Raw genomic sequence first — 576,716 nt, 5'->3', positions numbered from 1 at the left:
ACACATTCTCTAAATAAACTGACAGGGGTCGAGAATTTTATAATTCAGAGTTTCAGAAGGCGATGAACTAAAATAACATTAAACATTACTCCACGTACAGTGATGTGAAAGCAAGTATTATTGAAAGATTTAATAGAACATTACGTAATTTAATGTGGAGACAATTTATACTGCATGGGAATTATAAATGGATTCGCATTCTGCCGGAATTACTAAATAAATATAATAATACTATTCATCCCACAATTAAAATGAAACCTATCGACGCTATTAAAAAAGAAAATGAAAAACATCTATTGACAAACATCTATTGCAAAAAGTTTTCTGTGATAAAAAGAAAAAGTAAATTTAAGGTAGGTGAATATGTAAGAATTAGTAAGCTTAAGCGTCCTTGTTTTGATAGAGGTTTTACACGCAATTGGAGTACAGAAATTTTTCAAATTGGTAAAGTTTTCTTCACTAATCCTACAACATATCACTTAGTAGACTCAAATAATAAACCTATTGAAGGAAGATTTTACGGACACGAATTACAATTAACGAAATTTCCAAAAACATATTTAATTGAAAAAGTTTTGCGAAAGAAAAATAATAAGGCCTATGTTAAATGCTTAGGTCTGCCAAAAAGTGGAAATTCTTGGATTGATTTAAAGCATAATCTATTGTAAAAAAAAGTCAAGAATTCATAGGTGAAGCATGTCGTTACGAGTATTTCTTGTAGATTTTATAATTTCAAAAGGTGAATTTTATATTTTAAATTCTAGCGAGACTGTAAATTTTCGTTGCTGAGTTAAATTGTCATCATCATCACGAGGTCTATCAGTATCACAAGTAAAAGGTGTATTAAATCAAATTTGTTCTTCAAATGCTGTGTTTTTATGTAAAGGAGAAAATAAAGCAAAATGTTCTTTAAAATAAATGTGATATATCTGTAATAGAGAGGAAAAAATATGGAGTGGAAAATTCCTTTTACATGTGTGGTAGCAGGTCCTACAGGCTGTGGAAAATCATATTTTGGTAAAACATTTCTTGACCACTAGAGTAAGTTATTTCAAAATATTGTATGGTGTTATGGTGAATGGCAGCCGTTGTATGATACTCTTTCAGGCTGCACGTTTAAAGAAGGTTTACCTCAAAATAATGAATTTCAAGCACACGAAGGTCCATATCTTGTAATTATTGATGATTTAATGCGTGAGTGTGATAATCTGAGTGTAGATATTTTTACTAAGGGTAGCCATCATAGAAATATAAGTGTAATATTTATAACACAGAATATTTTTCATCAACAAAAGGGAATGCGGGATATTTCGTTAAATTGTCATTATATTGTTTGTTTTAAAAATCCTAGAGACCAAGCTCAAATTAATTATCTGGCACGACAATTGTATCCAGGTAATACAAAATTTATTCAAGAAGCATATCAAGATGCAACTCCAATTGCACATGGTTATTTACTTTTTGATTTAAAACAAAATATTCCTGATGAGCAGCGAGTTCGAACAAATATCTTTCCAACAGATTCTTTTAATTATGTTTATGTGCCTGTAAAAAATAATTGCAATATGGTTTATATTCTAACAACTATTTGTACTATAATAGCCGTAAAAATGATTAGTAAGGAAAATGCACATTTGTTAAAACTCTTAGCAAAGTCAAAACCGAAAGCACGTAACTCAATTTTTCAAAATGCAGATCATGATTTAATTCGCTCTATTTGTGAATGTTCCTATAACGTATTACAGGGAAATTTTCCATGAAATAAAACAGAGATAAATAAATTTAAAAAATATAAAAAGGAACTGAGATATTTGGTGAAAAAAGGTCCGTCATTAAAACAAAAGAAAAAACGAATAATTATACAAAAAGGTGGTTTTCTTACTGCATTGCTTGCACCTATTTTAGAAGGTATATTATCAAGTTTAATTAAGTAAATATGAAAAACACAAAAACTTATTTTAATCTCACCGGAAAAATTACATCATTATCAAACGAAGTCTAATCTTGATGATGAAAGAAATTTTAAATAATAAAAGTTTAAATGCGGAAGAAAAATGGGTACGATATAGAGACGTCTTACAAAAATATTTAAATATAATTCAAAAACCGGCAGCAGTTACGACAGCAACAACAATAACTACTACTACTATTGATAAAGAGGAGGAGGAGAAAGGAGAAGACGAGGAGGAGGAGGATGAAATAATATCTACTCTCCCCGAAATTTGTAAACGTAAAGCAAGACCTTTATTACGTAAATTGAATCAAAATCCTAATATTCAGTGGGATGATAATGGAAATGTGAATATTAATAATAAATTAATTCCAGATGCAAATATAGTGGATTTCGTATCCAATTTTGTTAGATGTCGTAAGAAAAATATTTCAGTTGCCGGTCGGGAACCTTTTGCTACATTATTAGCAAAAACTAATATACCGTTAGAGTACATCGGTAATCCTCAACGAATAGAATATATTAGAAAACTCACACAAGTAGAAGGTGGGGAAGAGGACGATGATGATGATGAGAACGAAGAGGATGGTCCTCCACCACGTAAACGTAAAGCTATCAACAAATGGCGTATTTATAAGCAATAATACTAATTATCTATTGTAATCTATTGATATATTTGAGTATATAGAAAGAAATATGAATGACCCGTATTTTTGTTATTACAGCAATCAAGCAGGAGGCGGTTACAATGTATATAAAGGTACAGCATATCAAGAAGGTTATGGCATTGGTAGTTTTCTAGGAGGTTTATTCGCACTGTATTTCCTTTATTAAAACAAGGCGCAAAAACTGTTGGTAAAGAGTTTATACATACAGGAATTAATGTAGCAGGAGATGTACTAGATAATAATAGACCTATTGAAGAGTCTTTACAAAATCGGTGGCAAGATGCTAAAACAAATTTAAAAAACAAAGCTCAAAATAAATTAAATCAGGTGTTGGTAGGATCTGGAAGAAAAAGAAAGAAAGTTCTTTTACATCAACAGGTTGTGGTGTGAAGCGGATAAAAATCCAAAGATATTTTTGATTGATTGTAGAGCAAAGTGATAGTTTTTATCTCACACTTCCTAGCAATAGTTCTATGGAATATTTTCCTCAAAATACTCCTGCTTGTTATACTACTAAATTATATCATCCTATTGGAGTGGAGAAGGGAGTGTGGGAAACAGCTGTTGTTGAAGTACATTATACAAGTTCATTTCAGAATGTTTCCAAATATACTAACAATATTTATTACCGTATCATGAATACAAATAGCTGGAACATAACTAAATTCTTACCAGGCCACTATTATCATGTTGATGATATTCTATCTCAAATTAATCATAAAAGTGATATAGTAAATTTACAATTAAAAGTTAAAGCATCAGTAAAACGAATTGATGTTAATAGAGTAAGAAAAGATCAAGAGAAGCATATAGAAGTACGCCTATCTCCTGAACTAGCCAGAATACTAGGGTTTGATCATATACAACAGGAAGATATTGCAGTTGTGCATCATGCTCGTTATCCACCTGTTTTACAAAAATCGCTACCTACACTTATGTATATTTACAATGATATTGTAGAACCACAAATGGTAGGTGATACTATAGCTCCATTGTTACGTATTATAATGGTATTAATAATGTACATATTTTTGACAATCTTCATTATGTCACCGTGCAACGTAAACAATTTGATCGAATTATTATTGATTTAAGAGATAGCACAGGTAATCCACTTCCTTTCCAATATGGCAGTGTATGTGTAAAATTACATTTTCGTAGACGTAATACGGTATTGTAAATCTTAACTTGTGTGAATAGTAATAGCAAGAAAAAAGACAAAAATGCAGTGTGAGTGTATGAAATCAGAATTAGATTTATTTGCTGGTTTACCCACTCAAACTAGTATTATAGGTAATAAAATAGTTCCATATAAGCCTTTCGCTTCAATATCTGTTAATGCACCAATAGAATTTGTTGTCCCCGGTCATGGGGATGACTATGTTGATCTAAGTCATACAATGTTATACATTAAAGGTAAAATTACTAAATCAGATTGTTCTAATTTAACTTCTGCCGATAAGAAAATTGGTCCTGTAAATGATTTTCTCAATGCAATGTTCAGTGAAGTGCAATTATATTTGAATAATCAACTTATCTCCTACTCTTCACATACATATCCATATCGATCATATATTGAAAAACTACTAAATTATAATGCTAATGCTAAAACAACGCATCTTCAAACATCAATGTGGTTTAAAGATACTGCAGGTCATATGGACAGTGTGGCCGATGGTAATTTAATATTTAAACAACGTTTCCTTCTCACTATTTTAAGTCAGTCATTTGAATTATTGGGTTATATTCATGCTGATATATTTAATCAGGATAAATTTTTACTGAATGTTGTACAACTGCGTATTAAACTAATTCCAGCTAAACCTACATTTTGTCTAATAGGTGACGCAGATGCTTATGGAAAGGTTGTAATTACAGATGCAACATTGCTTGTGAAAAAGATTGATGTATCACCAGCAGTTAAAATAGCACAAAATAAAGTATTACAAAATCCTAAATTTAGAATAAAATATCCTCTAACAAAAGTGCAGGCGAAGACAGAAACGTTACCACAAGGAATTATGGATAGTACACTTCCAGATCTATTTTCAGGCATAGTGCCTAAACGTATTATTATTGGTTTTCTTACTAATGCTGCTTTCACTCGTACTTATCAAACAAATCCATTCCATTTTCAACATTTTAGTATGTCGTTTTTTTACACTGTATGTTAATGAAACGCCTGTACCATCCAAACCACTACAACCTGATTTTGATAATAAGCTATATATACAAGCATATTCTACGTTATTTACAGGTTCAGGTATTTATTATTCTAATCAAGGTAATAATATTTCACTTGCCGAATATCTTAATGGTTATATTCTACTGGTGTTTGATTTAACTCCCGATTCTAGCGCTAGTGCTGCATTTCATACTAGTCCACAACGGCAAGGAAGTGTACGTTTAGAGGTTCATTTTAAAGAAGCACTGCCATCTCCTGTAACAGCAATTATTTATGGTGAATTCTCTTTAGAATTAAAAATCGATTTCCAGAAAAAATATATATTAATTTTTAAAAATGTTAAATACAATTGAACTTTATGAGGCACTACAACAAAATTTGCCTAAAGATAATTTTATTGGTGTGTATGCTGCAGATGAGCTACCGCTGTTTGTTCATACATTTCCAGCCGCCATAATTATAAACACTGATTCTAGTGATAAGCCTGGAGAACATTGGGTTGCTGTTTATATATCTAATATGTGTGTGGGAGAGTATTTCGATAGCTATGGTATATCTCCCTATATACAACATCATATAAGGTTTTTAAAACTAAACTGTCTGTATTATACATGGAATAATAGACGTATTCAAGATGATTTATCTCAATTTTGTGGACATTACTGTTTTCTATATCTAGCATGTCGTGCATCTGGTTATTCACTACGCGATTTCTTAAACAAATTCTCACTCACCACTATTGATGCTAATGATATAACGCTTTATTCATTTATGAGGGTATGATGATGATGATGGTCACTGGCCTGAGATTAAGTTCTGCGTAAACCAGACTTGTTAAATGGTGTTGTTATTTTTTAAACACTGGTTGTAAAAAAATACTTTTAACACCGCCATTGCCGGTCCCAAGCCCTGGATGAGAAAGGAGGAGGGTTGGGGGTTGCTACCCCGTAAAGAAAATAATCTCTATTATGTTCAAATACTGGTTGAAAAATAAAAGAGAACAAGTTCACCCCTAAAATGGAGGTCGTAAGAGCCATCAACATAATAAGGGGTGGATAATGTGGAACGAATACACCCCGTTTATGTATTCTCTGCTATGTTCATTTAGGGGTGGAACGAATTTTCTATGTTCGTAGTCTTTTCTTAGGGGTGGAAAAAGTGGTCATCAAAGAGAATGAATACACCCCCTAAAATGACTATCTGTAGACCGTGGGTGGACGGTTCAGGGTGTTCGATTGTAATCTTTGCTATAATGTGCTCATTGTCTGCTATTTCTGTTATGTTAAAATAGGGGTTGGAACGAGTACACCCCTGCTATGTTACATAGTCTTATGTAATTTCTGCTATGTTAATTAAAGGGTTGGAAACGAGTACACCCCTTACTATGTTGGTAGTCTTTGCTATAATGTGCTCATTGTCTGCTATTTCTGTTATGTTAAAATAGAGAACGAATGTATCCCTAAAAAATGCTCATAAAAGGAAACGAGTACACCCCCTAAACTGGAGGTCGTAAAAGACCATGGCTGGACGGTTCAGGGTGTTCATAGTCTTATTTAATTTCTGCTATGTTAAAATAAGGGTTGGAACGAATACATCCCTGCTATGTATTATCTGCTATGTTAAAATAAGGGTTGGAACGAATACATCCCTGCTATGTATTATCTGCTATGTTCAAATAGGGGTTGGAAACGAATACATCCCTGCTATGTTACGTATTATCTGCTATGGTAAAATAAGGGGTGGAAAAAGTTATCATAAAGGGAACGAGTTCACACCTTAAAATGTACTCATAAAAGATTATCTGCTCTACTATGTGTTCGTAGTCTCCATGCATTCTTTGCTATGGTAAAATAAGGGGTGGAAAAGTGATCATAAAAGGGAACGAGTCCACCCTTTAAAATGTACTCATAAAAGAGAACGAGTACACCCCCTAAAAAGTGCTCATAAAAGGGAACAAATACACCCCTAAAATGGAGGTCGTAAAAGACCGTGGGTGGACGGTTCAAGGTGTTTGATTTCCCATGGGCTCCTGAATTGAGCGAATATGTTCCAGATCGATCATTTTTCTACTACTATCCAATTGTAATGTTGGGATCTTGATGTTTAAGTGAGGAGTATAATTCTTTTAAATTCCCAAGTAATAATCGCTTCTTCACTTGTACATTTTTTGAAATACTCACTGTTTTTCCAGGTAGAATTCTGGAATATTCATCATCAACGTAGAAATTCTTTACTATTTGAATTGTATCTTCACTCAGCTGTTTTCCCTTTCTCAATTCAGGAATAGCTATAAAGGAATTTCAGAACTTCCGTTACTTGCCGGACGGCATATTCACTCACATTAAATTTATCGATAATCTGTTTCATGTTCCAAGGTGAGGGCACTAAAGTTAACAGTTGTACTTTCTCTCTTCTAGTGATTTTACCATGGAGTTTGGTCTTTATTAAATCAAGAAGTTTATCCATATCATGAACCTTTTGTTTCACATCTTTTGAAATTTTACAAGAACCTTGTTTAGAGACAAGCTCTTTTCCCACAACTTTGCTTATTTTACTTTTCAGAGCAGAACTTGCTGAGTCAAGCTTTCTTTTAGCATATACAGGCTTGCTGTGTGATGGAATGGCATGGAATTTTAGAGGTAACTCCCCTAATGCTGTAAGTGAAACATTAAGATGCTCTACAATTTCCTTTTTTGCGACAGATTCTTCTAAAGCAGATACATCATATTCACTAAATCCGCCCACGTCTTTGCATTCAAAGGAAATCCGAAATTTGTTTCTGCAATTACCGCATATCTTCTGTCCAGGAATAGCCTCTACGGAGTCAATGTTTTAATTAATTTCATTAGCAAAATCAACACTTACTTTTCGCAAAGCCTTAATGATTGGTTATTTGTGGCAATTAAATGGATCAAAACAACTTGTCTGATAATGTTCATACTTCTTCAAGTAATATGTTTTATGATGTTCAAAAACACTAATTAACAAATCAGAACTGATTCCACTCCTTTGGGATAACAATTCCTTTTCGGATGCTTTGATAATACAATGCAATTTGACTTTTAGTTTCATATTCCCAGTGGAATGAAAATGTTAGCAAGTGTATCCGGCGTGTGATTACCATCAGAGAAACTGTCCAGTCCCTCCAGTGAGCAGATACTATCCGTGAAGTGGATATTAGGTCACCGTATTACCGACATGGAACTGTGTCATTCTTTTCGCAATTGAATTTAAATATTTTTTTTATTTGTTGTATCTCGTCTCCTCCTCTCTGTGCAGAGACTGTGAGAGACTATAAACTCATACTAATGAGGAGAGTTCTTGTTTTTTTAATATATCTGCTTAGCAGCTTACTATTAAAGAGGTCAGACAGATCTCTAGTGTGTAATATAAATCATCTGTATCAATGAAGTGAAATATGTATATATATAAATATTAGTGTGATTGGTGCACCGACAAAAGTAATTTAAAATAAGTGAGTGTTATATAAATTGGTATCGGTGAGTGTATTCTTCAGTCACCTGGCTGTTTACACTGGAGAATAAATATCTATCGTCAACCAGTAGAGTGAGGGTGTCTATTTTCCTGATTGGTGAGTACCCTATAGCTAATCCCAATGTTTTTATTTCAGGATTGAGAGTTAAGGCAACATTAATCCTTTCTCTAGTACTTCTGACCACCTTCCTGAATGGGGCCCAGGATGGCTTACGCCCAGAGAACAACTAAGAATTAGCTATGAGTGTAAAGGGTATGTAACAGGCTGCTACCTGTTGTTTTGAAATCATTTTTTTTAATTAACCTTATTAAATGTTTGAAACCCTTTACAAGTAGCTGCTGAGACCATAGCTGTCGTCAGAAATCCCTGAGATATATATTATGAAATTAAAACCCTGAGATTTTTTCCTTTTACTCATGCTCTAATATTATCAAGTGTGGCAGTGGCGGCTCCAGCAGGAGATCACCTTATCACTCCGAAAGGGGATTTACATATGCAAGAGCATTTCATTAGCATTTTCATTTATATTTACATAAATTTGAATATCCCTCGCCACTCCACCACCTTTATTTGTATTGTTGTATTGGTGTTTTTTTTTCTTGTGTGCATAGATTATCTCTATTGCTCCTTGCACCTCACAGTGTACATTCACAGCTAAAAGTTCTGAGATGAAGAAATGAAATTTACTCCACTAGCACAGTTGCAAATTCGGCCAATCTTACTTCGTTTCAAATACTGAAAGCTACACAATAACTCTAAAAATAACAGTGAGTTTAGAACTTCAGATGGAGAAAGTATTTTATTCGGGTGCTCTTGAAACGAACATTTGTCCTTTTGTACAGGATGTCTCAAAAGTCCCCTGACATAGGGTAACTCGGTTATTATTAGAGTTACAACAAAATGTAAGAGGGAAAATCGTCTCCAAATGTGATATTTTCAATCTAAAGTGAATGAATTTTTTAAATCGAACTAGCCGTTTGGGCTGTACACTCCTTATGTACCCAGTGTTAAATGAAAATGCAACATTGCCATTTACCTGGACCCACAACATAAGTAAATGAAGTTACTGTCTTTTACGCTAACGTGTCAATGGTCATCCCCCATTTAAAACATGACTCCTATTCTCCATACTTTTACAATATTGATCCACCTCCTCTAGCCCCTCTATTAATGGCAACGTTGCATTTTCGTTTAACATTGGGCGCATAAACAGTGCACAGCCCAAACGGCTAGTCCGATTATAAAAAATCTTTCACTTTAGATTGAAAACATCATATTTGGAAACTGTATTTCCTCTTACATTTTGTTGTAACTATGATAATAATTTACCCTTTGTTAGGGGACTTTTGAGACACCCTGTATATTTAACAACTGCAAACGTAAGATCTTTGACATTATAGATACATATATCAACAAATATATTAAGTAAATATACGGTGTATACTCTTCAAGTCATACAAAACTTTGTATTATGACTAAAAGCTTGTACGGTTAGGTTAAGTTTGGTTGGCAGGACTTTTATCTGGCACTGGTTTCCCCTTGACTGTTATATAACCTTCATTTCTACTTTATTTGAAAGATAATGAACTGTAGATTTGGAAAAGTAATTAAATTTTAACATTAAATTCACTTTGATTATATGAATAGTTCGGCAAACAGAAAAACTATAAAATTTCGAGAATGAATGTTTCCAGCCTGGTTATCCTGTTTCTCTGAACCCCCACACACTTCAACACAAACAACACGTATACTTACTAATTACTTGAGACCTGTGTAAGTGAATCGAGCAATAATGTGCCAATACCTTGCTTGCATCAATGGCAATAACACTTAACAGATGACACGAAAAGCTGGCGCGTTGGCCTTGAAGTGTTAAACGAGAATTACTAACCGAAGCATTCAAAAAAAAAAAAAAAAAAAAAAAAGAAAAGAAAAAGAAAAAACTAATTTTATTATGCAGTTTCTTAGAACATATCTTAAGGTTCAATTAAAGAAAAAAAAGAGCGGCAAAGTAATTGGTTCGCCTCACAGCGATAATGCGCATTACGTAAAATTTGAAATTTACACAAAAAATTAACTATTTTGAAGTGCAAGGGTTCATTTTCACCCTTAATGTACAGCTATCTTGATGGTGATTTTCTTTTATTAGATCTACAGACTTATATAAACTTTGAGTAGAAATTTCCAAGTGATACATTGCTTAGATACTGAGATATGAATTTTTGTATTAAGCTCTACGAAGTATTAGATGGCCTCGAGAACGACCGGGATACCTGAAATTCTGAAACTTTGGTCTCGTATTTCTCACAAACTATTAGGATTTCGCAAGATAAATTTTAGAGGTTTTCATGCCATAGTAGTCAAGGGCGCCCATGTTGTGGTTTCCAAGGGGGAAGGCAAGTATAAGCAAGTATAAGAAATACTATGACCAACCTTTGAACCCTATGTAACATAGCAAAAATTGCAACCTTTTAACCCGTTACATGTAGAGATTTTTATAAGGCTACTGCTTATATTTGCAATTCCTATTTAACACAGGAGAAATTTAAAAAAAGAGTTCCGGTTCCAATTTAGTAGACGGTTCCAATTTAGGGACGGTATACTCTTTTTCGTTTTTTGCGATCGCTATAGACTTTAGAACAGGAATGCAAATATGCAAGAAAATTTTATTCGCTCAATTAAAAAGCTACTAGTCCACATCCCACAACAGATATCATTTACTTACCTTCGGTATGATATTAAATACTCGCCCGCATCGATGAACCAGTCGCCCCGGGCGAGTGGTTATTTGCATCCCTGCTTTAAAATATATATATTGTGCGATAAATACCAAATATGACGCATTAAAATGATGAACATCAAATTCATACAAGATGGTCTTACGTTATATTATATCTTAGTTACTCTATCAACAACATAAACAGGTAGTCATAACAACCGAAACAAGAAAATATGTCGATGCATTAACAATTATTAAAATTAGTTCTATATATTTTCTTCTTCTTCTTTTCAGCAGCTTGTGCCCTTTTAAACAGCACTTTACTCCTAAATAGGAAAAAAATACTGAAAATAACATACAAATACACATTATCGTTGTATTGTATATATGGCTCCCAAATTCTTAAATTGGTTACATTTGGAGAAAGAATCCTGGACCGTTGAACATTTCATATATATGGTTACCTTACTTTTTGAATAGCCTTCACATATTAAAATTGCAATTCATGAGATAATATATGATTTTCATCTTAACTATTCTTATATATATATATATATATATATATATATATATATATATATATATATATATATATATATATATATATATATCCCCCTTTTTTGATAGTAAATTGTATTTTAATTTTATAAAATTATTGACGAGAAGGATATATTCAAAATATGATGTTTGTTAATTATTTAGGTCCTAAATAGATTCTTTAACTCAACACCATTTATACTTGTTAACAATAAAGTTGCTGTAAGTTAAAATACAACACGACATATTTGATTTGTTCAGCATAGCTAGCATAACTTTGATAGACAACATTCATATCGTGACTGCATAGAATTCAGACCAGTACGAATTACAAGAAAATCATAACATTCAAAGTGAAACGAAACAAGAACTAATCGATATCACATAAAACAATCATACAATAAAGAAGTTATTACATTAAGAATCAATCTAAAAACTCGACGTTATCTTAGATAAAACTTCTGTAGGAACTAACATTTTAACTAGTTACATCCATTTACTTTTAGTATGTTTTTGATAGACGCCATAACTTTAGCTCGTCAATATTGCGTAAACCTAAGTGACATTACCAAAAGATTCGATTAGATTACATTGGACAGCACAATCTATTTACTTCACCAGTTCTTTGATTCCTGCTCTGGAAATTTCTGCCACCTATGTAATTACTACGAAATCTAGTAGTATAGTACGTGGGAAATTAGGTCGGTTGTTTACATTATTTCTAAAAGATCTCGGATTATTATTTCTTTTTCTTCTAAAATTAGGTTCGGTCGTATTATCATTACGAAAACATCCAAAATTACCTGTTGCATTAGGATTACAATCTTCCTTAACATTGATATTTCTAAGAGGAATATGAATAGCTTGGTTTCTGTATTACTTTGCAGCATAGATTGACTTCCAAAATTTTGAATTATCCTAATTAGATTATTAAAATTAATACACTGGGAAGAGATCAGTATTTGCTGCAACCTAAAAGATAATAATATTCGTGTCGATGCAATGACGCGTGATACCTGCTGATATGAATTGATCAGTTTCAAATCGTTATACGCTGAAATCACAAATTATGTGAGACTTTTATCTATCTTAGGATCATAACACCTGTTCCTAATCTGAGCATCACGGTTTGCTAACATAAAATCATTCTCGTAATTTGCTATCAGAGCACTTTTAAAATCTGAATAGTTATGTAGACTATCCCTGGTAGCTTTGAACCATACTGAGCAAGGCGGTAACAAAATATGTGGCAAAATTTTGAGTCTGACTTATCTACACCAATTAGTTCACACTCCTCTTCTAAGAATATACTTGCTGGTATATCCTCAGCCACTAAATTTAGTCAGGGATTCTATTTCGCTAAATGTTAAACGGGTATTATTATTAAAATATCTTAGACGTCTAGATTTTAAGTATGCATTGTTCTTCCGATGCGGTCTTCTCTCTTCATTCTCGGCATTAAAACGATGTCATCCCTTTCGGAACAGCTTTCAGATGGATTACTATCCTCTTCACATGGTCTGGATTCAGCTATCTCACGTTCCACACAAGCTACGTTGACGACAGGATCGGGATTACAAGTTGCTGTACTAAGCTTCTGTTTGATAGACTGTATTTCTTCTTGCAATCTTCTAATATTGTTTGTATGGTCATTAACTTGCGTTTCTACCACTTCAACTGTACTTCTCACAACCGCAAAACTGTGGATAATTTGTTCTATCCTATTGTCAGTTAATTCCAGTTTGGTATTTATCTGTTCCAACATTTGTTCTATTCTTTCCATTTTGGTATCAAATTTTTGTGTTACTTGTTCCATTTTGATATTCATTTGTACCATCATAACATCTACCTGCTCTTTATTAATATTTAAATGTTGAGTTACTTGTTCCAATTTGGAATCCATATGCTGTCCTAGTTGTCGTATAAGGTCTCTCACATTCATTGATGTCTCAGTTACTGGTAAATTAGTATCTTCAACTCCAGTACTGGTATCTTCATTCCTATGAATATTCATTTTGATATTTCTGTATATTTTCCTTTTATTTCGTAGTAAAATATACTTCGTGGTGTTCAAATATATGAGACAGTTTACTGAAATTTCTAACTAATCAAAAACCTCCCGTTTCAGCACCATCTATATGTAACGTTATTCTTCGTTACATTCCCTAGTTCCAAATATTAAATAGTTAGTATTTATAAAGTTCATAAGATTAAGATAAGTCGCACACCACGATTATACACTTTAGAATATACATATATATATTGTGCGATAAATACCAAATATGACACATTAAAATGATGAAATATCAACATAGTCTTGTACCATCAAATTCATATAAGATGGTCTTACGTTATATTATATCTTAGTTACTCTATCAACAAAGGTAGTCATAGCAACCGAAACAAGAAAATATGTCGACGCAATAACAACTATTAAAATTAGTTCTATATATAGTTTTCTTCTTTTCAGCAGCTTGTGCCCTTTTAAACAGCACTTTTACTCCTAAATAGGAAAAAAATACTGAAAAGAACATACAAATACACATTATCGTTGTACGCGAGTTTAGTGAAGCTGATATGGAGAAAAAGGATGTGACTTTTACAATGTTTCCAAAAGTTGAGTGGTTGAACGCTAACTTAAGATTTACCGAAAGCCAAACCTAAAAAACTTCGGCATTTCACTTTTCAAAGGAGCAAGAAAACTCAGTGACAGAGCAAAACAAATGTACCACAATTTTGCTTCCCGTGCTCAACTAATACATCAACTCACCATCTGTTGATCGTTATGCAACCAATATTATCACCATTGTTGTACGCAAAATAAATCCCAATCAAACTCCTGTGATAACTGTAAATCAACCTGTCTATGCTTTATTGAGAAATCTTGAATGGCTTATGTCAGACGTTTATGGAAAGAAAACAAGATTATCATCATATTGGGAGGTCTCTACATAGATTTGGCCATTGCATCTGCTATAGGGACATGGCTGGAACGGATGACCATGGCCAATGCTTATAACCTCGTAGAAGCATTGGTAACAACAGGTAGAGCAAAATGAATTCTGAAAGCATAACATGCAAAGAGGAGAGGCTATGTCCACGAGGCTTAAAACACAGCCGTTCGTATTCTGTTGCAAAGAGTTTATTGTAATCGGATGGAAGATGAAGGTAAAATTTTGAAATTTGAGTTCAGAAAATATCTGGTGAATCGACAAAGTTTAAACACGGCAAATAACCATGATTTTAGAGTCCTACTGTTAAACCCGATTAATTTGAAATATAATGTTTTTAATCAGTACCTTAACTGAATGCATCCTAATCATACGAATATAATCTTTATATTATATACGTAAATTTTATGAGTAATAATAATAATAGTAATAATAAAAGAATATGTCTGTTAAGCTTGCCATTAACAACACACATTGTTTTCTATCTTTAGTTCACCTTTCGAAGATAAACTGAACCAAGAAAAGTCCAGACGACAAATTAGTCAGATGGCAAATCTTCAAAAGATACAAAAAATGTAATGAACAAAACAGGTCCTTTCTGAACATATGGTTACTACGAATCTTTCGAAGAAGCAAGAAGTTTGACAAAAAATTTCACCAGAGTATGCAAATGATTGCAATCTCAGAGAGGTGTTAGAAGAGTGGAGCAAGTTACTTTGGGAGGCTGTCTGTCGAAGTTGAGGAGACTGTTAGAGGTGTTAGGAGATGTAGGAAAATGCATTGAATATGTAACAGACTTTAAATATTGTTTTAACAGCTTCTGAAATTTGAAGCTTGATTAGGCCTACTAAATGAAAACATAGTTCTATCAAATGAATGTAAAGCATTGCTGACTGGTGAAGACAAAACCATCTGGAACTTCGATAATTTAGAAAAAAAAAGTACGAAGCAGCAAAACTAGCACTATAAATAAAATGCTTCTTCTATCAAAACACTTGTATTTCTAGAGACAAGATATTACTAAATTAATTTCATGTCTGCTACGATCAATAATAATAGAGAAAAGTAAAACGTTATATTGGGTACTCTATTCCTCACAACGAATAACAAATTTATTATTATTAATTTACTTGTAACCAAATAAAATATAACCATTTCTTGAGTCCTCCCTATTGGTATAGTGGCTTGTGCATGTGTCTTTAGTGCACCTGTTCCTGGATTCTATTTCAGATAGGAAAGTACACAGCACATTACATTGATTCATATTGCATCTTAAACTGTAGGTCCATGTTTCGTATAGCCTCTGTACTGAGAAGGAGTACCAAAGTTTATCAAACAATAATTTCTTGGTTCTTTATTTTTCTGAACAAACTTTTATCTAAACAAACAACTGAAGGCTTTAGGGAGTCGCGGAGGCTTAATAGTAGAGGATTCACCTCTAGCGCATGGGGTCCCTGGTTCGATTACAGTTCGCTCCAAGAGTGATTTATGTTAGTCAAGCATGTAGTTGGGTTTTCAGGAGCTCTCCCGTTTCCCACCACTTCCATCATTCCACCATTTCATTCATTATCATCATCACCTTTCCCTTTTGCCTTCGAGCATAATGGCGGGACGTTAAACTGGAAATTTTATTTATTGAAAGATTCAAAAGGATCTGATTTTCCTGGCCATTCCTTAGTTAAGTGCTGAGGATTCATCAATTACCGTCATTATCTTATCTTTAATCTCAGTGAATTTAAGCTGAGTGTACTGTTTTATCCGTATTCTCTACTTCCTTGTGCCAGTGATTGAGTGATTCTACAACTCATACGTTTATTTGAGAGCACTTTGGATTGCAATTTCTTGATTACAAATTAGCTTGAAGAGCTCCAATTCCTCATTTCTTTATTCGCATCTATCTCCAAATGCCATTCCAAACATTACGCAGACTGTTCGTTTAAGCTCATTTCCTCCCCTTTCAATTCGCTGTGCAAATTGGGTAGCAGACAATGCGTAGCAATCCAAATTACGCCATGGGATTGACACAGCATGACAGCTGATTTCTCTTTCAATGTGCATGTATTTATCGATTCATATCTCGTATGGAATTTTTGAATTTCTTTATATAAGTACCAAAGGTATTTATAAGATAGGCATATACATTTAATAATGAAATATAAATTGTATTTATTTGTAGAATAATGGTAGTACATATTTATAAACAAGCTATAGCTGGTTACTTTTAGTTACGGATTTTAATGGTATCATTTAGATATGTAGATATTTGATACTTTCCAGTATTTATAATGGCAATAACAAGTATACAATAGTATTTGACATGTGGAAAATAAACAAAAGAACGAGAAGTGAGATCTAAAATTTGGTTCATTACCAGAGACTTTGCAGTATTCTTCATGCGTACTTTTATTTACTGAATCCTTTTCTCTTTTTTTTTCTCGGGTATCACATACCCTTGATTAACTAGACAGCTTACCAGATTGTTCTGTCAATTTTTCTACAAAAGTTTTCTGTACACATATACTTTGTCAGAAGCGGATCTATAATATAGTTGCAAAGTCACGCAATTTCCCAACTCATATGAAGAGAAAATTTCGAACAAAATTACATATGCACGGAAATACCTGTATACGAACACAAAATGACCAAACACAAATTTTAGTTATTTTAGTATGACGTTTGCAAGCCTCCATGTCCATGCGAGATTTGGCAATATTAAATGACAATGTTAAATGTTGGACTAATTCACCTCAGACAAAAGCATGACTAAAGAAAGTACATTATTATAAAATAATTGGTGGAACAATTACATGCTAGATAACTCACGGACACGATATCCACCACAGACTCACATGATCTGGGATCGAACAGGGATTCCTCACTGCTCCACCACTGATCTACCGTGTTTCTTGATTTCTGAATGAGTATGAACGTTTGTGGCATGTCATAATGAGTAACATACACAGTATTCTGTTCCAGTGTGTGAAGCAATATAAGGACCTACACTAACGAAACTTTTTTTTTTTTAAATAAAAAAAAAAAGGTTTAACTCTTCAAGAATTTACTTTTACGAATTTTTGTACTTGTAAATATCAGAAAATAGTCTTGACTGGAAGACCAATCGGAAAACGACCTTTAGGAAGACCTAGGCGCAGATGGGAGGACAACATTAAGATGGATCTCGCAGAGATAGGAATACAAAGTAGGAACTTGATCCAATTAGCTAAGGATAGAAGTCAGTGGAGAGCTTTTGTGAACGCGGCATTGAACCTCCAGGTTTCATAGGCCATAGAGTTAGTTAGTTAGTTAGTTAGTAAATATCAGAAAGCATACGAAACTCAAAATTTTCAAGACCTAATCTTTTGCAAGTGTACCATCTTTTACGAAACATTACCTTACACTCAGAGCTGACGAGAGAAAAGTCATGTTGAAAAGAGTTGAAGTTTCAGATTAATAATACATGTAATACAAGGAGTGTTCAAATGAAAAGATACGAAACGTCGTATTACAAACCGAACCGGTTGAAATAAAAATATGCTGTTGTGGAATGACGTAGTGGGACATCTAAGGAAGAGAATGTAGTGTCCGGCGTGGTTGTGCGCATGCTCGGACGCCTCTCTCATAACGCAGGGGATAATCAGGCAGTTATGTGTTCTGTCCAATTGACACAGCAATGCGTGTGAGGAAATAATGGTGTTCACATTAAAAATTCGATAAATCATATTTCAAACTGCGGAAGGTGTTACACCGGCAATCGGCATGAATATTGCCGGATGGTGGTCGTATGCGGAGAAGGCAATGTATCCGACAAGTCAGTGAGAAAGTGGAATGCCCGTTTATGTGAAGGCCAAGAGAGTTTGATTGATGACCCGAGAGCAGGCCAGGTAAACACGGTAATCACGGGCGAACTCATCGACAAGTGAACGACCTGGTGAAAAGTGATCTACGTGTCAGAATGCGAATGTTGGTAGTGATGTTAAGGGCTAGCGTTGGAACAGTGTGGACAGTTTTGCACAACATGTCGGGTTACCGGAAGATGTGGGCGCAGTGGGTTCCAAAGATGCCCCTTCGAAATGCAAAATGAACTGCGGATAGAGCTAGCACTGCAAAACCTGTTTCGGTATCATGAATATCCCGTATTCCTGGAGCGAATCGTCGCCAATGAATAGAGATGGTGCCATAACTTCGAGCCAGAGACAAAGCGAGACAGCATGCTCCGTCATTTCCCACTAAAAAATTCAAAGCCGTGCCCTCAGCAGACAGGTAAGTTTTCTCGACGTCCGAGCTGTGATACTCATCGAATTCCTGGATCACGGAAAACCCGTTAACAGTGACGTGTACTGTGAGACACTCCGCAATATACGTAACTCCATCAAGAGCAAATAGCTTGAGGTGCTCACGAAGGGAGTGATTTTGCTCCACGATAACATTAGTTCACATGTCTACCAGGCCACACAAAGTTTATTGGACAAGTTGAGCATCTTGCGCATCCACCTTACAGCCCGGATATGTCTCTCGGCGACTTCCATTTTTTTGGTCCGCTAAAGAACATTTCAAAGGGAAGTGCTTCTACTCGGACGACGAACTGAAGGGCACAGTGGAAGACTGGCTGCTGTCGCAGCTACAAACATTCTTGGAACAGAGAATCCTTTGGCTCATGAAAGTTGGATAGTTGTACTCAGGCTTCTGGTGATTACTTTTGAATGTAGAATTTGATCGTTTCGTAGCTTTTCATTTGAACACCCCTCGTACACGATTAATTTCTGTTAATATTCCTCTCTTTCAGGTTCGCAAAATCCGATACCAGATGCCCATGGCAAGTAAAAATACGAGTCTGGCGCCTAGATAATGTAAATCCAAAATACATAGACTCATGTATCAAATTGTATTTGTATTATTATGGTGCCTAGTTCTGAGAACTGCGCCTAGATGAAAAGAAAAATTTTAAAACACTGCTTTTGTTCATGATGTTTTTACATCACTTAATCATTTGTAGTATTAGAGTACTTCTGTCCGCTATAGCTTTCTTCGGCTCCAAACCACCGCGGTGACTACGAATGCATATTTCTTGTGTGAAGATAGTAAAACATTAAAGACGCTGTACAATACAAATTCTTAAGATACAAATAATTATAGCAATGGTATGGTAATCAATAGCTAATATGTACAATAATTCTAGAAACAAGACAAAGCGTGCAGTAGGATACGGATTTTTTTTAAAAAGGAATTAAAAGCGTTTTGGTGCAGAAAGAGCTTTATTTTTAGCTATAGTATAATAGCATGGAGATTCACTCATGGCATGGAGTGAGAAAACTGTGAAGGCGCCAATAAAACTTTCAAAGCACTGGGAGCCAAGTTTTGAAAATAAAGAAAAGATATAGGTATATGTATCTACAATATGGTAGCCTGGATATTCTCAATTTGTGTGTGATTTATTTTTAATTTGAATTTTTGTAGTAATTAGACTCGTAATGTTTCTAGACTAATACAATAATAAAATATATCTAAAATATTTATCTATCGACATACCGACACGGATAGCATCTTAAATAGATGGAAAGATTTCTTTGACGATTTTGCTTAACACGCAACCGAAAACCAGTGTGCGTGGAGAAAAGGAGATACACACCGCAGAACCGTATATTCCAGAACCCAACCGAATAGAAGTAGAAACTGCTATAAAGAAATTAAAGAAACACAAATCTCCGGGTGTAGATGAAATTCCGGCTGAGTTAATTTTAGCTGGAGGCGAAAAATTGTGGAACAAGATACACAAACTCATTCTCCTTATCTGGAACAAGGAAGAATTGCCACAAGTGTAGAAAGAATCAATCATTGTTCCAATTCACAAGAAAGGCGACAAAACTGACTGTAATAATTATCGAGGCATCTCTCCTCTGTCAACATCATATAAAATCCTTTCAAATATTCTATTAGCAAGATTGACCCCATACGCAGATGAAATTATTGGAGATTATCAATGCGGATTTAGACGGAATCGATCAACTATCGACCAAAAATTTACCATTCGCTAAATACTCGAAAAAAAGTGGGAATACAATACCCCGGTACATCAACTATTTATTGATTTTAGAAAGGCGTACGACTCGGTTAGGAGAGAAACATTATACAACGTTCTTACAGAACTTGGAATACCGAGAAAGCTAATTAGATTAATTAAGGTATGTTTAAATGAATCCCAAAGTAAAGTCCGGGTGGGAAAATTTTTGTCCACGAGCTTTCACGTCGAAAATGGCCTGAAACAAGGAGGTGCGTTGTCGCCATTATTATTTAACTTCGTTCTGAAATACGCTATAAGGAAAGTGAAAGATAGCAACCAGGGCCTAGAGTTGAACGGTATTCACCAGGTTATGTCATATGCTGATGACGTAAATTTAATAGGTGATGATAGGAGAATAATAGAAAGAAATGCAGATATCTTATTAAACGCTTGCAGGGACATGGGTTTAGAAGTAAATGCAGAGAAAACTAAATACATGGAAGTGCGTCGGGACCGTAATACAGCAAATTATGGATGCGTTAAAATATTAAATAATACTTTTGATAAAGTGGATAGTTTCAAATACCTAGGATCAATATTAACAGAGGAAAATCATATTCACGGAGAAATTAAATGTCGACTGAAAGCAGGGAACTCGTGTTACTATTCGGTTCAAAATCTCTTGTCGTCACGAATTCTGTCGAGAAATTTGAAGCTTAAAATATACAAAACGGTAATCATGCCTGTTGTTTTGTATGGCTCCGAAACATGGTCACTTACTCTGAGAGAAGAACATAGACTGAAAGTATTTGAGAACAAGATCCTGAGACGAATATTCGGACCCAAGAGGAACGGGAATGGAGAATGGCGGAAGCTTCATAACGAGGAACTACATAATTTATATGGTTTACCCAACATTGTTAGGGTCGTGAAGTCTAGGAGGCTTAGGTGGGCGGGTCATGTAGCTAGAATGGAAGAAAGTAGAAACGCTTTCAAAGTCTTGACAGGAAGACCAATCGGAAAACGACCATTAGGAAGACCTAGGCGCGGATGGGAGGACAATATTAAGATGGATCTCGCAGAGATTGGAATACAAAGTAGAAACTGGATGCAGTCAGCCAAGGATAGAAGTCAGTGGAGAGCTTTTGCGAACGCGGCATTGAACCTCCGGGTTCCATAGGCCATAGAGTTAGTTAGTTAGTTAGTACTTACTTACTTACTTTATTTACTGAAGTGATCTTGTGATCTTATCTTTTCTTTTTCAGTAGATGTTGAGAATAACCGCCTTGTGTTTCAATGCATTTTTGTACGCACACTAACATGTTATTTTACACTTTACCCAACTCTGTCGCATCAATTGCCATAATCTCATTACGAATATTTTCCTTCAAGTCTTCTAATGCTTTTGGATTATTTGCGTACACTTGTACCTTTAGATTATCCCACAGATAAAAGCCACAAATGAGGTCCGGCGAACGCGGCGGCCACAATCCTTTGCTGACAGTCATTTTTTCTGCGAATCTTTCATAAATTTGTAGTAGTGACTCGCGTGGTGTGACAGGTCGCCTCATCCTGTTGAAAGAAGGCACAGCATGGATCCAACATTCCATTATGAACCACTTCAAATAACCACGTGCAGTAATTCATACGTTTTTGCTTATCTTCCTCCTTCAGTTCTTTGACACATGTCAGTTTGTACGGTTTCATTCGTAGATCTTTTAAGACACGTTGACAAGACCTATGAAATGTTCACTTGTTGCGACAATTTCCGTGTCAACTTCTTTGGACTCTGGATCATTCGTGCTTGAATATCCGCGATCACAGCAGGTGTACGAAAAGACGGAGCTCGATTTTTTGGTTCCACACTGCACCTGTAGTACGTCACTTCATCAAATCCTGTATACTACTCTTTGTTCTGCATTTCCTTAAACGAACCGGTAGACACGTATGCCTCCACTATTGTAGAACTTGTTGTTGTTGCGATTCTTTCTTGTAGAGAATACATCTCGCTGAGATTTACTTCATACGTCTTAACAAAGCCTTCACGGCCTTCGTACTGAAAACTGACAACATACTGCACAAATGTTGTCTCAACAATAGACGAAATGCGGAGTCTGTCTGTCTGTGGCGAGTCGGTTTTTCGTGCCCCACCCGGTATAATCAGCTTGAAATCGTTATCGACTGAAAACAAAATGAAATGGCGATGAGACGATCATTAACCTTAAGAAACTGATGGAAGATGGATGACATATTTTCCATTGGATTATTCGAGTTAGAGAACAAACCTTCACAAGCAGCCACCTATCCAGTACGCACTAGTATACTTTTAGTTTTCCTAACTTGATTTAAAAAAATACAACCACGGGATATTTCGTATGAGAGAACAATGTTTGCCCATTGGTTTTGTACTTTTAATGTAGCTATAATAAGAGAAAGGATATGCAAAGAAGTCGCACTGAGGCTGATTTATTTGGTACCACCTCGGTATTCACGGTAGTATCACATGACATAAACTGTAAGAACGCCAGAAACTTCTACTTAGTGAAATGTTCAGAATAAAAGTGGGCGTGCACCCAGAATAATGATATACATTTTTACACTAACTCAAAGAAAACACTAACTTTTACGCCCAGGGGTGTGTGTAAGGAAATTTGGGGACTATTAGGGGTGTTGGGAGCGTGCAGAATATTCCCTGGATATAATGCATATTCTTTTACAACAGAAGTTACAAGCGTAAAAGAAAAATAAAGAAACTATTACAGCATTAAATTCAGAAAATATTTGTTTATGCCCGGAAACTTTCAAACTATTCATTTACTTGTTAGGGAGAGGCCATACCCTCCTTGTGGAGTCCACGGATGTATAGTACCTGTATTACAAATATGTTGTGTGTACTTGACAATCGAAAGTACTAGAGCCATCTTAACGGTCCCATAGCCACTTGGCCCGGGGCTCAGCAAGCAGAATGGCATGTATTAATTACATGCATTAGGAGCAAAATTTAGTCATAGGGACCACAATACACTTATTTGCTCTGGGGCCTAGTATACTGTTAAAATGGTACGGGATAGTAGATTAGACTGGACAGTAGAGTAGACGGCACAAGCGTGGGGCCCGATTGAGAGAAATCGGTCCAATCGGCTTAAAATGAAATGTAAGTTTTACGCCCCATGGTTATGCCGGTAAGGCTACAGGAGACGGTGATGATGAGAGATGAGTGAAATGGTGGAATGAAGTAAGTGGGAGGAAACGGGAGAACCCCGAGAAAACCCACGAGCACGGTGTTTGTCCACCACAAAGTCCACACGGTGCGAGCTGGGATCGAACCAGGGACCCCAAGCACCGGAGGTGAACGCTCTACCACTGAGCCACCGCGCCCCCAATCTGCTTAAGGCCGGCCCTGAAAGAGCACCTGGAAAAGAGTTCTGTGTCGCTGTGTTAAATATATTTTACTCGCCTTCGGTCGGCAAGGTCGACAAGTTAGTAGACTATCTCGAATTGCACAGGTGGGATCGTCAGTATGAGCAATGTACCCTTTCCAATATTTTCCACTAATTTCCTTAACATGTCGGATAGCCTTTTTTTTTTTTTTTTTTTGCGCATAAGATAGTGATAATGTCACAAGCCTCCGTAAATATGAATTGTAGCTAGTTAAGCCTAAAGTGATTTGACAGCTGACAGTTGAAAGTAGTAGGTGTGAAAAGGATGTTGGAATTCTTAAGTTTAAGGTATTGCACCGCGAAGATGAGTGAACTTTCCAGAAAATTGCGCTACATTTTACACTTTTGTTTCGATAAAGGCGCAAATGCTGCGTAGGTATGTGAAGAAATTTGTTGTGTTTTATGAGTATGATACGTTATCGCTAACGTTAGGTTATCGATACGTTATCGCTAACGTTACGTTATCGATACGTTATCGCAACAGCTAAAAGATGGTTTGGTCACTTTCGTTCTGGAAATGTCATGTCCTCGTAATGGGTGACCAAACGCAACAAGAGTAATGAGAGACCTGCATGTACGAGTCATGACATCACCAAAGATTTAAACATTAATAACCAAACAATGTTAAGGCATTTGGAGAAAGCCTGCTACAAAAATAATCTCGGCGTTTGGGCACCATATTATCTGACTCAAAAACATTTAAAGTATTTACTCTATCGAATTTCTATCTGCAAATCTCTACTGAAACGTAACGAACTCGAGCTATTACTGAAGCAGTTACTCACGGGTGATGAAAAGTGGCTACGACAGAAATGTGCGAGATCGTGGTCGAAGCAAGAATAGGCTTTACAGTCTGTAGCAAAGCCCACACTAACCCTCAGGAAGGCTATGATGTGCGTTAGGTCGAGCTAGAAGGACATCGTGCATCATGAGCTGCTGCCATAGGACAGAACAATAGGCTCGGATCTGTAGAAAATACTGTTGTTAAAAGAGCGACAGCACCTAATAAAGAAACGGACCCAAAGGGACACCCAAACAGCACCCAAAAGAAACGGACAAAACGGGTCAACAGAAATGGTGACATATACCACATTTACAACGCCAGACCGCACCCTAATGATCTGTCGAAAATTGAAAGAACTTGGCTGGAAGGTTTTAATGCATTCACCGTACAGTCCAGACCTGTTACCATCAAACATCCATTTGTTTTAGTTTCTACAAAACTCCCTGAATTGTGTAAAATTAGTTTCAAAAGAGGCTTTTGAAAATCGCGTGTCACAATTTTTTTAAACCCTAAACCACAGGTCTATAGCGACGGGATGAAGATGTTTTCGTAAGAATTGCAGGTCTTATAAAAAAAAAAAAGCATATATGGTTCCATTATTATATTTATTTTCAAATCCCAATAAACATATTCTCAATTTTGACCTTCAAATACTCAATAACTTTTTAAAGTACCTGATAATATAACCAGATTTAAGGAAATTTTATTGCGTGTTTTAAAAAAAGTTTGAAGTTACTTTTTGACTTTTAAACAAATGAAAACATAAGCATGTTTGCACTCCAATTTTAAATGTAGAATAGCTCTTGTAACAATTGGTAGCTCCTGCACATTGTACAATCTTGAACAATCACCAGTAAGAGTAAATGACTATTTACAATTGCTTTTCTCTAGATCTTCGAAGTGAGTAGACAACTAGAATATAATTTGTTGTGAATTGGAGAACACCACCAGTGGCGGATCTAGTCCAGGGCCGGGGGCCTAACCCCCCCAGGTTTTTGAATGACAAAAATAATTTAAGCTATGATTTATATATTTTTGAAAGTTTATAGTCAAGTCATAATATATTTATCATAATCTGGGTTCTGGCTGCCCCCCAGTTTTTACCTTCTAGATCCGCCACTGAACACCACTTCTTGAAATTACAGAAATATACTCAAATAGTCGTACTCTTCATTTTGAATTGACTGACGAAAGAAATTGTGAATATGCTGTACTTGCTCACATTTATACATAGTTTTAGAATTTATTTAAAAATACAGTCAAATAAAATATCTCGAAAAACATACAGATCGATACATATATTATAAGAACCTATTTTATTCTGTGAGAAGGTATCTTATGGTATTATCCCAGACAAATATAAACGAATTGAAAATAATAATAATTTAAATTAAATTGTTGGTTTAACATTTCGAGGATGTTCTGCAGATTAAAGATGGAAGATAACCAAACTAATAATTATGAAAGAATTGGTAGAATTAGGAGAGTAGAAACATACAGTGTTGTAGACCTCACGTTAACGTCCCTGAGATTAAATCGTAGACCATTTGTGCCATTGAATGGTTAGCTTTCCTATCATTGAATTCACCTCACTCTTTCATAAGAAACTGAGTAATGAAGGGTAAGACAATAATGTCAGCACTGTTAAGTTTAAAATTTGAAAAGGAAGCTTATGGTTTATTCATAGACTATTATGACAGTTACTTGATGAGTTCCAGACCATATAAATTTGTGGTGAACAATATCGCTTCTGCGTTTCTTCGTGGCTAAGCGGTTAGCCTAGGCGCGTTTGGCGTAGGGGACCCGCGTTCGATTCTTGTCGGTAGCCAGGGGTGCCCACAAGGGGGGGCTATGACGCAAACTGCGTCATTGAAATATTTGGGGGGCAGTAAAAATCTATATAAATATGTTTGAGGGGGTGTAAAAATTAATTGAAAATATTTTTTTTCATGGAAGAACACCTACGGATTGACAATTGAGGGGGGTGCGTCATGCACATGAGGGGGGCACCACTGCGGTAGCTCATGTGGTTCGGATTTCACGTTAACCAGTATGTCCCGTCTTACATAGCCTCACTGGTGAAAGAGACGTTAAATTCCAAATTAACTCAACTCAACATCGTTTCTGTGCATTTTATAGGGGTTTCCCTTTAGTATCTTTTAGATTTACTTCTCTTTGACATTCTCTCGTCTTCGTGTTTATATTTCTTTATCGTAAAAGAATATAATAACAGGTCCTTATACTAAAGATTTAATTTAATTTAATTTTGATAACATACAATTATTGTCTTGCTAATAGTACAAATAGGTAAGGAAGTTCATTTAGATTATGATTCTTCTTTGTATACTTGTTTAAAATATAAATTATTCTGATTAACGTCATATGGTAGTGACCTGTCTTTAAAGTAACACGACATTTACGCTTATTCCGAAATTCCTGAAGCAACCGCTGTTCAACGAGGAATCTGCTCTTCCATTAAGCCTTCACACTGTTAAAGAAGGCATCAGTTTTCACAGCAGTGGCCTTTGCTGTGGAGGAGAAGTAATTAATGGAATGCTGGAAATGTGAATCGCGGAGAAGAGAAGATAATAGGAAGTTCAGAAGATTTAAGGACAAAAGGATGTCCCATGCTGAAAGGATTAGAGAAGCCACTAAAGTTCGCAAACCAAGGAGAGATCACAGCAGCTTACCCATTCTCTGCAAATGAAAATTAAAGGTCTTAAGGAAGAACTCGTCGAATCACGTTGGTTTAAGTGACAGAACTGGAACACATATTCACAAGTTCGAACCTTCGTTAGAGTGCATGATTGTGAAAACACCCATTATATTTGGGCGTACTCTCTGTTACTTTTACTTCAAAAGTACCTTGGTATATTAATAGCGATATCTATTAACAAAGGGCACAACGCCTAGTTGTAATTATATTTTCTAATAACCACCGATGTAATGTACAATTTTGTTTAAGGGAGGATCTTAATACTGTGCAGTGATAATTACAGGAGGTGACCGGGCGGTAATTACCCCCAGCACAATATAAAGATATATATATAATCTTGGTCAATGTAGATTTCCAGTATTTTTATAATATTACTTTTCATCGGAAGTGTATTGAAGTTCGTCGGCGGAAAAAATCTTCTGAAACCATTAGTATACTGATACAGTATTTCTACAATACTATCAGCGTTAAAAAAAAGAAAAAAAAAAAGAAAATAGAAAATGAGAAGAACACAAAAGAAAATGGCCGAACAAAATTATAGCGATGAGTATAAATCGTGATTCGCAATTTTCAAGAAAGAGAATAAAGTTTATTTTTTTTGTAAACAAAATGTATTGTGGTTGTATGATAACAATGCGACCTAGTAATATGAACTGACACTGAAATATACAATGATCAAGCTTTTTGAAATAACAGTAGCAAGACGATATCTCACAGCATGATTAATGAGATATAGACCGAAATTACGATTAACTACTAAACTTTAATTTTTATGTTAAACAAAATGAGATATTGGGGCACGGTGACTGATAGAGCTCTTACCTCTGGTGTGTGGGGTCTCTGGTTCGATCCCCGATCAAGTAAGTTTGTAGTGGACATCGTGGCAGTGGGTACTCCCGTTTCCAAACCACATTCTCATTTCACTGATTCTTTCATCTTCATTCATGTGTCTTAACCGTCCATCTCCCTTAACATGACAGACATATTCGTAGGATATTAAACTAAAAATTTTCATTTCAAAATTATATACATTTAAGGGTAAATTCTCAGATGACTTGTCGTGAAAATTGTGGTGCTAAGAGGTATATCATTTGCCAGTAACAATAGTTTTTTATTCTGACAAAACTGATTATTTATTAGTAGTAAACATGAAAATAAAAACCTCAGTTAAGTAACAGGATAATATTATATCTATCGTTGCTTGTCTTCTAACGCTAACGCACATATACTACCAACAGTGACAATATACTAATAACAGAGAGGGTCAATAATTCAAATCGATTTGGGACATATAACTGCCAGAGCAAAAATGTGTTTCTCTGGATTTGATTTAAAATCCTTACAATATATGTGAAGTGTTAACGCGATTTTATACCGTATATAAGGCTAGCCTTTCGCTAGCTGGGGGCTGCGCCCCCATATCCCCACGTTTGCTCGGCCTATGGCCTAATATCTCGTAACTATAAGCCTTTGCATCAACAGTTAATTTCGTGCATTTCTGTTTATATTTCCTGAATTTGTCCAGCTGAGAGCTTCGCCCCATACCCCGCCTTTGCTCCAACTAAAACCTCGCACCTCTTAAACCCACAATTCTACTGAATTTCAAGTTTCTTTTCATATTTCAACTATCTAAAAGATAAATACTTTGTACCCGAAGAAAACACCTATCTAAATAACAAGGAGATTTCTTCATCCCTCCTTAGATCCCTTTAAAAATTAAAAATATTCAATTTTGGCAATTTTCCTGTAAGTTAATCCCGGAAGGCTACAATCATAACAAATTTCATCATTCTAATCCTGCCGAAAGTGCTTAAACATTTTCGGGCGTAGAAGACGTCCCATATAATTAACATGGGAAAGATTTTTCAGTTCCCCATAAAACCACTCAAAAGTTGGAAAATTTTATTTTTACTGATTTAACGATAGTGAAAACATACAAGCATTCCAAATTTCAAGTTTGTATTCTAATTCCAAGTACCTAAAATATGAAATTATAGGTTAAAAAAAAAGGTCCATTTAAATAACATGGAGAATTTTTTCATCTCTCCTTTAGACTCCCTAAGAATTAAAAATATTCTCTTTTGGCAATTTTTATGTTGGTTAGTCCCGGAAAGCTACAATCATGTCAAATTTAATCATTGAAACTTGAACTGCACCCCCCTCTGCTGTGTGGAGCTGAAAAACAGCAGACAATGGTGGTTCATTATTAATTTTCATATGATTTCCAGAAGTATCGAAAGTCTGCAGCCTATCGAACCACTGAAATTCCATAGAGAATGAAATTGGAATAGGTGCGCATCAAAAATATTGTAAAGATGACATCTCGTAGTCTTCATGAAGAAAATAGCTATCACCACGAGATGGCACCAGCCCATAATCTGGTCGCCAGCAAGAGATCTTGCAAAGTATTATATAACGCATCTGAGTCTTCTGTATCAGAATCCAAGTCCGTTGGAACAAAAGCTTCCACCCACGAATCAGACGAAACTATATAACCAATAATAACACAAAAGAAAGAATGTTGAATTTTAGAGGCCAACATGTTGTATAGCACTACGTACCCATGTATCCAATATACATTTGAAAAGAACACTCATCACTAGCAGGTAAGTATTTTACTTCTTCTGTGCTTTAGGTTAAGTTGATAGGTTAGATTGGGTTATGATTTCTAGGTGAGTATATTAGTTAACTGGGTAGCTTAGGTTAAGTAACATTATGAGGCAGCTTGATTCTATGATTAACGACCATGTGTGACAATTCAGTTTTGAACGAATCTCTAGTAATAATATATACGCCATTTCATTAATATTCTTTAATTACTTATTTACTTGCCTCTTTGGCTTATATTAGCATCTTTAATAACGTAATAACCACAATCCATTCAAACAGTATAATTATATTTATCGTAATCATGAACAAGTTTTTTTATACGTATTCACATAATTAATATACATCCTCACATATCACTTACAGGTCGTAAATAAGCTACTCAGAACGACATTGAAGATGAAGTCCAGAAACCCATACATGAACCATTCTTATCAAACTTCATTACAGAAACTAAAATTTGGAGGGTACATTAATGCGAAGCTATACAATAGACATCAGGAACATCGGGTTGGAAGGAAACATTATGAAGACCCTGTGGGTCCAAGAACTTCTAAAATTGCATTCCTATTAATTTCATATGCATAGTTCGAGGATCTTAATCTCTTGTCTCTTTTTTACCCCGTACAATTTTTCTTCTTTTCTTTTTAGATAACATCGTAAATTTATGGCGCAGACTAAAATCCAAGTTGTCTAATCCCTGTATAAAATTTGTAAGATACATACATTGAAGCAATATAGAATAACTTACTAAAAGAATACACGACTGAATATCACAAATAAGAAATTTCAGAACACAAGAAACTATAAAACTGTAAATAAAATAATTATAAATACAATCTTGTAATCGATCACGAAGTAGAGCATTACAATTTCCCGGGCCATGCAAAAATTTTATCTTGAGATAAAATTTTATTAAATTATTTTAATCCTTTGAGTATCATTATTTTGAAATAATTTCCTTTTCTCTCTGAATATGGAAATGCTTTAAATTACAATAGTATTGAGCTGCATAAAATTTTAAGATATCTTTAATGCAGCATAATTTTTCCAGACTTTGGTTATAATATAGGGACCAGTGTATTAAGGTATAAATTTATGGTGAGAAGTTCAACAAACAAAACAATGGTAATAACATAATAAACAACAAGAACAAAAATTAATCATCTGTTAGTTGATGTTGATCCTTAATGAAATAATAAATTGCAAAACACACAATGAAACACCATCCATTTGTCGATTTTGTCTTTTTCCGTCTCTTTCTTCTCCAGCTTCTTCTGTTCCACATCTTTTCATTATATGTCTGTTTCTTTCTTTTCCGCTTTCTTCCGCGTATATCTTTTTCCACTTTATTGCCTTTCCTCCTATAATAGTTCCATCTCTTCTTCAGTCCAATTTTCTTTCTTTTCTTCCTCTTTTTCTTCAGGTTACATAGTTGTTTTTGGGTTTTTCTCTTCTTCTTTTTCTTCCGAAAATTCTCTATGAGTTGTGACCTAGTTTTCTTTCTCTCTGTACATCTTATCGACTGTGGCTTCTTCTTTTGCCTGTTCATCAAATATCTTTTCATTTTGGATTTCTTTCTCTTCTTTTTCTTTAATGCAATTTTTCTCTTACACCTTTTAAAGTGAACATTTTCACGTGATTGGAAATTGTAAGGATTCTCACTTTTTAGGTTAGCATTGATGTTGGTGTCTTTCTCGTTTTCTATTATCGCGTATTTATCTGCTTCTGTATACTCCAGGTCACTTTCCTTTCTTTTGATTTCATCCAAACAATCTAATTCCTGAGATATCTCATTAGCAGTCTCCCTTCCTGTACCATCTCCGCTTTCACAATCTTGACTGTTTGGTTCTTCCTTTAATTCATTTACTTTTTCCACTTCCAATTCATATTTACTCTCTAATCTCTTGTCTCTTTTTTACCCCGTACAATTTTTCTTCTTTTCTTTTTAGATAACATCGTAAATTTATGGCGCAGACTAAAATCCAAGTTGTCTAATCCCTGTATAAAATTTGTAAGATACATACATTGAAGCAATATAGAATAACTTACTAAAAGAACACACGACTGAATATCACAAATAAGAAATTTCAGAACACAAGAAACTATAAAACTGTAAATAAAATAATTATAAATACAATCTTGTAATCGATCACGAAGTAGAGCATTACAAACTTTCAGAAAAAGTCCAATGATTTTGGGGTGTAAACAGTGTCGTATAAATAACATGGGAAAGATTTTTCAGTTCTTCATAAAACCACTCTAAAGTTGGAAGTCTTTATTTCTACTAATTCACTTACGTAACGCTAACGAAAACGCACAAGCATACCGAATTTCAAGTTTTTATTCTAATTACAAGTACCTAAAAATGAGATTATAAGTGCAAAACAAGATCCATTTAAATAACATGGGGAAATTTTTCATCCCATCTTTAAGAGGATCCTATGGTACAAATTGTACCATACGGGTGTTTCATGGTACATTGCGTTATAACTTTCCTATTTGAGCTTTTTCGTCCGTTTTTTTTTGTTTGTTTTTTAAGTCCAGAGGCATTGTAGAAGACCTTACGTATGGTTTCACAGCTTCCTGCGTCCAGACATAGGAGGTGATGACATCATAATTCTAAAATATATATTTATTAAGCCTATGTTCATTATTTTTTGGCGGGCTTATTTTTGCACGTAGAAGATTGAAATTTTGCACAAACATTCAGCCCACCGAGTAGTATTTACCAGATTTTTTTCAGATTTCTGCGTGAAAACAAGGGGGATCCAGAGGGGCAAAGGGTTGAAAAAGGGATATTTTACCAAAAAATCCCTTTCTTCTGGATTTTCCCGCCTTAGATACATAATGGAGACACGAGAGTCATACCGTCTGAAAGGCAGTTCTATTTTGAAGAGAATGATGGGCGAAACATGAACCTAGGGTAATTAGGGATGTGTCCGGGAATTTTTACAAAATATCCTTCTGTAAACGGGAATATGGTACATTGTCGGTATATATATTTTTTGGCGGGCTTACTTTTGCACCTAGAAGATTGAAATTGTGCGTAAACATTGAGCCCACCTAGTAGTATTTATCAATTTTTTTCAGATCTCTGCGTTAAAACAGGGGGGTCCAGAGGGTCAAAAAGTTGACAAAAGGGATATTTAGACCAAAAAATCCCTTTCTTCGGGATTTTCCCGCCTTAGATACATGATGGATACACGTGAGTCATACCATCTGAAAGGCAGTTCTATTCTGAAGAGAATGATGGGCGAAACATGACCCTAGGGTAATTAGGGATGTGTCAGGGGATTTTTATCAAAATATACTTCAGTATAGGGTAATATGGGACATTTTCGGTATTTTTGGCGGGCTTATTTTTGCACCTAGAAGATTGAAATTGTGCACGAACATTCAGTTCACCGAGTAGTATTTAACAGATATTTTTCCAGATTTCTGCGTTAAAACAGGAGGGTCCACTCCAGAGGGGCTAAAAGTTGAAAAAAGGGATATTTAGACCAAAAATCCCTTACTTCGGGATTTTCCCGCCTTAGAAACATGATGGTGACATGTGAATGGTACCGCCTAAAAGGCAGTTCTATTCTGAAGAGAATGATTGGCGAAACGTGACCCTAGGGTAATTAGGGATGTCTCAGGAAATTTTTTACCTGAGATCATGGTGTTTTGCGGTAATTTGGAGCATTGTGGGAATTCTTGATAAAATTTCTCTCGCCCTTACTATTCAAGATAGAAACTTGAAATTTAGCACACACATTCAGTATACCAAGTACTACTTATCAGAGTTTTTTGAGATCTCTACGTTCACACAGGGCCGTTCCAGAGGGTCCCAAAGTGTGAAAAAAATCCCCCCCGAAATTTTCTCTTTGACATCATTTTTCCCTCTCCTGGTATATGGCATGAGCATGCCAAGTGGTACCATTTGAAAGCCAGCTCCATTGCGAAGAGAATGAGGTATGAACTATGATCCTAGGATAAATAGTGACGATGCAGTAGCTGCTTGACTGAAAGTCTAAAAAATACCCCCAAAACCCCGGATCCCGTAAGGGTTAAACACCCTAAAAATTAAAAATATTCACTTTTTTCTATTTTCCTGTCGGTTTGTCCCAGGAAGCTACAATCATGCCAAATTTCAACTTTCCACGTGAATTTATGCAAGTACCCCTTTAATTTATGCAAGTTCATGTAACTTTATATAGAGTTAGGGAGGATTAGGATTCCTTGAGTTGACTTATATAGGCCAGTCGTATTAGGATTCTCGTATATGGTGCTCTTGAACATAATTGGTAATGATTTTTTCTCTTCACAAAATTGTTGTAATAATGGTCCTAATTAACATACCAAAAGTCCTGAATGATTCGCCTTGTGTTAACTCCGCCATCTTGGAAAATGGCGGACGAACACACATCTTCATTCGGTTTTCGGCTAATTTCTCGAAAACGGTTAATTTTAGAAAGAAAATGACCTATACCAATTTGAAAGAGCAGAAAATTTCTTATTAGATAGAGCTTTTACGTTTCTCTTAAAAGCATTCTATCACCATTCACACGGCATTTTTGATGAGGTGATGTGTGGTGAGCACATCGGCACCCCTCGGAAGATATTTGATTTTATTCCTTGCTCGTAAGTAATGAAACTTTCTCTTCACAGTATCGTTGTAATTGTAGTCCTCATAAACATACTAAAAGTCCTGAATGATATGCCTTGTGCTAACTCCGCCATCTTGGAAAATAGCAATCGATCACAAATCTTCATTCGGTTTTCGGCTAATTTCTCAAAAACTGTTAATTTTAGAAAGAAAATGAACTAGACCAATTTGAAAGCGCAGAAAATTTCCTATTAGATAGAACTTTTACATTTCTCTCAAAAGGTAAGCATTATCTCTAAAAAGAAATATGGCCACTGTTCTGTAATCAAATTACAAATTTGCTAAAAAAAAAAAAAAAAACTCACTTTTGCACGATTATTGAAATGTTTTAGGGTTTAATTGATTATTATTCAACTCTTAAACTAAAGTCTATATTTTTAGGGATCCGAAGGATAATCGCAGACCACTAGGTGTTTTGGTGAGATGTGTGATCAGCACATCACTTTCTTGATCTCAGTTTGTTACTGATTCCAATACAATGCACAATTTATTATTTCTAGCATACATCGGTAAAAAATTTATTTTAGGGAGGAAGGTTTAACAGGGGGAAAAAATCCCGAAACAGGAGTGTATGGAGCGGAATCATCAGAAACGTAGAATAACATAAATAGAAAAAGACTGAGACAAAGAAAAACAACAAGAAGAATTCTTGAAATAGATTTAGGTTATCGATCGTTTACACTGTGCTCATGTGTAGAATGCTGGCCTACGGAAAAGACTTGTGTTCGGTATAGCTATTTTCCACACAAAGAATCATAAAAGCAGTTCACAACAACAACCAACTGAAGAACTGTTTTAAATAAGAACTTTCCTCGTTACCACAATCCCTAGTTGATGAACAAGAAAATGTGTTAAATCAAGCCCCTTTTCATGTTTCGACACAGTGGATTCACAAACACTGCACTCTAACGAATGTAAATTTGTTGTTGATGGTGCCTTTACGCTTCACTGTGTGCTATGGCCTCGTCAAAGCACATTTCAAGACATCCTTTCTACTCACATTGCTTATCTTAAAAATAATTATGGTTTGAACTGCACTGTGGTATTTGATGGGTATAGTGAAACTACCAAGAACACAAAAAAAAGTACTGAAAGAGCTCGGAGATATGCCACAAAAAGGTGCGCAGACTACGAGTCAAAGAAAGACACCAAGAAACAGTTTCACAAGAAATTTTAAACTCATTTCCTTACTAACAGAAGAATCACAAAATCATTACATTAGCGCCTTACAAGCTGAAGAAGATGCTGGCACATTCATTGTAAACACATCTATAAACGCTTCAAAATCAAAACGAACTGCAATTGTCGGTGAAGACATTGATTTAGTAGTTCTAATTTTCTTAACTCCAGACGTGAACGATGTAATCTTCGTTGAGCCAGGAAGAGGAAAGGTGTCCACTAAAACATACTTTGCCACGCAACTGAAGGAGAAGCATCCTAACCTCAAAGAACATTTCCTCATGTGGTAAGTGGTACTGACACGACTTCAGCCTTCTTTCACAAAGGAAAGATCAAGACAATTTCCACTACTTAACAAGAGAGAAGACATTCGAGATGCCGTAAATATCTTCAATAATCCTGATGCTACTAAGAATGAGATTCGTGAAGCAGAAGAAATGTTCACACTTGCATTATACGGAGCTGACAAATCAGATAAATGTCTTGATGACTACAGGTAAAAATATTTTAACAGAAAAATTGCAAAAAGTAAAATCGAAATGAAGTTGGATAGTCTTCCTCCGACTTCAGATGCAGTCTCCATGCCATAGGTGTCCAAACTCGCGAGCCCGACGCTCGTGAGCTCGGCACTCAATAATTGAGCGCGAGCCCGAGTGAGCCCGAGCCCACTTGAGATTAGTGAGCGCGAGCCCGAGTGAGCGCGAGCTCAGTTAACAGAAGTGATCGCGAGCCCGAGTGAGCGCGAGCCCAGTTGGGAGAAGTGATCGCGAGCGCTAGTGATCGCGAGTCCAGTTGAGACTGGTGAGCGCGAGCGCGAGTGAGTGTGAGCTCAGTTGAGTGCGAGCCCGCGCTCACTTCACACTCACGCGGACTCAAAAAAAAAAAAAAAAAAGGGAAATTCATTCCATGTGCAGAATTGTAAAGGAAGAATTAAACAACTTTACAAAATGAAAAATCACTTTTTTTTCTTTTTTCTTTTCTTTTCTTTTCTTTTTTTTTTTAGGTCTGAGCTGTCATTTTATTGTCCAGAGGACTTCAAACACCTTTCGATAGAGAACCGACTTTTTCATGGCTATTATGAGAGGATGGTATTTGACGCAGGTATTTGTTTTTGTTGTTTTAGTAACAACTGCCATTACCCAAGCTTTTTTTTGTGTGTGTGTGTGTGTGTGCGAGATCATAGAATAAGGAAACTACTTGACCTTCCGAAGTAGGAAATTTGTTTACTAACAACTAATGAAGCTGTGCGTTCATAGAAAAGTCGAGCGAAATAATTATGTATTATTTAATTATAACTTCTTTAAATCCCAATAAACAAGAGTAACTCTTAGGGAGTATTATGATAACTTGCATCATAATGGTTATTCAGCCCATTAATTTATATGAGGAAACAAAGAATTTTAGCCAGTTAATTTTACTGACTACTTCTTGAGATCTTTAAATGTATTCAATGCGAAATTTAACCACTGTATTATGTAATTTTAATATATATAAATAAAAACTAAAACAATATTACATTGAATATTTAAAAAAAAAGAGCCCTTAAATAGGCCAGAAGAAGAAAGTAGTAAAATTCAATGAGTAAAATCTCGTCTATTTAAAAGAAAAATACTTCCTCATATAAGTCAATGGGCTATTAAAAAAAGAAAGATAACAATTCAACATCAATAATAATAATAATAATAATAATAATAATAATAATAATAATAATAATAATAATAATAATAATAATAATAATAATAATAAGAAGAAGAAGAAGAAGAAGAAGAAAGAAAAAGAAGAAGAAGAAGAAGAACAACAACAACAACACACACACACCTCCTTTCATTAAAGTCTTTTTTCGAAAGCTACCCTGAAACGATGGCATGTCGTTTGTTGCAACCAGAGTTAAAAGTGAAGGAAAACACGGGGGACGTCATCTCCCACTTCCAAAAATATCTATGGCGTCCCTCCACTCAGGCCGGTAGCCAGCCCAAAATTGTAGGGGGACCCGGCTGAAGTTAGGGGGGGCCCGATCCAACCATATTATGGTTCATCACTATATTATAGTTCATTTGCAAGCCTACCGTGAAAATTTTAGAGGGGGCCCGCAAAAATTTAAGGGGCCCCCTAGACCCCCCTGTATACGGGCCTGCCTCCACTTCCTAAAAAATATAGTGGACAAAGATAGGCACAAGGGCTGACATGACGTCATGCGTTCCCCAACCTTTTCAGATCAATTTTCACCCCTGGTTACAACTACGCCACAATCACAAACACATTGTTAAGAAGACAAATGCAGATTAGTTCTGTCTCGGGGCGGCTCGAGACTGATGGGATTTTGATATTTGACAATATTTTCATTGCGGATTTATCAAATCTTATTACCGTGAAGATTAGCACATACCTGACGAAATATGTATGGGTTGTCAGGCACTTATTCATATTGATTCACTGTGAATAAGTGGTAAGTATTCTCAATTTCCAGACGAGCGAGATCTCATATAACCTCACTGATGAAAAAGAATATTAAGCTCCAAATAAACAAACACAAAACATTCTAAATTTCACGATAGCTTCGTAAATTGACATAATTACATTTCCTCTTTTAACGCAGTTCTTAATATTACCTTATTTTATATAAGTTCTATTTTTCCGTTATGTTACGCCATTAAAGAACCGGCTTTTAATATACATAAGGAAATGTACAGATGAATTGAAAACTAGAACCACAATATGTTTACCATTTTCGAAAGTATTACACATAACTTCTTGACTCAAACTGATGTTATGACGTAAATTTCATTCATAAACATCTTTATTGAGCTTTCATTAACTTCTAATTTTCTTTGGTGTTGTTTTAACAAAATGCAAGCTATAATCAACGCATACTTTCAAATTTTCAGTTTTAATACTCTTAAACTTGGCCTAAATTAAGAAATATTCATATTTAATGTATTTTAGCAGGATAATATGCTTTCAAATACATAATTAAAAGTAGTGGTTGCTCCAGAGGAAAGTCACAAAGTTAAAAAATTAAAGTTTTCTTGCTTCGAAGTAAGGGGTAAAAGTAATCTAATGGACTTAGAAAATGCAGGCCCGAATGGGAACACTATTGTGGGACTCCCGGTTCCAGAAAAACAAGTAAAGAAATCGCATTAAGACTATATCATCCTGGTATTCATTGAGGTGTCATATCACTTACTAGGCCTATTTTTTCATCGGAAGTTGGAAACGTAAAGAAATAAAGAAACTACTGCAGAATTAACTTTAGAAAATATTGCTTTTAATACAAACTATTTACTCCCTCAAATTCTAGATAGAGGCCAGCAGGCTATACGCTCCCTTGTTTATATGTTCATGGATGTACATGTATTACAATATGTTATTGTGAGTATTTCACAAGCCACGAGTAACAGAGCCATCCAACAGTCTGATGATCACTTGGCCGAGGGAGCCGCGAGCAGAATGTATTAATTGCATGTATTACTTGCAGAATTTAGTCATAGGAGCCACACTGGTTCCCACAAGGGAACATTATGCTGCTAAGACGGCACTGAATAGTAGATTACACTCTAGCGCGGGACCCGACTGGGAACAATCGGTCCAATCCGCTGAAGTCCGGCCCTGATTGTTGTATATGACAATTAATATAGTAGGGAAGTTTTCTTTTAGTTTGAAGCAACAAAAAGTCTTTTAATTTTTATCCGTGTTACTTCTCTTACAAGCCCCCTCCGATTAAAAGTACATTTTAAGAAATTTAGAAAATATTTTTCTACTTCTCTCTCTATATAAAAGTTATTGCTCTGGAGGTATACACTACCAAAATTTCTCAAAAATCTCTAATTTTTAGTGCTTTGATTGGCACATCCCTGTAGGATAGGCCGGAACTCCTGCAAATATTACTGGAGCCTATGAGACCATTGACATTGCAATACCCTCTGAAGTATTATTATTTCGCTGTGTTACATTCAAACCGATATAAAGGGATCAGAGAAAGTTCCCTTTTACCTTTTGGTTTGCTTTTAGCTTCCGCAGAGGTAGCTGTTTTATTATAAAATGGTTTTAACAAACACTTAGTCACTGATATCAGATCCTGTTACTTCCTTTACCAAACGTTTAGCAAATTTTCGGGAAACGTTTAGCTCTTGTTATTATAAGTTCTGTAATTTCACGAATGTTGAATACCTGTAATGTCTCCCTAAATATCTACTTCTAATTTTACCTTCTAAAGCTGTCTTCTCACAAAAATATAAATAAATAAAAACATAAAACCTGAGAATCTGTGTGTTAGTTAAAAACAAGAGATATCTATGCGTAATGTGGGTGTTGGACATAAGCTCACCGGCAAGAAGCTCACCGGACATAAGCTCACCGACAGTCTCATATTACAGGGATGGATAAAAGCTCACCGATAGCAAACATAAGCTTCCTTGAAGGACTTGTAATAAAATTCACCGAATATTGAAATTCAGGTGTTAGTTACTTCCTAAGCAGAAAATGGAGCTACTATCTTATATGACTTATCTATTAGGTATAAAAATAAATAAATAAATAAATAAGGACGTTGCGGAGTTGCGTTGTATTAAACGTGGCCAGACCTTGAGGAACTTGTAATAAAATGCCCTGGATATTAAAATCTAGCTTTTGACTACAATTACAAATAGGCCAAATAACTCGGTAGAAAGTAGAGCTACTAATGTCGTATAGCAGTTATCAGATATCAGAATAAAATACGGATGTTGCAAGTTTAATGTGTGAAACATGGGCGAGAGTAAGCCTAATTTTGGCCCTGGAAATTTTCGAACCAAATTTTTCTTATAAGCCTGACAATTCATCAACTGCATTAAAATAATTTCATGATAAGGCATGAGAACTTACATAATAGAATTTGTTTGCTAACAGGACTGGTGATTTTTTTTTTTTTTTTTTTTTAATTTTACGAAATCATCATACTCAGATATATTTAGGCTTTGCTTCTTAGTGCTGCCGTCGTGCTTGCAGACAAACACGCAAACAAGTTTCTTTCTTATTTACTAACACTAAGCTTTTTTTTTTTTGTTCATAAGTTGTTTTGATCTTAGTAAATAAGAAAGAGATTCATTTAATTAGTATTGGTCTGCAAGTGTGATGACAACCTTAAGACTTGAACACTCTTAATATTTTATTCTGATCTCTGATAACTCCTATATGACGTTAGGCATACAGCCTATTTTCTATTGAGAAACTAGGCCTACTAGTAGTCAAAGCCCAGATTGAAATATCAGGAGCATTATATTTCAAGTTCCTCAAAGTCCGCCCACGTTTAATACATTAAACCCTGCAACATCTTTATTATTTTATTTCTATATCTGACAACTGATATATAGCATTAATAGCTCTATTTTCTACTGAATTAGGCCTACTGCTAGTCAAAGTCTAGATTTTAATACCTCTTTATACCCATCATATACCCGCGAGCCCAATTAAGGCAAGTGAGCGTGAGCCCGGGTGAGCGGAAGCCTATTGGAGAGAAGTGAGCGCGAGCCCGAGTGAGTGCGAGCCCAGTTGGGAAAAGTGATCGCGAGCGCTAGTGATCGCAAGTCCAGTTGAGACAAGTGAGCGCGAGCCCGGATGAGTGCAAACCCAGTGGACAGAAGTGAGCGCGAGCCCGAGTGAGTGAGAGCCCAGTTGGGAGAAGTGAGCGCGAGCGCGAGTGAGTGCCAGCCCAGTTGGGAGAAGTGATCGCGAGCGCGAGTGAGTGCGAGCCCAGTCGAGAGAGATGAGCGCGAGCCCGAGTGAGTGCGAGCTCAGTCGAGAGAGATGAGCGCGAGCCCTAGTGAGCGCGAGCCCAGATAACATTAGTGAGTGCGAGCGCGAGTGAGCGCGAGTCCAGTTGGGAGAAGTGATCGCGAGTCTAGCTGAGACTGGTGAGCGCGAGCGCGAGTGACTGCGAGCCCAGTCCAGAGAGATGAGCGCGAGCCCGAGTGAGTGCGAGCTCAGTTAAGAGAAGTGAGCGCGAGCGCGAGTGAGCGCGAGCCCAGCTGAGACATGTGAGCGCGAGCCCGAGCGAGCCCAGTGGAAAATGGCCACCTTTGCTCCATGCACATGTTGAGGGTTTTAAATCAAGAGCAGTTATGGAGAGGGAAACAACTTGATCCAGAAGAATGGGGATGGAAAGCTCATGAAAGTATTCTTGTATCTATCCCACTGACTCAAGCACCGGCACCTGACGATTAATGAAACTAATTTCATATCCCTGCATAAAAAACTGTGAAAGTCCTTGTTTATGAAAAAAAAAAAAAAGCACGGGTGACATGCACTGATCTTAGTAATCAACCTGCAATAGAAATAATGGATGACAAGAACGACGGAAATTAGAATGATGATTACATTCGTGGATTAGGCCTAGAGGGGACAGTGGAAAAACATGCCAATTGGCATTGCCTCCCAATATGGTAAAGGTGGTGACGCCTTACAAACATCGTAAGTAATGTCTGCGTTTGCGATATATAAATCACGAAGCGGAAAACATATTTTTATTAGCAAAAGAGATTAAACTAGATATGGAAGGGAACATTTCTATGCTCTCAAATACACAAGAAATACTCTACAGTTCATCCTTAATCAATCAATTGGAGATGAATAATGGTCAATTATTCTATAAAAATACAATATTTCGGTAACAGAGATGATTTTTATCTGATTTATAATTTCAAGACAGGAAAACTGACCACAATTTTTGGAGAACTATGAGTGTTGAAGAAAACTGTGAAAGTTCTATTTAATGGAATTTTTTAATTCTTTCAAAATGGCTAGTTAATTTTCTTTTTAAACTTAACCGTTTTTTTAGAAATTAGCCAAAAAACCGAATGAAGGTACCTGATCGTCCGCCATTTTTCTAAGATTTTGGCATCAGAACGAGTCGGATCATTCAGTACTTTTAGTATATTGATTAGAATCACAATTACAACAATATTGTGAAGAGAACATTTCATTACTTACGAACGAGGAATAAAACCAAATATATCTCGAATGATGCCGATGTGCTCACCACACATCACCTCATCAAAAATGCTGTGTGAATGGTAATAGAATGCTTTTAAAAGAAACGTGAAATCTCTGTCTAATAGGAAATTTTCTGCTCTTTCAAATTGGTCTAGTTCATTTTCTTTCTAAAAGTAACCGTTTCGAGAAATTAACCGAAAACCGAATGAAAATTTGTGATCGTCCGCCATTTTCCAAGATGGCGGAGTTAGCACAAGACGAATCATTCAGGACTTTTAGTATGTTGATTAGAACCACCATTACAACAATCCTGCGAAGAGAAAAAATCATTACCAATTTAGTCCACTAGAGGTACCTAATTCGTCTGGTCTAATTCCTCTATCTGAAGAACCTTTTTTTTTTTTCACTTGATCTTACGTTCTGAGTAAAGTCGCTCATGACTTATGAGTGGAGTTAGGAGTTTTAGGTGCGTATTATTTTCTTTTAGAGCAAAAACGAACTTCCTAAAAGTACTGGTTGTGTCAATGTTGCTTTCAGTTGAGCACAGAGACAATTTCTAGACCTTCCCCTCTCCGTTGAGCTCTTTGTCTCTTTATTCCCTTCGTTTGTCCACAATTTCCTTTTCCACACTTTCCTCTTCTTTTACTGTTACATTTCAGAATTTTCTTTTAGATTCCTCGGTCATCGTGGATTGAGGGTGCTGTTCGTTGTGCGAGAATTTTGACAAGATCAAACATCTATACCTTCTTTGGTTTTAAATAACGCAGGTGCGATATTCCAGGCTCTTCTTCAACCAGAGATGATTCATGATTTACAAAATGAACTGCTTTGTTTCTAAAGTTACAAATTTGTGATGGTTTCCATTAAAAACTTCGAATAACAATACTTCAGTGGGCCTCTCTACTTATTTGAGACAACGATTAAATGTTTTTTTTTTTTTTTTTTTTTTTTTTTTGTCAATGAAATGCTTGAGATTTCTCTTCTAAAAATCTGTATGTAGTCGAATTTCCATCAACGAAGTTGTCATATCGAGTGAATACGAAGTTTACAAACTGGAAAGATCCTTTAGCATCTACAAGGATGTTATGTATCCAAATAGGAACACATTAACATTTAACAAATTAGAAATGTTTAATGCTGTTAAGTGCACATTATAGAGATAGATGTAATTTATAAGTAATCTTTTGAATAAGATAAATTTGCAACTAAAATAATTGAGAGAAATATTACGTTCTTTAGAAATCTTTTTTTTTTTTTTTGGTTTCCTTTTACCTACGAGAAATGCCATAAAAGTCCTAAGCCTGCTTATAAGTAATGCAATTTAGAAAAAAATAGGGATTTACTCTGAATTTAATTGATATATATGGTATTATCAGTGGCGTATTTACGATTTTGTTTCGGGGGGCTTTGTTAACTTTATTCCTGGAAATGTGAAAATTCAGCAAGATATTTCATTTACTTTAAAATAGTAAACAAAATTTCGGGGGTCGGCTTAAGCCCGGAATTCTCCCTTAAATACACCACTGGGTTTTATCAATCTGATGATTTTCTTATTAGGAGTATACATTTGAGAGCATCTTAAGTAAGCACTATCTTTTGCTTTATTTCCTACTTTGTATCTATTGTGAATTCATTAAATATTATTTAGCGTTGTTGGCTTACACTAGAGAGAGATATTGTATCTAATGTTTAGCTTGAATTTAATTGACATGTATCGCATAAGATTAAGAAATTTGTGAGAAAGATATTTGCAATTGGTATGTTTGAAACCATTTTTGACATCTTTATTGCCATAGAATAAACAAGTTATATACAATTTATCTCATTATCTGCTGCTGTGGCTACAGAGAGATATGTTGGGGACGCGGTGCAGATCCGATATTTTATATCCGCGTAGGTTTCTATTTATATTCTGTCCAACGCAAACAAGATTTCATTTTAGCACACAGCTGCTCAACGCTCGCGGCATCCACAGTGATGGCACTGAATTCTGCGGATGTCACTGTAAATCTTCTATTTTCATCAACTTCAACATTAATTTAATTATCTTTAATTCAATTATCTTTAATCTTTTTGTATTAAATTAATCTTATGTATCGTATAGCTTCCTTGAAGCATGTTATAAATTATATTGCCTTTTATTAAACTTAGCGGGTAAACAGACTCTTTTCTTCCTTTTTTGCTTTCCGTATATTTTGAATTTTTGATTTTCTTCGTTCTGAAGCTTTTGTTATTTCTAATTAATGCTCCATGTGTCAATTCAGCTAACTTTTTATGTGTCAGCTATTTTGTTAGCGCTTGTCATCGGACATCGCAGGTTTATTGTTTTGATATGTTGATGAACATTGACAAATAATTACTTTCTAGAAGGAAGACATCATCTCATCAATACCAAGAACCTGTATTACTTACGAGTCTGCACTTTTCTTCTATATCTGAATATCATTACTCACTGTCATCTACGCTGAGACTAAATTCTTTAATGCCTAATTTCTTCAGGAGTTAGAAGGTGTATTTCCTAGAGCTCGACATCCAGTTTGGAGGCGTTGACAACCCTCTTATGGATAATTTGATTTTGACGTCATTGCTACTTGTTTGTGGGTGGAAGTAAGTAATGCAACCATTTACCTAATATGGACATACGTAAATATTTAGGACTTGCCTTGACAAAGAGACAAGAAAAAAAATCACATTTGATTGTCACAAGTTAGACAGAATGTGGCAGAGGATACATAATTACTATGTCGATCTAAAACATGGAAATTCATCTTTACTTTAAGGTAACGTGCCCACAGTTAATGTTTTCTGCTGCGCTTACTTAAAAAAAAAAAAAAAAAAAATCAAGCTTACATTAATGTTTTATTTCAATGCAAACATACTTATTTAGTTTTCTGAGGTACATCTGCCGGAAGTCAAATGGTATATTACGTATATGTTTACGTTTAAAAGCAATGTTTGGTAAAGGTAATTTCCAACAACTTTTGGCTGGAGGTGGAAAATGTTCTCTGTATTTACAAGCAATACGATGAAAATCGCTATATTTACAGTTTCCTTTCATGCTTATTTTTAGCAAAACTAACATTACTGAACCCAATAACGTAACATAGTGAGACTGGTGCTGAGGTTCGATTCTCTGTAGTACCGTGCAGCTCTTAATATTTGTTTCCTATTTTCACATAATTTTGTGGCTTCTTTATTTGGCGCAAGGTGTCGTTAATGTACTGGTTAGACCTTTTGTATTTTCTGTAGCTTTATGTGTTTTTTTTTATCTTTCTATATTTCGCTGAGGATTACAATTTCTTTACTTATATATGTGACTATTTAGTTGTGACTGAATTTTTCACATAATGCAAAATGAGTCAAATATAATAGTACGATTCAGCGTTGTAAATACTAGTGTCTTATGTAATAAGTATATATGTAAGTAGTATGCTATCTATAAAATCAATACTTGTTAATGCGTAACACGACTTTTTAAGTCATGCTAATATTGTCCCTATCTGCACCCTCTGCCTGACGCCAATAGATGTCGCTATCGTGCAGGAAATATAAAGATTATTTTGACAATTTAGCCTAATTGGAACTTAAAAACTATTTCAATTTAATTATTTGAAAATAAGATTTGAACACGTAGTTGGTTGGCAAACTAGCAAAAATTAAATGTAAACAATTGAACACTCACCATGAGCCATCACTGCCCCAGGAACTAGCTAGTATTAGTGTAATTGTAGGTTAGTGTATACTCATTTGTAGGATATTCATATAAATATTTCATATTTAGTTCTTAGTAAAGCGAAAATTCAGTTTTGCCAGTTGTGCAATCTTGCAGTTAAAAAAGAAATTTAGGGTGAAAATGTCGATTTATTAGGGGCTAGTACGAGACACTTTGTACAATAATAATAATAATAATAATAATAATAATAATAATAATAATAATAATAATAATAATAATAATAATAATAATAATAATAATTTGAAATTCTGCTATCATGTTGGTGCCCGTATAAATCATGTGTATTTTTGGATTGCATATTAATACTAAATTAATTCAGAGAGCACTCTGTCATCGTTTGGCATTCCAGCATTATCTCACAACACCAGACTTCCAAATTAATAAAAATGTTGAATTAAAATTAAAACTGTACTTAAAGATAGTGGCTAACTTCACTAATACAGGTTAATGCAATAAAATAATTTAAAAATGAAAATTATAAATAATTCTTTATGCATATTTAGATACATTCTATTCCTCCGTGTGCGGGTGGATAGTGGAAAGAGAAACACCAAAATTCATGTTTGTAGACCACTTGTGTTAATTTGTGTGTATGTGTGGAAGGGGAAGGGAGATAAAAAAAAAATTGTTTTCATCAATCAGCTCGTCTGAAATGAATAACAATTACAACTATTCCAAACTGACCTATTTCCAACGGAAATGCGAAAGCAAGATAGACGAATATACACTCTATCATTTTTTTTCTCTCATTCTTTCCTGTTCGGTTTATATACTACAGCTTTAAATCTCTGTGCGTATAGTATGGATACCACTGATGCTTCCTATCTAATTCATTCAACTGTTGTAGATTTTTTTTTTAAACTTTGGTATACTTACATTGGGAATAACAGCACTGTTACAGCGGTGTCAGACTCATTGGTGAATTTTCCTCAGAACTGGTTTTGACAGCGAAAGTTTTCTTTCAGTTAAATTTTATTTACGCATACTAAAACTGCTCTAAAGACTCTAAAGATTGCGAAACACATGCGTAATTATAATGAAAAACTGCCAGGCCATAGCTAAGACGATGGCTCGCTTGATTGACTAAATAGAATTTATCATGCCTTTTCAGTAGGCAGACAATAGTATAGGAGAGAGAACTTATATATACTTAAAGAAATCTGCCATGCAAGATCCACGAATTGCACAAAAGTAGTTGTCCCTTTTCCAGGGAAGAGAACTCAGGGGGAGGGAGTCAACCGTGTCCTCGGACATTCCTTAATTTAAACTTCATTTCCTTATTCAAATAATATAATTTTGTTTGTCTACAGCAAGGATGCACTCACAGGGGTCCATCGGTCAGGACCCCTCCGATCTTTCGAGTTTAAATCCCCTTATAAAAATATCTAGGTGCGCACCTGCCTCTTTCCAACCCTTTTTCGTGAAAATTGCTTTTTTGCTTTCTTTTTGTTGCCTTTTGGTAGTTTTTCGCTCCATTTTCACTTCCACAGCATATCTCAATAACTAGAGTTAGCAGACGAGAGAAAAACAAGGAGTATTTTATCTTGAAAAAGATGCTTAACGCGACTATACTATTCTCCCTTAGCATAGAAAAATTACACCTTAATTTAATACGGTTGACTGAAGAAAGAACATAAACGATCATTTTTTTTTATATTAAACGCGCTAATGATTGTGCCCAGCACAAGAGTGAATATAATCGCACTTTTACTTATCCCAACTCTGGAAGCAAGGAAGGGGGGGGGGGGAAGTAGACCAACTTTGGGAGGCAAAGCCTAACCTGCGAACATGTACCTGGAAGAAACACTATAAAAACGAATTATACATTGTCTATCTGATTAGTGCTTCTCTCTTCAGAAAATTGTTTTATGATTAAATGAAACTATGACGTTTTATGCGGTCATTTAGTTATTTTTCTCAATCGACTAACCGTTAAAATATATCAGCCAATTATAATACACTGATCATGATAACTGAGAGAGTGATTTAGATTTGTGCCTTTGAAAGATTGAGGTAGGAGCGACTTTAGGAAAAGTAACAACAGAGATGGGGTGTTCCGGATTTTGCCTTAAGATCTTCATGAAATGCGGAGAATCTATCGTTTTCGATTGTGAGGAAACTATTAGCTAATGTTCCACCTACGAAAAAACTCGATTAAGTGCGATTTTGAGGTGAGCGGTTGTAGGTTTTGAAATGTATAAGTTTGATTTCGAAAGCGTTTTCTAAAAAAGAAATATGAACCGTTTTCGGATGCAAGAAGGAGATTTAGATAAGGCTCAACTTTAAAACTTCATTTCTGTTTCAACCCTCTCGAACACCTTTTTTTTTTTTTTTTCAGATACGTTTCGAATGCATTATGGAACATTATATTCTTTACATATTTAATATGTGATTTTTTAAAATTAAAATGTCATACATATATGCAATATATACAGTAAATAATGTTCTTGATATTACTAAGGTTATGATGCAATCTTCCGTTTAAATGCAATTTCTACTGGATATTTATCCGTGCCTACTTTTTCATTGAAATTGATGGTTCTAATACATATTTCTAATGCTATCTTCAAGAAAAACAAGCACAGAACCATACAGAAAACAACTTTTCCTTTTCTGCATCACAGATATTTTGGTTTATCAATGAAAGAAGAAGGGATTATCGCTTTCACTCTTTAAGTAAAACAATTCATGTCTGGTAGAAGCCTGGCTTTCACGCTGAAAACGCAGCTTTACTTCAGCTCGGAGAGCTTTCCTAGTAAAGTTTCAACAGCAGCTCTCGTCTTCTTGCAATGTTTACGTTATGCACTGTGTAAAATGTCCACACTATTGTTTGTTTAAGTGATCTCCCAGTGCAGTAATGGATGATTAATTAAGTGACAGACACATGATCTTACTGCTAATCCGATCAACTTACTAAAACAGAGGGGAAAAAGAACTTTATCTACAAGGCTAAAGTGACACAATCATTAATACCGAGGCAAAATCGCTGTATTCTGCAACTGAATTTTGACAAAATGCTTCTTTTGTAGTACAGTCGAAAGGAGAAAAATATAAGTGTAGACTTTGTGAAGAGAAAAGAGCATTATTTTGTCAAAAGAATGTCCAAACTGACAATTCACTGAAATTGGAAGTCTGAAATATGGTACTTGTAACGATAATGGCTCGGGTCCCTAATATGGCCCACTCACCATATCTCTGCAGATTTACGTTGGTGCTACTAGATGACAATATAAACTGTGTCCTCATGACAAGCGTAAACATATTTGCGCAGCTCAGAGGACATAATTTATATTGTCATCTAGAAGCACCAACGTAAATCTGCAGAGATATGGTGGGTGGGCCATATTAGGGACCCGGGCCATAATCGGTGCAAGTACCATATTGCAGAAAATTCTTCATTAAAATTAAACTTAGCGTTTTTCTGTGTCTTTCACGTTTTAATGTTTCTCCAAATTCAACTCGCAAAGTATGAAACAGGGGCGAATTAATTTTAGAAAGGGAGTGATACAAAGAAGAGTCAACTTAGTTTCCCTAAAGTTGAAATTCAGAACACAAAGCCCTCGTTAAAAATGAACAGACAATCGTTGGATGTTATCGAAATTAAACTCTATAATTTAGTTTGAGTTTCTTGCAGAGTGATACGAGTCCATTGCCTTCATCGCAGTTTGGAAAATTTAAACATAAAATACTGATGATGCAGCATTATTTATTTAACCACGGACTACACAATTACCAATGATACCAATGATATCACTTTTGGACACATCTAGTTTCTCGCTCTAGTTTTCGCAGAAATATCGCACAACAAAGATTACAATCTCCTATGCTTTTTACATGTAAATAGATTACCTTTTCTGAAAGTAGTCTTCCGATACAATGTTGTTACATGTTACCACAGCTATTAGTGATTGATTACTATGGTAAACCAATCAAAGTGTATTTCAACTCTAAGGTGATCATAATTTCAGCAACTAAAAGTGGGACACGTTTAGAAAAAAGAGCATATTTCTGAATAAATTAATAATTTTACAGTAACTAATATTACGAAATGAAAATGTGAAATAAAACTGTTTATTGTGTAATTGGAAACATAATAAAGCACAGTTACATAATGAATATATATTATTCTACAATAAAATTTAATTATAGTGACAAAATAATCTATACCAAAATCAGTGGTGTCATTTGAGGGAGGGAATTTGCTCCCCCTCTGAATTTGATAAATACATATTTTTTTAAAATCAACTGTACAATAATAAACTAATAAATAAAACGTGAAGAATCTTGCTCCCGTCAAGCAAAATTTGAAATGATGTTGCTAGTCAAAATGTTTTTATTACCTGATTGATTTTTTAATGTTCATATTTAAGTCATGTTTGCTTGAAGTCCGTATCCTATTCAAAAGTCAGGTTTAGTGACTATAACTGTACTTTTTCAAACAGAACAACTTTTGAACCCACACTTCAAAGTATGTGTCTTCGCGCGTATTTCAAGTTAGCTGTGCTTTATGATAAAAGTATATTTCTGTATGAATAATTCGCATTTACGCCAATAGATGGCAGACATATGATAACCTCTGGTGCTTGGGGTCCCGGGTTCGATCCCAGTCCCCGCCAAGTGAACTTTGTGGTGGACAAACACCGTGTGCGTGGGTTTTCTCAGGGTTCTCCCGTTTCCTCCCACTTTCTTCATTCCACCATTTCATTCATTACACATCATCACCGTCTCCTTTAGCCTAACCGGCATAACCGTGGGACGTAAAACTCAGATTTCATTTCATTTCAGACATATGATATATCTTCCGTCGGCTGACATAACGGCGTATCTCAATTTTGTTTAATTTTCCAGGAGAGAAGAAAAGTGATTTCTCTAAACGTTTGTCAAAGTAAGATACAAATAACTTTCATACGGAATTATTTCGTTGTTGTTTGGGATTGAGATTCGTCATTTTGTCAAATGATGAAGGCTAATAGAGGCTGCATAATATTAGGCGCAGGGTAATCAATTTCATATAAAAGTGAGATACGTCGTTATGTCAGCCTACCGTTATGTCGGCCGAACATAGACAAGTTTCTGTAGGCACTTTAAAAGCATTCAAATTGAAAAGCTATTTACTGGTAAGTTTAAAATTAATCAAATTTCTTAAAATAAATTATAAAATGTTTTATTCTTTTTAAAAAATCGGAACAATATTTCGTGTTCTTAAAACGGAAGAATCCTAATTGATCAGGGCGTATAATCACACTAATTTCAACACCTTTTATGTTAGTATAGTACGAGGGCGGGGTGAAAAGTTCTCGACCTGACAATGAAAGACTGCGAATTTCAGTTCAAAAATGATTTTATTTTCCGACATAATCTCCTTTACCTTCATTACACTTGGTCCAGCGTTTCTCCAACATCAGTATTCCTTCCCGGAAGTGAGAGTCTAGAAGGTTGTGAAAATAGTCATCCACGATCCTCTCAACTTCTACATTCGATGCGAAGAACTTCGCAGAAAGAAATTTCTTCAAGTTTGGGAACAGATAGAAGTCCGATGGTGCCAAATCAGGAGAATATGGGGGATGGGCGAGCAAATCGTACCCCAAATCCCACAGTTTTCGCATCGCCAACGCATCCTTGTGCACAGGTGCGTTGTCCTGGTGAAAGATGATTTTCTTCCTCTTCAAGCCAGGCCTTTTATCACGAATTTTGGCATCCAGCTGGTCAAGAAGGTTGAATTAATATTCGATTGTAATTGTTCTCCCTTTTGCAAGGTAATCATTTAATAGGATCCCTTTTGCATTCCAAAACGCACTGGCCACGACCTTTCCGGCCGATACGATCGTCTTCGCTTTCTTCGGCGCTGAACCACCGGCTTCCACCCACTGCTTGGATTGCTATTTTATTTCTGGCGTGTAGAACCCATGTCTCATCCATTGTCAGAAATCGCTGCACAAAATAGTCGGATCCCTTTTGAATCGGTCCAAAGATTGCTGCGAAAATCGTTTTCGCATTTGCTTTTGGTCGGCAGTCTGCAAATGCGGCACCCATCTTACGCAGAGCTTTCGCACCCCTAGTTCTTTATGCAAGATATTTCGCACCCGTTCCTCCGATATCCTCACACTCTCAGCTATCTCACTCACCTTCACTCGCCTGTTGTCCAACACGATTGTTTCCGGTGTAGTTGCGGTTTTGGGCTTTCCTTCACGTGGGTCATCATCGAGGGATGTGCGACCACCATTAAATTCAGCTGCCCACTTTTTAACGGTTGACATGGAAGGAGCAGAATCCCCGTAGACTTTTGTCAGCTTCGGATGAATTTCCGTAGGGCTTAATCCATCCAAAACGAAAAATTTGATTACCGCTCGATATTCAAGTTTATCTATTTTAACAACTAACACGCAAGACGTCTTACTGCAACAATGCATGCACACAAACTACTTGAGAGAACAAGTTGACACTTGTTATACGAACAACTGAAAAGCGACCCAAGGCAAGAACAATAAAATTTTGCTGATTGGACTGCCATCTCTGGGTCAGGCCAAGAACTTTTCATCCCGCCCTGTGTTCTATTTTTATGTATAAAATAGTGGAAAATGAAATGTAGGTGCATATTAAACACGCACACATAGTTCTGAAGAAAAAAATGTTTTAAATTAAAATAGTTTTCTGTCATTGGAGCATTTATATCTAGTATGCACAGGCCCGTATTGAGGTAAGTGCTATTTTGTGCTCGAGCACAGGGCGGCAGTCTTTAGGGGGCGGCAAAATTTTGAAATTTGTTCTTAAAATTCATAATAAAGTAATATTTAAAACTAGTAACCCACAGAGTCCCGCACAAGCACGAGTAAATATGTTAATGTGTTCAATTCGCTCTAATTACAGTAGTTACTAATTAGCTAGCTTATCTGATTACTTTTAAAAAATCATCCTCTCCTACTCCTACCGCAAGGGGCGAGGATGAACTTGAATATCATGAAAACTGATACTGTTAAAAACATACGAAAGAATCCACATTCATTATAAAAACTAATATAATTTTTTACATATAAAGTTTTATAAAATGCTTTTACCAAACCCACTACAATCTTTATGTGAGACATTTAAAATAAACAGTGTAAAAAACAATGCCTAGTTTTAATTTCATATTTTACTCTTTTAATGATAAGAGTAAATATGTAAGAAATTCAATCATAACTCAAGTGAAATTATGATATATAAAAATGACATAACGGTTGATTAAGTAATAAAATTAGAATGCATTTTCTCCGGACAGTAAATTAAAACCTTCATGAATAAATACATGCCAGTATTGAGAGAATGTGTCCCCAATGGATGAGTGGTTAAGCTCGTCGCCTTGTAATCAAGGAGTCTCGGGTTCGAAGAAATGGAGACACAACTGTTTCGGATCCCAAGTTAAGCTGCAGGTCCCGTCCTTAGTACATCATCATCATCCCATGGAAGACAATGGCAAATTATCATGGGTTCGCTTTGCCCAGGGACCTTCGCATCAAGTACCTACCTTCGGGCAGAACACCACATCATAATTATCATTGAGAGAATTAGGCCATTTAAAATTACGTTGTAACTTTTGTAACTTGTAATACCTAAACTGCTACAGAACAAGAGCTAGTACGTTAGCAAAATCATGCCTTGTTTCCTTGTTTGAGATACGTTTGTGTGGGGGGGCGGCACATTTTTTTAGAGCACAAGGGTGTACAATATACAAATACGGGCCTGCGTATGCATGAAATATTTTTAGAAAGTATTTACATTATCAGTTCTAAAATCTATTATGAAATCGATTAATTTCTTTAAAAAGAAAGATAAACGTTTACATTACGTAACGGGAGTTAATTTTCGTAGTTTTGAGGTATTTTGCTCTTCCGAAAAGTGGCATCGAAAAGGAGTAGTAAGTGCATAACTTCAGGACACTTTTTATGCCCTGGTGCATAGGCTCAGAAATCATGGTACCTGGGCCAAAATCAATGACCTAGGGGTACATAGGACCACTTCATCTAAATTTTGACAGAGATATGTTGGCCCACTCCCGGAAATTTGGGGGGGATAAATAGAACCACGTCCTTAAATATTAAAATTGCCAGAACTATAATACAGATCTTCTACGTTAGTACAAGACCACGATATGTACCTCGGTAAATTTGGCTGAGCTATCTCGTTTCCCTTTATGGGTAAAAAAATGTCAAATATTCAAAATTTGGAGATTTTTAAAACGTAATTTATACTCTTTGAGTAGGATTTATCACGTTATATGGGTATATAGTTGGGTATTGGGGTCCATTCTCTTTCATAAGACATAGATACATCAACTCACTTCTCTTAAGTTTTAGGAGGAGTACATTAGCCTATTCCTTAAATTTGGGAATTGTAAAAAGATAAAATTTGGTAAATGTCTTCTAGAACTCGAATATATGTTCCTGTCAATTTAGTTGGTCCTGCTTATCCCCTTCTGTGGGTAAAAATATGAAGATAACAATAGTTTACGTCGTACTGTATGGTAGGATATTGATCTAATTTATCGTCTTTAATGATGCGTTTGATTTTGGTAGGGGAAAATTGGCACACCCTTTAATTTGGGATTTGTCAAAACTTAAAAATTGGTCAATATTCTCTAGGACTCGAATTTTTTTTTTTTTGTTGTTGTTGTAAATTTTGATCGTAATGATTATTCCATTTTATTTGTAAAAATGTCAAAAATTCAAAATTGGGAGGTTTTGACCTATTATATCCTCTTACACGAGGCTTTAGTATATTATATATTTATGTATTCTAAATGAGTACAGGAATCAATTATCTCTCATAGAGCATTGGTACATTAATGCTTTCCTTTTACAATTTGTGGGAGGTACATTGACCCACCTCTTAAATCTGGGAATTGTCAATATATATTGGTAAATGTTTTCTAGAGCTTGAATATATATTTCTGTAAGTTTGGTTGGTATTGTTTACCCTCCTTTATAAGTACAAAATTGTCAACACTTTATATTTGTCGAGAAATGTAAATTTTGTCGGGAATATTCTAAATGAGTACAGGAATCAATTATCTCTCATAGAGCATTGGTACATTAATGCTTTCCTTTTACAATTTGTGGGAGGTACATTGACCCACCTCTTAAATCTGGGAATTGTCAATATATATTGGTAAATGTTTTCTAGAGCTTGAATATATATTTCTGTAAGTTTGGTTGGTCTTGTTTACCCTCCTTTATAAGTACAAAATTGTCAACACTTTATATTTGTCGAGAAATGTAAATTTTGTCGGGAATATTCAATTAGCATGCGAGCGAATTTTGAGTGTGCTTAATGTTCATTAAGATATATAGATGATTATATGGATGAATACAAGTTCCCATTGTCTTTCATTGGGCATGAGCACTTTAAGACACTCTTCTTCAGGAGGAGTACATTTAAATTTTGAAATTGTTAAAAAATAAAAATTTAAAATTGTTCTTTAGGACTTGGATGGTGTCCTCTCATGGGTGAAAAATTGTCAAAATTGAAATTTAAGGATTTTGATTTAATATACTGTCTTCAAACTTCCAGACTTAAGGACAACTCATAGGTTAAGGTATTTGATATAAAAAAATAGTACTTGGAACCAGATAGGTAGTTATAAAAACCGATTGATACAAAACAATAATAATTTCACACTTTGAACTTTAGTTGCTACTCATGTCTCAGGTCATTGATGAAAAGTTATTTTTGATGCTATCTGATTGGCTAATCAATTTCAAACCTTTATTGTAAAATTTTCCCAAGGTTTTGTTTTAATTTTCAGTTTGATTTTTTCAATCATTGATTGTTTTTTTAAAGTTCTAGTTTGAAAATTTTTGAACCTTAGTATTGTAGTTGCGACTCATAATCTAAGGTCATTGGTGGAAAGTTATTCTTGGTGAAATCTGATTAGCTAATCAATTTCGGACCTTTGTTTAAATTTTTAGTCAAGATTTGAAAAAAAATGTGTAATATTTTTAGTTTGAAAGATTTTTGAACTTTAGTAATATAGTTACGACTCAATAGTACAAGGTCATTAATGGAACGTTATTCTTGTTGGAATATGATTGGATGTTCACTTACAAATCATTATTTACTTTTTAATTTTCTGCTTAAAAATCTTTCGATCAATGGTTTAAAACTTTAGTTCGAAAGTTTTTCAACTCTAAGATTGTACCTACGACTGATAGTCTAAAATCATTGGTAGAAACATTTAAGACTTGAAACCAGATACATAATTATTAGAACCGAATAGTATTTACCAATAAAAATTTCACACTTTGAACTTTAGTGTACATATCAAGGTCTTATAGCATCTTATCGCGGCAATTTACAAAATTTAAGCGATGGGACTACATACTCTTCCCGAAATTTTAGAGGTATGCGTTAATGTACCCCTCCGATGAAAGACGATGGAATACTCTTCCATATAACTATACAGAAGGCTGTTCCAGCCTTGTGGTAGCGAAGTACAGATCCGTGCCGTAGGGCGTAGAACCCCGTTTGCACCAGCGATCATGTTCGATGTGAGAGCCCCGTTGGTGAACGATTGCACGACATCGTAGTTTTCACTGAAGGAGACCTCTATTGACACTACCTGATCCAATTTCGCCCACTCCTCCTTGCACACTTTCCAAAGGCCACCAAGTGTTGTCGGACGACGCTTATTGATGTTCCGTTTGAGGAGGCCGAAAGCACAGAAGTCCATAGGGGATACATCTAGTGACTTGACGGGGATGTCTCGAAATGAGATAGCCTTTACACCTGTCCCCTGTTCCATACGTGCCAGGTAGGCCACCGTTCGTTTGGCAGTATGGCTGCTGGCCTTGTCCTGGTGAATGAACACTCTGTCAGTGTCATTGCCATACAAAGCCAGGGTATGTTGGCGATAAATGGATTCCAGTACATGCTTGATATAATACGCTGCATTCACCTTGACATTTGATGACACCTGAATCGGAAGCTTTTTCTTTTGTATCGGAAGCTTTCCTTTTGCACAGAAACCCGTCACTACCATAAATGCTTTTGGAAAACTCTCCTTGCAGGAGCGAACCCACTTTGAATGATCGGTTCCTTCACTGCGGCGGTAGTAAATTGCACGTACCTGCTGAGATCCTGTCAAATAGACCCATGCTTCATCTAAGGTGATCATATAACGCCATTTGTCACCTGCCAGGTAACCTTCATACAGCCTTTTGCATGCCACCCGCCGTTCTGTGATGTGCGTTGGCTTCAGAACATGCACCCGCCGCTTGTGTGCACTTTTGAGTCCCAAATTGTCGCGTATGATTCGGTGTACAGTCGAGTTGACCGTCCAACACGCCTCGCTATGTCACGTTGGGTGGGTGGATTATCCTGGGTCACAAACCGGCGGACGTTGGCAATGATGTTTTGACTGCGTTGTGGAGCCAGTTGCTTCTTTTGCCTCTTTTGACGACGCATGGCAATGGTTTGCTCTGGGTTTGCATTGCGATGGATGGCTGCATTAATTCCCTTATCAGACACTGTGAAACCATTCTTCTTGCGTTGTGTTCTTATTCGGCTATAGCTGTAGCCTATATCAGAAAGTGCTACGATGTAGCCCTCCCAAAAAGGGTCGATTTTCAGCGGCATTCTGCTCACACACGTCTCTCCTCTGCACGGCTTGTACACAAGTGTCTGGCTACTCCGTAGCGTTTCGTTGCTGACGCGAAACTAGCGCCTCTGGTGGCGACTGCAAATTGCTACCGTAAGGATGAAACAGCCTTCTGTACAACGTAAAAAATCCGCATTTAAGATGATACATGAGTTCAAGAACCTTCCAATTTTTTTTTTATTATTATTATTTATTTTTGGAATTCTTCCCTGAAAGAAAACAAGACGGATCACCCAAATCTACAAAGATTTATACTATGGCCCTTTACCCCATACCATACCAACACTATTTCCGAAACCTAAAAATAGGTTTACATACTCCTCCTGAAATTTTAGAGGGTTACGTTAATGTACCCCTGTCCTATGAAAGACAACAGCTCCTTATACTGAACTATATAACTTGATAAAACCTCATCAAAGGTGATAAAGTGGGTCAAAAACCTCAAAGTTTTGAATTAATGACAATTTTATGTCTCTAAAAGGAAACGAGATGGACCATCCAAACTTATAGAAGTTCATACCATGGCCCTATACACTCATCCCGATGTTTGAGGGCCAGCGTACCTATTGTTAAATGTTAAGGAGGTGGTTCTATGCACTCCTGGATCATGGCCTCTGAGCTGGGGATCCGGGTAACAAAAGCTTCCCTGCTGCTAGAAGTTCGTTGTTGTTTTCGTAAATTAAATACTTAATATTATCGTATTGATCCTGATATTTGCATGGTCAAGTGGAAGACAAGGCATGATTACCCTTAACTTCACCATGTAAAATAAGACTAAATAAATAAAAGAGGAAAAGTTCAGGCAATTAGTGGAGACCAGAATCTTCTGAAATATGGTGTTCCCTGTTCATCTTTGCCTGAAAGCCAACAGTGGTCGTTTTCTACACACTGTCATGTCTTTTTCATACACCAAGATAAGATGAATCGTAGTTACAATAACTTTATTACCGTTCAGGTTATTAATTTCATTTTGAGGACCTTGAGTTGCTCCATAGTCCAACTTCTTTTGTCTGGCGACATACCGTCCAACCTAGGATTAGTTGCTACACTAATCATTCATACAGTTCAGTCCAGTTCAGTCTAGTAGCTAACCTTAATATGTCGTGATGTTGTGGGCTGCACATCGCAAGACAAAGGAAGCTGAAAGCATTGGAATCACACTCAATGATCTCAAAAATAAATTTTAACCTATTATTAAGGAATTCATGGTAAAAATATGTCGGACTATAAGATTATAAACTATAGGATTATAGACTACAGGACTCCTCTATGCTATAATTTATTTTCAATTCAAAAAAATTTGCAACACACTCCATGGAGTTGCTGACACACTGTTGAGAATCGTTGGCAAAAATATGTCGGACCATAGGACTTCTCTATACCATAGCTTATTTACAAATTCAAAAATTTTGTGAAACACTCCATGGAGTTGCTGACACACTATTAAGAATCATTTGGCTAAAGGACGGATGATTGCTATAAGTAAATGAATATGATATAATTTATGGAATGAGAATGTAGGAGGAATCCGGAGAAGCTTGAGGAAACCCACAGATACGACATTGTCTACTACAAACTCACGTGATATGGGATCGAACCAAGGGCCTCTCGCACCAGAGATAAGTGCTCTACCACTGACCCACCGAGTACACAATTAATTAATCAATCAGCTTAACAATCCATACTCTTATTTTTCTCCTGGGTTAAATCACACACCGAGGGAAAGAGTAAAAAAAAAAAAAATAATTTATTATAAACAATCTTTAACTCTGTAAATAGAAATATATATGTATAGCTATTATAAATTCCAACTTCGTCATTTACTACTGTATTCTGCAGAGTTCTACTTTGAAGAAATAGTAATTAATTATTTTTTCGTTTGGGAAGTTATTTTAAATATATATTTAAAGAGATTGTACACTATGACTTTCAGGCTATTACACTACGACTATTGCGTCAAGGCGAGCAGGTGTTATTGCGTCAACGTAAACGACACGGAAGAAAACAACAATTATTAATCTTACTTATAAAGTACGCACAATACCCTATTATTTTCTAATGACAAAATATAGTTATCGGTTGCGCTGTTCATGAGACTTGACAAGGACAATTGAACAATATTTAGAAATGTTTATGTCGAGCTACGTATCACAAATAAAAAAGAACTTGTCTGACGATTTAGTATGTGGTGATGTGTATCATAATTGTTAAAATTCAATAGTCTTAGGCTTAAAGATTCTCCGTTGGTCTAGTGGGTAACGAGCGAATCGATGGAGCACGGAATTCCGTGTTTGATTCCCCGTTGAAAGATTACTGAAAGTTGAACACATTACGGTGGTTCGGATTTCATGTTAAACTAAAGATTCATGTTTCACATAGCGTCGTTGGTGAAAGATACGTTAAACTCCACTTCAACAACAACAATTAGTTTCAAACGTAGGGGAGAGGGGGGTACATTTGAACATCTGTTTTCGAATATTCGTTTTTGCTTCCAAACACCCAGTAAATTTCCTTATAGAACTGTAACAAAAGCTAAATATAATATACATTATATTTGCCATAAAATAGAGTACTTTGTTTGATCTTGTCATTCTGTGCAAGGGCGCAGGGGGTGTCGTTCAAATGTACCCCCTTGGGGGGTAGATTTAAACAAGCATGGGGTAGATTTGAACATACGTGGGGCAGTTTTGAACAAACCATTATTTTACTACAATAATCGTTATTTTCAGGATGAATTCGTTTACGAACAACATTGTGCGCCTCTGTGCTCTAAATAATTTGCCTTCCCTTCGGAAACACATCTGAATTGAGTTGAATTCATAGTTTTTGGGGTCACTGAGATGAATAGTGACAGTTATAATCCAATTCAACTTCAAGGTTATACTCAACTCCCAAGTGAGGTGGACGAGAGTTTAAAAGTAATCGAAAACGACAGACAAGAATTAGAAAGTCCACACACAATATCAGCAGTTGGTACTGAACATTTGTCTTCATTGTCTGAGAACACAAACATGTTGCTGGTACTTATAACTTTCAGAAAAGCATAGGTAGAACAATGTTCAAATGTGCCCCCTAATTTTTGTTCAAAGCTGCCCCAACCGGCATGATCAAGCAGAATTTGATAATACCCAGATAGTACAAGCTATTGTGAAATACAAAGGGCAACATTGGATAAGTAAATTAATGTACTTGCTTCTGCAATGAATGGCAGATAATATCAAAACACAGGCTTCTGTCAAAAATCTTACAAAACTTCACAAAAATTCCAACTTTTCACCCCACAAATGTAACAAAGTACTGCTGTTCATCAACAGTTACATTAAAATTGCAGATAACAGTTGACCGTCATGCAACGCAGTTTTGCCAAACTAAAAAATTTGAAACCACCAGATATGCTATTATTTCTAGCCTGTTATCTTAAATGTTCAAAGGTACCCCCTGTTCAAATGTACCCCCCTCTCCCCTACTTCTCTATTGTAGCTATTTGTTATTTTTTTCAGTTTGTATTTTACGGAATTGATTATTGGTAAGTGTAATTTTATGTTTCTATAACAATGGCGAAAATTTAAAAGAGAAAAAATCGAAAGTGAAAATTTAAAAGAGAAAAAGCATAGTGCTCCAGTCGGTCGCCACAGAGGAATATGATTGCCTAAACTAGATATTTCTTCTATTTTCAGCGATTTCACTGCTGACATAGCACCACGAATAAGTAAAATCAGTGTATTGATCTTCTTTCTAACCCTGACGAATAGCAGAACACGATGAAGATTCTCTCTAACATTATACCGCTCGTTTTCAACGGAACAGTGGCCGCAATGATAGTACTGAACTTTACAGTCGTCACAAAGTTAACCCAGAGTATTTTGCACAAAAGGCGAAATAGACTAAAACATTCGTAACTACCCGTGTACAGTTTTGCATGTGAAGATATTGTGTTCAAGTATATAGCAGTGAATTATAAACAAGAGAACTATTTTTCGAGAAATAATCATTTTCAGTTCATTGGTGGATGAAAAATCTCTTCATATCTACGTAATATATTTCTTGAACAATATTTCCATCTTACACATGGAAGTAGGCCTACATCTTGATTACAGCACTTCGCATCAGAAAGTTTCCTAGGTATCTTTTCTGTTTTTGGTACCGTCAAGGATTGCTTTGTTTACCGATTATCATTTTGTATTTTTCTATTATCTCCAGTGCACTGCCACTGTAAGAATTCTTTCAACTACTCTCCTTGACTACATTACTTTCGTCTTTGTACTCGATTTCCTTGATATTTAAATTAAGATATTCAATCTCATCCTGCTGCTCTGTGATATTCTTTTCGAATCAATCAGTAGCACAGTAGGTCAAAGAAGAATAAAAGGTTTCCTGTTCATTTATTCCTTTATTGTCCTAGTTGAGTGATCGAAACATAGCTGTATTCAAGTTTGTTACTAAAAATAAATAAATAAATGTAAATCTTTTCTATTCTGACTGTCTTTGTACTACAAATAATTTAATACCACTAACTTCTTTATAGATATTATCAATAACTTTGGTCAAAACACCTTCGATATTACTTGATTTAAAAGTGTTAATTACAGTTGAGGTCTTCAATACATCAGTCATTTTTCATGGCCAATAAACGCAGAGCACACTGAGAAAATTCCGTTCTCCGGACAGCGGTATATTGTACAAATATAACGAAATCCTCTTGCTTACTACAGAAATCAGTACGGAGCATACGTTATTCATATGCTACATACACACTGCCCTTAGATGTTACATCATACTGTTGCAGGATGTGCGACATCTAACAGTTTTCCGTATATCACATGCATTCCTCAGCTATATTTTATATACGTCCATCGCCCAGCAGACCAACAGTGTACAAATGACACCAGACACTTGTTGAAACTGTGCGACACACAAAGACTCCAGGGCGCTCACCTGTGACTGACGATGTGATGGAAACACTTAGAGAAAGTTTTGTCCGCAGTCCTCGAAAATATACATGACGTGCATCACAAGAAACTGGTATCCCTCAGACCACTGTTTTGTATGTATTGCGTAGACGTTTATCTATGAAGCCATACAGACTGTCCTTAGTTCAAGCACTGAGTAAGGCGGATGAACATACCCGACATGAATTCTGTGTTACCATGTTGGAACGGATAAGTGGTGATGAATCATTCTTGAAAAATGTGGTATTCAGTGACGAACCAACTTTTCACCTTCCCGGCTAACTCAACACACACAATTGTCGTATTTGGGGCACGGAATATCCATATGCGCACGTGGGGCTGCTTCTTGACAGTCCCAGAGTGAACGTATTTTGCGCTGTTTCCAGAGCAAAGATGTATGGACCATTCTTTTTTGCTGAGAGCACCATCACCGGCATCAGCTATCTTGATATGCTCCAGAATTTCCTTGTTCCACAGTTAGATGAAGAGTACCACGATAGCTACTTATGGTGGCAACAAGATGGTGCCCCGCCGCACTACCTGATAGACGTAAGAGAATTTCTTGATCAGCGTTTCCCAGATAAGTGGATAGGTCGTGGTGGACCAATTGTCTCCGCCACGGTCTCCAGATTATGCGCCATTTGACTTCTTTCCCTGCTGGTTTGTGAAAAATAAGGTGTGCACCCCTCCCCTTCTTGATAATGTTCATGAACTGAAACATCGCATCATACCAGCCATCGCGAACGTTACCTCCGAAATGCTGGCTACTGTTTGGCAGTAAATCGAATTTCGTTGGGATGTGTCCAGGATGACCACAGGTGCACACATTGAGCCATAATGGATTTATTACAAAAAAACTTGAAGTGTTTTGCAGTATAAGGACATATCCCTCGACAGCAGAAGAAAAGCTCGGTTACTCTGCCTTCTATATAAAATTTTAAATAAAATCAAAATATCGCAATTACTTGAACTTCTGAAATTTAAAGTTCCGAAATTTAGAAGACATCAAAAGCTGGCTTATTTCACTGTAGAATATTAAGAACAAATATGATGAAAAGCTCACCTATTTGGAGCATGTGATACCTCTACAACAAACTGTGTGTGGTTGATCCAAGTATTGATATATTCAAAATGTCCTTCACTAAATTTAAAAAAGTAGTAAATTCTTTAAGTGCCAGAATCGATGATTCACCACTCATTAAAATTATCACTTGTCTGTTTATTCTACTGTTATTATATTTATCTGTTTTTGTGAATACTGTAGGTGATTTTTCTAAATAAATATTGTAAAACTTTGTGTATTTTTGTCTCATATATAAGGAAGGGGTAGAGCAGTTAATAAAAAGAGTGTCCGGAATCGACTCCCACTACCAGTTTTATTATAAAAATCCTCTATATGAGTATTTGTACAAAAATACTATACAATTTGGTCTCTATTTAAAAAGGTAAGTAAAAAGTAGTCTTTGACCGAGTGGTCGCAGACAGGATCTCCAACAGAGCCCCGTAGCAGGCTAAGAGGAGTGGAGTTAAGGAACCAATGCTCCGTAGCAAGCAGAGGCAGGTTAAATTGCCAACAGAGCCCCGTAGCAGGCTAAGCGGCTGAGGTTGGGATTCCCAGACAGAGCCCCGTAGCAGGCTAAGCCAGAAGATAGGATAGGCGTAGTCCCGTAGCAGACTAGAGGCCTGGGGTTAAGTTACTCCAAGAGTCCCGTAGCAGACTAGAGGAGGGTCACCAGAGAACTGGTCTCGAGTTGCCTTCGTCCATTCCATTTATAGGGTCCCTTTGGGTGGCGATGGCGCTGCTGCTCCGATGTCGTCTTCTGCTCCATGGGAGGGGCTAGAAGCCGTCGTCTGCATGTGATTATAGGTCCCTCTGGCGGGAGATTCTCTTGATGAACCATGTGGTGTTGTTTGTAAACATTGAAGCGTGGAACTGCTTATTTACGACATCACATAGGATATTACACCCCCCTGGCTTGTTTAAAAAATAAGCCGAAGGGTTATTTTTCTTTATATGAGGGTTGGCAACACTGAGGTATCACACACAAAAAGAGCACTAAAACATTAATAACACTTGCAACACACATCACTTTTCGGAGCAATAATAAGGTAGCGGAAGGAAGCACTAAACAGGTGGTCCCTATACACAGGCAAGATCCGTACATGTCACATGATACTTCTTTTCCCGAGAGATATGGCTGTTTTTTGGCTTGGCGTCAATAAATATATACTAATTCACTTATAGTAAGTGGGGTTGGAGTCTGTGTTAGCTGTTGCTCCTTAGTTGTATTATTGGTATTAAATGTTTCCGTTGGAATAGGAGATGAAATTTCTATGCGGTTCGTTCTAGATTTGTTTGGTAACGAGCGAAGACGACGATATAATATGTATAAAATAATAAGACTTAGGAGTACTAAAAAGGTTGCAATTAATACGGTTATATAAAGATGCTCCATACTGGAAGGAGAGAGAGAAAAAATTTATTACAATTGATAATTAGTGGCGATCCTGTACAATGTAAAATGTCTATGAGGCATTGTTATTAATAATGCGTTTATAAATAAAATATAAGAATATGCCAAGACCAATCTTTGTTGTTCACTTTTTTCCTGGTTCTCGGCCCTCAGAACATGTTCTTGAGAGGGTTTGTCCTGGGGCCCCCCTAGGCGTTTCCCTGCTGATTGTTCTTATAACATGTACTGGAAGAATGACCTTTCTTATAGCACGTACCGCATACTGTAACTGTTTCCGGCCTAGGATTACTATTATTATCTTTATTATTATTTTTAGAATTGTTCTTATTTCCATTTCTCTGCCGATTTTGATTTCCGTTATTTGTACTTTTCGACCTATAATTGTTACGGCCACCTCTCCTAAATTGTGAGTTCTTTATAGCATTTTGAGCTACAAGAAGAGATAGTTCAGCCATTTGATTTGCTAATTTAGTGAAATCTAATGAATTGTTTGCACTGGAATTACTAGATGTGCTTGGCGCGGGGGTTCGGGAGGGGGATTCGGATTAGCAACTTGGGGGGAAGGATTTGGAATTATCTGATTTTGTGATGCACCCTGTAGCTGTGGTGCTGAAGGTGTAGGAAAAACTGAAGCTGGTTGCTGGTATTAATTCCAACTAGGTGTTGGGTTACATATTGGATAGGTCAGTTGTTGTTGATGTACAGGGAAGGAAGCGCCAGCGATTGCTGATGAATGTAAACTGCTGACTGGTGTACTCTGATCGCAGAGTGAATAAAATGCCTGTTGTAATTCCACATAATCACGTTTCTTCATTAGGTCATTTGCTTCCTCGAGGTTGTGTAAATGCGTTTGTAAGGCGTGAACACTTGTAAATTTTTCTAACGCTATCTTTTGCAAAAAAATTTTCTTTAAACCTAAGGATAAATAATTTATTTTCTGCTCCTCGGTGGCCTGAGGCAGAACTTGTCTAATGACCCTTAATTTTCTGAGAAAATAAGCATCTACTGGCTCGTTTTCACCTTGTTGGACTTGAAAAATTTCGAATTCCGCTCGATATGCCGGTAATCTTGGTCTACTCAGTGCAACTAATTTGTCTTTTAATTGTTCATAATTAAGCGCGTCTAACTGATTCTGGGCCTTTAACTGTAGGACTAAATCAAGTGCTACATCTTGTAAGTACATAGGTAATAGTTCTTTCTTTTTCTGATCATTCCACGAATGCAACAATGCAAGATGGTCAAAAAGCATAAAAAATCTATCGGGGTCCTCCGTAACGTGTCCCAAATACTTAGTGAGGTGTGGTACATTAAAAGAAGGGCGCGAATTTTGCTCCATGTTAAAAATGTTTTCTGGAAAAGTGTTTTTACCAGTTCTAGTTTGAGGCATAAACAAATTCAGTTCACTAAAAGCACTAACACTTTAAAATTCACATACCTTCCAAAGAAAAAAAAAAGCTCCACTTCCGGTTAATAAAAATACTGTCCGGTAGGGGAGTATTCAGAGCTTATTCTGAGTCGGTAAAGCCTCTACCATGTAAATCTTTGTGTATTTTTGTTTCATATATAAGGAAGAGGTAGAGCAGTTAATAAAAAGAGTGTCCGGAATCGACTCCCAATACCAGTTTTATTATAAAAATCCACTATATGAGTATTTGTACAAAAATACTATACAATTTGGTGTCTATTTAAAAAAGGTAAGTAAAAGGTAGTCTTTGACCGAGTGGTCGCAGACAGGATCTCCAACAGAGCCCCGTAGCAGGCTAAGAGGAGTGGAATTAAGGAACCAATGCTCCGTAGCAAGCAGAGGCAGGTTAAATTGCCAACAGAGCCCCGTAGCAGGCTAAGCGGCTGAGGTTGGGATTCCCAGACAGAGCCCCGTAGCAGGTTAAGCCAGAAGATAGGATAGGCGTAGTCCCGTAGCAGACTAGAGGCCTGGGGTTAGGTTATTCCAAGAGTCCCGTGGCAGACTAGAGGAGGGTCACCAGAGAACTGGTCTCGAGTTGCCTTCGTCCATCCAATTTATAGGGTCCTTTTGGGTGGCGGTGGCGCTGCTGCTCCGATGTCGTCTTCTGCTCCATGGGAGGGGCTAGAAGCCGTCGTCTGCATGTGATTATAGGTCCCTCTGGCGGGAGATCCTCTTGCTGAACCATGTGGTGTTGTTTGTAAACATTGAAGCGTGGAACTGCTTATTTACGACATCACATAGGATATTACAATATCAACTAAGTCTGTATGTGGTTGCAATAAAGAATTATAACTGATTGAAATTGTAAATCCTATAAAGAATTAAAGAATCACCTCTCTCTCTCTCTCTCTCTCTCTTTCTATATATATATATATATATATATATATATATATATATATATATATATATATATATATATATATACGTCACTGACTTAAGTGCTGTATCGCTGGACCAATTTTAGGAAATTTACCGGGTCAATTGGAGAATTTATTTAAGTTTGTCAGGAAGAATGAGTGAAAGTCAGGTAAAGGGAATAGTAAAAGTTAAGCAAGTGGTTGTATTTGTTGGTTGTTTTTGATGTAAGCGGCACTGTATGTGGTGGCGGATGGAGTATTTTGTGGAGATGTACATTTGTTTTACTATAAGGATCCATAGATTGTAACATGTACAGAATAATTTGGGCAAGTCTTTAATTTGTCCATTTCATGTCGAGAACCGAACCAAACCAATCCCTGCGTGGTTTCTAAACCGTTTCTGCTGCTGCTGCTGCTACTACTACTACTACTACTATTACTACTACTACTACTACTACTACTACTACTATTACTACTACTACTACTACTACTACTACTACTAATAATAATAATAATAATAATACTTGTACTATGGATCCGAACTAATAGTAATACTACACGCTTAATGTAAGTAATCCAACGTAACTTAATGTAATCCAACCAAATATAACCAAATGCAGTACATTTTCGTACTTTTTTCGATTTTCAAATTGGTCCGGCGATCCGCGGTGTAGTTGAATCGGAACGTCGTTCCGAAAAGTATTTGTGTTATATTAGATCAGGGCGCAAAATTTCTGGTCGCCAGGTCGCCATTGGCGGCTAGAAATTTAGAGGTGGCGAGCAGTGTTCAGTATTAATGATTTCTAGCTAAACTCACAGGGTTGCGAAGATTCTGTTTCCCACGAAAATAATTGCCACTGAGTGAGAGAGAACATTGAATGTGAAGTCTTGTCTTAGCCGAGTGGGCAGAATATAAACTTTTGTTTTCTTCATTGACGTTGAATGAGACACTGAAAAGGAGTTACAGGAAAACTTCATTACGAGATTCCCAAATTTGCATCCAATTATCACGTTTTGTATAGTTTTACCTGTGAGTACTGCTTCATGTGAGAGGCTGCAGCAGTATCAACGGAGTTAAAACTGCCAACAGGAATTCACTGAAGACTGATACACTGGATGATTTGCTGACAATTTCCATCAATTCACTTAATGACTTTGATCCGAAAACTGCAATCGACAACTGGTACTTCAGTGCAGAGAGAGAGCATTATACAATTATGTAGTCTTAAGGTAAAATATTTTTTAACATGTATATGAACTGTCCAATTCAAAATTGATTATCCTGAACCTAATTGTCTGGTTTTGAAATTTTATGCCCTGATGTAATCTCTCTCTCTCTCTCTCTCTCTCTCCCTCTTTTGTCAAACCAAAGGCGGGAGGGAGGGGGAGGCTTTCATAATTTTTACGTGAGTGATACTGTCGACCATCATTTTTGCATTGGCAAGTGCGCCTGACTGAAATTTTGCGCCCTGTATTAGATATTCTGAAGTTCAGTAACAAGTTGGCTCGTGAGCGGTATTCATTATAGCCGTTCCGGTATTTTTTTTTTTTCAATTACATCACTGTGGGGCAGGATCAGTTAAATGGCACGATCTAATGTACGTTGCAAATTTTGATAATTTACCTACTTTTTCTGTTATTTTTGTATTTGTAAAGGAAGAATACTGAATAATATGACCTTTTCTAAGAACCCTTCGAATATAAAAGCAATCTGTTGCATTTTCAGACAGGCGCATGTGATGTTTAGATAGAGCAGAAGAAAATTCTCTTTCCGGAGTTTTGTAACTCTTCGTTTTTATTCTAAAAACATCAACTCTGTAACTCATGTTCTAAGATGAAATCGCATAGACGAATATTTATGAAGTTAAAGTGATATACTTTTGAAAATCATTAGTTACAAGACAGAAGAAGTAGAAAAAAATAAGCAGATTCTGCAGAATTGCTAAGACTTTTGTGTTTCTCACGACCGCTTAATCAATGGCGCTGTGGTAGTGAGCTGCAAGCCACCAGCATCAGGATAGGAAACTTCTGAAAGAATTTTTTACGTGAAATGTAAAATAGCGCTTTGCTTCTCTAACAGATTTTACTTTTTAAATTGAAGCAGAAACGTCGTTCAGTTTATGTTCCTATTCATAAAAAATACGTTTTGCGTTTCTGGTTCTATTAAAAAATTAGTTCGTTCCAATATTATCTTTAAACTTTTTAATAATCGGTTTTAGAATATTATAATTAGAAAGAAGTATAGCCTTTCAGTGGCTGATTTTAGAAAGTAAAAACTGGGGGTCCAACCAGAACCCAGACTATGATAGGTAAATCATGACTTTACTATAAACTTTCAAAAATATATAAATAATAGCTTAAATTATTTTTGTCACTCAAAAAACTAACGAGGTCTAGCCCCCCGAGCCCGGGCTAGAACTGCCTTTATGCCTTACGTTACAACAATTCTAAACTTTCACTTCATTTGCACAAGGAAACATGTATAGATTCTCGCATTTCGATATTCTATGATTGAATTATGACTATTCAATACCGTCACATTTATTTTGTTTAATCAGTACAAATTATGATCTAGAGTATGACAGGATAGTTCTCCCAACTGGGAACAAGTAGGTCTAAGATTTTCGTTTTTTTCCTTTTTCTTCGTAAATAAAAGCTTATAATAAATGCAACGCTGTAATCCTAATCAATTTTAAAATCTTACAAATTTCGTGATTTGTAACTTTTATAAAAGTAAAAGTAGTATAAAATAGTATACATTACTTGTAGATTGGTGTATTTTATACAGAACATTGTTACATATTTCCAATTTCAAAGTCACCAGTGAAATTGACCAAATTTACAATGGCTATGCATTTAAATTGTAAAAAAAAAATAAATATCAACTTTTCACCTATGTGATAAAATTTATTAAAAGAAGTTACATTGAAATGAATGGGCTTACGTTACAGATGTCACACGCCACATTACAAAATTGATCATAGGAGCCACTATCATCATCATCATAGGAGGAGGAGGAGGACATACATGCTACTGGTCATAGATGATAGCAGTTATTGCAGCTACATTTATCAGAGAAGTCGGTCATTATAAGCTACATTCACGCTCAGTCAATATAATACCTAGGTAGTTATTACAGAATGTTTATTTTATGCCAATGTGAACACTGGCATACTAGGGCCTCTGTTTCTCGTTTAAAAGAAACTTTATATACTTAAAACTATTATCCTCGTTGTTGTCTAGGAAGATTTCCATCCGCGTTATTATAAAGTAAGTCGTCAACTTAATGTCAAAACGCATGACAGTAGCACAAACTTCCAGTGAGTGTCTTTTCTTTTTTCTATCAAACTGTCAGTATATCTTCCTTGGGTGTAGGCTTGGTTTGTTTAGATCTTTTGGTTTTTGACCTGAATCCAGCCATTCTGCTAAACGTATACGATTATCATAGATTATACTCTTTTCATCACATGTTAGTAGACAAACAATAAGGATACAATTTTTTGTACGATATCCCTGATGTGCAGAATTCCAAACGTTCCGATTCGTGCCTTTGTATTAATTCATCAGGAACCCATTTGCGAATACTATTCAGCTTCCTAAGTGCTGTAAAGTATCTGGAAACTATTACTACGTCTACTTTTAATTCGACAGGAAGTTTCCAAACAGTTTTGAAAAAGTTACCTCCAGTGCCATCAGGTCATCCTCACAGAGGACGCTCTCAAACCTCTTATGAGTATCATTTTGTAAGTTCTTATCTTCTGAAAGGACATTTTACATCAGCGTCTCACTATATCCTTCACATTAATGCTTCGAGTTGGTTGGGCTTCAGAATGTTCTAGTTTGGATTCATAAAGCACAAAATGTCACATATTTTAGGTTTCCATGTTTATAATTAATTTGGAATTTCATGAACATTTCTATCCTAAACTGAAAGATAAATATCATTAAATAGATCAAAAAAGTAAGCAATAAACCGATAGGCTATATAATAATCTATATTAAACGTTAAACTGTACAAGATGTATATTATAAAGAGAATCAGCAAAAGCAAAATGAACATCTCACAAAAAAGAACCTGATATTTATTGCAAGTGTGTTTAAACTTTGAATGAATCAGAATAAACAAACATGGTATTTTTCTATGCTTTACAGTCAAATTTACACATTACTGTCAACAATAATAGGATTAATAATATTAGACAACTCTCAATTAGTGTGAATAAAATCTTATTAAAGATAAAAAATTGTTAATTTATTGCAGTTCGGTAGCAAGCAGTATTCTAAAATGAGCATAATAATGCATGAATGAAAATAATAATAATAATAATAATAATAATAATAATAATAATAATAATAATAATAATAATAATAATAATAATAATAATAATAATAAAATAGAAACTGGAGTGAAATAATGTAAGTGACCTATGTTTCGTTGTTAAGTGACATGACCACTTACGACGTATATTTCTACTGAATCTTCATTAAACATGCAATACAGTACGATGCATTAAGGTAACGAGATTACAAGATAATATTCGTTTACAGCTAAACGAATGATTTGTGAAGAGTCTAAGAAAACTTAGAAAGTTCTTTCCCTACAAAGAAGTGCATTACGTGATGCATCACGTCAATTGGCGATCACGCACTCAGGTCTTGTTGGTCGGGAAACTCTCAATTGGGACTGAGAGCTCTACAACTCAATTTATTAAGGAATTGAGGATTTCCCTTTCTGCTTCTTTAGTGCAATGGAGCGTCAACGTTCACCTATGCAATTTTCTTTTTGTGAATTCAAAACACACAAAGTGTGCTGATTTTAAGTGGCTTTGAGTATTTCCTTTCATATAATTTATTAATGCAACATGTGTAGAATGTAAAACGAATGGATGAAAAATTCAGGTTTCTTTATAACTTGCTACTACAACTATATATGATTATTATGGTTATTACTGGTTAGTATTTACATCTTTTCAGCAGAAAGTTATATAGGACATGATCTATGGTCTAAAGCAAGTCTGTAATGCATTCAATGCTTTCATCCCAACCCACGACCTCTCATACTAGAAGACTGCCTAGTTTCCACAAAATTGTGTAACATGTCTTCAACTTACTGATATTATTTTCCTAGATAATAATTCTCTCTTAGCCATATATATATATATATATATATATATATATATATATATATATATATATATATATATATATATATATATATATATATATATATATATATATATATATATATATATATATATATATATATATATATATATATTGTATACATATTCCTATTTGTTCTCTTCGAAGAACTATTAAGTAACATTCATTGTTATTTCTAACACTTACGGGAGAAGGCGAATGAGAACCTGAAATCCAGAATGCATTGAAGTACAATTTATAGTCGCAGCTTCTAAATTTGGGGGGAGATTATGCCTAAATCCTGATTAAAAAGACGCTTGCTTTGAAAGCATTTCTTAATTTTTGCTGTCGCTTAAAAGGAATGCAGAGTATCTTTAAAAAAAAGTTATATCAATTTTCTGATTACACACTGTAAACAATTACGGTCACATTTACTGGTCCCGTCCATTAGAATATAATGTTTCCCTGTTCGTCCACTACGGCTAAAGAATTGGGAGTGGTGTCGGATAAACATTTTACAAACTTAGATACATTATGCCAAATAGGCGCAGGTTTTTAATACACATTTCGACACACAGTAAACAAATAAGTAAACAGCTTACAATTCAAAATAGTATAAGCAATAGGATATGAGAGCGAGGTAACAAGAGAAGCCCAGACAATATAACCAGCTAACACTTGTCTCGCTCTTTTGGACTTTAATAATAGAGACCATGGACACGTAGAAACAATTTTTAAGTACCTTTGGTCAATGGTTAGTTGATTGTCAACAAAATCTACTTGAATGCCCAACGGCGCTGATTTCTCTGTAACTTGGGGGGGGGGGAGGGGCATTCATAATAAAATACATACAACAATGCATATAACAATAAAAATACATATTCATAAAAATGGGAGCCCACATGAGCTTTGGGGGGGGGGGGCGGATCTCCCAGGATCGGCGCCCTTGTGAATGCCTAAGAACGTTAAGCGCTTGGTAGGAACCAAGATTGATTTTTCCACATTTATTACCAAAGTTGTAGTACTCAAAATATGCAAGGCTCGTGTAAGTCGTTCGGGAGAACTAATGAGCAAAATATCATCACAGTAAACACGAAATTTGACTAAATGACCCACATGATGTAGTTCTAATGTCACAAATCTAGTGAATCCTTGTTTGTTAATGTTTTGCTCATGTTGTAAGTTAAATTGTTTTTATAAAATGCTGATTCATGCAGCTGTTCCCTTGAGGTTATTCTAATTAATACTGTACATATAATGTACTTTCTGAGTTTAAATAACCTCTTGATCTTGAAATTTGGCAATAATGTTCTTATTTTCTGTATTGTTTTTAAACCTGAAACAAAAGAGAAAGGGGAGACTTTCAAATAGAAATACACTCAAAAGATTGAAACAAAAAGTGATTGTTAAGAATAATTTGGTAACTAAATATTCTACAAATAACCTTCAAATGTAACGAAAATAACTTAGAAATACAGGTATCAAGGAAAAGATTCAGAAGGAAAAGCAAAACGTCTTAAGACAAATAATTATTTAGAAATTAACATTATTGTGTGTTAATTGTGAAACTTGAAACCTACTTTATTTATCAGAAAATAAAATCAGATCCAACCGAGTTCCTGTTTTATTCAACACCGATGCTAACGTTAAATTATAAAATAATTCAGCCGATATTCAATATTCTAGACAATATGTGCTTATTATTTGTTTATTTTTTGACAATATTCTTGTACGTGACCGTTTTTTATAATTTTTATAATTAGCTGACTTTAATTCAGCAGCATATTTTTATTCAGCAAATACGAAATTATATGTGCGACGTATATAATTCGTTTCGTTTTCTTTCCGAAAATCGGTACTAGGAAATTCTAGATGCGTGTAAGGAAAGTTACCAATAGTTTATGTCAGTAGCTGTCTTCGTATGGTGAGTATACAATTACAGTTAGCAACCAAATTTTCTCTCTCTCTCTCTCTCTCTCTCTCTCTACATATATAATGTTGGCAATGTACATATGTACATACCGACTAGAATTTTGAATATCATCTGAATTACTTTACATATTTTGTAATAGCATCGGTGTTTAATAAAATGTATTGATTCAGTTAGCCCCGAAACTTTTCACCTTTCAAAATAGGTTTCAAGTTCCATCATTAATACACAATCTAATTTCTAAATAATTATTTATTTTAAGATTATTTTTGTTTTTCCTTCTGAAGCTCTTCCTTGATACCCATATCTGTAAATATTTAGTTACCAAATTATTATTTTTAACAATAGTTGTCTGTTTCAACTTTTTGTGTGTTTATTTCTGTTTAGAAGTTTCTTCTTTTCTTGTTTCAGATTTGAAATTGCACAGTATATATATTAATATTATTGCTTACTTTTAAAATCTAAATATTATTTAAATTCAGAAAGCTCATTGAATGTATGAATTAGAATAAAATCAAGATTAACAGGAATAATAATCAGCAATTTATACCAATAATATAACTTGTAGCTACAGCACAACAAGGATTCATTAAAACATACAAAGATTATTTGAAATGTCGCTTAAGCAGAATAAAGATACACGTGTACAGTATCTGTTACCTTACTGGTTCCAGCAAGATCAACTGGGATTCGTGTAAAGTTGGCCATACATAATTTGGCTATCAACTACATTTCAACATTAACCTAATGAAGACACTATATGTCAGGCGACCATTTCACTACACAATATGAACTAGATTTTCACTAAAAGTATTTACGACCCACTATAATTTCCCATTAGCATTAGGTTGAAAATTTACCTGCTAAACAAGCATTGAAAATACTAGATGCGGTGGGAAAACCACTAAGTTAGCACTAACAAGGTAACATCTTATATTGATAGTAGCATTGCCCAATCAAACGATGTGCAATCGATAGAGAAGTGAAGAAAAGTGAGAAATCCAAAGTTTTACGGGCCGACACGCAGAAACAGGAAATACAGAGGAAAGAAGGATCTAGAATCATGTGAAGATAGCAATGCAAAAAATACACTGACACAGAAAGAACTTCAAAATGATTAAATTAATCAAAATGAAATTTATACAACAGTATAGTAAACAAACATTGTACCCACAGAATGCTCAATAGCATCATATGTAATGCAGTGTTACCAACTGAGCACAAAGTGAAGTTTTGTTAAATGGCACGGAACACAAATTATAACATCTAGAAAATCTAATTAGGAGTAGAATCATACCTGTAAAGTCGTGGTGTACAGTGTTGCCAACGTTTGAATATAGGCCTATATGAATTCCTATATGAATATCGGATGTAGAAGAGAACATACAGTACACGATTCTAACTAGTTAAAACCAAAATATGAGACCACAAACAATAATATAATCACTGAAGCACGAAAATAAGGTATGAAGCACAGTGTCGAAGCAGGTTTGCCCAAGTGGAAAATCAGAATAGTATCAAACACAACACACAAAACTGAAATGATGCATGCTCTTAGATTGACAATTGATTAGCAGGCTCACGTTTCTGATGCACGTAATATTGTATCACCTGACACGTTATTGGTGGTCACTTTTTCAGTGTTGCTGTTGATAAAGCGCTCCGCAGTATGTTGGTAATGTATGTACTCTTCTACATCCGAAATTCATATAGGCCTATTTTCAAATGTTGGCAACACGGTACATCATGACTTCACAGGTATGGTTCTAATCATAATTAGATTTTCAAGATGCTATAATTTGTGTTCCGTGCCATTTAACAAAACTTCATTTTGTGCTCAGTTGGCAACACTGCATTACATATGATGTTATTGAGCATGTCTGTGGGCACAATGTTTGCTTACTATACTGTTGTGTAAATACCATTTTGATTACTTTAATCATTTTGAAGTTCTTTCTGTGTCAGTGTATCTTTTGCATTGCTATCTTCACATGATTCTAGATTCTTTTTTCCTCTGTATCTCCTGTGTTTTTGGGTGTCGGCCCGTAAAACTTTGGATTTCTCATTTTTCTTCACTTCTCTATCGATTGTGCATTGTTTGATTGGGCAATGCTACTATCAATATAAGATGTTCCCTTGTAAGTGGGAAAACCACTACATCTTTTTTAATGTAAATCCATACATGACTTCGTTGTACCAAGTTAGTATAATTTCATCCAAATTCACCTACAACAACGAATCAAAGGAGGTACAATTCCAAGTGACACCTATAAATACAAATACAATAAAATAATTAAACGGTGACAAAAAAAAGTAAGAATATTATATTGTGGTAGCTGTGAGTATTGAAGGAGCCAAGAATAAATACTTTACATCTTTCATTTCGGAATACAATTAATATATTAAAATTACATGAAAGAACAAAAACTAGTATAATCGGTGTTGCCAGATTTGAAGATTGAAAAGTAGCATGATTGTGCCTCACAAGTAGCGGATTTGAACTATTTGCAGCCCAAACATGAATAAGAATAATTTTGCAGCTATACACTTTTGCTGGCTGCAATGAAATTGCGCACACTTTTCTGGTTTTATCAGTTTTATCTGATAAACCGTTGACAAGCTGTTATAATGTACAGGATTGGGCACAAAAAATAAGCAATATTGTTAGATATTTTCTCTTCTGTTGTGTTTGTATACGCACGAGCTGCGAGAAATTTGTAAGAAAAGAGCAGCGGAATACCCAAACGAAAGACCGAATAAAATTATTACGACTGAACTATTTAATTTAGAAAATACAGAGGAAGTAACACATAAGGATATGGAGAGTGAATTGATTTTGAGTTTTCACGTTCCGTTCAGCAGCAAAGCTATATGATACGTGGAATCCGAACCAGATGAGCTCCCGCCCGTAATCTAACCCGAGTCTCCCAAACCATAGGCGCATACGCTAACCGCTTAGCCACGAAGAACTCGAATATGAAGAGGTGTATAGAAGCTATGTACTGTGTTCGGAAGAAACTCACACCAATTCGTCCGAGTAATATTACAAAGGCTGTTGAGTAAATGGTTGAAAGACAAGATGAGTACAGTCGGGATAGAGAAAAGTTTCTATTTGTAAATGAAGAAGCTAAGATAATCGTCATAACTTGGGAGAATAACATTAGGTACGTACAATGATAACATTTACTGTGCATAATCGTAGTGTATGTAATGAAATTTAGTATAGTTTCAGTATTTCAACATTGTTGTCCTTTTTTTTTCTTTCTTGGGTATAAGCTTGACACTTTAAGCTTGACTATGAACAACTGTATGGTAGAAATTGCTACATTTGTAGTGTTAGTGTTAATAAATTTAATACAATTGACGTAATATTTCTTCTCGTTTACTTCTGAAACATTTATGTGTGAGACAAATGATGTTGATTGGTTTTGAAGGTATCTTGATTTGACTTGTAAGATCAAATTATATGTAGTTAATCTTCAATATAATTTGTATTTTATATCTAATTTCTATTTCTTTCCTAGTCTGAAGGAAAACCTTGTTTGCGCACAGATTTTAAAGCTGCCATTGTGGCAACGTTGGACAAAAATTTGTTCGAAAAGGCCAACAGAGATATGTGTGCAATTTGGGATCTAGAGTGTGCGCAATCCAGTTGCTTCCCTGCGTAACCACACACACACAGACCTATATACATATATACAGGGGCGGATCCAAGGGGGGACTATAGGGGCTATAGACCCTCTTGACGCTCAGGTATACACTGGATAAAATTGGCTTCAATCCTGCTTTACACTGGATAAAGCTGCAAACTATGGTTTAGCCCCTCCCTTGATCATATCCTGGATCCGCCACTATACATATACATATATATATATATATATATATATATATATATATATAGAGAGAGAGAGAGAGAGAGAGAGAGGTAGATAGAGACGTGTTCAAATTATTAGCCTCAACATTCAGTTTCTGAATATTTTACTGTTCTTACAATATTACGTGAGAAAATACGTTCAAACTTCGTACAAATTACTATTTTGTAATTCTGCCCTAATTTCTAGTGGGTGTGGCATATGCTTTTCAATATCAATAAAACAAATGCGTACGAAACATTCAAATGTAGTTACTATAAAGTGTGTATATTCAAATTGGAAACAAAAAATGAAATGGAATACTTACAAGAAAATGATCCCTTGCACAAAGATTAATATTTCTTATGAAATCTCTTATTCTTTATTAAGTCTTTTATCCTTTGTGGCATCCTATGTACGAGTTTAGCACATTTTGCCTTCAATTCAGTATCTTGATACCACAAATTGTTGATCGTCTTGGTCAATTGATGTTTGGTTCTAATGTGCTTCTCTAGCTTTTCTTTCATGAAGCTCCAAAAGTTTTCAATCGGGTTCATATCAGGACTAGTGCCTGGCCACAGAAGAACACTAATTTCGTTGTCCTCGAAGAATTTTGTCACAGCTTTGGCCCGGTGGCATGGGGCTCCATCATGCATAAAGATAAATTGTACGTCATCAAACCAGAGTGCAGTCTGTTAAAGCAATTCTTCTTGAAGAACTTGTAGGTATTAGTCTTGCTTCATTGTCCTTTTTGCTACATACAGTCTTCGAATTAGTCCCAGAAGCGACAGTCCTATTAGCGACAGGAACTGTTATCTGTCCTATGAGAGACCGATTCATTTACATTGAGATGATGGAAGATGATATGTTTCCATCTCGTAAAATATGTTTGCCTCTGGCGTTATTAGCGCCCGAACAACCTTGGTATGAAATATGTACGTGCCAATGATACTGTTCGTCAAATATATTTTTCCTCTACTGTGAGTGCAAATAAAACTTATTTTAATTTTGAGTTAGATTTGACATAAAACATATCAAATAACTTAACGAGACAACAGGGATATTTCCATAAAAAATATATTCCTATGTAGTTATTGAAAATCCGATTGTAATATCCCCATTCTTCAGAAGCTCTGTTTTCTGTATTTAATTTGATTCAAATCTAATTACTAATTAAGCACAGTAATATATTTTATTTTGAAAAACTTAAAATGTGTAACAGTTTCGTCAACTATCTACTTTTTAGACTTCCTAAGACTATGAATAAAATGAAAAAAAAAATGTCAATGAGATCCCTTACATCTGATTGGTTATTCTCAACCAATCTCACAAATTACAATGCAGTTCACTGTAAACAATCCAAAAGGTAAACAAACTCTTTAAACTATCTTCCCCCTATTGTAAGCTACTAAAATGTAAACTAATTGCTTAATTTGCCTTCCTCCCTTGTTTTGACTTATACATAAAAGCTTGTCGTGTAGCAATCTGAAATAATCCCTTATAACTAGACGAACTTTTAAGTCCTGCGAGAGATTTGTAATTTGTGTAATAATTTCTTCGAATACTCCATTTTTTCGATTTCTTTGATATTATCAAATGGTGAACACCTTTTTCCCATGGGCTCCCGATGGGAAGGCAGGGGTCGCCCCCCTGGCTCACAAAATGTATACGTAATATAACAAACCACGTATATTAAATACCAGATATAGAAGACGTGATACAGCAACCATGGAGATGCCCCTCCCTAGAAAATTTTCTTCGGGCGCCCCTACCTCTTTCTGATTTCTTTCTGACACACAATGATAGTCATACGTCTTGCAAATCAAATCAGAAAAATAAACACACTACTGAACAAGACTGCACTTATTTAATATAAAAGCACATTTACACGTGACGTTTCGATCTTCTAGCCAAGATCCAGAGTGTACGTCTGATGAGGATTTTGGCTAGAAGATCGAAACGTCACGTGTAAATGTGTTTTTATATTAAATAAGTGCAGTCTTGTTCAGCAGTGTGTTTATTTTTCTGATTTCTTCCTTATGCCATAAACATATTCAATCTAAACTTATGCTCCGTATCATTTTAACATGAAATTTTTAATTATATTAGAATCATAGACAAAGGCGGAGCTACTCTAAATATTTAGTTAGATTTCTACTTAATAGAGTCAATGTATTCATAGAAATTAATTCAAAAATATAATATCAGGAAAAACGTAAAAAAGAGTGTTAATGTAATGAGAGCATTCTCACGTGTTAAATTTTTCATAGTGTTCAGGTACAGCGAAATTTTTCATAGTACATTTTGTTAGATTCCAAATCACATTACCATAAAACAAGTTAAAGAAGAGAGAGCCTTATCTTCTTCCATTATCTTAGAATGAAGGAATCGGTTAACAGATCGAATCGGTCGCTCATAGTACAGTTAACAGTTCCTGTCGCTAATAGGACTGTCGCATGTGGGAAGACACCACAGTCTTAGGCCCGATCACACCCCAGACCATGACTGAAGTAGGATGCTTCACGGTTTATTAAAGACATTCCAACTTGAATTCCTCCCAGGTCAATGTCGCACTGTATTGTAAACATTCATCAGACAAAAGATATATGATTCATCACTGAAACACATTATTCTCCAATCGTCAGCAGTCCAATATTTTAGACCTCGTGCAAATTCGAGGCGCTTCTTTGCCATGATTGGAGTAAACTCTAATTTTTGTTTTCTTTCTTGACAGTGTGGTTTTATTCCCTCGGCACAAAGAATCCTTCGAACACTTTCAGGCCAAACATCTGCGCCATACTAACACGGGAGGGTCCCACAAGTTGTCGCTAAGATTTGATTGCCACATAGCACATCTGATAGAGCATCATGTGAAATGAAAATGAGCAAAATTTAAGGTGCAATGGACCAGAAGGATAGAAGCTATATCCAAAAAATTATATCATGGAATTATGTACGTTTAAAGTAAATATCTTGAGAACCGTTAAAGCAATCAAAACAAAAGTTGCACAATTTAATGAGAACGAAATACCCTATCGAAAACCAGAAACAGTGTTGCCATAGATGAAGCCGTGTTGCCAACTCAGCATAAAATATTTTGTTTCAAATAGTACCATATACAAGTGTTCACAGATTTAAAACGCACTATTATCACTAAATATAACAGTGAAGTATAGTGGTACAGTGTTGGAGCTACGTATGCTGAAAAAGTACAATGGGGAAATCTGATATGTGGCAACACAGGGTAATAAAGGAATGCGTTGGAAAAAAGAGACGGATCTGCATTACACTTCCGTAGCCTCAGTGAATAAGCAGACAACTCGCCAAAACAAAATGATACACGCTTGGAAAGAAACACGTGTTTTCTAATTCTGTAAAATGATTCTCCAGATTATCTTATCAATATTTGGAAGAGTAGTTTCTTGGCGTATGTCTTTCGTGTTAAGTGACATACTCTTTTACTTCCTTTCCCACATACCATATGATTAAGTTTGTACACTGTAATATTATCATATTCACATTGGAAATATAATTATTTTATTACTATCTCATTTCGTTTTTAGTCGGCCCCGATAGCGTCTGGTCTAGAAGGCTAGACAACCAAACTATTTAATATTAGGGATGCGGGTTTCCAACTCTGCCTCGCAGTAGCGTACCCAGGAATTTATTTCGGGGGGGGGGTTCAAACTAAATATGAAGCTATTTTATATTAAAATTGCTAAAATTGCCCCTAAAATTAGGCTAAATTTTTAAAAAGTCGAAATTTCGGGGGGGGTCCGGACCCCCGTGTCCCCCCCCCTTCCGTACGTCCCTGCTGCCTCGGACATCATTTTGTTGTACTTTTCACCTTACATTTCATTGTTATCTTCCTTTGTCATAGTAATTGGGATCCTATTTTACACTATAGGTCCCGTCCTATATAGCTTTGCAGCTGACACAGGGCGTTAAAATCGCATCACTTAATTTCGTTTTTCAAATGCATCAATATTTTATGCTATGTTATACTATCGGTGTTATGCATTTGAACTAAATTCATAGTATGAGACTCAGATTCCATTATTACCATCTGTTGTCACATATCAGACTTCTCCATTGTACATTTTTAGCACACGTAGCTCTAACAGTGTGCAACACTGTACCACTACATTTCACTATTATGTTTAGTGACAATAGTGCGTTTTAAATCTGTGAACACTTGTATATGATACTATTTGAAACAAAATATTTTATGCGGAGTTGGCAACACGGCTTCATCTATGGCAACACTGTTTCTGGTTTTCGATAGGGTATTATGTTCTCATTAAATTGTGCAACTTTTGTTTTGATTGCTTTAACGGTTTTCAAGATATTTACTTTAAACGTACATAATTCCATGATATAATTTTTTGGATATTCAAATTTTGAAGCCCCGTAACTCTTATCCACCTTAAATTTTGCTCATTTTCATTTCTCATGATGCTCTATCAGATGTGCTATATGGCAATCAGATTTTAGCGACAACTTGTGGGACCCCCCGTGTCAGCCATTTTTATGCTTAAGTTTATTAGAAGTTGCACTTCTGTTTTCCAGAGTCAATCTTTTTAGTTTTCTGATACCTCTTAGCGACAGCTTTGGTTTTCGCTCATATTTCCTTACCCTATTTTGGCTCTTGTTCATTTCAACAGAGATTCTACTCACAGATTTATGTTCTATCCCAACTCTACTAGCAATGTATTGCCGTGTATATCTTATTTCCATTAGAAGTATTTTGTTAACTTCCATTTTACGCGGAGAAAGGTCTTTTGCTTTTCCCATTATGCTGCAATTACAGAACTACACAGAATAAAAGATTGATACACGAAACACGTCACGATCATTTTAAACTGGCCCATTCGAATTGTTGAATGCTTTGAATGTTGTTAACTTTTTACAACAGCAACCAAAACACTTCAGACTGTAACTTGTTGATAGGAACCACAATAGCTATCAACAACTGAAACACCACTTTCAGAATTAATCCCCCTCACTAATACCATCTGCTGTTCAACGGTGATATCACCACTTCAACTGTACAGTAAACAAATGAAGGATCCTATATTGGTAGTTTAACCATTAAATTAAATGTTCTAGAGCTCAGAAATTAGGGCTCCTACATCAATTTTGCAGTTTTCGAGCATGAGTCTATAATTTGAACACATCTGTATATACAAAAGTTGATCCAATTCTACCCAATTCAGCACCATTTAACAAATACTTCTCGTATTTTCAAAAGTGTCAGTAAGTCTTTTCTCACATCTTATGTTACTCATAGTTTATGTTGAACTCTTAAAAAATGCTATTGAACATGAGGTGTGATGTCATGTATTTTCTGTTACTGCATGTGTGTTATGTGTATGTGTACTATCTTACTGCACATGATGTTACATGTTTTCAGTTTCTGTATTATGTGTATGTGTGCTGCACTAATTAGAAATAATAAATACCATTGTGACTTAAAATTATTAATAATATGTTGTGATGTCTTTCAAGAAAGGTTCTAGGCAGGGTTGCCAACTTTTCTTAAGAAAAAATCGGGACGGGACAATCGGTGTTGGAGCCTCCTCCCGCCCCCACCCGAAGACGATTACACGTACGGCGAGTTGTTGAAAACAATGTAAATAATCAGCTGAATAACACGAACCTGATTAAATGCTGCACTTTTTTTTTTCACACCCACTGCTCATCATTAGGTATATGCAACAAATTCAAAGCGAAACAACTGCAATTTATTTAATATAAACAAAGTTTACAGAGAAAACTATATAGATTTTCTTATCACAAATGAGTGCCTAACATTTTTAACAAATTACTGACAGAAAGTATTACTAAAATCAAGTTTTATTCTTTGGCTATATCATTCAACAAATTTAAACCAATCAACTGTAATTTATTCAATATAAACAAAACACAAATTTGTCAAATTTATTCTATAGATAAAGCTGTGAGTGTAAAAGAATAAGTTATAAAAATGTTCCAGTAACATATTAATTAACTTTGAAAATCGATAAGTAGGACAATATGCGTCCCGACTAGTGTCCAGTCGGGACACGGGACAAGTAAGTCAGAAATCGGTACAGTCCCGACAGTATCGGGACGGTTGGCATCCCTGGTTCTAGGACCCGGCCCGGTTTTACATTTTTTACAAATGTCAGTTTACACCTTATATTCTTCCTATAGTCTATTATTCCCCTTCAACTGAAGGTGAAATAAGCGAGAATAAAGTGTATTAGTTTATATTTTAATTTACACACGAACTCGGAGATGATTAACTTATTCCTCGTTTTATATATTTTTTTCATATATGGCCATAAGACCGTTCTGGTTTATTGGTCACTTTGATATAGAGGCGCATTTGGTTTCCTTACAATACATACCGAAGATAATTGTTTCCCCTTTTTAATTTGCGGTCTCTGTTATACTTCCTACGTGCGAGAAAAGTTTCATCTACTTGAACGGTTTTCGGGGTTCTCCTATTCGGATGCTTTTATAAAGAACACTTTCTTGATTTGAACTTTTGGAAGAGGAGGAGGGAGTGTTCTAGAATTTTACATCTTTCAGTTTCGTGTTGTAGAGCCGCGTATTACACTGGTATAAAATAATGAATTCAGCCTTTTTTGTTTCAATTTGGTACAATTTTTCAGCCCACTCCAGAGCTAGGACTGTGGCAACACTGTACGTTTATCTTATGGTATAAAGACTGCTCTGAGTTTATTTCTTTTAACGTACATCACTAACCTTCTTGCGTTTGAAAGGCCTAATATTAAGTTTAGATCTTCCTGAATGCCTTTGATATAGAGGGAGAGACATGGGAATGTTCACTGTGGCGTTAATGTCCTTCCTTTTGATTGATGCGTTGGTAGATATCTTTTGACTGGAGATTGGATAGCCGCTTCTTTAAATAATTCTCTCTCAAACTGCCGTCTGATAAGAGAACACTAACATTCAAAACTTCTACAATAGACAAGTATTAAATAGAAAAAAATACTTTACAAAAACCCAAGTTGGAGAGAAACGTTAAAACTTATTCTTGACAATACAATTATTTAAGAAGTGCAAATTGATAGCTTATTAATTTTATATTTTTATACATGACCAGTAATATCAGAATTAGCGTAAACATTAATGCAATATAAGAAACCAGCAGTTGCTTATTGGAAACTAACAGCTTTTAGTGCTCCTGTGTGTAGCATGAAACTTCGTTTTATCGACATTATTCAGTGTGAGTACTGCTACATTATTGCCAACAATACAACAATCTATTTCACTATGTTTTGTAGTTTTTCTACCTTATGTCAATAGACAAGCTAAATCATTTACTATCCTTAGAAACAATTCTGTTAATGTGAATTTGGAAAGAAATATATGCACTAGGGTAATTTTAAGAATAAGATCTCCTGTCTTTTAGAAATACAAAGAAATGTTTATATTCAATAATGTTTACATCGTTTAAAAGCTTGTATATTTATCCATTTTTCTAAATGCTAGCCATTTCGGTCGATGCATTTCAGTAGGCTCTGCAGCAGTTTTGTATATTCATATCATACTAGCCCCCCGCTGTATTTAAGGAAATGTTTAACCCCATCTCTCACCTCATCGTCGTTGCTGAAGCTTGTTCCAGCAAATGTTCTTTCTCTTCACGACTGTCTCGTAGAAAATTGACGGTCTCTCGCTCCTTTCGTCGTCTTGAATTTCAGTGAGACCAGCTCTAAACTCCTTACACCACTTGCAAATGTTTTTGACATCCATGTACGACTCGCCATAGTGACAAAATTGTAATTTTTTGAAGAATTGTCTCTGCTGGGGCCCCCAACTTTAACCGTTTTAAATGAGGTATAAGCATGCGCCAACAAAAGAAGAGTGTAGCAGACATGAAGATAATGTTTCCATGAGGAAATGTGAACTTCTCTGTTTTATGAATCGGTCCCGTATTCTTAATTTGTACTCAGGACGGTTGTTTTGGAGTTTAGCGTCCCTTCAGCACCAAGGCATATGAGACATGAACCTATAGCAGAGTTTCCTAATTGTTCTGACGTCGCAGATCCCCTGCAGCGACTCCTAATTTTTCGCTGCCCCAAAGATTTGATTTTTATATATATATTTTACATATTATAGGAATGGAGTGATAAATTAAAATTAAATACATTATATTGTTGTGAACAGATATGTAATGAAAATACGATTGGCTCATCCGTTAGGGGTAATATTTTGAATTCAGCATTCATTTAATGTAATAGCTGATGCTGTAATTTAGATATCAATTTCCACTTGCCTGGATCAAAACTAGATGATTTCAGACATAGATCTTACTTAACACTAAATCTGTTCCTGTGCCTGTTTTTCATATGTACGAGATGAGAAAATGTCTCGCGCCGATATGCAATGGGAAATGGTGGTACTACTACAGTCAATAAGTTCGTGAACTGTACACAGTGTGACGCTAGTGTTACACTACAGCTGATAAGGGATATCCTGGAGGAAGCAGTGGATGTTCACCTATCGACCCAGCAAGAGGCAGCTCTGTGCATAGAGTGTAAACAGACGTACTGTTTCTGTAATAAAAGGAGTTGATTGCGCCGCGGCGGACTTTGAGAATGTCGCAGTGTAAGAAACGGGCAACATCAAGTTCTGCCAAAAACTAGTAAAATCCGTTGCACGAACCTTTCAGATGATCAGCCAATTGTCGAGTGACAACGCCCTGGGCCGCAGTGCAGTGTTTAAGTGATACCAACGGTTTACGGAAGAGAGGAACAGTTTAGAAGATTATGAACCAGTAGGTTGGTCAACAACAGTCCGAACAGAACGCAAGATCGAAGAGGTTACAATTGTTGTGCGCGCTAATCGTTCCCAGTCAGTAGATGGCATCGAAGTAGCAGTACGATTAAGCCATGGTACGTGTCGCAACATTCTGACGGATGACTGGAACATGTCGTGTGTCACCAAGCACCGTGTCCCACACATTCTGACAAGACCAACGATCAGAAGTGCTGACGCTGATGGAACATTCCTGAACCGGATAACAGAAGGTGAAACATGGTGTCTTTTCTACGATCCACAACTAACGAGACAAGCAGTCACTTGAAATTGCCATCACCGAAACGCAAAAACCTGAGACAAGGCAGGTCAAAAGAGAAAATGATGTTTGTACTACTTTGAAGGTCAGTGTGGATCTGTGTAACTGTTTGTGTGTACATTCACATCGAGCACAGCAACCATGGGTTCTGCTAGTTGCCTATATTCTAGGTACCAGTCCACAAATTTATTGACTACTAGTATATGTTTTGCATTCGTTCCGAAAATTTTAAAATAAGCAACCTTAAGGTTCCATACACCATCGTCTTTTTACGCGCGTAACGTACTTGCGTAAACCCACGTCGTTAGTATATCTAGTAATGCGCCTCGTATTGTGTGCGTGAATTTACGACCGCAAACCAAAGAAAACAGCTAATGAAACTGGTAGCATACCTCAGGAAAATAGGATGATTTGCGAAGCGCAACTTAACAAAGAGTTTTATCTTGTAAGAACAGTAGACTAGACACAGGCAAGGGGAAACGAACACTTGCTGCTTGAAAACTCTTTCATCTGAGCTGAAGTTATACATTTTTTTACGCACGCCCTGTTTAGCAATAATTAAACAAGCTCTAACATTCTGTAATTAAAGAAAATTATACATGTATGTTACGGAGAATCCCAACACTACATTGTAACAACTACTAACAAGACTAGCCTCAAAATGTTATTACTCGCATAAAATCACGGTAGTATATATGTTTCATTAGACTAAAACAAAACGTTAGATGTAACAAAAATGATGAAAACAGCATTTTGAATGTCAGTCACAAGAGAGCTCTATTGTTCTTCGACTTAAACAAGTTTATATTTCGTAGAAAGGAAGTTTTCATCTGATGATTTTTTCTTCAGGACAAATCAGAAAATACTAACGTAGCTGAGACGCCAATTACCTCATATCTTCATTTATACTTTCAGCAATAACACTAAAAGGGGTTGTTCATGGAAAGTAAGAGAAAACATTTTTCTTTCTCAAAATGTATCACAAATTTAACTTCTTGCTTGTTGTCCCTATCTTGCCTTATACAGAAAACAATGATAAAAAAATGCACGTTGAAGGCTCCAGTGAAGAGAATTCGAGATGATAATTTAGAAGTATTTCAAATCTGTTTTGCGGAGGAAATCATCTGTAAAAGCTAGCTAATGTAATTGAGAGAAACACGAAGCAAAATCAAACCAAATGTTACGTATAAATGGTTATGGTACATCACAATTATTGTAAGTGTAAGAATATCAGATTTAATGGAAATAAAGTGTCCTGAATACCCAACTTCCACTGTTGTGGCCTCCGGGATCTCACAATCCACAGTTGGGTTCTGAACCCAAAGCTTAAGGTGGGATCCAAACCACATGAGCTCGCATTGGGAATCTACCTCGGGTCTCCCATTTCAAAAATGTGTATGCTAACCATGTTGCCACGAGGAAGTTCTGTACCTCGAACATGTACTTATCTATCTTGTAGTAAGCACCAAATACTTGTTTATGAGTGTTTCTTATACAGTTATTCATTTTTATTACATTTGCTTGCCGCGAAATGAATTTGTACGCAAATAAAATTATACAATGTACAAATAAACAATGATGCTAAAATATTTTATTAAATGCCCCTATATTCCTAATTTGAACTACAGTTCTTACACATTTTAACTTTTTACCGCAGAGAATGGTTGCCACGAAAAGATCACCTTGCGGAATATTTTCTTCACATGCTCTCTTGATAAACGGATCAAAAACAAAATACGGTGATCAATCACAGTGCATTTTACAAATTAGTTTGGTTTACCTTAACCAAAGGTACTGAACCTAGATTTTCAGTGGTACGACAAAATTTCTAGAACCACACTCAAGTTATAAAGTGTAATTTTGAACGTGTTTAATCGAGCGCTCATTTGAACTTCGCTGATGTAAACAGGCAAGATGTTTCTTTTTAACAATCCTTCTGAATTCAAGTACGAGTAGCTCTGATTAACATATATTATTGTTTTACTGTCTGGTAGCAATAATAATAATAATAATAATAATAATAATAATAATAATAATAATAATAATAATAATAATAATAATAATAATAATAATAATAATAATAATAACTTTAAATGCTTTGAATAGCTCATAGGTACCACGTTAAAACATTATATAAATATTTATATATTTATAAAACATATAAATTTTTAATATAATAATGGTTATAAAATAATAATAATAATTTAATTTATTACAATTTCTAGTGCTGGAAATATCCAAAAGCCCACATACATACATACATAACACATTGAATAAAAATCAAAGCGAAGAAGTGATTGTCGTGGCAATAGGTACATACTGCTTGTATAACATACACAAACATTATAAATACGTAGTTACATCGATAGAAATACGAGTAAGCTATACAAATAACATATGAGATTCGTACTGAAATATTCTGCGTTACCATTGCAAAGCTTATGGTATGGGTTGGTGAAAATAAACAGAGAGTTTTTCAGCTAAATTTTGTGCAGTCTCCCCTTGTCTGTTTGAGAGCTCAGATAATGTACTTATAAACAACGTAATCGGGGATGTCAGAACCGACAAGTTGCGCCCAGGATTTCGTATACGCTGAGTTTAACAAAATATGAGGTACGGGATCCAACATGGGTTGCATTTAAATGAAATCCAACACGTACGAAAGAAACAGACTGTGATGTAAAAGAGGATGAAAAAGGGGTAAGATGGGAGTAACTTTCAGGATAGGTTAATCTACTCGCACTTATTTGCAGGTCTGATCGTTGTCGTCTCGACGATTCCTCCAACGGGCCGATGTCCGTCCATCCCTCTGTTTGGCTGGCTGGTCGTTCAAGTAACCAAGGTTAAGAGTCGGCGAAACCGGACTGAGAAACCAACTTTGCGAAGACCGCGATTTTAGTTAAACTTAAAACTTCATCTCAAAAGCGATACATCGTCGTAGATGGCTATCTGGCGTTAGCCGAAACAAAGGTGCTCTATGGGACAGAGCAAGGCTATCAAACGTAAATTTCAAAATGGAGCTCGCGGTCTACATTCTAACTCGTCTCTCGCTTCATGTCGACTGTCCCTTCCAATAGTCTCTCAATCGATTTTGTATGGCGTTCTTTCCGGGTTCATGTCCTGGGTTATTCACTCTGATTTGCGTCTTGATGAAAAAGTGCATGCTCGTAGATTAACCAAGGTAAGGTGATGATAGGAATGCGGACGGGGAAGCAATCTGTTATTTTATTAATTGAGAAATTACAAACGTAAGAAGTAAATGACAGACAGCAAAGGCAAATGAACTTAGAAAAAAAGTCGAAAGGTGATTTAACTTAAAATGAATAGTTATTCTTTTCACTGCAATGTTCTTTTAAAATAAAATGTCCCATTGTTCAGAATAAGATACTTTGCCATGTGTCCAAATACACATCTTCACAATATTATTCCGAATTCCAGCTCACAAAATAAGAATAGAAGATATATATATATCTTCTATTCTTATTTTGTGAGCTGGAATTCGGAAAATTATTTAGCTCAAAAACTCACTGTTTATTTTATTTACAATTAATTTCTCAATGAACTTTGTGTTGTTACAATGGTTTCTTGTTGCAAGTGATTCTACTTCAAGGTGGTCAGAGAGTTTGTTATAGTCATAACAAAGGTGATGATATAATTTGAGATGCTGGTAATAGTAACTAATATATCTTTTCCGTACTTTTTCAATCATTTCTTTGTTTTACATATTAGTCCAGACTACACAACCATATTCTGTCTTCGGTCGGATACTTTATGTGTATGAACACCTCGGGAGAATACAATGGTACGTAAGATTTTTTAATTTTCGAGTAAACTGGGAAAGGAAATTCAACCTTCTCACTCAATGCAATGCTATGGTACATATCAAACAAGCTTCCCCTACCATCTGCAGCTACATTTCCGAAATTAAACTACCTACATACTGTTCTATGGTTCTATCCCAACCCATTCCACTTAATATTTCAATTTCACCGGAAGTGGCATTTACCATTATGTTCCTCATATATAGGTAACTTTTAACATTTTAGAAAGTGTTCCTTAAAAGGCAACCCATTCACATTAACAAGTCATTTATTATGTGCCCCACATGCATCCCGAAGGTTAGTTTACTATCAAATATTGTACCAAAGTTTTTTATGTGTTTTTCTTTGTTGATTGGCTTCGAAGTCTTTCTTGTGAAGGATATATGTTTACACTTATTATTGTTTATATTCATGCTGTTATTGCTAGGTCAATAATGTATTTTGTCCTCTGTCAGGTTTATTAATGATCATTACTTTCTTATTCCTTTGAATACCTTTACATCATCAGTATACGAGAAGTTCTACATTGTTTAAATTATGAATTAGATCGTTAACGAGAACTTCAAACAACAGTGAATCTTATGCTGATCCTTGCGGAACACATCTTTCTACAAAACCTTTCTTTGATAGAACACTATTTACTTTCTCATTAAAACACCTTTTTGTAAGAAAACTGATAACTACTTTATGAATTTAGGAGATAATCCAATATTGCATAACTTAGTTGATAACAATAAGTGATCTACTGATTTGAAAACTTTACTTGAATCTGTCTATCACATCTTCTTGACTCTTGTTTTGTAAGGTATAGCTTATATATTCAGTAAATTCGACCAAATTTGTAATAGTTGGCTTTTGCTTAACGAACCCATCTTGAGACTGAACTATCTTCGATTTTAGTTTAAACTAGCCTTTGGCTAGCAGAGGGCTGCGTCACCAGACCTCCGAGTCTCCTCGGCCTACGGCCTCGCATTTCTTATATATCGGCCTTTGCATCAACAGTGAATTTCGTGAACTTGCTCTTCATATTTCCTGAATTTGCCCATCCGGGAGCTTCGCCCCCACACACTGTCTTTGCTCGCCCTATGGCTTCACACTTCTTGAACCCACAATTCTGTCGTTTCTTTTCCTATTTCAACTATCTAAAAGATAAGATTTTCTATCCTAAGAAAAGGCCCATTTAAATAGCATGTTAATTTCTTCATCCTCCTTTAGACCCCTAAAAAATTAAGAGTCTTTACTTTTGGCAATTTTCCTGTCGGTTAGTTCTGGAAGGCTACAATCATGCCAAATTTCATCATTTTAATCCTGCCGGAAGTGCCTAATCATTTTGGGGTGTAGAAGACGTATAAATAACATGGGAAAGATTTTTCAGTTCCCCATAATAAAACCACTCTACGGTTGGAAATTTTTATTTTTGATAATTCACTTAGATAACGCTAATGAAAACGTATAAGCATACCGAATTTCAAGTTTTTATTCAAATTCTAAGTACATAAAACATGAGATGATAGGTTCAAAAAAGGCCCATTTAAATACCATGGGGAAATTTTTCATTCCCTCTTTAGATTCCCTAAAAATTAAAAATATTCACTTTTGGCAATTTTCCTGTGAGTTTGTCCCGAAAAGCTACAATCATGCCAAATTTTATCATTGTAGCCCTACAGAAAGTGCTCAATAATTTGGGTTTGTAAAAGGTGTTTCATATAAATATCATGGGAAAGATTTTTCACTTCCTCATAAAACTACTCTACGGTTGGAAATTTTCATTTCTTATGATTCAATTAGGTAACGCTAACAAAAACGTACAAGCGTACCGAATTTCAAGTTTTTGTTCCGATTCCAAGGTTCTTAAACATGAGATTATAGGTCCAAAAAGGCCTCATTTAAATAACATGGGGAAATTCATCATCCCCTCTTTAGGCACCCTAAAGTTAAAAATATTCACTTTTGGCAATTTTCCTATGGATTTGTCCCGAAAAGCTACAATCATGCCAAACTTTATCATTGTAGCCCTACACGAAGTGCTCAATAATTCTGTACTCTACGGTTCCAGATTCTTCAAAGTTTTTATGGCGTCAGAAGTAGTAATGTGTGGAATTCAAATTACATTACCATCATTATAGTCTGGTAATGGTTGAAATACAGGGGATATGTTTACAGAATAATAGGAATAGGAATACATATGAAAGGTGAGACAAGCTAGTTTTTTATATGCTTACAACCTTTTACCTCAAAAAGTACAATAGTGTCACTGGTTAAAAATCAAGCATCTTCCGTAATGGACAGTGCGTAAAAATATAAAGAATGATCTGTCCGATAAATTTGTTAATAATTTTATAGTCGATTCATATAACCGAGTACAATTACCACATATTAGTCTGTGGCCTTTCGAAGTCAAATGATGTGCAGATGGTCCTACAGGTGACAACATTTATTCCAACAATTTTCAGAATTATTTAAAGACACGAAGAGGGACTTTTTCACTCAAACTGCAATATTCCTAATAGATCGTAACCACCAAAATTCCTCACCTGAGCAGTTCGGATTTAATTCTATAGGATTTGGTGAAGTACAGGGTCCATGTAACTCCCTACGGTAAATAGTTAAAGGATAACATTTCGATTGAAATCAGGTACATTACTGAAGACACATTGCGGAAAACGCCAAGGAATATCGAACAGCATAACACGATAACTCTTGAAAATAAGCGAATTTTTAAATACAGAACTAGTTATCTATTTTTTAAATAGATAACTAGAGCGACTATCAGTATACGTAGTAGCAGGTCTGTAACTCTTAGTAGCAGTTTTTGTAATTTTAACAATAGTTTGGTAATATTTAGTTGTAGTAATAGTACTTTCAAATTAGGAGAGAAAACTTAGACAGCAAATCGTATTCCTCCAGTTTGAGGTTGGAGTCAGCTGGGCAGCCGGTTGTAAAATACAATTGCCAAATCAAATATGAATCGAGAAAGGAATGTGAGTGATCAAAAGGCTAGGAGTACCCCAGAAGCAACGCGCGGATCTATAGCCTTAAGGCCGTGAGAAGTAACCAAGAGCTACCCCTTAACAATAGATGGAAGGAGCCGAAAAAACAGCTCCAAAACAGTAGATCAGAATAGGAACATGGAACGTTGGGATAGGTAAGAGCTAGAGCTATCGGAGACGATAGCAAGAACAGGAAGCATAGCATGCATCCGGAGACTAAATAGAAGGTTCAATATCAAATGAAATAGGAAATGGATACAAGCTTATATACGGGGTTAACAACAGAAAGAATGGCCTTGGAATTGTCTTGGATAAGAATATGAAAGATAAATTGGTGGACGTGAAGAATGTAAACAACAGAGTTATTATGATCAACCTTGTGCTAGGAGAAAGAGAAACCTTGAATATAGTCAGCGTCTATGTTCACATGTTGAGTGTGATGAAGAGACAAAGCAAGAGTTTTGGATGGAGCTAGACATTACTCTACAGACTGTTCGTTACATGAGAAGCTTGTCCTAGTATATTTAAAATAGGCCTGTAGAACGGTCAAGAATAGGATGTGAGAGAATACGTGGAGGATATGGATTTGAAGACAGAAATTGGAAGACAGAGACAGGCGAGAACATTCTACAAGGGGCGGAAGCGTACAAGCTTACTACGTTGAATACCTACTATAAGAGGAAAAAAGAATACCATATTACGCACCAGAGTGGCAACTCAATGTCCCAGATCGATTTTATGTTATGGAGGAGACAAAACTTACGTCATGCAAAGGACTGGAAGGTAATACAAGGTGAGAGTCTAATGGAGCAACACCGCATCGTAGTAGCCGATATCTGCATCAAGGAAAAAGTCGAAAGAAAAACATACAATGTTTCTGTTCGAACGAAATGGTGGAAACTAGATGAGACAAGTGCTTTAAAGATTCAAAGTGAAATTACCTCATCGCAAATACTGCAAATAAGAGAAGAGATGCATTTGAAAGAGAAAAAGACCAGAGTGTCAGCAGCTCTCAGGAAAACAGCAAGAAAAGTTGTGGGAGGAATAAAAGGAAGAGGCACCATTGATAAGGTAACATGGTGGTACAATAAATAAATTCAAGTAGCTGTGAGATGTAAAAAGATAAGGGAGGAAAGAAGAACGCCAAGAAGAAGGTTATTGTAGGAAAAGGCCATGATGAGTTGTACAACAACATGGAAATAAAACAGGGAGGAAAGATAATTTACAAGCTCTTGAAGATTAGAGAGAGGCAAAAGAAATATATTTCATAAATGCACTGCATCAAGGATGAAAATAGAGGTCCTGATAAATGAAGAGAAGGTAAAGGAGAGGTAGAAGGATGTTACAGAAACTTCTTAATAAAGAAATCCAATGGAAAGTTGTAAAAGTCTACCTACGAATCAGGAACAGGTTTAGTCTATGCTCATTGTAGAGGTAGAAAATACCATGAGAAAGATGCAATTTAGTAAAACTCTAGGGCCGGATAATATCCCTATCGAAGCATAGAAAAGTTCAGGTAAGTAAGGAGTGCAGTGGTTTACTCAGATTTTTAATAGGATATTGGAAATAGGAAATATGCCAAAAAGATGTGTACAAATGTGGCAACTACAGGGCAATAAAACTTAGGAGTCATGCAATGAAGCTCAGGAAGAGAGTGATAAAAACAAAATTGTAGGAAGAAACTGAAATAACTGATAACCAGTTTGCTTTTATACCAGGATGGTGAACAACGGATGCAATATTTGCACTTAGAAAGATAATAGAAAAATACAGAGAATGCCAGAAGGACCTTTATATTGTTTTCATTGATCTAGAGAAAGCGCATGATAGAGTGCCACAAAATATTGTTTGGTGGACACTAAAAAAAAAGTGTGCTGTGAACAGACATACAGTGGAACCCCTCAACTTGTACATCTTTCTAACTTGGACACTTTTCTTCGGAACCAAAAAAGCTCCTATTGATTTTTGTGCATTAGAAACCACTGTAACCGGACACCCCTCCATCTTGCGTCTTGGACACACAAACATTTGAAACTAACTTGGACACCTAAAAGATACACCATATAGGTAAAAGAGAATGAATGAACTGTTGACAAAAGGTTATCCTCTTTCTGCTGGAATTCCGAGAAGAAATGATAACCTATCTTCATGAGAAAACAAAATTTCGAGAACAGATGCAGGGTGACAGGTAGAGTGGCCAGTAATCCATTCCTTATTCTATACAAACTAAACATTACAGTTTTGTCTGTGGTGTGATCGACGTAAGACGTTTAAAGTTGTAAAAATGGGTAAGCGGAAGTTGAACGAACTGACACTAGAGTAAAACAAAAAGGTAATCGATCACTTGAATAACGGGACAGCTGTAGGAAATTAGCAGAAGAATTTCGGGTTCCAAATCGACAATATCGAACATTAACAGAAACAAAAGCGTTATTGTAAAATCATGAAAAACAAAATTGTAGCGTTCGAAAGAAACGGGTACGTAAAACCCCATACGAGTAAGTGAATGATATGGTGATTAATTTTTTGCTCTTTGTCGCGCATGGCCATGGTACAAACCTCTACCCCTTTATCTTGGACACCCCTCTAACTTGAACAGTTTTCGAAGGAACTGCAATGTCCAACTTAGAGTGATTTCACTGTATCTGTATATCTAATCCAAGATTGTATGATGGATGTAGTACAGAAATGAAACGCACGTGTGGAATAACAGAAAAGTTCACAGCTACAGTGAGACTTCATCAAGGATCTAGCCGCACCTTTTCACAAATGTGATGGACGAGTTTACAAAAGATATCCAAGAGTTACATCTTGGAATGTATTATTTACGGAATACATCGAGCTAGTGAGTGAGATCAAGGAAGCACTGCAAGAAAAAATAAATACCTAGAGAGGAGCATTGAAGAGCAAGGGGCTTAGAGCTTCACGATCTGATAAACTAGATTTAGATGTTCTTATATTTTTTCTTTTTCGATGTAAAATTTGATTTAGTTATAAATGAACATGTTTGCTTTATCAGAGGTATTGGGAGGAGGGCGTATATTGTGGATCAAAGAGAGTTGAGTTGGAGTAGTAGGTCAGTGGGTCGTGGATCAAACTTTCCTACGCCTAGAAGTTTTAGTTTCGTCCTTTAGATGTCAATCGCCGGAAGATATTTTTTTCTGAAATCTAACGGCACGATATGCAACATTTAGCATTTTACGATTATAAACCTTTGTTTGAGTAGTAGAATATGCAATATGAATACACACCGTTAAAGGCATAGTTATTAGTGATGTTAACGGATTGACCCCGTTAAGAAATCGAGCTTAGATATATCTCTAGATATTAAAGGAAAACAGAATTCGACAATTCCTTTTTATTCCAGAGTTATCGTGAGGAGTAACGGATGTACTTATATCACAATCTTATAAGGTCCATAGCATAATCCTAGCAAACGAATAAGAGGGATTATCGTATTCCTACTTATGCCCTCCTCACTGGTCCAATGATTAGCGTATGTGCCTTTGGGGCACGTGGTCCAAGGTTCGATACCCGGTAGGAGAGCATCAAAAATTCAGTTTCACAATCATTCACTTCCATTAATCATCCATCTCCTTTAGCGTACAGGGCATAATCATCGGACGGACGTTAAATTAAAAAAAAAAAAATCATTTCATCAAATCTTAATGGTCCATATAGCCTGTGTAGTATAAACTCAGTGTTACCAGATTATTACACTTGAGAATATTTCTAGTTTGGAATGGACTGTAGTTATTTCAAGGAGTTTAAAGTTCAAAACTATCACTGTAGTAATGATTTTCAGCTTCTTCAACTCGAGCTACAGTAGAAACTTATTATAAAATGTTGTGGCTCACTTGTATATTCTGAATGCAAACAATATTTATGATTAACATCAACTTATTTTTTTTAAAGTTTTTATTTTATGGGTAATGATTGATAGTTATCATTAAACCTCAGAATGATGTGAAGCATGTGTGCCAACTACGTGGGGGCTCCTGCACCCACACAAATAATCTTCTGAGTGCGGAGCACCCACAAGATTTTTAGTTTGGACCCAGGTTTGAACCCGTTTCTCTCGCGTTTAAGTCCGCCGTGTTATCGATTGAGCTAGGACAGCCCGAACTTATCCTTACAGCACCATGATATTTTACTTTATCACAACACAGCCCTTTATGACAGTGTTCATAAAAGATTTTAACTAAAAATAAATCAATTAATTATAGAGACTTCCTTGAAAACATATAGGGTGACACGACCCGCCATTGATATGCATCCAATTAAATTTTGGAAAGTCGGCGCCGTTGATGTGAAGAACTGTTAGGATTGTTTGATAGTGAAAGACAAACTGATACAATAAAGAAAAAAGTATTTTAAATACGTTTCTAAAGTACGTTTCAAAATATCTACTTTCTTTCAATCTCTATATAGAAAGTATACATGTAAATAAAAACTACTATTGTAACCTTGGTTCGATCCCCGGCCAAGTAGGTTTGTGGTGTTTTTTGGGGGGGGTACTCCCGTTTCCTCCTACATTCACATGCCACCAGTTCTTCAATTGTCATCCGCTTGTCTTAGTCATCCATCTTCCTCAGCAGTGGGCATAATAGTGGGACGTTAAACGAAAAGATTTCATTTTATTTTTAACTATCAGTTGCTCGGGGATACAATTTAATAATTAGGTTTTTCGTGCTACCACTGTTAAGTTTCTCATGGAACATATAGTACATTATTCTGCAAGAATAATATTTTAAATTTTCGAAAACTACACCTCAAAATCTTACAAAACAGAATAGAAACAACAAATAATTGACGAAAAAGTACATTAGAGAATGACAAAACGGGTGAAAAATCAATATCAGAACAAAAATGGTATCTGAGTTTCCTACTCTGCCACCAGTTGCTGTGCGCGGGGTAACTAAGCTGCAACGGCAACCAGTCGCAGCGCTCGCCCAGCCGATGAGCGACGCAGGTGTTAGTGAGTAAGTGGTTGTGTTTGAGTGCCGCGGTGCGTTCTAAAATTTGACAAGTGAAAATGTTCCATCTTTCTCCACCTTATAAATGACACAAAACAATAACTATATATAAACAAAACAGAAACAAACAAAGTGTAAAGTGTTTAGAAACAAAATAGTTTATAAATAAATCGTGACGGGAAGAAGAAATAAAGATTGCGGAAAATTATGCAAGAATGCAGTAGGTAAGCTGCTTTTGTTTTTAAATATTGTTTTTGAATAATAAGCGTGTTGAAATATTCATTTTGTTGTTAAGCTTCTTTCTAATGATCTTGTCTGGCATTTAAAAGTTTTGTTTACTTCAAAAGACACTAGTTAGAGAAGAGTGTTTGTCGTGTTTTATTATTTATGGTTGGTGATTAAGTGACTAAACAGGTTACTACATTTGAGTCTAACTAGTTAGCGATACCGCCTTTACTATGGGAGAGCCGGGTTCAATTTTTTTAGAATTGCAAATAGGTCTAATCCAATGTTAAACTTTAGGTTCGTGTTTCATATAACTGTCGTGCTGGAGAGATAATATTAAGCTCTGAAACTACCAACCAAAGTGAGGGTCCGAATGTATCGTATTTTTAGCTAAAAACACGTTCTCAATTTCTCTGAAATTCATAATTCTTGTTTTAAAAGATAAATTTAGTCTTTCTCGAAAATTTTATTATTATTATTATTATTATTATTATTATTATTATTATTATTATTATTATTATTATTATTATTATTGGAATATTACGTACTTTATCTTACCTTTGTTCAAATAAAATATTTCTACCAGAAGAATTAGTTCATAAGCAGAGCCATGATGAACATTTTTGTCGCCCCGGCCCATTAAAAAGTAGCTGCTCTCAATATCAATAAATTGTGTAAAGCATTTGACAGTGACAGGAATAATTATTATTTAAGTAGGAATGTCAAAAATGGAAACGGTCCAGTTCCTTACTTGGTATAGTATAGTAAAATATATTTATTATAAAAATACAATATATTATTTATTGTATATATGTACTGTTAAAACTAGCAGAGAAGAGAAAACAGGCAAAATTACGCTGGCTACAAAATCCGAATGAAATAACTACACAAAATTTCGCAGATATCAGGCGGGAAACTTCCAAAACTTTTAGAACAAAGAAACGCGATGTTCTGAAAGCTAAAATTAAGGAACTTGAAGATAATAGTAAAAGTAAAAACATCCCGGACATGTATAAGGGAATCAACGAATTTAAGAAAGGCTATCTACCTCGTGCTTATATATTAAAGACATCTGACGGTACAGTTCTCACTGACACGGATAGCATCTTAAATAGATGGAAAGATTTCTTTGACGATTTACTTAACACGCAACCAAAAAGTAGTGTGCGTGGAGAAAAGGAGATACACACCGCAGAACAGTGTATTCCAGAAACCAACCGAATAGAAGTAGAAACCGCTATAAAGAAATTAAAGAAACACAAATCTCCGGGTGTAGATGAAATTCCGGCTGAGTTAATTTTAGCGGGAGGCGAAAAATTGTGGAGCAAGATACACAAACTCATTCTCCTTATCTGGAACAAGAAAGAATTGCCACAAGAGTGGAAAGAATTAATCATTGTTCCAAGAAAGGCGACAAAACTGACTAATAATTATCGAGGCATTTCTCTTCTGTCAACATCCTATAAAATCCTTTCAAATATTCTATTAGCAAGACTGACCCCATACGCAGATGAAATTATTGGAGATTATCAGTGCGGATTTAGACGAAATCGATCAACTATCGACCAAATATTTACCATTTGCCAAATACTCGAAAAAAAGTGGGAATACAATACCCCGGTACATCAACTATTTATTGATTTTAGAAAGGCGTACAAGTCAGTTAGGAGGAAACAGTATACAACGTTCTTACAGAACTTGGAATATCGAGAAAGCTAATTAGATTAATTAAGATATGTTTAAATGAATCCCAAAGTAAAGTCCGGGTAGGAAAATTTTTGTCCACGAGCTTTCACGTCGAAAATGGCCTGAAACAAGGGGATGCGTTGTCGCCATTATTATTTAACTTCGTTCTCGAATACGCTATAAGGAAAATCAGATAGCAACCAAGGCCTAGAGTTGAATGGTATTCACCAGATTATGGCATATGCTGATGATGTAAATTTAATAGGGGATGATAGGAGAACAATAGAAAGAAATGCAGATATCTTATTAAACGCTTGCAGGGACATGGGTTTAGAAGAAAATGCAGAGAAAACTAAATACATGGAAGTGCGTCGGGACCGTAATACGGCAAATTATGGATGCGTTAAATATTAAATAATACTTTTCATAAAGTGGATAGTTTCAAATATCTATAATCAATATTAACAGAAAAAAATCATATTTAGGGAGAAATTAAATGTCGACTAAAAGCAGGAAATCCGTGTTACTATTCGGTTCAAAAATCTCTTGTCGTCGCGAATTCCGTGGAGGAATTTGAAGCTTAAAATATAGAAAACGATAATCATGCCTGTTGTTTTGTATGGCTGCGAAACATGGTCACTTACTCTGAGGGAAGAACATAGACTGAAAGTATTTGAGAACAAGATCCTGAGACGAATATTCGGACCCAAGAGGAACGGGAATGGGGAATGGCGGGAACTTCATAACGAGGAACTACATAATTTATATGGTTTACCCAACGTTGTTAGGGTCGTCAAGTCTAGGAGGCTTAGATGGGCGGGTCATTTAGCTAGAATGGAAGAAAGTAGAGACGCTTTCAAAGTCTTGACTGAAAGACCAATCGGAAAACGACCATTAGGAAGACAGACCTAGGTGCAGATGGGAGGACAATATTAAGATGGATCTAGCAGAGATAGGAATACAAAGTAGAAACTGGATCCAATTGGCTAAGGATAGAAGTCAATGGAGAGCTTTTGTGAACGCGGCATTGAACCTCCGGGTCCCATAGGCCATAGAGTTAGTTAGTTAGTTAGTTAGTTATATACTGTATGTATAGTAAATACAACAATGTATTTTCTGGACTATCTGGTCGGCGAACCCCCTCGTCCTCCCAGGTCATGCTCAATATTGGCCCGTTCGTAAATACAGCTTGCAAATGCTTAGATATGCTTCAGATACGTTCTAAATTTTTGCCGTTGATTTTGAAATGATGTTTGAGCTCATTTGTGGCTAAGCGGTTAGCGTACGTACCTTTGGCCTTTAAGTCCTGGTTTCAATTCCCTGCAGGAGCTGATGTTGTTCGGACTCGACGCGTTATGCTGTTAAGCTGTAGGTCCATGTCTCATAGCCTCGCTGCTGAATAGGACGGTAAATTCAAATCAAAATCAAAATTATTTTAGTTTTACTTAGCATAGTTTTTCAGCAGCCTTATATTGTTCATCCATGTAAGACCTACAGAAAAAAGAGATGATTTCAGCTATAGAATAGCATTAAAAAAAAAAAAAAAACTCATAGTCCATAGTCTACAACGATTATAAAAACCAGAACTTTCGTCTCAATGTCTAACATTTAAATTGAAGTTAAAAACTTAGCAGCTTAAGAAAACAAAGTAAGTGATTTACTACTCGTAGTTAGAAAATGAAGTAAGAGACAATAAATACAGCTCATCATCTGCTTACTTATGAAACTTCATTCAGAGTAGCATGGAAAACGAGTTACCTTTACTAATATACTTATGTACTATTTCTGCACGGGCGTCTCTGGCGGGGTGGACGAGGGGGACGCGTCCCCCGAATATTTTGAAGTAGAAAATATTCAATATTTTATTCTAATTTAATTTATTTACTAACGACAGAATATCATATAAATAATAATAATAATAATATTTATTTGGAATATAATATTCAGGCTATGAAACGATTGTAATCGAGTTATTGATGTACCTTAATAAAGGGTCCGTGAAGGTAAGCAGAAAGGTAACAAATAGAATCGAAGTTAATAAACAAGTTGGGCTAGGTAGTACCATTTAAATCATTTTCTTCTATGTTCCCCCTCCCCATTTTACATGCCGGAGACGCCAGTATATTTCTGCACTTGTCTCATGCGAAAGGGGAAGTTTCACCAAGATGGTTCATACAAGGAACCAAATTAAAAATCTCTCGAAAATGAAGAAAATATATGTAATTAAGAGCCACATAACTAGATGTGAAAATAAATAAATGTTTAAATTTCTTGCAAGTGTTCTTCCGATGTCGTTCGAGAATTAGGGATATTGAATATTGTTCAAACATTTACCATGAAATACAGCAACTTTCGAGTAACTCCCAGTTCGTTAAATAATAGATATTCTATGAGTATTATTAGGAATTCTGTGTTTTGCAGTTGACAGCTGTCCATCTATTCGTCTGCTATTTCACACAATAACCGAAAACTCTTGAACGAAGGGAATTTTCGAATTCTGTGATTTACAATTGACAGCTCGAGCGATTATCTCGACCGAGTTCGTTAATGGAGTCAATCAGTATCTTCACGAGTAATGGTGCAGCTCCATGTCCCGTTTCAAGTTCTAGTTTCTATGCATTCCCTGGTTTTATGCAACCTGAACAGTTACAATGAAATGTTAGTTGCCTATGATGAAAGGATATCGAATTACCTGGTCATTCTCACTATCTTAGCAGAAATGAAATCTTTAAGTTTTACGTCCCACGGTTATGCCGGTTAGGCTAAAGGAGACGGTGATGATGAGTAATGAATGAAATGGTGGAATGAAGAAAGTGGGAGGAAACGGGAGAACCCCGAGAAAACCCACGCACACGGTGTTTGTCCACCACAAAGTTCACTTGGCGGGGGCTGGGATCGAACCCGGGACCCCAAGCACCAGAGGTGAACGCTCTACCACTGAGCCACCGCGGCCTCTATCTTAGCAGAGTTCAGCTATATTATTGTTATTATTACTACTAAAAAGATATTACTTGTTGTTCAGGTTTGATCGTCACGAAGATTTATATATATATATATAGGCATTGTCGTGCATTGTATTCTTCACAAATTATACATTATTGAAGATGAATGTGTTAGTGCTATTTTTGTACGTAAAAAGAAATTATAAAACGATTTCACTAATTCGTTTGATCTGTTTAGAGATGGCGAATACTTGAACAGTGGTTTGTGGTGATTAAGAATTACGTACCCCTGAATGAATTCTGTGTATAACTAACGCTAGCGAATTTATGAATAGAGAAACATTACATTTTACAATAGTACTGATCTTGTAACACTAGTGTAGAACGTTTAGAATATACAGGTGGAACATTTATCTTGATACACACTCGTAACTTTTAAACTAATAGACAACAAAGGTTGAAATTTTGTACCACAGAAATATCGGCAGGGTGGTATTATTTGATATACTCAGTGATACCACTAGGTTAACAGTGTTGGCACCAAACAAAGTATTTTTTCAAGTGGAACTACGTTAGGTTATTACATATATCAAATCCACATGTTAAACGAAAACTTTATGCATTGCTACTAATTAAGGACACTTAAACGCCACAGTATCACAAACTTCCAAATTTTGTGGCCTCTATAACAGTAGCAACATAAGTGAGACAGACACGGCAATACACATTCAAAGTACTTTTGTGTCTAATACTGTGATCATGATATGGCGGATTTAACATTAATAGGAACAATTTGACTTTTTCCAAAAGTTTTTATTAAGAAAAACTGCTTAGATGAGTACCTCATTCAATTGCAGAGATGGCTTTCAAGAAATGTGAAGATGATAATACCGTTTAGAGCAGCTTGATATCTGAAACCATTCTGGAGATATGGTAAATACTGACAGAGTTTGCAATACTGCTTACAATTATGTAATTCCCAGAATTTATACCTAAACTTAAAAAAAATATTGTTGTAATGTCATAAAATGGAAGTAAATTGAAATATGCTTAAAAATGTTCCCATGAATACACATTAAGCAATATATTAAATTCAATTTTCTTTTTGTATTTCCGGAATAGCATGAAATATCGAATTGCTATAAACCTTTGTCTGTTTAAACATATGTACGTAATTTGATGTGATACTTATCAAAACAGTTTCGAAATAAAGTCCCTTAAAAAAAGTGAAATTTTTAATTTTTTGTGACTTTGTTTCTAGTTGTTCATATGATGATATAGAAGTAGTCATATGATGACAGCAGGATTCAACATGAAGATAATTTGCAGATCCGTTACCCCATCCGTGTCACGTGTGTAGTTATAGTTGTAAAACTACCGAAAAATTTGGCTGTTTTCAATTTTTGTGATGCTGTAGCGTCCTTAATTCGCAATATTCCATAATAAGTGTGGAAGTAAGTTTTCATATATGTAATAACCTGACGTAGTGCCATTAAAAAAAACAAAAACTTTATGTTTGGTTGGTAACACTGTTAACCTAGTGGTATTACTGAGTGTATAAAACAATATCTCTCTACTGATATTTGTATTGTACAAAATTTCATGGATTTTGGTCATTATTTTAGAAGTACGTATCAAAATAAATTGTCCACCCTGTGTTTCTTACGTAGGCTAATACAATACGTAGAATATTTGTAAGGTTTGTGAAATATGTTTCACATCGGGATTTAAAGAGCTTTAATTCAGGCTACATGGTAGTTACACATTCTGAGTGATGTTTAAAATTGTTTGTCATATTGCAAATTGTCCCAAATCACAATAAATTGTAGAAGAAAGAAAAATATTCTTTATTGATCTTTAATGTTAGAAAAAAACTTTTTGAAGATGCGGGCTCTTATTAAACAATATTGATAAACTAACCAAAAAAAGCATAATATTTTTTTTTGAATATAATTAACAGCACAGGTCTATCTCGATAACTTCCTCTCGCAACTGCGATTTTCATTTGTCAGTAAATTACTTTGTGATTATTATTATTATTATTATTAATAATAATAATTTTGGAGGGAAATAACATATTATAGGATCATTCTTATAACAATTACAGTAGTTAGGAAATATAATCTAACAGATTTTGGTTAGTTTTGGAGAAACGTAATCCATTTTTTGTCTGCTCTTTTACTTCAGCAGAAAGGGAGGAAAACATCCTCCTCAGTTCAGCATTTAATTCTGAATGCACGTCATCTAAGAGTCTGTATACTATTTCGCCATGTCACTCACTGTCAGAATTTAAGAAGTAGCTCCCTATGTGAAATAATTTGTCAATTTCTCAAATTTGAAAAAAAAATAATAATAATAATAAATAAACGATACGTGAAACAAAGCTATACACGACTAAAGACTGCTCTTCTCGCCTAGTGACCCAACCAGTAGTTCTTTCAGAAAAATTGTTCCGGGGGTGCACATTTGATATTCAGAGGGTCGCTGCTGATTATATTATTTTGGTCTGCTCCGGGGCGCACTCTCAGAGCTCCAGGGGTGGGGCAGTGATACCCCCAAAAGACATGTCTGGAAGAAACACTGAACCCAGCTACCCTTTTCCAATTTAGGATTTTTTTTTCATCGGAAATTATTCTTGTAAAGATGCTCAATAATTCTTATTCACTCTTACAGATACAAACTCAGTATAGAAATGAAATTGCAAGATCATCAGTTCCAATGAAATTTTTGCTTTTACCTAACATAGGAAGTGGCCAAAAAATAATAATGGCGTTGGGTGTTTCACGAGTCCAACAATCGAAACAAACATTGCAATTTGGCAACACGGAACACCATTACCTATTGCCTTAATGATCTATGTGTTGTAAGAAGAATTTTAAGAATTGAACGTTTTTATCTCACCGGGAGGGTCAATTTTTATTTTTCCTCACTGCTTAATAGACGATTAAAGATTAGACCTCCAGGACTAAGAAATTATACTTATTCGAACCTCAAGAGTAAAATTTCCATCCAGAGGACCTGTAACCAGCTTGGTATGGGTAAAAACGCTAAGATAGTAATTTGTAACTACACGATGCTCACTGACACCTTCAATGTACTAATATCATTTCATCGGTTGTTCTTTAAGAACTACATCCGAGATTCGAACGGCAATCTCATACATGAAGATCGATAGGAATAATTTAAGTATAGTGTTATGATTGTGCAGATAGTAGGGAATCTCGTATACACGTGAGTAGATAAAGTACACTATATGCCTTATTTCTGTATATTTTATTGCTAAATCCGTCGATCTACCAATCCTTTGATTGTTATGAGTTTATTACTGGCTAAGAGAGAATATTGCAAATAAGAATAGCCTATTTAGATTGCAGTTTCATGAAGTTTTGCCTGATCATTCAGGCTCAACTTAACTTCACACACCCGCTTAAGCTTTTCCCATGTAGCTTTACTTATAAAAAATATCCTGAAATTGTGTGTACCGAATTATTTAAATGTTATTATACTCCTGGAGTCAGTGTCAGTAATATATCTATTAAAATAGCTGTAATAAGCCTTACGAAGCTTTACAGAAACTTACATTAGGATGGGACTATACGTCTACTAACCCCATAACTAAAGTTACTTTATTTAGCATGTACGGTACGTTAATGCGAAACAGGTTTTGATTTATCACTGAAAACTACGGTAAATAATTCGTTTGTTGGTTAAGAGTTTTACATTTCTTTCCAGCACTGTAGATATATGAAACGTGGACCTACAAAAGCTTAATGTGGATCCGAACTACATGTGTTCCTACTTTGAATCGAACAGGGTCTCCCACGTCGAAGGCACATAATGTTAATCATATAGACACTAGCGGGCTCACCATGATAAATTACATTGAGTAATTGAAGGAAAACATGAAAATATGAAAGAATATGTGATCTCATAGAGTTCGTTTAGTATGCCTGAAGTAGTAAGAAAGCCCAGAAGCAGTAGCGTATGCAGTAATTTATTTCGGGAAGGGTCCAAATTCAATATGAGGGTATTTTATATTAAAATTCCTAAATTTGCCCGTAAAATTAGGCTAAATTTATATAAACGAGGAAATTTCGGGGGTGGCGTCTGGACCCCTAGGACCCATCCCTGCGTACGTCCCTGTGCTGAAGTTAAACGTTTCATTTCTTTTTTGTAGATATTATTACTTGTGTAGATGGGAGTAATGTTTTACACACACACACACACACACATATATATATATATATATATATATATATATATATATATATATATATATATGAACACAGGTTATATTTTCTAATCTCGATTGCATATACAATATACCTAGACACGCACAATTCGCGGCAAATAAGAGATTTAAATTATTCTAAAGTATTTTCCTTTCTTTAAATATCTATGAAGACATATCCATGCATTGCTTTTAGAATTAAGTTCAATTATAATTATTTTTGAATTTTGTCATTGGCGTTATAGATTTTCACATCATGTAAAATTTTCGCACATTGGGTAAAGAAGAAGCTTTGTCTGTATCACAAGTATTCTGACATCATTGTCAAGCCATTTTCTGACATTTTAAAAGGTGTGATGTTCTGTCGATTTTCTGCAAGCATTTTTTTTTTTTTTTTTTTGCTTTGACGGATTAATTATACTATTTACTATCTCACAAGAATTTGAAGCTTTTCTCGTTCCCTTCTCTTCCTTTCACATATCGTTTGTTACTTACAGCTGAAATATAATTCTCAAACAGCACCGTAATAACTTTTCTCCTTTACAGCAGTTTGCAGTTTTTGTTTTCTTTCTCTAAGCATGTAAATTGATCTGTGATGCCACTGTCTTAAAACAATCACGTTTGGTGCGTGGATCCCTAGTTCGATCCCAGCTCGCTCCAAGTGGGGCTTTGTGGTGGATGAACACCTTCTGCATAGGTTTCCTCTGGGCTCTCTCGTTTCCTTCCACTTTCTTAATTCCACCATTTCTTTCATTCTTACTATCACTGTCTCCTTACCCGGCATAATCGTGAGTAAAATAGAAAGATTTTATTCAATTTTGTAAGGACTTAAATGCTTTCCCTATCCTCCGTTTCTACTTAAAGGGATAGTTAAAATCCAGTTCATATAAGATTTTATATATTTCTAATGTACTAGTATTTACTTTGTACAAAAAATACTTTTTCTGCAAGTAGTAGGTTCTGTTTATCTCTAGAGCATACACGTATTGTGACAACAAGAGATATTTTTCTGAATTACAGATCTCATTAGACGGAAGTTATAAAATTAATAAATGCTGAGATCTTTGCTTTTATTTCCTAGTGGAATTAGCAATTTGATTTAAAACTTTTAAAATTTCTTATTAGAAGTGATGAATGAGTTAAGAAGGAGTATTTGTAAAGCATTCTTTTTTATTTAATTCTTAGTAATTAATTAATAATTCATTTATTTAGTCCTGTTCCAAAATATCATATAACGAGGTGGTGGAATTTTAATTAAAAGTCGATTTCTTCCCAGTTCTTAAAAAAGTGAATATTTCAGCTCATATATTGCATACGATTGACAGACCTTTGTTGAAGAAATGTGAATCGCTAAAATGTGATACAAGATTTGTATTATGTCCTGCTCTCGCGATAGGAATCGAATATGCGATTTCATTCATGAGAAGCACACACTCTAGCTACTGGATGAACAACGCGGGTAAAACGTGACAATACCTGCTCACGGCGTTAATGTAAAACATCAAAATAAGAATTTTATTTCATTTCATAATTAATATCATAATGAGTTGAGTTGAGTTTGAATTTAATGTCCCTTTCAGTAGCGGATCTACTGATTAACGTGGAATCCGAACCACATGAGCTCCATCGGGAATCGAACTCCGTTCTCCAACGCCAAAGGCGCGTATGCTTAACTTCATAATATCATAATATCGTATCATAACATGAACATATATTTAATGTCATAATTTCATTTCACTTCATCAGTGTGGTTAAAATACATGTATGCAGTATGAGTTTTGTGCAGATGTAGATGATAGAATTATGAAAATAATGAAAGAACAACAATAAATCTCAGTATATTTCCAGTTGTTAATTCTTCTTCTTTGTATTTTCCTACTTATGTGAAGGTGGGCGTTTCTGATAAGTTATATCCTTTAAACTAAAGAATAAGGATAATTAATGAAATGGAATAATATGAAATAATTGGTGGAATGAAAATGTGGAAGGTAAAGGGAAAAGCTTAAGAAAACTGTCGAACACGATGTTGTCTACTATAACCTTCCATAACCAGGAAAATTAAATGAAATCTTTAAGTTTTACGTTCCACAGATATGCCAGCAAGGCTAAAGGAGACGGTGATGATGAGAAATGAAACCCCCCACACGGTATTTGTCCACAGCAAAGCTCTTTGTCCCGAGCTGGGATCGAGCTAAGGAGCCCATGCACCAGAGATGAACGCTCTACTACTGAGCCACCGTGGCCTCTTCCATGGCCAGGTTCAAACCATAAAACCCCAATTGTTTTCATATTTCAATATTACCAAACAATATCTATCTGTCTGTATTTTATTCTGTGTTCTTAAAAAATTGAAAGGAAAATTATATTTCCTGGAAAAATGTTGTATACATACTATGGTTTATTTTCGTTCGGTTGATTGAAACTCAATAATATATGCAAGTTAGCAAGGAAAACGTTATAACACGGTTGATGCGTTAATCTTTATTACTCAAGACAATGCAAATTAAACGCATGTTTTGCTATCCTTAAAATACTACATAAATCATTCATTTCCGTTTGCAATATTGCATTCTTCCGTCATTCTGTATTGCATTTGAAGAGGAAATATAAAGATTAATTGACATTGATTTTGTTTTGTATCTACTGTATAATTTCCTCAAAGAGAAGTTTACAACGTGTAACACATTTGGAAATTCCAAGAAAGTATTATAACTAAAGAAAGTTATGAAAACCAGTCTTTTGTGTAGGAGATCATTAAGTACAAGTTGAAGGTCAAGATGATGTGTTATCTATACATTGTTTACTTCTTTTTTTCTCCTTTATGGAATTTGCTGTTAAAAAAAAAGTAGTCAGTCGGTTTTGTAATAAACAATTCCTTTAAATAATATGTATTATTGATATTGTCTATAAATGAACTCAGTGGCGTATTTCGGGGGCTATCAGGCTCAAACACTCGAAATAAATTTGTTAGTAAATAAACAAAATAAATACTAATAAACTCGCACTCAATGTTTTCATTCCTCATACCTGGAAGTGTCATTATACACATATTAAAGGAAGGAAAATGAACTTCATTAAAATTTGTCGCCACCCAAAAGGAAAAATATAAGTTCTTATTCACATATTGTGCATAGCCTACCTCCGAAACAAAATCTTAAATACGCCATTGAATGAAGGTATAAGCATTAGGGCAGATTACATTTGTAGAATACGTGAGCGTTGTGAGTTATTTTCTGTCTTTTACTACGCGTACTTCGAGGACGTTTGCGTTATGATGATCACTGCGGTTGCAGTTACTTCTTAAATTTTAATCAAAGGCGTCATCTGGGGAGGGCAGAGGGTGCAATTCTTCCTTTAATTTTAATCAAAGGCGTCATCTGGGGAGGACAGAGAGTGCAGTTACTTCTTTAATTTTAATCAAAGGCGTCATCTGAGGAAGGCAGAGGGTGCAATTCCCCTTCCCTTATGAGTTTGAGAAGCACATGCTTTTATGAACCGTATACCAATATACTAACTAAAAAACTGAAACTTCTTTGTCAGTAGACAATCTTGTTCCCCCTCCACCTTCCCGTGGCAAAATCTGAAACTACTCTACTGAGTTTAATGAATAATTTAAAGGCATTGAAGATTATAAAAGAAATAAAAAATAAAAAGTAATCCAGACATATACAAAATACTATTAAACGTAATAGTAAATTGTTCTAGATGTCATATTATGTGTCGATTTGCGTAAATTCATCCTGAACTTTGTCTTTTGGTTGCGATTATCGGTTATATTTCTCATCTTTGGATAGCATTATAGTTAAACAATAATTGAATGGTCAATTGCTATTTTCGTCTATGTCTTATTAACCGTATTACGTGCTGTCATCTTATTAGTTTCATAATGAGAAGCATGATGAAGGCATAGGCTAAGTAGTTATCAGTTCAATCTTAATAGTTGGCTTGATTATTACACGGCATCAATTTTCAGATTTTTTTTTTTTTAAAAAAACGTTTTTCTTGTTCTCGTGACGACTACATGAGCCTCCACGTGTCTAAATGGTCAACGTATGCGCCTTCGGAGGGTTCGATTTTCGGTGCGTGCTCATGTGGTTCGAATTCCACGTCTTATGAAGCCTCGATGCTAAAAAAGAGATGCTAAATTGAAGACCACATATTTAGAGCAACATTCATTCATATCATTTTCATTCTATGTTCAGCTTATTGAGATCCATTGATTAGTAGGTATATCTCTCATATTTTGACACTTCTCTCCACCTTCGCCTTAAATGCTAGTAATATTGTAGAAAATATGAAATGAAATCTTTTAAGTTTTAGGTTCCACGGTTATGAAGGCTAGGCGAAAGGAGATGGTGAAGATGAGAAATGAATGAAATGATGGAATGAAGAATGTGAGAAGAAACGAGAGAACTCTGAGAAAACCCATGCACACGGTGTTTACCACAAAGCTCACTTGATGCGACCTGAGATTGAACCAACGACGCCATGCACCAGAGGTGAACATTCTACCACTGAGCCACCGCGGCCTCTTGTATATAAAATGAAACAGTGGTGAGGACTGTAGTAACAACTTTTAATTCTACATTAGAAATCTCAGTGTAATTCCGATTCAAACTTTAGCTCTTGTCATTAGAAATTATCACATTCTAGTACAAATATTAAGTGTATTAAGGAAATATCCATTGGTGATACAACTGAACCATTGTAATTATACGCACAGTTATCACGAGATCTAGAATCGATAGCACAATGAAAGGAATATTGTCGATGAATGAAACTATTGTAATATATTCTAAATGACAAATCGTTTCCACTACGGATAGATACAAATATCTTTCTGTCACGTATGTTAGAATATAAAGATACATTTGTCTTCACAAAAGCTTGTTTATATTTTGATTAATGCAGTGCGAATAAATCATAATATGTTGTATCTTTCTTTTTCTTTGCTTTTTTATGTACGTGTTTTACTTTCGGGTCATCTTAGAAATGAAAGAAGACATAATCGAATTGGAGATCTAAAATTTCATGACCCTTACATACCGAGAAATTTGATTTCCAACTCTCGCTCATCCATATGCAAGGAGCAAAAGGGAACATTTCAATTTTCGGTTTTTGTAAAATGGCCTTTAACGGTTTCTGAATCTATGGGTTGGACTCTTTCGGATTACGTGATAAGTTTTTTTTTTCGCAATCGGGAATAGTTTTGGTACAAACTACAATGTCTATATACGTATAAACAAGACATATCCATTACGTTCATTCACTTTTACTGTAAAATTAGTGAAGGTAGAACATTTCATCCGAAAGATTGAGACGTCTTTAAGGGTTAATTAAAAAATTAATGAAGATGGAAGTATTCCAATTTGAAAATAAAGTCATCTACAGTTGGCCATTCCACTCAAGAAATAGGTGGAAATTTTGTGGATATTTTTCTCATAGTTTCCTTCGTGATTCTAAACCTGAGCTCGTAAAGAATAAGCAAAGGGTCGAAGAGTGCGCAAGTTGCTGACGGATATAAACTTTGAAGTTATGAATAAAGCGAAGCACTACTTCTAAAGACTATTTACAATTAGCCAATACAGATGTTACAATTTTTAAGATTGTGTTTGGTATTCTTAATCAAGATTTCTCGTTATTGAGAAACAAATAATTATGCAAATTAAAATTCTTTATAAAATTATCGAAAACTAGAACAAAGTGCCATTTAAGTATACAAAACGAACTTCAAAGAAACATAAAATAATAGTAAATTATTATTATTATTATTATTATTATTATTATTATTATTATTATTATTATTATTATTATTATTATTATTATTATTATTATTATTATAGAAAATTGGACAATTAATTGTTGCGTCTGAAGTCGCAGAAAGGGCCAGACAAAAAAAAAAAAAAGCATATGACCAATGAATGGGAAAGAAGGATGTGTGAAGTATGTACGGTTTACGAAGGAGAGTGCTAAATAAATAAGATTGAGAGCTTCTGTTCTGCAACCTTTAAAAGAAGGTTACTTTACTGATAACCAAAAAACGAAAATTGCTATTTTGCCAAAAATAAAATCTAATAGTTGTGTTCCTAGTTCATAAATCAATTTACCATTGTTGATATTACAATATGGTATCAATAATTTTCCTGACTAAAGTTAGTGCGGAATGGATTACTTGAAGTGGAAAGTTCTGTCTGCACAATTTTGTCGAAATAGCTCATTCAATTTTATTAATAAATGAATGTTAATGAACATATCGCATCGAATAGCAGTTAACTCGAAAGAAAGATTAATTTGGTGGTACAGAACTTATTTCCTTAGTTTAATGTCCCACGTTTATGTGCCGACGCAAAGAATAATAATAAAGAAAGTGGTGGAATGAAGAACTTGATAGGAAACGTGAGAATCACCAAAAATCCACACACATGATGTTTATTCACTATAAAATCCATGTGCCGTGAGCTTAGATCGACCAGTGATCCCACGCACTAGAGATGAGCGCTCCACTGTTGACAGAGCTAACGTTCTCTAGTTCATGAACTTTTTGTTAAATGCTTTAACTTGTAAGAATACAGAAGTCAAATTAGCATTATTTCTTTAGATCTGAGTTTCTCAACCTATGGTGAGCCGCTGTTGGTGGTACATATGACTTACGGCGGTAACGTTTTGGTGGTACTCCAGTGCAAAAGGTTGAGAATTCCTGCTTTGGATGAAGCAATCCAGAAAGATAGTTTACTGATTAATAAGAAAAAATGTTATCTGAACGATTTCCTGGGAAAGTACTCTTTGAATTTTGTTCATATTTCATAAATAATGTTTGCATGGTTTTCTCAATATCCTGATCCTCTTCCTGGTCTGCTGGCTATAGAGCGTGTTTTGCATATCTAGATTATATTAGTAACGTAAATTGGCTTGAATCTGTAGTCAAGAAGGAAATGGACTTCCTTCAAGAAGAAACTGATGGTTCAAGGATGGGAATGTGAAACTTTGTTTGGAAGTACGAAGATATGTATTTAAATTCCGAAGGAATATGCACAATAACGAATAGGCGATGGAAATAGCTTAGGTTTTGCTTAAGTCAGAATTCAGAAGAAACTGAGAACTTAAGAAGGAAGGAAGGAAAGAGAAAACTTACTTAATGAAGGTCAAAGAGAAAAACAGGACACGAAAGTAGAATGTTAACGAGAAAGAGAAAAAATAGTATGGAAAGTTAAATAATGAATTACCAAAGAAGTCCGATAAAGCCAAGAAAGCATATCTTAAAAGTAAATGTGAAGATACAAGAATTAAAGGTTGAAGAGACACCAAAGTTAAATTAATGGAATTAGGAAAGATAAAAAGAATAATAATATGATAGAACATATTCACTTTGGGTTATTGTAAATTTGTAATAAGATAAGTGTATTTATCGTTATAATTTGATGTTCTTTTCCTTCAGTATATCGGAAGGCTTTTTTTCTTGAGATTAGGGAGATTGGCACAATCGTGGACAACTAATGTTCGGAGAAGTTACTCTTGCTCTTGATGATATTGCACAACCACATCCACGATATGCTTAATGTATTGGGTTAAGCTACCATAGCGGCCACGCGTAGTGTAGTCGCTAATGCTTTCGCCTTTGCTGCAATTCCAGGTTCTATTTATTCCCGGTGAGTACACTTGGTCGAAAAAGTGTAGGAGCTTTTTCAGGCCAGCTATCCTGAGTGATACTTTCTTGAGTTTTCCGCATACACACCAGGCAAATGCCGAGATGATACGTAACATAATGGTCCAAGGTCGCTTCCTTTCTTCCTCCCCGATCCTCCTTGTAGTTTGATCGCCGAGGATGTCACTTCTGATATTGCCATATGGCCATAGATACCGAAAGCCCAGAAATCTAAATCTAATTCTGCTCCTTAAATTTATTAAATCTGAACACTTTTTCTACATAGATTTCCAGATGATAGTTACTGAATGGAATAGGATAACTTTTATTTTCATTAAACAACGAATGTTGCAACAAACAGCCTCATAATATACAAAAATCAGATTATTTGTTATAATTTACATTCTTCTTCAAATTTATTAAGACTGTAAGTAGAATTATTTACAAGAAGTACTTTACATTGGTTTTCGAAACCGACATTACCCACCGTTGAATAAGTATTAATGTAATACATTATACAGTTTCATGTCAGTATATTTATAACTTCTTTGGGTTTTATTTAGCCTAACATGGAGGTTATTTAAGTCATTTTTACATATCGTTCCTTTCGAGACAAAGGGTGTTATCTCATTTTTTCAACTTTTCCAGGAGACAAGTTTAAAGATGTTATTACAAATTTATTCGATCGTGTTCTGTCATTTATCTCTATATCTCGTAAGTTATATACCTGAAACGAAGAAGATCAAACTAAATTTTGTAAGAAAACGATAGAATAAACAATTTAAAAAGGTTTAAAAATGTCTCGAGGGAAAGTTAAGAAAATGAAATACGCTTTTTTGTCTCGAAAGGGACGATATTATAGCAGCGCACATGAGTTGTTAATGTAAGTTGTTATTGGTAATTGATAAAAATGTTAAAAAAGAAGAAAAGAAAATTTTGAAAAAGAAGACTTTACAATTAACAATATTCAGATTACATCATCAGTTACTTCGGAACGAATAGATGAATTTTAGAGAATTTTCTTTCGCGTAAAGACGAGGTAATTTCCTGAAACGTGGTGAAAACCGTGCTGGATGAAGTTAATTCCTTTCCTTCATAAATATCATTAGATTTCGTTTTTTCTTTCGAAAAACGCTGATGAGCAGTAAGTGAAAGAAAAATGAAGAAGTGAAATAAATCTCAAACTGACAGGAACATCAGGATGATACCTCCAATCAAAAGGTACCACTACCACTCTAACTTAGGCGAGATTTGAATTCGTACTGGCACTTTATTTCTTCGTCAATCTTGCAATAGAATTTACAAGACTAATGGACTCAACCGATATATTATTTTTTAAATGGTTAATAGAAGACAAAATGTGCGGCAGAATACCTTATCTCACACTCTTTGCAGTTGCTTTTTATCCAGCTTTTGTAGTTGAACGCTTGAACAAAAGTAAGGAGAGTTTCTCCACGTTTGAAAGGAATTAGGCTAAGTATGTTGATAGTATAATATACCACAATGGTGATAATTATCGTTGGAAGGCTACTTCTACATTTTATAAATGTTTAGATAATATAATTCCACATAGACTAATCTTTCTGTCACTTTGATTTATTTCGATTGAAGTAATAATATTATTATTTTTATTTTCTTGTCTTCTTTTCTCGGGCAGTGTAATAATTTTCTGTTTGTATCACTTTTCGCTGAATGCTCGTATTCATTTTGATCACTCCTGGATAACTCCGAAACTGCCGCAGCAAACAGTATGATTTCGGTTAGCTCTCACCTTGTCTCACAACTGAAAGAACTTCTGCTTAGTTTGAGAACAGTTTTCATGTAGCTATTCCATACAGTCTCGGATGAATACTTCTTTTAGCATCGAAACTATATGTACAGCATAACGTGGGACCCTAACCACATGAGCTCACACCGAAAATTGAGTGGGTCCCTTGCACTGAAGGCACTTATGCTAACCATATAGCCACGCGGAAGCTCTACTCGATATAGATTAAAACTATGGTTGATACTTATAGCAGTAACCCACTACATAGTTCTAATTGTAACTTGTATTACAGTTAACATCATTTCTCCACCAGAACACACACACACAAAATTAGTAAATAAAGGGTAATAGTATACTTCAAAAATAGACTTCAAGAAATGATAATAGATACAAACAACGTATAATATTTTATGTAATGGAATGAATAGAGAGAAACTGGAAAGGACACATGCATATCGTGTATATGTAATCTTTACCCTCGAAACTCGATCATATCATGCAAAAAAAGTACCGAAAGTAAGCGCACTACCACAGATTTGTGAGTACTATGTCAGAGATTTACGAGTCCAAGAAAAGTCAGTGTAATTAAACATAGCAGATGTATTAAAATCTACGAAGTCGTATTTAACTGGAAATACATGCAATAATTAACATTATGGACCTAATTGAGCGTAGAAAGTGTTCATCCTAACTGTGAAGTTTTGTATAATGAGTTCAATGTATAATATTAAATTTTAATGAAATGATTAGCTTTTTTCTTGTGTCTGTTCGTCTTTTATTTATATTCTGTTTCTTTCTAGCTTTTCGGTGAACTTGTTTCAAAGCTTCACATCGTTAAATAAAGAATAAAGTCACGCGATGATCTGAAACATGAAAAGAGAATATCCAGAATCTGTCAAATTCTATCCTTAGGATACATCACCTAAGTAGATTAAGAAATAATTCGGTTCGGTTTATCCACCGTGTTTAGCTTGAACAAACTTGGAAATCGAAAGATAATCATTACTGTAATATCTGAGTCATCAGATCAGGCTTGAAAATTAATTCCTTTACTTCAATATGTATGTATTTAAAATATATGTTGACACATTTTAAGAAGCAATTTGGAATTGTAATTTGCTTCAACCACAAATATTGTTATCTATAATCGTGTTAGTTTCTTCGTTTTCACTGTCACTACTAATTAACTGTTTGTTCGAAGCATTTTATTGATAATACTATACTACTCCGTCAATTGAGGATTGGAAGAAAATAAGCCAGACTGAGAACTGGAGTGATGGAGATAGTGAGAGGAAGCATACCGTCACTTATGTCTACCAAATGCTTACACGAACTATAAGTGATTCATATCAGGTCCTACTACTGAATCACTGTTTTCTCTTGACGACTCAGGGAATACTTAAATGTAAAATGACAAAAACTAATAGTACTGTAGAGAAAAGGTGAAGTAAATTTCCCAAACAAAGCAAACTAGAAAACTGAATGCAAAAAAAATTCTTCCTCATATTTCATAATCTATTGTCTGTGTGTAAGTAATGCTTCAAGAAAACTTAATGAATTATGCTCGAACTTATTCTGGTACACATGGATTATCATTTATAATATTTAATGTTATGTTCTTATGTCCTTCCTTATTCCGTGTCCTTATTTTACTTCAACCAAGAACATTTCTTTGTGTTTCTAATATTATGCATTGCATGCATGAAACTTGCGTTGTGGAGCCACTAATAAGAGATAAGCATTAGTAATTATCATTACATATTAACGAATGCTGTCATACAAGCTAGCTATTATACTAATCCGAAACGCATTACCTTCGCTCAATAACTAGGTCGTTGCACGTAGTGACAAAGGGTTATGCTCATCAATAAATAAATGACGATCCTTCGATACACGCTATGTTTATTGGTACTATAATGTGCTTCAGTATTATATACCGTGTACAGTTTTGGGCCTGCAGAAAATCATATTAATATTTCTCGCTTTTTTTTTTTACCTTGTTGGTCTATGCAGATCCAATATTATAACGCTTTCCATATTTATCCACAGTACAGTTAGGAAGTCTAAATTTGCATTTTAGAAACGAAGTTAACAAGAAAATGGTTTATTTATTTATACTAATTCCGCGGAACATAACCATTGTTATTTTAAACCCTTTACATTCTGTTTCTTTTGAGACACACACACACACTCACACACACACACACACACACACACACACACACACACACACACACACACACACACATATATATATATATATATATATATATATATATATATATATATATATATATATATATATATATATATAAGGGGCGATCAACTGAAACCAGTTTGTTCCATGTATTATTGGTATGGTGTGTAGGAGGATATTGTTTGTTTAATAGTGTGTAATGGCTAATGTCCCTGTTTATTGGATGTAGGAGTGTTGTTGATACATGTTTCTGTTTTGCAGGCAGGAGCGTCATTTCAGATTTCGCTTGGGGGGGGGAAGAGTACCACCGGCATAAGACTTTTACGCTTTGTACTAGTACATAGGTACACAATCGATTAAAGTATATGTAATCCTCAAACTCTTGGGGGGGCAATTGCCCCCTCCTGCCCTCCCTAAATGGCGCCCCTGTTTGCAGGTATAACGAATGAAGTTTGTCAACCAGTTGAAGTGTTCCGGCGTATGAAAGACTTGTATGGTGAAGCACGCGTCTCCGAAACAACAGTGGTGGACTGGGCCAGAATGTTTTGGAAAGGGCTTGAACAAACAACTGATTATCTCCGTCCTGGTCAAGGTGAGGTGAGGTGATTTTTAGTTTAGCGTCCCGTTCAGCAGCGAGGCTATGTGAGACGTGGACTACTGATTAACGTGGAATCCGAACCACATGAGCTCCCGCCGGGAATTGAACCCGGGTCTCCCACGCCAAAGGCGCGTATGCTAACCGCTTAGCCACGGAGGAGCTCCCGTCCTGGTCATGCCCATGTTGTTGCCACAGAAGACACGCCTGAAAAGGTTAATGCGGCTATACCTGCGGATAGACGCATTAGTATTCAATCCATAGCGAACGGGTTAAACATGAGTTATGGTACTGCTCAGAAAATTGTGAAAGATCTGGAGCATCATAAAGTGTGCGCGCAATGGATCCAAATTTTACATGGACGGTATTTGTAAGTTAGTGACACAGTGGGAGGGACAAGTGTCTCAACGCTCATGGTGACTTCTGAACAATATTTTTACTGCACGCTAACCTTAGACGCCTCTAAACAATGTACAAGTTTCCGCTCGAAATAAAATTTATTTCATGAATTATGACCACTGAAAGGGTTTCAGTTGATCGCCTCATATATATATATATATATATATATATATATATATATATATATATATATATATATATATATATATATCAAGGTAACCAAGAAAGTTCTGTCGCTTTTTGTGGAGGTCTGTGTTCAATTGCCTTCACACGGTGAGTTGAATGCGAATGGAGATAAGGCAAAGGTCAGTTGGTGGTGTGGATATATCCAACATACTAGCTGGTTGTGGCAGTTCAGTTACACCGTGAGGTTGCGTAAGGACAGAATGAACATAGGACCTCCACAGAGCGTCAAAGAGTGTGTACGCTGTACGAGTTCAAACTGGAGTCAAAGGCCGCTGCAGTGGGGCGGGAGATATGCCAGTCCTTTTGTGAAGATGTCGTGACTACGCAAACAGTGCAGCGGTGGTTTAACATGTTTAAGGACGGTGACGAAACACTCGAAGACGCACCACGTGCCTCAAGACCAACACGTGTACAAAATGAGATCTTCAGGCAGCAACTCAGACAAACAGTGGCCAGACATATGGGACCACGATTCAGTGTGAGAGGAGAAACCATTCGGCAGCATCTAAATCAACTTGGGAAGCACTACAAGCTGGATCGATGGGTCCCACATGATTTGACTCCGAGCCAGAAGGCAACGCGAGCAGATACCTGGGTTATTTGCTGTCTCATCTGAGGAAGGAGCCATTTCTGGACAGGTTGTTAACGTGATGAGAAATGTGTCCTTACGAAGTTCTACAGCGCCGTCATCATTGGTTAGCATCCCATGAACCGGTTCCAAAACAGCTAAAACCAGCACTGCACCAGAAGAAGTTTCTCCTGTGTGTTTGGTGGACTGTTCATGGCATCGTGCATCGGGAACTGTTACCAGCTGGTCAGAACATCAATGCAACTGTGTACTGTCAGCAGTTGTTCCGTGTTCAAGGAAAACTGATAACTCTGAAGACAGCACTTCTGAACTGGAAAGGAGTCTGCTGTTACAGGACCAACGCTAGCAGTCCAATGCTCACCTGCAGTGTACTGTTAGCAGTTGAGCCGTATTAAAAAAAAAAAAACTCAAAACTCTGGAGCCAGCACTTCTGAATCGCAAAGGGTTCCTCCTGTTACAGGACAACACTAAGCCCCACATGGCTAGGATGCCCCGGGACACCATTCTACGTCTTGAATGAAAAACACTGTTGGATCCGCCATGCACCCCGGACATTGCACGGTACAATTATCACCTGTTCCATTCCTTGGAAAATCACATTAGAGGACGCCAATTCAAATCCCTAGTAGAGGTGCAAAATGCAGTTGATACCTTCTTCGCTTTACGGCCTACCAAGTTCTACCGCGATGGAGTCCATGGCCTTCCATAACGTTGGCAGAAGGTCGTCGATGCTGATGGGGACTATTTTTGATGTTCCAGGTACGTCTTAGATGACATATCGATGTTCCAATGAGGTGAGTGAAAAAGTGACGGATTTGTAATTTCTATTATGGAACTTTCTGTGGCAATAATTAAAATTTCGATACGAACTAGCGCCCTTTCATTTGAAAGCAAGATTTTGGAATACCACGGAGAGAGAGAGAGAGAGAGAGAGAGAGATCATTCTGAGAAAAATCGTTCCACCCGTTGGTAAATTTAAGCAAGAGAATTAAGTTAACTCAGGCTAATAATATGCAACTGAAGTCCGCCTGTTGACTAAACTGATAAATACTAAGTCAGGTAGAATTAAAATCTAGTTCCGAATTTGTGAATTGAATTCAGGTGGCTTGTACGCATGGGTAAATTTATTCAGAATCTAAGCGTGGGCTGAGCTAATGAATCCTGCTTATTGCGATCGCCCTACAAAGATTGCTGTTGTAGTTAAATATTTCTTTCTAGTTCAATTTGGAAGTAATGGAAATATAGCCACTTTTATACAAAGACATGATCGACGTGACCATACAAATATTTCATTTGAAAATTTTTTACAAGACAACCAGTATTGTACAAAATTTGGTCAATGTGTAAAGTGGATCCGTTAGAAGTTCGCTTGCTCAGGTCAATGAGTTTATTTAATATATAATTTGGATGTTATATTTCATATTGAAATTTCATGCTTTCGTATCATAACCTTGTTTGCAAAAATAAACCAAGAGTAGTAATGCAGTATATTTGTTTTTGATATATAAATTATTGAATGACAATTTATTCCTTTGGGAACAACGAGATGCATTTGAAACTAATTTTAAATTTTCATCGTTAGTATTGACACTTCCAGATTAATTTTAGAAACGTTCTCCATAATGTATTACATTGGCACCTAGAGAACATCATTCTTGTGTTCGTAGTGCATATTAATCATGTTTAAAAATAAAAGTATCAAGTTGAATTGTGTGACACGAATATTTAAAGTACTCATTTGATACGTTCATGTGTGAGAAAACATCACATAGAAACTCTGATTATAATTCAGTTATTGTCTGCGTTATTGTTCAATTACTATTTGCTTTCTCTTATAGTGTGCTTTTTAATTTTCATCTGTGTATTTTGAATTAACAGTTGGACGCTAGCTAATGAATATTATTTCAGGTTTCAGCTGTTGCTAAATAAGCGTTATTGTTAATAAAGCGTCGTTTTGCATAATAATAATATGAATGATGATGAATTTTCTTTAAAATGGAAGTGGAAAGTAACAAAAATATGCAACTGCTATGACTCTCAGAAACAATTTATCAAATCTCACATTGTGAAACTATTAAATAATATAATTTTGTATATTCCTAATGGAGCACAGTGGTAGAGTGCTTACCTCTGGTGCGTGAGATCCGTACGCAGAAAAGTAAGTTTGCGGTCGATAACATTGTGTCGGTGGTTTTCTCGGGGTACTCCCGCTTCATCCTACTTTCTCGTTCCACCAATTCTTCCATCATCTTTCACTTCCCCAAATCACCCGTCTCCCTTAGCCTAACGTGCATAATCGTAGGACGTAAAATTTAAAGATTTGATTTAATTTCATTTATTTATATTAGTAAGAGTATTGAGTATTTATACTGTCTTTATTTTTAACTAATTTATATGAATGGTGAATTATTTTACTGTTTGCTTTGAAATGAACCGAAATACTATTAATAAAAGGAAAACATGGATAGACTACCACTTGCCTATTTGACGTTGTTAGATGTCTCTACCTGTGTTATCATTCTGTAATCAATTATCTAAACCAATACAATGTTGTGTGTAATTAAGCCTTTGAATAGCTGCATAAGTGTGGTATGGAATACTGGACAAATTAAGAAAAAAGAAAATTGTTAAAAGTAAACGATTAGAGCTTTTATATTAAACAAGACTTTAAGCTATGGTGTAGAGAAGAAAAAAATTAAAAGGATTAACTAGTTTCATTAAACTCTGGTAAAGACCCAAAAAAAGATTATATATCATTTTATTATAAGCAACTAACGTTTCTTTGCTACTATGCATGTTGTATAGAGGTTAGGATATGTTACGGATTTTAAAGAAGCATGGATTGCCAAAGTTAACATCACCGTTACTCGTCAAGATGTTAACGGATTGATTCCATTAACGAACTTGGCCGAGATAATCACTCTAGCTGATTGGTAAAAGCATAATTTAAAAATTCACTTTCGTTCAATGGTTATCCTCTAAAGCAGGGTTTCTCAACCTGGGGGTCGCGAAGGTAAGTGGAAAAGATAAATATAATTAGAATTTAATACTGGAAAATATTTTTAAATATTATTTTGAATTTTGTTCTGATAGGCATTATTTTTATTTTTATACATATTGTTAACAATAATAAAAAATAGGTTTACTAAACATTTTCAACAGGCACAGGCTTGTTTAAAAATCAATTTAAATGAAAGAGGTACGATATGAGACTAATGAGAACTGCGTATTGAAATACCAGAAAAATACAAATGCAACAAAATCTGCATATTGAAATACAGTTGAATAGCTGATTTGAGAAACGTCGTAAGTGAATAATGACAATAATTCAGTAAGTCAATGATTTGTGACGTTTCTCAACTCAGGGACACTTGTTGCAGCTCGAAATTGCATGACTTCTGACAAGTTACAACCCAGCGGTGTAGCTACCCTTCAAGAATCAAAGCTGCATGTAAACTCATTTTCAGCATATGGTTGACTTATAACGTTTCTCAAATCAGCAATTAAAATTGAAACTAATGAGATACCTGAGCATGGTGTGATTTCACTAGTGCGGCAATGTTCGGTTCAATCTTCGTAACGCACATTATAATGTCATTTAAAATACTCAATAAAGTTTTTAACAACTGTCCAAGCTTTTTAACCAAAACTAGAAATCACTTAATTTTTTATCATATGACTAAAAATTAAGGAGTTATGAAGTTTTAAAATTTTCAAACATCTTCCATTTTGAAACAGTATGACGATCGGATTCGATATTTGTAATATAAATGAACGGACCAAATTTTGTTTTAATCCATTCCTTTTCGGAAAGTTACTGTATCCACTATATGCAAGAAATGGATTCTACTATTATATAAATAGATGGATATTGTGAAATCTCCGCAATAGGCATATTAAAAATCCTACACAAGCTTATTAACTAAGTCTATGGCCTATGGAACCCGGAGGTTCAATGCCGCGTTCACAAAAGCTCTCCACTGACTTCTATCCCTATCGAATTGGATCCAGTTTCTACTTTGTATTCCTATTTCTGCGAGATCCATCTTAATATTGTCCTTCCATCTGCACCTAGGTCTACCTAATGGTCGTTTTCCGGTTGGTCTTCCCGTTAAGATTTTGAAAGTGTTCCTACTTTCTTCCATCTTGGCTACATGACCTGCACACCTGAGCTCCCTAGATTTAATGACCCTAACAATGTTGGGTAAACCGTATAAATTATGTAGTTCCTCGTTATGAAGTTTCGGCCATTCCCCATTCCCGTTTCTCTTGGGTTCGAATATTCGTCTCAGAATTTTGTTCTCAAATACTTATTGCAAACCAAAATTATAAGGGGGTCGCTGTCAGGAAGATGTGATGAAAAAAGGGTCGTAACAGGAATTAGGTTGAAAACCACTGTTCTAAAGAAACGGACGGATGTACTAACAGTGTCAGTGCGTCATCCTAATAATGATTTCACTGATTTATTCTCAGTGTAGTTAATTATCCATTGCTTTATCAAATGGAATTTGCATTATCCATACATTTTAATATCAAATTTGATTATTAAATGGTAATGTCATATATTCACAAAATGTAAACTTCAGTAAGTAATGGATTTGAAGAAGAAAGTAGTAAAATCAAATCATCAGAACTCCTCCTTATTCCAAAGGAAACACAAAAATAATACTCCGTATATGATGAGTCAATGAACTAGAAACAAAGACGTATGTGCAGTTAGCAATGATCTAATGAGAGGCAAGCCATACGTTAGTCTGTATAATGTTTCAATAAGATAGTTTTAAGGTCTTATAGTTTTATTTCTGTATTCAAATGCTTCATGGATGCTAAATAAGCGTCTCTAATAATTGACATATTCTCTATGTCATGTTTCACTAGTGATTAACGTTATATCCGCATAGCAAAGTTTCTTTTCTTTTTTAGAATTATGATCATTATACATAGTTTTCTTTATATATTCTTCAGAGTGTTCATATGATTTCCTAGTTCATTAACTAGATCAACCTATACTTTCTCAACGTTTTTCATATCCTCTTGCCAGTGACCCCATAACTAATTTCCGGTTTGTAGTAAGGTTTCTTTTTTTATTATTGCTGCTTGTAATTTACAGTTCTGTTTGGGCTCTTTTAAGACAGTTTTTCAATATGATTTTCCTGTATAGTTTGCTACCAGTTTCGTTCTTCTCTAACTCCAGTTGTTTTTTAAACGATTCCCTATTTGTTTAATATTATCTATTATATTTGACAGGAAATGTGGAAACAAAAATACGTGTAAAAATAAGAAATTCAAAATAATTTTTAAAAATATATTTTCCGGCACTAGGGACTATTTACATTTATCTTTTGATCTGCTGTCGAAGTCCCCATCTATTTCTTTCACTACTTTCTGAAGATTCCGACTCCCAGGTTGAGAAATTCCAAAATAGATTAGCACATGAATACAATGATGGATTTAGTTCAGTTTATTTTATGATTATTCTTGAAAACAATTATCAAATGTGTTCATATAATTCTGGAAATGTTGCACACATAACACTTCTAAGTTTAGAATTGTCGATAATAATAAATTAGCAAGTTAGTTTTATCAGTTCTCTGTTTGGTCGAATAAGAAATTTAATTATTTTCTTACCTAAATTTGATATGCTTTATGAATATTATTAAATTATTCACTTCAAAAGGTTTCTATTGCGCTAAATAATTTTTTATTTTATATATTTTTGTCTTCTCGTGTACTATGATAAATTCTTGTTCAGTAAGAAGAATGAAGTAAATGAGCGAAATATACGACGATTTCCTAATATGCTTATTGAGGACGCAGCGAATAAGGGTAATATATGATATTTTGGTATGTATTTCTCGACAAGTTTCAGCAAATTTTTCCTACTGTGCTAATACTACTACTATTACTATTACTACTACTGCCACTACAACTAGCACTACTTCTACTACTACTACTACTACTACTACTACTACTACTACTACTACTACTACTACTACTAATAATAATAATAATAATAATAATAATAATGAGTCGTAGTAGTAGTATAAAGTAATTGATTTCTACTGGCACCCCCGAAAGAAAATTCTACTTACATCCCTGTTTACTGGAATCATGAATGGGCCAAGTTTGAAAGAGCATTTAGGTAATCTGGGACTGGCGATATACTTGTGTGAATTTATAAAAAAGTTGGTTGATTTTGAGTTTAACGTCCCAGATAAACTATGATATAACACAAAGATAATAAGAAATACACAAATATCTCTTTCTAAATTACATTCATATTCTATTTACTTATTCCAATTTTTTGGACTTTACTCGTATTTTTTAAAATTCTTGAACAGAAACTCATTGAATTTACTAGTTTGAGACAGAGTTTATTTAATTTTATAATATCTGAATTTCAGTAAATTGAGTGTTTACTACTTTGATTAAAAGCAAAACTGAAATTTATTTTCTGATTCTGTTGCTGAGATATTTTGTAACCTATAATAGGGTACAGGCTTATCTATTAGGCAATGCATAATTAGAGGAATTACAAATATCTTTGTAGGTTAAGTAAATATACGGGCCCAATAATAATAATAATAATAATAATAATAATAATAATAATAATAATAATAATAATAATAATAATAATAATAATAATAATAATAATAATAATAATAATGATAATAATAATAATAATAATAATGAATATACTTAATATTATACTAACGTAAGTAATATTTATTCTCATAATATTACTGAATAATTTGTTACAATTTCTCAGTGAGATGTTATTATAGTTTAACTAACGTAAAGAGCTAAATGCATGGAAAGGTTGGAGATATAAGTGAAGTAAACTGTTCTCTACATCAGCGTTTCCCAACCTTTTTCAACTTGCGGCACACTACGGGTGTTACTTGGATTCTCGCGGCACACTTATAGATATTATTATTTGTAAATATAAAACACAGTGGTATTTTTTTCTGTTATTGTTGATCTCCTCACAGAGAAAAAAGCTCGATCACTGGTTTTCCCCCGTGGTAAATAATTATGCTTATTTTTCATTCAAATTTAAAAATAGAAAACAAATGCAATGAAAAATTGGACTCAGGTTTTTAAAAATACGCTTTCTTTTTAAAAACTGTATCCAACCTTTTTACTAAGAAGGAAGGTCACTAAATAACGAACAAACAAACAAATATCTCTTATTTTTAAAACATAAATGTAGGTAATCTTTTTTTTTTAAAAGGATTGAATGATATTTTAAATTTTCAAGTTACGAAATAGTTTGCAACGGCATGATGTAACATCTAAGGCATATATAGCATCTAGGATGCATCTAGGCAGTGCATATATAGCATAAGGATAGCGTATGCCTCGTACTGATTCCTGTAATAAGCAAGAGGTTTCCGTATATTTGTACAATATACCGCTGTCTGGAGAACGGATTTTTCTCAGTATATGAAACTTAAAATTGTAGATTCATAGTAGAGGTTCATAGTAATGTGAAATACAAATATACATTTTTCTCTAAGTTTTGCAATTTGATTGCTATAAAATTAATAATTTTGTTTCGATTTCTCGCGGCACACCAGCGGCCCATTCACGGCACACCAGTGTGCCGCGGCACACCGGTTGGGAAACGCTGCTCTACATAATCTTCATTCCAAATATAATATACTTCAGCACAGACGAGTAAAATAAAATGATCAAATATGGGTATATAAAGGAAAAGCTACAGAGGCTTTAAATGTATATAATTTACAAACTGCATATAATTTTTAAAAAGTGTTAATGAAACTTTTAAAATTGCCAACGAAAGTATGCTCACTTGTCATTAACTTTCGAAAGATATGAAATACCGGTACTTTACGTACACTCATGTCCACAATTATTTTCGTGTCTATAAATACATTGTTGTAGGAATATAATTTGATAACGAATTCTCACGGTATTTCTTATTATGTTAGTATTTATATAATCGGCAAAGACATGAATGTGGCTTATGTCAAAAGAGCAGTAAATAAGAACAATAAAATGAAAATAAAACTTTCTTGTCTATTTAGCAGCGTTTTGTTTTACTTATTCTAATTTTCGTATTTGTAATTCTTTTCCTATGAAATTTACAACAAATATACATTTCCCGATTCTACGAATAGTATCAGTATTAAAAGTACCCTGCAAAATCATTATCAAATTATGTTCTTACAAGAAGACAGTCATAGATATGCGACAATCATTTTGGACATGAGTGTATGTACAGCTGTGGATCATTTGAAGAACTTATGATAAAGAAAACAAATCTCAAAGAATTATTAACTCAGTTTGTGATTTTAAAAAAAATATACTAAAGGTTCGTATATTCTTTTGATATCTATTATTACGATGAAAAAACATGTTTCACTTACAGAGTTACAAATAGTTTTCAACTGAGTTACTAGAAGAGAAAATTAATGCGTTTAGTAAAGAATTTATGTGATTCGATGAGACCTGGCATATTCTATTCTCCTCAGGTAAGGTACAGTAACTAACGATCGATATTACTGGTAATCGACTCGCCCTCTTTATCAAAATGACTAAATTATTTAAAAATACAAGACAAACTAGCACCTTAGCTTTGTCATTACATTTGATTCGCTTATTTTTATGTTACCATTAGAAAAATATTTTCGGAAATATACTGCATATTAGTTTTTTTTTTAATCTTCTACACACTATATTTAAATAGTTGTTGATATATTAATGTCCTCAATTATCTTCCAAACGAGGCATGCTCATTACCCTCATCTGACGATAGGCGTGTATAGGAATGATGAAATAAAAACTTGTTAGCTTCTATCAGAACAAATACGTCATATTATCAAGAAAAGTGAAGATATAAGGAAGGATATTTTTAAGCTATAGCATGTTCAGAGTAAAGAAACTTTAGAAGGCATCATAGGCACCATACATCAAAAAGTTAACTGATAACTAGGGCATGGTGTTCTCTTTTATTCGGACACGTTCTCTTTTTCAGAGCGAAAAAATATTATTTTAGTACATGACGAAGATAGAAACTCTCTTCAGTTAAAATATTTCATATTTTATGTTCACTCTTATGATATACTAAGATTGGGAACAAATGATGTAATATACGAAGACCATATTAAGACTTATATATTGTTCATACTAAGATCCTAACCATTATTCTTAGTCTTTTGAAGCCTCATCGAGCACCACGTGTATCGAAAACATACGTAATCCATTTTTCTTGAGGCAATGCCAGATAAAGTAATTAGTTGTGGTACTGATTCTTTAAATATTTAAAATAGAAACTTTAAATTTGAAGCTTTCAACATTTTACAAAATTTCGCGCCTTTCTTACACCAACTTTTACCAAAATTTGTCATGTTTTTGCATTTATTTTTCTATCCTTTTTTTAAAAAAATATACAGTAATCATTTCTTGTATATTGCAAATGTTGTACCAATTGCGTGGTGCATGGCATGCTAACTCACAATTCCAGTTCTACCAGAATATCAAAGGTATTCCTTGTATACGGAAGCTATTATCTGTACTCTAGTGTCAAGTACGTTGAACGAAGATAACACGTTATCAGTATAAGTGTGTAGAGTTTCTTTCGTAATTTTCTATTATTGTTTCTTTCTTTCTTTTTTCTTCGTATTTTGAATTGCCATATATTACAAATCAACTTTAGCTACGAGAGACAATAATAATAGTAGGTAGTACATGAGTTATCGTTTGAAGGTCATGGGCTATGAAGGTGTTAGTTTGTTTGATTAAAAAAAAGGAGTGATACGTGACTTAGAAATTCGGAATATGTTCTGATTAATTTAATTAGTTTTATTTCTTAAACTACAATGTTTATGTAATAATTATATTACAAATGTCGTTAGAGTTCTTACGCAAGGAAGAAGTTAAAAGTGGTCTTATTGTTTGGGGTTGCTGTCTATTAAGGATAAGGGATCAAACGCGAGTATAGCCTCTCATGTTGCAAATTTGCACATGCTAGGGCATTACATTTTGAAAATGCAGTTAAATTTATCTTAAACATTTGTATGTTATTATTTGTAATGTTTATATTGAGTTTCAATCATTTTTATTAATTTATTAAACATTTGATTTAATTTTATGTTGGAGCAGCAGTATAAAAATTAAAACTAAAACACCGCCTAGTTACATGTTGATATATATGGTTTCAAGTACATATATTAAACGTACGACACTGAAATTGAGTTCGAGGCTAAAATACGGCTTAAATTGTCACGTGGATTGAGTATTGCGATTTTTTACAAAAGTTAATTTACATACTTTCTATCATTTATTCATTTAATTTCATAATAATTCATCGGAATCGTAAACCATCTTTTATATTAATGAAAAATGTTATCATTTATAATCACGAGTTACTAAACAAAAAGAGAAACCTACGTTTGTACAACCGAAAAACAGGAAAGAAGAATTATCTTCTCTAACAGTAGTTCCTAAGCGGTGTGTCGCACAGTCTCACAGTGTCTGTCGCGAAATTTTAGAATTTAAAAATCATGAAACATTATTAATCAGCAAAAAAATTAATTTTAAGATAGATTGTACCATGGAAGCCCGAAGCTCTTTAAGCAGTCCAAAACCACAAAAGACATTGGACTCGCACCTGCAGACTTAACACGTGTCTCTTTGAGACGTATGGCCTGTACTTCACTAGCCTCTTTCATATCCTAATATAATGCGAGGGGTGATTTTGAGATGTGTAATGACGCTTTGTCTTGATGTGGACCATGTAGACCTCTCTCTTTCTTTTTTTTTTCATATTTCTGGTAGCTCCTGCTTGTATATTGATCTCAAGATCTCCTCCTAGTAGCAGGCACGTAGACAGGATTTCGTAAGGGAGGGGGGGGGGAGAGGGTCCGTGACATGAAATACTGTGTTTATCACACGAGGGGCTCGATTATTCTAAACTATTTTATTGGCAACATAGGTGTGTTAGGACAATAAAATGAGGATATATTAGTAAATGTTTTAATAACAAACTATGAAGAAATCTCGAGTAAAAGAACAAAGAAAAGTATTGAAAAGATTTTACAATATTTGCCTTCCTTCCTTTGTTCAATTAAATATAATAATTTTCCTTTCATTGTGACCTCAACTATTATGAAAAGTACATAGAAAGTACATATTCAATAATGTCTTATAAAATATTTCACAATATCTGCGTTGCTTTGTCTGTTGAATCAAATGTTAATAGAACTTTCTTTCCTCATAACTTTTTTGTTTTCATTATTCCTTCAACCACTATCTGTTCCAAATGACAGGTTAAAGGAGCAGTAGAAATCTGTTTCTGAAATAACATGTTTGATACTGCAGAGAAGCAATGACAAAAAATTATGATAAAAAATGTTCACACTGTTACAGAACGGCACTATACTTTCGAAAGCTTGAAATTTCCCTGCCTAGCAGCAGAAATTATAAGAATTCCGTAACTTTTCTAAAAATTTAAAATTCCCTGACTTTTCCAGGACATCCCGCTCATTCGCCACCATGTATTGCAAGTAATACAAATCTTCCCATGAGAAAGACTAATCAAAAGCTTGCTGTAGCTTTTTATTCTTAACACTGATTCTTCTTCTTCTCGTTTCTTTTTGTTTCATCCTTCCTTAAGTTTTTCATTTCTTTTCTCGAAGGGGATTCGGACCCCTCCCCCTTGGCTACGTGTCTACTAGTAGTACTCCGAATTGAGTTTGCAGTCCTTCTTTACCATGTGAATCTTCAGTTTACTTCGGTGGCAGAAGCCGACGATCAGCATGACTCCTTTCCCTTTTTGAAGGTTTGCGCACTTGGCCCCACTTTATAAAGTGCCTTTGTCTCCATAGGGATGATTCCACACTCTGAAAGGTACACCCACCCCTCATCCAATGACGCAATGTATCTGCCTTCGTTTTGCCAGATGCCACTTGCAGCTTCTTTCTTTCGTGCGCTCCCATCACTGGGCATCAATAAGATAATGACTGCTACCCTTGAACACGTTTTTGAGATTCAGTCGACGCCATGTGCGATTGATAGTTCCCTAAGAACGTTTAGACGATTTGCTATCAGTCTTTGGTTTGAGAATTCTCTGGCATGGTCATTCTGTGAAGTTTCACCTGCATGCTGGTGGTTGGCTTGTCTGCACACCCGTGTTCTCATCCCCTTTGTTGGAGAACCGAACGCTGGAGTCGCAGAATTCTTATATTTGACGATATATTTCTTCATTAAAGTCAATTTAGTAACAGTTTTAAGTATCATATGTTCCAACTAAAGATTGTTTCTAACATTAATTTTCAAATTTTCTCAAACAATGACATCAAATATGCTCATTTGACACTCACAAATAATAATAATTTAGTAGCTTCTTAGTAGAATTACTAGTATTGGGATGTTTGAGAATCATAATTTTATAGTTACTTTTGCTAAAATGGTATATAATGATCACTTACCTGTATTCTTCCTGTTCAATTTGTCTTTCTATGTTATATAAACAAAAAAATTAATCCACAAGTGAGCACAAAAATCAACAGAAACAATAACTACTACCAAAATAACCTCTCATACCGACAAACTGACTCCAAGTGGATGATTTCTTAAACCACGAAGTATAGGGTGTCCGAAACGAAACGCCCTAATTTGAACTGTCAGTAATAGGACATGTGTTCGATACATAAAGAAGATTCGTACAACAATGGATACACAAAATTTTGATATTTTGTTGTTCAATCACACTATTTCTACATGAGTCTTACGCAATGGCGAAAATCTGTCTTCAACATTAAGGGGGGTGGAGGACAAGTAAGACCGTTTCTTTTTCTTTTTCTGTCTTTCCTTTCTTTGTTTTTTTCTGTTAAACTATGCTCAAAGTATTTGTGAAGCTGAAAAACAATCCTGTGGAGGATCAGGAAGCAGAGTTGTCTTCAACATTGGGAGACGGGCAGATTTGAGACTTATTCTGGGGAACATCAATTTCATCTCACGTTCCTTTGTGGCAATCGGACACAAATCATCACATTTTTTCCCAAAAGCACATCTCAAATCGGATTATTGGGAGGGGACAGTCTCCCCAGTTCCAAGATTGCAGGGGACATGTCCCCCTCATCCCGCGGATTTGCTCCAGTGGTCCCACGAGTGGCACTCATTATCTTTGCAGGTACACTTTAGCATCTGTGGCGTCACTGTCTCAATTGCGACCCTAATTGTGATGCCCCAGCTTTCACTTTTACATCACAATTTTCAGGTCACTGATATTTAATGGGGCTTATGTATATTTGACCTGCACAGTTATATTTATTATTTGTGTTTCAATGTTATTTGTTAGTTTAAATATATTTTGTATTAGTTAAGGTAATCTGAACCTGCACCGAAGGTTACAGAATAGTGATTGGCAATGTGAAATAATTTTGGTGCCAATATATATATATATTTGTTAAAAGAAGAAAAAATTGTAATTATTAATAGAATATATATGAAATCTCCTACAAGTAAGAAGGTAATTTAGCAAGTGAATTCTAAATCCAATTTCCTAGATTTTGATTATGTTTCTGAAGTCACAAAACGGATACGAATCTGAATAAGTATTTAGAATACGTTTTAAACGTTATAAAATAATTATAACAAATTAGATTAATATTTATTTGTTGGCATAAGTAAGAGTAATAATGAAACAGGAATAACTAGCTAATTCCGGCAGGATTATCCTGCCACAGCTTTCTCCCAAATGTTCTTCATAATGCAATAAGTTAAATCTTGAAGCCAAATCTAAATTTCTGTATATGTAAACTAATACTAATAATTCTCAAATGTGGGACATTTAATTGTGTTTACTAGTAATAAAAATGTCTAAATTTTGATATCAGTATTTCGTAGAAAACATAGATGTTTGTGTCTGACGTTACTTATAATTTTAGTCATGAAATGACGATTAAGTTAATTGTTGATTGGTGAATAAACGCCAAACCTTCTGAAGCGATGAGATCTTTTTATAAATATGGATTTTATGAATTTTCATGAAAGGAAGTGCAAGTCTAATTGTGTAATTGTAATCTGTAGCGATGAATAAAAATAAGTAATATGAAAAGTGAGGTTAACGAATAAATATGAAGAATAAGATAAGAAAATAATAAATGAATAATAAGTAATTTATAAATAAATAATGAAGCTACGTACGAAGAAATGAATGTATAAATAAGTGAAATGATAAGATAATTAAGGAATCTAAATAACACATATAATTGTTTTATATATATTAAGCTACAAGATAACAAACACAATTATTTTAATTTATAATTCATGAAAGTTAACTAACTGAAGTCAATACATCTGAAAAGTCATCGAAGAAAGAAGTCTAACCAATTATTTATGATCATGACCAACATCTAAAGTTGAAGATTAATGACGATGATAGAAAATAATGAAATTATGAGATAGTTTGAAATACGTTTGTCAGTTCAGGAAATGTTTTAGTTATTGTAATTGATCATTATTGGACCTTACTATTTTGGAAACAAAATATAAACCATAAAATTTGAAACTACTTTTTTGCTTGTTTTCAGTAGTTAAGTATGTTTGCATATAGAGAGTTCATGTTTCATGTCATAATCCTTTAAACCAACTACCCTTATACACCAAGGTCTGTACATTCTTATGTCTGCTCTCTGGGGTAAGGTCAACTCGTTCAACGAATCTGGATGCGTTGAAGTATATCTTTCTAAAACAATGTTTCTAGTGGCGACTCAAGGGCTTTAGTAAGTGTCACCTATCGCCTATCATAATGATCACTATCGATAGCGTGGCATTACAAATACTATCAAACCGTTGCGTGAACAAAAGGGAGCAATACGTAATCCTCTCGTGAAGCTGTTCCAGAGTTGCCACTTTGGTAGAGTACACCTTGTCCTTAACATATCCCCATAGGAAGAAATCTATGGTAGTAATATCAGGCGACTGAAATGGCCATGGGATTGAACTGCCTTCCCCAATCTATCTTTGTGGGAATTCGTCACTTAATGCGTTACGAAGTTCCACATGCCAGTGTGTAGGTGCTCCATCCTACTGGAAGAGCAGGTGTGAATGTCTTTGTCTTATCTGAGGGAACACAAACATCAACTAATATATCAAGATATGTGTGACTGATGACAGTTGTCTCTGCAAAGAAAAAAGGCCTAATAATTTCATCCTTCATTAAGCCACACCAAATGTTGATCTTTTGGCTGTGTCGTTGGTACTCTACGTCATCTCGAGGATTTGCACTACCCCAGATTCTCACATTGTGTATGTTGACTTTTCCACTGAGGTGAAATGTTGCCTCATCGGATAACATAATCTTAGCCAAAAAGTTGTTCTCTATGTTGGTAGTTTGAAGAATGTCTTCGTTAAACGTTGCTCGTTTGAGTTTATCGTCGGGTTTCACCTCATATAACAATTACACTTTATATGTATATAAAGCTTTAGAAGCTTGTATTGCACATCGTGGATAGTTGATTTTGGATCACAAAACTCACGTGACGCCATAGCAACGAAATTCTCACGTATTCATGCTAACGTATCTGAAATTCTATTAACAGTGTCCTCTGATGTTCTTGATGATCCACTACATGCATCTTAGCAACATATCCTGTCTCTAGAAACGCTGCTTTCCATGCTTTGATTCATATTTTTGTGGTACTCCGCACACAAATGTCGTTGAAATGCAACAATGAACCCTAGTTCTGCATATCACCACACAGTTTGTACTTTTTCAAAATTCGTTCTATTTTTAATTTTTTAAATGTTTTTTCAATTTCTTCAGTTTTCACCACATGAAATAAAAATGAATTTGATATAACATTATAAATATAAATTTCCATAGCTAATCTACCATTTAATATGGAAGAAAATTGTCTGGGTTGATAATTATGTTCAGTATAAGTGTTTCAAATTAGGGCATTTCGTATCAGATACAATGTATAGTTCGCGGCATAGAAATCGTTACACAAATTCTAAGTCCAAATTAATAACAAACTCTTGCCCCGTTTCTTATGCATCCAGAAATACATGTCTCAATCAATTAGTTGCTTCTAGTATTCAATCCAACTCCTCCCCCTCCTCCAACTCTCCTTATCTAAAGATACCTCGGCACCAAAAGAGCAATCGGCACCAAAAATTCTAAGTAAAAAAAAAATGTTCACCCATGGTTCCGACCTGAGAACTTCCAGATTACTAGCGAGCGCCTTGCCCACAGATCCACGATCTCTATGCGCTAAATGGTTCGTTTTTAGCATGTTTAAATTAGATTTCTTTGCCTCCACTTACAAATTTCAAAGTTAGTATTTTTCTTTCTTTTAAAATTTCTTTCGTATTTCTTTTATGATGATGTAAGTCAATAATCTTTGGCATAGTTTATATTAATAACGTGGGTTGTTCTTAAACCTTTCGTTCTCCATTTTGTTTCTTCTCCACACCAAACTACAGATATAATAAATTTAATTCTCATACTTTGCATTTGGTTTCAGAGCAGTCCCATTAACTGGAAAAGCAATTTTGTCCGCCACGATTCATGAATTTTGCAACAAAACACGTCAAGAAATGAGTTAAATGAAGGCTGCAAGAGTTGGTATCAAAGTTGAGTATTGTGAGCTAATGACAAGCATGTAATAACGTCTCGTATTTGAAAATAATGTCAGCTACTTTTAATTCACTAACTGATATTAGATTTGATTCAAGCTTAAAGATCTGGAATGCACAAACTCAGTGTAGCTAAAAGAAAGAAAACAAGAAGAATGGACGAGATTCGAACCTAGGACCACCAGCAGAAGAATCCCGTACACTAACCCCTCATCTAACAAGCCATCACCTTTTGTAAGTTATAAATTTGCATACAAATAATACCATTATACGTTTGTGCAATCAATGTTTTGCTGTTTTTCTCTTCAAAAACGTAACATGTTTGCGACGATTCGTTTCGTTTTCCATTAGAAGAGGTGATTCCATTAGAGCTTCGAAACAGATGGTTTGTGTTTGAGTATAGGATCTTTTGTCTCCTTTAACCGACAACTTAATTCACAGAGCAGTAAAAAAAAAAAAAAAAAAAAAAAAAAAAAAAAAAAAAAAAAAAAAAAACGTGCTGCTTTAGAAATATTCCAAAAAGGGGGAAACTGCATCATGGACCCTGAACGGTGGCGTAACTAACGGGAGTGCGGTGAGGGAGGCCTACAGCAAAAAGGGGCCCATTGAAGTTTCGTAATTACACTTTGGAGGTTTTTATGTAATTTCACACTTTTTCCTCAATGTCTAAAATGCAACTGCTTTAGCCTTAGATGAAAAAGAAGTTGTGAAGGAGCTATAGACTATGAAGTCTACTAAAAAGATTTATCATGTCCTTGTAGCAACAACTTTAAGTTTTCGAAAAGCAATGAAGAACAAGATTGATTGAAATTTTAACTTAGAATGAAATAACTAAAGATCTAATTTATATAACTCTCATTGATAGTAGTGTTCCGTATTTGTTTAAGCCTATTCTTTTATAAATTTACCTATGGTGCATGGGGTCCTTGGTTCGATCCCAGCTCGCGCCGAATTAACTTTATTATGGACAAACACCGTGTGTATGAGTTTTGTCGGGTTTTTCCCGTTTCCTCCCACTTTCTTCATTCCACGATTTCATTCATTTCTCACCATCACTGTCTCCATGAGCGTAGTCGGCATAAACGTGGGACGTAAAACTTAAATATTTCATTTTATTTTTCTTTTATAACGGTATTTAACTTTTCCTGTGACGAGAGCAACATCTATGCGAGTATTCAGTGAATTAAACCACTAAAACCTATATTCATATCACAATAGTGCAGATGAAGTTTAGCCCTTTGGCAATCTTCAGCATGGAGAGCAAAAAAAGGCAATACATTTATATTGAAAAAGTAGTTAACGATTTCCTCTCTGAAAAAGATCACCCGTACAGTTGTTTTTCAGATGGCAATTTATAATTATACTTACGTTGGGTGAAATTCCTCCATAGTTGTGGGGGCGAGACACTGAAACCATCCCTACCAAGAGTTGAAAATGACATGTAAAAGTAGTCAAATACGAACGATATTAGTGTCGAATTCATGTGCAAAGAAGAGTAGTGACACTGTGGATGCTGCGTAAATCCAAATTAAGTCTTGGTTGGCATGGAGGTGACAAGAAAAAAGAACCGAAAATATCCTATATTTGTGTCGAATGAATAGTTTTCGGAATCACTGACATAAAAGGTGATATTTCAAATGTGGATATTTCCAAGGTGGCCAACCTATTGGCATGCGGTCATAGGGAGAACCAGTGAAGACTTCAGAACAGTTCTTTTTTGGTGCGTTTCAATACACTAAGAGTGAGAAGTGATAATGCACAAATACTGATATCACATTATCGGATATATGACTTTGGGGAAGTGTCGTTGCTCCAGGGAGGCATTACTAACTGATCACTCCCTAAACTTGTCACTGCTTTCAGGGGCGTAGACAGGAATTTATTTCAGCGATCGAAAGATTGACAGGAATTTATTTAAGCGATTGAGGACACATTTTACTAAAATGTCTATCATCATCTCTAAAATTAGGTATAATTTACAGAAAAGTAGTGATTTCGTGGGGACAGGAGCTCTGGATTGCCAAGGCCTGCATCCTGTGTATGTCCCTGTTGCTCTGAATTATGATAAGCTCCTCTTCAAATGTAAGACATAAAATGTAAATAATAAACGTATAACATGGAATACAATATAAATAGAAAATATGTTATTATAACTAAGAAATAGAAAATAATTATAAAATAAAGTTGAAGGACAAGTTTTTTTTTAGACAATCATACTTGAAAGTAAAATATACATTTAAACAAATTTTGAATTTATGCAGGGCTACAAACAAGTGAGGAGTGCCATATAATAACAAATATCATATTTGAAAATAATTTCGAATTAGACTAGGTGTGACTACATTACTTCAAAATTGAACTTGTGGAATGCACAGTATGAGCGTAGCTCAAAGAAAATAATGAATAAGAATAGACTTGATTCTAAGCTCGGACCATACACGTAAGAGTAACTCACATTAACCATTCACCTAACAGACAATGACGCATAGGGTTTGGCACTACTTTATCAGATGGTTCTATCAAATGTAACTTAATTAACACAATAGTAACAAATTTTACTGCTTTAAAAAGTGTCCTGAACAAGGGGAAGTTCATTATGCACATTGTACATCCTGTCTGAACGGCGCATCCACCGAGTCAACTTTTGAAATATCCCATTAAGTTAGCTTTCAACGTAGCTAAAGGAAACGTATGTGAACGAGTACATAGAGTTCTCCGTAGCAGAATGGATAAAGTGATGGTTCGATAACTACAAGGTTCGTGGTTCGAAACCCGTCTCGGAAGCTCCAGATTTTTTAAATTCTTAATTCCTCAGTTCTTAAGATATTTCCCTTCGTAATCATCTGATGCTCTAAAAAGAGTTCTCCATCTTAATTCGATACCTGCCTAATGTGATCCTCGCAGTTCGAAACCTTCCCTTCCCCTGTTTCACAAAATCACAATTTTTGTCATAATACGAACGCTGTCCGATCATTTTTCCCAATTCTAAATCTGTGTATATAAATAATCCCTCTCTGTCTCCATACTTGAATCTCTCTCTTTCTCTCAATGTCGCCCAGGAACTCATATGGCTTGAGATCAAACCTTCGACTCTTGAAACCAAATATAAGCTCCCTTGCAATGTGCTATCGCAACTCTATAGGTATGTTGCTAAAAGCAGTGTCTTTAATATTTTATTCGGGGGGCGGGATTCTCCGTCGATATAAGATTTTCACTTTTTATTAGTGTATTACTATATATTTGATCAAACAATACGTATTTATGAAGCTCAAAGGAAGGGGACTGCCCAAATGACGGCCCTGAAACATTTGCTTGCAATTACTTAAAAGAAATGGAATGAATAATTGAATAACACTCATTTCTGTCAGCAGATATTTTAGGGCTCTGTGCGTGCATTACAGACTTTAGGAAGTACAAAACCTACTGCCGTTATTGGCAATTTACATAAATTTCTTAGGGAGCATCTTACTAGCTTGCAGTCTTTAAAGAAGGGAAAGAATGAAACTAACGGTATTAGTGAAGCTCTGGAAACATTGGGTGACTTTTTTAAAAATTTAGGCTCTTAAAAATATTTCAGAACAAACGAATTGAAAAGACTGTTTTAAAGCTATAACGTTGTAAACTTGATACCTGTTTCCTTTTCAGCTGAATGGAAGGAGTGTACTACGTCATACACACTTCTTTATACAAGGAGAGTTGGAGGAGAGGGAGGAGTTGGATTGAATACTAGAAGCAACTAATCGATTGAGACATGTATTTCTGGATGCATAAGAAAATCGGGCAAGAGTTTGTTATTAATTTGGACTTAGAATTTGTGTAACGATTTCCATACCGCGAACTGTACAACTGTAGCACTACTTTCTGTTGGTCGAGTTTCGAACTAGTCCAATCCTGCTACACTGTGATACAGAGGAATGAATTAATACGTGACCAGTATCACGGAACCACCATAGTTGACCCTATATTTTTGCTCGATGACAATTAACGTTAACATTGGAAATAGTCTATTTCTACCACTTCCAGTTTCAATGGAGAGTTAGAGGAGGAGACAACATATTCTTGGGACGCTAAATTGGTTCGAAAAAGTCGCTTCTCACTACCTCTTTCTGTCTTCACTGTGATATCTGTCAAAAGACAAACAGACAGATGGAAGGAGATAACCGTTTTATGAGACTTTCCTTATATGTGTGTAAATATTATTCATAGAATAATATTTATACATAAATAAAATATGAATAATTTTATTCATATAACCTTAATATTTATCTATGAAACCTTATTTATAGTTTAGAAGTCTAATAATATGAAATAAAGAATAGCACGGTTCATAAATATTAGGTCTTCACTGAATCAAATATCAGAGCAGCGTGGTGGCTTAGCACTTGATCGTAAGGACTTCTGTTGCAAGGGGTATGTGGTTTGATCTTGGATCATGTGAGTGTTTGATAGACAACATTGCTTTGTGACTCTCTTGATGTTTTCTCCTGTTCCCTTGCGTCTCATCTCACTAATTCGTCCACAGTTATTCGTCTGCTTTAGATTACATACGTAAGGATGGACGTTATACTGAAGATATCTGAAAGAGTCCTTATCATTAACAAAGAAAGGTATGGCTTTATCTGAAATGCTTATAGCAAGGTATGAACAAACTATTGATACGAGATTTATTTACCATACTAGTATGTGTGTTTTCTTCATAAATAATAGAGATTTTTTTATCGTATTCCTCCCCCCTAAAAATCACTAGATTAAAATCTGAACCATGTAAATACAAATATTTGTCAAATATAGTTTTCGATCACTAGTAATGGAGAGCAAATACAGTATAAGTAAAGTTAGCTTCTAGTGTGTTTTTCTTATAGTGCACGTTGATCCAGTGTGATCGTCAGTAGAAAAACAATTAGAGAAAAAGAAATTGTTTGAACTTACTACCTTGTTCAGTCTGCTGATAGCCTCTGCGTTTGTGACTGGTATTGACTGATATTGAATATCTGTCAAGCGGAGGATCGAAAAGGACAAAAGAAAATCTCCAGGGATTTATTCGACTGTACACATAGATTGATTTTTTTCCTTTTGGTTTTTCTTCCTTGACCTATCTCCATAATACAAATATTAAATTAGATAATGGAAGGATTTTAGAACTTCTGAGTTATTTTGTATGCATAGTTTCTTGACCACAACTGCGCATAGTTTACTAAGCCATTTTTCGTGCTGCTTTCTCTTCACGACTATTGATTAACTAAGCAAGTGGTTCTATTCTCCTTAAATTGGTCAGAATCTTTCATATTTGAGGAACTTCGGACGAGCATTGTGAAAATCGAATAGTCTAATAAACTATTAGTAATAAAATGAAATTTCTAGACTAATGTTTCATAATTATGCCCTTTAGTCTAAAGAAGACGGATAATTAATGAAAGTGAATGATTATGGAGAAATAGTAAAATGAGGATGTGGGAGGAAACAGAACAACCTGCTAAAAAGAAACATAAGCACGCGTTGTTTACCATACACTTCTATGGCCTGAGATAGAACTAGGGATCCCTCGCATTACAAGTACGCGGTCTACTACTGAGCCACCACGTTTCTAATAATAAGTATGATACTAATAACAACAATTTCTCTATATAACAAGAAGTCTTGACTAATTGACCAATACCTACTCCAAACAACTTAAGCTAGAAACTTAATTTATAGACTAATTTATAGACAGTACATAATACATACATACTTGTGACATAAGGTATCACTTTGGAAGAAGTTTTTAAATTGGACGTGAAAAGGGAAGTAAAGAATGTTGCAATTATTATACGATATCCATATCTGGGAATCTTTTAAGGTCACAGTCACTAATTTTGGTATTTGCACTTTTCATTTAAAATAGTCAATAATGTTTTCTGATATTAACATTTGTTTTATGTTTGACATGGAAAGGAAAGGAGTAGGAAGTAAAAGAGGTTGTATTCGCAGTTATTATAATAAGATGCCTTTATCTCGGAAGAAAGCTGCAAATAAAGGAGGAATATTGCTAGAGTAAAAGAGGTGATAATAAGAGTCTTTATGTTCAGTATGGTTGTAAAACATGATCGCTAATTCTGAGATAAGAACGTAGACTGAAAGTATTTGAGAACAAGATCCTGAGACTGATATTCGGTCCTAAGAGGGACGGGATGGGGAATGGCGGAAACTTCATAACGAGGAACTACATAATTTATACCGTTCACAAAATATTGTTAGGATCATCAAATTTACGAAGCTCCGGTGGACAGCTCATGTAGCCAGAATGGAAGTAAGCAGAAATGTTTTCAAAGTCTTAATCGGAAGTCCAATTGGAAAACGACCATTAGGAAGACCTAGGCGCGGATGGAAGGACAGTATTAATATGGATATCACAGAAACAGGAATACAAATAGAAACTGGATGCAGTTGACTAAGGATAGAAGTCAGTGGAGAGCTTTTGTGAATGCGGCATTGAATCTCTTGGTTCCATAGGCCATAGAGTTAGTTAGTTAATAGAGTCAGGGAATACCTTTGGATTTTAATAAATTAGTATTTTATTTAGACTTTTAATATTTTCAAAATATTTGACCGAGAAGGGAAGAAAAGAGATGGAAAGAAAAATGGGCATAGGAAGAGTTGTATTTATTAGAATAAGATGTTTATATCATGAAATCTCTTTTAAGATAAAGACATGAAATTTTATATTTAAACTTTGTACAAACTTTGTAAAATAACTAAACACATATTTCAGCCTTTTTGAATGCTTGTAGAATGGAAGGAAAATGGTTTGGATGGTGCACTATCATTTCGTGCGAGATTCCGACTTCAGATAAATTTAGTATGACGGATGCAGAAGAAAGAATGCAAATTATTTGTCACACAACCACGTGGAACAATTACTAGTTATTATTATAAATGAATAAAGCATAGAAACTCTTAGAGGTAGTAGGTTTTTTGAGCTTGAAATTTTATCAGAATTTTACTTAGGACTATATCTAGAAATTGCCAGAATTGATATCACAGTCAAAGGCAGAAAACTTGACATTAATGCAACTCTACATCCTACTATTCGTTGCAACGCATGTATTTTCTATGTAGGTGCCTATAAATCAAATGGGGGCTACTACTTCATACGAAATATATTTTTATAACTTTTCCGTGAATGTTGTTTCTAACAGAAAAACATTTATACGTGGTAAAACGTAATAGAGACTTATATAAAAAGAGTAACTTAAAAGTTGTTAACTTTGTTAATGCTTTTGTGAAGTTCCTCCTCAACCTATTAAGTAATCTGAATCTAATTTATATTGAATCTACATAGTTATAAAATACGTAGAAAAAAGGAAGTCTTCTACTTTCGACCCCTTTTTGATAACACATAATAGTTGTTTTATTTCACTTCATATTCCCTTATTTTGTGTACATACGACATACATATTCTACTAAACGTTAAAATACATACAAAGAGAGGTATATTTCATGCATTTTGTCTTACGAACCGTATTCACCCATCCAACATGTGCTTGTGACGTTCTACAACCTTACTTACGAACGCTGTCGAGAGAAAAATAATTGCTTGCGGTTTAGGTGAAAGAGTTTCACAAATATTAAACAGTGATGGTATTATTATGAGTACGTTCTTGCTTACCTTATGTTTTCGGTTTACTAGAATATGTGTTGTTGACAGGCTTGTCTTTTGTCATACCTGTTTTTCGGCATAAAAAATATCCTTTTTAAGTATCAGGATTTCCAGACATTTGATTTGTTGTGCAGTACGTGCAGCTAAATATTTTATTCTTTGCAGGTCAATTTAATTGTTTAAAGGTTTAATTTTAATTGATGTGTACGCATATGGAAATTTAGTAATTCTCCCCTCCAACGAAAATTTAATTTTCGTTGACGTTCATGCAGTTATTTGAAATGTGTTTCATATTTCCGAGTAATATGTTCCTATATGAATCTAATGAAGGGCATTAGGTGTACTAAATTAAAAATAGCTTTTAAAGACCTTTTAATAGTTTTAATACTCATAAAATAAACGGCAAACTTTAATCCATTACTACAATATTTGATAACTGTTCTAAAGATCCTATGGATAGCTGACCAGTTGCTCAAAAGCCCTGATCAAGACATACAACCCTTGTTTCAAGTTTGTAAAAGCCTTACACTACTAAAGTTATTACTATGCCTTATTCTATCTAAATATTTGATGATTAACTATTGCGTGAATAAAACTTTGCAACCATTATGTGGGAGCTAACATTTATTTGTTGTTTACATTAAAATACAAATGCTGAAGAAAGCACCGTTTTATTATAAAATAATAAATGTGACAGTTTCGGATATATAACATATCCTTTTTCAGACACTATCGAAAATAAATTAAAGTGCATATATATATATATATATATATATATATATATATATATATATATATATATATATATATAAATTGTCATAAGAATGACTATATTATATATGTATATATATGCACTCTAAAGAAGGATATGTTAAATATCCGAAACTGTCACATTTATTATTTTATAATAAAACGGTGCTTTGCTCAGCATTTGTATTTTAATGTAAGTTATTGAATATAGCAAAGCTAGTATGAATTAATTAGTTATTTGTTGTGTTGTACTTAACACATACAAGCTTCTTAATTAAATATTGTCTCAAGGTGGTTTCTATTATTCATGCTTTAAAGCTGTTTTGACTCTATTACGCAAATTATATTTCTGTCAACGACCTGACTTCTTGAATAATAAATAAGTTCTTTATCATACTTCGGTGAACGTAGTTAATAAAGGTGTGCAAATTAGTACCTATGCAATGAAACCATAATTACTCAGTTCTTGTATATATTACGTGTTATGGCAGTATATAGCTACATTTCATCTCCTTAATTCAATTCTTGATCGGGGGGAAGAAAAAAGGGCCCGCGAGATTTTACCTGATTCTTGTTGTACTCGACGAGAGAAATCGATTAGTGAAGGAATTTTAAAAATTAGCGCAGGCAAATATGGATAAAATCGCATTTTCATGTACCAGTTTAAAACGGGGAAGAAAAAAGGACCCGCGAGATTTTAACTGATTCTTGTAGTACTCGACGAGAGAAATCGGTTAGTGAAGGAATTGTCAAAATTAGCGCAGACAAACATGGAGAAAATCGCATTTTCATATACCGGTTCAAAATGGGGAAGAAAAAAGGGCCCGCGAGATTTTAACTAATTCTTGTAGTACTCGGCGAGAGAAATCGGTTAGTAAAGAAATTTTCAAAATCGGCGCAGGCAAACATGAAGAAAATCGCATTTTTATGTAAAGATTCAAAATGCGGAAGGAAAAAGAGCCCGCGAGTTTTTCCTTCCCCATTTTGAACCGGTACATGAAAATGCGATTTCCCATTTTGAACCGGTATATAAAAGTGCGATTTTCTCCATGTTTGCCTGCGCCGATTTTGAAAATTCCTTTACTAATCGATTTCTTTCGCCGAGTACTACAAGAATCAGTTAAAAACTCGCGGGCCCTCTTTCTTCCCGATTTTGAACCGGTACATGAAAATGCGATTTTCTCCATGTTTGCCTGCGCCGATTTTGAAAATTCTTTCACTAATGGATTTCTCTTGTCGAGTACTACAAGAATCAGTTAAAATCTCGCGGTCCCTTTTTTCTTCCCCCCCCCCAACCCAATTCTTTAATATACTCTTTAGAAACACAGGAGAAAGAAACAAGCTGCCATGCCAAATATTCCTTTGGCCTTTAGGAGATATTTGTCCTTTCTCTTCTTGAATATAATTTTTTATAATAGAAAATAATTAGTTTGTTATTGCATTGTTTTAATCGGCATTTCTAATGACATAACCGAAATATTAAATTTCAGCTTTACATGTCAAGTTAGCTAGATTCTTAATATTAACTTAAATATTCCAACGTTTATATGTAGATGAATTAGTAGAATATTAATTTATGAATAATATCGGGCAAGGATTTATCTTGTAGAAGTTCGTGGATGATTGAAGACTTTTATGCAATATATTATATTCTGTGGAACATAAAATGTCTTGGTGGAAGGGTCTCTTTATTAAAGTTGCAGAGAGACTGGATTGAAGATTTCTTTGCACGGATACGTAACGTCATAGAAGTAACTTCATGTGTTCGTAGAAATTTGTTCTCTTCTGGACAGTTTATGTGTTGTTAGCGGTGAAGAGAAAGACAGTCAAGGGATTTTCTCAGACAAAATGTTGCCGCACAATCTCATTCGTTTCCTAATTTGACGTTCTGCGCATCGCATCGCCTTGCCCACACACATCTGCTACGAACATGTAACAATCACTAAGAGCAAGGCAAAAGCCACCAAGAAAACGGCAAACAAAACTTCTTTGATTCAGATGAACATCGACTCAACCTGTCTACAGTATATACTATATTGAGATCCATGATTAGAAATACCTATAACCATTACAAGCCAGGATTACTCTGGAACAAGAACATTATTGGCTTCACATTATAATCTATATTGTAAGATTTCTTTTAAGAGCATAATTTTAATAGTATCAGTAAATAAGCAAAGAAGGAATATAAAGTATCTTATAAGGTAGATACACGTTTTTAAATAAAACCCCAGCAAGTGGTAGAAACTCCATTTGAGGACAATCGAAACAGGAAATTTTTCACCCTTCTTTTAAAATGTATGCATATTTTCATACGAGCCTCACACATACTTTAATATTTTGGGAAAAAATCCAAGAGTTTAATAACTTGCATCAAGCGACCGATCTCGATCAAACTTTCAACACAGATAAGGTTCGAGCCTGGGATGTTTTCATCATTTCACTTTGATGGTACAACGTCGGGGAGGGGATATCTATTTTATACCATATATATATAAATGAAAATGAATGTCTTTGTGACTTCATCACTCTTAAACCACCTGACCGATCTCAATCAAATGTTCAACATGGACGAGGTTCGGACCTGGCATGTTTTTTGTCATATCACTTTGACGGTGCAACTTAGGAGCATGGGAGGGGACATACTTAAAAATGATAAAAAAAAAGTGACCAGTATTAATATTGAATCTGTAGTTTTCGGGGTCACTAAGAATAACAGTGAAACTTTCGATGCTGTTTAAATCCAAGTTCAGGCTCGCAACTTGGAGGAGGGAAATATATATATATATATATATATATATATATATATATATATATATATATATATATGATGGAAAATGACCAATATCAATGTTGAGTCTATAGTTTTCAGGGTCGCTGAATTAAACAGTGACACTTCCGATCCAGTTTACATTCCAATTCAGCTTCGCAACTTGGGGAAGGGGAGAATACATGAAAATGATTAAAAATGACCAATATTAGTATTGAATTCATAGTTTTTGGGGTCGCTGAAATGGGCAGTAACGCTTCCGACCCGTTTAAATCCAAATTCTGCCCACAACTTGGAAAGAAGGAGGGAGGAGATACATAGAAATGATCGAAAATAACCAATATCAGTGTCGAATGGATAGTTTTCGGGTTCGCTAAGACAAACAATGACATATCCGATGCCATGTTCCGCAACATGGGAAGGGGGATATAAAATCATCGAAAATGGCCGATATTAGTGTCGAATCTATAGTTTTTGGGTCACTGAGATGTACAATGATACTTTTAATGCCGTTCAAATCCAAATTCGCCGGCAACTTGGGGGAGAGGGATATAAAATGATCGAAAATGACCAATATCAGAAAGCGCTTTAGTGGTAGTAAAAAGTGACTGACTAACGGAACATATTACTATTTTTATTTTTAAAAAAAATAACCCAGCAAAGCGGTAATTGATGGTAGTATGAAGTAAGTTTTAAATTGAAGCATTTAATATTTAAAAAATGTAAATGAAATATATATTTGTAAGATATCGAAATCGTCTTGTTCGATTTAGAACCGAAAAAAGGTTAAATTTGGCGGCTGAACGAAATGAGTGTCTTCGACTAAATAAGGATATCTTCCTACTAGAGGAGTTTTGTGATCTTATACTGTGATAACATTCTTCACAAATCATTATAGAAACAACTAAATAAGTATGTAAATATTAATTATTCCTAAGGTGACTCGAACTCGTGACCATATAGATAGAAAACATGCATGGTAATCATTTGCCTATTGGAAAATTCGCTGCAGATGCTGATAGCATCCAATGAGAACATTTTATTTACAAAGGTCATTACTTTATTAGCTCGTATTCGTAAACATATCAGTATATATTCGTTCCATCTACAATTTAATGGACCTGGAGCTTGCTCATCAGCATTTCGATGCCTAAACTAGATAATAACAAAGAATTTTAAGGGTATTCAAATGCACAGTAAATTTACAGCGGTACGATTATTCAGTAGCATTGTTTAAATGAAAATATCGTTTTACTTTTCAGACAAAACAAATTTTAGGGAAATAATAGAAGCAGATTTTGAGGAATCCTTACATTAAAACAACTCTGAGTTTTGAAAGACCTCTTTTCATTATTTGCATAGATTTCTTTTTAGATACGAACGTTTTATAGGCAATAGTCGCTTTTCGAAAAAAAGAAGAAAAGCTGCTGAGTCTGAATTTATGGCAAATATAAAATAACGATTTTGGTAATGCTGAGCCACAGTTCATGTTAATTCGCATGTATTCACTTGAAAAGATTTTATGTCCTGGTGGTTTTACATGCGTAGAATTTACTTCAATACAAGCAAAAACATTATTTCATTCTTGTCTCTCTCTCTTGGGATTATTTCTCTGTTTTTGTTACACAATTGTTGGCACTTCACTGGCTAATATACGTGAACTAATGGAATATAATAAAAATGTTTAGACCACGTTTTAAAAAGTCTGTTAAACCAACATTCTATTCAAGTCAAAAGCGCATAAAGAAAGGTTTCAAAGTTAACGTGACGTATAAATTGTGTTACATAAAAGCTCTACAAAGAGATGCAGAAAATATCTTTAATATATTTTTAAAGTTATTTTGCATAATGGTAGAGTGAATTTAATCGAAAAATAATTTCTCTGAATTGAAACCAATGCATGCCATTTTTATAATGAACACATTTATTTGTTTATTTATTTATTGAAACAACACAATAGGTATTATACCCAATTACAGTGTTCATCTTTCATGAAATAATATATTTACAATTTCCAATTTTAAACCTTGTGAGGCAATCAGCATAAATATCTATATTATTTGTCATCTTTAAGAGTCTGTTGTAGATTGCACTAATCCTCCATTTTGGCGACTTATTTAGGATATTCGTCCTTGCTTTTGCACAATAAAAGAAGTTACAGTTTTCATGGTCGTGTTTTTCTACCTGGTAAGTTTATTTGAAAGCTCGAAAGCAATTCGTTGCAGTCTAGCTTATTATTAAGTATCTTGTATAAAAATATCATGTCAGATAACGTTCTTCTTTGTTTGAGGGTTAGAGTTTCAAAATTCATATTTAATGAATTAGAGTTTTCAGTTCTTGGGAAAATGTTTGCTTCCTTATATGTTAGATATCTAAGAAATTGGTCTGAATTTTTCTATTTTTAGTGACTTAATTTATGTATCTGAGTTCCATACAAGCGTCGCATATTCGAGTTTGGATCGAACATAAGTTTGATACAATTTTTGAAGCGTGGCAGGTTTGCGAAACTCCCTACTTATTCTTAAAATAAACCCAAGATTTCTGTTTGCTTCATTTATTATGTTATCAATATGAGGTTCAAATGTAAATTTCGTATCATACATTACTCCTAAATCATTGACAGTACTTACAACGAACGGGTAGTTGAGTCTCATTAATTGAATATTTAAATTGCACTGGTCTTTTATGCTTTGTAATTCTCATGATTTTACATTTACTAATATTTACATTCAATAAATTACTTTGACACCATTTCACTACTGAATTTATATCTTGTTGAAGTTGATTACAGTCATTTATGGAATTTATACATCTAAAAAGTTTGAGATCATCTACATACAACAATTTGTGGGAATAAGTCATACATATAGAAAGATCATTTATAAATATTACAAACAGTAGAGGACCTAAATTTGACCCTTGTGGAACACCAGATAGTTGCAAGTATTCGGCTGACTTATATCCCTTATATACAACAAACTGCCATAGGTCTCTCGATACGACTCGAAGAGCCCAATTAACTCTGCTGAAATGTTAAATTGACGAAATTTCTCTATTAGTACCTTGTAACAAATGCTTTCGCAAAATCGGTGCAGATAATATCTACTTGACCACCTTGATCTCGGGTGCTTGCTATAAAATTGTTAAGAATACTGAGATTTGTGACTGTCGATCTACCCTGGACGAAACCATGCTGGTATTCTGCAATTGAGAGATTTATGTGATTTTTAATCCGTTTATAAAGAATAGATTCAAACACTTTAGCAAAAGTACTCAATGTTGATACAGGCCTATAATTTTAAATATCTTTACCATTATTAGACTTAGGAATGAGACAGACTTTTGTTATTTTCCATTTACTGGGTAATTTACAAGTAGAATAATTAGGTTGAATAAAATATAGAGTGGAAGTAGAAAGTGTTCTTCACATTCTTTTATTATATAATCTGGAATACCATCAGGTCCTATCGTACCTTTCCTCTTTAGTTTTCTTATTGTCTTCTTTTTTTAAAATTTCAGTCATCTCAATTTTTAGAATCCTTAATTTGTCCAGTGTCTCATATGAGCTGTTACTATTACTACTGCTATCCATGATAGCTTCATTATTATAGTCTGACTGAAAATATGTAGCAAATGAATTTGCAATCTCGTCATTACTAATTCTTGGCTATTGTATGTCAGCGTGTTACAATTAAGGTGTTGGGTCTTAGTTTTAACAAAAGTCCAGAGCTGAGTGGGATCAGTTTGTAACGTATTCTGTATTCGCAACAAAGTTACTATATGCTATTCTAATTTCTTTTTTATAGTTCATTTCGTAACTTCTTAAATTCTTGGAAGTGATAAGCTATATTTCTCCTATTGTGCTTAATTGCCCTGTGGTGATGAGCTTTTGTTTTTATTTTCCTAATTATATTCTTAGTAAACCAAAACGGGTACTTTCTATTTACCTCTTTCTTGAGAGGAATACACTTATCAAAAATATTACATATTGTATTATAAAATGATTCTATAGCCGTATCAACCTCAGAATAACAGCTAAGGAATGTCCAGTCAATATTTTGAAGTTCAAAGTAGAGTTGCCTAAAATTAGCTTTTCTAAAATTATATGTGCTAATATTACTTTTTGTTTTGTTTAAACATAATAAGTTGCATAATTTTACTGTTATGTATAATGCTGGGTGGTACACATCTTCCTTAACTAAAGGAAATATGTCCCTACTGCCTATTACGCTGTGTAAGTTCGAAAGTGCTAAATCTAATGTTTTTCCAAGATTATTCCTAATATTATTAAAATATGCTATATTGTACAGCGACATAAAATTATGTAAACATTGATATTTGGCTGAGGTATTCAGAAAATTAAAATCTGTGCCTGTGATTTCTGATAAGTTAAATTCACCAAATAAGAGGATAGTGCAACCTGGCTGACATTTTGACTCTATACCTTGAAATACCTCTTGATACTGCTCTACCTTTGAATTAGGTACAAAATATACGATACAAATATATATGGTTTTTTATCAGTTGTAATCTTTGTTAATATACAATCTGTACTTATTTCAGAGCAGTCTATAGTAAATATATTTTTTCAGCACAGCTAGTAACACTCTCCCTCCCCTTTGTTTCCCTGTTTCTTTTAATTTCTATCACATCTTAACACTGATTATCTGTCATCAAAGAGTTCTGTCATAGTTGTCGCTTTTCAACTAGGTTTCACTTCTTCCAATTATATCGTAGTTTGATGACAAGATATTACAATAGAAATTGTACGTTTTCGTCTTCACCCCTCCTGCATTTTGATAAAAGATATTTAGGAGTATGTTGGTGTCTTTTCTTATTTCCTTGGTATTTTCAACTTTCACTTCTTGCAAGTGACCAGATTTTTCATGTTTCACTTCCTTACCTTTGCTTAAGTCCTCTCTTTGTCAGGGCATCACCTTCCTCCTTCGGCCTCTTGTAGCTGTCAATCTTGTGTTTCTTCTGCATAGTTGAGGAAATGACATCATCATCACCCGTCCTTGAACGGAGATCCATTTGCATTGTTTCCAATTCATTTGAACCACCTTGTGAAGAAAGTTCACTCTGATCACACGCATCACTAACACTTCCGAGCTCTTCTAACACAAATGGTTTATTATCAATGTACACTTTATCAAATCTAAAGAGAGCGCGCTTACCTTCTTCTCTGGCTTTTATCATGTGCACCGTCAGTTTCTTTCTCACTTCACGAACAGGCGCGGAAAAGTCCTCAAATATTATAGTGGGAGTCCCTTTTGCCTTATACGCACTTCTTAAAATCTCTAACTTCCGTTTATATGAGAGAAATTTCACAATAATGGGCCTCCTGCCTAGCCTCTGCCTAGTCTATGCGCTCGCTCAACATCTTGTTCCGAAAGTTCAATTCCGAGGCGTTCTTGTACAAACTGTCTTACTGCTTTCTCACAATCCTCCCAAGTCTCATTGTTATTCCCTTGTAAGTTTGTAAAAATTAGATTGTTCCGTCGCGAAACATTCAGCACATCTAACCGTTTACAAAATTCAGCATTGCTCTGGCCATTCATATTCCTTTCCATTGCACAGTTGGCCAGATGCAGTATCTGACTGGAAAAAATAGTACTCCGCATATACATTCAATATATGATCACTATACCAGTAAAATTATTACTCGGTGTCATAAGTGACAACAATATATTCAAAACAACTGAGAAACGATGCGTAAGGGAGAAATAATGAGCTAAAAGCTATGAGATAAAAGAAAAGAAAATAATAAATTAGCCAAATAGAGAACAATGTGCTTTACCTGCAAAGATTAAAGGGAGAAAGCATCTAATCTTTCCGAGGACTAGAGCTCATCAATGTAGTCTTCGTTGTCCCCGTCTGCATAGTTATTATGATCATCATCATCATCATCGATGTCGTCGTCACCATCGTCACAGTTGTTACTATCGCGATCTTGGCCATTTATTACTATCGCGATCTTGGCCATGGCCTACTTCACTTTCCTGAGATGCTGCACATATAATAGCAGGTTCTGTAAGTAATTTCTTGACATAAGGGGAAATGAGTTTTGTTTTTGTTTCGGAAAGGACATTGACCTGAAATGATAGGATCGGGTCTGAGGAGGAATATGTGGAATAAATCGCGAATGTTCTATTCTCGAGACGTTTTTCTTGCATGAGCTGCCCTATTTGCTCTAATGTGCTTATGTGTTGCTTCTTGAGCTTCCTTAGAGACCATTCCGATAGGCAAGATGGCTGCCTCGATAATTCTTTCTCCATGAATTAGAATTTTATGAGCAGAAACCGGCATGGAGAACCGTGGATATAGACTAAGATGCAGTTTGGTAGTTTCTATTGTGAATGCATCAAATCTTTCTACATTAGTTGGAAAACCACATGATATAGTTCACAATATAATACCAAATCGCCGACTCAGTTCTTCATTAATTCCTGAAATCTCATTCGATTGCGATGAATCTGGGAAGAAACGCCGCGCTGTTTCCATCATTAGAATTTCCTACTCCTCCAGGTTTAGGCTGATCTACAATTAATCCTATTTTCGTTCGGAACTCTTGAATAATTTGCTCCTTCCGTGAAGAGAATTTGACTCTGTTTTCGCGATCCCTAACCTGCCATTTGTGAATATCCAATCGATAAGTTATGTGAGTTAGCATTCAAAAAATCGGTTACAAGCATGTAAGGGGGAGAAGTTCGGTTCCAAATCCATATCTGCTACTATCTATTGCTTTTGTTCGTAATTCAATATTGTTCAATATTGTAATTCAATATTTTTAGGAGTAGATCCACATATTATAGCACGTTTGAGGGGAAGTTTCACTAACAGAGTTGCACATCTTTCCATCCACCAGTGTGAACACAAGTTCAGGCATAACATTTACTTCCTTCTCCTGAATTAGTACATTAGTAGGCTTCAAATGATGCATTTGAGTTTTCAGTAAACGTACCTCCTTTCTCAACAGTTCAGAAATTGTATGGTAATAATTTCTCGTAAGATAGATGCATTTCCATATGATGTACTTGCCAAGATGAGGTTGCCATACAGTATAATATTTAAGTTCGAATAATTTAATTAGTATGCGAACTTCCACCATTCAACTGATCTTAGTTTTTGTGTATTTATATACGTATTTCAGTTTCACGATTACTTTCCTAAAATTTCCCAATTTTAATGAATCTTTTCCCATAAATAGAAACTCCATATATATGTAATTTTCGAATTGTAATTTTCGAAAATAATAATAATAATAATAATAATAATAATAATAATAATAATAATAATAATAATAATAATAGTAGTAGTAGTAATAATAATAATAATAATATAAAAATGAAGTAAGTCTTAATTATTTTAAAAGTCTTTTTGATCAATCCCATTGCTTAGGGTTGGATCAGACATTGGCATGGAAAAGAAAAGGCAAAAATTAACCTCAAAACAAACAATATATTTACAAGTAAAAGTTATGCAGTTTTGATAATGGCGTGTATTTACTTTGATGATTTTCAGTCAAGTATTGCTTGGAGTTAAAGGAGTGAATTTACCTTATCTTAAACTGTTACGACGATAGATTTCAGGAAAGTTCTCTATTTTTCATAGAATAGCATTTTTTGGCAAGAATTAGGAATTACCCTATATCAGTGACAAGATTAGGGGAGGAGCAAGGGAGTGGGCAACCCCCGGCGTAGGTCAAGTAATATAAAACTAGGCAATAGGGTGTATCGAAAAAAGTTTTTTTTCGAAATGTTAAGGTGAGTAGTGCGGAAAAGTTGCCATTTATGGCGAAAAAGACACATGATTTTTTGGAGATCGTTTACATGGCGCGTATTGATCTTGAAGTTTTGATAGTGATTTTGGTATGCAACACGCACAACAATTTGACAAAAATGTCAATAATTGGCTATTTTATGTATCTTTTTGTGTATTACGGTCTTTTATTGTTTTGTTTATGACAAATATCTTAAATTTGTGTCTCAGAGGTGGTTTCCTATGCCCTTTACTTACGGTTTTGATCAAAAAATGTCAAATTTCGTATTCTATTGATGTTTTCTAGTTGTTTTTCACTGTGAGTTTTATTCGAAAGTTTTTCAATACAAAAGACTCAATAAAAGATTTGGCTTTCTAATTGCTAACAGTTCTTCAACTATTGTCCAGCGCTTCGCTTATTTTCATAATTTACTATGCTTTGAAAATAACCCAGAGCTCAATACAAGGTGATGCTTGGATTCGAAGTCTACCTCACTCCAAATTATGTTGGCAAAGACGATTTTACTAAGGAGCAGGCCAAGATTTTGTTCTACCTTTCTTCTTAGACTTTATAGTCACATTTTTGTTCGTAATGTCAGTATATGACCTCTAGATTCCAATTTCGTTTTGATGTAGCCATTTCGTTCGCTGACGCCGAAAACGGAAAATATAGCCTATGTTATGATTTTCACAAGTCATTCATCACTCCTTCAATGTAGGGAAAAGTCTTGAATTTCCGCTATTTTTTTTATAATATAGTCATCTACTTCTTTATTTGTAATATTGTAGGTCAACGAAGGTTTGTGGAGAGAGCATGAAACCCAATCATTCAAGTCATAGTGTTGTTCTGCATTAAAATTGATGGATGGTAGAACAAAAATGCGAAATCTTTGTCCTTTTCTCAATCCTCTTGCATTTCTCATCACTTACCAGTCAAGATTTCTTATGTCTAAGTTTCGGCCAATTAGAAAATCAAGTAAGAGACTTTCGAGATGGGAGAAGAATGCGTTTTGTTGAATAATCCTATCAATAATGTCTCTTAAGTTTGTGGGAGAAATCTGGAAAAGTGGATCATTTCCAGAAGTGTCGTGTTCCGTCAGTTATCGATGGTTCTTTATGATCCTAAACCAAACTGATACATATCAGCTTAATCATGTACAGTATATTGCAATAAGCTGCAGTTGTCAGAGGGGTGAGATATGCTTACATACATCCACAGCATTCAGCATACCGTTGCGACTGGATTTCTTATAACATATTTAAGCACAGACCAATAATATCTTTTGGATATCTGTTCAGATGTTTCGAACGGTGTTTGTCTGCGCAGCCTAGCAAGGAATAAGCCCGGACCACTTGATCATCGCGGTGGTTAACGACGGCGTGCTGCATGCTGCGGCTGTATGTAAACATTCCTCAGCCTTCTGAACAATTGCAGGTTATTGTAACGAACATAATAAAGATGTACGCACCAGTGTGGTTTGAGATCAAGAAGGAACCATTGATAACTGACAGAGCACGACATTTCTGAAATATGATCCACTTGTCCCAATTTCTTCCATACAACTTGAGATATGTGATGGATAGCGTGATTTAATGAAACGCTTGGTTTGCCCATCCTGAAAATAAGCTGGATTTAATAACCAACCAAAACTCGAACGTAAGAAATCTTGGTAGGTGAGGAGTTAACAAACCAGGAGAATTGAAAAATGACCAAAGACTTCGCATTTTTGTTTTACCAATCATCAGTTTTAATGAAGAATAATACAATGACATGAATGATTGGTCTTTATACTCTCTCAACGGACCTTTGTTGATCAATAATATTACAAATGAAGAAGTGGATGACTATATTAAAATAATAATAATAATAATAATAATAATAATAATAATAGAAAAGTAGAGGAAATTTAGAACTTTCCCCTACACCCAAAAAGTAGATATAATTAGCTATGAAAATAAGCGAAGCGCTGGACAGTAATTGTAGAGCTGTTAGCAATTAGAAAGTCAAATCTTTTATTTAGTCTTTTGTATTGGAAAACTTTCGAATGAAACTCATAGTGAAAAATAACTGGAAAACATCAATAGAAGGAAAGCATTTTTAGACTAAAATTGACAATTTTTGATCAAAGCCATAAGTAAACGGCATAGGAAACCACCCCTGGGGCACAAAGTTATCAAAGTTGTCATGAACAACACAATAAACGACCATAATATAGAAAAAGATACATAAAATAGCAAATTAATGACATTTTTGTGAAATTGTTGTGTGTGTTGCATACCCAAATCACTAGTAATAAAGCTTCATTGTCGATGCGCGCCACCTAAATGACCTCCAAAAGAATCTTGAAAAATCAGGTATTCCTTTGGTCACAAATGGCCACTTTTTCTGCACTACTCACCTTAACGTTTCGAAAAAAAAAGTTTTTATTTTCGATACAACCTACTTGACAACCCCCGGTGTCTTAAACCTCCTCTTGATATGTTGTAATGTAGGTCAAGTAATATAAAACAATTATTTTGGATAAACAAAAAATAGCTTTCCCACTAAGAATGTCTCTGCTTTCAGCTTGTTCCACGAAAAAATTAAGCTGGCGTCGTCACTGCCTTGTATTACTCGAAATTGAAATTAGAATAAAGTAGTAAAATCTTTTAAATATGATTGGTTGAGAAGACATTAGCTAAACCATTATCCTTGGTTGAGAAGACATTAGCTGAACCAGAAGCCGGAATGATTTTTTCAGAGGGGGGAAATCTCAGGCATGCCCCCCTACAAATCGAACACTGGTTAGCTTTATGTATATTATATTAATAAATTTTATTATTTGTGGTTGCGCTTGGTTCAAGTTCGCCATCACATGTTCAAAATTCAACACTACAGTAGACATTAAGTTTATCTCTACACTTCCAGTTCTTTTGTAGTCTTCAGTTTCTTCTTTTGAAGAGTCATTCAGTCGTTATCTTAATCATATTCTCTTCCGATGAATGGAGCCAATTGCTCAGATGTACCGATGTTTCCAGCATTCCATCATCAGGTCACTGAAGGCCACCACTTTCAGTATGCTGGGTTCACAACTACAGAGTTGCTCCCTAAAACATAGCTGAGCCTTTCCACTCTATTATGTAGTTTGGGGCGTAACACAAGTATTGTTAGTAATAGTAAACAGCATAATAGCAGTATGATAATTGGTATCTAGATACCGTTGACATAGTTTATGCTAAACATAGTATCATTTCCTTCTGCGTTACAATCAATAAGTTCTTGAACGCGATAATGGCACTCTATTTGTGTACACTATTTACAAACGCATGATGGTGAAATGTCCACCGTACTGCTGCCTGTTGTCTGCAGTTCTTCTATAACTGTCTATCATACACAATACTGCAGTTGAAACACATTGACATATAATAGTCAACGGATTATTTCCCTATCGCGTCCTTCTGCTGGGATAACACAGAAAAGAGTGGCTAACATTCTCGGTATGCAAGGGCCATCATACACAAAAAAAAATCTCTGTTCATATGATAGCACTCTTACTGAACATTGAATATTCTATTATTCCTATATACAGAGTCACAATTTCACATTATCTGTTCGTATACTTTTCACTGACTGTCATGTTGTTAAGTCCTACCACAGCTTAATGACAATAGTTAAAACTTTACGGAGTCTATTTGTTAAACCAGCAACATGAATTCCACATGCAATGTTCAGAGACATAATACTTATCTCTTGAAACGGTTTTGTTTAGACCTCGTTGCCGTCAAAAATAGATGCTCCCTTCCAACATGCCACAAAATAGATGGACTCGCTTTACAAGTACAAATTTTTGGATGGTCTGATACTTAATTTTGGTTACAATATTTTTCTGCATACGTGTGATTCCAACCCAATTTCCTAGTTAATCCAATACTTTTACTTACAGCCACATAGTTCACAATATTCTCTGCAGTAGGTAGATTAAAATGATTTATTACATTCTATGTATAACATTGAAATAAGAATATTTACACAAAAAATAAAAACAAAGGTACTGTATATAAAACGCTGCAGCGATCAACCTTTCATCAACCTCTTGCATTGTGACGACATCTGGAAGTAAACAAAAGATTCTACTTCTAAGGTGGAAACTTAAACACACACTCACAGTCAGACAGATATAACATTAGAAAAACATCAATAAAAATACAATAATTAAGCAACATTACAAATATAGTGAGTTAGAATCATTCATAGAAATATTATATATGCAATAATAGTTGCATGACAACATTCAGTTACCTAGAAACTACTGTCTCTACCTCACTAACAGTCGAAAATATTAGGTTGTTTCACAGAGTAAACTGTCTCTTTTACCAGTAACAGCTAAGGTGTTCTTTATTTAATAAAAAAATAATATAAACTTTTAGAAAAGAATAAATAGATTTACATGCAATTAAGATTTATTTCGGATCAATTCTGTTGTTTATCAATGATAATACAGACTTTAGATGCCTGTACTTACAATTTATTACTCATAAATAGCAACAACAAAGCAAAATTTTAAACAGAGTGTAAAATTCTAGGACAGCTTTCCAACGTTAGAAAAGACTCCATCACCTTTAATGATGTGACATGCTTTAAAACTTGCAAAAAGGTAGCTCTTTGTAAGCTTTTTCTAACATTTGAATGTGTACAGTGAATGCATATACAGAAAGAATAGTCTGCATGCAACTCCTGGGGGACGGGAATGCAGTCTGCCAACCTCTTTTCACTCAGTACCTTTCATGAATATAAGTACTAATGGTAGGTCAGTCACCCCTTTCCACGTTTCTCGACAAACATGAATAAATTAAGTCGACTTCCAAATCTCAGCATTTCTGTATTTTCTTGATTCTCCAGAGAAAATGTCTTACTTCGGAAACACATTAGTCGCATGCCAAGCGGCTAGAAGAGTATCCTTCAATGGGCGTGAACTCTCTTGTAGCAGTATGATTCCGTAGGCGCCTTGGTGCGGAAGACCAGGTTCGATCTGACAAGAGCCTATGTGGTTTGGATTCCACATTAATCAGTAGGTTTTCGTTTCATATACCCTCGGTGCTGAAAGGAACGCTAAACTCAAAATCAAACAATCCAGTGCTCGTGAGCGTGGTTCGAGCCCCAATGTTCATATGCTAGATGGTATGTCAGTGTACTTATTCCATTTTTTTACAATATTTACACTTTTTTTATTGTCTCATTTTGAACCGTACAATAAATAAATAAATAAGTATAATAAAATTGGAATCCATTGGATCGCCGGGTTTCTAATTACAGACGTTACCCCTCCTGGACTATTGTCTAATGTGGCATGCAGTATTGCCGCATCGTCATATTTTTACCGGATCCTAAACCCAAACCAAGGCCGCGGAGGCCAAAGGTCATATTACGGTTTCGTCTTCTTTTTAAATGTACCATCACCCCGTACTGAACATAGGTGAGAGTTTTAGACCACTCTATATATCTAGTGCTTATAAATCAGAAACGGCTGGAGATAAAGAGATGAAATGAAAGGTGAAATAGGGAAATAAAAAGGACCTTTTGAATGGAGTGTACTGTTAGTCGTACAGGGCCCTCTATAATGGGAAACTGGGTTGGGGGGGGGGAAGTCACTCGAGAAATGTAAATGGGCAAGTATTCCATTTGATATATCATTGAAAATATCATGAATCTACAAATTTGTAGAATTTTGTGTGTGAGAGGTATTGCTAACGAAATGGCCACCATTTAAATAAGCTCTTGCATAGTATGAAAAATGAAAAATGCCATTTTGCTGATTCATAAAGATTATGTAAAGCAAGCATATCCCACACAAGAATAAACAACATATCCTAGAATAGACAACATATCATAGAATAGACAACAACGGTATATTCTTGTAATGATAATTACCTTTCGGTTGACGATTTGATCTTATTTTAAGTAAGGAAATAGTGAGTTGCAGGATTGATTTGTTTAAAACAAAATGTTTAAAACAAATGATTCAAAAGTTGTTTTGAACAATTGATTTTGTTTGAAACAAATTTTGTACACGTTTTAAACATTGTGTATTAAACACGTTTATTCTTTAAGACTTGTTTTAAACATATGTTTATTTTATTATTTTTTTTGTAAAAAAAAAAAGTGCCAGAGAAAGAAAATTTTCCAAAAGTGCTCTCCATTTAGAAGACTATTTTCTTCCCATGTGAATGTTTTGATTTCTCGTGGCTACAGCGGCTCAATGTGATGATATACAATTTATTTTGTCTCCTTTCCCCCTTATTTTTAACGTATACTGTATTGTTTAAATGCTTCTCGGTAAACTTGCGAGAAAGTGTCGCAGTCGAAGGTTTTACTACTTGTAGAACTGATATTAAAAAATAAATAAAATAAGTATCATGGAAACAAATTTTTGTGGTATATTCACAAAACAAACAAAATGTTATTTGCTAAATTGCGGTTATGAAATTAAAATATCATAGGCATTCGTTGATTCAGTACAAGCTGGTTCTCAGTCTCCGTACAACTAGGACTCATTTAACATGAGTTTCACGAAAAGAAAACAGGACATCACTTGAAGCAAATTTATTAAAGTAACTCAGACTCCATCTGAAAATGACCATACGAGCTCATTGCAAAACGTGTAGGAAAGAAATGCTGGTTTAGTTTAAAGAACGAAGGATCATTATGAAAAATGCAATGCTGTGAAAAAACTGGAAACCCAAACAAATGGTAAAAGTGTTGATCAGAAAATTGCTTCTGATGATTCTAACGTCAGTGATGTAGTTGACATGAAACTGGGAACTTCACGTAAGAATAAATTTTGTATCAACAATATCTTTTTCATTATATTGAAAATTTTATTTCGTTCCTCTTCCCCATCTCAGTTCTAAATTTTCTTCAAAACTTTACACCTTGGCATAGCTTGTATGAAGGGACCAGGCGAGAAAGCGCAAGGTATGACAGTCGCACGTGTAACTAACTATTAACCCTTTTAGGATTTCCACTTCTTGATGTAAATTTTAGGCTTTACTCAAACAGCTACTGCTTCCTTACTATTTATTGTAGGATCATGGTTCATACCTCGTTTGTTTTCAAAATAGAGTATACTTTTCAACGGTTTCATTCGTTTGTCCGTATTTTACACCAGAAACGGGAAATCAGGAAAAAACGGGAGATTTTCGAAATTTTTGCGCCCCTCTGGCCCGGACCTGGGTTTATTTAGAGATCAGATTTTTTAAAAAGAAAACATACTTTGTTATGTACATAATAGGTGTGCAAGATTTCAATCTTGTATCTTGAAAACTAAGATTGGGAGAAATTTTTGAATGTCTGAAGGTGACCCTTGTTTTTCATTTACATATATACATAATATATAAAAATACTTCAAAAATGTACTGCGTCATTACTGTTCGACCTAGAGTAATGGTTCAAACACTGTTTTCTTCAGTATAACAAGCCCTTTCCAACGGTACCACTTGCATTTCCGTATCATACACCTGAACCGGAAAATACGGAAAAAAGCTGTAATATTTTCTGAAATTCCCGCCGAAACACTTTGCTCCTCTGACCCGGGCAAGGGTTCAAGTAGGGATCTGATACTTTCTAAAATAATACGTTGTATCAGTTTTTTTTTATCTTGAAAACAAAGGGCGAAAAAAGTTGTTGAAAGTCGGAATTTAGGCCCTATATAGGCCTATATATATATATATATATATATATATATATAATAAAAATTTACTGTGTCATTACTATTTGGTGTAGAGTCATGGTTCAAACGTTATTTTCTTCAGTATAATAGACGCTTTCAAACGGTACCACTCATATGTCCGTATCATACATTTGAACCAGAAAGATCGGGAAAAACCGGAAATTTTTCTGAAAAATCACTCCTCGGAACACTTGCGCCCCTCGGGCCCGGCCCTGGCTTCACGTAGGAAACTCAAAAAAACTTTTTATAAAATATCCAGAGATACATATAATCAGTATGCAAAGTTCGAATCTGATATCTTAAAAACTAAAGGTGAGAAACACTTCATTTTCCCTACTATTTTCTTTATATCATTACACTTTACCCCCTGATCATCCCGATCTTTATGCCGTTGCTGCTTATAAAACCGAATATTATTCACCACTCATATTTCCATCCTATGTTGCACAGTAGTCCTTTTGTTCTAACAGGGTTCCCACTGTCTCCATCATGGTCCTGAGCCACCCCAGGACCGGAAGATAAGCTCATTCGTACACTAACATATCCCACGTGTTGTGACGTCCGATGCACTTCGTTTCCATCTCATACATTCCCCTCATTTATGATTATAGCATTAAAGCTATAATGTCCTTCATATGATCTCATAACCACAATAAAGGCAATGCCATCGCTTGAAATAGTACCTACACCCCATCCTTATGATTATAGCATAATGCGATAATGTCTGCTGTTATACATTCACATCTATTTCTATATTTAGCTTCGTAATATACCGTACCTGTTGTTTATTTTTGTTTGTTTGTTATTGAAGTTAATAAATAAAGAATGCACTCATAGACCAGCACTATATGCCTTCTATCCACAATCCTCTTCCTTCTCTTCCCATATAAAGGGCATAACCCTTTGGGGGAGCTAGCCATTAAGCTAGCACTAAAAAAGGTGCAAGTGACAGATAACATTAAGAGCTTGCCATTAATTTTAATATTTCATTTTTTGATGTGTGTTCACAACTGTGAAAGTTATGTTTGAAGGAATAATAGGAATTATTTTAACCAATTGAATATGTTATATTAATCAGAATACTTAATTACTACAGTTGACGCACCCTGTTTAATTAACTGAGCAGTCGGTTGTTCCAACATGCTAACTAGGTGACCGCTTACTGGCTAAGATCGGTTGTGGTAACTACGTGATCGGTTAGAATACCCTGTCAGTTATTAGACTGTAACCTAGCAATATTAACCTGTAACGCAAGGTTGTAATCACGTTCTCTCGTTAACTTTTTTGGTTTGATTGCTGGGACACACGACTTTGTTGTCCCTATATTGACAAACTAACTTGGTTACTGTCCACCTTTTTCTTGTTTACTAATAACCTTTCTTTTTTTGCGTATAACCTTGCTACTGATACAAGACTGTAATCAATCAAAGTAAACAAACTAATTTTATGCGTTTCGAACAAACTTGGGTTGTAGGATAAATTTGGCTTCAAGTCAGTTTTTATAAAATATTTTTAGATACGGAGCATTCAGAGCACACGGGATCCTAGTCCATTTTGAGAAAGGTTCGCTTTTGTTCAGCAATCGTAATATCTTTGTAGCCAAGGGTGAACTAGAGTTTCATAGGACAACCGCTAGACAAGAGCGTTGATGGAATGGAAGAGGAGGGGTAATTTCCCTCTCCTTGCTCATAAATTTAAGATATTAACATTATATTGTGTACGTTATAGCGTGGAAATAATTAGCAAGTCAAGCTCCTAGTGCCATAGTTAATGATGCATAATTACGTTAAATAAATGTATGGTGTGTCCAAAAGAATACACTGACGGAAACGTCATATTATCACAACTACGAATTCGAGATAAAAAAAAGGGAAAACTTCACGACAAGATGCAATCTAGAATTTTATATGATTGCTACTAGAGAAGGGCATTCGTTTAGAGATCATCCGTCCCTAGCCTGAATTTCAGATTTTGGGGGCAGTAATTCAGATTTAGGAACCTTTTGCTGAGCAAAGTCCAACATAAAAAATTTTGAAGTCCTTACACCGAATAAATACGTTTTTTGATCAGTTATAATCCATTTCCATTGGCTGTAAGGAGCTGTAGGCCTATATTGTTCTCTTGTATATTTTTTTTTGGTTCAAGTATTCCAAATGTGGCTCTATTTTCGAGTTTCGGGCCTGTGTAGAACTGAAAGTTGGGCCTAAGCAACTTTCCAGTTTTAATCATCTGTATTTTCTCCGCATTTATATTCGGTGTAAGGACCTCAAGCTTCTTCTGTTGGGCTTTGCTTATCAAAAGATTTCTAAAACTGCCCCCAAAATCTGAATCCAGAGAGGAGATGGGGCGGTTGCCCTCCTGACCCACTGACGCCCCTGTCTAGCGGCTGTCATATGAAACTATCCATCACCCTTTCGCATGGTTTTAGTTACATTTGTTTTGGATTCTTGACTGCGAAGATATTACTTTTTGAAACAAAATTCATTTGCTAAGCAAAACTGAACTTTATTAAAAATCGATTCGGATCCATTCTGCTCTGAACGCCCAAAGTATTACTTTTTTTCAATAAATTATTGATGCAAAAAACAACCAATTTCATAGGCTTGCAGAAAATATTCTAAAGTTAGCACAACATGAAGTGTGCTTCAAACATTACTTTTGGAAAATTTATTATTTTAAAATAATTTTATTAGCATCAGTGTTCTGAAATAGTAATCAAATTTTGCAACACAAATCTCACCCACCTCTACGAAACGCGAGCTTAGCCCCTAAAGGCATAACTTTCAGAAGCGGTAACTCCGAAATGACTTGCTTTAGAGTTAAAATAACCGCACAACCGTATTTCTGGTAAAATTCTAGCCTTAAAACATATAACATGACTCCCTTTGCATGTGAAATTTCGAATACCAAGCAAAGATGTCTGCCATGCTGCTTGATAACACCATCTGATATGTCAGACCACTTCCAAGTTTCATCATTCTCCCTCAAGCCGTTCACAGTTCATAAGAATAGTAAGGATTTTTGTTTTGCCACGTATATTGATAGATTGTGTGAAATCTCCATATAGGTAGATTTAGAATCTATCTAAAAAGCTTATTGCAATCAAGAAAATACTTATGAGAGTCACTGGCAAGAGGGTGTAATAAAAGGGGTCATTATATGAAATAAGTTGAGAATTACTAACTTGTACTGAAATATTCTGTACCCAACACAGTGTAATTTTAACAAGGGTAAAGTAAATGAAAAGGTCGGTTGCAAGAGCAAAAAAGTCTTAATAAATACGCTATTATACGATTTTGAAATATGTTTACACTGTTCAAAGTGTTTAAAACGCTTTTTTCGTGTGTGTTTTAAAACATGTTTAAAACATTTTGAACACCTTTTTCATACGCGTCTTTAGAGCGCAAAGGTTCTAAGTCCAATTTTTTTTTCGAAATTGAGTTTTTTATACTTATAGATGGCGCATGATGTGCTCTTTCACATGGCGACAAAAAGGCGTACGAAATCGTTATTATTTACAAGAAATAATGAATGAAATATTGTTCTATGCCGTATGTCCTCCTATGTCTTATGTCCATTATTTTTGCTCTCCTGTAAAATTTCTAAAATTGGACGTAGAACCTTTGCGCTCTAAGGACGCGTTTTAAACACATGTATTGTACTTTTTGAAAAACACTGTGTTTTTTCCAATCCTGGTGAGTAGTACCTTTTTCATATAACACATTGTACTTCGATGTCCGTGTGATGGCTGTTTCCATGCAAGAGCAGACATCTTTTCATGAAAGAGTCAGCAAATATTTACTGAAAATTACACGAAGAGAATAATGACAGAACAGTTTTGGAAAAGTTATAAATTCAGAGATATGAATCTTTAGTTTGTCTAATTAGAAAATGAAAAGAAAAAGAAAAAGGGAGATCATATAGTATAAAAAAGTGTTCCTTATTTTAAGTGACGTGGAGAGAGAAGACAAATTTGAAGTTTTAGTATAAGAAAGGAATATAAACCGCTTTGTTTTATAAATCCTACAGCTACTAAATTACATATTGTATATATTATTAAAGTACAGCATAAAAACACGTTTTTGTAATAAATACAAAATTTCATAGCACTTATCTAGTACATATGTTCTAGTACGATATAGCACGATTTTGCAGCTTTAAAAATACTAATGGACAGCTTGAAACCTACAGAAGAGATCCTAGGCTGCTCGGTTCAGAATGTGGTTTGGCCAAATAGCTTGTGTACGTGCTTAGATTTGATAACGTGTCCATTTTTTCCTCATCTCTTGGAAGGTGGATTCTGAGCTCCATCTGTGGTTGCTGTCTAGTATCAAACAAATGAAAGCAAAGTGAAGCGTTGCTAGGTTTCTTTTATCAATTTGCCTGTGTGAACTGGTGGTTAAGTTCGTTTCTTCTCTGTCTGGCAGGAGAAATCAAATCATTCGAAATCTCAAAATTGCTCTTAATCTGAAAAACGAATATATATTGAAAAGGCTAACTAATACTACGATCTAGCTTTTCTTTTGTTTCATCTCTGAGATACATTTTGAACAGAGTATACTCTGAGCGAGGATTCGAATTCATAATTTTTAGGAACAAAAATCTAATTTATGCTTTATACATATTATGTAGTGATATGGAACTAACTACGGAACATTACATTTTGTTGAGATATATAACACACAAAGATTAGACAATAACCTTTACAGAAATGAAACTGAACAATGGACGAACAAGGGAACTTTTTCTGGTGTCACACGAAATGTGGAACGAGACTATGATCACTCGATTTGTGTTAGTGAACAAGATAATCCATAGGCGGGAAAAGCCTTTGATCGTAACCGTTCCGTACTTATGAGGAGGAGTAGGGGCACTGGCAACACAACACGTTGTGAATAATGAGACAAAATATGGAGCGAGTACAATGAAAATATGTGTAAAAGCACAACATATACTACAATGTGACATCATATTCGACCATACTCTGACAAGTGTGGGCACAGGCGCAGCACATAACTACAAATGAGGGGCGGATAAGTGGAAGTAAAAATTGTCATATAATCACTGGTCGGCATGAAAATCCTCCCATGAGGGTGAAAGGGTGTACCGGATAGATTTCGAGACGCTAATTACGAATATCTCATCGAGAAAGTTCCAGCACGTAAGTTTTTTTTTTTTTTTTTTTGCGGGGGGCTGTTTACATAATTGACAGAAAAATCGTATTTTTTCGTATTATATGTTTTTTCCGTGTTTGTAGTGCATAATTCTGAATTTTTACGAAGGTAAAAGGATGTACCGGATAGATTTCGAGAAGCTGATTACGTATATCTCATTGAGGACGTAAGTTTTTTTTTTTGGCGGGGTGCTGTTTCCATAATTGACAGAAAAATCGTATTTTTCGTATTTAATATGTGTTTTCCGTGTTTGGAGTGCATAATTTTGAATTTTTATCTTAATCCAAGAACTGTTACTAGGCTATATCTCAGGAACATTCGTTTCTCTAACTCACGATCCCCTGGGAACGTACCCCCTCCCCTTGGGTTGCAAAGATTTATTGTTGTTCCACACTGCATACGCTAAAACCTAGGCGTTATTCACGGAGGAAGGTTTCGTAATCAACTTGCGACCATTCATCGACTCCCTTTGTCTAGTCGACAGACAGATTGTTGAAAAAAAGGCGCCAAGGCATACACCATGTTGCTGCGTGAAACAAAATTTCAGTTTCGAGTTGATCTTCGGATAGAAGGTGGTGTTACGCTGTGTCTGTGTATGCCGTAGGTGAAAAATGTTTCTGCGTGAAATGTTGACGTTTGTGTTAAACGATCCTGCCGAGAACGTGCAACAATTCGACAGATTCATTTTGCTACGTATATGGGGAAGTGATTTTCAAGGGACAAAGTAGGCCATTGTCACCGTTCCTGAAGGCAGCTTACCATCTGTACTTCGGGTGTAAAATCGGCGACCAGGATCGCGTTTGGGCTCCGAAACAAAGTTGTAACTCGTGTGCGCGTCCCCTCACAGGATGGTTGAAAGGTACACATAAATCGATGCCGTTTGCCGTACCTCTGGTTTGGTGCGAGCCCCGTGATCATGTTTCAGACTGTTACTTCTTCCTGACCAATATAAAAGGTTTCTCAAAAAACATGACGCATAAAATACAGTACCCTAACTTGGATTCCGCGAGGAGACCTGTGAAACATGATGTTTGTCTGCCTGTACCTGTACCACCAGACTCTAACACCCTGTGCAGTGTTTCATCCGATGAAGAACCTGCTGCTTGTGAGGATGTTGCACAATCTTCGAGTATACAGTCAGATCCCAATTACGCTCCAGTGCCTGACACTAATGAACCACATGTGATAAGTCAGGAAGAGCTGAATGATCTGATCAGAGACTTAAACATTCCCAAGTCTAAGGCCCTCTTGCTTGCATCACGACTTAAGCAATGGAATCTACTAAACCAAGATGTGAATATATCGATGTATAGGAAAAGAGAGGTGAGCCTAGTTCCTAATTTTACAAAGGATGGTGATTTGGTGTGTTGCAGTGACATTCCATCGCTTATGGGACAACTGAAGTTGAACTACAACACTAAATATTGGAGGCTGTTCGTATATTCCTCTAGCATAAGTCTCAAGGCAGTGTTACTACACAAAAGCAATGAAAAGCCAGCCATCCCTATTGCTCATGCTGTACATATGAAAGAAACATACGAGAACATGCGGAACCTATTGCAGAAAATAAAGTACGAACAGTTCCAGTGGTCTGTATGCGCTGACCTTAAGGTTATTGCCATCCTCACCGGTTTACAAGGAGGTTATACAAAGCACTGCTGCTTCTTGTGTCATTGGGATAGTCGAGCCAAAGATCAGTACACCACCACAAAATGGCCGCCAAGGAAGCAACTGTTCCAGGAGAGATGAACGTGGCTAATGAACGTCTTGTGGACCCAGAGATAATATTCTTACCACCCCTTCATATCAAATTAGGGCTCATGAAGGTCTTCGTTAAGACCCTGAACCGCGATGGTGAAGCATTTAATCATCTGAGAAAACTGTTTCCAAGACTCAGCGAGGCCAAGGTGAAAGAAGGTGTTTTTACGGGACCTCAAGTCAGAGACGTTTTTAAGGATACTACATTTTCTTCTAAGTTTAATGAAGTGGAAAATGAGGCTTGGGAGGCCTTTCGAGATGTGTGCAGTAATTTTCTAGGGAATCATAAGTCAGCTGATTACAAAGACAGATGGGCAGAGGCAGATTATATAATTGTGGGCAGATTAATTACTTCATTTCGTAACATGGGATGTAATATGTCCCTAAAGTTACACTTCCTGCATTGCCATCTGGACTTCTTCCCTGAAATGTACAGCTTGAGGGAGGTCTCTGAAGAACACGGGGAAGGTTTCACCAGCAAATAGCTACAATGGAGAGGCGCTACAGTGGTAAATGGAGTGCGAATATGTTGGCAGACTTCTGTTGGAATGTGACACGCGAGACACCGTGTAGTAATTACAAGAGGAGTAGGAAAACCAAGTGGCACGTAAGTGTTAAATTTTAACTTTTTATGCAATTTGATCTGCATAATTTATATTGCTATTTAAATTATAACGTGCAAATTATTATGGGTGGAGAATAGCATCTTTGGGCGGATATTGAAACCCCCCTTCTCCCTGAAAACTGTTACGTCCTGGAGAAAAACGGGTTACGGATTTGAAATCAGGAGCTCGAAACCTATAGGAATCATTTATTTTCGTTCGTGGGAGCGAAAAAGTGTCATTTTGCCAATCAGTGAATGGAGGAAAACGAATAAGCAAGACGTCAGGGGAATGGTACACTAATAATACGCGGACAAGTAATCTACCACAAACTACACATATTGATTGATTCAGAAATGGAAGAAGGCAGAAATGGAAGAAAGCAGAAATGGAAGAAAGAGAGTTATGGAGGGGATTGTCCGTAGAATCCTAACTCACTTCCCTCGTAACGTCCGATGTGTATAGTCTGTTGTATACATGGAGGCATTCATTTTCAGATGTTTGTGATGATGATGATGATGGTGACATAAAAGTAAGACAACAATATATGCCCCTGTGTGAATGCATTGCGAAGTCCAATACACCACTAAACATTGAAAGATCAGTTCAGGAAGGTGGGGGCCGTTGCGCCGTTGGCTTTCTACCCTCCACCCATGTACTTGACCATATCCATGATACGAGTATATTACTATGCTATTCCCCTCAAGTCCGGTTCGTATGTGGTCATACCTTCTATGGAACTTTCCCCTACGCTGTAATTCACACTGCAAGCTCTCCTCCTTTATTGTTACGTCTCTGCCCTCAGTTGCCAGAGTATTGTCGAATGAAATGTCACATTGTAGTAAATGTTTACCGCGCGTCTATGCACATTTTCATAGAACTCGCGCCATACTTCGTCTCATTATCCACAACGTGTTGTGTTGGCAGAACCCCTACTCTTCCCCCCATAAATACGGAACGGTTGCGATCGAAGGTTTTTCTCGCCTATAGATTTTCGTGTTCACTAACACAAATTGATTGACCATAGTCTCGTTCCATATTTCGAGTAACACCAGAAAACGTTTCCTTGTAAGTATAGACACGATAGTGAAAGGTATGGAATCTTTTTTATTATTATTTCGCAAGAAATCCGGTGGAAACATGTTGCTCAGTGGATCCTATTGTAATCTAAGCGAGTTCAATTAAAATTTTGGCAAAAGTCCTCAACGGTTTTTGGTGAAAAATGAAATTTAGAATTATTTCGAAAAGCAGGTGCAGTCACTTAGGTTCGGAAGATATAGAAACTGCCGGATTGCAAAACACACCACAGTAAAGAGTGAAAAACGTTGCAAATTTTATAATGAGATATATGGAAATTCGTCACACATTATACTCCATTATAAAATTTGCAATGTTTTTCCACTCTTCACGATTTTGGAATCTGGAATTTTCGTTTTTTTCCTAAATGACTGCACCCAATTTTGGAATTAATTCTAAATTTCATTTTCTGCCAAAAACCGTCACGGAGTTCTTTATCCCAATCAATGAAAATCATTATAAGTAGCATGTGTAACCATCAGAGGGAGACAAATAATAATAGATACAAACTGTACTTAACTATGTATCTTTTACATATACACACGGAAAAAGTAAATACCCTGCTATGTGGAGGAGCTGCACGTAAATCTGGTAACATCCGAACCAAGCGGTTATAACCACCACCAGGTTATAGAAGTATTTTTTGTGGACGCTCTGTATATTTCGTAAAGACAGTGATTATTTTCGATTTGTACTTTATTCTGCGGCGCATATAAGTTCTTTCTTCGGTGGGAATTGCTTCTTTCCCACACAATTGGACAAAGGAGTCTGTCATCTCTTTTTCATATATATATTTAAAACATTGCTTTTAGTGAGAACATTTCAGTTAGTGACGAGCCATTTCAGTGTTTCTCCCTGACTTATTATATGCACAGTATATATTTTATAGTTATTGGGAACTGAATTAAGTGCTTTCTTTAATCGCTTATAAACATTGCATAGATTGGAGCAGACTAGACCAGAACAGGTATTCAAGTGACCAGAGTGACGCCGGTTGCGTTGCTTTGCAGTTCCTTATCTGTACTTTCTCACGCCTGAGTTATCGCAGCGTCTCGTGCATTGTGGGCTGTTGACTAAAATTAACATAAATTATTTTCCGTATTATGCTTGCATGTGCATACAGGTGCTTTAACTGAGTGGTTTTTGGAATGAACTGCCAACACTCTTCAGTCGACTATTGCAGCCCATACGTTGAGCTTTGGTATTCAGGGAGTTTGACTTCGGTATTGTATGCAGCCACCACGCACGTTGCGTCGGGAATCAAGTATGATTTTGTGTTAAGGGGCATAAGCTATTAGACGGCGAAAAACGTTTTCTTACGGCTAGCCCCCAACTAGTGAAGTCCCAGGTTCACAGACCTTGTGCGTACATGTCAATTCTATACGCGCCCTCCAACATCAGCATTCCACTTTGGAGATCTTCTTTTTTAATTTGCTGAAGACGCATCTTAACGCTTCAGGATTATTTGGTGCAACAACTCTATTTCTACGCGGGATTGGCTCGGCAACTTTTTCCCCAGTGCTCATCCACCAAGTGCGTCAATGGTGTGAGAGAAGCATTTGCAGTGAAATCTGAATTATAATGTTATATATATATACAAAGGGCTACAGTGCATTAGAAAGGCAAAGTGTGATTTTAGTGATGAAAATTATTATCCATACCCTGTCTCCATACCCTGTTCATATCTCTTCGTTATTTTTTTATATATTACTATTCTAATAAATAAGCATAGTGTTATTTAATCCAGAGTGTTTTCGTTGTTTGTGTGACTGATGTTTGTGTGCGTTATGGTCTGGATGACCGTCTGATCATCCGTGAGGTTTTCGGGACGAGACATCCGAACCTCTCGGCGCCTAATGCTCATCTCATCATTGAGACCGACGAGCGATTTAGAAACAATTTGTAACCCCTTCTTAAAGAGGTCCTTCATCGTCCTGTCCAGGTAAGTTCCAGTCTCAGGAGAATCCTTATTGGTAGGACCATGAACCACGAACAGCGACTCAAACACTGGATGGTTACAAATAAATGTCCACGCGAACAGAGACCTCGAACACGAATTGGTTACACAGTCAACCGAAGAAAACACCATGTAGTGAATGTAGAGAGTTAGTTGTCTGTTGAGAGCATGAGTACCCAAGGCTGTATGAAATATACTGCAATTTGTAATGTTCGTATACTGCACGACATTCGAAATGTGCGGAATGTGTATGAGAACTGTGCATGGGAATTTATACTCACCTTTATATTGTTCAGCTTAATAAGATCTATCGTTTGGTTTATGTTTCATATTTGAACATTATCTCTGTTATACCTTATAATAGTTTAGGATTTTGATTTTGAATGCGGAAGTGCAATGTACACTTTATAATAATAACATATTTAAAATGGATTATTCAGAATTGAGTGGGTCAAATAACAGTGTTAATTTACATTATCAATTAATTCTTAGTCAGACATCTTAACAAGAAGTTTTTCTTTTCACTACATTTCTTGCAGCTGAGCTTCTTCATGTATATATTCACAATCATACAGTTTCAGTCATAAAGTGACTGTGGACAACAGAGTATAACTTCTATTTTTATTACTTTATGGCTTAGGTAGAGGGTCCTCAGTGGTACCGTCAGGAGCGATATAATTACGCTTCTAGCTAATTCTACAGCTCAGAAGCATAGATCTGATTGTGTGTCCTGTGAGAGAGATCGTGAAATGTGGAAAATGAAAAGAAAATCTTGAAAACGCGTTTCTCACAATTTAAAAAGTAATATTTACCTTCTTAAAATGTTTTAACATTAAAAAAATCTTCGCAAGATACAATGAATCATTAATTATATTGTGTAGTTTTGAAATATTTAATATCAGGTCAGTATTGAGTCTTTGGAGGTCAACACTGATAAGTGATATTTTTTGTATTTGAAAAGAACATCATGGAACCAGATACGCATCATCTCAATAGACGACTTCTCCTCTCCTTCTCCCCCCCCCCCCGGCAACACTACAATCCCGTCTCTGTAGAACTTCTGAGGTTTCTAGTAAAAAAAAAAAAAAAGAAAGAATGACATGTAATTTTTACAGGCCTCTTTTGAAACAAACTTAGTACCGTTCAGGGAGTTCTGCAGAGAGCGAAGCAAATTATAGTTTAAAAGTGCCAGATCCAGGTTGTACAGTGAATGCATTAAAACCTTCCAGCCAAATTCTCTCAATTTCTGACCAATCGTTGAATGTGAATGTGGTCTAGCTTTGTAAGCGTGGTATACGATACCCATTCTATTAACTAGTTCCGGCTATTCCTTTCGAATTGCTAGGCGCACTCGCGCTAATTTCGACAGTACAGTTCAGAACATATTATTTTGCCCAGCAACAGCGACTCGTGATGCACGATACCATATCAATCCCACCAAACGCAGAACATAACCTTCGAGGGTGAAAGTGCTTGTTTGCCAGAGAGTGTTGGAGCTTGTTGATTCTATCATGATCTTTATATATATATATATATATATATATATATATATATATATATATATATATATATATATATATATATATATAGCACATTGTTGTCATTAGTTATCCAGTTTTCATCACTTGTTATCAACCGTTTCAGAAATGAAATGAATTCGTTACCTTCCAGTGGAGATTCACAGATTGATATAGTAAATGTTTGCGCCAAAAGTGGATCTTTTTTGCAGCCAAATATTGCCAAATGGTTTAACACTGTTTGGTGATGGATGTTTAGGTTATTAGCGGTTCATCACTGCTTACATGGCGGTCTTGCTCGAATTTTGCCAGAATATCATACACTTTCTCTGTGGTTGGTTGCCCACTACTAGGAGCATTTTGGACATGGAAATTTCCGGAATGAAAATAACTAAACCATATTTTGGTTTTGATAATATATCTTATCCATAAACAATACACATTTCTTCACAAGCCTTCGCAGCATTTGCAGCTTTAAAGAAATAATATTGAAACATGTAGAGCAATTCACTCATGTATGGCGCATAATCTCTTACCTAAAGTATCTAACTAAAGAAATTCCAATATTTTTTATTAATCTATTACCTTAAAAGCTGACAGGTGGCAAATGACATTAGGCGATTATATAACCTGAGCTATGGAACAATAACGCCATCTTGTACGCAGAAGACTCAATTCCTTTTACGTAGACTACCTGATAGTAATACATTTAATATTGTAATATTTTCCTTATTGAAATGCACGCAAAGAAACCGGAAATCTATCTAAAGAAAACGTGAACACTTATAGGAGAGGGCATAAAAATGGTTAAAAGTGACGCTTTATGCCAGCATAAAGTTCAGCATGGCTGGCTTAAGGTTCAGTTCGCTCATATGAGTATAAATAGATTACATTAACATGCTCCAACACAAGTAGCCTTGTCATTCACAATGAACTGATACCATGGCTTTGTGGTACATCGCTCTAACCAGTCATGCAAAGTCTCTGGTTTGAGCAAAACAAATTTTATTTTGGGATGGACATTTTATTAGTAGATTTTCTAGGGATTTGTACCGTTTCCTTCTATATCTTCATTAAACAGGTTCCTTCATATTTATTCATTTTCATGAATCATGCGTCTTGTGTTTGATAAGTCAATTATTTTCACAACAGTAGAAGTGGAGTCAACAGTGGAAGTCTAAAAAATTCCACATTTCTTCTTCTGTCAATAACTGAAATAAATTACAATTTAGAGTACACAATTCACTTATTTATCAGGATTGCACTTACAGGGATTATAGGTTTTCTTTGCCAAAGATAATACTGCTTATCAAGCCGTGCTCTGTAGAACTCATTAAAGTTTTGCTATATTATTTTGATAGTAATGATCCTCCATCATTACTCTAAACTGATGCGTTTTACTATATCTGGACAAAGCAGTCCTTCAGGCTAGATATCCTTCCACACTTTATCTAGGTAGAAAACTGACGATTATTCGATTTGATTCAAAACACGTGTTGATTGTAGCGTTTATTTTTATGTGGTGCAATCAATCATATTTCGGCAGTTTTAACATGTTTAGTTACGAATATATGGAGTCGGACCATGGAGGAACAAAATGAAATATTTTTAAAACGTATATTTGTTGCTAAATACTGATAGTTGATTTGCTGATTGCTCAAATTCGGTAAGTTATCTTTACCCCTAATGGAATATAGAATAAACTGATGTAAGAACATTTTCGTAAAAGCTAGTTAAAATATAAACGTAGAGGTTATTATAGGATAATGAAGAGAATAATATACAAAATATAACGTATTTTCTTATATTTTCAATCAGATATGAATTATTAAATTTATTATGTTTCAGAATAGGATCCCGATTTCTTTCTAAATTGCCGAGTATCAAGTTTTAAAATATTTAACACATTGCTTTTTAATTTAAACAAAATGTTTAAATTTTTTGCTATTGTGTTGAAATCTCGAAAGTAAAACACAAAAAGTAGTCTAAAATTGAAAATGTAACAATTGCGTACAGTAAACTCTTTCGTTACCAGTGAAATTATTTTCTATCGCTATATTTAATAACACCTTCCTATGAATTAACCAACACTTAGTCCAATGTGAAGTAATGAGATGGGCGGTACTGCCTTTCATATTATCATAATACATTTCAATAAACAAATATAGTTATACATTTTAAAAACGAGAGATGAATATTGAACAAATTGCGTATTTGACATTTAAACAAATTAAAATAATACTTTGTTAGACAACATCGAAAATACTTGTAATGTGTACTGATTTGACTTGCAGTGCTTCCATACGTAATCGTGTTCAAACATAACTTTGACCTATTTAGGAGTAGTTTAGCTCTACTGGAATTCCTTCACTTCTAGAATTTATAAAATAATGATATAACTTCAGTCTTGTGTTGAAGGCAGAAACTGCTATGGTTCAATACACATGCCTTCGAGAAAAAGAAGAAAGAGAAGTCATGTTGTTTCGGGATGTTTCTGGATATATATATCTTGGTTTGGGTAGATTATAATTGAAAAGGTTTTTTGTTAGTAAGCTGTAAATATGCAAGGAAAAAGTTAAATACATAGATATTATTCTACGGTAAGCTGATTTTATATTTTAATAACAAAAATGTGGTAAATAGAATGAATAGAAGTTAATACTTTGGCACGTTATAGTAGAAGTTGCCGATCTAGAAATGCTTGAGATGTTTTCATCTTCAACATTGATGACATTCAAGTCGAGGTCATTTGGAACGCCATTTGGGAATGTACGTTGAATGTACTCATCTGGATCATCAAGCAGGAATATGCTGGTTCCTTGACTGCTCATGGGCAGTCGATCTTCCTCCATGATCAGATGTCTGGTCCCGGAGAGCATCTGCTATAGTTCACTCACCGGCCGTGTGGCTCGCTCCGTGTTTGTTTCTGTTTTTTCTTAATATATTCTTGGAAAGCAACATGGATTTAGAAATCAGGCACAACAATAAAGACTCTGAAGCTCAGAAGCTATCTTTCTTCTCATTCCTGACCAACTCATGCTTTTCATGTACATTGTCCACTACATGCACGCATGCTCAAATATGAAGTTATTGGTTGTTCAGCTGTTTGATGACGTGATCATCGAAGGTTTTCAAAAATTGAGGTGATACTTCTCCTTTCAGGACACGCGACTCTGCTAAATTTCTGCATATATGTCTCACTTGATCTAAGTCCTCTGGTAACACTCTAACCCCCTAGGATACTACAACACTGATCCAATGTATTCGTAAACTTCTGTTACTCTTTTATTGTTTCTCAACTGGTACACTCAAAATTCTCTCTTACCATCATACTTTACAATTAACAATATTTCTCAACTCTATCAAACTCAAACGTCAATAGATCTGTTCTTGAATCAACCCGAACTTTACTACATTTTACAAATCAACCTAAAGCTGTCCCTAGCAACATAAACATCCCTTTTCTTCCTTTTCTTCTTCTTTGGCTAGTGCCTTATTATTTTCTCAACGCTTACAACCTATTCTTATAAACGCCTATATTTTCTACTCCTAACAACCTCCCGGGGCTTTCTACAGACGTATTCTACGTACGTGAACCACAACTACCAATAACAATTATACAATAAACCCAGCCACTTATGGCTCCAATCTAACATTTAAATAACTTCAGCCACTTATGGCTCATTTCCGACTTCAAAACAATTACTCATTATTTATCTTCCGCAGTAGCACTTTTCTTTTGTTAGTCCAATTTACCAACACCTTGTCCGATATTTTTAAACAGTGTCCAAGCATACTTACTAAACCCTAACATCCTCCCGGGGATTACCGAAAGAAAGAGAAAACAAAAATTCAAGCTTGTATAATTACAACAAAAGACGATCACTAAGTTAATGGCAACAGTTTAAGCTTTTACCGTTCCTTCTTAGATTTCTTTCTTGTTTTTCTCTCCAATCTTTTCACCTGCTTTTCCATTTCCAAAATCCTACCTTTATCTCATGTATATTCTGATCTCTAGACCTAAACTCAAGAAATATAAACTGAAACAGTTATTGCTTTAGGTTCAGGATCCGTTCTTCTTTCTCATTTACTTTGCATTGGCCGGTAGTTTGATCTTTATGTCCACCATCGGTTTCTCGATAACTTCTCGACCTTCTAGATCTGTTATTCAACTTCTGCTTCTGAACATTACGAACTTCTTCTTCTTTGTTTATCAAAAGCATGTACTTTCCTACATCTTTCTTCCCTCTGTGACTTTTGTTGTACGACTTTACGGTCTAGACTAGAACGGTTCTCCTTGTTTACGTTCCTATGAGATGTTGGAATATATTGCAGTAATAGGTGCCAGCTCATGACAATATAAAATCTTATTGTTAAAAGAAGAAAAAGAATCATATAAACTATTCTATATTATATTGTGTTTTTGATAGATTTTGCAGCATTATAATAAGTATTGGTTCTTATATTTAAAATTTATATATGCATTGTAATTTATCTCAGTTCATGTGGGAGGTATTAAAGCGCACTCTGGTATTTGTTAATTGGTGTTAAAATTATTTGGTACATATTATTTATATGGGATAACGTTTAGGTGTTGTTAGGCCTAAAAAATAAGCCTAACATTAAAAGTAGATAAAACTCCATAAATAACTGCAGTTTTATCCATTTAAGTGGAGCTATGTGCTCAGGGAGCTTAATGCTCAACAGGAGCTATGTGCTCGGAAGTTTAAGTGGAGCTGTGTGCTCAGGGAGCTTAGTGCTCAACACGAGCTGTGTGCTCGGAGTTTTAAATGGAGCTGTGTGCTCAGGGAGCTTAGTGCTTAACATGAGCTGTGTGCTCGGAAGTAGTGGGAGCTTAGTGCTGAAAATTGGTATGGCAAGGTATTTGATCAAGAAGGGAGATAGTGCAGAGGTCGACGATCAATTTGGCCGAATGATGAAAGAAAGGAGATAGTACAAAACATTGTCTTGCAGAGACCGGAGGAAGATGTTGGGAGATTGGCAAGATGTGTTAAGTGCGTTAGAAATGGCAATATGTAAACATATTAAAAGAAGAAATTATTGTATTTGCTGTGGTTTTTTATGTTCGTTTATATATCTTTTACAGGAGTATATTAAGTATCCGTTTATATTACTAAATTATATATATGAGTTTATATTGTCATTTTTAGTGAAAATTATATTTGGTATTGAAGTACGTGTCCAGTGGTACATTTTGGTTAATGATTTATTTGAAGAATTGATTTATAATTTATATATGATAATGCTTATGTGTAGTTAGGCCTATTTAGCAAGCCTAACGCTATAGGGAAAGTTTCTGTTTATCTACTGCAGGACATACAAGAAAATATAAATTCATGTTAACATCTTGTTCATGGATATTATACAGTGTCGAATCATACTTCTTTTCACGTTTTGAATATGGGAATTTTAAAAGAAATGAGAGCGTAAAGTAATTATTTTAGAATATGTGAGACAAATGTTTTCAAATTGTAGCACTTATAGAACATAGCTGGGAAACTGAAATTTTGTTAAGAGCAGCCCTTCGGTGTTTCTCGAACGACATGCAAATACCTGACTTTCCTAGAAACATCTAAGTGTTCCCTGAACAAGGCTATGGTCATAAAACATGCTATACTTTTGTTCTCGAGTTAAACAGTATCATTTCTTAGTAATGCATAGACATGTGTGAAGTAGTTGAATGATTCATAGATGCCTGGTAAGGTTTATAAAGGCAAAAAGAATAGTGATTGTTTTCCATTTATATGGTATGATTTGAAGCAGGTGAAATAAGCTGTGACAAATAATTATGCTCTACACACTGAGGAGAGCATTATTTGTATATTTATCAACAGAAGTTCATCCCTGATTTCATAAAATCGTAGTTGTTGTCAATGAATGAATTATGTCAACATTCTAGAAGCTAATAGTGTAGGTACAGCCTTATTAAAGTAAAACGAGTTAGCCAGATCAATTTAAAAACCTCTCAAGTCAGGTTTATTGGATTTGTTCCAAACACTTATTTTCTATATCTTGTAGACCCTTCTTGCAGTCCTCACCCATAAAATATTGCTTCTGCGGTTCTGAGTAGGAAGATTTTAAAAGAATGATAGATAGCCAGAGAATTTAAAGAAAGAGAACACACATTAATTGGCAGAGTATTTTACATTTTTCGTATCAACTAAATTAAGTTTCTGGAACTAACATCTCTTCGCAAACTTAATTTGTTAACGCTATGGCATTGGTCGAATCAAGTATTTAGTTGGCAAGTATGTAGACAAATATGACATTATTACACTTTTATCATATGCAGTTTTATTTTTGTTTGTTTTAAACGTCACACGATCGTGCTCCAAGGCTAAAGGAGAAGGTGATGATTAAAGGAAATAGCGAAATGAAGAAAATGAGTGGAAGCGGGAGTACCTACTCTTATAGTGCTTGCCCACCACATGGCGCGCACTTGGCACGAGTTGATATTGAACAAGAAACTCCACGGATTAGAAGTGCACTTTCTACCACTGAACTTGGAGTTCTATGATGACGTTGTTGTAGTATTTAAGAAACATAAACGCCAAAAGCTTTTGAAATTTAATATCAAGCAGCATAACTCTTTCGAATCATTAGATAATATGCTTTTTGGAAAGTTCAGTTCAGAAAATATATAGAAGAAATATAGCGAGCTATAATAACTATATTTGTATTCGCGTAGCATAGCTAAAAATAATGTTACTTTAAAGCAAAACTCTAGGTTCTGAGTTCTGCCTCGCCTTGGACATTAAACTTTTATTGTAACGTTTCTTTCATTATCGTTACTGGCACAATGACTCAGCGGTAGAGCGCTTAGTTCTGGCGCATCTAGTCTCTGGTTCGATCTCTAGCCAGGTAAGTTTGTGGTGAGCAACATTGTGTCCGTGGGTTTTCTCGGCTATAATACTCTCGTTTCCTCCCACAATTCATTCTACTTGTTCTTCCATCATTCACTTGCCTTAATCATCCGTTTCCCTTAGCCTAAAGGGCGTAATCATGGAACGTTGAAAACTGAAATACATTTCAGTTTCATCGTTACTTATTTATTTCTCAAAGTGCTTCAGGCCACAACAGGAAATATTTAAACATGACGAAAAAGTATACAGTCGTATGATTTTATGGCCTGGCAACACCGATATAATTTTACATGTCTTGCTGTTCCTACTCAACTTTGTCTGCTATTGATAAGAAGTAGCTATGAACCTGATAATGAATAAGTACTCTCGTAAGATTACTTATCCAGCCATGATATATAACTATTTCTCAATGTACAGTACTTCAAACTTATATATTGGCGGAATGCAACGCATATCTTTTGGACATTCCCCTGAATAAGTTGTCTATTTGTATACATAGTACATTGCTGACTCCTATCATTAACTCAAATAAAAAGAAATAAATTGAACCTCTGATTGGAAAAAGGGAATAAGTACATTTTTTTGCGATTTTAACCTGAGATAGCAGATGTGTTCCTTTAAGATAGTTACATCGTTGAGTAGAAAATAGGAATGTTTGGGCAACTCTATATGACCAATGTAGAAGACAAAATCTCTCGCTGATTAGAAAAAGGGAATAACTACGTTTCTTATTCCCTTCTTCCAGTCACTACAGGACACCACCACAACTGTGAGACTGTGTGTAAGTAGATAACTACCAGAGCCCTCTGCTGTCGTTATGATACTTCGCCTTCTTTTCGCATTGCACAATCTATAGAGAACTTTTTGCCCCAATCAGTTACAGATTTACATGTTTTCAGTGATACAAGTGGTAGTCAAAACTGCAATCCTTCAATGACATGAGTGCTTTTCAGCCTGATCATGTCATAACGATTCAGCACTATACAGCAATATTTGCCTGTCAGAGGTCACATTTTTTACCATGTGACCGAAATTTTGCTGTAATCAAACCAGAACTCAAACGACACAATCGTATTTATTTACCAGCACAGTATAACCACATGATTGCGAATGCAAGAAATACTAATTCTCCATTTCAGGTTTACGAAGTTGTCAATGAAGAAATCTTAGATTTTAAACATTGGTGGCAACCGTTTTACAAGAAATCTTCAGGTAGCATTGTGGACAAAACAGTGAAATTCCAAGTAAATAGAGACACCGTTTACAAAGCAGAATCTCCAGGTTATGTGCAAGATCATAAGTTTATCAATGGACTAAGAACTGATATTTTTCGATTACTCAAAAGTAATGTCACAAACGTTCCACTGCCAACGTCAAAGGCATACGATTGGCAAGTCTCTATCAATCAGAAAAAGATCTACGATTCTTCACAAATCATCAAATGCATACCTGACCAATACAAACAGTTTTATAGGATGATTTGTTCATGGAAAACCACTGACCAAGAAACTGTAGAAGACGAAGATGCACACGGATAGGACCCTATGTAAAGCCATTCAATTGTGACAACGTATTTTGCTACGTATTTTGTTCAGCTGTCTATTGTATTACTTTTCTTGCTGTACGAATAACATGTGTTGTACAAAAAAAAAAAAAAAAAAAAAAAAAAAACGAACGGTGACAATAAAAGTGTTAGAAGCCTAACATTCGTGATAGTTCGGATACATATATCCAAGATTAACACACAACATTGTATTCAGCATGTACATTTTCATAGCTTTCTATCATAAACTGCACATTACATACCCTACACACAATTACAATTGCGTCCATCTCCAATTGATTGGAAAAAGGGAATATTTTTTCCGTTTTTAAGCTTATCTAACCAATTCCAGTGCTGCAATACAAGATTCTTCTTCTTGTCTTAGTGTTTGTTAGTTCTTTTGCTACAAGTAATCAATTATACACTTTTTGCAAAATATAGAAACAACGCTTCGGGAAGGTTTTTTAGCGTTTTTGAAAACTTTGGTCTGATGCACTTATTCCCTTTTTCCAATCAGTGATTCAATTGCGAAAACAACCAAATATAGCCTGTAGAGCAAACGATTTTCGATCTTCTTTCCATACTCATTCCGTTATTTACTTTCTATTCTTGAGCTTGCATCTCATGTAAATAGGAGGGTAAATCAGAAAGTAGAAGCAATGTTGAAATGATGCGGTGAAACGAACACGAAAGTGCTAATGCATAACAGCAACCATGGGCAAGGGATGACGAGTAGTCAGGCGTGTTCAGCATTCCATCATTCTTTTAAGAGAGAGGGAGAAATGAGCTCAGATGTGTGGATGTTCAATACAGTGATTACACAACAGAAAGAGCCAAACTTGGAAATCAAAAAGGTGTTGACGCAGTACGAAGCACATTCAGTAAAAGATGTGTGAATGGATAGGAAGAACACTTTAAAACGGGAAGAACAAACGTTGAACGGAAGAACATGCTCTAACCAAGGAAAACTCTCAAATCACGATAGCATAAGTGGAGGCAATTCTAAAGATTCTGTTCTGAATGTTCGCGAGCAACGTATAATTTTCTTTCAGAAAGCACGATTATTGTCGTACATAGTTGAGATGCAGGGGAAACTATGTACAAAAAATGATATTGAAATAAATGTATTGTAAGGAAATTTTTCTTTCTCATGTATACTCTCGTATTGCGTAAAATAAATGACATTTTGTGTGTTTGCGATTACTGTAAAAATCAGTTTGATTTGGATTAAAACCAGGTGATACAGGGCAATATCGTAACTCAATTCTGCACAGAAAATACAAATGTTCAAACGGTTTAATTGCTGTGTTTTCTCGCTACTTTGTCTTCAACCCTGTATTGATCCATAGTACACTGGTACATTTTCAGCTTGTGTTGAGTGCTTCATGTATTGATTGCATTCATCTTTAGGGTATCTTCTGTCCACATTTTTCACTGTCACCAGGATAATGAATATCTGATACTCACACATTCAGATGTTGTAGCGATTCAGATTTAAATGACAACCTTTGGCGAGAATACCATGTATTCACATTAATGTACACTGTATTTATGTACCTGTGACATCTTGACATGCCACGCAACTCCACACATTACTGATTTTGATCTTCATTTTAAATGATAGATACGGTGTCACTACCTTTTCTCTTTAAAGAAACATTTGGAAAATACTACATTATCGTTCTCCTTCATGAAAGTGTCCCATAAATGCTACAGTTTATTTATGAGGCCCATTTATAGTTCTGTGAAAATTCTCTCGGCTGCTAAGTGTCACCAATGGGATAGTAAAATAGAAGAACAAACTTTCAAGATTGTAGAAACACAGTAGGTGTTTGCTTCTCTTTTGTTGGCTGCTGCAGGAGCATGATACAGCATTGTCGTATGGGATATTTACACAGAAGCTACTCACATTTTTATTTTATTTTATTTATTTATTTATTTATTTTTGTAACATAACAGATCACCAATTGGTAGCTGCTTTTATCATATTAAATATTGGAATCAAAATAAGATGGGTCAAAGCTAGTGTATTACATTACAGAAAAATGTAATTTTGTAATCTAATATTTCTTGAAAATGTATCTGAATCAGATTATGTTTGGTATGATTGCAAGGCGTCACTTTAGGATGATTTATGTCGATTTGATTTAAAAATGTTTTCTGAAGGGATAAAGCAGAGGAAAATGAAATATTTCAGTTTACCGTCCCACGATTATGCACTTTAGGCTAAGGAAGATGGATTGGGATTAGGATTTTATATTTCTGGGCTTTCGGCATCTAAGGCCATTTAGCGCGTCACGTTTGAAGGATGATGTCCCTCGGCGAGCACACTATCCGAGGAAAGGGAAGGAAGGAAGCAGCCTGGGACCCATAAGTTACGTGCCATCCCGGCATTTGCTTGGTGTGAATAAGGAAAACCCAGGAAAACCTCATTCAGGCTGGCTGGCCTGCAAAAGCTTTTTACACTTTTTCGACTGAGTGCCACGACCGGGAATCGAACCCGGGACCGCTCGCACCGAAGGCGAGAGTGTTAGCGACTACGCTACTCTGGGTTACGCTAGGGATTATTAAGGCAAGTGAATGATGATGGAAGAATTAAAGGAATGAGAATGTGGGAGGAAACGGCAGTACTTCGAGAAAACTCACGTTCACAGTATTGTCAACCACAAGCTTACGTGGCTAGAGATCGAACCAGGGACTCTGCGCATCAGAGTTAAACGGTTTACCACTGAGCCACCGTGCCCCTGGGACAAAGGAGAAATTTTTCTATTATTATGTGTTTTTTGGAAGCACTGAGCGAACACGCTGTTAGAGAATATCATTCAGAATCACGACTCACGTAGAGGAAGGGAAATTTTAGTTCGCATTCGTTTGAAATTCTGATCGTCAAAGCGAGAAATTCGCTATATGGGAGCTTGTTCCCAACAACATTTCAATATCTAATTCATCTGCGCGAATTGATTGTGATGAGAGCAGACGGAACGAGCGAAAATTTTGTCCGCTTTCAATATGTATGGGTCTTCTGTAGTTATATTATATTTCTTACTAAGTTTTTATTATTCATTCTATAGAAACTTCCTTTTATGGTAAAAGAACTACGATCTTACTGATTTTTTCATTACAAGATAATCATGAAAATAGTATATTAAATCAATTTATGTTAGTTTCATTTATGTTATTTTCCTACCAATAATCAAGGTTTTGATTTTCGTAGAAGCGGTATTTTTAATTTAGTGTTTATACATAGGACAAAATTTCGAAATAGAATAGCAAAACTATAACCTAGGGATGCACCCTTACTAGGACTATTGAAAGCAATAGTTTCGTAATAAGTGCAGAACTCTACAATTCCGTAAGAAAGAAAATAGGAGAGAGAGAGAGGGAGATTGAGATTGATATATATATATATATATATATATATATATATATATATATATATATATATATATATATATATATATATATATATATATATCAAAGTATCCTTGTACGTTTATGTCCGCAAAGTCAAACTTACGATACCAGCTATTATTTTATATTTTATTTTATTCTAACTCGATAAGTACTCTATTCATTTACATGTTTATCTAAATATTATTTCCTACATCCAAATTTATATTTACAGCAAATGTAGTTTTCAATTTCCAGTTTTATTTGTAAAATTTTGAAGATTGTTGTTGTTTTAGTTTACACTAGATGAATGTAAAACTACGTCAATTGATACAATATATAGAACATTGTTACACTCTGACAACTATATTTTGAGTATATTTATTCGTATATCTAAATGAGAGAAAATGGAAAGTGATAATACCTGTAAGACCAAGGAAAGCTTTTGAGATTTAGGACATTGCCTACATGCGGATGGATGGAAGCACTTACAGAGATATAATAGTAGGTCGTAAAATTAAAGACAATTATAGTAATGAAAGGATCTTATTTTGATTCATATGTCCATTTCTCTGCCTTATCACACATTACTCGGAGATCTAGGGTGTTAAGTACCCAAACTAACAGATAGATTATGAAATTAACGATTCCGAATTTGAAGTCCGGTTGTCAATATTTATATTTCTTTCCAAGATATACGGAGTGCCCGACAGACAGGCATGAAAACCAAATGCAAAATCTAAAGTTAAAAGGAGCTCCTAAAAAGAAATGTTTACTAATATTTGAGAGATAAACCTTCGTTTCAATCCTTGATCAATTGCTATTTTATTACTATGCATTATTAGATAAGTATATAGCAATCTTAAACGAGAAAGTAGAAAGTTAGAAAAATATGTCTTTTACCTTGTCTCATGAATTATGAAATATTAATTCAGTAATAATAATAATACTAATAAAATAATAATAATAATAATAATAATAATAATAATAATAATAATAATAATAATAATAATAATAATAATAACAATAGGCAGATAGTGATGTGATTCTTCTGTGATACTGCAGGAATTGTAATATTGATTGTGCGTTATAGTTTGTGTATTTCTCCAAACCACATAATGCTGCTTGATTAATATCTTCAATAACAACCGTAAATGATTGATTGATTAGAATTTAGTATCTCTTTCACATCGAGGCTATAGAAGATGTGAACCTACAACTTAATGTAGGATCGGAACCACAAATATTTCAAGGAATAACAAGGAATAAGAATACCTAAAAAAAAAAAAAAAAAAAAAAAAAAAAAAAAAAAAAAAAAAAAAAAACCAGCGGCAAGGCTACACGTGGCTACGATATGTTTACATCGTTTTCTTTCTCATTAATGGATTTATCTTCCAACAGTGGAGTGGTCTACAAAGCAGTGCACTAACGGCTCTTGTCTAATGAGCGATTGAAAAAACTGCCCTTCTTTTCTGTCCAGTATAATTGTATTGGAAATGGCAACACTGTTAATCGAGCTGGACGAAGTTCTTCCGTTCGCGTGCTAGGAAGAAAGCAATTTTCTTTTCACTCAAGATGCTCTCATTGATTGACACTGCATTATACTATAACTTTTTAGAATGATTGATTTGAATATTATACTTCTTTTATAATTATTATGGTGAAAAGATTGGAATAGATGAACAATTGAAACATAGTGTTAGGTTATAAGTATAATTTAATATTGAAAAAAGCATTCAGAATAGAATATAACCGAGTACCACGAGTTTTGAGTTATAACTACAATAAAATTTTTCTATGAAAAATTTTAATATAATGTAATCTTGTGCACATTCAGGCGAAACGTTACTTCTTATTTGCCTATACCATTCTAGGATCCATCCCCAAGAAATTGGGAAGAGTAGTTGCATCTGTAGTATCTGTTTTTACTCTGATAATTGTACCTTTCTTCTATATTAAAAATGTTACTACAGTTGTACTCCATAAACCAAACCTTGAATAATGTATGGAGTCTGTAGTTATTATTGTAACTGGAATTGAAATACCTTATATGAGTATGTTTGGTTTCGGTAAATAACCAGGTAAGACAGTTCCTTGGAATGTATGAGATATCTTCTTCACAATAGACATTAATCACTGCTTTGGGCTCTTTTGCAGTTGAGAGCGTGACTGAGTAGCTCTTGGGCCTTAAAAAGGAGAAAGGACGATAATAAATCAAGATGAATAAAGTTTACCTTTCTGGAGTAGAACCCAGTGACTTAATCTAAATGTCACTGTGTATATAACATACTGATGAGTTAATTCAAAACCTAATACTCTTATCGTTTCATCCGTAAAATCTGATGCTGATGTAGTGTTATTTGTGAAATATATTTTACTTACTATGTATAACTACTACTCAAAATTATTGTACAATCTAAGGTGAAATTACTGTCAATAAGTACAATGTCTGCATCAATGTGCTCTCACTCAATTACATACCTGATTTGAAAACATTTTTGAAGCAAAATAATAGCGTCAACAGACGTTCTTGTCATTTGAAAGCAAAAGTAAATGGAAATTAAGAAAATATAATGAGTTAGTCTTTGTCAATGTAGAGAACATCCTACTTAAAAAGTCTTTCTTAAGAGGATTTTCCTTTATCCCATAGGACATCAAACTTGCTACTCTGTTATATTTCTTGGCGGCGAGGGAAAAAGAGGCAAACTTGGAACAAAAAGATGACATCATAGAAGTTGCTATGTCTCCCAAGAATAACATTCTGCCATTTCTGGTGCAAAGATTGCGAATTTCCATATGGCCACTTTCTTATTCTCGTGTCACATCGTCTTGAGTACTTTTCCGTGTTCCTTTTTCTTTTCCATTTCGCCTTTATGACATTGGAATTGTGGAATCAAGAACTCTACGATCAGACAGTTTTATTTAATAAATATTCGGTATTCTAACTTCCAAAATCCTATTTTGTATCCATGTTTCAATAGGTAAGTGTTAATTTTAAAACTCAAATGAATTCTAATTACGAATTATGAAATTAAGATTTTCAAGAAGAAATATGAAACGATAAAATCTATCAACGCGCGTCTAATATTACATCAGATTAATGAACTTAACAATTTAATCTTGACTTAAGCGATGTGTTTCTATTCTTGAGGTATCTGAAGATAAGTAGCTTTAGATATCAAACGTATCCGGCAACTTATAATTTTCATCCAAGAGATCACTAGTACTGAGTCGCTTAATTTGTATATGTGGATAAATAATTAAAATGAAATTAACGGTGTTCGCCGGCTAACTCCTAGGCCACGACACCCAGTGATGATTTCAGGGGCTGGCCATGGCGTTTTTCCTCTTGCAGCCACGAAATTTCCCCTGGACCTAATATTCTATAGAAGTCAATGTGGATTCTCGCTATTTTCGTAACACTACTTCTCACCCACAATGCATTGAACTCCTCCCAGAGCAAATCTTCTGAAATCATCATTGGCTGCACTGATTTTGATAATTTTAAGTACATGGGTGGACTATGGCCTAAGTTAGGGTTTTAGCCAGTGAAGTTAGCGTAAAAGTATTTCACTTCCGGACTTCAGTGTGATACTCGTATTTTGCACAGTACTTATTTACATTCATGCTTATTAATCTTGCGCCTATAGACCTACTAGTCCACGATTTATTGCATACATTTTTCTTTCTCAATTTGGTTAAAGTTGAGTGATAATAAGAGAAAAAGCAAAAACTGAATCAAGCTCTATTGAGTAAATCCTAGTAATCGTCCTTTGAGGGATTTTTCTAGCAGTAAAGGAGAACTCCAATTTCCTGTAAGAAATTAAGAGAAGGACTAAAGGGATGGAGGGAAGGGAATAAAATGTTGAATCTATTGGTTTAAACTGGATTGTTTGCCAAACATTTATTAGCTTTTGTAATCATGTTTTCGTACGCAAATATAGAAACGAATTAAAACCCTTCTCTTGAAGTTCAAAGCGACTTGCTACGACTCAAAAGACTTGACATATTCTAGAAAGTATAAAGCTTTTCTATGGGAGTCCCTGTGATTAAGTATAGTGACAGACTACGAACTCGCAATGCACTTTGATACCTGATCGAGTACCACTCTGTGTTTTCCTTACTTGTTTTTGATTTGTTTTTATGTATTTTTCATTTGTTTAGAATAGTAGCTTACCTCCTTGATATTTATATTCATAAGAACTGAAACAACATCATAAAAATTTAACTTTTGTTAAGATTCTCTTCAATCTATATATCTGCTAAGAAGCTGTGTACTATCGGTAATAGTTCTTCGGTACTTGTTCCTCCCAATTTTGCCCCTTCGTTGCACAGCAGGCAGATCCACTTCGAACTCAAGCAAACAGAGAAAATGAGGCACAGACACGTTGTAGTCTTACTACCGCGAGTGAAATACAAAAGGTTGTCGGAATCAAACCAAGCAGATTACTGTAGATGAGGTTCTGAATGGTTTAACATGTTGAGAATTACATTTTCTTTATGAGGACATACTAAGCAAGGAATGCGATGATATCCACATGTTTGACTACATACTAAAGGATGATTCTTCTAGTGAAGGACGATTCTGTTTACGAGCATGAAATATGAGTGCTTCAATAGAGTAGTATAGATATGAACCGAAACCTGACCTTTCTAAAACAGACAGGAGAGTGAAAGATATTAAAAGAACACTGATACTGATATTACAAGAATAAAACGAAAAACCGTAAGCAACATTCCATTTCTAGCATGAGAACACATCAACAATTTATATATAGGTTGACTGTCATAAGCATCACATGTGGTGCTCACCTTATTTCTCTGTGGGGCCATGAGCACCATAGATGATGTTCATGTTTGATATCACAAATTACTAACCTATCCAGACTCTTGAATATCATATATGAAGCTCATTTCACAACATACTGTGAGAGGCGATGAGGATCATATTTGGTGCTCGGCTCCCATTCGTACATTTTCGGGAGAAACAAAATATCGCGACAAAAATATGTTATAACTATCCATAATCGAGCCAAAGGTAAGAAGAAATTGTTGGCCTCGTGGGACCAGTACCCGCAAATCACTTTGGCAGTCAACCTTTAAAACGCTAGGTTTATATGTTTGTCTCCAAAGAAAAGTTTAAATGTTTGTATTCAATCCTTTCGACAATGAGATCTCGAAACCACAAGTGCTAGAAATGTGCCGTTTTCACGGGTCGATTCCAAATTTTGTTTAGTTTGTCCAGTTCCAATTGAATATTAAAAAAACGTGGCCATTATTTGTTTATTGCATTTTTAAAGATATACTGGAAGTGTTGAAATTTTAAAAAGGTAAAATTTCATATCCTACAAGCAATAACGGTTTCTGACGTAGAGCTACCGAGCTACAGCACGCTTCCTATGTTTGTGTATTTGTGCTAGATTAATTTTAGTTAAAAAAATTTCATCCACTCATTTGCTTAAACTGTTCGTTAATTAACAAAATACAGAACTTTTATATGACGATCTTGTTTTTCGAGCGTGGAGTGCGATTATCAGCACCTTCTGCAGTGTTAAAGTTGTTCTCACGAACGGAGCGGGCTGTACTGAACGGAGACCGCTTGAACTATACAAGCCTACCCAACAAATATATCTCTAGCATGGAGCAAAGATCTCAATATGCTTTGTCCACTTTTTTTCACCCAGAATAGCTTCCACCGTGCTGGTGTTCTTGATGCTATGCTAAAAGCTGCTTGATTAGTGCGACGTTACCAGGTAGTGTCGAGAGCTTATTGGTGTCAGATAATAAAAGAAGTAATCATCAAGTTCTGCTTGGATACTTACTGTAGAAATTAGTTTTCGAGCCTTACCGTAATTCACAGCTGTTTCTTTTCTCGAACTGCAACGCAAGAATCCAGAAATTAAACGTACAAATTTGGCAACAACGCACTATGGCGTTCTGTGCATGTTTCTTCTTAAAATCTATTTCCTTAAATGTAAATTAATATTTAAATAAAACGTGAAACATAACACGAAAAACGGTCAAAAAATATATCTATTTCGTAATAGCATCGTTACTTTAAAATACCTAGTCTAGCCATAAATTCTGTCACACACTTTTTTGTGAATATACGAAATACATTTTGATATTTTTCAATGTTCTTTTAATATGTTATAACCACGTACATTCTTTACAATTGGCACCTTTCAAACTTCAAAATGTCCACCATTGGCACGCACATAGGCTTTGAGTCTCTTGGGCCAGTCATCTATTGTAGTACGGAGAGTATCAATCGAAAAATCCGCCACTGCTGCTACCAAAAAACGCTTCAAAGTTTCAAGTGAAGGGTGTCTTTTCTTGCAGAAATTGTCTTCTAACACTGTCCACACTTTGTAGTCCAGAGGGTTTAAATCGGGGCTACCAGAAGGCCACTCAGCACTGGAGATGAAATCTGGTACATTGCCCTCCAACTACTGTTGTGTCATTCTTGCCTCATGAGCTGGCGCAGAAACCTGCTGGAAGGTCCAGTGATCATTGTTAACTATGGTGTCACTCTAGTCCTTCACAATAGGCTCTAGAACAGTTTCCAAATATACCCTGGCACTTGTTTTTAAGCCTTGTTCACAAAAGTGAAGTCTGGTGTGGCCTTCATAGCTCACCCCCACCAAATCATGACTGAGGATGGGTGGTGACCCCTCTGAACCTTAGGAACTCTCCCATGAGATTCTCGAGAGCTTGCTGCATGTATCCTACCATTTTGGCGGTAAAACTCTCTTCAATGGTAAAGATTTTCTCGTCGGTAAAGAGGATTTGCCGATGTCCATTGTTGGCGTACCGCTGTAGTAGTTGTCTTGCTTTCAGTTTCCTCTGCTGCTTCAACTATGGTGTCCAGAAATGCCCCATGCTCCGCCGATAAGCTCTGACCTTCAGATCTTCAGAAAATAACCTGGACATTGATCTTGGGGCCATGTTGAGCTTCCGTGCCATGATCTGCTTCCGGAGTGGATTTCGCCGCACATGAGCAGGCACTGCTTTAACAGCTGCCACTGTTCTCACACTGCGAGGACGCCCAACCCTTGGCCGGTCATGTACACTGCCGGTCTCAGTAAACCGCTGGATTGTCCGGTAAACAAATCTTTTGCTGATTTTCAGATGTTTCAGCAGTTTGAAAATCTCACTTGGTGAATTTCTGCCCATGCAAGGCAATCACTGCAACTTTATTTTCGTACTCACCCCTCTCCATGCTTAAGCGAAGCAGATCCACCCGTTCTCTTTCCCTGTTCGACACACTGGTCAGAGCTGACCTTGAGCTAAATTGTACCTTACCATCTGCAAAACAGGTTCTAGTCAAAGCCAAAAGTTTGTGACAGTATTTATGGCTAGATACATAAAATTGAGAACTCCAAATAAGATCTAACAGCAAGTGCCATCTTTCGTGCTCATTGTTAAACGAATCAAATAATTTCTTTTATTTGTTCACTTTTTCGATATCAGAAGACACAACCAAATGAACCAGTGTCTTGTGTTCTAGCTGAAACATAACTTTATCTTATACTACAATATTTATAATATGTAACGTTCCATTGCGAAGTAGTTAAGGGAATGAGCTGAAATATGTACTGACTTCCGGGTGGTGATCTACCTTAATCCTAAAGGTGAGGGAGCCACAGAATTGTCGGAAGTGTATATTGAATGAATTGAACATTTTTGACACAGATTCCGATCGTAGCAAAATTATAGCACATACATTTGATGGGGCATCGATTAATGGCGTAAAATCTAAAATTAAAGAACACTTCCCTTTGGCACACTATGTCCATTGTTAACCAACTAAATTTGATAATGGAAAGAACTCGACTAAAAGCAGGGAAGTCGTGTTACTAGGTTCAAAATCTCTTATCGTCGCGAATTCTATCGAGGAATCTGAAGCTTAAAATATACAAAACGATAATCATGCCTGTTGCTGTGTATGGTTACAAAACATGGTCGGTTACTCTGAGGGAAGAACATAGACTGAAAGTATTTGAGAACAACATTCTGAGGCGAATATTCGAACCCAAGAGGAACGGGAATGGGAAATGGCGGAAACTTCATAACGAGGAACTACGTAATTTATACGGTTTACCCAACATTGTTAGAGTCGTCAAGTCTAGGAGGCTTAGGTGGTCGGGTCATGTAGCTAGAGTGGAAGAAAGTAGAAACGCTTTAAAGGCTTGACTGGAAGACCAATCGGAAAACGACCATTAGGAAGACCTAGGAGCAGGTGGAAGGACCATATTAAGATGATCTCGCAGAGATTGGAATACAAAGTTGAAACTGGATGCAGTTAGCTAAGGATAGAAGTCAGTGGAGAGTTTTTGTGAACGTGGCATTGAACCTCCATTTTCCATAGGCCATAGAGTTAGTTAGTTAGTTATAACTAACATTATATTTAATTGTGAATGTAATGTATTAACTAATTACATACTGCATGCAAGAAGAAAGAAAACAGTGATCATACATGAATTAGAAACTCCAACCGAAAGCAGGTTCAATCTTGCAAAGGTTGCAAGACATTGAAAAAAACAATAAAAAACATCTGTCTTTTATGGTACATCTTGCCGATTTTTATCAAGACGTCTTTCACTTATGTCTGTAAAGGGATATGCGCAGATGTTATGAGAAATGACAAGGGAGATTCATACTCATATGTGAATGATTCGCTGTGTAGAGAGCGCAGGTTCAGCTAGTCTATATATTAAAATGCTAGGTTTATGTTTGTCCCCAATCCTTTCGACAGTGAGATCTCGAAATCCGTAAGGGCTAGAAACTTCCTGTTTTCACTAGTCGATTCCAAATTTTGTGTAGATTGTCCAGTTCTCATTTAAATTTTCAAAACCCATGTGGTTATTGTTCTATTCAACATTTTAAGGGCCGTTTTGAGGCCATAAGATTAACATTGTTACAGGCCGAAACTACGCTGTTAGGCAACCAGCAGAGAAGTTACTTACGGCAGTTGACGAACATTGCAGGCGCTTTGCTTAAATCTGAATGGCAAAACCTATTGCATGCTGGCAACTTTAAAGGCTTCAAGAGACGCAATGAGGCGTACTCGGACGGATATGGTTTTATTAGAAAAAATATTTCCACTAGATATTGTGCTACTTGTACAAGTTTGCTACAAACTCACTCCAACATCTATGCATAGCAGCTCACTTCCTTTGTGAGTCTCGTATCCTTTACTTGTGTGAGTAAGGACACATGCACAATGGGAAAGAGATTCATGGTCGTAATAGAATGATGCGCTGATTAGACAGTGCATGTTCAGCTAGGCTATATATTAAAATGCTAGGTTTATATGTTTGTATCCAATTCTTTTGACAATGAGATCTCGAAAACCACAAGTGTTAGAAATGTGCCGTTTCACTGGTCGATTCCAACTTTTGTATAGATTGTCCAGTCCTAATTGAGTATTTAAAAAGCATGACCGTTATTTCTTTATTCCATTTTAGAAAGGAAAGCATCGTATCCGTCGAGTTATACATTCCAACACCACATAGTTGTATACAGGGGTTGTATATGCCTCAGGTATTTGCTTCATGACAAATGATAATGAAAAACGGAGGATAACAATTTCTCTAGTCTAAAGTAAATCTTTATTGTTTGGATTGTTTTGCCCAATGAATACCACAACCTTATAATTAATTGTGTGTGTAATAGATTTGCTTATTGCACACTGCATGCAAGAAAGAAGAAAACATTAGTCATACATGAATTAGAAACTCCAACCGAAAGTAGGTTCAAATCTTGCGAACGGTACGAGATATTTGAAAAATAATAAAAAAAAACTCCCGTTTATTGTACCCCCTGCCGATTTTTATGAAAACGTCTTTTACTTGTGTCTGTAAAGGGACATGTATAGATGTTGTGAGGAATGACAAGGAGATTCATACTCATATGTGAATGATTCGCTGTGTAAAGAGCGGAGGTTCAGCTAGTCTATATATTAAATATTTCATTAATACTATATTAAATGTTTCATGTTCACCAAGTGTTTCATTAAATTTCGGCTCACGGATTATCAAGTTACGTGCCGTTGCGCATTTTTTCTTTAAACATATTTTTCGAGTTTACGCCTATTCACAATTTGATTAAACAAACCATAATGAAAATCCCTATGTTCCTCTTTGTTTAAAAGCAGTTAAAACGCATGGTCGTGGATTCGATTCATGGTAGGGGCTAATGTATTTTGATTCAACGTTAAGACTTAGATATCACCTTTCCTGAGAAAACATTGTAAAACGAATCTAATCAAATTAGTCAAACAAACCAAGCTGTGTTATGAAGATAAATTATCAAAACAGTGTTGGTGCTTCTGAAGTACTTATTCACATGTGTCACTGCCAAAAATGAAAATAATTTATTCAGTGGTCTCAAGGTAAATCTGCGCATTTTTATAATGTCTCAACCATCAATTGGATTCCATGAGGAAAGAAGTTTGGAGTGTAAAATGCGAAGAAGTAGTGAACCGGAAGGTGCTTGCAAATTCTTCCCTGAGAAAAAGGTAATCTAAATAGGGAAAATACAGGGGAAGCAGAATATTATATAGCAGCGGGAGGGGGGCCAGAAATAACCTGGTATGTTTAATACTGTTTTACACTTATAAGTGTAATGCAATACATCGCATTACACGTTATCCCGAACATGAGGAACAGTGGAACTGGCAGTGTCCAATACTTCTTACTTTCCATTGAAGCATTATATGTTCACTGCTGTCAAAACCAGTTTTTGAAATAACATATTTTGAAATGCAGTATTTTTTCGTGTTTTTGAACAGCTCTAGGTCTAAAATTGTGCACTTTTCCTCACAGGTCCATATAATTTTATTTTCTTATTTTAATGTGAAGCATCACTTACAATTTGTGAGTATAGTTCATTACGTGTATTGAATATAATGCTCATCTCTCTCTGCATCCTCTTTTGCCTCTATCTCGGTTGGTGACCTTCCTCTCGTTTGAGTATACAGCTATAGTCAATTACGAATAGGTGGCGTTAGTCTTAAAATTGAAAGTCTTATAAATGAATCGGTAACATTTGTCACGAAGTTATTTTTATTTGTTTATAGACAAATGTTTGTAATAAGGAAAATTGTTTTTGCCCCTTAGTACTGTAACATTTATAAATTACACAATCATTATGTTCGGTTCAAACGTCAAAGCAGCAGAACAGATTCAAAGAAGATTGTTCGCTTTATATCCGACCATTTTTTGACGGGTACTTACCTTACGTGATACCACGGCACCACCACCGATCATGTTCTATCGGACCCCCAGCATTGTGGACTATCACACGACATCGCAGTTTCCCTTGCAGCAAGCTCCGGCGCAGGACAGGCATGGGAATTCTGTCTCACTCGTCCCTGCAAGCTTACCGTAGACCATCCAGGGTGCGCGGGCGGCGATGTAGAAGACGTCGTTTCCACAGTCTACATGCGCAAAAGTCCATTGGACTGGCATCCGGGCTTTTCACAGGAATATCCTCAAACGGAATGACACGAATTCCTAATCCCTCTGCCATTTCCTGATAAAATGGTAATGATATTCTGGCAGCATGACTTGAAGCATTACATTGCAACAAAGAACGAACGTCGTGAGTGTGAAAGGTGTGGAGTGAGTCGCTATATGTTTTAAACTGAATCCTTTAATTTAATAATTTAGCCAAACACGAAATAAAAAAATATAAATGAATTTTTGAATTTTTGCTTCGTATCGGACTTCGTATCGTATCGGACTAATTCATATCGGACTTCCGAAGAGAAACATCAAAGCAATTTAATTACCGTGTCTATAGCGACAACTCCCAGTCAAGACCCCTCTTCAGTTTTATTAGAAAGAAGAAAAGAAAGAGTGAGAACGAAGAGAAGGAGGTAGGGAAAAAGGAGGAAAAGAGGAAGAGGAAAAGGAGAAAGGAAGAAGGAACTAGAGATAAAGGATTACTGGATAATTATGTAAATATCGTAAAGGAACTTGAATAGTTATTAAAAAGGTGATTCATACTCGAATGTTATTTCTTGAAGATCGTTTCTGAAATGATCCTGAAGAGACACATGCTCGATCATACTACCCGACCTGGATCCAGGAAAATGAACAAGTGTGAGTTGTCCTAACCCAGCCCAGGTGACGAGAAGTTTTAATTTAATCATTTGCCTGTTATTTCCAAACGTTGAATAACCTTTTATCCAGTATCTAAATATCCATGGTAGAGATCAAACACACATCTGAATTAACCAAGGAGAAAAACGGATCACAGTGATGTATATCTTTTTCACAAATAGAAGTTTTGAGATTCTTGAAAAGACTGTCGTTATTTGAGCTTATCCCGTTATTTTGGCTTTCCTCCCAGAGCCGACTTTAACTAATTTAGAATTGGTTATCTTTCTTGATCTCCGTCATACACTAATACGTATAACATGCTATTTACTTATTATAAACACTATCATAGTAAATCAATGTTAAATGCTACCACTTAAAACTAAATTTATCATTCATTCATACACACGCACATACATACAGGACAGCGTATCGACATGGGTGAAAATAGTTTAGAAGAAACCATCTAACTACAATTGGTGAACATTTATTACATCTATTGGAAAATTAAACACAGAATTTTATGAATATGTAATAAGTATACATATAAACGTATCAATCAACATACGAATAACAGCAATGTAATGGTGTATACAGGGTGTTGAAAAAGTCTCGGAACGGACCAATAACTCTTGAAATAGACAGATCAGCAAAACAAAAAAAATACGTTTTATATATTTTAATTAAAGGTACCCAATGATACCAGAAGCAACCCCCTATCGTCACCCCATTGGTAGTAGGGATTAACTTTAAAATTTTAAATGGGAACCCCTAGTTTTTATTGCATATTTTGATTCTTCAGGCAAAATGACGGAGATTTCATTCAGAATTGAAAACAGTATCATCACGGATGGGGCTTAAATCGACACAAGAAAGGAGGTGTACCAATACATTATGAACATGCGACTTATCAGTCCCGTACTTCGTGGCCATACAGTTAGCATGCTGGACTGCGGCGTCAGAGGTCGTGACTTCCATTCCCGCGCAGAGTAAAAATGTATTTTTTGTACCCAAATAATGAATTCATACATTTTAACTTTGATAAAAACAATCTTTTTGTCCGATAACTTGGACGTAGTAGCTATCTGCCACCTTGGGGTGCTTGATTAAAGTGAGTCCCCTCGCCTCTCACAAACATTGAAACATGAAAGAAATTATGTCCGAAAATGTTCGAATTGGCCACCTGCCCGCTCTTGGCAATGTGCTAACCGAAAAGACACTTCTTGCGAAACAGTTTCCAATACCTCTGGTGTTATCGATTTTGAAAGATTGTGTATTCTCTCTTTACCTCGGCAATATTTTCCGGTTTGGTCTCGTAAACCTTACTTTTTAAAAATCCCCAATAAATGAAGTCAAGAGAGGTTAAATCAGGTGATCTTGGTGGCCACTCTATTGTACCTCTTCGGCCAATGCATCTTCGAGGGAAAATATTATTTAGGAAATTTCGAACAGCAAGCGTATAGTGCGGTGGAGCTCCATCGTGGTGAAACCATATACGGTCAAAAGCATTTCCAACGATTTCTTGTATTGCAGGTATTATTGTGTCCTGTAACATATTGAAATACCTTGCACCATTCAAATTTCTGTCAATAAAACATGGCCCAAAATACGATTACATAAAATTCCTGCCCAAACGTTGAGTTTCTGCTGATACTGGCTATGAGAATCTTTCATCCAGTGAGGATTTGTATCAAACCAATACCTCATATTATGCCTATTGACAGAACCATTTAACTCAAATGTAGCTTCATCAGTGAAACAAGTCCAGAAAAAAACTATCATCATTAACATACCGTTGCATCATAATGTCGCAAAATTCAAGTCTACGATCAAAGTCATCCTCTGCAAGTTCTTGGACTAATTTAATTGTATAAGGATGATATTTTTCCAACTTGAGAACATTATGAATTGAACGTTCACTTATTTCTACATGTTGGGCTACTTTCCTGGTCGATGTATGACAATTGTCTTGAAAATTTAGTAACACTTGCAATGACTTTTCATCATTTGTCATAGTTTGAGGTCTTCCAGATCTTGGTTCGTCTTTAACCGAACCCGTTCGTTCAAAACGAGTCACTGTCCGAAATACAGTTGATTTGAGATAGGTTGTCATTCTGCATGAGTGTCGTTGAATAAATCTGCAACTTCCTGGTATGACCGTAGTCTATCTCCATATCCCCTCATCATAAGGATAGCTATTCTTTCTTTTTCCGAAAGAGACATTGCCGAATAATTAGCGGTGGAGGTAAACAAACAACTCAAAACAGACCTAATAAAGTAATAAAAGTTAATTTTTCTATGGTTTTGACAGCAAAGTACCAAGCTGAGCTTTACTCTCAACAAAAGATGTATGAAGTTTAAACTCTGCAAGCAAACTGAAGTCCGACCAATTGGACTGCCTTCTACTACATATATAGGTTGGACAAGTCGCTCGCTAGAAGCGTGGGAACTGAAATTGACAGTGTTATTCCCTGTGGTAACACTTTCTGGGGGTTTATCTTTAAGTTCCGGAGTTCGATCCCCGTTCAAGGCAACATTTTTTGTTACTTCCCAAATAATAATTTCATACGTTTTAACTTCAATTAGTACTTTTTTAACGTTACATTCAACACACATTTTGATAATTGTTTTGCAAACTAGCGTTATAAAGTGGTTTTTAATAGTAGGGTTATTAGGATTAGAGTTCAGAGGGTTGTTTACAATGAAATCACCATTTGTATCTTTTACAAGTTGATAAATTTTGGAGAAATACATTATTTTTAGCAAAGTTAAAATGTATCAATTCATTATTTCGGTAGAAAAAATACAATAAAAATTTTACTTTGTGCGGGAATCTAACTCTCAACCTCTACGTTCGCAGTCCAGTACGCTAACTAGATGGCCACGAACTACGAAACTAACACATCGCATTTTCATAATGTATTGGTACCCCTCCTTTCTTGTGTGTCGATTCAAGCCCCATCCGTGATGCCGCTGTTTTCAATTCTGGGTGAAATCACCGTCACTTTGTCTAAAAAATCAAAATATGCAATAAGAAATGGGGATTCCTATTTAAAATTTTAAAGTTACCCCCCGTACCCCCGAAGGGGGTGGCGATAGGGGGTTGATTCTGGTATCATTGGATAGCTTTTTAAAAAAATATGTAAAACGAGTTTTGTTTTGTTTTGCTGATTTGCATATTTCGAGAGATAGTGCACCGTTCCGGGACTTCTTCCGCACCCTGTATATATTAACAGACAGATGAAAGAAAAACTATATAATTTTTTAACTTTTGGTAAAATATGATGTAAGTCCGTGAATATCGTTACATTCTACAATATTATGAGAAAAGAAAAAAAAAACTTGAGATGAGGGTTAGAATGAGTCTTTACCTCATATATAATTTTAATTAATTCTACGAGTCCTTCTAGACGAGCTATAATATCACACATATCAAACCACCCTTTCTGGTGTCCATGCATTTAACTTCATTTCATTTAAATATACACACATGAGGTTATGTTTATTAATCGTAACCGACACATATTCGGTCTGTAAAAGTATTAATCGATACATTTCTCCTATTTCCGGGATTAAGAGAACAAAGTTTCGTCACTAATATCACGGTGACTATGTTACTTGTTCGGTCATTCCACTTATTATCCCATTCACTGACTATATTTAAATCAATATCCCCTTGTATTAGCAGGTGCAGACATTTGTCGTTAGATTCACACAATATATAAAGGAATGAGAATTTTCCAAGTCTAGAAGGATTTTTCGTTTGTATTGAGGGCACGATTACTGAGTGAGAAACACTAGTCAGATTTGAGGATTCGTATAGGAGGGATGGAATCGAAATTTAATTTTACAGAAGGATTTCAGTTTATTAACTTGAGGGTAGATTTAATAATACATTAGGGTTACGATGACCTGCCTTAATCCCATGCTACATGCAGTTAGTGTAATACAGACGATGCTAACAGTTACATATGTTAATAATATTACAAAGATTAAAGAGAATCTCTAACATGCGGCGGTATTTTCTAACATTCACCTTTTATATTCATCGGATATTTTGGAACTATGACAACCAAGGACTGTTCGGGGTAGGTACCAAGACCCTTTACATGTATTTGTTTACTCAATCCACCATTATACATTTTACTTTAATATCATATTTATATTCCACACGCATTTATATCTCAATGTACATATACTCAATAATCATTTAAACTTTCAAATTAATAACCCCGACAAATTAAATTTTTAGGCTGCAACACTTCACATAAGAAAATCCGACCGCACATAATGATAAAATTCATATTCTCAAGCATTCTGTTTAAAATAGTGGACATTTAGTGTGCGAAGCAGGCACGTAAACACAGAATATGTATAAATATATGACTCTAAAATGTTAATACTACTTTTGGCCCAGGCCGGTAGCCAGTCCAAAAATTGTAGAGGGGGCCTCGCATGAAGTTAGGGGGGACCCGATCCAACCATATCATAGTTCCTCACCATAATATAGATCATTTGCGATACTACTGTGAAAATTTTAGGGATTCAACAAAAATTTAGGGGGCCCAGCTCCTAGACCCCCCTTGGATACGGGCCTGATTGGACCTAAACAACTACAAGAACATTCACATTTATGGTTACCAATGGAAACCAAAAGTAGAAATGACTAATGATCCAATGGAGAACGGATAATGACAAAAACAACGGAAGCAAAATTTAATCGTATACTGAACTATCGCTCCCTATTGCAGTGGGTCGAAATGTGACGGAAAACGGTAACTTAATATTTAACATCAACGAATACCTCTACGAATCGTGTCTCGCGACATCTCAGTTGGTAATTCAGGTTAAAATGATATATGTTAAATGGTTGATATACGGCAAGTTCAAAACTTGGGGGGAGGTTGAAAAATTAAAAAATCTCGAAGAGAATAGAGAGATAGATAAAGAAGAGAAAGAAAGAAAAAAGCTGAGCGCCAAAAGAATAAGCTAGGACACTAAAACTACAAAGATAAGTGGTCGAATTTCGAAATACAACAATCCGCAACCAAATATGCCTTTATATGTCGAAAAAGGTGGCCTACTAAAATGCGTGGCCTCAAATAAATATCTCCAAGCCCACGAGCTAGTTCTTTGTTGTGAGCGAGATTTCGACAAAGACAGTGGCTTTATGGAAATCTCACTTCGTGCCGTGTCCGGCCAAGACCTTGGAGACTCCGGCCCTACCGAAAGAATTTAGAATTTCTAAATAAAAAATTATTCGACCCCTCAGAAACTGAGAAGAGTTACGAGTAAAGTATGAAAACTAAACTAAAATCAATAAAATAGAGGAAATCCTAACAGGGATTTGCCAAAACTTAAAAAAATTAAATAAAACAAATTTTATACTAGTAAGTTGTCTGCCAAATCTTACTAGTCGCTACCAGTCCGCAAGGGCACTAATTTTAAGGCGTCAACTAATTTCAAAACATATCTACTAGAAGTGAAGAAATGAAAATTCTTGGACATTGGGGATTTTGGATGGTCTGTACGGTATAACGAGATTCTACTGTACTAAATTTTCTATATTATTCAACCATAACCACCTAGTTATCTCTGCGAACAGCAATGGACCTAGCTTAATCAGGTGACGTGGAAAAAATTCAAAGATGCAGAGTAGTATCGCAAATACACTGAACGCATATATTTAAACTGTACGAATTCTGCAAACAGCTGTTATGTTCTGCGATTAATTGGAAATTGTCCGGTATTATTTGCTATATGACCACTATTCAAATCGTCAGGCTGGATGATCAGTGCACATATATGCACGGGTGTCTTATTGTTTATTCACACTCATTACAACATATACATATATATATATATATATATATATATATATATATATATATATATATATATATATATATATATGCCATTACCATTCTTATTACTCATTTATATATATATTCATTTTTCTATAACGTCCATTTATTTTCGGACATCTTATACTCTTCAATTACGCCCAAGACTGTTCGAAGCAGTCTCATTATATATATTGAAAGCAACACACTGCTATAGTACACTAATCAATACGTGCGAATTAGTATGAACTGATACTAGATTATTTCAATACAAACTACAGTGTATTTCACTTTATGGCTTCATATTAATTTTATATACAATGAGAATTCAATACCATTGACTATCCTCTTAACTCAAGCAATTATATTTTGAAGTGTCAACAATGCGATCGTTCACAGAAAGCAACGAAGAGAGAGAATTTGAAACCGCAGCCTGACAACAAAATAAAGCCATATAAACAAACTTCAGTTTAAGGGAAAAAGCAAAGTTTACTATTATTAATAATTTGATTACTGGACTATATAAATGACTGTGCTTTTCAGGAAATTTAATTTATAATGTGATTCGTCTAAATGGGCCAGAACTAATATTTAGGCATCAATAATTACAAAAGCAAGGCAATTTTCGTGTTGACCAGATCGTTAAGTCTCGGATTAACAAAAACCTAGCGGCAAATAGTTCTCAGCCGGATACGAGATAGCATTAGTAGTACGAAAACAAACTTTACACTATTAAATACTCTTTGTACTCTTTTATCGTTAACTATAAGCAATCTACTATGTAATCACGGTATGGGATTACTATGAATTTGCGTTGTGAATTAATTTATCCATTTAAACTGACCACAAGAGATGACTAATTAAACAATACACTGTCTGTAAAGAAATAAATCATACTTTCACTCACACATCACTTCTACTGTCAACGTACTAAATTATACTCACATATATATGCTACATCCCACATAAACTAAGAAACCAAATATTAATGCACTTTACTACACATGTTAAATCATCTTATCACACAGTTCACCTATACGTAAATCAAACAAATTACTGAGCTTCACCATCCTAAACCGGCTCTATGCACTATGAAAAAGAAACGGAATAATCAGAGCCCAATGGCCCTCCTATTAATTAAATCATGGTTTTCCAATTACAGAATTATTTTCAATGACCCAGAAAATACACATTGAAACTACTAATGATAAGGGTTCCTTTTCTGAAGGGAAAAGAACGACTTTTTAGTCTTTATTTAGCCCATAATGCGTGGAAGCTGTGATCGACCCACGAATAAGGGAGAGTCCCTGTTCTGACTTACACTAACATTGTGAAATTTAACTTAACTATAAATAAACATACACCTACCGCCATGTTAATAATAATAAAAAAATCACATTTACTACATACACAGGCAGAAGCTATGTTAGGATAGGCTTATCGTAATGTAACAGGAATTTTTTAGAGGTAACGAGAGTATTCAGGAGAAACACTGAGCTTCAAAACTATTTACAAGATCACTTAAAGAATAACCGGAAACTCTATGCACTTCACTCGGAATCCTGTCCATAGCTATCTGTATTCTCAACATGGCATCTGCTGAACCCAATCCTTATTTTAGATTTTTTGTCTGTTTTCACTGCAGAATTTTACCAACACGCCTTTCTGCTTCCAACGAGTCTATTTAATTAATGTATACGTTGTTACCTGATTTCTGGTGCTTACTACTGAAGAAAACCAAAATATTCTTGGAGCAACCTAACGTGGTGTTGCTTGATGCTTCTGTCAGGTAGAGAATGACAAGAGACGCGCCATAATACTAGAGCGTCTGAAATAGTTCCAATCAAAGTAAAGAATTATGGCAGCGGAAAATATAAAACGAATAAAAAATAGCAAGGGAGGATATGGGCATCTCAGAGAGACGAAGGGGGTCTAAATTATTCTGCCTAATATCAGATTGGCGGATGATTTCAGAAATTTCTGTCCAACTGCTTACCTATATTTTTGTATCGCATTAAGATGTATAATTTTAGTAATCATCCATTTGAAATGCCCATATACCGAGTTTATAATGAAATAACGCACAAATAAAGAAATTATTCCCCGAAATACAATGCTTCCTAGATTATTCCGAAGCTCGCAGAATAATTTTAGTTGAAGTAAAGAACAAATGAATTTACTACATGAACCGAAAATTATGTGTTGAAGAATTTACAGTACGCGGTACGTTCGAAAAGTATTGGGTCCTTTCAAACAAAAAATGCATTACCTTGATTGTAATGGCACATTGCAACATGCTATTATTTTGTGTGACTGTCTGACTTTGCACCGGACGTGTCTTTTATATTAAGGTACGTTACACCCCTTTCTTTCTTTACAGATTTCAACCATAAACAATAAGTCATTTTCTACGGTTGGGGAACAATATACGAGTATCCGAAATTTCAATAAAAATGGAGAGATCGTAAATAAAAAAAGAGGTTTTTAAAACTAAAATTTTATCCATAGTATTATGTTACAAACTAACGAGTATTCATACCCCTTGCTAAATGATGAACTAATTACATTCACCCAGCACATTATCCATTAACAACAGTACCTGCTTCTAAACTATCACAGTGACTGTGACCTGCAATACCTCCCGCAAACCTGGGTGCAGCTTTGATTCAAGTGTATTGTTCTTGTGTTAATTATACTTGACTATTGTATATTGTGTTCATTGGTCTGAATTAATTTTCTTCGTCTGTCCTCAGTAAAATCTCAATGGCGTACTTTAAGTCATAACCGCTTTGCTATGGACAACTCTCCTAGTTGAATTATTGGGTGAATATGAACTCCGATTATTTTAAAACAAAAAATATTATACTACTAAGTAACTGCCAAACAAATTTCCTTTTCCTCTTAGTAAAATTAATAACATTATTTATAATAATACTACTTTGCAATTGTATGTCGGAAACTATGTTCTCCCATTATTTCAATGTAATTACTATTTTTTACGATATATACAAGTACATCCAGCGATATGTTGAACTTTTCATCACTGCAGAAACCGTTATGGCGAGATATTATCTTGGCGCGATTTTGCCCAACCCAGGTTCTGGATGCAAAATTTCGATCGCAAAGATTTGTATCTAAACTAGTAAAGACATTAACAAATGATAATAAGCTATGAGATAGGGGCAAGAAAGTTTATGTGGCAGTCAAATAAACAGATTCTTCAAATTCTATAATCTGAATTTCTTTTGATGGTATATAATTGACCAAATAACGTATATGATTAAGTGTACATTGTGTTCATGCCATCAGGGAATAGAGCACTTTCTTCTCTTGTAGCTGTTAAATTATTACCTATTTTACTGCTTTGCATTATCAATTTAATTGTTCTAAAAGAGAGAAAGTTTGGATTATGATTTAGGTTATATTCAAACACGTTTCGAATAGTGTTTCGGTTCTACTTCTAATCAAACTAAGTGATTTTTCTACTAAGTTTCAATTTATTATCTATGAGACGCAGTCCTTACGCTTTGTAACTCTCCAAAGGCAGTTTTATTCTGTACGATAAACTCACATTTAAACTCTATTTCATTGCACTTCTCTATGTACTGTAGATAGTAAAAGTACATGATAATATTCTATATCAGGGGTGGCCAATGTGTCGACCACGGTCCACTTGGCGACTCGAAAGTAGTTAGAGATAGTCCGCGGTGCTTTGTGTCATATTGTCTGTTTCGATTACTTTTATAGTTTTAATTCCTTCTTGCATTCTAATTAAGTAGACTGTGATTTCCGAAATGAAAAGTAGTTTTCAAACCTAAAAAGGTTTGCGGTCCTTGTTTTATGTGGTTTTTAGCAGTGCATTTAGATTGATCGAAGTATAACAGATATCAGCACTGACCCTTTTTGTCACATTATTACATATATTAACAACCTAAGCATTTACCCATAAAACACCGACTAAACTGAAAATTAATAATCTGTGTTAAAAAATGTCATAACGAGAAAAAAAATATGCAATGTGCCTCAAAATATCGCAACAGCATAAACTATAGTGAGTACGGCTTTCTATACAGCTTCATATAATTAACACAAAGAGAAGAAATATAAGTAAGCTGCAAAAGAAAGTAAAAGCTTATTTAAGTGTAAGTAAAAGTAAATTCAGAAATCCAATAGGCCTATTAATAGATGGAGAACTACAAAGAGAATACAGAGTACTTCAAACAGAGTATATATATAATGAGAACCTTAGCAAGATCATAGACACATGATTTTGTTTTTCCTGTGAACTCGCTAATTATGCTGACAACAGACTAGAAGCCTAGAATTACTGTTGGTATGAATACTTACACGGGAGGGTCCCACAAGTTGTCGCTAAAATCTGACTACCACATAGCACGTCTGATAGAGCATCATGAGAAATGAAAATAAGCAAAATTTAAAGTGCTATGGACCAGAAGTATAGAAGCTAAGGGGATTCAAAATTTGAAAAAATGAAATGAACGTTTTGAGTTTTACGTCCCACGCTTATGCCCGGTAGGCTAAAGGAGACGGTGAAGATGAGAAATGATTGAAATGTTGGAATGAAGAAAGTAGGAGGAAACGGGAGAACCCCGAAAAAACCCACGAACACGGTGTTTTCCACCACAAAGTCCACACGGCACGAGCTGGAATCGAGCCAGGGACCCCAAGCACCGGAGGGAACGCTCTACCACTGAGCCACCGCATCCCATAGGATTCAAAATTTGAATAGCCAAAGAATTATATCATTGAATTATGTACGCTTAAAGTAAATATCTTGAAAACCGTTAAAGCAATCAAAACAAAAGTTGCATAATATAATGAGAACAAAATGCCCTATCGCAAACCATAAACAATACTGCCAACTCAGCATAAAAATATTTTGTTTGAAATAGCATCATATACAAGTGTGCACAGATTTAAAATGCATTATTGTCACTAAACATAACAGTGAAGTGCAGTGGTGCAGTGTTGCACACTATTGGAGCTACGTGTGCTGAAAATGTTCAATGGAGAAATCTGATATGTGACAACAGATGGTAATAAAGGAATCTGGGTCTCATACTATGAATTTAGCTCAAAACACAGAGAGTATAACATAGCAAAATGTCAGCAGTGTCACAAAATATTGAGGCATTTGAAAAGCGAAATTGAGTGATGTCATTTTTAAGTCCTATGTCAGCTCCGAAGCTATATAAGAGTGCAAAGTAGAATTCGAATCATTATGAAAGAGAAAGATAACAATGAAATGTAAGATAAAAAGTAAAAAAAAAAAAAAAAAAAAAAAAAAAAAAATCGCGGAACACCAAGGGATTGCTCTATATTACAACGAGATCTTTCATCGTTCCCTGAAGTCTTTCATCCATTAATTCTATTTCCATTATTTTCTCTTTCACTCGCTTTTCAAGAATTACTCCTACACCATTATGTTTTCTTTCTTCACTAACTGAAGAGACCTTTATTATTCCTTTTCATTTACGGGGCCGCGGTGGCTCAGTGGTAAAGCGTTCACCTCTGGTGCTTGGGGTCTCGGGTTCGATCCCAGGCCCCGCCAAGTGAACTTCGTGGTGGACAAACACCGTATGCGTGGGTTTTCTCGGGGTTCTCCCGTTTCCTCCCACTTTCTTCATTCCACCATTTCATTCATTCCTCATCATCACCGTCTCCTTTAGCCTAACCGGCATAACCGAGGGACGTAAAACAAATATTTCATTTCATTTCATTTTCCTTTTCATTTACTTCTAAATTCTCATTTCTCTCCTTGTAATATTGAAGGAATATTTCATGTATCTATTCTCAATTTTTACCTTAGTTTTCCTACATTTGCCCCCTCCATTTTATTTCTGTTTTTGTTTTATTTTCATCATCGTAGAAATGACTGTGAGAGATTTGAATAAGATATTTACCTAAGTAACCCTGCGAATCACCATTGCATACATTTTTCACTTTCTATTTGCACAAACTAGTTTAAATAGTGTTCTGGTTTCCTGTTGCTTAGTATATCTTAGAATTCCAGCCGTTACAGCCACTCTGGACACACCTCAAACTACATTGGTGTTCGGATAGGCAACTAGAAATATGACAAAATCAACTACTTATAAACAATATCATATGAAAGTAATTTTCCCATGGTGGATCGTATGATGATACCTGTATGTTGAAAACTGGTATTTTAAATAATCTGTACTATGAATGAATTTAAACGGAACTTTTCGCTTAAATCTATTTAGCCAGCAAAAAAATATATAAAAACTGCTGTGTCTGTTTAAGAAATACCAACCCGAAAACATATCGCAACAACTGCTTTAGAATATGGAATTTGCAATAATAATAATAATAATAATAATAATAATAATAATAATAATAATAATAATAATAATAATAATAATAATATATTGAGATTACTTCCTGAACATGATCTATTGTAAACAAAATTCTATATCATACAACAATGGAATTACTTTCTTAAAACAATAAATTTTACGGTGTCTAGTTTACTTACATTTATTTTTTATATTTACAATTGTGTCAAACGATATCTCTACTTGCTTGTTTAATGTAGTGAAGTAGATTTATGAGCAGATATGTGTAATGGCAGTCTCGATTACTTCTTAACTGACCCGACCTCGCGGAGAACATTTAATTGACAAACCTATTTGCTTTGGTTAATTGAAAGCTGGAGCTGAAAGCGTATTTATAATCTCATTATATCTTGTTCATAAGCCATCCTCTATGATCGAATTTTCCTGATAACCCACGTCACGTCTCCAGTTGAGTTGGCAACTATTTCGGAAAACAGAGAACCCGTCAGTGTAGCCAGATGTGAAATTTAAAATTGCATGCAATGTTGATAATGGTATAACAATCTTAGCTACATACATTATTTATTTATTTATTTTTTTTAAATAAAATTGATGTGCCTTAAATTTTCGCATTTCTGCTGAATACCAAAATTTCTAGGATACATTTTAAAGAAAGATACCAGAAAATAACTTTAATGAAAAAATACTAAATTATCAGTTTCTGTACAAATCCCAGCAAGAAAATTCAAGACAATAATGCCGACAGGTTCGGTAGGATTAAAAAAAAAATCAATTTCTGTGAGGATCTTTTCGTAATAGTACGATACTATTAGAAACTCTGCATCAAGACGGCACGGTGAAATTAATAGCCTATTTATATTGAATTTATTTTTTGAATTTTTTTTATGACCCTTACGAGTTGGCACTGGAATCGAGTAGTTTAATGTCCTATGCTTATGCACCGAGGATAAGGGAGACTTTGATGAGACAGATAATAATGGTGAACTGACGAAAGTGGAAAGAAATGGGAGAACTCCGGGGAATGCCACGTTCACGATGTTCGTTAATTACAAAGCTTTCGTGGCGTTTAAGGTCCAGATCAACTCGTTCAAATTCACCTGCCGCACTTGGAACCTCCTTGCAGGAGGAGTGATCTGCCATTCAACCTGTCAGCAACTGGTGGAAAACCTTCCTCGAAGGATATATCCAAAGCCAAAGGCCAAAGGTGATCCAGGCCAAAGGAGGCCTACCTGATCTTAGTGCGTCATCATTTGCTTCGGCATATTTGTTTTGAACGATGTTTAACAGAGAAAATACATTTCTTGTAGAGTGGCCAAACAATAGATTTTTCACTTTTACGCCTTCTTTTGCGAAACAACTCCGGAATGATTTGAGATATTTTAATTATAGGCTTCATAAACCACAGAAAACTACATTTTTGCCATTATCTAAGGTGTGTTTAAAATGAACCAAACACGAGAGTCAGCCTGAGTCATAAAGGAATGAACATTTGAAGTAAAATAATTAACATTTTCTTGCTTTAAAAACAATCCAGATGTGGCTTTTAGTTTATTTTCGAGTTACATTGGCTATGATTGAAACGAACTTTTAATTACTACATGTCGTCCAAACTATTCTTGTTACATTTTATATTAAATGTTGGTAGTTTGATTTTATGGTTTAGTATAATATTCGTTTAATTTTGAATTTTAATACATCTAAATAATATACAGTCAAGGGTGTCCATGTTGTGGTTTCCAGGGGGTTAAGTATAAGCGACGTTTCAAATATAGTTTCAAATTTTGCTGTAATTAATGTAAAAATTCTATTGGGTTTTCAATATTCCCAAGTACAATTTCCTCTTAGGGGGGGGACGAGCGCCCCACCTTGCTACCCTGATGGGCGCCATTGTATACATGATAACAGTTTGCTGAATGTTATGAGCACGTCTGTCTCCAGTTGAATGTTGCTGTTGAATGTTTGAATATGTATCTTTAAAAATAGTACTTGTCTTTGACAGAAGAATCTTTAATAATGTTCCGAATCCACCAAAGAAGATACAACGAACACAAGGTCTTTTGATGGAGGAGAGAACAATAACTTCAAAGCCGTACATTCTGTGAGACTAGAAAGAGTAGAAAGAGTATATTGGCAAGTTTTGTTCATCTCTAAGTTATTGGCTTCTATAGACAAGCTGAGAAGTTCTTTCTTTTTAACAAATACATTTCGACTATTTCAAATTTCAATAGACATCAAGCTTTATTTGTATATAGTATACTCCCCGTATTTCTCCCTGTCAATCACTCTCCATGGAAAAACTACGGTGTACTTGAGATGAGACGGCAGCACAAATTTAAATGGCATGCCACTTTCAGTCTTCTGTCAACAATACAATCTCTTCACCCTCTATTCCACATTCAAAAATGTTAATGTTGTCATGACAATAGTTTGTTTAATATTTAAAATTTACTACTCTCGTGATTTTTTTCTCAATTAATATTGAAACCAGAAATGGTGGTAAATTCTATAACTTACAGTTTTAGTAGAGAAGAGTGAAAATGCAATGTATTTTTGGGACTCTTAATTGTTTACAGAAAACCATTTCTTGCTATCTATTACCATTTTTACTTTATATCAATCAACGTTAACACCGGAAGTGGTTACTTTCTAATACTTCCGATTTGAATAGACAATTAAGACATACGATGTTATATATTCTTAGGGTGGCGAGCACCAACCAAGAGTAAGTGAAACTAAATTAGTAATTTACTAAAAGAGAAGGAAATCGGCGACTTCTAGTCGAGAGTACTGAACTAAAGGAGTAAATTACTACAGGAGAAACTTTTTCATTTACTACAGAAGTAAATTTATTTACTCCATAATGGTGGAGAGCACCATCAAAGAGTACGCTACTAAATTAGTAACTTAAGGAGTAAATAAGGCCAAAATTTACTCCTAAGCAGTAGTAGGAGTAAAGTTAGAGAGTAAGGTGTGTTCTTTGGTTTCTGCGTGTTAATATCGAATTCGATGGATTACCTGGACTACGAAGAATATATGGAGATGGAGGAAGAGGTAGACATCTCAAGAATGAGGGTTTTAATGAAGAGAAGAGACCCATTTGCGATGTATAGCGATAATGATTTCAAAGAGTGGTTTGGGTTTCATAAGGAATCTTTTGAGTCGCTGCTTGGTATGTTAGAGCCGTTACTGCAGCATAATTCTGATAGGAACCGTGCTTTGTCTCCTAGGCTGCAACTTCTTTGTGGATTGCGAATCTTTCGCACTGGTACTTATGAAATCGTAGGAGGGGATCTCATTAACATCCATCGTACTACTGCTGGAAGAGCTTTCAACACTGTTATAAACAATTTAATTGCCTTAAAGCCACTGTATGTGTCCATGCCACAGAACCAGGAAAATATATCAAGGAACAAAAGGGAGTTCTATCGAATTCGTGGATTCTCAAATGTCATAGGGGTCATAGATTGTGTACATATACCCATACTTTGTCCTTCTGGAGCACATGCAGAACTGTACAGAAATCGTAAAAAATTCTTTTCTATCAATACACAGATCATTTGTGATGCCAATATGAAGATTTTGAACGTGGTAAGACGTTGGCCGGTATCTACGCATGATGCACGCATTTGGGACAATAGTAGAGTTGCTGCAGAATTCGAAAACGGACAATATGATGGGTTGCTTGTTGGAGACAGTGGATATGTTCTCTCCAAGCATCTTATGACTCCTGTGTTTCGACCCCACACGGAAGCCGAACGACGCTACAATAGAGCCCATGTTACTACAAGGTGTGTAATTGAACGTACATTCGGGTTTGGAAGAAACGTTTTCAAATTCTCACTAAAACAATGCGATATAAATCAAACAAGTGCGGGAATGTTATTGTGGCTGCTGCAATTCTGCACAACTTTGGAATAGAAGTTGGAGATGAGTTTCACCCTGATGCTGTGGATGTGAATGACATCGACCAATATGCACTTCAGCCAGAAGCAGATGCTGCAGGGCAAGCTGTTAGAAGGTCTATAATACTTAATTATTTTAATTAAAACTGCACCTAAGTTCCTACTAAAATCACAAGGTAGTGTAAAGACTTTTTCTTTTTAAATTGATAAATAAGGCACTGGATTGTCACTTCTGCAGTGAAATATGACCCATTTTATTTATGTATAATTTTATAATGTTATGTATAGTTTTTTTTAGATTAAGTTATACTCTGTTTATAGTTTTTTTTCAATTAGGGGATTAACATTTACATTTTATTTTCATTACTTCAGTACACAAAGTTATACAATAAACATGTTTTGATTATTTACAATAAAATGTTTTGATTATTTCTAAGAAAAATAAGATGTCTACTTTTATAATTTTGCAAATACAAATGAATAGATAAAATATAGAATTATATTATGGTATTTAGAAAAAAATATAAGTATGCTGAATATGAACAATAGATTCATACCTATATTAATACCACTTCTCTTTTTCATAATACACCGATCTTATCATTAATACATCATCATTTAATTTCTTTAAATATTAATCCTTTCTAGCATAAATTACGGTAACACGATATTATTGTCAAAATGTGGTGCAATAATGTCTGCCGACAATCAATATTTTTTGACAGGAAACGAAATGCATGTACCTGCAGTGTGCAGAAATGGCTTACTTCTTTAGTAAAAAGGCGTTACTACTTTAGTTACAACTAAAGAAGTAAATAGAAATTGAGCTCTCCAACAGTTACTAAAAGAGTATATTACTACGGAAGTAATTTACTAAAGTAGTCCAGACTAAAGAAGTAAGAGTTACTACAAGAGTAATTTATACTAGTTTGGTGCTCGCCACCCTTAGAACCGTAAATCGATTCTCTAATAAAGGGTGCGCGCTATCTCCTATCATTTATACTGTATGTAGATAAATATTGAAACCGAAAGTTGCACTGGACTTCTATCACTCTCGATTTTTGTAGATTTACAGATGGGCATGAAATATATTGTTGGGACCCTTAATTGACTGCGGAAAATTACTTGTTGCTATCTATTATTATTTTATGCTTTTTATTGATAAAGATTAAAACCAAAAATAGTTTATGTCTACCATTCTGGTGGATTGATCGGCTCCACTAACGAACTCGATTCTGAATTTTTGATCCTTTACATCTTGGTCAAAATTGATAGTGCTTTATCAAGTAGTTCTTGAGAAGTTTTGACTATCGGACGGAAAGACACGGACAGACAGAGTATCCATTGATGAAGACCCTGGCCAGTGAAGAAGTATTTGGTAAACCAAACTCCTCAAAATCAATGTATGTATGTGTGTATATATATGTGTGTGTATGTTCTATCATAACTCTGAAACTCCTGGAATAATTCCTAAACTTTGTGCACATATATATGAGTTAAAATCTGGAAAGTAATACTGCGGAGATAAGACACCTCCAACCCATTCAGGGCTTTCAGGGTCGCTGAGTGTAATAACGGTACTTCCGACGCCGTTTATATCCACTATTATGTACCCGTCAGGAAGGACGATTTTTTTTTAATCTTTAAGTGTTAAAAACATTTTAAAATAACAAGTAACTAACAACAAACAAAAACCAGTAGGTAACTAAATAAAACCTGACCCCGCATGCTAACATCCAATCTTTAAATAAATAACTATTAAAGTGGTTTTTAATAACTAAACAAAAAGTAAAAAACAAACCACGTTTAGTTTCTATCGTCATTAGAAGGGGAATGAGGCGTGCAAAATGTAATATCCAAAATCACCGAGATTAGCGTCGGATCCATAATTTTCGGGGTCTCTAAGTTAATTGGAGACAGTCCAGATGATCCTTAAGCTCTATGACCACGCGCTCCATCTCTTCCGAAAATTTTACCTCTGGAAGGTAGAGCAGAGTAGGGAGGTAATTTCTAAACTGTCTTCCATTTTCATTTTCTGTTCATACAACGGCTAAATAAAGGAAATGTTTCGACCAATTTAAACGAAATTTTGAACATAATTAGCAATGGGATCGATCTGGGATTTTATCATTTCACTTTAATTAAAATTCATATCCTAAGGTGAGGGGTTCGAATTTTTCGCAAATAACAATTGCATAAACGTGTTTTTCCCTGCGAAGAACGGGTATCTCATCTGGTATTTTATATTTAATCATTGAGTTATCTCGTAAAGCCATCTATCTACTCAGAGTTTTAGAAATATCGATAATTACCATATATAATAACATTGTAAAATTCTTTTATTGATGTTTTGCTATTAATTATATGAAATAATTTAGAATAAAATGAAATAACAAAATAAATTATTAGGATACAACATACTTGTTCTGTAATTTGCAGACGATTGTCTGCATTTTTTCGCTCTGTTTGGAGGAAAAATGCTTCACATTCCAAGTAGTAAATTTAAGATAGTTGTTATCTAATATTTCTATTTATATTATCGGTTTCATAGTATATATTACAGCTATAGACGTCAGGTATATGTAAATCTTAGTCTCAGCAAATACTTGATGAGTAATTGATCACTTGATGAGAATACTTGATGAAATACTTGAGGCTTTAAGAAAGTTGGAATGTTTCATCCATTTGATCAGAATATTTTTAAATTGTCATTTACGGATCAGTGTGTTCTTATTGAACTTGAAAATTAATGAAAAAGATTCTCGATAAAGAGCAGAGTGTTCTTAGATGAACATGATCATTAATTGCGTTTACGCAATAATGGTAGTCTTTAAAGTGGACTTCGTTTTGAAATTAAATCACAGAACAAATCTACTGTTATTACTTAAGACGGTAATTCTGAGGATTGTGTTGTTTATGTAATGGGTCCTTCTTGTAAGCCCCATTGGGTTTATCTTACACAAAATACTTGAATTTCGTCATATGTTTCGGAATAATAAATGTTTTGAAATTGTTTCAGCTCATTTACTATAAATGAAATTGCGTTCATATTTGGTGCATCATACTTCGCGGGAAGTTCAATTAATATAGGATTATTTATGTGAAGAAAACTACTTTTTCTGTGCGAAATTGATGGATAGTTACTTTCTGTTCTGTAATCAATGTTTTAGCTCTCTTTCTTTCGAGAATATTTGTGCAATTTTGTAGAAGTAACTGCAGTAGGCACTTATTTTCAATAGGTATGAAATTAGATTATGCTAATTAATATTATGAAATTATTGATAATGATCAGCAAAATCAATGGTTCGTCTTTCACCTTCTCAAGTAAATAATAATTGTATTCCATCCCAAATATGCTTCCATTATTAGATGAAACAAAATTAGTTTTCCATTTGATTCAAACGAAACTAAGGCTTCTGGTGTTGCAGTTGGCGATGGGGCATGGTAGACGGGTGAAGTTCAGTTGATAGTAAGTAGTGGTCAGCATGTTGACTTCCCTGGCTGGTTTCACCTTACTTCTTGTTTTCTGGTGAGTTGAGTTGTTGAGTTGATTTTAGTTTAGCGTTCCTTTCAGCAGCGAGGCTATATGAGACGTAAACCTACTGATTAACGTGGAATCCGAACCACATGAGCTCCCGCCGGGAATCGAACCCGGGTCTCCCACGCCAAAGGCGCGTACGCTAACCGCTTAGCCACGAGGGAGCTCTTGTTTTCTGGTGAGTGGAACGTGATTTTTGTTCATAATAATTTCAAAGATAATGCTAGAAAAATAATGCCATATCAGTTTTATTTGTTTTAATATTTTTTGTTATACGCCAAACTCATACAGAGTTTTCTGTGGTGGTGAACCTTTCTTGTCTTTGATGCAGGAATCTCATTTTGTGGAAAGGGTATGTGTTTCAAATTGCATGTTAAATTTAAGGTTAATGTGTCATGTCGTTGTTGCGAGATAGGCCTATATTAAATTCCATTCAGGCAGTCAATCAATCAATCAGCCAATCAGGTCAAACAAGAAAGAAATTATATTTTAACAGATCAGTTTTATAGTTCTATTGTCCACAAGGGCAATATACTTTTTCGATATTTGCCAGATTTCTACGTATATACACAGCGTCTGGTCATGAAATGGCACAGTTCACAACCGGCTGAACTTTAAATGAATCAAATAGTGTATTTTAGGTTGGCAGTTGAACGGCAGCAGAAATAATTAAGATGTGACTCCATACAAGCAGAAGAAATTACGCGGTTATTCTACAAATTGAAGCCGAGAAGTTCAATGGTCGGTTAGCTCTCAGGAACCGCTGCTGACAACAGGTGACGTGACTGCGCGAAGAGAAAAGGAGGCAGAGGGGAAAGATCGAAATAATAAAAAAAAAGCAGTACTCTACTTGAGCTGATCCTCAACTACTGCAGCGAAATTTAATCCTTGAAGCCGCCCACCATTACACACTTCTTACAAGTGTCCTCAGTGAAATCCCTGGAGCAAGGGAGAGAGAGAGAGAGAGAGAGATAGAGAGAGAGAAACAGAAAGCGAGATCTATTGATTTTGAGAGGCGTCAGAAATACCGAGAAAGTTAGATAGATGGAGAGAGAGAGAGAGATGCCTTACCTAACTTCCAGGAAAGTTATGGTCCATGGAGGGACAGTGAAGTGACAATATTGAGTACAATTTTGATAGAGAGAAGATGGCAATCATTAAAGCGTGCTTCTCCCGAACGTGTTTGTTTCTTTCTATTTGTAAATGCAAACTCATTCTTACTGTACACCAGTTTCAGTCTCCCTGCCTGGCGCAGTTTTGACACCTTCGTAACTTCAAAAGCGGAAGAAAAAATAGGAGATACTATTTTTTTTTTTAAATAATAAATCCCTCATTAGAGAGACGAAAAATTCACTAAAAATGTAGTGTCATCCAGCGTAAACATCATATTTTCTTTTGGGATGATGCTAATTCTGAACTCTTATATGAGTCTAAGTTTCGTTGACGAAGTAATCAAGTAAAATTATCTGAAAAGGAACAGTTTAAAAGAAATTTCTATAGATATCCTTTCTACAGTAGTTTGTTGAAACATTATTTCAGAAGACAATTTCTGGACAATGTTATATTTGTGTACTGTTTTCCGACACTGTAATAAAAATAAAAATCGATTTTGATTTTAACACCAAGGTATAGAGACACTTGCGTATGAACCTTATTTCTATAATATCCGAGTTGGAAGATTTTTTTAAAACAGTTTTGCAGTGACGATATTTTGGATACAAGTTTCCACCGAGCTATGTTCAATACTTGAAAGTGACCCGTTGAAGACGTTGTACTTGAGAATATTGTTTTAGATGGAGTAGAAACTATGGAAGAGTGCGTTATCACAGGACTAAATACCTGCAGAATTAAAAGAGCTGTTTAATATAACTGGTAAAATGATAATTATTTTCCCCTACATTACTTTACTCATAGTGAAGATAATCTTCCTCAAAGTAGTCTCCATTCGGAACTACGCACTTATTCCAGTATTTCCTTCAACAGTCAGTGTCATGGTAGAAACCATTTATAGAAAAGTTCTTTATCACCGCCTACCTCCTTAAGAAACCTTTACTACTTGCTCTCATGATAAAAAATGCGTGTGTTTTACACCCCATATATTATTATATATTTATATATATTAGTGTATGTATACTGTATATATATATATATATATATATATATATATAGAGAGAGAGAGAGAGAGAGAGAGAGAGAGGATAGCAAAATATTACATGGGACGATGATTGAATTATACAGGGAGAGAACACATTTTACATTTACTTTCGGGATGTAATCAGACATAATATTTACTACATACTGGCGAGCGTTGTCGTTTTTCATGTACAGCACCTAAGTATCTTCAACATGTTTGCTAATGTTCTTAAGGTTATTTGACGATTTTTTCTGACGATTGCGGTGCTTGTGTCGATGTTTTCCTGTTTCAGTTACTGGTGCTCCAACTACAACTTCCTGCGACGTTGATTTTTGCCTTCTTTAAACATTTAAAGCTACCTCTGAGCTGTATTGTAAAGATCAGTCTCTGCATAGGCTATTTGAAGCATTTTATATGACTCATCAACCATTTTCCAAAGAAAAAAATATGAAACTTACTTCCAGGTTACCTTCATTTTCCTCGTAGGTAGATTGATACATGTTGCAAATCATACATTTATTACACACAATTCTGTAATGAAAGAAATGCAAATTTTAATAGTAGTTAACGACATATGATCTTGACCAATACATAGGACATGAAACTAATGTTTAACATTATATGTAGTACACATAAAATGCTCGTACTTTATTTACTTAAATTTAAATGCTAATTTCCTGGAATTTTTAGTGTAATTACCTTCTGTTTTCATTAAATAATTTGTGGAATGTAACTCATCTCGAAGTGTGGTTTGCGATGACAATTTTGCCTATATACAAGGATCTGAAAATATATTTATTGTTATTTGTATTACTATTCGAAATATGGTTAGAAATGTGTAACACAATATGGTTTCTCATCATATAAAGCATTCTTTAAGTAGCTTTGGATCTTCTTTTAGACTGAAGGTTTAATCATTTTCAAATTTACAATAACATTATTAGTGTTTAATGAAAATAATATTCGAATATTAGACATATACCAGTGGATACATATTCTTAAGTTTAACACAATGATATGTGTGAGTATAAATACTCATGCGTAGCTTTGAAGAAAATCTAGCAAAAATATTTTTTGAAAACCTAAAAATTGATTGTGTACGATAACTACACCATTTACTATAATGAATCAGAGTGAACAAAAGTGAATTTCCAGTTCTACACCCCTCGATTATACTTTGGACACACATGATTAATGAAAGTGAATGATGATGATGATAGAATTGGTGAAATGAGAATGTAGAAGTAAATGGGGAACCCAGAATAAATCCATGGTCGCAATGTTGTCCACCTCAATCGCAGATGGCCTGGGAATGAACCAGGAACCCCTCGCATCAGAGGTGAGTGCTTTCAAGATGGAACTGAACATATTGAAGTATATTCATATCAAGTTTTTCACTATGACAGTTGAAAGATATGGCTAATGAGATGTAGCTCAAAGTTATGATGTAGTGAATGAGATATCAATGAGATGTATCTCCAAATATGAGATATTTATCAATCAATATATCACCTCGAGTTGGAAAACATGAAATAGTGAATGAAACTCCCATTCGCATTTTAAAAGAAATTTCATTAAGACTAGATTTATGTTAGAGAGTTCTTTACTAATACAAACTGATAGTATTCTTCTAACGGTGTATTCTTCCAAAGGTGGCACGAATACTCCTAACCGTAACCTAATAGTACGTTTAACTTAATTGAAATACAGTGAAGCACGTTAAATTGAAATATTTTTGTAAATATGTGTATGATATTTTGTTGAGCTCGGCATTCATGAAAATTCAAAGTTTCAAAACATCTGCTGAAACTCTTTGATCTGTTTTCTTACTAAGCATCACTAAAACAACCATGGTCCAGGCGCCTCAATAATTGAATGGCCATTCTAAGCAACATAGGCCAAGAATGTCATTCTTGTGTCAATGTAGAAGGGCTAATTATAATCAATTTACGATACTAATTCCTATAATGTTCTTTTCTGGTAAATTCGAATAATGTCCATTTGGAAAATTGAATTTTTATGCGTTTTCTATTACTTACCTAAAAATTCTAATAAAAGAGAGAATTTTGTTTTTGTTTAAATTTCCGAAAGGAAAAGAAACTTTAACAACAGACAGAGCTAGTTAGTCATGCAATAAAATCATCTTAATTTACTTAACTAACTAACAAATAACAGTCGTTAAATCTGTAGAAATTTGATAACATTAGAGGTAACGAAATTTGGTTTAGGAATTCCTAAGTTTAAAATTCTAAAGCTGTAAACGGCGAGGAACATAACATGTTTGGTGATTACGAATATTATTTCATTTGATATATATATATTTTTTGGTTTTGTTTTTGAGATTCAAAGATGAAAAACGGAAATAACGATCCTAGGCCCTTCAAAGTAAGAGTTCACTGAATATCGTTTAATTTAGATACAGTATGTTAATGGTAATATACATAATACACTATTTTATTATTTCGCATATGGATAGTTTAGCAATCTTTGTTGCAAACAGTGAAAATCAACTTCTTTTCGATATGTTTGCTCACTATATTCGATGCGTAACATACAAATACGATATGTTAGAAACACACATCCCAAGAAACAAAAGTATTATTATTATTATTATTATTATTATTATTATTATTATTATTATTATTATTATTATTATTATTATTATTATTATTATTATTATTGTTGTTGTTGTTGTTGTTGTTATTAAGATTTAATGAAACTGCTAAGAATTTGCAAATACTTGATAGTACTTTTAAATTTGTTACAATGTTAAGGAAGTTCTATGAAGTTAACATCGTCGCAAACATTTGTTTCTACTTGTTTCTGTCGCTGTAAATGTATATACAAGTCCATCTATCTTGCGTAGTGTCAAGAAAGTAGTCCGTGAAAACTTTTGTTGACCGTTGAGTTCAACACATTGTTTCTTTTCAATTTGTCGTCTACAGCAGAAAATTTTCTCATGTAATCTCTCTAGCAACTCTCCCATTCGCTTTTACAACGACTAACATAAATTTCATTTTATGTTTACCCAGAAGAGAATCTAGAGAAAGTTCTGCATGCCTAGCAGCGAGCAACCATAGAGTGAGTATTTATGATAAAGAAATGCAATTCATTCAACATATTTTTATGTGTTTTCATGCTCAGAGAATCTTTCTTGTGGCAATATGATTAGCATACGCACTTTTGACTCAAAAAGGCTTGACTCAACTCCCAGTGGATTCTTGGGATGGTTCAGATTCAACATTGGACCATAGGTTCACGTCTCACATAGCCTCAGTGTGAAAGGCTCATAAAACCAAACCAAAATAAATGCCCAGGGAAATTATTATTATTTTTGGATCAGGAACAAATTTGTTGGGAAAAGATATTTATGGGTGACGAAAAATTAATTTTTAGGAGCTAAGGAGTTTTACTAATAATTTCTACAAAACTGGGTAAATCATCCAAATTTCGGTGCAGGAAATGATTTCACTTGGATTCAACGTTAACAAATGTATTTGAGATCACCTCTAGAAATAGATATGTGGGGTGGGAATGCATTAAATATCTTTCTTTACGATTTGCGTGAATAGATATGGAGCCATTATTTTGGGGTGCTATAAGATTTTTTGACTTCACCTTGACAGGCGAATTTGTGAGGGGTTTATGTGACTAGAATGCAGTCGAATCTGTGTCAAGAAGTACTCTAATACCAGGAAAAGTTTACTTATATATATATTTAAGATATTTTCCGTAATATGTTTTCCGGCATGAAGAACATACAAACACACGAGATTTAGCATGTAAATTCATTTTTATTGCAGTTTAATAAGAAAATTTCTGACATAGTTATTAAAGGCCTGAGTTTCAGAGGATAAAACATTTGTTTAAATTGAAGATGTTTTGAACGTTTAACACACGCCTTCTAACTCTAATCTCTAATATGAATCTTTCTATTTATGCAGAGTATTTTGATTAGTGTTATGAAGTACGGCCTTTCAAGTAGCGTGGATTTCATAGCGTTTGTGTTTCCTAATTGGATGCAGGGGACACGGTGTCACTTACCTCTGATGCGTGGAGTCGCTGGTTCGATTTCCGGTCTAATAAGTTTGAAGTGGACAACATCGTGTCAGTGGGTTCCCTCGGAGTACTCCCGTTTCCTTCAACATTCTCATTCCACCAATCGTTTCATCATCATTCACTTGCCCTAATCACTCGTCTCCCTTAGCCTAATAGACATAATTGTGGGACGATAAACTGAACGATACCTAATTGCATGCAATTTGCTTTTAAAGGCTGAAGACAACACTAGAAAAAAATAAATGGAAGGTTAGCAAAAGGTCTAATAAAAATCTGCGAAATATAGACTCTTTTATGACTAGAAGGATATCCCTACAAGGAGCATTAGATACAAAAAAAAAAAAAAAAAAAAAAAAAAAAGGACGGATTTTGATGAAAAAGAAGTCGAAAATCTTGGATCGTAGACAACATATTAATCAAGTCATCCTACTGTTTTAACATATAAAGGAACTGAAAATCAATGACTATTTTTTGGTAATAAATTGAAGAGATACAGTTTTGGATTCGCACCTGAGCTAACCACAGTTTTTGCTACTTAATCTCTCTTTCCTAAGGCGACTGACTTCTGATTATGCTTTACATTCATTGTTCAATTTCTGAATTCAATACATACACGAAAAGTCGTGTACGAAAATATCCTTTATGTGGCATATTGTATTATTTTCAGACAGGTATTATTTTCAGCATAACACTTCTATGGTAATCGATTTATAATTAATACTTGGAAGCGAATGTTTATTTGTGCGTGCTTGGTACTGTACAATACTTTTGTGAAAATTACAACACTCAGAAAAGACTGGCCTGAATAACACCAAACTTAGACAATTAGTAGAAGAGTGTTAGAATCACCTATCAGTGACAGCGGCGCCGACTTTCCAAAATTCATGCGGGTGCATATCAATGACAGGACGTGTAGCCTGTATATTTTCACGGATATCTCGATATTTGATTGATTTATTTTTAGTTAAAATCTTTTATGAAAACTGTCATAAAGGGCTGTGCTGTGGTAAAGTAAAATATATTGGTACTATAAGGATAAGTTGGAGCTGTCCTAGCTCAGTCAGTAACACGGCTGAATTAAACGCAAGAGAAACGGGTCCAAACTAAAAATCTTGTGGTTGCGACTGTAACGATTAGGAACTACCATCTAAAATGTAACAATTATTAACTTATTATTTTTACACGTTACATTCCAGCTCACAGTTCGTGTAGATTTTAAAATATACTGTATCAACACGGTCAAAATACATTAAATAAGACAAGTCACATTGTAACATTATTAGGTTTTATTCCTTTTCACTTAACTTCATCAATAATAAATAATCTTTTTTGGCCGTCATAGCAACCTTTAAATAACTATTTACTGTTACGGTAACTAGGAGTACAGTTTATACATTTAAAACCAGCATAGATTTTTAGCTACTACGATTAAATCTTATTTCTTTATATTTTAGAATCAACAACATATTATCTCTTTTCTTCTTCTTCTTCTTCTACTCAACAGATTGTGTACTTCTACGCACCGTTGCCCGAAATCAAGATACGAAAATGGAAGTAATTTTTCGCATAGATATACAATATCGTTGTACGGCGCACCCACAAGATTATTTCTGTGGGTGCTGGAGCCCCGGGGCACCCATGTAGTCGGCGCGCATGATCAGTGGTTAAGTTTGCAGAGACATGATGGACGCGTAGGCCTAATAGCGCCCTCTTGTCCTAGGGTTGCGCCCTTGCTTGTGGTAGTGTTACGACACACCCTGGAAAGAAACATGAAAATGTCAGTAAGCCTCGCCGATGTCAAAGTTCCGATCATTTTCCGAAAAACAGTTGTGTCATACCCTGACATTTCGGTTCATACAGGGCTCATACGACAGTGATGCGAGTGTGGAAGCAATAAATAGGAGAGGATCATACACACCGACGATCGGGTACTGAACCCTTTTCCCATGGGTGTAACTTCGTTTACGGTGTTGACTCAACGCTGGTTCACTGTAACGGTGTGTACTTGTGTACGTCAACAATTCGACGCAATCTGCTGACGGATGGGCTGGTGACTACCCATCGCGTCGACTGCCATTGCTCTGCAACTACAAATGCGTTAGACTGTAATAGGCGCGTGAATAGTGTTGCTGACTTACTGAGGGACGAAATTTAATGATTTCAAACAAGTTCTACTTCAACCTATCTTGCATTCGCAAATTCTAATGCAGTAACATTTTATGACCAGTATTTAGTGTTATATTTACTTCTACCACGAGTTTCTTCATATAAAACAAATACATTCAGAAACTAACTCAAAGAAATACAAATTAACGTCTTTAAAATAATCCTGCAGTCTTCTTATGAAAGATGGGTTTAGATTAAATTCACTTAATATACTGCATGTTTTTGTTTCCGAGATCTTGATGCAAAACTCACAATACATACAAAGCTTAGATCTTTTTGCTACGTGTTTTCAAAGTTCCGGTACTCAAAATGGTATTAATAATACATTTTAACACTGTGACCGAAAAATTATTAGTTCGGAAATTATCAGGACGTAAAAACCATTCCGTACATGAAGTTTAGTAAATTTGACTTAAACTCACTTTACAAAGATTGTTGCGTTTTTTTTATTATTATTTTCATGTAGCAATTAGCATACGTAATTTTCAGGGACGTATTCAAGGAATAGAACAACAGTTAATATTAAGCAGGTCATGCATTCAAAGTCTTTATTATAATATTTTCATTTTTGCTAATATTAATTATTATCCTTATTAAATTAATCATTCACTATTAATCAACGTTTATTATCAAATCAGCAATATGCTGCTAGTATTTGTTGCCATAGAATAAAATATTTATTTTGGATAAAGCACCTTAAATACTAATTTTATGTTGATAATTTATGTAAATCTATGTCTGTAGAACATTATTCACAACAACCATAACGAAATTTCCATTAAAAGGCAATAAGATAAGAAGCTTATCATTCTGAAATTGAAACTTCATTTAATTTAGTGCAGAAGTCAACCGTGGAACTGCTTGATCTTGTAAGAATTTTCTTCAGAGTTTGAGAGAAACTTTGAAGCAACAAGTTCTCGCTGTAGAAACACATTGAATTAACTTCTGTGATTCTGAGGTCGTGTTGGACCGTACGGTTACAAATTCTATGGTTTCTTTGCTTCTATTTTATGTACTTTGTCAATACTGTTGAAAGGGAAGCAAACATAGAGAGTTTCGTTCATGGGAAATTCTCGATCTTTTAGTTTTGAGACTCAAATATACCATGAAGAAAAGTTCTATAACTTTAATGAAACTAACATACGTATTGAAAATTTAGAGAGATAGGAACTAGTATTCATATGAATGCAACTGAAATATGGTTGCGGCTATATGTAAGAATTATGTTCTGAAGTTTGAGATATTTTTAATTACATAAAATATATTCTTGTCTTTATTTGTTAATAAAATTTATTCAAAGAAGCATTTATTTTAATATGAATTAAATATTACTATTTTGCCAATAAGATGTCTGAAGAAAAAGGCAATATGACTTTGCGGAAGGAAGATATAAATTTCAACAACACACATATATTTCAACTTAGGGAAGTTAAAACACTAGTATGATATATTAACTACTTATATAATATACTTCTCTAAGTGTAGATTGAACTAATAAAATAATTATATGAAAATGAGAGCAAACAAATATTACTGATGAAATGAAATCTTTTAGTCTAACGTCCCACGATTATGCCCTGTGGACTAAGGGAGACGGAAATCTTAACTGATAACGCAATGTTTGTTTCTGAATGTAGTGTTTTGTACTTCTTTAAGGCTTAAAATTGTTTAGTATGTTAATTAGCTTGATTGAAGATAGAAAACTATGTTCGGATCTACATTGAAAATCAGGATAAGTGCAAGTACTGCTTTAACTAACGTGTAGACGCTGTTTTTAATTAAGTACATTAATTTCATGTATACTTCATTGATATATGGTAAACTCACAGCAAGCGGACACGCTAAGCATATTTACAACAATAAGTTTCTCAGGTGGTTTGAAAAATTAACCATATTTATCACTGAAATAGTACGTTATTTAAATAATATGTAAACAAAAACTAAGTAAATGTTTCATTTATGATTGTCAGTTATAAGATAAACACAAAGGTTGTATGTAGTGTTCATTTGACCCAATATATATGGGACATACGAACAGCATGATAGGGGCAAACGAATATGTATTTACTTTTTGTTAATGTTCACGAACTTCTTGTCTTTGTTGCTGGTAGAGCCGTTCTGTTTCAAGTGTTCCTGATGTCTGGCGCTGCTGTCGATGTTTTCCCGTATCTCCCTCGAAAGAGGAGGGACAAGTTCCTGTAGCAAAGATCCTTCAATAGGTGGATGTGGGCAGGGTTGTCACATTAATGGACTTCGCTGTGCATTGTCTTGTTAAGTCATACTAAATAGCCTACAATCTTCACTCACCAAGACCAAACAACTGAATTACAAATTGGCAACACAGCCGAGGCATTCACTTCTCTTCCCAAAGCAAAAGAAAATTTCCTCCGTAAGAGGGCGGTTGGAGTGAGGACGAAGTATGATTCACATATTTTCCGAGGGCACTGTTTCGTCTGCTGATTGTGCAATGAAGTCCGGATCTGTGAGGATGTTTGATCCAGTGCTTCTTAGTTTTGATTTGTGTATTGTAGAATGGTGGTGAAGGTTTTTTAGCAAATGGGACGGATACATGACTGCTTGTTACACCACTTGACGTGCTAGGAATAAGTCTCTTTTCTTATATATATGAAATATGCAATGGTCAAAAATGGCTTTTGCAGAATACTGTTTTACTCATATTCTTGTCGCTACTTTGTGAAGGAATGGCTAGAGGCAAATTGTTCTTAGATGTGTCACAGATATTGTGTTGAATTTCATAGATTTCGATATTTTCTGTACTACTCACATCTGAGAAAACACATGATCAGGTATTTGATCTAGATTCCGTGATACAATGCCATAGGACGTAAAATGCTTACATTTCCCACTATAGCGGCATTATTTCATATACAATATAGCGAACTGCCAAAAGAATCCATCTTGGTTCATGATGAATGTGATTTCTACAGGCAATATTATAATTAGTTCTTTAGAGGTGCGAAAAATGACACATCAAGGGGCTGTAAGCAATAAGAAGCGTGGAACGGCAAGCACAAAATATAAGTATTATTTTCAATTTTGCCTTAAGGTGGTTAGATTAGAACAGTGTGAATCATGGCTATATAATATCAATATCACTGAGCTTGATGGTTTCAATCAAATGAGAAAAAATCATAAATTGAGCTAATTACTCACATTTTACGTACCTTGAGTCAAAAAGGACTACGTTTGTCTCAGATGGTATTCAAAATTCATTCTCTATACTTTTATCACAAAAATGGGGAAAAACTGCCTTACCGCTGAATAGCATTCCATTAGACCCTGCTGTTATTGTTGCTTCCCTTTCACAATTGGTTTTACTGTTTACATTCATCTTTCCCGGTCAGTGACTTACTTTGTAAGTTTATAGAAAACTTGTAGCCCGGGTTCATCGCAACTGAATATCCCTGCAGGTTATTTGTGCAGTTTGTACACACCGAGTAATAGAGGCAGCTTATTGTAGAAGGAATTAACGGTTTGTCAGTTCAAAGCGTCAGCTACTCTGGTACTGAGCTGGTACTGAAGTTGAAGGAAACCTTGTATCCATTCGAATCCAACCATCGTTTATTCATTATTAAAACCGATGTTTACATCCAGTGACAACAGCAAAACTTTATAGTAGTTTCCTTAATTCAGTTATTGCCAATCCAAATATTCTAGCGTCAAGTGGTAACAGATGTTCTGCTAATTCTCGCTCTGCGATAGGACTGAGGAGAGTGTGATGTTCAAATTTCGGATCTTCCTTTTTAGATATTATTCGAAGCCTAAGAATATTAAATGTTTTCGAACCTGTAGAAAAGTGTGTCTGTTTCCTTTACAGCAATAATTGAATTGTTCATTCATTCTTCATTCTAGCTGCAATGATTGATTGATATATCTCGGTTGGTCACTATTGCTGCAAAATAAAAAGTACTTATATCAATCAAGGATCGCATACTGTATTTTCTTCTATTTAAATTAAAGCATTTTCTTAATTTTACTGGTGTTCATTTGCCCTGTGCTTACATATGTCCATTTGCTCCGCAAAACAAAGATAAATTTCGCATTTTACTCAAGAGATAACAGTAATTTCACGTGCCGTTCACACAACAAGCATGTCAGGTTATCCTGCTGAATATTACAAATAATGAACAATTTTGGATTTAAATTGCACGAGCTAAGGTTAAGATTCGAAACTCAGTTTTTACATCAAATCATTTTACATTTTTTGAGGCACTTACCTTATGTTTTTATTTATTGTACGTTCTCTTCTGCGAGCTAATGATCATAGATTTGGTCTCTTTTCTTTTTCAACGCTCATACCCTTACTTTATACTGTGCCTTAGCACAACACTGTTGACAATTTCATTGATTTGTAATTCCAGTTTTTCTTAGGTAATGTCCGTTTGCCTCATATATCCGTCTTTCCCCGGGTTTACTATAGGCATTTTAATTAAATAATAATCCCATTACCTAGTTTTAGCTTTGTTATACGAGTATCAAGTGTATCTTTGTGTTTAAATGTTATCCTCTAACTTAGTGTTCACTAAAGCAGTTTATTTTACGCTATGCACAAAGTAACGGTGCACACAGAGCTTGTGTTAATATTATTTGCGATTATTTAGGAAATTTAATTTTGCTAGAACATCAGATGTTTACGCTAATTAGATTGTCGGTTGTGCTAGTGCAACTGTCTCTTAAGGGAATTAGGGGAGAAAAGAAATACTTCAAATCCTCTACAGTACAAGACTTCTTTCCTGGAAAGTAAAAACAAATACGTATCTGCTAAGGAAATATTGCGTTGGACGTGTTATTCTTGGTGTTTGCTTCACCATGCGTTTACATAGGTATATTGTAGTGCATGTGCGTCACTTATAAACTTTGCAAAAAGTACTGGTAGTATGTTTATCTTTCATTATGTAAATAATGATAATATATAGAAAAAAAATACATAAAGTTAATAATATAGAGGACTACAAGAGTTTGTGAATATTCGAAAGGAGAAAAGTGTATTTCTTGTACATCATTATGTGGTATATGAAAATTTGTGTGCTGTTTCTGAAGTTTATTTTCCTCACGATCTTCGTTAATAGTGGAAAATGGAATAGCTTGAATTTATACTTACGACCAGAACGAAACATAATGTATGCTTTAACTACAGGATCTGATTAGGTGTGAATATGTGTAGTATATGGATCATATATTCAAAACTAATTAAATGTATAATATCGGTCATACGCTTAATTATGTTTCAGCTCTGAAACATTTTATCCTGTTTACATTAATAATTTCACATTAATATACAGTATTTGTAGAAACTTCATTTCCAGATCATAGGTTATGTTTCACTAGCATGCTGTTTTTATGGTTTCAAATAAGTTATTTCATTTTCTTGAAACGAGTTTTTATATAATTAGGCAATATTTTTCTATTTTCTATGAAACCACCAATGCACTTCCAAGTTTTACTGATGAAATTGGCCAAATTTTCTATTAATTTGTAGTACCGATTTCAGATCCTTTTCTTCCATGATAAAATTGATTTTTATGAATTTTCTTCTAATTAACATTTGTATCGATCCATATTTTTAATATTGTGTTTTCCTAAAATTACATTTCAGATATCAATATCTTTAACAATAATAGAATTTAGCAATATTAAAAATATTTTCATGCAGAATTGCTTTCTTGTATTTCTTTTGACACAGATTTACCGTTGATCGATTTGGAAACTCGACAGCCATATCCTTTACTATTATTTGTTCTTGTTTTGTTTTCTTTAAGTAAAATCAAAACAAGAAATAATATATAAAAATACATATGACACATACATGAACTCCAAATGGTTATGTTACGTAATTTTCTTTGAATATTTCAAGTTGAAGAGAAAAGTGCTCCCTCCTCTACTTCTTTCTTGTGTTCATACTTGTATTATCTTATATACCTGAAGAGTCCCTTATTGCCTCTTTACCGTATGCGCCTTTCGTGTATGAAATCTGTGTTCAATTTCCGGTGAGAGTTCATGTGATTCTTATCCTACGTTAACCTGTAGGTCTACATTTCATATAGCCTTGCTGTTGAGACGCTGACTGCCAATCCATCCAACCAATATACCTTTAGATACAAATTACATGCTTTTGCATATCACTAATAAAAGTAATGGTTCTGCAATTACATTCTTTTTGGTTCTCTTCCACCAAGAATCTAACAAGGTAACACGTACCCTCATGTCCAAAATAATTGTCGCATATCTGTAACTGTCTTCTTGTAAGAATATAATTTGCAGGGCACTTTTAATACTGATACTATGTGTATAATCGGGAAATTTTTATTTGTAGTAAATTTCATAGGAAAATAATTATAAATACGGAAATTAGAATGAGTAAAACAAAGTGGTGCTAAACGGATAAGAAAGTTTTATTTTCGTTTTATTGTTCTCATTTATTGCTCTTTTGAGATGAAATTTGCTACGTACATGTCTTTGCCGATTATACACATGCTAACATTATAAGAAATACCGGGCGAATTCGTTATCAAATTATATTTCTACAACAACATATTTATAGACATGCGACAATAATTTTGGACATGAGTGTACATCAGAGTGATATGTGCTAATAAATGGACCAGCGAGAAGGGTTAATATATTTTTATGCTATTATTGGTATTCAAATTATACATTCAAAATTTTGAGAGTGATTTCGCATTAGATTAGTTAATTCACTTTACGTATGTAAGCGTAATTGAATACCTGTGTGATTAACTAAATATACGTGAGGAAAATGGAAAACTATTTCTCAGCTATATTTACGAATAGACAGTAAAATAACAAGAAAAGATTATAACAAACATCTACAATGAAAATGGAAAGATTTTTGTACGTGTAAAGCATATTATTACGCATTATGCTTTTCTATTCATGCTAAGAAATGTTTAATAGCTGTGGAAAGTACTGCATCATTGAGTAACGAAAATAATTAAAGCTGTTTTAATCCGTTGAAATATACCCGTTGTGATGGTAGTTTATAAACTGTGTGTATATTCAAGATTTAGAATAGCCACTTTGTTATTGTATGAATCCTTTATTATTGTCAAAAGTTCGTTTTAACCCAGAACAAGAAACAAAGAAATGGAGAAAGAATGTAATCAGCAACGCTGTGTCGGTCCTAATTTAATTAGAGATGAAAAGGACAAATTAAGTCCCTTTTTCTTCGTTCCTCTGTCAAATAGCCCATCTTATTTTAAGAGTTTAACAACTAAACCTTGAGGAAAAATGTTGCAACCTACTTTCGAAAACTTGCTCATAGTTATTATCTTTTCACTCGTCCACCTACATCTTTGTAAGAAAAGAACGATCGATGGAAAGTGTTTGGACAACATATTTTTTGCCTTGTCCCGGCTTTGATGAATTGCTCTAAATGTCAACTAAAGTCTTACCACACTTCTTGACATCATCACAAACTATAAAAAGAATTCTGAAAAACCATAATCTTTGATCTTATTATGCGCACGCATGTACAGCATTTAGCAAATATTTGTTAACGTCATTTAAGCCAAATGATTGATTAAACTGAATGAAATATGGATAGTTCTCCAACTCTAACGTTTGATCTAATGATTTTTAAATCATTTTTTCCCTCAGTAGACATCATTTTAATATAAACACTTTTTTCTTTTGTCGAATGGAGAGAATTGCATTGACATTTGGAGCTGTATCAGTGGTTAGTTAGCATTACTAATAGTAGGGTCACCTACATATAATTGGTACAAATGGTTTACCCAGGCGAAGAATGCCCTACGAGAACGCTAATTTTTTCAATAATTGTTAGTGAAAATTATGTAGTGGTTTAAATGACAAGTGCGACAATAGTTCCTTCTGTAGTCAGAGTGATTTTAACAACTTGGATACTGTTGTATGGAAAGCAACGAGAAGCAACTACATAATTTATTTAATGGTGTAATTGTAATACAAAAGAATAATCAGAACGCTGTAGAAGAACCATAGCAATTACACTAGTAGATTTTGCAGTCATAATTTTCATAAAGAAGTAATAAAATAAGAAAACCTTTGGGTAGTTGGAATATATATAACAAAGAAAATGTAATCAGTTATTGCCTATGTTCGAAATAAATTATTGAAAGTTGCAAGGGATTAAAAACTCAAGAGGTATACTGTATTCCATTAAGATTTCTTTTTCATGTTATTCTATATCAAATTACAAGAGTCTAAAAGTGTTTCCTGTGCCTTAAGATATTGGAAGGAGAAACTTGACAAAGACACTTATAGACGGACTATATTATGAACCCACCAAACATCGACTGTTATTCTTCGGCAAGAGTTATTAGAATAACTTTTTGGGTTAAATCGGATCTCAAGGGGACATCGTTCTTTTTCTTTATACCTGTCAAGCAAATGTTTCTTCAAGCTCGAGTCAGCTTCGCCCCCATTTCCCGAGCAGCATCTCTGATGTTATCTGATCTTGCCCCAGATGGTAAAACTAACACTTTCCGATCTCAGGGGGACACCATGAAAACTGACATTTTTTGAAAAGCTTTAGAAGAGGCAACATGTTACCATAGACCATAGATTATTTAACTTACTAATAAATCTATTACAAGTAAATAAGAATTGAACAATCTTGATGCTTTAAGTAGTATCACAAGCCTACAGGCTGCTATTGAAAGGAACGGATTAATAGAATTTCCACTGAACTGGAATGAACTGGTATCTTTGAGAAAGTTCAAGTCGGTACCAACTGAAATCAACTAATATCTAATAAAAAATATACATTTTCAGTGGTAATTTGATAAGTATTAATTTGTCTGACTTTTGTACCAACCTTATTTCTTTTGTTAAAGATAATATTAATGAATTATGTTCTACGAGGGCAAGCCAAGAAAGACTTGGACTGATTTTTTTCCCGGCAGTTCTGTTAACGCTGGAGCTTCATAGTTTGGCATACAAGTAGGGTGGGTCTTGCTGTGCATATATATAAAATGTTGTTAAGGAATCATTGCATGTTTGGTAACCACGACTTTTTATTGCAGGTGATGTTCTGCGCCGCCTCTAGAAGTCGCCTGTAGAAGAAATGGAGTCATTACGAGATGAACAATTTGCAGCTATACGGTTCTGCTATCGCCTAAGGAAAAGTGCAACAGAAACTCTAGGAATGTTGAGAGCAGCCTACAAAGATGACGCTCTGCCACGAAGTACCGTGTTCTGGTGGTTCAAAGAGTTTAAAGAGGGCCGAATGACAATCACGAAAGCTGGTGGACCAGGTGTATCAGCGTCAGCTGTTACTGAGGTGAACATGAACACGGCAGCAGTCATTGTTAGAGAAGATCGCCGCATCAGTATCGGCGATCTGGCAGCCGCACTACGCATATCTCATGGCAGTGCCTTCAAAATTTTGCATGACCACCTCCACATGAGCCGAGTGTGTGCGCGATGGATTCCGCGACTCCTGACACCAGAGCAGAAGGCCGTTCGAGTGGAGACTTGCAGGGAGCTGTTGCAAAGGTTTGAGGATGGTGGAGACGCCTACCGCACCGTGCGACTTTTTTCTATTCCCTGCCCTAAAATCCAGACTGCGTGGACGCCGCTTCTCCGATAATTCCGAGGTTCTGAAGGCATCGGAGGCGGTTTTGAAGGACCTCTCAAAGAATGGCCTGCGACACGTGTTTGAGGACTGGAAGACTCGAATGAAAAAGTGCATTCAAATGGGCGGGGACTACTTTGAAAAGGATCATGTGCCTGTTGCTGAGTAATAATAAATAGCCTAGAAAAAAAAATCAGTCCAAGTCTTTCTTGACTAGCCCTCGTACTTTCTAGAGTCAGTTAATATTCTAACGTCAGTCTATTAGTCAGTCTTTTAAAGTCAGTTAATATTTTAATTTTCTGCTTTTCTGAGGTCGGTTATTCTTCTTTTAAGTTTGTTTAATGTTTTCACTTTTTCATTACCTCAGCAGTTTAGGTAAGTGCCAGTAAATATGCTATTTTCTGATTTTCAAGGAAAAAAATATATTGCAGGAATGAGATATGCACAGTGCATTGCACACAGCTCTTTTGAATGTACTGAAGTACTGGTCCAAAAGTTTCTTAGATAAGATAATGTCGATTTTGACAATTTGTGATACTGTTAGGTGGCAGGTTTTCGCAGCACCTTATAATATATTAAAAAGCAATTATTTATTTTGTTTTCACCCTCAATTTTCGTCAACATATTTACTTTTAAACATGGCAATTCACATTATAGACCCGTACGATTGTGTCCTCAAAAAAGGAAAACTTCTGGAATGTCCCGAGTTATTTTGGGGGCACAGTTAAAAATACAATAACTGCACGATTCGAATAAGATATGCGCTGATAAAGTACGCTATCTTGATAGGAAAATATGCTATCTTTGCTATCTTTAGATATATGCTGTTAAACAGAAACCAAACAAAATTACAATTTAATAATCCGCGGCAAAAGTAAGAGTAACGCTAAGCTATCTGTCTGCCATAATATTGAAGAGTTGCACCTGTCGCGATATTTGTTACAACAGTATGTAATGTACCATTACAGTTGAAAGTAATGGCAACTTTTTTTTTTACGCACCTTGTACCTAGTAATTTTTTTTTAAAATTCAATTTCGGTTTAGTTACACAATTTATTTACTCTCTTTACTTCGAATTAAATATAATGAATCCAAAGGTTTCATTAGTAACCATATTCCCACTGAATAATATATTTTATTTATATTTTGATTAAGTGTAAATCCCATTTTCGGATATATAAGTTGAAAAGTTATAAGGTTTACCATTCTGACGTCATACCGAAACATAGTTCCGTCATTGGATATAAATTTTCTTAATTTCAGACCAATGTAGATTTTGGCCAGGTACCTAATCTTTTCCCTCACCCCCTCTCATTAGTCCATAGTCACTTTCAGATCCGGTTATATCTGGATTTGCCAAATTTCTATTTGCTTTGTAATTTCCGCGGCTAAAGTTTTCGTTCTGATTGGAGGAATTCTCCTACCTCTGGCTTTTTCGGCGCAATGTTATCAGAATAATCGAAGACACCTTACGAGGCGCAGCTTATAATTTCGCCTACATATCTGCGGTAAAAGGACTAGGATTTTAATAGAATTCAGGTAAAAATCTGATTTAATTTCATAGTTGAACATTGAAGGCTGTGTAGGAGCCCCCAAAAAAAAGGGAAAAAATCTACATTTTTCGTAAAGAAACAATAAGTTAGTGAAACATCCAGTTCTGTTTACTAGGAAGCCATGTTTGCTGCCCAGCTAGAATAGACAGTGAAATAGTGACTTTATTTCTTTTTCTTCCAAATTCAGTTAGGGATTAGGGAAATACGACCTGTTTTCGTATATTCTATAGTGTATATTTTAAATGTGATTTTTTTTTATTAAGTGTCTGTATGTAGTAGGTTTTGCAATGTTAACTCTCAGAATGGCAGCTTAAGCTAGCGTAAAAGGGCTCCTATCCCCTTTTCCAAATTGAACCAGTTCTAGCGGGGGAATGGGTTAGTTATTGTTTGTTTTAGGGCCTTTTCCCCTCTCAGGGGAAGGGTCCCTCAATAAACCTCGTTAAGGTGCCCCCAGGGCATCAATCTTTGGCAATAATTATGTAAACAATTGGTCAGGTCAATTGGACCTAGGGTTACCTTTCTCATTTTGCCCCCCTTTAAGTTTAATAGAGCCGACTGTATATACCAACAAGGGAGTATTTTTCGTCAACATGCATGTAATTAAATGGTGCATGTTTGGTTTAGTTAGTTGTCTTTATGTATAGTACTAACAGTGGTGTATGTAGTTAGTAGTTTTGTGTGAGTGTGTGAATTTTCGGTTAGGACAGTGTATAAATATGCGTTAATTTAGTACCATTTGTCTAACTCGAAGTATACTAAACCGGAGTAAATATTAAATTTCTGACTAATGAGTACAAGTATATATTTCAGTACACGGTAAATTATGCCTCCACCACAGCGCCATAGTGTCTGTTTTCGGTAATCAATTGTTTGTTGACATTACGACATCGCATAACTTAGTGATCTAGATTGTTTGATTTTGGCCATTTATTCTCAAATTACTTCCCGTGGACATGGTTTTCGGTTCAGATGAGTATACCTTCATATAAGATAGCATGAGATCTTACTGTACTGAAAATTTCAGCTTGCTAGGTCCAGTAGCAATTGAAATATCTACTGAAATAAAGAATACCTACTTTCTTAATAGAAGTAAAGCCCATATGCTGTTACTGTTTGTTTCAAAATGTAGTATTAAATCCTCTTTTCCCGTGGCTGTAGAAAATTCCATTGTTGCTTTAGTTTTATCAGCATATCAGAAATAAAATCATCGTTGACAATTTAACTTTCAGTAAATACACGTATGATTTTTTTTTTAAACTGCGAAGTAAATACAATTTGGGTGCTTCGAAACAAAGAGTACGTGGTTCGATGAATGTTATCGTGTAGTAGTTTGAGCGTGATAGATTGTGATAGTTATATATATTTATTACTGTGTAATGTAAATATGTGTATGGCCTGCGTGTAAAATGTATGAAATAGGGTGTCTGTAAAATATTACTTCGCGCGAAAATTAGTAGGTAATGAATGAATGTAATGATATATTAATAATATGATATAAAATATGAATGAGATGATGACCCCTATATTTAAATGGATAGGCCTAGTGTATGTTATATAGTGAAAATATGAATACGTTTACGAAAAAAAAAAAATCTCTCGCGTTTTGACTTCTACACCAGTACATTCATCCAACCGAGTTTGCTACTTGGATAGTAAATTGTAGTTTGGGAATTGTGTGTTACTTCGCATTAAAGTACCTCATAATAACAGCCCCGGATCTTAAGCCTTTCAATAGATAGGGTAGCATCATGTGGGAATTACTTCTAAAGGGTGACAGAAATGATAATTAAGAAAACCAACTGCTATATCCTGTGATCATCGAAAAGTACAGGTTTCGGTCATTTGTACCTTTAACATTCATTGCCTCTCCGAGATTTTTTTTTTCGTTGCTTACCTTATTTATTTATTGTGCAGTGTTCATATAACTCAGTTCGGACTATCCGATTAAATCAACTGCTACTAAATTAATATTCATGTCATTAGCGTACCCGGACGTCGACCCCTAGTCCCCTTAAGTATTTTCATGTCTTTTCTTAGTTTAATTAGATGAGGGAAATTAACGACGTCCCAGACTGTGGCATGTCTGCGCGGGGTAGCCATCGGTGAAGTTTGGCAATAGAAATCACCGATCCAAAATTCAGTTTATTTAATTTTTTTTATTTATTTTGGCAAATTCTCATTAGGGATATCTTAGCTATTACTCTAATTTCATTACTATTCCGGAATCTTCTAGTTTCCAAGAGGTCGGATGATTTTTTTTTCTTTTGAAATTCTAAATTAACGCCGTCTCTAACCTTCCGGAGGATTTTCGGGACCCTGCTGGTTTGGGCCGGATACGGGGATCGGATTTCAATCTTACAACCAAACTCTTGTGGGATTGGGATCTGATGGACACAGCACTTGCATCCTTGGCAGCAGGGCGCTCCTTGAGTCTACGTATTTGAGTAGACCACCCTTTTGGCATGTTAAGAATATTTTGGCTATGGATTTTGTTGAGAGCGAAATTCGACTTTTATCTTTGTAGCGTTAGTTATTTCCCACTTAAGTCTTTGGCGCCCCTATTCTTCGTCTTCCTTCTTCTCTATCTCTCTCTCTGTCTTCATTACTTCGAGATTTTTTTTTCAAATTTTTCAACCTCCCCCCCCCCCGGTTTCTGAAATTCATGAAAACATACAATATTCATATCACTTATTTCGATCGTATGTACTAACTGAGACATCGAGGGATGCAATTCGTGGAGGTATTGCAGCACATCTCAGGACCATTTTCGCGATATTTAATCCACCACGAGAGAAACTGACGAGAAGGTACACTATGCTTTCAGATTCCTAGAAACATTTGTTATTCCTTGATCGTACAAATTATACCCATTGACGACTGATTTCTGGTTTTTATTTCTATTGATTGGTCATATAGTGTGTATGTATTAATAGTTTGGGCCCACTAGTTTCGAATAACATTGATTTTTTTCTGTATATACATCTATATATGTACTTACATAGTTTTAAAAGTTACGTGCCTGCTCTATTTGTTGTATTTCCACCTCTTATGTCAACTTATTAAATAATACCAACTATTTTTTTTATATACGCGGATCTTTAGTAAATTGAGAATGATTATTGATTATCGGGTTTACATATAAAGTACAATGTTGCAACCTTATGAGGGAAAAAAAGTGAAGTTTTGATAATCAGGGTTTTTGTTTTTGAGCCAATAAAATATGAATACTTGTCGAATATAAAAATGTTATGTAGAATTTAAATGTCGACGAAATATTAAGATGGATATTAAAGTGAAATTTATTATATTGAGTAATATGAATATATATATATATATGCGAGTATGTATGTGAAGGGCTCGGTATTTACCCTGGTTTTGTTAGGTTGCCATAGATTTTTGACACCCGATATTAACCAACTCTTTGTGATATATAGTATTACCGCGTAAATTGTAATAAATTACATTTTGTTGAGTTGTTATTGATGTTTGTAACTATTAAAGTTGAATATCATGTTAAATACTGCATGTAAATAAAACAAGTAGCAGGTCGTAAGAAAAGTAAGAATAACCCTAATCCTTATCCAAATTTAATTTGCGAGATCATAGTGAAATCAGTAAGCTACGAAACAGTGTGCCCCACCAACGAATCCTTCTATCAGTAAACCATGAAACAAATCCTTCCTCTACGATCGGAAACCTAACTATTCAGTGACTAGAAATCTTTTGACTACACGATGTATACTAGAAAAAAATTAGTGATCTTAAATTCAACGAACTGAAATTAGGTTAATAATTTAGTAGTGTGAATACAGGAATATGGAAATATGTTCCCAATGTCTGTGACTGGATTCGATAATTTTTCTTTAATCTTGATAAACTTTGAAATTTTATATCAAGTGCGTCAAGTGACGAAATGAGAAATATAAATATATATGTGATATGAAGCAACTATTTGTCTATAGTTAAAACAAAAACAATTAAATACTCTCATGGACACAAATCACAGTGCGAAAAGAGAGTTGAAAAAGGAGTTATTATCGACGTGAGAACAAAGACTCATAAAATTGTCGAAATGTCTCCTCTTGGGACAGAGACTCAATAAAATGTTACTAAAGTGTTTTTTTTTTTAAGAATGATTAACCAATTATATTTTTTTTTCTTTCTTTTGCCCGCAATGATATGTATTCATTGCACTGAATCTTAAATATATTGACCTTTGAATTTTCTTTTTTTTTCTTTATTTTTGTCTTTCGTCTTTTGTCGAATTTTTTTTCATGTAATCCAACTTTTAATATATCTAGAAAGAGAAATGTGTTATTTGATCTTGTTGAAAGTAGCGGATTTCTGTGCATGCTTATGAAACATTCTTTTCTTGTATTAAATTCTTCCTGTTATGTCAAACTAAGTTTTCTTTTATTGAAATGTAATAAATGTCTATAGAAATGTAGTTAGGTTAGTTTAATTCAACTAAATACAACCGGAAGTATACATTGTCCTGTATGAATGTGTGTGTGAGTGAAATGTAGGTTTAGTATTAAGTGCACAAATTATTTTGACATATATGTGTGACTTATTATAATTAATGGTAGCTAGCAATTAAAGTCATTGAATGTTAATACTAACTTAATTTAAGTTGGCTCTATGAAGGAAGTAAAAAGGACCGAAGTAGCCTGAACGAATGATTATCATGTGAGAACTGCGAAAGTCAAAATCTTCGACAAATATGTGATACTCTGATTTTTTTTCTTTCCCTCTGTGGTTGATTCTAACATGCCATCAACTTCGTCGTTCATTTTTCAAATATTGGATATTAGTCTAGAACTTCTGGAAATATTGAATAAACGGTAAAATTGAACTTTCTCATCTATCTCAGAGCTAGATTGGGATAATTCGGTAGTTGGGGTTAAATGGATCTAGGTCGGGGATGTATGAGTTAACATGTGTCTACCTTTGATTACCTTAATACCAAATATTCACCCAATAGCTATTGGAAATGATCCCAATTCGATAATTATTCACTTTCCCTTTACCATATTTTTCAAAATATCCAGTAACAGTTTCCTCTTTATCACCTTCTTTCTTTACCTCTTTCCTCTTCTATCTTCCTCTTCCTTTCTTCATCTTCTTCTTCTATTTTTAATAAAACTGAAAAGGGGGTCGTGACTGGGAATTCTATATGTAATAAACACGGTCATGTATTTATTTATTTTATTTTATTTTCTTTAGAAGTCCGATAAAGAGTTTTCTCGTTTCGATCGAACCTAGTATGTTCGAAATTAAGAAATGGATATTATATTCCAATATAATTAGACATAAGCTGATAGCTTCATGAATATCCCCACCAGGGGTGAAGGGTTCCCACTCACGACTTATTCCGTGCATCACATTTGTTGCAGATTCTTTCTTCCCTCAATCAGTTTTAGATTGACGAGCCGTGACGGGATTCGTTGTTATGGAAACGGTGGTTTCTATGGCAACGGCCCTTCCCTTTTTTTCAGTTATAGAGTGGCGACACGTGACAAGACTGTTGCCATGGTAACGCATGTTTGCTGTGGTAACGGATCTGAAAATGCTTATTGAATAATACCAGTTATCATGCCAATCAGTTTGAATTGGTGAACCGCGACAAGAATGGTTTGTCATGGCAACGTTTGTTCCCATGGCAACGGATCTCAGTTTAAATGGCGACCGGTAGATCTGAATTTTTTTTAAGAATGTCAAAGAGTGAGGTTGAAGGCATGTTGAATTGATTACAACATTGAAATTAATAAGAGAAATTTTATAGTCAAATGAAACAAGTAGAGTCGTTGGCTACTTTGTCATTTTTGTTTCCTTTTCTAAGGGGGAAAAAGAGAAGGAGTGTCAAAATTTTTTCTAAATTAGAACTAAACGCTAGAAGGGTTTCAAGGAAGGAAAGAGAATGGGAGTCCTTTAATTCATGAATAATACTTGTCTGGATAGCGAATAAGTATTTTATAGTATATGTGTATTTTTGATATATATATCTTGTCTTTTGTAAAGTATCTCAAAGCTATGGCAACAAAAAAGGTTGTTGTGTCACAGGGCGAATGTGAAGTCACGTGCACTCAATGCACATTAGATGGAAAAGAGAAAAGATCTCGCGCCCCGCGGAGATTAATGAGATGCACCGGTTGTGGACTAAAATGGATCCATTTTGCTTGCTCCAATTTGGATGATACTGCTGAAAATGCAGAAAAGGTTCAAACCGGCGAAATAATAAAATACTGTGAGGATTGTGAAAAGGACCGAGGCCAAATATCTCCAGCGGAGATATCTGACCTCGACGATGAGGAAAAGAATGGAAATCACAGTGATTCTCGGGATCAGACGGCAAACCCGAAGGAAGGAATGTCATCTGGAGGGTCTGACACGTCTGCATTAATTCGCCAGATGATGGAAATGATGCATGAAAAATTTTCTAATATGAACGAAAAATTCACTAACATGGAAGTTAAAATAGAACAGAATGGTGCAGATCTGAGACGTGAGAATGCAGAAATGAGGCGTGAGATAAATCAGAAGTTAGATCAGAATAGTGCAGATCTGAGGCGTGAGAATGCAGAAATGAGACGTGAAATAAATGAAAAGTTTGATACCTCGAAACGAGAGACCGATGCTCGATTCGAGGTATTAAACAATAAATTTGACCAGATCTGTTTAGACTTTGCTTCTTCGATTAGCAAATTGAAAGAGCAATCGTTTACTGAACTAGAGCAGGTTAGATACCAGGCCCAACAGTCTACCGAGCAGCTCAGAGACGAAACAAATAAAAAATTAAATGAAATAGATGTAAGGTTTGAGAGTGCAAACAAAAGATTTGGTGACATCGAACAAAAGGTTGAACAGCAGCAGGCTGAAATAAGTAAATTAAATGTTGTAATATCTAACCTATCAATAGAAACCAAACTAGAGTCGGTTGATCAAAGGATTGGTCAAATTCAAACCGAAGTAGACAGTCTTAAGGGGAATATTACTAAATTGGAAATCGTCAAGTCTGATATCTCCTATCCTTTTCCTGATGGCGATTCTCCAGGGAAAATTTTCCCAGAAACAAGTAACGTCCAACCGGGAAAGAGTCAAGTGTTGCCTGATGCACGGGACACAGCAATGTATTGCCCCCCGCATCAGCCAACCTCGAAATCATGGTTGAGTAATTTCGATGTACCGATGCAGTCGAGTGTTGTGACTACAACAGTCACTAGCGTAAATGCTCACTCTACCTTTGGAATGGTACAATCTTACAGCGTGCTGCCAGGAGGGGAAAGGAGATGTGCCGGACCGTCGGTTACTGCCGTGGTGGGTCCTAAGTTCGAACCTTACATGGTCAACACTAATTATAAAACCTCTCTTGGTCATATGGGAGCGTTCAGTTCAGTGACCACTCCGTCGGTGGCAAATCCGGTGACAACCCCAACCGCTCAGGATAACGCGTTGATTCCAATAGATTCTTTTCCTGCCCCGTATAGTATGAGCTCTAAAGTTTCCCTCCGGGATATTGAACGTTTTCCCACTTTCGATGGGAACATTGCTAACGGGTTACCTCGAGTTTTCCTGCGGAGACTGCAGCAATATCTAGACATGTACAAACTTACTGATGGGGAACGCCTACAGATAGTTGAAAAATGTTTGATCGCCGCTTCGGGCGCATGGTTTGCCTCTGTTAAATACCAAATCCGGACGTTCAGTGATTTTTTGATTCTTTTCAAAGAAGAGTATTGTAATGAGCACATCGAGCGGCTCCAAAAGAGAAACTTACAATCACTCCGGTATGATCGCTCCAAGTATGGGTCCCTCTTGGACTATGCTTGGAAAATCATTGAACTATATTATCAGATAGCTGAACATCCCTCTCAGGCCGAACTGGTAGATATTATAGTTAACGCTCTTCCACCCGATGAGTCCCGGGCCATAGCGTCCCACTTGTGCCAAACGGTGCGAGAAGTCACCTCACGTTTAGCTGCCTTGTGCGGCAAGGAAGTTGGTGGTCCACCAAAACGATACTTCGCCCGACAGGCAAAGATTCTAAAACCGACGAAGACGAAGGTAACGGCAAGTTGCCAGACAGATTTCCTGAGTTATACCCAAGCTGGATCTCGTTATCCTAGTGGGTACGGCTCAGAAAACAACAATAATGGCCGGCGACTATTTAGGAATCGGCCCATGTTCAACAATCGCCGGAGTTATCGTCCCTATGACCGTACCAACATGGCATCGAACCCGGACAGGGGCGATAACACCAGGAGGAATTTTAACATGACGTACGGAAGAAGGGAGAACGGTAATAGTCAGAATAATAACAATAATAGTAACAATAATGTAAATCGACCCCAGAATTCGGTCCCTTCGCAAGTGCGTGGTAACGGTGAGCCTAGAACAATATTAAATGGGAGTGATAGTCGCGAAACGGCGGTAAAGTCGACAAACTAACGCCGCAGTTACCTGATGAAATGGGGGAGGATAACTGCGGGTACATACACCCCATTAACTACAAAATGCAATATTCTAATAATAGTAAATCCGAGTTTCAGATACAAGAATACCCCTCGCCGAATTCCTTAGAATTCATAATAAAATTCGTAATCGATGAAGAGCCATTTGCGGTGGGGGAAGAACGCTATTTCTCGGCATCTCCCAGCCTAAAAGGAAGTATCGGTGGCGTTGAACTTGTTGCTACCATAGATAGTGGTTCGGAGCTCTGCCTAATGGACTGGGAGGTGTGGAGAAGATTGAAACAGCGCTTCCCTTCTGCAAAATTAAGGCCGTACACGGGTCTTACACTGGGTGCATTTGCTGGGAAGGAAAGTTTTTCAGTTCAAGGGGTTCAAAATTTCAATCTTAATATTCAAAACCATATTTTTGAAATAGCTATTTTTGTTATTAAATACTTGCGAACGGATTTAATCTTGGGTTGCCCATTCTTAGATAAGTTCCATTGTATCATCGACCGTGAAAAGAAAGAAATTCGTATGAAAGATAGTCTCGGGAATGCAGTTACTGTTTCAACTAATAAACCAAATGTAATGTTAGTGGGAATACCGGAAAGAGAGATTGCAATCGGTGAGTCAGGGCGGCCAGTGATGGATCAGCCCATGCTTGACCCCAGGTTTATCTGTCAAGCTGCCTGTGCAGTGACACCTCTCAATGGAGGAGAGGTTAACAGGGACGATCAGCTGGATCCATTCCTGAATGCCGAATGCAATGTCTCTCCACAAGATATCGATACTTACATTACTACTCGGGATGACTTACCACCACCAATTAGATCAGGTCTCCGTAAACTATTGTTACAGTACAGATCTCTCTTCTCCGAGTACCCACGTCGTGTTAATGCGCCTCCATACAAAATTCAACTAAAAGATAACGAACCAGTTGTGGGACCTTGCTATTCTGTCCCACAAGCAATGCAACCCGAGTTTGAGGCCGAATTAAATAAATGGTTACGGTTAGGAATTGCTATAGAACAGATGTCCCCATACAGAAATCCTATTCATGTTGTCAGAAAGGCCTCTGGGGGCGTACGTCCCGTTTTGGACCTCAGGGCTACCAACTCTAAAATTATTTCCCCTCAAGCACAGGTTGAACCAATAGACGATTTATTACATCGTGTTTCACAAGCCACTTGGTTCTCATCTTTTGATGCATCTAGTGCCTATTATGGGATCAGTTTACACAAAGAATCATATCAATGTACTAGCTTTGTGTATAAAGGAAGGCAATATTGCCTTACCGTTTTGCCACAGGGATTGAAGAGCAGTCCTGCTGTTTTTCAATCCGTTATGACTAATTTTTTCAACGATTCAACTCGTTCTTTTGTAGTTTTATACCTTGATGATGTTATGGTAAAATCGGTCACGGAAGAAGAACACTTATCTCATTTAGAAAGAACCTTTGAAATTTTCAAGAGGGCAAATTTTTCTTTAAATTTTCAAAAATGTAAGTTCTTCGCACGGGAGATAAAATTTTTAGGTCATATCATTAGTGGCAAAACGATAAGGGTCGACCCTAAATTAAACGAACCCATTCGTTGTTTTCCGGTTCCGAAATCAAAGAAGGCATTACAAAAGTTCCTAGGCCTCATAGGATGGAGGAGAAAGTTCGTACCAAACTTTTCTGGACTTACCGCTAAATTATATCAACTACTAAAAAAGGATCAAAAATTCACATGGAACGATGAAACATTGGAAACTTTCCATAAGTTAAAAGAGCTTATTAGCAATCCGCCTGCTCTAAGTCAGCCAGATTTCTCCCTGCCATTTCACATACACAGTGATGCGTGTATGGAAAATCTGGCTGGCTATCTTGCACAATATCCAGCAGGTCAAGAAGATCCTAATGTCATCGGATATGCTAGTCGACGGGTAAAGCCTTACGAGTTGTCTCTGTCGATCTCTCAGTTAGAACTACTGTCCGTTCTGTTCCTATGTGAGCACTTTGAACAACATATTATGGATCGTATCACGTATGTTCATACCTACAATGCAGCAGTTACTCATGCTTTCACTCAGAAGAACCTTGAACCAAGAACCACCAGGATCCTACTTAAATTACAGAAATTTGACTTAACATTTCAGCAATGTCCAGGCCGCGAGAACCTTATCGCCGATACACTTAGTAGGTATCCGCCTGAGGTATTGCTTGAACCCGAAACCCATTATGTGCATTTCCTAACGAAAACACAATATGCTGACATTGATTTAAATCATATAAAGAAAAATCAGGAAACTGATGAATTATGTCAAACGTTCTTAAGGCAATATGAAAATAGTGGTAATCAGAGTAGAATCGTAATGCATTGTGGGTTAATGTACATAAAACCGTTGCGAGTTCAAAAATGGCTTTTAGTAATACCTCAGGCTTGTATTCACCAACTTATCAGTATTGTTCACTCCACAGGTCATTTTGGAGTTCAAAAATGTTATCGCTTTTGTCGCGCAATCTTTTATTGGAAAAATCAAAAAGCTACCATAAAAAATTTCATCCGAAACTGTATCCAATGTGCGGAAACAAAGTTCACAAACCGAACCATAGCTCAGCAAGAATATCACATAAGAGCAAATGTACCCCATGAGACTCTGGGGGTGGACCTTATTGGGAAATTACCACCTAGCCAGGGATACTATTATATTTTATCACTAATAGATATTTACTCTCGTTTTGTTACTTTTCTTCCGCTCAGAAAAGCTCATACCAAAGAAATAATAACGGTACTAGAGAGAAGATACTTTCACCTTTTACCATATCCTCAAGAATTCTTAAGTGACAGGGGACCACAGTTCCAGTCCAAACTGTGGCAGGATTTCTGTGCTAAGTATAAAATTAAACACAAGAAAACAGCTAGCTATTCTCCTCAGGGTAACAGCATCACAGAGCGCAGCCATAAAGAGCTCAATAGGTTAGTTCGGTTATGGTGTAATGAAGATCAAACCACCTGGTATAGATATCTTGTAAAAATACAGGACCTTCTTAATAATTCTTATTGCTCAAGTATTGGTTGCACGCCGGCGGAACGCTTTCTGAGTTACTCTGCTGTTGACAACTACCGGAAGGTGTTCCCATGGCCAAAACAATTAGATTCCGTTGAAAATAGGTTTAAATTTACGGAGGTAGATATAAATTCGCGAAATTCTAGTAAACGGTCAACACACTCTGTTACTCTGGAAGAAGGTCAACTAGTAATGCTGAAATTACACAACTTATCGTCAATAATAAAGCAGGAATCCGCCAAATGGATGAAAATTTTCACTGGCCCGTTTGTCGTGAAAAAATTGCTAAAAAACTGCGCTGTTTTGCATAATCTCAAAGGTGAAAGTATCGGAACTCACAATTTTCGAAATTTAAAGATTTTCAATTGTACAGAAGATAAACGTAGTGAATTACTCGCGCAATACCCCAAGTAGATATAATATACTGTCCTAGTGAGACTGGTAACGTTTGAATGGGATGAATGAGTGTGTTAATTTAACAAGCATCAGTAGTTAGTATTCCCAATTAGCAAAAATTTTGTTATTCTAACAAAATTTTGTTAATGGGCCGGGGAAAACTAATGTACCATTACAGTTGAAAGTAATGGCAACTTTTTTTTACGCACCCTGTACCTAGTAATTTTTTTTTAAATTCAATTTCGGTTTAGTTACACAATTTATTTACTCTCTTTACTTCGAATTAAATATAATGAATCCAAAGGTTTCATTAGTAACCATATTCCCACTGAATAATATATTTTATTTATATTTTGATTAAGTGTAAATCCCATTTTCGGATATATAAGTTGAAAAGTTATAAGGTTTACCATTCTGACGTCATACCGAAACATAGTTCCGTCATTGGATATAAATTTTCTTAATTTCAGACCAATGTAGATTTTGGCCAGGTACCTAATCTTTTCCCTCACCCCCTCTCATTAGTCCATAGTCACTTTCAGATCCGGTTATATCTGGATTTGCCAAATTTCTATTTGCTTTGTAATTTCCGCGGCTAAAGTTTTCGTTCTGATTGGAGGAATTCTCCTACCTCTGGCTTTTTCGGCGCAATGTTATCAGAATAATCGAAGACACCTTACGAGGCGCAGCTTATAATTTCGCCTACATATCTGCGGTAAAAGGACTAGGATTTTAATAGAATTCAGGTAAAAATCTGATTTAATTTCATAGTTGAACATTGAAGGCTGTGTAGGAGCCCCCCCCCAAAAAAAGGGAAAAAATCTACATTTTTCGTAAAGAAACAATAAGTTAGTGAAACATCCAGTTCTGTTTACTAGGAAGCCATGTTTGCTGCCCAGCTAGAATAGACAGTGAAATAGTGACTTTATTTCTTTTTCTTCCAAATTCAGTTAGGGATTAGGGAAATACGACCTGTTTTCGTATATTCTATAGTGTATATTTTAAATGTGATTTTTTTTTATTAAGTGTCTGTATGTAGTAGGTTTTGCAATGTTAACTCTCAGAATGGCAGCTTAAGCTAGCGTAAAAGGGCTCCTATCCCCTTTTCCAAATTGAACCAGTTCTAGCGGGGGAATGGGTTAGTTATTGTTTGTTTTAGGGCCTTTTCCCCTCTCAGGGGAAGGGTCCCTCAATAAACCTCGTTAAGGTGCCCCCAGGGCATCAATCTTTGGCAATAATTATGTAAACAATTGGTCAGGTCAATTGGACCTAGGGTTACCTTTCTCATTTTGCTCCCCTTTAAGTTTAATAGAGCCGACTGTATATACCAACAAGGGAGTATTTTTCGTCAACATGCATGTAATTAAATGGTGCATGTTTGGTTTAGTTAGTTGTCTTTATGTATAGTACTAACAGTGGTGTATGTAGTTAGTAGTTTTGTGTGAGTGTGTGAATTTTCGGTTAGGACAGTGTATAAATATGCGTTAATTTAGTACCATTTGTCTAACTCGAAGTATACTAAACCGGAGTAAATATTAAATTTCTGACTAATGAGTACAAGTATATATTTCAGTACACGGTAAATTATGCCTCCACCACAGCGTCATAGTGTCTGTTTTCGGTAATCAATTGTTTGTTGACATTACGACATCGCATAACTTAGTGATCTAGATTGTTTGATTTTGGCCATTTATTCTCAAATTACTTCCCGTGGACATGGTTTTCGGTTCAGATGAGTATACCTTCATATAAGATAGCATGAGATCTTACTGTACTGAAAATTTCAGCTTGCTAGGTCCAGTAGCAATTGAAATATCTACTGAAATAAAGAATACCTACTTTCTTAATAGAAGTAAAGCCCATATGCTGTTACTGTTTGTTTCAAAATGTAGTATTAAATTCTCTTTTCCCGTGGCTGTAGAAAATTCCATTGTTGCTTTAGTTTTATCAGCATATCAGAAATAAAATCATCGTTGACAATTTAACTTTCAGTAAATACACGTATGATTTTTTTTAAACTGCGAAGTAAATACAATTTGGGTGCTTCGAAACAAAGAGTACGTGGTTCGATGAATGTTATCGTGTAGTAGTTTGAGCGTGATAGATTGTGATAGTTATATATATTTATTACTGTGTAATGTAAATATGTGTATGGCCTGCGTGTAAAATGTATGAAATAGGGTGTCTGTAAAATATTACTTCGCGCGAAAATTAGTAGATAATGAATGAATGTAATGATATATTAATAATATGATATAAAATATGAATGAGATGATGACCCCTATATTTAAATGGATAGGCCTAGTGTATGTTATATAGTGAAAATATGAATACGTTTACGAAAAAAAAAAATCTCTCGCGTTTTGACTTCTACACCAGTACATTCATCCAACCGAGTTTGCTACTTGGATAGTAAATTGTAGTTTGGGAATTGTGTGTTACTTCGCATTAAAGTACCTCATAATAACAGCCCCGGATCTTAAGCCTTTCAATAGATAGGGTAGCATCATGTGGGAATTACTTCTAAAGGGTGACAGAAATGATAATTAAGAAAACCAACTGCTATATCCTGTGATCATCGAAAAGTACAGGTTTCGGTCATTTGTACCTTTAACATTCATTGCCTCTCCGAGATTTTTTTTTTCGTTGCTTACCTTATTTATTTATTGTGCAGTGTTCATATAACTCAGTTCGGACTATCCGATTAAATCAACTGCTACTAAATTAATATTCATGTCATTAGCGTACCCGGACGTCGACCCCTAGTCCCCTTAAGTATTTTCATGTCTTTTCTTAGTTTAATTAGATGAGGGAAATTAACGACGTCCCAGACTGTGGCATGTCTGCGCGGGGTAGCCATCGGTGAAGTTTGGCAATAGAAATCACCGATCCAAAATTCAGTTTATTTAATTTTTTTATTTATTTTGGCAAATTCTCATTAGGGATATCTTAGCTATTACTCTAATTTCATTACTATTCCGGAATCTTCTAGTTTCCAAGAGGTCGGATGATTTTTTTTTTCTTTTGAAATTCTAAATTAACGCCGTCTCTAACCTTCCGGAGGATTTTCGGGACCCTGCTGGTTTGGGCCGGATACGGGGATCGGATTTCAATCTTACAACCAAACTCTTGTGGGATTGGGATCTGATGGACACAGAACTTGCATCCTTGGCAGCAGGGCGCTCCTTGAGTCTACGTATTTGAGTAGACCACCCTTTTGGCATGTTAAGAATATTTTGGCTATGGATTTTGTTGAGAGCGAAATTCGACTTTTATCTTTGTAGCGTTAGTTATTTCCCACTTAAGTCTTTGGCGCCCCTATTCTTCGTCTTCCTTCTTCTCTATCTCTCTCTCTGTCTTCATTACTTCGAGATTTTTTTTTTCAAATTTTTCAACCTCCCCCCCCGGTTTCTGAAATTCATGAAAACATACAATATTCATATCACTTATTTCGATCGTATGTACTAACTGAGACATCGAGGGATGCAATTCGTGGAGGTATTGCAGCACATCTCAGGACCATTTTCGCGATATTTAATCCACCACGAGAGAAACTGACGAGAAGGTACACTATGCTTTCAGATTCCTAGAAACATTTGTTATTCCTTGATCGTACAAATTATACCCATTGACGACTGATTTCTGGTTTTTATTTCTATTGATTGGTCATATAGTGTGTATGTATTAATAGTTTGGGCCCACTAGTTTCGAATAACATTGATTTTTTTCTGTATATACATCTATATATGTACTTACATAGTTTTAAAAGTTACGTGCCTGCTCTATTTGTTGTATTTCCACCTCTTATGTCAACTTATTAAATAATACCAACTATTTTTTTTATATACGCGGATCTTTAGTAAATTGAGAATGATTATTGATTATCGGGTTTACATATAAAGTACAATGTTGCAACCTTATGAGGGAAAAAAAGTGAAGTTTTGATAATCAGGGTTTTTGTTTTTGAGCCAATAAAATATGAATACTTGTCGAATATAAAAATGTTATGTAAGTAACACTACCCTACCTGGTGAAAATGAAATGAAATTCATCATTTAACGTCCCACGAAACGGGCGAAGGGAAGGATGATTGAAGTTTAATCCACACATAGTGTGCTGTTCCCATGCCGTGCCCCGACAGGCCACCATGAGGAGAAACCAAGTCCGGTCGTCGCTCGTCATCCGTGATCCTTCGGTTTTCTTAGGAACACCAAATTTTCCTCCTTGCACTCCATTTTGAAAAATGGTGTAGAAAGCAAAAACGGCACGGAATTGTATGGCTTGGTATGTGAATGGTCACGGCCGCGGCACGGACGAAGCATGGCAGAAGAACAGCATGGGCACGGCATTATGTGTGACTCAGCCTTAAGACAACTGAATGATGATGAAAGAGTTTTAAAATGAGAATGCGAGAGAAATCGGGTGCATCACGAGAAAACCCTGGACAAGATGTTGTTCACTACAAACATCTTTAGCTGGGGATTTAACCAAAAACCCCAAACATCAACGATAAGCTCTCTACCACTGAGCGAGTATGCCCCAAGCCATAGTTGGTGTTAAATCAACAAATTACATCCTAATAGGTTTCAGTTGGGTGCAAAGAACCGCTCTGTGCAATTATTTAGGGTAAGTATGTACATTTTCGCAGTATCCCTAATTTTGCAGTACCACATAACGTCAAGAATTATGAACTTATCAAAGGTTATGTAAGTAGTTCTCCGCATGAGTAATACAGGGTGATTCTTTATAGGGTTTACAACTTCAATCAGTTATAATTTTCTATTGGAACCACATACAGACTTGGTTTATATGTCATTATACTTCAAAACATTTCAAGTTTTTTTTTTTTTTTTTTTTTTTTTTTTTTGACAATCCATTATGGTTCAATGTGTGCACCTACGGTCATCCTGGACACATCGCAACGAAAGTCAATTTCCTACCAAACAATAGCCAGCATTTCGGGGGTAACGTCCGCGATGGCTGGTGTGATGCGATGTTTCAGTTCATTAACATTATCAGGTAGGGGAGGGGTGTGGTGCACACCTCATCTTTCACAACCCTCACAAAAAGAAGTCAAGTAGCGTGTAATCTGGAGAAAGTAGCGGCAAGGTAATTGGTCCACCACGACGTATCCACTTATCTGGGAAACGCTGATCAAGAAATCCCCTTACATGTATCAGGTAGTGGCGGGGCGCCATCTTGTTGCCACAATAAGCGGCCATCGTGGTGATTTCCATCTAACTGTGGAAAAAGAAAGTTCTGGAGCATATCAAGATAGGCGATGGTAGTGATGGCTCTCAGCAAAGAAGAATGTTTCATACACCTTTGCTCTGGAAACAGCTGAAAACACGTTCACTTTGGAGCTGTCAGGAACTAGTTCTAAGTGCGCATGTGGATTTTACGTGACCCAAATACGACAGTTGTGTGTGTTGACTCGGCTGAAAAGGTGAAAAGTTGATTTGTCATTGAATACCATTGTGTGTCGCACAGAACAACCTGTTTCAACAAATGTCTGGTGCCATTTGTACACTGTTGGTGTGTTGGGTGGTTCCTTGCCGTATTGTGTGCGAAACTTACGCTGTACACTCTTTGCTGACTTCATTTCTTCAAACCAAAACACGCACTTAGCTCTTTCTACACCAAAGAAGGTTTCATTTTCAACGACTGACCGGTGACCCCGCGTGTGGTCAACTCCGCAACTACTCACTACGTGAGTCAAACTTGAAGTGTTTTGCAGTATAATGACATATAAGCCAAGTCTGCATGTGGTCCCAATAAAGAATTATAACCGATTGAAGTTGTAAACCCTTTAAAGAATCACTCTGTACATGGCACATACTTCTTTATGAGAAGAAATGTTGTCCTGCTCTTGTACCTGCAAGGTCCCTCAGAAACTAGATGAAATAGAGAAAGCAGTGAAATTGTTCGTGCGTGTTGGGATGTGAATTACAACTGCTTATTCACTAGGTATTTGTAGCATAGATATTAGAGCACAGTATATCATGTGTATGTAAATGTGTAGAGGAAATTACAAGGAATGTAATGATATATGTAAAATATCCCTACCCATCGTATAAAGCTCAGTACAGGCTTAAGTTCGGTAAGGCTGTTTGTAGCCCTGGTACAAGAGAAAACAAAAGCAAGGAGACTTCGTTGGAACAAGCTCTCTAGGAACAAGGTTGTCAAAGGCTTTGTCAAGGTCCATAAACTTTCTCAAGACTATTCGCCTGATTTCATGTGCCGTGGTTGCAGGGAGGAAGATGATTAGCTTTTCTATGCTTTGAACATTGGATTCTCTTCCATTTGATCTGTCATGTTTACCTAAGCCTGATTTGTTTATTGCCTTACTGGAGCACTCAATTCTCTTTGTGTTCTATTGTTTCATATTGTAGCTATTTCATCAAGTTTAATGTTTTTGAATTAGTTTCAGTAGTAGCTTTTGTTTAGTTAAGCTAATTTGATTTCTTGTGTTTTGAGCATTTTCTAAAAGTTGCTCTTTCTTGTGAGCTACATAAACCTGTTTTGTTTCTAGCTTTGTTAGAGCACTCAATTCTCGTCATGTTATACTGTTTAATATTGCAACTAGGCTCTATTTTATCGTGTGTAATGATTTTGATTTGGTTTCAGTAATAGTTGTTTTTGTTTAAGTTAGCTAATTTCTATGAAATGATTGTGTTTACATAATGGTCAATAAAATGTAGCTATGATGAAAAAATATCGGTGTGTGCACATATGTAATTCAGATCCTACCAGTTTGTAACACTTAAGTCAAATAGGCGTATAGGTTGGTGAAATTAGTAGCAAACAGGCACTACTAAGAAATTAGGCACACCTATTACGAAACTAGAACATATAACTGCGAAACTGGGACCATTTTTTTTTGTAGTTCGACGGAACATTACTAAATTTCTAAAGACAACAAGAAAGCAACAACATATGCATCTTGTCTGGTTAATGTTTACCTCCAAAACAATCAAGTCTGCTGTTATTTGGCAATTATATATTTGATAATATATATGTAAATATGCAATTTATTGCAAAATTTGGCATACTTGCCCTATATCTATCACGAGGAAATATTTCGGGCTAATAAAAATCAGAAGATAAGAAAAAAAGCAATGCCCGAAATAATACGAGTCGATGATCCATTTTTACATATGATATCAGGGGCGTAGGAGCAACATTTTTAGGGGGAGAAGAGTTGGATCACTGTCTTTATTAAGCGGGGTCAGTTGGTTTATAGAAACAAGAAATCACGTATTTCTAAAGTTTATATTAGCTTAATTCATATAAATTCACCTCGAATTATTTAAGGACACAATCATACGTGTATATAATGTGAACTGCCATGTTTAGAAGTAAATATGTTGACGCGAATTGAGGATGAAAACAAAATAAATAATTGCTTTTTAATATATTATAAGGTGCTGCGAAAACCTGCCACTTAACAGTATCACAAATTGTCAAAATTGACATTATCTTATCTAAAGAATTTTTGGACCAGTACCACAGTACATTCAAAAGAGCTGTGTGCATATCTCATTCCTGCAATATATTTTTTCCCTTGAAAATCAGAAAATAGCATATTTACTGGCACCTATCTAAACTACTGAGATAATGAAAAAGTGGAAACATTAAACAAACTTAAAAGAAGAATAACCGACTTCAGAAAAGCAGAAAATTAAAATATTAACTGACTTTAAAAGAAAAACTCTAGAATGCAGAACATAATGCATTATTATCTTTAACAAATAATAATAATAATAATAATAATAATAATAATAATAATAATAATAATAATAATAATAATAATAATAATAAAGTTGGTACAAAATCAAAGAAATTAATGCTTATCAAATTACCATTGAAACTGTATTTTCATACTAGATATTAGTTGATTTGGATTGGTACCGATTTGAACTTTTTCAAAGATTCCAGTTCATTCCAGTTCAGTAGAAATTCTCTTAATCCGTTCCTTTCAATAGCAGCCTGTAGGCTTGTGATACTGCTTAAAGCATCTATATGGTTCAATTCTTATTTACTTGTAATAGATTTATTAGTAAGTTAAATAATCTATGGTCTATGGTAACATGTTGCCCCTTCTAAAGCTTCTCAAAAAATGTCAGCTTGCATGGTGTCCCCTTGAGATCGGAACGTGTTAGTCTTGCCATCTGGGGCAAGATCAGATAACATCAGAGATGCGGGAATGCGGCGTAGGATCGAAACTGCGTAGCATCGAAACTGCGTACGATCGAAAAATTCAGCTCAAAACCTGTTTCGATCCTACGCAGTTTCGATCGTACGCAGTTTCGACGCTACGCAGTTTCGACCGTACGCAGTTTCGATCCTACGCAGTTTCGATCCTACGCAGATGCCCTGAAATAATTTAAGTTTTAATCATGCGCTCAAAAAATATATTTTTTTCTCTCTCTCTTTAATTTGTTTAACCTGTGCAGCTATAAATTAGGGTTATATTCATGGACTCCACACGACCTAAACTGCGTAGGATCGAAACTGCGTACGGTCGAAACTGCGTAGCGTCGAAACTGCGTAGGATCGAAACTGCGTAGCGTCGAAACTGCGTAGGATCGAAACTGCGTACGGTCGAAACTGCGTAGCGTCGAAACTGCGTACGATCGAAACTGCGTACGATCGAAACTGCGTACGGTCGAAACTGCGTAGCGTCGAAACTGCGTAGGATCGAAACTGCGTAGGATCCACACTGCAGGTAGGATGGACAAGTTACAGGCGTATGGATTGAGAATCAATTATGATTTGTAATGATGACTATGTCAGAAGTGTAATACTAACTTTGAAACAGCTTCGACGGAATATAATGTAAAATAGTTATGTAATATGAAGAATTTAAAGTAATGAAGAATATGATGTATAATGAATATTGAAGGATAAGAATAATAATAATGTTTAACGAATATTTCGATTGTAAAGATATTATTTCTAAAGGCTATCAGAAAGTTAGAGAAACAAAAGTCAGATAAAGATTCATATGCTGTTCTGTGTGTACTTGTCTGCGTAATATGAATGAAAATTTATATGATTTTATGTACAGCTTAACGACCTAATCACCAGTTATTCATATGTATGTCAACAACGTTACAATATTGTACTTCGCTTTGGGAGTTTCTCATTTGTACGCTGAATCTCAAATCGATTTATAATTGGAACACGTACCCGTGGGGGTAGGAGCATTTCAATGTATTCCGTTACATTTCACAAAAATATTTTTAACCGTAAAAGATTCGAAATTAAACTACTATTCAAATAGAGAATAAAATTACGAAAGTTTACAACTATTACTGGAAATCAATGCTGTCATCCATTTTGAACATTTTAAAAGAACATAGTTTCTAATGTATTGAAATTTCATTTCTTATGAATAGTTTGAAACGTTGTAAATAGTTGTAAAGAACCTGCAGAAAATTCGTCAAAATCCTCCTACAATGGGGAAGCCGTGTTAGACATGGAGTTAGTGGATGCAGATGGTGGCATTGGAAAAGTCCGGGTCTCCCGAGCACAGTGGTGATATCAGAAACCGGGCCCAGCCATGAGGCTCCAGAAAAATGGGGTCCCGAAGTTTTGGGCGCGGGTTCTTTCTATACGCCTATTAAACATGGAATTGTATGTGGGTGGGTGGTGAAGTTTTTAAATGTTCGGGTCGTCTGAGCACAGTGTTAACGTCAGAAATTGGGCCCTTGTCTCAAAGGTCCAAAAATGGTGTCCCGAAATTTTGAGCTTGGCTTCATTATATTTTTTTTTAAGCATGGAGTTATTGGATACATATTGTGGTGTTGGAAAGCTCCGGGACCTGAGACTCCAGAAATGAGATCCCAAAAGTTTGGGTTCAGGTCTCTTTTATTTGCCTATTTAACATGGTGTTGTACTATAGTGTTAGCGTTTGAAAGGTCGGGGTCGATTAACGAAAGCGGTAATGTCAGAAATTGGGCCCTGGCCTCGAAGCTCCAGAAAATGTGGTTCCGAAATGTTGGGCTTGAGTCCACTCTATTTCTCGTTTCAGCATGGAGTTGTTGCATACAGATGGTGACGTTGGAAAGATCCGATTCCCCTCAGCACAGTAGTGGTCAGGAACCGGGCCCCCAACATGGGGCCCCAGAAATGGAGTCCCAATGTTTTGGGCATGAGCCCCTTCTATACGCCTATTAAACATGAATTGTTGTACGAAGGTGAAAAACTTGTATCTTCGTAAAAAAAAAAAAAAAAAAAAAACTTGTATCTTCCTTATAATTATTAGATAATAATCTCAGCTCCTAAACACGTATAAAAGATACCGAAGTTATATTTCAGCAAAAAACAATTACTATAAAACATCTCTTTGCATGTGTAATGACTGAAATGTATTATACTTTGCTTCCCTCCCAAATAAATAAATAAATAAATAAACGATTACAGTCGATAAGCGTAAATCTGGCAGAACCTATTTTCCGAAATCTAAAACAAATCACGCAGATTGTTTATTGCTTGTTCGAGATTGTCCACATTACATTTTCGGTCGCGATTGTCCACATCACATTTTCGGTTTTTCATTGTATGTAATTACCTATACCATAACAGAAATTCCCGCTACGAACAAATTACACGTTAGGTATACGCCTATGTGTCTCGTCTCGAGGACTCCCGGGCCGCAGTGGCTTAGTGGCAGAGGGTTCACACATGCTGCGGGGCCCTGGTTCTATACCAACTTGCGCAAAGTAGGGTTTGTGGTGAACAAACACCGTGTGTGAGGGTTTTCTCGGAGTTTCCCTTTCTCACAACTCTTTCATTTCACCATTCCATTTATTCTCATCATCTGCGTCTCCTTTAGTCTACCCAGGATGACAGTCGGACATAAAACTTAAAGATTGCATTTTCATTTTCACATTTGGAGACCCTGTATCTGTGTTCCTTGAGTGCCCCAAATGCTAAATAATAATGGGTTGGAAGACCCATGAAGTTTAGTACCTGGTACACTCATTATCTCAACTTGCCCAAAAAGTTAAGGGCTCACGTTAAGTTAACGCCACAAAACTTTGATTTTCACACCTTATTAACTATATTGGCCCAAAAGATGAAATTTGTTAGCCCATCGATCTTTATCTCGACTAGCCCAGGAAGTTGGGAGGCTCTGGTGAAGTTAGCCCCCAAATTTTCGGCGCCTATATCACATTAACTATGGGAGAACGAAAGCTGAAATTTGGTAGCCTATCCAGCCCGTAGACAGTACTATGTAGGCCATTCATTCTCTGGACCAGCCCAGAAACTTTGGGGGGGGGGGGGATCACGTTAAATTAGAGCCCGAAATCTTTGGCGCGCATATCTCATTAACCCTTTCGGGACAAAATCGATTTTGGGGTTTTTGGTAGACTTTCAGTTAATGATTTATTGCCCAAACACTGTTATCCCGATTGATATCGTTTACGTCTTGTATTTTAGAAGAGGGACATGGCTATTTTTTGGTGTAAGTTAGATTGCAGTGTTGCTAACGGGAGGGATTATTGAAAAAATGTAGGAGTGAAATTTAAAAAAAAAAATCCCTAGCCGAATTTCATGATTTTTTCTAGCTGGGAACACCGAAGCCACAGGGGTTCAAGTCACCTAAAAAGAATTTTCTGGTATGTTGACAAGGTACAGTAAAAACCTGAAGTCGCTGGCTGCCATACAAAGAGAGAAAGAAAAAAACTCTCTCATAATACACATCAAATTTTGGCACTTCTTACGCGTCAGAAGCAAAAATCAGCATACACGGTGGTTCACCGTCTTCCCTAATTATCCAATCGTGCTCCTCTATGGTGCGTTTTGTAGGCCAGGAATGATTCCAGACAGTTGTACGTTGGTTTGAATATAGTCAAGGACACTGAAATAATAGGGGGGAAAGGATAAACTTCCCAAATTTTTTACAAACAATTACAATTAACATTTTCTGTAGCTGGCAACATTGCTACCACTCAGAAGCAAACAATTTTAAAGTAATCTTTGGCCCACCAATAATATATTCAGCTAGTATCATGATGATATCTCTCAAATTAAGCATGTAATTTTAAAAAGTATATCATTTTTCCTAGAAAGTCACTATTATCCTTAAAATTATGTAATATGGTATACTGTAAGACCGGAATTGTAGTGTCCCCAATTATCCAAGTGAAACTTTTTATAGTGCGTTGTGTAAGTCAAGGATGAGGCTTCCAGAATCTAGTATGTTCCTTCCAATGTAGCCAATAGAAGAGAAGGAAATAAGAGGCAAATTTTAGAAGGGAAAAAAGGAAATTTTTACCAAAAAAAGTCTGGAAATAAATAGTTCTATGGCTGGAAATACTACTAAGAGACAGATGCAACTATCTTCAAATAAACCTTAGCCCACCACTAATATATCCTGAAAGTATCATGTCGATATTGAATAAACGAAGCTAGTAATTAAAAATTAATAGATTATGGTAAATATAAAAGTGAGAAAAATCAAGGATTAGAACCTTAATACGAAAATGAAATGAAATGAAATATTTTAGTTTCACGTCCTACGGTTATGCCGGTTAGGCTAAAGTAGACGCTGATGATGAGAAATGAATGAAATGGTGGAATGAAAAAAGTGGAAGGAAACGGGAGAACCCCGATAAAACCCACACACACGATGTTTAGAACCTAAATACGAATTTATGGTGCGCCTCCTAATTACGCAATTGCAACGATCTGTGCCCAAGTTTGTTCAGTAAGGACCGATGTTTGATTGACGTAGTTCACTTGCGCTCGGACGTATAGGTACGGAATTATAAACATAAACTTCGAAAATTGACAAATCTGAAAATACTTTATCTTCGCATTGAATTTGGACCCCTCCTCCAAAGTAAATTCATGCGTATGGTACGTACCACCATACTACGATTTTTAATTTCAGTAAAAATCCCTTTGTTTTCTTGCCCCCAGGATAACTATATACTCTGCCAGTTAATATGTTTAAAACATTTGGAGTGATGTATCGTCATGTGTATAGATTAACCTCTTGCACACAGAGAATGTTTCTTTCCAAGATTTAAATAAAACTGAAATGTTTTCCATTTCCATACAGAATTCAATTCACCTAAGATGTCCAAAGTTCACCTAAGATGTCCAAAATTCGATTCACCTAAGATGTCCACAACAATTTTTATGGAGGTAGTTGGAGAATACTTTATATCATAGGCCCGTAGTTAAACTCCCTCTATAAAAATTGTTGTGGAAGCACCTCAGGATTCTGACACACGCATTTTTGGATAGGGCATATACTAGTTCCTAAGTTAAGTCTTGACCCGACTGCGGTAGGTCCCATAGTTTTGGAGCTATGGACCTTTAAAATTCCTTTTTTCATGTTCTTGGCAGCCTATAACACGTAAACCGTCGCTTGTAGAGGGATAAATTCTTAAGGTCTTTTGAATTTGGCTAATCAGAGTGCTCCTTTAACCCGCGTATATTCGACGATAACCGTTCGGGATAAAATCTGCTCGCCATGTAGACCTAATTTTATCACAAAATGACGACTGTCTATTTACTTTATTTTATAGTTCTTCCATATTCACTTTCAAATGATCGGCGCCAGTTGCCATCTAATAAAGTTGATGCGTTTGTTGCTTCTAGTACACAACCGCTTTGAAAAAGAAACAAGCAATAAATGCATCAAATGTGGGAGATGAATTTAGAACACCAAAATGGCACATGCCTAGCACATCTTGTGCTGTTAGGGTTTCTTCAGAAACATTTTGTGAAACAATTGAAAACACATCGCGCGGTTTGTATTTTGAAATTTTGCGTATACTTGGATTTGTTTAAGTATTTCTTTCTACTGTGTTTGCCTGTAGCTTCAGTTCATAAGCCTTTATAATTAGATACCCAACATATTTGGCAATCACGCAGAAAACAACACCGAAGATTCTACACTTGTGTTAACACACAGGCTGTGTGTCATTTCAACTAGCGGCATTTGACACACAACTCCAAACGGAGAGTGAGTTGTTCTAACCACTTGTTTGTGTTATATTTTAACACAATCGTGCTAACACATAGGCATGTCGTTGAAATAATACAACGATTTTTTACAGTATAGGCACTTCCAGTAGAACTACAAGGATTAAATTTGGCAAAGTTTTTAGCCTCCTGGGACTATATAGAAAATTTCCAAAAGTGAATATTTTCCATTTTTAGCAGCTTTAAAGAGACAAAAAACTGTGTAATTTAAATAGACTTTTTGGATGTACAAAATCTCATATTTTAGGTACCGTAATTGAAATCGGAATAAAAACTAGGAATTTTGGTATGTTAGTAGGTTTATGAGGCACGAGGCCGTAGGATGAGAAATTTTGTATCTGGCGACAAATTCCCAACTACTTAAAACTAAACTGATTATATAAACATTCAATTTTGCCAATTGCCAAGTTCATAAAGAAATTGAAAATCACAGCAACTGGGTAAGTAAGAAAATGCTAATCCAAATGTCAATTGAAAGAAACGGAAGTCTTTTAAGTAAATATTGGCAGCAACGCATTCTAATTTTCCAACTTGGTCAAAAGTTAGCAGGATTGGAAAAAATACAGTTTTTTTTTAAAAAAAGAACAAAACGCGTGGTTAAAACATGAAAAAAGTGTTTAAAATGTTTTAAAGATGTTTTAAAAAACACACAAAAAAGTACATGTTTTAAACATTTTGAACAGTTTAAAATATTATTTTAAACATATTTCAAAATCGTTTAATCACGTATTTATTAAGACTTTTTGCTCTTTCAACCGATCTTTTCATTTATTTTATTCTCTTTAAGACTACACAGTGTTGGGTACAGAACATTTCCGTATAGATTAGTAATTTTCAACTTATTTCATATAACGACCCCTTTTATTACACCCTCTTGCCAGTGACTCTCATACAGTAAGTATTTTCTTGGATATAGTAAGCTTTTAAGGTAGATTTTAAAATTTACCAACTATAGAGGTTTCACACAATCTATCAATATACATGGCAAAACAAAAGTCCTCACCATCCTTGTGCGTTGACAACGGGTTGAGGGAGAATGATGAATCTTGGAAGTGGTCTGACACATCAGATGGTGCTATCAAGCATCATGGCGAACATCTGTGCTTAGTATTCGAAATTTCAAATGCAAATGATGTCATGTTACATGAGGGCTAGAATTTTACCAGAAATGCTGTTGTGTGGTTATTTTAATCATAAAGAAAATCATTTCGAGTTACCGCTTCTAAAAGTTTTGTAGTTATGCCTTTAGGGGCTAAGCTAGCGTTTCGTGGAGGCGGGTGAGATTTTTGTTGCAAAATTTGATTACTATTTCATAACACTGGTGCTAATAAAATTATTTTATAATAATAGGGCTACGTTTTCGAAAAGTAATGTTTGAAGCACACTTCATATTGTGCTAACTTTATATTTTCTGCAAGTCTATGTAATTGGTTGTTTTTTGAGTCAAAAATTTATTGACGAAATGTAATATTTGGGGCGTTCAGAGCACAATAGATTCAAATCCATTTTCAATAAACTTCAGTTTTCCTCAGGAAATGAATTCTATTTCAAAAAATAATACTTCGCAGTCAAGAATCCAAAACAAATGTAACTAAAACCATGCGAAAAGGCGTGAGATAGTTTCATATGACAGCCGCTAGTAAGGGCGTCAGTGGAACAGGAGGGCAACCACCCTCATCCGCACCCTGCATTTCAGATTTTGGGGACGGTAAGACAGTTTTAGAAATCTTTTGATAAGCAAAGTCCAACAGAATAAGCCTGAGGTAATTACACCGAATAAATACGAAGAGCATACAGATGATTAAAACTGGGAAGTTGCTTAGGTCCAATTTCCTGAATTTTAAGCAGGCCCGAAACTCGAAAGTAGAGCCAGCTTTGAAATCCTTGGGTAAAAAAATTATACAAGAAAGCAATATAGGCCTATAGCTCCTTACAGCCAATGATCAAAATCCGTATTTATTCGATGCAAGGACTTCAATTTTTAAATGTTGGACTTTGCTAAGCAAAATGTTTCTAAATCTGCATTACTGCCCCAAAAATCTGAAATTCAGGGTAGAAGACGGATGATTTCTAAACGAACGCCCCTATCTAGCGGCAATCATACATAATTCTAGATTCCTTTTTTTCAGGTAGTTTTTCTTTCTTTCATCTCGGATTCGTGGTTGTGAAAATATGACATTTTACGTCGATGTATTCTTTTGGACACATTCTGCATTTATGTAACGTAATTATGCATCATTGACTATGACATTCGGAGCTTGACTTGTTAATCATTCCAACGCTGCAACATACACAATACAAGTATAATGTTAATATCTTAAATGTATGAGCAAGGAGGGGGAAGGGAAAATTAGCCCTCCTCCCCATTCCGTCAACGCCCTTGTCTAGCGGTTGTCCTATGAAACTCTGGTCCACACGCTTTCCCGTGTTTTTTGTTTCATTTATTTCATACCCTATGCTACGAAGATATTACGTTTGCTGAGCAAAAGTGAACCTTTCTGAAAATAAACTTGGATCCCTTGTGCTCTATATGTTGAGTTGAAGCCAAATTTATCCTGCAACCCAAGTTTGTTCGAAACATATAAAATTAGTTTGTTTAGTTTGATTGATTACATCTTGCATCAGTAGCAAGGCTATATTAGACAGGGCTTTTTGTTTAAAGTGGGATCTGACCCACTAATTTTGAAATTTTACGTGGGATCGCAGTCAAAATCTATACAGCAAATTCCGACGCCTCGTGTCTCTATCCTCAAAAATTAATGTTAAAAGACTGAATATTGCACCCTGTAGCGTGGTACATACATACAAACAAACAAATTGAGATCAAATTGTCCCAGACCTTGACGTTCAGCACTAACGTTATAATAAGTATCACACTTGGTTAGTTACACGATCGACTGCCATACCTTGCGTTTCTCACCTGGTCTCTTCATACAAGCTATGCCAAGTTGTAAAGTTTCAAAGAAAATTTAGAACTGTGGTGGGGAAGAGGTACGAAATAAAATTTTCATAATATAATGAAAAAGATATTGTTGATACAAAATTAGTTGTTACCTGAAGTTTCCAGTTGCATCTCAGCCACACCACTGACCAGTGGCGTAGGGAAGGGGGGGCCCGGAGGGGCCGCCCCCCCCAAAGAGGTCTGACAATGTGCTTTGGTACTTTGATGTTTGTAATTTTTTTATATATTTTTATGTTTATATATTTTTTTGTTTGTAATTTTTCTATATGTGCCTATAAAAGAACTTGCCCCCCCCCAAACACACATCCTGGCTACGCTACTGCCACTGACGTTAGATTCATCAGAAGCAATTTTCGGATCAACATTTTTACCATTTGTTTGGGTTTCCATTTTTACCAAGCATTGCATTTTTCATAATGATTTTCGTTCTTGGAACTAAACCACCCATTTCTTTCTTACACGTTTTGTGACAAACTCGTTTGATCGTTTACTTACCTGATTGAGTTTGAGTTACTCTAATAAATTTGTATCAAATCATGTCCTTCTTTTCTTCACGCATAATCCATTTTAAACGATTCCATGTTGTACGGAGACAGAACTAACATGTACTGTACAAACGAATGCTTGCGATATTTTAATTTCAGAACCTCAACGTCGCAATGAATACAACACAACAGTTTGTTTCCGTGATAATTATTTTATTTATTTTTTAATATCAGTTCTATAAGTAGTCCAACCTTCGACTACGACACTTTCTCGCAAGTTAACTGAGAAGCATTTAAACAATACAATATACGTTAAAAATAAGGGGGAAAAGAGAAAATAAATTGTAGATCACCACATTGACCTGCTGTAGCCACGAGAAATCAAACCATTCACATGGGAAGAAAATAGTCTTCTGATTGGGGAGCACTTTTGGACAGTTCTCTTGCTCTGGAAGATTTCTTTTTTTTACGAACATAAAATAAAATGCAAATAAACATATTTTTAAGACAAGTCTTCAAAATAAACGTGTTTAAAACAAAATGTTTAAAACATAAACAAAATTTGTTTTAAACAAAATCAATTGTTAAAAAAAAGTTTTTATCATTTGTTTTAAATATTTTGTTTTAAACAAAACAACCCTGGAAGTTAGTAAATTTGGGACGAAGCCCAAACTAGCAAAAACTTGAACTAATTACATGAACCTTCGATTGTGCCACCTGCAAAGTCTATAAAAGAAGTGGCAATTCACAGCAACTAGGTAACTAAGAAAATGTTAAGCTAAGTCAATTGAACTTAACGGCAATCTTCTGAACAAGGAATTTGCCAACTTGATCAGAAGTAGTGGCTTTTGGGGGGAGGATTCTCCTTTCTCCCTGCTGAGACAAGACTTAGCTTTTTTGGTCCTCCTGAATAAGTCATAGTCCCCCAAGAAAAACTTCCTGGGTACACCCCTGTATGATTATTTAATTATATTTGTCACTATTTTATTTCTCAGTTTCGTATCTATGCACTTTCGATCGTACGCAGTTTCGACCGTACGCAGTTTCGATCGTACGCAGTTTCGATCGTACGCAGTTTCGATCCTACGCAGTTTCGACGCTACGCAGTTTCGACCGTACGCAGTTTCGACGCTACGCAGTTTCGGTCATATACAGTTTTGATCCTACTCCGATTTTTCCCTATATAACTTCAAAAAATACTATTACTTAATATTCTGTGATTATAAAATAATTGTTTTTTTATTGTTCGATCATAAGACCTTATCTGTTTTCGATCCTACGCCGGTTTTAGTTTCGATCGTACGCAGTTTCGATCGTACGCAGTTTCGATCGTACGCAGTTTCGGTCGTACGCAGTTTCGATCGTACGCAGTTTCGATGCTACGCAGTTTCGATCCTACGCATGTAACCCCAGAGATGCTGCTCGGGAAATGGGGGCGGAGCTGGCTCGAGCTTGAAGAAACACTTGCTTGACAGGTATGAAGAAAAGGAAGAACGATGTCTCCCTGATGTAACCACTTTTTGTTTCTTCTTTGGACATGGTTCCATAATACTACTTTAATCGTACGGAATTCTGTTTGAAGATCCACGAGACCAAACTAATTTTCCATACTGAGAGCTAGTACTGTTATCTGATGGGTTTACTTAAGTACATTTTAAAGATCTAACTTACATTTGGTGAGATAGCGATAACAATTCCTCCTTTAGAGGTCCTGAATCCGACTCTGTATCTTATTTCTGATTATAAATATTTCTAGTGAATTTAGTGCATAAAATATTACTATTAACGTTCGTTTTTTTTATGTAGTTCGTTTGAGAAAGAACAGAAATAACGAAAAGAAAAATAATTAAATGTAATGTGGAGATTGAGGACGAAATGGTTGTTGTTTAACACTTTCAGACCTGATGGTAACATTTGTGTACATCATATTTAATAATTATTCTGGACTATTCAAAATGGCTGAGTTTTCAGGTCAGTATTCTTTGAACTTGTCTAAATCACTTTCCGCTATTTCTCTGGTGCTTTCATCTGTTGTCAGAAAGATACTGTACGCACATTTCTTGTAGAGTACTTGAATGGCTATCATGATGGACAAAGCTCAGGCACGTAGGCTGTTTTATTCTCGGCGAAACAAACTATTCGCAATAAATCCTCCTTGTGCATTAGTGATGTGTTTTGGGTTTCTAAACTATGCAGATCACTATTATCTCTTGGATTAACGCCATTTTGTATTTTACATACGTATTTCAACCCTAGTGCGAGCAAAATGTTTCATACTAATTCTCTAAATATGACATCCGCAAACAAATTGACGGTTGTATTTCATTTGTTAAGTCAAAAAGAATAATAACACAAGATTAAAATAAAATTGGTGAATAAACAAAAAATCAGGGCTGAAAGGATTAAAGACATACAGTAATACAACCCAATAATATTGAGTAAAGCCACTTTAATCTAAGATCATGATAAATCGTGAAGTTTACTTGCAATGCAGTTTTAGTGTGCTACTTATTTATTGACTTTTATTAATAATTTTGAAGCACACTAATAGCCTAAAGCATTAGTAAAACATTTTAAATTCTTAATTCTATCGGAGTATTGAAAACTTTGAATGATGTATTATATGAAGTATTCTAGAAAGCCACATAATATGACATGCTCGATTTTTTTTTACTGTAATACTATTTTGAGTTGTTTTACACAATTTCTGAGGTTTGTGCAACCTGTTCACATCTGATGGTTATATTCTCCTAACAGAAATAGTTTTCTTGATTTTACCTAGACCATTTCATGAAATTTTAGTCAGTATAACATATGTTCACCTTATTAATGTTGTCTTAACTGACACGAGTTAACCCACAAAACAAAACTAACTAGTAGTTCAGTCTGTTGAATATACAGATCTTTGTAGTGATAATAGAACACTGACTAGGAGAGAGAGAGAGAGAGAGAGAAAGAAAGATTGAGCCATGTTTACGAAATAAGCTTGTAAAATATAGGCATATTTTTAATTTGTTACTTCTAAAATGTAACCACAATTTTAAAATTAAAATGTTAAACAGAGTGGCAATTAAAAAATGCGTGCAGTTGTAATTCTCCATTAGTACTGCAACTATTAATCCTACTGTTGTTATGTGTTCATGCTCACATTTCCTCTGATATGTTCTTAAAGGGGCCAGCGATTGGTTAGCCCAGACATGGTTTAGCGTTTGTATACACTGTCCAGGTGTCATGGCAGTGATGATGTTTGAATACCAGAAATTGATTGTGAATATATTAAAATGCGCAGATTTACGATGGAATGTTAATTGATTTCTGTTTAGAATATTTATATTGCGTACCAGCATTTTACTCTACAATCTTCAAATCTAATACACAGGTTGAAGGGACCACGTATATATTTGTTCTAAAATATGTTTAATTGGTACCCTAAATGCTTATTGGAGATCTTTGACGGCTATAATTATTGTTACAAAACCAAGTTTCATCGACTAATAGAACAAATAGAAATTAATTTTAGACACTAGCAGTGGGAGGTATCAGCTTTATTTGAGCTTTAGCTTCAATTATGGAAATTTTACATGAAAGTTTCATAAGAAATTACTTCATACCTTGAAATTGTAAAATGTACCAAGAGACCAAAGTAAACTAATTATACTTTAGTAATTATAATAAAAGTAATAAGACTAAAGTAATAAATGTTGTATTCCTTACCTATAAATATTAACTAGAGAAATAAAGAATAAAGAAGTAAACAACAAAGATAAAAGTAATGATTACTTTCTGACAGTGCGAAAAGTGTTTCTGACAGTGCGAAAAGTGATGTAATGTATCAATAGATACGTCAAAATGCCTGCATTCTTACCTTAAACAGGTGAAATTAAGTGAAACCACTACAAGTCTTCACTGCCTCTTTGAAACTTTACCTGTATACTAAACTAATAACATGCTGTACCAGTATTTTTGATTTTTGAAAAGTTGTAGGTCATGCAATCATAGATCACTAGTAGTATCTGAGAAAAATAATAATTTTCAATGCTTATTCAGATTTCGTTTGTAGTATATAAACGCTAATTTTACTTTATTCCGAGTTAATTTTCCTATGCTTATTGAGTGATTTTTAAAACAAAGATGGTCCTGTTCACATCACATAGAACATATTTTAACGATTTGCTTAGCTCAGAAATTTAAGGAATGTCCTTAGAGCATATTTCTTGTTAACCTATTTTCATAAAAGGATTAAAATATTTTCAAATATAAGTTTCTTCTTAAAACTTTCTGCTCTAACTTCCTCCAAGCTATCTGCATATTTCATCAGTTACTTCCCTGCCTGCTTCTGTAATTCATTGTGAGACATTACAGACGACGTTCCTCCTTGAATATTCGAAAGCTTGTTGGTTACAACTGCTGTTGTGATGTAATTTACTAATGACTTATATACCCTGAGTTTATAAGTTAGCTCTACCAAATTTAGATCGGATCTTTTACGCACATTTGAACTAACTGAAAAGTTGGAAGACAAATCTCCGTATTCTAGTTTATCTTTCCTGTAATACAGGAAAGTATAATGGTTTGTCTTTCCTGCTCAACAGGTATAAAGAACAGAGATTTTCTCATCTAAATGTACAGTCGAAAACAAATCTAGTATTGAATAATAAAAGAAACGAAAATTTTAAATGAGACGTCAACTATCTTTATCTGTTTCCAAGTCCTTTAGGGTATATGCTAAACACTCCTGTTGTTTCACGGATGCCCGGGTTGCATGATGGCAGAACATAAATGGAAATGTTAATACAGTAGAGCGTCGATTATCCGCACGTCGGACAACCGAACGACCGCTTAACCGAACTGTGTACTCGCTCGCACCTGTTACTCTGCCACCCTACCGTCCATCATCCCCCTCACTCCCAAACCAAGTTTCCCACAGTAGTCGCCGCACTGAGCCACCGCTGGCGGAACATTGCTTCTAATGGGGCCTTCATAAGGCGCTGCTGACCGGCCAAGCCGCCAGTCGCTGTGTTTCACCAATCAGCACACTTCTTTTTATGAATAAATTTACTGTACAGTACTTCTTTTTGGCAAATAAACATGTACAGTTTGATTATCCGAACAAACCAGTTTTCCGAACACCCATGTCCCCTAAATACTTCGGATAATCGACGCTCTACTGTATGTGCGGAAATGGTAATATTTCGGATTTTATTGATATTTCAAATATTACAGCTCTAGGCTTCTTTAATAAATTAAACGGTTAACCTTGGTATCTTTCACATACAGAAATATATCAGTACATAATCATCATCATCATCATCATCATCATCATCATCATCATAGGTATTCTCCCATTATTGGCAGGTCACTTGGTACAACTGAGAAGCTTCCATGCTCCACGGTCTTTCACTAACCTCTTCGTCTTCAAGCACGATTTCTCTGTCTTGATATAGTCCATTAATTTTAATTCCCTTCAGCCTTCCCTCTCTTTTCTGCCACCCTACTCTTTAGCACGTCCCTCATGATACAATTCCTTAGCCAATGTCCCCACTACTTTCTTTTCTTAATAATATCAAAAATTGTTCTTTTCTCCCCCACCATTTTTAATACCCTCTCATTCGTTTCCAACTAATTCTCTCCATTCTTCTCCACACCTACATTTCTAAAGCTCCACACCCACATTTCTTCACACCGACTTATTACATACAATATTTCAGTACAAATAGTTGAAAATTAAATAAATATTACGCCACCGTGGCCGCAAGAGAAAAGTAGATTTTTCTCTGATCAGAGTGTAAGGTAGTGATAATATTCTGGAAAGGACAGAAATCAATGATTTAGGTATAGTACTGATGATAAGTTAACTGATGATAAGTCATCTTTCGGAACACAGAAAATATTGTATATAATAACTGATCGTATAACAAACACAAAAGTAACAATATAGAAACGTTAAGAGATTCGTTAGGTTGATCCTTTTACTAGTGCTGTATACGCAAACTACAATTCAAAAATGTTCTATGTTAATTATAGTATATTATTGAACTTATATAAAGTCAAATAAGAATACAAATATTCCATATAATTGCTGGAAAACATTTAGTATAAACATTATCTACTATAAATCCGCGAACAAATTTACTTTTACAAACTATCAATAGATCAACGGAAAATGGGGAATTTTAAAATGATTGAATTTCGTTGTTAACAAAATTAGGTTACGTACTAAAGCAAAAAACGATACCTTTTGTACTTGTTTTTCTTTTGCAGTAAACATTTCATGAGTCACGCTGTCCAGTCTTAACCGACTCATTTAAATTGTTTCACTTTTTAAGAGATGATAGTCAAATGTATCTTATCAGATGTAGCAGAAGCAACTCTGTGACTCGTGAAACTGTGCAGGTGTAGTTGGCTTTGTGCGTGTGTGTGTGTGACTATAGAATACTATAGAGCTGGTCGCTATGCATTTGATTTTACTGTAGAATGGTAAGAAACAGTGTTTGCGGTTATACAATTGATCACATGATCCTCCGGGACGGATGCTAGTACATCATTGTGTATTTTCTGTGACTTAAAATCATGTATTAAAGAGAAAAAATATGTAAAATGCATGGAAGCTCATAATTCCAGAAAACGTGTTTTAAGGGTTAAAGTCACTCGTGTTGAAAACTGCATATGCAATCTTACAAAACGGGAAGCTGTTAGTGTAGTAGAAGTATAAAGAAGAAAGTGAGTGGGCCTTTACGTGAAACGAATGATTGTTTGCTTCTAGCCAGTAGCTTGTGTGTTGGAAAAGTATTTAGTGCGAGTGAAAGAGCTGTTAATGCTGTTATTGAAGACAAACTTGTGAAACTTTGTGAAGTTAGTGAAATACAGGGGAAAATGTCCCATTCTTATTCGAGTGATGTAAGTAATCAAAACAAATTCGATTTCCAAACTTGCGACTGCCATGTTTCAAGGGGAAAGTTAAATGATTTGACTTTGGTCTCAGGATTTATTTATCGTAGCAGTGTATAATAATAATGAAAAACTGACTGGTGCACAAAAACTTCAGTGAGTTAATTTGATTTTGAGTTTAGCGTTCCTTTCTTCAGCGAATCTATATTTGACGTTGACCTTGTAGCTTAACGTAGAATTCAAACCACATGAACTCCCGCCAGGCATTGAACCCAGCTCTCCCACGCCAAATATACTATATTGGCCCAGGTGCGTATGCTAACCGTTCATCCACAACGCAGCTCAAAACTTCAGTACTTAAAAACCAGTCTGCAAGGTGAAGCAGCAATTTATTTAAACCAATAAAATAACTGACAATAACTACAAGAAAACTTGGGAACCGTAAAATTAGAAACATCAAAAGATACGAAAATTAGTCTAATATATATATTTGTGAGTCAAGACCCAGTGCAGAAAGGATCAACTGGTGAGTTAAGTTGACTGCTGGATAAAAGTGTTAAGTGTATCATTATCAGTGCTGAACTTGAAAGTAAATGAATGGTATCCATTACTAGACAGTGAAACGAAAAGACAATAGGAACTTTCATTATCAGACAATTAACCTACGTACCAACATTCGACCAATTGATGAAATTCATAGATCGTAAGTGTCGTGCATTAACAAGTAGTACTTTCAATTCAAAGTCTTCAACATATAGTGAATTAAGCAGGTGTAATAACATCATACTGCAGCTCAGTGAGTGCAAAAATGAAAAGCATTTGCATAAATGTGATGATTTCTTTCACAATTTATTGAGGAAAGATATTCGTTAGTAAAACCAAAGTATTCTTTTAAATTGTGTACAACCTAACGATAAGCTGTCCAGTTTCAAATCAGAAACATGTGAGTGTGGCAAGAGTCCTGACGCTTCACTTCATTTCCCAAATAAACAAAACTCAAGCATTTCAGTTGGGACTCACTTTTCAAGTGAAACAAATGTGCAAAAGGTCTATGCTGTTTTATTAATAAGTAATGATACTGAATGATTCATGTCGTAATCTATAACCTGCGAGAGCCTTTTTAAATTCAGCCAGTGAAGAAAGCTTTGCATCAGAAAATTGTACACAAAAGCTTGGTTTACAAAAACATCTCATGTATACATGTAGATGTTTCGGGATTGGCAAGGGAAGTACTTGAAGTTGTAGTCGGGGATCTGCATGGGTTATATATATCTTTGAAAAGGTCACACCCTGTACACGTCGCATGTGAAATATCTCACTTGAATGGGGCCTGTAGGGGACGTGGCGACCATTTGAAGATCCGAACAAGCCATGCTTAGAAAAACCAGAAAACGTGGACAAAATAGAAAACTGTAATGTAATTGTTTTGAGACGTGATATATATATAGGCTTAAAAGGTAGCTGATTACGAATCTGATATCAAATGTTTACAAATCAAAATGGCGGATCCAACATAGCGGACCAAATTACAAAAACAAGCTATGGATCTGAAATTGGATATAGCCTATAGAGATATTGGACGTCGCTATATGTGAATCGGACAACAAAAGTGTAAAATTCAAAATGGTAGATCCAAGATGGAAGACAAAATTCAAAACACTATTATGGAACTTCAAGCAGGTAGATAGAGGTTTTCGTTGTCGCGGAGTACGAATCCAATATTAAAGGTGTAAAATGCAATATCACGGATCCAATATGGAGGACAAAATGTGCAAAAGTACAGAATGGACATAAGTGTATCGAGGCGACCCTGGGCTCCGTCTTGGCCTCATTTCGGTTTGGAAAAGCACATATCGGTCTCGAATTAGAGATAAGATCGAGACTAGCCTTGGTGTCGGTACCATCCCTACTCATGAGAGTGAACATTTTGTCATACATATTGCTCACAAGTGTACGTGGCAGAATGTGAAACCGGAAAGACAGTTGTGGAAGTATAACGATGTTTTGAACTCCAACGCGCACTTTTCACTATCTTTGTTCGGATCTTCAGATGGTATCTGCAAATAATAGCAACGTACCCTACAGGTCCCATTCAAGCGAGACGTTACAGATGTAAAGTATATACTCGGTGCGAGCTTTCCAACGATATATAACACATGCTGATCCTCGTGTATCTCTTCGGAGGTGGGGGAAGGAGTTGGTAGTAAAATAATTATTGTCTATGATTGCAATCTGTTTGTATCGTAAAATTTTCATGTGTGCTACGAAATCTGCCGTCATTCCATGTGTCAATTTTGACACGATTGTATAGCAAAACACGCCCCTATTTATTGTAAAACATCATCTGCCACGTTATGTAATATAGGTAGTTTTCTACTGCATTTGTAAGAATCACATATATCCGTTCTGTGCATATTTTTTGTACTTTTCGTCCGCCACATTGGATCCATTATATTGTGTTTTGCACCTTGAACATTGAAAGCGTATTTACAAAAATCTCTACCTACCCCCGTTCAGTTCCATAGCAGTGTTTTGAATTTTGTCTGCCATCTTGGATCCTCCATTTTGAATTTTACACTTTTGGTATCCGATTCATGCATAGCGACGTCCAATATTTCTGTATACCCCATTTCATATCCAAAACTTTTTTTTTTTGTAATTTGTCCGCCATGTTGGATCCGCCATTTTGATTTGTAAACATTTGATGTCAGATTCGTAATCAGCTACCTTTTAAGCCTATATATATCACGTCTCAAAAAATTACATTATAGCTTCCTATTTTGTGCACGTTTTCTGGTGTTTCGGAGCGTTCCTTGTTCGGATCTTCAAATGGTCGCCACGTCCCCTACTGGCTCCATTCAAGCGAGATATTTCACAGGTGAAATATACTCTATATGACCTTTCCAACGATTTTAACATATGCAGATTCCCGCGTACAACTTCAAGTACTTTCTTTGTGAGTTTCAGTAATGTTGCTCAGACAAAATACGTTGTTAATATTATGTTCATATCAAGTTATGTTGCGAAATCAAGTGTTTTCTGGCATTAGTGATGCCAAAAATAGCAGGTATGCTATCCAACTGTTTATTCAATAAAGCAAGAATTGCTCGCATATTAACACACTAACATTATCAGATCAGAATTTTAACGTTCTTTACAGAATTGATCTATTATTAAGTGCATATATATGCACGTATTTACCCTACACTCTTATTGGTGGGTAGACTATGCGTAGTGGAGTCTTCTATAGTGAATACCAAGTTGGGATGGTTGCGGTTAGTTCTATGAGGACAATCTAGTGCAATCTAAATAACTAACAGTATTATTTTCATTACTACGATGATTTTCAACAGTTTTGGGAATTAGAAGGCAGTTATACACAAAACTTAATGTCGTCCGAAGAAAAGCAATGTAAAATTTGTTCCGACAAGACCCATGAAAGAGATCCAACAGGTATGTTTCATGTACAGTCACTGTTTCGTGACAATAATGTAAGACTTGGAGAGTCACGTGAAGTGGTAATCAAACATCTTAAAACAAGTTGAAAGCAGGTTGTAGAAACGGCCTCAAATACGTCAATTACATGTAGATATTATGAATGAGTATGACACGCTGGAGTATATGGAGACTATTTCAGAAAGTAAAATAGTGAAGTGTAAAGTAAGTGATGTGTTAAATGGTTCCAGTTCTACAACAAAACAGAGTACTTTTCGATGGTAGTTGGTAAAACTTCGTCTAGTGTTTCCGTTAAAAGATACATTACTTGTCGGATCTAGGTTAGAGTGTAACTTAATTCTATTACTAGTGCTTTTCAGATTTCAGACATGTAGAATTCGTTACTGATATTGAGGACATATAGACAGGCGAGAATCCTAGCAGAGCATTGAGATTTTCATGAATTATGTGCGTGAACATCTTATCTTTTGATCAGGAATTATAAGCTTGTAGCAGTAACTTCCGGTGCTGATTCAGCACCATATTTAGCAGTGAAAAGTTTGCAACAATTAGCAAAATACGGCGTTATTTCATAAAGGAGGCTTTGAGCTGAGAAAATGTGCATCCAACGATCAATATGTTTTGAACTCAGTACTATCACGTTTGAAACAAATGGCTAGTAGCTTAGATTTTGATAGAAGTAATCTGGTGAAAACATTAGGAATTCTGTGGTATCAATCAACTGACATATTTTCGTATATTGTCAATCCTCTATCAAATAAGTCAGTTGTAACGAAGCGTAATATTTTATAAGAAAGTATTCAATACATCAGTTTAATTTTCCCACTACTAGTAATCCGGAAATATTATTATAAAAAATTAAGGCTAAATCTGAGACCATCTTAGTAAATTCAGAGAAGTAACTTTATTTTAGAATACGTTATTTTTCGGAATTAAATAATCACTTTATAATAGTAGATTCGTTCTCTCAAGGCTATTACGTGCTCTGTTTTAAAGATGATTATATGTACATGGATTACGTGGAAACACCGACGATAATAATAATAGCATCTTCAGAAGTATAGTAGCTTCATCTAATAGATGATAAGAAACAGTATTTTCCTCAGTGTAAAATATGCCAATCTCCAGCGATTGCTCCTCGATTTTCTTTCAAAAAGTGGTCTCCAACTAGTACGCCCTTGGAACAGTCCATGTTGATCATTTCTCTTTATTTAGTTTTATTTTTCTTGTGTGATGGTGATTGTATGTCGAACTGGGTTCATATTTAACTAGTGAAGATTACTAAATACAAAGGAAACGCACAAAATTAGGGAAATTATGTGTTTGTGTTTCCTAAAGAACTTATTGGAAAAGAAGAGGAAAAGGAGGACAGTAAGACATGGCCCTCCGCTTCAGGTTACAAGTTTTACAGAATACTCTCAGAAACAAAGAATTGAGCGAATATACGTACTCTTCTCTATATAACAAAGTGCAATTGAAAGTCGGGAGAGCAGTTCAATCAGTGAGAAAACTATTACGGAATAATTTTTGAAAATTCATAAATTTACTAATAAACCTACGACACGAAAATGACTGCATGAAATTATGGTATTTCACATTAATTATAATACGGAGATTGATTGATTGATTGATTTTGAGTTTTACGTCCCCTTCAGCTGCGAGGCTATATGAGACGTGGACCCACTGATTAACGTGGAATCCGATCCACATGAGCTCCCGCCGGGAATCGAACCCGGGTCTCCCGCGCCAAATACAATACGGAGAAGCAAGTACCAGCTCATTATATGTTAAATTTCCATCCGAGACTAGAGATAAACAGATGTAATCATAAACATAAATCTACATATCTGATTCCATTAAAATTGCAAATCCATAAAAAAAAATGGATGTAAAGTTACCAAAATTCGTTCAGGGAATTATCACTAAATGTATAAGTGAGAACATTTACAAAGTTCTTGTCAACAAGAAGGGAAGACAGGTACACCGGCATCAGGATTGAAGATAGATGATAACACAGCAAATAAAGTTACTTGAATGCCATTATTAAATTCAAAGATGATCAATAAATCAGAATGTAGAGTTTCTTAAGATAGTAGGATAATGCCCACAGCAAACATTCAACCAGCTTTTATTAGGTGTTCGATGAGAACAAGAAGAACACATAAGTTGTCAGTGTCTGACCCCATATGTTGATGAGGGACAAAATAGTTGTTAAAATGAGAACATACCTTATTATAAAAGAAGAAAAAATGTTTTATTTTATGTACTGTTATGTTTCAAGATAGAACGAATGCTGGTCATATTTCCCAATTGTAAGCCATACATGTAAATTATAGAAGTAGAGTAATTCAGAAAATAATATTCATATAAACATTAATAACCGTATTAATATAGTATATTGTAAAATAACAGTAAGAGCTATAAAGTTGTTACCTTATAAGTTTTTTGGCCAATGGAACCCGAAGGTTCAATGCCACATTCGTGAAAGATATCCATTCACTTCGCTCCTTATCCAACTAGATCCAGTTTCCACTTGGTATTCTGCGAGATGTATCTTAATATTGTCTTACATCTGCACTGCAGTTAGGCCTTCTTGGCTACAATATAATCTAAAATAATATTTAAAAATACCACATAAAGCACTTTAATTTTTTTTTTTTTTAAATATCGGAAGACTTCTCAACAGACGAATGAAGAATATTTGAAATTTCAGTGAATATATAATATAATATAGTAATTCATTTGAAACTTTATCATTATGAGTAGTGTTTTGATCATTTTGTCATTTCAAAGGTTGACTAATCAAAGTAAAATAGATTCATATTACACCAGAAAGGAATCTGAAAATCCAAAATTATCTCAAATATAAAGCAAACTTGGAAAATGCAAAGATCTGATAGCAGAATGAAAAAAATATGGAAAATCGCAATACATAAGAGAATTTGCGAATAGCTAGTAACCTTTATATAAGAAAAGTAATTTTGAATTGTAATTATCTTAATCTTTTGTCATCATTTCATAAATAATTATTATATTAACTCAAGTTTACTTTTAAATTGCGCGAATCGATACTGAACCTTTTAACATTTTGCATATTTTTGTTTCGCTTTTATGGTATTACCGGTGTTTTCTGGCAACCTTTGTGTTTGCTTCCACTTAATGATTATATGAAAAAATTAACAGAAACATTTAATCTTATATATATTATAGCAACTAAAATTTCACTGAAGAGTCATTGGGAGCTCTCCCCTAAGTGTCAACATGAATATGTCCCTAACGCACACTTAAATGTGAAACCAATCCTGCATGTATATTCTTTTTCGCTTGTTCAATCGCGTTTAATGAATGAATGTTCGGTTTGAATTACGTATACCAATAAGCAGTTTTTATGATTTCTATTAAACTTTTACAAATAGATTAAATTATTTCTTTGCTTTTTTATTTATTAAAGTAGCACATATATTTGAATGATTCTGGTTAAATAAATTCATATTTGAGAAAATTTTACGTACATAAGTTTTAATTTAACAAAACGATACATATTTATTTAAAATACAATTTAAAGAACTTGAGATATAAAGACTTTTAATTGCTTCCATCGGAAGAACATGTACGTAATTTGAATTCTGTTGAACTTTAGTCCATTGAATGTATTAGCACTAAGTTAGTATTATCTAAGTTAATGCCGCCTTGGCAGCAATCATCTTCGATTCGATTATGTTCTTAATAACGTTGTTATCAATTGAAACATGACCAGTTGTAGGTATTTTGACACCTTCGTCGTGAGATATTTAAGTGTCTCTTAATTGAGTAATAGTAGTCCTGCCTCTACTTTCTATTCAACTTATATATTTTGCAACATGGTGGGGTTTATTTATTTATTTATTTATTTATTATTTATAACATCTTTTACGTGATGAGTAAAAGGTCGTCAACCTTCTCCGAGCACTTAACCATCTGAAAACATTGTTTTAAAATACATCAATATAAGTGCAACATATAAGCAATTACAAAGGAAAATGATTTTAACCAACATAAAAAAGAATATGTTGTTTTCGTAAAGAAAATAGTAAATACAAAATATAAAATTGAATAAAAATACAAAACGAAAAATCTATGTACAAAGAATAGAATCTGAAATAAAAAGTAACGTAGACAAATTTGAATTTAATATTGTATATATCGATAACTATAGTTATATGAGGGATATTAGAAAAGTGACGAGTTGTTTTCTTGTAACGGTAAACTCTATTATTTTTACAAATCAAGTCAAACAAATTGTCCCCTTGAGCAGCTGCACTGCGATGAAGGTGCTGTATCTAATCTTCACAGCAGTACTGGAAGACTTCTGATGGAATATTTTCGGCTCTTCGGTTACGCTCTTTTGGATATTATCCAAAGTACCAAAATGACGACCTTTTAAGTTGTTTCTGAGCAAGATGACTAGGAAAGAGTGACAGGAACTGTGAGCTGTCATATAGTAGCTGAAGAATCAGATGAGTTTTTTTCAGCAAAAAATTCATTGCTGAAGTGTGCCGTGTGACATGGTTCTTCAACGCACACTTTTCTCATGTCCAAACCCTATGTAAAATTTGATGGATGGAAAATAGCTTTCAAATTTACCTCACTACTAATCATTCTCACCGTCAATCCCACAAGACTTCATTCGAGGAAATTTTTTCATTTCATGTAATTTTCCACTACATTTTTGTGATTTTTTTTACTTCGAAATAAATATCTACGATCAAATATTACCTCCAGATTGAACTACAAAAGTAATTCAATCTATGTATAGGAATATTGAATAACATCAAATAATTTTTCAACAATTTTTATAACTGGAAAATGTGTAAACATTATTTCGTATTTGATAATGAAAAATATGCATAATATTTCTGCAAAGTGGAGGGGAAATTAATGCTTCTGGAAATGATTTAATGAAAAATCCATAATATTCTTTACAATTATTATTATTATTATTATTATTATTATAACGAAAAATAAGAAGTTATGCATTGATTTTATTGTGAGTTGAGTTACTGTCAATTATAAAACGACGAACTTTGAAGAGACATGTACACGACAAAAGTTCATTATGTTATTAATCCTTATGTAAACCATGTTTAATCTTGCAGTTATGTATACAACTAATTTTCATGCCGTGATTCACACAATATTACGAATTCTAGTTATTTCATGTTATTTGAAACACTTCGTATAGTAGTGACAAATCTTGTTCATTATTATAAATTCTAGTCTTAAAAAATGTAATCAGAATAGTTTGTATTAAAAAATTCAATCATTTTATAAAATTTGTATGAAAGAATATAAAAGGTGACCACAATAATTATATGATAAAGGAGTTACATATAAAATCTAAAAGCCAAAGAAAAATCATTTTTAAAAATTAAAATGATGTTACTTATTGCAGCTCGTACCTTTATACTTTTCTTTTTATATTTTTTAAATTGGAAGAACAGTGCACAAATCAAACTGTACTAGTTACAATTTACTTTCAGTTTTTAATGAATGTTCAAATTAGTGTTTATTTCCTGAAAATTATCACTATTTGTTGTAACGAGTTACTTTAGTAAAACTTTGGAATTTTGGGTAGTAGAAAATTTGCATTATGTACTTCATATTAGCCCTACTTATTTATATGTGATGGAACTATGTACTTGTAGAAAATAGTAAAGCTATGAGAAGATATTGTATTACATGTTTGAAACTGATCAAACGGCCGATAATATGATGTTCTGTAATCTAAGGATACATTATTGTTCTTTCATACGAGTTTCTACAGAAATAAAAAAAATGCTAGATTTTCACTATTTGAAACTATTTTTTTCCTCTGACATCTATTAGAAATAAAATTTACGTACAATAACGATGTAGAAACAACGAATAAGCGAAACAACTTTTCACGATTCGGAAAATTTTACGAAAAATTTTTACAACTAATTTTAAGCAACTTAAGCAGTAATTCTGTTCATGTTTCTAATATTACCTATGATACTGATATTACTCAATCCAATTTTTAAGGATTACTTAAGTTCATTGCCTGACGATGGACAAAGCATGTTTGTTTTTGAGAGTTAATGTAACCTCAAAATGTGATGAAGGTACGGGGAGGATGATACACTTAACAAGGAATTTTTGGTGACCTCCTGTAGCAAGGACTCAGAAACAAATACCGCATGTGAATGTTTGACAGGAAAGGGCTGACAGACATTGTGCCAAATTCATAAAGAATTATCTTGATAGATGTTTCCTAAACAGATAGATTAGTTGTGGGAATTCTGTTCTCTGGCCTTCATGATTACCCAATTTGTTTACAGGTTTGGATGAAGACTAACATGTGCAGCACAAATAAATAGCCGTGATTAACTACCAACACACATTATGAACGCTGCTAACTGGATGAACGAACATGCCAATACACCGTCAAGCAACACAGGACATTAGACGGAAATGAATTAAGCTTGGCGTGGATTCATTGAAAAGTGATGTTAATTTTCTATGTTAAATTATGTTAAATTATTAATTAAAAGAAGACCATCTGAGATATTACTCTATCAAACAACATAATTTTTCGCATATATTCAACAGACAAAATAAGAGCTTATAGAACAAATTTTCTCCTGCATTGGCGATAATATTGCCACTAAATATAGTCAGAAAAGTGATATTTTAGAGAATAGTTTTACAAATAACCCGCTGTTCCTTTTTTGACACAACGGCAACGTACTGTATACCATTCGTGCATCTTGCCATTCGTATGGAAATAGATTATTTCCATCAACATTAACAGTATGCTCTCTAAATATTTTAGTGAATATGGTTACGTTCCAAATGAACGTATGAGGAACTGCCTCTTTCGAGAATACCAGAAGACATGACTACATATGTTTTCTCAGAATCATCCTCTTTATTATCTTCCGCTTTCAGCACATTTTCTCCAAAATCCCTCTTCGAATTTTTAATTAAACTATTTTCTTAAAATATTGGCACAATGGTTCAATGATAGAACGCTTACCTCATAATCAGTTCCCTTAATCATTTATCTCATTAGCTTAAGGGGATTAAACATGAGAAGTTAAGCAAATCATTTAATTTAGTTTCATTGTGTTTCTTTAAAATGTTTTATCTTTTAGTTGGTGTTGTGAAGAATTCGATTTTTCTTAGTGTTAAAATGAGCTACTAGATAAAGTTGAAAAGTTCATGTGTTAGCTATAATTGTAGAATTTGAAAAGGAGAGTAAAAGGTAAATGTTCCCTCCTACATAAGAGACAAAACAATAACATACTTACCCATAACTAACTTGCTCTTTTCGAAAATAAAAAGAAATGAGGATTTGCTTTCACTATTCAGTTGTTTTTTTATAAAGAGTTTTGAATCCATGGGAAAGGTGGCTCCTTTTTTTGTCCTTTTCTTTACGTCGAGTTTCAATTACCTCCAGCCGCAAATTGAATTGCATGAACTGAACGACAGGTGAATACTAGGGCGAGTGTACAGACCTATGTTGTGTACAGAGTGCGATCTTTGCTTAGTTGGAGTCTTCTAAATTAAACTTTTAATAAATATATTAAGTTACATATTAAACATATCTGTAAGGATACTTCAACAATGATTAGAATAATAAAACAAAACGTAGTTCAATTTTAATTCGTCACTTTTGAGACAAAGAGGTGTATCTCATTTTTTCAATTTTTCCAGGAGACAAGTTTAAAGATTTTTATCGTAATTTGTTCTACCGTGTTCTGTTAAAATTTAATTTGATTTTGTAAGTTATGTACCTGAAACAAAGGAGATTAAACTAAATTTTAAAATAAGACGATAAATAAATAATGAGAAAAGATTTAAACTTGTCTCCTGGAAAAGTTAAGAAAATGAGATACGCACTTTTGTCTCAAGAGGGACAAATTGCATAGGGATCACTGGATATTGGAGCTATATACTAGAAATTACTACTGGCTGAGATAGATTTGAACATCTCAAAATAAATTATCATTATAAAATTTCTTATCAATAAGTTGTTGAGAAAGATTTTACTTTCGTAATAACAGTTGTATATGAAATACACATTCTATGTTTTACTTCTTTTACTATTTCGTGAAGAAGTATATATATTTGTAAAATGCACTTCTTATTTTTTGTCCTAGCAATTACTTTCTTTCGCTCGATTGACTCAACTGACCTAAGATATTTCTCCGACGAGAGAGTGGAAATTGCACGAAGAAAACTGTCACCAGTAGAGGAAAGGAGAAACCAATATGTCCATTCCTATTTTCCAATTGATTTCCAAGACTATGTCACGGTCGAATTGAGTATTTCCTTTCTTTACTTTTTTTCTTTTTCTTTCTTTTACTGGCTCATACAGATGGAACCATTTATCTTGAAATGTTCTTGTAAGTTTTAAATTAGTACTACGGTAGAAAATAACATACAGTAAAATTTTATACGATACAAATATCGACAAGGGAAATTTACTTATATACTCTGCAATACTACAGAATTAACAGTGTTGCCGAATATAAAATTGTAGAAGGATCGTCCGGTAAGTAAAGAACGTTTTGGCATGGTTAAATAGAAACAAAAGATATCAGCACAAAACTTTATTTACAAAGCCAGAGGACCTTACTCTACTTTTCTATGTACCCGCCATAGTTGTCAAGTCACTTGTTACAACATGGGACCAGTTTTTCAATGTCGATGTTATGATGATTTGTGGAAAAATCCGTGTAACGTGCTCAAGGTGAAACGTCGGTTTTCCAGAATTTTTCTTCGACATTTTCCTTCAGTCTTCCATAAAAAGTGATGGCCTCCTACTCCGATCTTCATCATGCACGTTGGTCTTTCCTTGATTAAACATAATGCACCATTTCTTCATTGATGACTCATTCATGACGCTATCACCATAAACATTCTTTATTTGCCTATAAATTTCAATACCTTTAATCTTTTGCGCGTTCAGAAAACGAATGACACTCCGTACTTCATGTTTGGTGGGATTTTCGATTGGCGCCGCCATTTTGAATCGCTGCAAAACACGTACCGTGACTGCACAGCATTGAGACTCAGCTCACACTGAGAGATGAAGGAAGGAGCTAACTGCCGCGTACGCGATCGCAGTGATGGGGGTCGGTGCGGCGCGCGATGTGCAATCGTTCTTTACTTTCTGGACAGCCTTCGTATTTTTCAAGTGGCACTATATCAGATTATTACTTATTTCTACATGTTAAATGTAAACTTGCAATTCCGCATTTATTATTCAGTGTCACAAACCGAAGACGCTACAGTACCATAAGTATCAACAATTTGGAAGCCTGTACAACAGTTTGGAACATCTGTACAACAACAATTTGGAATAACGCAACTAAGACAGAGGGACAATACATATAAAAATCCTTCTTTAGTTTCTTATAGTATGGTTATGATATGACGTAGCTCCAATAAATGAGAACAAAGTTACAAGGGATTAAAAATGTTCCTTTTTAAATTGTATTTGAACCAAAAACTGTTTAGACAAATATAACATCCAATCACGTTGATAGTTTTCAATAGACATGAAGACCATAATGCCGTGTACAGGAGTTGAATATCAAGAACATTAAAAGCAAACGAATATGAAAGGATTAAAGACACAACATACATACATACTATTATCATCATCATCATTATCATTGTTACCTAACCACTAAGCTACCTTATTGATACCTGGATCTGAACAGTGCGTGATATTAGAATCAAAAGAGTAGAAAATGTACCAATAAACCATTCAAACGGAGTTTATGCAAGTTCTTTACTTTTACCATTATTATTATTATTATTATTATTATTATTATTATTATTATTATTATTATTATTATTATTATTATTATTATTATTATTATTATTATATGACTTTTCATGGAAGTGATGAATGAAAAATATTATCACAGCATTTTGGAGCGTCGTGCTATTCCATGTGGGAGCGGGTCGTGGCTCCTGATTTGTTTTCCAGCACGATAATGATCCAAAACACGCATCGAAATTTTGTAGAAACTACATTGCGACTAAAGAAAGGCAAAATCTATTGCAATACATAGACTGTCCTCCTCAATCTCCTGACCTCAACTCTACCGAAATCATGTGGGATGAATTGGAGCGAAATGTTCGAAAAGTGCGGTGTACTAATAAGGATCAGCTGTGGGAAGCTTTACCAACTTGCTGGACTAACATTGCACCCAGAACTTGAAAGAACTTAATAGCAAGAATGTCAAGAATATGTGCCGCTGTGATCCAGGCCAAAGGAGGATATTTGGAAGAATTAAAAATTGACAATAAAAACGCATAACCTGTACACGTTACATCCGTTACGTTGAAAGTGTAGTTTTCTTTTTCAATATAAAGTTGTTTCAATGCTATTTGCAACATTACACTTGTGTTATTTATTCATTTCTACCAAATCCAAGAGTGAGTTTAAACTTTTGACCGGTACTGTATATATATATATATATATATATATATATATATATATATATATACTGTATAAATTTATGGAAGTGGATCAAATGTGAAATGTGTAATATCTCTCGTGTATAATTTCCATGCAAGAGCGTTTATACCATATATAGTGTTACGAAGTTTTGTGCTTTACTTCATTATGCAACAACAAGATTATGAAGGACAGCACTACTATTAACGTTGGCTATGAACCACGACCGAATTCAGTTGGCAAATGCATACATCATCAAATGGGGTCAATCCTTAAAGTATCTGTCTATTGCCATTATACTGCGCCACTTTGAAGACAACAAGCAGGATTATAGGACTAAGCCATAGTACCTGGCATAAAGACGAAGTGGTAACTAGCTTAATTATAGTTTGTGCTGAGATACAGACCAATGCGGTAATTTGGGCTTTCAGGGAGAAGTAATTGCCATTTCATATTTGAGATCTGTGTTTATTTTAATCAATAATATACTGTTGAAAAACAAGAAAATCATCTTGTATCAGAGAATCTTCCCCTCACCCCAAGAAAATCCTGAAATGGCACTTGATACAACCATGTATTTTTTAATGATTTACCAGTTCATATGAAAAGTCCAGAAAATAAAATCATAAATACCCGTTTATCTAAGTGCTGGAAGAAACGATTCACTAAACTGATACTGTACAACTCGAGGAAGATGTATTATTTAAACTAAATCATCATTAATCAGGTAATACAAAAAATGATTGCGTCGCAGACAGCTCAATTAGTTTTATTCCACGGCTGTTCCAATGATCAGAGTAATTTGTAATATGAAACGTTCAAGATACAAGGGATTCAAGTTCAATTACCAAAGTTCTGAGCAAGAGAGGCATAAAGTCCGCACGAACACTGAATATATACTGTAAAAGCGAACACTGTCTTTCACATTATCTTTTAAGTGGCTAAAGGAGCATCAGATAGAGACCCTAAATATAGTCAAAAGATGACCAAAAGTGAACTTGAATCGTTTGCGCGCTGACTGTCCTATATCGGTGAATAGAACAATTAGAAATAATCATTCCTAAAAGTTAATGTTGTGTCTGTAATATTCCGAGAAGGGTATTATTGACTTTTATCATAAGTATATTTTTATTATTATTTTGTGTAACTTTAGATTGAGTGTTTTTCACATATGGCATAGATTCTTGGTGTCATTCTGAGACGTCTATGACAATTTCAATAGTTGTAAACGTTGGTAGTGTCTAATAACAGGAAGAGCAAATGTTGAGTTGATTGAGTTGATTTTTAGTTTAGCGTCCCGTTCAGCAGCGAAAAGAGCAAATGTGTTTTTTCAAAAGTCAAATCTATGTAGAAGTTCCTTGCAGTCGAAGATAGTCAGAAGTAGGGATGGTACCGAGACCGAGACGGACTTTTATATATCGAGACGAGACCGAGACCGAGACGGACTTTTACATACCGAGACGAGACCGAGAACGAGACGGATCTCTATAAATCGAGACGAGACCGAGACGAGACCATGGCCAGTCTCGAAAGTCTCGGTCTCGTCTCGAATATTGATAGTTATTTTGCCTTTACTCAAAATTGGTTTCGTTGCTGTATGAGATAATATGAGAACGGTTGACTGATGTACAGTGTCGTATTTAGGGGGTAGGTATCGGGCTCAAGCCCCTCCCGAAATAAATTTGTAATCATTTTTTCGCATTGCACGTACAACACAAATGTTCGTTAACCGTTGCTCAAGCTTCTCCCGTAACAAAATCCAATGCTGTTGTATATAATTCTCTCTCTCTCTCTCTCTCTCTCTCTCTCTCTCTATCTATCTATCTATCTATATAGGGTGGCCCATTTTAATCTTTCCACGGAAATATCTCAAAAACGGTTGAATATAAATGAACTGAACAAAAACTAAAATAAGAAATACCATGAGGCAGATCGAATGGCGATGTCATGGTGCCCCCAGGGCCGCTCTTCAAGGGGGCCCGAGTCCCAACTTTAAAATCTTAAATGGAAACACGGGTCGAGTGACACCTAGTTTGATAGGTCTTTAAAAACTAAAAGGCAATGTGGCAAAAAAAAAAAAAAAAAAAAAAAATCATATCGGTCACCGTATTCAAAATAGCCCGCAAAATATGTTACCTGGATCAGATGAACGTCCAGTACCACTAATATGAAAACGGTTGAACATAAATGAACCAAACAAAAATTCAAATATTAAATCCACGGGGCAAATCTAATGATGTTGTCGCGGTGCCCCCTAGGGCCGGCTTTCATGGGGGCCCAGGCCCAACTTAGAAATTTTAAACGAAAATATGAGTCAACCGATACCACGTTTGATATTACTTCATACACTAAACAGCGTTTTTGCAAAAGATTGTTCATATGGGTCACCGTTTTCAAAATGGCCGCCAAGACATGGTGCCTGTATCAGATAAAACGTCCAGTACCACTAATATGAAAACGGTTGAAGATAATAACGGATGAACAGAATAAAACTCCTACAGGAAATCACAGACGGTATTTAGCATTTCAGGACTCGAAAATGTTGCAACAGAGAAGAAGATGCTTAGAGTAAAAGTGCCATAATGCAAAGGAGGAAATATATTTCCTAGAAAATGATCGTTCTAACGTCCTCCGTAACTGGGTGAAGCGGGACGGGAAGAAACGGTGAAATTGCAAATGAGAACTTTAGTTTTTGCAAATTGTATCTACAATATATATATATATATATATATATATATATATATATATATATATATATATCTGAAATGTATTTTATAACAGATAGTTGTCTGAAATAGAAAAAGGTAGGTAAATTCTTGTTAAATATTACTTTCCATTTTGATTGTAGGCAATGATTTGTGCAAAAATGAATCAACTGAAATGCTAAACCGATTTGTCGAACAATGCAATTTTAGAACAACAAGTACAAATGTTGGTTTTGCTCAAAAGTCGTCTGCATTGGTTCATTACAGTATCAGTCACTTGTACACCCAAGTGTTTCATACAAACCATACCTATCGCAAGTAAAAGTGGGGTTCTCATTTGAGATTTTACCATTCATTTCCGCTTAATCCACTTACGAAGTGAGATCGGAAAGTTTTTTTTTTTTTTTTTTTTTTTTTAAGAATTAGATTTCCTCTTTAGCATTATCTCACTTATATTTAATAATCTTTTTCTCCGTTGGATTATTCTCGAGGCGTGGAATAATAAATACCTTCTGTGATTTTCTATACGAGTTTTATCCTGTTCATTTATCTTCAACCGTTTTCATATTAGTGGTACTGGACGTTTTTATCTAATACAGGCACCATGTCTTGGCGCCCATTTTGAATACAATAACCGATATGAAAAATCTTTTACCACAACACTTTTCAGTTTTTAAAGATCTATCGAACGAGATATGACTTGACTTATGTTTTTTCCATTGACAATTTGGAAGTTGGGCTCTGGGCCTCCATGAAAGGCGGCCCTTGGGGATATATATATATATATATATATATATATATATATATATATATATATATATATATATATATATATCAGGCCTATATTATATATACAGGCGCGGATCCAGGATATGATCAAGGGAGGGGCTAAACCATACTTTGCCTCTTTATCCTGTGTAAAGCAGGATTGAAGCTCATTTTATTCAGTGTATACCTGAGAATTAAGGGGGTATAGCCCTTCCCTTGGATCCGCGCCTATATATAAACAAGCAGTGTTACCAACGGTAAATAAAGTTGTATTTTTTCAAATTGCACTATGTAAGGTATTACCTATTTCTAATTTAGATATTAAATAAAGCCATAATACCACATACATTATTCAGTGTAATAAAGGACAATACAGTAGACAGGATACCAAGAGATAAAAACAGCCTAGGAAACGTCCTTATACAAGAAGGTTTGACGAAATCAAGAACAACTGGGGAGTAACCTGAAAAAGAATTGCTCAAGATATATAGTTGTGGAGAAGACTTGAAAAGACCTTCATCCAGCAGTGGATTGACAATGGTTGATTATGATTATGGGTATGATTTTATTATATCTGGACCTCAGAGGTAAACTAAACCAAGTCATAATTTCGAAATTTTACAAGAGAAGCGAAAAACCAGTTCCTTAAGTAAGACATATAGTACTGTTTTCAAACTATACTAAGTAGTTACAAAGTAATAGGATGCTTTTAGACTTACATTGTTACACTACTAGAAAGAACATAGTCTATTAAAAAAGTATTCTTAACTCAATTTCGACCAAAAAAATGACTTAGCATAGTCTACCTCTAAAGTTCATGTATATATATAACTTTTACTAGATAAGATAGGGTAAAAACAGATTCAAAATTTAACGAAATTCATACAACGAAAAACAAATTTGATCCTTCATATTGCAGCAAAACTACGAAAAATAATACAAAAGAAAACTAGAAAGTTAAGAATCACGTGTTTTGCCGGGACAGAGAAAATAGATACATATAGCTCGAATTACTTATATACTTACATAATATGTATGTTCATGTTTCGCAAGTAATTTTCAAGCAATATAAAATTTCATCGTAATGAACGCATGATTAATTTTCTCGAATAAAGATCACATGCACTGCTGTGAAAAATGAAATGAAATCTTTGAGTTTTACGTCCCATGCTTACGCCGGTTAGGCTAAAGGAGACGGTGATGATGAGTAATGAATGAAATGGTGGAATGAAGAAAGTGGGAGGAAACGGGAGAACCCCGAAGAAACCTACGCACACGGTGTTTGTCCACCACAAAGTTTACTTGGCGGAGATTGGGATCGAACCAGGGACCCCAAGCACCAGAGGCGAACACTCTACCACTGAGCCACCGCGGCCCCATGCACCGCTGAGAACTCAGGAATAAGCTTAATCTGTTACGGCACTGGATATATGCTTATATAGGGTATAATACATTACGACCTTATAAACTTGTATAAGAAACAGAATGTACTTAAAGTGAGACGCAAACTATACGAAACATAAGACTTTGAATCTAACTTGTTTGGTGATCCAACCCGAGGCCACAGATAGCAAAGATGAGTGCAGTAGCTCCTACCATAAGGTTAAGGAAGTGCCTGTTTTAAAGTGTCAATTAAACACTGAGATGTGAAACGGTAATAAAGCAATTGATCAATTTGAAACAAAATATATGGTAGTAATAATTTACTCTATTTGTTAAGATAATGAACGTTATATTCTGTTATTAAAATGACAATCAAAGCAGTGTGTTTTGGATAATAACTGAGAAATTGTAAAATTTCAATTTCGGTACGATTAAATACATTCGTACTGCTATGCGTTGCGTTATCCGTTAGAAGGTATTGAACAATTCTGATTCAAAGGAAGTAAATAAAATACTGTATAGTACTGGAGTTAATTTAATAGAGTGTAATTGTATAGGCAGTACTGAGGCTATTTGAGACAACGTCTATTGCTGAAAGTGAAATATGGGTTACTATTAGGGTTTTATCCCAAGTATGTTATACCAACTGATGATTGAACCCGGAACACACGCATGGAAAGCATTAGCGTTAGCAATTTAGCTACGAAGAAGTACATCATACCATAATTCTGTCAAGAATAAAGACAAAAAGTAAGAACCACAAACGACAGACTGTACGATAATAATACTTTCACAAATTTAATTTCATACTATTTATTTCGAGACTTTCGAGACGAGACCCGAGACGAGACCGAGACTTGGCCGTCGAGACCGAGACCGAGATCGAGACAAGCATCTGTTGACCGAGACGAGACCGAGACCGAGACGGCGATTTTTGGCTCGAGACGAGATCGAGACCGAGACCGCTACTTATCAACCGAGACGAGACCGAGACTGTACAAAGTCTCGTCTCGTCTCGTCTCGTCTCGTCTCGATACCATCCCTAGTCAGAAGTATATTTGAATGTATATAGAAATGATGAGAAAAAGGAAAAACACATAAAAAAATTGTTGGAAAAGCATGTCATAATCACATATTAGTAAATGTGTGTATGCAGAAAGATTCTCGTACTTATTTTGTTCTATACAACAGGAGACAGTAGATACACACCTGAACGTAACGGATGTTTAATAAATCATCTGAAATACGAAATAGTGAATACTAACATAGATAAAGTAATTGTGTGATATGCCATCAGTCGTCTTTAAAATCTTTGAGAAAGAAGATTCAAAACATTTTGTCTCTTTACGTAATTTAAATAAACAGACCTAAAGCAATGTAGTTAAGCCGTCAAGTAAATTTCACACTTCAAGCATTTCAATTGTTTGTAGAAAGCTTATACATAAATCCTTTTGCGATGGAATAAAAGTTTACAATATCTGCTGTTGAATCATAGAACTACTCGAAGTTTTCTTTTAATTTTTTAAAGTCTGAAGTTTCCAGCTAATTAGCCGCTGTTGTATCTTAAATAGCTCGAGAACTAAGAACTAATTACATTAGGGCTGATGGGCATTTTCCTCCTTGGCAGAATGAAGTTGTTGTTGCCGACAGTAACAAGAAGCGTATATAATGAGCAGGATAACGTTGAGTAGATTTTACTTTGCCTGTTTGCTTCAGATTTCCCTTACGTTATGTATTCAAAGCAAGTAATGCTCAATGTCTGAAGCACTAGATCATTTACAGTTAATGCACATTGTTTTGTTGCACGTATTATTTGTTTTTGTATTAATTATAGTTCAATGAAAAATCGTTTTACAAATTTTAGGTAAGTATAATGTAAAAATTTGATTTTGATACGAGACATACATATACACGAATAAGCTGTACACAGGGTTTTTCTAAACTACACAGATAAAATACAGAGCGTTCAAAAAGTCTCCATACACCTGAATTGTCACATATTCAAAGCAACGAGAAAATTATTTTACTCAAAATATATTATATTTTATGGCATAAAAGCACCATGTACAGGGCGTAGCATATACACGCAAATTTTAACACACATTTTCACAGCAAATGTTGGAAATGTCCCCCATGAGCCTCCAAACATGCTTGCACACGTTTCTTCTAGTTCTCAAATACTCTCACAACTTGTTCATGTGGGTTTTCTGCACACCACAAACGTGAGTTCTGGGCATTGACGTAACCTGATAAATGGAACCAGGCCTCATCAGTAAAAAAACATTATCCAAAACATCGTCAGATTTACAAATCGTGTAAACCATTCACAATACTACACTCGTTTTACACTGTCGGGAGGAAGTAACTGCTGCACCGCTCTCACCTTATACGGGATAAAACGCAGTTTCTTACAAACCGCCTTTTGTGCCGTACCAACACATATTGCTTCTTCCTGGGCAAGTTTTCGAAGTGGTTTATGGGGGCTACGTTGCATTGCATCCGATATGTGTAGCATTTTTTCTTCATCGAGCACTGACGGTCTACCACTTCGATCATAGTCCATTACCGTTCCAATGTCTCTAAATTTATCGATCAGGGCCATTACAGTGTGACGATTCGGAACAGGTGTATCCGGAAACCTAGCTGCAAACTTATCTTTGTCTGTCTGTTTGTACTTACCTTGTTCACGGAACACATGTTCAACCAGGAATATTCGTTGTTCCAAAGTTAACACCATTGTTTCAGAGACCGCTAAAAAGATGCAACAATCACTTCAACGTCACTTTGCCGACTGGAATCTAAGAAAGGAACTTCACGCAAGGCGATAATATAGCAGTGTTGCAAACCTTCGCATAAAATTTTATTTCATGTGACTTTGAATGCGAGTTTGACTTGCCACGATTCAGGTGTATAGAGACTTTTTGAAAGCTCTGTATTTCCTAACACCAAGATAAAACAAAAGGTATAAAACAGCTGAATGCACACATGCTTCTTTTCGCAGTATGACTAGCTGCATATTTTTCCGAAAAAATGAAAGAATTTCCATAACTCGAGAATAAAATGTAGGATCAAAATCAAGAGAAAGTACATGTTTATTATATTTAGTCATTAGATTCCATTATAGACAAATAGATGGAGTGTAGGGGCGGCGTAAAAATAACCTCAAAAGAAACTATATAATTTTAGGGATTGAGTTAATTTTAATGCCCTTTTCAGCAGCGAGACTATATGAGACGTGGACCTACTGATTAACGTGGAATCCGAACGACATGAGCTCCCACCGGGAATCAAACCCGGGTTTCCCACGTTAAAGGCGCTTACGCTAACTGCTTAGTCACGAAGGAACTCTATAATTTTTAGGGTATATTATCAAAAGTTGAAGAGAAAAATAAACAATAATCCAATAGAATATTTCAATTAGTAATAATCATAGCACACTGTTAAAGTTAGAAGAATATTGTTAGTATACAAACGAAGGAGAGGTAGTCATGTCTGATTAATCTACTTTATCTCAGTTCGGAATAAATCCTCGGAGAAAGAATTGATATGAAATGAAACTCTTATGAATGAACATGACTATGCGTTTTAAGTAATGGAGACGGAAGATGAATTAATATGAAAGAATTGGTAAAATGAGAGTTGAGGAAAGTACGAGATCCCAAGAAAAGTCACGGACACGATGTTGCAAACCAAACTTACAAGGCCTGGACCGAACCACAGACCCATTGCACTATTGGTAAGTGCTCTATTATTGAGCTATAGAATATTGGAAGAAAGAAACTTCAGAACAGAAAAATACATTTTGTGATTTTGGAAAGTACATTTTAGAGGCCCTATCTCTGTGTAGTCGCAAAAGAATAACAAATTACTTAACTAATTAATTTGTTACGGTTTAACTGAGACAGCAGCAGCGTCCCTGTCAGCAGCCGAGGCGATAAGGCAACGGCTGGCATATGTTTTACATTAAATGAGCGGATGGAAGAACATAATGATATGTCGCATTTTCTAACTTTCGAGTAAAGTGCAAAAGAAAGTTCAACATTCTCATGTAATTCAATGCAATGACACACCAACCAAGTTTCCCTTGCCATCTGCAGGTAGATTTCCGAAATTAAACTACCTACATACTATTCTATGGTTCAATCCCAACTCATTTCACCTAATAATTCAATTTCATTGAAAGTAGCGCTTAGTATTATATTCGCTCGAGTGCTCAAATATTCCAAATAGACTTCTGGAAAACATAAATCATGTATAAAATAAGAGATCAAAACTGAAACCCCTCCGAACATTAAAACATATGTCTCGAAAAGAAATTAACAATTATATATATAGAGAAAATATTATGTTAGAGAAAATGTAAATATGGATGCGTGTGTGCCCGTACCTTCCAAGAGTTGTAAAAGGGGAAAATCTAATTTTATTACTCAAATACTAATTTTATTATTTTGTTGCTCTTGATCGATAAAAGGTCACTGATAGAGCAACAATACATATTCTGACAGCAACGGCAGAAGCATTATACCATAATGTAGAGGAACTAGTAATAAATCGGTCTTCCATTTACCGATGCTGAGAGAAAATCCGTAGCGAAGTTGCACAGAACTGCAAAAAACAATTTCAGAGTACATCAAGTACATTAGTTGTGCATTGGAAGGAAAACTACTGCCAAATTTGATTGGCAGAGATATTGACGACAGGTTGTCAATAATTATTACAGGAGATGGTCATGAGATGCTAATTGGTGTTCCCATTTTGTCATCATCAAGAGAAGAACTGTACATTCGCTTGAAGAATAGAACTTGGTAAAGTTCGTGTAGGCAGTTTATTGTGACACTACTCCCTGCAATATGGGTCATATCAACGGTGCTTGCATTCTGCTAGAGCAGTAGCTCAAAAATAACCTTCTATACCTTCCTTGTAGACACCACATTTATGAACTAGTTTTAAAATGTGTATTTGATAAGTGTTGTATTTCGTTTGCATCTGGACCAGACGTTCTCTTATTGAAGTGTTCTCAGAACGAGTGGTCTAAAATAGGAATATTTATTTCAGGAATTGATGATGATGATGTAAGAAACAATATTTCCGATGTAAGAAATGAAGTGTTGAATTTTGCTATCAAACTTGTAGAAGCGTAACACCACAGAGACGATTACAGGGACCATTTAGAACTGACCATCATATTCTTGGATGGCATACCTTCTTGAGGAGTTTTCTTTCGTTTACCTGGAACAATACATCATGTAAGGTGGATGGGAAAAGCAATCTACTATTTAAAAATAATCCTCCTTCGCCAACAATTTCGTTTAACGAAGCACGTAGAAACGGGTCTTCAAAGAGTATGCATTTTCTGATACGACTATATGTTCAAGCTTGACTTAAATGTGATCAAGCATCCCATTCACCATTACAAGACGTACAATTTTTGAAAGTTTTGTACAGTTATAGACAAAGAGATGCTGAATTATCTGAAGTGGCTCTTTCTAAATTTTCACGCCAACTACGGTACTTGACAGAAGAACACGCAGCATTTTTTTGTGATAGAGTTACCATAATGGAAAAACAAAACAAAAAAAAAATGATTGAAAGAATTATAACTGTAAGGGAAAACCGAGAAGCTTGACGCCAGAGATGATACCATGAAAATTTTTGTGAAAAGAGAAAACAGTGATTTTGTTACAACAAACACACAACTTTTCCTCGAGAGATTTAAAATACCCAAAGGGTTTCTTGAATGTGCCCGATTTCATGGCCAAATAACAATGACTATCTACAAGGAAAGACAACAGTTAAATTCATACACAAAAGGTGCAGCAGAAAGGGGAATGTAACTAATAGAAGACTACAAAAACGTCTTTACGGAAAATGAGGAGCAGAAACAGTTTCTTTTGCAGATAGTGAAGGCCCACACACAATCTTCCTAGATGCGACAAAAGTGAACTATATAGCAAATAAGATTCATAAGCTACCAAAAGCTACTCCATAAATAAGGGATATTTCAATTTCTTCCAAGTTATATATTTTTTCTTTTTTTTTTCATAATAGTCTATGAATCATCTTGATAGAAAAAATATTTGTAGTTCAAAGGGAAGCAAGCAGTTTGTTTCAGTTTATGTAAAAGTTTTCCAAAATTCTTACAAATCTGTGATCCATAACTACAGTAAAATAACATTACATCGAAGCATTTTGTTTTTCCACACGTAATAACTCTTACACGAATACAGGTAACTTGAAAATAATACCAGATTTGTGCTTCTGGTGAAATGCTACCTCAAAAAGATACGTCACATGACCCTCTTCCAATTTAAAAATTTTGACCTAATTCAAGATGGTGGAATTCAAGATGGCCGCCATGATAATGCTATACAAGATTAGGTTGCTATATAAGATAAGATTAGGCCTCTTCCTCTAGTTCCATTATCCAAGATATCTTTGCATTCCCTTTAGTCGTTTCTAAATTACAAGAGTTTATTCCAGCTTTTCCCCATAGACCATGTATTGTAAACGCATTCAAAACTTTAGGTCGTTTGGGGCATTATTTAAAATTATTCAATGGATCTAATTTTAGGAATCATTTTAGGGGTAAGTCCAAGGAAATTCCTAAATTTATTTTTCCCGATAAAAATAAGGACCACCTTAATATAATATAATATAATATAATATAATATAATATAATATAATATAATATAATATCATAGTGTACAGGATGTCCGAGAATTATCTATACAACTTTACGACGTTATATTGAAAGAAGTTAATGTGATTTTACATGCGGTTTTTTTTGCATTTAATACAGAAAGTCTTAAAGTTTTTTACCTGTTCAGTACACCTCTATGCGGGCAACATGTGTGATACGAAGCACATCCAGACGAAAATCAATTTCAGCCCATGTGTGCTGCAGCAAATCATGAGTTACTGTCTGAAAAGCAGCAAGGATACGCTGCTTTAGCTGTTCAAGGTTTGCTACCTTCGTAGCGAAGACGATGTCCTTAGGGTACCCCCACAGGAAGAAATCCAGTGGTGTCAGATCCGGCGACCGCGGAGACCATGATATCGGACCGTCGCGACCAATCCACCTATTGGGAAACACCTCATCCAGGTATTCTCGAACTTCTAAAGAGCAGTGTGGCGGAGCTCCATCGTGTTGAGACAGAATGTTTGGTTGCAGATCCTCCAACTAAGGAATCTCATAAAGCTGGAGCAAATCCAGATAGACCTGACCTGTGATTGAATTTTCAGCGAAAAAGAAGTGTCCAATAATGCGATTATGCATTAACCCACACCAGACATTTACCTTAGGGCTATCGCGCTCCATCTCACTTGTTACATGAGGGTTCTCGGATCCCCATATGCGAACATTGTGCCTGTTGAACTTCCCAGACACATGGAATGTTGCCTCGTCACTGAAACAAATCTTTTGCAGGAACTGGTTATCGTGCTCAATGCGGTTCAGCATGTAACAAGCAAAGTCAGTACGTTTGGGTTTGTCGGTTGGCAATAAGGCCTGAAGGAGTTGCACCTTGTAGGCGTGCAGCTTCAGCCGTTTAAGAAGAACATCATGAACCGTAGCCCTGGGCATATTCAATTCTCTCGCCGCTTTGCGAACATATTTTGTTGGACTACGTACAAAAGCCTGTTTCACTTTTTCCACATCTTCCTGACTGGTTCTTGGTCTTCCAGCTCCTTTCTGGTGCAGAACACTTCCCGTTTCCATGAATTGTTTATACCAAGCTTTAATTATAGCTCTGGTTGGAGGATCACGTGCATACTTGGTCCTTACATTCCGCTGCACCTGAGTCTCCGACTTTCTTTTGCTGCGACCACCCAGCATCGTGAGGATAATTGAGGAGCTACTTGAAAGAAAGAAATAACAAACTCTGGTCGAGAAAGCCATTATTAACGGCGAGGAGAACTGATTTGATGACCACGTATTACCCTAAAGCCTTGAGCGCCTAAATCTGGGAGGTGGCCTAGCTCCAAGCGGGCTGTTGGATCAGGAGACAGTTTTAGTAACATTAATAAGACATAAAAAGAAAAATATAAAAATAGAAACCTTAGAGGAGTTTTAACTATTGAAATACAAGAATAGATCAATAATGCTAGGGTTATCCACTCAGATTTGACCAATGTCATGTTAATCATAAAGAACGTCTGAAATCTGAGTGTTCGGGACACTCTACTACTATGACGAATACTTAATAGAACAATAGTCTTCACAATACGGACAGTTAGCGTGCGCACTAATGAATGCGTGAGATAACACTGTTCGATATGCAATAGAATCAGGATCACTTTATCTCGTCGACTAGTCAGACGATTGTCGAAGACAGGTTTCATAGAGTCGAGTTTATATCCATTGATCAATCCGCTTGCCAGTGCGAGCGCAATCGTCTATATAAAACATATTGAAATTGGTGTACTATTCTAATTGCAACTGTAGGAACGAATGTACTCTGGACGTGTAGCTCGAGGAAGTGCTACGTGTCGGTCACAAATCTGGCCACCATTCAACAAAAAGACGGTACGAATGATATATTATTTTGTTCATAAGAAAACTTTCGTTCGCGCAATGCAAATACCGAATGTGTGCACTGATGTTAAAGAAACAATAGAATGATTTTCGGGAGTAACTCCTTAAGTTTTTATGACAAGGAACGGACAGAATAGGTATGAGGAGAAAGCATATATTATTATACAAGCTTTCTCCCATATGTATTCCGTCAATCAATACGAAACTGGGTATACACATTTCTTATCTCATGTACTATTATTTGAGACACATTTGGATTATGTGCTTTTACTCGGGGCCACTCCAGAGGGAGCCAAAGTTGATGGGAGGTATTTGTGGAGGAAATTTTCTCGACAGTCTCTCAATTTTCCCTGTTCATTTAACTTATGGGCCCTAATACACAGCACCTCTGGAAAGCTTGTTTCATGCTGAAGAGAATGAACCTGTATAAACCATGACTTTCCAATGAACAGTGTTGATGTAATTGCTATTTCTGCGATTCTATGATTTTCTGTATACTAATAGGTTAATGGGCCCCAAGGACTTATTCTCTTGTCCATGGCACCTAATTTTTAGTACATGAACTTATTTTTGTTATATTTATCAAATGGACTAGGTTTGATTCGGATGTCCGGATGACATGTTCATGTCCGTTCGTTGTGAGTTTTGTTATTTCTCCCTCCTTTGCTCACCACTCTTCATCTGGTTCGGTTGCTGAGGGCTTGCTGAGGAGATAAAGGATGATATTAACAGCGATTTAAAGGTTGGCGAGTTGCAGCTTTAGCTGTTGAATCTTGTTTCCTCTTGTTGTTTTGTGATTCCCAATTCCATTTCCCTTTTTTCATTCTCGCCATCCTCTTCCGTACTTCATCATCATCAGTAAGTCACCTTTCCAATGTCATCATGATTTTATCCTCTTGAAGGAAATGAGAGGCTGAGACTATAAACACAGAAATTTCTTCCTCCACAATCATCAAATAAACAGACAATACCCATAAGAAGTCTCCTTAAAACGCTCAAATTCCGTTCAAAAATTCATGAAGTCCAGCTTTTCCTCACAATTTCTAGAATAATACTTAGGCATACTGAAAATTAATTTTAAACAAGAAAATACGCATACCGCTCGACTCTTTCTACAAAATATACAGCGTTTCAGATATTAAATACTAAAGAACATGTCACAGAAAAGAAAGAAAAAAAAAAAAAGATGCGCGAAATAACAACAACAGTGGAGAAGGGTATTGATAGAAAGAATCAGCGATGAAAACATATTTCCGAAGCAGCTTATAATCGAAAGTATTTATTGAATTGTTTTAAGAACGAGAAAGTGTGTTATATTTCTATTCTGATTTTTTTATAAAATAAGAAAAGCTGCTCAAGCATAAAGGGAACAAAGAAAATTTTGTTCTGAATTTCAGATATTTTTTGGCTTCTTGAAGGATTGAAAACAAGCATTTTTTATTTTATTTTATTTTTGTTATATTGTGCAACCATGAAGCAAGCTGGGTTCATACTGTAAACAGAACCGTGTGGATAATTGGACTTTGATTTTGGTTTTAAATGTCAACAATATTTTTTTTTCGGAAACGTAAGAATTTCGATGCGAGAATTGTTCACAATACTATTAAAAAATACAAAAAAGGGTGAAAATACATTCTTCAGGTTAACATCATCATATGTTAAATGAGTTGATTAAAAATGGGCAAGGACGTTAATCGGCTTAAGCTTAAGTCGATTTGAAGACTGCAATATTTAATGAATTAAGACACTAATATTTTAGTCCTCGTTTTAATAAGATTACGAATATTTAAGCTGAAATATAGCAAAATATTTTAAAATAAAACCAATAAGAAGCATAGATCACGTCTTATTCTGAATGTTTCATTGTAGACTTCAGTTACTTAGAACGTGCAATTGCTTCCAAAAGAATCTAATTCAATGATCATTATGAAACATGAGATTTCAACAGTCAAGTGTACTCTCTAGTGTCTCCATACATTTCAATTTCCTCGAAAGCTTAATCCCTTGGCAGAGAGCGACTTTTAGATAGATTGCTTCTGTCTTGTGTTTTGGGTGTAAAGTCGACAACAAAGAAGAACGAAAAACGAAGAACTGAGTTCCTGTCTCTGACAAGGACAGTACTGCGTTCCATTTGCAAAATGGAAATAGGAGAAGAATTAAAGAAAGAAAACTGAGGTGGTGGTGTATTATGAGTAACATATATCGGAATATAAAGTTGCTTCAAGAATATTAAAATATTTCTTGTTTTCATCTTTGTATTCACAAGAACATACCAGCGCATTCTCTTTCTATGTTATTGTGCATATTTTCGAAATATCATGATAATACTACACAATTGTTTATTGGTGCTGCTTCATTACAAAATTCACTAATGTTCCACTGATATTAGAAGTTTAAACATTAATGCAGTACACATTAAATAGTTTTTTTATATATATAAATCTATGTAAGATATTTGAAAACATAAAGACATGCCGGTATATCGCAATCGAAATGTTAATATAAGCCAGTAATAAGAGGGAAAATGTTAAAAACCGGAAGTAACGTAAATATGCAACTTTCATTATAAGAATGAGCTTTTATTAAGGATTCTGTATTTCAATTTTTAGACGTTAATGGATGTCAATATACTTGTAGTATATATCTGAAATGTTACTAAACAAAAGGTAGTAACTAAAAATTACTTTTAAAATGGTAAGATTTTCAACTTCCGGTACTGGATTTTTTTTTTTTTTTGAAAACCAGAAACAGAATTTTTATAATAGGAAATTGTCTTTTAAATTCAATATCACATGATAGAGAAGAAGATAATTCAAACACATTTGCTGAAAATACTGCTTCACTCTAAAACTACGTTGCATTATGTCAAGAAAATACGACGTTGCGTTATTATGAGAAAATATTTCACATATAAGTACAGGCTTTCGGAAAGGGTAGTTCAAACAAAATATTTATATACATGTTTATGTCTTATCGGATGTTGAACCGACAACGGCATTTTCAGTCCTAAAAGTTTTACTTTTTATTAAAATGTACCATTTCTTATCGTTATTGAAAATTAAGGACTCTGATTTGAATATTATATATAATATGGATTTTCTATAATTTTAAACGGAACGGAAATTTACTTTCAATTCCATTTTAAGAGAAAAGTTGTAATTTAAAGGAAACTCATATTATTAGTTTAATTCCTTGCAGACATTATGCATTAAAAATTAATACATTTCATTTTAGAATTCGATTTTCATCCTGAAACTTTAGGTCTATTTAGAAAGTTGAAAATTGGCAGAGCATTCTCCATTGAGTTAAAGATATATTTGATATTTTCATAAAAGTTATTTCCTCATGTTTTACTTGAATAATCTGATGTATTTATTAATAACTTAACGCGCAACTTGAGGCAAAACTGATTGTGATTTTTCGATTAATCAGAATTTCACAAAAGAAATAGAAATTTTCCGTATGACTTCCGTTAGCAATGGTTAAGATTACAGAAAGAATAAGATTGTTTCTCTATTCCGAGCCTTACTCATTTGATTTTGTGTTCCGTATGGTTGAATCAATGTACTTTGCTTGTCTTTGTTTTAAAAAAATCGTATCCCTCAATTAGTTCGTCCAGCGTTGTCTTCAAAGTGTATTAGGAATGTGTTGAAAGAACAACATTCATTTTCATAATCAAGAATACAAGAAACATGACCTACTGCGTGAAGAAGTATGGCAATGAACAATGTATACATGTTTCTAGTTCTTGGCTATCCTTATCACCCACAGTACGTGTTTACTGTTATACCACACAGGAAAATAACTCATGCTTGTTGCATTAACCTTACAAGTATAGGGTCCAAATGGATGAATAAAGTTTCGGGATGAGACATAGTGCGCCTGACAGAGGATGTGAAAATACGTGTATGTGCAAAGTTATAGTGGCTGAGCGTCATAAGAAACGGAAGGGAGTGGGGTCAAATTTAGTAGGGAAAGAGCTATGCTATGTTATCGTAAAAATAGTTAAAAGATAGACAATGCAAACGGTTTTTTGAAATGGAAAGGTAGTCATGCGGCACATGTGTTAAGACTATGTTTTAATTAGGAATGCAATGCTGCTCTCCGTTTTGTTATATCACTAACCATTGATGAAGGCCTACAGAAAAAAAAATTTTTCTTGGTGCTTAAAATTTTAGAGCTCATTTTAACTATGTGTGGGGCGCTGAATCCAATAATGTAAGCAGTTTTTTTTGTATCAGCTCTACTTTGGTAGATACAGGCTACTGTACCAGTAGTGTTATTTACGTTACAATGTATGTGGAAGAATATTACAATCCAAAATAAATATGTAAATTATAAATGATGTAACCACTATTTCTGCATGCTTCTTGCAATAGTATACAAAATAAGCAAAAGAAATACAAATATTCTCGTAATAACAAGTTTGAATATGATCTTATAAACTCTGCAACTCAAATAAATCCTACTGTGCTCTATAGAGATTTCTATTTGGAAGAACGGCGCTCTTTTCTCATTAGTGCTGCTATCTGTCGGTACTAAACGGAAACTAGTCATATAGTAGTTCCAGGAACGTCCACTAGATTGCATTGGTATTCTACTTGGCTAGTGGATCGTAGTTGTTGTCTTGCAGGTGGAGTGACATGTTGGAACATGTGAGTTTTGTTCTGAAATCATAACTTGTATCGCGTATACTAAGGCTTTATATTTAACATCCGTGTTAGTGGCCTGAACATAAAATGAGTTCAAGTCGAAGAAGTTGTGTTAACCATCCTGATGTGTTTTGCTACATATGTGGTGAGTACACATTTAAAGACAATAGAAAACATATCAGTGACTTTGTAAAAAAAGCATATCATGCATATTTTGGTGTACGCCTAGGGGACCAAGATAAAACGTGGGCTCCACATATTGTGTGTAAAATGTGTACTGAACACTTGCGACAGTGGACAACTGGAAAAAGAAAAAGTCTTAAGTTTGGTGTTCCAATGGTTTGGAGGGAACCCACAAACCATGTTGATGACTGTTATTTCTGCCTGGTAAATGTTACGGGTATGAATAGAAATAACCGGAACAAGTGGACATATCCTGATCTGCCTTCAGCAAGACGTCCAGTTGTTCATTCCGATGAAATACCAATCCCAACGTTTCACCACTTGCCAGAGCTTTGTGAGACTGAAAACGAACGTAGTGAACATTCTTGTGACATGGATGATGGAAGTGACAGTGATTATGAGGGAATGTCAACAATTCCTCAACAGTTTAATCAAGATGAGCTAAATGATCTAGTTAGGGACCTTAATCTTTCAAAAGAATCGTCTGAATTACTTGCTTCCAGATTGAAGGAGAAAAACGTACTAGAACAAGGAACTAAAATCACATTCTACCGAACAAGGGAAAAGGAGTTTTTACCATTTTTCACTGAAGACACAAATCTCGTATTCTGTCACGATGTTAGAGGTCTCCTAGAACACATGGGTCTTCCAGAATACAATCCAGATGATTGGCGCCTGTTTATTGATAGCTCCAAGCGAAGTTTAAAATGCGTCCTTCTACACAATGGCAATAAATATGGCTCAATTCCAATCGCTCATTCGACACGACTGAAAGAAGAATATGAAGCAATTGCTTTGGTTATGGAAAAAATTAAATATCAGGACCATCAGTGGGTGATTTGTGTGGATTTAAAGATGGTGAACTTTCTTCTTGGACAGCAAAGTGGCTACACAAAATATCCTTGTTTTCTATGTCTGTGGGATAGCAGAGACAAAGCAAACCATTGGTCAAAAAAAGAGTGGCCGCAGAGAGACGACATGGTTGTTGGTAAGAAAAATATTATTAACATGCCTATTGTTGAGTGTGACAAAATCATTTTGCCACCTCTACATCTCAAGCTCGGTTTGATGAAGCAGTTTGTAAAGGCGCTAAATAAGGACGGGCCGTGCTTTGCTTACATGGGAAACAAGCTACCTCAGATCAGCACAGAAAAATTAAAAGCTGGAATATTTGATGGTCCCCAAATAAGACAACTCATGAAAGATCCGGCTTTCGTGGAGTCCATGAATGAGACTGAACGTAGAGCTTGGACCTCATTTGTAGAAGTTATCAAGAATTTCCTTGGCAATAATAAAGCTGATAACTATGTTGAGCTAGTGAACCAGATGCTTAATGCATTCCAAAAACTTGGATGTAATATGAGTATCAAAATTCATTACCTGCACAGCCATTTGGACCGTTTCCCAGACAACGTAGGCAGTCTGAGTGAAGAACAAGGTGAAAGATTTCACCAAGATATTAAAACAATGGAGGACCGCTACCAAGGAAGATGGGATGCCCATATGATGGCAGATTACTGCTGGAACCTAAAAAGAGACTGTGCAAAGAAACATTCAAGGATGTCACGAAAACGAAGCTTCCGAAGTGTTGAATAGATCGTTTTGAACAAATTATTTGATTTTTTATTCATAAAAACTATTATAAAATGTAGTTACAGAGTTATTATGTACTTGATGTTTGTGTTTATATGGTTTTCATTATTTTCAAAGTGTTCCAAATAACAGATTTAAATGTCATAGTTTTCTTTTCACTTACAGTAAAACAGCACCTATGCAATTTTCAACGTTGTAGCAGGTCAGTCTTGCAATTCCTATATCTCAAAAACTAAAGCTGTTAGGGGAAAACTAACGCCATATTTGGATTCAGCGTCCCAATTCTACTTCAAATCAGCTAAGAAACACCCGGCACCAAAACCACTGTAAGCCAGTGTTATGGCCCGTTGTATCCCTTTAGATACCATCACAACACATGCTCGAAATGACCACCTTGTGCATCAATGATGTGCCACACGCCTCTTCCACTACTTATGCACAGCCAGCAATGTCTTTGGACGCACAGGCATCTGCACGGGATAAGGTAAATTCCGGATTTTGACGGAGTATACTATGGACTGAAGGTGGCCCACAGGTAGAAGTCGAGATCCGGAGAGGTGGTGGTCACTCCACCGGTCCCCGACACCCGTTCTACCTCCCAGGGAACTGTTGATCCAGGTACTCCGCGCACGCCAAGTCCGTAATGGGGAGGGTTTCATCCTGCTGGAAGGACGTTGGATATGAACCGTCCTCCGACAACACTGACGACACGATATCCTACTGCAGCAGCCGTAGGTATTGGTTGGCTTCCAGAGTGCCGTAGATGAAGAGTGGGTCAATAACCCTCGTGCCAAAATACCACACCAAACCATAACCTGAACAAGAACTATCCCTGACGATAATTCCAATGATTTGTTTGTTTACTTCTCCGTTTACGTAAAAATCCGCCTTGTCGGAGAACAACACGGTCTAGGGGAAATCTGGATTGGTTGCTAGTTGTGCTGTTGTCCATCCTGCAAACTGCTTTCGACGGTCTGGATCACCCTTAGTTAGATGCTGGTGAAACTGGAGTTTGTATGGATTCCGCTTATTATTGGAAAGTGATCCTCCGAATAGACATTCGACCAACTCCTCCGTATGCTACGTTGGGGGCTTTTACTGAAGGTTGCGAGGACAGCAACTGTGATTTCCTTATCTCTAGACGTTTCAGGACGGCCACTACGATGTCTATCGTCCACAGAAGCCCTTTCCCGGAATCAAATGATGAGTTCGGCCACACCATTGTGAGATATAGACTCCCTTTCTTGATGTTGCGCATTACCCAGCAGCAACCACACGCGAGCTGCGATTTCCACACATCAGGATGATCGCAATACGTTCGTGGGTCGTCAGCTCCATTGGTCAGTCACTGTAATCTGCAATGATAAAACGGCCCATAATTCATTAACTGCTAGTGATATAAGAAAATGAGCTTATGAAAAAATGAGCAGCAGCATTGCTTTCCTGATCAAAACACAATCTTAAAACATTAAGATGGCGGTCATGGTGGTCACTTGTGTTGTTTATGTTCCTCCACCGCCCACTTATCATCTATGGCCAATGTGGACCTCCACCGAAAGGACTTTTCTGTAACAGGACTGTCATCTGACTTTTGACCCAATCTATATATCGCCTTAGTTTACAACTATACTGTTTCATACTATTTACCAGCGAAGTTAGCGTTATTGTGTAAACGTAATCACTAGTCATAGCGTGTTACGCTTTGCGGAGTCGCATCTAGTTGTTCCTATATATCGCGTAAATAATTGGAATATAACATACATTTATGCATTTGTTGAAATCCAAGTAATAAAGTAACTTGACACAGACAAAATATTTGAACATGAATTCTGAAAGTACATAAATACAAATCAAAAGACGAAAAAGTGAGTCATACCTACTTGATACGGAGTTCTTCTTTGAATGAATAACGTAAGCAAAAGGACAGTTCACAATATAAACATGTGACGAAACTAGGATTAGTACATTGTTTACAATGACAATCTGCGGCACTTGCTGCACCAAAGAAATATTCGTTGGAAGTTTGAAATGGTCCTGAATGTTTGTCAAGATATCCTGTTTTCCAAAAAGGCGTCTCATAAAATTTCGGAAACGAGGGGCACTAAACTGGAAATACATGAACACTTGAAGGCGGTTGAAATTGTTTCGATCTCAGATATTGTAATCATCGATGGACATTCCTGTGTTTGTTAGAAATTATACAAAATTTTGCAAGTTCTGAGAAATTCAACATCTAAAGGCTGGATAAGACTTGTACACTTTGGAGGTATCAGCTGTTTGTGGAACTGAACACTTGAGCTGATTAATTAGTAGTCTTTATTATATGACCAAGAATCAACTAAAGGCACGAGATGCTTCTCTGGCATATTTGACCAGAACATCTCTTGCAGAAATATTTTCAAGTCCTCCTTGGACATACTGGCTGCCTTTGTGGCCCATGATTTTATATTAGGAAGATCGCTAGGTTTGTTAGCGGGGAAACTTGCATGATCATGGAGGAGTGAGTGATGGCTCTTACTGATCCAACGTTTGCACTAATGATTTTGGTACCCTTTAATGCCAAAGTTCTTCCGGAATGAAGTTCTTTATCAAACCGGCTTTGATCTGCAATGAACATCTGATGTGGTTGAAGCATGTTGCATCTTATTAGGCACTTGGTTTTCACAACAAACTCTTCTGCCGTTTCGCACAAATCCTGTTCATATTGCAAAATCTTGCTGACAGTGTGTGTAAGTTTTCGCGTCTCAACGTGGTTTCGTTTCTTAAATTTCTTTACTCATGACACGGATGCCTTAAAGTTTGCGATATTGTTCGGGTCGATTTGCTTTTTAACATGCAACGCCCACACCAGAAGGTTTGGTTTGATTTACTTTAATGTCCCACAGTTATGCCTGCTAGGCTAAAGGAGACGTGGACCTACTGATTATAGTGGAATCCGAACCACTTTGGTCGTTCAACTGTACCCCCACCGGGAATCGAATCCGGAACACGCGAACCGAAGTCAAGTGTCCTAGCCACTAGAGCAAGCCGTGGTTCTAACCTACATCTGAAGAGTGTGGTCATGAATGATAGCGACACTGTTTCTCTCACTCTTAAAGATATGTAGCACCTCATATTTTATTTCTGTTGTAGACGGTCTCTTGCTCGAACGTGTGCAGAAAATTGAAATTACCTTGTAAAAGTTTATACTTGTTGACCACAGACGAGAGCTTCTTCCTTTCCCGGATATTGCTTCTGTTTCGATCCAATAGTTGCACGCTTTTTGTAGTTGATCTTGGGTATAACACACTGGGCGCTTTCTTGGCGGAGAAGGCATATATGAGGAGCTGCTGCTTTGTTGTGCAACTGTCTTCTACATCTTCAATGGATGTTTCTAATTTAGAAACATCTTGTTCTTCTAAATCATTATCCGTATTATCAACATCTTCATCAGCGGACCAAACCTGTCTTCAACATTGGGGGGATGGGTAAGACCGTTCCCATAATCTTTTTAACTATGTTCAAAATATTTATGAAGTTGAAAAATAGCGCTGTGGAGGATCAGAGGAGCAGAGTTGTCTTCAACGTTGGGAGGCGGACAGATTTGAGGCTTATTCTGGGAGGACATCAATTTCATCTCACTTTCCTTTGTGGCAATCGGACACAATCACATTTCTCCCCCCAAAAAACTCATTTCAAATTGGATTATTGGAGCGGCATTCTCCCTAGTTCCAAGATAGGAGGAGACATGTCTCCCTCATCCCCGGGATTTTCGCCAGTGATCTTCATCCGGTTCCAAGTCGTCATCGATCACTAATGTTTGTATCTTATTTACTACACTTTTGTTTTCTTCCAACAACTTTTTAATTTTTTCAAACACACAGTATTTCTCCGACTGTGGATCATCATTTGAAGTTCCGAACTCGCGAACCAACATTGCCATAATAATCGAAGGCTTCATATTTCAAACAAACCGATCAAACATAGTGGGACACGATAGACACTTGAGAAAGCTACCTCACCCGATAACTTATTTTCCGCGACAAGTTCATTGCTGTATTCAACTGCAGAAGTCCACTTTTCATCCAGATATCACATGCCAGGCTCGGCCCATGTTGGTATTGCTTACGAAGGTTGACAAAGAAAGTTGAGTGAAAAATATAACAAGTGGTGAATATAGTAGTGGTCTACGTAAAGTACGTGATAATTGCATTCCAATCTATCAGATTACACTGTGTTATGGTCTATATTAGTAAGTATGTCATTTAACAAAAGATAGGTATATGAACTCCACATCGTTTTCGACAAAAGCACACACACACACACACACACACACAAAAAAAAAAAAAAAGCGGAAGCGATTTTTCCAGACCAGAACAGTTTTCTTCGGCACTATATGAAGCAAAATGGAAGTAATGTCATAAATAATAATGTAATAATATACAACTTGGATATCAAATTTCACTGTTAGTTTTCTTGGCTTGCAGATATGTTTAACTTACACTTGTTTCCGTTATAATCGAAACTTTCAGCATATTAGTATCAGTCTCCTAGATTCTCTTAAATAACCTTAAAGATGATCCCAAATCTTCCAAATAAGTAAAGATAATGATCATTTAAGTTCATAATTGGCTTTTTGAGAACATGCTGGTCCTTATTGGTATATCACATGACTATCTTTCTATTTCAAAAAAACATCACAGATTTCAAAATGGCGGATTTCAAGATGGCGTCGGAGGTTCATAATCTACTCTACTCATTAATCTTTTGCCAATATGTGAAACTACCACCATTTGCATTGTCTATCTTTCACTATTTTTATGATTCAACAGTTTATTTTATGTATTTCTATAACATAGCATTGCTCTTCTCTCACCAACTTTGACCTCTTCTCCCTGTTTCCTATGACGCTCAGCCGCTATAACTTTGCATATATACATATTTTCACATCCTCTGTCAGGCGCAGTATGTCTCATCCCAGAACTTGATTCATCCATTTGGATCCTTTACTGGTTAGAATGCACAGGCGCACGGTGACCTAGTAATAGAGCACTCACATCTAATGCTAAGGGTCCTAGTCCGATCCCAGGTGAAGTGAATGTGGTGGACAACATTGTGTCAGTTGGTTCTTCCATTTCCTTCTACATTCTCATCCCGTCAATTCACTTTTATTTATTACTCGCGTCCTTTGTGCGCTGAATACTTTGATCAATCTAAATTTTTATGTAATTTATCTTGGCCAGTTACCAGCGCCGGTCCTAGGTGGTGCGGGGCCCTAGGTTTACAACTAACTCGCACCAAGATCTGTGGAGCCTATATATAACTGCGCTCTCCCTGCTGGTCTATACCCATTTCCCTTTATAAGGTTTCTCTATCTGTAAAATGTTCTGGTGAAAACGCACGCCCTGTTCAATGCCTCTAGCAGCTAATTTTTCAGAGAAATAACTCAAATGAATATGCACACAGTGGATGAATTTTAAAATATATATTTCAAACGTGTGCAAGAAGGTTCTGTACCAGTATTTCATAGTTTTCTTCTCTTACAAGTAAACCTATCGATGTCGAAATCTAGTTTCTTGACCAAACGTGGCGGAGAGGTACGTAATATCAAGAAACGTGCGTAAGCATATTTTAAAGTGTTTCTGTCCATAAGGATTGCCGCAGTGGCCATTGATAAGCCCTAACAATGTGTTCCAAGTTTGAAAATTTAATTTCATTTGTAAAACGGGTAAAGGATGAAAAACAAAATCACATTAACCGACACCGGGAGGAAGTAGACATCTGTTTGAGGGTATGCTTATCATGGCCGCCATCTTAAAGTCGGCCATCTTGTATCTCGCTCAACTTTTTTAAATAGAAAGGGAGTCATGTAATATGTCAAAATTGGGCTAGAATTTTACGAGAAATACATGGTGAAGTCTACGTTTGCATTAAGTTTATATTTGTAAGACATAATGAAAAATACACGCTGATATGAATTCGATGGTTCAAACATTTCTTAACAGCTGTATGTTTTTGAATAGAATTCAAGTCAGGAAAACCTAATGTACGCTAGTGAGAACATCGTAGGTAGCTACTTATGAAAGGTATAATAAGCTTAAAATGAAATGGTGATGAGATTATCACAAACCTTAAGGAACTGATGGAGGATGGATTACATATTTTCCATTGGATTATTCGAGTTAGAAGACGCATCTTTATAAGCAGTCATCTATTCAGTACGCACTAATATACATTTGGTTTTCCTGCCTTGATTAAAAAAGAAAAAAAACAAAACAAAACAAAACAAAAAAAAAAAAAAACATCCAGGAGATTTTTCGCAGGAGAGGGCAAAGTTAGTCCAGTGGTTTTGTATTATATAATATAGCTATAATAAGAGAAAGGATATGCAAAGAAGTCGCACTGAGGCTGATTTATTTGATACCATCTCGGTATTCACGGTAGTATCACATGACAATCAGTAAGAACGCCAGGAACTTTTACTTAGTGAGGTGTTCAAAATAAAAGAGGGGGTGCACCCAGATCATGATATAGACTTTTACACAAACTCAAAGAAAACAATATTTTTACGCCCAGGGGTGTTTTTAACGAAATTTGGGGGAGTGTTAGGGGCGTTGGGGGTGTGCAGAATACTCCCTGGACATAATATCTATTTTTGCAACAGAACGTAAAAAAATAAAATAAAATAAAATAATTACCGCAGCATTAAATTCAGAAAATATTTGCTTGTGCCCGGAATCAATACAAATTATTTATTTATTTGTTAGGGAGAGGCTTACCCTCCCTTGTGGAATCCATGAATGTACCTGTATTGCAATATCTTGTTGTGTGTACTTTACAACCAAGAGTAGCAGAGCCATCTTAAAGGTACCATAGCCAATTGGCCGGGGGCCCCGAGAAGCAGAATGGCATTTATTAATTCCATGTATTAGGAGCAAAATTTACTCATAGGAACCACAATACTTGTTTGCTCTGGGGAGAAATATGCTGTTAAAACGGCACTGGAGAGTAGATTAGATTGAAGGTAGAATAGACGGCACTCGCGCGGGATCCCCTTAGGCGCGGGACCTGATTGGGAGAAATCGGTCCAATCGGCTTAAGGACGGCCCTGCCAGTTACAGTTGTTTATTTTGTGTTGTAGACATTTTGAACTTGACAAATATAAAATGTAGCTGCACATATTTAGTGATAAATTTGTATACTTGGATAATTGCACGTTTTAATGTTATTTTATGTTAGGAAAATAGTTAACTTTTCTATTAACGTAACCTAGAATACATAGTTGAATGCAAACAATGGGACACATGTTCTGCAGAATATAAACAAGTACCAGAGCTACGTGTACACCACGTAAAGGAATTTCGTTTTTATGGTGTGATATTTTCTCAATTATTTTTGACACCACCCTGGGATGCTTAATCGATTGTAGAAGACCGCATCACGCTATCTGGTACTGTTTTCACTATAGTGATCAACATCTTGGATTCTTAACCGTTTTTGCTGTATGTAAAGCAATATTGAAACCAGTAGTCGTAGTGAATTTCTATTACTTTTGATTTTAGTAGAGACCTTTAAAGATGGAAATGAATTTTATTTTTGGGTATGCTTAATCGATTGCAGGAAACAGCTTTTCTTTGTTTATTACGATTTTTACTCTATAGCGATCAACGTTTAAACTGAAAATGGAGGATTTATGTCACTTCTCGTTTCAGCAGAGATATTGAAATAGAGGTGGAATATATTCTTGGGACACTTAATTGATTACAAGAAACCACTTCTGCTATCTATTACTATTTTCATTCTATAACGATGAACATTTAAACCAGAAGTGTTGATTTCAAAAACCTTGAGTTTCGTAGCTTTTTCGTGTGGATCTTTTCGTTCTACGAATTTGATTTGTTTAGTTTGTCTACCAGAAGGTGTAAGAAAGTATAATACACCTGTCACTACACTTCATAAACGGCGATTGATTGAAACAGTATTACTTAATAGGGGTGTCAAACTGTATAATGGAATCGTCTACGATTATAACTTGTTGAAATTAAGTTTTTCTTTTAAATACATGTTTAATTATAGAGATAATGGGTTTACTAAAGAGTTCTTCTTCTAACAAACAAACAAACGGAACAAAAATGCTTTTGACGCCGCCTTCTGAAGTTTCTTCAAAGTAGGTGTTCAAGTGGTGCTTCAACAATATCCGATAATAAATAAAACAAATCGATAAGTATTTGTTCTTTTCCTTTTAGCAGAATTTAATATCAGTTGGTACATAGACAGTTATGCAACTATTTGTTAAGTGAGGTCAATATACATACGAAGCTAGATATATCATCAGATATACAATTAAATTTCTAGATTCACACATGATAGTCTGAAGACTAAATGAGTATTTCATATAAGATTTTCATAGTTTATTTGTAGGATAATTTCCCAGAATGTCATACTCACAGAAATGAGAAAACTACATATTTGTAAACTATTATTTTTGATTTTCTATTTAAAAAAAGAGCTCCCTCATGAGTAAGCGGTTAGCGTACACGCCTTTGGTGTGGAAGACCCTGGTTATTCCCGGTGGGATCTCATATGGCTCGGATCTCACGTTGAGCTGTAAATCCACGTCTTATATAGCCTCACCTGAAAGGGACGCTAAACTGAAAAAAAAAAACATAATACATTTTATAAAGATTCTCATATTTGTTTCCTAAAAAGAGTAAATTACGTTTTAGCATTCAAATTATGCTCTAACCACGACATGATGAAATACTATAGGCTGGTGGATTTATTTAACCAAAACATCCAACATTTATTATTATAAAATTTCCTATAGCACCCATTAGTTTCTGTTTTATTTTACGAACTTTTGATTTGCTGTTTTAGTGCATATTTTCTTTTTGGTTTAAAGTCCTACGATCATCATTCGAGTCCAGGCCCCAAAAGTGTAGGGGGGGACCAATAGAAGTTGGGGGGATCCAATTCAACCATATTATAGTTCATCACCATATTATAATTAATTTGCAAACCCACCGTGAAAATTTTAGGGGGGCAGTAAACATTTTGGGAGTCCGGACCCTAGAGCCCCCGTGGATTCGGGCCTGTACGAGGCTAAGGGAAGTGGTGATGATCACAATAAATGAAATGGTAAAATGAAGACAATGGAAGAAAACGAGAGAAACCACGCATATGATGATTGTCCACTACAAAACCTACTTGTCGCGAGCTGGAGCCGAACCAACCGGGATTTGATTCCCAGTGAGGATATTTATCGCGGACACAAACTTGAGTGATGTCTAGGGCCCCACTAATAACAACAGGTAGCCTCCATATAGGTTCCTGTTATAGAAGGGCGTTCGTCAACTTTCAATATACCAATCAACTAAGCAATAACAATCAGCCTTAAAGAAAAGTATAAACAATTTGATTAAAAATACTATTTCAAGGTCAATGGTAATTCCAACTACTGTAATAACAATTTTGTCTTTGAGAAGTGTATTACAAAATTAAATATTCGTAAAATATAGAATTACATCTTGCTTTGATATTGACTATTTTACTCCAAATAGTTACTTGTTCTTCTAATATTTTATTTTTGTCTAATTTATGTAATTCATATCTATTAGAGTGGAGTCAATTTCAGAAGAGTATAGTTAATGCATAATTTAACTTGGCTCGATATAGTACAACGAAACATTTGAATAGACTGTGTGTTACCTCGACTGACACGCTTTACATTCTAAACGTGCATTTGTCGGCGTTTGCTCTCTCCCGTTTCCCCTTTACTATATTCACTTTTCAGTTTTGCATTTTATTTTATCCATCTCTCTTCCTTTATTTTCCTTTCAATCGAAGAGTTCCACAGTTGCAAGATAAAAACTTTCTCTTGACTTCTAAACAAGTCGAAGTTTATTTAGCTTAAGTTTTCCTCTGCTACGATATCAGTACTAAGTGACAAGAGAGGTGGGAGTCCGGCCAATAAGTTACTCCGAATGTGTGTGCTGCTGAAATGCTCTTGCGTAGAGTACATACTGACAGAACGCGGCCGTGTGTTGTATGTGGTATTGACTTTCCCGCTTTTGCCAAGGACTGAAAGCTTTGCATTATCGACCAGTTTTTTTTTTTTTTTTTTTTTTTACAAATCATAAAATATTGATAAGACGAAAAAAAGAAAGAAAAAGAAATGTCAGGTTGAGTCACGTAAAGATACAAGGTAGTGTGGAAGTATCCATTGACCTTGTTTATTAGTTAAGCATGCTTAAAAGTAAAGTGGCGTGAATCCATTGTGTAATGTACAAAGTTAATTTGTGTTTTGCGTTACTTTTAATTCCGTAACCTAAGTAGTCCTTTACTTTGTAATGGAAAAGCTGTAGGTTAGTTTTATGTATACCTTATTTTCATTACTTATACTACTATACTATGAAAAACAAAATGAAAACACGTACTATACAAACCTGTTATTTATTGTGATTATCTTACATGAGATATTAAAATATTAATTTTATATTGTTCTCTTTTTAAAATCTAATATTTCATTATTCATATTACTGTATTACTACACTATGAAAAAAAATGAAATGAAACAATGTGTTATATAAACTGTTATTTATTGTACTTGTCTAACGTGAAATAATAAAACATTTAATTTAGATCTTCCTCTATCTATAAATATATCCATAAATCTCAATTAAACTATTCGCTGAACAAAACCGTATAATTATTATTTTTTTTAAAAAAAGAATATATTAACGTGTAACAGTTTCGCCAACTATCCACTATGGCTTTATCAGATAGTATGAATACACAGGTAGTGAAAAATTCAATATGAGAGACAGCGAATTTTTTCCTGATTGGTTACTATAGGGTGCTATAGCCTGTCCCCTTTCACCAGAAACCAAGATATAAAATAGAAACAAAACTCGTTAATTCCATTTCCCTCTATGTTTATACTACACACATTCATATCTTATAACTAAGCCTAATCTAATTTAGAAAATAATCTTACAAATAGCTCTTAAATATGAATACTAAATAAATAAATAAAAGGACTAGCTGAACCAGCGCATCATTCACATATGAACATGAATCTCCTTGTCATTCCTCACATCTGTACGTGTCCCTTTACAGACATACGTAAATGAAAGGCGTCTTGATAAAAATCGACAAGGGTTACCATAAATAGGAGATTTTTTAGATTATTTTTTCAATATCTTGCACCGTTTACAAAATTTGAGCCTACTTCCGATTGGAGTTTCTAATTCATGTATGATCAGTTTTTTCTTTCTTCTTGCATGGAGTATGTAATAAGCAAATACATTACACACACAATTAATTATTATGTCAGTGATATATGATGTTCATTGGACAAAACATCCCAAACATTAAAGATTCATCTTAGACTGGAGAGATCATTATCCTTCACTTTTCGTTATCATTGGCCATGAAACGGACGTCTGAGAGATATACAACCCATGTATACAACTGTGTTTTGTTGGAATGTATATCTCATATATGATGCTTCACTTTTTTACTTTTATTTTCAACACTTCTAGTGTAACCCCAAAAAGTGTAATAAAGAAATTACGGTCCGTTTTATAAATATTCAATTAGAACTGGACAATCTACATAAAGTTTGGAATCGACCAGCGAAAATGGCACGTTTCTAGCACTTGCGGTTTTTGAGATTTCATTGTGGAAAGGATTGAAGACAAACATTAAAACTTTTCTTTGGAGACAAACATATAAACCTAGCATTTTAATATATAGATAATAAATAAATAATACTATATAAATACTACACAATAATGCTACTGACAATAAATAAGTGCTAAATTTACAAAAATAAACCTGTACAATTAACATATTAAATCTTTATGACTTCCTGTAATTTACCCTACTGCTCATCAATTTTAAGTCCTGAATTCCAGTTCATGACCCTCTCGCTTTCAATTTCAAGAAACCTTGCTTCCTTCCATTTCCTGACCATCCTTCTCTATTCTTGGCTCAACATTTTCATTTCACTCCAATTAATTGAATATCCCTTGTCTGTTTATGTCCTTGTAGACTGCATTTCTATCTCTCTTCAATCTAAATGTCTTCCTTATGTTGTTTTATTCGCTCTTTTATATATTACTCCTTCTTTCTCCATCATTCTCTCTTCCTTTTCTCCCCTCTTTCTTCGCTTCTCCCTTATTATTTCCAGTAACCTTTTGCTTCCTTTTCTGTATGTGGAAATATTTCCACCTCTCCTTTTCTTCAGCATTCTATTGATGACTTCTGTCTCTTCTCCCATACTCTCTATCACTCACCACATTTTCCTTTCCTCATTTTCTGACTCCAGTCTTTCTACTCTTTTTCTTCTTCTCTTTCTCCTTTCCTTTTGTACCTTAGTTTCCTTTCTTCATGTCCGTTTATTATAGGAGCATTATTTTCTTCTGACCGTTCAGAGTTGGTCAATTTGGAAAACTCTTAGACGTGTCTGGTTTTTCATTTTGTTTGGGAGAATCTCAAAAAGACTTTTGAAATATTACTTTGGAAATCAGAGCGTTAATATTCTGCTACATACACTGCCAAAACTCCGTGGAATCTATGCCTGATACAGAGAAAACTGAGTAAACACTTAACGAATGTAGCAATATCGTTCATTATATAGCAATGTGAGCTTTGTGACAAACATGAAATCACCGCACTTTCTGTTCCATCTCTTTATCTCTGAAGTGCATGTACAAATGCTATGGGTTGTCGAAAATTAATAAGTAGACCAAATGTCATGACAAAATATAATCTCTAACATTCTTATTAGTTTGTATTTTAAAACATGTAATTTCGTAACCTATTTATAAGTAGTGATGACCAGTGGGAATATTGCCAGTGGGAAGGAAAAAAAATTGGGAATATTTCCGGGTTTTTTCTCTGGCATATAAATTCCCGGGAAAGAATTTATTTCCACTTCTTTACTTTATATTCCAAATTATAAGAACCAAATGACTAATTACTTTATTTTCATTTATTATGATTTACTTCTAGGTTTTCAATTATTTGTAGGTTAAAAAATTAAAATTCGTTGACTGTACTTTATATAACTAATAATATGATTTTTTAAGTTCCATTTCCACTAAAAAGTAGCAAAGTACTAAATTATAAATGTTGAAAAGGAACCAGTTTGTAAAGTAATGTAGAAATTATGTAGAAATAGAGATGAAGTACTATTAATACCTCCCGAACCACCGTTAGTAATACACGTCGGTCTATCTCCTATCTCTGACTTGAATTTCTGAAGAGGTACTTGGACTTGTCTTACATCTGAATTAACGCATTAAATTTCGAGAAATAGGTAGGAAGAAAGGTCGTGTGTGACAATGTTACGTTAAAAATTATAAAGTCAGTATCTTGCAAATATTGTGAACGTAAATATGTATGCGCAAATGTTGATAAAATGGTAAGACATATGTCTTCTGCAGTTACTGAACGTAATTTGTTTATAACATTTAAAAATTTAATATGTTTATAATATCAGTAGTAGAGTCAAGTTCAGAAATTCCACTTAGATATAAATTTAAACTGTTTAGCGGTGTAAAAGTATGTGGACTTACTATACCATTTTTCCACATATTTACTTGCATGGAACATATTGTAAGTAAATATACATTTATGTGTACTTTCCAAATATAATAAAATATTAATTAAAAATAATACCGTTCAGAATATACATTTTAATGAATCCTCTGGAGACAACAGTAATAATATACTATGATAAAAAAATAATTTAACTTTGAAATCATAAAGCAATTTTCTTTGTGATTGTACATAAATTCCCGGAAAATTCCTATTTTTGGAAATCTTTCCGGGAATTTGCCCATCACTACTTATAAGACTAAATATGAAGACCCTTCCCTGTGCTCCCAACAACTTATTTTTTAAAATTCAAATCAATAAGGTAAAATCATTAAAGAATGTCAAAAACTAACAAAGGGAGATAGTTAGGATGGGCACCGTCAATCATGGAGATGAAGGGATCCGTTCATCCGTAAGGTTTATTTGAGCCTATGTGATGCATTAACATCCTTATTAAAAGATATTATTAGAAGAAATCTAACAAATCTGAATGCCGTCCCGAAGTTTACAGAAATCGGTGCCATAGTCAGATAGTATGTACAAAATACTATTAAATAGATTAATAATTGTTTCCTTCTCTTTATATAGACTAGAAATCTGGATACGCAGTTTTTGGTATCATAATTATTGGGCGGGGGGTCGTGGTGGCTCAGTGGTAGAGCGTTCACCTCTGGTGCTTGGGGTCCCGGGTTCGATCCCAGCCCCCGCCAAGTAAACTGTGGTGGACAAACACCATGTGCGTGGGTTTTCCCGGGGTTCTCCCGTTTCCTCCCACTTTCTTCATTCCACCATTTCATTCATTACTAATCATTACCGTCTCCTTTAGCCTAACCGGCATAACTGTGGGACGTAAAACTCAAAGATTTCATTTCATTTCATAATTATTGGGCACTCATTATCAATTGTGTGCCTGGCCCCACGTAGCATAGTCGCTAACGCTCTCGCCTTCAGTGCGAGCGGTCCCGGGTTCGATTCCCGGTGGGGGCACTCGATCGAAAAAGTGTAAGACGCCTTTTTAGGTCAGCCACCCTTAATGAGGTTTTCCTGGGTTTTCCTCATTCACACCAGAGAAATACCGGGATGGTATCTCCTAGACCGCTTCCTTCCCTCCCTTTCCCCGGATAGTATGCTCGCCGAGGGACGTCATCCCTCAAACGTGAGGGGCTAAATGGCCTTAGATGCCGGAAGCCCAGAAATCTAAATCCTAAATCCTAAAAATAATCCTAAAATTGTGGACCCTGTGAAAGTTGTGGGGCAAATGTAATACGAACTCTTAAAACTTTTAAAGATTTTGAAGTAGTGTTCAGCCACTGGAGATGAAGATTTAAGAACACTCAAAACTATTTGTTTTGGGAATACAAGATAAACAGCTGTAGTTGATAAACAGCTGTAGCTGACGATAATGTTAACATAATGGTATTTATCATCTTTCTGATCTTATTGTGTTGCAAGTAGTCGTTTATCAATACTAGATATAATTTTTAAGTATACGATTGATAAGAAATATGAAAAAATAATTATAATGCACTTTTTAAAAGTCAGCGAAATCACCTCCATTGGATCAAGTACTTACAGTACTTTTAGTTTGCACTATATTCAGGATGGCCGGATATTGGGCTCGTGTTAAAACATCAGATGTTTGATGCATGTCCACCTTAACACAGGTGTTCTCTATTCCTTAAAATAACCTTGTAAAATACATGCTGCTAAAATTTCGCTTATGTTTACAATACATTACGAGTTTTGTTTTAGAACAGAGAGAAAACGAATGTTTCTACGTTGAATGGTTTATAAAATATTTGAGATTTAATTTTTATGTGGTAAGCAATACAACAGTATAGTATTGTGAATTCTCCTTTCAAAGGCAAAAAATCCTTTCCACACTATACTATTTTACAACTCTATATGAAAGCTGAAACATAGTACTCGGCGTATATGATTGAATGGTCGAGAAATTTAGATTTCATCTTACTAATTAATACTTCAAACGTAAATTTAGCAGCCTAAAGGAATACTCCAATAGCTGTTGTACTATAAAGAGTATCGGCAGGAGAAGAGTGCAAAGGATTTGTATATATAAGGAATAAACCTTATTAGAAAAAAAAAAACTTACGAACGGCTTCAGTGTAAACTTCAGAATTTCAGAGAGCACTTATCTCCAATTTCCTTCCCTATATATTATATAGTTTTAATGACCTATACCGACAAACTATTGACCCATTTCTGCATGATTTGTTTCTTTTAGCGAAGAAAAAAATAATCAGTATTGGAAATCCTCATATGGGAACTTAAAAAATGAAATAAACTTGAATTTTATATTTTTCACTTAATTTCAACGTGAAATAAGTAAGTGCCATATATGACACACTTACAACTCACAAAGAACATGCCAGATGCCACCAAAATCTCTTACTCATACACGTTAATATCTCACACAGCTGACAAAACAGTCATTTGATGCCTTTGATAAATCACAAAAAAAGCTAAAGTGAAAAAAGGGTATGTGCCATATATGACACGGCATGCAGTAAGGGGTTAAAATAAGAGAAAAGGCTCATATGGACCTGTGGGAAAACTGCACGTTTCAGAGCTAGGGCAGCCCTGGAGAATCATGGGAAAGGTAAATTTCAACATGCTCAACTTCAAATTCAAGAAACTGTGGAGAGGTGGTTCATATCAGCGTAAGGGAAGTCATACACACTCAATTCAAAAATGCATATTTCATCAAAGTGCAATGGGTGTGCTAAGGACTCTCTACAGGATATAATTCCTAGACACGCTCTCAACAAAGTTGTCAGATATATTCTGAATTAAAGTTGGGTCCAAAGTAAGATAAACGTACACTTTGACAGCTGTAAACATGGAGTGCTTTAACGGGAAGTAGAAGTGTTTAGGCATTGCTAGCTCAATGGTTCTTCGTGCTCGAAATATCGAGTAATTTAATGTTTTGTTTCACGCTTAGAGGTGAAAAAGAGTGAAATATAACGTTAAAAAATACATTACAGCACATAACTAGCAATAACAATACAAGTAACACGCACTTGGCAGGGCACATCCAAAGTACTTTAGTGTCTAATACTATGATCGTGATATGACGAATTTCGAAGGAATAAGAACAAAGATGCAAGCGATTGAAAATTTGACCTTTTTCCGGAAGTTTTTATTTTGACAAACTGCTTTCAAGGAACGGACATGAACCTGTCATCCGGACATCCGAATCAAACATAGTTCATTCGATAAACCTAACAAAGATATGATCATGCACAAATAATTAGGTGCCATGGACAATGGAGTAAATCCCTGGGGCCCGAAAACCTTGTTAGTGTAAAGAAAATTGTAGACTCGCAGCGAAATAACTTTTGCACCAACACTGTTCATTGGAAAGTAATAGTTAATAGTTCATTCTCTTCAGCATGAAACAATCTTTCCAGAGGTGCTATGTATTGGGGTCCATAACGTACTTGAACAGAAAAAATTGGATGGTAGAATGTTGGGAAAATTCCCTCCAGAAATCCCTTCCATCAACTTTGGACCCCTCTGAATTGGCCCTGGGAAAAATCATACAATCCAAATGTATCTCAAAAAATAGAATAGGGTATAAGAAACGCGTATAACAAATTTTGTATTGATAGAATAGGTATAAGGGAAAAGTGCATATTGGTATACAAGCTTTTCCCTCGTATCTATTTCGTCTATCAACACAAAACTTGGTACACATACCAAAAAGTACTGTTCTAATGACATAGAAGCAAAGTAAATCAAAATGGCTTGAGATATGTAATTGTTGTAAACGGTATAGTGATTTTTATGTCTATTGAAACTGCGATATATATGTAAACTCTTTTTCAAAATATTGAAAGTGGTTGTGAAATCTCAAGTGAAATATGTATCACACTGCAAGAAAATCGAATCATTTTGACGAACGTTATTAAAGAAAAAGATTTTGTTACATTAAAGCAACTCCAATGTTTGGGAGCAACTTAACTCTTTTAACTTCTAATGTCTCCCGATTTCGACCGATACCAATGAGAATATGTGGAATACCATAAAGAAAATGCACAGTATGTTATCAAAAGCTAATAATTTTTTACGTAAGTCATGCTGGAAAATTATTTTGCATGTATATGCTCTACCTTGCAACATGGAGAAGGTTTTACTTCTTTTACCCTTTATTCTGGATTAATTCTAACTTGAAATATTAAGATTACTTTTGCATGTTGAAGGAAAGCACATGCACGCTTTCGCAAGCTTAATCAAAATCAAAGACGTTTTACAAGAGTTTACGTGAAATCAGACAGAGGGGCAAACATACAAATACCGATGAAGTCAAATCGTAGAAGGTTTATTACTAGGTGTTTTCTTTCATTTTTTACTTTACAGTATGAGGAAATCTTTGTCATTTAACATCAGTTGATACGCTCTTTTGCACATTTACACACTAATTATTTTTACAACAGACCACTGGAGATCAACTGACTATATGTAATATCGTTGATTTTTTGAACTTGAATGACTCATTCTGAAATATCCCATCAGCAATTCCGACAAAAACCTCTTTTCTCTTTCCTTTAAAGGAAAAAAAAAAACTAAAAAAAGTTCTCACCAAATGGGATTTTCTCCACTGGTTGGCCTCACTGTTTTGTCCTCTCACACAAAAGAGACTCGAATAAAACAATGTCGCACTTAGATTGCAGCGGATTTCGCCAAACGTCAAGGAACTTTAGTCCGACTAAATTTAGATAATATTTTGTAGAGGGAGGGAATTCGATTACAACCTAGATGAATTTCAGTAATTTAACTCTTTCATACTTAATCTTCCTGACTCTCTACGCTACAGTGACAAACCATTGGAATCAAAAGAGTGACCTAATACAAGTATTATCCAGTGAACAATCATGTATTATCAAAGGAACTATTTACGACAAATACAAAAATAATCTTTTTGCATACGGTATTTTAATTAATTAAGAACAACTGGAAATGGCTGTGATTTGTGACTTAATTGAAGGTCCTCATTTGAAATTTAAGTACAGGGTGGACATAAAATCTCTCGCTAATAAGAAACATAAATAACAAGGAAACTAAGAATGATAGAAGCATGTTGTTTACGGCAAATAATAGAAAAACTCATTTTTTTTTTTACCTGATTTAGAGAGTTTCCACATATGCTCCATTAGTTGCCCTCAAGGCATCCATGCAATATTCAATTTCCATCTATGTGTTATTTAACATCAGGAGTCACTGGGCCTTATGCAGAGTCGTTCTGACGATCTGTTAGTGTCATACTAAAGTGTTCTACGAACATATGTTTCCTGCAGTAGTTATGCCTTTAGTATGACGCTAATCATACGTCAAAACGACTCTGCATAAGGCGGACTGTGTCTATTGTGACCCTTATCCTGCTTTTGAGTGTTGCAATATCACGAAAGATGCTGTGTAATCCCTGTCTTTAACATAACCCCACAGGAAGAAGTCAAGGAGGGTTATGTCTGAGAATCGGGGGGGGGGTCATGGTATTGGGCCATCTCTCCCTATCCATCAGTGAGGAAAAATTTCATCGAGTAATAAACGAACATCAGTACTCCAGTATGGAGGAGCCCCATCCTTACCATTCCTTTACGCTCTTAACATCTGGTGGCTGCTGTCCATACTCTCTCCTGAATGTTCATTGACTTGTGACGGGAGGTTTTGTTTCATGATACCACAACACACACTTCACTTTCTGCTTTGCTGACGCCATTTTCAAACAAATGACTGTCGTGCTGCGGTCAACTGTAGTAGATGGCAGTACAGGTTTGTGGCAAAATCTTGAAGTATCGTACAAGCGAAGGTTTCAGACCGCATGGTTCTATTATTTTTTTGTTTTCTTTTTTTTTAATGTTTGTTATTGGGAAGAGATTTTATATCCATCCTGTATATTATAATGTGCTGGACAGTGTTCTGTGTGCCATGAAGTCGTGCTATGTATGTATATAGGGTTACTTTATACTTAAACAAAGAGGTCAGATGATGAGCCTATTTTCAAAAGAGAACATTTGCACAATTACTAATTTTACAGTACAAATAAAAAGTTTGAGTCGTATATGTTCTCTTTTGGTAAAGAAACTAACTTTACATTGTGATTCCTATCGAAAACATTCTTGTTTGCATAAACTCTGTTGCATAATCCGACAGAGCTCATCCCAAAGATTGAGAAGTCATTTAAAAGTGAATGCCAAAAATAGAAAAAAAGAATTCCCTTTTGGAACTAAGCTCCTTAAATGTAAGTGAAAAGGGATGAAATAATTTATAGAAGGAGAAAATGGAAGAACCCCAATAAAATTTAGGATATAACGTTATCGATTACAGTATTATAATAACTGCGATCAAATTGATAACCTGTAAACCGTGCACCTTATTAAGAAGGTTGTTTACGTAATACAGGGAATTCATCTTTTAATAACGAGTCTTAGGTTTCATTGAAACTCCTGATGTTATAGCATGTTTATCTTCAATCATTGAATACTGTATCTTATTTCCATATGAGTGACTCTCAAAATACTGAAATAAAGCGAAGTTTAAGTAAGAACAGATAAAACCCAAACTTTATATATACCTTCTCCAGCAATACAATTTGATAAGCTTTCTTCTTATTTACGGAGATAGCTCTTAATATCGCGACAGTATTGGTTCTAAAACCACTGATAAAATTGCTTCTGTGAGATCGATAGCCCTATTCACTTTTGCTATCTTCTAACAAGTAACTTGATAGAGCAATAGCCTATCTTACCAATCAGGGCTCTATTGCAAGAATATGCTTACATACGGATTCCGTAGAATTTTATGATTAGATTCTGTATACAGAATCCATATTTCGCTATAAGTAAATTCAGGTTGCATTTTGTTGTGAATAACATCCTAATGAATTGATCTGTTGGAATACAGGTTTCAATACGGTACTGAGTCTTGTTTCTATCTCAACATGTAAACAACTAAAATCGGTAAATTCGTTCTGAAGTTATTGAGAAAAGACCATTAAAGTAGTTATAACTATAATTTATTTTGATGGCTCGCTAGATACACAAAACGGAGTATCCGGATTTAACCCTTCCTGTCCAAAAAGTGAACGTTTAATAATAATAATAGTTATATATATATATATATATATATATATATATATATATATATATATATATATATATATATATATAATATACACACAATAACTGCATGTGTCCTGAAACGATGTAAATTTTAATGCTTGAATTTCCCTCTTAATTAAAACTTGTGTGCGCTACTGCTGATGACTTTAGTTTAGACGTTACTAAGACTTTAGTTTAGACGTAACAATTAAGAAAAAATAGTGTGAAGTAACTTTTGTATTGGATATGAAGTGACGATGAGATAATTCTATAAACTCTAATTTAATTCACTAAATTCGATTATTTTATTAAATTACATAATTAACGAAAAAAACATGAACTTTTGAAAACTCATTGGAAGAAAACTTTGATCAGGATTGTACATTCTCAGACACCTGTTGTAAACGCATATTTGTCAATAAACTCTACTAGCTTCCTCTTTACCTTTCCGCATACCTTCAAGCATAGCCTGATACTTCCCGATTCATTGGACTCTTAGGTCATCATTCTTGAGCTGAACAAAACCACGAGGAACACAACAACAAGGGGTATTCGGCACACGATTAGGATAGATGCAGGATCGACGAGAGATGCGGATCGCACCGTTGGAAAATAACCAGCTCCATAGTCAAGAGTACCATTCTGTTGGTTTATCACCGCAGACTCATCAAGCTTCAGCAGACTAGTAGAATAAAGGTGTAGGAGAACATCATCGTAAAGACGCATTATCGACGCCCCTTGCAGATCAACAGGATAGAGATTCAGATGTTGACTGTCTCGAGCTTATCCAGGCTCCTCCAGAGAAAACATTCATCGTTCCAGATGAATAGGACGACGCCAGCCTCGTTGGATCTATTAGGCTAGTGCTCATTCCTATTTCTTAATTACAACCTTTCTCTTTCTCTTACCTTTCCCACAATATGAACAATATAAATATAAAGTTCTTGCTAATGCACATTGTCGTATCTGTTTGGTCTCATCCATCAGTATTAGTCAATACGTAATGCTATAATAAGTTCTTTCTACGTACCACGCTAGGATTTATCTGCATTTCTATGTAATAACATTTCTAGTACAGGGGTATAGTCAGGAATAATTTATGTAATTAGAACATAGATTTGTTCGTAATATTTTAGAATCATGTGTTCATTCTTTTGCAATGTCATACCATAGAATAGAATTAAAAGTAAGTAACAAGGAAGGAAGTATATCTATAATATTAACCAACTTTTTACTTGCTCTTTATATGTTAACTAGCATCAATTACCCGCTTCGCTAGGTAAAATTAAGAAAAAATAGTAATATGTTTCGTTAGTCAGTCACTTTTTACTATTAGTAAAGCGCTTGATATTGGTCATTTTGATTATATATATATATATATATATATATATATATATATATATATATATATATATATATATATATCCCCCTCCCTCAATTTTTGCGGGGCTGAATTTGGTTTTAAATGGCATCAGAAGTGTCATTGTTCATCTCAGCGACCTCAAAAACTATAGATTCGACACTAATATCGATCATTTTTGATAATTTCTGAACGTCTTTCCTCTCCTTTAAGTTACATCGTCGAAGTGATATGACAAAAATCATCTCATGTTCGAACTTCATCTAGGTTGAAAATTTGATCGAGATCGGCCCGATGGTTCAAGAGTTATTACGTTTCATTTATTTTTATATATCCCCCCGCCTACCTCCTCCACTAAGCTCTATCGTCAAATTGAATAGATAAATACCACCCATACCATATTGAATAGATAAATACATACCATATTGAAAATTTGATTAAAATCGGTTCTGTGGTAAAAGCGTGATGAAGTCACAAAGACGGGCATTTTGTATTTTTATTTTTATTTGTTTTACATATATCGTCCTCTCCCCCTCCCCTAGGTTCCACCGTAAAAGTGAAATAGCGAAAACATCCCAAATCCGAACCTTATCTATGTTGAAAGTTTGATCAACATAGGTGGCTCAATAGTTATTAAGTTTCATTTATTTTTATAAATTTCTCCCCTCCCCTCATCCTCTAACAAGGAACCCTAGGTATCTATCAGAGCCCGATTTTCATGAAACTTTGTATATAAATAGAGTACCTCGGGAAACACACACAGCCAAAATTGTAGCTGCAGAGTCCAAGACGTTGGGACACTAGGGCTCGAGAAAGATCAAATGTGGAACGTCAGTACATTAAGGACATGGTGAGAAAATGCAAGTTTTTCTTTAAAACTCGTCATTGTAACCACACGAAATGAACATACATGGATACGAGATGGTAGATATGATCTGTTAAAAGTGATGAAAACAATATCTGCTATCTTGAAAGAGACCATGTTGAAACATGTGCGATTGCTGTAAATGAGAAGAGGGTCATGCGATGCATCAATTTGAACGTAAATAGACGCAAAAACCAGTTGGTGAAGTCTGTTGTGGGATTACTTTATTTCTGTGTCTCTGGTAGAGTGGTTTATGTACAAAATGAGCAAAGGTATCTCATGACACTCGAACAGATGGAGGGTATGGAGCGCTATGAGTGAACTGATAAGTGTTCTGATTTCTGTTCGAATTAATTGAAATATAATAAACAGTTACAAATTAATGCTAACCATGGCATTATTATGAAGAACCCGTTGTATCAGCACATCCACACCAATTATATGTTGACTCTGACACAAATCCTGTAGTGCTAAAATTATATTTCGCTCTGTTTTTTCTAGTTCCACTGATAGCGCTCCACAACCTGCATCTGCTCGAGTGTCATGAGATACACTTTGCTCATCTTGTACCTAAACCACTCTGCCAGAAGCACAGAAATAATATAATCCCACAACAAACTTCACCAACTGTTTTTTGTGTATATTTATGTTCAAATTGATGCATCGCATGACCCTCTTCTCATTTATACCAATCGCACCAGTTTCAACATGGCCTCTTTCAAGGTAGCGGATATTCTTTTCATCACTTTTAACAGATCATATCTACCATCTCGCATCCATGTATGCTCATTTCGTGTGGTTACAATGACGAGTTTTAAAGAAAAACTTGCATTTTCTCACCGTGTCCTTAACGTACTGACGTTCCACATTTGATCTTTCTCGAGCCCTTGTGTTCCAACTTCTTGGACTCTGCAGCTACAATTTTGGCTGCGTATGTTTCCCGAGGTACTCTATTTATATACAAAGTTTCATAAAAATCGAGCTCTGATAGAAACCTAGGGTTCCTTGTAAGTTCTACCGTTAAAGTGATATAAAAACAACCTCGGGTGCGAACCTCATCTATGTTGAATTTTTTTTAAAGATCGGTCGGGTGGTTTAAGCGTGATGAAGTCACAAAGACAGTCACTTTTATTTTTAGTTTTTTTTTACATATATCTCTCCCTCCCCCACCCCTTCGTTGCACTGTAAAACTGAGGCGAAGAAACATGCCAGACCCGAACCTTATCTATGTTGAAAGTTTGATCGGAATCGGTCGGGTGGTTTTAGAATTATTAAGTTTTATTTGTTTTTATAGATTTTTCTCTTCCCCTCTCCCTCCCCTAAGTTCTACAGTTAAAGTGATATGATAAAGACCACTCATATCTGAACCTCATCTATGTTGAAAATTTGGTTAAGGTCGGTCGATAGTTTAAACATGATGAAGTCACAAAATAGTAAAGTCCTAGTAGGAAAATACTGATCCAGGAGTTTTCGCATCCGCTTTTATTTTTACTTTTTTGACATATATCTTCCCCTCCCCCTCCCATTCGTTGCACTGTAAAAGCAAAATGAAAAGAAAAACACATCCCAGGCCCGAATCTTTTCTACGTCGAAAATTTGATCGAGATCGGTCGGGTGGTTCAGGAGTTATTAGTGTTTTATTCATTTTCATATATTTCTCCTCTTTCCCTCCCCTCCGCTAAGGTCTACCGTCAAAATGAAATAATAAAAAACTGTCCACGTTTGAACTTCATATATATTGAAAATTTGATTGAGATCGATCGGGTGATTCAAAAGTAATTAATTCACGAACATAGTCACTTTTATTTTTATATTTATTGGTTTTTGTATATCTCCCCCTCCCCTATGTTGCTCCATCAGAGTGAAATGACAAAAATTATTCCAGTCTTGAACCTCATCTACATTGAAAATTTGATCAAGATCAGTCGGGTGGTTTAAGAGTTATTAAGTTTTATTTATTTTTTCTATGTCCTCTCCTCCCTCTCCCCTAAGTTGTACCGTCAAAATACATAGCTAGAAACACTCCCAGGCCAGAACCGCATCTACGTTGAAAATTTGATCGAGATCGGTCGGGCGGTTCAAGAGATTAAGAGTCACAGACATAGTCACTTTCAATTTTATAATATAGATTTGAAAAATAATTGACTTCTATAGGTAGTTCCAACCAAAGTTCAAAACAACATCATTTTCAACGTTCAAGTTAACAACATTATTCGGTTTGAGTACAACAAAATTTTGGAGATTACAAACGCTACAATATATCGTTGCTAACAAACGTTCTATAATGAATTAAATCCCTTAATGTATTTTATAGCATCTTTCATTAAATTGAGTAACTCTATGGCCTATGGAACTTAGAGGTTCAATGCCGCGTTCATCAAAGTTCTCTATTGACTTCTGTCCTTAGCCATTTGGATCAAGTTTCTACTTTGTGTTCCTGTTTCTGTGAGATGTATCTTAATATTGTTCCCCCATTTGCGAATAGGTCTCCCTAATGGTCGTTTTCCTATTGGATTTCCCGTTAAAATTTTGAAACCATTTTTTCTTTCTTTTATTTTGGCTACATAACTCATGCACCTGAGCCTCACAAACTTGATGATCCTAACAATGTTTGGTAAACGGTATAAATTGTGCAGTTTCTGTTTATCAAGTTTCTGCGATTCCCGTTCGTCTTGCGTTCGAATGTTTGCCTCAGGATTTCATTCTCAAATACTCTCAGTCTGCGTCATCACTCAGAGTAAGCGAACATGTTTCGCAACCATACAGCACAACAGACATGAATATAATTTTATATATTTTAAGCTTCAAAATCCTCTGCAGAATTCGCGAAGACAAAATACTTTGAACCGAATAATAATACGAATTCCCTGCTTTTAGTCTACATGTAATTTAATCGTGGATATGATTTTGGTCTGTTAATATTAATCTTATATTTAAAGGTATCCACTTTGTCGATAGCATTATTTGATATTACGACGTATTCATGATTTGCAATATTACGATCCCGGTGTTTCTTTGTATTATTTTTTTGCTGCATCTACTTCCAAACGCATATACCTGCAAGCATTTAATAAAATCTGTTCTTTCCTTTCTATTGTTCTCATATCAACCACTTAGATTTACATAATCAGTATACTCCATAACCATGTAAATACCATTCAACTCTAAGCCCAAGTTTCTATCTTTGATTTTCCTTATAGCGTACTCCAGCACAAAGTTGAATATGTCTAATAATAGCGACAATCACCTGCTTCTTTCAGGATATCCTCGATGCGAAAACTCCTGGACAAGTATTTTCCTACTGGGATTTTACTTTGGGATTCATTTAGACACATCTTAAACTATCTAAGTGGCTTTTCCTCTATTCCAAATTCTGTTACAATGATCTACGATGATTACCTCCTAACCGTGTCATAGGTCTTTCTAAAATCGATAAATTATTCAGGTACCACAGTATTGTATTGCATTTCTTTTCGAATATTTGTGGAATGGTAAATATTTGGTCAATTTCGTCTAAATCCGCACTGATAATTTCCAATAATTTCATCTGAATATGACGTCAATCTTGCTAACAGAATGTCTGGAAGGATTTTATAGTTATTTTGATAAAAGAGAGATGTCTCGGCAATTATTACAATTACTTTTGTCTCTTTTCTTGTAAATTGTGACAATGATCGATTCTTCCCATCTTTAATTAATAGGCCTATATTTACAAGTATTATAAGTGTCACTGCTAAGTGAACTTTAACAACAACTAATACTTGCTATTAAAGGATTCATAGCTCCCTTATACAACACATAAATCAATAAAAAAAATCTGCATAATATAGACTATCGACTCTATCAGAATGACAACTTATGACACTTTTTAACGCCATACACGCTTTTTCTCGAAAGCTACGCATGAGTATTCATCTTCAAACATGTTATTTGATCCTCACGATGTAATATATGGGTTGTTATATGTTTTAACTTTGGATATTATCATAATTAAACAAAATATCAAGTTCAAAATTGATCATTATTTTGGACAATATTTCATTAACCATATTGTATAGTGTCATCTTGGTGGTGGCATAATTAAAAGTTTAACTACTGTACATTTCGGTATCAGTTTCATTATAATAGTTTTCGTGATTATCGTACAGTGCCGGTATAGATTTTTACGATTACAAAATTAAACTTGATTTTTTTATCGATTTTGTTGAAAACACTGCATGAGAATTTCTACACATTTGTACATTTTGTTCAGCTCAATGGAATCTATCGATTGCTGTATGTTTTATCTTTAGACCTTTTCTTTTTCGTTAAATCCGAATAGTATGTTGAATAACCAATACTATCTGTGGGATGGTTTCATGAAAATGGAAATTCTTTTGCTTTTAAACGTGCCACGTAGTTAGAAGTCTTAAGGTATATTTTGTCATTATTCTGAAAATATACTTGCTTCTTAGAAGTCCACTTCATCATTAACTTATCTCGTAAATTAAAATCTAAAACAAAAATCACATTTTTATAGTAGAACGCAGAATACAGAAAATGGAGAAAAATACACTGAATAGCATTTAATTTCTTATTTTTAATCTTTTTGATCGGTTATCAGAAGGAAAAGATCTGAATATTGCATGTGTAACGGCTCGTTTCATTATAGAAGTTCTCTTACCTTCAGACGCTCCCTCTCAGGTAAAATGTTATTCTTTTCTGTTAAATTCATTTAAAGTTTATATACTGCATGTTATACATTTGTTTGCTTTCAGTTGCATTATTCTAATGATTTATTTGAGTACACTGTTTGTGTACGGTATATATATATATATATATATATATATATATATATATATATATATATAATGGTGAACAGTAACTACGTGGACAATCTTGGGTGAGTGATAGTACATCTAAAGACAAGCAAAAAAAAAAAAAGTCCTAGTGAACATGAGGGAAATTCCGTCTCGTTTAGGAGTGACAGAGTGTCGAAAGCGTGTACAGAAAATGGAGAAAAATACACTGAATAGCATTTAATTTCTTATTTTTAATCTTTTTGATCGGTTATCAGAAGGAAAAGATCTGAATATTGCATGTGTAACGGCTCGTTTCATTATAGAAGTTCTCTTACCTTCAGACGCTCCCTCCCAGGTAAAATGTTATTCTTTTCTGTTAAAGTCATTTAAAGTTTATGTACTGCATGTTATACATTTGTTTGTTTTCAGTTGCATTATTCTAATGATTTATTTGAGTACACTGTTTGTGTACGGTATATATATATATATATAATGGTGAACAGTAACTACGTGGACAATCTTGAGTGAGTGATAGTACATCTAAAGAGAAGCAAAAAAAAAAAAGTCCTAGTGAACATGAGGGAAATTCCGTTTCGTTTAGGAGTGACAGAGTGTCGAAAGCGTGGGAACATAAAATTCAGAGGCCAACAGCTTAAAAACAATACATCGTAGAGAGTGCGGTTGAAAAAGTCACATATATATCACTTTGCATTTTTGAAGAATCAAAATTATGGATTTATGGAATTGTAACTACTTAGATTAGGTAGTTTTGATTTCTGTGTACATTTTTATCGATGGTTTCTAGTTTAGAAAAATATACATGAACATTGGTAAAAAATGTACTAAAACTACCAAAATCTTGCAAGATCTTAAACTAGCATGTTCGTAACTGTTAGTAGTATGTGTATCACTGCTTGAAATGTCTGTATCTGAAGACACGATTTGATATATAACGGAATATTTTTCTATATGTACTGTACATAAATATAAATATAGAAAGTATAAACGATCTGTTCCAGCAGAACTATCAATTACCATTGAAAACGAACTACATATTTTTGTAGCGCCAGAAAAGTTCGTTTATGTCGAATTTCTCGGAAACTACGCATCAAAATTTACCCTTAAGCGAGTCATTTTATTTAACTCGATGTAATTTATCAACTAATATGTGACTTATCTTTGGGACAACATTTTCGTTAAATAAAAAAGGTTTAACTAGTAGTCATAATTATTTACTATATCTCATTAAACATACCACATATTCTCGTCTTGCTAGTGCCAGATTGAAGAGTTTCATGACGGTACACTTCAGTGTTAGTTTCAGCTTAATAGCTCTTATTGTTTGGTTTTCGTTCAGCATCAATTTTTAGGTTTGCAAAAAAAAAAAAAAAAAAAAAAGAAAAAAAGTCAATTATCTTGAAAACTACCATGAGCTTTTAAACTGGCCCATTTCATTTTGTTCTATTTAGAGACATCTATGATATATGTCTGATCTTTAAACGCTGATATTATTGTTTAATTATGAATGCTATTATAAATGTTTACATGGCAAACAAAGCTGGGGCATTGTCTGATATGTGTTCTTACACCCACCTGTATAAAACTAAGTAACCAAATTAAGTGAGATCAATATTGCGGTACTAAAAACAGATCAATGTTAGTAAATTTGAGGCCAAAGTTTCATCATTACTTGGCAAACGTTACTAACGTTGTATAACGTTACTAAAAGAAAGGATATACCCATCTATGTAAGTTGTGGCTTCTTGAAGTTCAGCGTTCCTTTCTTAGCATCAAGTATATATAAGGTATGAACCTATAGTTTGAAGTGGAATCTGAATCACCGTTATGTGTTCAAATGCTCTTCCAACATAAATAGAACCTTCGGAGCAAGAACATGTGCTCTAGCCAATAGACTAGAAGTGAGGGCCATATCTTTGCTAATGTAATGTTTACAGGGGAAATGTACTGTCTTGTGGTTTAATATTTTGATCATTGATATACCTAGGCAAAACAGACTAAGAAGGAGATATAGGCCTACTTCTACTTTCTTAATTTTGAAACTGCTTTTCATATATATATTTTCTCATTGACAATCAACAGTTAGTACCATTTTATCTCAACATCTATCAGCAATGAATATATCTGAGTGTGAAAACATCGTTAGAATTAGTGTAACGAGGAAGATAACGACTAATTTTCTATTTTTCTCGGCGTCTGCCAGTTGTTTTCAACTATTATCTCATCTTCATTCGCTTCTAGTTTGTTCTTAAACTTTTTTTGTTCAACAGTAACTACGTTCTTTGACAGCTCATTTATTTCTCTACGTGCAAATATATATATATCACGCGATTTTTATTTCCACAACCGCGTATCTTACAGCTCTCCGTTGCATAGTGAGAGAATTTATTCGTAAGATTTATGACGTGCACATGTTCTCGCCAGAGTCAGAGAGAAAAGCGAACTGCCAGAGACAATTCTCACGCAATTTCAAGAAATTACGATCCAAGAGAGAGGAAAGGAAGATGAGGAATAGTTGAAGTGGAGAACATTTTGTTCAGAAACTTTGAGAGTCAATGTATTTTTTTTTTTGCCTTTACAGATAATGTGCAAGGTTATCGTAAAGAGGAACCTTGATAAAAACTATCAACGTTAGTTAAAATTTATCTTTTTTCTTCACTGAAATAATGTTAATTTTGGATAATAAAAGACTCAAAACCTATTGCATGAAATTAACTGGTAATCAACATATGAATTTGTATAGTTACTAATAATGTACTGGTAAAATAAGGCAGCATTGAACTTAATTATTGAATGCGAATTGATGGAAAGAAGCAATAGCAAAGCTAGAATTTCTGCCCCCCAACAATTGACATATTTGTAATTTCTTTAATATTTGGTAACCATACAATTGTTTTAATATTTGATAAACATTCAATTGCTTTAATATTTAATAAACATTCAATTGTTTTAATATTCAATAAACATTCAATTGCTTTACTATTTAATAAACATTCAATTGCTTTAATATTTAATAAACATTCAATTGCTTTAATATTTGATAAACAAAATTACTTTAATATTTGGTAACCATACAATTGCTTTAATATTTGGTAAACATATAATTGCTTTAATATCTGGTAAACATACAATTGCTTTAATATTTGGTAAACATACAATTGCTTTAATATTTGGTAAACATACAATTGTTTTAATATTTTATAAACCTCCAATTGCTTTAATATTTAATAAACATTCATTCGCTTTACTATTTAATAAACATTCAATTGCTTTAATATTTAATGAACATTCAATTGGTTTAGTATCTTATAAACATACAATTGCTTTAATATTTAATAAACATTCAATTGCTTTACTATTTAATAAACATTCAATTGATTTACTATTTAATAAACATTCAATTGCTTTAATATTTAATAAACATTCAATTGCTTTAATATTTAGTAAACATTCATTTGCTTTAATATTTGGTAAAAATGCAATTGCTTTAATATTTGGTAAACATACAATTGCTTTAATATTTGGTAAACATACATTTGCTTTAATATTTGGTAAACATTAATTTGCTTTAATATTTGGTAAACATGCAATTGCTTAAATATTTTATAAACATACAATTGCTTTAATATTTGGTAAACATTCATTTGCTTTAGTATTTGGTAAACATGCAATTGCTTAAATATTTTATAAACATACAATTGCTTTAATATTTGGTAAACACACATTTGCTTTAATATTTGGTAAACATTCATTTGGTTTAATATTTTTAGTAAACATGCAATTGCTTTAATATTTGGTAAACATTCATTTGCTTTAATATTTGGTAAACATCCAATTGCTTTAATGTTTCTTAAACATACAATTGCTTTAATATTTGGTAAACATACAATTGTTTTAATATTTGCTAAACATACAATTGTTTTAATATTTATTTGCTTTAGTATTTGGTAAACATACAATTGCTTTAATATTTGATAAACGTACACTCATGTCCAAAATTATTGTCGCATGTCTATAAATATGTTGTGATAGGAATATAATTTCATAGCCAATTCGCCCGGTATTTCTTATAATGTTAATATGTGTATAATCGACAAAGACGTCTATGTGTCAATTATCATGTCAAAAGAGCAGTAAATAAGAACAATAGAACGAAAATAAAACTTTCTTCTCCATTTAGCATTTTGTTTTACTTATTCTAATTTTCGTATTTATAAATGGTTTTCCTATGAAACTTACCATAAATATACATTTCCCAATTATACACATAACATCACTATTAAAAGTACTCTGCAGAATCATTATCAAACTATATTCTTACAAGAAGGGAGTTATAAATACACGACAATCATTTTGGACACGAGTGTACATTTGCTTTAATATTTGATAAACATCTAGTTGTTTGATGTGCAAACCTACTATTAAATTTTTATTTTTCGGAAATACTAATGAACTTTGAAAAATACCTAATTGAATCGATCAAGTGTTAAACCCATTGGTACGTTTATATTCACTCGCTACTAGACTTTTAAAATCGTTAAATTTACAAACTTGAAATTGTACAGCTGTAGTGAAGGCGGGGATTTTCAAAATACATCATCTGAAAAAAGATTAATAATTTCTCAGCACAGTGCCGAGATAGTTAAGTCTAGACCAGTGATCTCCAAACCGTCAATCGCGAGCTACTAGTAGCTCAAGTGGATATTTTCAGTCCCCGTGTAAGTTGGGCGTTTTCGGTCTCTGCGTAATGTAAATTTATAGGCAATAAACAAATGTAAGATTTAAAAAAAAATGGTAATTCATTTGGTTGGTAGCTCATAGTAGGATTTAAGGATGGCGTAATGTAAGTTTATAGGCCATAAACAAATGTAAGATTTTTTAAAAGGAAATTGGTAATTCTTTTGGTTGGTAGCTCACAGTATTATTTAAGAACGGTATGGTAGCTCAGAAGCTTCATAAGTTTGGCGACCACTGGTCTAGACTCTTCAAGGTTTGTACAACGTTCTCCTTAAACCCTAGATTGTGTATAAGGCAATATTTTGATAAATTTGTCCCTTAGTTCTCAACTGTTGTTACATCTGTCCTTTCGAACTAGTGAAGAGGAAAACACGAACTTTAAATTAGAGCATTCTTTTCTTTATCAATCAAATGTGTAATCCGCCAAATTGACTTTTATAGTAACAGACAGTTCATTTATTAGTAATCCAAATATAAATACTGTGGTCTTCGTCTATAATACCAGGAGGAATGCATTAATTTAAGGCTTATTGTTTTTATACTGACCATCCTCTATTAACCGATCATCTCTCTGAACGATTGCTTTTTCCTAGGAAACAATAATAAAGTTTCGTAAGCTTGAATAAATCCCAATCCAGATAATCGGCTAATGGAGGAAAGGATTTTCACTTTCTCTTAAGCGATCACTTCTTGGTCAAATCTATGAAAACCATTAGATAATGACTAAAGTTCCACATTGCAGTATTCCATGTAGATTAAAACGATTTATACTATTACTATAGTTCCTTCAAGTGACTATAAGTTGAATAATAGGCAAACTGTAGAATCTTTCGTTGTTTTTTTCTTTTCTCGCATAAAATATTGCGTCAGATAATAATGAGGATATTAAGGAGAGATCATTTCAGATTTCGGAGGTGCTGAAAAATAGAAAGTAACTCCTTCAGAAGATAATGATGATATGGAGCGTATTCCAGATTTACTTCATATGGTCACAGACGCTTGAAAAGGAAATTGTTTAAGAAACATATATTAAACAGAGAGGGAAATTAAAATTGATTCAGTCTTTGCAAATAGTGGAAAACGATTTATCTGGATGGATTGAAATAAAAGGTGATGCTTTGCTCGACAGAAAATACCACTTTCAGATTTACATTATGGTGCTGTCCCTGTTCTCTATTCCAGTGTCTAACATAGTTTCTCTGTTAAGAGAATCGAAAACTCAACATCCTATTAAGCAACCATTTTTCTTAATTTGTTTCTGAGAAATCCAGAAAAATGCGTTTGTGAGTTGAAAACAATAGCCTAGAATCTGCAAAAGTAAATCCATGATTCAGAAAATAAGTTTAGAATATATTTTTGTAATTGGTTCAAATAAGTTTGCTGTTTTATTGTTGAGGAAAGATTATAGAAGGACTCTTTAAATACACTATGCAACACTCATTTTGTCCTTGTCTTATAATAGTGATTTCCTGTATTGTTATCTTGAAAGTAACGATAAAAGGTGTATTTTTTCCATGAAACTTTGCTTCTGTAAGTAGTAGCATCGAAAATATGGAATTTGTCCTATATTAATGAATTTATATACGCGTATTAAAACGTTTGAGGCGTTAAGTTGCATTTAAATTTCATTCCAAATTTAATGCCAACATTGAGAGATTCGCGAAAGAATCAATTTGCATCGGGCAGTGTGTTTTAAGGCTATTTGTAAGAATTTAAAGGTATGTGTATATACAGAGTGGCCCAAAAGTAGGTATACACTCCTGCATTGATCAAGTATAACATTCTAGTTTACGGGTGTATTTGCTTCGACTCTTCCGAGCTTATCTTGTAACATTAAGAACAAATAATAAATCTACCTGATGGATAACAATAAGAAATGATATAAAATGCAATGAGCTGATCAGTACGATACTATATATATATATATATACTTTTGAGTCACCTTGTATATTTATAACCCTGGAATATCCTATAATACAGCAATTGTGTCACAGCATGCATTTCTTATTGAAAATTGCAGACATGAACTACTAATAGACAACCGTACTATCCTAACCAAACAGATTTTAATGATATTATTCGAAGTCTAAGTAAAAACGAACAGCTCAAAGGAGACGGCACAAACAGCTTTTTTAAAATGAAGGCTGGATTGTTCTTAGAAGTATTTATGCTTTACAGATACCCTGCATTCTGAAAGAGTGGCGTTTGTTTATAGACAGCTCGTCTAAAAGTCTCAAGGCTGTGCATCTGCACAATGGAAATAAGCACCTCTCTATTCCTATGACTCATTCTGTCTCTATGAAAAAAGATTTTAACAGCTTCAAGACCTTATTGGACAATTTAGAGTATACAAAATATGGATTGCAAGTAATAGGGAACTTCAAAATTATTGCCTTACTCATGGATTTGTAGGGTGGTTTCACCAAATTCTTGTGTTATCTTTGTTTGCGAGACAGTAGTGACACCAAGACCCACTACCGAAGGAAGTACTGGCCACAGCGGGAGGAGTACATTGTTGGGATATGTAACGTAAAATACGAGCCACTTGTTGACCCTAAAATTGTATTGTTACCACCTCTACACATTAAACTTGGCATTATCAAGCAATCTGTGAAAGCTTTGCTAGAGATTTTGACACATAAAGTTTTACAAGACATGTTTCCGCAGCTATCTCGTGTTAAGATGGAGGCTGGAGTGTAGAAATAATGATAATAATCCAGTCAACTGAGTTCTCCACGTTGGTAACTGAGATTGAAAAAGAAGCCTGGAGCAGTTGTGTGGCAGTCGTTCAGTGTTTCTTAGGATATTACAGAGCTGAAAATTATGTGGGACTTACGAACATGGTGACAAACTATGGCGAAACGGGCTGTAGGATGTCACTTCGTCACATGTTCTTGCTTCTCATCTGGACAGTCTTTAAAGAAAATATGGGTACAGGAGCACGGTGAGCGCTTTCATCAAGACATTATGACTTTCAAACGTGGTTATCGTGGACAGTATGACGAATTTCATCAGGAATTACTTCTGGAGGCTAATTCATGAAAATTTTGATACGCATCAACGAAAATGTAGGAAAAGGACACATTTCAAGGGGTATACACAGGTGCACATGGATATCTGTCATAGTCGCACGAAGAGGGTAGAGAGGGACCCGGGAGTTAATGTGTACGTAATATAGCAAACCATGTATATTAAATACCAGAAATATTAGACGTAATATAGCAACCATAGAGATGGCCCCCCCAAAAATTTCTTCGGGCGCCCCTGATATCTATGTATCCAAGTTATGTATTTAAGCAGCCTACTCTTTTGATGCTATAATAGGGGTGTTGAGGAACATACTACCAAACTTCTTTAATTAATTTAAATGCAAATCTAATACATTTCAGAGCATTATTTGTTTTTGCAAACAAACCGATGTTAAACTTACAAAAGCGAAGTTTCATGAGAATTATGCACATTTTCGTAAATATTCAATGAATATGATTAAGGAATCAACAATAGCAACCGAAGGACAATTTAAAAAAAAAAAGTGTTGCATAGTGATATCTTTGAACAGCATGCGAAACATTCTTTAACGATTTCATAACAAAAATTGGCAGTTAGTTTTTGATACAGAGTGAATAACATGGTAGAATTGTTAATTGCATGATAGAAATAATAACATTAGTGATATCTATAAAGCACTACTGGAAATTTTGTGCGCTTTTAAAAGATTTAGTCTTTCATACATATAAATCATATTCTGGAGCTGCAAGTTTTGTGCTTTGTAATCATCTCATCTCAAGCGTTGAGTTTTAATATAATCTCTAAATTTTGAATAGTATCCCTAAAGCTATGCAAATGCTAGTAGTAAAACGAATCGTTATTTATTTAGTGATTCGCACTAGTCTTACATTAATGCAACAACATTCTGTTACTGTTCATTCTTTCTTTTCGAAAACCTCCGTAATCTAGAGCAGATGTTCAATGTACGAATCTTGGCTCGAATGCAGATATAACTTCATCTTACCAAATCGCAAACACGATCACAAATGCCTGACATTTTTGTATCATACTTTTCCATAATACCAGTACGGAGAGTTTCTGTATCAAGCATCAGGTACGAATAAATAAATGACTTAAAGCGGCTTGAAAATTACAAATTGAGGGTTTTCTGATCAAGTACGCGTTGAAACTAGGCATTCAGTCAATCTGGTCCTACCCAGTAAGAAAATGCACAATTTAATAGCTGGGAGCTTACGATTAAAATACAGGAACCCATCATACTAGCAGTGTATTAGTAGAAGGAAATTCAGATGCAATATGTAGAAGGAAATGAACACTTATCCAAATGTTAGGATAAACCTGGTGATATAGTTCAATACATGCACAGATTTCCTCAGCCTATTGAATGAATGTAAAAGTTATAATGCATCTTGATATGAACTGTGTTTCAACTATAAAAAACACCAAGATACATATGTCTAGATACATACTATATATTGCTACAAGAACCACCAATTGTACTTTTCCCAAATAATTTTGGTGAAATCCGAGTAATATGGAGTATAATTTGTTTTGTAATTTTATAAGGCACTCAATGTTCATCATCCTGAGAAACTGGTGAATTTATTTCAACTAAGACACAGCGGCGTTCAAGAAAGAGAACATGGTGAATTTTTTAAAAGAAAAAATAATAATGAGACATGAGTTATGGAACTTGCAATTATAAGGTTACTATTCAGTGTAAAATGCGTACACAAATATTAGGAGTATAACATTTAAAGATTCAGAAGAAAGCAATTTCATTACATTTGTTGCAGTTACTACGAAATATCTTTATGCAAAAATCAAAATAATGGGAATATCAATATAATTTCTTTTCATTCTAATGCACTTATATTACGCTTTCTGTGATAGAAATCGATAAGGTTGTTAAGATCAAAATGTAAGCAGCCAAACGAACGAATTTGGTGCGGATTTTTACTTTACTTTCAGACTAGAAGATTCATTTCAATTCCTGATAAGAGCGCATACGATTGGTGCCTAGTACTGTTCAAATGGTGGTTCAGTATTATGTACTGTCCATGCTGATAAATGGATATATTAAACTTATAACAAGAGCTAGAAATTCTAGTTGTTAAATGTTGGTTAAAAAGGAACAATTAAAGCGCTAATCTTTTGCGTAAAACGTGCAAAAATTTGAAAACAAGTTGCCAAGTTTGAAAACAGAGAGTAAATTTGAAATGAAAATATTCATACAAACAATATCAAAACTAATTATATCGTATATATTTAAGTACTCAACATTCACTAATGTATTAAGAAGTTTCTCTAAATCAAGTCCCAGAGAACAATGTTATTAATGTCACAGTCAAGGAAACTATTAAAAGAGATTACATTTAAAATTTCAATGGGATTCAGGCGTATAACATTTCAATGTTCTTTAAAAATAAGGTTACATCTCTGAACAGTAACTTATCAGTAAGACTCGTGGCTATATTGTACCCTTCGGCGCGGAAGACCCGAGTTCGATTTCATATGCGAAGTCTGTGATTCGAATCCCACTTTAAGTTGTACTTCCGTATCTCCTATTTCCTCTGTGCTAAACAGAACGCTAAAGTTCAAAATAACAACAAATCAACCCATCCGGCCACTAAGAAAATATACAAAAGCACTCAACAATGTCGATTGGTGATAGTTGTGATTGGTCAGTTTGATGTTGCCACCTCCCATTACCTTCTATTCAAATAATTTTCACCTAACAGAACTGCACTGAAGCAAAAGTAATGTGATGCCATACACGTTCGGTGTTCGTTGTTTAAGTATAATGGAAATGGAATGCTGAAAAGGGGCCAAAAAGATTTAAAAAGTGAAAAAAGATGAAGATATTGAAAAACTAAACTGCACAAAATGTATAACGAAAACAAAGGAGTGTTTATTTAATGTTTTCTTTGCAAAATAAGCTAATTTGGGTTTGTCAATGGAATAAATAAGGATTCTTAAAATTTGTAGCTCTACTTTTAATCGTGTTTGTGTGCACGTCAGTTTACTGTGCAAATTTGTGTTCGCAAGCACAATGAAAAGAAATGCAAAATAAATCATGACGGTTACATTTCGTAAGTACTTCAATTTACTTATAGGGATTCATAAACACCTATATGTGTAATCCTGAAAATGTAGAAATATATGATTACTTTCAACATTCCTAAGAAGCATTTGCTGTCTCTCATTTATCATAGATGATAAACAGAGCTGTTGTATGAATCCGTGGGTAGTTCCTGGTGTGGGCTAACTTTGATGTTGAATTAACATCACAGTGATCTGGATTGAAAAAGAAAATACAATCTAAGCTCCTTCGTGGTTATATGGTTACGCAGGACCTCATGTTTCACATTGAGCTGTAGATTCACGTCTCATATAGCATCGTTGCTGAAAGGGATGCTAAAACTAAAAATCAGAAAGGAAAAATCCAAAAATAATGATGATAATAAAGAGAAAGTTAGTAGAAGCAAGTAAATCGATGTGTTAGCCTCACATCTTCGAATAGAAAGTGTTGTGAAATATTTTTGACGTAAAAGGAGAGAATTGTCCCACGGAAATTAACAAGAGGTTGAATTAATGTCCATATAATTGTTTCATAAACCAATACCTTAAAGCGTCCTGTAAGTGTCAGTGACATTTCAGATCCTAGTTATAAGAGAAACATTCTGGTTGAGGCTTAGGTAAGGTTACCCATTAAAACTTTTCTAGATAATATTCTTTAAAACTAATTTGTAAAAAAATATTTTTCAGTTTCAACTATTAGTTGAAAACAGAAGCTAGCTCCACCTGTTGCACTAGTTTTGAGTGTTCGCGTTTTTGATGCGTGGTTATGGGTTCGATTCCCAGTGACAAAGCCTTGTAATTTGAACGCAACATAGTAATTTGGATTCTACCTTAAACAGGAGGTACGTGTCTTATATTCTCGGTGTTGAAAAGGAACGCTAAACTTCAACAACTAAAAGAGATATGATGCAAAACATTGTACCAGAAGTTGAATTTCAACCCTTGTTTCGTTTGGAATCATTTGTTTGAATCTCAAGTACGTTGCGTGTTTCCCGTCTAGAAGATATATGACGTGCAATTTAAATTCAAAAACTCTATAACATTAACGTCCTTTGCCGTCAGTAATTGGCATTTAGTATTATTAAGTTTGTGCAAGTGAAATATCAAATTTGACGTCAGGGGGAAAACTCACTTCAGTAACAAAACATAGGGATGGGTTAAGATTACATATCCAACCTCTTTACAAACTCAATACATATCGGACAAACAGGCTGCGGTATCAGATGGTCAGGAAGCATTATGCTATTGAAAGTGTACCATACAGAATAAAATTACTAGTGATTTTTCTTTAAAGATTTGAACTGAGGCATTCTGCACAGAAAATCGTTAAAATGTTAACAGTGCATTTTGAAAAGAAACACTACTTTCGTTGATTTGTGAAATTTCATTCTGGTGACACACCGATGAGAAATGAGGTCCTTGAGCATCGAACATAATGTTCGGAGGAGCTCCTCAAGGACACCGTAGAAGCAGACCATCGAGAAAATGTTCATGCTATTGCAGGCAAGTTATGCATACACCATATCAGTGTTATTTGGGAGCTTGATGGAATCGGTAAGGTGGAAAAGTTTGACACATAGGAGCAACTTGAGTTGAGACCAGCCAACAAGAATCACCGTCTGGTGATGTGCAGTTCTCTGAGTGTAAGGAATAACGGGAAAGTTCACTATATGACATTGCCATCAGATGAAAATTGGTCTGCTACGGAAATTGCAAACGGCTAGAAGAATAGTGGATCGTTATGAAAGTCCAGGGCGGAATCCTATATCACTCTTCACGCACAGAAGGTAATGTTCCTGGTATGATTTTGGGACTGATCAATTATGTCTTTCACATACGATTTGAAATCATCTATACAGATCGTTACAATGGTAAGCTCGATAAAATGTACTGCAAACTTGTTCCAGAATGTCAAGAATGGTCAACAGACATGGCGTTCTCATTTTCTACGATAATACTGCCATTCACGAAACAGTGCAAGCTCGTCTTGACTTGTAGTATGAAACCCTTCCTTACTTACCGTATTTCTCTGGTATCTTACTTACTGGCAACCACCTCTTTCGGTATCTCGATCACTTATTGATAGGGAAAACATTCCCTGATAATCGGGTGGTGTAACGTGGAATTTAAAGCGTGTTCGCATCGCATACTCCGGACTTCTTTCATCACGGAATCCAATCATTGGCCGAGCGATGACAAAAGTATGTGGTTGCAGACAGCGACTAATTTGATTAAGTAAGTATTACTGTTTACATTATTTTGACCTTCGGAAATAACTCACCTAGAGCGGACAGTTTATTCGCACTAACCTAATAATGGTGTTGGATTCAGGAAGGGTAAATTTGTGATTGTTTTCTTAATTGAAACTTCTCTAAACTGGAATTTTAACATTTCAGCATTCTGTTTAGTTTGCTATTGGTCGCTTGTCTGGTTATGTTAGAGAAATAGTGGAAAGAACCCAAGTTTTGTCTTTATAATTACAGTATCCGTATCCGTATGAAGCCACTATAATTTTCATAGGACAAGGATCATTTGCACATTGGTCTTTTAACTGAAAGGAAAATCTAGACTGTATCTTGTAACTTACCTATTCTTCGTCTTGTATTTTGCATCAACATGAATAAATTTAGTCGTTAAACCTTTATGATGCCTCCAATTCAGCTCACTCGTGTGTAGAAGTTGTTTTGGCATTCAGATATTGCGGTAGAATTATTGTTGAATGTTTAAACCCCCACTGTTAAAGTGGATATGAAATTATGTTGAATGATACTATATAAAAAACAACAACGAAGAAGGTAAAACAGTAGTTTTTACTGTTTTAAAGTTCACTTGTTTTTGTACCATTTAGGAATACATAAGAATTTTATGAAAACATTCAAATCTGGAATTGCGGATAGAATGAACTACATACTCATTGTGTTTTCGGAAATTTTAATTTAAATTCAATAGATGTCCGTAAAATAATATATTTTGTAATGCAATCCACCTGAAACCTTTGCTTAGAAAATGTTTTAGCATAGTTTTGCTCTCCTTTGTATATTGAAGAAAAATTAGTCTAAGAATTATAAAAGAATTATAAATGGAAAGTAAATATTGAATCTTACAATGTGATGTTACATTACATATATTGAGTTTTGTTATATGCTGGTTCTATAGTAAGAGATCTCGTAGGCTTTAAAATACTACAAGTAAGAACGTTATTGTAACCCATAAATTCGTTTAAGTGTTGTATGCAGACATAATGCAAACATATTATCAACAGTTCGATATTACTTCTTTTGAAGTACTGATATACAAAAGAAAGGAAAGAGTTCATCATGAATGGGCTTCAATAAATTTTTCTGACATCGTCTCACTTGCTTTCGAAATGTTCATTAATTTTTGATTTTATCAAGTTAATTTTGTTAGTTGGATCAATTGGTCCTTTCTTGAGCTAGGCTATAAGAAACGTGGAGCTACAGCTGATATGAGATCCGAACCAAAAGAGCTCCCACTGGAAATACTTAACCTGGCTTTCCTACGCCGAAGGCGCCTCGGTTAACGACATAGGGACGAGCGAGCTGTAATTTTACTTGGTCTTCCATGTAGCCAGTATGCATGAACGTTTACCATTCTCATCTAGAAATCGGAATGTGTCAGTTTGAATCCAGAGCTAGCCACTCTGATTAAGGTTTTAGTAGAGCATTCCTAAGTTTCGCATATCGCGATGGTATGTCTAATTTGTAGGCACTAACAGAGCCGTAGCTAGGAGGCGAGCGGGTCAGCTGCCCGGGCGCTAATAGCAAGGGGGCGCCGAATCAGCAAGAAGAGAGGAAAAGTGTTGGAAATGAGTGAACGTCACGTCGCCCCAAAAAGGTATTGGCGCCCTATTAAATATTGTTGGCGGTTTGCAAATAAATTTGTTAAAAAATTTCTTTCTTGCTCTGCTTTTCACAAACAAACCCAAACATTTCAGTAAGAGTCACAACAAATTTTTACTTACTACTTAAACAAAGTTATTTTGTATGATTTCTTAATGACGATGTGATATACAAGCTGCCGAATAGTGACTTATAGTGTGTGCAGGAATTGTTTGAAAATCAGAAACGGTCAAACTTAGAAATACGTGTTCGGCGTTTTGATGGTAATAAGTTTGTTTAGTTAATCACGCTTTTCTACCCAATCGGATTAGTCACGACGGTGAGAATGGAGGTATGAAAATGAGAGGAGCGAAGAGACACACGAACCTAATGTTTGCGCGGAAATATTAAAAATAAAGGTAAAAACGGGAAATAAGAAAATTTTCGAACTTGAAGCAATTCTAGAATAGGAGCTTATGAAGTCAGAATTTAACCCAACGATTTTCGTCTTTTCGGAAGACTGTTCACTACCAGTGATTTATTTATTTCATTGGCATATGAACTGCTTTTAATTGCAATGGGTTTATTGGGATCATTTTTCCATCAACTACTTGTATCGCAAGGATATTTTTTGTGCATATGTGTCTAGTTCTGTGATATTTTATCTATGTACATACATACAAAACATATACATACATTATGTAAATGTGTGTGCATATGTGTATTCGTGCATTTTTAATACGTTAATTAATTGTAAGTAACCTTAAATTCATAAGTTTCATTAGAACTTTCATTCATTAAGAAATCAAGTAATTACTATAATTTCAAACATATGCAGTAGCCAAGCTATTTTGGATTTTAAATACAAACTAAACACATTCCTTGTCTCCATTGGTCAATATTGTGAAATTCACAGAAAAGGCTAATTCTGAATTTCCGTTACATTTCACAAAATATGTTTTACTGTAAAAGAATCGAAATTAAAATACTATTTGGATAGTCACATACAGAATAAAATTACAAAAATTTACAATTATTACTGAAAGTGCTGCCACCTATTTCGAACATTTCAAAAGAACATAGTTCCTAATGTATTGAAATGTTATTTCTTAACGATAATATGAATCGTTGTAAATTTCCATAACTGTTCTCTAAGTGGACCTGCATATGACCAAAAGTAGTTTTTTCGAGTTTAACAGAAAGTCCAAAATAAGCTGGTTGAAAACAGCTCTTATTTGTAAAAGAATATATAATGATAGCTTTTCTCTATTGCAATGTTCTGTTCAAGTAACTTGGTAAAAATTCAGCGTAGCATAACAAAAAAAAGTTGCTTCTCTTATACGTAAAAAATAAAGAATGAAAAGAAAAAAGAAAAAGGAAAGCTTGGTAAGGTGAGTGTAGAAGGTGTCGAATTCTATTTCGCCCCTGGCGCCGAAATCTTTAGCTACAGTTCTGGGCACTAGCGTACTTCTTTCAGAAGTGCCTTGCTGTAAAATCCGGTCAAGCTATATCTGAGACAGAGCAAACATAAAATTTAAATACCGCTCTTTGTTTCTTCTGTTTATTTGTAATACACAAAGGAATAATGTTTGATCAATTGGAGTTTTAAAATATCAGAGGGGATACTATAAATGATTTGCCGAATTTCAATACATTATTACACTTTCCAAAGAATTACACAAGCACTAGTGATTAATACATAAAAAGAAATGGAAACGCACCATGTTTTCATTATTCACTACAAATATTCTTTCTATTTCTTATAAATCACACGGCATGCTTTCAACGATAGCTGAGTTCGAACCATTCAATTTGTAGTGTTTCCTGTCAAAGGTAATCGCAGCAGCGGTGATACATTAAATGAGCTCTACAAATATTGTCGGCGGTGAAGGTAGGTAAACACGTTGTTTGACTTACCTGAAGGAAAATAGTATCAAAGTGTTAGATCAAGTGATAAATCTAAGTCATTCGCACCAAAAAACACTGTTTTTATCGTGTCATAAAGGAAGAGTCATCAATATTAGATCAAAACAATTTGGTGACCATACGAACAGAGGTACGTCATTCTCACGAGCGCGCCCAACCCAACATTCTGGAAGTTTATCGTCTAGGTAGCAACTAAGATCGACGTTCTAACGAGAACAGTAACCAGTCTTGATAAAAGATAATTCTGTAAATAACAGCAACTGTATCAATACTTTACATCTACTCGTAAGTCTTCTCAAATAAAGAAAAATGGCCCATGTAAGTTTCATGCCGCATCCATACTCTAAAATTATTATTTTTTGAATATTTCGCGATATGCGTCGTGGCTAAGGAAGACAGTGATTATGGTAATGAATGAAGTAGTTGAAATAAGAAAGTGCGAAGATTCGAGAGAACCTTAGCAAAATCCACACACACAGTATTTGTCCATCAAATAGTTCACTTTGCACGTGCTGGAGTAAATTAGGGACCCTATGCACAAAAGATAAACGATTTATCACTGAACCTCCGCGATTCCACCCTCACATTATGGTGATATATGATCCAAACAAACAGAACGTTTCTTAGTTGTTAAATATCACAGCATTGCTTTTCATATTTTGATGAAAAATCCCTTTACCGGTGACAGTCTTCCGGATTCAACTATTGCAAGAGCTGGAAACGATAAAGTTTGCATCGCAACCACCATTGATAAACGTTCATGGTAAACTTTTTTCATGTCTCAGTACACGCTAATCGAATTTCGTCAGACATTTTTCACTATATTATCATCATGATATGTACCGAAACCCGAACGCAAGTTCGTAATTAATTAACGGAGTTTTTTGACGAAAGATGTACGTTTTCAATAACTTGGTAAGAATTCTGAGTCCTGAAATAAGAAAATATTAAGCTTTTTCTCTACTAATAAAAACTGAATAATCATCACTGAACCGACTTGTGAGAAACAACGTGCTAACCTTCTAAAATGGCTTAGAAAAGTGTATGTACATGGTGTGATTCTCCGGTGTTTGGTACCACAGCACTGCAATCGATAAGGGTACATTTTAGACACGTTACAAGCAATATAGTTTTTTTTTTTTTTTTTTTTTTTTTTGCGTGATTAGGTGTTTCGCCTCGGTATTGTTGTAAACTTCTTAACTGCAAACATTCCCCATTGCCCTATAAATTGGCTTTAGTCGCAGGATATCAGCCAGACTATTTACCATTAGGAAAGCAGCCTATTTCTTAGAATTGCTGGTACCACCTTCGAATAGAGATCTTTGCTGGTGATTCCTTTTATTAAATGGGGTCGTGGTGGCTCAATGGCAGAGCGTTCACCTCTGGTTCATGGGGTCCCGGGTTCAAACCCTGTTCCCGCCAAGTGAACTTTGTGGTGGACAAACACCGTGTGCGTGGGTTTTCTCGGGGTTCTCCCGTTTCTTCCCACTTTCTTCATTTCACCATTTCATTCATTTCTCACAATCACTGTCTCCTTTAGCCTAACCGGCAAAATCGTGGGACGTAAAACTCAAAATTTCATTTCATTCTTTTCCTTTTATTAATCATACACGAAATTGAGTTGCACAAACAACACCAAACCTTTCCATGAAAATCTCAGACGCAAATACTTTCTTGTCACTGCCGGCAGCCATATGAAACTAACCAGTTTGATAACTAACGTATGAACTTGCTAGTTATGAACTTCTGACCTTAAAAGATAGATTGATGTATTCAATTTTATTTTACGTAGTATTCGACAGCTAATAGTGTTGTATTCCATATGGAGCGGTTTGTTATAGTTGGGATTATTTTAAAAATTCTCTGTATATTCAGCACATTGCTTAGAAAAAATGTACTTGTTACCACGATAATAGCTCATTCGCGTCAATAATTCATGACAAATTCATGTCTAACAGAACATTTTGAAAGAATATTACTTTTTTTCAAAATAATTTAAAGCTCTATACGTGTTTAAAATATAATCTTCACATTCACATTACCTCGCTTTTACATAAAATGAAACACAATTTCCATCAAAAAGTCGTAAAAGAATAACATGGTTTCAATCACAGCAGCAACTAATGCGAAAGCTATAGAGTACAACGCGTGATGTGACTTAAAAGTGGAACCATTAGTGGAGGTAAAAAGTAGACCAGCTTCGTGGATCACGTTTTCTTCACGTTCGGGGTTCGATTTCAGGGAAGAATCACGATGGATTTTTCACTCTATAAGAACATTTATTTTTTATTATGTAAGACGTCAAATAACTTTCCTCTTTGGAACTTTGTTTATAGTTATTTTGTTATCTAAATATTCTCAAGAAATACTATCTTCCTAACTATTGCTAACTTTATTAACTTTTAGGAGACTGATTGCACGTATTTTCCTTTGCTATCGTTCGGTGGTTTCACGCAATCAGCAAGTTCGAATGGCTAGATTTCGAGAGTCACATGAGTTGATATCAGCCAAAAAGGATCACTGTTTTGAGATATGAAGTTCTCTGTGTGTGCGGAATAACCAGAGAGGTTTCGTGCATCTGATTGTCACTTAAGATGAACTATGAATCTAGTACGACAATCATACGCAGTCAGGATAGTGGTTGGATTGTGTTAAACATCCCAGATGGTTTTTAAAACCACTCTTCTACAAGCATAAAATGATGATTCCTATGGTACCATACATAATATCTTTCTTCATCGCTTATCACTGTGAGTCGTTACACTGCTGAACAAAATGAAATACATTGCCAACATGTTCGCAAGCATATAGCAATGGTCATAAGACATGACGTTCCCATGCCACACGACAATAAACCCCAAATGTTGCTCAAAGGACAGTCCAGAGTCTCCATGAGTCGTAGTAAATCCTTCTTCACTCATAATATTTTCCTAGTGTTTTCTCATTGACTACTACCTCTTCCAGAATCTCGATCACTTCTTGGCAAGAAATAATTTCGCTAATCGTCGGGCGGTGCAATATGCAATTGAGGATTTCTCCGTATCACAGACTATAGATTTGTTTCGAAATAGTATTCAAGCGTTGACTTAGCGATGGCAAAAGTGTGTGGATATTATTCTGACTAGCCAGGCATCGAAGTTTTAGTTTTCTGACCTTTGAATTTAGTACATCAAAGGACATTACAATTGAACCCTCTCAATACATACGACTTTATGAGACATAATAATAGAGGCCAAAGACAGTTCGTCTTGCTGAGTATAATTACATGTAATGTGTTCTTTGATATATTTAACATATTTGTAATTCATGTCAGTAATAGTATTTCTATAGAATTTGCCTTAAAATATAATATTGGCGTACCAAATTGATGATTTAAATCAAACAGTCTTTTATCAGGTTTAAGAAATACAGGAAGTGTGTATTATTTATTTAAATCAGAATATTTTCGCCAGAGTAGCTGCTAATTCAGTCTTTAACTAATTCAAACTGTGTTTGGATGTGGTTGGCCAACTCAAACTATTTTCTTCTTATAAGTAAACAATTCCTTTATAGTTGCAAACTAACATTTGTGTAACTATTCTTGAAATAAATATGGGAAAATATTTTTATTCTATACTAATAAGTAATTATCCAGTTACTATGTACAATATTTTCCGCTTTCTCTTATGTTATCCCCATTGGCTGCAAATTGAGTTCATGCAATCTTATATTTTTTTTTCTCCAAAATGAAAGACCCTTTCTTAACGACACAGAATAAACGTAATGTTACCTAATACAGTTTAATAGTGTATTCTGTTGTGTAATAATAGAAATGTTAACATGTTACGATGTATCGTTACTAAGGCTCAACATCCCTATTACCGTATTCAATCACCACACTCATTAATCGTTACGTAGCTTTATTTGCATAATCTTACCAATACTTATGCAAAATCTTCCTTACATTATCATACGTTACTACCTAAACAAGAATTCTTGTCATATGATCTAACGATGTACTTAGTTACTCTTATCCTAAGATATTTCAAACTATCGAGATTCCAATTCTTATGTTATTTTCAGAAGTGTGAATCCAACAACAAAACAAGTAATCATCATTCTTCTTTTCCTGATAATTATATTTCATGGCGTTACACACAGAGTCACTATTAGCCAACCATCAATACTCGTACAACTTCCTTTTTCTCAATTTCCTAATATTTTTTGTCTTCTTCGTAATGTAAACGCTATTTACAGCTTTCTCAAACTTTTGACTATTCAGTACTGTATTTACTTCTGCACTAGGAAAGTTATTGTTCATACCCAGACTCTTATAGCTCCTTCATAATCTTTCTCACTTTCTATTGGAACTTGGTCTGATTTTCTACTCCTTTTGGTATTCTTTTACTTCTTTATCTGGTTTCATCTTCTTCTCTGATATCGTTATTCTCTTATTGAACTCATTAAGTCCAGTTACACCATGACAATCATGCATACAAACCTTACGTCGAGCCTCTATTGATATTATTGGATCAATCAATAGTAAACCATTTCTTTCTTTCGAACATATGTTCAGTTTAGTTGATGCAGTTGTTCATTGCTATCCTGCTTAATTGTAGAAATCGGTATTAATTTTGCTTCTATTTCTGTTGGCATAGATCTTTTGAAATGGGCACATGATATGTGATCAGTGGATACTCTTGGTAGACCATTTGTTACTGCTGCTGATATTCCATTTATCCTTAGATTCAGGTTATCATATTTCATATGACTATTGATATTTGATGTTTCCCCAAGGAACTTATGCTGTTATGTTTAATAGTTTTGTATTTTATGATAATCTTGTCCCTCTTGACTTAAATGATAATTTGGATTATTAAGCAAAGTACAATCGTATGCGAAATGACCTTAGTCCTTGCACTTGAAGCAAGCTTTTTTCTTGCAAGACACAATGCGTTGCTATGGCTCAATAGACAAGAAGGAGAGCGATTAGAACTGATGTAACAACGGTAGCACTCGTAGGCTTGTGGTTTCATCTGAAGAACAATCTCTTTAAGATAACAAACATCTTTGATTAAGTAGCGAATTACCATATCTCTTTTATCAAGTTCAGCCATAAACCAAGATGCACTGATAACATGTGGCCTTTTATTCTTGAATTACTCTCAATTTTCGATTTATTTTGGCCCCCAGAACTGATCTTCATTCTGCCTCTGTGGGTTTACAAAAACTCGACGGCAGTTGTAATAGTAGAAATACTATTATACTACAATATATCGATACTAAGGATCAACACCTCAATTACCGTATCCAATCTTTTCAAGCACTGGGAATACAATATCCTGGCAGATCAACTATTTATTGATTTTAAAAAGGCCTAATACTCGGTAGGAAAGAAACATTATACAACGTTCTTACAGAACTTGGAATACCGAGAAAGCTAATTAGATTAAATAAGGCATGTTTACGTGAATCCCAAAGTAAAGTCCGGGTAGGAAAAGTTTTGTCCGCGAGCTTTCACGTCGAAAATGGCCTGAAACAAGGAGATGCGTTGTTGCCATTATCATTCAACTTTGTTCTGGAATACGCTATAAGGAAAATCAAAGATAGCAACCAGGGCCTAGACTTGTACGGTATTCACCAGGTTATGGCATATGCTGATGATGTAAATTTAATAGGAGATGATAGGAAAACAACAGAAAGAAATACAGAGATCTTATTAAACGCTTGCAGGGACATGGGATTAGGAGCAAATACAGAGGAAACTAAATATATGTAAGTACGTCGGGACCGTAATACGGCAAATTATGGATGCGTTAAAATATTAAGTAATACTTTTGATAAAGTGGATACTTTCAAATATTTAGGATCAATATTAACACACGAAAATCATATTCACGAAGAAATTAAATGTCGACTAAAAGCAGGGAATTCGTGTTACTATTTGGCTCAAAATCTCTTGTCGTCGCGAATTCTGTCGAGGAATTTAAAGCTTAAAATATAAAAAACGATAATCATGCCTGTTGTTCTGTATGGTTGCGAAACGTGGTTGCTTACTCTGAGGGAAGAACATAGACTGAAAGTATTTGAGAACAAGATCCTGAGACGAATATTCGGACCCAAGAGGAACGGGAATGAGGAATGGCGGAAACTTCATAATGACAAACTACATAATTTATATGGTTTACCGAACATTGTTAGGGTCATCAAGTCTAGGAGGCTTATGTGGACAGGTCATGTAGCTAGAATGGATGAAAGTGAAAACGCTTTCAAAGTCTTGACTGGAAGACCAATCGGAAAACGACCATTAGGAAAACCTAGGCGCAGATGGGAGGACAATATTAAGATGGATCATGCAGAAATAGGAATACAAAGTAGAAACTGGATCTAATTGGCTAAGGATAGAAGTCAGTGGAGAGCTTTTGTGAACTCGGCATTGAACCTCTGGGTTCTATAGGCTATAGAGTTAGTTAGTTAGTTAGTCACTGCAAACATTAATCATTATGTAAGCTTATTTGCATAATCTTACCAATACGTATGTAAAACGTTCCTTACATAGCCATATATTCATATATAAACAGGGTTTATTGCCATATTATCTAACATATTCAGTTACTCTCAACCTGATATATTCCAAACTATCGTGATTCCAATTCTTATGTTATTTTCCAAAGTGTCGATCGAACAACAAAACGAGTGGTGGTCATACTCCTTTCTATAATAAATATATTTCATGGCATTACACATAGAGTCACTATTAGCCAACCATCAATACTCCTAAATACTATATATAAGAAAGACTAGTATATGCAATTTCTTTCTTGTTATGACAAATTGATCGAAAAAGATAAAAAAATTCTCATTTCACCTACCTGCGCTATGTTGAATTCCGTCTCCACTATACAGTATTGAATTCCGCCTCCCATGCTTCAGGATGAAACTTCCTATATTAATCAAGCGAATGAGATGGTTATAGCCCACGTATTAAAGAAAACCCTCTCCATCATGTCTTGATATGGTAGGGTACTGAAGAAACATACAGAAAGTTGTATCTGTCCAAGTTTGAACTCAAAAATAACTCAAGAAGCTCCACGGTATTACTATATGCTATTTCATTTTATTCAAACAAATAAGTTATTTGATTTGAAAAAACTAGAATATAATATAATACATGTAGAATAATTTTTGTTGTCATTAAAGAACGAATGTTGTAATAGACAGCATCAATAATATACGAAAATCAGATCATTAGTTATAATGTAAACTTTTCTTCAAATTCCTTAATACTATAAATAGAATAATTTACAAGAAATGATTTACAATGGTTTGTGAAATTGTCATTACACATCCTTCGAATAGTTTACTGGCAATACATTATGCAATTTTATGCCAGTATATTCATACGTAGCTTTTTGTGGGTTGTATTTAGCCTAATATGTGGGATGTTTAAATCATCTTTACGTCTCGTATCATATAGGTGAACACTATTGCTATAGGCAATACTGTCCTTATTTTCTCTATAAAAGGGTAAAGTACTCGAGGAATTTGTTTTGTTTGGACAGTTTAAAGGATATTCAGAATATCTGAGACTAGTTTGCTCATTTCATATCAAATATTTCATTTATAACCTTCCACTCAGACATAATATTTCTTTTGAAAAATTTCAGAAGAGATAATTTACTGATGCCATTGAGATTTATAGAACAGTTTTCTCCAAAAATATTTATTATTTTTTAAATATTTTATTATGTTTGCATTATGTTTGTTTCGTAAACTACCAAAACACTGCATATTTTAAGTTTCTGAAATGTGACTTTCTCGAAAATAAATCAATTATTATCGTGGTATATTATTAATGAGCTCTTAATTTATAACTATTAACATAAAAATATTAAGAATACTGGGGAGGGCGATTTTTTGGGGAGGTGATTTTTAAATATAGCTAGGAATTTTGTTTGCATGTTTGGGGCCAATTTCGTTTGAGAATTCAGTCTTAGAAACCACAAGCTCTGAAAACATGCCGTTTTGGTTGGTCAATTCCATATTTTGTATAGATTTGTCAGCTCTTGTTGATATTTTCAAAACATGTGTAGTTATTTTCCAGTTCATTATTTACGTCTGGCAAGATAGCCCCCCCACTTTAGAAAATTGAAACAATGACTAGGTCATTCGTTTGTACTACGTTTGTACCGTTTGTACCGAAAATATTTTCGTTTGTACCATTTTCCTTATAGGGTTACTTGAGAGATCGATTGGGGGGGCTATCTTGGCGCCAAGATAGCCCCCCCGTATCACAGCACAAAAAATTGGTATACACCATTCGAAAGCAAATCGTTTGTACCGTTTGTACCGAAAAAAGTTTTGTTTGTACCCTGATAGTTTTCGAGAAACAGAGGATGACATTTGGGGGGGCTATCTTGGCGCCAAGATAGCCCCCCGTATCACAGCACAAAAAATTGGAATACGCCATTCGAAAGCAAATCGTTTGTACCGAAAAAAGTTTTGTTTGTACCCTGATAGTTTTCGAGAAACAGGGGATGACATTTGGGGGGGCTATCTTGGCGCCAAGATAGCCCCCCGTATCACAACACAAAAATTTGAAATACACCATTCGAAACCAAATCGTTTGTACCGTTTGTACCGAAAAAAGTTTTGTTTGTACCCTGATAGTTTTCGAGAAACAGGGGATGACATTTGGGGGGGGGCTATCTTGGCGCCAAGATAGCCCCCCCGTATCACAGCACAAAAATTTGAAATACACCATTCGAAACCAAATCGTTTGTACCGTTTGTACCGAAAAAGTTTTCTTTGTACCCTGATAGTTTTTGAGAAACAGGGGATGAGATTTGGGGGTTATCTTGTACGCAAGATAGGCCCCCTAATGTGTACTTTTTCCATGTCCATTAATAAGTATTATATGGTTATCCATGTGAATTGATGTGTATTTAGAATACTGGTTGTGCATATCAAAATAAAAAATGAATTTTTCAGTAATAACTCAACGTTAGAATTGAATCGGCGAGTGTGAAAACAGTGTGATTCCAAAATAAACCATTTTGAAGTAAAGGCAAAAATAACACTAAAGATGTAGAACTACAAGTTGTAATGAAGAGCAGTGCAATTTGCAAGACCTTGCACGTTATAACAGAATGCTATAATGTCGACTGTACATTTGTGACATTAACAAACGAAAGTTCTTTCTTCAAATATCTCAAAATGCGTTTTGTGCACTAGTTGTGCTTTTCCACTCACCAATTCAATTAAATTTTCTCTATTTCTGCCCTTTTCCTTATGTAAATACGCATTATTCAGCAATGGCCTATTTGCTTACGTCTATTATCTATGAAAGCGGCAAACTTCTCGAGCCGTTAATGTGACAGATATAAACAGCTAATTTTTTCAGTTGGTCTAAAGCTGAAACGTGGAAGGACGCAGTTTAGGTGAGCAAACATTTCATCTTTTAGTTTTCTTTGTTTAAGATTATTTCTGCAAATCCAGTTTCTTTCTGAATTTGTACACACTTCGTTATTCTTTTTATGGTATTTATTTACTGAAAAGGGCACAAATAGAGAAAATTTAATTGAATCGTTCAGCGGAAAAGTACAACTAGTGCACAAAACGCATTTTGAGATATTTGAAGAAAGAACTTTCGTTTGTTAATGTCACAAATGTACAGTTGACATTATAGCATTCTGTTATAACGTGCGAGGTCTTCCAAATTGTACTGCTCTTCATTACAACTTGTAGTTCTACATCTTTAGTGTTATTTTCGCCGTTAACTCAAAATGGCTTATTTTGAACTCACACTGTTTTCCCACTCGCCAATTCAATTTTAACGTTGCGTTATTCCCAACAAGTCCTTTCTTATTTGGATATGTACAACAAGAGTTCTAAATGCACATAAATCACATGAATACACACATAATACTTATTAATGGGCATGGAAAAAGTACATATTAGGGGGCCTATCTTCCGTACAAGATAGCCTACCAAACGCCATCCACTCTTTCTTGAAAATTATCAGGGTACAAACAAAACATTTTTCGGTACAACGGTACAAACGATAAGCTTTCGAATAGTGTATTCCACTTTTTGTGCTGTGATACGGGGGGGCTATCTTGGCGCCAAGATAGCCCCCCCAAATGTCATCCCCTGTTTCTCGAAAACTATCAGGGTACAAACAAAACTTTTTCGGTACAAACGGTACAAACGATTTGCTTTCGAATGGTGTATTCCAATTTTTTGTGCTGTGATACGGGGGGGGGGCTATCTTGGCGCCAAGATAGCCCCCCCAAATGTCATCCCCTGTTTCTCGAAAACTATCAGGGTACAAACAAAACTTTTTTCGGTACAAACGGTACAAACGATTTGCTTTCGAATGGTGTATACCAATTTTTTGTGCTGTGATACGGGGGGGCTATCTTGGCGCCAAGATAGCCCCCCCAGTCGACCTCTCAAGTAACCCTATAAGGAAAATGGTACAAATGAAAATATTTTCGGTACAAACGGTACAAACGTAGTACAAACGAATGACCTAGTCATTGTTTCAATTTTCTAAAGTGGGGGGGCTATCTTGCCATACATCATTATTTTAGGGGTCGTTTTGAGCCCGTAAGATTAACATTGTCGCTAGGAGGTTGCTTACTTTTAAATTGATGTCTTTGTGCTAGGCAACCAGAAGAAAGGCTACGTATAGTGGGTTGCAGGCGTTTACTACGTATAATCTGTCTAGCAAAACTTATTGCTTGCTGCCAGCTTCAAAGGCCTATAGTATCTCGTATCTTTTTTTTTTTAAATGAAAAATAAAATGTTATAATTAAATCTGTAGCAATTCACTTCCTTTGTAAGTTCTCCCGCCCATCACTTGTGTTTGTAAAGGGACACATTAGTGAAGAAGTGAGTAAGGAATCATGCTCATATTAGACTAATGCGCTGTGTAGGCAGAGCAGCATCCGTTAGTATATTGTATTTAAAAAATATATAATAAAAGTAAAAACCTGAATTTGTAGCTCTATCGTTGATATATTATAGATATTTAATTGAAAATAGAAAAAGAAACACATAATTGAAAATAAAATACATTTTCAACATCTATACTATATAAAGGAATCTATAACCAGATAGGATAGATAGATATTAAGGAAACTTCAAAGGTTTCGTTCAGAAACGCTATATTCTATAATAAGGGAATCTGGTGGATAAACTATAATCTTAAATCATTGAAATAATTTTCTTCATGTTATAATTTAGAATGTCATTGATACTCTATAAAATACTATAAACCTCTGAGAACTGCTTTTAAAAAATAATATCTCAATTCAGAAAAGAAATTGCTGCGATGGAATCATTACCTAATTATATTTCTATTTGTTTTGGTAGAAAGCGCTATGAATTTCTTATTTTCTGTTTTGCAGGTAGAAGACGTGGCTGAAGGGCGAAAACGTTGTTGTGACCTGTTGCTGAAACGATGCTACGCGTTTTTCTTGGTAATTATTTAGCAATAATATTTGGATCAAGAGAGATCAAACATGAAATCCAAAAGATCTACAATATTCAAATCAAAAACGGTAAGTACTTTGTACCTTTATTTCCTTTGAATACTTATGCGATTTCTCTTTGTTTTTATGCAAGAGAAAGAAATATATGAATATTTAATAGAGTTTACATTTAGGCGAATAAAGGTCATTTCTATACATAAACTATTTCAGTGCTCTTTAAATGAATATTTAAACTACTATATAGTACCAAAAATACATTCTAACAGACATTTAGAGAAAAATTGATACTGATATTGTTTCTTCAAAGATTATCTACTATACGCCTCTTGAGATGTTGTTTACGACTTCAAAGGAGAAGTAGTTACGTTTGGAGAAAATGAAATTCAAAATACCCATTAGGCTGTATTACCTGCAAGTACAGAAGCTCTAATAGAACGGAAAAGAAATTATATGTAAAACTTTTGTCGTTATAGGAATAAATTATCTTTTGTATTGTGTACGCTCAGTGTGGATTTTGGTCTTAATTTAATTGTAAGTATATGGATATGCCTCATATTCTCTAGTTGCTTCTTCAGTAATTGTCCCTAACATCAATCAGAGAGATGCTTGAAATAACCTTACAGATTAATGAGAAAGCGTAATGTGTATGACTCAACCCAAACCTCTCCAACTGACGCCCCTCGTCCCAAAAGGAATCAATTCAATTTTTAAACTGACTCACTGATTTCGGCTTTCAGTATTCTTCTTTCTCAGATGGCTGCTGGTAGGACATTGATAAAAGACATTTTATCATGTTTAAATGCCACTCACTTAATAGAATTTCTTACTTGTTAGCTAATGTTCCAGATATTTTATCTCAACCCCGCATAATGACCCCATTTTGTGGGTAATCTCTTGCTTAATTAATTTCGAGATTAATTATTTGCTGTTATGTGAATATTTAAATACTATATTAACCCATAAGTGCCCGAATTATTTTGTTTCTGATTTTTTAATACTTTCAGTTCGTTTGTTCCTATGATCGTAGCAAATGTGAAAATAACGCAATTTTTGCTATTATTGTTGTAAGCGTGTGAATATGGACACGCTGGGCAGTTATGGGAGCATTTTGAGCAGATTTTCAGCTGATCTTAAAAATAATTTTAATACTTATTTCAATATGTGAATTAGGCCTTGCGCCTATACATTCACACACACACACACATGCCCATGCATATTTGCAAACACACACACGCACACGCACATAAACACAAATAGAAAACATCAATATAGTCATTTTTGAAGAAAAGTCTATTTCTGAATGAGTACAAATGAATAACAAATTGACAACAATACATATAATATTTTTCCTAACATACTGTTCTGTGAGCATTGCTCACAACAATGTAATCCACATCAACGCACTTGTCTTTGACAATGTCTTTTCACTATTTGGATATGTGAAAAAAAATAGACGCACAATCCCACATTGCATTTTCCACATTGTGTGCGAATAGCTTCACTTGTGAAGTGCAACGATGGGCGTCTGCAAGGATCCTAGCTCGGTCTGTGTGTGAAATGTATTGAATGACCTAAGTAATAAAATTAAGCACACATTTTTAGAAATTTTAAACATTGAAGTGACTTCTGGAGAATCTGTTCAGGAACCTACCCCCTCGAAAATAAAAATACCTGTTTTCATAATTATGAGTTCTTCTAGCTTGTTACTAATTTAATTACAGTAATTACAAAATAGAAAAATACGTAGAGTTGTTAATTGATGTAATAATATATTGATTTAGATTCATAAGGGACAGATGTTTCTGTGAACATAGTTTACAATAATTTAACTAGACCCAAGTTTTACTTTATAGAATGCGTTCAAAGGGTTACGCAAGTATTTCTATACTCTATATACAAGGCGTTAAACTAAACCTTAGTGGTTCTTTCGTGATGTAGTTAGTACAAAACTTCCATGAATCGAGAAATTAACACTTTATGCATAGTGTACAAGAGTTGTATTTTGTAATAGTCTCACATGGAGTGCGTCATATAAGATACAACCTCCAGTTAGTTTCGAATAAAACTGGATCAAATTGACATCATTACTGCCCAGCGTGTTCATATGGACACGCATCAATTTTATTTATGTGCTGAATGCATAGAATTATAAACAAACGATTTCCAACTATATAACATGTTAGACTGCAATGTTGGTAAATAACATAAACAGTTATGGCCCATTAACCAATTGTAATAATTATATAATAAATACATAATTGGTTTCTACACTTATATTTTTCCAGCTTAAAGGAACGCCGCCAAAAGTATTCAGCTGGACTAGTTTCAAGTGCTTTCCATTCAGACTCTGCACCATGCAAACAAAAGACACAAATGTCTAGCCACTCCTAGTCAGGTCACAAAATTCCACACACAAAATTTCCCAATCATAGAAAGTTATCCCCATTTACGTGTCCATATGGACACGCTGGGTTGTTAGCTAATGTTCCAGATATTTTGTCTCAACCCCGCATAATGACTCCATTTTGTGGATAATCTCTTGCTTAATTAATTTCGAGATTGATTATTTGCTGTTATGTGAATGATCATATTCATTTAGTCATATTTATTTATTTTGGTTTGGCTGGAGTTAAGAAATGTTGAGCTATCCTCACAACATACCAAAAACAAACTATTTTAGAAGTTTTTTTTATTTTAATTTTCCGTGTGCAGTAGAGGAGGGTTGGGTATTATGGAATACCATTTTTGTTTCGCTTGTAATTCAGTTAAGAATTGCACATTGAAACAAAAAGGAAAACAAATATACACCTTACACATTTGGCTTTATTTATGCGTATCTTGATAAAGAAGTTTCGGTACAGGGGTGGACAGAAGTTATAATTTGTAAAGAAACCACTTTGGAGGGTAATATGAAACAGTCGGGTAATATGGAATACAAATGCTATATAGAAAAGAAATGAGTTTTCTATTGAACATATAAAGAATGCAGTGACAATATACAGGGTTTGTCCGGAAAGTAATAGGACTGAGTCGATGTAAAAAAAAAATATATTGAGCCACTCGTTACAATTCTTTAAAAACTTTCAAAATAGGCTCCTTCTGCGTCGATGCAGCGCTGCCAGCGCGATTTCCAAGCATTGAAGGCGTCACGGAAGTCATTCTCCGGAATAGCCTTGAGAGCAAGCTGCTTGGATCCCCTCTGTCGTCTCAAAATGCTTGCCTTTCATCGGGCGTTTCACGCGAGGAAACGAAAAGAAGTCCGGAGGGGCACATCTGGGCTGTAGGGCGGCTGCGGAAGCGTTGGGATGCCGGCCTTGGTCAGGTAGCTGTTCACAAGAAAGGCGGTGTGAGCCGGGGCGTTGTCGTGGTGCAGCTTCCAGTCGGCTCCGATGTCTGGTCGGACCCGATTGACCCTTCGTTTGAGTTTCTTGAGCACTTCCACGTAAAACCTGGCGTTGACGGTTTGTCCAGGAGGAACAAATTCATGGTGGACGATGCCTTTGATGTCAAAAAAGACAATGAGCATCGTTTTCACTTTGGATTTGCTCATTCTTCCCTTTTTTGGGTGAGGAAACGCCTGCGTGTGGCACTCGGAAGATTGCCTCTTTGTCTCGGGATCATACTCAAAGATCCATGATTCGTCACCTGTGATTACGTTATTCAAAAATTGGGGGTCACTTTCACAGATGTTCAAATTTTCTTAGCACAATTCCACTCGCCGCAATTTCTGGTCGTAAGTGAGCACTTTTGGGACAATCTTCGCGCACTCCTTGCGCATGTTCAAATGCTCCGTCACAATTTCATGAACCACAGTTTTTGGTAAATTTAACATCTGGGCAATTAAACGAATACTTAGTCGACGGTCTGAGTTCAAAACTTCGCGCACACGAGTCACATTGTCGGTGTTTGTCGAAGTCGAAGGTCTTCCAGCACGGTCTTCATCGGCGATCTCTTCCCGGCCCTCCGAAAAAGCCTTGTGCCACCGAAACACACCACTTCTTGCTAAAGCATCATCTGGGTAAGCCTGCTTGATCATATCAAACGTCTCTTTTGCAGATTTACCGAGTTTAACACAGAATTTAATCGCGTATCTCTGCTCTAACGAACTCTGGCTTGCACCACTCACAGAAACACGTCGCGCGAAAAAGCCTGTCCTGACTCTCCGTGTGCTCGGAGACAACTGACCAGCCACTCGTTCGTTAGCTAGGAACGCCCTCTACCGGATCCAGTCGGTGCGCGCACGCTCCGAAGTACAGTCATGGCGGAATAAAATCAGTCCTATTACTTCCCGGACAAACCCTGTATGAAAATTCTGAATGCCAAGCCATAACTGAATGTGATTACTTGCAAAAGTCACAAATATAATACTCTGCTTCAGGATCGGCACAGTCATTGTGTGCTCACATTAAACATGATGAACGCTGGACCCAAGCTCACCCCTTGTATCATCAGAAAATTTGCAGTAATAAAAAATACTCTTAGATTTGTTGTCATCAAACATGTATGTTTAATTGCCCAATACCGATATATATTTTTGTAATCGGAATACCATACGGAATACGGAATACCATGCTTTTCTTCTGTGTATTCCATATTGCCCTCCACGCCAACTTGGAAACAAAAGAGCTGTTAAACGCATTCAAAGGCGTAGAGGATAATGGCGCTTATCAAACTACCACTCTGTATATCCAACGTCGTAGTAAACAAAGAATTGTTGTTCTATTACATTTTGATTGGAAAATACAGGTCGTAAAACACTTACCTGTAAAAGTTTTCGGGAATAAGAAATCAGATTTTCACGTCTAGCAACACAACGATTGTCACATTCACAAGGAGACTGACTGTAGAGCATCATGGGAACGTGAGGTAGTAGTTCCTTTCCTCTCCACTTAGAAGCAACACATCACAGGTGAGATAATGAGGTATTCCATATTATCCGACTCTTCCATAATACCCGAACTTCCTCTATGTGTTAGCAATTTACCTTATCGGTAAGGGGGTAAATAACTTCGTTGGTGACTTTCCCATTGAAACGTAATCAGTCAATCAACAATATACCATAATCGAGTCATCATAAACAATATAAATAATCAGCGACATACACAGAATGCCATCAACCGGGATTGACTCAAGCACTTTCATATCACTTTCAAACACTTTCATAGTTCATATCACTTCAGGAGATAAACTGTTTCACTTATACCTTAAAAGCTAATTACCTTCGTTGCTAAGTGATTAGCGTACACGCTTTTGAGTGGGAAACCCGGGTTCAATTCTCGGCGGGAGCTCATGTGGTTTGGAACCCACGTTGAACTGTAGTTTCGCGCCTCATATACCCTCACTAATGAAAGAGACGCTAAAATTAAATCAAATCAAACTTATACCTTAATATGATAAATTTGTGTTTTTCCATAATACCTCGTAGAAATAGGAGATTAAAACCTCGTATTCCCTTACGTACACCACTCCATACAATAATACTAGACAACTACACATTAATATAAAATAAACATAGCTTAATAATTAATCTTATTTAATATTATTAGTTACTCTTTTATAACAGCTTACTATTTCTTATTGATAAATCCACATATGAACTAGTTACTACGTATAATTATAAAATACTAAAAGTATATTATGTTCAAATTGATGTGAACTAAATCCATTTAAAAATGATTTAAAGAATGTCGAGGCTAATTATATTTGGACATAAATCTACAATATAATATACATTATATTTACGTACTAAACTTCACCGTTTCAAGATTACTTGATTTACTATTGCGTAGAAAGTTGTTGGATTGTTAAGAGTTTTAAAGAGATACGTATAAAGAAATGTAGGATACTTGGTTACTGAGATAAATAGGGTAGGAAGTCACTTGTTTATTGTACGATTCTAGTCGCAGCCAAGTATGTCTGTAGACATGATTATATTTTTTTCTCCTTTGAGAGGCGCCAGAAGTCTGGCGGATTGCAACTACCATGGCCAGATTTCAAGAATAGTAAAAGATAAGGCATTTAGAGTCAAGATCCAATTCCACGCCTGTATAATACAAGTACTCAAACGATGATGTGTAAATTATAATTACTTCATTCGAAGAGGATGTGTGTGCTGAATTTTAGTATTAAGGAAAACAATAATAGTAAAACAAAATGATAATAAATTTTGATAACGTAGCCCATACACTACTATCGGAAATGAACACTCGCATGTTTCACTTCGTATGTTATATAAGGTAGGTGCAGGTAAATAGGCCATGTTAAGAGTGTTGTTTTTTTACGGCCTTAATTTTCATAAAACACAAAGAACAAGACATGTTACAGAGTAACCTTTTCCACATATAGAAAAAAAATTGGCAATGATGCGACTTAATTCTATTTTGTACCCAAGGATCAAAATATCCAATATATTTCAACAAAAATTTTCTTGTACACACTATATTTGGAGAACTACATATAGTGTAGCCAAACTCAAACCATAATTTAACTCAGTATGATGTGCTTATTCCGTAGAAAAATACGAAAACTCGATTTAGGGGCCGTTCAAAATTTTGTATCCCTAATCCAAAAACTGATAGGCCTATTTTCCAAGATCGTAATCATCCCAATCTTTTGATGCATTTTTGTCCGATTCCTCATTTTATACTAATATGTAATTTAATTTGAAGGAATTCGTAAAGAGTCCGAAAATAACATTTGTAGATTTAACTTCATCTTTTTTGGTTTGCATTTGTCTAACGAATTATATATTTCCCTTCTATATGTGTGGAAATATGAGTGAGTGTTTGTGTTGATTCAACGTAAGGAAGGTAAATAGTGAGTTAGTTGAATAAAGAACTACTGAAGGCTGTGAGTCAGAAAAGACAGGTAATTGTGTTTGGGAATCGATTTACCGACCATGCACCATTTTGTTGAACAAACGATGTATAGCAGGACGAAATTCTTTTGGAATAAAATGTCATGGTACTGTCATTATTAACCAAATTCTTGTTCCATGATTAAGTTTAAACATGCTGTTTGTTATTAGAGATGCACATAAAACCTTTTACCTACTGAATTTGAATATACGCATCTGTAAATAAGACCAGCATTCCATATTTAGCCTTCATTTTTCTCATGTATGTGTTGTAGTTTCTAACGAAAAAGTTTTCTTTTTGTTCTATAATATCGCTTACCAAGCTAATGCCATTCAGTAATATAGAAATAGTTGTAAAGTAAAGATCTTTTGTCAGGATCGAATTGAAGATGTGTTTTCCGTAGCTATTAAACAATAAGTCAATTTCTTTAGATAATTAGGGGGCGCGGTGGCTCACTGGTAGAGCGTTCACCTCTGGTGCTTGGGGTCCGTGGTTCGATCCCAGCTCGCGCCGTGTAGACTTTGTGGTGGACAAACACCGTGCTCGTGGGTTTTCTCGGGATTCTCCTGTTTCCTCCCACTTTCTTCATTCCACCATTTCTCTCATTTCTAATTATCACCGTCTCCTTTAGCCTAACCGGCATAAGCGTGGGACGTTAAACTTAAAGATTTCATTTCATTTTTTCTTTAGATAATTAATATTTTCCTGACCATAGTATGCATTTCTTTATTAAAAATTAAGTATTTCCTAACAGTTTCCATAGCGTAACGTTATCTTCCTCAGACGTTAATATGTATGCTCATATTAATCTAGGGAATATAGAGACATCCTACATTAATATGAACATACATATTAACGTTTGAGGAAGATAACGTTACGTTATGGAAACTGTGACGAAGTACTTTAGTTTTAATAAAGAAATACATACTATGGTCAGAAATGGAGGAAGTCAATTTCATTTCACAATTGTGAAACTACTTTAGACTTCTAAGCTATGCAAATTCAGTATTGAATCAGATGTACAATTTCCAGCTGCAATAGAGGGATAATGTGGGTAATAGACTCTGTTCATCTGAGACTGAATTCATTTCAAGAATGGTTTCTTCCGATGTCTTACAATTATTAATATCAGGTTATCTAAAAATGATTGAGCCTTTGGAGATCACAATTGAGAATATATTTATTGTTATTTCAAAATAACATTATGAAACTACATATGTACGTACCATTATGTTTGATGATCTGAGTTTTTCAGTAACGACGTAAGCTCGTCGCTATAGAATTTCTGTAGTTTCTGGTAAGGAGAGATAGGGATGAGGGGTAGGAAAGTAAACGAGTCAAGTGTAAAAAGAAACAAATACAACCGATTACTGTTCAGTTCATAGTTTTTAGTGTCACTGAAATAAATACTGACACACCCGTTGAAATTTATGTCCAAGTACAGGCTCCACTGGTAGGAGATATTGATGAATAGGGAAAAAGAAGGCTGTCACATGTAAAAATAATGAAACATGACATATATTAGCGGACAATCCATAGTTTTCAAGGTTGTTGTAATGAATAGAGACATTCCCAAAGCCGTTTAAGCAAACATTCATCCTCCTTGAGTATAATAAGAAGCATCGCGTTGAACGGGTATTTTATTAAACATTGTTTCCTAACAATCGCGTTTTTATTTACTTCTTGAGTATGTAGTTAAGGAATGTAGTGCTGATGGTGAACCAAAATATGTAATAATTTATTACTATGTGTTTCCGGAACTAACAGGAATTATATAAAACGTATTTTTAACTTTTGAAAACGATTTACATAAAGAACACTGGATTGTATATTACTTTTTAGAATGTACTATGGAAATGTTTAACTCATTACTTTGTCAGTCTAAACTAATTATAGAATTTCACTTAATACCTCACAAATATTACAGTCATGCTACTTCTTATCGGCAATTTTTTAAATAATAGCATTAATTTAGAAATAACATACCTATTTACAATAAGCTTGCTTATTCTATTTCCATAAATAACTTCATGTGATAAATATTCTTCTTTATTCAGATTATTTCTTTCAATATTTATATTATTTGGTATTGATTTATGTACTACATATGCTTAATACCGACCTAGACTAAACATTTCATAACGTTTTCATATATTGTACATGAATAAGGGATCGTACACATATTACATAACATTATTTTTTACCAATTTTTACCCCCTCTCTCCCCCTTGTCATACTTCGTAACGCAAGGCCGAACTACTGCCCCCTTCGTTATGTAAAACCTTTTGATTTTTGTTTTTTCACCAATTTTGCTTATTTTGGGGGTTATTACAATAAAAAACTATTTGTAATGGTAGAACTTGGTAGAACTTTTTATTACAAACGCCTGCATTCTGAGTATATTTGTAGTGTTTTTCGCCAATAAATTAAAGTACGTATTAAAAATGGTAGAACCGTAATAACATTTTAACTCCATAGGGTTGCTTAATTAACCAGTCGTAATTCTTAAAAACTGTATACTGTCGTTTTCCCAATGAAATCGCATCCATCCTTTTAGACCACGGATGACGGCAAGGGGGAAATACTGCCGGAAGATACAAGTGAAACAGGACCTAAAGAATTGACTGGCATCGACATCTTTTTCAGGTTTCCAGGATGCTTCGTGCATTTGAAGTTCACAAGTGTCGACGATGCAAAGTTCTCTTCCTCGTCGACCACAGATTAGAAGTGGCTGCACACGTGAAGAGTATTGACATCTCGTTTTGAACGAGCTTTCGAGCATCTTTTTTGGACTTCAGTTTATCCCTTTTCAAATTATTCTTGTTCTAAATCAGTGAAAGAATGCAAATAAACTCGATTTCTTCAGAAATATTCAAATAAAAAAAATAATAAAATAGTACGAGATGAATATTTTAAGAATTAGATCTTTAATTTCTTACTTTGATCTGCAAATCGTAGAGCGTTTCGTCGCGGAAAAGTATTTAATTATTCAAGAATTAGGCCTATTTCAAGGAATTATTTCAAGAAGAAAAATTTCTGTTTCACATTCAAAACCTCTTAGAAAAAAGTCGTAAAAGTGATTCAAATCAAAGGTTTAAATAATATTCTCGGAAACAGCGATACGAGTTAAACAAGCATTTTGAAGCGGTGGTTACGATCATTAACAACTAACTCCAGAAAAGCGTGTTTCGTAAATCCAATGCTGCGATAGCCACAAAAGGTAGTTTTATTGTATTGTAATGCACGCAGGGTTTGTTACCAGCCATGCTGATGTCTAGTGCGTCTTAAAACCATTCTGGATGATTCAATTTATATAGGCTATAATTCGCAATTTTCTAAAAAAATAGAAATATTTATCTACAGTATATATATAAAAATGAAAGTGACTATGTTTGTAACTTAATAACTCTTAACCAATCGACCGATCTTGATCAAATTTTCAACATAGATGAAATTTTGGCCTGGGATGCTTTTTATCATTTCACTTTGAAGGTACAACTTGGGGAAGGGAGACAAAAATGACCGAAAATGACCCATGTTGTCAAATACACAGTTTTCGGGGTTGCTGAGATAAGCATTGACACTACAGATGCCGTTTAAATCGAAATTCAGCCCCGCAGCTTGGGGGAGGGGATGGATGACATAAAATTGTTCGAAAATGACGAATATTAGTGTCAAATCAATAGTTTTCGAGGTCGCTGAGAAGAACAGTAACACACTTTTGATGCTGTTTAAATTAAAATTTAGCCCCGCAACTTGGGGGGTAGTGGAACATGTATAAAAATGATCGAAAATGACTGATATTAGTGTCGAATCCATAGCTTTCAGGAACGCGGAGATGCACTGAGGAAAAAAATGTAGGTGGTATACTTAAAAACGTAGGTTACATGCGTAATTCCAGTAGTTTTTGGACTTAACGTACAGCAGACGTATAACTGAAAACGTATGTTTTATAATAATTTCTGTATAAGAGTTCTATCTGTACGTACTTTCCGTATGAAACAATATAGGCGGTCAGGATCTCACATACAAATCGACGTATATAACATATAGCAAATGAAGGTAACATACATATATGTATGTAATATAGGGAAAATTGTTAGATATCAGACATCCTGCAAAGGCATGATGTAACATCTAAGGGCAGTGGCTATGTAGCATACGGATAAGGTATGCTCCGTACAGATTTCTGTAGTAAGCAAGATGATTTCGTATATTTGTATAATATACCACTGTCTGGAGAACGGATTTTTCTCAGTGTGAACAGTGACACTTCCGATGTTGTTTAAATCCAAATTCAGCCCCTATTAAAACTCCTAAAGGGGATGTTGACATGTAAAAATTATTGAAAATGGCCGATATTAGTGTCGAATTCGTAGTTTTTGGGGTCCCTAAGTTGATTGGTAACAGTTTTGGTGCCATTTATGTCCAAAATGAAACACATTCTCCCCGTGCGAGAAGAACGGGTATTCTGCTAGTTTATTTATATAAAAAAGAACTGAATAAAATTATTTGTTTAAAAGATTGCACATAAATCTGAAAATAAAAATAAAAATTACAACAAATAACATGTGTTATGTAACGAATACATAAACTCTCTCCTGCCCATTGTTACGCATCGTAACGCAAGGCCGAACCATCTCCCCCTTTGTCACGTTACGTAATATTAGGACGACCCCTAATAGCAGAAATTCCTCGTAGTTAGCTGATTAGCGCACGCACCTTCGATAGGGGCATATCCGAGTTAGGGCTGTTCCGATATAATCGAGTAATCGATAACAATTCGTTAAAATTTCAAAACTGTTTCGTCTATAAAGAATTTTAATTTTATCGTATTATCAAACTTTCGAGACTCTCGAATTGTTCGAGACACTCGAAGCGTTTGAGAGTCTCGAAATGTTCGAGACACGCGAAGTGTTCAAGACTTCCGAAATGTTAGAAACATTCGACGTGTTTGAGACATTCGAACTGTTCGTGTTTCTCGAATCGTTTGAAAGCAGCAAATACTGAATGATCTCAGTATGATTGCAATTTATCGAGTTATTTGAATATTTTGATAAGTTCGAGATTATCGGAGTGTTTGGAATAAACAATGCAATCGAGGTTATCGTAGGTGTGCATATTATGTATTATATATATGCAGGGAGTTCTTTTTAAAAAAGTTGTGTCTCTTGAAATGAAGTGAAAGAAGATTTTCTTCCTACGTATCTTTAGTACCGATGTTTATGTACATTCATGTCCAAAATGATTGTCGCATATCTATAACTGTCTTCTTGTAAGAATATAATTTAATAATGATTTTGCAGGGAACTTTTAATAATAATACTATGTGTATAATCGGGAAAGGTATATTTGTTGTAAATTTCATAGGAAAAAATTACAAATACGAAAATTATAATGAGTAAAACAAAATGATGCTAAATGGACAAGAAAGTTTTAGCTTACTTTTATTGTTCTTATTTACTGCTCTTTTGACATGAAATTTGCCACATACAGGTCTTTGCCGATTATACACATACTAACATTAAAAGAAATATCGGGCGAATTAGTTATTAAATTATATTCCTACAACAACATATTTATTGACATGCGACAATAATTTTGGACATGAGTGTACAAGCATTAAGTAGTTGTCAGGAAAGAAAGAGAGAGAGAGAGAGAGAGAGAGAGAGAGAGAGAGAAGGAAGAGAAAACATGCATCACCGGAACAGAATTGAAATCCAAGACACCATTAGTCTACAAACTGACAGTCGGGGCTTCAAGTTGTGCCTATTCAAGATTCGGCTAATACCCCCTAGCTATGCAAACGTCAATGAAAGAGATTACACAGAGTTAATTTTCTTATTAGGCAAAAGTTGTTTTTTAAGAACTTAGTTTAGTCCGCATACGTTGGTAGTCCTGCACCTCATTAATAGTTAACATTTCCTCTTGAAAGTATTTTGACGCTCTTATTACATAGTACAGTGTGTAGGAGAAAATTTTTGACAAACCCACAAAATTAGTAGATTAATGAAATAGTTTCCTTTCATCAAGTATAGCAATATCTTAAAAGTCCTCAAACATCTCTCTTGAGCTTCAAGCAATATGGCTGTAATATCCAATTTGGCCGCCAGCGTCTATAGAACAATCATAGTTTTCCAGATTTCTTACCTTAGGTTCAATTCTACGGTCTTGGAACTTAAAATATTTTGTAAATAAAATTTTCCATGTTCGACATATGGACCCTAATTCATCTATGTACGTCAGGTATGTATATAAACTATCGTTTTCTATATAATTTTCGTGTTTTATGATTTACATTTCTTATTTATTTCGGTAGTTTTCATAACCTATGTTCATTTTTTAAAAGATGTTTTATTTTATTCTTTTTGTGGTGCTTATGTTTGATTTACTATTTTTGAAAAATGAAAGTGTTTTCATATTCTGAATCTCCTTATTTAAAGCATGGACTCAGTGTAACGGGGATAAATAACATCGATACTGATGTTTGCAGTAAACCCTCAGTCAATCGTGAAGGATGTGTAACTAAGTTAGGATCGTTACTGTTATGCGACAATCATTATATTAGGATCTATTCGAGCATGATCGTACCTATTAGTTGTGTTATTTCTAATCGTAGAACAATTTCTGTTATTTAAAAATATTTTGCATGCATTCATTACTTGTTGCATGCAAGAAGAGGAAAACGAAATCATTATATTTAACTTTAGGTATACCAAGTAGTTGTATTTCAAAGCTCTGATTGTTAAATTTCTCTGCGAGAAAAATACTGGTAGGTTGTGCGTAGATGACTTCATTATTATAGCTGCTCAATTTAATTCTAGATTTTTGTTCACTTGATGCATCATAATTAGTGCCATTATGAATATTGGCAGGAACAATACCCAAATTTTCATAGCTCGGTTCTTTTACCTTTTCACTTTTAGCCAATTCAGATGAGATTCGACTTGTTTTATCTGTTCTTATGCACACATTTATGTGATCATTAGTAGAACCAGTATAATTATAATTTTCTGTTCGATTAACAAATAAATTCTTTTCAGTTGAAGTTCTTTAAATAATTGCTTCCAGAGCAACATTGTTCCCGTGATTTTTTGATGTTTTACTTAGATTATGTCATTCACTTTGATTTACATCTACCGCACAGTACACAAGCACTATTTGTTTCTCTATTGCTTTCAATATTAAAACTTCATGTTTTGTAAGCGATTATTTCATCACTTTTTCTTTGTGTGACTAGCCTGCTATTCTGAAGATCTTTTGTTCCTACTATACTTTATAAGACAGATTTTCTAGCACTGCTGGAAGCTGGATAATGGTTTCTCAAATCTCTCAATTTCTACTGAAAAAAACATGCTTTACATTGTCTCTTACAACTTAACATTCTATATGACTATTCAAATTACTGTGTTAAGCGTACAGAATAGTTTGAATGGAAGCTCACAGTTCGCATTATATATGAAAAGCGAGTCAGTTTTTCACGTTCTCATTTGATATTCCTGATGACATACGGTCATAAATTTTGTTTCCGTTCATCCATTTAGTTTTGTAAATTGAAAGCGTGTACTTCAATAGTTCTTTTCTCAGCCATTTTAAGGCATTTAGTAATGAAGTACAATTAGAATAAAATATACTATAATGTAGTGACAATACTCAGCTTGTTAAAGGTTAAATTATATTATCAGTTAACGCCGAAACACAAGTACGCAGTTTGCTCTGTTTCTTTGATATTTTGGTTGTACTATGGATTTTTTTGTGCATATTTCTGCTCAGAATGTAAGTTACATAACATAATAAAAAGATTTCTTAAGATGAAAGTTATCTTTTACTTCTTCTTCTTCTTCTTTCACATGTAGATGAAATTATGTGACGGTTATATTAGCCAAAAATATTTAATAACTTGTTATGGGTGCAATTTCCATTATTTCCAGTTTTGTAGGTCATGAATTTTTCATAATTTTGGGTCAACATAAAGAAATATATCTGAAATCGAATCAGGAAATATGGGCACAAAGGTACCAGAGCTAATAATTCTGCTACATCTTAACACACACACACAATATATATATAAATATATATTTACGTAAAGTAAAATAGCAATTTATATTTATAAAGTACAAAAAACGTAAAGCAGATGTAATTAAAACGTAACATGGTTCGTTGAACAAAAATATACATATTGCGTGAATAACCTACTATTCAATTACTGCCAAACACACTTGTAGTACTCTGGTGTTTCGGTAAATTAAATTTCTCTTAGAGTTGTTTCGCTGTATTAAATGAGCTAAATATAGTTAATTTGAATGCAGACTTAGGGTCTATATTTATAGTAGCATAGTGAAAATACAAAAGCCTAGTGCATACTTCATGCATACATGAAGAAAACACGAAATGATACAATATGCCTACACCAATAGATTTATTAACGTTTTACAATGGCAAGTGTTATATAAATATGAATAAAGCATGACTATTTGAGTCTTAGGTTTTTGCAATGAAAGTTTGCACTGTCTGCCAAAGACCTCCTTATTATTTTTTTTAAAGAACTTCTTGTTTAGATTTATGCGTAACGTCAACTTAGCAAAAGTTTAACTTACAGGGTTGAGGTTAACCTGTCCTGGTTACTGAACACCATCCTATCTCTTTCCAAGCCAAAAGGTCCTTAGTGTATGAACCTCTGTCAATTTCTACAGACCGACGTAGCACAGGACTACTTCCAGGAGAAGAAGACCACTTGTCCAGTTTATATACTCATCGGGTTTGTTTTTCACCTGTTTACTTCCTATTTTCATATTTTATTTTGAGGCTTTCTCTAGTTGTCTATACCTTTCATCATAAGCTTATATAGCCTAGATTACATCAGGGATAATTCATAGTAAAGACTAGCATCAATTAACCGCTTCGCTGGGCTAAATTTTAAATACATGGTAATATCTTCCGTTAATCAGTCAGTTTTTACTATTGCTAAAGCGCTCTTTGGTATTGATTATTTTCGATGATTTTTATATATCCCCATTCTCTCCCATGTTGCGGGACACGGGATCTGAAGTGTCGCTGTTCATTTCAGTGACCCCGAAAACTATGAATTCGACATTGATATTGGTCATTTCGATTAATATATATATATATATATATATATATATATATATATATATATATATATATATATATATATATATATATATATATATAATATCCCCTCCTTCTTCCCAAGTTGCGAGGCTGAATTTGGATTAAACGACATCAGAAGTGTCACTGTTCATCTCAGCGACCTCAGAAATTATAGATTTGACACCAATATCGGTCATTTTCGATCATTTTTAAATGCCTCTCAACCACCCTTAAGTTACACCGTCAAAATGATATAACAAAAATCATCTCAGGTTCGAATTTCATCTAGGTTGAAAATTTGATTGAGATCGGCCTGGTGGTTGAAGAGGTATCAAGTTTTATTTATTTTTATATGTCTTCCTCTCCTCTAAGTTCTACCGTCAAAGTGAAATGTTAGAAAAGATCTCAGACCCGAACTTCATCTATGTTAAAAATTAGATCGAGATTGATCGTTTGGTTCAAGAGTTAATAAGTTTTATTTGTTTTTTGACTCCTCCTTCCCCCTCCCCTAAGTTCTGTCAAAGTGATTAGATAAATACCATTCCAGGCCCGAACCTTATCTATGTTAAAAGTTTGATCGAGATCGGTCAGGTGGGTCAAGAGTGATGAAGTCACAAAAACAGTCACTTTCATTTTTTTTACATATATATCTTTCCCAACCCCTCCCCTACGTTGCACTATCGAGATCGGTTGGTTGGTTCAACAGTTAAATAGTATTTATTTTTATATATAAATCTCCCCTTTTCCTCCCTCTCTCCTAGGTTCTACCGTCAAAGTGAAAATATATAAAAAATACTTTCCAGGCCCGAACCTCATCTAGGTTGAAAATTTGATCGAGATAGATCGGTGGTTCAAGAGTTATGTTTTATATATTTTTATATATCTGTCCCCTCCCCTCCCCCACCCTTAAGTTCTGCCGCCAAAGTGATATGATAAAAACCATCCCAGGTTCAAACCTCATCTATGTAGAACATTTGATTAAGATCGGTCTGGTGGTTTAAGCGTGATGATGTCACAAAAACAGTCACATTTATTTTTATTTTTTATACACATATATATATATCTCCTTCTTCTTCCCTACCTTGCACCATAAAAGTGAAATTAAGAAAAGATCCCAGACCCGAACCTTATCTATGTTTAAAGTTTGATGGGGATCAGTGGTTTGGTTCAAGAGTTGTTAAGTTTTATTCATTTTCTGTCAAAATGTAATGATAAAACTTCCGAAGTTTGAACTTCATATATGTTGAAAATTTGATTGAGATCGATTGGGTGATTCAAGAGTTATTAATTCACAAACATAGTCACATTTATTTTTATATTTATTGATTTATGAAGACCTTTCCTTCCTCCCCCTCTCCCAAGTTGCTCCGTCAAAGAGATATGATAAAAACCACCCAAGGTTCGAACCTCATCTATGTTGAAATTTGATCAAGATCGGTGTGATGGTTCAAGAGTTATTAAGTTTATTTTTTTCTATCTCCGCCTCCTCCCCCTCCTCTAAGTTCTACTGTCAAAGTGAATACCTAAAAACATACCTAGAGCCGAGTAGCATCTACGTTAAAAATTTGATTGAGATCGGTGGGCGGTTCAAAAGATTAAGAGTCACAAACATAGTGATTTTCAATTTTATATACGTAGATGAGCGCTCTAATATTAAGCTATTGTTCCCTGCATGGAGGTAGAGCTACGAGTGAAATTAAATTGGACTATAATGGTAGGACAAAGACATAGGTTTAATTTTGAAATTCTCTCGTTCGCCATTCAATTTGAGCACACGCTATCTTGATTTTCGTAGTTCTTAAATCGTAATAAATGTGTTTATATCTCACCATATGTTCGTTTTATTAGGAATTATTAAACTGATTCTACATACTTCTGCACCTATTTTGAAATATGGTAATGAGTTTCTGAAACTATCATATAAGTTCATTAATACTTCCGTTCATTAATTCTTTGCACCATTAAGTTTACCCACTACACATATTACAAATAATTTCAGCATTGTAATGATTCAGTGAGCTTGATATGAATTGTTTAATGAGAGGTATAATTTCATCTAGATTTTTACGGACTCACACCACGTCATGGTAACACTACTTTTATTTTATAGTTAGTGATATTGCTCCAATATACAGTATATTTTAAGATTATTAATTTTGCATAAATGTAAACGTCAACTAGAAGATATAATTACTGATTTTTAACTTGTATATTGCTCATACGCTTTTATCATGTGCATGAGAGAATTTCAGGAATGTAGTTAAGTCAGAGTTTAACTTAATTTATGTTTCAAGAATCCAAGGATATAAGTAGTCGGTTTCAGACTGTTGGAACGAAATTTTGTTATTCACTATCGTTTTTTCTTACCTGTTTTGAAGATTGCATGCAAAAGCCTGTGATAATTACTGTGATATAATTGTGTACAATGATCATAATACTTAAAAACCCTTAACACTATATACAGTACCAACACTTTGTAGATATTCTCTTTTATAGAACATTTGTGTGTATATATATTTAGCGTTTTGTGTACGACATTATTTACTTCCCTGGAACTTCTAATATGCTCAGTAATTTATTATAAATCCAAATACATAATACACACAATTAGAAGCTTTCAATAATTTTCTAGAACACATATTCAATAGAACTGATAGTTATGTTGAGCTATACTTGATCTGGATTAACAACTATATTATCTTACAAACATTAGCAGCTACAGTTTCGCTACAAGATCAGATCTTCAAAGTATATACCAAATCAGCTTTTCGGATTTTCTAAGTACTTTTTAAGTTTACAGGCATGCTTTCTATGTATGCATTACTCATGGTATGGGTAATAACGTTTGTGAATATCCTGTTTCTATTTTTACCAATATTTTGGATTGTGTAGATGTTTAAACTTATCTGAAATGAACTACCGTTGAATCCCATGGTAGAAGTACTCATACGTGGATTAACTTCTAGTTGATTTTTATAGTAATTTGTGGAGGAGAAATCCAATGAAACTAATAATATATCCATCGATGGGAGTCATGAAGAAGAATGACCTCAAAGTTGGTATATAAGTCTTTGCTTATATCTCTGATGCTATTGATCATAAAGATAAGTTCTTTGAATATACCATTCTATAAACAATTTTTAATTACATTTACAAACAAACGTTGAAACGATTCCGGAAAACCATTTCCCTACACACTTGAGAGTTTTTGCTTATATCTGTCGAGATAGGGACAGGCAGACAGACGGACGGGCGGGCATAGCCGTTCTATAAGGCTTACGACACTTATTCATAGCAACACATTTCTAAATTAACTTCCGGTTCTTTACAAGGGTAATAAATTTGAATACGAGGTTTCGTATACTCATATGAACAATGTTTATATTACCTGTCTGAAATATAATTACAGACCTTTTTAGGTTATTGTATTTTTAGTTACTTTTTGCTGTCATAGAGAAAGCTATGTTATAGTTGTGTTTATTTGTTAAATAATATTTTTAAAATTATTAAATCTGTTACAAGCATTGTATTTATGTTACAACTTTACAGTCATTTCCCTTGTTACAAATGGAAGGTTATGTTTAACAATTGAATTGAATCCCGAGTCCCCAAATTATGATAAAATGTGCAATTAGTAAAACTTTATCCAGGCGTGGATACTTTTACCATTGACATGAGCATTGGTTATTGTTGCCTTGTTTCATGAAATCTCAGTTGCTTCATTGTTGCTTATTAACAACTAGTAGCGTACAGATCTTCAGTAATTAGACTTTTGTTCGATTCCGGGTGGGAGTTCGTGTGGTTTGGATCCCACATTGAGCTGTAAGTTCTAGCCTCATAACTTTGGTACTGAAGAAGGACCCCAACTCCACCTACGACTTAGGAAGCTGTTACATCTTCAAAGGATGCCAATTCAATTTTTTTCTTTCGGAACCTGTTCTGCAGTTGATAATTTCATGTCGGTTAAAATTATTTGATTCTTTGATCAACAACTAAAAGAGCTTCTTGCGATAATTAATAATTTCTAAAATACCTAACCAAATCCTAATTAAAATGAAACTTAGAAGTTCTTGACCGCAGAAACAGAAGCTAGACTTCAGGTTGTTTCCGTGCTAAAATAATCCATCAAAATCATTAGTTTTCACTCCATTGATACATGTTTGCAATATACTCCCAACAGATCGATTATTTTCATTATATTTGATACGGAATACATGTTGGGCACTTCTACGTTGTTAACTTCATGTTTCCGCTGGACTTTATTTCCTATAACTGTTTATTTCCGATAGCTGTTGGCCCGTAATCGTCCTTGCGCGCATCTTACTTCCACCCAAACAGTACAATAGCCATGTCATAAGTGTACTTACATATACTTATAACTTCTTCGATATTAGTTGTGAAGATAAACGATTCTCGGTAGAACAGTAGCGTGCATCCTCCACCGTTCATCTTAATTTTATTTTCTCTTTTATTTCTTGTGATTTGTTGCAACCATATCGAGACATTTAAATCAATTCTTTACTGGCTTATTGTTTAGTTTTTCTCTCTTAACTGTACCTATTTTTTAAATCTATGAATTGTTAGTGAACTGTCGCATTCATAGTTATATGTAATATACCTCTTGAATTTACTATCTCGACCAAACTGATCCATTTGAACTGTTTGATCTAAGGACAGGGATATTCTTGGATAATTAGTACCGACAGATATGTCTTCTTTCTAAGTATAGGCACTCTTATATTTCAACAGTCTTTACATTCTGTACAATCTTCCATGTTAATGAGATTAATTCTGTGTTAATCTCTGTGATTCATGAATGTTCTTTACTCTATCAAATAGCTTACTCAGAATAAGTTGACCGTTTGTTATTTATAACTTATTCAACTTTCTAATAGCAGCTTCAATCTTGATAAATTATATTTTCCTGGGTTCATTTATATTTTTGAATAATTCCCTATTATTTATATTGGCTTATTATATTTTCGCAATCTCATTTTTCAATTAATCCTTCTTTCAAATGTGAAGTCATGAGTATCTTCTCGTTTTATTTGCCCTACATTTCTTTGTATACAGCGTTTGAACTCTGAAATAACGCATCATTTTTCTTTTTCCCTTCTCTCATTTACATTCAGAGTGCTCTTTACATTTTCTCACCCTTATATGTCCTATATTCTTCTTAGGTGATCCTTTAAACACAATCAAATACTATAGAAATCTCACACACGCCATCAAATGCTGTTTTGACTGTTATAATGCCCGAATTTGTGTCAACCTAGTTCGTGCAAAATCTTCCACACACCAGAGATGAACTCTCTACCACTGACCCACCGTTGCCCCAGAAATTATTTAGTGTATTTTCCCCACATATTTTGAATAACGCATTTTTTATAAGCGCACTGAAACAAGGGATTAAAAAATGCTATACAAATTTGATTTTCAAATTTTATACACTAATCATATACTAATATAAATTATACACTAATTTCACCTAAACCTGATCTCTCCTCTCTATAGACATGATTCCTAAAAGTGGACAACATTCCAAATAGGTCCTCAAACTGCACTGTTTTCAATAGAATTTCCATTGGTTCTGAAATAGGAAATCCGGAATGTAGATTAAACCGGTGAAACTCTGTGAACTAATATAAATAGATTTCAGTAGCTCTGTGTTATTAGGTAGAGGATGCAACTAATATCATCAATATTGCCACTTTGTTAAATTATTACTGGATACCAACGACAGAAATTTTGCTGTTTGTTCTATAGAAGCTTGCGGGTCCATTCTAACATAAATTCAATATGTTTTAACTCTGATTTCTCAAGTATAATAGAATTTAAATGTTTGATATTTCAGTAAATGTTGAGATCTCTTAAAAACCATAAACAGAGTACGTTATAGTTTTAGGGAGCAAAGTTATATTTGTTCAGCAAGATCTTCGACAAAAGTTAGAAATGAAAGGAATGTTTCTTTTATTAAATATACACGAGTCGAGGTCATTACTCATCTTCATTCTTGAGTAACGAACTTCTGACTATTATGTCTTGTGATACTATCGATTTTTCGCCGTGCTTGAAAGTGAGTAAGCTGTAAATGGAGTCAAAGAGTAATTTAATGAACTTCGTAATTGTTACTAGTCTGAGGGGTTAATGTAATAATAATAAATCATACTTATATGAAGAGCGTAACATAATGCACTGTGTGCTCAAAGTGACATTGAAGTATCATTACGAATTAGCCTACAATCCTTTACTTTGAAGAAACAATGCCTTCTTAACCCTTAAGTACTACGCATGTTTTTGTCACATTAGTATTACGAGGAGTCTGTCAGACTCCGAACAATAGATTGCGGAGAAACCAACTGCACGATGTTAATTTTCGCATACACACTAAATATAATCAAAAAAGATAGAGGAAGCGACAATCGGGAGAGGCGATCGAACCGAAGGTTACGGGTTGACAGACTCCGCGTAGTACTTACGGGTAGAAGAAATTTCGTAAATTATGAAAGTCAAGCTTTAACTTTATTTCACTATAGTTTGTTAATTAAGTAATATTTTACAGAAGTATAAAAACATAATCCAATAGGGATTGTTAAAAATCTAGATTATATCTTCAGCTTTCGACTTCGAGTACGGAAACTATCTTTTCATTATGAGGTGGTATATTGCTGAGTCGCCTGTCATGAAATCGCATTTTGTACGATCTTTTAAGTAATTTTTTGGTGTATTTATTTACTATGACCATCGATTATCTGCATTCATTGTTGCCACTTTGGTCATTTTAAGACTAAATCTAGCTATTTTTACATGGTGATTAGCCACTTAAAATGTATACGTAGTTTAGCTATTTGCTATAATGTCATATTTGTCAATTTCAAGTCATTTATCTTTAGGGTAATTAGCATTGTCAAACGCAGCTTCTTAAAAGTGTGTTTAAAAGTAGAATAAAATGTTACTTCCTTGCGTATGTAGTAGTGTGATTAAATTTCTACTCCACAATGAATCTTAAGTATCTTATTGTACAGGGTGTTTCACTCAAAAATCCGTGATTTCTAGCGGCTACAAAATTTATTTGAATAATAGTGTAGTAATATTTATATGCAAATAAACAGCGGAAAAGGATAAATTTTGTTTTACAATGATCTTTTTAGGTTGTATAGTCCAATATAATAATGGCGGACCGTAGACTTACGTTGCAGTAGAAGATCTCATTGGTGCCTTGATTTGAATCACGCTCCCTTGTTGGTGTCCAACGACGATTACGACTGGAGAATAATTGTGCTTGGGCACCATCCACCAAATCCATATGGCGTTATGTTGATCACTTCAATAAGACTGGTAATGTTACAGGACTTCGAAGAGGGGGGATCCAGTTCAACTGTGCGTACAGAACAGCGTATTGCAATAGTGCGAACATCTGTTGTGAATAGCCTTATTAGAAAATCTCTGCGTCCTTTGTCAGCAGAAAACGCAATATCCGTTACATCATGTTGGCGTATTCTGCGAAAAGATCTGCAAATGTTCCCCTACAAAATGTAGATGCTTCAAAAATTAACAGACATTGCAAAAAGACGACGTCTGCATTTTGCAAATCAGATCAGTGCGTTAATTGCTGATGACCCAAACATTATTGAAAACTTGTGGTGTACAGATGAAGCTTACTTTTGTCTTTAGGTGAAGTGAACAAACATAATATAAGAATTTGGACAACAGAAACTCCAAATGAAGTCGTAGACTTACCCCTGCATCCGGAAACTGTTTTGGTTTGGTATGCTGTAACAAAACGTGGCATAATTGGACCTTTCTTCTTGGCATAATTGGATTATGTCACATCAGAAAATTATTTGGAAATGCTTGAGCATTACTTCTATCCTAGTCTTCGTCGTAAAAGATGTCCACTTCGTCGGCAATGATTCTAGCAGGATGGAGGTAAGCCGCATACAACAAAGCCTGTTCTTAATTTCCTTCACACAAAATTCAGAAACCGTGTGATCTCTAATCGCTATCCATTGTTTTTTGGAACAGGCTTAGAGTGACCTCCATGCAGCCGAGATATTAAACATTGTGATTTTTTATGGGATGACCTCAAGCAGGAGGTATTCAAGCTTAAAACCCGATCTTCAAGTGAATTAAGAGCAAACATTGAGCAGTGAAAGGCAGCAGTTAGTCACGTCGCCCTTGGTAAGGGTTTTGATAACATGCGCATCAGGGTCAGGGAAGTGTCCAATCGCCAGAGTGGACACTTCAAATCTATGTTACATTAAACTTTAGTCTTTCATTTATCATACCATGTAAATTTCTTCTACTATGATCATCAATAAAATACGTTGTTGCACTTTAAAATCACGGCTTTTTCACTGAAACACCCTTTATCACTGGCGCTTACGTGACAGGGTGTAACGAAAAATCATGATTTCGAATATTTCGCCTTCCAATATGTAATTGCAACGCGTGGTTAATATTATATGATAATATTCCATATCTCTATTAGTGTTTCAAGAGTATTTTCGGTTGAGATGTTTACATTTTGTATTGTGCTGGATGAATAATGTACCACTATATTGCCAATATATCGCAAGAATAAGAAACGGGGTGGGCTGGGGGAGAATTCAAGGGATGCGTAGAATCTACTAAATGATGGGAGCAGACTGTTCTGTAGATACTTTAAATATTAGTTAAAATATTTAAATTGAGAACGCCAGAAGAGTACTGTATTGCCGTATGTTTTAGATATGTACAATAAAGTTATGAAATATTTTGATTGCCTATTATTACATTCTGTCAGCTATAAATTAAGCCATAATTCTAAAAGAGTTAATTATTTATAGCTATGTTCTACGGAAGTCATTTAGCTGTTTTCAGACGGCTCCTGTTGGCTACACTTTCTGCATTTCTAAATTTCATTCTATGCAGCTACACATTGCAAGATGTGAGATGCTCACTTGTTAGGAAAAATAAGTCAGTCGCGAAAAGTACATAAATTATTCGAGTGCGTAATGTGTTGTAATATGATTTGTGCAGTTAGCATTCTATTATCTTGTTTAGAAAATTGAGAACAATAGTGATTTCCATAAGCAGAAAATAATAAAGGGATTGTCGTTTGAGGAGACTGGTTCTTGAAATTGTAAGCAACAGTCAGAGCGTAGCTCTTTGAAAAGATAAGCTCTTGAAATTGTAAATAGAATATACAATTTGCGCCAGGATATTCTAGTATATTTTCAACACCAACAGGAAAACTTCTTCAAGTTCAATTTTAGAAGGTCTGTGGGTAAATTCTTGAGGATTTATGTTTCAGATTTAAAGTAAGCAATGCATGTATAGGTTCATTAACATCAGCACATTATGTTGTTATAGAATATGTACTGTATGTTATTGACGTAACAGTTTGTAGGAAATGTACAATATTTTATTGTCATCAATGTGAACAGTATAGTCGAGTCCGTTGTTAATAATGGAACTCATTCTGTTGTAATCGTTCCCTAGTATCACTGACTCTTAATGAAAGGAATTCAAGACATTAACTTATTAACTGAATTAATTTGTACAGTATCGATGTTATGCGTTTAAGATGTACAGATTTCTTTCCAGTTTCAAACTTCTATTAAATGTTATCCTTTACATAGTTGTAATTCTTCAGCTAATGTTTGAACATAACAGACCATTAGACGAGTTCAAGTTCCCTGTAGACCTCATTATTTCTGACAAATTCTTTTCGGTGAGCAGCTAAGTAGGGTTTCCAGAGGAAATGGGGAAAAGGAAGATACCATTAAACAACGTTCTTCTAGTCACGCTAACAAATCGGTTATAATAATTGCATCAAATGATATGAGGAAGCATTTAACCTACATGATTTAAATAGGAAATTAAATGATGCATATAGAAACAAGGGAATTTACTTACATTGTAAAGAAAATGTAAATTTAATATCGCATGTTCGATGTAATCAAGTGTTTTTTTAAGTTTATTGTACCGCAAAATTTTGATATCGGCCCAAAATAATGACACTAGTAGGTAAAAGAGAAAGTCAATTGGAGACCAGGATACATTGTCAAGTCACACATGTAGCTAACATGGCAAACATACTAAATAAATGCTTGTTAACGCTAACGCTAATAATCAGCCACAGAGAAACTAATCAAAACTTCAGTTTAGATTGATACCAAAACAGAAGCGGCGTAATAGATGATGTTCAGAGCGACGTTGCTGCTATGAATTTCAATCTAAGAACGGAAATTAGATATTGTATCACAACGGATTAACAATTCTTCCTAACAATTTGATACTAGCATTTAAATAAATCAGATATATGAACACAATATATATAAAAATTAACTCACAGTAGAAAAAAATCTCCTAAAATTAAAACGTTGTTGACAATAATTATTCCACCAGGCAATATTTGACATTCGGTAAAGTACATTAATGTAAGGATAAAAGCACTAGCCACTCCGGAACGAGGTTTCGTGTCCCAGACACGTAAATAGAGATGAGAATGATTCTACCCTTTTCGTTGTATTTTTTTATGAAACGAATATTCATAAGATGTGTTAAATATCAGATATTTTTCAAAATATTAAAGTGTAAATATCAGGATGATTCAGAAAGTAATGCCTCCAAATCCACTACTGGGCCAATAGTACCGCAAACATTCTGAACTGTTCCCCATTAATGCACTGATGTTTAAGCTATATAATGTGAATTGTTTCGCCTTCGTATCTCTTCTCGTTCCAGAGTAATGTATCACTTCATAGCATCCAGTGGTGACGTCCGGTTGAACAGCAGGCTGTCATTGAATTTCTGACTGCGGAGGTTTGTGCTCCCAGGAACATTCATCGCAGGCGACCAGTCATGGGTACACCATTACGACCCGGACACGAAGCGTCAGTACATGGATTACCGCCACACGTCCTCTCCTAAAAAAAAAAAAAAAAAAAAAAAATCAAAAGTCGTGCCATATGCTGCAAAGTGTTTGCTGACATTCTGCCTCATCCTGTCTACAGTTTGGATCTTGCGAACTGCGACTTTTGGCTCTCCCCCAAACTTAAGGATCGCCTTCAGGGCCAACCGTACAGTTGTGACTCGCAGGTGGAAGCAGCAGTTCGGGAATGGTGACGCCAGCAGCCACCACAATTCTTCGCCAACGGCAGGAAAAATTTTGTTTCGATTTGGCGCAAGTGTGTAATGGGGACTATGTTGAAAAATAATTTCATCGTTTGTAGCTGACATTACAACCTTTCCACTGATACCTGTATCGGTGCTATCTGTCAATCACAAATAAAGGTAATACCCTGGAGACATTACTTTCTGAATTACCCTCGTATATCAAACTTTCATTAAGCTAAAATATCTTCCTGTCTGAAGTATTTAGATTGGTTAGGTTTAAGGTCACCACTAGAAATACTTTTTCAATACTTCAGGTTTTTACACCAATTATTTATTTTTATTTTTCTAGAAATTTATACTGGTCTGCATGTACTACTTCTATTTGTTAAGCAAAGGTTGAGATAATCATCAATGTTTGTATATTATTGTAATTGCTTTTTAGTTTAAATTAGAAATAGTGCCGTATAAACGTATTCTATTAAGAACTTTTCATATATATATATATATATATATATATATATATATATATATATATATATATATGCACATACAGTAGTCCTGTTTATGCACCTACAAAAAGTGTATGCAAGTTTATTCGTAGAGAAACCGAGTATGCACCCATATCTGCTTTAGTATTCAAGCTACTGTATATGCCTCATTTGCTTTCATAAGTTGCGTCGACAATAAAGCTGCATTTCTAGAGTGACAACTGTGCAATATCTCTACCTTCGCTTGATGCGTAGAATTGGGCACCTAAACCTACTATCCATTTTCAATATAAACTACTTTGAAAAGCGAAGACACTAACAAACAAGCATATTTTGTGTAAACTGTGCATAATGCGACTTCGTCAGTAAACGTAAGCAATGCAAACAGAGTAACTGCTTTAAATATATCCAACTTTCTAGTAAAGGAAATAAATGAATAGCGGCAAGGGTTTTCTTATTGTTCTCCCACTTCCCCTCTATTTTCATGGTATTATTTTATAATCATTCACTGTCATGCATGCATCTTCTTTAGCCTAAAGACATAATCGTGAAACATAAAACAATAAATTTCGTTTTATTTCAAATATAATGGCGTGATTAAAGCAATATTATATCTATTTGTTTTATTGGTGACGTTTAATGTTTCTTTACAGCACGGAGGCTTTATAAGACGGAAGTTTAAGGTGGAATCACATTGCTACTCTTCCTTGTGAATCAAATTCTGGACAGTATGATCAAAGACGCGTGTGCTTGCCAATAGGTCAGCGTAAGAGGGGCAATTATATTTGCGTGTGTAAGAACAAGAGATACTAAAACAATAGACAGTATTGTCTTTGTACCATTGAAGTTAAAATTTTTTATGTTGAAAATTAAGTAATGTAAGAATACCTGGAAACCAAATAATATCTACTAAAAAAGTGAAAACGAATATAATTTTTATATTGACATTTTAAATCTTAAGGAAGCTATCATTAGCACTTAGAAACAATATAGAAATAAACATAGTAAAACATTGAAGGCCATAATCATTAATCATTGATGACATTTTTTTATTTCCGTGGGGTATTATACATTTTATTAAATAGAAATAATTTGATTTAATATATTGTTTTAACTGTATTACTTATGAAAGAAATTACAGTTCTAAAATTGTTGTTAATTTATATTTTTGTCGATTTTAATACGAATGGTTAGCAATACTTGTGCACCTTCACTTTCTGAACGTTTTCGCTCACACGAACGTTATCTTAGAAGGATTTATATTTACAATGCAAGCAAAATTAACATAAATATTTTATTTCTACTTCTATTTCTGCATGTAAACTACACATCCGCTCTTCAAAAGGATTCAACTCTAATTTAGAAAGAGAAGAAGAGACGCTTGAGTCCATAAAAGTTATCTAAAGTTATTGCATAACGTGTACTCCAAGAACTCCATTTCTAGATTATTGACCTGAGTATTAAAGTTTACTCCAGTCAATTGATAGACACATGAGTTTGAGGCGCTATTTTCGTTCCTCCTTTGCAAAGAAAATCAATTTAGGAATCTATTGCCGCACTATGCACATACAATTATGATCAATGTATTGAATCATTACAGGATAAAATCATTAAAATTTCGAAGGAAAATAATAGATCTATGTTACTTTGTCCCAGTGAATCATGCTATGAAAATCGAACTGTCAAAGTTCATGGATTGATTTTAAGAAGATGTCTTTCTAGATTACTTGAACAAATGCTTTATCCTGTTGTATGTTTTGTAAATAGGGTATACCAGACACAAGTTCCACAACAGTACGACCAATCGCCATAGTTATATTTTACAGAGAAATAATGCAATAATTTCTCTTTGCCCGAAACATAAAGATGCTGCTTTTGACAATATAGCATGCTCGTCGTGGCTAGCGCATATGCCCTTGATGCAAGAAGTCCCGAATTCGATTCCCCGTGGAATAGTATTGAAATTTGAACGTAAACCTGGGTACAGACAAGGGAGGCCAAACTTCAACAAACAAGAGAGAACATGTTTGTAACTTTGAAATTGACAACTTGAAGCAAGTGAAAACTAAGTAAGAGAGGGAAATGTTATGTAAAAGAACGGAATAACTAAGCTGCTGCCTCATGTGCTACACTGTGTATTGTATATTGTCTAATATTTTCTAGAGAAACTCATTAGTTCGGTGGTAGAGCACTCATCTTGGTCCCTCAGCCCATACCGATTGGATTTGAACTTGAACTTGAACAATATCAGGAGTCACTACTCTTCTTGGCCATTTTCCAAAAGTTACGGTTTGGACACTAATATTTCTCGTTTTTGATTATATTTACATGTAACCCGTTACCCACACCCTCTCGCTTCTGATGCCAATGAGAATGTATTTGAATTAAACAACATCGCAAGCATCATTTCATCTTAGCGACCCTGAAAACTGAATTTGGTACTAATATCGATAGTGCTAGGTTTCTGTTTCACATGTCACATAATAGCTATAACTGACGACACAAATGCTGAATGCAATATTACTGGAATTTAATATGTTGATGTTAATATTCTGATCAAGGAATAGGCTTACAGGAACTTGAACAAAAGGGTGACTATTTTAACTGAAGCAGAATATCAGTAGTCGTTTCTATGGGCGAAGAATATACTATTTTGTAAATATATTCACACAAAATGTAGGAAAGATTTATATCTGCTCTTAAAATACACAGAGAAAGTAGAACTATAAAATATAGTAAGAAGGAAATGTAACACACATAATATTGTTTTGAAATATCCTAGTTCCTAGTCTCATGACTGGATCAATTTGCGTTCTGAATATTTTTAATAATTCCTTTAAAAGTGAGTCAAAGGTGAAACATTACCTGATATTGATATTCTTCAATTCAAAGATACTAAAATTATTTTTAAAGTGATTTTCTCTCTTCATAGTTACTCAAATTTAACAGATGCATGAATTCTTTTCGGTAAATCGAACCGTAAAAAGATAATAAATAACTTTACTTGTTTAATTATCCCATTGTATAATCAATGAATTTCTTATCGTTATTATTTTGTTTTCAGAGCAAGGTATCTTTTTATAAAAAAAATATCAACAGCAATAGACTATACACTAAAAAAATGCATAGGTAAATTTTACGACAAACGGTAGAAATCTATTTGTCAAACCTCTATGTAAATCAATTTACACATATAAAGTAAAATTACTAATATGGAGTAGTGTAAAATTACATTTTTATCAATAAAAATATATTTTCTTATAAATTTACTGTAAGTTTGAAAAAATAACCCAGCAAATTTTGTACTTTAATCTGAGAAAATGTATATAAATTTACCAAATATCAATGATTTTACATTGATATTTGGTAGTTTAAACTACAGAAATTTCTTCCAATGTAAGACGTAAGAGCTATCACTTCATAATAGTAGCAGGAGAAAGAGCATCACTATAAAAGGAAGATGAAGAAGAGAAACATGCTCAGTAACATTTTCAAAGCTGTGCAGAAGAGAAGGTTATTGATGACGCTTATTTGTTTCTTCCTTTGCATGGATATTTGTTCTTCAAATGTATAAAGAACTAGAGTTATTTTCTAAGATAGTTTATTCAGTGACATATTTCTGGAATTCCAGTATATTTTAAGGGAAAACACAATACGTTTCCACAAAGAGTTATTAGTTTCTTTTCCATTAAAATATTGCTTGGAAATTATTCTTCCATTCTAAGGGGGAATTATTACAGAAGGATGTTCCAAGACCTAGTGATACTTTTAGATTATTGTGTCTCACTGACCATAGTGTATATTATCAGCTTGCTAATGTTTCAATGAAAGGCTGATGAGGGTGTATTTTTATGTGTTTCACCTTAATACGTGGTGTGTTTTTAATCTTATTTTTGGTTACGAGTGAGATATTTTTTAGTGTCATAAAAGTTAGCTTTTGCTGATTTTCTCGAAACTTACTTACAGAGATTTGCCCTCAAGGATGTCATCTTATTATGCTCAATTAGATCTATTCATTAATATGAATCCAATCTGTGGATAGTTTTTATAATATACGGTAGTATTATTGTAGAACTAAAACTTCAATTTCTGTTCGATGCCCGACCATGCGGACAACACTGTATCCCAAAGTTCCCTGTTCCTCACCACTTTCTCATTTTATCAATTCTTTCATAATAATTGTGTAACGTTCTTTCATAATAATTGTGTAACGTCAAATTATATATTCTATTTTTGTACTAAACCCTTACAGATACTATATTTATATACATATGTATACTGTTTACGTAATAGACATACCAGATCTGTCCTGAATGTAATGTCAGTGAATTTATTGTGACGCGACTGTAGATCGAAGCGCGGTCTAACCGGTTGAAACTGGTAGTAGGGGAACCCAGCTAAGCAGCACTTCGTCGCTCAGTATGCTCCAAGCATCCAGAGAGTGAGGACGTACCTGTCCGTGAGGTTTTTTTTTTTTTTTTTATCTTATGCAAGTGAAAATGCAGCGCTCGTTAGAACAAAGATTTGCTATCAAGTTTTGCGTAAAACTTGGCAAGACAGATACGGAAACTGTTACTATGATCAAGACTGCTTACCAAGAATATGCCCTGTGAAATCGGCAAGTGTTTTGGTGGTACAAGGCCTCTTTGGAAGGCCGGGAAGAGGTCGACCACGAGGACTGCGCCGGACGTACTACTATGAGCAAAATAAATGACGCGTCTCTTTATTTTGAAGTTTTTTGAAAATATCTCCGTTTTCTTTATATGTTCGAAATTTCGGAAGGTTTCCCCAGCAGGACAGGTTAATAACAAACCCGTTTTTAATATTTGTGTTAGATATTAGCTTAAAATAAAGAAATTAGAAGCAAAAAACATTAAATCGACAGAAATCTCGAGAATTACCAACTCTGCTAAAGTGGGAAATTTTCAAGAACGCGAGGGAATTCTGCAGTTCAACACGAAGCAGCGACATCTATGTCATTGAGAGAAGCGTGGATTAGATCTATAAACGAAAATTTTAACGAAATATTTCTAGTATGTCTTATTATATGCATTATCAGCGAACTCCAAATATATGAATCTGTGCTAAGTATTAACGTATAGATAGTGCAAATAGTGGAAATTACCTATGGAAAAAGACGAATTGTTAGCCCAATCGTAATGAAAAATCGTCTTTACTGTAGAACAGGTTCAGCTTACGTAAGAAAGCAAATAGCTCAGTTAGATAAAGCAACGAGTTTGTATACCGAAGGTAGACGGTTCGAATCCCGTGGAAGTACTGTTGTCATTTTTATCACTAAGGTTATTTTATTTATTTTTTATTTGGGAAAGAATCAAAATGTAACATATGTGTAAAACTCATGACGATACCAAAAAAAAAAAAAAGTTTGGATATTTTGATAACAGATTTCCCTATTAAATGTTTAATTTTCCCTATAAATATTTGTCTTAAATTGAAATTGTTTTGAATTTACTACATAAGCAAAGTTGCCCGAAGGAGGAGAGCTCAAGTAATAGATATTCTACGTAAAAGCAACCTATTGTAGAATGATGATGCTTCTTACCTTCAGCACATAATCTTAACGTTAGAGAGTCAGAGAGAGAAAAATCCTGTTTTTCCTCCCCTATGACCACTCATCTTAAAGCTCTATCTATAATGATTCGTGTCACATAATTTCGGCTCTCCAAAGACATTCATATTTATTATTATTATTATTATTATTATTATTATTATTATTATTATTATTATTATTATTATTATTCCTGAATATGAGCCAGAGCCCACTCTGAAAAATTGCATCTGGCGTTCTGAGTGAAAGTTCTATGGGACTATTAGAAAAATATATTCCCGTTTCCACGCTGATGGTAGAATTTCTTAAACAGTTATTGAATTACGTTCGAAAGCTAGGCGTAAATAGCGCCCCCGCAACAATGTGGCGTGGGGACCGCACAAGCTGCAAGGCCAAAAAATATACAGAAAGTACGCCGGGGCGGAGCAGGCCAAATTTTCACACGGGCAAAGTGACTTTTTGGCGCCCTTCCCCTAGTAGTAGCCTATATTTTACATTTTATCATAGTGTTTTTAATAGTTTAAACCAGGAGCGTCATTTCAGATTTTGCTTTGGGGGGGGGCAAGACCTCTTGATATAAGTAAAATTTCGCGTTTTTCACTGATTTACTACTATTCTAATGATAAAATCTATATACATCTCAAACTCAGGGGGGGCAAATGCCCCTCCCTGCCCTCCCTAAATGACGCCCCTGTTTTAAACCCATTTTCAAAAAGAAATCCATTACCTAGGAAAACTTCACAAAGAATATGGCCCGCTATAAACAATACCAACTCCACCCCCTCTGGTCTAGTGGCTAGCACGCCTGCCCTCTGTGGTACCGGGTCCAATTCCCGGTGGATTACTGTTGAACGATAAAAGTGGTTCGGATTCCACTATAATTAGTATCCACATCTCCCTTGCCCATTAAGGCATAACCGTGGAACGCTAAACTCAAGCAAACAAACAAACAATACTTAATTCCCGGCACTCTTTATTCTACATGCCATCTCTCAATTTTTCGATACAGCCCCCTTAGTACTATGAAACTCTCTTCTTCCATAGTGAAATGGAAAAAGATCATATAATTGCCACTACTTTACAAGAATATAAACCAAAAACGTCAGTAGAAAGCACATTGTAAAATTTACTTTTTGAGGCTCGTTTTGGTGCCCCTCTTTCTCTGGCACCCCGGGCAGTCGCCCGGCCCTTAGTCCGCCCTTGAAAGTACGGACGCATAACTAAGGACTGCGGAGGAGAGGTTAACCTTCATGTTATGCCACTGGTTTGACGTGTTTGAAATGTTCAGTAAGTGATCGGTTAGTGAAATAATTTCGACGGTTACTGATGTTTAAAGTTTAGGTAAGACAAAGCTACCTAATCAAATACATTTGATATCGCGATGTCACAATTTGATTTTTCCTCACATAAAAAAGATAAAAACAATAGTAATAAAAACCCTTACTCGTACTGGGCTCCTAACTAACTAACAACCTAATTCTTACAGACTAGTTGCTCTGACCAACTGAGTTTCGATTTCTTACGCGAAAGAAGTCTGTTATATTAAGAGGCATGCTTTTCATTATCAAAACTGTTCGAAGTAATACGAACATGGCTTAAGAACAGAGACGGAACTGAATTACCACTCGATTGACCTTGAGGGCAAATCACCAAAGCGTAGCTATAAACGTAAGTTCCAGCATGCATTTCTCTGGAGTTGTGTTCAGTATTCCTATCTGCCAGTCATGCTTGTTCGTAGGAGTAATATGTTACAAACCTAACCTTTCGATAGAGCACAATGACAGAGAATCAGAGGAAAGAAACTCTTGCCATTGTGAACGTGGGATACCACACTGTGCAATAAAACTGACGCGTCTCCTTGAAGTGATATTTCATCGAAAATAACTCGTTTTCCTTTATATAGTCTATCCGAAGTTTTTGAGGGTTTCAAAATGAGGAAATGTTACTGACAAACAAGAACGCATTTAGGGGTGGGTCTAGGGGGTCCGGACCCCCTCTGAAACCCCAACTTTTCTGTAAGTTTAGCCTAATTTTGGGGATTATCTTTTAAAATTTTATTATAATTTATCCTAATATTGAAGTCGGACCCCTCCCGAAATAAATTACTGCATACGTGTCTCTGACAATTTTCAATATATTCGTTAAATAATAAAGTAAAATAACTAAATTAGGAGCAAAAAGCTTTAACACGGGCTAACTTTTGTCTACTGCCAATATTGCTAGAAGGGATATTAATAGCAAAAACTGCTAGTCAATGCTAAACCTTGGAACGTCATCCCGAACAAGTCTATTATTGAGAACTACATATGAAACATGTTATTAAAACTTATCCAGCTTTTATCTGGCATGAAATTATTATATACACCAAAATTCACTCTCCTAAAATGTGTATCTAAACAATGTACGAAGCAATGAAAATTTTTTATCGAAATATTTGGGCAGGAAACTCTAACAGCCAGCCATTTTATTTAAATCGTAATAAACCCTGTAACCGTACGTTAACGTGAGGACAAAGCTTGGTCCATTGGTAAATTGTTTGAAGAATAAAAACTCAATGTTCGTAGGTTCGAATCTATCCAGTCACCACAACATTTTATTCTTATGTGTAACGATGAAATAAGAAAAAAATGTATAACCGTTAAGTCAAAACTTCAACCAAGTCTGAAGAGAACAATACTAAAATAGTAACACAATGACGTCAACCAAAAATTATTTCATGTAGCGTTTGGACGAAATTACAGCTGTTAACAATTGCAGAAATAAAAACAGACTGATAGCTGTAATGCAATCTAGACTTCTGAATGCATTTACTTCCTGAAAACTTCCGTCTCGTCATTGGTATGCCGTTAATCATTGTAAAACCTTTCAATTGAAAGTGAAATGACACAAACTAAAACAGTTTTAAATCAATAAATAATGTCTATGTGTAAAAGTAGGTGTCTTTTATCTGTAGTTCTGAGTTCCTTTTACTTTGAAGTGACAAATGAGAGAAGAAAGTATGGTGTTCGAAAAAAAAATCAAATTTGAGATTTCAACGAATTTACACGTATTATAGCCCCTAACACCGAAAAAGTTATTTTTCGATACATGTCTATCTGTTCGTCCGTCCGTTCGCTACACTTTTCTGTGCACTCGCCTAGAGGCCATACCGTTCAACTTATCTGCACCAAATTTTAGTTTAAGATTTTCATAGTATTTCCTATAGTTTTTTTTATTTCCCTCCTACTCCCAAAACGAGGGTAGTTTCCTGTACGATGAAAATAGAAAAAAGATATTTTCTCATAACTGGCTCTAACGATCTTGTTTTCTTTCTTTTTTTATAAATCAATATTTAATTATCAACCCTATTTTGTGGTATAAGGCATTTATCTGAGAAAAATCTACAAGGGGTAGTTTATACTAAGGGGGTGAGTTTTTTCTCAGTGATTTTCTCAAAATGGACTCAAATGTTTTCGTTCATATTTCATAAATAAAGATTTCATTAATAACTTATCAATATGGCATAACTCGTTTGTCCTAAAAAAATGCGAGGGGTAGTTTATTCTTGGTGGAGTGTTGTCTGGGCGATTTTCTCAAAAACGACTCAAAAGAGTTTATTCATATTTGAAAAATAAATATTTCTTTAATAACCGAACAATATGGCAAAACTCATTTGTCCTGAAAAAATATGCGAGGGGTAGTTTACTCTTGAGGGTGTTTTTCCTCCACGGTTTTCTCAAAAATGAGTCAAGCAATTTTGTTCGTACTCAGAAATAAATATTTCATTAAAAACCTAGTAATATGGAATAACTCGCTTACCCTGAAAGAATCCTCAAGAGATAGTTTATTCGGGGAGTTATTTTTCCCTCACGATTTTCTCAAAAATCACTCGGACAATTTTATTTATAATTCATAAATAAGTATTTCATTAATAACCCTATATTTTAGTATAAGTCATTTCTATGAAAAACAATTACAACGGATAGTTTATTTTTGGGGTCAAGGTTATTTCCCCGACAATTTTCTCGAACGACAGGCGAGTTTGTTCAAATTTCGCAAATAAATATTTCATTAATAACCAAAAGTATATCTTAACTCATTGTTCGAAACAATTCACAAGAGGTAGGTTACTCTTGACGTGTTCTTTTTGAACGACTTTCCCAAAGTGACTCATTTGATTTTTTTCATATTTCATAAACAATGATTGCATTAATTGGTCTATTATATGTCTAATGAAAATGTGCTCAAAGTGTGAGTTAGTTTTGTAGTGTGGATTTTCTTCAATCGAAGTTTTTTATTCGATAATCTGACATTCGATGTATTTGAATAATACGATAACTTTATTCGTATTATCCAAATACACACTTCAGTAACAACTGCGGCCTAACACAGTTAAGAAATTGAATTGAAAAAGTTTAGTGCGGTGGCCCTGTAATTGAATATTTTTTGAGAAACTCCCTAGCTTTTTGTGGTAAACTTAGGCTTTTCTTTTTCGAGCGACAAAAGAGAGAAGAAAATATAGTGATTGTGAAAATAATATCAAATTCAGATTTCAACGGATTTACATGTTTCATGGCGTCTACATACCGAAAATGTGACTTTTCGACACCCGTCCTTCCGGTCCGTCCGTTCGGCACACTTTTATATGCACTCGCCTAGAGGCCATACCGTTCAACTTATCTACACCAAATTTTAAACTTAGGGTTTACTTAGTATTCTTACAGGAGCTTTTCCATTTTTTCCTACCACCTAAAATAAGTGTGGTTTACAAACAGCCGAAAATCGAAAAACGCTATTTTCTCAAAAATGGTTTTAACAATTTTGTTTATTTTTCATTAATCAATATTTAATTAACAACCCTATATTGCAGTATCAGATATTTCTCTTAGAAAAAATTACAAGGGGTAGTTTATTCTTGGAGGTGACTTTTTCTCGACGATTTTCTCAGAAAAGACCCTGGCGAATTTTGTACACACTTCATAAATAAATATTTGACCTTACAACATGGTATAAGTCAATTGACCTGAAAAATATATGAGTAGTAGTTTATTCTTGGACTTGAATTTATTCTCAGTGAGTTTCTCAAACACGACCAGTTGGCAACCCTGTATCTCGACAACGAAGCTGAATTCGAAAACTGCAAGAGGACAATTTGTCTCCTTTTGATGTCACGAATCACCTCCCGAAGTTTGTGGACATCTTTCAGGTTCACTCTTAATGAAGCTTCTTTTCGAAAAGTTAACTATTAACTTTAGGCATTGTTTATCTTTTTTTAAATCACAAATGTCGTTATTAATTTTAAGGCAGAGAACTACTTCTGAGAGAATAGATCTTGAAAGATAATATTAAAACTTAGACTTTTGTTTTCGAGACATTCCAGACAAGACGAGACATTTTACAAGAAATCTCGTGTCCAAAACATTTGCCTCGTATTATCTTGGATGTCACAAAGCGCGTCTTGTCTCTTTCTCGAGACATGTCTTATCTCGTGCGCATTCGTTAACACTTGGAAAGGATTATCTTTCTACTCAAAGCATTATTTTTATAATGGTTGCATATTTATGATAATTGCTGTCCACATAAATTACAGTCCTTTCAGTTGAATTAATTTTTATTATTATTATTATTGAAATTGCAATATCTAGTTTAACGTTGGTCGATTGTGCACCTACGCTAAGGGAGAATGATGATGAATGAAATGGTGAAATGAAGAAAGTGGGAGGAAAATGGAAAATCTCAAGAAAACACATACCCATGCACACGGTATTTGTCCACCTCAAATTTCACTTGGCGCGAAGTGGAATCGAGCCACGGACCCCATGCACCAAAGGTGAATGCTCTATTATTATTATTATTATTATTATTATTAATAATAATAATAATAATAATAATAATAATAATAATAATAATAATAATAATAATAATTGTAGCGAGCTCAACGGGTTTCAACCGTTCGACTTAACCAACGTTTGGATGCCTATTCGTTCGTCGGCTCCATGAAAACTTCTCATAAAAGACATTTCATTTTAATGAAACTAGTAAGTGCCTTCTTTTAGCTCTGCGAAGTAACTATTGCTTGGAATATGAATCTGCAAAACATAAGAGGTAAAATTAACCAAATGGTGCAACTTTCCACTTATATATACAAAACAATTTTGCAATATCAACTACGTGAACCTTGTCCCATAAAGAAGCCGAAACCCCTACACCGAAGAGCCCTCCGAGATTTGATCATTGTCCACACGGACTGAAATTGTCATTTGAAGCCAAGGCTTTAATATGAAGCCAATAATTTCTTTAAAATAGACGGAAAATTCGGAAGTTATAAGCATTTTCATATTTTTGCCTTTTCTTATAAGGGAGCCGTAGCCCCCTATAGTGAAGAGCCCCCCCCCCCGGAGATTTGATCATTGTCCACTCGGACTGAATTTGTCATTTGGAACCAACACTTTAATACGAAGCAAAATATTTCTTTAAAATAGACGAAAAATTCGAAAGTTATGAACATGTTAATAATTTTGCCTTTTCTCATAAGGGGGCCGTATTAGCCTACACTGAAGAGCCCCACGAGATTTGATGATTGACCACTTGGACTGAAATTCTCATTTGAAACCACAACTTTTAATATGAATCCAAAAATTAAACTTTTACATCAATTTAAACTGACTGGGTTCCAGTTTCCCTACTATTGTTTAGTTTAGTTAAGTGGTAATTTGTGACAGCTTCACATCATCAAAAGAATGTTTCACTTCAACTCCCCTCCCCCAGGAGTTCGTGCTGTATCCACCACTGGAATCAATAGACACTCTTCCTATTCTTTTTGTCACCCTTGATTGTGTAGGGGCTCCCTCGTACAAATAAAGAAGCGGTAATATTACAATCAAGGGGCGCTATATATTAGGTATTTTTTTAGTTACCTACTCCTAACCGCACAGGGCCATCTTTCGTAGAATAAAAAATATTACGTGATATTCCAATCATGAAAGGGGAGAGGATGCTGTAAATATATTTCTTATTCATTTTGTCTGTCCTGCTTATCAAAAATTACTTTCTGTTGGAAGGGTACTGAAATGAGAGGGGCAAAATAAAAAGTCGTACCCCCTCCTACATGGTTGCTTAAATAAGTACTAAAGAAAGCATTTTAAACTAAGATATTTAAGATTTAAACTAGGAAACTAAGATATCCTTACATTATGTAAGGATGGCATATTCAGGATTATTATTATTATTATTATTATTATTATTATTATTATTATTATTATTATTATTATTATTATTATTATTATTATTATTATGAATGTTTTTGGAGCACCGAAATTTTGTGAGACGAACAATGATATGTAGAGGTTTAAGATGGGTGATCATAGAGGAGGAAAAACCAGGATTTTTCTCTGTCTGACTCTCTAACGTAAAGATTATGTGCTGAAGGTAAGAAGCATCATCATTCTACAATAGGTTGCTTTTACGTAGAATATCAATTACTTGAGTTCTCCTCCTTCGGTCTACTTACCTTATGTAGTAAATTCAAAACAATTTCAATTCAATACAAATACATTGTAAAACTTTTCCGTAATTAAACATCTAGGGAAAATTAAACATTTATTAGGGATATTTGTTATCAAAATATCCAAACACGTAGATAGAAGAGTATCTAGTGAGAAATATTGTAAAACTTTATAAAATTCTCCAAATTAGAATTAACATTTACTGGGAAACATTCGTTATGCGCCAGCGAGCATATGGTGAACAGTGAGCACAGGGGAAATAATTACGAAACTGTTTGCAAACAAAATTAGGGACGCTAATGCAAGTGCGACAACGGCATTTTTTCTTTTTTTGGTATCGTCATGAGTTTTACACATACGTTACAATTTAATTCTTTCCCACATAAAAAAATAAATAAAATAACCGTAGTGTAGAGATAAAAATGACAACGGCTTTTCCATGGAATCGAACCCGCTACCTTCAGCATACAGACTCATTGCTTTAACTAACTGAGCTATTTGTTTTTTTTGTGAATTGAGCCTGTTCCGGTAAAGACGATATTTCATTACGATCGTCCTACCAATTCGTCCTTTTCCATAGATAATTTCCACTATTTGCTCTATCTTTATATTAATACTTAGCATATATTCATATATTTGGAGTTTGCAGATAATGCATATAATAAGACATACTAGAAATATTCGTTAAAAGTTTAGTTTGTAGATTTAATCCACATTTCTCTCAATGACATAAATGTCGCTGCTTCGTGTTGAAATGCAGAATTCCCTCGTGTTCTTGAAAATTTCCCACTTTAGCAGAGTTGGTAATTCTCGAGATTTCTGTCGATTTAATGTTTTTTGCTTCTAATTTCTTTATTTTAAGCTAATATCTAACACAAATATTAAAAACGGGTTTGTTATTAACCTGTCCTGCTGGGGAAACCTTCCGAAATTTCGAACATATAAAGAAAACGGAGATATTTTCAAAAAACTTCAAAATAAAGAGACGCGTCATTTATTTTGCTCATGGTAGTACATCTACGACCACCACGGCGGACAATGTGACGCGAGTGAGGAAACTGTTAAACTCAGACTGACGATTAAGTGTTCGTTTAATAGCCAACATGTTAAACATTCCGAGAACTCAAGTTCATGAAATCCTTACAAATCTTTTTGGCATGCAGAAGATGTGCACAAAAATAGTTCCAAACCTCACGCCACAGTCTTGATAATAGTAACAGTTTCCGTAGCGATCTTGCCAAGTTTCACGCAAAACTTGATCGCAAATCTTTGTTCTAACGAGCGCTGTATTTTCACTTGCACAAGATCAAAAAACAACCCTCACAAACAGCCTTGTTCTCACTCTTCAGGTGGTGGGAGGACACTGTGTAACGGAGTGCTGCTCAGCTGGTTCCTCCACTAACAATTTCGACCGGTTAGACCGCGCTCCGACGTACAGTCGCGTCACAGTAAATTCACTGATATGATATGATATGATATGATATGATATATATATATATATATATATATATATATATATATATATATATATCGGGCGTTGCAAAATAAGTGTTACAACTCTTGGGAGATGAATCCTGCCATTGAGACAAGAAAAAAAGTTCTCTTGAACTTTCGGCTATCGGACATAGTTTCAAATCTACAAGGTGCCGAAAGCGTGGGAAAATGACTTTCGGACGCCAATAGTTCGGAAAGTACCCAACGTAAAGAGGGCGGGTAAAAAATTCACTGAAGAAGTTATACCTGCTGTATTGAATTTTGCATGTTTCACAATCCTACCATGCACGCGCAGGGAATTCCCCAAAGGAATGTAGGCCGTCCCGGATAATCTGCTAAATGAAAGTTGGTCTAAATGGATATGAATTGATATGGATATGAAATGGATATGAATGTTATTGGTGAATTGGTTTTCATGTTCTTGACGCTAATCCTTACATTTCCGACGCTTTGAACTCACGTTTACTGAGTATGAGTGCATTTCTGGGCATTTTTCGTTATTTGTTCCACACATGTGAATCACCCTGCTGCATCTGTTGTGCTCAACCGACAATCCAGATGTCTTTCTAGAGCATCTGAGTACAAATTCGCTACACTTAATACTCAGAACTTCACTGTTGGCCATCATCCGTACCTGGCGATTATGCAACCACACACAACGAGCTTGAAGGTGTCCACCATTTTGTATTTGTTCCAGATATCGACTTAATACAAACGAACTATTGTTACCTGGTAGAAACCCCATCAATTCATATCCATTTAGACCGATTTTCATTTAGCAGATTATTTGGGACGGCCTACATTCCTTTGGTGAATCCCCTGCGCGTGCATGGTAGGATTGTGAAACATGCAACATTCAATACAGCAGGTATGATTTCTTCAGTGAATTTTTTACCCGCCCTCTTTACGTTGGATAGTTTCCGAACTATTAGCGTCCGAAAGTCATTTTCCCACGCTTTCGGCACCTTGTAGATCTGAAACTATGTCCGATAGCCGAAAGTTCAAGAGAACTTTTTTTCTTGTCTCAGTGGCAGGATTCACCTCCCAAGAGTTGTAAAACTTATTTTGCAACACCCGATATATATATATATATATATATATATATATATATATATATATATATATATATATATATATATATATATATGTTTTATGATAAAGCAACATAATGTTTTCGTTGAAAATAATTTGGAGGTTTGTTGAGTAAAACGAAGTTAATCACTTAACTATCCATTAAAAGCTTCTCTTTTTCTAATTTATGATTCTCCCAATAATTTAATTATTATTCATATTTATCATCACATCCATTCAAGAGGGTAACGGCAAGGTATTATTAACATTTCATTTTGGGCAAATATAAAGAATTGTATGCACTGATTCCCTGATAGTATATCTAAGTCAAAGTAAACGGTTTATCAAAAATATTTTATTAGCTCCTTTTGTCTCCCTCTTTAATTAAATGATTCTCGCAAATGAAATAATAATGTAATGAGTGACACTTTTGAATCAGAGAGAAATCCCATTAGTTTGGTGAAATATTATGTTTTAATATGAAAATTACATTTATAATTTTTCTACATGAATTGTTTTAATTCAAGGTAAAACATTCACTTACTACTTTTAAGTGATTATGTGAATTCAAGACAAGTTAGTGGCGTACAATTAAACGTTCGCCGAATTTTTTTTTTAAATGTTCTTCTAGAGTGGCCATTCATTTCCAGAAAACATTGTTGGTACTGTCAGTTCAAAATTATTGATTTAACCTTGAAAGCAGGTGAAAGTCAATAGCAAAGTAAAGGTAAACGTTATATTATACATAATTTAAATGAATTTATTATACAATCTACTTAGTCCGTCTGAGTTACCCATATTTCAATGGGTAGATATGTAAATATGTGTAACTTATGTAGCATCGTAAAAAGCTATTAGAGAACTCTTTTCTTGTCAACGCTGTATGAAATGGATCACCAGTTGCTTATGCAAATCTAGGTTTGCGTGTGGCCTGTTGATTTTGCATGGTCTCACGCTAGACGACCCAACCACGCCTCTAACCACCTCCATTACGTGACCCCAAATTTTTTATCCCGTCATCTGTGCAAGGGCGTGGACCCCGCTCACCATATTAATATAGGAAGAAAAATGACTCTCAGATTGCTGCAACCTATCTGTGTCACAGCTTGTGTGAGATGTTAAAAGTGCGCTTTTTACATATTGGGTAGAACTAAGAAATTAGTTTGTGGTGTATATGAGAGATCTTGTCATAATAGAGATTATTTTCAATTAAATATTTAAAAATACTATTTTTCGAACGAACTTGTCATTGGAAATATTTAACTGTCGGCTTTCCAGCGATGTTCACTTTCATTAATGCACGGTTATGTACTATTTTTATTGTAACTGATAGTAAGTGGTTTCAAAAGAAAATTGTTAATCTCAACATGAACTATAAAAAGTGAGGAGACTTGTCAAAATACTAAGCATAATTTTTCTCTTCAATAACAATTCTCATGCATATTTGTTATTTATTTATTTATTTAAAGATCTTGCCGAATTATCTCGACATCTCGTTGAGTTCATGTGTCTAGGACGACAAAAATAGTGAACGTGTAATGGTAATAATTAAGGTTTAATTTTTAGGTTCAGCAATGTTGTTGTGTGCTAACAGATCAATGTTACAAATATCTGTAATTCTCCAACTATGCTTTCTAAATGTATATCTTGCAGCTCATGAGCATCTTTTTTGAATTGGCTTCTTTGGTCAGGACCTGATATTTGAACGCTCTCGTAGCAAGCAAATATACAACATCTTGTGAATCACTATTCATTAACATTATAATCTCAGTGGTGTGTTACTTCTTTTGCTGTCTTGTTAAATTGTATCATGTATGGTCTGTTAGCTTTCAGGGTAAAGTGTGTAAGGATTTATATATCTATCTATCTATCTATATATCTATATATCTATATCTATATCTATATCTATCTATCTATCTATCTATCTATCTATCTATCTATCTATATATATATATATATATATATATATATATATATATATATATATATATATATATATATATATATCCTTGTGAAATTAATTTTACGCAGTCTTTGATTTTTCAATAATAAATAATTGTTACTAGCTAATACAAATTAACACTATTGTTAATTTCTCTTACAATATTTTATCTCAATTTTCTAATCCGTCTTTTATGTATTACATTTACCGAATGACATGACTAATATACAATTTTCTAATTATATTTGATACATGTATAAACTAATTGTTTAAAGGAGGAAGCCGTATATAGGATTGTTAACAGTTTTATATTTATGAAAACTGCTCGTAATTAAATCTTAAATTTCATTTTTTCAATTAGGAAATTTCTGTTTCAAATCTCGGGGTCAGCCATTCAAGGGTTTCTCGAATTCCTTCTTAGTCTCACCAAATGAATACTGTGGTGGTACACTTCTGTTGACAAAAAGTTAAGCTGCTTCTCAGAGACTGTCTAAAAAGTTAATTCTTAGACCCTTACGTTATTGAATTTCCTTGCAAGAGAAGAGACATACTTCACAGTCTATGAATAACTGTATATAATAAATATCAGTTCTATATATATTTTTATACATACAATCCTTACAAAAGAAATGTATTTTTCCTTTATTCTCTTATCAAACAACATCTCTTTTCTTTAATAGAAATAGACCATCTGCATATTATTGTTAAGTTAATATGGAAGTGGTATGTGCAAAAAAAAAAAAATAAATAAAATAAAATAAAATAAAAAAAATAAAATAAAATATGACACAAAAGGAGATAAGACTAAAAACTAGCATACTGCATGATGCCAGATTGAAGGCTGTAGAGGGTAGACCTACACTGAGAAAAATCCGTTATCCGGACAGCAGTATATTGTACAAATATACGGAATAATCTTGCTTATTATAGAAATCACTACGGAACGTACGTTATCCGTATACTATATAGGACTTCCCTTAGGCGTTACATCATGCTGTTGCAGGATGTCTGATATCTAACAGTCTTCCTTATATTACACATATATGTTACCTTCGTCAGCTATATGTTATATACGTCCATTTGTATGTGAGAACCTTACCGCCTATATCGATTTCATACGGAAAATACGTACAGATAAATACTTATACAGCAAATATTATAAAATATGCGTTTTGAGTTATAAGTTTGCTGTACGTTAAGTCCAAAACCTACAGGATTTACAAATGTAACATACGATTATACGTATGTCACATATAATTTTTTTCTAGGTGTTCACCGTCAACAGAATAGTAAGAGAAACAAACAGAAGAGAATCAGAATCATGTGTTCTTGATGTAGCAGTTAGCGTGCTGGATCTGTGCGTCACTATTCAATTTGACGTTGGTTCGAATCCTGTTGGCAAAAACTACTTCATTTTTTTAATAAACAATATGCATATTATTGACAAGGAGCATCAATATATGAATTAAGAAATTGATATCATATCTATGTAATATAGTAAATTATGACACACGTATTAAAGAGAATCTCAACTCCTTCTCCTTTTGTCTCTAATGGATACTCTTACACAGGAAGCAATAGGGAAACATGTTCATCTTAGAAATTAATTTTATAGTATTTTGCGAATGGAGAATCATTGTAGAAGAAAATAAATAGCGATTGAATTATATCGATACTAACAGAAGTGTCTTTCTCAACACAGAAAGAACAGCATGTAAGAAATGCAGTATGAAATCGGAAATTTAAATATTGTAGAAATTATTCCCCTTTTCCCTTAAGATTCGAAATTTTCGAAAACGCTAAAACAGTATTTTTTAACAAACATATTCAGTACCAAAGACCACACGCCTAATTTAAACATATCTCCATATTAGGTACTGCCTGACAAAAAGACTTATGTAAGTGTCACTCACCGATTTGGATGAAACCTTGCATACTTGTAGAAAATTGAAAAATAATCGATACAATTTTTTTTGTTTCGGCAATGGTGAAGATTTAAGGTTAGAAACCACCCCTCAAATGTTAGAGGTGGTCTCCAAGCAGAGACAGAAAACAATCATTTAATATAGAAGAACACATACTGCGTAAGGAGCTTTAGGACAGATGATACAGAATCTGACGTTAAAATTACAAAATTCGAAATGGCGGATCCAATATAGTGATTACAATTACAAAGATGTCTTCTGGTTTGAAATTCTCTTCAGTTAGCCAAGAACAATTATAGTTGACAGGGGTTACTAAAAGAAAGTTGCAGACCGATTTGAAATCCTTTTCTATTGATTTGAAACCCCTTTATTTTAAAGGAATGCTTGATTAAAGTAAGTCTCTACACCTCTCCCTATTCGGGGTGCTTATGTATAGTGAGTCCTCTCGCCTCTCACTTTGTCAGAACTTCACATATCCTCAATTGTTATAATTATGAATTTATTGAGAAAACTCTTCACAGTATTAATAGATCGTAAAAAAAAAAAAAAAAAAAAAGTGATGCATAAACATTCCTTACACCAAGCTCACCTCTTGCAGCAATAACTGTGACAAATCGCAAAATGCAGTCACAATCTTCTTTCAAATAACTGTTTTTATATAATGTATATCTAATAAGATTTGCAATTTTGGGAAAAGAAAACTGATTATGAATCAGTTATTTGGATCTAAATTATATTATTACGAAGATGTAAATTTATGTTATAGTTGTAGAGGACAGTATCAGTAAAATGTCTCAAAAAGTTTTTCCATGGCCTGAAGACGAACACATCAAGAGACTGAATCCTACCAGTTGTTAGTTCCGAATGGTTTCTATTTTGAGGTACTCTTTTGTTCATAAAATAGGTTGAAAAGTTGGTTCATTATGACCACTCCACGAATCTAGTAACAAAATGGACTTTGCATTAGACGCTGAGAAAAATACCTCTTGAAACCATGATCTCACAAGATCTGATGTTAATTTTCCCAGGTTTGATGCTTTCACAAGGACATTTTCACATTAAAAGAGGTTGGTTTGGACTATACGGCCAAATGGTCCATTCTTTTCCTACAAAATAATTAACAACGGTGATAATAGAACACCATTTTCAGAAATTAAAGCTGTATGGTGTAGCTGTGAGTCATAGAATTTGTTGACTGTGCCATACTTTCTACTGTTTGTATCTATGTAAACGCTATAGTGACAGGCTCAGAGACTCACTTTAATCAAGCATCCCATTCAAATGAGTACAAAAAGGGGTTTCAAATTAGTTTACAGCCTTCTCGCAGTAATCTCTGCCAACTATAATTGTTCTTGGCTAACTGCAGATAATTTCAAACCAGAAGACATTTTGTAATTGTAATCATTATATTGGATTCGCCATTTTGAATTTTGTAATTTTGACATCAGATTCTGAATCAGCTATCCTAAAAAAAACCCTGGCAGCATGTTTTCTTGTAAATTAAATGGTTGTTTTCGGTCTATTCTTAGAGACCACTCTTGACGTTCAAAGGGTGGGTTTTCACCCTTAAATCTTCACCATTGCTGAAATAAAAAAATACGTGCCGATTATTTTTTTGATGTTCTACATGTGTGCAAAGTTTCGTTTAAAGCGGTGAGTGACACTCCCGTAAGTATCCTTGTGAGTGAAGAAAGAGAAATTGTAAATAATTTAGAAGGTTCTCCCTTTTACTAGCGAAGGTCTCGAAAATGCTTAACACGTTCAACCAGGACGTGTGCCACCGGTGACGCACGTTCTACAAAATAAGATAATTAAAGTAAGGCAGTTGGAAACACGTTCACAAATTGGAAACAATAGTTCACAAAAAACCAACATTCAAATTTCAGGGAATTTTGGAGTTTCTATGAAGCAATCCATACTGACTGTGAGGTGCCTCTTTGGACATAAAATACCATTATTCTGAAATTTTCACATATTTGGATTCGTGCCCCACCAATTCCCCTCCCCTATGACGGCCCGTGTTTATTATACCAAAGCGCGGGCCGACGTGTGCAACCGGTGGCGCACAATAATCTTGTCAAAACTTTCCGATTTGAATATTAGGTAGTTTGATGAATACCTGCATGATGGCATTACTAGTCACAGTTGGAAGAGTAGTCTTGCGAATATTATCTGCACATTTCCCAAACATATTTTGTATTATAAAAGATGTCATACTAACCATACTTCATGTATTACAATAAATATCAGGGTTATTTCCCTTAAAAGATTTACAGGTATGCTCCATAGATTATCTACGATGTACATAATAACAAAGCCCGTAACACTGTTTTACTTTTCTAAATAAAAACTGAAAGGCAAACCCATATTCCCGAATATCAGAATAAAGATCGTGTATCACCGGTGTCGCACGTCGGGAATTAAGGAAGAATGACATACACCCGACGTGTTAAACATATATTTCCTTAATTTTAATAGAAAAAAATATACGCCGAACTCCTCACATCCATCTTGATTGGACTTTTTCTCAATAAAGAAACTCAATTTGGATATTACAGAAATGATCCCCTTTCAACCCTTAGGAGAGGAACATTTAGAAACACATATTCCATTATTTTAGTTTAAGTGTTCATTTACCAAATTTCATATCTGTAATATAAACGTATTTTTACTTTAAAATACTGAATAAAGGAAGTAAATGGAAAACCTCATTGTAAAACTTTCGAAGAATTTTACCTTTTCCTTTTTAACTCTTGTAGAACGGTATACTAACGTGGGGCACGAGCGACAAAGGGTGGGCCTAAAGAGCACTAAAACGTCACTAATTCTTTATTTTTGAAACCACTAGTTGGAACAGTGTGACATGGATTGAATCATGTGATGTTGTCTTTGCTTTGTTTAACAGCAGACGTTGTTCTTCACAGAAGCTGATGTGCACTTGTAAAAACAACAGAAAACATCTTTAAGTTACATTCAAGGAACGTAATTTTCATGCTCTTAAAATTTCAAATTTTGATACAATAGTGTCGTAATATAGCAAAGCCCGTTAAATCCACATTTTAAAATTTGTGGCAAATCGAGAAAAACTGTTTAAACACGTCATAATTGCAAAATAACATTAGACATTTAAGAAGAAAAGAAAGAATAGTGTGAATGTTGGTCTGTCGAAAGTTGTATAATTACACTAGTTTCTCAAATGAGTTATTGAAGAAAATAATTTAGATTTAGCAGGTTTTGCGTACACTGAAAAAAATCCGTTCTCCGGACAGCGGTATATAGTACAAATATACGGAATCCTCTTGCTTACTACAGAAATCAGTATGGAGCATACGTTATCCATATACTATATACGCACTGACCTTAGATGTTACATCATGCCGTTGCGGGATGTCTGACATCTAACAGTTTTCCGTATATCACATGCATATATTTAAGTTTAGTGCTCTCAACGGGTCGGGTCGGGTCGGGTTGAAGACCGACCCGACCCGACCCGTGACCCAAATTGACACCCGACCCGACTGACCCGACCCGTGATCCGACCTGATTGACCTGACCCGATCCATGATTCGACCTGATTGACCTGACCCGACAACCCGACCCGAATAACCCGACCCGAGCTGACCCGGCTGACCCGACCCGTTTGAGAGCACTATGGTCACGACACTGGGTGAACGACAAAATGCACTCCCATTGAGAATTAAACCAGGACCACGTGTACGAATTCTTACACGTTAACCAGTAGCTAGATCAAGCGAGGGATTTGTATTTTAGGTGGTCTTTCATGCTATACAAGAGCCAAGAATGCTCGCCTCATCGGTACAAATGAAGGCCAAGTTTGATTTTGATTATGGCCTTCATACTATATGGAAAGCAAAAAAATACGCTCATCGCTACTTGGTGATCACCAAAACAAGGCCAAGAGCAAGATTACTATGCACTTCGTCTTGCATATCCAATCTTTATCTTGTTCTTGTATCGATGTACTTGGGCTTTATTGAAATAAAATGAAATATTCAGTTTAAGTTCCCTCGATTCTGCACCGAGGCTAAGGGATACGGTGACCATGAGAAATGAATAAAATGGTGGAATGAAGAAAGTGGGAGGAAACAGGGAACCCCGAGAACACTACACGGCGTTTCTCCACCACAAAGCCCACTTAGCACAAACTGAGATCGAACCATGGACACCATGCACCAGAGATGAATTCTCTACCACTGAGCCACCGCGGCCCTGCTTGGGCTTGGTCGTCCATATCCAATATTTCTTTTGGCCTTGCTTAAACAACTTCTAGTTTTGTTCTAAATCCAGACTTCATACTGGCGTAGATATTAATATTACAGTCGATTGGTAAAATCAATCTTCCACATTTAAAAATTAAAGTACACACAAGTACAAAAATAAGCATTTACCATAAAAACACTAGCTGCAAGTGTTCAAAATAGATTTATAGTTTCTATAAAATCAATTGAAAATTGCTATTTTTAATTAGGCAGCTTGTGAAAAACAGCAGCTTTCGACTTCAGCCGAGTTTAAGCTCAACCTAAACTCAGTTGACCAAAGTGAACTGATCCGACTGACCCGACCCGACAACCCGACCTGAACAGACCCGACAACCCGACCCGAGCTGACCCTACTGACCCGACCCGATAACCATACCCGAGCTGACCCGACCCGACAACCCAACCCGAGTAGCTTGACCCGACAACCCGACCCGAGCTTCCCATTGATGAAAGGAGCCGATATAGCTAATGGTTTTACCAAAACAGACAGGGTAAACAAATAAGTACAACCATTTCCTGAATTCCTGTACGTGCTTTTTCTTATTCACATCTTCCTTCACCACCCTTTTATGAGGGTAGTGTTTTGGCCATTGACCTCCAAGAACAAATTGTGCGAATCTATGCTTCTTTGTGTCCAGTCACAAATACAGAACATCTGCCTCTCATATGGGAACTCGAAAGAGTTAAGAAAAATAACAAAACTGTATTTTTTGTGGCCAAGATACGCAGGTAAATTTATCATTATCATCATAGGGTAAACATTGCTTCAGTGTGGCCAACTTCCAAGATAGACAGGTGGCCAATTTATAGAGTAGTAAGTAACGAATGTCTTATGGGAAAATGCAGTTTCAAGACGAACTAGGCCAAGATAAGCAGGTGGCCAACTTAGAGAGGTGGCCAAGTTGACAGGTTTTACTGTATTATACATTATACAGATTGGCTCAAATGAATATTGATACATAAATTCTACATTAATTTTGTTCTAAATTGAAAACTGATCTAAATTAGCAAACATTGAGCTATATAAGTCCTTCTTCATCATCTTTTACCAAATGAAAATTCATAACTTCATCATCATCTGCTGCAGCACCATTCTCTCGGTTTCGTATTTCTGCAGAAATCTCTTTGTAAAACGTAAACTTTGGGTTGCTTTCCCTATTTTCACCAAAATGTAACAACAACAACAACAACAGCTTAATATCTTGCAGTTTATCTTCTTTGACACTATGTTCTCTCGGAACCGTGTCGGTTGGGACATTTCTTATACTCTATTGTCGCTTACTAATTGATTTCATGGTGCCTGTTTGGAAATTGAAAAATGGTCCCCCTTAGACCAAACTGTTGTGCAGCTATTGTGTGTTTTTTAGAATAATTTTGCGAGATTTTTGGAATTAAAAGTGTCAATTACCAGTTTTTTTTTAACATTTCGTCAGAGGCATGTTTCCATTCTATAATCTCACAGTCTTTTCCCTAATGTACAAGGGTACTGAAATTTTTAATTATTTCCCATATTTCGCATCTTTGAATATTTGAACATGTAGCAGGACTCATGTTATAGGCTCATTTCAAACATTAATTGACAAGAGATTTTTTAAAAGAAAGAGGTTCTGCTCAAGGTGAAGAGACAGGTCCGTGAACTTGGCCCCCCACTTTGAGCACTAACGATAAAATTAGTGTTAATCGTTCGTGCATCGTTAGTGCTTCTTAGTGCACCAACCCCTAACGTTAGTACTTAATTAGTGTAGGAGCTACAAACAAAAAACCTGGGGGGGGGCCAAGTTCACGCTGCCCCCCACTTCAAGCACTAACGAAATAACTAGTGCCATTCGTTAGTGCATCGTTAGTGCTTCCTAGTGACCAACCCGTTACGTTAGTGCTTCATTAGTGTAGGCTCTAGAGCCAAAACAATGGTACACGCTAGCCACCTTCCATTTCAAGCAATAAGGAAAGGAATAGCGCCGTTCGTTAGTTAGTCGTTAGTTGAAGAGACTGTTAAGAAAAGAACCTCACGCAACAATGTTCTGCTCAAACTAAAGAGTTACCCTGAAAAATAACACAAACGACTTCAAACCATAACTTGTCGTGCAAGTTTTCTCGACATTTTTGGTGTTGTCTGAAAATTATTATTTTCTTCCGATTTTGCGTCCATTTGTCTAGTAATTAAAACCCGATTAGCACGGAAGCACATGACAAACAGTTAGGTCAAGACGTTTAGTGCGTCAATTTTCAGTCCAAAAACACAAAAATAACGAAAGTTCAGAGTGCAAATGTTGAAAAATAAAATTCCGAATGATTTACCAAGAGTTGTAATAAATATTCAGACTACTAAACTAATCCTATACAGTACGGAACCTCAAATTGTTTGAAATATGGAATTAACCGGGTTTGATTCTGTTTTTCTCATGACGTTACTTGCAGGTATGGGGTTTAACAGTTTATGAAACTGAATACGGAAGATGGATTTAACTGGTTTTGCATCTTCAGCCATGATGGATTTAACAAGTTTTGGAAATTGGCACATATTTCAATGCCAATTTTCAACTAGTTAAAATGGCTTTTACTACTGAATACTATATGGAAATAAAAGCTTTCCAACTAAGGTTACCAGAGCAACCACTATCTCGTTTTTTTTTTCAAATGGATTTAACGGATTTTGTCATTGGCCTACTCATGTAATATGGTCAGGTATTGATATTTATATTGTTATGCATATAAGATTGTTTTATTATTTAGTAGCAACCTATTGATAGGCTGACCGCAATATTACCAATAACAAGGGAGAGAAAAATTGTGTTGGTCATGGAGCAAAGAGCGACAAGTTTTGAAATTCTTAGTATTAATATTTTAATAGGTGGGTTTTCCGCAGGCACTAACTGCAAGGGGAGCTCGAGGTCCTAAACCATTACATATCCTAAACGGCCAAGCCAAATATTCTCGTCATGGAGTTTGGAAACATCGGGATTCGACTCCGATATTTCTCTCTTGTGTTGATATTGTGCGGTCAGTTTTGTGTTGATTTTAAGTTTAGCGTCTCTTTCAGCAGCGAGACCATATGAGACGTGAACCTACGATTTAACTTGAGATCCGAACCACATGAGGTCCCGCCAGGTCAAAGATGAAAAATAAATAATTGCTAATGAGTATACTTGTCGCTCTTTGTCCCACGGTATGGGGCAACAAGCGCCAATCTGCTTTTATTATCATTTTTTAAAAACATACTAAGACTTTTTATGTGTTAATGGTTTTATTATGTTGCTAAAGGTATGTATAAGTTTTGAGTAAAGTTTCAGTTCAGTATGTCTAATGGATTTTTGTTGTAGTTTTTTTCTAAATCCTTAAGTGCAGCCCATTGCCCCACATCACCCCTTTCTAGATCTAACCATTAGAAAAAAATGAAATGAAATCTTTGAGTTTTACGTCCTACGGTTATGCCGGTTAGGCTAAAGGAGACAGTGATGATGAGTAATGAGTGAAATGGTGGAATGAAGAAAGTGGGAGCAAACGGGAGAACCCCGAGATAACCCACGCACACGGTGTTTGTCCACCACAAAGTTCACTTGGCGGGGGCTGGGATCGAACCCAGGACCCCAAGCACCAGAGGTGAACGCTGTACCACTGAGCCACCGCGGCCCATCTACCCATTAGAGTAGTCCTTTGGTTTTCCTTTAACTTTACTATGACTACACGAGACTTGGATGGAATCTGAATCATCGAAGTGAATCGAATCAACGTTCTTTGCACAGGAGCGACAAGACTAACCAGTGAGTAGGGAGGGGGCTGCAAATGGACTTTGCGAATTACAAGCAAATGAAGCAACTACGAAATTAATACTGACAACATATTACATTATTCTCTTATTTACAGAATATAAATTATATGAAATTTATTCTTGATTTTTGGAATTGAAATTATTGGGATCAGGTAAATAAATTCCAAGTTTATTTTCTTTTAAAAGAAGGACAAAACTCCCATCTCCTATTAGTTAGCTTCTATTTTTTTTAGTTATGAGCTGTTGAGAAAATCAAGTTTGTGTAAAAATTGCTACATGAATTAAGGAGTGTATAGTTTTGTTTTCTTATTTTTCTCTTGTCTTAAATTTATTCCATCGTATTGAAGTTTGTACTTAGGCATAAATGCTGTAGGTTCATAATATTAATACACGATTCAGAGCTGTTTGACTTGATAACTGCGACTAGATGTCGACATGGTCGATGAATATCTACACGAGTCAACAGTGCCTTCTTTAAACAAGAAATATCAGCTAACAATAGCACAGCCCTGCTGTTGTCAATATTTACTCTGCGTTATTCTGTTAACACTTAATCAAGAGATTTTGTATAGCTATCATGGATTTACAATCAAAAGGACTTTTTTATATTAGCACAAGTATTTGTATGCTCTTAGATATTACTCACATTTGCTATTAAGTAAAAAGATTTAAATAAACTTTTCTTTCCAAATACTTTGAAAGTAGATTTCCCAGTGACTGAGTACTTGATCACGTTAAAGGTTATGAAGGATACAAAAAAAAAATAAGGAGAAAGATACGTTGTAAGGTTTGTTTCCTTCTAGAAAATAAAAATAGAACATAAATATATAAAACATCAATCATATTCGTCACTTTACTAACTACTTTTGAGGTTGAATTTAATCATTTCTATTCATTAAATGTTAGAGTGAACCGAGAAGGAGCAAAACTATCTTTTGTCTGCTTGTTATTAAGAGTAGGAGTTGAAGAGCGTATACCTTGTTGAAATTGGTCAGGGTCACAGACGTTGCATGACTACATACCATATCACAAAATTGGTTATAGGAACCACTGGACATACATCCTACTGATCAGATATATTATTGGTCATAGTAGTGGGATAGCTAAACCTCCGAAGTCGGGAAAATATTTCACTTCCGGATACCAGTCTGTCCTTTTCAGCGCAGTAAGTATAGGTCATAAGAAATCGAAAAAGACCGGGACACAGGTTTTCCCTGGTCTAGGGTGATCGTGGCTGCCATTTTCCAAAATGGCCGCCCTGTACCACAAAGTATAGGTGTAAGTCAGGTGCAAGTATCTCAAATGAGGAATATCGGTGTCTATTTATTGGTTTTTGATGACGCTGAGTCGATTGGAATAGTTTCTTAACATGTAAAATATATAATGAATGACAAAGCCGCCATTTTTAAAGATGGCGGACCTATAATGCTATTTATAGAAGTAAATCAGGAAGTAAAAGTCCTACAAGTGTAAATTTGGTGTCCATTTATAGGTTTTCGAGGTCGCTGAGTTGATTGGAACAGTTTTTGGAATGGTCAGATAAATTCCTTACAATCTGTCATTTATCAATATAGTCTCATTAGTAAAATTGGTTCACATCTATTTTTGGTAGTAAAAATTCAAGGAAATCAATATCGTGTGGCATGGCCGTATTTCCCTTGTGTATCTGTATTATTTATCAGGGGTTTTCAAGAAAATTTTTATAACTGCACATTACTCCCTCCCAAATATATACAATGACAATGACATTTCTCAGTGTTAAAATTTCTGGAATCAAGTCATGGAGCTGGAAAGTTTGCTTCTATGCTTCATTTTTAGCATCCGAACATCTAATTACCACATGTTTTTGGATACACTAGAACTTATATGCCCATGGACATTTGCCCTAGATGCTGTTCATTATTCTCGGTGGTTGCCTGTATTTGTTCGCACTCCAAAGGAATTACCAACCAGACATACAGAGATTTACGCGGAATTCTGCAACGGCCATTTTACTAGTTCTAGAACTCTAGCATTGTTTTCATCTATCCCCGATGACCAATACCACGAACAAAACAATAAGCTTGTGAAAGGAAATGGAGGTGCCATAGGAATTCTGGATAACAAAGACGCTTTATTGAAGTTGATGTTGGCAGGTCCTACACTTTCTGCAATGTTCTCCAAATCCGAGGAGAGTATATTTTTTCAAGCGCAATCAACATCATTACGACCACTGGATCATCATGAAGATACTGGTTCATAATGAAAAATTTCGGAAACACGTGAGAAATTTTATTGCTGCCCTAAATGAACATGGAAATCCATTTGAAGGCGATGTGTTGGTATCAATTGACATTCGGCAGATAATGCCAAAAGATGAAATGAGACAGAGAATTAAAGAATTGCATGAGAAGGTACTTCAGCAGTATGAGGAATACGTAACAAATCGTCTCGATTATGTTAAACTCTCGATACACGATGTCATTCCGAAAAACAATATTTCAATATTCAACACCCCCGTGAAGAAGAAATGTGCCACAAACGAGAAGATAGTGAATTTGCGAAGAGATTCAAATCTCTTTTGTAAATTGTTCATCGCCTCGCAACCACGTAAAAGTGATATTTATCGGTTCTTTGCTCACGAAACGGAAGACTACGTCAATCTGCTAACAAACAAGACATACTGGAGTGTATTAACATCGAAGAGGAGAAATTTGACGCACCTGACTTCAGTGCTACTGTTCTAGATGGTGCGGCTATAGTGCACATTCTTAAGATCAGTAAATCTAAGACGTTTCAAGACTACTTCCACAAAGTTTTTAAACCATACATAAATTATGTGTTGAAGACCGTAACTCGAGTAGATGTCGTCTTTGATACGTACAAGTCCACTCTCTTAAGAGCGATACAAGGCAGAGAAGAAAATGCAATAGAGGCGTTTACGTACGTGTTCGGCCATCTACTCAAGTTTCTAAAAATTTTAGTGACTTTCTGAAAGAAGGCAGTAACAAAGAACAGTTATTTACGCTTCTAGCGAAGCTGCTCATCCAAGAAATATATGATGGTAAAGAAGTTGTGTGTACTGTTGGCGAGAATGTTGTGACTTCATCCTTAGTGCAAGATGTGAGTGGTATTTCACCATCATGGCATGAGGAAGCAGATGGACGACTTATGTTACACGTTAAACATGCAGCTGAGCATAATCACAGAAAAGTATGTATTCGAACAGTAGACACAGATGTTGTAGTAATTTCGATCGATGTGTTTAGCAAGATACAGCACCTTGATGAACTATGGATTGATTATGAATGTGGAAAGTTCAGGCACTATATCGCAGTTCATGATATCTGCTCCATCGCAGTTCATGATATCTGCTCCCACCTATGTCCCCAGATCCAGAAAAATCTACCTACATTTCATGCTTTTAGTGGGTGTGACACTGTGTCAGCAATCTGTGGAATAAACAAATGAACGGCGTGGAAAGCATGGATGCAGTACAGAGAAATGGATTCAGCATTTCAACATATGTACGAAATGGGTTTTGAGGTAGAGGAAGAGGTGCTTGCTGCTATTGAGCGGTATGTCGTTCTCTTATATGATAGAACATCTCACTTGAGTGATGTGAACGAGTGTAGACGGATACTGTACACGAAGAAAAATCGCGCAATAGAAAACATACCACCTACGAAGAATGCACTTATTCAGCATATAAAGCGTGCTGCTTTGCAAGCAAAACTATGGCACAATTTTACAAATCATAAATATATGACACCACATCCAGACAGCTATGGATGGAAACGAAGTGAAGATCAGTATACACCTATTTGGACAACAATTCCAGACATATCCAAAAGTTGTAAGCAACTCGTTGCATGTTCTTGGAAAAAGCGCTGCTCTACATGCAAGTGAGTGAAAAAGAGTTTACCATGCTCCCAACTCTGCACAAGCGAAGGACACTGCTCTACAGCTGATTTTTCGTAAAATTAAGTTCAAATTGTTCACAACTTTTTCCTTTATTAACTATTGTAAATACACTTAATAAATTTAAATGTATTTGTTTCAGTATTAAACAACTTAAAAATATTCTAATAAACTGAGTCACCTCTGAAACCTATAAATACACATGAATTTTACATATGCAGCGCTTTTCCTTCCTGATTTATGCTCAGCTTGAGCCTTATACGTCGGCCATTTTTGAAAATTGCGGCTTCCGGCAATCATGCATATGTCTCACCATTCCAAAAACTGTTCCAATCAACTCAGCGACCTCGAAAACCTATAAATGGACACCAAATTTACACTTGTAGGACTTTTACTCCCTGATTTACTTCTATAAATAGCATTATAGGTCCGCCATCTTTAAAAATGGCGGCTTTATCATTCATTATGTATTTTACATGTTAAGAAACTATTCCAATCGACTCAGCGTCATCAAAAACCAATAAATAGACACCGATATTCCTCATTTGAGATACTTGCACCTGACTTACACCTACACTTTGTGGTACAGGGCGGCCATTTTGGAAAATGGCAGCCACGACCACCCTAGACCAGGGAAAACCTGTGTCCCGGTCTTTTTCGATTTCTTATGACCTATACTTACTACGCTGAAAAGGACAGACTGGTATCCGGAAGTGAAATATTTTTTCGCTAAGCTATCCCACTATAGATGCTATCGGCTATTGTACCTACATTTATGCGAGAAAACGACCATACAAACTACATTCACTTTCAGTCGTAACTGCCACATTTAATAACAGTCACATCACGTAAAATTTCAAAGTTAGCCAGACAAGCCACGGTCATAGAAGTCAACAGACAAGGTTGCCACGTACGTGAAGTATTGCCGAAGTGCATGTTTTTTTTTTTTTTTTTCGTTGGGGGAGCTATCTTCTAATATCTTAAAAAGAGTTCTCCTAGACAAAATGAGTCTCCATTTTTATTCCAGCCATACTGGTATAATCTTTCACCTTTGAATGTGAAAATTGAGATAATGAACAAAACTTACGTGATTTTACTGGAGTAATCTTGGTGGTAATAATAATGCTGATTACTGATGCTCTTTATCATCTCCAGTAAAAAGATGCATAATTTGACACATGAGATATCTGGTTCGTTTTCTGGTGAAAGATCCTTGTAATTTGAAACATTATGATGGTTTGGATTCCACGTTAAAGTGAAGATGAATATCGTATAACCGCAGCGATGAGAGGGACGCTTAGCTTCAATCCAGTCAACAAATTCTGAAGGTACAACAGCAAACCTTCGTTCGAGACACTCAACTAAAGTTTGTGATAATTAAAATTTACAGTGCATAGAATCCTTAAGTGTTCTATACTTTACATCTAAGAGACAATAAAAACGAAAGTTAGAAAATTATTTTCAATATATACTTAGATACTTCAAAAAAATTGCAATGTTGATACTCAGGACTTGACAATATTTATCACAAATTTTGCAATTTTGTGCTCGAGCTATTTCAAGTTAGTTTCTCTACTTCGCATATCATATAACGCGAGGGTGATTAAACAAATTCTCCTGCATGTCGACGAAATACAAAAAATAATGGTTCTCTTATTTCTTTATCCTTCTTTTGATAAGAATCAAAGTTTAAAATTAAGAATAGTAAAACGTTTTGGTAAAAATTCTTTTAAAGTCAAATGTTTTAAATAATATAACTTAAATAACAACTATATTCGTTTCTCTCGAAGAGCCTAGCCACATTACAGATTTTGTTTTACATCTTTATAAACAGAAGTTTTCTAGGAGAATATGTATACATTTTCAAAATAATGAAACATCATTATCAAAATGTAACATGCTTTACTAATCGGCGCTGGGCCTTAGTCTGTAGTGCAGCTTGTATTCGTGGCGGAATTGAAACATATTTTCTGCAAAGGAATAGTCAATCTCCTTCACACAGTGAGTGCAGCATTGAGTTTCATCACTGATTTTGGAAGAAAACCTTCCCCGCGTTAGCTGCTCTAGAACTGACAACAGATGTTCAATAATGCCCAAGTCGTGATTAAACAGCGGTTAGGCGTGGGAGACCAATCTAATGCTCCTTAAACTATGCATGTAAAGGTTTAACTCTATGTGATATTGGCGCATTGATGTCTTGGATTACTCTGTCAATGCTAGAGAATAACATCTATATCATTAGATGTACCAAAAATGTTTACATAATTACTGATAGTAATTCCTCATATTTAAATAACAATAGGACCAAGTGTATGTCATATAATTCGGGACCACAACAGGTCAGGCTCACAGATCTGGTTTTAATTCTAACGGCAAGAAGTAGGCAGTGACGAGAATACACCTCTTAATGCGTCCGACATACATCAATCTTTCCTGTTGTTAGTAGGCTTTCTTCCAGAAAATTTCGGAAAAGCAGACTATATACAAGGTGTTTCAAAACAACACTGACAACGTTTAGCAGGTAATTCCTGACATCAAGATAACAAAAAAAATATAGACCAACCTGGGTGCACAAATGCTTCCTTTCGGAGTCATAGGCTGCTGAAAAGATGAAAAAAGAACTTTAAAGGTCCATAGCTTAAAAACTATGGGAGCTACCAGAATCGGGTCAAAATTTCACTTAGGAACTGGTATTTACCCTATCCAAATATCGATGTTTCAGAATCCTGCGGTACTTCCGCAGCAATTTTTATAGAGGTAGTCGGTGAATACCTCAAATTGTATGCCCGTAGCCAAATTCCTTCTATAAAAATTGTTGCATGAGTACCTTAGGATTCTGAAACATGTATTTTTGGATAGCACACATATTAGTTAATAAGTGAAGTCTTTACCCGACTACGGTAGGTCCCATTGTTTCGGAGCTTTGGACCTTTAATATTCATTTCGTCATGTTTTCGGCACTTTATAACTACGAAAGGAAAGATTTGTGTAGCCTGGTCAGTCTATACTTTTTGTCTTATCTTGGTGTCAGGAATCACCTCCCAAACGTTATCGGTGTTATTTTGAAACATCCTGTATATAAATGTGAATGTGCTACAATGGAACACTATGTGCTAACATATGTGCCTTACACAAGAGTGACACATAATGTGAGTTTAGTTTAGTCAGAATAGAAATTGACCTAATTGAATTAATTTTAAGGAGGCGAAAGAAATACCGATTGAAACGAGAAATAATCTGTGGTTATACTATTCTCGTCTTACTGCGATTGTAGAACCATGTAGCTTCAGATGCTGATTCAGTTCTACAGCTGTGTTGCTTAACTCTATGGATTCTTATGACAATCCTGTTTACTGTTCGAGGATCCATTATTCCTCTTCTCTGATCGTGTCTTAACACAAGTTCTGTATATCATCACAAATTTCAACAATATTGCTTTCGGTACTCCTAAAACACTGATAGTCGTGCATTCATTTGCTCTAATAGTGTACACTCAGTTGTCTCTCTTTGAAGATCGGGAGAGGTCTCGTTTTCCTCATCTCCTAATTAATATTCCAACACAACACTAACACAAGAGAGTCGTAGTAAGCAAAGGCTCAGTGATACTAATTCTCACAGAACACATATCGTAATATATGACTGTTAATTCTCACAGAACACATCGTAATACATGCTTGTTTCTGTTATTTTAATATGTCTGTGTTTAGTTGTTACCGAAGCAAGAATTCATGATTCTGCAGTATTGCAGTTGAAGAAAAGAAACAGAGTTTAATATGAAAATGTTAATTTATTAGATTCTTGCACGAGATATGTTTCTTTTTTCTTTAATCGTTTGGGTTGAGCCGTTATCATGATACTATCCACACAGATTATATTTTCTTTTAGATTACGTACTAACATGAAATTGTCTCATGAATACAGAAAGTAATGTGTCATTTCCCAACTCAGGCCGTAGTTTGCAATCAAAACATTATCTTACAGTTACCAATAGCCAAGTAAATTAAAAAAAAAAAAAACATTTAAATCTACCTTATACTAAAATATTATTACTTCTTTATCTCGTACTTATTTCACTAAGAGTTAAAGCGTTTTGAAATATTGAGCGATATTATGGAAGTTATAATTAATTTTTTAGATATATTTAGATGTATTTTATGCTTTCGGGTAAGGGGATTGATAGTGGAAGAGGCATATTAAAATTCACGTCTATCAGACCACGTGCGATAGTGAGGTTGATGTCCCATCAACTAGTCAGAAATGAGTTATAAAAGCATAAAATTAATTACAATTTATTTGTAGTATGAATAACTTAAATTAATTCCATACTTATGGGCATACTTCATTAAAGAAAAATCCACATGAATGGAAGCAGTAGTATTTATATGAACAGTACTGCTAAATACAGGGTCGTATCCAGAAGTAGTAGGACTGATTTTTTTTTTATATGTTGAACATTTTGGTACATCGACTTCATACTCTTCAAAATAGGCCCCTTGGGCATTCACACACTTCTGGTAGAGAGCCTTCCAAGTCGCGAAGGCCTTCTGGAAGTCGTCTTCCGGGATGACGTTCAGCGTCCTCGTCGTCGCCGCTTGGACCGCTTCCACCGAGTTGAAACGATGCCCCTTGAGCTGCCTCTTGATACGGGGGAGCAGGAAGAAGTCCGGCGGTGCCACATCAGGGCTGTAGGGAGGTGAGGCAACGTGGAAACGCCAAATTTGGTCAAGAGATCCCTCACAATCCACGCGCCGTGGTACGGCGCGTTGACATGGTGGACTTTCAATTTCCCCACCAGGTCTGGTCGCACGCGTGTGATCCTTTTCGCAACCGTGTGAGCACTTCCACGTAAAATCATGCATTTACACTCTGTCCAGGAGGTACAAACTCCTTATGGACAATGCCACGACGGTAAAAAAATGCAATCAACATCAATTTCACTTTCGTTTTCGACATTCTGGCCTTCCTTTTATGGGGTGATTGTGCGGCTCATGGTATCCTCCTTGTAGACCTGCGTAAGCATGTCCTTGATTTCGGTCGCTGATTTTCCCAATTTGACGCAAAACTTGATGGCGTACCGCTGCTCCATCGCAACTGACGACGAGGCGTCACAACAACAGGTCACTAAAACAGTGGTCCACACTCAACTAACGCACGCAGGCAACTGCCGCCGGTCGACACCTGTTCCCAAGGCTCCCCTCCATAACATCCAGCATTGCAGCCCCCCTACATTGCTCCGCGCGCGGGGGAAAATATCAGTCCTACTACTTCTGGATATGACCCTTTATTTCCTTGCGGAACAGAAAAGAAAATGAGGAATTTCGAGTAAATTTAAACGATTTATGTAGAAGATCTGTCCTAAAAGCAAAGGAAGTTCGTTCTAACAAACAATTTGGGTTAAGGGGGAAGTTCTTAGTCTGATGGCTAAGTATCGGTTTAATCTGTTGTTTGTGGTTGAAGGTCCTAGTTCTTCTGGGAATACAACGTTTAGAATACCAACCTTAATAATGGTCCGGATTTCAGTTTAATAGGTCTCATTATTCGTGTTATTAATGTTGTATTGTATAACAAAGGAAAACAAAATAACGAGCTAAGGAGTAATCAATACTGGCACTTGTGAGGCTAATTATCCTAGCTATTGTATCTCTTTCTTTCTCTCTCTCTCTCTCATGCATGAAAAAGACTGCGAGTGTTAAGAAAATAGTCGCTGGTTGCCTGGGTAGCTTATAATATGGTTGACTAGAAAAATTACAAGTTTAGAGGTCTATAGAAAGCATGTTATGGAACAAAGCTTTTACCATAGATTGCACTGGTCAAATGAGATCACATGAAATAAACAACAATGCCTAAACTTTCTACGTGCATTTGAAATGGAAGGAATGCACTATACTGCACGGAAGGAGAACTGGTGTTCGACCTTGAAATTCGTCACACGGCAAACCTGACTACAGTGACATTTCGTTTCGACCGAAACTGATCTTAAAACATAACGCTTCTGGTTTGAAACAATTACTGAGAGTTGTAGAAAACATTTTTTCGGAAAATATTTGTGAAAGAACCGTGTTTCTAGCTTCTGTCGTTCGTATTTTACAGTCACCTCACTATTCTTTGCTTTCCTATTGCTTCATTATGAAAGCTTATTTTACGAATGAGCATGGGAATGGAAAGATATTAATTTTCCAAATCCCCTGAAACTTAAAAGTTACATTATTTTATGTCATGTGATCAGCCTTAAATCCAAATAATAAAGTGTTCAGACCGACGTGGAATTTACAACTACAACTGTATTAATTGTTGAAAATTCACTGTACACTGTCCTCCTGGACGTATATAATCAAGATATTGGGAAAGACTATAAATTCAAACAAAATACTTTAAAATTGCAATATTACAAATGTAGGTTTCAATGTCATATTCGTTCAGTATTCATGAGCTAGTCAGATAAATCTCGGATATTAATTATAAGTGTAATGCCAGAGTATGCCTTTTAAAGACCAGAATTAAACCTTAGACAATAAAGAAGATAATATTATCTTCCAATCCTCGTCCTCATTTATTAAAGAATAAGAAATTAAAAGAAAAATGTTTATACAATTATGTTTTTAAAGCATCTATGGCTCACAATGGTTACTAGAACTATTCTCATATTTGTTGTAGGGTGCAGTGATTGATTTGCTCTTGTTAGAGTGCGTTTCTAACAAAAGAATATGACTGCATTTATTTATTGTTTACAATATTATGAATGTATTTCATGATTATTGTCAATAAAGAAAAAGAAAGAGAAGTGGTAAGGCAGGTGATCTTTTCATTGAAGGCTCCTAAATTCTATTCGCGGTGAAGTATGAAGACGTTTAAAAATGATGTATGTAGATCAAACTCACAATGACTCAACCTTATGTGCTTTCAATTAGAATTAAACCCAGGACACACATAGGAGAGGCGTAGATAAAAAATAAACCAACTTAGTTTTAAGTTTAAGAGTGATGCATATTACAAAGGTTATTGAATTTCGTGAACTTATTTTACGATCGAACCGTGTGTGTCACTTCCTTCTTCTTGGTTTTCGTGTTGCCTGACTGTAAAATATAACGTTATATGTCAGCGTTGGGTATGTCATTCTAGGTCCACTGACGATGCAGAGATAGGGGAGGCGCTGCTATAGTACAGAAGTTGAGTTGAGATAACGAAACAATGTTTGAAGTAGAGGTAGGCGAGGAAATTTATGGACGTGTCGTAAACATTGGAAGAGATATTACAGTTTGTCCAGTCGATTTCATTTCATGTAATACAATTAATCAAAGCAATAACTTGATACTGGAGATTAGGATAAGTTAAGATGCTTAAAGGGTAGGCATATTAACATCAGTTTACATAAGGCGGTAACTTTTTGCTTTGCAGAGTCGAAAACTATCCTGATGTAGTCTACTATAAACAGAGTTATTCCCCGCTCTATTTGTAGCAGGTATGTGGTCCACGTAAATCTAAAAATAAGATTTTGTACATCCATTACTCTGACTTATGAAGAAGGTGATGTAACCCACACCATGTTTGAACTACTTTATTCCCCATGTTTTTCCAAACACTCATTTACAGAGTCTCGAGCAACTGCTGAAATGAATTTAGGCGATGGTATAAGAAGAGAAGAAATCTACCCTCTTTGCGTGTTATATCCAGGGCCGTCTAGTTGGAACTAGATGCCTTACTGACTATACCCGACAATTCCATATTGTTTATTAGTAATTTTAAAATTATATTCACATTCAATTGTCGGTTGATTATAAGGATATTTCAAATCAATAACAAATAGTACGATCGAGCTTAAAAGTAGCATTTAAAGCTTAGATTATTTTATTTAATCTTCCTTTCCTTTCTTACAAGAACTTTACTTAATGTCCGTTAAATTCTCTCATATTTTATGATTCACTAGGACATAGAAACCGGAAGATCTACCATAGATAACAAATTAAAGCTAAACATATATCCTAAAGTGTGAAAGTAACTATGAATCTTTCAATCTGTGGATTGTTTTTAAGAAAAATCTTTCAGAACTATATTGTGCTACATTTCTTCAGTAGAAGGGTCTCAAATATTACTTTTCTTTGGGAAGAGGATTTCTATTGAGAAATACTACTTTTAGCTATTGTGATAAATTTATCCCAGATTCTGATTGAAAAGGTTATATCTCGCTTCTCTTCCAGTCAAGGACAAGAAATTTTATTATGTTTGCTTGTAAAGACAATGGCAACGATAATGTGTATCCTGGTTTCTGTATATTCAATGATCATGATATTGCTAATAAGACAGAAATAACAAGACTCTTTCCTGTGATGAAAATGAATATTATAAGTAGAAGAAAAGCAAAAAAACTGACATAAGTATGATAATTTGACATTCGTCCGTACAGGAATTGCATTCTGGGGCGAAAAAAGTTTGTGTTCTGCAATGCGAAGAAATCCTCAATCGCATTTGCATCTTCCAAACATCACGGAAGACCTTTCCTTTCACAGTGGCGTATACTGGTTTGAGGCATGAGCTACCGCTGACCTTTTATAGTAATAATAATAATAATAATAATAATAATAATAATAATAATAATAATAATAATAATAATAATAATAATAATAATAATAATAATAATAATATGCATAACAATGAACAAAAAGTGGTTGGTGTGTTTTGTTTGAACTTTTGACTTGAGACCATTAATATTTTCCACCGTAAATGAAATTCCATTATAAATTTGCGCAGTTAACTTCTCATGGATTGCATTCGTAAAATGATAATTTTTATCAATGTCACTTTCCCGAACGCTGTCGGTGTTGTTTTGACACATCCTGTATAAACGCTAAAATATACAATAAAGAGTAAATATATTTTTCACTATTTATATTAATGCTAGATAATTATTTAACAAATAGCATCAACCATTACTGTAAAAGTAATTCCTACTGTCATTACTCAATCAAATGTGTATATGTATCCATAAGCAAGGGAACAGGTTCACCCAAAATTAAAATCCTACAGCCTCCCCTGCTATTTGGTCTTAAATCCATCAATGTATTGATTTTAGCCTTACAAGAAAAAAATCTATAATCAATTTACTTTGTAACAAAAATAAGAATTGATCATTTTCTTCGTAGTATTTCATTTTTCCACTAGAACATACTCACAATGCTCAGCAGAGTAATAGAAGTTAACATATTCTCCAATCTACAATACTATCTGTGGGCCTCTTCTCGTAAGGATTGGCGCAAAATCCGAGGAATCAACTTAATGCAAATAACGCAATATGTAATTAGTAGAGTCCGGATTTTTATGTAATATCAACTCCCTAAATATGTACATAAATATGTAACAAAAATCGCTTAAAAATGTAAGAAATATGTAATATCATAAGAATATGTAATATTACATATGTTACATATTTATGAAAACGTAATATTAACATGCGTGTGAGTATTCAATATTTAAACGAATTATGAAAATAAAAAGGAAAATCTACTATACATTATCTTGCATAATGCAAGTCCCCCAAGGAAGTGAAATGCTTGAACAGCTGAGACAGGCATACGTCACTGACATGACTGATTGCAGGATAATAAAAATCAGACGCGAATGAAGGAAAATGCGAATCAGCTAGATAAACAGGAAAACCCCGAAAAAAGCAATGCATACGGCATTTGTACGTCAGAAATCTCATGTGGTGTGGTGTGGTCCCGTTTGAAATCTAGAGCCTTTTACACTAAATGCGCATCCGTCACCACGGCCCAATTTTGAAATGAATTATACGCAATATACAAATTTAATACTAAAAACAACTTAAGACTAAATGTATTGTTTTGTATATATTTATTTCATGCAGGGAAAAGCAGTCCTATATCTTTTAAACAATACCAGCTGAACTGAGAATGAAGAATATTTCCACTAATGAACATTTTTAATTTGAAATAAAGTACTTACAAAAGATGTGCCTGTAGTTCAACTGTGTGTTACAATGGGTTAGAAGTTACATTTCCAAATGATCAGAAGTAAAACTTTGCCGGCGATCAGATAAAATATTCTTGTATGCAGAGAATGATCTCTCCACATCACATGAGGTAACAGGAGCGTATTTCAACAGGGGGATGTGGTTGGAGGAAATATCTTCAGGGGGGTTCTTGTTTCACCACTGAGAATCTCACACACTGTCAATAGGCTCACACAACCCGGGCTTCTTTACAGCACTGCATTTAGTTTCTTTCAAACTTTTTCTCCTACATCTCCACACACACCTTGCAGCAGTCTCTTTGCATCCTCTATGATTTCCATGGATTCCGGAAGAGGCGCCCAACAGCTTCTAGCTTTCTAATGCTTGTAACTAGCCAACCACAATTGCTGTCTATGTATGAGATATCACGCGATACTTTTGAGTCATTAAACAGTTTCTGAGCAATGCCAACTGACTCAGCTGACTCTGATGGAAATGAATGAACAACAGGCTTAATTTTTCGAAAATGTTCATTGTAGAAATGTACTGCCTGTATCCAAGTGCCCCATCGCGTTAGCGTAGGCTCCGGAGGAAGTAGCACGTCTGACTGTTGGTCTCTGTAAACTTGAACACGTTGTGGTGTCTTAACAAACATTTTTCTCGTGGAAGAAACTAGTTGATTTACTTCACAAATGGTGTCTCTCACCTCTTCAGTAACACGCTGAAGAGCATGGCCCATACAGGTAAAGCGAATTAAGTGAGGGTAAAAAACTGTAAGTGCTCTAGCCGCTTTTAACATGTACGCTGCGCTGTCTGTATAGAGAAGAAGGACTGTTTCTTCCTGAACTCCTCCCGGCCACAACACTTTAAGACCATCGTTTACTAAGCAAGCATTCGTGCGTTCCAGCGATTTACTCGCAATAAGATAGGATTTAGATGGAGCATCTTCAGTTATCTTTCCAATCACTAAATTTGCTAAATAACGTCCCAAAACGTCTGTTGTTTCGTCCACAGAAATCCAAATATATGAACTACCTATTTCTGCCCTAATGATATCTATACCTTCCCTATAACAAACTTCGAGATAACACTTTCGAAGAGTGGATTCGTCAGAAATTCGACGCCCGCAGTACTTCTCCAGAAAAGCATGGTACCAAAGAATTTTTGCTGCTATCGTTGCTTGGCACAAGTCTTTGAACAACTCACTAAAGTGTCTTGATGCATTTGTGTCAAGAGTACTTGTTTTTTTGCAGTTTGTAAATTTTTATTTCTTGCATGGAGTGCATTTCGTACATGTTGTTCTAACAGATTACATTGAACATCCATTTTTTTTTATCATACACTTGGCACAACACCATTTTACCGTCCGTAGTAACGCATCATCGATAGTTACCCACGACCGCAATTTCTCGGATAAAGTGGAGGCAACCGGAGCCATTTCTAACTTCGACGGTCAATACAGAACACGTGCGTTTTGCAACTGCAATACTAGAGTACTGTCCTCCTGTCATTCAGTTGAACAAGCGAAGTTCTTTGAAAGCTTAGGTTACATGATATGATATTGCCACTGTCGCCAGCTTCTTGGAATGAACTCTTGCAGAAAATTCCTGGAAGAACACTAGCATACAGTTTTAACTTGAATTGCAGGATTTGCTTTCATCTTTTTTCCCGTCCGACCTCCGATAACAATCAAATAGACTTCATTTTAGGAATTTCCTTGCTAGTCGCCTATCAGGCACGTGATCTGTCTTCCTCCAGAGTTGAGAATAAAGGGAGCTGCTAATGTACCCCGGAGGGAGGAATTTTACTTGTTTCTTCTTATATTTCTTTTGTTATCGGCGAAAATTCTGCGAAACATGGTTTGAAAAATAAAAGAAAGAAAGAGATATTTCTCTTTCGGTAAAGAAACGAAAAGATAGACATGACAAAATTGAATCTACATGCAAGCCTTGCACAGTTGGAAAGTTTATTTTTTATTTTAAATTAAAATTTCAGTGAACGCAAAACTTTCAAACAGTTTATGTAAAAATATGTAGAAGCCATAGAAATATGTAATATTGGTAAAACATGTAAAATATGTAATATGAAACTTGAGTTGAAGCACCCTACAGGTGTGATTCACAACCATTTAAGGATTTGACGTACCTACATATACAGGAAAAAATATGTAATTACATACAAATCCGGACTTTAGTAATTGTAACTACAATAACAAAAATCGCAAAATAAAACACAAATTTTGCATTGCGTTGACGCGAAGCGCTACGAAATGATGCCCCGAAATTCTCAGATAGCCCCAAAATGGCTGTTACGTCATTGCTCGTTATTTCGAGTTAGTCGCTCCACCTACGGAAACCGATCCACAGAGAGGAAACCTGCTTGGGTGTCTGCCGTTTCTCGCTATCACACTGTTACGGAGGAGTCTACGTGGGCGCGCAAGCAGTTACACGTTCTCTCTGCTGGCACTAGTAGACAGAGGTATCTCAGAGGTTGCTAAATCATCAGTGTCTGGGAGAGCGAGAGGGATTGCGTTTTAAGCGTTAACGGCTGCCTTAGAACGTATTCACGTTTGCGAAAATATAAACTAGTACCATGAAAAGAAGATAATAAACTGTAAACGTATTATTTTAAATTAATTTATACGTGTTACATTAACTTTATTAATGTTGCAGGGATACCGCCGGAGCCTCGGTTGCCCACAAAATACGCCATTCCCCTTCACAAAATGATTGAGATACTGGAAGAAGTGTTAGTTACTAGAAGCGATATCCGATGGGGTGTTGCTGAGGAAGAGTTTCACACTGAAATTTGCGAAAACTCTGCATTTGTCTTTGCGTGGCATGCGGGTATGCAACCATAATGTATTTTGTCCATTGTTTGAGACAATTTTATGGTGCATTTCATAGAGTTAATTACTGTAACTATCTGGATGGATTGTTTCGTCTCTCCTGAGAAGAACATGATAAATCACTTCCATCATAGATCACCATAGCAGCAACAAAACCTTCAGTAGCTGAAGAAGTTGTAAGAGAACAGTGCTGAACGTTCATCCTGATGTTTTACCTTTGTCATTGATCTATATTTCATCTAAGGTGACTATCCGATGCAGGAAACCTTCCCGGACATTCCTTACAGTCGGAGAAGTACACATCTTAAGACGGCAATTCTTGTTAGCCAATTTAATTCATTTGCAACCATGAACCTAAGTTCTTCACCTTACCGATTGCACGGAGCCGCCGAACGACAATTTTAGGATGTGTGTGTAACTTTCCTTGTAAAAACACTAACATATTTCCGAGAGGCTTTCTGCACGGTTTTCCTGAGGAACTCTTCCGAATGTGATGTTTGTCAGTGCTCATGGGGTACATTTTGCAATGCTGTGTCAGTGGAGCTAAATTTGAGAAACACACGACATTTACGCGTTTATTCGCCATTCTTGGCACAACCACGATCTTAATATTTTTCTTCTTGCTTTACAGTTTTAATTCGTAAAGAAAAAAAGACGTGGTGTGAATAAAATATCCGTTTTGACGTCTGTTGGAAAACTTAACTCAGCAACACAACACAAAGGTGGACTAAGGTCACGTGTCTTAAGTCAAAAACTTGAAACAACGTGGAGCAAACAGGCTTGAGTACCCAGCCAGGAGGTAGTATGTTGTTGAACAGGGTCGTATGAATAAACCATTAATTTTTATTTGATTTCACTTTAGCGTCCTTTCCAGCAGTCAGGCTAATGAGACGTAGACCTATACTTAACGTGGAATCCCAACCACATGAGCTCCTACCGCAAATGGAACCCTGGTCTCCCATGTCAAATCTTCGTACGCTAACCGCTTAGCCACTAGGGAGTGGAAAGTGCATTCAATTGTGTTGCATATTTGACAACACAATTGAGGGCAATTCTTATTTCAAACTTTACATGTATTAGTTTCGACAAAATGAAATAACAAAACCGAGACGAAACAAGATTCATAGGTTGATGTAGGGAGAAACTGAAACACACACAATGAAAAATTGAAACCAATGGATGTCTATTACACATAGATTCAGAAATGAGGCAGAGAGAAAGAAGAGTAGAGAAGAAGGAAAAGAAAAGGGAGAACACATAAAACTGTGGAATTCAAACGTAGTAAGAAAAGAACCTAACACTATAAAGTTCGGTTTCCAGAAATCCAACAGTAATATAGAAAAAACGTTTGTTTTTAAGTATTTTTCCAGAACTATTCGAATATATAGAGGATGCTTTAAACATTCGTTATGTCCCTTTCATAATGGACAGCACACTCAATTTCAAGTAGAGCTGTAGATCTTCGAGACATATCTAGTATAATGTCAAAAGTTTAACATACATACTTTGTTTCCGCGTGGTTCGATTGCAAATTCGGTAAAGTTCATTGCATGTACTGTTCCAAAATACATTCTAATAAACCCAGTAGATAACGTTGGTCATATCCTCCATTTCAGACTATATTGCAAACTGAACAAGAAAGAAAAAACGAAAAGAAAAGAAAAGAAAAGAGAAAGAAAGAAAGAGAAAATAGAAGAGTTCTATTTTACTGCTAAATTCCTATCAGAAATACCCTATATTAAAAGTCCAAAGTGTATCGTAATGAAAAGTTACAAATGTTCGAAAGAAAAAGTTTATGTTCCTCACAGATGTAGTATGTTTCAGATTTCAACGTGAAAAAAATACATTGAATTATACGATGGGAACAAATTTTGTGACGAACTAGTATAAATAAAATTTTGTTGTCAAATAACCGAAGAGGTTACCATTTTCTAGTTTTTTCCGAAGATTTATCTGTTCCGAACATCAAGCATTGATTTCACCTCTTTCCCGGTAATTAGACTGAAACTCGGTAACCCAGAGGATAACAAAATGATTTTATTAATTCCCTTGCGTTCAAACAGTATTTTTGTCAGAGATAACCAAGACTGGAGATGTTATACCCAGAGCTCGAAAAACACGACGTCAAAGTTAACAGCTAATTAGATTCTCCAGACCAGGTATATCGAGCTCTTGCTCCGTTTTAACTTTGGAACATGAATTGCGTGTGTGTGAGAGAGGGAGAGAGGGGAAGAAGTGAAAGATGCAAAGACAGCATAGGGAAGCGTTTAGAAAGAGAAAGGGGACGAATATAAATATCAAACATACTTATCATCGCAGTGTATGGTGTAGAACACACACTGTTTACTCGAACTATTGCCAGTAATGCCTTGTAAGTTCTCCATCAGAAGATAAATCTCTGCAGCCATTATTTTATGCGAAAAAATCATACTACCTGATGGGAAATCGAACCAAGATTTTCCATTTGGAAGTCTGGCACGTTACCACTACACCACCGATTGCTTTAGCCAAACTTTGTTTAACAAATGGTGCAGTGTTTCTTTCTGAGAACGATAACACGAAAAGTGTATACTGCAGATCAATGATGTCTTTGGAATGTCCTGGTAATTCCCTTGCCCTTTCCCAACCAGCATTCGCAAATCGTCTCTATCATGATACATGTGTTTGCTTCCACATTCTTGTGTATTGTTTATCCAGTATGATAAGTCGATTCTTCACAATTACTTTGTAAAAAAAATTAACTTTGGCGTGACCAGGATTTCGACCTACGTTCGATGGCTGTATTATTCATAAGGGCATTAAGTTACCCCTACACTATCATGCCATCTGAAATTACATGCCAAATAATACTTTAGCCCTGATCTTTGGAACGAACCAAAGTGCACAACGAAATTGACTTATTCGACGGCCTAGAAAGAAATTAGTGCCTACTAATAAAGGAAAACATACAATCCAGGAAAAATTTCTGAAATAAAACATATTTTGCAGTAATTTCGATGTGCAAGTTCAAAAGTACGTGAATAATATTATTATTATTATTATTATTATTATTAATAATAATAATAATAATAATAATAATAATAATAATAATAATAATAATAATAATAATAATAATAATAATAATAAATTTTCACATTCACAATACAGTAGTTTATTATTATTATTATTATTATTATTATTATTAACATCAATTACCCGCTTCGTTGGGTTAAATTAGAAAAAAATAGTAATATGTTCCGTTACTCAGTCACTGTTTAGGATTACTAATGTGCTCTTTGATATTGGTCACTTTTGATGTGTTTTATATTATCCCATCCCCACCCTATGTTGTGGGGCACGGCATCCGCAGTGTCACTGTTGATCGCAGCGAGCCGGAACACTATAAATTCAACACCGATATTGGTTATTTCGATCTTTTTATGTCTCCCCCTCCTCCTTGTTGAGGGGCTGAATTTGGATTTAAACAACATGACTCCAAAAATTATAGATTCGTCACTTACACCGGTATTTTTTTGTTCTTTTTTAAATGTTGCTCTCCCTCCCCATTTCTTAAGTTACACCGTCAAAGTGATATGACCATATGACCGAAACCATCTCAATTTCGAACTTCATCTAGGTTGAAAATTTGATCGAGATTGGTTTGGTGGTTCAAGAGTCATTAAGTTTTATTTAGTTATATATATATATATATATATATATATATATATATATATATATATATATATATATCTTTCTTCCATTCCCTCCCCAAATTCTCCCGATAAAAATCATCTCAGGCCCGAACCTCACCTAAAAATTTGATCGTGATTGATCCTTTGTTTCACGAGTATCAAGTTTTATTTATTCTTTTTACCCCTCTATCCCCTCAACCATAAGTTATATCGTCAAAGTAAATAAATAAATACCATCTTAGTTCCAAACTTCATCTATGTTGAAAATTTAATCGAGATCGGTCGAGTGGTTCAAGACTGATGAAGTCACAAAAACAGTCACTTTCATTTTCTTCTTTTTTTTTTTTTTTTTTTTTTTTTGTTTTTACATATATCTCCCTGTCTCCGGCCCCTATGTTGCACCGTCAAACTGAAATGATAAAATGCGTCCGAGATCCGAACCTTATCTTTGTTGAAAGTTTGATAGAGATCGGTCTGGTGGTTCAAGAGTTATTACGTTTTATTCATTTTTATATATCAACCCTCTTCCCCTCCTCTTTCTACTATTGACAATAAATATTGACCGTCTTAATATTGACTATTGACAATATTCACCGTCTCCAGTGGTTTGAGCTGGACATGCGTACATAGTGCTTCATTTTGAACTTAAGATGTCATGTTTTTGAACATTTCGTATCTTTTCGTCACCTATTCTTACTGATCAACATTCATGTCAAATTTGGTTTTCCTAGCTTCAGCAGTTTGGAGTGCCTATACTTTAGACATAGATTTTAATCGGCCATCTTAGATTTAAGGTTGTCATAGACTTTTCAATTAAGTTTGTGTTTACATTTTGGTCCTCTGTCATTGTGCATAGGATTATCGTAGAGTCGAAGCTTGTTCCATCTTCTTTCAGTTTACAACTTAAAATGATGTGCTGCTTAACCCCATTGCCATTTGAAAACTTTGAGTTGGATTCCACCTGGAACCCTGCCGAAGCCCTAGGATAAGACGTTTTTACTTTAAATTATTGTATTTTGAAAATAATTCCTGTTTTTAGGTGTTTTCGTGTTTTCACATTTGTCTCACCATTTCCGATTTATAGGGGTGGTCATGGATTTTTCAATTAAGTTTTTGTTTACATTTTGACACGCCGCCATTTTGCATAAGATTGTCGTAGAGAGTCGAGACTTACTCCATCTTTTTTCATTTCGTAACAGCTTTCAAATGATGTACTACTTAATCACCGTTTCCATTGAAAAGTTTTGAGTTGGACCTTGTTGAGGACACTCGAGCAAACTTCTTTACCCCAAAATGTGTGCCCTTGAAAATGATGGGATACGTGTTCGTCGAGTTTTACATTTCTGTTTTACACACCGTTTCAAACTATTCTGCCTGCTAATAGCTTTTAGATTACAAAATCTGTTCTTACTCACGGTATCCCGACCGGTGGCATGCATAAATTTGGGATTCGTCTAGTTATATCAAATGCAAACACGATTGTCTCGTAGGATCTCAGCGAAGCCAGTTCGTAACTTTCCTTTGTGAATGTACAGTTTTATAGCGTAATAGTTTTCAATAATTTCTTGAAGTATATTTCCAATGTACCATGAATAGTAATCATTTTCTTTCAAATTAATGAGAACAAATAAAAACACTAGAGCGACACTGAAACACTAGGGTAGCTCACGTCAGTGTTTGGAGAGGGACTGTATGTGTCTGTGTTCCCATGTTTTGATGCTTATGTGTATAGTATTCAATAATTATTTATCAATATCTATTTTAACCTCTTTATATACGGACAGTTAGGATAGAGTGATATAGCATTATTTTACACTAATAATAATCCATATTTTCAAGCAAATGTAATTTTGGAGTTGTTTCTTTAACTAACATAGAGTTTAATGCCGTTATTTTGTGCTCTTAAAATAAAGGGCAGTTTTGTATTTTTTACATAAATTTTAGTTGAAATTTTTCTCAAATGTTTTAGTGATTGGACTGTAATCATTTTTATTCTAATATATATATATATATTTGTCTTTCTCCTTTGGTCATATCACTAAACACATTTGAAATAAATTCAATCAATGTTTAATTGTTAGTTGGTTGATTTGAAGTGTAGCGTCTCCTTCAGCATCGAGGCTACGTGAGACATGAATCTCGAGCCACATGGGCTCCTACCGAGAATCGAATCCGGTCTACCGCACCGAAGGCAAATGAACCAACCATATAGCCACGACGGATTTCAGATCAATACTTGAATTTTGTTCAGTACAAAGTTTAGGTAATCTTGATTTATGAAAATACCGCCTTTGCAGTTTAATGCTCATTTTATGTCAGTGACCTGTATCCTGTGTCAGTATCCGTTAATGGTTTTCATCTTTTGTGTGCTTTTAGAAAGGGTATATATGGTTTATCTTATAAGTGCCAAAGTATGAATACGCATTAAGAAAATTAAAGTGCGCGCCGGCGCCTAATACTACTTGTACCCATGCTAATAATATAGTGACTTTTTGCATAATGAGAGTAGCATGTAGACAAAAAAATTTTCAGGCATTAATACAAATAAAGTATCTGCCTTTTAAATACTGTATTATCCAATTAATAAATCATATAAGAAAGTAATCTTATAGGATATCCAGAATACCCAGATGTCACAGAAATGTTGGTGTTAAATAGAAGATAGTCATTTATGGGTTTTGTGTGGGATCATTCATATCGTATAACGTTACTATTCATGTATTATTACTGTTACCATAATTAAAGAAAATATCTTGTAATTTAAAGCTAAAATTTGATTCCATATTTAACAAGGCTAATACGATGTTAGTGAGGTTAGCAGACCCTATATTACCATTGATAATTATTTTCTTCAGGTTAACATTGTAGGATTCAGGTTAACACTTCTAATCACAAAGTCAATAATACTTCAAAACTTCAAAATATTAATGGAAATATAAACACCGAAATCAATTTTTAAGTAAGAATTGAATAATAAATAATCCATATTCCATATTCCATGATTTCATATTTCATGAGTTCTTTATGACTTCAAGACTCATGGTTAAAACTAAATGGTGAACTATACCAAGTTTACATGTGCAGTCCGTCATAGAAAATTTTAAAGAATAGGGAACAAAAGCACTCCAGAGGTCTAGAGCGCACAACCTTATTGACTCAGCAAATCCTCGTTGTTCTAACCATCTTTTATACATTTATTCCCCGTCATTCATACATTATGTATCCAAATATAGTGTGTTGACTTAATGCACTGTAAAGGTAGAAAGAAAATAGAATACGAGAGCTCTTTCGTGATATTCAACACGTGTGGAATATATTTTCCTTCACCCACTTTGCTGTGTTTCTTCGTCTCTTGCATTTCAATAGATTGCAAACAGGTGGGTTAGAAATGAAATGCCGAAGATAGTTCCCAACCACTTTCCACTTGAAACCTTTGCGTGAAAAGTTCTTAGTATCTTTCTGCTGATTTCTTCTTTAAGTTCTTTTAAAGAATTTCTCTCAAAGAAACATATAAATGTATATTTATCTCTCACTCCAATATTTTCTTGCTGTGAGCGCAAAGAATGTAAATAACAAGGTGGCGTCGCCATGTTTGAATATTGAATTTAATATAGGGAACCTTATATACCCATCTAAATATTGAAGAAGGTTAGTAATCATTTTATTTACTTCCATTTGTAGTCGAGACAACGGTCCGTTTTAAAGCGAGATTCGGACCAGAGATTTTGGATAAGGTTGTATACATTCAAACATCTTCATTTTGTAATTATTTTGTAAAAAAACCTGGCTTTTTATCTCTAAAAGAAATAAGATTGCTTATATGGTATAAACATTAAATTGATGTTTGGTAGTAACTTGATAGATACAAAGGGAGTTATGATGGTTTAATAGGAGAGCGCTTATCTGTGATGCAAGGGGACCCTGGTTCGATCGCAGGCCATGTGAGTTTGGAATGGACAACATCATGTTCATGGGTTTTCTCAGGGTGTTATCCATTCCACCAATTCTTTCATGAACATTCTTATCATTTGACATACAGTGTATAATCGTGGAAGGTAAAATTACAGCTTTCATTTCATTTCATAATAAATTCATAATTAATCAGTTATTAATGTTAGAACCTGATTTTCCTAGTACTTCTTTTCAATCGTTTCCTCACTATGTCATCTTAATATCCAGTTTTTCATATGTCTTTCTTGAATATAAGGATCTGTCTGTTCAAACCTCTTTTACTAGTTTAGTAACTCCTCTAGCTCTGCTAGGTAAGTTGGCTTAAAATTTGTCTTCTAACAGAGCAGTGAAACGAGATATGACAGTCAGCTACAAGATAGATAAAATGAACAATTAGAAATGCTATTTTCGAGAAATTCATAAAATATTTTACCGCAACAAAGCTCAAGTATTTAAAATTGATGGTCTACGCGCTGATTCGGTAGCAAACTAACATGACAAGATTTGGTTTTCGAAGTAGCGGCCCTGTTTAATTCTATTTTAATCAGCCACTATAGCCCGAGAATATCAACTTGGGCGACGATGCATAATAAGACAAATAAACAAGGTGAAAACAATATTAAAAAGGAATCATTAGTAAAACTCTGCCATGGTGTCAAAAATCTACATAAAATGAGTTAAACTGTTTCATTTTGTTTAGTACCTATCAGATCTTAAGGATGTATTACGGTAAGAATCCAATGGAACTCGTTCATATTATCTATAATGAAAGATATAGGAAACTTACTTTTAGAAATATGCTGTTCCATGTTCATCTATTTCGCTTAATCTCAACCTATCGCTACATTACTTTGTTGGGAAGAAACGAATACAGTCTTGATTCAGCATGAAGTGATGATTTTAATTTGTTTCTGTATTGTAGCAAGAGTTCCTTGTTGGCCACATTTACTTAAAGAACGATAAATTCATAGACTGAATGCAAACTGGTAATGTAAGAGGCGGTCGTGTTACATAAAGGATTACAAGAGCTGATTCTCTTATGATGATTGACTACATAATACTAAAAATTATATATGCATTGAAGTGTTTACAGGTAGATATAATAGTACATTCTTAGCAAGATTGTAAATTTAAAAGCTTTCAAACAAGTCTTGTCTTGAAGATAATACTCATTTCTCTAGTTAATCGTAGAAGTTGAATAACAGAATTATATTTATGTAGATTAATCTCTAAATTTTCAGTTGATGAGAGAACTCTACGAGAATTAACTACAACACTCAACAACAGCAGTATTTGAAAATTATAGTTATTTTTGTAGACTATTGGTGTTTTAGACAGTGGTTGCATGAAATACGACAATGAATCTTAAATTACTGTCTCAATTTAAGTTAAAACTTATGATATTTATTACTAGGCAAAACTAACCAAATAGTCTTACTGGAATCAAAACTATGATACAAACAAATATTGTATAAATGTAAAAGATCATTAAAAATGTACAATGAAATTTGTCATCAACAGTCAGTTGTTACTTTTCTTCAACAAAGCCTACATTGAAATGTTTCGACTTTTTAATTTGGCTTTATGTATGTATGTAAGATACAGCTTACGACGGATGGAACCTACTATTTATGAAAGCTGCGAGACATTTTGCAATTTGAATCCATTACAGTTGTGAATGCTCTAGCTATTTGTATAATGTCACTTTAACAAGAAAGAATGGCTTCCTATTACACTATCTCGTATTCAAGAGGGTTGGACTACACGATCTTTCGACAGGTACAGTTCCAAACATTATAAATGTAGATCATTTGGAACTGTCAAGCTTAATATTTTGTAATAGAAGTATAATAAAACTGAATAATGTATACCTAAATATTGGAAGTATAGAAACATTGGTTTCTATGATTAGAAAAGAGTTCAGTGGAAGAAAGTGTGACGCAAAACTTCTTTGGCCTTGCATCTATCTACAACCTTTTTACCTATTTTCATATTCACGAGCATGTTTTCTATTTTCACACAATTTATGTAAATTTTCAGTCTTAAGGAGCTAAATTTCTGGGACAATTTAAGCTGTAGAATACGAGATATTTTTTTAAAATTTAAATCATAATTTGTGTACCTATTTTGTTACTCACTTTTGTGCTTATATAGTTACAAAATATAGTAACAGATGGAACAAAATAACAAATATATGAACTATTAAATCGAAAATGATTTCTCACTCTAAACATTAAATTTAGCAGAAATAATAACTTATAAAAATTGAGAGGTATTGGTAAGCAAATAAATATTTGTGTGCTACGAAAATATATTTCAATTTTCTCCTCAATAGTAGCGTTTTCCCACTTTTATTGTTCATGCAAAATAACACAGCTTATGATTGTATTTTATGCACTTCTTTAAAATACAAGTAATAATAATTACAAGACCACTTACTTAGCACATTTCAAACCAGTTATTTAGATACTCCGAAACGTTTATAATATAGGTCATTTAAAATGCTTTCGACTTTTCTTATCATGATTACGTTAAAATTACCTGGTTCAAGCTGAAATAGTTGAGTAGAGACGATGTAAAATTTAGATCGACTAAGATCATTCTGTAAAAATTACTCGTTGATTATTAAATCGACTAAGTTTGCTTACGTTAAACTCAAGATTTCATTTAAATGTGAATTTAAGTCCATAAAAGTATTAGTTTTAGTGCATTTTTGGAAATCTATAATGCAACAATACCGTTAACTTTCTAAACGCATTAAAGCTATTTTTAAGACCTCGAAACTCTGTCATGCTCAGATGTAGGAGGTTTCATAGAATGGCTGTCGTAAGATCAGGTTTCATCTCCGATTTTATCTACGTTGGAACTTTTAGCGTTAGGGAGATACCATTTTTACTTTCAAAATTGGATCATTAAATCACGAAAACAGTCTGTATATAGGTAGTGAGAAATAGGTTTTTGATAACAGGTTCAGAGTCCCCAGAGAAAGTTCTATTTTCACCCTTATCCATCTACCGAGGTTGCTTTAAAGGATAGTTAATAGTTTACGTTCAATATAAATCTATTTTTTTCTGTTACGTGAACATATTAATTAATATGCTGCTGTTACTTATAAAATTATTATCAGACTCAAATGACCTCCGTTGTAGTATGAGAACAGTCAATAATTAGACTATCATTAAAACATTTATGCTTCGAGTCTTTCGTAAAAGATAACAATGGAATTTGTGAATACGAAGCAAATATGCATAATATGCAGTATTATATATATATATATATATATATATATATATATATATATATATATATATATATATATATATATATATATATTTGCTTTTGTATGTATGATAATGTACACAAAGTTTCCTAACTTTTGCGTGTAAAATAATTTGATAACAAAGGGACTCACTACAATAGCGACGTCTAAGCAGAAAAAATATTTTAGACGTTATAAAAAAATCCCTATTGTCTTCTCACAATAAATGTGTGCTAACACTATGAATCAGTATGTATAAAAATGGTTCCTTTGTCTGTGTTGAGCATAAAAGAATTCTTTGGTTTGGAGAGATGCTTTTATGAGAAAGAAGATCAATGTATCTTCAATTTCATTCAGGTAGTCTCGTGTCAATGATTGTAAGGTGGTAAATTTTCATTGAAATTACTCCATTTAATGACAATGAAATTCATATAACGTTGTTCATTTTTAACTACTTTTTCTGCTTTCTGAGAATAATAATTACTGCTAGTGACAAAGGCTGAAATTGGATGCTATTTTTCTCTTCAAATTCTGATTTCAAAGGTCTTCTATTTTTTGAAATCTTTGTATGTTAATATCTACAGACAAAAAAATGAAAGAAGACCGTAATTGGAGAATTAAACGCAGCGGACTGTTTCATGTCCTTTGTGAAGTTCTATAATCTTCTGCTTTTTGCGGAGTCTCCCTTTTCAGTGTTCTCCCTTTTTTAGTGAAAGAAGTTAAAATGGGGCTAATTTTATTACTAAGATAAATGTATGCTTTAACATGTGGAACCTTTCCCGTAATCATCGTTATTGTCAGGAACACAGATAGTACTTAACTCAAACATTCTGTAAGATAATGGAAAGCTAACAGATCTCTTAGCATTATGGTCTGCTCAGCAATCGTTAGTAGAGTAGAATAAGGTGAAATGTTCAAGTCCAAACAATTGTGACAAAGCGAAAAGAAATCCCCTTGTGCTGTAAGGCAAGATTTATTCTTCTCTAACAAAGAGCACATAATTACATACGACACGCGTTCCTTCTAAAGAACGTAGTTATAGCTCTCAGTACTTAATCGGATACTCATTCCGTTGTGCAAAAACCCGGTCGAAACTGTATGGTTTCAGGCAAATAATTCTTAAATCTACTTATTCAAGTTTAAGTCAGTATTCATGTGATTGTTACCCAAAAGAAAAGTCCCAGCTCGAAAACCAAATGCTTCAGTTACTAAAATGTAAAAGCTACTTATAATGGCCATTGTAAATTTGAGAATTTGCGAGAGATTACCGTCTCGTATATGGTCTCCAATTTGCTGATAACATAAAAAATATACGAGATATTACAGTTCCTTTGGGCGTCATATTAGAAAACACAAGACCACACTTCCACAACTATTAAATCATCTTCCATGTTTCATTATCCATCTCTTTAATTTTATTAGACATAATGAATTATTTCAGTTAAGACAGGACATACTACAGATAAGCTCTTGCTATTCTAAGCTAGAGTTGTTGGTGTTAGTGGTTCAATAAATTACAAATCTATAATAAATAATCTTCAAAGTTTCTTTGGATACTGCATTATTTACCTGTATTTGATTTTATCCACGGTCTCCGTAAAACTATAGACAGTGATACTTGGTACTTTAAAAGCTAATAATGTGTACAACACACTATAAATACCAATTGCTTGATATGAAAGCGTCACACGTATGGTATCGACATTTGTGGTACTGGAACATTTGAGGTACTATTCGAAAATAACTTCTTATTCTTTAAGCTAAGAGAGAACATTTTCGGCGTTCAGGTAGAGGATGCGCACATAGCATCAACTGCTACACAAAGATCAAGTTATATCACATTGGTATTACCAGAAAGTTGTTTTATGGGGCAATAATACAATTGGGAATAATATTTGACTTTTTCAGGCGTTTTGCATACTAAGAGCAGACTAAAAATCTTATTTCAGGATATAAAATCATTATTAACTTATCATACATACATGCATACATACATAGCCTCTTTTGAGGCTACATATTCAGTTTAATGCATTTCTATTCTTCTATCCAATCTCATGTACTGATGTCGTCTACAATTCCCTTCAATTTTCGAAGTTCATCTTTCATGTAGGTAGTCGTTGTACACAGCCTCACATTTTAGACACTTCACCAAACAGTACACATTAGGAGTTGAAGAATTATTCGTTCTGTGCTGTTGATTCGAGCAGTTTCATGCGGAAATGTCAATACTGGGATTGTTTAACCTCTGTTCTACAAAATAATCTAGAAACCTTTTAAGTCTTTTGTGATGTGGTGCACCTTCCATAAGGAAAAAACACTCAACAATTTCATAATCTACAGGTAGGAATGATAGAGCAGAACACATTAGAGACAGACCCTCTGGAACTGATTTACAGTCGTTTGTGAGTTCTAATTCCTGAATCTTCTTCCGCAAGCACTGATTAAAGTAGAAATTACACCCACTAATGTGCGTTTTCAGGAACAGCGTTCTTAGAGGTGTTCGGTCGAACGGCTTGCTCGAAATCCAATTTGATTAATTTCGAATTCCAAAATCAATATTAGCCTTCACCAAACTGAAAAATCTCTGATAACGTCTTACTGTCTCTAGCTCGTAAGAGGCCGAAGATCAGAGAGAGAATGTTTCTTTTCCCTCAGTATTTCCTATGGCTGCATGCATTGTATATAATTTAGCAAACTGCCTACTACAACACTTAAGTGTTCCTTCCATGAAAAACATAGTGTACTCAAATGCACACTGTTTTGCCTTTGAAGCATGAACTGTATTAACATTCTTCCGCCATCTGTGGTATCATCTGCTAGCAGAAAGTTTGTCTCGTCATCTATCTTCAGAATGTCATCCGGTAGAATTTTTTCCTCCGCAGTAGATGAATCTGGTGGCATTTGACTATTTTCTCTCCTTTCTCTCTGCAATTCCCCTCTGTATATTTTACTGATATTAGTATCATCAGTCCTAACACGTCTCTCCATGACAGAAATCTCTTTTACACCAATAGCTGTATCATCGGGTTTAAATGCATGTTCATGTATGTTAATAACTTCTTTGTTTTTATTGGTCAGCAATCTTCCTTTACAGTTTTCGCTTTTCTCTTTTAAACAAACCCAGGTGATGTTCCCGTTCTTGAAATCTCGATACTCTCTGTACTGAAAACCACTATGGAAAGCATATGGTTTATTCTTAGAGTTTTCAATTACTGTGATAGTTTCTATTAGCGGGTCCCCAATAAAAGATGAAATAAAATATAATTAAATACCACGAAGTAAATATATCAGGCAAAAAGTTAATACACAACGTCTCAATACATTTATTTTAATGGATAGAAAAGCTAGACCACTCCATTCACAATCTATACAAGATTGTTTAGCTCTTCCCGGATTTTCCATCTGTAATCCTTGATATCTCTTTTCAGGAAAGTACTCACGAATACTTTAGAAGGAGAAACCTAACTTTAATATTAATAAATACAAAAAGCTAGAACACTCCATCTACAATCTATACAACGGTGTTTGGCTCTTCCCGGATTTTTCGTCCATAATCCTTGACAACTATTTGGTTTTTCAGTATAAATTAATTTGAAAAAAAAAAAAAGGTATTTAAAACGAAAACCCAACTCTGTAGAAAATGTTTGCTTATAGTTTAAAAGAAATATTCTAAAACGATAGTGCAGTTAACAATCAGAATCGAAGCATTGTTACTTTTCGCTGCTTTTCACAAAGGCTGTAATTTCAAAGTGTGATCTCTTGCATATCCATAACCTACCAAAATGAGACAACCACAATGAATCACTTAATACTAGGTTGTTCCATCTCCATATCCATCCTTCATTCTAATTTAAAGTAACAAGGGTGAAATGGATGCCTGTGGCACACATTACACGGTGTGTACTGCAAATGTCCCACCATCTAAGGGAAAGTTTCGAACACTACCGCAAATGCCACAGAAAAAGCTATTTTTCTTGTACTGCAAATATCCTGGTCCCGTTTAATAGATTTATCGTTTTTTGTTTTAGATTTTATGAAAATTAGATTCATTGAGAAAGCACACTGTGATACTTGTGTAATCGAAACAAACTCTTGTTCACATATACACTGCAAAATTTCCGGACTAAATGTGATGAAACTTTCTCTATCTACTAATAGTATCAAAATTATTGGAAACTGAATTAATCCATAAAACCGCTAACAGAGAGAGAAGGGAGACATATACGTGCTCATGATTCATTTTCGTTATTCCAGAACCCAATCGAATAGAAGTATAAATTAAAGAAACACAAATCTCCGGGTGTAGACGAAATTCCGGCTGAGTTAATTTTAGCTGGAGGCGAAATTTGTGGAACAAGATACACAAACTCATTCCCCTTATCTGGAAAAAGGAAGAAATGCTACAAGAGTGGAAAGAATCAATCATTGTTCCAATTCACAAGAAAGGCGACAAAACTGACTAATGATTATTGAGGTATTTCTCTTCTGTCAACATCCTATAAAATCCTTTCAAATATTATATTAGCAAGTTTGACCCTATACGCAAATGAAACTATTGGAGATTATCAGTGCGGATTTAGGCGAAATCGATCAACTATCGACCAAACATTTACCATTCGCCAAATACCCGAAAAGGAGTGGGAATACAATAACCCGGTAAATCAAGTAGGCTATTTATTTATTTTAGAAAGGCTTACCACTCGGTGAAAAGAAACATTATACAACGTTCTTACAGAACTTGGAATACCGAGGAATATAATTAGATTAATTTACGTATGTTTAAATGAATCCCAAAGTAAAGCCCAAGTAAAAAAAAAAAAACTTTTGTCCACGAGCTTTCACGTCGAAAATGGTCTGAAACAAGAAGATGCGTTGTCACCATTATTGTTCAAATTTGTTCGAATATGCTATAAGGAAAATCAGTGATCAACCAGGGTCTAGAGTTGAACGGTATTCACCAGGGTATGTTATGTGCCGATTATGTAAATTTAATAGGGGGTGATAGGAGAACAATAGAAAGAAATGCAGAGATCTTATTAAACGCTTGCAGGGACATGGGTTTAGAAGTAAATGCAGAGAAAACTAAATACATGGAAGTGCGTAATTTAATACATAATTTATGCGGTTTACCAAACATTGCCAGGATCATCAAGTCTAGAAGGATCAGGGGGACAGCTCATGTACCTAATATGGAAGAAAGTAGAAACGCTTTCAGTCTTGACTGGAAAACCAATCGGAAAAGGCCATTAGGAAGACCTATGCGTAGGTGGGAGGACAATATTAAGATAGATCTCGCAGAGATGGGAATACCAAGTGGAAACTGGATCCAGTTGGATAAGGATAGAAGTCAGTGGAGAGTTTTTTGTGAACGCGGCATTGAACCTCCGGGTTCCATAGGCCATAAAGTTAGTTAGTTAGATAGATTCATTTCTGTAAAGCCCAAAAAAGTCCGTTGGTTCCTCTAGTAAAGACAGAAGTTACAAATGCATCTTTTGAGATACAGAGACATATACCTCCTAGTTGTATTTACATTTATATATATGCAAAGTTTAACCGTAACAAACTTATGGTGAACAATAGGCAACACAAAGTATTCCCAGTAAATAAACATAATGGACTTCCTGAAGAAACTGAATTTCTCACTCATGAAAGAAATAAATACAGTGTATGTATTTGGGAGTATAAATATCATCATGGCTGCTTGGAATGAAACTGAGACAGTCATAAAGTAAACAAGAGTTGCGGTTAGTTATAGCTAAGTACTCGAACCATGTATCTCGTCCATATTGTAAACTACGGAGACAGATCTAAGATGCTGTGATAAGTATTTTGGGTGAGTTCTCTAATTACGCTTGGTTGTGTGACATGCGGACTGTTTAGATGATCACGTAGTTCCTATCGTCTAGATGTTGTTTCCGATAAGTGATAAAATTTTCCAAGCTGATAATGCAGACGTTCACACTGATGATGTTGTTAAAACGTAATTTCATAAATATCGAGATGAAATTACTGTGGCGGGATACTGTTAGACTGCCTTTGGCCAGCCGAATCCCCAAATTTCAACATCACTGAACACTTGTCGAATGTATGGAACTCCAACCCCGGAGCACGTAAGTTTTTCATATCTTCGATCGTCTACCTTAGCCTAAAGGTCATAATTGCGGTACGTTAAACGGAAATATTTCATTTTTCCCTATTATCTGTAACGAAATCACGTGCTGCACTGTAAAAGGGTGTTACAGTAGTTACCTGCAATTCATTCATGACTTAATAGTATTTCTACTCTACGACTAATCATAGCAACCCTCACGTTGACAGTAGTTTCAGACCGTATTAATTAAGGATGCTGCAATTCCCCTTCAGGTATTTTCTTTATTTTGATATCTAATTGTAAATTAGGAACAAACAACTACGATGAGGATACTATTCTGAATTGATCTAAATGAAATATCCAGAGAAAGAACTTTTTGGGAGAAGACAGTAATTCTTGCAGTACCTGGCAATCCTAGTTGACGAATAACACAGTGATTTGGTATTGAAGAATAGAGATATGATCAGAATGATTTTTAAGAAGTTGAGATTCAGTGTAGGAATGAGGGATGTACTATAATACAATTTTCTCTGAGTGTTGTGATAAGAAAGAGGACGAAATGAGCCATGTTTTCTTATGATCTAAAGGGTTTTGGAGGTGAAGTACCTCTATTTGCATTTCTAGAAGGGAGAGGCCTGCAAGGAAGATTCTATTATTATGCACTCTTAACGTATGATCAGTCGTCAGTAGGTGAATAGATAAACGAGTTAGAGTAAAAGATTCAGTATGCTTCCTAGAAAACCAAACACATGATGAGACAATCATAAAATGAGTACATACTGTAGCTGAAGATGCATTATGTGAATTGAATTAGCAATACCATCATCACTTGAAGTGATTATAATTAGATACCTTCTGTAATTCGTTATGGTCATTCCTTTATTTGTTTTATTGGTTCTTTCTTTATTAACATTGCTTTGTTGATTTTTACGGCATTTTTTTCTGAATCGGAGGAATGTATTTCCACACAGATGTCCTCAGTTTTGCAACTATCCAAGTTGATATTAGGAAACTTTTTCTTGTGTTGAATCATGGAACGAAGTACTAAATGTTTTGTCGCCGTGAAGTTGCCGAAGATAGTTGCGCAACTGTTCTGTCGCTGTCGCCTACAGTCAGCAACTTCACGGCGACAAAACAATTTTGTTGCTACACCCTCGCTCACTGGTGATGGCAACAGAAAAGTTGCCGGACACTTGATATCAGAATTTGGCGGGATTGGACACAGTACGATGGACATCGAAGAATGTGCTATTGTATTTGCGCTAATGCTCAATTTAAGAAGGAAAAAAAGAAATACTGGATACATCCTATATACAGTGAGGGATTGCTGAAGGAAAAAATACACGCTATATAGTGATTTACACAACTATCCCTCAAACTTCTTTATTTACTGTAGAATGATGTGATTATCTTTGATGAACTGTTGTCTCTAGTAGCACCAACAATAACAAAGATGAACACAAACTTTGAACTAGCTATATCTCCTGAAGAAAGGGTAATAGTGACATTAAGGTAAACATGTATTATGTGTCTATTAGATTGGTTTACCTCTAAAATAACCGTTAATAATAATCAGACCGCCTAATGACATTGGTCCATTTACTTGTACTGCGATATCAGATTCAAAATCTAATAGGGTTTGGTGGTAAAGCGTTCACCTCTGGTACATAGGGTCCCGGTTTGATCGCAGCTGGCGCCAAGTGGGGTTTTGTGGTGGACAAACACCGCGTGCATGGATTTTCCCATTTCCTCCCACTTTATTCATCCTGTCATTTCACTCATTTTTATCATCACCGTCTCCTTTAGCCTACCCGGCAAAATGTGGAACATAAAACTCCAAGGTTTCATTTCATTCTCATTTCAAAATGTAGTAGACTTCTGTTTAAATAGCTGTGTTATTTTTTTTCTTGGCTGGATATTCTTGCGAACTTTTTTTATATAACGCTGGGTGTTTCAGTACTTCCTCAATTTTTCATTTCCTTCATCACTAATCAAAAACATGTATGTATTTGCTTCCATTGAAAACACTTCTTTTCATGAGCTACACACGGAACAAACTGTTATGTAAAACAAATTGTAGAAAACATTTATTTTTTCTCTCTCTGCTTGGAGGTACCTTGGCAAGTTTTCTGTTGCCGTTGCCGCAGTGAGCGCACCCCCATAAGACTCAATGCACTTTTAGATGTTGCCCAACTCTTTCCATGGCCGAGCTGTTGTCCTGCTTGGCGACACCTCGGCAACTTTTCTGTCGCCGTCGCCTCAGTGAGCGGACTCCCATAAGACTCAATGTATTTAGCCAGAGCAACAAGATAATTGCCCGACAAAATGTTGCCAGTAAGCGGTAGGCCTTAGACGTAGCTGGGAAATAAATTATTCACAAAGGAAATTTGATAAGCTATGTAAACAACACGTAGAAATAGATTTCCATATCACCGTGGGTTGAGGTGATGGATTTCTTCATAATATTCCTAATGGACGTTGTCCATCTCCATTATATAATAGTAGGATTATGTGCTTAAAAGGGGCCGCGGTTGCTCACTGGTAGAGCGTTCCTGTAGAGAGTCTCTGGTTCTATTCCAAGTCACAGCAAATGAACTTTGTAGTGGACAAACTCCATGTGCATGGGTTTTCTCGAGGTTCTTCCGTTTCCTCCCATTTTGTTCATTCCACCATTTCATTCATTTCTAATTATGACCGTCTCCTTTAGCCTAGCAGACATAATACGTGGAACGTAAAACAAACATTTTATTTCTTTTTTATTCACTTAAAAGTTTCTTGTTCTACTATCATATTGGCGATGGTAGTGTAAACAATACTGTGATGCATATCTGTAACATAACATTTAAACATCGTCAAATCCTATGTAAAGTTCAAGAACATAGAGTAATTTTTCGCAGCAAATTTAAACATCAATATTACCCTACATGTCAGATATGAGGGCATAATGAGGAAGAATATAATGTAATATGATTCTCAGTTTATTTGGTGTCGAAGAATCACTACTGTAAATATAGAGTAAGATTTTCACTCCAACTTTTATGTATCAAGAATCACGAAAGTACTACCATGAGCAAAATAAATGACGCGTCTCTTTATTTTGAAGTTTTTTGAAAATATCTCCGTTTTCTTTATATGTTCGAAATTTCGAAAGGTTTCCCCAGCAGGACAGGTTAATAACAAACCCGTTTTTAATATTTGTGTTAGATATTAGCTTAAAATAAAGAAATTAGAAGCAAAAAAACATTAAATCGACAGAAATCTCGAGAATTACCAACTCTGCTAAAGTGGGAAATTTTCAAGAACACGAGGGAATTCTGCATTTCAACACGAAGCAGCGACATCTATGTCATTGAGAGGAATGTGGATTAAATCTACAAACTAAACTTTTAACGAATATTTCTAGTATGTCTTATTATATGCATTATCTGCAAACTCCAAATATATGAATATATGCTAAGTATTAACATAAAGATAGAGCAAATAGTGGAAATTATCTATGGAAAAGGACGAATTGGTAGGACGATCGTAATGAAATATCGTCTTTACCGGAACAGGCTCAGTTCACTTAAAAAAACAGATAGCTCAGTTAGTTAAAGCAACGAGTCTGTATGCTGAAAGTAGCGGGTTCGATCCCCTGGAAATGCCGTTATCATTTTTATCACTACACTACGGTTATTTTTTTTATTTTTTTATTTGGGAAAGAATCAAATTGTAACGTATGTGTAAAACTCATGACGATACCAAAAAAAGAAAAAATGCTGTTGTCGCACTTGCATTAGCGTCCCTAATTTTGTTTGCAAACAGTTTCGTAATTATTTCCCCTGTGCTCACTGTTCACCATATGCTCGCTGGCGCATAACGAATGTTTCCCAGTAAATGTTAATTCTAATTTGGAGAATTTTATAAAGTTTCACAATATTTCTCACTAGATAGTCTTCTATCTACGTGTTTGGATATTTTGATAACAGATTTCCCTATTAAATGTTTAATTTTCCCTAGATGTTTAATTACGGAAAAGTTTTACAATGTATTTGTATTGAATTGAAATTGTTTTGAATTTACTACATAAGGTAAGTAGACCGAAGGAAGAGAACTCAAGTAATTGATATTCTACGTAAAAGCAACCTATTGTAGAATGATGATGCTTCTTACCTTCAGCACATAATCTTTACGTTAGAGAGTCAGACAGAGAAAAATTCTGGTCTTTCCTCCTCTATGACCACCCATCTTAAACCTCTACATATCATTGTTCGTCTCACAAAATTTCGGTGCTCCAAAAACATTCAAATAATAATAATAATAATAATAATAATAATAATAATAATAATAATAATAATAATAATAATAATAATAATAATAATAATAATAATAATAATTATAATAATAATAATAATAATCCTGAATATGCCATCCTTACATAATGTAGGATATCTTAGTTTCCTAGTTTAAATCTTAAATATCTTAGTTTAAAATGCTTTCTTTAGTACTTATTTGAACAACCATGTAGGAAGGGGTACGACTTTTTATTTTGCCCCTCTCATTTCAGTAGCCTGCCAACAGAAAGTAATTTTTGATAAGCAGGACAGACAAAATGAATAAGAAATATATTTACAGCATCCTCTCCCCTTTCATGATTGGAATATCACGTAATATTTTTTATTCTACGAAAGATGGCCCTGTGCGGTTAGGGGTAGGTAACTAAAAAAAATACCTAATATATAGCGCCCCTTGATTGTAATATGACCGCTTCTTTATTTGTACGAGGGAGCCCCTACACAATCAAGGGTGACAAAAAGAATAGGAAGAGTGTCTATTGATTCCAGTGGTGGATCCAGCACGAACTCCTGGGGGAGGGGAGGGGAAGTGAAACATTCTTTTGATGATGTGAAGCTGTCACAAATTACCACTTAACTAAACTAAACAATAGTGGGGGAACTGGAACCCAGTCAGTTTAAATTGACGTAAAAGTTTAATTTTTGGATTCATATTAAAGTTTTGGTTTCAAATGAGAATTTCAGTCCAAGTGGTCAATGATCAAATCTCGTGGGGCTCTTCAGTGTAGGCTAATACGGCCCCCTTATGAGAAAAGGCAAAATTATTAACATGTTTATAACTTTCGAATTTTTCGTCTATTTTAAAGAAATATTTTGCTTCGTATTAAAGTGTTGGTTCCAAATGACAAACTCAGTCCGAGTGGACAATGATCAAATCTCCGGGGGGGTCTTCAGTATAGGGGGCTACGGCTCCCTTATGAGAAAAGGCAAAAATATGAAAATGCTTATAACTTCCGAATTTTCCGTCTATTTTAAAGAAATTATTGGCTTCATATTAAAGTCTTGGCTTCAAATGACAATTTCAGTCCGTGTGGACAATGATCAAATCTCGGAGGGCTCTTCGGTGTAGGGGTTTCGGCTTCTTTATGGGACAAGATTCACGTAGTTGATATTGCAAAATTGTTTTGTATATATAAGTGGAAACTTGCACCATTTGGTTAATTTTACCTCTTATGTTTTTTGCAGATTCATATTCCAAGCAATAGTTACTTCGCAGAGCTAAAAGAAGGCACTTACTAGTTTCATTAAAATGAAATGTCTTTTATGAGAGGAGCAGACGAACGAACAGGCACCCAAACGTTGGTTGAGTCGTACGGTTGAAACTCGTTAAGCTCGCTTCAATTATTATTATTATTATTATTATTATTATTATTATTATTATTATTATTATTATTATTATTATTATTATTATTATTAATAATAATAATAATAAAGCATTGCAGGGACCTTTGGTGAAGGGAGTCCGTGGCTCGATTCCACTTCGTGCCAAGTGAAATTTGAGGTGGACAAATACCGTGTGCATGGGTATGTGTTTTCTTGAGATTTTCCATTTTCCTCCCACTTTCTTCATTTCACCATTTCATTCATCATCATTCTCCCTTAGCGTAGGTGCATAATCGTCCAACGTTAAACTAGATATTGCAATTTCAATAATAATAATAATAAAAATTAATTGAAGTGAAAGGACTGTAATTTAAGTGGACAGCAATTATCATAAATATGCAACCATTATAAAAACAATGCTTTGAGTAGAAAGATACTCCTTCCCAAGTGTTAACGAATGCGCACGAGATAAGACATGTCTCGAGAAAGAGACAAGACGCGCTTTGTGACATCCAAGATAATACGAGGCAAATGTTTTGGACACGAGATAGCTTGTAAAATGTCTCGTCTTGTCTGGAATATCTCGAAAACAAAAGTCTAAGTTTTAAAATTATTTTTCAAGATCTATTCTCTCAGAAGTAGTTCTCTGCCTTAAAATTAATAACGACATTTGTGATTTAAAAAAAGATAAACAATGCCTAAAGTTAATAGTTAACTTTTCGAAAAGAAGCTTCATTAAGGGTGAACCTGAAAGATGTCCACAAACTTCGGGAGGTGATTCATGACATCAAAAGAAGACAAATGGTCCTCTTGCAGTTTTCGAATTCAGCTTCGTTGTCGAGATACAGGGTTGCCAACTGGTCGTGTTTGAGAAACTCACTGGGAATAAATTCAAGTCCAAGAATAAACTACTACTCATATATTTTTCAGGTCAATTGACTTATACCATGGTGTAAGGTCAAATATTTATTTATGAAGTGTGTACAAAATTCGCCAGGGTCTTTTCTGAGAAAATCGTCGAGAAAAAGTCACCTCCAAGAATAAACTACCCCTCGTAAATTTTTCTAAGAGAAATATCTGATACTGCAATATAGGGTTGTTAATTAAATATTGATTAATGAAAAATAAACAAAATTGTTAAAACCATTTTTGAGAAAATAGCGTTTTTCGATTTTCGGCTGTTTGTAAACCACTCTTATTTTAGGTGGTAGGAAAAAATGGAAAAGCTCCTGTAAGAATACTAAGTAAACCCTAAGTTTAAAATTTGGTGTAGATAAGTTGAACGGTATGGCCTCTAGGCGAGTGCATATAAAAGTGTGCCGAACGGACGGACCGGAAGGACGGGTGTCGAAAAGTCACATTTTCGGTATGTAGACGCCATGAAACATGTAAATCCGTTGAAATCTGAATTTGATATTTTCACAATCACTATATTTTCTTCTCTCTTTTGTCGCTCGAAAAAGAAAAGCCTGAGTTTACCACAAAAAGCTAGGGAGTTTCTCAAAAAATATTCAATTACAGGGCCACCGCACTAAACTTTTTCAATTCAATTTCTTAACTGTGTTAGGCCGCAGTTGTTACTGAAGTGTGTATTTGGATAATACGAATAAAATTATCGTATTATTCAAATACATCGAATGTCAGATTATCGAATAAAAAACTTCGATTGAAGAAAATCCATACTACAAAACTAACTCATACTTTGAGCACATTTTCATTAGACATATAATAGACCAATTAATGCAATCATTGTTTATGAAATATGAAAAAAATAAAATGAATCACTTTGGGAAAGTCGTTCAAAAAGAACACGTCAGGAGTAACCTACCTCTTGTGAATTGTTTCGAACAATGAGTTAAGATATACTTTTGGTTATTAATGAAATATTTATTTGCGAAATTTGAACAAAATCGCCTGTCGTTCGAGAAAATTGTCGGGGAAAAAACCTTGACCCCAAAAATAAACTATCCGGTGTAATTGTTTTTCATAGAAATGACTTATACTAAAATATAGGGTTATTAATGAAATACTTATTTATGAATTATCAATAAAATTGTCCGAGTAATTTTTGAGAAAATCGTGAGGGAAAATAACTCCCCGAAGAAACTATCTCTTGAGGATTCTTTCAGGGTAAGTGAGTTATTCCATATTACTAGGTTTTTAATGACATATTTATTTCTGAGTACGAACAAAATTGCTTGACTCATTTTTGAGAAAACTGTGGAGGAGAAACACCCCCAAGAGTAAACTACCCCTCGCATATTTTTTCAGGACAAACGAGTTTTGCCATATTGTTCGGTTATTAACGAAATATTTATTTTTGAAATATGAATAAACTCTTTTGAGTCGTTTTTGAGAAAATCGCCCAGACAACACTCCACCAAGAATAAACTACCCCTCGCATTTTTTTAGGACAAACGAGTTATGCCATATTGATAAGTTATTAATGAAATCTTTATTTATGAAATATGAACGAAAACATTTGAGTCCATTTTGAGAAAATCACTGAGAAAAAACTCACCCCCTTAGTATAAACTACCCGTTGTAGATTTTTCTCAGATAAATGCCTTATACCACAAAATAGGGTTGCTAATTAAATATTGATTTATAAAAAAAGAAAGAAAACAAGATCGTTAGAGCCAGTTATGAGAAAATATCTTTTTTTTATTTTCATCGTACAGGAAACTACCCTTGTTTTGGGAGTAGGAGGGAAATAAAAAAAACTATAGGAAATACTATGAAAATCTTAAACTAAAATTTGGTGCAGATAAGTTGAACATACCGTAAATTTTTCAACTAATTTGCGGTATGTTCAAGTATAGTTTCTAGGCGAGGTATGGCTTCAGGTATGGCTTCTAGGCGAGTGCACAGAAAAGTGTAGCGAACGGACGGACGAACTAATGGACATGTATCGAAAAATAACTTTTTCGGTGTTAGGGGCTATAATACGTGTAAATTCGTTGAAATCTCAAATTTGATTTTTTGTTTCGAACACCATACTTTCTTCTCTCATTTGTCACTTCAAAGTAAAAGGAACTCAGAACTACAGATAAAAGACACCTACTTTTACACATAGACATTTATTGATTTAACACTGTTTTAGTTTGTGTCATTTCACTTCCAATTGAAAGGTTTTACAATGATTAACGGCATACCAATGACGAGACGGAAGTTTTCAGGAAGCAAATGCATTCAGAAGTCTAGACTGCATTACAGCCTGTTTCTGCAATTGTTAACAGCTGTAATTTCGTCCAAACGCTACATGAAATAATTTTTGGTTGACGTCATTCTATTACTATTTTAGTATTGTTCTCTTCAGACTTGGTTGAAGTTTTGTCTTAACGGTTATACATATTTTTCTTTCTTATTTCATCGTTACACATAAGAACAAAATGTTATGGTGAATGGATAGATTCGAACCTACGAACATTGAGTTTATATTCTTCCAACACTTTACCAATGGACCAAGCTTTGTCTTCACGTTAACGCCCGGTTACAGGGTTTACTACGATTTAAATAAAATGGCTGGCTGTTAGAATTCCCTGCTCACATATTTCGATAAATAAGTTTCATTGCTTCGTAGATACGTAGAGCAATGTTTAGATACACATTTTAGGAGAGTAAATTTTGGTGTATATAATAATTTCATGCCAGGTGAAAGCTAGATAAGTTTTGATAAAATGTTTCATATGTAGTTCTCAATAATAAGCTTGCTGTTCGGAGTGAAGTTCCAAGGTTCAGCATTGCCTAGCAGTTTTTGCTATTAATATCCCTTCTAACAATATTGGCAGTGGACAAAAGTTAGCCCGTGTTGAAGCTTTTTGCTCCTAATTTAGTTATTTTACTTATTTAAGGAATATATTGAAAATTGTCAGCAGGCACGTATGCAGTAATTTATTTCGGGAGAAGTCCGACTTCAATATTAGGATAAATTATAATAAAATTTAAAAGATAATCCTTAAATTTAGGCTAAATTTACAGAGAAGTTGGGATTTCAGAGGGGAGTCCGGACCACCTGGACCCACCCCTAAATGCGTCCTTGTTTGTCAGTAACGTTTCCTCATTTTGAAACCCTCAAAAACTTCGGATATATAAAGGAAAACGAGTTATTTTCGATAAAATATCACTTCAGAAGACGCGACAGTTTTATTGCACATGGTGGTATCCCAAGTTCACAAGGTCAAGAATTCATTAATTTTGATTCTCTGTCATTGTGCTCTATCGAAAGGTTAGGTTTGTAACATATTACTCCTACGAACAAGCATGACTGGCAGATAGGAATACTGAACACAACTCCAGAGAAATGCATGCTGAACTTACGTTTATAGCTACGCTTTGGTGATTTGCCCTCAAGGTCAATTGAGTGGTAATTCAGTTCCGTCTCTGTTCTTAAGCCATGTTCGTATTACTTCGAACAGTTTTGATAATGAAAAGCATGCCTCTTAATATAACAGACTTCTTTCGCGTAAGAAATCGAAACTCAGTTGGTCAGAGCAACTAGTCTGTAAGAATTAGGTTGTTAGTTAGTTAGGAGCCCAGTACGAGTAAGGGTTTTTATTACTATTGTTTTTATCTTTTTTATGTGAGGAAAAATCAAATTGTGACATCGCGATATCAAATGTATTTGATTAGGTAGCTTTGTCTTAGCTAAACTTTAAACATCAGTAACCGTCGAAATTATTTCACCAACTGATCACTTACTGAACATTTCAAACACGTTAAACCAGTGGCATAACATGAAGGTTAACCTCTCCTCCGCAGTCCTTAGTTATGCGTCCGTACTTTCAAGGGCGGACTAAGGGCCGGGCGACTGCCCGGGGCGCCAGAGAAAGAGGGGCACCAAAACGAGCCTCAAAAAGTAAATTTTATAATGTGCTTTCTACTGACGTTTTTGGTTTATATTCTTGTAAAGTAGTGGCAATTATATGATCTTTTTCCATTTCACTATGGAAGAAGAGAGTTTCATAGTACTAAGGGGGCTGTATTGAAAAATTGAGAGATGGCATGTAGAATAAAGAGTGCCGGGAATTAAGTATTGTTTGTTTGTTTGCTTGAGTTTAGCGTTCCACGGTTATGCCTTAATGGGCAAGGGAGATGTGGATACTAATTATAGTGGAATCCGAACCACTTTTATCGTTCAACAGTAATCCACCGGGAATTGGACCCAGTACCACAGAAGGCAGGCGTGCTAGCCACTAGACCAGGGGGGTGGAGTTGGTATTGTTTATAGCGGGCCATATTCTTTGTGAAGTTTTCCTAGGTAATGGATTTCTTTTTGAAAATGGGTTTAAAACAGGGGCGTCATTTAGGGAGGGCAGGGAGGGGCATTTGCCCCCCGTGGGTTTGAGATGTATATAGATTTTATCATTAGAATAGTAGTAAATCAGTGAAAAATGCGACATTTTACTTATATCAAGAGGTCTTGCCCCCTCCAAAGCAAAATCTGAAATGACGCTCCTGGTTTAAACTATTAAAAACACTATGATAAAATGTAAAATATAGGCTACTACTAGGGGAAGGGCGCCAAAAAGTCACTTGGCCCGTGTGAAAATTTGGCCTGCTCCGCCCCTGCGTACTTTCTGTATATTTTTTGGCCTTGCAGCTTGTGCGGTCCCCACGCCACATTGTTGCGGGGGCGCTATTTACGCCTACCCTTCGAACGTAATTCAATAACTGTTTAAGAAATTCTACCATCAGCGTGAAAACGGGAATATATTTTTGTAATAGTCCCATAGAACTTTCACTCAGAATGCCAGATGCAATTTTTCAGAGTGGGCTCTGGCTAAGTAGAAGGAAGATCTGTTTCCTAAGTAAGTTCCTTTCAGAAAGTTTGCTATTTCTTTAACAGTGATGTAAATAAATATACGTATCGTTATTAGCTCGACACCAAACCATCCTGGACAAATCCCTCTAGAACAATGATCGGCAAAAGTTATTCTGCATAATTTTATAAGCGACTCAAGGGTGAAACACTTGTTAACGAAAGCAATGTTGTGTATATATTGCCTTGTTTCTGACAAAATATAAAGTCTTTTGTAATCTTTAGACACTTTTCCTATTCTTTTTGTCACCCTTGGTTGTGTAAGGAAGACTCGAACAAATAAAGAAGAGGTAATATTACAGATAAGGGGCGCTATAAATATATTAGGTATTTCTTTTGTTACCTAACCATAACGGCCTAGGGTCGTCTTCAGTAGAATAAAAAATGCTACGTGATATTACATTCACGAAGGAGGAAAGGATGCTCTAAATATATTTCTTATTCATTTTGTCTGCCCTGCTTCTCAGAAATTATATACCTTCTGTTGGAGGGTGCTGAAAAGAGAGGAGTGGAAATAAAACGTCGTGCCCCCTCATACATTTTAAATTTTGTGACGTGGTTGCTCAAATTATTACTAAAGAAAGCACTTTAAACTAAGATGTGTAAAGTTACAACATTATGTAAGGGTGGCATATTCATTAATAATAATAATAATAATAATAATAATAATAATAATAATAATAATAATAATAATAATAATAATAATAATAATAATAATAATAATAATAAATATGAATGTCTTTGGAGAGCCCAAATTATGTGAGACGAACAATGATATGTAGAGGTTTAAGATGGGTGGTCATAGAGGAGGAAAAACCAGGATTTTTCTCTCTCTGACTCTCTAACGTTAAGATTATGTGCTGAAGGTAAGAAGCATCATCATTCTACAATAGGTTGCTTTTACGTAGAATATCTATTACTTGAGCTCCCCTCCTTCGGGCAACTTTGCTTATGTAGTAAATTCAAAACAATTTCAATTTAAGACAAATATTTATAGAGAAAATTAAACATTTAATAGGGAAATCTGTTATCAAAATATCCAAACACGTAGATAGAAGACTATGTAGTGAGAAACATTGTGAAACTATAAAATTCTCCAAATTAGAATTAACATTTACTGGAAAACATTCGTTATGCATCAGTGAGCACAGGGGAAATAATTTCGAATCTGTTTGCAAACAAAAATTAGAGACACTAATGCAAATGCGACGATATTTTCTCTCTCTCTTTTTTTTTTTTTTTGGTATCGTCATGAGTTTTACACATATGTTACAATTTGATTCTTTCCCAAATAAAAAAATAAATAAAATAACCTTAGTGATAAAAATGAGAACAGTACTTCCACGGGATTCGAACCGTCTACCTTCGGTATACAAACTCGCTGCTTTACCTAACTAAGCAATTTGCTCTCTTACGTAAGCTGAACCTGTTCTACAGTAAAGACGATTTTTCATTACGATTGGGCTAACAATTCGTCTTTTTCCATAGGTAATTTCCACTATTTGCAGTATCTATATGTTAATACTTAGCATAGATTCATATATTTGGAGTTCGCTGATAATGCATATAATAAGACATACTAGAAATATTTCGTTAAAATTTTCGTTTGTAGATCTAATCCACGCTTCTCTCAATGACATAGATGTCGCTGCTTCGTGTTGAAATGCAGAATTCCCTCGCGTCCTTGAAAATTTCCCACTTTAGCAGAGTTGGTAATTCTCGAGATTTCTGTCGATTTAATGTTTTTTGCTTCTAATTTCTTTATTTTAAGCTAATATCTAACACAAATATTAAAAACGGGTTTGTTATTAACCTGTCCTGCTGGGGAAACCTTCCGAAATTTCGAACATATAAAGAAAACGGAGATATTTTCAAAAAACTTCAAAATAAAGAGACGCGTCATTTATTTTGCTCATGGTAGTACATTGTCCCAAGACAAAAAGTTCCCCTATAAATCTAAACAAACTTATTATGTCTTCTTCCCATATTCCTAAGTCTCATCTTTCTTACATCTTACTTTCACCTGGTTCAGCATTTTTGCATAAACATCTAAATTATACGAAAACATCCTGCATTTCCACGAGGAACTCATTCTACCCATGTTGAAGAAACCTATCCTAATACAATAATAGATTTGTGATATAGTTAGTGTGTGATGAACTATATTTGTGCTTAAAAAATATAACGTCCAGATATTATAAAAATGGGAATCAAAAGGTTTAACGCTGGTATACTATAGCCACTCTATGTCACATGAATAGAGAATATAAAACATTGAATTTTTAAAACTTTGACCTGTAAGGTAGTCATATTTTCGTAATTTTAAGTATTGTTTTCTGTGAAGTTTAATTAAGATTTTGAATTCCCTCTTCATTTAATAAATACAGATTAGCGTTACACGTGTTATTCTATAAAGATTTTTATGACATATAACAATCAGTACTAAAATAAGATGGATATTATCCTTACAAATTAATAACACTAGTTAACAAATTTAAACTTTTTGTTTGTTACATGAGAAAAATCACCTGATCTTAAAGGAACGTTTTGCGCTGAATTCGAATATGCACTCGGTTTCTCTCCATCACGTACAATTTTCCCGTAAGAGAGGGATTTTCGGGAAATTCCTTCAAAAATTTCCCTTTTTCAGATATTTTATTCCCCTAGCTCCTGTCCCCTTACATATAGTAACATAGAAATTATACCTAAGTATACCTTGATTTATATTTAATAAACCCTAAAAGTTTCGTAAAAATCGCTTTGTTCTTTCTAGAGAAATAAATATATTTGTATGTATACTGTGTGCACTGTTTATTGCACCTGATAGTAATGCTTTCAGATCTCCTGAGTTGGGGTAAAAACGATTTGCTTTATTACTACAAACACAGACATAAAAATGAATATTTACAATAGTCAACAACACACTTGTATTGCTCTCTGTAAATTAGAAACGTGTATAAAAATAGAATGTACTTCCAACGTATATTTTTTTAAACAGACAGTATATGTATATTTTAATACATATATATATATATATACAATTCTCCAAGTTTTTTCGTTTTGTTCATGAAATGGTTATCAATATTTGTTATCAAATGTAACAGAATGCAAAAGAAAGAAAGAATGGAATACAGACTCATTGTTGACAACAATGAACTAATGCAGTCTGAATTTTCCACTACGGTATCGTTTTCCCCCCTCCCCCCGCGCATTTCTTTCTTTCTTGTGTTCTTGACACCTGGTGAGTGAGTTTTGTACATTTTTATATTGACGTGTGGTTTAACACTACTTCACTTTCAAATTTGTCTTTGCTGCTAAGAGTGCTTTCATGTTTGATCTTAACGGCATTATACCCAACTAAGACCAGAAGTTTAGTTTGTGATCAGTACAATGGCGTCAAGAAGACGGCGTTCGTGTGTTAACTCACCAAATAGTTTTTGTTATGTGTGTGGCCAGTTTGTAGTTAAAGGACAGTGTAGATCCATTACGCCATTGGTGAAACTAGCATATCTATATTATAAAAGAGAACGTACAAATCCTTTGTTCCCTCATCACGCTAATACGGCTGAACCAATTTCTTTTATTTTTGGGGGGTTATTAGGATTTGGACCCTAGATGGTTTTTATCATATCACTTTAATTTTTAATTACCAGTGTCTTGAGATAATTGACCATTCAAGTGTCCATAACGTACAAATCCTTTGTTAGTTCATCATAGGTATAAAAATAAACGTATTTATATGCAACCCGCATGACCGTGTCACTCGGCGGGTTAACATAAATGACAGGCGCTATAATGTTAACATTTACTGCAATTTGAAAGCGAAAAAGTAAAAATTATCTAAGTAACAAAGTTTATTGCGTTCCGGGGTGACCGCAGCGAAGCGGGGTGAACGCTGCTAGTTATATATATTTCGGATGTCGTGTGGGAGATCAGGACAAAACTTGGGCACCCAACATAATTTGTGCGTCGTGCTACGTCACTTTACTTGCATGGGCCAAAGGGAAACGGAGGTTCATGAAATTTGCTGTACCAATGGTGTGGAGAAAACCCACCAACCATCTGGATGATTGTTATTTTTGTCTCACAGTAGTTAAGGGACATTCTAAAAAAAGCAAATACACAATAAGTTATCCCAACGTTAAATCCGCAATTAGACCTATTCCGCACGGGGATGAACTTCCACTTCCCGAGCCCCCTACCAACTGGGAAGAGATATGGCCAAAACACTCTGATGATGATCATGACCTTGATGAACCATCGACATCAACATGTACATCCAAGGATCCAACGTTCATCCCTGACTGTGTTCGCGAGCCACATTTCATCCGGCAATGTGAACTTAATGACCTAGTCCGTGATTTGCACCTGACAAAACAAGAGGCGGAACTTCTGGGATCAAGGCTCCAGCAGTGGAACTTATTGGATGCAGAAACGAACATATCAGTGTACAGGAAAAGGCATGTTCAATTTTCAAGCTATTTCTCAATGCAAGATAATGTGTGCGTATATACGGATATAAATGGGTTGATGGCGAAGCTAGGAATTCCTTACATTCCAGAAGAATGGAGGTTATTTATCGACGCGTCAAAGGTCAGCCTTAAAGCTGTCCTTTTACATAATGGAAATAAAAAAACCTTCTATACCACTTGCGCACTCAGTGAAGATTAAGGAATCCTATGACACCATGTCAACTTTGCTAAATCTTATAAATTACAAGGACCATTGTTGGCAAATATGTTGTGATCTCAAGGTAGTTGGTATTTTATTAGGACTGCAGTGCGGTTACACGAAGTACCAATGTTTTTTATGTTTATGGGATAGCCGAGCTGATGACAAACATTATGAAGTGAAGAAATGGGAACCTAGAGTGAATTACGTACCTAGAGAATGCAACGTCAAATACGCTCCTTTGGTAGATCCTAATAAGATATTACTACCGCCACTTCATATCAAGATAGGACTTATGAAAAACTTTGTCAAAGCCATGGACACATCTGGTGAAGGTTTCAAGTATTTGCGAGATAAGTTCCCTAACCTGAGTGATGCTAAGATTTCAGCGGGAGTGTTTATTGGTCCCCAAATTAGGAAAATAATGCTTGATGATAGCTTTGACAGCAAGTTAAACAGTGCTGAGCTAGCTACCTGGACAGCATTTAAGGGTGTTGTGCGCAACTTTCTGGGCAATAACAAAGCTGAGAGTTACACAGAAATCGTACAGGACATGATACAGAAATACAAGGAGTTGGGTTGTAGGATGTCTTTAAAAATCCACTTTTTGCACTCCCACCTCACCTTCTTTCCTGCTAACCTAGGTGCTCTCAGCGACGAACAGGGGGAAAGATTCCACCAAGATATAATGGCAATGGAGAAAAGGTACCAGGGACGATGGGATCCTTCAATGATGGGGGACTATTGTTGGGGTCTTGTTAGAGAATGCAACATTTCTTACAAAAGAAGGAAGTAGTGTACGTTTTTTAACCCAATGGAAGTTTCATATATTGTGATAGTTTTGATTGTCTTTTCATGACCTTTTGGTACATTTGTATTATTGTTTATTGTAAATGGTCATACTTGTAAATTATATTGTATTATATTTTATATATGTGTATGTGGTAATAAAGCAAAACGTTTTACCTCAACTTAAGAGATCTGAAAGCATTACTATAAGGTGCAATAAACAGTACACACAGTATACATACAAACATATTTATTTCTCTAGAAAGAATAAAGCGATTATTACGAAACTTGGAGGGTTTGTTAAATATGAATCAAAGTATACTTAGGTATAATTTCTATGTTAGTATATGCAAGGGGACAAGATCTTGGGGTGTAAAATAAACGAAAAGAGAAATTTTTGAGGGATTTTCCCGAAAATCCCTCTGTTACTGGAAAATCGTACGTGATGGAGAAAAACCGAGTGCATATTCGAATTCAGCGCAAAAAGTTCCTTTAAGAACAGGTATTTGCTTTTATGTAACAAAACCTTTGTTAACTAGTGTAATACAATAATATAGTTTTTCCATGCACACCTGTGCATTGAAGTAGTATTGGGGACACTCTGCCGAACTTTTGATTATTTTTAATGAGGGGCCCCAAGGCCCGGAGTCAATGACCTAGGGGTACATAGGACCACCCCCTCTAAATTTTGGCAGGGGTACCATGGCCCACCCCCTGAATTTTGGCAGGGGTACATAGGACCACCCCCCTTAAATTTTGGAAATTGCCAAATCTAAAAATTGGGTGTGGTAGCCTAGGACCACAGTATGTACCTCTATCAGTATTGGGTGTCTATGTCGTTCCCTTTTATGGGTAAAAAAATTGCCAAAAATTCAAATTTCGGGGTTTTTTGACCTAATTTATCTCCTTGGATGAGGTCCTATTACCTTATATAGTTATATGGGCGTATACAGGGGTTCATTACCTTTCATAAGACATGGGTATATTAATGCACCCCTTGAAAAATTTGGGAGGGGTACCTTGGCCCACCCCTTAAATTTTGGAAATTGCCAAATCTAAAATTGAGTGTGGTAGCCTAGGACCATAGTATGTACCTCTATCAGTATTGGGGGTCTATGTCGTTCCCTTTCATGTGTAAAAAAATTGCCAAAAATTCAAATTTCGGGGGTTTTTGACCTAATTTATCCCCTTTGATGAGGTGTTATTACCTTATATAGTTATATGTGCGTATACAGGGGTCCATTACCTTTCATAAGACATGGGTATATTAATGCAACCCTTGAAAAATTTGGGAGGGGTACCTTGGCCCACCCCTTAAATTTTGGAAATTGCCCAATTTAAACATTGGGTATTATAGTATAGGACCCTAATATGTATTAGGTTAAATTTGGGTGGTCCACCTCATTCCCTTTTAGGGGTACAAAATTGCCAAAAATATAAACGTAAGCAATACGTTATACCACGTGTTTGGTTTTTGGCCTAATTTATGTGCTTGGATGAGGTCCTATTACCTTATATAGTTATATGATCATGTATAGGGGTCTATTACCTATCATAAGACATAGATACATTTGTGCACCCCGGGAGGGGTACCTTGGCCCACCCCTTAAATTTTGGAAATTGCCCAATTTAAACATTTGGTATTATAGTACAAGACCCTAATATGTATTATGATAAATTTGGGCGGTCCACCTCGTTCCCTTCTAGGGGTACAAAATTGCCAAAAATATAAACGTAAGCAATACGTTATACCACGTGTTTTGGTTTTTGGTCGATTTTATTCCCTTTGATGAGGTGTTATTACCTTATATGTTTACATGAGCGTATACAGGAGTCTATTACCTTTCATAAGACATGGGTATATTGATGCATCCCTTTAAAATTTTGGGAGGGGTACCTTGGTCCAACCCTTTAATTTTGGAAATTGCTTAATTTCAACATGTGGTGTCATAGTACTGGATCCTAATATGTATCATGATAAATTTGGGTGGTCCACCTCGTTCCCTTTTAGGGGTACAAAATTGCCAAAATATAAACGTAAGCAATACGTTATACCACGTGTTTGATTTTTGACCTAATTTATCTCCTTGATGAGGTCCTATTACATCATATAGTTATATGGTCATGTATAGGGGTCCATTCCCTATCATATAACATAGGTACATTTGTTCACCCCCGGGAGGGGTACAATGGCCCACCCCTTTAATTTGGAAATTGCTCAATTAAACATTTGGTATTACAGTATAGGACCCTAATATGTATTAGGTTAAATTTAGGTGGTCCACCTCGTTCCCTTTTAGGGGTACAAAATTGACAAAATATAAACGTAAGCATTACGTTGTACCACGTGTTTGGTTTTTGGCCTAATTTATTCCTTTGGATGAGGTCCTATTACCTTATATGGTTATATGATCATGTATAGGTGTTCATTCCCTATCATAAGACATAGGTACATTGATGCACCCCTGGAGGGGATTCGGTATCATAGTACATGCCTCAACATGTATCATGAAAAATTTGGGTGGTGCAGATCGTTCTCTTTTAGGGGTACAAAATTGCTAAAATATAAACATAAGCAATATGTTGTACCATGTGTTTGGTTTTTGGCCCAATTTCTCCCCTTTGATGAGGTTTTATTACCTTATATGGTTATATGGTCATGTATATAGGTTCATTACCTTTCATAAGACATGGGTATATTAATGCACCCCTTGAAAAATTTGGGAGGGGTATCTTGGCTCATCCACTCGGTTTTAGAAATTGTTTAATATAAGCATTTGGTATCATAGTACAGATCTTCAATATGTACCACTATAAATTTGGATGGTCCACATCGTTCCCTTTTCATAGGTAAAGAACTACCAAAAATCAAATTTCGGAGGTTATTGACCCCTATTTAGCACGTTATATGGGTATGTAAAGAGGTTTATTACCTTTATATGTTTATGTTCCGTTTTAAATTTGGGAATTATCAAATAACAAAATTCGGTAAACGTTTTCTAGGACCCATTGTAGATGTTGATGTTCCTCTTATGGCCAAATATTCAAAATTTAAATGTTATTGACCGGCTTTATTATTGAATAAGTACAGGATTTATTACTTTTTTTATAAGACACAGGTGTATTTGTGTACCTATCTTAAATTTTGGAAGGGGTACATTTCTTATTGTCGTATCAATAATTGGTAATTGTTCTTAAAATTGGATAGTATCTCATTCATTGGGTAAATGATTGTCAAATATGAGTATGATCACGTGATCGGTTATTGACCTATGATGGATTAGGAGTCCAGGACATTGGTACATTTAAACTTTGTAGGATAATTTGAGAATGCGTCATTGGTTTTGATTATTCCCGCCAAATATAAACGTAAGCAATACGATGTACCACGTGATTGACCTTGATGAGGTAGTGTACAGGGATTCATTTCCTTTGTTGTGGTACTTCTTAAGTTTGAGTACACGTTTCTAGAAAACAGTTGGTTCTACTCAGGTAAACAATTGACGGACATTATTGACCTTATTGAACATATAATGATATGATTAACTCTAAGACTTAGGTATATCAAGAGAAGTATTCTTTAAATTTGGGAATGGTGATAAACAGAATTTTAACATAAGGTGCGAAATTTGAAACAATACATTGAACTTTAGTCACAGCTCATAGTCTAAGATCATTGGTGGTGATTGATTTGACCTTGAGCTTTAGAAATCTGATAGCTAACCTTATTGAATCTTATGACTCATAGACGAAAGGCAATACATGCTACAACAGTTTGAAATTTAATCATAAGGTGATGTGATCTGACACTAGCAAAGTTATTGTTAATGCAATTTGATTGGATGATCACTATCTTTCCTGCAATCTGATTGGTTGATCACTATCTTTCGTGCAATCTGATTGGTTGATGATTTTCAAATCTTTGCTGTATTCAGTTTTTAAGTTTTGTTTAACATTTAAAAATCTTGGTTTCGTTCAACATTTTGCACTCACTGATAAATATGATCAAAACCGTTTATTTGTTAATCGAATAGTTAAAAACCGGATAAAGTTTGACGGTTAACCGTGAAACGTAAAAATTTTTAGTTTGAAATTTTTTGGGTTGAAACTTTTTGTTTGAAAATACTTGCTTTCAAATTTTTGTTTGATTTTTTGTTTCAGAATTTTGTGTGAATTTTTTGTTTCAGAATTTTGTTTGAATTTTTTTGACAACTTTTTTTTTCAAAATTTTTTGTTTAAAAATTTTTCGTTTGAAATTTTTAAAAATTTTTTCGTTTCAAAATTTTGTTTAAATTTTTGTTTGAAATTTTTTGTTTCAAAATTTTGTTTGGATTTTTTTTCGTTTCAAAATTTTGTTCGAATTTTTTTCGTTTGAAATTTTTTGTTTGGATTTTTTTTCGTTTCAAAATTTTGTTTCAAAGATTTTTGTTTGAAATTTTTGTTTCAAAGTTTGGTTTGACATTTTTAAAAGTTTGTGCACTCATTAGTAAAGAACCGGAACTGTTTAGAACTAAAACCTTTGGCAACATTGTGGTGCAATAGTACACATCAGAATATGGGGTTGTACTTGAAATGAAAAAAAACACAATTCATTGAAATGGATCATTTTATTACACTCCACATACATCCATACCAGATAGTGGTTCTGGATATTGTCGATACAATGTATTTTGAACTTCTTGCACTAGTTTGTCTTTAGCATATAATTTTAATTCCAATTGAAGTCTTTTAAGGTCTATTGCAATATCAATTGGTGGAAACTCAATGTCCATTTGATCACAAATAAACTGTTTATCAATACAGGTATGCACCCACGAACGATGTTGACAACCATCACAATATCTAGATACATGTTGTACAATATGCATAACACATTTTTCAAAATAGTACTTTTTCAGGAATATACTTGTTTTGTTGCACACTTCCACTGCATGTTTCACATACTGAAATACGCTGATGAATTTGTTCCATTCCGTTTGTGTTAGATACACCATGTTCCGAGGGACATGAAATGTACTCTTTTTACGTAACAGCATCATCTTCTCTTCGAGGACTGTACGCAGCACCACTTCATGATTTGAGCCTAATGATTTGACTATGGTCACATTTAGCTCATCATGAAAATAATCGTTCATTTGGTCGATTCGTGAACATAATATTTGCCATTCTTCACAGGTCAGTTGTACACCAAATTGTTCTGCTTTGCCCAATCGAATCACTGGTTCAAATGTTCTAGCACTGATACCAATCATCACATGTTTTGTTTGAAATATATTTATTGGATAATAGCTTGCGAAGATGAACTCTTTATCGTTAGAAGTACACATCTTTCCTCCTGAAAAGCACTTGCTCAAATGATTTCGTGGGATGGCACTGTATTGGTTGATTTATAGAACTACGGCTGACGTCATTGGAAAGGAATGTTTTGACGTTTGAATTCATGATTTCATCACAGTTGCTGACGTCATGCTGACCAACCACATTCATAGAACTACAGCTGACGTCATTGGAAAGAAATGTGCTGACGTTTGAATTCATGATTTCATCACAATGGCTGACGAATCTGGCTGTGTACTAAATTCAAGTTGATGACTTCGACCCAAGAATCCTTTGTAACATAAAGATACAGATCCAGTATTTAAGAAACGCAGCAGTTCTTCTTGTTTTGATGCTTCCATGGGTAAATATCTTGCTGGTAAAATTATATTCTTATCATTTTCAAGCTTCACTACGATTCTTAATCCAAACTCTGTAGGGATCATTTGGCTAGCTAAGATTCTATAAGGTACATTCTGTTGTAAATCAGTAATCTTGGTAAATGATTTCATCACATCACGTGTGTTTAGAAACTGCAGACAAGTAGCCATGATGAAGTTATCATGAATACTAACGCGAACGATACCTATATATGATGCAAAACTAATGAAGTTGCATTATCATGTTCTGACGTGTACTATTGCACCACAATGTTGCCAGAGGTTTTAGTTCTAAACAGTTCCGGTTCTTTACTAATGAGTGCACAAACTTTTAAAAATGTCAAACCAAACTTTGAAACAAAAATTTCAAACAAAAATCTTTGAAACAAAATTTTGAAACGAAAAAAAATCCAAACAAAAAATTTCAAACGAAAAAAATTCGAACAAAATTTTGAAACAAAAAAAAATTCAAACAAAATTTTGAAACAAAATATTTCAAACAAAAATTTTAAACAAAATTTTGAAACGAAAAATTTTTAAAAATTTCAAACGAAAAATTTTTAAACAAAAAATTTTGAAAACAAAAGTTGTCAAAAAAATTCAAACAAAATTCTGAAACAAAAAATTCACACAAAATTCTGAAACAAAAAATCAAACAAAAATTTGAAAGCAAGTATTTTCAAACAAAAAGTTTCAACCCAAAAAATTTCAAACTAAAAATTTTTACGTTTCACGGTTAACCGTCAAACTTTATCCGGTTTTTAACTATTCGATTAACAAATAAACGGTTTTGATCATATTTATCAGTGAGTGCAAAATGTTGAACGAAACCAAGATTTTTAAATGTTAAACAAAACTTAAAAACTGAATACAGCAAAGATTTGAAAATCATCAACCAATCAGATTGCACGAAAGATAGTGATCAACCAATCAGATTGCAGGAAAGATAGTGATCATCCAATCAAATTGCATTAACAATAACTTTGCTAGTGTCAGATCACATCACCTTATGATTAAATTTCAAACTGTTGTAGCATGTATTGCCTTTCGTCTATGAGTCATAAGATTCAATAAGGTTAGCTATCAGATTTCTAAAGCTCAAGGTCAAATCAATCACCACCAATGATCTTAGACTATGAGCTGTGACTAAAGTTCAATGTATTGTTTCAAATTTCGCACCTTATGTTAAAATTCTGTTTATCACCATTCCCAAATTTAAAGAATACTTCTCTTGATATACCTAAGTCTTAGAGTTAATCATATCATTATATGTTCAATAAGGTCAATAATGTCCGTCAATTGTTTACCTGAGTAGAACCAACTGTTTTCTAGAAACGTGTACTCAAACTTAAGAAGTACCACAACAAAGGAAATGAATCCCTGTACACTACCTCATCAAGGTCAATCACGTGGTACATCGTATTGCTTACGTTTATATTTGGCGGGAATAATCAAAACCAATGACGCATTCTCAAATTATCCTACAAAGTTTAAATGTACCAATGTCCTGGACTCCTAATCCATCATAGGTCAATAACCGATCACGTGATCATACTCATATTTGACAATCATTTACCCAATGAATGAGATACTATCCAATTTTAAGAACAATTACCAATTATTGATACGACAATAAGAAATGTACCCCTTCCAAAATTTAAGATTGGTACACAAATACACCTGTGTCTTATAAAAAAAGTAATAAATCCTGTACTTATTCAATAATAAAGCCGGTCAATAACATTTAAATTTTGAATATTTGGCCATAAGAGGAACATCAACATCTACAATGGGTCCTAGAAAACGTTTACCGAATTTTGTTATTTGATAATTCCCAAATTTAAAACGGAACATAAACATATAAAGGTAATAAACCTCTTTACATACCCATATAACGTGCTAAATAGGGGTCAATAACCTCCGAAATTTGATTTTTGGTAGTTCTTTACCTATGAAAAGGGAACGATGTGGACCATCCAAATTTATAGTGGTACATATTGAAGACCTGTACTATGATACCAAATGCTTATATTAAACAATTTCTAAAACCGAGTGGATGAGCCAAGATACCCCTCCCAAATTTTTCAAGGGGTGCATTAATATACCCATGTCTTATGAAAGGTAATGAACCTATATACATGACCATATAACCATATAAGGTAATAAAACCTCATCAAAGGGGAGAAATTGGGCCAAAAACCAAACACATGCTACAACATATTGCTTATGTTTATATTTTAGCAATTTTGTACCCCTAAAAGAGAACGATCTGGACCACCCAAATTTTTCATGATACATGTTGAGGCATGTACTATGATACCGAATCCCTTCCAGGGGTGCATCAATGTACCTATGTCTTATGATAGGGAATGAACACCTATACATGATCATATAACCATATAAGGTAATAGGACCTCATCCAAAGGAATAAATTAGGCCAAAAACCAAACACGTGGTACAACGTAATGCTTACGTTTATATTTTGTCAATTTTGTACCCCTAAAAGGGAACGAGGTGGACCACCTAAATTTAACCTAATACATATTAGGGTCCTATACTGTAATACCAAATGTTTAATTGAGCAATTTCCAAATTAAAGGGGTGGGCCATTGTACCCCTCCCGGGGGTGAACAAATGTACCTATGTTATATGATAGGGAATGGACCCCTATACATGACCATATAACTATATGATGTAATAGGACCTCATCAAGGAGATAAATTAGGTCAAAAATCAAACACGTGGTATAACGTATTGCTTACGTTTATATTTTGGCAATTTTGTACCCCTAAAAGGGAACGAGGTGGACCACCCAAATTTATCATGATACATATTAGGATCCAGTACTATGACACCACATGTTGAAATTAAGCAATTTCCAAAATTAAAGGGTTGGACCAAGGTACCCCTCCCAAAATTTTAAAGGGATGCATCAATATACCCATGTCTTATGAAAGGTAATAGACTCCTGTATACGCTCATGTAAACATATAAGGTAATAACACCTCATCAAAGGGAATAAAATCGACCAAAAACCAAAACACGTGGTATAACGTATTGCTTACGTTTATATTTTTGGCAATTTTGTACCCCTAGAAGGGAACGAGGTGGACCGCCCAAATTTATCATAATACATATTAGGGTCTTGTACTATAATACCAAATGTTTAAATTGGGCAATTTCCAAAATTTAAGGGGTGGGCCAAGGTACCCCTCCCGGGGTGCACAAATGTATCTATGTCTTATGATAGGTAATAGACCCCTATACATGATCATATAACTATATAAGGTAATAGGACCTCATCCAAGCACATAAATTAGGCCAAAAACCAAACACGTGGTATAACGTATTGCTTACGTTTATATTTTTGGCAATTTTGTACCCCTAAAAGGGAATGAGGTGGACCACCCAAATTTAACCTAATACATATTAGGGTCTTGTACTATAATACCCAATGTTTAAATTGGGCAATTTCCAAAATTTAAGGGGTGGGCCAAGGTACCCCTCCCAAATTTTTCAAGGGTTGCATTAATATACCCATGTCTTATGAAAGGTAATGGACCCCTGTATACGCACATATAACTATATAAGGTAATAACACCTCATCAAAGGGGATAAATTAGGTCAAAAACCCCCGAAATTTGAATTTTTGCAATTTTTTTACACATGAAAGGGAACGACATAGACCCCCAATACTGATAGAGGTACATACTATGGTCCTAGGCTACCACACTCAATTTTAGATTTGGCAATTTCCAAAATTTAAGGGGTGGGCCAAGGTACCCCTCCCAAATTTTTCAAGGGGTGCATTAATATACCCATGTCTTATGAAAGGTAATGAACCCCTGTATACGCCCATATAACTATATAAGGTAATAGGACCTCATCCAAGGAGATAAATTAGGTCAAAAAACCCCGAAATTTGAATTTTTGGCAATTTTTTTACCCATAAAAGGGAACGACATAGACACCCAATACTGATAGAGGTACATACTGTGGTCCTAGGCTACCACACCCAATTTTTAGATTTGGCAATTTCCAAAATTTAAGGGGGGTGGTCCTATGTACCCCTGCCAAAATTTAGGGGGTGGGCCATGGTACCCCTGCCAAAATTTAGAGGGGGTGGTCCTATGTACCCCTAGGTCATTGACCCCGGGCCTTGGGGCCCCTCATTAAAAATAATCAAAAGTTCGGCAGAGTGTCCCCAATACTACTATTGATCGAAGGAAAAACTCCTAAAATCCTTTTGTGATCTACTAATTTTAATCATTTCTGGAAAAGTACCAATAGAAGTTCGCCCGCTGTTTTTCGGTGCCAAACGTACAGCTCTGAAAAGAAAGGATGGTGGTATTCGGCCCATAACAGTTGGGAATGTTTGGCGCAGAATATCGTCAAAAATAATTTGCTTTAGAATACGTGAGCCAGTTAAGAACTTTTTATCCCCCCATCAGCTTGGTGTTTGTGTTCCTAATGGGTCCGAGGCAGCTGTTCACGCAATCCGAGTTTATTTCTCTTCTATTCACAGTGCTACTAAGGCGTTTGTAAAGTTCGATTTTCGTAATGCATTTAATGAGCTTCGCCGGGATACTATGCTTATCGCAGTGATGAATGATTTTCCTTCAATTTATCCGTATGTTTATCAGTGTTATGCTGAACCAAGAGACCTGTTTTTCAACAGAAACACTATTTCTTCTCAGAGAGGTGTACAACAAGGTGAGCCTCTGGGCCCAGCACTTTTCGCTATAACCATACACTCTTTAGTTAAATCACTGAATACCGAATTAAACATTTTGTGCTTAGATGATGGAATAATTGGTGGTGAACCGAGATGGTTCTTTCACCCTTAATAGAAATAAATAAGAAGGCATCAATTCTTGGCTTGCATCTTAACTTTTCTAAATGCTAGGTGGGTTGTCTTGAAACAGATGAAACCCCATTCGACGAAATCTTTAGAAGATTTAATGAGGCTGCGCCAGGCATACGTCCTCTAACAATTCAGAATGCTTGTCTTCTAGGTGCTAATCTCATGTCGGAAGCACTCACGAACGTGCTATTGAATAAAATATCTAATTTAGAATTATTGTTGTCTCGACTTTCCTCAATTTCAGCCCATTCAGCATTTTTTCCTTTTACGGGCATCTTTATCAATCGCTCGTTTAACCCATTTTTTACCATGCCTTCCATCTTGGCATGAGAGTTCTTTGCTGGAAAAATATAATACTGTCCCAGAATTGGCCTTGAATCAATTCTGAACTGCTCCTTAAATGACAACTCTTGAAAGCAAGCATGTTTACCTGTTGGCTTAGGCGGTCTTGGCATTCGACGAGCTGTGGATATGGCGATTCCTACATTCTTAGCGTCATACCATAGATCTCTGCATTTAATCGAAGTTCTCCTTCCACGGGGTTATTGTTTGGTCCCAGATGGTTCAGTTCAGGAAGGCTCTAATAAGTGGGCAAGCTTAGCAGAAACAAACCTCCCAGAAATTAGCAAAAGTGTTATCAGTCATCTTGGTATACACCAATTGCATCTCAATTACATAATCATCTGTTACAATCTGTTGTGGTTCCAGATGATAAAGCCAGGCTCCTTGCTGCCTCATTTCCCGAAGCAGATGCATGGTTGATGGCGGTATTTTCTTCACCTTTAGACCTTCATTTGTCAAATGAAAGCTTTCGAATTGCTGTTGCCTTAGTTTAGTTAGCTGTTTGTGAGCCTCATCGCTATCCAGCTTGTGGAGATTAGGTTAACCAACATGGCCTACATGGCCTTTCATGCGTGAAGAGCGCTAGTAGATTCGTCCGACACTCCTCCGTTAATGATGTAATACTACGAGCCCTTAACACAGCTGGAATTCCTTCAATACGGGAACCCTCTGGGACCAGATGGGATGACACTGGTTCCGTGGATGAGAGGTAAATGTTTATTGTGGGACTTCACATGCGCTGATACATGCGCTCATTCAAGTCTCCCTCTGTCAGTAATGAACGCTGGAGCTGTTGCTAATCGCAGAGAAGCTGAAAAGCAAAGAAAATACAACAACCTTCTCGAAAGTTTTGTTTTCACTCCAATCGATATTGAAACCAGTGGTGCTTGGGGTGCAAGAAGTCTTGAATTCATTAGAGAGGTAGGAAGACGGATTTCTTGTGTTTCCGGCGAAGTTCGCTCCACATCTTATTTAATACAGCATATATCTGTTTCTATCCAACGTTGTAACGTGTCGTCGGTCCTTGGCACTTTACCTCCTGGAAAGGAACTTTACGAGGTATTTATACTCTGATACGAATAGTTATATATATATTAATCCATAGACAATAGTTTTTCTTTGACCTTATAATTATATATTTAAATTGTAATTTATATGAATGCAGTGTAATTATGTCATTTCGGTTAATAATCTTATTATTGTAAGTTTTATTGAGACTTATTGTAATAGCTTATTACTACAGAATATTTAATGAATACAAAAAATGTATTTAAAATGTAGTTTTTTTGTAATAAATTGGTTTCCTTGAAATTTTTTAATATTATACATTACATTACAATTTCCTACCTTTGTTGCCATGATACAGTAAAGAATTTTGCCTTAAAGAATAAATAAGATTTGGTTGTTGGAATGTAAAAATAGTGGCAAGACGGAATATCAGCTTTTGGTGTTGGATTTAATTGTTGAATATTTGAAGGGTAAGGGGAAAAAAGAAGAAATGTCACAAAAATTGATTTTTGAGAAAACGGCGTTTTAATATTGAAAACCTCATAAAAAGAATAGGGTTAGTCAAATCTTTTGCCCCTTTTTGCATGGACATTTCGACATCTACGCATGCATGGCATATGCAGTCAAATAGTACCAAGAGACACCAACAGATAGGACAAAGCACCCGATAAAGGACACACATGGACATTCCTTGTTGTTTCCCCTTACCCTTCATTTGTATTTGATTCTATTATTTTGAATACTATTCTATTGCATACTTTCAGCTTTTGCAGCATACTACCGTGTACAAGGAAATCAAGAACACAATAAGAACGAGAAAATATTTAAATGAAAGAAATAACATATGACCCAGGAAGAATTTTCCATAAGATGGACAATTTGTTTTAACAATAATTATTAATATACTTGTACGACTTAATTATTTACTTGTTTTCAAATTATATTTAGATTAACTTATTGTTTATATACGAAAGAAAAATATGTATCTGAATCTCTAAAGTGATGTGTAGAAGTGGCATAAAATTATAAATCCTGAGCAAAGAAACAATTAATTGACAAGACAGTGATTGAATTAAAAGAAATTAAAACAAGAACAATTAAATGACAAAGATTTTCGGGAAAACAGTATATTAACCAAATACAAAAATTACGTAAAAACGTTATTAGTGCTATTGATGAAACACACAAGAAATATGCACAGTTATAAAAGTAATTTGATTCAGATAAAGAAAGAAGAAAAGAGAACACTGCAGGAAACTTGCTTTTTGGTTTAATAGAACGATAATAATACACAGAATGTGATTTTATTGTTTTGAAAAAATTAAAGAAGTTTAGTGGATTTCTTTCCCCTAATACATCATCTTATGTAAAATTATGTTTCTATCAGATTCTAGAGATATCTAACCTCATGAGAGACAGTATTAAACCAAATCCTTTATTCCATTAAATAGTCAATATCTCAATCTACTAGTTTTCAGCTTTTGAGAGAACATTACAGATAACAGACAATTTATCGACATCCTGCGTGGTTTCGTTGGTATTTCAATTAGTTGAAAGTCTGTTGTACTGTATTTATTTGCAAGACTAATCTGTAGAATTTAAATGATTCTTTATTGGTGTTAAGCCCTCGAGGTAAAGCTTAGAATTAAAGGACTGTTCGATGGTGTGTATCCTACGCCAGTAGCATGTATACTGCTATTAACTGTGTAGTCAAACAAGCCATCTAACTTCAAAGGTAAAGGAGGATAAAAACGCTTGTGACTCCTTTGATGTTCTGTTACCATGCCATCCATGTAAACTAGCATTCAATAAGATTTAGTTAATTACATAATGAAGTTAGCGGCAGACAAGAACATTTTTAAAAGCGAAATTGTTGCCTGGAATTCCAATTAAATTAAATGGTGTAATGCCAAATTTACGAAAAGAAATAGTTTTAAAACTTTCAACATTCTAGCTTCAGTAGTAGAGTGAAAAGTAATAAAGATTACTTCCCTAGAAATTGTGTTATCTGACTAAGATTTAACTCATAGCAACAAGCATAAATAGACGTAGAATTTTGGTAATATGGATGCGAGTTGTTGACAGATTTGATAGAGTGAAGCAAAAATACTAACATGTATGTTATTAATAAAAGTATTCTGCAATTTGTCTGAACAAAAAATAAAGTGCTATGTAACGGTAAGCAATCTTTAAGAGACTATAGAAGTATCTCAAATATAATGATACACAGCAAAGAATAGATATTGAAAGCTGAATGAATTATTGTAGGAAAAATGAAGATCGGAATTAATGTGGGTGCAGCTGTACCCATTGTGCGACCATCTATGGCAATAATAAATCATAGGCATTTCTCACTTTGATTTTCCAACGTTTCATTGATTTTTCGTTTTATCATCAAAATATTCTAGTATCACTTTGAAGTCACTTACCACAAATATTGAAGTTTCCTTGCACTATAGTTATCCATTAATATCTTTATTTTCAAGTGAGAGCTTTTACGTTTCAATATTCACAAGGCTACATCTTTCCTTACACTTGCTTTTGTCTTACTCCGTACACTCTGTTTCGTTATTATTATTATTTAATTAATCCTAGAATGTTACTGTTCCGCTTTTAACCATACAGGTCCGTAGCCAGCCCAAAAATGTAGGGGGGCCAAACTGAAGTTAGGGGGGCCCGATCCAACCATATTATAGTTCATCACCATATTATAGTTCATTTGCAAGCCTACCGTGAAAATTTTAGGGGGGGCAGCAAAAATTTAGGGGGCCCCGGCTCCTCTTGACCCCTCTGGATACTGGCCTGCATACATATATTAAATATCGGCACTTTTCACTTCACCTTTCGTCAACATTTTGTCACTTGCTTTTTTTTCTATCGTTCTTATTTGTAATACTTTGCACCTACATTTTGAATTTATCCAGTTATTTTATATAACTTTTCCATAATAGCCTTGTTTCTAGTCTGTACCCTACATGAAACATTTAATGAGATTCTCGTAAGGTTTTTACTCAATGTTTCACAAAATACGATTTCTTGTTCAAATCTCCTTTCACCACTTTCTACCGTTCCTTTTCTTTCCGTTTTGCAGTATCAGTATTTACCAAGATTCGTACCATGAAAATATCGATTATTATTTACCTGTTATAATGACTATTCTTCAGCTTCCTACAGCAGATGCATTCCTCTTCGTTTCAATCTCCCTTAGTCTTATCTTATTCTCATTTATTTTCATTGCAAATGCTCTACTTCGTTTTCTCTAACATTCGAAGGTATTGATTTTTTATTTACATTATTTTGCTACAGTTATGTAATCTATAAAGTGAATAATTTATCCTAACTACATTTCCCGCCATTACAAAAGCGATATTAAGAAGAAGACAAGATAGCAGTGCTAAAGTTGGCAAGCAGAGACTTAATTGTAGAAACAGCATAATTATGCTTAAGCTTAGCGCTTTAGGCAAATGAAACAGCGTGATGATAGCACAGCAAAACTAGCGATGATTAATAGCCTATAGGCCTATCAAGGGCAGTAAGAACGGTCGGTTATAACACTGCAAGACATCGTGAAGACAAGGCCTTGGATTTCTTCTTGGAGTATGGCAATGCATCTTTGACACGATGCTACAGGGCGGAGTTCACAGTTGTGAGAAGCGTTGTGGAACCATTGACTGGTATTCAATCGGTGAGAGATTTTGAGAGCGCGACTAGAGTGAAAGAGAGATTAATACTACATCAAATTATATATAATATCTAGCATTGCTTGTTTGAATTATTATGTCACAATCTTTCCAAATGTACCTTGCTTTTGTAGACGAAATTGTGTAAACGAAACCATGTTTCCTATTTTCTACAATTGAAGAGTAATATACGAAATTTATCTAGAAACAAAACGAACGCACTAAATATAATGGTACTTACCGTTTGTGGAAGTTGCTTAGATTAATCGACTTAAAAATAGTTCCATCCACTATTTTCATACATTGTTTCCAGCCCATAACCCACTGCTAGAACTCACCCTGAAATGCATTTTCTGAAATAGCCTGGAGGTCTCATAGTGATTTTTTAAATGTATTTTATGTAATTTTATGAAGATTAATTCACTCATCAACAGGTCTTCGAAACTATTAAGCGTAAACCTCGAAATTTTGTGAAAATGTTCTCCTTGTACAGTAAACTGTAGATATGAAATAAGTATGCTAAAGGGAAATGTGGGGGCTTGAATGCTTTTCCAAAGTTCGCCTATCACCGTAATTATTACGTAAGGAATTTTGCAAAGTTTCCATAAGTGTTCTTCTAGCATACTAGGCTATAAATAAAACGTAATTAAGGAAGTTAATTTCGTTAGGGGGAAACGGGCTTGAATATTTTTTGTGGCGTGTTTAGTTATTAACTTACATTCAATATCAAAGACGAAGAGGAATAGCACGAAGAAAGAATGAAAACATTGTCCATGGTAACATGCAGGGTATGCACTGGTTATAATAATACTAGACAAGCCATTTTTATTCTCTAAGTTCTTTTCTTAATTATATTGTACGATTTCCTTGATTACAAAGAAATCACAATAAATAAATAAATAAAACTACACTTGGTTATTCTTTTATAGTAATTACTATATCTTTCTAATTGTTCCAATCGTAAAACGATAATTCATCACGCCACTTTTCGATATTTAATTAGTGCCTATCAATTTACCACTCAATTAGATTTGTGAGTCATTTGCAGATTTTTACTTCTTTTATAGCTTTCCATAATTCATTCACTTGGACTGAAATTTTAGTTCGGGATGTTTACCTTTCCTGTAAAGTTCTGTTTCGAAACCAATGTGAGAATTAACTATTGAACTGTCCTCAGAGACGAAAGGAGGTTCAAAATTGGGCATGTTTATATTGAAGACACATTGATAGAGAGGAGTAGGGGAACATTTGACACTTCTATATTAATGATTTCATTGCTGTTTAATTAATATAATCATATAGATTTATAGTAAGGATACAAAATATATAGGGTGTTTCAAAACAACATCGACAACGCTTGAGAGGTGATTCCTGATACGAAGATAAGACAAAAGGTATAAACCGACCTGGGCGCACAAATGCTTCCTTTCGGAGTTATAGGCCGCTGAAGACATAAAAATATAAATTTAAAGGGCCATAGCTTCAAAACTACGGGATCTGGTCAAGACTTCACTTAGGAACTAATATGTGCAAAATCCAAAAAGATGTGTTTCAGAATCCTAAAGTATTCACTTTGACTACGGACATATAATTTGGAGTACTCATTAACTACCTCTATAAAATTGTTGCGAAAATATCACAGGACTGTGAAACATGTATTTTTGGAAAACGCATATATTAGTTCCTAAGTACAGTCTTGACCCGACTACGGTAGATTCCAAATTTTTGGAGCTATGGACCTTTAAATTTCATTTTTTCGTGTTTATGACAGCCTGCAACTCCGAAAGGAAGTATTTTTCCATCCAGGTTGGTCTATACTTTTCGTCTTATTTTGACGTCAGGAATCACTTCCGAAAACATTCCTCGTTAGAAAAATAACTCAGTAGTCAATATATAAAGGACAAGTGCGAGTTGTTGAACAGACATTGGATATATTTGAAGGGCCGCCTTATTGGTCAAAAAGCATAACAAAATGAAAATTTGGCTTTCTTTTAATGAATTAAGGACAAAATTAAAATATTTAACTGCTGCTGTCCTGGATATTTCACCTGAGATACTAGATTGGGGTAGCTTGAAAATTAAATATAATTTTTCTACTTCTTTTAAGTTTACTTTCTCTGAAAACGTTATCTTCCACGTTCTGCACACGACCCATATAATGAATGTCTAAGTATAACCACTTTTTTCCACGTGACCTACTCCTACATTAAATGACAGATTTAGTCTTCAAACTAAATGACCTGAAATTGCCGACTAAAGGCTCTGTTTATTTCCTAGGTTCCATCATGCAGCACGTTAGATCATGACCAGAGCCCTGCACGCGCCGTGCGCGGCCGGTTCGGCCCGGAATGTCCCAAGCCCAGTCCGACCAGACCCTGCCCGTTTCAAACTGGACCAGGCCCTAACCGGCCGGCCCGGCTTTGCCCGGACACTCTGAAAGACGAATCGGAAACTAATGTTAGCCTATGCTGATCTTAATGTGTTTGGGAAATTGACTCTTTTTTCAAGACTGCAAAGTACTGTAATACTACTACTATTACTACTTCTACTACTAATACTACTACTTCTACTATTACTACTACGACCACTGCTTATACTAGTACAACTGCTACGACTTCGCGTCAGAGTTGACATGTCTGGTGGTACCGAATTTACCTTCTAAATACAGAAAAAAGGAGAAACACTAGTTACTATGACCGGTCTGCGTAGAATGTGAACCGATGTTTGATCTACGAGAAAAAAAACGGTGGCTCATTAGGAAAACACTCCCATCTGGTGCTAGAGGTCACCAGATTAATCCCTACTCGTGCTATGTGAGCTTTGTGATGGACAGACACCGTATGTGTGGGAGTTTGCGGGGTGGTACCGCTTCCTCCCACTGTTTTCTTTCCAAATTCATGCCATCATAATCCATACGCTCTGAGCCGTAGTTACCTAAAGAACGTATGATAAAGTCAAGTACTTGACCCACTAAGTAGAATTTGGTACGCTACCATTAGACTACGGACTCCAAAACCGTGAACTGGCATGCTCATAAGATCAGCGCAATTTGTAGTAATGTTCAATTAGCAAGGGAAATGCCAAATGGTGTTACATGTTCCTGTATTGTTTATAGTATAATACTACAAATATAACAAAATATAATGATGAAATAAATCACCGAGACACCAGGGTCGATTAGGTGTTCCTGGAACGGTGGCTCAGTGATTGAGCGTTCACCTCTGGTCCATGGGGTCCCTGATTCGATGCCAGCTCTCGCCAAGTGAACTTTGTGGCGGACAAACACCGTGTGGGAGGGGCATTCTCGGCGTTCTCCCGTTTCCTCCCACTTTATTCATTTACCATTTCTCATTTAGCCTAGCCTTCATAACTGTCAGACGTAAAACTCAAAGATTTCATTTTCAATGCTTTGTTTTCCTATTACTAGTAATAGAAGTAGTGGTATTCGCTGTCGTATTAGTATAGTAATGAGTAGTAGCAGTAGTGGTAGTAGTAATAGTAGTAGCAGTGGCAGCAATAGTGGAATTAGCACTAGCATTCGTAATCATAATAGTAATAGTAGAATTAGCAGTAGTAGTTGTAGTATGAGTATCACATATGGTGTAGCCGTTTTACATATCTTCTCTGTTACTCGTAATGCACTAATGAGTGTAGTATATGACTTTTACGTCCATGAGCTGTATTATTGTACCTATATATAATAAACATGGCTGGGCATAGGAAGCAAAGATAGAACATAGACAGACACAATAGGGATATAGAAAACAAACCTTGGGTAACCTTTCACACGATTTTCCCAATCCAGAAGGACAAATAGACATTGCAATATTATGGCGACACATTTCTCATTTTCCATTGGATATTGGAGAATTGACGTATCAGACTTTGTTGTTCTCAGGTCGGTTACGCCCTTCCCGTTTGTGCCCGGCCAGTTTAGAGCCCGGATCGTCTGTGCCTGACCAGTTTAGGTTCCGGACCAGTTTAGGGTTTACAGCCCGGCTCGAGATTCGGGCCGGGCCGGGCCGGGCCAGGTCGAGCCGGGCACAGAATACAGATCTATCCGGGCCGGGCCGAGCCGTCTTCGGGTTCGGGTTTGCAGGGCTTTGATCATAGCCTCCCGTTTAGCATAGACTACCGCATAATTGCAATGCAGCAAGTTGAGCAACAGCCTTTGCAAAACTGTCATGGCGCCGGTATCATCAAAATCGTCAATTCTATCAGGAGTAAAATTTCCAGATTAAAGAGCCCCTTCATAGCCTTCAAGAATATCTTGCACGTTAAACTCGTAAAATGCAGTAGCTCTGGCGAGACTAATGTTCCCGGAATTCCGTAATGTGAAAGTTTCATATCGATTTATGAAACCTGTTTTACCAGTATTCCTTCAAATTTGTTCACATCTCATGATTCTGGATACTTCAAATTAATTTCTTTGCATATTCATAAGCAAATTTGCGTAACTGAACACGAGTCAACCCATAATGTATTTTTAACATTTGATCAGGTTGCAAGTTGTACCGCAATCAGTAGCGTAGCTGAATTTCACCAAGGGGGTTTGAAATACTCACTCTCATATTATCGTTTCAGAAAACGCGTGGTTTCTGTATACACGACCCCAAAAGTGCATTACAACCTGCTATTCTCCCTTTCCTGCAATAGCAAACAACCCAGAAAGCTCGGCGGTTGGGTTGGTCGCGAATTCGAAAGGCGTTCAACCAAACCTCCATTTTGTAACAAATATATCAGTGTGGCAAACTGCAAATAAGAGAATAAAACAAATTGTTAAGAATGAAAATTTTATTATCGTGGCGGAGTTGGATGACATCAAACGTTACAAAATGATCTTACTTAAGCAGTTCAAACAAAATGAATGACAACAAACAGATACCAGAGGAAAACATTTCTCTCCTCCCACCAAAAAAAAGAATCTCATAAAAAAAAGTTACATAATGTGAAGGTTTAATATAAAAGCCCCACCAAAAATTTTAAAAGTTGACACCCGAAATGCAAGAACAACGAAACCGAAGTGAATGAAATTGTGCACAGACATTTTAAACGTAAAATGAGGGAATACGGGTTTCGTAATATCCTGAAAAAAAAAGGGTTGTGTGGGGCACGGACCAATCCAAACATTTGATCATGAAATATCAAAAGTTCTAGTAACGGTATGTCAGATGTGTGTAAAGGACAGGAAGAATTGCAACATAGCTTGCTGTATGAACAACACGCAAAAAATAAACGAATACGGGTTCTTTACGTTCTGCGGAAAACGGTTTTAGGGGGCAAAAACATCCACCCAAAATTTTGAATGTTGACGCCTGAAAGGCATGAAGAGGGGAACCGAAGTGAATGAAATTGTGCATAGGTATTGCAGACGTAAAATGGGGATACGGGATTCTTATTTTTCTCTTGGGGCACCGACCCCTCCAAATTTTTGATCACGAAAAATCAGAAGTGCTAGTAACAGTATGTCAGGTTTGTGTAAGGGTCATGACAAATTGCAAAGAAACTTTCTGTATGGACAACACTCAAAAAATAAAGGAATACGTTTTTTTATTTTCTGCGGGAAAACGATTTTAGAGGGCAAAAACTCCCATCTAAAATTTTGAAAGTTTACACCCGAAAGGCAAAAAGTAGTTAACCGAACTTAATGAAATTGTGCACAGATATTGTAGTCACAAAATGAGGGAATACGGGTTTCGTATTTTCCTTGAAAAAATTTTTGGATGGGGTACGCACCCCTCCAACCCATTTGATTACACAATATCAAAAAGCTAGTAACAGTGTGTGAGAAGTGTGTAAACGATATGAAGAATTACAACGAAACTTTGTGTATGGACAATACGCAAAAAATAAACGAATACCGTTTTTTATTTTCTGCGGAAAAACGGTTTCATGGGCCAAAAGCTCCCATCCACAATTTTGAAAGTTGACACCCGAAAGGCAAAACGAAGCGGACCAAAGTGAATTAAATGTGCACAAATATTGTAGAAGTAAGATGAGGGAATACTTGTTACGTATTTTCCTGAAAGAAAAGAAATTGTGGAGTGGACCGAGGCGTTGAGTGGCGGGAGGAGTGGACCGAAGCGAATGAAAATGCATGTAGATATTGGATATGTAAAATATGGCCTTTCGTGTTTCACAAGTGTCGTGTCTCCATCCGATTTCTTCAAATTTCCATATCAACTACAACACAAAAAGTATAGCGTATTGTATAGTATTTAAGAAGGTACATTTAACACTTACACTGTTTTTGCGCAAAACAAAAACACGTGTCAATTTATTTCCAGTTTGATATTGATCTTCGACACTTGAAACCTTATTTTACATAGAGTCTATATAATATCTACACACAATTTCATTTCCTTCGGTCTACTCTTTCCTGCGCTATTACGGTAATATATACTTTTTCGGATGGGACCTATGCCACAACAGTGTTTTTCAGCAAATATTAAAGCACGTTTCATTTATTGTTTTGCAAATTGTCCCTATACGAAGTTTCGTTGCAATTCTCCATAGTCCTTACGAACTACTGACGTATGCTTATTTGCACTTTTGATATTTCGTAATCAACGGTTTAGAAGGTCCGTGCCTCACTCAACCGCTTTTTTTCAGTAAAATACGAAACCCAATTATCTCATTTTACGTCTACTATATCTTTGCACAATGTAATTCAATTCGGTGCACTTCTTCTTGCCTTTTGGGCGTCAAATTTCAAAATTTGTGGTGGGGGCTCGAAATTTGTGGTGGGGGCTTTTCGATGTGCCCCGAAAATAAATTGCATTCAAATTATGACAAATATTGTATATTCATAAACACACTAGGGGACCCACATGAGGTATGGGGGGTCCGACCCCAGTATCGGCTCCCTTGGACATCTCACAATATAAATCATTTACTTACCTTCGGTATGACATTAAATACCCTCTCGCACCGGCGAACCACCCTCCCCGGGCGAGTGAGCGAGTAGTTATTTCTATCCCTAATATAGAACCTATGTAAAATAAGGCCTTTCATGTTTCTCAAGTGCTTCTATCCGTCTTGCTTCCAATTTGGAAGATCAACAGCAAACTGAAAATAAATCGACACTTGTTTTTGTTTATGCGCAAAAACATTGTAAGGGTTAGAGGTGCCTCCTGAAATACTATAAAATATGCCATACTCTTTATGCTTGTAAGTGATCTGACTAATTTGAAGAAATTGGATAGATACACGACACTTGTGAAACACGAAAGCTATATTTTGCATACCCAATATCTACATACAATTTCATTCGCTTCGGCCCATTTCTTCCGCCACCCAAGGCCTCGGTCCATTCAACAGCTTTTTTTTTTTCTGTCAGGAAAATATGAAAATATGAAATACGTATTCGCTCATCTTACCTCTACAACATTTGTGCACATTTCATTCACTTCGATCCTCTACTTTTTGCCTTTGCGAGTCAAATTCCAAAATTTTGGACAGGGACTTGTGCCCCCAAAACCGTTTTTCCCCGAAAATAAAAAAAACGTATTCGTTTTTTTTTGCCTATTCATAAAAAAGTTTCGTTGCAATTCTCCATGTCCTTTACACACATCTGACATACACTTACTAGCGCTTTTGATATTTCGTGAACAAAGGTTTGGAGTGGTCCGTGCCCCACCCAACTGTTTTCTACAGGAAAATGCGAAACCCGCATCATCATTTTACGTCTCCAATATCTGTGCACAATTTCATTCACTTCTGTTCACTTCTTCTTACCTTTCGGGCGACAACTCTCAAAACTTTTGGGTGGGTTCTTTTGCCCCTTGAGACCGTTTTTACGCAGAAAATAAAAAACCCGTATTCTTTTACATTTTGCGTTCTGTCCATACAAAAAGTTTCGTTGCAATTCATGTTCTTTACACACATCTGACATACTGTTACTAGCACTTTTGATATATCGTGATCAAAGGTTTCGAGGGTCAGTGCCCCACCAAACCTTTTTTTTTTCAGGAAAATACGAAAGCCGCATTTCCTCACATTATGTCTAGAATATCTGTGCACAATTTCATTCACATCGGTTCACTTCTTTTTGCCTTTCTGGCGTCAACTTTCAAACTTTTGGGTGGGAGATTTTGCCCCCTAAAACCGTATTTTCGCAGAAAATAAAAAACGGTATTTGTTTATTTTTGCGCATTGTTCACACACAAAGTTTCGTTCTTATTCTTCATGTCCTTTGCAAACATCTGACATACACTTACTAGCACTTTTGATATTTCGTGATTAAAATTTTCGATGGGTCAATGCTTCACCCAGCCATTTTTTCCAGGAAAATACGAAACCCGTATTCTCTCATTTTATGTCTACAATATCTGTGCAAAATTTCATTCACTTCAGTAAATTAGTTCTTCCCTTTCGGACGTCAAATTTAAAAAATTTGGGTGGGAGATTTTCCCCCCCTAAAACCTTCTTTCGACAGAACATAAAAACCCGTAATCTTTATTTCTTGTATATTGTCCATACACAGAGTTTCGTTGCAATTCTTCATGTTCTTTAAGCACATCTGACACACTGTTACTAGCACTTTTGATATTTCGTTATCAAATTTTTGGAAGGGTCCCTGTCCCACCTAACAGTTTTCTCCAGGATAATACCAAACCCATATCCTCATTTTACGTCTGCAATATCTGTGCACAATTTCATTCACTTCGGTTCATTTCTTCTTGCCTTTCGGGTGTCAACTTTTAAAATTTTTGGTGGGGGCTTTGGCATCTAAAACCGTTTTCCTCATAAAATAACAAGTCCCTAATCGTTTATTTTTTGCGTATGGTCCATCCAAAAAATTATGTTGCAATTCTTCATGTTTTTTACACACATCTGACACTGTTACTAGCACTTTTGATATTTCGTGATCAATTGTTTGGAGGAGTCCGTGCCCCACCCAGCCCTTTTCTCCAGGAAAATACGAAACCCGTATTTCCTCATTTTGCGTCTATAGTATCTCTGCACAATTTCATTCAATTCGATTCACTTCTTTTTGCCTTTCGGGCGTCAAATTTCAAAATCTTTGGTGAGGACTTTTACCCCCTAAAAACTTTTTTTTTTTGCAGAAAATAAAAAAACCTTTCGGTTTATTTTTTGCATATTGTTCATACACGTAAAGTTTCGCTGCAATTCTTCATGTCCTTTACACACATCTGATATACTTTTACTACCACTTTTGATATTTCGTGATCAAAGTTTTGGAGGGGTCCGTGCCCCACCCCACCGTTTTTTTCCCTATAAAATCCGAAACCCGTATTCCCTCATTTTACGTCTGCAATACCTGTGCACAATTTCAATCACTTCGGTTCAGGTGTTCTTGTCTTTCGGGTCTCAACTTTCAAAATTTGAGTGGGGCTTTTAAATTAAACCTTTACATTATGTAACTTTTTTCTTTTTTATGAGTTTCTTTTTTTGGGGTGGAAGGGGAGAAATGTTTTCGTCTGATATCTGTTTCTTGCCATTCATCTTTTTTGAACTCTTAAGTAAGATCATTTTGTAACTTTTGATATCATTCAACTCCGTCACAATAATAAAATTGTCATTTTTAACAATTTGTTTTATTCTCTTATTTGCAGTTTGACACACTGATATATTTGTTACAAAATTGAGGTTTGGTCCAACGCCTTTCGAATTCGCAACCAACCGAACCGCCGAGCTTTTTGGATTGCCTCCTATTGCAGGATAGGGAGAATTGGAGGTGGTAATGCAGTTTTGGAGTCGTGTATACATATATCTAAAATAGTAAATGTTCATTTTCATAATATGTTGTTCAAGGGCGATTACAAGAGTTACCCTATTGCATAAACTACTTGTCAGCATTAAGTGTTTTATGTTTCAGATTATATTTCGACACTGTAGGTTGTATTTATTGTTTGTTCTGATTGTCTGCTTATACTGCGTCCAACATAACACCTTCCATTACCGGAGGTTGCCTGTTTTTCTTCATGAAGTTTCTTCCTGAAAACACCACCATTGAAGCATTAATTTACTTTTTCTTTGCAGTTGCAGACGCTGTTTAGTACTCTTGCAGTTAAATGCCATTTTAATTTAGTCAAATGTGCTCTACCTAGAGCTGTTCAAATGTGCTTTATCATACTTTACTAGAAAATTTCGGATTTTTAAAAAATAAACATAAACCCATAACAAGATATCAGCATAAGTGTTAGATATGCTAATAATTCGATAATAATGACGTATGAACAAACTCAACTCTGACTATTTAATCTATTCGTAATTCCCTTTTAACTTTGGCATAAAAAGTTGGCTTGGTAACTGAAACCACAACTGGATTCACTCGATGTCGGGACGTGAGAGAATGAGATTGCTGACTATGGGCGAATCTTTCAACAGTGCGGTCGGCTACTGTCTGTGCAGACCTTCGACAGATTGCATCTCTTTTTCCAAAATAATAATAATAATAATAATAATAATAATAATAATAAATCACGATGTTCAAATGTGCAGTGCTCTCCTCTTGTCGAAACGATGGAAATTGTCGTTGACGTCCCGTAAGCGTAGTAAAGGAGCAGGTTGAATAATAACATCGATCTCAGTAGAGATAATTAATTAATGAAATGCAGTAGCTAATGCAAATACTGTCTTGGGAATTACATACCTCTAGGGAGGAGGTAGGGACATAGTCTCCTAGTGAGTACAGTCTTGCTAAAGGAAATGTTGTAAAGATCACAATGCACATAGAGACAATCATAAACAAGACACATCATGAATTCACACTTATTTTCAGAAACATTCATTCAAATGGTATGCTGCCTCGAGTGATGCGTTCCTTCAGATCATGAATATCCCGGAGATGCGACGAATAGACAAGAGAATAGAGATGATCCCAAATGTCAAATTCCCTCATGTTTCCTCCACATATGGCGTCTTCCATCTAGTAAACATATTCTCGAACACCCTATATATATCTCTGGAACGGACAGCCTGTAATTAGATGAATTAAATGTTAAAGTTCTGACATACCTTAGAGTTCCGCCCTAGATATATGTGGAACGGGATATGCATAATGTCGACCTAGCTGCATTGATTATTCTTGTTTCTTTGAAAGAGTATCCTTCTGCGATAAGTTAGAGCCAAGGATGCAAATAACCAGTCGCCCACTCCTCGCCCGAGGCGAATGGTTCATTGGCACGGGCAAATTTTTAATATCACTATTATTTATTTCAAAGGTAAGTAAATGATTTTTATTGTGGGATGTAGGCTAGTAGTTTTTTCCTTGGGCTTGTAAAAGTTTGTTGCTTATATGCATCCCTGATGTTAGACCATGTAATTCCTCAACGGCTGACAGTATTAATAGCGTAATTGTGTGTATGTTCACACATAATTCCAAAAGTGTAGAAGAATTTGAAAAGAAAAAGTTTATTCATGTTTCTTTGCCTGGTATATTATATGGGAAATTAGTGTACATATAGGCTATGAAATCCCTCACGCTCATTACACATTTTTGAAATATGCATTTTTGGATGATGTCGATATGACTTGATTTACGATGATATTGCCCGTCACTCCATGGTTTCTCTTGTTTTAAGTAACGTATGATGAAGTAGAACGTAGCGCAGATATGAAGTTTTTCCGCATATTTGGACGCCTCTGGCTCTGAAACTATGCACATTTGTCCACAGGTCCATATGAACTTTTTCTGATTTCAAGTAAGAAATCACCACTTACATTTTCTTGATATAGTTCGTTAACATATTGCATAGTTTATATATATATATATATATATATATATATATATATATATATATATATATATATAGAGAGAGAGAGAGAGAGAGAGAGAGAGAGAGAAGGTTCATGGAAGCTACTGGAACTTAAACTAATGAACTTAATTAATATAATAAGAAAAACATTGGATGTCTTCATTAATAATATGACCAATAAAAGCTCAAGTAACATTCTGAGAGGAGTTAATTGTTTTGTCAGGTAATAATGTAATTCAATCTTTGTGCTCGTTGTCTCCATAGAAGCTGAGAGCAAATTTTGTATATAACATTACAAACAAATCGAAAACTTCCTAAGCTGCAAAAGTTTTTCCAGATAAACATGCAAAACAAACAATGCTAGATTCATCAAACTAGAAAATACACCTTTTCCATAATTTACTAACGTCGCAGAAAATTTTATCTAAATTATCAGATGTTGATACTCATTCTGAGATTTGCCATATATTTAGTAGAAATTTATAATTAAATTATAAAGAGAACAGTGAAGTGGGTAGATATGAACGACGTTATAATTCATTTTAAGGTAATGTAGAAGGAAAATAATTATATTTCGCTCACACTCGTACATATAAAGTAGTATTGACTGCTTTATCGCTTAATGACGCTTGCTCCACGACGAAGGGACCATCGTCTAGGGCTACATAGGACCCCTTGCTCTAAATCTTGCAAGAGGTACCTGTCCCATCCCTTAAATTTTGGGCATGGTGCATAGGACCATCCCTTTAAAGTTTGGAAATAACCAAACTTAGAAATTAGGTATGATATTATACGACCGGTGAATGTACCCTGTAAGTTTGGTTGGTCCATATCGTTCCCTTTCAGGGGTAAAAATTGTCAAAAATTCGAATTTTGAAGGTTTTTGACCCATCGTGCTTGGTAAGGCTTTATTGCATGATAGAGTAATATAGAAGGGCACATGACGTCCAGTATCTTTCAAAAAACACAAGAATCACATATCCCTTCTTCAATGTTGAAAGAGATACATAGAACCATCCTTTAAATTTGAGAATTGTTAACAAACTGTTTGATATATGTTCTTTAGGATACAAGTAATAGGAATAGTCATAAAGTTTTAATTATCACCTCGAAAAAATAGTTCTGGTACACATCTATATTTCGTCGGCACAAAACAGTTGCATGCTGTTAGAGGAATGGAAACAAAATGGCGCAGTTCATTCGTAAAGTGAAGTATCATGCGGAAAATCGATTTCCTTGGATTTGAAGGGAATGAACGCTGCAGCAATCCATGCTGAATTGATGGAAGTGTATGACAACAATGCGTTATCATATGACACAGTGATTAGGTCGCGCAGACGTTCCCAACGTGGTCATACAAATCTGAATGACGAACAAAGTGACAGGCAATCTCTCACTGAACTGGGAATAATAAGAGAAATGGAAAACCTGGTGCTGGCAGACCGGCATGGAAAAAGTGAAAATCAGACATGAACCAGTTTTCAACATGTTGTACATGACAAAGGTTGCCGCCCCTGGGTTCCGTGTCCGCTCACACTCATTCAAAAAGCAAGCCGATCCAGTGCAACAGCGGCAAAATCTCAGCTGTATCATTTTAAACATGTAAGTTCGCCACTGCCGAAACAGACGAAGACCCAATCATCGTCGGACAAGGTGATGCTGAGTGTTTTCTGGGAGTACCATGGTGTGATGCTAACAGATTTTGATAGTAAGGGACAAACTACCACAGGAACATATTACCGAAATCTTTTGGCGATTTTACGGGAGGCTATCAAAACAAAGCATCGAGAGAAGCAATCCAAGGGGGTCCTTTCGCTTTATGAAACGTCCTAGCCAATTTCGCACAGGATACATGTGCTTTTTTAGGCTATCAAATTTTCCCTTACTCCCTGTATTCTCGGACATGGCACCTAGTGATTTTTCCTCTTTCCGCCGATGAAGAAAGCATTGCGTGGCAAGCATTTCTGGAGTGACGGCGAGGTGATTTCCGAGATATAACGTTCCTTGAACAGCCAAAATGAAGATTTCGACAATCAAGGTCTCCACCAAGTCATCCATCGTTGAATAATGAATACGTAGAGATGGACGAACACCATAACCAAGTTTCAATTTCGCATTTTAATTATCCGAGGAAATAATTAAAACTTTATTTCCATTCCATTATACCTATATAAATTTGCTTGGTTCTGCTTGTTTCCTTTAATGGGTTAAAAAACTGAAAAAATTATACATGCCAGCTGCTCAGCACGTAATTAGTTATTGACTCAAGTTATCTTAGCCTGTGTTGCATTATATGTTTATATGGTTGAGCACAGGGGTTCATTATCTTTTTTTAAAAAAAAACATGAGTAAATCGAAGCATTTCTCTTAAATTTGAAAATTTTCAAAATAAAATCTGGTCTCTATAATGCAAACATATGCCTATGTAAATTTGGTTATTTCACCTTGTTAAAACACATGAGTAAAACGAAGCACTTCTCTTAAATTTGAAAATTTTCAAAATAAAATCTTGTTTCTATAATGCAAACATATACCTATGTAAATTTCGTTATTTCACCTTGTATCCTTTTATGATTAAAAATGCCAAAATACACGTAAGCAATATGACGGAAAATTTGGATTTTTATGCAGAATTTGTATTTATCACGTTGTATGGTTATCTAGGTGAGTATTTGGATCTACTACATTTCATAGGACTTGAATGCATTGAATTTTCTCATTTTAAATCTTGAGCATCACTTAAATTCGGAAATTGTCAAAACTAAAAATTGTAAATGTTCTTTTGGACCAACATATAAACTTCAGTAAGATGATCGTGTTATTTACTTTTGTAAGTTACCAAAGAAATCAAATTTTGAAGTTTTATGACCTAATTTATCGTTAAAGATGTGGTTTTATTGTCACATATGGTTATGTGGATGAACACAAAGTCTCATTTGGTGCACTGGACATGAGTACCTTGAGAGATTCTTCTTAAATTTTGAGTGGGGTACATTGGCCAACTCCTCCAAAATTTTGTAATTGTTCTCTATTACTCGGGTAGATACTTTTGTACATTTGAATGGTTCACCTTTATTGATTCCTTCCATTATAAAATAATTCCAAAATTTAAAATTATGATATTTTGACTGCATCTAAGATGAGAGATTATATACCATATCCTTACATAAAGGAATATAGCTCATAATATAAGGTAATTGGTGAAAAAGTATCTTTGGTGAAATCTGATCGGTTGATTCCTCCTTTAGCTCGAACTTTTGTGCTTGGAACTTGATAGATAATTATTTATATTCATAAATAATTTCATATTTTGTAGCATAACTTTGTAGTTATAATTCATAGTAAATTAGGACTTTAAACCTTATATATAATTACTGAAACAAATTGTATCCAACAATAAGTATTTCACACTTTGAACTTTAGTTGCATCTCATAGTCTAAGGCCATTGGTTGAAAATTATTGTTAATATTATCTAATTGCAAAACCACTTTCAAATCTTTGTTTAAAATTGCCCAAAAAACTTTGAACAGTTCTGTTGAAATTGTTAGTTTTAAAACCAAGTTACTCACGGTTGAAAATTCTCAAATTCTATTATTCAACGTGTAACTCATAGTTTAAGGTAACTGGTGGAAAGTTATTCATCGTGCATTCTGGTTGAATTTTATAAATACGTGTGTACATTTTTTAAAGAAAAGGATTGAATTTTTTTGTTAAAAGTTTTAACTTTGAAAAATTTTTCGGCCATTGTTGTAAGATTTGTTTAAAAATTTTTGAACCGTACGATTGTAGCTACAACTGATAGTGTAAGGTCACTGATAGCAAAAAACAGAACTCGAAACCTGAGAGTTAATTATTAAAACATATTAATATGTAACAATAAAAATTTGAACTGTCGTTAAAATTCTTAGTCTAAGGTCGCTAATGGAAAATTATCTTTGGTGCAATATGATTGGTTGATAACTATGAAATTTTAATTTAAAGTTTCAAATGTTTCGAAAATATTTGTTAAAAAATTGTTCACTGTTTTAAATTTTAGTTTAAAAATTTTTTGAACCTTAGAATTGTTGTAATGACTTGTGGTCTAAGGTCAATTTAAAAAAAAATACTACTTGAACTGATAGGCTATTATTAAAACATTTTGATATCTAAAAGCAATAACTTCACCCATTGAAGTTTAGTCAGAACTCATTGTCTAAGGTGATTAACTTGACTGACTGGACAATGTCAAAAGTTATTGCTTAAAGTTTTTTTTTATTACTGTCTTAAAATTTCCTGTTTGATCTGTTTAAAATTTTTCAAGTTGAAAATGTTTCAGATGTGTTCCACATTTTGTAGAAGTGTATATCAAAATAAGTGTATCCTTTTCTTAAAAAAGAATATTATTTTGATAAGTGTTTAGTGCATCTTATACAGCACTTATGTAAACTGTGCGTAGCTTATCGACACCGTTTCTGGATACATAATTGTATTTATAAACAGTTTATTTCAGAAAATATAGACATTAATGTTCCACTTACAGATATTGCCATAGACTTCAGAGAACTTCACTTCGAATTAAAATTATACTGTAAAAAATCAAATATATGAAGTGCAAAATAAACTGTATAAACAATATCTAAATACTTTGTTCAAGATGAATGTATGCGGTTGACAGTGTCAATAAAATCAACGAGCGTACGTGTGTTTAAAGTTCATAGAAAGTGAAAGTAAAATTATCATTTTGCTAACGTGTTTTTCTCTTTCATGTAAACTCAAAACCACTAAAAGCAGCTATAAACACATGTGCTGCAGTTCGCTGATGTTGCCTAAACTTCTTCCGACATATGAGCACATCATAATTATGCCATTCTTGTGTTATTGTTCCCAAATCCTTTTGTTCTAAAGTGTTCCAATTGTTTAGAAACAAAGGGTTTCTTACATTTGTAAATATATTTCCGTGAGTTGCAAAGTTTCAGGTAGTGAAAAATTTTGAACAAAAGTTTCAAACTAAAATTTCTAATCAAAATTTTTCAACAACCTTTCAGCAAGGGTAAACAATTTTTAAACTAAATATTTAACCTAAAATTTCTAAAACCTTTTCAAAGATTTCAAAAATATTTAAACTTGAAAAGGTTTAAATAAAGGTGTTGAATAAAATTAAAACCAGAGACCAAAAATATAAACCGACATTTTCAAAAGTGTTGAAACAGATGCAAACTTTTAAAACTAAAACTTTTCGTAATTTTTTTTAAATATCTTACTTCATGCAAACATTTTCAACCTGAAAAATGTTAAACAAAAATAATCAAACAAAACGTTTCAAACTGATCGGAAAGTTTCAATAAAAGATTCAAAAAATTACGAAAATATTCATAAAATGAAATTGCAACAATACAGATTTACACCAATGACTTTAAACTATAAGCTGTGACTGAAATTCAAAATATGTCATGTCCCAAAATTTTCCACCAATGACTTTATACTATGAGTAGTTTACCATCGTAATATTCGACAAAATTTCTATTTCCTGTACTCTCACTGATCGAAACTGGCGACACCTGGGACGAAGTGTCAACAGAGATAGAAGAATAACAATGTAATAAATGATGTCCAATTCAACATTGGCCGCACTAGAAACGTCTCCACATTTGCAATGCGTCGGAACATGCATGCTCTCGGCTATAAGAGCCGACGCTCTACACGGGTGCCACTGCTAATCTCGTGTCATTGGACACTCCAGCGTGTATTTGCCATCAATCCATGTGGATGGACACTGCAACAATGTTCTAACTTGTCATATGCTCAGACAAGTCACGGTATCAACTTCACTATGCCGATGGGTGGTACCGTGTGTGGCGTACACTGTATGAAGTAATGGATCCGTATGCCAAAAGGACGTATTCTAGGTCGGTGGGGTATCAGTCATGGTGGCAGTGAGCACGTTTTCCTAGCATAGAATGGGTCCCCTTCTTGTTCTGGAAGACACACTAAATAATCCATTCCTTTTTATCATCATCTGTTCGGAAACTATCTCCATCCGTTATTGCACTTTCAACACAGTCTGAAGATGATGTTGCGATATTGAAACAGGACAATGCCAGGACTTTCATATCTCTCCAATGATTGGTCCGTGAATGGTTCAAAGAGCATGCAAGAAAGGTCGAACTACTGAACTGGCCACTCAGGAGGACTGATATGAACCATATCCAGCATATCTGGGATACCGGACTCAGGTTCCGTGTATTGGATTCTCGACCCGCGAACAGGCCACAATTGGCTGTCACTCTGTAGACTGTATGATATTAACTACCTCCAGAAGTATATCAGGGACTTGTAGTCTTAGTTTAATAATAATAATAATAATAATAATAATAATAATAATAATAATAATAATAATAATAATAATAATAATAATAATATCACAGCAAGCACATTTCAACTACATAACTACAGTTCTCTGACCTACCCTCCTTGCAGGTACCAGGGTTCGGTCGACATATGTTGTGCAAAGTGCAAACTCTTCCGCTATTTACAAAGTATACCAATATTTTCTTATAGTCTGCACATTAAGTAAATATCGGGTTTATCGTATGCCAAATTATGGTGTAGGAATTTTAATAGAAACTAGTGTACCGTCGAATGGATGTATTTCGGACGCTAGTGGTAACTTCGGACAAAACTTTTTTATTTTCATTTTGTACTCGTATTACTTAGTTTTTGAAGCTAAATATACCACACTCGCATTGTTTGAATGTAAAATAAGTGTTCTCAGCGAATTTCACACATTTCCATTGTTGGTGGAAAAATAACTCATATTTACAGTGGTTTCTATTGTCGGATTTATTTTGGCTTTTATAATTGATGCGCTAACTTCTTTGAGGCTAACAAACGAATTAGTGTCGTGATTGTTGTTCCGCATTTGCCGCGTTTATTCTAGCAGTCGGAGTGAAGATATGGATGCATTCAGTGACCTAGGTTTCACACAACACATGGTCTGGAATACGCAGTGGTAACTTTGGACAATGCCATGTATATATAAAAGAAAGCAGGAGCGCAGATACACTGCAACTATGAATAATCGAAATTAGATGCAGCAGAAAAAAACATTAGAGCTGACAAAGTGAGATACAGCAAGGCCGCGCAGTTTTTTGGTGTACCAGAGTCCACTTTAGAATATAAGATAAATCGAACAAATTCCAAGCCAATCGGAGCTTCTTCTGTTCTTGATCCTCAAGAAGAAGAAATGTTGATACATGGCATCTTAAAGGCTGCACAGTAGGGTTACTCTCTCACTTCAACTGATTTACGATAGATTGTGAAAGGATATCTTGACAAGCTGGGAAAACAGAAAAACAATTTCAGCAGAATCAACCCGGCGTTAAATTGGCAAGATCATTTTTGCAGAAACATGCTAATGTTCTGTCGGTTATTCTTTGTGAGGACATCAAAAGAGTTTGTGCTGAAGTCACCTCAGAGACTGTTCAACAGTTCTTTAATAGTGTACAAGACACATTAGAAAACGTTCCACCTGAAAATGTCATCAATTGTAACGAAACGAACTTCTTTAATGAACCTGAAAGAAAAGTACTGATTGCGAGGAGGAGCACAAAACATCCAGAGAGAGTGATAGACTCTTCTAAAACTAGGATTTATCTCATGACTTGTGTTAGTGGTGATGGAAAGCTACCTTCCCCTTATGTTTTGTACAAGGCTGAACATTTATGTGATACATGGCAAGAAGGTGACCCGCCTGGTAACCAGATACAATAAAAACAAAAGCGAATAGTTTGATCTGGTGGTACGTGACTGAAATTTTTGCAATCGAACAACGGAAGTACAAGAATGTTTGTGTTTCCGAATATTGAGGATGAAGACACAGTAACAAAGGTCCGGATTGAAAAGATTCTACCACCACCAAAGAAAAAACATAAAGTTTTCATTTTTGATGAAGTAGTTATCTAAACGTTAACATATAGACTAGAGTGCACAGACATCTATTATATCATTTTGTTCTTATGTGAAATTTTATAAGCTAAGTTTTCGAACAGCTTAAAAAAAGCAAAAAAGTTAAAGTTTCCGAAACTAAAAAATGTATCTTCAATAAAAATGGTATATAATATTTTTGCGTATTTTTGAGTACAAAATAACCTCATATATGCGATAAATTCAGATAAAACTTTCAAGAAAATATCTGTCCGAATTTACCCACCTACTTGGGTAACATCAAACACAATTTATCATTTATCATTTTTCAACACAACATAGTGAACTACTATATGCTGGTTTTAATGTTCATTATACACCTTAAACATGTTGCTATCCGTATGAAGAAAATACTATGTAAAAGTCAATCGCCATTAATGAATAGTAATAAGAAATGGTAGAAAAGTGAGCAAAATAACCCCATCTGTTGGTATGTAGTATTTATTTTTCAATATATGAAATGACTTCCAAATGATTTTATTAACTTATAAACTGTACCTTGATTTGACAGCCTAATTTAAATAAAAAAGCTTCTGTTACATGTTTCTGTTATTTCGAAGTTGGTCTTGCTATAAAGTAGAATATATGATACTTCCATTTTACACGTTTCTAATAGAGCGAGATTGAAACAAGAAGCACCAATGTGATAATAGTTAACCTTATAGAAGTCTTAATTTTTTAAAAATGTAATTTCGTTTGCGATTTTGAGTCCATCATACTTGCATAAGAAATGTTAAAGTAATTTATGTGTTTCCACATCTAAGTACTTGGTAACCTTTATTCTTCTAAGTTACGTAAAACAACAATTGCACAGTGAGACATGTTGAGCATACAGCAGTAGGTGTTCTTTCTTTATATTTCTGTGACCGTTGTTTTGTGTTATGATGACGCTGAGAAAACGGAAGAGAAATAGATTATCGACAATTGAAGTATGGAACGAATGGCGCAGAGGGATGCAAACTTTCTCGAAAGTGACGTGTAGTGTTGCTTTGGAAAGATTAGCTTATGTGAGTAATATAGGGTAATAAGTGCAGTCAGTAGCAAAAGTATATATCTGAAAGAATATATATATATATATATATATATATATATATATATATATATATATATATATATAGATAGATAGATAGATAGATAGATAGATAGATAGATATAGATATAGATATACTCTTTCAGAATTATAAATTCTTAACTAATCGACAAGATTTTAATTTTTTTGTCAGAGTATACAGAAAGTTACTTTATCTCTTTTAAAAAACTGAATACTACTGAAATTCACTAATACGTTCCGAAGTTATTGGCAAAAGAATCTGTCGTCGACTTCATACACTAATTAACTATACTATTAATTTCAACTGGAAACTGTAGCAAAATTAGTAAATTATTGTTGAATATTAGCATGTAATTCTTGGTTCTTTTGTTCGATGTTTGAAGTTTATATGAAATTTAACTCTTAGCAATTTCGTAGCCAGGAGAGAAAGAGCGAGCAGTGTCCACCCTAAATTGTTCTTTTATCCTTTTAAAACAAAAACTTGTAGAGAATTGTTAAATTAAAATGAAACTATATATAACATTTTTGTAATCATCAAATTCAATTTTGTGAATTTTACTCATTTGTCCATAAAATTATAAACAATTTTCTATATTCACTGAAAATCTTCTATGGACTCTTGTACATTCTAAGAGTTTCAACTGCGAATATCAATAAACTCTAGAGCAGATCTATTGATATGGTGGCCATGAAGATAAGCAATCCCTGCGGTTGCATTCAATCTTAAATCAGGAATTTAAGATGTAAAGGATTTACAGCTGTGTTACAGACTCATAAATAGTATATAAATAAACAGTTTTCCTTGATCTATGCCTACTGGAGATCTTAAATTTATTCGATTGATTCCGTGGTTATGTATGGTGATACATAAAGTTGGTTGTATATGGCTTTTAATTGGTGCAATATTATTTGGTTTCCAAAACGTACGGTGTTTTTCATATCGATATTAAGCTGTTCTTTTGCCATCGAATACTCGTTACAAATCCGATGTTAAAATCCTAACTACTTGCATCACTGATTTTTCCAATGCATTGGTTCCAAATGACAAGTCGTTCTACCTAAGCATACGATAGGGGATCTATTTCAAACCTTGCGTGGAACTGAAAAGTGAAAGGTCGTCATGGTAACGACAACAATGTGAGTCGTATGTTAACTTCGTGGGTTCAGCGATTCTGCAATTTGGATTCTATTACAAAAGTTTCTGTATTTATATTGAAAAATCAGTGTTTCGAGTTTAATTCTCATCACTACTATAAAATAATTTCCTGTGAAATTGTTGTTTAGACGTTATATATAAATTTAGCCTTTCTAGCTATAGTGTCATATGTTAGTTGTTGAATTCTATATCATGAATACTCTTAAATATACATCTTATTGAATTTTATCCTCTTCAAATACGTATCGTTTAACGCAAGGGAACGGCGTCCCTCCACTTCCAGAAATTATTCATTGCGTCTCTCCACTTTCTAAAAGAATTACAATAACAAAGATAGGCACGGGGACGGCCTGGCATCATGCGTCCCCCTACCTTTCCAGATCCACTTTTACCCTTGGTTTAACGCTGTTTAAAAATGCTCAAAAAGATGGATTAATTGCTTACATACGTTTTAGTGAAATTATTTGTTATAAGTAGAAAACAACTGTGTGTAATTTTAAAGCTAAATTTCAATTTGATTTACGAATTTCCTTAACACTAGAGACGAATTCCCTTATGCTGAGTGTAGTTCACCTGCAATATATTTATATAGTATATCGCAGTAATTCTCAACCTATGATTTGCGACTAACAGTTCATATCACTTTTTAATTTATCATTGGGTGAAACAATATTTAGTTCTTGGATTCTGGTGAAAACGAAGCTTGACGCATTTTAGAATTAAGATTTAAGTAAATCCTCATTGAAGGGGCTTTCCAAGTGTAGAAAATCTATATGTAATATTTATTCCTTTAGTAGAAAAGCATTTGCTTTGTATCTAAAATCTCATAAAAATTTTCGTTCGTTTTCTTGATTCAGTGAAGAGAATGTAGTTTCTAATCCTGGAGGGTTGAGGAGGCCTAGCCTCCTCGAAAGTTTGCTTGGGTCCCTTAAAATCTGAATATACTTATTTCGACTTTGTCATGAATATGTGACAATTAAACACAGATACTTAAACGCTATCCTATTTCACCCCTAACGATATACAGAAATGACTAGTCCCAGACTCCAAACGGTTAAGAAATCTTTATATATTGGGTTATTGTGAAATTAATATAGGATTTTGAATCGTAAGTGTAAACTGACATAACTTGCTTAAAGCTGGGCAGAATTAAATATCAATGAAGCATAATCATCACATATCTGTTTACCATAGGATCTAGAAATATAAGATCTTGCGGATCTGGACTGATAAATCTTTGAAGGCATATTGACCATTATGTTGGTTGTTGAAGACTTGTCTGCCAAAACATCTATAGCCAATGGAAATGGTCTAAGCCAGTGGGCGAGGTCTGCAAATTATGGATTGGTCAGTGTTGAGTATCACAATACATGTAAATTTGAATTCCTGTTTATTCATACTATTATCCTGTATCTTAATTAGATCTTTGCTGTTGATCAATACTTCCCAATACATTATATTACATTTTGTCAGTTTCTTGAATTCATCACAATTGAGTAATCTGTAGTAGATTACTGCGGCCACAAAGGACAAAAAGTATCTCACAATCACCATATACTTTTTGGAATACAGCATCGGAACTGGAAACATATCAGGTCCACTGCTTTCATCTGAACCGACTATCTAATGCAGGAAACTTTCTAGGTTGTTGTTTTCACTCAGATAACTCCACATCATCAGGTGGCGATTTTTGTAGACCTGTGTCATCTCATGAGGCAGCCATGAGTCTATCTTTCTAACCTTCTCGATTACTAGGTGCCGGGAAATAGAGGTATGGTGCATTCGGAAACTTGTCTGCTATATTACAAACATTTCTCCTGTTGGACGGTTCCCGCTGAGCTCATTTTGCATTGCAGTCACCGGAACGAAATTTAACAGACCATCCGCGAAAAATGTGTCGATTCACTATTCTTGTCTTAAATTTACTGTTAATGTTATTGCAGCTTGCTACGCATATGTTCCAATTTGAATTCGTTAAACCTAAATCATATACAATTTATTCTCCGTGGTATATTTCAATACGACCCTGTTCAACAATTTGCTATACCTATACTTTCAGGGTCCGCAGTCTATTTGGTAAACGTGTAGTGAAGTTTGTGAGGTAGGAGACGTGACTTTAGTCCAGACACAAGCAGATTGTATTTTTTGAGTATTTTTTGTCTGCTTGACCTATTATGTATTGTATCATATTGCTGTGAGCAAGGCCATAAAAACACCTGTAAGGTAGTTCGATCATGTGCAAAAGCATTATTAACTATTGAACAGAAACGCGTTAAACCATGAAGCGTAGTTTTTTTTTGTTATATTTGCTTAGTGGAGTTACTTTATTAAACTTTCCTTTTTAGCTGAAAATTTCTTATATGATAATTACTAACGGAAAATAGAATTAAATACCATCATACTGTTCCACAGAAGGTAATAATGGAAATATAGATTAAGACATGTTTTTGTTTCACATTTTAAATTATTAAACAGTTCATAATTTCTTTATTGTCTTATAAACAAAAGGATACACGGTAAATATAAATATTATTAAGCAGATAAATTTGTATCACTCATGGGATCCCGGGTTGATTCATCCATATCACTTCTGGAGTAAGTTTTCTTCTTCCAGTAAGAAATATTCCAGACTTGTTACAACTATATATATATATTCAATTGGTATCTTACCAGTAACGCTTGTGAGTATGTAGGAACAAAAATAATCTCAGAAATTATTTTACAAACCTAAAACAATCACATCTCATACATTACTTTTTGTTTTGTTTCAAATCAAATATTCGTTCAAAAACAATTATTACTAATATAGTATAAGAAGAACCATTCAAAAACTATTTCAAGAAAACAAAATTAAATTACATACATTATATATATGTTGGAATTGTGAATGGAAAAGTATCATGTTCCGTATCTTCCACCTGGAACCATGCTGCAAATCACCGGTAATTATAATTCACCAACTACTTTTTGAGACACACAGTTTCGTACACTAATTATGTAACTTACTACAATGTTGCTGTCTATACTTGAATTATCAGGAGAATTTAAAGAACAATAGTTACGAATTTTAACAATAATAGTAATTGTTAATTACATTTGTTAACATCCTTTTTTGTTTCTGCACTTGACTGCAATAATCTCGCTTGACTTTAAGTTTCTTTGACAATTCCTTAATGTCTTTCAAAGTATCAAAACATCTAATACTATTTCTGAATTCTATAAGAAAATAAAAATCCTCTAAACAGAGCTTGAATGAACATGGGATTCGAATTGCGTTTTATATGAGCTGTCTACTCCATTCCAACTACTCGATATAGTATCACAAATGTCGAATTGGAAACAATGATTCTGCTTTATTGGTTTGCTTATAACAACTTCTTGCTGCTTGCAGATTCACCGGCGTTTCGCTGACGAGCAGAATTCTGAAGAGGAATGCTTTACTAAATCCCTGTGTTGTGTTGTTGAGACGAGTTTTCTACTAGACGTCAAAGCTAACATTTGATTCTCAATAACTTAATAGTTTAGCAGGCTGTATCCCCTTTTGGTCGTACCTGTCTTGATTTGCTTCCTGTGTGCACTTAGACATACATGTTTTAATCACGTGATTAGTTTATCCAACTACATGCAAGTACTCTTTCAATTTGTTTTACTAAATTATTTAATAGTTATGATCATACAGGATACATTCTCTAAATTTTCACTTGTCTTATTATCAAGATTATTAATTTTAACTGTTTCTCAGCAACTGCTATTTCTATACCTATACTTAAAAAAAATGTTTCTCAGTAATCAAAAATTCCTTCCTTCCCTCTTAAGCATAACGTTAAAAAATTAAACTATTCTCTTGAGGCAATTCGCTTCCCATTCTTTTAAAACAAAATTTCAATCAATTTTTACTTTATCTTTGAGAATAGAAATGTGGCTCAGAAATTGAATTTCGGTTTTTGCTCCTTTGATGTCTATTCTCAAGTGTAAATGTGAGTCCACTTCTCGATTGCATTCGGATCCTGTTATACGACATGTCATCCGAAATTCAATTTTCATCTGTCAGTCTCTTCTCTACATGGGGAGAATTTGCACACAATTTCCGAAGTCTCACTTGATGTCCACAGAAACTCTGGCTGTGCATGACATGACTGCTACATTTAGATAGCGCCTTTCTTAGACACACGAAGTCACTTTGAATAGAATACAGTTGAATCTATTTTATTATTCCTAGTTAATTTGATATGCATAAATTTCTCGTTTACGGTACAATATAAATGTAATCTTATTAAGACGTTTCTACCAGTAGATACATATTATACAACTTTGTAATTAATTCTCAGGTATTTCTCTCTGAGAAATCTGATTTGTGTTAGGCGCATATTCTAATTTACTTGTATCAAATACAGCATTTCTTATTTTGGATGTATGTATTTGAATTTGGCCTCTTACTATGTGCTTAACCTTTCTTAAATGTCTTTAACTGAGATGAACTCCTAATTTAGTGTAATGCGGATATACCTATATGCTCAAGTAGACACATAATAGATACAAGTGACCTATTATGAAATAATCAGTTAAATGGAAATGTATAAGGAAACCGGACAACTTAAGGAAAGCCTACAGTCACATTATTGTCCAGACAAACATATAACCTTATAACGAACCAGGAACTTCTCGTACTAAATGTAAACGCTTTACTATTTTTTAATGAAAAATATTTTTATAAACCAAACAATACCGAAAAACTTTTTAAACATACAAAAGTGTGAAAAAAGCAAAATTTTAATTGTAAATGAAAACTGATATATCTCAGTTTTGTCTCTCATAACCATGCTCTGTAGGCTAAATGAAACGGATGATTAATGTAAGTAAACGACTATGAAAGTTACTGATGAAGAGAAAATGTAGAAGGAAACGGGAGAACCTACACATAAGGTTTTGTTACTAAAATACCACTTCGCCAGGAATCGAGCCAGGGACCGCTTGCTCTACCACTGTGTCATTGTTTCCCCCTTAAGTATATTGTTCTGGTATATACAAGTGTTTAGCAAATAACATCAGCTCCCCTTTCTTTTTACACAATACGAACAAAAATAATGAAGTTTAAATGCTCATGGGTCGAATCATCTTATACGATAAAGAAGCGTCTTCAAATATTTTGTGTCATTTTAGAATCGAAACAACGCCTGTCAATTATATTAATGTGTATTAAGCCTCTAAAAATGAAATAGTACCCTAGAATCAATATATGTCCAAATATTCCATAAGTAAGTAATACACAAACGATTCTAATCTTTAATATTTTTCTTCCTTCTCACTAAAAGAGTAATGATAAATCTCACACCGACTTTCTTCAGTGGCTTGCAAAGAATCATTTCATTGAATATTTTGTGTTGATAAAATGTTCTTAGTTTGGCTTTTTACGGCAGTTGATAAATTATTCATTTTGAAATTATAACTTTTATTTTTGTTTCTTATAAATACTTCTATCTCCACTACTATTCTTCCTTTAATTTGACGTTATTACTTCATTTCTATATTAAACTATGACATAAAGGAAACCTTTAATATGTCGAATGAATTAAAAATTAGATGTAAACATTCAGTTCGCGCAGTTTGTTGCTATTACTCTAACATTAAGGAAAACTACTTCATTTCTAAATTGAAAATACAAGTATTATTATTATTATTATTATTATTATTATTAGTACTATACTGCTACTAAAACTACTACTAGTAGTACTACTACTACTAATAATAATCATAATATTAACTAGGATTGTGTGATATGCGAATTTGAGTTGTCAGAAATATATAGTGATAAGCTATTGATTTCAATAGTCGATCCAAACAACAGAAATATTAAATTATTAAACAATCATAGTTTCGTTATGGATATACTATTTATTTTGTAAGAAAATGTTACATTGACCGATGTATTGAAATTCACGCAAAGTTTACGGACATAATATTTTAGTAGCTTTTGTTCATGAAAATGGTTATCAGCAGGTTTGTAATTAATCCAATTTTTTATTATTTAATTATTTAAATTACTTAATTACAATTTTTGGTAACTTGTAATTTAATCAATTTAATTCTTTTGGAGTTAATTTTCAATTGATAATTTATTAAAGGATGGTAAAGATTTTAAAAACTAATCGTTAATTCTTTCCCTAAAACCATGTGAGGTCAAGATTTTCAAACCATTTTTTTCTGACTTACTTCAAAAACTTTACAACAGTAATTTGCCTTATGGTGCAGCTCTTTTCCCCAACGGAACATTTAGACCTTAACTTGTTTTGGAAACTTGGTTGATCACCTTTCTTTAAAGGCGGTTAAACCAGTAACTGTACTGTTTTCACAAGACGCAGCTCAGACTTTTGAGAATAATAACGATTTTTGAATAACATTATCCATTATTTCTCGTACTAGGCACGCAAAATGGTATTTGTTCCTTCCTAGTTTTGCTTCCGTTTGGAATGTAATGGTAACGTTCATTTGTAAACAACTTGTAACAATCTTAGTTGGCTATCTCTGGTTAGGTCAGCGGGTGGCAATGTAAAGAACATATAAAGAACTGAAAAGGAAATAAAGATTAAAAAACATGTCAAATTTACCTATGTTGGAGGATCTACGTCCCACAAATATTTTCTCTCGTTTGATGTTTCTGACAAGGAACACAAAACTAAATAGAACACCAGTACCCTAATGTGAATACTCTTCTGTAGTATATTAAGCAATATCTACCTCGGAGCGATGGGGTTATCTGCCTATGTGGTCAATGTTACAAAATAACACTTACGGTTACTTTACATTCGCTAGTAAATTCCTTAATGTCATTCTTTTTCTCTATTTAAATATATTTATAATTTCAATTGATTGATGGGGCCTAATGTGTAACTGATGAAGATTTTCTTTTTATCTAAACAACAGTGAAAACATTTTCGACACTAGGAGGAAGGGATGACGGCTTCCATTAGTTCCGATAAAAGGGCCTCTTCTCATTCACATTGATTCTAAAACTCGCTCAATACCTTTGTGGAAGCACGCAGATGCCTCGAGATTCACCACGCAGCATTCAGCGACATGCATTTACGTGTATTATCTGCATACTCAACTTTGTTATCCGGGGACAATGAGGCAAAGTTATTTTTTTAAAAGTGAAATTTCGTTTCGCTGTGGTCCCCGAGGCAACTCCTTATAAATGCACAACCATATTACATATTCTGAATGTCTGACCTAATTTACCTATACTTCTTTTTCTAGGAGTCCAAGGCTATGAAGTAGCTGATCTATAGCCATATAAAGATTATATAAACCTATAGATCACACTAAGAATTTTCGCGTGGCCAGAGAGTGGCTGACGGACCGAAGCCGGTAAGAGATCATGTGATTCGGATCACACTTTAAGCTATCGGTTCAGCTCTCATGTAGCCTCGGTGCTGAACGGGACACTCAACTTCAAATTAACCAACACAGTTCATGCCATGTTGGCCATATTATACTGAGGCTATTATATAAGATGCAATCATTTGCATATCAATATTGTCTGGACAGTTAGAGCCGTAGCTACAGATTTCGGACCCCGGAAGTAGAATTCGGAGCTCCCTACGCTCATATCACCAAGCTTCTTTCTTATTTATTTATTTTTGAATAAGAGAAGCTGTTTTTGTATGCTACTCTAAATTTTATCAAGCTGCTTGGAGAGGCCATTGTAATGGCCAAAAGTAATCATTATGTTTGCTTTTAGAAATAAGTGCTGTTTTCAAGAGGCTGATCGAGGATTTTTTTTTGTTAAGCTTGTCAAAACAACTATAAATATTTACATCATGTCATACTACAGATAAAAATGGAATTGCAATATATTAAAAGTTTTTAAAATGTTCCAAATGGCTGACAGCAAGAATTTTGCAGTAGTAATTGTAAACGTATGCAATTTTATTCTGTATGTGACCACACAAATACAATTTTAATTTCGATTCTGGTAACTCTTTACTTTGGGCAAGGCAGTGATATCCCGTCACTGTTAGTATTAAACACAGGTCTCATTGGTTCCTTTCTGTTGCTAGGGATTATTCATAGACTATGTACGACCTTAAAAAGGCAGTAATAAGGGTTCTTTAATTTACTACAATATTGCCCTTGTACTTAATGCAATCAGTTCCTGTCACTGCCTTGCCTAAACTAAAGATTTGCCTCGATTCTTTCACGGTAAAACATATTTCGTAAAATATAAAGGAATATAGAATAGACATTATTTGAGAATTTCGAATTTCTCAATATTGATCAATGGAGCTGAATAATATGTTTAATGTTTGTATATTAAGATGCGAAATATAGTTTGGTTATTAGTACATATCTTTGAAATTACAGTGATTATTTAATTTATTAATAAATGAAAATTCTGAATTTATGGTTATTTATTATCATGCAGGTCAATTTTTGGCATGCCACTCGAAATAATTGTTGAAAAATTATAATTCTTTCACTAATATCCTGCTTATTGTTCTCCAATAGAATTGCGCAAGGCGTTATGACATTACGCAATTTAGTATAGATAAAATTCAAGGGGGCTACTAGACGTTGCCCCCGTAAATATTAATAATGTAACAGTGTAATAATATAATAGTTAATATTGTTGAAAAATTACAATTTTTTTTACAATTTGCGTCCGGCGTCCGGATGTTTGTCATAAAAGCTATAATACTACTTTCTGTTTAATTTTGTCGTCTGCAGAAATTTGTTCCCTGTAAATAGGCCTATGTCTTTCCATGCAGAGTATTGAATTTTACCTGTAAACTTTTCAAACTTCAAAATTCAATATATATAATGCGTTTATATGCACGTGTGTATCTTTGCATGTATGTATGTAGGAAGATAAAGAAATATCACACAACTAGATACGAATGCACAAGAAAAAACTGGTAATACAGGTAGTTCATGGAGAAATGATGCCTATAGGATGCCTTCAGACTGGAAGCATTTCATATGCCAAAAGACGAAATTCATTGGGTTATGTTCTGACTCCTTAAGCCCCTATTCTACAAGTGCATCAAGTTCGAAAATTTTATTATTGCCTTTGTTTATCATAATGTTTAATATTTCCGTACAAATAGCAGCTTGTGTGTGTCTCTTCGCTCCTTTCATCTTCATACCTCCACTCCCATCGTTATGATAAATCTGATTGGGTAGGAAATAGAGATTAACAAACAAAATTCATAACCATCAAAATACGGACATATAATTCAGACTTTGAGCGTTACGGAACCTTGTACATTGCTTCGTCAATATCTAATCACGTAAAGGTAATATGATAACTAATAACTTTTTAAGTAATAAGTAAATATACTCTTATTGAAAGGTTTGTGTGGCAAGCGGAGCGATCAAGAAATCTTTTACTAAATATATTTCTTTGTAAACCGAGAACAATATTGATTTAATAGAGTATCAATAATTTTATGGGACGCCACGCGTCGTTTACTCTTTTCTAACATTTTTATTTCTTGCTCGTTCAGCGCCCTCTTCGTAGAAGCGCCCGGGGCAACGGCTCCGCTCGCCCCTCCGTACCTACGGCACTGCTAGTAGCTCTCGTAGTTTATCAGATATTTAAACAAAGGGAACCAATGTTTTGTTTAGGAAGAATAAATGCTTCGTGTTATTGAGTTCCACACCTTTACTTTTGAAAAGACAAATACAATATATATATATATATATATATATATATATATATATATATATATATATATATAGTATTTGAGGCGCCTAGTATCAAAATCCGCCACATCCATTTCGCTTAGTTTCGAGTCATCTCGCAAAACGTGCAGTGAAGCTCCATATACACGCGTACAAAGTCACATATTTGAAGTAGTTTTTTTAGTATGAAATAATAAGGTTTTAAACAAAATTCTGTTTCCATGGAATTCCTTTGGATCAAACATAAAAATAAGCGATGTATAACTCAATTTCGATTTGGCGGCTTTTCATAGCAGGAACCTCATTTCAAATTATTTTTAACAGTCTTAGGACAAAACTGTTAAGTAGTTCGGTAGAGGCAAATACCAGAATATTATAGGTGTTATTGATTTTTCTTTGCCACCAGTTTTCGCGATTTCCTTAAAGATCGCATCTTATAAATAAGTGCAAGATCCTTGTAGTAAGGTAATAAGCTGCAATCGAGCTGGTTCTTTGTATACCTACTTTTTCTATAGCTATTTCTAACCTAAAATACAAATTTTACGTTACGTTGACGCAAATCGTTACAGAATAAGATCATATGTATAAGCTCTCATTTGTGAAAGTATTTCATAATTTCTAAAAATAAAACGATTTACGTATTCATTTTCAGTCTTTCTACAATAAACCCAATTAGAGTAGACAGCGTGGATGCTCTCTTATTAATCTATTCCGTCTAAAACTCTACAAAGAATGGCTACGTTTTTATTTCAATACCTCAAATCTATACGTTTAAAGGAGTATTGTTCAAAACACTTGTACAAGAGTCTCGAATCAACTTGAAATAGCTTTTACACGATCATAGAGATATTGAATCATATTTCATATACTTGTTGATAGGTGGCAGTCCCAAACAAGTGACCAAAACTAGGAAAACAAATGAAAGCAAAAGTACCTACTGCTTGAGTTCAGACCTGCGCATGAATAGCTGTAATATTAGAATATCTTTCCTAACTTTCTGCAGGTATTTAGAATTTAATAGATTATATTAAATCATTTAGGAAACGGGTCAATTGATTTTGTAAGCAAGCACATCGAATGTTCACTAAGAACTTTGTCACTTTTACATTAAATGCGGTTTAGATTAGCTTACGTTAAAAGATTAAAGTGCTGCTTAGATATACCAGTGCAGTAAAATCGTTCCCTCTAATAAGCTTTTTAAAAATCTGATTTTCCAGATGGCCTACTGATGACAGAATCACACTCAAAAAGAAAAAAATCGAATTGTTTCCTAAAATAGTGTGTCACGAGGCAATGACTTCCTTTTGATGTTTTTTATACTACGGCATCGAAGAGTTTTTTAAACGTTGAAAACACAGGAAACCAAACGAAGCAATGATAATATTTTTTTCGGCTATTGGGCTTACGGTCCATCTCCATCAGACTTTCTTCCCAATCCTTGCCCATATTTAGTACTGGTTAAGAATAGCCCATCAACCAAATAGTAATTTTACTGTTAAAATGAGTGAGTGCGTATAAAACAAGACTGTCTGAGATAATACTTTCCACTGTCGGAACATGCCTTATAAGTAAAAAAACCAGTATTTTATGTTTAGAAATTTAATGTTACCAGTATCAAATCATTACAAGGGCTATAGTTGAGTTCAAATGAGTAAATACGATGTTAAGGGTTTGTTGCACTGTTCTTATTTATGCTTTATTCTTATGTTCTTGCACTATAACCTTGTCGATGACGTGCCTGCTCCCTACGGACGTTCTCTCGCGTGGGTCCCCTTTTATGCTCCTGTCGTGACACTGTTAAATAGTATTCTTGATTTTAGTATTTTTTTTTTTTTTTTTGCACTTTCTTATATGTGGCATATGTCAGGATGCGTATTTGTACCTTACGAGAAAGCCCTCCTAAAATTAATCTGGACGCATGAAAGCAACCTCTACTTTAAGAAATAACTTCTGAAATACTACGTATGGATTTCGTGATAAAATAATTATATTACAACAGGATAACATGTAGTCATTTCCAGAGTACTTCAGTTTGCGAGCATATTATCAATCTGTACGCAATTATTTGGTATTATCCCAGATTAATAAAAGTACAAAACGTCTGCTTAAATCAAGAAAAGCCAATTATATATTTTTTATTTAATGGTCTCTTCTTTCTTAATCTATACCCGATATTCTTGTATATTAAATTCTCAGATTAATACTTCCAATTGCATCAAAATTTAACAATAGTTATGGGCATATAAGCACTGTAACTATATAAATCGTGTATATTATCAACAAAAATACTAATATCTTCCAGCGCAGATATTAGCTTCTCTTTATTATTATCAAGGATGTTATAAATAATCCGCCCTTACAACAAAATCTTGAAGCCATATGTCACAGTTTCGCCACCCCTATTCTGTCCACTCCGCTCAATAAGATCGCAATGTTTTGATCCAACAATCATGGCGGAAACAGAAGCAGCCAATCAGACGATGGCGGAAACGAGAGTAGCCAATCAGACGTGCCGATGCTCGGTTGTCCTTTGGCTTTATTGATTTAATAGGATGAAAATACATACGGACAGATCCTCTATTTTATAACATCCTTGATTATTATAATGCACAGTTGGAACATGTTGTAATGAAGAGATATTTATTCAACAACTGCTGCTCTCTCTCATCATACTAGTTTTGTATTTTCCCGCACTCAACTCGAGCGCTGATTTGCTATTGAATTCTCTTGAATTGGGTTGTTTAGAACGGGGCCGAAACGAAATTTCTTAAACGAAACTATTGAATTCAAGACAAAAATGATGTCAGTTCTGACGTCTTTTTCATCAAATAATCTTGAACAAGAGACTTTTTCAAGCTATCTTGAATCGTCTACAAGCAGCATTAGAGTCAATTATACTGAATTTTGTGCAATATCACATTTTTATGTTACTCCTAATAAGAAATCTGTCAATAATTTGTTCATGAAATTCTTTCAAATCGTTTAGATTCTACATAGGGGTTATAGATACGACAATTAAAAATAAGCATAACCATCCTTTAGCTTCGCAGGTCATAAACTGTTAATTCAGTACTAATATGATTATCAATACATAGTACGTGTTCTTGTATGATTGCCTTGCGTTACAGCAAATGAATGTCAAATAAAGAACTGGTTCTTATCATCTTTATTAAGAAATCTAATACTGCTTTTCATTTTTTTTTACAACTATAGAAGAATAAACTTCATAATTATATTTTCTACCTCATAAAGGTTTAATATCAGCTTAACCATGCTTTAGATATAAGATCTAAAATAGGAATGCCAAGAGACAACTAAATACAATAAATATTTGCAACCAGAAATGTAGGAATGGCACTTTCTATAATTAAGACTAATATATATTACTAAAGACAATTCACTTGTTGTTAACCTTATACGGTTAAGAGTGGATCGCGTGTATGATTACCATCATCGTTCATAAATACAGCATACATTATGCAGTGGTGCCCACCCCCCCTTATGTCTATGACGCACCCCCCCCCCAATTGTCTATCCGTAGGTGTTCTTCCATGAAAAAATCTTCTTTTCGATTAATTTTACCCCCCCCCTCATCAAACATATTTATATAGATTTTAACCCCCCCCAAATATTTCAATGACGCAGTTTGCGTCATAGCCCCCCCTTGTGGGCACCCCTGCATTATGCTGTATTGAATAATTATTATATTTTACTTGGTGTTACATAATGCATAAACGAAAAGAAAGTAAAAATGAAATGAAATCTTTGAGTTTTACGTCCCACGTTATGCCGGTTAGGCTAAACGAGACGGTGAGGATGAGTAATGAATGAAATGGTTGAATGAAGAAAGTGGGAGGAAACGGGAGAACCCCGAGAAAACCCACGCACACGGTGTTTGCCCACCACAAAGTTCACTTGGCGGGGGCTGGGATCGAACCCGGGACCCCAAGCACCAGAGATGAACGCTCTACCACTGAGCCGAAGAAAAAAGTAATACATCCTGTTAGTCTACATATATATTTAATACAATATTGTAATTTATTTATTCTGTTTTACTGAAATGATTTTAAGATAGAAAAATGTAGCACACTGTACCTTTTGCTTTCTTTCTGCTGTCTCATGATTGTGCACTGAGGCTAAGAGAAATGTTGATGATGGAATGAGTGATAATGGGGAAATGACAAAAATGGAACGGCAGGGAAGAACACCGAGGAAGCTCAAGCGTGCGGGTTCGTCCACCACAAAATCCACGTGCGGGAGATGGAATTGAAACAGAATCCCTACGCGCCAGGTTTCAGTGCGTTGCCACTGAGCCACCGTGGTTCGTTCTAACGGTTTTCGGTTGAGAAAACAAGTGAATTTGTTTCTTTGACAAACTAGTATAGAGTTCCAAACTGTGGGTTTCCAATATTGAAACCGGAAATAATAGTACGGTTAGAGAGAGGTATATGGGTGCAGCTGAAACCTATTCGTGAACCGTCGAAACATACATATACGTATCTATATCTATCTATTTGTCTATAATTCCGGCTATCTTTGTTCTTGCTTTGATATGTGTTAACAGACAAAGAGATTCCGTAACACATTCATATAGTTATGCATAAGGTACGTCGGAAGTCAAGAGATCTGTAGAAAAAACATTGTACTGTATATTTGACAGTAATATATCAAAAAGTAAACTTATTTATTTAAAATATTACAACGCTATTGAAATGCTACTACACCATTAGAATGAATCAAACGTTTTGAATAAGTGTCGTTGATACAACATATTGCGCTTTCCCTTGCCATTGTTTTTTTTTTTTTTTTCCATATAAAGTCAAGATCGATAGAAGGAAAGTGAAAATTGAGGTAACGAGAACGAATTTATCCCCAGAGCGCCTTTCTTTCGAACTTCAGGTGATGCATTTTTATCACCTGAGGGAGGAGAAAAAATAATGCTGACGAGAGGACTACTGTGGGATGGTTCACGGGAAGTCGGGAGAGATTTCCTAAATGAATGTGAAGGGAAAAGAAGTGAAAAGTTCTGAAGGTCGTGGCAAGAAAAACGTTGACCTTTAACAACATAAAAATACGACGGACAGTCTCTCACTTTGCTAGTTCAGTAAGAGAAAGAAAAATTCTTTTACAGAAGCACGAAGAAACCTAAAGCAAGAATTTATATATAGACAAGAAAAATGTTAATTATAATTATATTTTAACTATACTAAAATATTTAGTTAAAGTTATAATTTTACATGGATTTGGTAATAGTAGTGTAAGAGTTGTATTAAAAAAATATATTGATGTAGGATGACATCATGAATGATAAAATGTGTAATTTACATATACACAAAAGCAATATTAAGCCTTATGTATAGAAGGAGTAAATCCATTGACATTCACTTTTAAACAGACAACGCGGCCTCTAAGAGAGAAGAACAAAGCTGGAATGATTTTTCACCATTCGTCAGATCATCGAAAATATTAGAAAATTTCGTAATCAACTTGCGATCATTCGCCGGCTCCCTTTTGTCTAGATGACAGACAGATTGTTGAAAAAAGGCACGAAGACATACACCACGTTGTCGCGTGAAAAAAATATTTCAGTTTCGAGTTGATCTTCGTGTTAGAAGGTGGTGTTACGCTGTGTCTGTATATACCGTAGGTGAAGAATATTTCTGCGTGAAATATTGACGTTTGTGTTAAACGAACATGCCGAGAACTTGCAAGAATTCGACAGATTCATTCTGCTACATATGTGGGGAAGTAATTTTCAAGTAACAAAGTAGGCCATTGTCACCGTTCCTGAAGTCAGCCTACCATTTGTACTTCGGGTGTAAAATCGGCGACCAGGCTCGCGTTTGGGCTCCGAAACAAAGTTGTAACTCGTGTGCGCGTATTCTTACAGGATGGTTGAAAGGTACACATAAATCGATGCCGTTCGCCGTACCTATGGTTTGGCGCGAGCCCCGTGATCATATTTCAGACTGTTACTTCTGCCTGACTAATATAAAAGGTTTCTCAAAAAACATGAAGCATAAAATACAGTATCCTAACTTGGATTCCGCGAGGAGACCTGTGAAACATGATGTTTGTCTGCCTGTACCCGTATCACTAGATTCATACACCCTTTGCAGTGTTTCATCTGATGAAGAACCTGCTGCTTGTGAGGATGTTGCACAATCTTCGAGTACACAGTCAGATCCCAATTACGCTCCAGTGCGTGACATTAATGAACCACATGTGATAAGTCAGGAAGAGCTGAATGATCTGATCAGAGACTTAAACCTTCCGAAGTCTAAGACCCTGTTGCTTGCATCACGACTTCAACAATGGAATCTACTAAACCAAGATGTGAATATATCGATGTATAGGAGAAGGGAGGTAAGCCTAGTTCCTAATTTTACAAAGGATGGTGATTTGGTGTATTGCAGTGACATTCCATCGCTTATGGGACAACTGAAGTTGAACTACAACACTGAAGATTGGAGGCTATTCGTATATTCCTCTAGGATAAGTCTCAAGGCAGTGTTACTACACAATTGCAATGAAACGCTAGCCATCCCTATTGCTCATGATGTGCATATGAAAGAAACATACGAGAACATGCGAAACCTATTGCAGAAAATAAAGTACGAACAGTTCTAGTGGTCTGTATGCGCTGACCTTAAGGTTATTGCCATCCTCACCGGTTTACAAGGAGGTTACACAAAGCACTGCTGCTTTTTGTGTCATTGAGATAGTCGAGCCAAAGATCAGTACACCATCACAAAATGGCCGCCAAGAAAGCAACTGGTCCCGGGGGAGATGAACGTGGCTAATGAACATCTTGTGGATCCGGAGAAAATATTCTTACTACCCCTTCATATTAAATTAGGGCTCATGAAGTTCTTCGTCAAGGCCCTGAACCCTGACTTTGAAGCATTTAATCACATCAGAAAACTATTCCCAAGACCCAGCGAGGCCAAGATGAAAGAAGGTGTTTTTACGGGACCTCAAATTAGAGACGTTTTTAAGGATACTACCTTTTCTTCTAAGCTTAATGAAGTGGAAAGTGAGGCTTGGGAGGCCTTTCGAGAAGTGTGCAGTAACTTTCTAGGGCATCATAAGTCACCTGATTACAAAGAAATTGTGGGCAGGTTAATTACTTCATTTCGTAAGATGAGATGTAATATGTCCCTAAAGTTACACTTCCTGCATTGCCACCTGGACTTCTTCCCTGAAATGTACAGATTCGGGGAGGTCTCTGACGAACACGGGGAAAGGTTTCACCAGCAAATAGCTACCATGGAGAGGCGCTACAGTGGTAATGGAGTGTGAATATGTTGGCAGACTTCTGTTGGAATGTGACACGCGAGAAACCATGTAGTAATTAGGAGTAGGAAAAGCAAGTGACACGTAAGTGTTAAACTTTAACTTTTTATGCAATTTTATCAGCATAATTTATATTTATATTTAAATTATAACGTGCAAATTATTATGGGTGGAGAATAGCATCTTTGGGCGGATATTGAGACCTCCCCTCCTCCCTGAAAACTGGTACGTCGTGGAGAAAACGGGTTACGGATTCGAACTCAGGAGCTCGAAACCTATAGGAATCACCTATTTTCGTTCGTGGGAGCGAAAAAAGTTTCATTTTGCTGACCAGTGTTATTTAACGATTACGCATTAGATACAATCACATAAACATGTTATATTTTACAATAATTATCAATTGCTTTACACCATGTGATACACGTTTGTATTATACAGTGTTTTGGTATTTTATATTTTAATAATCATATATAAAGAAATATATTGTAACCAAACTGTTACCTTAGTAACTGGGTCACTGTCACAACAACGAGTAAACAAACATTTCTTCTAACGACGGATAAATAAACATTCAGAAATCAACATTATTCATGACATTATTCATATTTTTCTTTTTCTTTTAATATATTGCTAGTGCTTGTTAAAATAGTCCTTTTGCTCTGAATACTAAATAAGATAAAAGAAGTAAACACATGGCAAATACAAGTTATCGTTGTATATGCTTCCCGAACAAAGATACTATTTAAATTGTTTACAATTTGAGAAAGAATCCTGATGCCGTGATACCATTTTCATATGTATGGTCACCCTATTTTTTGAGTTGTCCTCATATATTTTTAATATTACAGTCATTACTACATTACATTATAGTTTTATATCTTATTTCAATATCATACACGTTTAATAATAATTAATTATATTTTAATTAATCAACGAAGGGAAGGCGAATTCAAAATTTAACATTTTCTTTATTTAATCAGGTCCCAAATAATAAATTACAATTATTATTGCTAGAGTCAATACAAGTTAAAATACAACATATCCGTGTTCTTCTTTGAGCGCAGCTATCATAAAATTGGAAAACAAACTCATATGTTATGAAACAATAAAAATCACAAGAAAATATAACAGTACTTACACGTTAAAAGAAAACTAAATAGACAATAGTTAATGTTACATTAAAATTATACGATAAGAAAATTATTACTGGATCTTTGATTCAATAAAGCATATTCCATATGAATTGAGTTTAAAATGTTGTCTCTATTTTCTACATTTGTAATTTCACGACATTGAGTTTCAGTTACTGACCTGGTTTCAACCCTCCCCCGCCAGCGGCCGTTAGTTTAAAGTAGTACTGTACGTCACATAAATTACATCAAACTGAATTGCATACGTTTGCATATAATTGTTAGGAAGATTCGATTCATTTCTTATTTGCCTCCAATTGTAAAAATTCCTCATAGCCTACCTATCCGATTCTATTCTTACAATATCTACTAGCATTAGTTAGGTTAGGCTGATTGTATCTATTGCTTCTGTAAACAGTATTACCTTTGGAATTAGGTTCGGTTACGTTACCGGTATATCTAGAATTCCATTTTTCATTACTACTATTTTGTCTTATACTAATGCTACGTACAGGCACTTGACTATATTCTTTAATGTTTATATTATTGCGCACATTCGTGTCCGCATTATGTTCCATAGCCACTTGATTCTCAAAATTCTGTACTATTAACAATAAATGGTTAAAAATTATGCACTACGATGAAATTATGGCCTGCTGTAATTTATACGGTTACAAAATTCTAATTGAATCAATAATCCAGTTGATAGGGTTTCAATAATTTGAGATCGTTGTATATCCCATGTCTTCCCATTACCCCAAAAATGGGGCAGATATACTTTTTCTTTTTATCTTATGCCTGCTATGTTATTTAAAAGTAGTTATTTTATGAATAGATGGCTTTGGTATCTAGCAACACTAAACCTGCAATTTCAGCTTGGCATTTGTTTATTAAGTGCTTATGAAAAGAAGTGAATTTGGCGGAAGTTTAACAAAATGTGGAGCCGGAAAAGGTGAGTTGTTTTTTCTACCTTTTAATATTTTAACATTGATCAATTTCATTTTCTTATTATATTAGGCCCTTTAATATTCAAAAACAATATTTAACACGTACGAATATTATAGCTTTATATTGGTGATTGACATAAAACTCAGGCGCCCCAATAATGGGGCAATGGGAGCTATAGGCTTGGTGGAAGTATAATCTGCAGTTGATGGTTTACATAAATGTACCTGATACTTGCAATCTGGATGCAAATAGAAAATGATATTTACAATCTTTGTTTCTTGTATCTGCGTTACCCACGTTCAGGATAACTTTAGACGCACACACACAAATGAAATAATGGAAGATATTCCGTATCAGCAAACTCAAACGTTGCGGTGGGCCCCGGTGGCTCAGTAGTAGAGCCTTCACCTCTGGTGCTTAGGGTCCCGGGTTCAATCCCAGCCCCCGCCAAGTGAACTTTGTGGTGGACAAACACCGTGTGCGTGGGTTTTCTCGGGGTTCTCCCGTTTCCTCCCACTTTCTTCATTCCACCATTTCATTCATCACTCATCATCACCGTCTCGTTTAGTCTAACCGGCATAACGTGGGACGTAAAACTCAAAGATTTCATTTCATTTCATTTCAAACGTTGCGTATCACAATGCAACGCAAAAACAGCGAAAACGAATTTTAATCAATTATTGGAAACTAAAACTACTAATGAATGACCACCAATTTTTAATAGTGTCTTATTTCGTTACAAATCTTTATTATTTCAACTTTTAATTAATTAGTTTCGACTTCTTGTAAACAATATTCATTCTGAGGGTGTCAGTCACTATTTCAATACGTAGATATTGCAATGTACTTATATTCTGTGCTGTGAGTCTCACTCGATAATGTTTGCATCAACTCAACACAAATTTTGTGTTTTAGATTCCGGTAATCGACTACCAGGTATAATTACTTCTTGTATTGTTTGCGTTGCTTTTAAATCCGCAACTTTTGCGTTGCCTGATACGGAATGTTGTCCGTCATTTTATTTGTGTGTGTGTGTGTGTGTTAATCTTAAACATGGGTAAAATCAAGAATCAAATATTGTAAATATCGTTATCTATATACATCCACACTGCAAGTATCAGGCAAAGTTACGCAAACCAACAACTTCTGTAAATTATACTGCCACCATGACTACCATTAGTGGGGTGCCTGAGTTTTATGTCAGTTAACGATATACAGCTATAACATTTGTACAAGATATATATTGATTTTGAATAAGAAAGGACTTAACATAATGAGAAAATGACATTCATGAAAGTTAAAGTACTAAATGGTACAAAAACACCTCACCTATAAGTATGTTTTTTTCTTAATTATATATTCTTAATGTTTCTTTACTCCAGGTCATAAAATATAAGACAGAACATGCTAAATAAAACAAAACGTTCAAACTAACTCTGTTTCTTTGCTTGTAAGTATATACTTAAAGTGCCTTTATTGGTACTTTTCATGTCACCTACTCTTCAGTGCCCATTGCCCCATTTGTATGGCGGTCTACTGCGCACAGGTAAACAAACGATCAGAAAAATAAATTGTCACCCTTTTGATGTTACTCAGACTCAGAATGGACCAAGTAAAGCGAAAAACCACAAAAATTCAAGAAAAAATAATTTGGTAAGATATGGGATATAGTAATAACAAAATCCCTAATACTTTTATCTACTTTAGGATCATATCTCGTATTTCTGACTTGTTCATCTCTATTTACTAGTATAAAGTCATTTTCAAAGTTAGGAAGTAAAATACTCATGAAGTCCTCATAACTACGTAAACCATCTTTAATGGCTTTGAACCATATTGAACATGATGGCAATAAAACATGAGGTAATATTTTAACAAAACTAGACTTATTAATGCATATCAGTTAGCATTCATTCTTAAATTTCTCTATAAAAGTATTTACCTGAATGTAATCTACACGAACACTAAATGTACTTAAAGATATGATACAACTAAACTTTACTGGTACATTTAAAGATTTAGTAATGCTAGCTTTTATACATCTTATTGTTCTAGGTTTTACATGGGTAGAACTCCGCTTTGGTCTTCCCTCTTCCCTTTTGCTCTCGGGATCAGAACTGGTGATTTCCCTTACTGTAAATTCCAGTTAAGTCCTGTCTTCAGATCCACACCTGGAAACTTCCTGATGAGATTCGGGAATAATTAATACTCCCTATGACTCGGGATACTTTTTCTGACTGTATAGTTCGTGTTCGCCTCACTGATGGTCCTTAGTTTACTCTTGTCGTCCAAAACTTTCTTTTGTAGTTCGGAGATTTGAGTAGAATTAGTTTATATTTGGGGGCTTTCATACCATGAAACTTACTTTTCAGACCCTGTGACAATTGTTCCAGCTTCGCACTCCAAATTGCTCCGATTATTCTAATATACTTTCCATTTGTTGCAATTTAACATTAAGTGGGTCTGTAACAACACAAACTGTTCTTTCAAATGTCCCCACTGATTGTTCTAATTTGCAATCCAGAACTTCTCTCATCAGTTGCATAAAATTCTGAAAATCCGTAATGGGTGTAGAACTACAGTATTTTCAGGAGACTACTTATCCCCTATAATATCTGAAACATATTCTGAATGCCTCATTCTTTGGAAAGTGTAAATTCTGCGCTGATTTCTTAATAATATGTAATTCGTTTTTGATAGTTTTGCTATGCGTTAGAGCTATCACAAGGTATCCTGGGCAAAACCACTAAAATTATATAACGTGCATTCACAATTCAAATTATTAAAATCCCGTAGTATAAATCATATACAATTATTTGCTACTTACTACGAAGGTCATTTGAGGATTACACACTAGTTCCAATCATTTAAACGCATTATATTTCGCAATAACCATCAATTGTTTTATAAGAATGCGCTACACCTTTATATTATACGACGTCTTGTCGAGTTATATCTTAATATCTATCAATAAACATTTACATAGTAACTAGAGTGTTTCTTTAGTAACCAAGTCAATGTCATAACAGGGAGTAAACAAACATTTCTACCTAACAACGGATAAATAAACATTCACAAATCAACATTTTTCATTACATTAATTATTTCGTCTTTTTCTTTTTTCAAATATATATTAGTGCTTGTTAAAGTAGCACTTTTACCCTGAATACTAAATAAAATAAACGAAGTAAATAACGATACATCGTAAGTACGCGTTATCATTGTAATAGGGCAATACTAGGCGAAATCTAGCTCATAAGGGGGAATAACGGGCTGTACAAAAGATATTTGATACAATTAGGCATTCATTTTAAATTTTATTCAATGTTCTTACTTTGCAAACTGTAGTTTAGACGAGTTTCTTTTGTAATGAGACTCTTAAGGGTGCATAAAGGGACTTGAATAATTTTTCGACGTTCGCCAGATCTTCAAACTATTAGGTGTACTATTTCGAAATTTTGTGCAAATCGTTTCTTCCACTCTAGGATGTAGATAATATATGTTTTTAAAGTAGTGTCTAAGGGGAAGTTCCGGCGCTTTAATACGTCTTTTTAATGCAGTCCCTAAGGGGAAATTACGGGACTTGAATAAGTTTTGCCGTTCGCCAGATCTCTGAAATTTCTAGGTGTTAAACTTTGATATTTTTTTTTCAATTGTTCTTGCACTTAGATTTTTAGATAGGACAGTACATCGTAAATGGGACCCTTAAAGGGAAGAACAGGGTTTGAATATATATATATATATATATATATATATATATATATATATATATATATATATTATAACGAAATACTTTGGATAGATTAATAATTACCTGCACCTTAGGCAGAAAGTGCTCATACATAAGCAATATACTTAATAGAATGTTAATTTAATAATAACAAAAGAAGAATGTTTTTAATATATGTAAAAAAAATATTATGGGATAGTGTTATGTAATGAGTTGCTATGTAGTTGTTTATGGATACCTAATCATCTTGTATGTGTGCATGACAATTTGAATGAAAATACGTAAAAGTGCATCAACTAATAAACCATTTGATACCGTTCATCGACTTTATAATTTTGATAGAAAAGGTGAGAATAATAATATGTATAATTATTAAAGATATTTTTACATGCAAACTATTACTACCACTCGAGATTCATATATCATCGATCGAACCAGGTTGACGACTACCCTTAGTGAGTCGTTATAAAAATTTTGGTTTACCTCACCCGGGACTTTTCATAAATTCATATCCCGAAGCAAAGTAAGGGTGAATTTACTTTTGTAATAAAGTTAATGAATACATGTTTCACCAGACTAAGAAGTGGTAGAATAATTATAAGAAAAATGAACCGTGAGGCAATTGAGAAAGAATCCAATAATAGTGACAACGGTGAACATAGTGTAGCACCAGGAATGACATCAGAAGACCGAATCTTGCTAGCCTTACAGCGACAATTGATTCAGATGTCTACCGAATTAAAGCAGACGATTGAGCAGAAGTCTGAAGAATCCAACAAGCAATGCGAAGAATTGAAACAGACGATAGAACAGAAGATAGAGCAGAAGTTCGAAGAATCTAACAAGCAATATGAGGAATTAAGTAGACGAATGGAACAGAAGTCAGATGAAACGAAACAGTCAATTGTCCAGGCGATGAATGACATCACCTCGCAGTTCGAGGAAAAGTTAAAAAGAATATCCGAGGATTGTCAGGATAAGCACAACCACCAAATCCAAGAAATCAGTGATGTAAAAAAGGATTTAGAAGTAATAGAATCTTCTGTTCAACAGCAAAAGATTCAGGTCATCAATAATTCTAACAACATACGTGCAAATACGCAATTGATAGCTACTCTACAGGAAGAAATTAGAACGCTACAAGTTAAGGACAACACATACCACAATAATATGGGTAGTGATCGCTTGGAGTTTCCCCACTCACCAGAGATGACTTCGCCTTCACCTGTGTCTGATGAGGATATTATTTTGGAAGAAATACATCCGAAGAGTACAGATGGGCGGAAAAGGGATGGTGCAACGACACATCACGTCATGGATAGGAATTGTCACCCAATAAGTACACGGAATGATAAAAGAAAGGTAAAGTTAAGTGTTAAGATGAGTGAAATACGGGCTATGAGTAAATTCAGTGGTAAATGTAATGAGAACGCTACTTCTTTCCTGGAAAAATTTCAGGACGAATGCAATATAATGTGTATAGATAGATCACAATATATGAAATTAATCCCTCATGCATTACTCCCACCATGTTCTTTATGGTTTAAAGCAGTTCGTGATCACATCAATACATATGAGGAATTCAAAGCGGCACTGATCGCGAATTATGAAAATGACTTTTTGCTTGCAAATCGAGATGCCACCATTAGAAATCAACATTTCAACCCCCGTTTGCACAAATCTGTTGTAGAATTTGTTGTAATATATATATATATATATATATATATATATATATATATATAATATATGTGTGTGTGTGCCTTTCGGCATATCTCCCAAATTATTAATAATAGAACCTTAAAGTTTTGTGCAAGTGTTCTCCTTGCAGTTTAAATCATACATAAGATGGAATTTTTTTTAAAAAATGCGGCACCAACATGCAATGACGGGGCTTGAAAATATATAGTCTACAGTGAAACATGTACAGATTACTACTTCATACAACAAATACAGCCAACAGATAGTACATGCATTAGATTATTTTTTGGCATAATCTCCATATCGGCTGAGGCACTTATCGCATCGTGGGATGAATGTGAAGATTTATTCTGGTAAACATTCTGTCCTTGCGTTTTCAGCCATGTTGTCACGAAGTGTTTCACCTTCTCATTTGAAGCGAAGCGACGCTCTCCTAGATGCCGACATTCCCAATTCTGCCATTATATGCCGTAACGTGATCCTCTTGTACTGAAATTCTCCTTCACGCGAGCTATGTTCAAGTCAGTTGATGTCGTGCTGGGTCGGGCACTACGCTCTACGTCGGTGACGCTTTCTCTGTCAGCCATAAACTTTCGACACCATTCTGCGATATACTGAAGAGACATTACCTCGTACAGTCTCTCTATAAACTTCTACTAGCTGCCGACGAATTTCAGCCGCTGTTACATTGTTTCGCCCACAGAAATCGAATAACTGAGCGGACTTCTTCGCATGACCAATCTTCCAAACAAGTGATTTGTGTTTACCTACAACTAGTGCCGTAGGTGGTGTGTGGCTGAAACTCTCCACAGTTGCCAACTCCAAGTACTAAAATTATCAGACATACTTCATTTCTCTTTAACAGATGAAATTAAAGAAATATCGGCCTTGTAACCTTATTTTCTGATCCTCCTTCTTTATTGATTGTTGAAATTTTGTATAAATATTTCAACGCGCTATAGGCTGTAGATAATTGGTGCAAAGTTACTTTGTTTTATTTATTTATTTTGAATAAGAAATACTACTTACAGATCTGCAACTTCCTGTGTATAAAATAACGAAAACTAGTTGTTAATGCCATTTTGAAAGACCCAACAATAAATTTTCTGTAAATCGTGATTTTAGCTCCAATATTTCTTCCGGTCCATCAGTGGTTCCTTGGGTTCACACTTTGAAAGTGGCTGATCAATATTGCGAAGAATTTGAAGAACTACTTGAATTAAGAGCAAGCTAATTTGGTTTACTAGAACTCTGGAAGGGAGAGTGAGAAAAATACAAACTTCTAGTCAACCAATGAAGCAGACGTTTCTTTAGGTTCATTACAACTATGTTCCTAACTAAAATAGTATCATATATTATACTATAATTATTTTAAAATCAGATTTATATGTATATGCAAACACGGTTTAGCGATTTGATATTAATTGTCTGTTACTTATTGCGTTCATTAGTTTGCGTATTTTCTGTGTACTAAGAACGAGCATTTCAGCTAGCAAAGCTCCAATTATCCGCGAGTGCCGCGAAATATTGTTAACTTTGTTGCAGTCGCGCTCAATTATTTTTAATAAGTAATCGGTGCATACTGACACTCCGATTGCAAATGAATATTGCAAAATAAATAAGTTCTGAAACATAAAAGTAAATTGCATTATAAAATTCAGTATTTTCAACGATAATGCAGGTTTCGAGTTGCAACTCTAGTCTAATCAGCAGAAACCGATTATTGTAAGGTATGAAAAACAGGAACTGGGAAGAGTGATTTGTGTGGTATTAAATTTATTGTTCACTGCCCTACGTGCAAAGGTCGAAAATTATTGACAGGTTTATTATGCATCGTAATCCTATAGACTTTCTCGGAATTTGTGGATGAGTGGCAGGTTCTTCATATTTTGTATTGGTTATGGCTTTCACATTCTCTGTTCACTGACTTTGAAGAGCTGAGCAGTACAAACAAGAAAACAATTTTTATTCTAAAATACTGTACCCTTTTCATATTTGCACCTCAATTTTAGTTTTTATTTGTGGGGGAATATCCGCCATTTTCATTACCCGCGGTGACATTGCCACCCAATTCAGCGAATAAATCGAGGCTTAACTGTACTTTGCGCTTTAGGAACGGCTGAAGCAACCTTCATAGGAGAGACTCACGTGTTATGTTTAATTAATTATTGAAATGTTAAAAAACGAAACTTTTGTATATGAGTGTACAATTAAGAACATTTCATCAGTGTTATACGAAAAAAATAACGTTAGACGTCATAGGACAAACAACTTTCAAACAAAAAACCCACAACGAAAATAAGTCACAAGGACTGCTTACGTACAAGTTGTTTGTCACATACTCACTCTCTCAGACCAGTATAAAAGCTTAAAATTTTGGAACTATTTATCTGAATTGATCTCAATCTTCATCATACTTTGTCTTCGCTACTCCGTCATCTTGCGACTTACAATTGGACTTTGAAGCTTCAACGATGATGGTCAACATCGAGCTGAGAGAGAGACCTCCTAACGTTAAGAGTAAGTTCTTTACCTTTTGAATAATTCAAGTCTCTTTGAAGAAGTAATTTCTTCAGGCAGTCTCCTGCTATGGCCTCAAGTATAACAGCTCTTAAAGCTAAGAATTTATCATATATTAATGAATACTATTGTAATGTTTTGCAGACCTTTTGAGCTCATTTTTAATACTTAATGTTTGATAATATTACGTCTGCACATTTGTAATAGTGATTTAGAAATCCTTTGTAATAAACATATACATTGAATTCTTTTCTTTAATATACTACCAAATTTATTATTTAGCTGTTTAACTTGAGTAATAAGATACTAACCACTATACGCATCTAAATTTCATAATCGATAATATATAGACAAATATTTATAAATTAAACATGGCTTTCCCTAGCGAACAATAGAGACTAATCATTCAAAAGGCGTATTAGCATTTGCTATGCCGATAATAAGAGGCCTACATTATGAAAATACTTCTTCCTGAGCATTGAAATACTACATGTATACATATCTCTGCATGTCTTAATGGTTTCTGGCTTACATTTCTATTTTGGGCTTTAAAACACTTAGTGCAAGAAATATTTACAAAATGGCTCGTAGACAGCACAACAATAATACATCGTCCAGTGCTCCTTCTGTTACTTTCCCTACGTTTATTGATACCTTTTCAAATTCTGACGGTCAAGACGCGGAAACATTCATACAGAATTTTGAAAGATTTTCCTTATTACATAAATTGAATGAAGACACCCAGAAACAGGTCTTCAAACTTTCGTTGACACAGTTTCCAGCGCTTTGGCTTAATAGAAATGAACAGTACTTAAGTTTGTCGTGGTCCGCATTGAAGGACAAATTCTTGGAACAGTTTTCTCCCTCCTCCTCTTCCCTCGAGGCTACACTCTTATTTCAGAAACGACAACAAAACAAAGATGAGAAACTCCTTCCGTTTCTATATGAGAAGTATGATCTGTCTCAGCGCATTTCTCCCCCCATGCCTTTCAAATCGTTTTTGCTGCAAACGATCATATCCCTTCAACCACGTTTTGTACCGCTATTTGCTCAACATCAATTTGATAACTTTTCGCAATTAATAGCAAAAGCACAAATAATAGAAAATTCTGATGCATTGTTAAGTTATCTGAGCAGGACTGAGCAGGAAAACAAACATGTAAAATTCCAAGATTCTGCTACCTCCACTCCCTCCCCTTCTCTTTCGTCCGAAGAACAGTTAAACAAGATTTCAAAACAGCTCGAGGCGTTACAAGTAAGTTTAGCTATGCGAGATGAAGCAACACAGGTTATTGCCACTGTTTCAAAACAACAACTTGAAGAAACTAAGCAAAGTCAGTATCAAAAGAAATCTAGACGTGCTTCCCCTCACAGGTATAATAATAAACAAAACGGTGAAACTAGACAAGCTTCTTCTCAAGGTAATAATAAGAAGAAAAATAGGTTTTCAAATGGCAAGCAAAATTCTAAACGATTTTATCAACAGTATTATGCTGTTCCCCCCTTTCCGTATCACATGCCACCATTTGGGCAGCCTTATGGCTCTCTCTATCCCCACAACGCCTTTCCAGCTTTAGAATATGCACCAATGCCAAAAAACGGGGATCAATAGGGGCTGGGCACCCTGCATCTTTTTGGTTTCCAACCCCGCAATTAAATCAAACTATACCAATATATTCACCTCAGAATTTTAGGCCGAATAATTTCTTGCATGGAAATTCAAAATTAAATCCGGAAGCTCCATCCTTTATACCATCTGCAAAGAGTGCAAACACTCTTCAAGTTAAGCATTCATTTGACTTGCCGTTCAAGTCAAATTCACGTCAAGGGTTTCATAATAACATTTCTCCGTTACAGATTCATTCTATTACCAATAGTACTAACTATGAAAATGTTAAGCGTACAATTAGTACTCAATATGAATCGCATGCCGTTCCTCACCATACCGTTCCGCCTACTCAGACAAATACTAAAGTAACAGTACCTTTGATATTCAAGAATCAACTTCCTTATGTAACTGGTTGCATTTCAGACCAGCCATATAACTTCTTACTAGATACAGGTGCTATGACATCACTAATCCATTATTCTTTGGTACCGCGAAATTGCAAGATATTTCAATTAGCTACTAAAGTTTATGGCATAAGTTCGACACCTTTACACTTGACAAAAGCAGCCTATATTCCCATAGTTTTATCTGGTAAAACTTTTCAGGTTTTATTCCGTATTTCACCTATCGCCAACATTCCCATTCTACTTTCCAACAAATTCCTAACTAATCATGAGGCAAACATTTCGTACCAAGCTAACACGATCACTCTTACCCATTATGGGGACACACACAGATTTCCCCGGGAAAGTGATAAAGAAACCTCTTTGTCCGCTAAAGTCAGTAGAAATTGTAGATTTAACTTCTATGTTAGACAAGGCACGGCGATACCCCCTAATTCAATAAGATATGTACCCCTCACTCTTGACACTCCAGTTTCCAACACGGAATTTGTCATTCAAAATCCTATAATAAAGAATATGCAAGGATGTGTTTTTATGCAAACTGCAGTAAACTCAAATAATATGTATTTACCAATAGTGAATCCAGGAAACTCTAAACGTTATTTGCAGAAAGCTACTCACATTGCTCAGGGCGCTTTGTTACCAAAAGATACACAATCTGCTCACATGTATCTTATCCGTAAAATTTATGAGCCAACAGAAAAGCAAACACGAGATAGGGTTGCCAAACGCCTAGAAAAAATTAAACCTTATATTGATTACAGTAAATTCAATATAAACCCAGATTTAACACAGGAACAAAAAGACAAATTACTTGCAGTATTGAAACGACACCCTACATGTTTTTCTTGGCATAACAAAGATTTTCAGATAATAGATTGTTATTCAGCTACACTCAATGTGGTTGATAGAGAACCATGGACGGTTCCCACCTACACAATACCGTTTAGACTGCGAGCTAGAGTCAAAGAAAAAATACAAGAGATGATTGATAATGGTATCATCTCAAAATCGGATAGTTTTTATAGAAACAATCTGATTGCTATTCCCAAACGGGACTCGAACCAAGTCCGCTAGTTCTCGATCTTAGAGAACTTTCTTCTCGTTCAAAACCAGTAAGTGAACTATCGCCAGGTGTTCAAGATATATTAGACCAATTAGCACAGGCTAAGTATAGTATTAAATCTGACATGGAGCAAAGTTTTCATCAGATAAAATTAGATGAAGCAGATCAAGAATTAACTAGCTTCTGTGTTCATCAATTAGGATTTCCACATAGTCTTTTTAAAATGAATACGCTACCCCAAGGTTTTCGTACATCCACATTAATTCTACATAGAATTGTCAAAGATATGTTTCGAGACTTTTCCCCCAAAGAATTTCTTTCGTATGTAGATGATTTAATATTTTACAATAGTACATTTGATGGTATGCTTAGAGTTCTAGAAAAAGCATTACAAACAGCAGAGAAATTTGGTCTTTTATTTAGTCTCAATAAAACACAATTTGGTGTTCAGAAATTTAAATTCTTAGGCTATATAGTAGATCAGGGCCATATCTCACAGGACCCAGACAAAGTCAAAGCCTTAACTTCCCTCGAACGACCACGCACCCCAAAACAATTAAAAGCATTCTTAGCAGCTTTACAATACAATAGAATATTTTATAATAAACTAACAATAGTTGCTGCTCCTTTACATAAATTTGCTGCATCAAAAGACAAAAATTTACAGTGGACTCCTGAACTAACTGAAACTTTTGAGAAATTAAAACAAATGGTAACATCTGCTCCAATATTACAAATTTATAATCCCTCAGCTGAACACATGTTAGTCACAGATGCTAGTTCTGTCGGCTGTGCGGCTGCGCTCCTACAAAAATTACCGAATGAAAAACACTGGTCTATAGTTCAATTTGCTAGTGCTACTCTCCCACCTAGAGTCAAGGCATATCCTATATATTATGCAGAATTATTTGCTGTTTTCTTTGCGCTTCGTAAATTTTACAGATACTTAATAGGAGGACATTTCACCATCTTAACAGACAATTTAGCATTAGTAGCTGTTAAGAAAACCACTAATCTTACTGCACAAATGGTCCGATGGTTAAGCTATATTCAAATCTTTGATTTTACTATTAGCCACATCAAATCAAAACAAAATTCTCTTTGTGATTATCTCTCCAGACATCCTTTGGAATTATCTCCGGAAGAATATGAAGAGATAGAACCGGAAGAACACCCGTATGCTTTTTTGGTTTTAGATAGCAACACCGACATAGCGGAATTACAACGTTTAGATCCTAAATTTTCTAAGATATACAGGGTGTTACAAAATCAAGACACTAATCATCCCAAGTATGCCTTTTGGCCCAAACAATATGTCATACAAAATCATAAGTTATATAGGATAATTTATACACCAGCAGGAAACAAATTACGCTTATGCATTCCCGATGCATTGAAGGACACAGTCTTTCAAGAGTTTCACTCAGACACCCATCCTGGCTTTCATAAAATCAAATTTCTCATTAAAGATAGATATTATATTCCTAACCTTCAAAATTGGCTAAGGACAAAGATAAATGGATGCATAGAATGCAATAAGTTTAAACGTAATTATCGCTCCAATGAAATTCATATACAAACCCATCCCCCGTCGGCACTTTTTGATACTTGGTTTGTAGACGCCATAGGCAAGCTACCAACTTCTAATGGTTATAATTATATTTACGTTGCAACAGAAGCAGTAACCTCCTTTGTGGTAGCACAACCTGTCAAAGATATGACCACAGATACCTTCCTACAATTTATTTATGAGAATATCATTTTGCGTTATGGCACACCAAAAGTTATACATATGGATAAGGCTCCAAACTACACTGCTATCAAAGTACAAGAATTTTTCAAATCCCTTAATATTCAAGCCAAATATGCATTACCAGCGTCACATCGCTCAATAGGCTCTCTTGAAGCAACAATTTCAAAAATTCAATCGGCTATTCGTTTTCTTTCAAAACTAAATCATTCATCCTGGTCCCAATACGTAACACAAGCAGTAAGCGTCTGTAATAATACGCCACTGACACAATCAGGTACAGCTCCATTTACGTTACTTTATGGACAACAATTTAGGTTTCCAATAGACAATATCTTACAAATTCCTTCACAGAAAATGGATCAAGATAATAGATTGTTGCAAATAGATGAACTTAGATCCTTGGTCCAATTTCATAGGAATAGAGTATTTCAACAGTTGAAATCGAAAGTGCAAACTAAGCCCAGAGATTATCCGTTAGGTAGTCAGGTGATGGTAAGGAAACTATACACGAAAAAGGGTGAATCGCCATCAATGTCTGAGTTATACACTGGCCCACATACAGTTAAAGCCAAATCATATCACAATAATGAATATATCATTGACATTAATGGCACATTACAGCCCGTAGCAATAGATCGTCTAAAGATCTACATCCCAGACACATCACCAGATCCTGCCTTTCAGGCCAAATATCGTAAATATATGGCTAACAATGCTCCAAAATAATATCATATCTATATATTAGAGATATTTCTCATTTACTACGAATAGTTCTTATATATATATATATATATATATATATATATATATATATATATATATATATATATATATATATACAAAGTAATTGCTTTCTTTATCATAGAAATAGTTTTTACATTTCCTTCAGGTAGAGATGAGAGAATTAAAATAAAGAAATAAATAAATATATAGTATTTGCTTTCATATTTAGCATAATTTCTTTTATATTTAGTGTATACTTATTAGAATATATATTATATTTGTATATAGATAATATATATCTGTAAATAGATAGATATAAATGCCTAAATTTTAATATTATTTATTTGGTTAAAGTTAATATATGTCACCCACCCACCTATTCTTTCCCTTCCCCTCTACATTCTGTCAATAATACCACCTGAATATAGAGATAGTACTCATTCCCTCTGCGTCTGATTCTCACTAGCTAAGACTCAGGCAACAGAGTTTGACTGACAAGTTTATGGGTGTTAAGTTCAAAACGAATTTCGCTCAAGGATTTATACAATATTCTTGACACAAAGAATTTTGAAAGGTATTACTTTCTTTTCTTACAATATTTCAGTGTTTATTTCTGAACACAATAATAGTGTTCAAATCCCTTATGAATTTCCAAAATTTACTTAAATATTAAAAATTTTCAACAGCCCATAATTCAGATTGTCAGAATTTCTTTCTAACCGACAAAATAAGTTTTCAAATCAGTTATAAGTCACTTAAATTCTGTTACTTCTATATTTCGACTAAAAAAAAAAAAAGCATTTCCCGTTCTCTACATACTTATATCAAAATCTCTTTAAGAAGTGTACGTAGTTTATTATTTTCAAGCCAGCCACTATGGGATATGTTGAATATATGTATATGTGTAATAAAACACAAACCCATTTCCCATTATCCCATAAAATTCGCGTTTCTTCCCACCCTATATACCATTTCCTTCCCGTTTATGTATATAATTTGATATCAGATATTAATCTCTCTCTCATCTCTCCTCATCCTACACGGCACCATGCCATCATGTCGTCACCAGCGGCATTCAGCTGACTTCAGCCTCCTGGATGATCTCGTCTCCAGAGATCACAGATGTCTTCATCATATGGACATTCAGTCAAGTTTAACCGCAGACAGCAGTCAACACAGCATTCCTGATTCTTCAATTATCATCAGCAGCATCCCATGCAGTCAACGTTCCAGTTCCAGCAAGTGTTTCCAGTGGTTCTCCAGCAGATGCCTCATCGAAGTGGACTCAGCATGGACACGAACCAGTCACCTCCAGTGATCCAGTCCCACCTGATGGACCCTAGTTCAATTCCCACCCCACCCCATGTGTTTTCGCTACAAGAAGCCACAAACTATCGTCCTTGACTATCGTTTGTGTTACATCTTGTATTCATCTTCGCTCTCCAGCATCACTAGATGACCAGCGGCAGTATTGACATCTTCAGACATCAGTTCGCAGCCAGGGTTTCCGTCATCCGACATGAGGTTCAGTGCAGTCATCCCACGAAGAGCTGGCCTCTCAACAAAGATGCTCCCTGTTACGTCGCCCCTGCCTGATACGCAGTCAGCGTGATTCTATGGAGTCGCGACCATGAGAATCAGCACGCTCCTGTCCAATGGTTTCGTCTCATAAGATGCTCCGTCTTCTCCAGTCATCGTTCATCGCAGTTCATCATCCAAGGAAGACGTTCCTTCTCCTTTGACCCACTTGCTGTATCTACACTGTCAAGATTAACTTTCTCTCTGACAATGAACTTGGTTTCATGACACAGTAAACCACCAAGCTACTATGTTTACAAACACTTGTGTAGTGATTTACAAAAGTGAAAGTGATACTAACTCCACCCAATATCAGTGTCTCTGTTTCAAGATACAATAACTATATACAGTGAACACTCACTACTTCGTACTATTTATTGAAATGTTAAAAAAAAATTTCATTGCTCTCTTTTAAAATTTGATGACTCTGCATACAAATAAGAGAACAATTTTAGCAGAAGAGGCTATGTTATGTTTAATTAATTATTGAAATGTTAAAAAACGAAACTTTTGTATATGAGTGTACAATTAAGAACATTTCATCAGTGTTATACGAAAAAAATAACGTTAGACGTCATAAGACAAACAACTTTCAAACAAAAAACCCACAACGAAAATAAGTCACAAGGACTGCTTACGTACAAGTTGTTTGTCACATACTCACTCTCTCAGACCAGTATAAAAGCTTAAAATTTTGGAACTATTTATCTGAATTGATCTCAATCTTCATCATACTTTGTCTTCGCTACTCCGTCATCTTGCGACTTACAATTGGACTTTGAAGCTTCAACGATGATGGTCAACATCGAGCTGAGAGAGAGACCTCCTAACGTTAAGAGTAAGTTCTTTACCTTTTGAATAATTCAAGTCTCTTTGAAGAAGTAATTTCTTCAGGCAGTCTCCTGCTATGGCCTCAAGTATAACAGCTCTTAAAGCTAAGAATTTATCATATATTAATGAATACTATTGTAATGTTTTGCAGACCTTTTGAGCTCATTTTTAATACTTAATGTTTGATAATATTACGTCTGCACATTTGTAATAGTGATTTAGAAATCCTTTGTAATAAACATATACATTGAATTCTTTTCTTTAATATACTACCAAATTTATTATTTAGCTGTTTAACTTGAGTAATAAGATACTAACCACTATACGCATCTAAATTTCATAATCGATAATATATAGACAAATATTTTTAAATTAAACACACGAGTTACGATTTTTAGATCCTGCTACTTTTACTTTTAAATGGACCAATATGGAACACCACTTTATTTCTCCACTAAAAGAACTACATCTATTATTTCATAAATTACCATTCTGGACCACTGTTCTAGTCCATCTTCATATATCATTTATGAATGTGGATAAATTTTAAGAGGCAGATGAAATGAAATGAAATCTTTCAGTTGAACATCCAACTACTATACCTTTTAGGCTAAGGGAGACGGATGATTGAGGCAAGTGAATCGTGCTGTGGGAATTGGTGGAATGAGAGAGATGAGATGGGAGGACCCCGAAAGACCAACGGTAATACTATATATTTCGACTTATGGTTGATTTTCGGAAAATTTCAGTTTCGGGTATATAAATATGGAATAACAATTTCCACGAAAGGAAGAAAATACGATGGGTGTAAAAAATCGATTACAAGTTTTAAAAAGTGATTTTACAACATAACTTTGAAACAAAGTAGGCTCATTAAAATTATATATTTCGAGTTGACAGAAATTGATTAAAAACTTTGGGTAACGATTTCTATGAATTTACATGAATTCACTATTTCCAGATGTAAAGAAATGAGTTAAGTCAGTCATGACGTGGTGAGAAGTTATTTAGGAACAATTTAGTGAGCATTTGCAAAACCAATTTCAGCGAAATGAAACTTGCATTGACAAGTATTTGAAACCAGTTTACTTAATTTACAAATATTTCCTTCAAACCATGTTCTTCCGTTACGAAGAACGATCATTCTGCTAGTAATTAATTTAAGCTTAATTTCGAAATGTTAACTAACATTTAAAGTAATAAATACTAGGATAGATTGGAAGACAAAAAGAATTAACTCTCTTTGCAAAGATACCTATTTCGAAACACTTTTAGAAATTAGACTGTTTTTACAACACCTTCGAGACAAGATAAGGGAAAATGATCTCCAAAGGAAGGAATTGATCCAGAAGGACATGCATATCTTTAATTCATCGGAGAAAGTTATCCATTATTTTCTAACATTCCTTAAAGTTATTGAAATCCGATGCAGCATTGACAATTAAATTTTAAACACATCCATTGGTTGTTGTAAAAACGTCCCTGACTCCTTGATATTTACTAATTAAGGTTATAAGAAGGAAGAAAAAGGTAACACGCATCTTACCTATATTTGTCAAAAATTAAAATGTTGCAACGCAACATCTAATGCTAACCGCTCTAGTATATATTTTCTATTGCCCTATCAGTAACTGACTTGTCAGTTCTTAGCACAATGGGGCCGCGGTAGCTCAGTGGTAGAGCGTTCATCTCTGGTGCTTGGGGTCTCGGGTTCAAACCCTGCTCCCGCCAAGTGAACTTTGTGGTGGACAAACACCGTGTGCGTGGGTTTTCTCGAGGTTCTCCTGTTTCCTCCCACTTTCTTCATTCCACCATTTCATTCATCTCTCATCATCACCGTCTCCTTTAGCCTAACCGGCATAACCGTTGGACGTAAAACTCAAAACTTTCATTTCATTTTTTCAGTTCTTAGCACGGGGGAATATGTTTGGGTAAAAAAATATAGCCCATTTTCTCATTGCGATACCCGTATCAATGAAAGTTAACAATACATAATCCATAATTTAGTCTGTTTTGGGCTTGAATTTGTAACCCATAACCCCTTAGGATACACTTTTCAATTAAAAATATATTATAATATCCAAGCTTGAACTAGGTACTATGCTCCAAAAATTATTTCAAACTGTTCAACCATTTCCCAGTGACACGATCAGAAACTCCAGAAACATCAATTTCAATGTGAAGAATCAAACTACAGAAAATACCGCTTCCTCCCGCCCCTTAGAACAGACACTTTAAAACTCCGCTGCAGACTTGCCGAGTTTCGCACAAATCTTGATCCAGATTGCTATTCATCGTGACTTGTTCAGGAGATGAAACAGATGTTTACTAACTCGCGCGTCCTTCACTTCCGAAAGTTCGGAGAAAACTCAAGAATCTTGAGTGCTTCGCTCGGTACTTGATTTATACCACCATCTATACCAGTGTAGAGAGCCCGCTGTAATTTAGAATCGCTTCACAAAAAATGTATTGCATTAATTTGCGGACAAATCTTGTACGTATATTTGTATAAAGGTAACCAAGAAAGTTCTGTCGCTTTTTGTGGAGGTCTGTATTCAATTAGCCCTCACACCGTGAGTCGAATGCGAATGGAGATAAGGCGAAGCTCAGTTGTTGGTGTGGGTATATCCCCCATACTACCTGGTTGTAATAGTTCAGTTAAACACTACCGTATTTAAATGCTATTGCATCCGCCATACTCCCCGGACATTGCACAGTCCGAGTATCACCTGTTCCATTCCTTGGAAAATCACCTTAGAGGACGCCAATCAAAATCCCTCTGCAAAATGCACTTGATACATTCTTCGCTTCAAGTCCCACCAAGTTCCCCGCAATGGAATCCATGTCCTTCCAGAACATTGGCAGAAGATCGTCGACGCTGATGGGAACTATGTTTGATCTTCCAGGTACGTCTTAGGTAACATATCGATGTTCGAAGGTGCTGAATGAAACAACGACGGAACTTTCTTGGTTACCTTTATACTTGCGGTATGCTCGTTCTTCACACGAAGAGAACAAGTTTTTGAAATATAAAGACGAACATTTTCTGCTTTTCAAAGTATACATTTCTCATATTTCCTCCCAAATATCTCGACGATCAAAACTCTGAAACTTGAATATTGTGAAAATTATTTTTATTTCCGCCTTTAGAAATGGAAACACATGTATGCTTATTTTTAATGGGGAGTTTGATCTCCTTAACTTCTGATGCTTCTAAAACACACTGTTTTTTCAAGTAATTAGAATTCCTCCCCTGAGTTAGGATACTCATTTAAATAAAACTGATATGATAAAAATCAAGGATGAGCCAAGCTATATCGGTAAATTCATTTGAAACGATTCAAAGTCTTTCGTGAAGAGACAACATACAACGTCAATTTCTATTCTAAGCATAAGTATCAGAAATATAATAATACTTTTATGTTTGACCGTCCGTATGTCGATAGGTACCAGATTAAAAACGGTAAAAGATACTTAGAATGAGGTATATGGATAATTAGTTTTTAAAGATAAACCCAAGTACAGTACTCTCAGTAGATAAATTTTAAAACATTTGTGTTATTTGTATGTCCTTAGAAAGAACCTATTGAATTAAAAAAAATAGGTTCTCAAGTTAAGTCTTAGAATTAGAAACTTTGTTTATTTTGGATTGTAATACTTAACTTAGGTGTCAAAACTAATAAATGTTTCATCATTTTAGGATGCGTGAAAATTTTATGTAGTGGGATCTTAATTTAGGCCATGTAGATTTAGGAGGCAACACGGAATATTAAGTGTCAATAGTGGAAAAGCATATTAATAGTTCTTTCAGTAACAGAACACTAAATGTTAGTTTCTTCTAAGATGTTATGTTATTGAATGAATAAAATATTTTCAAACTTTAAGTGTTTCCTGAAAAGTGTTTCCTAAACTTTAAATATCAGTACATCGAGTGTTCAATTTATCTTAGTTGATATCATTGAGAAGATTCTAGATTTGAGAAAAAAATAAATTGTCTACCTAGAGAGATGAGAATTGTTTTGTTCTTGTATTATGATCATTTCTTTCGTTTGACTTTTCTCAATGACAAGAAAGGAACTACACTAGTCTGCTGATTAAAGGCGAGTAATAAATGGCCAGTAAGGATTACATCCGTAGTTCAGAAGTCAGAGGTAGAACTTAATTTGGGACCCTATTTTTCTTCTTTGCAAAGCTTTAGCAGGCAGGAGACATAATCATTTGTTAGCAGTGGAAGATGTATTTTTCTCGCTTTGAGATTGGAAGTCTTCTAATAATTTAGACAATAATTTTAACTAGAATGAGACGTAAGAACAGATCTAAAATTGTAATTATTAATATCACTATTTTAACCGTAGTTCTTAGTTATTAACGCAATGATTTATTTAAACCCTGTTAACCTTTCCAATCATTCTCTTTAACTCGTATTTGCCGATACTGTCTGAGTTTTTTTTTTTAATTAATAACTTCATTATATCGTTTAACAAGTGACGGAGTGGTTAATTTTAATTTTAATGCACCTTTTTAGGATCGAGAAAATATGAGGCGATAATGAGGCGATAACATGTCATACGAAATGTTTCTCCGTTTTATGTTCGAAGCTTAGTATACCACTAAAAGATCAAACCTAGTAAGATTATGAAAGAGACATAACGTTTCTTTAAAATGATTTCACAGAATATGACTGATTACAGGGTTAGAAAATATTATAGAGTGGTTACCTATCGATAAATGATTTTTGTTTTAATTTGAAGCTCTTGAATTTATTCTCGAAGCAGGTCATATTCCCACAGAAATTAGTTGGTAAATGTGCACTTTATGTAACTATATTAAAAAAGATTCAAACTAAAATATTATTAAGCGACCAAACGATTTCTGATAAAATAAGAAACGACTATCCAAGACTAGATTAAAAGACCGATAAGTTCATCGATATGATTTTAATTCTTGGATACGATAACTTGATCATTCTAATTAGATTACAATACGTTACATTTCCTTTAGAGATACATTTCCATCTCTTCAGAACTACGAAGAAGTTATTTAAAACAAACTCTACTTTTGGACGTGTCCGAAGGTTTATTGTCACAGAAACGTAAGCTCGCTGTTGAATAATTCTCTTGTGCATCCAATCCAGCCTGCAAAGTATTGTTGCTACCTGTTTACTGTTTCGTGAATACGCTTTATGTTGTCTTCTTGTCTTCTACGTTTTCAGATCAATGTTAAGTACCTCATTTTCCGTTAATAGGCCTATAATAGAGTACATTTCCGCTCCTGTCCAATTACACTTGAAGTCATATGCCGATTACTCTTTCATTTTGACTAAGAGATTATAAGGTACTAGAGCGTGTCTTGTATCAACTTAACATAATGCTGCTTCAATTATATTCACATATGGAAAGGCATAAGAAACATTTAAGGGCCCTCTGCAATAACAAGGTAAGTGAAAAATTGAGGTTTTGAGTTACAAAGCTTATAAACTTAAAGTGCAACGTGCTAATTAACAGGAATAAATCTATGTAAAAAATGCCTATGGAGAAAAGTGGTGTAGTACTTGATCTGTGCTTTGGAGCACGGAGCATGGCGAATACCGAAAATGCGGAATAATAAAAAACGAAGGTGAAACAGTGATCATTTACCTTGTTATTGCATAGCCTAAATTAATGGTGAAAAGAAAAAAGGACAATAGAAACACATAACGTCGTGTGTGACAACGTTTATGTATTGCGTTACACGAGGATACCTGAATAATCTGAGCGTTGTAGCCAACAAAATCCGGAAACTGGTCTGTCTTGAGCCTTGTTTAAAACTCCGAATCTGATACGTCCATTTCAGATTCAGAATCCGGGAACACAGATGAAAGAAAAAATCAGCAGTTTAGCACGTTCTTGTAAAATTACTGCTTGGCCAGAGTAAAAAATCGTAGAAGGACTTCCACATCCTTTTTTGAGTTCTTGATTCTCGGTTTGGCTTGTTTCTTGTGGATGAAAAAATGGTGTTCAGAGGTGGTTTCTGCATGAAATAAGCTTTTTTCCCTTCATTATACGTTTCCGAAACTGATATAGATCCACGTGTGGGGTTTTCTCCTCCTCCTTGCCCGATTTGGGGTACTAGTAAATACGAAAACCAGATTCGGATTAGATATGCAAATTACAAATCATAACTTTTAATTTTCAAATCCGACATCCGAATCCCGGATTAAAATCTTAATCCGAATATCCGGTATTCGATTTTTTCAAAATCCGAATATTTCAATACTTGGAAATCCGAATATTTCAGCACTGCTTAAATTTCCATATTAACACCGAGGAAAGAAGCAAAACACTGCTATTTCGCCCTGATTTTGCTATATTTCTTTGTCAGAATTCACAATTTGTCTTTCTCTTTCATCCCTTCCGCTTCTGTCATTCTGATTCGACTATTTCGATTTTGTCCATTTCGAAATAAAATGGTCAAATATGTCTCCGTACGAGTACTTTCACTTGAACCAGCCCTTGAAAACAAAGGTACAGACACGTCGCGTCGCCTATTCTCACCTACCAGTGCTTGCTTCACTAGCAACAGACGGTGCCGCCCTCCGTTATCTGCATCGGGAAACGGCAACTCGATGCAGATGAGTTGTGTTTTTCACACAACAAATGCTTTGAATATGCGCTAGAGGTGACGGAAAAGGAAGTAAGTCCACACGTCTTCTTTATCTATGTTTTTACCGGGAATCGAGGTAACTCGACTTACCTTGTTATTGCAGAGGGCCCTTCAATTTATGTGTACCACTGTATCCATTTACAATAAGATCATTCTAGCCAAGTTCGTTAATTCCCAATACTATAGGAGAATTTGTATATGCCTCTCATAAGATTGCCGAGAAAGACCGCAAAAATGTCTATAGATGATTGAAATGTACGTTAGAACCAAGTTTTATGGTTTAATAATTCCAGAAATTCAGAGAAAACACCATCGTTCGATTGTGTGCTGTACAATATCAACTCAGTCTGATGTTGCTATTCTAACCTCAACCAGATCATGCTTGATATTTTGTCCCTCATTGGTTTAATACATATATGTTCTTTCCGCAGGTTTCCCAACTAAAATACTACACACTTCACGCATATTTCCCGTGCGAGCAATATATCTTGCTGGTCGTAGACTTCTCATTCTTATTAGCAGAGTGATATTTTCAAAATTACATATATAACTGTATTGTACAATGTTTGATTGCTGTATTATGATGGTCATGTTTATAATGTGCAACTTTCTAATGCGCTGGAAGAAATACGACACTATCTTATACCATAATACATGTTATTTAATGTTGTTATAATGCAGTATAAAGTCTAATACCTTGGAATTTTCAGTTTAACAGTTGCTGTGCATAATATGATTAGTCACATTTTCAAATTGCAGAACTACTGAACATTCCCATAATCTGACTTTTTTTTGCTGTGTATTCCTTAAATTATATAAAAAATTCCTGTGTCATTTTGTATTTTGTGTTTAAGTTGCTGCCGAGTATCCAGCATGATAATGAAAACAAGAGATCTCCACAGACATAAAATTGGCTGTAGAAATTTATAGGGATTAGCGGCAATGTTGCGTCATCAAATTGGGAGATCAGTTTATGTGGAAAGAGTCGTTGCCCCACAACTATTCCGTAGTTTCTTGAGGTGTGGTATGATCTTGCGGAAACCATAGTGTGTTAGTCTGTAGCATGTGTAATTCAGAGAAGGTATTATAGTTTTGTATCGTTTCCGTTGACAATAACTATGTTTCTGTCTTGATCTTCGAATACCTAAGATTCATGTTTTTTTTATTATTCTTTTATGTAATCTACATCAAAATGTTACTTTCGGTGCGTGGAGAGACGATTCATGAAGTTATTGAGGATTCTGTGTTGGTGTTTTGTTTATTGATGGCAATAGTAAGAGTGACGCAAGTTTCATGAAACATCACCAAAATCCTATAAGTGTTGATTAGCCTCAGTAAGATTTATCAACGTACGGCATATTATACATGATTGTCTTGATATCTTGGATGCAATGTCTGTGAAACTTGAAAAGATGTCAGTTGTCTACTTGGACGTAACGAGGTTCGAAATTGCCATAGTTTTGTCGCGTTGACATTTTTGGATTATCATTGACACTTTTATCTCGTTTCCTTTACAGTCTCAATACTTGTTTCTCTCCTGGAGTTTCTTCCGTAGACCTACATTTTTCCTTGATTCACCTGTTGATCCTATTTCTGTGAATTGTTTCAGCAAATGTGCGAATTTAAAGTTATATAGCAACGGCTGTTGCTTATGAGTTGCTGTTGTAGGCCTATGAATGCTGATATAAACATCAAGAATCTGTGGAGGTTGTTGTCGTGTACAGATTTTCATGGACAATTTCTGGTGAGAAAGTCTGCCACAGAAATTAGCATCCAGTAAGAGAAATTATAAATAATATGTAATATATAGTTGTTTTCAAAACGGAATTTCAACGTCCTAGTTTTACATGTGGAAGCAAAGGAAGACAATAATTATGATAATAATAAAATTGTGAAATGGGATAAAACGAAAAACCAGAGAGAAGACACACAAACAAGGTTTTCGTATGTCACAATGTCCACTTGGCGAGAGCTAGGATCGAACCATGAGTTCAACGCACAAGAGATGAGCGCTCTACCATTGAGCCACCACGTTTCTCAGCAATGTTGACGAAAACACTAAAAATAAAATTATTTTCCACACTCAATTTAGATGATACTACATAAACAAAGCTCCCTATTCAATATGTTTAATATGTATTTTCTTTACGTGTTGCACATACAATGTTACGATGAAAGCAGGGCATAGGTTAGCTCAGCTGTAGAGCGCTCAAATCTAAGCTATTGGTATCTGGATGATCACAGGCCATGTAAGAGTACTGATAACATAGTGTTCTTGCAGTTCTCCCATTTTCTTCTACATTTTCATTCTATTAATCATTTCGTGCAATCATTCGTTTTCATTAATAGTCCCATTTACTTTGGCCTAAAATCTCACATCCGACGGTAGGCTAATTATTTCGTTTACATTTCGACGATAAAATATTTCGAGAGTGGGAAAAGTAATTTTTCGAGAGTGTACTCGTAACCTAATTATCTTCCGCTTAACAAAGCAAGAGCTTAATCACTTTGTCGCACCCAAAACCTGCAGATTTAACCTTATTTGATGTAAATTGTTTGTTGCTACCTCCGAAATGAGTTTCCCATGGTTGCCTTTAACCAGGATTGTAATGGGATGTATACAGAGGTATGGCATATAGCCACCTAACTTGTATTATAGCCCAGCATATACTTATCTCAAATTTACAAAAGAACTAGTGTGTACTGGGGTGGGTATACGCTATACTTTTTTTTTTTAAACGATCGAATGTATTTCTACCAAAAAATCTAGCATTACATCACTGCCTTTAACTTGGAGGTTTATGAAATAATCCTCACAAGATTTTTCGATTACTCGACCCAAAGAATTGTTTCCCCGGAAACCATACCAAAGGCTTCCGAAGTATATATATATATATATATATATATATATATATATATATATATATATATATATATATATATATATATATATATATATATATATATGTGTGTGTGTGTGTGTGTGTGTGTGTAATATATTGTTTTCTCTACCCTTAAACTGTATATTACCCGTATTGTTCAGGAATAGTAACACATTGTAATTGAATAATTTTCACATAAAATAGTTTTACCAGTCACCAGTATCGTAGACTTTCAGCAATTCAAACTATCCTTTTAGTTACCATTTTAATAACAGCATTACCCTCATCAATGAATTGTAGAGGATGCATGTTATTATTCTCATTTACCAATTACGAGATCCCTAGTTCGATTTTTTTTGTTTTGTTTAACGACCGACTTTTCTGAGGTTTCTCTTTGTTACGAGGCGAATTCAGGATAGTATTTATTCTAGGCTTTAGCCAACATTCCTTTCAGAACGTTCTTCCGTCTTCTGTTATTTCTCTGACTATATTTAGTATATTGCTGATAAACTATGAAACTGATAAACAATCGATGTCTATCGATTTCTTTGTTTCTGTGGTTAATCAATCTAACAAAAGAACGATTTGACCAAGTAATATTTCGCTTAGAAACAATTATAGTTGACTTACAAATCACAATTTTTCTTACTTAAAATTATTTAATTTCCATTTAATGATAGAGTAACAACCTGAACTTTGTTTCTCAATGTACATGGACGATACTGTGCCGTAGAAGTTCCTTTCATCCTTGATTTGTAAATATTCATTGATTAACATTTTTTGTTCAGTTTATTTCTGAGAAGTTTGTGACACTATATGAAAATCATATCATAGAGTAAATAGAGCACTAGAAGTTATATGATCCTTTGTTTGCTTATTAATTGCTAAATAAATATTTTGAGACAAAATGGATTTAAGAAAATGTAAATTTTATGTTTTGCTCCACAGGTCGCTCGTAGTTGGATCGAAGCAAACTTCCAGAAACGAGAATGCATCAAATTTGTTCCAAACCCCAAGGATCCGCACAGGTAAGTAGAAAGTCTTGTTAAGCAAATCTCATTATCAAATCAAACCAAGTAAAGCTTCCTCAATATGTGGATAAATGATATTCTGAAGTTCAAATGCAATTATTAAGTTAGTAAGTACATACGATAAATGGAGAAGTGATTTTTCACGATTATTATTCGCAAGCTAAAAGTGTGTGTGATTTTCCAGAGATTTACTACGCCGGAAATTAAATTATATTTGTTGTTGTTGTGCTCCCCATTATTGACTTAAAATTAAATACATTAGCTAACAGACTGTGACGATGACTAGTGGCTGAAATGCAATTAGAAATCCGATGTGTGTGAGAGAGATCTCAGTCCCGCAGAAGCTATAAATTTTGCACTTCACTACAGCTATAATGGCCGATATTACATTTGTACGAAACAAACGCTAATTATAGTTTCAGTGGAATATTCAGCGTATATTCTAGAAACAGATTTTTCTATGCTTCATTGCTTTACAACATGTAAAAATGAAATCACTGTATTAATTTTTGGTCACATATCATTAATATTTACCAATAATGAGTTGAAACGAATAAAATACTGTTTTGTTAATTCAAAAAGCTTTTAAGTATTTTTCTTATTCATAAAGTATAGCCTTATTAATTACTAATGAACACATTAATAACAAAGATTGTTTGTATAATTTAAATATTTCATTTGGTAAATTTTTTATATGTAAATAATTCCTTCCTTTATCCTTGAGATAATATTTCTCACCAGTAGTGAAGCTTGAGACTTATTCACACTAACTGTATTAACGTACAAATCTTCGACACTAAAAGAAAGAAGAATATTCATTTAATAACGAGGGCATTTTCTATCAGTTATGAAGTAATGCATGCATTGAAAATTCTCGTTAGAAAGTACGTTTAAAAAAATCATTTATAATGGCAATTAATCGACTATACGTAATCAATCAATTAATCGCAGTACTTTTTTTTATCATAATTAAGAAACTTAAAATTATAGTGATGCTGGAACAAATACTTAGAATTAGGAACAAACTAGAATTAGGTTGTTGAGCTGTAACATTATTTGATTGGGAAATGTTCAAATTAATAGTTACAGTTGCACTTAGAGTTATGTTTGTGTTATTATCTAGCAAATAGTTCTCCACCCGTAACCGGTTTTTCACCTCTTCCTTTCTGCGACCATTCTTTCTTTGTTTTATGAATTGAATCCGTGAAAGAGGAAAACATATCGTATTTTATAAATAAAGAAACATGTCCCAAATTTTGTGACCTTAAGATTAATGGTTCAAAATAAACATTTATAATACATTTCCTATTTTCTTCACACTCTCGTGATGAAGCATGAAAAAAATCATCTATCGGACAACATCAAAACTCCCTTGTACGAAGACGTTCGGTTCTCCCTCCATCGCAAATGGTCCATTATGTTGTGGCTCCGAGTTTTCTGTTGCCAGATTGAAACAATCATTTTCCATTGCCCGAAACTCTCGTATATTAGCAAATTATCCGAGTACACACACTCCAATTCACCGTAAATTTGCTTCGCTGATTTTTCTTGCAAATAAGTAAATAAATATAAAGAATCACAACACTTTCCACATACTCAATACACTTAATTAGCCATTTTGTTTCTTTTCTTTATAGCAACTACCTTCTTATGCATCACGAATATTCACACGTCCGTTTAGTCACCAGCACCACCTCATACGAATTTCACAAAAAAATAGTCTCAAACGTTTGTGCAAAACTGTGACCAAATTGGGCCGATTGGCGCCAAAATGATCTCAATCATTAGGACATCGTTTGTAGACGCAAAAATTTTCCTTGTACACAAAAAGAAGTGTGGGATATTGGCATATCTAGTTTAGGCACTAGCCTCTCTACCAACAACGATTTGCGCCGAAAGCGCCTTAAACGTTAGTACATCAATTGTGTACAAAAGGGAGTGTTAAATTTTGCTGTGTTGCTTTAGTGCACCAAATTCTGATTGGAGGGAATGCGTTTCGGTTAGGTTTTCGGGTCTTGGATCTATCTTAAAAGTATTGTGATTATTAAAGGCAAACTTGCAGTATTCATACTTTTTTGGTCTACGGTTAGAAACCAAACTCTAACTTACCTATTCACATATACAAAAGGTAACATGAGCTATACGCCATAAAATTTATAATAATGAAACAAAACTTGCAGAACTTGCTCCCCATAAAGCTCTGAAAAATACTATCCAAGAATTTTCCAATTTTTCTCTTCTTATTTAGCGAGAACAAGGAAGCATGTTTCCCCATATAATACCATGATTCGGCTTCTGGTTCTAACACAGGACTGAGACGCTTGGGATCAAATTTGTAGAATCATTAGATCTTTAATAATAATAATAATAATAATAATAATAATAATAATAATAATAATAATAATAATAATGATAATAATAATAATAATAATAATAATAATCACGTGGGCATACCCCATGAAACCAGTCCAAGTGAAATAAAATTTGTTCAATTTACACTGCATGACGCTCTGCAAAATAAAATAATTTTATAATATGTTCTTAATAATTAAAATTTATTCTTAAAATAATTTGAAACTTTTAATCGTCAACAATCACTTAAAGATGTATAATTATGTTGGGGGTATGGCGTCTCCCAAGGTAGTCTTTTCTGGATTCCGAAATGCTTCATCCCTGAAAATTTTTTTGCCATACTTGTATGTAGTATAATATCAATATTATTATTCTATATTTATATGTGTTTTTCGGTTTCTCTGGTGTTAACATTTAGTAATATTTAAAATTAATTACGCACATTAGAGATCCAGTGTAAATACAAGTAATTTGTAAGACCAATCTATTCTTCTGCTTCTTCTAAATAAATAAATATTTTTTCTCTATTTGATGGGAACGGAGGAACATATTCTCGCATGTAATGCCATAATTGTTCCAATCGGGTAAATATTATTGATATTTATTCACCTGTTTTCCTTGCATATGTAAATAGAAAAGTTTATTATATTGTAGGACGAAGAACTTTGTGTCCTGCAAGTTGATTCCAGTCATTCCGCTTATTTTGTGCTAGACTCAAGAGCCGAACATGACATTACATGGGTTGAATTGAGTTGATTTTGAGAATAAAGTCCCTTTTAACAGCGAGGGTATATGAGACGGGATCTACTGAGTAACGTGGAATCTGAACCACACGAGCTCCCGCCGGAAATCGAATCCGGGTCTCCCGCGCAAAGGCGCGTACGCTAGCCGCTTAGCTAGATATTATATGGGGTAATATTCACTCTCCGCTCTCGCCGAAAGAAAAAGTGAAATACGAGCTTCGTGCAGAGCGAATTCTGCAAGTTTTGTTATATTATGACAAATATTAACGAGTATACCCCCTGTCCTGTTTGTATGTGTCGTTTCTGCATATGAATGGGAGTGACACCTAAACTAGATAACCTAATATGCCAAATTCCTTTTGCGCAAAAATAAATAAATATCATGAGTGGTCAAATATACTAAAGGATGCATTATCAATTGAGGCAATTTTGACAGCAATCGGCGGAGGTGATGGAGCTGGCCGTTTGTACAACTCTCAAAATTACTTTTTGAATACCTTAGAAGTACGCATTTTATGAGCACCTTTTGTACGTTAAATTTTATTTGTTTCTGTTCAAGCGTAATCACAGTAATCAGTTATTTCCATTTCTTTTCGAAGGATGCGATAGTTTAGTGGTAAAACAATTCCCACTGATGCGAGTAATTCTAGTTTGAAAATGTCGTTTTGAGTTTGTGATAAACAACACCATGTCTGTAAGTCTTCTCAAGATTGTCATTTCCCCAGCATTCACATTTTATCCATTTTTCCTATGATCACTCACTTTAAATAATATTATAATTTATGTTGTTCGACCTAAATAACATACTCTCATTTACTAAGATATATTTCGTTTTACTAACGATCCGGAAGGAATGCATTTTTCAGTGATGAAAAAATAATCCAAATTGGGTGAGTAATTTGAAAATAAAGTATTGTAAGATGGAAGGAATTACATATTAGCTCGGGTGGTAAAGCATTGGCTTCGCATTAGAAAGTCCCTGGGTTCGATTTCCGCTGCCGACCATTCTGATGGGTTTTCCAGGCTTTTCCTCAGTCCTACCAGGTAAATGCGGGGATATTACCTACTAAACCGACCCTGACCAACACCTTCCGAAATCCTTTTCATTGTTATTGTTGTTGTTAAATATCCAGAATAAAATTACCTTTGAGCTGAATCTGATGATTGTTAAATAAATAATTATAAATTAGTCGTTAACTAGATTTTTTGAAACAAAATTTTCAGGCAAGATTTTTATTTTTCATGCGAACTTTTAAACCACATGTATGGGTCTTCATTTCGAGTAACACAGATAAACCTGATAACTGGACAGTTAGGACAGCTGAAGATGAAGATTCGAGTTTCAATTGTTTAAGAAGTAATATTTTTCTATAATGTATCTGGTATATTCACTATTATCCCTTATTCATCCTTTCCGTTGTTATCCGCTACAGTGTTTCTTATTATCATCCTGGTTTGTTACAAAAGCCGTTGTTGTAAAAGTCAATCTAGTCAAACATAAAAGGACATCGCTCAACGTTTCTCCTGAAAAAACATTGTAATCAAACCTAGTATATCATATTGATTATTGCGTATCCTGTTCCGTATAGTCCTTTTACGCTCTTTCCCCAGAGACCTATATTAGAGATCAATGCAGACGTTGTCTTTGCTTTCTCTTTCGCTTTTTCTCTTTTCTCTCCAACGATGAGAAAGGAGTGTCCTGTATCAGCACTTCCCAATCTCCTCACTGTCTCATCCTCAAAAAGTACAAGGAGACTTGCTAGTACAGTCAGCTTACGATCGATTCTTGTGTGTCTAAGGTGCGTACTTATTGTGTTCTGTCTACATAACTAACCCCTTGGGCATGCGTCGCAACGAAAGAAAGGTGATTTTAGTATCTGATTTCTTCTTTTGTTACGAACAAAATACCCTAAGACGAATATACAACAGTTTTTGTATCAAATACAACAGTGACACGAAATAGAAATAATACAACGGGTTCAACCAAGAGGAAAAGTAACTTTCCTTTCAAGCTGACATTATCATTAAAACAAAGTTTAATTACAAAGTGCTGTAAACGTATTGTAGTTATTATCTTATCCTGAAAACTCACTCGTATATTATCCTGAAAACTCACTCGAGCAGTTCTACACGTGTATAATATGTACTACAACGATCATAGAGTTTATTTAGAATCGATAATACAATTCTCAAATGAAATTAAACTGAGTGATAGCTATTTGGAAATCAATATCCCTTTCCGGCATATAGGTTTAAGTGAGACAGAGCATACTTCTAAAAGAGATATCTAAATCATTCTAAGGGGCTTTTATATAGGGCTTTATGCTACCACTAGCATGAGAACTGATATTGTTCTCTTTATGCACGTGATCCCAAAGGTTAATTACATCTTTTTAAAAATTAGAATAGCATGTAAGAAAATAAATGAATCACTATAGATTGAATCCATGGAAATGTAAATAAAGAAATAACTAAATATTATTTCCTTATTAATTAATATAGTAAAAAATTCGAACAACATATGGAATCATAATATGTCTCATTTTGAAACTCTAGTTGTATTTCGGAAAGTACATTAAATTGTTTATCTTTTAAGAACTTTATACTTTATGGTATTCATATGTAGGTGCAATATTTCAAAGAAAAAGCTTAGGGTCGTCACATATTGACCAGAGGACAGGAAAACAGTGTCAAGGTTCAGTTTGTGAGTAATACAACAGAGCCTCATTATGTATTAGACAGATGCATCACTAATGTTATGACTGAGACACACAATTACTACATTTAAGTCTCTCTCCGCACCCTCTCCTGCTTCCATCTGCTTTGGCGTGGCTATCCTTCTTCTGTCTAGTCAATATACGGCCGATATTACAGTAAATATCTAATAAACGTAAAGGAAATGCCTTCTTGCATGATCGAAATCTTTCAACACTTACTCACAGACATTCATATCTGTATACAATTTTGCTTCAAACTGTCATTTGTTGAAACATTTCTATCGGTTAAAGAATAATTTTCTTTGACTAATATATTCCTTGTATAAGTAAAATGCCGTGACAAACTTTAAGAAACAGTTCACAAGAAGAAAGAATTATTATTTGATGAACGCATGACGAAAGATTTTCGAACAGCTAAAACATGCAAATACTTACAAATAGATCACTTTCTCTTCGTTAATTAGTCATTACACGAGGCGATTGTACCTCTAATTTAAATTGTGCTACTTTGTTATTATCTATTCTGCTAGAAAAAACAATATATATAAATAGTTTATTTAATTAAATCATTATTCCAGTGTGTAAGATCTCTAAGTTCAGATAATTAATTAAGAGATTTGTATGAAATGTAATTAATTCACTTGCGTATCTTAATTCTCTGAACTTGGTAACAGAGACAAATTTTAAAATTAGCGACATCTGCCTATAGCAATAACTGATGTTGCGTAAAACTTTTTGTTTCTTGTACGAGGTGCGCTGCAATTTTTTATCATTCTCACTAAAAGAACTAGTTTATTTCTAGCTTTTGTTTTAGCCGCTAGATACAAAGAAATTTTGAAGTAATACATATTTTTTTTTTCAGGAAATGGCTTAACAATTAATATTCTATCTTTTAATGGGAGCAACTGTGTTCCGTTTAATTAAATTTACTAGTACATTTCGGAATTACTTTATGTAGAATTAGTTGCAGAATACTTTATTATTTACGTTGGCTAATTACAGAGCGGAATAATGTATTGAACCTAATTTTCTTTTGAATTAAATAATATTTACACACTTCATGCTATTATTCTTCTTCCTAGGTGTTTAGACCTGCATTAGGTGAGTTATTTATTGTTCCTTGGCCATACGGGTTAGTTAATTTTGTCATTTTGGCCAACATAATTACAGAAATATAAACAATTTTCGGAAGCTAACATAATACAAACAGTCAAGAATTAATTTCGGCTAATCCAACAAAATTTTGATTACAACATAGCATTTTATTAATAAGTAGATAGTGACACACCCTAGAGATATTAACAAGTGTAAGCAAACAAATATTTTATGCTGTAGAAGCGAGTGACTTTTAACTTTTGGCGAAAAGTAAAAAAAAAATGCAGTTTCACAAATTTTTCATGTACTTAATCATTGTAATTTAAATACTATATAAATTGATTAAAGTTTGATAATATTGCATTTGCTTTCGTAATAAGATTAATGTTATTTTATAATACAGTAAATCCTAAGATGTCCACTAGTATTTGCACGGAATAACAGTACATTTTCAACTAAGAGAAATCTTAGTTTTCCGTTTCACGATTGTACCTATTAGGCTAAAGGACATGATCAATGAAACAAATAATTATAAATATAAGAATTGAGTGAAATGGTAGTACTCCGGGAAACCTCACAGGTATAATGTGATCACTAAAAACTTACATGTCCTCTTTTCAAACCAGGGACAAGAGAATTGTGCAATACCAGATTATAATAACCTATTCCATAATGCTTTGCGTTATCATCAAAAATTTTGAGCAATGGAGGAAAGATATGAAGGAAAGTGAAGTTCTGCCATATTGGCCGACTACTGTTGGACTATTGCTAGTGATACTCCAAACGTAACTTATAAAAGCCAAGTTAAGGGAAACGTTCAAAATAAACTTAATACACATGTATCATGAATACGGGATTTCCACTTTCACATACATTGAAAAGTAGTTGAGGATCGGAACTTTTATATTGTTATGTACTTTTCTTCTCCCTGTCAAACTTTTGAGTTTGATCTATCATGTGTGATACCTCATTTCACTATACCAGTATATTTTATGATCTTTGTATCTATAGATAGAAAAAAGGGATTTGTACATATATGTATTTTAAGGTTAATGCTGAATTTGTCATTATTTAAGTGGATTGTTAATGTTTATCTTGCACATTATTGTTTAATTTTCTGGACTGAAACAATTCACAGATTTCTTCTGCTACCACCATTCGAAGATTTGCTTCTTTTAATGTTAATGTACACAATTATGTTAGTATATCTCTTAAATCTAACCAAACTTGACATATTAAAGTTAATGAACGTCTAGATCCTTAACATAGCCTTACAAAGATTTAGATTCAATACTTTCATATTTTTCTAATTCTAATTACATTTTAAACATACTAATACTTTGGCATTTTTTTAAAATTATAGCTAAGTATATTATCCTGTATACAAGGATAATTTTGCAAAAGGAGTAGGGCTAAGTCTATACTTTCATTATCCAGTCCTACCATACCATGATCAAATGAATATAAAAACTGTAAAATTAAAGAATTTTTACACACACATACACACACGCGCGCACACAAACCTTCGATTATAATTTGTTCAACAGTTACGTAAATATATGAAATAGAAATCAAACAATCAGAAACACTGAAATAATAAGTACATAATTACATAACAGAAAACTTATACGGAAATACGTACGTTAATGTGCTATAATGAAAAATAAGGAACATAATGACTAAATTTATCATTTTAAAATATACCATTCAGAGGACTTTGAAATAAACGACAGCAGAAGAGTCTTCCTTAGTCAATAAGTCTTCCTTGGTAGTTTAGTATGCCGTGTGCTTCTTTTTTCCCGAGCGTACGCTGCGCCGATCCTGTTAACTACGGAGAGTTAATGAAAGCAATTAGAGCATCATTAAATTGATCCCATAGGTAAAAGGTAACAGAAGGAAAAGATTCCTAATAGAAATTTGCTATGAAATTCCTTCCAGAAACTTATTGCTCGTTGTTATCTTGAAGAAATTACTTTATAAGAAATTAAGCGCAATTTCTAATAGTGAAATATAAATATAAGATTTGGTATAATAATTTGGAATAAAAATAGGGTTTTTATATCGACATAGTTAAATAGTTTCTTATAATTTGTATCATTGTAATAATATAGATAACCTCACTATCAAGAGGAATTCTCTTCTAAGACAAGAACTCAATAAGTAAAAATAGAAATAACGATTCATGACTCACCATTTTAAACTTAGCAATCTGCTATGAATCCCAAAAGATTTTTCTTGTAGATATTTGCATATTATCAGGCAAAGAGAAATCATACTGTTTGCTGTAACGAAGCACTTCCTTTATAGAATTAATTTCATACATACTGTGTATATGGTTCTGATACAAAACGAGAGGTTCTGTTCCCGCTCCTCCACTACAGCAAGTTTTTGTCAGGTTTTTGTATAATCTTCATAACCATATATATCGAACATCAAAAATGGATATTCAGAAATCATTATTATACATGATTGGAAACTTATACACTCTATATGGCGAAGTTTACAGGATCCTTTACATGTTTTCAGAATGTGCAAGGTGTGCTAGAAAATATTTCAATGTGCCATGAATGCTTCTCTAGCTACACTGTAGACCTGCTCTTTCTATTGATAATGGTATCATATGACATCCTGAGAGTAATGATCTTCGCTTTTTGCTACTCTTGCTTAAGTTGGGTAAGATTTGTCGCAAAGATTAGAGTGAACTGACCTCCATCCAACCAATTGAGGATGCTCTGTGACCATGTAGTGATCATGTCGGATACTTGTAATGATTACGCAAACCGGAAATCACATCACTGGCGTGGAGGCAAAAACGGCTGTCATCGGAGGTGTGCTTCATGGTGTCGATTCGTAGAAGGGAACGTTGAGAGAGAACCACGTAATGGTTGTCTTGCTTCCATAAAACGATTGTCGATGTTCCTTAATAAAATCCTTGTCTCAATTGATCTTGATTTGTTAGACTTTTATCTTGAATTTCGTAATGGTAGCTCATCTAATGCGGATGCCCAAGCATGCAGCTATCGTATGTGGGTACCGCCTGGAACCAGACTGAATGCACGTGCACCTTACATGGACCAATGACATCGATGGTAGCGCACAATAGGCATTTATCGCGCAGTTTGTAGCGAGACTGTGTGAAACAATCGCCTGGACTTCCACAGGCTTATGATAAGCCCTTGTTCAAACTCCGTTTACAGCTGAAACTGAGCTCGCTAATACCGCCTTGACTCAGTTTCAACATTCATACTCAAGTTGATACACGGTATGGTGCTATAAACATTCGACCATTGTTGTAAGAGGGCAGACGGAAAAGTTCTAAGCCCGACAATGAAAGATTGTGTTTCTTCGTTCAAAAATGAATTTACTTTTCTTCGTAATCCCTGTTTAAGTCTACGTTTTAGCAGTGAGTAGAGTCCGCCTCTAAAATGCAACTCTGGAAGGTCTGCAAAATAGTCATCTACAACTGGCATAATATCTTCATTGGACTCCAAATATTTTCCAGCTATATATATATATATATATATATATATATATATATATATATATATATATATATATATATATATATATATATATATGTGTGTGTGTGTGTGTGTGTGGGAATAAATGGAAATCAGATTGCGCTCCTTCTGGTGAATAGAGTTTATGTTTCTATAATTCGTACTTCAAATCCCTCTGTGTTCCCACTGTCAAAGCACGGAAGGATGAATTAAAAAGTATTTTCTATTTTGCAATACACTCTTCCTCTCACGATTTTTTTATTCAGTTGTTTCAGAAGGCAATAGTAATATTCTCTAGCTACTTGTATTGCTTTAGTCTTTGCTAGATAATAAATCAGAATAATCACCTTTAGCGTCCAGAAAAATACTAGCCATAACCCTCCAGCAGATGAAGTCAACTTCACCTTTCTGGTGCAGGGTTACCAGCTTCCATATAATGCTTTGTACGCCGTTTGCTAGTGGAACGACGTTTCATTCATAAAAAATCAACTAAGAAAAATCACTTGGACTCTTTTAAATATCATCCAAACATTCCTGAGAAGTTCGTTTTAGAATTTGTTTATGGTCAATGTTCAACAAATATAGCACCGATCTTGCATAAAACGTTCTCATTGTTAATTTCTCATGTAAAATGTACCATATTCGTTCTTCTGATGTGCCTATGACTTCAACTATTTCACACCTTTAATCGCTGAGTGACCATTACTGTATTGTTTGTCGACGTTTTCATTTATAGTTGTAGCTTAAGACTCTAAGCGACTCCAACTAATTACAACATAAACGTTAGACAGACTTCACTAATATAACGAATACAGTTATTAGGATCACATTGGTTGGCCTTATAAGGTTTTAATCCTGGTATGCGAATAGTCTATTAGTTGAACGAAAGCGGATTTTTGAACTCTGTTGCTTGCAATAGACAGCTAGAACAATTACCTGGATTGAGTTGCTTAATGGATTCAATCCTTTAACATGTTCTCGGCTAACGGCGATTAACATCGTCCATTACTTCACACGGTAACATTTTAAAAAAGAAATTTTATTACTATCATTATTATTTTGCAATAGATAGCTAGAACGATTATCTCTGTCTCTCGTTAATAAAGTCAATTCGTTAACGTATCATGGGTAAAGTTGATTTTAACAGTAGCCATCTATATAAAATTAATATATAAATATACGTTTTTTATGCTCTTTACTTTCTTAGCAGCGTTTATGATACCTATAACTGAGTTTTGAATACGTTTATCCTCAGTTAGACTGAAGATAGAAAATATAGTGCAATATTGTTAGTCACCGTGGGTCACAGTGAAAATACTAATTCTGACACTGATACAATTTAAACGATTACTTGGCTGGCGAAGTTAGGTTTAATAGTTTTTTTTTTGGGGGGGGGACGAAACTAACATTTGAAGCTCTACCGTGAAGTTGAAATCATTTACAGTGAATGGCATTTCATTCAATTGTGCACTGTTGAAGTTTTACTATGCAAATATACTTTACGGAAACGTAACACACATCTTTCTTATGCATTTTCATTTGTCAGCTTTTTTTCCTGTCAAAGTTCCGACTGTGTGTATTGCATATTTGCAATTCCATTCCATTTTTTTTATTAAGTTGTATGATCTCAGCAAGAGAGCTTGAAATTCTTGGTATGTTAAATGTATTCTGACTTTAGGAAGAAAGTATGTATGAATGGAATGTACGGGAGGGAAAACAGATTTTTCTGTTTTGGCCAATTTGGTTCTTGGTCCAGCGGAACGCTACCATGTTAAACTACTCGCGAATGCATTATATTAAATTACTTTCCATATTCCATACATACTTATTTCCAATTTGAGTTGTTTTTTTACAACAAAGTTAGAAAAGGTTTACATTTTTTTATTCCGAGGATGTACGGGGTGTGTCAATGAAATTAAAAAGTAATGATTTGAAAAGAAGTAAAATAAGATACAATCGTAAATAAATATAACAAATACTGACTGCATTATATTGTACTTTTTTGTATTCTTTCTCTCCATGCTATGTTATTTTAACATTGAAGTGAAGGAAAACTTATAGCTTATTTCTTTAGTACTATTTAAACTGCATTTTTTTTAGTACTTGCCGAAGCAAGCTACCTCTGTGAGGGATGCGCTCTCTTTTAGGGAAGTGGAACGAGAAGACTGAGGATTTGAAAATCTGTGAATGGTCTACGTGCTGTATTTTACTACTTTTTAAAAAATAAAATCATGTACTTAATACGTATTCTTGCACACATACAAAAAATCAAAGATTCAGGCAACTAGATCGATAAGTAGATTTAATGCAGTAGTGTTAGTCTCTGGAGTAATTTATTAATTAATTATATTTGTTAAGTTCGAAATAAATATAATAGGTCACTGGTTTTTTGCAGTCTTGCACTTATAGCTTTAAATATAGTATATTCTTAGTTCATCACACCTGTTATAAAGCTGCCATTGCGTATCTAAGGAAATGTAAGTTGTGATTTACAGGCTGAAAAATTAGAAAATTTCACTTTTCTTTCTAATACATCATCTGGCTTTTGCAAAACCGTCATTGTCTATTGTATACGTATATCATTGCTTATTATTTACGTGAGTTCTGTTGGATGAATTCTCAATTAAAATAGAACTTTGACTACTTGATTATATACATCGTACAATTCCAACCCTCAATTATTATGAAAAAAAAATTGCATTTGTTTTTGTGTAGGTGGAAATACTTCGTTTCCAAAGAACGATTCATCATCCTTTTGTCCATTCATGAATAGGATTTCAATTTTACATTTAAATTAAACTGCTCTCGCCTTTATTGCCAGCAATTGAATTAATGACAAAAGGAATTCTCTCCGAGGAAGCTATAAACCATGGTGGTATTTTCAACAAAGTAGCAGTTACTGTCTGACTGACCATTAGTAGAAGTAATCTCTCTCCACTATCAAAAGTTATATCACTTACTAGTTTTTTCTTTTAAATAGTATGAAACCTAAAATATTTTTCTTGCTTTCTGCACGTTTGTGGCTATTCCAGTAAGTGTACACAATGCAGATAAACATCGATTAATCGATTTTTGTAACTCGAATTTTCAATATACTGTATCTTGTAATTAACCACGTGAAGTTGGCTCAACCACATTACAGAAATATAAAAAATTTTATGTCAGGATTTAATGCTTAACTAGCGTCAATTACCCGCTTCGTTGGATTAAAATAAGAAAAATTAGTAATACGTTCCGTTAGTCAGTCACCAAATACAATTATGAGATAAATATATTTACAAGTAAGGTAGATAAATCAGTATCAAATAAATTGTAAAAATTTTATTGTTAAATCTTAGATTGATTTTATTTATATCTTCTCTTTCTTATAACTCCTGAATCATTGATTTAAATATAATTTACAATTTTTTTTCAATCTTGGTTTGTAATAACTTTGGATCACAATGACATCTTGTCATAATTCCATGACATCGAATCTTATTTATTGTGAATTTTACAGATTCTTTCGTGAAAGTCTTATGATTTAGCATATACTATATTTAAAAGCATTTCCTACGTAACGTATTATTCCGACAGTTTTTCCCTTTGCATTTTTATAACCAACAACTACTGCAGCTATAATAAACGAAATTCACAATTCTATTAGCGTTTTCTTCCTATCTCTTTCTGTAATTTATAAATACGATGCTGCATCTCTTTGTATCCATCCACTAACACGAGAAGCATCACTATAGTATTCTTTGGCCGCAAGGACGAGGGAAATGTCATGTAAAGCTAACAGCTCCTGCACCTTGTTCTTTCTTGTAGATTCTGAATCTCTGTTTCTATCTTTTGGTCCTTCTGATTACAGTCTATTTTAGTTATCTTTATTGTCTTTGCCGATTCGAAATTGTGAATTTTGTACTTCTTCACTTTCTTCCCGATTTCTTCATATTTTTCCTAAAGATATTGTAGCCACTGCCTTTTAGAAATGTCGGACTGACATACCTGACGTGTATCTGATGAGATTGGGTGGTTTTTTTTTTTTTTTTTTTTTTTTTTGCTTTATTGGATTATCATGTACTAAGACTATTCATGGCTTTGGATTAATTGTTTTAACAAAAGAGACACTGACCAAAGCTTAAAACTTTACTTTATTTTAAATTATAATTTGTAACTGTTTCGGATATCTAGCATATCCTTCTTCAGACACGATCGAAATTAATGAAAATACAGACATATATATAAATGTTGTTATAACAGAGTTTAAATTCTTTAACCGTCATATATATATTCATTGTTATAAAAAAATTTTAAATTCTTTTAACAGTCATATATAGTCATTGTTGTACTTTTTTATTTTTATTTAATTATTTATTTTTCTTATTTACCGAGGCCTTCAGCCCATCCTGTAAGTCTTCGTGTTCACTTTCCAATTAATCACTTTCTTTATTTTTGGTTCTTATAAGGGCCTTTTATTTTTATTTATTTATTTATTTATTTATTTATTTTTCTTCTCTATGTTATTCAAACTTCCTTGCCATGATTCATTAATTGGTAAGTTCCCTGTCCAGTTCATCAGTTTATCTCTTCCTACCTTCTTTATCCAATCCGCTTCTTTCCACTTCCTTATTATCATTCTTTTCTCCATCTCCAATACTTCCGTCTTATCCCAATTAATTGCGTGATTCGTCTCCTTAACATGTTTGTATATGGCATTGGTATCTTTTTTCTTCCTAACATCATCTTCATGTTGTTTTATCCTTTCTTTCATTCTCTTTCCTGTCTCTCCTATATATGACATATCGCAGTCCTCACACCATGCCCTGTAAATGACCCCTTCTTCCTCTTCATTAATCTTTTTAGTTCCTTTTCTATTCTTCTTCTTTATTGATCTTAATAAAGTTTCTCCACTCTTTCTATAAGTTCTGACCCCTCCTTTCTTCAATAAATTCTTCAGTTTCTCCGTTTCTTCTCCCATACTTTCTATGCCATGCCATTTTCCACTCTCATCCTCTTCATTCTTCTTTCTCCCTCTCTTCCTCTTCCTGCGTTCTTCTTCCTTCTCTAACTCATCATGTACTACCAGGTGAATATTTTATTGCTTTTGAAATATTGATATCACAGTCTCAAGGCTTATTATTTTATGTTTCCCATTGAACCTAAAATTTATTTTATTAAAGAAAATAAGCTCTAATCAAATTACCACCAAACAGACAATGGGAGCGTCAATTACTTAATTGAGGGGCAGTCCTCATGCATTGGATGTATGTAGTAATTTTCGCGTTTTAATCTAGAAATTTCTTACTTTAAGAAGGCAAGGTGATTATCACGTTGCTGTAATTCTGAAAGAATTCACAATTGATGTATCTGTATCCATTAATTGCTTCAATGTTTCATTCTTTCCACAAGAATGAAAGTGTAAATTTGCTCACTAGTTTGATATTATCTTATTTAAGTATTCATCTCTTAAATACAATTGTGAGGTAAGTATGGGTACAAGTAACGCAGGCAAATGGACATCAAACAAAATTCGTAAACACTCCTAAATCATAGACTAGTTTTACTTATTTTTCTCTATTCTTATAACTTGTAAATCATTGATTTAAACATCTCTTACGATTCTCTTTTAATATTGGTTCATAATAAGTTAGTCACAATGACATCTTGTCATAATCACTTAGCATCGAATTTTGTTTATTCTAAGTTTGACAATTCATCACCTGACAGCGTGTATGATTTGGCGTCTATTTTAAAAGCATTTCCTGTCTAACGTACTATCATAACAGTAACTAATACATAAGTAAACTCTAACATATTCGTGAAACGGAAATTCAACACTTTAGATATATTGTAGAGAATACGACACACTAAAGCAGAGATTCCCATTTTTTTTGACTGATGACACACTTTGCTGAGCGTTTACTACATCACAACACACTTCTTTTATTTTCCATTAAATATATAAAATATGGTAATGTAAGAGTATAAGTTTATATCGAGTAATGATTGTATGTAACACTGAAATTTGTTGCTGCCAGCCCTTTTCATCGACAATACAATCTTGTCTCAAAATTGATTTTACTTGATTAACTAATGCTTAATGGCTTTTATATTCTGATATTTCGCGACACAATCTGTGAGATTGCGCGAAACACTGATTCAGAACTACTGCTCTAATGATCTGAGTCTGTCAAGATCGTAGTAATAGTTTTGATTAAATTTAACGTTTAACAGTCATATTTTGAAAGTCTCCACTAATACATTCCAAATTTGATTTGGTCTATAGAATAAGAAATTCATTAAAAATATGACTTTGGTACCTCCTAAAAGAAAGGTAAGAAGAAGCATGGAGAATATTCCATTAAACTACTTCCACGGTAGGGAAACCGTTTTAGACATGGGGTTAGTGGACGTAGATAGTTGATGTTGGAAACGTCCGGGTTTCCTGAGCAGAGCAGTGATATCAAAAATCGTGCTTGGGGCCGGAGACCAACAAATGGGGTCTCGAAAGTTTGGACTCGATGCAATGGCACCTAACATCAATTGTAAACTCTAGCACGAAACACGTGCAACGCTATATTTGATCAACTACCCAACTGTGCTGCGTGATCATGAAGACAAAATAATTAATGACATAGCTCGAGATTCTAAAATGAAACAAACTAATCAAGGTGGCTGGACATCATGCCCATATAATGGTTACGTAGATGAGCTATGGTTTTGATATTGTGGTACAGATACGTTGCTATATGGAATAGCAAAGTAGTGACACGTTGTTTTCATTCTGCCCAAGAACTGCTCAATGATAGATCGAACCTTGATGACTCGTATTAACTTGTTAGCTCGGTCAGTCGACTACTGGGCAGCTCCAGGGGCCCTGCTATGCGGAATATAAAAATGCATACTTGTTCTGGCATCCCAAAAGTCATGGTCCGCCACCAATGTACCATCCACTTGCATGAAACACAACTGGTTATTCTGGAGAATATTAATGAGAATGGAGGTATTCTGGTTGAAGGATTAGGACTAAGCAAAGTCACCAGTCAAGCCCAAGCAATGTGGCTCGATCAATCGTATTGTGTACCTGCACCATCACTTCGTGTATCGCAGCGATTGCCGCACGAAGTCTCGACCCAAAGGATTGCTTCAAGCCCACCAGATAGCCAATATTTCTGTTTGCGAGAGCATCCCTGATCTTGCATTCAAACACGGTTATATTGTGGAGGGTGCAGAGAGGTGCGGCATCTTGCAACATATCCTGAAACTGGACCTGATAATCGGGATATCCTGGTAACTAAACAAGATCTCGTAAGTCCATTGTCTATGAAATCAATGCGATCAACATCGGAGAAGCACTTGCAGCAACCGACTTGTAAATACAAGATGTAATCACGGTAGAGTGTGTTCATAGCAGGAGATCTTGCCGGCTGAGTTGGTCCAATCGAGTGAAGAATCTGTTGGTTTTAGTCCATCATGCTCATATGCGAGAAGCAGATGAGCGAATATTGAGGCACAAAGAAACGAAAGTCGACAAGAAGCAGCATTCGTAGGACCTTGGTAGCATTGCCCTTTTGCACTTGTTTGGAAAAATGGCATCCAAATATACACGATGCATAACCAAATCTACCTTTACGGTTCTGTGAGAAATCACCCACATAAGGTTCAAGTGGTTTAGCAGTGGGCTGAGCAGTCTGCTCATCATCACAGCAACCGTTCCCTTGTGTGTCGGGCTCTTCCCACTGTTGTCCTCCTCTCCGCCCAATATGAGATCACTGCCGTCGTGATAGTCGTCATTATGGTTGATCTTCATACTTCATGTAACAAAAGGGTTCTATGAACATCCGCAGAAACTTGGTCAGCTAGTACTGCTACATGGTTAACTTGGTGTTTGCGAACCTGGCGCAAATACACAAATTAAATCTACCAAAAATGGAATACATCTAAAATATTGTGTCCTATACCAGAAACGTATTCTAAGAATTATGAAAAATTACAAAGAGGATGATCATGGTTGCAATTAAATTTTCACATTGGACTACATGATAAATGTGTTTAACATGATATAGAAAATATCATATAGAAGAAATGCGTTAACGTTGCACTATAGGAAAAATTGAAAACTTTCAAGAGTTTTATTTTAATTGAATAAATAGGAGACAAATACGAACATAAAGTGAGCAGAGTACTTAAACTTACATACAAACATTAACTAGACAGATTGTGTTGTAAAATCGCGTGAGACATTCAAACTAAACAATATGAGCATTACAATGTGAAAATATATGAAATGACTCATTGCGAACTTTTATTTAGAAAATTAAATATAACAATGTTTATAACCTTCCTCTTTGGTGTACAAATATATATATATATATAAAGCATAACCCAGAAAAAAAAACAAAATCATGATATGATCTCACATGTATTCTTCAAACCTGTAGAAGAAAACGCTTCCATCATGTCAATAAAAGTGTTTAGGCATAACTTAGCGTCCAATTAAATCAAAAAGATTAATACATTCAAAGCAATAGTTAATAATTTATTACTAAGTGACATGTTTTTATTTTATCAATGAGTTTCCAAATGAAAAACACTAGTATTTTTTTTTTTGTAATTCAAGAAACTCAATTTTTATTATTGCTGCCATTGTTCCCTAATTTTATTCAATAGTGTTTATTTATCATTTATGTGCTAATAAGTATATAATATTAAGTATGTTCTCTAACAGGATGTAATTTACAGTCGAATATTATACATTAAAAGTTGTAGTTTACAATACTATGTATCAAATGAATTTGATAATTAAGTTGGAGTATTTTTAATTGAAAATGTAACTAATATGTTTAATAGTATTTAGTGATAAAATATTACTATAAGTACTGGGTGCGATACTATTGATGTTCTAACCGTTAACACTGAGTTTGAAATTCGTATCATTATTCTTATTATAATGGTAAGTTTAAAGTAGAACAATGAATTGAAGGATTAGTAGCTCTTTGAATATTCAAATAGTTATTTTAATAACTGATATCCAATGAATTGATATGTGAACAGTGAGGCAATAAGTGACTGTATAGCTACCTCATAGTTATATATACTAGTATGTAATACGCATACGAGACTTCGATGCAGAGACCATGGTTCGAACCCTGGTGGGAACTGACGTGGTTTGGATCTCATGCTAATCTGTGCATATGCAGTGTAATGTGATTGGATGAGATTCTTTTTAGGCACATTTTCTAGATAGTTTTTTTTTTAAAAAATGAAATTTTGAATTCCATGTAACATTTTTTAAAATTACAATTACGCCATATCATGTTACCAGAATTCAACTCTAAAATACTTTGGATGTGAATTGCCTGTCCATATTACTTGCGTTATTACTATTGTAGAAGCCTCTAAAATTTAATTGGTGCATAATGTGTTTGAAATTTATCGTTCTTAGTTTGTATGGTGTAAAAACCTGGCGTAATGTCGTTTAAAAATACAACTTTATATTGGGTTGGTAACACTATTAGTCTGGTTGTATTACAGAGTTTGTTAAACAATTTTCCACTGTTGTGGTACGAAATTTCTACATTTTTTTATTTATTAGTTTAAAAGTTACAACTGAGAATAAAGATAAGTGGTTCACCCTGTATATATGAATTATTGCTGTCTTGGTAAATTCACACAGAACTAATGACAAGTGGATTGGAGTGAAGATATAATATATCTTATATAAACTTCTGTATCTAGCTTAATGTTATATCACTATTTGTCGTACATTACAAATTGTAAAGTTGATAGTTTGCTCGGACATAGAATTTACAGCCTTAAATGACCTATTTTTTCTAAGTTATTTTATTGCCTACAATTTTAATTTATTTTGTTTGAGTATTTCTAAAATATACGATTATACTAAATATTCTAAAATATACTTTATAAAATATCCAAGTTTTGTGTGTGTGTGAGTACGATGAACATCCACTTATAAACATTAACGATTTTCGTTTCTACGTGAAAGAGAGAAAAGCATAGAGAATACGTACAACAGAAAAAGGAAATAGGCTAAATGCATTACTCAAATTAAAGGAGATAAAATAAGGTAGAATTTAATTTCAAAGAAACACAAAACAGGTAGTGTTTTTGAATAGTATTGGTAGACATAAAGAAGACGGAGAAGAGTGCTGATGACTTTAAAGGTTAATCGTAACAAGTTTTATTGAACAATAGAATAACTTATTTATATGCATTTTGTTGATAGTCATTTTGAACTGTAATTAAAACAATGGGTTAATTTTTCACGAGTAATTTAAAATTTAAATATTTCTCAAGAGTGTCTCTTAAACGAATATATTTCGAATGAGTGTTATTCCATAAACCGGTTAGAATTATAGAACATTTCATCGAAAATGTGTGTACAAAATTCGTTTTTTTTTTAAAAAAAGTATTTGTCAGTAATTATTCATGAATTGAATATTCCTAAAACATTAGAACATAGATTTATACATTCATAATATCATATTTAACTTTAGAGACTGAAAATCGTTTACAGCTCAATGACTAACAGACTTAAAGTTTCTATATTTATAAACTATTATTGTAATATTCTTGTGGCCAATAAAGGAGTAATTGTTACTCTGAAGTGCATATTAGTTATTATTAGCAAATTTATAATAGAGAATTCGTTTAATGGTTAATATAATTATTTATTAGTAAGTTTTCGAGTTAAAAGTCAAACATTCACTAATTTATGGTCAAAACTCATTCAATTTCAATAACATATTAGTTTACTAATGGATACTAAACATAAATAAATATCTCGTTTAGCATAACATATTACCGGTAGTTTACTAAACATAAATAGATAAATAATGATAAGGTGCCTCAGGATTATTCCTCTTGTTCTACTCCACGTGTAAGATATGAAAATAAATCTACACGGTACAATTGTGAATTGCAAATATGAGGGCCCGGAGGAAAGAAATAATTTGCGCTTCTTCCGGTGAATTTGATTTATACTTGAAGATGGCAGGGTAAGCTCATTTGGTATGGGTCATTACACTGCATTGTATTAGAACTTGCTTTTCCAGTTTACTCGAAAATTAGAAAATGATATACATATGTGTTACCCGGAGCCGCTCATCTGATATAAACGTACATGAAAGAAAAATGTGGTCTTGCTCTTTCAGTAAAATGTTTATTTTTATGGTCCCCAGAAATAAGATATAATTCTTAAGGCTGT

At 34.9% G+C, this 576,716-nt stretch overlaps 1 long non-coding RNA gene across 1 annotated transcript; it reads left to right on the top strand.

The window, feature by feature from the left end:
• The first annotated feature begins 99,731 nt into the window (after window positions 1–99,731).
• On the top strand, window positions 99,732–555,118 carry LOC145679795 (uncharacterized). The gene is made up of 3 exons (XR_014130546.1): window positions 99,732–99,980; window positions 366,297–366,449; window positions 555,018–555,118. It is a non-coding gene; the product is annotated as an uncharacterized LOC145679795 (long non-coding RNA).
• The last annotated feature ends 21,598 nt before the right edge of the window (window positions 555,119–576,716 follow it).

This window comes from Thermobia domestica, chromosome 2, assembly GCF_964235325.1.
Source record: "Thermobia domestica chromosome 2, izTheDome1.hap1.1, whole genome shotgun sequence".
NCBI classification, from domain to species: Eukaryota; Metazoa; Arthropoda; class Insecta; order Zygentoma; family Lepismatidae; genus Thermobia; species Thermobia domestica.
The sequence above is the reverse complement of the archived record's forward strand: the minus strand, read 5'-3'. Positions and strand labels throughout refer to the sequence as shown.